The following is a 576716-nucleotide window of genomic DNA, read 5'->3' as shown; positions in this document are numbered from 1 at the left end:
TGATGATTATCACGATTACTCTTTTGCAGAAAACATGTGAAAATCAATGCTTTTAAACAAAATTTGAACTGTATACCTCCCTTGGGCCCTATAGCACTCTACACCCTAACCTAAATTCTACCTCAAAATTATTAAGTATTTCAGGATCATAGGCTACTTTTTAAAGTGTGCGTTGTCTAATGTTTCATAAATTTTTTTTTTAAACTTTGACATAGACTTTCATATTAAAAACTTTGCTTTTGTAATCGTTAAAGTCTCTTATTTTGATTCTTGACTAAATAAAGTTTCTGACAATATTGCGATTCAATTGTAAAGTATCTAAAAAATATTACTAGAAAAACTTATTTATGGGAATGACAAAAAATCTAATTTTAAACAATCAATTATTTCAAAATTACATCTAATTGCCATAAATAATGTTTCCCAAGAGTATAACCTGATAAATAAATATTTCAATATTAATTTAATCTTTGCTAAGTAAGATATAATGAATTGAATAAACGAAGATTTATTTTAAATCTGGCTCATTTTCTTTTTGTTGTATTAGTAGCTCAGAAGTAGATCTAATTTTAGTGTTCTTGCAATGTTGCAAATAAATAGATAATAGTGAATTGATATCATAATAATAATAATAATTTATTTCGGAAAACAGAAGAATACAATGATTACAATGGAAAATAGCCATATGGCTATACGGATCGAGTAAAAACACTGTGCGTGTTGTTAATCCAACCGTTTACAAAAAATACTATTACAATTTACAGTAAGATTTATAATTTATATTTAAAGTATAATTGCATCCATATATCATGTATCTCTGGTTGCCTATAGGGGATGTCGTGGTTGTGATAATATAACAATATCACACCAATCACTGCTGTGATTATGGTCCATAGGACCGACATGCCATTTGGTTAGTCCACACACCGTGCTGTCCTTATCCTGAAAAAGGCGACGTGCACCAGATCCAAGCGTCAAAGAGCACGGTGTGACCATGTGACCGTTGGTTTCCCATTGGTGGGTTGAAGGGGGGGGGGGGGTTTGGAGGTGGGGTTCCCAGGTGAAATCGTTGGTTAGATTTGGCCCGGTCATTTAGAAATGACCGAGTCATGACCCACAGTGTCTACTAAAATTAATTTGATTAAATTGTGAATTGTGTAGTAGTGATTCGATCTCTAAATTCAAGGCATCGTTAAGACATTCTTAAAATTATTAAAATATTGAAATTTTTGTGGAGACTAAAGCAGAGAGTAAAAAATTGACCTTGGGCTTGATTTTTGTTAAAGATATTTAAAAATTTGGAAAATATGTGTAGAAAAATTCGTTGAATTTCAATTTAACCTTTAACATTTCCAGGAATTTAGAATATTTTTGAGTAGTATGATGATATTAATATTGGGGTAGAGCAGGTATCGTGCAAATTGGGGAGGTTAAGGAGCTTTGGGTGGCCAGTGAGGCTTTTGCCTACACACAAACAGAAACATACACATAAACATAAACACACGCATTCATTTTTCATACAACAATGTATTTAACGAGCATACGACCCATATGTTATAGGCGTGTGTTGTTGTTGTTACTAGGTTCCCGGGAAATCCATCCTTAGCATCCCTTCCCCTTTTTATTCCCTTTGACAGCAATACTAAGAATTCACTAGAGGTGTCAGTGAGGTCAAAGAAGCCGAAAGTGTCGTCTTGAAAAATGGTTGACCCGGGTGGTGATAAAAGGGGGTGGAGAAAAAAGACTGACTTAGGGGAGGAAGCTGCCTTTGCGCAATTTTGATCTTTGACCCGGCCGGTTTTTGTCTTTGTTTATTATTATTTAATATGAAAAATAGGGGTAAATTAGACCTATTTGTAAAGGCTTGCCGGGACATGTCACGTGACATGATTAATTCTATTTAATTGCGACTTTATTGTTAACTAATCATTGCTCTTCCGGTGCTCATACGATTACCATCAAATTTACGTGTATTTTTAAATCTGCCGATAAGTTAAATACTAAGTTTTTCTGTCATGGTTGATCATAGCAACTTACGGCTATTGATCGACGCCGCAGAGGAGGTCCTGGCTCCATCTCCTGAACCCGAGGTTGACGGCCCCGTTCCCTTTGCGGTTCCAGACCCTCTGCCAGCTCCGCCGATAGTTTACTCAAGTGAAATTGCTGACTGGTATTATTTTGGGAAGGGCCTGCGCACTAGCTTTCGCGACGCGTGTCGGTTAGCTTTTCGCGCAGGTCTGCAAGAGATTCCCAACCGCGAGTCACTCAGACTTGTCGACGAAGGTATTCGGCTGCATCGCCTTCTTGGCGATGCAATGCCTACTGTCGACCGCTCGCGTGAGGACAACATACATGAGTTGTCGGTCCTCGAGGCTCAGTGCAATGAATACAAGGAGGCGGTCCTAATGGCTACCTCTGCGTATGATATTGTGCTGGACCTCGAGTCGACCATTGAGATTAGTGACAGCGAGCCCGGCCTTGATGGCCAGGTCTATGATGATTGGTCCATGGATTCCGAGTCAGAGGCTGGATCCGCCGGAGCCAGGTCCGATGTAGGCGAAGCTGGAGACGATGCCGCCCCCCGTGCTGAATCAGAGATCTCCGACGGCCCTACCTTCGAAGAGGATTCCGAGTCTGAACACGAGGAGCAACGCGAGCCTAGCGTCGAAATTCTGGATTAGTTTACTTTAATTTAATTTAATTCATTTGCCATCAGATTTAACTTAACCGTGCATTTATGACAAAAACAAATAAATATGTACACTCATCATCCTATTATGTGCAAGAATGATTAAACTAATTTGAATACTCCTATATGATTAATAAAAGAACAATGATATTAATAAAGACTCAATCGGCTAAAAACTAGTCACTCCACAATATTTATCTTTTTTTGGTTAGATAGATCCAAAGCTATTCTATAATTATGCTTAGTCCACTGTTATTAAGTGTTTTAGCACCATGAAAGATTCGATTTAATAATTAAAATATAGAGTGTTTACGTTTGCGACTATATGAAATTGTTGAACTTAACTTGTTGGATAGATAGATCCAGAGCTACTCTATAATTAAACTTAGTTCGTTTGAAAAAATTTAGTCTGCTGTTAATAAGTATTTAAATCGGCTGGAAAAAATTTGGTGTTGCGTAATTTGATCGATAAATTATAGAGTGTTTGCGTAAACAACTATTTAAGTTTTAATTGGTAAAGGTATCGCTGCCGTTAACAATTTATGAACTGTTGTCTAAGGATTAAATAAGCTTTGTTCATAGCTTGCTAATATATCACTGTGTAAATTTAATAATTTAATAATTTAATAATTTAAGAAGAAAAGTACACACCTATATATATCGTGTGCATCTACTCTAAAAGACTGAGAGTGTGTTTGTTAAATTGCTAATTTGCTATAACAATGATTTGCTTGACCCTATAATTATAATTTTCTATTAACACGAAGCATTATATATGATAAAATTGCGCAGCTATTTTCCTATCTTAGTAATAAATGCAGGAACACTTTCCTGTTAAATTCGTTCTTGTTCTCTACGGCTTTAATTTCAGCTGGTAAATTATTCCAGATTACTGGAAATCGGTAAAGCGGTAATGCTTTCAAATAGGAACGGTTTGTAAATTGAACATAATAATCGTTATCATTCCTTAGCTCTCTATTTCTGACGTCTCTATTTAGTTTCCAGGTATCGTCAAAAGTTGCTGGTACCTTTTTGTTTTTATAAAGGTACATGAATCTGGCAGTGTTATATAGTATTAATTTCTTGAAGGGGAGTATGTGTAAGTCAATAAATAAATCCTTAGTATGAGCCCTATTCTCTTTTCTGCATATTATTCTTACTGCCTTTTTTTGTAGATTCATAATAGGTTTGATATAACTTTCTGGAATTCCTACAAATAATGGGGAACAGTAGTCTAATAAAGATTTCAAGTATGCGTTATATATTAAAATCAAATGGCGTTTGTGTAATAAATTTTTCATCATTTTCATTGAGAATATAATTTTACTTATCCTTATTCTTAAGTTGTCAAGATGATATTTATAAGTCAGCTTATTATCAATTAAAATTCCAAGATGTCTGCAAAATTTTTCCTTTTCATTCGGGGTTAGCGTTAATTTAGTAATTTTCTCCGGGGAATTTTGTCCTTCATCATTCATATCGAAATAAACTGGGAATTCATTTAGGAGTCCCAGGTCTATATTATTTAAAAAACGATCATTTCTGGGAAGTCCAAAGATTAATATCTTAGTTTTTTTCGGGTGGAGGAGGAGTTTATTATTACTGTACCAAGCTAATAATTTAGGTAATTCTGTGTTCGCTAAATTAATAAGATTTGTTAAATTGTCGCTTTCTAAAAATGCACAATTATCATCTGCAAATAAATAACTTAATAATGTTTCCGAGCATGCATTAATATCGTTTATATAAATTAAGAAAAGTAAAACGCCTAATATTGACCCCTGTAAAACTCCCCAATCAATCGTTACAGTGTTATTTGAATTTATTCCTTTGTAAAAGACTTTTTGGCGTCTGTCCTTGAAGTAGCTCTCGAACCATTTTAGTGCATGTCCTCTAACCCCCAGATTTTCTAGTTTTTTTAAAAGAATGCTACGATCTAACATATCAAAGCATTTTCTTACATCTAGAAGAACTACCATGGCGATTCTCCCAGATGCAAGACATGCTGTAATTTTGTTGACTAGATGTAAAATGGCATGATAAGTTGACCTGTCTGGTCGGAATCCATACTGTAATTTATTAAAAAATCTTTGCTGTTGTAAAAAGTCCATTAATTGTAAATATACACATTTTTCTTGAATTTTTGAAAAACTATTTATTAATGAGACGCCTCGATAATTATCGAGTAAGAAAAATGGTCCGCTCTTATGGATTAATATAGTCCTTGTGACCTTTTGCTTATCAGGCATCTTACCTGTTTCAAAGCTAAGATTTATTATATGCAAAAGCGGTCTAATTATAGTTATTCTTACAAAGTTAACTAGGTATATACTGACATCGTTGTCATCAGAGCTTTTTTTATGCTTCATGTTTCCTATTAGGTAGCAGTGGAGTGAGATTACGACCAATATTCGCTAGGTATTCATTAAACTTGTTTGCTATTTCAATGTCCTTATAAATCTTAGTACCCTCGGTTTCAATGTACTCTATCCGTGTATCCTTCTTACTGGTCCCCATTGTATCCTTTAATACGTCCCAAAGCTTTTTAGAATTTCCACCTGCATCAAGTATTCTCTCTCTATAGTGTAACTTTTTTGCCTTTCTATTAGCCCTGTTAAAATTGTTCCTATAACTTCTATATCTTTCTGCGTCCTCTAATGAATTTTTACTTGCTAAAAATAATTGTCTTTTTTTTAACCTGCATTTTCTTAACTCTTTGTCCATATGTTGGTTTATCGGTGTGTTGCGCTCTCTATTGTTAACTGGTTTTAGAGGAATGTTTTTATTCATGATATTCAAAAATTTTTCAATAAATATTGTGTAAGCTCTGTCTACGTCTGTCTTTTCATTCATCACTTCTCTCCAGTCGGTAATCGCTAGCTCTGTTCTGAATTTTTCTAAATTTTCAGCATTGAAAGATCTTTTAGAATGAGAAGAAGATTTATGCGAACTCTTTGGAGGGTTTTTTAGTTGGATTAGGTTTACTAACATGTAATGGTCTGAAATATTGGTTGGTATTATACCGCATAAATCTACTTTTCCTATGATGTCTTTGCAGGCTATATTATCAATTAATGAAAAGGTATTATTTGTTACCCTAGTGGCCTTACTTATTGTTGGGATAAATGCATTTGATATTAAGCTATTAAATAATGAACTGGCTTCGGAATTGGGTTGGTTTAATTTAAAAAGGTTTATATTAAAGTCCGAGAATATAATTATTGGCATATTAAGATTACTCAAAAAATCTAGGTGTGCTTCAAGTATTTCCAAGAAATCGTTAATGGCTGCATTCCTAGTTATGCCTGGGGTATTTGGGGGACGGTAGATATTGAGTAATATAAATTTCTGATTACTTATGGTAATGTTTAAGGTTATGCATTCATATATTCGGTCCCTAAAGAATCCTTCATCGCTCATTACTGTAACAGCTATGCCCTTACTTATTAAAAAACCTACTCCTCCTCCACTTCCTATCGTCCTATTTTTCTTAAAATACTGATAACCGTTGAATGTTAAGTCTACCGAGTGCCATATTTCTTGCATTGCTAAGATATTTACTTTGGACTTCCCTGAGTTTAAGTTGTCTATGAATAGCGAAATGTCGTTATACTTGCTCAAGATGGACTGAATATTAATAGAGAAAGTAGACAGATACTTTGTGTTAGTAGAATTCATGAAGTCTTTTATAGATTCTTCGCTATAATAATCGCATGAAGGTAAATTGAAATCCTCGACAAACTCTAAGTAATTGCTACCGTAAAGAACTTGACATTTCAAATCTAATCTTAAGTCCCCATTAAGTTCAAGAATGCTCCTGTTAATTAATTGATGTAGATTTGCTACGTTATTGTCGTCAACATTAATGGCCCTAACCTCGGCACGAACCGTTTCTCTTAATACATTAATATCATCATCATTATTGTTATTGTTAGCTACTATTTCATCCTCCATCAGGTTGAAATGTCTTAAAACTTATTTCGAAATCAAATTTACTACATACCTTAATGTTATTGACACCGTGGCTAACCAAACATGTTTCCCTGTTGGTCCACCCCCTCACCCTCCCACCCGTCCCCGGTCCCCCCCCCAAGGGAACCACTTTTGGTCTGGTAAAATGGTCAAATTGCATCTCAGTCTCCTCGGACTCTACCCTCCCCCCCCCCCCCAAGCTGACCGAGTGAGTTCCCCTCTTCTTATCAAAGATTTTACTAGATTTTTAAATTTGTCGCTTAGGTACCTAATATATAGGATACAATCATAATTAATACTATCAGATGAAAGGGAGATATAATAAACATAGACAATTTAAATCATATCAAATAGTAGTAATGTAAAAAGAGACTATATCAGTTTTAGATTATAAAGATCTCAAAAGGTTTACCGTTTATGATTTATACAATTTCTTAACCACTATTCGATTTAACAAAATAACAAAATACGAATCAATAGAATAATTAATTATGTCGGCCAAAACTATTCGATTATGTAAAGAAAAGAAATCAACTATATGGTTTAGTAAAATACAATTTAATATGGTGATTATGTCGATCAGAAAATTGTACGAGTTTGTAAAAAGGAAAGAAAAGCGTGAAAAAATATTACTTATTTGCTGGGGTGTATGTAAACAGTGTAAATCATTAGCTCTTAATTCGCTAGAGGCAAAAGAAGTGCCATTGAAACTAAATATTATAGACGTGAATATTAACACCCTTTATGTAATTAAAAGCTCTTTTGTGTTAGTTAGACTTTTACAAAGTATGCGATATTAATTATTATTCACTAGTATCGACAGATAATAAAATAATAAAAGGAAAAAAAATGGAACGAATATTACTTTGTTACATTTAAATGATATACATTATCAAATACTATGATTACTAAAGAAACTATATTTAAGTAAAAACTTGCCGGTTGGACCTGCTTGATTATATGGGCCGCAGGTGGACCTGACTCGCCGCAGGTGGCCTAGTGTTCGTATGACATAATGCTGCCATGATCAAAAACTTGCCGCGGGTGGCCTAGAGTTCTTAGTTTATAATTTCTAATACCCGCATTACTGATCCGCGGGTGGATATAACTTGCCGCGGGTGGCCTAATGTTATGAAAATTTACCCGCATTTATTTTAACTTAACACTTAATGCAAGATAATGATAATAGCCGGGTGCTGATATTTAACCGCGGGTGGTTAATCAGGTGTGTAGGTAACCTGTTAATAAACCGCGGGTGGTTAGTCAGGTATGTATGTGACCTGTTAATGAACCGCGGGTGGTTAGTCAGGTGTATAGATGACCTGTTAGTAAAACCGCGGGTGGTTAATCAGGTGTTGTGTCGCAGTTCCAACTGTTAGTGAACCGCGAGTGGTTAATCAGTTACCATTGGTTTGCTGTGAGCTGCGGCATGTTCGCGGCTTCCTTTGCTTCTTCGGCTCCTCATCTTCGATGGCCTCTGTCGAGGTATCCTTGCTCGCTGTATCGATGGACGGGGATACATTCCTGGAGGTGCTTCTAGTATTCTCTACAGAGGAAGTTCTCGAATCCTTTCTCTTCTTTAGGTCGGACATTTCACTCTCGATGAGGGTGAGAGCTATCTCACTCACCATAGCATTGTCTACCATCTTGTCCGTTAAGCTAGCCGTTTCCGTATTAATCTTCTCCTTCGTTTCATTAATTCTTTGTTGCAGTGGTCCACCCTGTGGAAGCTGACGTAAAATTGAGTCCTCTGCATCCAGCGTAATTTCTGGGGGTAGTATTCCGAATCTATTCTGTACGGGAGTATTGAATTTCAGCTGCTTCACGGCTGGGCTTCTGTTGTTTTCATCGAACAGTTTGAGCGGTGTGAAAGCATGCTTCCTCTTCTTATTTACCGCCGGTGCTTTCCTGCTGTTATCTGTATCCTCAATATTTGTCACTCCTTCTATGATGACTTCCTCAGTTAGGTCGTCTTCCTCATCTATTAGTAGTGGGTTCTGTTTCGTTGGGTTTAGCATATCAAGCAGGTGCCTTTCATTGGATCGACCGTTAATGTAGGCTGGCTGTGCGAAAGGGCTCTGTTTATTCTTGGATCTTATCCACTTCTTCTCGTCGATCACCGGAGAGATAAGCTCCTTGAGTGTGCGACCGTATGGATTCTGGACGGTGAAAAATTGTTGCTGTTTGTTTCTGAGGCTAAATACGATGCGCTGACCTCTCAGGTATGCTCGGTGTACCTCATTGTGTCGGCAGAGCCAGGACAGTACATCCCTGTCAAGGGCAGTAGTATCTATACCTATCCTGCATGGATAGAGCTTGCCAGATCGGACTGATTCTGCGTATGATTTGCTGGTGGAGAGATTCTGCTCGTTGAGGCAGTCCACATGTGCTCTCTTGTACTTCAAGATTGCGTCCAGGTAGTATCTTGAGCGTAGCCGGATTATAAAATTGCGTGGAGCTGTTGTGTCCCTGTTATTGCCTAATGGGTGGCCGTATTCTATGCATTGCATCCAGGAATCAGGGACTTCATCTAGTTCTCCGTGCTTGTTGGCATCCACAAGGCAAGGTTTCAGCAGTTTATCGAAAATATGTTGCACTAGCGGTTGACCAGATGTTGAATAGTCTGCGTAGTTGTGGACCTTGATCGAAAAAGATCGGTCTCTCCGTTCGCGTTCATTGATCTGTAGGATCTGTAGGGTTGAGAGTTGCTCTAGCTTCTCCACTCTATTGTCGTAGTGGATAATCATTTCATCTACCTTGGTCTTCAGTGCTGAATCAGACTTTTGGATTGAGCTCTTCAGGTTGTTGATACTGTCCTGGATTGCTTGTATCTTCTCCTGGTTGTCTCCGCCTCCTTGCTTAAATAATACCAGGTCATCTTCAATCCTCTTGATTCTATCAAGCTGGTCTGAGGTGTTAAAGTTATTTTCACCTTTCATGATCTTAGATAGGATGTTGACGAGCACTGTGGCTCCAATATTGCCATTGGAGCGGTTGGCATATTGAAAAACTATGTCCTTGATTTTGTCACTTGCCTCCGTTTCCGCCATTTCGGTGATTGGTTCTGAAAGATAAGTGAGATTATGTAGAAAAAGGTCAATTGGATTTATTTTCACTTTAATTAAAAAATAAAATAGACAAAAAATTGACGTGTGGCTTGTGGAATTCACTTGTGTGTTTATCGGTAGTGTTTAAACTAATACTAGTACACTTCAACTTAGTGCACGTGTTCACAATTTTTCGTTCTTTATTGTTTAATTGACCAATCACCAGGCTGGAGTTGTCACGTGATTCAATGCTCACTGTGGTTGGCTGGACCTATAACCAATAGTTTTCTAGCTCTATGTATCACGTGGTTATATCTGTTATCCTATTGGTTTGTGGTGTGTGGTGCTGGCAGGCAAGCTAGGTAAATGTACGGTGAGTACAATTTAGTACGATTTGCGGTAAGATAAGAAAGGGGGTGATTCACGTTCAGCTAAACTGGGGGGGTGATGGGGAGGAAAGTAGATTTACGTGGACACTAAAATATATGTGACCATCACCGATGGAATGCTGAACTGAACTGAATTAGTAAATTGAAAAAAGGTTATTTTCTTAGAAGCTAAGTATATCTACAAGTCCATTGTTTTTACATTTGATTACAGCTTTCCTTTCTTTTTAATATTTCTTAATTGACCCTAACTTCAAACCTAAACTTACACTGAATTCAATTTCTTTGTGGTATAGACTTCAATACCTATTTGTTCTTTATTAATAACATGAAAGAGACTTTAAACTATTTCAAGATCACACTGGACGCAGAAATTACAGTCATACAGTAAGACATAATTTTTACTTAGAATGCAAAACACGTATTGAAAAATATTTATTAAGCTATTATCAAAACTAGATTATTTGGTGGTATTATAAAACCTATATCAGGGTGGTCTAGACTGACCGGCGGCCATTCTTAAGCAGTGCGCTGACCTTCTTTACAAACCATTTAATGTCGGAATTCTTTTCTAATTGTGGAATCTTATTTTAATACATCATTCAGACTTAATCTTTCCGTTTCAGATTCAATTGTGAGAAAAGATAAACATAATTTAGGTGGTCTCAATGGTATTTTTATTTATATAGCTGTTTTGAATCATAATCATCATTAAATTTTAGTTTCTAATTTCCAAAATTAATATTCGTAGAAAAGTTACTTGAAAACTATATATATATTCTATACATGATATATACCAAACATAATATGTCATACTGTACTTTTTTTTTAATGAAAATAATAAAATTAATAAAACCAAGTTTTAAGTAAAATCTGATTTTGTTATTACCCAGCATGCCATGTGATTCATCTTTTAAAAAGATAACAATATCTTTTTGCTAAGGATAAATTGTAAAACTCGATTATATTTATTCATAGAAAATAATTTCTATTTTCGATGTTAATCGTTTGTATAAACAAATTCAATTTCAATTATAAAATATTATTACATATCTTATTATTGTTGGGCTGCTTATGAACAAAATTCTTCTTGTTTCAAAACTTACTACTGGAGCTATACCACACATTATTAATAATAATTTATTTTTAGCCAATTGTTTTTCTTTATTTTTTAACATAAAGACAATGGAAATACAATATCACATTATCTTTTATTATTGACAGATTTTTTGTTCTTTGTAATATGTTTACAATTTTTTTTGTAAAATAATATGGAAGGGTTTTAAATTTGGGATAAAGGGGATAAGTAAATTATCTATCAAGGGTTGGATTTTAAATAACTTGATGTATCATTTTTACTCGAACCCGTAACCTCTGCGACAATGAGGCAAGCCTGAAACGTTACCAATTACGCTAATGTCGCGGGTTTTGTTGATTGTGTTGCTTTGCTCTGGTTGCAGTAAAATCATTACGAAACAAATACTTTTTTGCTCAATAAATAGTCTGAAACCTGACCAAGACTAGTACGAAATCGTTCTTGATAAAACAGTCCATTGACTTCAGTTGTTATATTGATTTTAAGTGGTAGTAATATTTAAAAAAAGAAAAACATCTACCGTACATTATCTATATTTGATACAACCTATTTAACTATTCTTTTATTTATTAGATTTTTCGTCAATACTAGTGGTCATCATTTGCATGGTGGTCCCTCAAATATACTTTGACCTCAAGTGCTATTATAAATATTATAATCCTTGTATAAGACAGGTTTAATACATTTTATCAAAAGAGATAAAAACACACTGCATCCTCTTTAAATTTAAAGCGCAGCTACTTTTAGTTTTGTTCAGTCAATCTGTCTGTCCATTTTTTATTCGCCAGTTTGGCATTTAAGAGTTCAATATTTAAATGTAAGTTAAACCAGTCGTTCAGATGAGAAAAAATACAATTTTGTTAAAAAATTCATTTTATGCATGCTAGTTATGTATAATATAAAATTAAATTAATCTTTTCTGACCAATTTTCAAACCTACATATATATAGTGAACTTTTATTTGTATTACCTGGATACATTTATTGATGGGCTACTTGTAAATATCTAATTCTTGTTATAAAATTAAGATTTAAATGTTTGTATTAATAATGAATAATAGAATAATTATTATTCATTCAATCTAATTATATCGCAAGGACCCACTTTAAAATTAAAATATCCAAATAAATAGTTATATTACTAAATAAGATGTTATTACATTCTTATTATTGCCAATATTTTGTGTTTATGTATATTGTATAAATTCAATAATTTTTTTGGCATTCAAGTTACCCTAAAAAATTCAGGAATAGTCCCTTTCGTAACATCGCCCCATTCGTCGTATTTTTAAGATGGCTTTTTATAGGTTATTTTATTTTAGGTTAGGTTAGGTTATATTGGTTTAGGTAATTGCCCTACAGGGTTAGATAATAGGCCCTGTGGGTTAGAGCCCCCCGCAGGGGCTAGAAAGAGGAGAAAAGCTGGCTATACTCAAAAAACTTTGGACTGGCAGAGTTCCTGAAGGTAGGGCTTTATGTCTGACATCATGCTGCTACCAAGTAAGTAAATGCTTTTTCCGCTATTGACGTCAGTTTGGGAACTTGCCTTGACTCCAGCAATTATGGAAGCAGGCTAGGGAAGCTTTACAGTAATAATGGGGGACAAACTTTCGATGACAGTGGACAGGGAGGATATTAATGAAACCAAAAAGGTTTCCTCAATAGACCTGGGGATTCCTGCAGACCATTCTCCTTCACATCCCAAGAAAAATTGACCCTCACAACTTGCATACATATGACCCGCCTCCGGTATGCTTATTGCTGGGGCAAAAACTGTCCCAATGCTGGAGCAATGTTTTTTTAAGGTGGAGGTGAGTGCAGACCAGAGTGAGTACGCTTCGTTCTTTGAGCCTAAGGGGTTCCAAAAATGCCCCACCTGTAGGTGCGTTAACAATTGCTTTACAGAGATTAAATGGGACATTGTTGTCCCTACAGGGAATGGGGGGATGCATGGTAAAATATTCAGGTTCAGTGAAGCTGCCCATTCTGTGAAGACTTTTAGTTGTGACCAGTACGCATGGTATCCAATTTTTGCTAGATGGGTGTGTAGGAGAACAATGCCCACAGATCCAGGATTTATCCTTAGTCCTACACTTACGTGTTTATTGATCAACAATTTTAGGTCATTAAAGCTGGCCCCCTGTATACGCAAAGTTGGACAGCAATCATTGTTTATCCCTGCCATCATTGGACAGAATTCATCACCCAGAAGAAAACATCTTGCGGCATCATTCAGGCTGTGCTTCTGGGAATCGGAGCTGCAAGAATAACACGATCCACCAAAAAACGTACAGGTGGCATAGACAGTTGGAGATAATCCAGGTATAACAAAATTTGGCTTGGGTGGACACAGGCCCATTCTTTTCAGGCGAATGTCATTCTCCACTTTTAAGTTGAAAGGCTGTGAGAAGCTGGACCTGGATATAAAAAGTTGGTCATCATGGCAGATTGTTGAAAGATAACAGTCTCTGTCGCTGGATTGGTGAAAGCTTGACAGTTCCAGAGTTGGAGGTAAGAATTGAATTCTATGTTGGTTGACAGGTATTAGTTGTTGTTGTTGGCGTTGATTATGGAGTAGTTGACCGTTCCATTGTCTCCCGTTGGTCTTATTGGCCACAGAGAAGTGTTGACCGCGGATAGGATAGTTGACCGCGGATAGGATCGTTGACCGCGGATAGGATAAATAGATCATGAATGACAAGTATTTTATTATTCTATTGAATACTAATTATAAATTAGGCTTTATTTTTAAAAAAATGTAGTAGGCATTTTATGAAAAAGGCGTTTTTTGAGATAGGCGTTTTCTGAGATGGGCGTTTTTTGAGATAGGCGTTTTCTGAGATGGGCGTTTTTTGAGATAGGCGTTTTCTAAGATAGGCGTTTTTTGAGATGACCCGAAAAGCTACTGTGAAAATTACGACGAATCGCCCAATAAGGCGCGATGTTACGAAAGGGACTATACCCAAAATTTCTAATATGATTTTTAAAAGTTGTTTGCGAAATCCTTTCCTTATAAAACCAAAAATATTCTTTTGGAATTGTTTATGTGTTTTTAATAAATTCGTTTTGATTAAAATCAATGTACAAAGGTGTTTAAATATTTTATAATCTGTGGCTTAACTAACTGTAATTACAAATTCTTTTTATGATGTAATCTTTAAGCAATGTGACCTTACTTCAAAGGAATCTCTGAAATATAATTTTTGGATTTTTTAAGCATTGATTTTAAAAAGGTTCTTATAAAAGACAAGCAAATAATTTACAGCTAAAAACTTGCATCTAAATTTTTGAAGAAAGGATTAAAAGAGTAAAAAGACGAATAAGCCAAATTAATGAAAGTTACAAAAACATGATTTTATTTTATTTTCTTAATTATTTTAAATCAAAATATTGATAAAATTTGATCTTCTAAGGTTGGACCCTCTTTTTAAAATAGCGTTATAAAAATCAAAACCTACATCATCATGAAAACAAGATAAAACTTTAACAAATTGAAACCCAAGAGAGTCCTTTTATAATAGAAGTATTGTATCGGAATGGAGTAGTAAAGATCTAGATTAAAATAGCATCCCTACATCTCACTACATGGCTCCTGTTGCGTTATCACATGAATATAGGGATATGTAAATGGAAGATGAATTAAATTTTCAAAAAATTCATTCAGTGGTTCATAAGCCGAATAAATTGGATTTTAAAAAGTTAAGGCTAAGGTTGTCAAATCATCGACAAGCTTTATATCCTGGAATTGATAGTAGTAAAGTTTTTTGTCTCGGAATGTACTGCTCTTAATTTTTTGAACTACACAGGGAAGCTTAAACAGTTTCAGGCTGGTTTAAGGCTATTTTATACTTTCCCGCTCTCCCCTAGAGGCCAGGGGCAAAATGACTAGTAAACGTTTATATCATTACAATTCTAGGTATTAAAATAATGGCTAAAGACAGCTATCCAATACGAAATTATCTTTTTTTGAAATGATGATAAAAATGAGAATATATTTTAGAATACAATATCTTTAAATTTTCTATTGATATATTCCTGGGTATCTCACATTACCTGTGGAGCTATTCTAATGCGTGCTCCCGTGGTTGGTTTAAATTCACCCTAAAATTCTGATTTGTCTAGATCAAAAATGTTTTGTGATTTATGTACAAGTAAGAACCTTAGAACCGAACTAAAATTGTTCTGTAAAGATTTTATATAAATCATAGAGTAATGAAGACATAATTTTGTAATAGCGTAGCAGCTTTATAACTAAATTAAGTCCTTACGTCGAATTGTTTACACAACTGACCGTCTTACTGATTATAAATGAATGTAAGAAAAACAAAAGTTTTCTTTAATCTAATACAAAAAAATTAAAGAAAGGTCTATATATGGAAAACTGATAATTGTTTTATTATAGTTTTAAGGACAAAAAGGTACAACTTTTTAGCCAGCCATTCTTGTCTATCTCAGTATTTAAAAGATAAAAAAAAATAAAACCATTCTATTCTATGATTAAACCATGGAATGTGGTTGGTATGTTTTCAAAGTTAAAACAAATAACAAATCTAAATCTAGCACCTTGCCCAGCTTAACTATGTATATATATATAATTATCACTTTATCTAAACTATGTAAAAAATGAGATAGCCTGATATCTAGTTGCCGAATGTGTACGCAGTTTCCTGAGTGTTTCCTCATCCTAGCTCAATATTTACTACTAGCTACAAATCTTCAAACTTCCCTTAAAAAAATCAAAATTTGAATGTGTAAACGATTTATACAATATACATTATAAATTTGAATTTTTTAAATTTTGATTTTTTTTTTTTGAAGTTTGAAGCTTTTTTAGCTAGTAGTAAATATTGAGCTAGGATGAGGAAACACTCAGGAAACTGCGTACACATTCGGCAACTAGATATCAGGCTATCAAAAATGATTAATTAAAAAAGAATTGATACCAAATATTACAAGTTTTTTTTTGATAAACAAGATTTTGTCTTTTACTATCAAACTAAATTTTATTAATTGAAGCACTTCTTTTTATTAATCTTAGGATTTTAGAACCTTAAAAAATACTTAGGAACCATTTCTTACTCTTATAATTTTCGGTATGGCTTCGAAACCGATTAATAAACGCTAGATTAAGACTGGTTCTCAGTCCTACTGAAAAATCATGTACAACATCGTATTACAGCCAATTTTTCATGAATGTTAAAATAAAATCATAAATCTAAGGTGAGATTTAAAGATAATAAAATTAAAGTTGACATTGAAATTTTTAAAGATAATTTTAAGCTAAACGTACTAAATCAATTAAAAGATTTTCAATATTTTGATAATTTTTATCATTCTTAGATAAAGGCTGTTGTTTGAAACCATAACCATATAATACAGGCATAGAGACGAGTTTTCTTTTTAAAAATCATATATAACAAAAAGATTTACAAGTCTGAGAACATTTTTAAAAAAATATATTAAACAAAAATGATCATGACTTACATATTATTGACATGATTTGGCTGATATTTATATCAACACTATTAACAAAACTAGGCTATGCAAGCATAATCTAATACCTTCTTACACCAATCTAATGCATTAAAACTACAGTTGATAAGAAATAACACCACAAAAGTTAGACGGTGTAATTCTTAAACTTTTTTAGGGAGAATTTCAATTCCTAAACACACAAAAAGTCTAGCTTAATACAATTATATGATCACAAGAATTACATTCTTTCTCCGTGGAAGTAACAAGAACTTAAAGTGGTGAGAATTATAATTTTTATTGCCAGGATTAACTGATACAAAAACATTTGTTTGTTCTAAAAATTTTCTTACTGATGCTTAATCTCTTTGACAAAATATATCAGGGCTCGGCAGCTGCAACCGCAGTTGCATTTTCGTTCCAATGACACCTACATAAGCTTTGCAAATCCTGAGAAATGCCTTTCTGTTTGACAGCCGCAGGCGCCTAAACTTTAATTAACATCTTTTCGCCGTCAATCCGTTTTTCATTGATCCGCGTATAAGTAATAAGATTTGGCGGCTGCAGATCCCTGAAATATACTTACTTACAGATTTATATCTTTATTATTTATAAGCCTTTTGGATGCTAAATATTTAAAGATTTTAATTGGAACTATCTCTTTGTAGATATGATTCCTAAAGAATTAAGCAAGAATTTTATCAAACTTTAGAGGAATATTTTTAAATACCGCTAAGTAACGCCGATTTTCACATGTTTTTTCCTAAATAAACGATTTAACATGTCACATGATACATTTCAATAAAATTTGTTATTTATCGCATCGTATTATAGACAGCTTGCCGCAGATATTTAAATAAAAAATTATGAAAGATTAAAACCAATTTTGTTAACCCCGAGAGGCCGAGGGCAAACAAAACTGGTATTAATTAATAATTTTTATTTTAATATTCGTGGAAAATTGTCTGTAATACAATGCTATACATGATTATTCATTATGGTTGAGAATCGGTTCTTATCCATCGGATATTGATCGGTTTCGAAGCCATACTGGAAAGAAAATTAATTGTTCTTTTTTAATGTATGCTTAATATGGTAATATCTGTATGAAGAAATGAAAGACTAGGTATTAAACTCGAAAAGTTGAAGAAAAAAGATTATTTTTCAACAACATTATTAATGAACTTTATATGTATAATATTATTTGTAGGAAAATTTATTATTTTAAAAATGGTTCATTGAAAATAGAGAGAAAAATGAATTGTTATGGAATTTAAAAACAAAATCAGCACAAGCATTACATACTATAAATCGCTAAATATCAAATTCTCTTTTTAAAGCCAATCCTAAAATTAATTAAGCCAACCTTAAAATTCCACCTTACCCCTGAACACTTAATAACCCTACAGACCCCCCTGGATTAAGGAATTCAAACAAAACCTAAATTTATTTGGCATTATTCTATGCAGAAAGGAGTGCCTTCGCTTCAACAAATTCCATATCAGCAAAATATTTCATAATAATCACCAAAGAGCAAACAAAAAAAGTTTTTATTGATGAGAGTTAAATAATAACAAAGGCCTAGTTTGAAAGTTTTCATTGATTTTTGGTTTATCAATGATTTGGCTATACAAATAATTTGTGTAAGTGATAGAACACCATGGGGATAATATAAAAAGAATTACTTTGTACAGGTACAAGGTTAAGGTTAGCGAAAATAATTATATCAAAATATACCAACAATAAAGAAGATAATAAAGAAAAGTAAGACGTTTCAAAGGTCTCGAACATTTAGGTTTTTCATTATGTTAGTCTATTATTAATAAAATTATTTTAGAAAATACCGGCATTGGCTTAAATTTCTATTACGAGGGCTTTTCTGCTACATATAGTTATCATAATCTGGAACGCGGCTGCAGTTTCTTAAAAAACGTCGTCTGAAAACGGCTTAAACAGTTAGGGAGTTGAATCCATTTTTATAGAAGCAGAAATATAATCTATGATTATGGTTTGGACCCTCTAAAACTGTAATCTACCCTTCCACTTTCCCCTCTCTTGGTGAAGATATCTTCAACGCCGATACGATTTTTGAAATATAAGATTCCACTTTTGTCTCTCTTGTTGAAGATATCTTCACCAAGAGAGGCAAAAGTGGAATCTTAAATTTCAAAAATCGTATCGGCGTTGAAGATATCTTCACCAAGAGAGGGGAAAGTGGAATCTTACATTTTAAAAATCGTATCGGCGTTGAAGATATCTTCACCAAGAGAAGGGAAAGTAGAATCTTACATTTCAAAAATCGTATCGGTGTTGAAGATATCTTCACCAAGAGAGGGGAAAGTGGAAAGGTAGATTACAATTTTAGAGGGTCCAAACCATAATCATAGATTATATTTCTGCTTCTATAAAAATGGATTCAACTCCCTAACTGTTAAATTAAAAACAAAATAGTTTGAGACATACATATATCATATATTTACATAGTTATTATATAAAGCAGATTTTTAAAAGTGAAATTAATGTTATATTTATATAAGCTATAAAAGTTAAATATGTATAATTCATCAAGTTAAAATTTAATTGGGATGACTGTGCTAGTATAAAAAGTGTTTAGGAATCACGCTCATACAGCCCTAGGCTTAATATTTTATCCATCCAACATTAAGTAGATATGCCAGGATGACTGATTACTAAAAAGCAGAGCCAAGATCTCTTAAACGGTGATAAATAAGTTATTTATGCTAAATATCTTAATTTTGGGTTGGTTAGAGGTAATTGGTTTCCTTCTGGGGGTTGACCAATAGCAAAAATTCCTAACAGAATTAATTTAAGGTTTCCCGAAAATTCATGCAGCAATTGAATAAATCCAGGAGAGATAGGAAACAATGGGCTGTTTATTACACTAATCCCCAATTTTTTATTATAATGTTTTATTATTCGTTGGCTTAGCAACTTTGAGGACTTTTGAATTGTTGATTCATTAAGTTGAGTCTTCAAACGTTTCAGCCACTAATTTAATCAACAGAAGGAGTAATTTTGTGTATCATCAGTGGGGATGTGATCAATTTATCGGCCATTGTCTTATCACGAGGTTATCAGGTATCCCTTTAGAAACCCATTTTCATCACCTTAGTTACAGAGTAGCTATGATGATAAAAAGCAGCGTGCCTTTTAAATTTTCTGAGGCAAAATCTAATTAATTAATATTTCAATCTCAACCCTATTATCTTACTCTCTCCCTCATTCTTTCTCTCTATCTCTCTCTCTTTCTATCTCTCTCTCTCTCTCTCTCTCTCTCTACCTCTTTCTTTCTTTTTCTCTCTCTCTTTCTCGAAAGTCTATTTTTGTTTTTCTTTCTGTCACTCCACTTACATTACATAGAATTTGTCGTTTTCCTCTCTTTTCATAAATCTCTATCTTATGTCTATCTTTCTTCACCGCTTCAAAGCATACACAACAAGGACATTTATGTCCATTTTACCCATGATAACAATTTTTAAGACAATAAAATAGGCAAAAAAAATTAGGTCTTAATTTTTTACCAGGAAAGCTTAACATATATCCCAGGAAAGTTCAAAGATAACAATTTTAGTCTTGGAATTGTATTAGACTAATTTTCAGCCTCTTCTTCCCCATTCGCATACTGAACCACTAGCTGCTAGTGGTGCATCAGCTAGTTATATTGATATAACTAGAGTTGGCTCGATATAACTATCTCCCTATTGGCTAGTTTTCTATATGCATATATATTTCTCAATAAATCTATTTTCCTCACCCGGCATTACTATTTAAACGGAAGTAAATATTTAATAATTTAAATGATCTTAAAAAGATCTTTTAAATTATATTTTTTTCTTTACATTACCATCACCAAAGGGTTTATTATATGATTACAATTTTAGTTCAATATTTGAACACACAAAGTGTCGCCACAATCGAATTCTTTTAAAACAGAGTTTTCTTAAATTTATTATATCATTAATTTAAATTTTCTTTTTTATGATTAGAAATTAAATACTTCATTATAATGTAAATAGCAACATGAAATGAAAAAAATGAATTTGTTTTTAATAAAGTAAAATAATGGGTCTTATCGTTCTGGGCAATGAGAGTTTATTATGGATTATTGGAGCACTATGAGTTTTAATCATATATTCCTTGGAAAACTTGAGCTCGTTTATAGACATTTATTTCCTACATAGATCTGACATGGATCTTGAAGCAATTATGCAGGCCGTTTTGTACAGGTTAAAAATTGGAAGATTTCATTAAATAAAAGTTATCGCAACTATACTTAGTAAATAAGAGAAGTACCAAGGCCAGTTGTCAAAAAGGCGGGTAAAATACACATTTTTTACCTTTCTTCTTACTCAACTTTTCATTTTGAAATTTAATCATCTTTTGCCGAATTTTTGTAGGTTTAATGATCGGAGAGTGAATAGCAAGATAATTTTTTTTCGCTACCCTTGTATTGAAAATAATAGAATTCAATATCTTGGCCTTTTTTCATGTGGATGGCTTGCTTGTGTATTGATGGGAAACTTTGGCTGATACATTAAGATTTAATTAGGTTTTGTTATATCTTAATTTTAAAAAGCAAAGCTTTTATATAACTACGTAGTATCAGTCCGTACGTCAGTAAGGATATATCTTATATTTAAGCTTGTTTAATTCATTCTATAAGTTTCAAACTTGATGATTCCTGTAGCAGTAAGGTAAAAAACAGAAAACTTTATAGAAAGAAGAGTAAAATTTCATATACTATATTTATCATATTTATCTGAATTTGAGAATGTTAACTTCTGGAACGATTAGGCATTAAAATCAAGTCTTAGAATGATTGTATGTCATCCTGTATTCAATAGTTTTTCAATAAATCTACACGTAATTTTTGTTTGGAAAAATTTGACGCTGTGATTGAAGAACTAGGCTATTGTAAGCTTAATATTGATCCTAAAAAGAGACCCGAAATTCATTTATCAAAACTCTTTTTAAGATTTTTACTTAGAACATTCAAAGCGAGGACAATAAAAAATTATGGTCTGTTCGTACTTTTGTTTTCTGTGGTTTAAAATGTTTTAGTTGTATAATGATTTTAAAAATTTAAGTTTCATACATTGGCAGTATCTTTCCTGTGTATACATGTTTGATACTATGGATGTTTTCATTCTTGTCATAAATAATTTTTTTTCTTTTACTTGGGCGATTTTTTGATGTCATATTAAAAGCGAAACATGATAATCTTTACAAAGCATGTGTCTAGGCAGGGGCGTCCCAGCTTTTTTATTGGGGGGGGGGGGGGGGTGGTAAAATGGCGCGCCGCAAGTTTTTTTACCCCCCCCCCCTGAAATCTGTTGGCAGGGGTAATTTTTGTTTCCCCCCCCCCCCAATTTTACCCCGGGGGGGGGGGGGGTAATCCCCACTTTACCCCCCCCCCTTGGACGTCTATGTGTCTAGGATAGAATTATGATCAATCAAGAACAATAAGTTTTCTTAGTAGCGCAGCTATTACGGCTGACACAAGGGAACAGAATTGTGGAAGGTATTGGCACTGGATCACTAAATATGATATTTTTTAGGCTGTTCGTTTGATACATGCCGTTGGACAAAAGTGCCTTACTTTAAAATACACGCAGTTGAAAATATATTACCTAGTCCCTTTTTATATTACCTGCTTTATACGATAAATTTCATATTATATTATTTTAGCTACTGCTTTGCCCCAAAAGTGAGTGGTGGCAACGTCCACAATCAATAGAAAATAATGAAGGTGCTCCTATACAAAAATATTTATTTTTTAGTAAAAATGTAACTGTCTCTGACTGCAATGTCAGAAAAAAATGATGGAATAGTTAGACTAAAACACAAAAAAAATCTACTAACAAGCAATTTTAGAACTAAAGCATCATATTTCAGTAAAAAGATTAAGCACTGGGAAGATGAGACACTAATTCATAGATACAGAGATAGGTATAGTAAAGATAGAAAAATTAAATTGTTTTAAATTATTTTTCTGCCCTTCCATATCCCTTCGAATATAGAACCCCTGGATTCTAGTTTTCTAATAAAGTGATTAAAAGCTGTTTCATTTATATTTCTCTTTCGAATACACATCCAACTAATTTAACATTTATTCTGGAAAGTTCTTTCAAAAATAGGCGGCCTACTTTGACGCATATAATTTTTGACATGGCATTATTCTTACAAAAATGATGATCAAATATTTAACTATTTTTTTCTTCTTTTAAAACATAGATTGTTATCTATTTGGCTAAATGACATTAATTAGGCTACTAATTATAAGAGCAAAGCAACTCTGTAACTCCAGGCCTAGCAAATTCTTTATATTTTCAGGCTTATCGTGTATTGATATTTGAATTCTTGTAGGTTTTTTCACGACAAAAGAACTTGTATTAACCAGCACCTGTTTTGTGTTACTTACAAATATATTATTGGGTATTTTAGTAGCGAAGCTACTCTTTTTGTCTTGTGTATCTGGCTGACAGTCTTTTGATGTTATTTGTCATGCACTTGTTGTGTTATTCAACCCCTTTCTCTTTTTTAATTTTACATGATCAAACAAGATCAATTACAGAAATATGTAAAATATATTTTTTAAACAGAAAAATTTAATTTAATATATTATAAAACACAAATATGAATATCGGACAATGCTTGATAGAAATGCTAGACTCCAAAAATTCTAATTCAAGTTGCCAATTAAATCAAATTTTACGCTAAATTAGTTAAAAATAACTGATTTGTCTTTTTTTCACAGCTTTGATTACTTACATAATTATATATGTAATCAATTATAGTGTTTTAAGTAGCGAAGATACTCTATAATCCACTTTGACAAACTAAGGACTTAGTAACAAATAATTAGAAAAAGATAGTTATAAAATTTAACGTTGCTTTCAAAAAAGGCTCATTTAAGAACTTTATTTTTAAATGATTTTTCAAAAATTTACACCGACCCTACCCCCATATTGTATGAAAAAAAAAGAAGGGGGCGGGAACCCACTCCTTCCCATATTCTTATTTTAAAAATAAGTGTGGTGGGGTATTGAGTGCTTAACATGTACTTTGATGGGAAGCTTTTTTCTTATTCTTTTTATAAACAATCACAAAACTACTTGGCTGTATTTCTAGTGATTTTTATAATATTAATACAGGTATACATGTATGTATGTATATATATATATGTAGATAGTTATATATTTACACCTTTAATAGCAGCACAAGTCCCCTTGGTTGTATTTCTATTCAGTTCCACTCAACCAATATTTATCAGGATAAAGTAGAAACTTTTCATTTTATAATTTTATGAGAGATCAACTCAGTTTAATTAAAATTGTTTAATGTTTATTTAGTCCAATACACAGTGTTTCATTGTTTAAATCTAACAAATCAAAGTTGGTTAAAAAAAGAAAATACATTAAAATCAACTCATGACCAGTAGCTATATTCCCCGAAGAGTAGAGCACAATCGGTTTAGTTGTTACCGATATCTTAAGCTTCATACAGACAGACAGACGGATTGACATTGTTCTATTGACATTGTTATAGTTACATACCATTTTTAAAGCCCTTGATTAATTCAGAACCTGGAAAAGATTTATAATTAAAACAGTTAAATTCCTGTACTATTTAGAGTACTATTAAGAATCACAAAAAATGTGCTAAAATGAAAAGTTTTGGTTTTTCTGTTTGATATCTGAGCACAAGCTGCTCTAAACCTTCTTTTCAAGCCTTTACACACACCCATCACACACACTCACACACACAAACACAGACCCATCACACACACACAAACTGAGATCCCAACGCACACAAAGAAAGAAAAGAATTTTGCGCACAAAAATGTTCAAATATAAAAGTTGGGCGGTTGAAAATCTTTTCTTATCTTAAGAACATACTATTATGACAAAAAACTTTAGTGGGCCATATCGATTAATCGTAATTAACATGTAGGTAAGTGATCATAATTGACTTTTTATCTACTATCCTTACAAAAGCATATTTTCTAGATATGTTCCTCGATTTTAAGTTCTATATTCAGTATTCCAATACTATAGTCCGATTTCTTACATGTACAATTTTTTACAGGGAGAAGAAAACTAATATCAACGTCCCAACCTCATAACCTTGCTGTTGTATGTTGATTTATCAAAAGGATTATTTTCAAAGGAAAAAATCTTCTACTTTAGATTTTCTTTTTTTACATGTGTCAGAAAGGATAAGGGTGATATAGGATTTTAACATCACTAATCTTACTGGGATAAAAATATTGAAACAAGCGTAGCTAACAATTCTTCCTCATTTCGCATATTGACCACAAACTTTTTGCATTGTTTTTTACTTATTTTAGGTTGGGTTAGGTTTTGTACCGTTTAAAACTTAGAAGTGCATGATAGGAAAAGTATCCCATAGGGCTATTTGGACATTAAATCTAAAATATTATTCTTATTCTTAATTCTACTCTTGTTAGTTGGTATTAATTATTTACATTATATAACACATATTCTGCCCTATTATAATTATAATGGGTGAATCTTTAGATATTTCTTTAGAACATGTTCTATTACAGTGTAGTATGCATTAAAGCTGAACGGATGAACGGAAAGTTAAGTTGGCAGTAAAATATTAAAAAAATCTGTCATTAATTAGACATTTAAAATTTTATAAAGACAAAACTTATCTGCTTTTTTATGATATTCTCTAATTAAAAGAATGTAAAGAAACTTTACTTTCTATTTGCGAAAAACCTCAATAGGTTCACTAAGAAATCTTTAGAAGCATATTTTTTTCTCCATTTTAAAACTAATTTACATATGTTTACATGTATGAGTATGGCAAAGCTTGAACATATGCCCTCCATAATTACATTCAATTTAGAAAAGGGATTTTCTTTAATATTTCTTACAGAAGGATGATTCTTTTCTTATAGGGGTGGCTTGGATGTTGCTATGGTAGTGGAGCTTCTATATAATTTAATATTTTATGTATAGCGCTTGGATGTTGCTATAGTAGTGGAGCTACTCTATACATTTATTAGTATTGTTAAAAACAATGACAAGACATTTAATGTATAGATAGATGACAACTACCTGCCCCAAGTGGTAGAAACCCTTTTCGTGTTCTAGCAAATTGCTATTTTTATTTTTGAAGGGACTCGGCTGTGTTTATATTTCTGACGCTATCAACGGATTTCAAAGACCTAATACAAAATCGGGACAGGGTCCCTGTTTCGAGGGGAGAGTTACATCTAGTTACATCTCCCCTCTATTCTTTTATTTTAATCATCAGACTACCAATATAAATATTATTTGTTACAGATTGATTAAAAATATTGTAATTATTGTCTAGCCAACTAAAATTAATAAGTTCATCCTTGTTGTCTTGTACACCATAAGAAAAGAAAAAAATAAACTTTCAAAAATAAAATAATGAAAAGAAGCATATGTGTATACTGTATAGAAATATATTATGCTAGGCTTGGGTTTAAGATATCTAATTATCACGTTTATATGGTCTACTTCATTTTTGCAAAGCTTTCGTATAACTTACTTTGTCAGCATGTCTTTGTTTGTCTGGGTGTAGATTTTAGGTAATCTTTGAGATAACATTGTTCTACACTTGCGGCGACGCCCCCAGAGTCCTCTAGGGGCTCTTTAATCAAGGAAGGTGAGTGGTAAGTCTACCCCCCCCCCCTTCATTTTCAATTATAGTATAAAAAGAAAAACTTTTGACACTCTCGTAGGAAGGGAAAACAAGCAGGAGATACAGTGGCGCCGCATTGCGGGACTTTAGAAGTATTTTTGGCGATTTCTATTGGGAGGGTTGTGGTACTCTCTCCTAAGATAGCTATAAACTTTTCTAGTATCTATCAGAATCTACACTGTAAAGGAGAACCATGTCGGTTCAGCGGTTAGCGAGATCCTTCGGTACACACACACAGAGGGAGATCATTCTACTTTATTATAAGGTATACATATATGCGTGAAATTCTTCTTTTGGTAGCTTTAAAATATTTGGTGTTAGATTAAGGTGTAGATTACCATATCCCACGTTGTTTTGTGTAATATTTCGAACAGACTTTATACATTAATAATGGTTATAAGATTTTTGATATAATTATCAAGAAATTAAAATATTTTAGATTTTCCTCAAAAATGGCCTCACGCAAAGCTTAAAGAATAAACAGATTAAAATTTGCTCAAAAAATGTTTATTTTTTGTTTGTGTGCTTTTCTCACCTGTGTTTACTTTTGAAACCGAATACCTCTTGGCGTGAAGAAAAAATGTGAATTAGCACTAAGTAAGTAAAGTAAGCCCTTGCTAATATACATGCTTATAAATTCAGGCATATAGAGAAAAGTAAGTAGGTAAAATAATATTTTAGTTTTCATTAAAATCACGCAAATTTTGTATTAATTTGTATATTAGTAAAGCCATATCCTTATACTATAGTAACAGGATGTCTGTTTGTTTTGTACCGAAGGATCTCTCTAACCGCTGAACCGATCGGCTGAACAGTATAGATTTTCATAGGTCCCAAGAAGGTTTATAACTATTTTGGGGGAAGGTACCACCTTCCTCCCTAGAGTTATCACAAAAAATCAAAAAAAAAATTTGTTTCTCGATTTAACAAGGAGAGTTCAACGAAACATAAACGTTAAACGCAACATAGACATATCTAAATAAAAAAAAACATTTAAAGTGCCACTAGAGGCCTCTAGGGGCGTAGCCGCAAGCACTGTATATTCTATAAGTGGAATATTTTAGAAATCTATTATAGGATTCTAATCCATGTAGCAGACCAAAAACTTGAATTAAATCTTAACTTTATTATCTTATTTTGAAATAAGCACAAAAAAAAACGTAGAAGTTTGTTATAATTATTTTCTCGTATTCATTCGAATCCGGTGGATAGGAACCGGTTCTCATCCATACGAAAAATCTATGTCTAGCATCGTATTATACCCAGCTTTCTACGAATATAAAATTGTACAATCAAAAGATTAAAACCAGGTTTTTTAGCCGGTGCCTCCGGCACCTTTGGGCTAAAAAACTAGTTTTAATCTTTTAATTGTACATTCCATATCCGCGGAAAGCCGTTTATAATACGATGCGAGAAATAACTATTCTCGTATTCATTCGAATCCGGTGGATAGGAACCGGTTCTCATCCATACGAAAAAAACTATGTCTAGCATCGAATTATATCCAGCTTTCTACGAATATAAAAATGTATGTACAATCATAAGATTAAAACCAGTTTTTTTAGCCCGTGCCTTCGGCACCTCGGGGCTAAAAAAATGGTTTTAATCTTATAATTGTACATTCTATATCCGCGGAAAGCCGTTTATAATACGATGAAAGAAATAACTATTCTCGTATTCATTCGAATCCGGTGGATAGGAACCGGTTCTCATCCATACGAAAAAACTATGTCTAGCATTGTATTATATCCAGTTTTCTACGAATATAAAAATGTACAATCATAAGAATAAAACCAGTTTTTTAGCCGGTGCCTTCGGCACCTTGGGGCTAAAAAAACTGGTTTTAATCTTATAGTTGTACATTCTATATCCGCGGAAAGCTGTTTATAATACGATGCGAGAAATAACTATTAAAAAATGATCAATTTTTAACGAATTCATTTCTTCTTTTATTTTGTATACATTCTAACTTAAATTTGAAAGAAAAGATCGTGCATCCAAATCTGTTCTAATACTTGCATATATATATATGCACTAATACAAGGGACAATATGCTACTTTACAATATTCATAAATACAGTATTTGTTTTAACAATATACATACCATCACATTAAAGAAGTAAGAGTTTTTTTTTGTCCGATGCTTAAGATCTTAATAACCACTGAATATTCACTTAGGTACTGTGATGGTTTTAGGCCATTTTATTTCCGGATTTCAGATGCTAGAGATGAAGCTTTGCTTTTTTATGATGTATCTAATAAAACTATATAAACCATGTACCTTAACTTTGACAGTTTACAAAATATATTGATATTTTGCTTGTTAGTATACAATATCTTTCTGAAATTTCATAAAGAAAATTGTAAATTCTGTAGAACAAGTAATATTCTTTTTATGTTATTATACGTTTGCCAGCTTATAAACCAATCAAAAAGAATGTCCTTTTAATCAGAGGTGTTTTTAAACAAGATGGATTAAGATGCAAAGGAGGTCCGTCAAAGGATTACAAATAATATGAAAATATTTTGCTCAGCATGACGTCATCATGTTGTTTTATATTACATAACATGCAACAATAAGGAAAGACAGATAGAAAGTAGTTTTATCTCAAGGAAAGCTATTATTATTCCCTTAAGGTTTTTTAAATTGTAAAATGATAACCAAGACAAAATACTTTTTTGACATACTAACATATCTATAGTATAAATGTATATACAATTATACATTTAGCTACCCCTCCCCCCCCCCCCTTTTTTCTGATGTTCTTTTTAATCTGCTCGCAAATTTTTTCTGCTACTTGACTGTGTTAATTCTCCCGACACCATTGTTTGATTTTCAAAGACCCAATTGAGAGAAGGCACTAAGTCATTGGAAATACAGTTATTTAATCCTTTTTCCCTCTAGTGTTTTACTCTAATGATATTCTGACATTTGATCTCTGAATACAACCCAAAAGAATTTTACTCTTAATTTGTTACCTCCAAACATTTTCACTAGGACAAACAACCTCTTCTGGCTTCGCTTTTATAATGCGTTGTCATTCTTGTTTTTGGTAATTCTTTACTGATTTTATATCTTCTATAAAAATCTTGGTTCATTTTTCATCTGTATAACTAAGAATAATTTATTGTATAAGATTTTGATCTAACACTTTTTTAGTAGCAAAGCTACTGTTTTGATTACCAGTTTTTTTTTGTGTGCTTTTGATCTTTTTTTTCGTGTACATATTAGTTTTACTGAATCACATAACTCGTAGTTGCGCTGTTACATTTTTTCTACTTTTTTTATCAACATAAGAGCAAAGTAAAAAAATTATACATTGCATTGATAAACTAGATCTTATGTTTAATATGTCAATTTTTTTTTTTTTGAGGGGGGGTAGGGGTAATATATCTTGGGGAGGATGGTGATGCCATCACTCAAATTAATTATAAACCTTTCCAGTACCAAACAAACGGACAGACAGACATTTTGTTACTTTTATAGAAGAATGATAAATGAAGAGGCTAGTTACTACACTCATCTTTGTTTCATATTGATTATGTTTGTCCTATGTTTGGAATTATTCCCCCAAAACTTGCCTAAAATGGATTTCATCATCCCTGTTTTTATCTAACAATCTATAGAAAAAAATATTTCTTCACCTGCTCGAAAAGGATTCAAAATTGTATAGAATGAGTACAAAAAGGGTTAAAATATCTTTTTTTTGTGGTACTTTAGAGCTCTACATTTTTAAAAAGTAGAGCTCTAACTAAAATAACGATAAAAAGAGTCTTCATTATTAAAGTGTGTTTTTTTATGCAGGAAACCTTAATGAAGAAATAAACCTTTATGAACTAATCTAAAATTGGAGTTTGAATTTGATTTTCACCATTCTATTTATTGTACTCTATTTGTTCTAAACTTGGATCTTTTATGTCTCGGTAGCTAGAAAAAGAAAACAAGGATGACAATATTTATAAGTAGCGTAGTTTAATGTGTTTTAAAGAGGGTGTTCATTAAACGTATATACAGAAAAAGAAACTGGTCAATTAAGAGACAAAGTAAGGTAAAAAAATCGAAAAAACGTATAAGGTATTTATATTCAATATTAAAATAAACGGACAAGGCATCGTTGAGTAGTTGCGATGCCTAAGAAGGGATTAAACTATCAAAGAAAGAGGTGTTAAATAAAATGACCATGTTTAATCAAATAAATTGGGTAAAAAGATGAAAATATCATAAATTCTTATATGTAAATATATTGTTCGGATTCTTTAATTACATATTAACTATAGTTTGTAATAAGTGAAAAAATAAACACCTCCCACTTTTAATCTGTTGTTTAAAAGGGGATATACTCAAATAGTTACTTTAAATCTGCCCGCCTACTTTTCTTGATAAATAAAGCAAATTAAATTCTTCGAATGATTAAATTAACTACATTTACTTTTTAGAATTGCGTCCTATGATGTTTATCTTTCCATACTTGTTCGATTGTCTCTAATGTGTAACTAATCAGAGAGGAAGGAGACATTGGTAAGTTTACAATAGTCCCTATAGTTTTATAATAGCGTTTTTTATGGGTTGGCTTAACAACTTTGAAAATTTTCATTAAATCTGGATTGATTGTTTTTTTAAGCTGAGTTTTCAAAAATTTTAACCGTTAATTGTAATCTACAGAAGGGGTAATTTTGTGCATGAATATTGGGGATGTACATCAATTTATCGGCCATTGTCCCAATCATTTAGATGTAAGTTCTTGTTTTTGTTTTCAATACCATATTAAATGGTGGTTTCCCTAAAGTGATAAGTAGAGAGGGTTAAGTTACGTTATAATTGGCCCTGGTCTGCATGGTTGGGCAATGGCATAGAAAAAAAAACTTTATTTTCATGTTTTAAATAAAGGGAAAGGGGTTCAGTGCTTGAACGGCGCTCTAAGAGGAAGGACTCAATTATTTAATTTATTTATATAAGCCTGGTGTTACCCACATAGTTCCATCAAATCTTTGATTACAGCAAGAATTTGCTCCCTCTAAAACAGCCCGCCCATTCCAATTTTAATTTTATTCAAATATTTGCTCAAACTCGTGAAATTACATCAAGGGTTAATTATAACGCAACGACTTCAACTTATTGACAGGCTTCGCTCCTTTTTATCAAGGTGTTTTAATTCGTTAGCAAAATTTACAAAACATTAAGTTAAAAAGTTAAAAATATCAATTTAACTTTCAAAATACAATTATTTATAACTTTCATGGCATTCAAACTATAATTAGATAACAAAGTTAAACGTTAGATCATCAAATTAATACTTTAATTTGTAAAGTGATAAAAAACCAAGTGGTTTCCAAATAGTTACCAACAGTAATCAAAACCTATATTAAGCTTCCAAAAATTATAGCTATATCGTCTTGTTAAATAGATATTTTTGTATAAAAAGGCACACCCATAGAAAGACATCAGATGTATTAAAATAGAATGACAAATAATTTTCTCTGTATTGAAGAAACTCTGTAAAACAACACTTCTGAAGATAAATCCTTGATTAAATTGTGAGAATTCTTTAATTACTAGAATTCCAATTTTTAAATGGATATAGAAAAAAGTAATTTAGGTAAGAATTCGTATAAATACTAGGTATGCTGTTTTCATTAATGAAAGTAAAAGAATCGGCGACTTAACCACTGACTAACTATTAGCTTAAAAAATAAGGAAAAAACACATTTGCCTACATAAATGTTTAAGGAAAGAAAAGGCGTTCCATTTTTTAGTTTGATAAAAAGTGGAACTGGTTACTGAAAAAAGTAATAAAAACTAAGAAACTGCCAGTCCAAATATCCTATGAAATTCCAAAACAAACAACACCTTACCCTTCAATTAAATAATTCCAGAAATATGTAGAGTGACACAATTCTAATAATTAATAACAAGGATGACAATGTTAGTTGCTCTAGTAATATAATATTCCAGAAATATGTAGAGTGACACAATTCTAATAATTAATAACAAGGATGACAATGTTAGTTGCTCTAGTTATATAATATTCCTGAAATATGTAGAGTGACACAATTCTAATAATTAATAACAAGAATGACAATGTTAGTTGCTCTAGTAATATAATATTCCAGAAATATGTAGAGTAACACAATTCTAATAATCAGTAACAAGGATGACAATGTTCATGTTATAGGCTCTAATAATATACCATTACTAAAAATTTGTTTGGTAGCGTAGTTAAGTAACTATTACACAATTTGTTTACGTCCTATGCTTTAAAGTTTTTAGACTTTTTAGGTCATCTGTTTAGAGAGACAAAAGATTGTATTTCCCATCCCCCTTAATTAAACTCTTATATAATTCAGCAATTTTATAGCCAGTTACCCCTTTATGTGTTATAAAAAGTTTATTTCTTTAGAACAAACATACTTATTGACATCATACATCAAACATTATGCTATATTTTTAAAAGCGAAGCTTTTCTATAATTAGGGTCAGTCCGTCCGTCCGTCCGTCCGTCCGTCCGTCCGTAACGGATAGCTTTTTTCGTTAATTTAGGCATGTTAGAATTGTCCTATCGATTTCCAACTTTGCAAGTTGATTCCTGTAGTAGTTAGGTACAATTTATAAAGCGTAGCAACTCTATAATCATAACCAAAATGTCCGTACGTCCATTTTAAACATGTTAATTTTTAAAGTTTTTTAACAACAATTTTTTATTGGATATAATCATCCGATTGATCTGATTTTTGGAACACAGTAATAGTGTCTGACTGATTATGACGTAACAAAAAAAATAGCCAATGAGAGGCCGTTATTGACTAATGGTAAAATTTATAGTGGCCTCTCATTGGTTATTTTTTTTTGTTACGTCATAATCAGTCAGACACTATTACTGTATTCGATTTTTGGAGTACTGATTCCTATTACAATAAGGTTTAATATCATTAGCGAAGCATCTCTATAATCAAGTCCTAAAAATGACAGTATGTCCTTAATTAGAATTCTGTATTTAAGAAGTTTCGCAACAAATTTACGTATGATTTTGTCAAAACATGTGTATTTATATTTTGTATATTCAGTTCTGACTTTTTACAAGAGTTAATGTTCGTCTGTCATACCGTTTCAGAGCTTCGCTTTTATGGATGTTGTCATCCTTGTTATTCTATTATTATCATTACATAAAATATTTATAAAATTATATAAAATATTTTTTTCCCAAAAAATCTTTTAAAAAATTGTAATAATCTTGAAAGTAAATCAATAATTTTAGGTACATACCGGAAAATAGGCAATTTTTGGCATAAAACTCATGGCATAATGTTTAAATTTGAGTCAAGTTAATAAAAATCCCATAGTTGCTGATTTCATATCGTGATAATGAAATTATTTCTAAAATGTTAAATTTGCTTCACGTGCTCAAACGCACGCGCATACAATCAAATACACTCAGTAGTATTGATAACAGATCTTTTAAAAATCATTTATGGTTTTTGTAAAATTTATAAAGGATAAAAATTTCTCAAAATAATTAATCTTATTACGTTTTTTTTCAATTAGGCCATTCAGAGTCAAAGCGCCCCAAAAGCATTTGTTCTCTATTAAAAATTTTTGAATTAGAATGGTAGGGTGCGGGGATATTCACTAGTTTTTATTTATGAAGGAAAGCACCGCACTAAATACTTTTTAAATATTTTCTTATAGAATCTGAATCTCCCTCCCAGTGTCTAACTAAAAGTAAAATACATAAATAAAGGTATCATGAAATATACAACGAAAATTATTAAACTGAAGGTTAGGAAGTTATATCTATCACAATAATGGTATTTTTTCTATGCATTTATGTCTATATTATTACCACAAAAAAAACTTTTACTAGGCTATGGTTTAATTTTTGTTTCAATATGTTATGAAACCCTTTGATGGCAGCATTCCAACAAAGCCAATACCTTCATCCCTGGGAAAAAGCGATAGCAGTGGTTGATTACAAACGATTGAACTTTTTTGATTGGGAATGGATTGATTTGTCCAATATTTATAGTATTTAGAGATACGGGATAGATGCAAATAGTTCATTTGTTTATTAAAACATTTTTATAAGAAATAGAAAAAGATTTTTTTTGAAAATTAAACGTCTGATGATTTGCAGATCTTGAATGTGAAAAAAAGGATTTGTGTTTGTATATGATTTTAAAAATATACCTTAATTCCTGACTGAAATCTAATCAGGGACGTGCGGAATTGGAGTAGGGAGGGATGGACAACCTCTTACAAAACCTTCGCACTTATTCACATGTGTTGAAGGAACCCTACAACATTTAAGTATAATTTTCTACAATCATCTCTTTTAAAGATCCCCCCAAGAGTTTTAAAAACTCTTATTATTAGTTGGGAGCTACGCTTACCCTCCTATAAAGTGTTTGCTCCTAATCTCCTTACACTTACTTTGACACCTCTGATTTTCAAATTGTTTTTTCTAAACCACGTAGAGCTAAAACATCAATTGGAATTTGTTGTTATCTATAATACAAAGTAGCTTGATGTCTGTCCGTCTGTCCGTCTGTCCGTCTGTCCGTCTGTCTGTCCGTCTGTCTGTCTGTCCCTTAAGATCTCGGTAACCACTGAACCGATCGGATTCTACTCTTCAGGGAATATACCTACTGGTCCTGTGGTGGTTTTAGGCTATTTTCTTGGGGGGTGGGACACCCCCAACCCCCCCAAAAATAAAAAAAATTCCAACCCCCAAAATTTTTTTTTTACATTTTTTGTAAAATCTCAGTAACTGCTGATCAAATTGGGCTCTACCCTTCTGGGAATATACCTACTGGTCCTCTGGTGGTTTTAAGCTATTTTCTTGGGGGGTGGGACACCCCAACCCCCCCAAAAATAAAAAAATTCCCACTTCCAAATTTTTTTTTTTTTTTAATTTTTTTTAAACAAAAACCAGTAATTGGGGAGGGGAACCCCACTGCAACATGGGGCGAAGCCCCCATGAATCTCTCCCCCAGAAAAAAAATCAAAATATTTTTTTTTAATTTTAATTTTTGTGTATGCGAACAACCTAGGTCTAATTTTTACGAATTGAAATTTTTGTGTATACGGCAAACAACCTGGGTTTAATTTGTACAAATTAAAATTTTTGTGCTTAAAGCGCACAACCTGGGTTTAATTTTACCACAGAGTAATTAAACAAAGAATAATTTTTTGAATATTTCTATTAAGGAGGGTTGACTTCCCAAAACTATATAGGGCGAAGCCCCTAGAGGCTAGGGGCGAAGCCGCTAGTTAGACTATAAAATAAGAGAAAGATAACTGGGATATGACTAAATCAGATACAAGGTCTAAGGATCAGAGAATCGTAAAAACAATTTGTTTAAATGATTTATTTAATTGTTAAAAGTTACTGCAAACTTTTATCAGAGTTGATAAATTGAGTTATTATACAAATTTTTCATCAAAGTCTTGTTCACAATTTTATTAGCACTTTCATTTTATCCAAACCTGTCTCTGTTTTTCCTTTTTATAAGCGAAGCTTTTCTATATTTAGGGTCGGTCCGTACGTCCGTACGTCTGAGACAGATAGCTTTTTTTTGTTAATTTAGGCATGGTAGAATTGTCCTATCGATTTCAAACTTTGCATGGTGATTCCTGAAGTAGTTAGGTATGATTTAGAAAGCGTAGCAACTCTATAATCATTACCAGAATGTCCGTACGTCCATTTTAAACATGTTGATTTTTTACTTTTTTAACAAAATTTTTTTATGTGATCTAATTATCCGAATGTTCTGTTTTTTGGTATACTGATTCATGGGACAAAAAAGTACAATATTATAAGCAAAGCAACTCTAAAACCAAGTCCTAAAAATGTAAGTATGTCTCCATAAACATTATCATGTATCAAGAAGTTTTTCAACAAATTTACTCACAATTTTGCTTTGACTCTTATTCATTTATATTCTGATTATTCAGTTCTGACACTATACAAGTGTTAATGTCCGTGTGTCCTATCGTTTCAGAGCTTCGCTTTTATGGATGTTGTCATCCTTGTTATTCTATTCTTTCGCCTGACATTTAGCCAGTATTACCCAATACCCTATCATAGAAATAATTAGGTTCAACCCGTAATCATTGACACAAATTAGCCTATCATTGACTTATTTTCAGAAATACAGGGATTGGTGAAATGTATAAAAAAAAACTTAATGGAGCCTCTAATGTACATAGAGATGGATAAATATTGGAAGAAAGTCAATTTTTCTTGTATTGATCAACCCTTAAGGTCTACATCCCTGATAAACCCCTAAGTTTATATTTGAAGCCACGAGACATTGTATTAGAAGATATAAATGAGGGTCCTCTATGAACTCACAGTTTAATTACAACAAAGATGGGGTTAACCAATTGGCTATGGGTACTGGTAGCCTAAATGGATAAGGCATAAAATGTCGAATTATGAAAAGATCGAACAAAATTCTAAAAACTTAACTTTTCTCTTCTAAACCACTCACTCATATACAACCTTTGTATTTACATCATTGATTTTTGCCTAACTTAATAAATTTTGAAAAAAATAACCGTAGTAAGAGGTGTTATGTTTTCCAAATTTGGTTTTAGTAATTTTCTCAGATAAGTTTAAAACATCATACTAAAAAACCTTTTTCAATTAATGTAATTTTTATCAAAATAAGTGAATTTTTATATCTACTTTTCTGTTAAGTTAAGGATCTTCTAAAGACAATTGACTGATGTTTGCTTCTTCCTCGAGCAAAGTGCTTGGATAGCAGGGGTGTCAACTACATTTTATCTTTGTCATTTACGGATTTCATGAAACTTATTAAAGATTTATTTTAGATTTACTTATAAAAGATGTATTACTTACACCGAAACACGAAAACTATAGACGGAGTTTTTTTTATAGAAAGATTCGTTCTGATTCTTGCTAGGTTTAAGGCTATTTGTAAGATATACCTTACTATATAGTTTATACATGTATTTTATTCTTGAATTTTTTACCTGGGACGTGCATTTCAAACAGTTAGAAAACAAAATATTGTAAGGGGGTGAAATCTTTGTATTCTCGGGAGGTTGTGAGGAGTAATTTTGTAGATAAAAAATTTGAACATTTATTTGATAAAATTACGGAAATACTAAAAAAAAACCGGCAACCCCATAATGGTTTACATCTACCATCTGGCTGTGTAAGGTGTCCTTTATCTCAGTTTCTAACTATTATAATTACAGAACTGTATCAGGGTTTCCTCAGTGTTATTCTGATATTAAAATATGGTCAAGAAAAACTCCTGGATCTACCTCTAGTTACAAGTGAGCCATTGCTAATTTTGAAACAATCAAGGTGTATTATATCTAAGTAGGGAAATAATCATTATAAGAACAAAATTAAACTAAAAACAAGGATGATAACATTCATAAGTAGCAATGCCATTAAACACAAAACAATTATATCCAAATAGTTATCATTACAAAAAAATCAGAATCTACCCTAGTACTAACCTAGCAAATTGTATTTTAACATTAAGTTTCATTTAGACAAAAGTACATATTAAATTAAGAGGCTATTTCATCTCTCCCATCAAATACAATGTCCCTGATGCTAGGGGCACAACCGCTAGAAAATCAAAAGTAATAGACTTAGTATGTTTTACAAATTAGCTACTTGACCCATAATCTATGTAGAGTGTAGTAGACCACTAAACACAATTAGTTTGACCTACATGACTCTAATACATACAAACGTACGTGCACTATAATTATATTATCATTGATATATTGAATGGGTGATATAATTATGGTTTTACAGGTTATAAGTTATCATACATTAAATTCTAAAATTTATAAGGGCATCGTACGTGACTCTAAAACAGTAAATAAATTGTAATAGCACAGTTTTTGTATCAAATAAAAAATGGAAAAGAAACAGTACAGTTTTTAGATGAACTATAGTATAAAGTTTTTGTTGCGTCCGTTAAGATTTCGATAACAATTTCATTGATTGAGTTTTGCATTTCAAGGATGCTTTAAACAGGCAATGGACAGGTTTCCACTGTAGAATTTACGTTTGATGCTAGGGCGTAGCCGCTAGTTAAAAATATAATGTACAAGCGAAATTCTTCTAACTAAGCAACAAAATAATTGTTTTCTTTAAAAAAATATCTTTCAAAAAATATTGAATAGTTTTTAAGAACGCCATATTTTATTGTAAGTGTCAATTACTTGAAATGAAATTAAAGGGCTTGCTACCGCAAACCAAATTAAACACGTAAGGTCAATACTAAATGGCAGTTTCCATAAATGTAATGACAAATGGTCAAAGTAGGTGGGTATTTTTCATGGAGGGATATCTGCTTGGGATAAATCTTTTTTACCTTAAACTGTTTTTAACCTATTTTTTTATCATATATCAAAAATATACTATGACACCAGTAGAATCAGACTGCAGAGCCCAAATTTGAATTAAGTCCCCAATAAACTTTTTTTGGGGGATTTAAAAATCAATTTTATATGTTGCTGTGATCATTTTGATGGAAGCAAAAGCATTTTTTAGTTTAGGGTTAAATTGTTTCTTACAGAACAATTTGATGTGATTCAGATTATATCAATACAATAATAAAAACTCTACTCTGTTCGATGCAATTAATTTTTTTCTAAAACAATAATTTATAAAGAAGAAATTTAACATTAAAATAAAACATATTATTCTGAAGTCTGAACCAATTAGAAGCCTTGTTTCATTTCAGTTTTTTACCATTCAAAAAAGAGTGTTTTCACAAAGTGACTTATTTCCAATGTAGTTAAATAATCTTTATTTAATTAAAATGAAAAGAATGAAAACTATACACATAAAAGATACATGCTTTTTAAAAATATTTAAAAAAATAAGTTTGAATAATCTTATATTTTATCATATTTGTATATGTGACAAAAAAAAATTTGTTGTATTGCGTAAACATTTGTTGTCATCTTTCACTATTTAACCCTTTACAGCCAATTTTTTTGTGTTTTAAATAAGTGATGGAAAACAAGCACGATAAAGTTAATTCATTGATATATTGTAAAGAATTAAGTTTTTAATGAATTAATTTAGATGAAATCAAAAGGCCTAATTTTACTCTATACCAGAATACTATATATATGAAGCAAAACACTCTAAAAGCTACGAATTTTACCCAAATAAAAAAAGACCTTTTGCTCTGATCAAAAATGATCACGGCAACAGTAAAATTAATTTTTAAATCCCCTCAAAAAAGTTTATTGGGGACTTAATTCAAATTTAGGCTCTGCAGTTTAATTCTACTGGTGTCATAGTATATTTTTGATATATGTTTTAAAAATAGGTTAAAAACAGTTTAAACTCTTTCTAAATTAGTATTTTATTTTTTTTATATAAGATTGTAGTTAAAGACAGAGCTATTTTTGAAATGGTTACGTTTGTAATGTAGGGTTTCTAGTTTGAAGTATTTTAATTTATGTTTAAATGCTACCTCTCTTTAAAAAATATTAAAACAATTAAGGAATTTCAAAGCATGTACTTAAATGACCTCCAAAGTGTGGTTAAAACTCCTCAAAAATGGTAAAAATACTAAAATACTAATAATTACTCTTACATTCAAAAGAAAGGGCTACCTTGAAATTTTTGTTTAGTTGTTCTTGCAATTTGCGCCATTTTTATTGCGAATCATCTCTACATGTATTTTTATTCATTTCTTAACTCATGACCCGAATAACTTATTTACATCTAACTTTCTCCCAGTCAAAAACGAAGTCTTTGATTAATTTTATCTCATTTATAACAATTCTAGCATGTCATTGTTTAATTAGAGCAAATACAATAATTCTTTTTAAAAAATAGTTATAGTGAAATATTATTTCTTTTAGGTGTTTAATCCCTGTAACGTCATTAATATTTACGTCACCTCATTAAACGAAATTTTCATTCGTATTGTTTTTGAGATCTTGTAGGACAGACAAACACAACATTTCTACCAAATATGGGCTTCCTCGTTATTTATTCTAAAAACTAAAATGTGCCTTTTTTCGGCATTTCCTCACATTGTGCTAAAAGGGGTTGCAAATTTGAAAGAATGTGCAAAATTGCGCGCAAATTTGCAGGTGGCAGGAAGACAGGAGTAGAGGGATAGAAAGAAAAAAAATATTTTTGATAAAAGGCGTCCTTAGGCTGTCTATTCTAAATTACGTCATACTAGAGACGCTATAATGTTTGATTATAGCGTCTCTATGCTTTTAGCTCAATTTTGTTCAAAATTATTAGAAAAAGGTGGTATATCAACATATCTTATTGAAAAATTTATGAATTTTGTTTTGAAATATAAAAACAACACAAAATATTTTAGTATTTGATTTTTAAACTGTCTCCAAGTATAATTAGTTAATTTGTTTACAATATATTAAAATATCTCTTGTTATTAACATTTTATGTGCTATTTTTTAAACTGTTATTATGCAAAATATAGTAACGATGAAACAATTTTTTTTATACAACATATAATGATAGTTATTTTTGAATTTATAGAAAAATCCAATAAAACTTATCATTTCAAATCTACCAATTTCTACATCCCAGATAGGAAGCATACTGTGGTTATGGTTAAAAAGGTCAAGGTATAGGGTCAAAAACTATTTACTTAAAAGAAACAAAATGTAATATAAAGAAATGTTTTTGCAATTTATGTAAAAGCAGAGAAATTATTCTTTATTACCCGGTTTTAATTCTTGTGTCTAAACCCTTATTATATGTTTCTTTTAATAATCGTTTTGATGTTTTTTATATTTTATGATCAAGACTATTATAAGAGACCAGCAAATAGCCAACTAATCAATATTAAGCTTTTTAAAGTAGTATTAATACGCTGTTACATGAAATGTGTCGATGTTCAATAGAAAGAATAGTAGAAGTATTTTTCATGAAGAATTAAATAAATATCTTACATACAACCATGAGATTATTCCTAATTTAGTGTACATAGGATAATATATATAATACAAAAGGAATTCCGCAAAAATACCAGATGCTAAAATTCTGTCTATTTTCATTTTAAACCATTTTTCTCCATCCATCTCCTTTTCTAAAATTGTGTAATGTGTTGATATAAAAAGGCAGCCAAAATTAGGAATTTCTTTTCAAGGTCTTGTTGGAAAGCCATGTGCAGTCTGCGTTGAACCTTTCACAATTTTGTAAGGTGTACCTTTTATATAATTAGTATCTGTATGTCAGGAACAGCTAGCGTTATGGATCTTGCCAAACATTGTAACGTTTCTCTTTTAGTTTAATTTATCTACTTTAAGTTTCAGACTTTCAGACTCACAAAAAGATTATCATAACTACCCTACAACTGTATGTTGTTACCCTTGTTTTATGGTTAAATAATATGATTAGTGCATACTTTTAATTTACAGATGCTTACAAATATTTTTTTATGGATAGACAAAATTATTGGACTATAGTATATCATCAAAAGGAACAGAATTTTAAGAAGATATTTAATACAATTACTAAATATACACAAAGATTTTACCATTGGCTTCTATTTGGAGATCATGTGACTTGTATTCTAAAAAATTTACACAACTTAAGAAAAAATGTATTTTTAGTTTATAGAATTTATAGAATAGCAAAAAAGACAGAACATGCTGACTTATAGAGAACTTAATTGCCAGAGAATTATTCACAAGAAACTTTACAATCATATTCTATTTAGGAACTGGGTTAATAACATGTCTTACCATGATTACACAAAAAAATTTATATTCAGAATTCCTATATCTGTCCAAACTTTGACGCAGGTTCAGTAGAAATTATTTTGAATGGAAAGAATTTTCTTTTTACTGAATTTTATTTGAAATGATGTGTATTAATTCATCTAAAAGGGGTCTCAGATTATATAAAATTGTTGAAAATCAAAAATGATTATAATTCATGAATTGAAGTAGCTAGATTTATATCTCTAGGAAGTTTTTAAAAAACTGAATACTTCACAAATTTATAAAAAGCTTGGCAGGCTTAAAAATCGGCCAATTGAATGGATGTTAGGCCACTAAACCCCCAAAAGACCTGAACCAAACTCAAACGTAAATAGATTTATGTTTTATTCTTATATTTAATAAATAACATAGCGTCCTTTTAAAATCCATAACACACATAAAATTCCTTTACTTTATAAAGAATTATAAAGATGAATAGTTTTTCAGGCTATATCTTTTAGCATCGCTATAGAACAGGGAAAGATAATCTGATAAATACATTAACTTAATACTCTATATTTAAAGAGTAAGAAAGAGAAATAACTCTCAAATAAGTAATTATTTTGCCTCAATGCTTTTCTTCTTGTTAAATTTTGAACTTCACCTATCCGGATTAATATAAAAGAAAATTAATGTATTAAGTATAAGCAGTTTTTTCTGCTATCAATTTAAAGCAAATCAGTAGGTACCATGTGTAACAAAAAGTTTTCAAGAATATTCATCACTTTCTCTGTATCTGTGGCATCAGGCGTTCTTTTCAATTACAATAAGAGTTTATTTTTAGAATTACTTTTCAAGTTTTATTGTTACAGATATAAAAGTAAAGTTTATTTTAAAGATTTAAAAGTTTTAGAAAGCCCTTTCTATCATATGTTAAGCTATAAAAAATTTCTTTGTATTATTACAATGTGCTTTGCCTCTAGACTTAGGGACTTTATCTTCAACAGGTTACCTAGAATAGGTAAAAGATAATTTATAGAGTAAAATTACAGTATTGTTTAATTAATGATATTTTACCAAATAGTTCCAAGTACTTTGGCAGACAACGATCCCTTTGATTGCAATACCATTGTTTATAAATCCCCATTTTGCTTTTATACCAAAAATAGAAGCAGATTATAGTGTCTAATAATAAAAGACGCAGTACAATACAAATGATAGGCCAGTATACGTTTTACCATTGGTCAATTACAATGGCCTGTCATTTTTATTGTATGACGTAATTTTTCATTAGGCACTATTAGCTGCTTACTAAATCTCATATGTTTGAACTGAATTCTAGTATATTTTATCTACTAAGAAATCTAATACCAAAATATCTGGACCAATAAAATGGAATTTATTTCAACTGATTACAATCGACAAAATTCCTTTAAACATTTAAAGTTTATTTGAAAAGAAATTTGTCAATGGATTGAATGGTGATCACCTCTGGGTAATGTATCAGTGGATAGATAGATTTATTCAAGGACAAACTTAGATAGATAATAGAAACAGAGAAGGATTGTTGTATATCACATGTTACAAAATTAAATTTTAGAAAATAATGGATTGTTTGTAAAAAAAACAAATATCTTAAATTACTAACATGCTAAAAGACCATCCCATCATGTTAACAAAACATACCTTTAAATAGTTTTGTATGTTAAGTTTTCAAAGTTTATAGATTTCTCAAATATTTCCCCCTTCTTGGGATCTTAAGGGATAGGACAATGGGCGATAAATTGATATACTTCCCAATGATGATAAACTAATCAAATCCTTGTGTAGATCAAAATCATTGGTTAAAAGTTTAGACACTACTAGTTTGGAACATCTAATCAAAACCTAATAAAAGTACCCAAAAACTTTGGATAAGTGTGCAATTTTAAGTCCTCCCTGCCTCCCCCATCAAATTTGTATTATAAAAATTAATTCCTTTAGCACAAAACTCCTCCTATTTATAGCCACAGGCGGCAGCTTGCGCCAATTTGCATCTTAATTCAATGACGTTAAATATTATAATATTATAGTATCTTTCTTCTTTCTACCTTACTATCTTTCTACCATTGGTGGTTCTATCCTTATAGTTTTATAACACCTGACATAAAAGTGGTGTCTAAAATGGTTTTAATGAGCATCTAAAATATCTAGTCTTTAGAACTTCATACTTAAAGGTAAAGAACTGATGGAAACAATTTTTCCTCCTCCTAAACTTTTGAGCCTTTTCAAAAATTTAAAATTCCTCCAAATTAATATTACTTTTTTGCAAATATCAGTCAATTATTATAATCATACACACACAAACAACAAATGCATTTTACTGAAATGCATCGATGGGAAATGTTTAGTTTCTAGTAGTCCTTATAAAATGGATATTTTTTATAATCATAACAATTAAACTATACTTAAATAGAAATTACTAGGTATTATTGAGTCTGTTAAAATCTCGACTACCACCAATAAGATTGAATTCTCCATTTTAAGGAAGTTTCATATAGGTCATTGGTATGTTTTTTAAACTCTATTTTATTTATAATCTTTAAAATGCCCCTGTAGACAGTTACGCAGCCACTATTTAAAAAAAAAAGATAAATTATTCAAATTTCTAACCATTAATGAAAACTCCATGTCCCGCATAGTCTAGCAATTTGCCCTGCAACTAACAATTTTCAATTTTATGCTAATAACTCTTTTTTTTTGTAATTTTTGAATAGCAGGAATTAGTCAATTTATCTTTAAACTTGACTAGACTAGTACCATCCATAATTAAAAAACAAAAAATCTTATACTGTCCAAAAAAAAATTTCATAAGGTTTATTAGATTTTTTTTTCTAAAGCCTCAGAAATATAAAAATTATGTGTAGTTACAATATATTCACAAAATACATACGATTAAAGATAAACTACAAAGAATAATTATAGTATAGCTTTGCTCTTATAGGTTGCCATAGTAATTTTATGTTATTAACACAGTTTACCTTAAATTATATAATACATTAAAATATATAGGCGACTTTGTCCCTAGTATTTAGGGGATTGCTTTAGAATGATGGCGAAGATGGTAGGCATAGACGTCCAAGCTTTTTTGGGGGGGGTAATTTGTATTGGGGGAGGGGTAAAATAGCGCGCGAAGCGTGCCGAAATTTTTTTTACCCCTCCCAAAATTTTTACCCCGCGGGTAAAATTTGCTTGGGGGGGGGGTAATTACCCCCCCTGAAATCTGTTGGCAGGGGTAAATTTAGTTTACCCCCCACAAAATTTACCCCCGGGGTAAAATTTTTGGGGGGGTTATTTTAAATTTATTAAATATATAGTATTAAATTTTTTTTAATAGAGATTTTTTAGCTTTGGGGGGGTATTTACCCCCTTAAAATTGTTTGGGGGGGTATTTACCCCCCCAAAATTGTTTGGGGGGGGTAAATACTCCCTCCTAAATGATTGGGGGTGCCTACGGCACCCCCAGGGAAGGGGTAAATTTTAAATGGGGGGGGGAGGGGTAAAATGAAAAAAATTTTGGACGTCTATGATGGTAGGGCAGCAAAATATCCTAAAACCATCCAATGACGTATAATATGCTTTCAATTTAATCATAAACTAATCACTAGCAATTCTTTCATGGCCTCTTGCTTAAATTTTATAATAGAACAAGTTTTTTTTCTAAAAAAAAGCCATAAGGAGCCATATCATATCACCTTCATTGTTTTAAAATACAGGTGGCTGTTTTTCTTATATTAGACATGTGACAAACCAAAAAATGTAAAAAAAATGTTTATTTTTAATAAAGCTACATAAATGTCGAGAGTCGGTTTTGAGCTATTTTCCTTAATTCTTAAGACTGTCCCTAAAGACAAGGGGCGAAGCAGCTAGTTAAAAACAAAATAACGCTTGAATTAAAACCTTTGTACCCAGCTACTTTAGGTTAAATGTTCTTTTTTCATATGGAATGTTTTTCTCTATATGAAAAAACCAAATAACGCTTGAATTAAAACCTTTGTACCCAGCTACTTTAGGTTAAATGTTCTTTTTTCATATGGAAGGTTTTTCTCTATATGAAAATGATAATATTTAGAATTTGAAGAAATATTTTGGCCAAATAGTTTTTCTTGGCTTATTCAAGAATTTATAATTTTTTACATAGTCTATTAATCACAATCATAAGCATAATAAGACCTGAATAAATTTTCCTAATCAGCTGCACAGTCAGGCGTCTGTAACTAGGTCTAATTAATCCTTGAACTCTTAATGATCAAACTACACGAAAAAATGTAAACTGGGATATCTTACTCATAATGAGCGAAATTAATTAGAGCCTATGTTTGCTTTTTATTCAAAGTTAAATTTTGATTAATTACGATTTAAACTTTGTTTCACGTTTTATTGGTCTATTTAGGCTAAAAACTTCAAACATAGTTCAATTCCAAATGAATATTGAAGAACCTCACTAAAATGGAGACAAACTAAGTTTTACCCTCTATACTATGTTAGGAAATATATCAAGCCCATACCTGTAACTTACAAACAAATACAAGTTGAACTATAGAGTAGCTGCGCTTTTAAAAACTGTCAGTAGCAAAGAAATGTGAAAAGAAACTCAAGTATTTCAAGTAAAGTTAGCCCGTTTCTTAATTGTTTAAAATTTAAATATCACCGTTTAATTGCAGCCTTGTTTAGTCTGTAAATTTAATGTTATGTTATTGTAACAGACCTATTTTAGAACCGTCTATTAGTCAGGTGGTCTATGGTAATCTTATTTTGGGCGCAAGTGTGCCCCTTATCCCCCCACATTTCTTCTTATCACCCGTTTTTTTTATTTTTTGAAAAATCGCACCATTTCTGTAATTAACTCTATCTGTCTGTACGTTTATTACACTGCAACACTTGCACCGTCAGAAGTTATTTGCTGTGTTTTACTTCTGGAATCTTAAGGGATAAGACAATGGACGATAACTTGATGTACATACCTAACTAATATAAAGAAAGATTTAATAAAAGTGCCAACAAACGAGGGAGCAAGTTTGGAAATATTATGGCCCAATATAATTTACCGTCCAATGGCCACAAATATTAAGTATCCTGCAATGTATAAAACATTTATTGCATAGGTTTCAATCCATTACCTCTTTAAATAATCTATTACTGCGCCACTAGTAATTTGTGGCATTCTTGTTTAAACTCATCAGTGATATATTTTTTGGTAAAAACAAGAATTTTTAGACATTTGAGGTTAAGTTTTGAACAAGTATTTAAACATAAGAAATATTAGTAAAGATTAACCTCAACATTTTTTACATACATTAAATAATTACAAGGTCATTTTTTTGGGATAACAATATTTTTGGAATTTTTTTGAAAAAATGACATTGATTGTTTAATTATTAGGTTAAAAGCGAAGTTCTAAAAATAGATGGTGAGACAAACGAACATTATTATTTATTAAGCAAAATATAAATCTATAAAAAAAACAAAATTTATATTTTGTTGCAAATTGCAGAAATAGAGTTTACTGTTAAGGACATACTTTCATTTTTAATTTTGATCATGCTTTGCATATAAAATTGTAGCTTGCCCTAAAAACCTGTGCTTAAAAATCAGATAAATAAGATAATAATATACAAAATTGAAAAAAAAGTTTTATAATCAATATGTTTTAATAGGACCTACGTATTTTTTGATAATGTTATGTGGGCTGCAGCACTTTCTAAATCAAGCCTAACTGTTACAAGGATCAGCATTATAATGTGAAATCGATAGGAAATTTTAACATCACTAAATCAACTATAAGATTGTACGGACATACTCTAATTGTCTTAACCTCTTTTCGAGGAAGCTTTGTGTTTATCAAGATCGAAATTAATTTCCTTATTCACAATTCCAATTCAGCGAAAATGTCGTCTTTGTTTGACTTTCCTTTCCTAAAGAGACGCGGCATGGAATGTTGTTTATGTTTGGTGTCTCCACGTTTCTTTACTTTTGAATGATATGTGAGTGGATGAAGATTTCGGAGAATAAAGTCGGGCCTATCATTGGTCTCATAGTGCGTGAACAACCCTAGTATACCAGGTGCTTTAACCATAAGAACTTCAGGTAGATTTTATTCATTTTACAAATAAATTGAATGGCGTATAGGACGGATTTATTAAGTTTAAAGGCTTTAGCAAGCTACACGTGAAATTTTATTATGATTCAATTATTATGTTTTAGTAATTTTTATGTGCCTTTGTTTTTGCATTTAACAATGATCTATTAAACCAAATAATTTTCCTTTAAAGCCAAAGTACCCAAAGATTCTTAACCGTAGAAAAAAAGCAAATAATATTACGTGGTTATAAAAACTGGAATTTTGTATTAATTGATTTTGTAATTTCAGGACTTTGAAATAGTTTGTGTCAATAAATCTATACTCAAACCTGCTGTTGAAACTTGATGGTTCCTGGTGTTGGGGGATTTGTCCGTATGATTAAGATCTCTAGAACTTCCCGCAAATTCGGAAGTCATACTTAACCAAAGTGTTATGGTTAAGATAATTTCAAAGAAATGAAGTTTGAAGTTTAGGCATTAGCAAATTTCAAATGGTTCTGAAGAATAGGCATTAGCATTCTTCAAAGAATCTGAAGAATAGGCATTAGCATTCTTCAAAGAATCTGAAGAATAGGCATTAGCATTCTTCAAGAGATCAATAGCATCTAGTGATTATTGATGCAAAAAACATTGACAATTTTTCTGTGAAATAATTACCTAGTGAATCAATATGCCACTAACTAAAAAGCAGAAAACTGAGCAAGCTATCGCTATTGGCAGTGAAAGGCTAGAAGTGTTTGATGAACAGTTAAAAGTGTTTTATGAAAATCTAAAAGCCTGCCAAAGTTTTAGTTCATGTGGAAATGTGAATTTAAAATCAATTCGTGACATTTTTAGTGAGGTCAAGGACCAATCTGACCTAATAAAAAGTCTAAAATCTGCCGTGGAGACTAGTGAGATGCGCGAGTTTAAGCGTGATTTTGATGAAGCTAGTGAACAGAAAAATGTTGCCGACAAAGTTCATGCATCGTTGGAGCAGTGTACGAAAATTCTGCACTGGCTTGACAATGATTTGGACGACGCGAGGTTGAGCACCGTCGCCAAGAACCTCGACATCATTGAGAGAGTGAGGATGGACATGGGAGTGCTCAAGATTTCCATGGAGTTGCGCCAAGAAGTACGTGATATGTACCGAAGGCTTAGAGAGATGGAACGTTGTACATCTAACTTGGATGAGAGTGGGACACCTGCCATATTCTCCAGGAGTATGTCTGCCATAGATATTCGGAGTCCCAACCCGCAGTATGGGCGCTGGGACAATAGCCTGTTGCCGTCATTTGATGGTACTGACACGGATTACTCCAACTTTAAACAGGTCTTTAAAGATCTGTGCGCTGGTTACGGATTTACTGACTGAGGCTAAGTCTGATGCTGTGTATGGAGAAAGTGATAACCAATACGGAGCTGCGCAAGCAAGTATCAGCGATTAGAGATCACAATGAACAATGGTTGTTTTTGGATCAGATGTTTTTGTCAAATACCCGCCGGTTTATGAAAATTTTGACTAAGTTGAACAAGATGAAACCTGTGGAGAAACCTGTGGACGTAGTCAGTGCAATTGCTACCTTCAAAAGCACCATGCAGGAGGTAGAAGCCATCGTTGGTTCCGAAGCTAAGGATTACCACCACCTAACTCTGATTCATATTTTTAAAGACAAATGTCCAAATGTCCTGAGAGATAAAATTATGATGGAGTTAGGCAGCATGAACTTGCCTAATATCAAGAAGATTGTAGAACTTCTCGATAAGACAAGAGGAGCAATGTTGGCCGGTGATCTGTCTTATGACACTGATGCCGGCAAGAGAAATCGTGATAGAGCTGCCGCCGCGCAAGTAAATGGCCGCAGTGATAATGAAAATGGATGGGCTGGAAAGGACAAAACTTCCAAGTGGAATAGTGCATGTCCTATTGAAAGTTGCAATGATAAACATCCGATTTTCCGTTGTCTCACGTTTAAGAAGATGGATGTTGTTGACCGAAAAAAAGTTGTCCAGCAGAATAAGTTGTGTGAACTCTGCCTGTGTGATGGTCATGCTGCTGACAATTGTAATAAATCGGATAAGCTTGGTGTCTGTGGCACCAATAATTGCGACAGTTATCATAGTCGTATGTTGCATGAGGCTAGTGCTAGTGTGAATACAGTCTACAAATCAAGTTCTGCGCCTAGCACATGTACCTTCCAGCTGCAAATAGTTCCAGTTGTAGCACCTGGCGGCGGCGCCTGCCATGCCGCCGTCATGTTTGATTCTGGTGCGAATCTACCACTTGTGTCTGAGAAGTTGTCCAACAAGTTGAAGCTGAAATCTACCGGCAGATATACAACCATTTCTGTGGCTGACGGCAGTGAATCATCCTGCCGCAATGTTGTGTTTTATCTGAAGGACAGGGATGGTAATTTGAGGGAATTTGAGGCAGCTGTTATGCCTAACCTCGGCGGTGGCAACGAGATGCGCTCGATCCATCCTGAAACAGCCACCGAAATATTCAAGATGCCGCCAGAAAGATTCACATATATTAGTGGAGGCTTGGATATCATCATTGGAAATACCCATCCTGACGTGTTCCCGTCAACCTACCAGAAAGTGGGCCAGTCTATGTTGTGGAGAACCGTTTTTGGTAGTGGTTTTATCTGTACAAGTGCTGACTGTGGAGCTGGTGAGCAGAAATCTGCGTATAAAGCTGTCAGTGTTAGTGGAGGCACCTTGCCTGATTTTTTGTCCTCAGAGTCATCCAGGAGCACCTGCGAGGTAACAGATTTGGGCCCAGGATCCAGGTACAGATTGGGTCCATAATGGTTGCGCCAGGATGAGAGTGCGTGGCCGGTGAAAACTGCCGTAGCTGTTGATAATGAACGGGTTGGTTCTGCCGTAGCTGTTGATAATGAACAGGTTGGTTCTGCCGTAGCTGTTGATAATGAACCGGTTGGTTCTGCCGTAGCTGTTGATAATGAACCGGTTGGTTCTGCCGTAGCTGTTGATAATGAACCGGTTGGTTCTGCCGTAGCTGTTGATAATGAACCGGTTGGTTCTGCCGTAGCTGTTGATAATGAACCGGTTGGTTCTGCCGTAGCTGTTGATAATGAACCGGTTGGTTCTGCCGTAGCTATTGATAATGAACCGGTAGGCACTGCCGTAGCTGTTGATAATGAACCGGTTGGTTCTGCCGTAGCTGTTGATAATGAACCGGTTGGTTCTGCCATAGCTGTTAATGATGAACCTGTTGGTTCTGCTTGTGATGCTGTTGTTGATAAACCTGTTATTTCTGCAGTTGATGCTGTTGTTTGTGTTGCAGTTAATTCTGATGTTAAAGATACTGCCGCAGCCGTTGACAACACTGCTAGGGCGAGCATTGCCGTAGCTGTTGATGATGAACCTGTTGGTTCTGCTTGTGATGCTGTTGTTGATAAACCTGTTATTTCCGCAGTTGATGCTGTTGTTTGTGTTGCAGTCAATTCTGATGTTAAAGAGGCTGTGGCCGTTCACAATGATGATGCTGAATTTGGCTGCGTTGCAGCCGTTTCTGATCATGAGGTTGGTGCTGTTGTGAATCAAGAATCGACCTGGCTGCTGCCACATAGCTAATTCTTGCAAAACATAGCAAATTCTTGGAAAACTTAGCTTTTCTGTCCTTTACATAGCTAATTCTTGCAAAACATAGCAAATTCTTACAAAACATAGCAAATTCTTGCAAAACATAGCAAATTCTGGCAAAACATTGCAAATTCTTGGAAAACTTAGCTTTTCTGTCCTTCACATAGCTAATTCTTGCAAAATATAGCAAAATCTTACAAAACTTAGCAAATTCTTGCAAAACATAGCAAATTCTGGCAAAACATAGCAAATTCTTGCAAAACATATCAAATTCTGGCAAAACATAGCAAATTCTGGCAAAACATAGCAAATTCTGGCAAAACATAGCAAATTCTTGCAAAACATAGCAAATTCTTGGAAAACTTAGCTTTTCTGTCCTTCACATAGCTAATTCTTGCAAAACATAGCAAATTCTTGGAAAAATTAGCTTTTCAGTCCTTCACATAACAAATTCTTACAAAACATAGCAAATTCTTGCAAAACATAGCAAATTCAGAATTTGCAAGAATTTGCTATGTTTTGTAAGAATTTGCTATGTTTTGCAAGAATTAGCTATGTAAAGGACAGAAATGCTAAGTTTTCCAAGGATTTGCTATGTTTTGCAAGAATTTGCTATGTTTTGCCAGAATTTGCTATGTTTTGCAAGAATTTGCTATGTTTTGCCAGAATTTGCTATGTTTTGTAAGAATTTGCTATGTTTTGTAAGATTTTGCTATGTTTTGCAAGAATTAGCTATGTAAAGGACAGAAAAGCTAAGTTTTCCAAGAATTTGCAATGTTTTGCCAGAATTTGCTATGTTTTGCAAGAATTTGCTATGTTTTGTAAGAATTTGCTATGTTTTGCAAGAATTAGCTATGTAAAGGACAGAAAAGCTAAGTTTTCCAAGAATTTGCTATGTTTTGCAAGAATTAGCTATGTGAAGGACAGAAAAGCTAAGTTTTCCAAGAATTTGCTATGTTTTGCAAGAATTTGCTATGTTTTGCAAGAATTTGCTATGTTTTGCCAGAATTTGCTATGTTTTGCCAGAATTTGCTATGTTTTGCCAGAATTTGCTATGTTTTGCAAGAATTTGCTATGTTTTGCCAGAATTTGCTATGTCTTGCAAGAATTTGCTATGTTTTGCAAGATTTTGCTATGTTTTGCAAGAATTAGCTATGTGAAGGACAGAAAAGCTAAGTTTTCCAAGAATTTTCAATGTTTTGCCAGAATTTGCTATGTTTTGCAAGATTTTACTATGTTTTGTAAGAATTTGCTATGTTTAGCAAGAATTAGCTATGTAAAGGACAGAAAAGCTAAGTTTTCCAAGAATTTGCTATGTCTTGCAAGAATTAGCTATGTGAAGGACAAAAAAGCTAAGTTTTCCAAGAATTTGCTATGTTTTGCAAGAATTTGCTATGTTTTGCCAGAATTTGCTATGTTTTGCAAGAATTTGCTATGTTTTGTAAGAATTTGCTATGTTTTGCAAGAATTAGCTATGTGAAGGACAGAAAAGCTAAGTTTTCCAAGAATTTGCTATGTTTTGCAAGAATTAGCTATGTGAAGGACAGAAAAGCTAAGTTTTCCAAGAATTTGCTATTTTTTGCAAGAATTTGCTATGTTTTGCAAGAATTTGCTATGTTTTGCCAGAATTTGCTATGTTTTGCCAGAATTTGCTATGTTTTGCAAGAATTTGCTATGTTTTGCCAGAATTTGCTATGTCTTGCAAGAATTTGCTATGTTTTGTAAGATTTTGCTATGTTTTGCAAGAATTAGCTATGTGAAGGACAGAAAAGCTAAGTTTTCCAAGAATTTCCAATGTTTTGCCAGAATTTGCTATGTTTTGCAAGAATTTGCTATGTTTTGTAAGAATTTGCTATGTTTAGCAAGAATTAGCTATGTAAAGGACAGAAAAGCTAAGTTTTCCAAGAATTTGCTATGTTTTGCAAGAATTAGCTATGTGAAGGACAAAAAAGCTAAGTTTTCCAAGAATTTGCTATGTTTTGCAAGAATTTGCTATGTTTTGCAAGAATTTGCTATGTTTTGCCAGAATTTGCTATGTTTTGCAAGAATTTGCTATGTTTTGTAAGAATTTGCTATGTTTTGCAAGAATTAGCTATGTGAAGGACAGAAAAGCTAAGTTTTCCAAGAATTTGCTATGTTTTGCAAGAATTAGCTATGTGAAGGACAAAAAAGCTAAGTTTTCCAAGAATTTGCTATGTTTTCCAAGAATTAGCTATGTGAAGGACAGAAAAGCTAAGTTTTCCAAGAATTTGCTATGTTTTCCAAGAATTTGCTATGTTTTGCAAGAATTTGCTATGTTTTGCCAGAATTTGCTATGTTTTGCAAGAAATTGCTATGTTTTGCAAGAATTTGCTATGTAAAGGACAGAAAAGCTATGTTTAGTAAGGTTTTGCTATGTGAAGGACAGAAAAGCTAAGTTTTGCAACATGAAGGACATAAGCAGCCTTCCTAATGTAAGAATTTGTCAGACAGAGGACATAAGTCACCTCCCTTAAGTTAGATTTTGTTAGATGAAGGACATAAGTAGCCTTCCTTAGACCAATTTCCAGTGACTTCTGTCCTAATTAGGAATGACTTTGTTTTCTTTCCATGATCCAAAATGTTTTTTCTCAGATTCTCATATGAAATAATGCATTAAAGTAAAGAACACAACATGTAATATTATTATGATAATGTTTAAAATATTCCTTATTATTATTTTAAAAGATTATCGCAAAAAATCAAGATATTTGTTTAAATTTGTAAGCAAATAAAAGTTTTTCTTTCACTCCGGAGGCAAGGATTCCTAGTAATCCACGCATAAAGATTTTTCTTCATTCCGAGAGCAGAGATTCGTAGTAATATACGTACCTAGCGATTTCGGACAATTTTAAAACCTTAAGAAAGTTTTTTATAGCAATTATTTTCCTAGGTACATATATTTTCGTTCATGGTTAAAAATGTAAACTCTATTTTCTATGAGATAAGCATTTATAATAATGAACACGATGTATGATATTATTAAAATATTGATTATTATTTATATGAATATCACAGAATTAATTTAAGATAAACTATGCATATTTAAATTAACCTTACCTTCATTTTTATCACAGATATTAAAATAAAAGCGGTTATAAAAAATTATGATTAATAATTGATTCTTATTTTATGAAAACTAAGAACATTTTTTTAGTAAAAAGCTACATTTCCATATGCCTATTTTTATGCCTAAAATAAGAATCAAGCAAAATGCGATTAATTTTTATTCTATTTCATATGCTCAAATTTATTTTTATTGAGTCTAATTTCTTTTCAAAAGTACAATTCATTATAAAACTTACCTGAAAAGTTTACCAAAAAAGAATAAAAGTGTCGAGGTTGCGTGATTCGATATTTATTCTAAGAAAAAAATCAAGTATTTTTTTAGCAGATTTTTCTTTAAAATTACATATGAATTTCAATCAAGTAAAACATTTTATTCAGATCAAGGAATGATTGAAAATTCATATTTAAATTCTCATTTTTTTTTACAAAGATTAAAATTGGTATTTTTTTCATAATTTCGATGGAAATTCTAACAGAGATATTATTATTATTTTGCTATTATCTAAGTATTGAAAAGTTTTATTGTTGATTAAGATAGTTACAGTTCTTATTCATTAAGTTTGAAAAACTTTCTGCCCGAGGATTTTGAATTTTTTTTTCTAACTACTCTTTTTGATGCTTAACAAATTTAGTTTTAAGTACCTATAAATCTTAATTTTCTTGTCTAAGATTTATTTCGTTATTTGTTCTTACCATTATTTGTTTACATTTCAACCAGATTTCGTAGGTACTTATTGATTTATTAATAATGATTTATTACCTATTGATTATGAAATGATTATTAACCAGTATAAGTTGTTATATTTATAACATCATGATTAATAGGATTGTCCATTTTAGGATTTTGTGTATGTGATCTTGTGAGTGTCATGTGCCTGGAATATTGTATGGTACAAACCAATCCCCATCCTTCTATCCTAAAATGTGAGGTATTATGAGTCCTAGTGAGGAGTTTAATATGTGTATGCATTTCACGGGGTTTCATTTAGTTAGGAGCAAAAATTGTCATGTTTTTCGGGATGTGGCCATTCTCATGTGATTATGGTGAGTTGAGTTTAGTGAGAAATGTTGCTAGTGCTCAGCGCAAAAAATCTTGAATCTTGTTAAGGAAGTTAATTTGACTTTCAAACGGGGGGTGTGTCTTAACCTCTTTTCGAGGAAGCTTTGTGTTTATCAAGATCGAAATTAATTTCCTTATTCACAATTCCTTATTATTATTTGATTCTTTATTTGTCTTTATCATTTACATACAAAAATTACATTTAAAGTTTATCAATATTATTTTAAAAGTCATTCACAATATTAAAAAAAAAATGGATAAAAATTATTTATGTACACATATATTAAAGAATATCATATCAAAATTACATTGGTTATAAGAAAAGATTTTTACATACTGTGACATTCCCTTTGTTCAGTCATATTTTACGTCTTCATAAAATAATAATGGATCACATTTAAGATGTGATTAGCAGAATGAATAAGTAAGGGAGGGGCATGGACAGTTTTATTAACACTGTTAGGTACAAGGGTCGCCAGAGGATGACTGGTCCCTTACCTTGTTATTGCCCCTTTGATTTAAGTCAGACATCCTGTGGTATTCCCTGAGCCCAGTCATCAATAAAGCCTCAAAGAAATAGTGTATCACATATAAGATGTGCTTGGCAGACTGAATTAAGATGAGTGGGGCAAGGACAGGTATTCTGATAGTAGACAGCTCTGACCCTGTTAGGTTTAAGAGTCGCCAGAGGATTAATGAAGGATCATTATCGACTGGTCCCTTACCTAGGTATTTACCCTGTATAGCATACTTGAGCTGAATAACAGACAGAGTAGGAATAAGATTTATCCAGGGTCAAATTGAATTGTTGTTAATTTTTCATATCCTAGTTTATACCTTTTGTTTTTAAGCAAAAATTTCCTTTGAAAGGAAATAAATTCAAGTAGATTTGAATTTAATGGAAGCTTTTTTTTCAGTCTTGACTGAAAGATGAAATATAACACAAGTATAATTTCAATATTTAAAACAGTTATCATATTACTTGTGAGCGTTTTTGGAACTCCTACTAACAGCCAGCTTGCGTCAAAATTGAGTTGAATATTATGTAGAAAGCCTGTGAAGTAGTTGGTAGTAATATCAGTTGTGACAGGACAGTCCAGATAAAAGTGCTGGGCAGTTTCTTTGGGTGCGGGTAGATTCCGGTCTAGTATACAAAGTGTACACTCTGGAGACTCTGGCCTAAAATTAGCGATATTAGCATTAAAATAGTTATAATTGTTTATAGATTTAAACGAGAATTCTCATATATTTATTGGAATAAAGGACAAAGTCCATACTTTCTGCCATTTGCGCTCTCTCTCTATGTCAAATTCTCTTATTTTCGCCCAGTTATACCTATTTAATATTCACAATTCCAATTCAGCGAAAATGTCGTCTTTGTTTGACTTTCCTTTCCTAAAGAGACGCGGCATGGAATGTTGTTTATGTTTGGTGTCTCCACGTTTCTTTACTTTTGAATGATATGTGAGTGGATGAAGATTTCGGAGAATAAAGTCAGGCCTATCATTGGTCTCATAGTGCGTGAACAACCCTAGTATACCAGGTGCTTTAACCATAAGAACTTCAGGTAGATTTTCTTCATTTTACAAATAAATTGAATGGTGTATAGGACGGATTTATTAGGTTTAAAGGCTTTAGCCAGCTACACGTGAAATTTTATTATGATTCAATTATTATGTTTTAGTAATTTTTATGTGCCTTTGTTTTTGCATTTAATAATGATCTATTAAACCAAATAATTTTCCTTTAAAGCCAAAGTACCCAAAGATTCTTAAATTCTTAACCGTAGAAAAAAAGCAAATAATATTACGTGGTTATAAAAACTGGAATTTTGTATTAATTGATTTTGTAATTTCAGGACTTTGAAATAGTTTGTGTCAATAAATCTATACTCAAACCTGCTGTTGAAACTTGATGGTTCCTGGTGTTGGGGGATTTGTCCGTATGATTAAGATCTCTAGAACTTCCCGCAAATTCGGAAGTCATACTTAACCAAAGTGTTATGGTTAAGACACTAATGATAGAAAAGCTTTGCTTTAAAAAAGAAAGGCATGGCAAACTGTTTTTGGCCAATAATACAATTTTTATCAAGAAGTAAAAGAAATAAATTGTCTGCCTGTCCCTTTAGATCTTTTAAATGGACCCTGTTATATGATTTTTTTAGAGTAACGTTATTTTGTATTTTAATGTTTTTAATAGTACTGTGTTTTGTTGTAAATTAGACAAATTCATTCTTAAAACGACAAATCGCTTGTAAACAATGACCAATTATGCCATACAGGCGATATGAGGACTATATTTGATATAAGAAAATAGGTCACCAACAAGAAAATATCATCATATTATATTTATAATCTTAATAATATCTGTCCTTTTTTAAAAGTAGGACCATTCCCGCCTTATTTTTATTACCCTTATGTTTGTACAAAATAACTAAAATTTCTATCTACCTTTTATTTTATTTATTGTTTCAAGACCACTGAACATTTGCTTGAAAATTCACCTTTACCGATTGTCTTTCCATGATTTACTGTGCTTCGCTACATAAGGATATTGACATGCTTCTTGAAATAATAATTTAGCTGTCTTTTTTAAAACAAACCTTATTAAATCCAGATGTCAGACGGTGTGTGCCATGTCCTATTGTTTTTTTTCTTGATCGGGGTACAGGGATAATTAATGAATTTATGGATTTTTTATTCATATATAAAGTAAAAGACATTTAATGTTACAGATATTAAAGTTGCAGAGCAGATTTAGATTCGTATGACCAATGTTACTTATTAAAACATGAAGGCTTTAATCCGCTTTCAAACAAGTCCTTTGATTGGTACAACTTTTGTCTTAAATGTGCATAAGAGAAAGGCACTTTGTACATCATATCAGAAGATATTAAATCCATTGGACTAAAAAAGGTTATAAAAAAACAAGTTTTATACTTTATTATACATTTTAGGTCGAGATTTAGTTCCCTAATCTCAAAGACAAATATATTTTTTAAAATTAATTAATTGTTTCTTAGTTTGTATTATTTGACATACTTAAGTACTACACACCTATGTATGACTTTTTATGATTACCTATACCTTTATCACTGTAAATTGTTCCTTATTTTAGATACTTTACTCCATTATTTATATACTTACTACACTTGTCTTCAACTTGTCACCTTTTATTTTTAATAGCAAAGCTACTCTGTAATTCCAAATGTCCGTCTGTCTGTTAGAAACGGTACGGGCGAAACATGTTTAATTAAATTATTTCTCTATTCTTATTATTCGGAATTTGTGAATCAATATCTTTCAGATAAAGAGTAAAAAAGGAAATATAAAGTAACTTAAAAGAAAAAGAGTTAGAGGAAATGAAGTAGGTTTAAAAAAGACGTTCATAAGTAAGACATAAATAGTGATATAGGAAAAGAGAAAATAAGAAGTAAGAAAGTGAGAGAATGTTATTAAAAAACATAATTGTAGTAGAATCAGATAAATTTTTTCTCTCTCTCATTTTAACTCTTAACAGCAGCTGCAAGCTCGTTAGTGTTGGGCTAGATATATTTATTTTACATCAATAATAAAGGGATAAATATGTATTTCTGGTAATCAGCAGGAATACTGGGGATCTTAGGGGATATGACCATGGACGATATACATCTGTGGATGATGTAATTTGGTGAAAGTTTTGACACTACTAGTTTGGAACTAACAAATATATTAAAACATTAAAAAAACATTTGAATATGTTTGTCTTAAATCGGTACTTCCAGCTTTTGCAACGGCCAACCCAGGTTATGAAAGTACCAAACTATGCATAAAATTATGTAAATATGTGTAAGAAATATTATTATCATTTTGTATGCTTATGTTGAAATACATCTATCTATCTATCTAAAAGTATCAACAGTTTTTGAGCCAACGAATAAGATAGCGGGATTTAAAAACATTGGGTACAAACAGAAAGTTTCTCTGAAAATTGGAAAGCCTGTTCTAAGAATTTACTGGACACACTGACGCTCAAGATATATGTACCCATAGACGTCCAACTACTTTAATATACAGGATAAAATTTCTTTTTTATTTTAAAAATAAATCCTTCTTATTCCTGAAATCAAAGTTTAGTAATTGGAGCCCAAACAACCAAAGATTAAAAATTTGATAATTTCTTATTGATTTTCTTATTATTAAATAATCATTATTATAAATATGGATACAAGGACGATTCGTTATTGAAAGGTGCAGCCTTTGATTTGTAAAATGTGCAGGAATATCTCTAAAAAAAGCTGATAGGCCAAGTATTATAAGGTTTTATAAACAACCTATACAAAATTTATGTTAAGTTGCCAACAATTTTATAAAAAAAACTTTCTATTAGATCTTTATATGACATACAGACTGACATAATGCTGTACCAAAGAGTAGCTTCGCTAGATATAAAAATGTGCTCAATATGCTGGTTTTAATATTGGAGATCTTAGCAGTGATTGAGCTTACTCCAAGTGAGAGAGAATGGGAGAAATGGATTTGTAAATAAAGTGAACTTGATGATAATACAAAGTAATAAGAAACTAAAGGAACTGGAATAGTTTAATTTTTTAGAATGAAACATTGCTTGCTAAGCAAAATATTTACATGTAGCAAGAATTTATTAAACTTATGACTAATCTGTTTTTATTAAAAAACTAATCTGCATATTTCTTTCTTTCTGAATGATAAAGGGAATACAATAACCAATTATTTTTCTATGGGATATGATCAATGGGTTTAAACGTTATTTTCAGAAGAAAAAAAAGTAGCTAGGTAATGAAGTTTGAAATTTTTATTTAAAAACATAACAATAATAATGTGTTACAGAACAAATTAGGTTTTATGGAGATAAATTTGATAACCTTTCAGTCGAAAATGCACAATATCCCTATATTGAGCTTTTCTCAGACAAACAACCCTTTAATCACACATTCTTTGTTTTTAAGCCTTTACAAGATAAAAAATTGTTCTTTCATTACTATTGATGGCACTTGGTTAACATAGCAACAGTTTTAGATTCTTATATAAAAATCGAACCCGACAATTTGTGGACATATTACATTTTACTCTAAAAAGAGTTCAATATATTGACAGAACTTTTTTTTGCAACAAATTCAAATATTGTGCTTTAAATATTGGGACAGGAAGAGCAAATTAGTAAAAAGGAAAGGATTGAAAATGTTTTACAATTGGACTGTCATTTGGTCCTTTTTCAGATTCATTACTTTTTAGGTTGTCTGCAGAGGTTTACAGGGTCCAACTTTTTTTGTAATATTGTTTTATATTTTATAAACTTTATTTGCACTATCTTTAAATCCCATTCAGGGACATGAAAAGATGATACCAATGAGAAAAAAATCAACCACTGTTATCAGCTAGTATTAACGAAGATTTTTCTAGCAAGCAACAATATTCAAAACTTCCAGTCACAACAGATACTAAAATTGTGTTTAATTGCAGATGAGCAACGTTTTTCAACAGCAAATACTCATTTTTGTACAATCCTATGCAAATGCCGAAGCTACAATTAAGTCAAAAAAGATTGCAAAGAAAGTATTTGAATCCGTACAAATCAATAAAAATAACACCCAGTAGTGCAGCCATTCATTATTTCCTGTATTGAGAAAAGCTTCAATGGCAGAAGAAAAAAGCTGTAGGGGGTGCCACCAATGAAACTAATCCATCCTAAAAATAAAAAATACTTGCCTTTACAGTGGAGTTTATGTTCTAAAGTGAGGATACATAACTGTGTAAATCTTTTGAAATCCTCCTTTGTCCTCGGACTGTATGACCAAGTAAAAGAAGAAATAAATAGGGTATTAACAAGTAGACCTTTCTTGACAGCATGCTCACGGATAAGAAGTAAAGGAATATGAATAAAATATATAATAATGTTGGGAATATTCATATTGAATACTGAATAAGTCACCAAATTAATTCTACTTGACCCTATTAAAGAATAAGAGAGCAAATTAATCGCACTGCTATTTAAATTATATTTATTATCCTTACAGAAGAGTAGGTGATATTTTAAGGTCTCCTGTATCACGTATTTTGGTACAGTATCTAATCCACCACCTTCCTAATAAGTCAAGTTTAAATTTTTAAATGCCTTTTCAAATCCCTATAACTGTGGACCAAGCTAATAGTTTACCTATTTACACAAAGAATATTGAAGAATACACAAACATAGATCTAGAGAAAGTGGGAGGAGTACAAATTACAAGAAAATGGGAGGAGATTCTTCTTGTTACAAGGTGTTTCTTAATTGATATTTATGTTTCTCTACCAATAGCATTTTTTCAATGGTTACTAGTGATGAATTTAGAGATTTGTACACCTTGTCATCCGAAAAAACACGTAAAAACACTAATTTAGGATTATTTTCTTTTCCAGATTTTGAATTGATCTAAATAATTAGATTAACGTTACTGAAAAGAATCGATAAATATAATGTATACATAATTCATTATAAAGGTTTTTAAATCTTCGCGTTCAGTTCTTCTTTAATTAAGTTTAGTCGTAAGAATAAAGCCAGATTTAATCACAAAGAGTTATAACTTTGAGAAAAATGTATTGATGTACTTCAAATGACGTCAAATGCCTTACTACTTCTTGAAATTATTATAGAGTAGCTACAATCTCACAAATATGTTTAATGTGATTTTTACCTTCATTCATTTGTAAAGAAAGCTCAGATTGACTTCTTCTTCCCAATAGGACTTCTGATTGGATATGCAGGGATTAAAGGATAGGCCATCCGTAACAAATAAATATTAAACACCAATACTATATGAATGTAATACTTTTAAAAGGCAAATACAATAGATTACAATATATCTTACTTAATTAGTGAAAATTAAAGAAAAGAAGTTAACCTATCTAAAACTAAGATAGAAATGTTTTATATTCCTGGTAATAATGCTAAGCTACTGCCAGTGTATTGTGTTTAAAATCCAAGTTTTACTATTTAACTGTCCATGTACTGAATGTTTTTTTTTTAAATGATGTAAAACATTTGCTTTTTTTTACTATTGGAAAAGGTAGTGTTCGAAAATTGTAAAGATTAAGTAAAAGGTGCCCAATTTTCATAATACAAAGGTTGATTATGTAATTGTTTACTTTGGGTTAGGATAAAGAAACATAATTGTTTACCAAACATTACACCTATTATGCTAACGAAACATTACGCTTTTAGCAGTTTTAGAGAAACACTGTGTATTTGGTCATAATGGATAGTGAAAATACAGGACAATATGGAAGAAAATTTATTGCTTTTTCATTCATTTCTCACTTTCTTATTCACAGTTTGTTTGGTAGAGGAAAAAAGGATTAATTCAAATAAGGTTTCATGAATATGGACAATTTCGAGGGATCTTAAGGGATAAGACAACGGATATTTAATTGATGTACAGTATACCACTAATTTATATATACAAAATTAAATCCCTTCTTGTAAAAACAAATCAAGATTTCTTCAAAGTCCCCAATATTTTTAATCCAACGAATGAGATACCTTGTTTATCAGACTTTGAAAACCAGTTTAATTTATAGTCAAATGTCCCTTCTCTCCCTGATAATTTCAATATATTTTAGCAATCACAACACACTAAGACAGATCGAATTGGGACACCTACTTTTTTAAAGGTTCAGAAGTCCTTTTGAACCAAAATAATGTATTTCTGCAAGAATATATATTAAACTACCTTTACCTAGGTTCATGTATAATTGTTATTGTGTAAAACTTTGTTAATTGGATAAAAAAAATACTTTAATTTCGTGATGATGACATGATGATTTAGCTGAAAAAATCGGCAAAATGATTGAGAGAGAACAAGCAGAACTAAATATAGAGTAGCAAAACAGATATTGAATAATCAATAATAATACGTGACTGCATTGTAAAAGTGTAAATTAAAATAAAATTAAAAAGAACATACTTACTTCTAGGTATCTAATCATTAAGAGGCTATGCTTATATAACACTCTACTCCATTCTAAAATGCTTATCTAAATAACAACAATAAAAACATGAATAGACGAAAAAATTAAGTATAGAAGAAATTGTTGTCTAAAATACCTAAAGATCAAAGTTTCTAAAGTAAAATTTTAATTATTTATAAAGAAATGTAACCTGTCATCAAAGAAAAAATGCAAAATATAACAGTTAATCTAACACAATAAGACTTTTTAAAATCTAACAATAAAAAAAATGTTTAAAAAGAGTAAAGTGATAAATATTTTCATATTTACGGAAACAATATGGAAATATCATGGTGTGATTTAACTTTCAATGAAAATTCTTCTTACAGAATTCTTTCTATTATTATCTTTATGAATTAAGTTAAACTGGAGCAGAATATTTTTTGTTTCGCATCCAGGATTGGCGATTTTGTTACAAGATAAATTTTACTTCAAAATCCTTGATTAATGATGAAAAATCTTTTTTTAAAATTGCATAGCTCTGATGCATAAATCTATTTATACAAAACTGAAAGAGGCGTTGAGTACATAAGGACAAATGCCATTATGACAGATAGTTATTGTCAAACTAAATACCTCATTTTTTAGCAATGAAGCTCCTCTATAACTCCCCTTGTCTGTCCTTTCTTATTGCCAACGGAATACATTGAAAACTTTTAATATTTTTATGGCAAATTGGCATCAACTCCATAGTTCAATTTGTCCGCCCGTTCATTATGTGGAGAAGATACTAATTTAATAGACGTTTGGAATTCCCTGTAGAGTTATGTACTTTAGAACTTTCTTTGTCTGTTTGGCCGCTTTTCTGCGTGGTAAATTGTTTTACATTTATAAGCTCCGCTACTTATGATTATTGTCATCCTTACATAATTATTTTTGAAATTTACAAACAAAACCTTAAAAAGAATTCTTAAAGTGGAATTTATTTGTGCATAAATAGTTACATGAATAGATGATATAGTTTAGATAAAGAAATTGGAATTTAAATGTAGATTAACAATAGTCATTTAAAGTTTAGAATAAAAGAAGATAAAAAAAACTTTAAGCTCATTTGATAAAGTTTTCCTTTATGAAAAAATATTGTTTACTTTTTTAAGCATAATGAAATGAATAAAACCCAAGCCTATTCTTTTTCATGGCATTTGAAGTATGTCAAGTAACTTAGTCATACTGACGAATAGACCCTAGCATTAAAGTATTTTGCTACTAAAAAATTCTTAAAATAGAAAAAATAAATGATTTGCATCTAAACCGACAAAATCATTTATTTGTATAAAGATTAAAATTAGAGGAAATGATGATCTAATTAACAGATTATTATAGATCTTATCAATTTAAGAAATTTTATAAATCTAAAAATAGAATCTCTATTATTCACCTATAATTGTTTGTTAAAAAAGGATACTCTGCTTCTTTAATTTATATAATTAAAAAAATGGATAATATAGCTGATTAATCTCGTTGCTGTTATCAAATCAACATAAGACCTTATACTTCGGCATTTGAAAAAATACCATTGAAACAATTCGTCAGCCATGACTTATTTATTTAATGCAATATAGTCGACATACAGAATTGAAATTGCTCACTTGTGAAGTGCCCAAGACCAGGACCCAGGGGAGGAAAAGAGGTGTAGGAAAAGAGAGTGAGGCAAACCTTTATAATTTTAGTCTAAGGGGGATGTTAACACCCCCTCTGCATTATGTTTCCACATTTTTATTCCTGGTAGATCAAAACTGTTGTATTGAAAAAAAGTATATAGATTATGTATTATTTGAGTGTCCCTTGAAAAGAAAACAATAATTCCGTTAGCCCTGAGAGCAAAACGGAAAGGCTTAAGATTCCTGACTCATGGTATAGAAAAGCATTTCATTAATTCTTACAATGTTTGCCACAATGTGAATTTAATCAGTCTACAGTTAGACACGTTGCAGGGATACAGGGGTTGGCTAATTGTTAATATTCATCCATATTTTTTCTACCTTAACAAAAGAAGATTTTTAGCATCTTGGGTTAAGGTAAAAATTTTTTTGCAGGGTTTTATAAAAAATATCTAAAAACGTAAATAAAAACATAGGCATAATCTAATTTTCCGATCAACCAAAAATAATTAATAATGTAATCTTTTCTTTGCTTATTTGCAGCCAACTTTCTTTATAAAATCTTACAACATTAATATTATCAAAAAGCCAACCAAACCCAAGGTATCTTTTTCTCTGAAAACTTGGACAAATGTAACCTGTATAAAATATTTATAAATGTTTCATTTATGCACAATCTATTAATATCATATTGATGATATTTATTTCTGATTTATGATAAATGAAACACACAAATGTTTGAATTTTAATCCATTAAAATATGCAGATTTTTTTTCTGTCCAGGTATGGGTGCGCCATCGCTTTTACAAAATGTATAAATAATTATCAAAACCGCAACCTTAACTGAAACATTCTACAATGCTTCAGTTTCATAAACTCTTATATATCCGCTATTGTGTATATGCGCAAATTTGAAACACAGGGACGTCCAAGCTTTTTATTTTGAGGGGGGTAAAATGAGGGGTCTTAAAGGTTTTGGGGGGTAATCTAATGTATTTTTGAATTTTTGGAGGGGATAAAATGAGGTGTTTCAAGGTTTGAGGGTGGGAGATTACGTAAAAAAAAACTTGAACGTTTATTGTGAAACACTTTGCGGATATAACAATAAGTGAAAGTGATTCAACACCTCAGATAAACTCTTTTACAAATGACATACAATAGATTTGTTGTAATTAGATTGAACAATAGATGATAGAGTCCATGTACCTTGAAAAAATGATGGATGTTTTAGTTTGCGATATTTCTGCTTGTCATTGAGACAGAATTTTTTTCTTGATATTTAATAATGCAATTAATATTTAATATCTAGCTTTAATTATTACGAACAAAGAAATGCCATGATGTTTAAAATAATTCTTTTGGTTATTGGGTTCTTAGTTTAAGGTTATTGTGCTCTTTTATCAATCTTAATACCAAATCAATTGACAAAATAGTTAATAGGATATCAAAAACCAAGCTATTATTAGTCTATGCAATATCAATGACAAATTATTTTTAAAACAGCTAAGAATGTAGTCTTTCTAACATGTATATTAGTTATTTTAGTTTTGCTTTTCCTTATAGATTACTAGAGGCGGCGTTCTAAAATTATCTCGCTATTGGCTAGATTGAATCTTAATCTTTTTCTTCCATTGGCCTATCTCTGAATATCAATATTTTTCTTCCATTGTCCAATCACTGAATATCAACCCAACTACAAAAAAGTTACTACACTTAAAGATTTTTTTAAAAGATACTATGACTTTAGTTTTTTTTTTCATCATTTTTTAGAGATTGTATGTCCCTCTCTCTCACTTCCCTTTCCTTCCATCTTTTTTAAATTTCATTATTTTTATTTAAAACCATATTTCTAATTTTGTCTCTCTTTCTTTAAAATATTTTAGGTTCCTAGAATTTTTTGTTTTAAATCATCGTCCTCAAAGGGCTAAATATTTAGTTAAATGTTAAATTTTAGTTTAATATCTGAACACATTACAGACGCAGCGCTAGTATCAAATTATTTTAAAACTAAGTTTTCTTTGATTTACTATTTTATAAATTTAAATTTTCTATTTTATGAATAGAAATTTAATACTTTAGTATAATTCAAATAGCAACAGGAAATTAAAAAAAAGAATTTATTCTTTATAGAGTAAAATAATTGGTCTTATAGTTCTGGTCAATGAGAGTTTATTATGGATTTTTGGAGCACTATGAGTATTAAACAATCTACTATTGGAAGACTCGAGCTCATATATATGTAGACGTTTTTTCCTATATAAATCTGTCATGGATCTTGATGCAATAAAGCAAGCCGTTTTATAAAAAATCTGTCGAAAATAATTCATAAGGTAAAAAACAGAAAAAGTTATCGTATATAGGTATAGAATGAGAGTTCAATGTCATTTAGAAAAAAGTTATAAACGAAGTAAAACAACTTATTGCATACAAAAATTCTAGTCGAAAAATAGAAATATGGCAATAAAAAATTAGAAAATAGTCCATAAATTGGTTTTGATCCACAAAATTACCCGTTCGGTAGAATACAAATTATTTGAAGATAAGTTTGGACACAGGTAGCTTGAACCAACAAATCAAAATTGAATAAAATTGTCAAATGCTTGTATTGAAGAATAGGAGAGTGTTTATAAAATTTTGGGTACTTTACAGTCCAATGCCCTCTCACTCCCAGAATATTAAGTAAATGTACGTTTACTCGTTGATTATCTCTACTACTGAATGTAATTTGAACTAAACATATTAGATTTGCTATGTAACCTTGTTTTAAATCCGATTAAAATATTTTCATATATCATCATGTGGCAATTATTTAGACAAGTATATTTATTATCAAGACCAAAGCTTTTCTACAATTATTAAATATCTGTCTGTCCAACATAATGGTTAGCTGCATACAAGATATAAGCTCTGTAAGTTATTATTAATCCTATAATATAAAAGGATTCAAAATGCAAGGACATATATTTTTTTTAACTCTTATTTTATACATCATAATTGGAACTGATGATCTATTTAATAGTGAAACAATTGTCTTCCATCAATAAGAAGTTAAAGAAATAACCTGTGTTTATATATATATTATAATATAATACAAAGTAGTAAGGTTTTTTCTCGTGAATTGCTTGTTTAAATAAATGTACTTTTCAGGAAATCTTCACATATGTCTTGAGGCGAGTGGCGAGGCAGCTAGTATTGAAATAGAGTACCCAACATTTTTTAAATTCCCAAATACATCTTTTTACCTTATCCTACTAATCTGCGATTTGTAACTACAGTTTTATTGGCTAGTTGCTAGTTGGCTAAAGCAAAAGTTTTCCACACCCGCGAAATTAAGATGTCTAATTTTAAATCGATTTAAGGAAGAAGCTACTTATATTCGGCGACTCCACTTCAGCCTCAGAGAAAAACCTAAGCTCTTGCTCTAGCTCCACATCGCTTCTGATAAGTTCACTATAAGAAAAAAGTACTTAAATAAATATTTAGAATTCATCATTAAGATTTCTTAAAACTCTAGTAAATCTATGTATTAGTTCCTATGTTCCGATATTCTTTTAAATTGTATGATGCAAATTTTGTTCAATATTACACTTAAAACTTTGCACATTTTAAAACAACTTTTTAAGAGTGTATATCCTGAAAATGTCGTTACAATTTCTCACTTAACAAACCCAGTGTTATTTATATTACTATTTATTCTCTTTCAATATTGTAACAATGGCATGGTGCTCTCAATAACACAGAGAAAGGTATTTAAATTCATTATTACTTTTTCACACGGGTAAAGTAATAGGTGAGTCAGGAAAATTATTTTCTTAATGCTATATATTGTATTCATGCGGGGTTGCAAACAATTAACAAAATAACATTGATAAGTTAGGTTTGGTTAAAGGGTTGGTTAATGTTGATTACAGTAATGTAGAGATGGGAAACAGCAAGGTTATGTGTTCACCTAACCAAGGGGATAGTGGCTGAGTTAGATTAAATTGGTAATATTCTAATGAAAACCCAAATTATACTATGAACTACGCATTGTACGTTTTTTGCAATGTTATAAGGTCAAAATAAAAAAGAATGTTTAAAATAGCTTTTTCTAAAATATGTGTTTCCTCCATTTATTCCTGAGTTTGAACTTGTTTACTTGTTGTAATCATAATATGCAATGCACTGCACAAGGTTGCTATGTCCTAACAAGGTGTCACTTCACTGCCGCGCATTTTCACATCAGCAGAGTGTTTCATGATCACAAAAGAGCACAAGACTGATATGAAAGTAACTGGAGGTGTGTTTGTCTGCCTATTTGTCTGCACTGTCTGTGCTATTGTTATAACAAAATACATGTCATGATTCTAATTATTTGATAAAGTATTACATGTGAATAACTGAATGATTGCACACTTCCAACAGGCTGACACAAAGACATTTAAACTTTTAACGGATGTGCAATAATAACATTTATTAATAAAGGTTAGGAATTTAGGTTTTTTCATTTTAAAAGTTTCTCAAATCAAAATTACAATATTATGCTGTATGTTATATAAACAAAGAAATAGATTATATATTGAGTTGAATAAATATTAACTTCGAATCTTATACATTACTTTCTTTAGATCTATTTATGTACGTTACTAGAGATCTCTCAAACAGCTTCCACTGTTTAAGACGCAGACGCATGTCTTTGAGGAAGCTTAGCCACGAAGTTTTCCGCATCATTTTGCCGGACTATCTCATATAAGCAGCATCCGCCCGCAGCCATAATAATTGATTATTTTCTAACTTTTTAATAAAACTCTCATGAATTTATTCTAATAATAGTGAAATATGTAACAGAATTTTATTGTAAAATATTCATTAATTTTCATCGGTTTGAATGTTTTGAAAGTTATATAATGATTGGAATTGATTTTAATAATAAATATATGTTTGTTATAATTTGAAAAGGATGTTATAATACAAAGACAGGTAGGGAAATATGGTATTTAATTCATTTTGAATTTAAATGTGTGTTTCATAGTTTTTTTTGTATCACAATGAAAACCTTGAGCATTCAGTAGCAAACTAACACAACCTTAACCATACGTCCATCTGTATATTTTTTGTAATAAGTTAAGATCTCGCTAACCGTACTTAACCGATTGAGTTCTCTATTTAAGGGCAGCTCTTCATAGGTCGAAGGATGTTTTTTTGCTATTACTACCCTACTACATTTCCCTTAAAATATAGAACCCTTGTATTTTAAGGTTGCAGATAAAAGTTAAAGAAATATTGTTGAATTCTAAAATATACTACTAAAAAGGAAAATAAATTTAAGATCTAAAAATTAAAGAAACCATATAAATCCTTAAAAAGCTGAAATGTGATATTCGGCGAGTAAAAATTTGCTATCCCTGTCACTAGCAATCAATTCAATCAGAATTAAAGTTGTTCCTAACACATTTTAACAATAAAATCACCATAAATTTTAGTTATAAATACTTTTATACTCTGCTGTGATAAAGTTAAAAATGAAAAAAAAGGAAATAGTTTCAAACCAAACTTTTCGAGAGAAAAATTGCGGTTTAAACTTATTTTTCAAATTTTTGAAATAATTTGTAGTTTATATCTTCACACAAAAAAAACTTGATTAAATAAAATCCTAAGAAAACAATCAAAAAATCTTATGATTTTGCAAGGAGGCAGCCATTTTCAAAGTTGCTTGGCTTAGCATTACTTAAGAAAAGTCTGTCACCGCTCTGGAATGAATTTTTGAACTTCTATCTTTTAGCAGACATATGAAATTATAAATATACTAATTTGTATATTACAAATAACTATCTGAACTTATATATGAAGATGTGTAAAATCAAAATAATGGTGGCAAAATGCGGCTGCCGAGACCTATCTTTATCACAAGCCTTGCAAAAGTAATTTGATATGCTCTTTCTTAATCCGACCATCTTATAATTTTAAATATTGATTTTATACAATAAAATTTGCTCAAATCTTGTTATATTTAGCTCCTTTCCAATTTTAAAACACATCAAACTTAAACTATAATTTTTAATAGAAGCTCAAAAATCAAATGTATAATTTGAAATGAATCTATTGATTTAGAAGAAAAAATTGTAATATCGACGGATGAACGTAAAAATACTTCACTTAAATAAAAAGACTAAGAAATCATATAACTGCATTCCAATTTTAAATCAAAATTGTGATATGAGCGAACGAAGAGAAAAATATCGTAAAAAATTAAGTATTTTAGTTACGAAAATAAGCTTTTTTATTATTTAAGGAAAATAATACCTTTCGTGTACAGACGGCCATACTCTAATTATAAAAACAAGGATGACAACATCCATAAAAGCGAAGCACTGAAACGGTAGGACAAACGGACATTAACACTTGTATAGTCCGGACATTACTTGTATAGTGTCAGAACTAAATAATCAGAATATAAATGTATAAGAATCGGAGCAATATTGTAAGTAAATTTGATGAAAAACTGCTAGATACAGGATAATGTTTTTGGACATACTTACATCTTTAGGACTTGATTATAGAGTTGCTTTGCTTATAACATAATACTTTGTTGTTCCACGAATCAACATACCAAAAATCAGATCAATCGGATGATTAGATCACATAAAAATTTGTTGTTAAAAAAGTTAAAAAATCAACATATTTAAAATGGACGTACGGATATTCTATTCTTTTTATGATTATAGAGTTGCTACGCTTTCTAAATCGTACCTAACTACAAAAGGAATCACCATGCAAAGTTTGAAATCGATAGGACAATTCTAACATGCCTAAATTAATGAAAAAAGCTATCCGTTTGTGACGGACGTACGGACTGACCCTAATTATAGAAAAGCTTCGCTTTTAAAAATCTATGTACTTCTAAAGAAATTAATACCATACTGTAATACAACTAATGCAATCACTTTAGAAATAGCTTTTTTTCTCATTGAAGCATGTAAATTAAAATACCATAAACAGCAAAAAAAACTATCGTCATGCAATTACAAGGGTAAGTTTATTCAAATGGAGTAAAGACGTGTTATGTAATTTTCACGTCAATCAAAATCCAATAGAAACTCAGATTTATAGGAAAATTTATTCCAGATGGGCTTCGGATCGGGTTAATTTAGATGCTTTAGAACCGGTTCTAAGCCATACTGAAAAATCATGAAAAGAATCGTATTATACACATTTCAACGAAAAATAAAAATCTTAAAAGCAATTCTTGTTTTGTTTGCACGGTCCTACGACCACTCTGGGGCAATATTCTAACATGCTTAAATTAAAGAAAGGAGCTATCCGTTACGGATGTATGGACCGATCCTATTTATAAAAAAAATTATTTTACGAACAAGGTAAGTTTTATAGGAGCTTTGATACTAAAAATAACTGAAGCCAAAAATTAATTCAAATTATTTATTATTACTTAATATAACATTTTAGCCTTTGTGACGCGATTTGGCACATTTAAATATTTTTTCACTGGTGTATTTTTTGTACAAAAATTATTAATAATGAAGGAAAATTATTCTACTAAATATAACAGAATAAGACATACAAAATAGAGATATATTTTATTTATTCATAATTAAACTAGAAACGACACTGCATGTATGTTTAGAATGTATAAGTCTCTAAAAGTTAAAGATATATAGGAAAGTATACAGAAAAGATGCTTTGGTTAAAGAATGAATTGATATGTAAGAGGCAAGATAAAAATATTTTATACAAATATAAAGATATTTTCTAAATAATGCATTACAAATAGTCGATATGTACATTAAACTTAAGCTCTTAAATTAAGTTCTAATTTGTCCAACAGAAAGTCCAATTAAAGTTTCAACACACTCCTCATTTCTTGTCTGTAATCCCTCGCACCCCGCCTCCGTGTGCTTGGACAAGAGACTCATGCGAGAGAATGATTTGCCACAACCGGCACATGAATATTTCTTATTTTGCAGGTGTGTCTGTAGATGAGCACGCAGGTTGGATTTATCAGCAAAGCTTCTGGTACAATGTGTGCAGGCAAAGGGCTTTTCTCCAGTGTGTGTCCGCATGTGACCTTGCAGCAGCCACGGCCTCGAGAAGGATTTCCCGCATTCCGGGCACTTACACGGCAATGTGTGGGTGCGGATGTGCATTTTCAGGGCTGACTGGCTGTTGTACGATTTCTGACAATATTTACAGGAAAGCTGTTTGCTAGGTTGGCTGGAAGAATGTATTTCCTGATGCTTTTGATACAATGCTTCCGTTGAAAATGATATTTTGCATTCAAGGCAAAAGAATGGTGAATTAGCATCTATATGAATATCCTCTGTGTTTTTTACACTGAAAGAAGAAGGTAAATACATTGGTTCTTGCTTGATAGCCTTATTTTCAGGCATTAAAGTCATTTGTGGCATTGGTGAAGGGGTCCAGGAAAAAGTAGGTGAAGATTTTGCTGTTGTAATTGAAGCTATTGAAAAGGGAAGTCTTGATGGATTTGAAGAAAGTTGGATGTTTGATTGAACCTCCTTCAAAGGCGCTGGTTGCTGCGGTAGGTATATATGTCTTGGGGGAATGCTTTGCTGATGAACAGGCAAATATCTGGCTTGATTAGTAACAACTGGTTTAACTACAATAAAGTGTTGAGTAGGTACACTTGGAGGTGATGACAGCTTTATTTTCTTTTCAGCTGGCAATGAAAAATCGAATGCTTCACTTAATGATAAACTTGCTGATGGAATAACGATTGAAGAATTGCTTACTGGATGTATAAATCTTTCAGTGCTATCAGAAGCTCTTAATGAATCAGAGATGGGTAAAGATATTCTTGGCTTTGACAAAGATAGTAGTGCTTGTACAGCAGATGTTGCATCTTCATTATTTTCTACATTCTCTAGAGTAACATCATTGACAGTATGACTTTCTTCACAAGTATCTTGTTGATAATGCCTGCTTATTGATTTCTTCCAATGCTTTGGGGTTGAGGTAGAAATAGGGAGAGTTGAGGCATTTGATCTGTCTTTTACAACTAATGATAAAGGTTCATCTTGAGACTTGTCAATAGTAGATGATGGTGGGAGAGTTGGTGAGTAAAGTGGAGGTGAAGATATTGATGAATAAGTACTGCCAGGTGATACACTTGATAAGTCCTCGGAATCTAAAATAAAAAAAGGAGGTTAGTGAAAGAAAATTTCATATTTTGTGTTAATTATAGATCTTGTTTAAACTTTCATATCCCAGCATGTCTTTTCATAACTATATTGTCACCATTATAAACCCACTTCCCCTTTTTTTCTAACCCATGCAGAGGGTCATTTACTCAAACAATTCCCTTTTATTTCCTTTAAATATTCCACCCCCTGCAAGGAGGCTCTACAAGTTTTTTACCAGGACAATATTTCATTGAAATACCAAAATTTTTATAAACATTTCCATATGAATAGAATTTACTCGCCAAAGGACATTAAATTATGTCCTTAGTTATGTTTTTTACTTGTCCAACGGTTTTATCATTTGGTATCATTATATTTTTTAAAGCACAGAAAATAATTTTTAGCGTTAAAATTAAAAGAAGTTTTTTTTATAAATACAATATCTTTTCTAAAGACTCCATTAAAAAGACATGCTAGTTTTTAAAAATGTAATGATTTTTTTATTGTCAAAAGTTTTAGATGTTTTGCAATAACGACTTAACGTGGGAACAAAACTGCAACTGACAAGTATAAATAAAAACTTGTTCTTTAGATAAAATTTGCATAAAAATTCCAGTACATTTTAAGGCTAAGCATAAGTAAAATCATACTGTCACATTTCACCATCAAAAGACTTTAGGCCATAATAATGTGTCTATATATTGTATTCTATTAAATTCTATAGAAAATGTTTTTTTGCCACAAAATTTTACACTTGTAGACTCGTCGATTGGGACAATTTATTAGGGAATTTTATGTGTTTATTATTTTTCCCAAAATAAAAGTGTTCATTATTGGCAAACAAGGATGACAACATCCATAAAAGCGAAGCACTGAAACGGTAGGACAAACGGACATTAACACTTGTATAGTGTCAGAACTGAATAATCATAATATAAATGTATAAGGGTCAAAGCAAAATTGTAAGTAAATTTGTTGAAAAAAACTGTTTGATTCAGGATAATATTTATGGACATACTTACATTTTTAGGACTTGATTATAGAGTTGCTTCGCTTATTACATTTTACTTTGTTGTCCCAGGAATCAATATACCAAAAAACAGATTAACCAGATGATTAGTTCACATAAAAATTTGTTGTTAAAAAAGTAAAAAAATCAACATGTTTAAAATGGACGTACGGACATTTTGGTAATGATTATAGAGTTGCTACGCTTTCTAAATCGTACCTATCTACTAAAGGAATCACCATGCAAAATTTGAAATCGATAGGACAATTCTAACATGCCTAAATTAATGAAAAAAAGCTATCCGTGACGGACGGACGGACGGGCCGACCCTAATTATAGAAAAGCTTCGCTTTTAAAAAATGTAATATGTAATTGAAAATAATGAAACAAGGCAGACATACAAACGCTAGAAAACCAAAGTTTTAGAGGCTCTATTCTTCTAAAGTTGACATATATTAAAAAACTTTCATAAAATATAGAAAATTAGCCTAGAAAAAAAGATTAATGATAAAAATTTCTATTTTTCTTAGATTTTGTAAATAATTGAATAGTGACATAACAGTTTTTTTTAGTAAACTTTAAAATAGTTTGTGTGTGTGTGTGATTGTGTGTGTGTGTGTGTGTGTATGCGTGAGTAGGTGTGTGTGCAGGTGCGTGTAAGTCATGGATTTAGAAAGAATTATTAGAATAGAGTTAACGAAATAACTCTTTGGAATTAATGAATAATGATATAATAATTTTGAATATAAGGATGATTAGCTTGTCCAACATGAAAACTAAAATACATAAGACAGTCTTGATATCTTTATTTAGTACCATTTATTGACTGAAGCACACAAGATTTTCTTTTAATGATGATCTATCTTTCCCATTGTCCTATCCCTGAAGCGCTGGCGCAGGTGCGTACATGTCTGTCCGTCCGTCCATCCTAGATCCACACTAGATAATGCAAATCATCCATATTAATTGACTACGCACACATAATAATAACAAGGAACCACACATCCATAACTTAACAATATAGGAAAAAAGGAAAGTACATCGATTTAGGAAAACATTTTAACTAAAACTTTTTGTTGCAAATTTTACTTCTTTCGCAATTAGAAAACACCCTTCATTTTAAAAGTAAATACTCAGAACAATAGCACAAAAAGGATGGGCTATACATACTAAGTAATAAGTTAAAAAGTAGCATCGCTAAAAAAAAAATAGTATACAAAATTCTGAGAGCTTTATTGTTTTTTTTTTATACATTATGGAGAAATAGGGGAAATATCTTATTTATATAAAAATATATAAAAGAACTTCGATAATAGGCATTGAAAAAAGCTTTTGTTTTTAATTTAAAGCATTACTTGAATGGTGTCGTATAGATAATTATACCATATACCATTAAAAAACTATTTATTTTAAAACAAGGATAACAACATCAATTATAGTAGATCAGATTATTGAATAAAGGAAAGTACTTAATCTGAGAAATGCGACAGTTAAAAGTTAGAAAAATGGAAAACAAAGTAGTTTTATATTTAATATCTCTTTCTTTTTAAAATTCACAAGAAAATCATAAGTTATTATAACCTATGAAACAAGTGAATTGTAGAGTTGCTACGCAACTGTGACAAAATGTTTATTAAAAAAATGATATTATGTAGGCTAATTAGTATCTATGCATGAACATTTAGTTTAAAACTTTTTCTATTCAAATATTTTGTCAACATAAAAATAATTGGCTAAAATGTACAACTAAATAATGTATTTTTTCTAGATAATTTATTTCATGTTTGATACATGTAACAAATTAAGATCCAATCGTCTTAAGAATAACCCCTAAAAAATCATAGTAAACTGCAAAATTGATTACGTTTTGACTAATTGCTTAGCTTTTAAATTTGTAGCTAAGTAAAAATGTTCAAAGTCGTTCATTTTTTTTCAAAAGTATATTTTAAGAATTGTTTGTGTGTTAACCAATAAATTTGGAATATCATTTTACGCTTACTGAAAAAAAAACCCACAGATAAGTTACAACCCTCATGACGAATATGAACGTAGGGGTAGAAAAAGTAAAAATGAGCTGAAAAAAGAGGATAGATACAAAAAAAACGGAAAATCTAAGTTAAAATAATAGAATAAGGAACTAAAGACAAAATGTTTTTAAAAAGTGCTTGAATAACGAGGAAAAAAGAATGATGATTTAATTGGCTGTGTGTAGGATGTGTGTGAGCATGAAGGACAAACAGAAACATTACACAAATAGAACGATCGACCCGAATTTAATCCATCGTTTGTACAATGGCTGCTATAGAAATGATAGACTATTTATAGATTGATTGAAATAAAGTACATGCCCAGAAAATTGACAGGGGTTGTAAACCTTGAGAAGATGAATAAAGGGATGGCAGGTTCTTTCAATTTCTTATCCTTCAGTTAGGAGGGAGTAAATAAGAAAAGTACCATTTAAGTTTCTTTGTACTTGTATTTGTACCGAAAATTTTTTTAGTGCCTATGTGACTTAGGAGAGCATGATTAGGGCGAGGGGAATATTGCGGTGTTTTATAGCATTAAATTTATGCCACTGCTTTGGAAGAATCTATCGGCGTAACATAAGTATAGAGTAGCTGCACTAATAGGAATTCATAAAAAGAAACAATTAATGTGAACGATGTACAAATGTCAAAACCGAATTTTGGCGTCCAATAAAAAAGTCACATCATTGGATCATTATGCATGGAGACACCAAGGTTTTTAATCAAAGGTTGGATAATTAATTCGCGCGCAAACTATCAAGTTAAAAGTAAAAATTGGCCTTAGAAGAATTCAAAAGATGTAGACAATAATGTTATTAATGAATGTTAAAGGAAAAGATTTTATTTGTATACCTTAACTTAAAACCTTGTATAAAGGAACCATGACATTCTAGGATGCTTTGGTCAAGGATAAGTTTTTTTAAGATAGACAAATAAGTGAAAAGATCTAAAATAGAAGCTCTTTAAAGTGCTTATAAAAATGTCGTCATATTAGAATAGTCCATTATACTAATATGGATTTTTCGACAAAAAAGTTTTTATCGCACTAATGTCCTACTATGAGTTTTTAATCCTTTATGTAAATTATCTTTAATTAAACTAAAATCTAAACCTATTCAGTGAAACAATTAAAAACTATTAAGCAACAATTTTTTAACAAAAATGTCAAAATCATTGGAATTTAGTTCAGAGGATGAAAGAATTAATTAAGTTAAAACAATTAAAATGTTATGCTTTATAACTATAAAATATATAGAATACTGGTTATTTTAGGATTATAACAAAGATATTGTTAAATATAATCATTAAAGTATATGTAAGATATTTAAAAACAATTTGTAAAAATAAAACAATGCCTTTGTCACAGTTTTATGATAGAATTTGAACAACGACTTACCAATGCCAGAATCTTGACCATCGTCTTCATAAATCTCTTCCTTTTCTTCCACAATAATCAGTCTGGAATCAAACTTGAAGGCGGTGTCTTCATTGTTGAACTGGTTGGCGGTTGATACTGCCACCCGCCGCTGGTTAAATGGAAACGGCGGTTCTGCGGTTGTTGGAGATGAATAAAACATTGTTTTGCTGTTATTCAAGTCTATTTTAAAATGATGTTGTTTTATTCCACAGCATATGTGGTGGTTTATAACCTAGAGCAACGGTTGTTGTCGATCAGGTGTTGTTGGAAGGTGTAACAGGTGGTTGCTTCCACGCACAGCACAACCTGCACACGCACACACTCTCTATAAATGTGCGTGAGTGTGAATCAAGCATAAAAACTGCGCGCCTTTTTTCACGCTTTTGTAAATATACTGTGAACAAATCCTCGAAATAATTTGGACACAAATAATTGAACGCGGTATACACGCGTGTTCATGTCTCTACAGTTTGGTGACCAAGATCCGACTGAATTTCAGAGTTTGTTGGGAGAATATAGGAATAGGATGGTCGGTGGATTTGAATTTTGATACAGGGGTTTAAAAGAGGGGGATGTGAAGGCAGTTGGGGAATTAGGATTTAAAAAGGGGAAAGGAAATGGTGTTATACAGATGAAATAGATTTTTTACAATACAGTTCAAAATACTAAACAGCAAATTTTTTTTTTGTCAATCTATAGTATTAGTTTTCTAAAGTAAATTGTTTATTTTTGTATTGTTTTTATAAATAAGATTGAAGTAAAAAAAAGAGCTGAAAATTGTTTAATAATCCAGGATGGATGGACAGGGCAAGGTTAGTTATATTATTCTAAAATCCTTTCTTCTTTGTAATAATTATCTGCTACCAAATAACAAAACTCCACAAAGGAGATTTTAAAGTAAGATTATTTATTCATCTGTTGTCATATTCCAAGATTACTTTAAAAATCAAGGGAAAGACAAAGATTTCCTAATCCTTTGTTAGTTTAAATACTAAAGATTGTGTACGGTTTTAGTAAAACGTCGTTTTAAACAGATGACTTGGTAGCAAGCACTGTAAACTAAGGCAGTTGGGATTTTGTATATTAGAAAAAAAGGGGATGGGAATAAGAAATGGTGCGAGGGGCTGGGGGTGCATAGGCAAGGACAGAATAAAGCTTGCACCTGCTCCCCCCCTTTCTACACCACCTGCCTTCTATAACCTTCCCCATCTCCACTATCTCCCTCAGCAACACCCCCTTTTTTCAAATACTCTTCTTTTAAAATTGTACAAATGGCCAAATGGAAAAAGGACTTGTAGATTTTTCCTCCGAGTGAGGAAGTTGTTTGCGTGTGTGTGATTGTCTGTGTGTGTGTGTGTTTGTCTGTGTGTGAAAAATCAGGGACAAATGAAATAAATATTGTTACCAAGCTCGGAAGAACAAAACTAAAATCTCCCAATCCTTCGTAATAAAGAGTAGCATTGATGTATGTCTGTCTTTATGTTAAATAAGATCTCGAGAACGGATGGTCCAATTGTTTAACCAGTTTCAGGGAATCTTGTCAGTGGTGTAGGAATTCAAGGAAGGTTAAAAGTTTTTTGCTATAAGATTTTTTACTTATTGTGTATTGTTTTACAGGGAAGTTTAGTACAGGTAATGGGATTGGTACTATTGGTCTGAAACTTTATAGTCCTAGGCTTGCTCAAACATATTTATCAACGAAGGAAAAGTGTTTTACCAAGTTTTAAAAAACATACCATGAACATATTATTTTACATACGTAAATACATACATAACGATTTCTTTCTAACTCGTACCTAACTCCTATAGGAACCATCATGCAAAGTTTGAAATCGATATGACAATTCTAAGATGCCTTAAATAACAAAAAAGCTATCCGTTACGGACATACTGACCTACCCTATTTATAGAAAAGCTTCGCTTTTTAAAAGTATTAATAAATCGTGATTTAGAAAAAAGTTTTTACCACAATTAGATGTGGAATATATGTAAATTTTGATATAATATAGATTACACTAACCCAGGTAATATACAATTTACAAACTTGGTGGAAAGTTTTTATTTTGTTGATTGTATTGGATCTATAAGTACACTTGATAAGATTAAGCAGTAATTAATTATCTTGCACATCGAGAAAATATAATGGCATAAAATCCAACATGTTTAAGCTAAAGGTTGTGCAAAAAGACGCGTAGGTCAATAATAAAGTTATACTTAAAAAAAACTAAATTAGCACTAAAAATTATATGATATTTTCAACTTCAATTTTCGGAAGCATTTTATGGCAACTTTTTTTGTTTCATTGAAATTGTAATTGATTTTTGTAATTAATAGTCAGACAAGTAAATCTTTGATCGTGTGTCCCTTATACACAGATTGTATAAATATTTGAATTAATTTTTGTAGTCTGCTAAATCTTTATAGTGTGATAAAGACACTGTTTTGTTTCATATAAATCAGATAAATGGATGGATTGATTGGTCGGTGTCATTCCAATAAAAGGAAACACTTTCAGTTAGACTTTAGTGTTGTTATCATACCAACGTAGTCATAATTATATTTAAGATTGAGTTGGTCTCATTTTTAGTAAGAAAATTATGCCATAACCTTTTTGCTCTACGTCCAACCTCTGCGGGGTTACCCAGTAACCAATGTAACATAACCTAACCTGACGAAAAATAACTCTTTATATTTTCAAAACTCATTTTTTTTTGTGGGGGGGGGGTGGGGCTTTTTATTTGGTCTTTATTATAAACAAAATCCTTTTAAAAGTTATTTGTTTGGTTATATTTTTTTCACACATTAATGAAATTAAGTCAAAGAGGTTCTATTTAACTAGTTGACACATAGAATAACAAGTATGTTTGTATCATGTATGTCATAAATAAGGCGCGAGAAATCAATCAGCTCTAGTAATCTTTTATCAAAACAACTTTACAATGTGACATGTGAAAATAAGGCTGAAAGTCTGAATAACAAAATACAGATATCCTTATCATAACATGTATAAAGTTGCAGTTGGTTAGTTTTTAAGAATTTATTTCAAAAAAACGATGTCTGATGAATATGCTTTTGTGTTTCCAGCAAGATAATGGGAACGGCTTCATTGACCGATTTACAAGTTTCAGAAAAACTTTATGATGTGGTTCAGGACAGGTTTTATGCCAATACGCAGGAAGATATGACAATTTCCTAAAAGATACAACTCTCACATTCAATAATTTTCTAGTTATATTTTAAACTCTTAATTCCTCGTTACTCTATTGTATTGTATGCAAAATAATTAATTTATGGGTCATGTAAAGGAAACGAAGTTGAAGGTTACGTCGTATTTACACAATAGCTTTTGAAAGGTTATTTTAGGTTAGGTAAATGTTAATGATTGCCCCGTTGGTTTAGAAAATAGGCCCCGCAAGGTTAGAGTACCCCACAGGGGCTAGAAATAGGAGAAAAGCTACTGTAAAGATATGATAAAACCCTGAACTTCATTTCCTTTACTTGATCCCAATTTATTGTGAGATAGATTATCTGCATATCTTAAATGTAAAGTAAGAGAATAATCAGATAAATAGAAATCAAAACATCTTTATTATGTGTGAAAAACAAGTCATGTGAAAGTAAGGCCAGTTGACGGAATAAAATAACTATACAATGTGTTTTTATTTGAAGGAACAAAAGTATTGCTTTATTCAACCCCCTCACCATTGACAGAAGTTTATATTCAATATCTTATTTTCTTCTTTGACCATGACAAATTTAAGGGGGAGCGAAAAATGCGTAAGTTTTAAAACTGTGCAGCTTGTGTTAATAGTAGAAATAGTAGGAGACATGGGTTATGTCGATTAAATGGCATTAGAGAAAAATTGGTATTGCTGACACAATTTCGGTGTTCTTGTAACATTGGCAGCAAATTAGCCTGATATTTAGACGAAGACCAAAATACATACCTTTTGCACCACTTTTGACGTCATATTTTCCATCTCTTCTTAGGGTTTTCTTTCCCAATTCTCCTCTCATCTTCCTCATTATATGACGGCACTGGAATCAAAAGGGACACAAAAGTTATGTATTTTGGTCTTCGTCGATATTTACATCAACAGTCAACACTATACTTATAATTATACTTATAATAGCCCAATCAGAGCGATTCATTATCTTTTCTAATCTTACTGTATAGCTACTAACTTAAAATTTTCGTACACCCCATGCACGCCAATACATTAAAATATTCCTTGGTCCAATATTACAATTTAATATTCTAAACAGACAGTTTTGCAATAAAAGCAATGCAGTAGAAAATATTCGAAAAATGCATAAGATTATGATAATTAAATAAACTGATTTATTAGTCTTTCTTAACATTTCCTTTGGTTTCAGAAAATGTAAATTTAAATAAATAAATGAACGAAAAAGTAATAGGTAACAATAAAGGGTTTTAATTATTCCAAAATAATATGTTTTTGCAAGCCAAAAAGGCTCATACTAACCCATTTCTTAAAAAATGAAAAAAAGCCCACAACCTCAATTAAAGGTTACTTTTTCTAATTACCTTGTTTCGGCCCTAAAAAATGTTTTATTTTTCTTTGAAAAGCTTAACCAACTACACTTATTTATTTATTCATCTGTCCCATTATAAAACGCAACAACTGAATTTTGTTAATCAGCTACCGCAAAAAGGGATGATTTAGATTATACTATTACCAAATATCCTTCATTAGCACATAATTGTAGCAACAGGTATTATCCATCAAAGTTGGATTGGATCATTTTTAACCCCCCTTTTTTTTTTAAATACATAAAGGGTGCCAATGGTTATGAAGCTGAATGTTTTTTTTTACAATTTCAAAAGCAAAGATTCTCTATAATGAAAAAATATGGATTAAAAAGGAGTTTAAAAGGACTTAACGCTAAAATGTTTATGTTTGTATCCATAGAGAATTGTAAACCTCCAAACGAAAAGTAACATCAATTATATCTTTGCGTTTCACTTAATGCCTGTTAAGAATGCAATAATGTTGACCAAATGTTGTAACAAAACCCTTTTTGTAGCTCCTAACATCCTCTTTGTCTAAATAAAAAATATTTTCTCATAATATTCCTTAATAATTGCTGCATTTTTCTCTATACTTGTGAATAATTTTACTAAAACAATGCAACTTTTAGAGCGCAGCTACTCAGCAACTAAGCTCCGTAGCTTGTAAGTTCGTACAAGTGGACTAATTGAAATATAACTATTAGCTGCTTTGTAAGATTTCATTTAAAAATGTTTCTAACAGTCAGAGTAGTTTCGCCATCTAAAAGCAACAATTTATTTTTGTTAAAAAAAATAATGAATGCCTTTTTATTTTTATGCTTACAAGAGCAAGAATTTTTAAACAATTAACGCAATATTTTTTCAATTATGTTTAATCTATCTAAATTTGTAAATAGTTCCATGTTGTTAGGAGGTAGAACAATGTCTATTGTCAAATTTATGTAAGCAGGCATTTTAGCAGCTATTATTGCGATTACAAGTTTCTATGAGACACTCTTTTTGTAAATTCTTTTGAATGTTTCATAAGAGTAATAGTTAAAGTAATAGATCTAAATTACAAATTTTATTTTATTTTGGACAATATGGACCTGGATTCTGACAAACAAATCTTACTAGTGTCGTGCAAAGTGTTTTGCCAGAGGGATGCGCCACATTTCGAACCCCCCCCCCCCCTCCCTTTCAACTAAATTAATGGGAGGTGTAATACAGACAACAAGAGGGGTGTTTTTGTAGGGGGATAGATACATGATGTAGGATGTAGGCTGGAGATAGAGGGGTGTTGTGGACTTTATCCACCCCATATATTTTTACACATTGGTGGTGCAACCTACTTTAAATTTTCCCCCTTCATAATCACTTACCTATAGTTATATCCCAAAGCCTGTTTTACACTGACAAATGAGTTTTTGTTCAATTTCAAGTAAAATTAATTATTAAATTGCTGGTTCACAACCAATGTAAGTAAAATAGTGTCCTTTTAGATTTTGACTAAATAGGCAACTAAAAACAAATCATCTTAGAGCTTGAAGCATAGATAAATATTCAGAAATTTTTTTTTATTAATAAAGATAAAATCGAATATATTGAATTCATTGACATTATAGCGTCTCTTATAAATAATCTAAATATGCCTTAGTTTACTCTCTATTGTAGATAGATATTTTTATGTAGTTTACAATTGTTTCTAAATAACGAATTTTGAAAGATAGAACTTATTCTCAACTGACCTAACCCTTTATACAAATAATTAAAGCTATTTATTATATTTTTTCTTTTCTGTTTTACTAACTGTTTTTCATAATAATAATCCCTTCTACGTGTTTTCTTGTAAGTGCGCATTCACGCGTATTACAAAAATGCCATTTCCCTAAATAAGCATTTTCTTAAACAATGAAAATAATCTCTACAAGAAAAGTGTTTGTTTTTTATGCATTCACTCTTAAAAATTAAAGTCTTAAAGGATACTTTCATATGTCTTACACGATAATTAATGCTAAGATTAAAAAAGAAAAAAACTTATTACAGAAATCATAAACAGAACATAAAATTATAAGACGATTTTGACAATAAAAATTTAATTCAAAGCTATCTTTTTCAAACAGACGCGAAGTTATTTGGACATACGGCCTGAAAAACAAGTTGACTATAGAATAGCTTCACTTTTCAACATATCAAGGATGAAGGTAGAAGGCCCTCCAAAAAATAAGAAGTTGATTACCCAGGTAAAAAAATCTGCTATTTCATCCCCTTCATAAAAAATGCTTGTACGTGCTAGAATCTTTTTTCTCGTATTCATTCGAATCCGGTGGATAGGAACTGGTTCTCATCCATACGAAAAAACTATGTCTAGCATCGTATTATATCCAGCTTTCTACGAATATAAAAATGTACAATCATAAAATTAAAACAAGTTTTTTTAGCCCGTGCCTTCGGCACCTCGGGGCTAAAAATACTGGTTTTAATCTTATAATTGTAAATTCTATATCCGTGGAAAGCTGTTTATAATACGATGCGAGAAATAACTATTATCAAATATTAAATTTTATCTAAATGTAACTTCTTATTGTTAGGATTAACTAAAAAACAAAGCCAATTTTTTCTATTAAGAAGTGCCTTTTTTTGGTCTTAAACTTATGTATAAAAATACCTAATGTTGGAAGTATCACTATATCATACTTATTTAGAGTGTGTCTTAGGTTTTCAGGAGTAAGCAACAAAATAGTTTTCTTCCAAATAGTTTCAACTTAGAGGTTGGGTCTAAAATTCATTAGTTCAATAAGTTTATAGTATTCTATATTATTTAAGTGACTAAAATGTATTGTTATATCGTAATAGCTGATGTTTAGAGGAATTGTTTTTGTTTTGGTTGATTGCAAAAAGTTGGTCAAGCACGAATGGGAATTTGACAGCCCAGAATTTCATAAGATGTAATAAGAGATGCTAAGTTCTGCAGATACAATTGGAAATAGTTTAAAAGGACAATTTTAACATTAATAATTTTAAAAATGGTGTATGGTTTTCTTTTTTAACAACTTCAAACATTGTCATCCAAACCAAATACAGTCATAGAAATGGTTAATTTTGGAAAATTTAAATAAAATTTCATCATTCTGTATGTGCGTGCGCCTTCAATGGAAGGCTTGTAAGCGGCGTTAGAGTTTTGGATGAAGGTAAATACACACCATCCAAGCCTATGTGAACTTTTGTATTATTTATGAGACGAGTATAATTGTATGTAAGTGTTTTTACATAACATGACAATTCTAACATGTTGAATGATAATGTAACTAGGAAAAGTCACCTGAATAAAAACTATTTTGTATTTCAACTTTTCAAAATTCACAATACTACAAAGTTGGGTTAAAATTGTTAGTAGTATATAATAACAATATATTTTAAAGGAAAAGTTATTCATAAAACAGAGATTAGGTTAGTGACAGTTGGCTATATCATTTTTCGGATTGTTTGGCTGTTTATCGCAACATTTTCTTACTGTTTTAGAAAAACATTTTAGTATTCTGTATAACCTCTATTACCCTTCTAAATCTAATGTCTAATTTATTTCAATAGCTACAAAAGTATATTCATATGAAAAGTATAGGAGAAATATTTGTAATATAAATAAAAAAAATATGTATCTAATATAAAACGTAAATATCAATAGATATTAAACTCTTTATTAAGATGTATTTTTAAATATCAACTTTATAACAACATTTTTCTCTTGATAAAACGTCTTTTGATTCAGAAATCAGAAGCCTTATTTATAATAAAGTTATGGGTAGGTATTAAATATTTTTTATATGTGAGCGCGTTCAATAGTCAAAAGAAATTTTTTAACAAAGCATTATTACCAAGGTCTTATTTTTGCGATTTGTATGTTGAATGTTTTTATTGCTATGTAAGTCTGATTTACTTTTCTAGTAAGCATACTGTATCAATTGTTTAATAGCTTTGCCTTGAATAACAAATATTAACGTTCAAAGTTCCTACAAGGAATAGAAAGACATATAAAAGAAAACTATGTTACATAATATGCTCTTATAAAATGTGAAACTTTAGTAATAATAAAGCTCAATAACTCCATAATTTAACAAGAAACCGAATTATTTGAACTGGCCAACCAGATTTATTTACTAGATGTAAACAGCTTGTTCATACGTCTATTTCATTATTATATGTAGTTTGGTATAAAACATAAATTATTAGAAAGAACAGCACAATAAAGAAAGACTAAATATTTCAATGGTACAAAGTTTATTTAGTACAAAAATTTTAAATAAGTCTTATCGATCTATAACCTAACAATAATACTGATTTTTATAAACCTTATCAAATGGTTGGAAGCTATAAGAATAAATCAAAGCATTCTTTGTATTGACAATTGAATAGCTCCTTCGTTTTGGCGCGGGGATAAAACCAATATAGTTTAGTAGCGCAGCTACTTTATATATAGGACCTTTTAAATCAGTATGTACTTAATAGCGTTTACGTGACTATCTTTCAATAAATTTTCTTTAAAAGTGTACCATTTTTAGAGTCACTGAATAACAAATTGATGCATTTCACATGAAATATTCATCATATTCATAAGTTCTTTCTTTCTGTGGTATTTATTGATAGGTATAATAATTCTTCTTTTAGAGAAAACAAACAAACAAAATCAAGACAAGAAATGTTACAATATAAAAGTAATAACCACAGATATTTATCTGGAATATAAAATGAAATGCTTTAATTGTGTGATAAAATTGCATGCATTCCTTTTTTCTTTTTACACTGCACCCCTAGCATCAAGGGGCTCCAAATTAAAGCGAGGGGGGGGGGGGGGCAGAAAACATCCTGGATCCTATTTTATGCATCACTAAAATAAAAAAATAAACCATTAGTTAGCGAGATTATAATGGACATATAAAAACCTTATTACTACATGTAACAGGATAACTTCAAATCTAAATTGTAACAAAATATTTCCTTAATATCTGAAGAATAGGAAAAATGGACATGTAGTTCCTTTATTACAGGGGTAGAGAATACTTATAGAAATATTTTCAAATCTAACAAACAAAGATTTTAAATGTATAATCACTTAATTAAACTTTAATAAATAGAATACCATAGCACTTCCTACCCACATATTGCACAAGTATCTGTTTTACAAAATTTTAATCATTTTTTTATTTCTTTGTCCTTGTTTCAGTTTCAAAGGATTTCTACCGTTTAAATGTGTCCCCTCCCACTTCCTTATAAACTCCGCCCATATTTGTACAAGAAATGATATTAACTGTCTATCTTACATTCAAGGTTTTAAAATAAGGTAGAATTGTACAGAGAAAGAAATGTTATTTTTTACTGTACGTAAATGTTACTGACTATACTTTTATATCAAAATATGTCTATCTTTTCTATAAACTTATATTGCTTATTTCTTTAAAGAAATTAATATGCCGGAGAGTTTTCGCACGGAAGGAGCAAAATGTTTAAAAATCAATAAACGCCAAAAAAAAATATATATATTTACAGGGTCAGGCAGCCAAGAATCAACATTCAGTTTAAACTATTTAGTTGCATAAAGATTCTGATCGGACAGATAGTTGTATTAGGAAAAGGTTTATACATCCAATTTTATTAAATTGTTAAGTTATTTTAGCTAAATAAAAATTTTAGTTCGATTTACAGCTACTTTACAAATGGCTGCCGGGTCCTGATTTTTTGTTTTGTCTTTACCTTAAAATATTGGAGAATGTTATAAACCACAAGTTATCAATTTATGATACCTAAAGTGTCCACCTTGTTATCTGTCTTTAAAACATCTTAAAATATATAAAACTAGGACACATATGAGGAATGAGTACGAGCATAATCTGTTCCTTTAAATGGAGAACAAATACTTTTTGATAGATGGTCCCCGCCCATTTTATAATCCCATCTTCCTTCCTAAACTCCACCTACCGTATCCTAAATCTAAACTAGGAGAATTGAAATTTTTTAGAAGCATCAGTATTTATTGTACCTTTTGATTAGGTAAAAAACTTAAAATAATATTTTTTAATTTTAAATCCACGTCTAATAAGAAAAATGCAATCTTTTTTTTAACAGACTTTCATTGAAAATCGAACATCGAATTGTTAGACGAACTATTGTTTTACATACTATGGTTATAGAGCAGCTTTGCTAAGCTGATTCAAGATAAAAAGTGTGGCAGCTTAATGAGCGAATTCTTTGGTACGGCAGCGGCAAAATATTAAGGTCGGAGGCTACAGCTAAATTTAATAAGCCCAAACATGTAAAAAAATTTTGAGTAAAAGGTCTACTGTTGCTACCGAGCCCTAAATTTAGTACAAAAATATTCTAAAATTAATTACCTTATTAACATTTCCTGTATACAGGTTTATAAAATGGTTTTAACAAGCAATATGATGCTAGAAAATTGTTTACATTTCTTAATAAATTCTTCGTTTTTTCATAATTTGAATACAAGTACATAAACAAGAATTTTAAACAAACATATACCTCAAAATATCTTTATATAAAAGTAATATGATCAGTGTCTGTCTGTCACTCCAACCCCAACTATTCTTTTAGAACTTAAGTGCTCGTATAGGCGAAGCCGCTAGTTTTAGCTATTTTAATTAAATACTTGGATTACTTCCTGAAAGACATTCAATATCTGTACGATAATTTTCTTAATAGTTCTCACCATTATGGTATTTATTAGCCAAGGCATTCCCCTCTAACTCAAAAAGTTTCCTAGGTATATTTACTTGTAAACAATAATTGAAATTTTAAAAAAGCTTTTTCAAACGCTATTTAAGCTAATACTTAAAAACTCATAAATATTTGTAATTCTTTTGCCTTTTAAATCCTCTACTTAAACAAATTTAAGTTTTCTAAAACTTAAACATTCCAAACGTGTAAACAATTTTCATTAGAAATGCTTATAGAGGCATTAGATTACCAAAAAGTTTTCTGAAAATCAGAAATAAAGGAAATTTTAAAAACTTTATTATTGAGATATCTAATCGATATGTCAATAATTTAAATAAAGGCGTTTATTTGTGTTATTAAAGTTAAGATTATTATGAATTGTTTGTGCAAAATTAAATTGTATAAAATTTTCTGGAGATTCTCTTAAAACCAGATTAAAAATAAAGAAGTGTGAAAATTGAGAAAGGTTATGTATGCAATTATTACATGATGGAACTGACTGACAAAAACTTCTTGCTCTTTGGGTAAATCCAAGCTGATTAGCACATTCACAGGGTATTTACTTATAATAGGACACTCATATAGTTTTGATTTAATGTGCTCAAATGAATTGGAATATCTTTTTTTAAAGATGTGTTAACATTTCTCATGCTTTAGATAGTTATACTTTATCTACCTTCTTAAGAATAATTTGAAATAAAAACTATCAAGCCCTATTTTGTGCAATCAAAGCACCAAGCAAAGTTTATACAAATTGAAAGAAATAACATAAGAATCTCCTTTAGTTTTAACATATTTACTTTAGATCTTCGGAGCTCATTTGCTTCTAAATATATTTACAATATGTGAAAATTAAACAGGGATTAGGGAAGATAATACATGAAAAATTACCCATATGCGATAAAATATTATAAATAGCAGAAAGGCATCTAAGATTGTGTTTAGACCCCAATAGGGAGGAAGAAGTTGTTTGGTATTGACATAAAAGAACGCGTGGCTTCTTTAATTTTAAAGCAGGAAGTACAGAGACAAATAATATGAAAAAATAAATTGTAAAACAATTTAGTAGTCTATAGATGGGTCTTTGGACAAGTACGTAGCATAAGTTTGGTCCCTGCCTTGGACAAGATGGCGAAGTCGCCCAAGTTCCTGAGGCCTGCTAGATTCTGATAGTAGTCTATAAGTTGTCTTTAATAAATTATCTTTTATTTGTTAGGCAGTTGTCAATAACACCATATAGTCATGAGTATTAGATAAAGCAACAACCATTTTGTTATTGCATAACCTTTGTCTGAAAGAAAAATTGTGAATTTTTGTAATTTAATGGGCGAAGGTTTTTGGTAAACTTCTACTTTTTATACCACTCTTCTGATAAAGAAGCCGTTTTTAATTTTTTGTATAAATGTTTCTGTCCTTGGTAATACTAGCATTTTTCTCAACAAGATATTTAACTAGACTAACAAGAATGATAGCAACCATTTAGTGCCAATAGGAAGGAGCTATCTTCCTCTCCTACAATGAATAAAGGGTTTTGTTTAAAGCAAAGGATCTCTGAAACTTTTCAGAAAAGCTTCTTATAGTCCTTAAGTTGTTTTTTAGTCTATTGATCCTTAATGAATTTGAGTGTTAAAAAAGGTCAAATTTCTTTAACTAATATTTCTTCTTGAATACCTCCAACGAATAAGAGTCCCTTCAATCTTTTCGTTAGTAAAAAATAAGCATTTAAATTTGGAAAGAAAATTTTCTTTGACCAACCGAAAAGGTAAAATTAAATTGTAGAACAGCTATTCACTGTAAGAAGAATATTATGTTTGGTTTATAGAATTTGGATACACATACATATAGCTTGGAGGGGGGGATTAAGATCAAGTGGATAAGGGAGGATGTACGAGTTCCCCAAGAAAATTGGGGAGAAACCAGTGAATAAAGTGTGCTTGCTGTAGGGATAAGGTTTGTGCGAGATTCGCGCGTAATTTTGGGCATAAAAGAAATTTAATATCTGGCGCGCGATAACGTTAAATACAAATGTTCTAAATACTCCAAACAAATTTTCATATATTGAAAATACATAGTTTCTCAACATTTAAAAAAAATATGTTTTTCACTGATCATGTAAACGCAATTTAGTTTCGAATTGCGAAAATTATTAAAATTTAAAAAGACACATTAGAAAATAAAAAAGATTAAATGTTTTGTTGACTCCGAAAACTTAACAAATTGTTGAAATTATAGTTATTCTTTTGAATAAGGCGGCTTCGTGTTCATAAACTAAAATTTTGGTTGGTAGAGGCCAACCCAACCCCCTTTAGGAGCCAAGGGTCCAACCGCTAGTTACAAATGAAGAAGTTGATAAAAAAAGTTACAAAACGTATAAATCAATTGGTAAGTAAATCTGCTAATTAAAATTTTATTTTAAATCTACCTGGCAAACCGACAGACGGGTTTTAAAAAAAGGTTTTAATATAAGCTATGCTTCTACAAATGACACTTTTAAAATCTTTGTTAACACTTTGTCTGTCCTGTAATCCTATAATCCACTCATTTCTTAAAAGTGTCACAAAACTAAGAAAAGGTTCAAATATATTAAAGGCTTAATAAGCACATGTGTCTTAAAGTTACAAGCTGAATTATACGTAGGTATAAATATACATTCTGCACTGAGGTCAACTAATATCTTTTAAAAATGAAAATGGATCTAAAAAATTTCAATTACAATGCGAATTCTTATATACATTTCTTACGTATAAATATAATTTTTCTCTCATTTTAATTGAATATTAGTGTAATTAAAGCTTGCCATAAATAAGAATAAAATATTATTTAAAGTATTTGTAATATTTTTTGTTGTTGATTTTTTAGCCTAATTAAGTGAATGATTATCGCCCAGAAGGAATGAAGGACACCGTTGGAAAAAATGTATTTTTTGCGTGCAAATCATCATCATTTAACAGGTTTCTCTAGGCTAATTAGAAGACCTTTAACTACATTTAGAATAAATTATTATCTCTTAAAGTTGTCAGTGACTTCTAATCACCTAACTAATCATCAAACATTGGCATTGCTCCAAGCTGATTCCAAGTTTTTTTTTTATACAATTAGTAACATAAGAATAGTTTGCTAGTGCTAGTCTTTTTAGGTTCTGTAATAATGCTACTACCTATTCCTTATAGAAATAACCTTAAAGCTAAAAAGACTGTAAAAATATCTTAACTTCTTTAATTGATCTTTAAAGATAAATTTTACTTTTTACACAACGTAAGTTGTGTGTTGTGTACTAGACATTAATTCGAAATGTAATCAAAAATTTAGAATAATTCTTTCGCTTTTTTATTGCAAAAACTTACTAATTTAAGTCGATTCCTTTAGGGGCTTGGGGCAAAGTCAATAGTATAAAAATAAAGTCACTTCTATTATTTCTGGAAACTTGGCTGTTTGACCCCCCTTGGATCCACTAATACAAGAAAATAGATTTAAGTAGCTTTAAAACGTAGATTCGTATTTTAGAGAACTCATAGAGTAAAGAGGGCTAAAACAATTTAAGAGAAATCTTTCGCTTAAATAAGAAATAGGATGAATCTATATCTTTTTTTACCTTAAGATATTGTAAACGGATGGATTAATAATAGTTTTTTTAACGATAGAAGGGTAAACTACTTAAAAATATTAAACTTTCTTAACCTTAATCTTACATTCTAGCAGTACAATGTAGGCAGCCCTCTCTCTATGTAAAATGCTTGTATTTATATACAAAAAGTGAAAAATCAGATCAGTTACATGGAGCATAAGAAATATGTATATATTGGCACTCTAGAAATTCTAGTTTAACTGAAAATTAGTTTGTTTGATTTTTATTGACATAGCAGACAAAATGTGATTTATGTCACAAAGTTACTAGAAAATTTCTTTAAACTTTAAAAAAAAACATTTTGAAAAAAAATTTAGGTTTGAATAAGAAGAAAATGGAAATCATATATATAATAGAATATTTATACTGTTGCCATTCTATCGATCGAATATCGATAAATACAATATTTACATCGACATTTTATATTGGCTTTGTTAAGAATTGGTCATGACTGACTAGTTATCGCGCGATAGTCTAACGAAATTGTAACTACATACTATGTTGACATATTACGGGCACAACTTTTTCACAGAGATTTTGATTCTTATCATTTTTAGCAATTGTCTTTTTTTACCTATATAAAAGTAGCAGGATGTGTTTTGTTTCGTGTCTGTATGTTAAGATCTGATTATAGCTTGACACTTATAGTTTTCCTTTCCAGTGAAATTTCTAATAGTTCCGGGAAGGTTCATAACTATTCTTGGGAATAGAAGAAATCTCCAATAAGAAAATACTCTCCCCAACTTTTTTACGTTGAAAACTAAAATGAAATTAGAAGGTCCTTCAAGAGCTCCTAGAGACCTCTAGGGGCGTAGCCGCTAGTTCCTGATACACTGGGAAGGGGGCGGGAACCTAGTGTTAAAGTTAAATATTTTAAGATGTTCCCAAAGTGAATATTGATTATTTTTGTTCTAAAAGTAAAACACAGGATGAAGGCGTAAATTTTTAAACCAAAATTGTGTGAAATTTTAATGAACACAAAATGATTTTACATTTATGTACTTAAGTAAAAAGTAGCTGCAGCCATATTTTTTTTAAAAGTACAAGCTTATTGGCTAATTTTTGTTCGGATTTTGAATGTGCAGTTATTTTTTCATGCCAAACAGCCGCCAAAATGTTAATAGTTTAGGGTGGATAAGAACTGGTTCTAAAACACCGGATATTAATCAGTTTTGAAGCCATACTGGTAAATGTCTGCGAATTGTTAAGATGTATGCAAATCAGTTTTGATTTTTGACATATCTAATAATACAGTGCATTGTATAAATAAGTATAGCTCGTGGAAGGTTATTCACATTTTGCGAATACTTTAAGTGGCCATTTTTCAAATTTGGACACAGGCATGTCAAAAGTGATTCAAAATTTCTCAAAACCAAATTATGATCCTAACTTACTTCTCAGTTAACTTGTAATATTTTAAAAATACAAAATTAACGTAAATAATAAATTAAAATACAGAAATTATCCACAAAATAATAAATTGAATTGTGTTTGTTAAATAATATCTCTAAAACGACTGGATTGCTAATTTATTGAGTCTCTGTCTTTGCATATTGACTACATCGTGCTTTTAAAACAAGGATGACAACATCCATAAAAGCGAAGCACTGAAACTGTAGGACAAACGGACATTAACACTTGTATAATATCAGAACTGAATAATCATAATATAAATGTATAAGAGTCGAAGCAAAATTGTAAGTAAATTTGTTGAAAAACTGCTCGATACGGGATAATGTTTATGGACATACTTACATTTTTAGGACTTTATTATAGAGTTGCTTCGCTTATAATATTGTTCTTTGTTGTTCCAGGAATCAATATACCAAAATTCAGATCAAACGGATAATTAGATCACATAAAAAATTGTAGTTAAAAAGTAGAAAAATCAACATGTTTAAAATGGACGTACGGACATTCTGGTAATGATTGTAGAGTTGCTACGCTTTCTAAATCGTACCTAACTACTACAGGAATCATCATGCAAAGTTTGAAATCGATAGGACAATTCTAATATGCCTAAATTAACGAATAAAAGCTATCTATCTCGGACGGACGGACGAACGGACCGACCCTAATTATAGAAAAGCTTCGCTTTTAAAAACATAGCAACGAATGTTAGTTAAAATGAAGATTTTATTTTAATTTGGCTTTGAATATCTTTAAGCTTTTAAGGGCAGGATATGAAATTAGTAAGTCTAAATAAATTTGAGGATATAAAAATAAAATCTGGGGATCTCTGACATTCATTCAGTCTTCCAAACACATGTTTAGGTCATACCATGGATTAAGTGATAGAGAAATAGAAGAAAAAACAATTTACATAAATATATGTATACATAAGTATTAATAGGATGTTTCTTCAACACTGGAATAGGAAAGATTTTAGATGATACCCAAAAAGTTTATGTTTAAATTTTCAATAAAGAATTGCTTGAAGAGAGAATAAAATATAATAAAATACCATAAAATAATAAAATAAAATAATAAAAATAATAAAATAAAATAATATGCTTGCTGTTTTCAAAGGTAAGCTCAAAAAGTTTTAATTTTATTTAATTTTTTTCCCTTTTAATGTGTTTTTTAGCCAACTGTTTTTAACTTTTGATTTATTCCTGATACCTTTGGTTAAGGATAGACAGATAAACAGACAGACAGACAGATAGATAGACGGACAAGGATCTATTTATCCAGATGTATAAAGGCACATGTCTCATTAAACTGTTCCATTTATCTTAAAGATATTTTGTTTTCTAATATTAAAGGAAAAAGTACTTTAAGTAAATTGTCAAAACTAAAACAAAAAAATAACAGACTTCAAATTATTTTATTCCATGACATTTGTCTGATTAATAAGTGTATGATGCATAGTAATGAGTCTAATCAAAGGTCAACACATTCTCAAAGAATCAAAACTATTTTTTATAAATTTCATTTGCCTGATATAGCAGCATTAGTAACTATATTTCTTTTTCCTTGACAAAGATTAGAACTTATTACCATCAAGAAAATTAGCAGCTAGTAGTCTTCATTTACTCTTGTCGATTAGTTATCGATTTGTGCTATGTTAAATGAAACTGTTAATTTTTATTTGGGCGGAAAGTATATTTTTGTAGTTACTTCCTCCTGGAGCAAATTAATTGAAAATTTGAACAGATTTTAGTGGTTAAATGATAGATGGGTGGATATGAAGAGGATGGATAGATAGATAGATACATAACAGAAAGATATAATTAGATAGGTAAAAGAAAGATAGGTAAACAAATAATAATGCACGATAGATATTTTGTTTGATAAATATGTAGAAACAAACATTTTACAGAATAGCAGCTACGCTCCTAGTTCCTAATATTTCTTTATTCAAAGGGAGGGGGATAAGGCAGAAAAATATCCTAAAACCAACCTATGACTTATAATAAAAATAGCCTTAAACCATCCCTCCACTTTTCAGCTTCCCTAAAATGGAGTTCATAATAATAATCTCAACCTCTTAAGTTCATAAGATAGAATAGAATTTTATACATTTACAATCGTGGACTAAAAATTTATTAAATTCATTATGATTATTTTATTTAACTAAAACTTTAATGGATAATTAAATTTGTTATGAAAACTGCCACTCTCTGTAAAAGTAAATTAATACAATTTTAGCAGATTTTAGTAGGAAGATAGGGTTTAAATTTCAGATAAAATGAAGTAAGAAATGACCTTCGTTGTTAATTCAACAGTCGCTTTCAATTAAAGTTCTACATTACCCTAAAAAGTTGATAATAAATTTAATAACTTTGCCCCTATATTTGTTCTTAAGTTGTTTCCATCATTTAATCATTGTCCTTTGTGTGCTTTAAAGAGTCAAATTAATCTATAATCAAACTTTTACTGTGTTTTACAGATTGACACATAAACAAGCCTTTACTATTACACTAGAATAGTAAATTTAAGGAGTTTTTTTAGCAACAAAATTTTCCAAAACCATTAAACAAAACAAATTGCTTCTTTGTGTGGTCTGAAAGAGATCCCTAGTTTTTTTTAATCCATGCCTATGCAACAACTAATCCCTTACCAATATATATAAAGTGTTGATATAATCCCGCAAAAAAAAACTAATGAATTAATCTAATTAAAAAGGATTACTATTTTATCACCGAAACAGATATCTAAAGTTTGAAATGAAAATATATAATGGGAAATAAATTCAAATAGTGCCTAGCCTCTCGGAGCCTTATCTGAAATGGGAAGGAAGGGATCAGTTCATCTTTAATTTCTATTTAATAATGAAAATTAAATGATTTTTAAAGAGGTTAACTTTACCCATACCTCTGATACCTCATTTGGCCATTCTCAAGGAACTAAACTATTTTAAGCAACCAACCCTTTAATTGTACGTTCATTGTCCAAAAGACCTGACTGTCCATATTAATAAATTGCGCTTGTTTTTGGGCCGAGGCATTCGCCTTACTTTATGTCGCGCATCTGACATAGCAGCATAAGGTACAACTTTAACGTCTGTAGGTATGACGCAGTTTGAGCCGAGATTCGATCCCATAACCTCCACGTGTTACGCTAAAGTCGTGTGTTACCCATAAGTTACTACTTTAATAAATAAATTGGGTTTCCTGACCAAACAACTAATTAACAGTTTTATGAGAACACTGAGAAAATATAAGAGAGATTAAAAGAGCTGAGAAGAAAGAGAAAAGGGATCAATATTGAAAATTTACAATATATAAGAATATATCTTTTTAATGGATAAAGGAAAAAGCAAATCAATTGATTGTAAGTTATAATTTACTTAAAAAGTATCTCTAAAATAAAGATATAACTATGTAGTGCCTTTTTCTTCGTAATTTCTATTATTCAGCACATTGTGTACATGGAAAATCTGCCTTTTTCTTTTTTCATATTCGAAAGAGATTACTGATTAGCCAAAATTTAAGAACTTAAAATTGATATAATATAGAATTAATGATTTAATATCAAGAAGTAACTTATGAATATATCATGTTTTTTTTTGTTTCTAAACCTTTCTTTATATCCCTGATAAAACTAAAACCTATCTATATTCTGGATTAATGAATTGAACCAGATACAAAGCCATGGGAAATATTCACAACCTGTAAACAATATTACAAGCGTAGTTACACCATACTTTGATTTGTCTGTATGTTCTATCCTTGTCAAACATCTCTACAATTTCAGCGGGTACAATAAACTTTGTTACATTTACTAAAAGTGGTTGTAATTATTGCAAAACGAGAGCTAATTGACTGATATTTGTGCCATCCTATAAAACTAAAAAAAAAATAATTGTTGTATACTTCTATGGGTTTGCTTGTTATTGTAAGTTTTTTATCCTTTGAATGGCACCGAACAAACCACCCACTATCATTTTTATTATTGTTTACTTTCTATTTTTATTCTTTTTTCTCTTTCTTGTATTTCTTTATCTCTGCCTTCCTCCTTTCATACAATTTCTCCTTCTTAATATATTTAATTTTTTATGATATTTAGAAGCTTTGGGTCACAATTTGCTTTAGATTAGCATTTAAATATCATTAAGATCAAGAAGTCTGGGCTAATAATTAAAGTTTGAATATAAAACCATTTTAAAATTTTCAATAGTTTTGTATTTGTGTATGTCATTGTGTATTAAACAGCGGAAATATTACCATTTTTACATGCACTAGGAAGTGATTCCCATGAAGATTAGGTTCTTAATGCTTTGAGATTTCAATATTTTAAGTTTTATCGATTCCAAAGATTGAATATTAGATTTTCAATGTTTTTCAATTTTTAAAATGCGTTTTTTTCATTGTTTTTTTCAATGTTATCTTGGAACTGAAAAACATTAAGAAAAATGATGTCTAAACAAAGTTCTCTTCTTTATTATTAAAAAACCCTTTGCAAAAGCAAAAATATTTTTAAAAATATCCACCTGTAATTTGGGTATTTTTGAGGTTTCAACCTTTTTTTTGAAATGTCATAAAAATTTGTTCCACAAAAAATCGATCATATTCTTTCAGCAAAGTGAGCTTTTTGATTGATTAGATTAAAAGATTAAATATTTTTGCAAGATAAGATAAAATTTTGAAAGCACAAGATTTAAAACTTTTTTCGTCTGTTCGGTTGTACTTATTTTACAAAAATGGATTTAGAATATAGATATACGTGGATGCTTCGAGCACTACTTAATCAGATTACATGAAAATCTGTTGCACTATTCAAGTAAAAGTATAACAATTTTGTATACAAGCTGGTGAAAAAAATAAAAACTACATTTAAAATTTGGATTGTTTATTTTCTATTTGAGATTTATGCCTACATACTTTGAATAATATTATTCTATTCCGTCTTTAAATTAATACTAGCGGCTTCGCACCTAGCCTCTAGGGGCTTTGCCCCAAGAGGTTTAATCAAACCAATTTTTCATATTTTAAATTTAAAATAAAAATAAAAATAAAAAATTTGGGAGGGGGTAGTCGACCCAACTATTTTAATTTTAGTTTTAAAAAGAAAAAAATTTTTTTGGGGGGGTTGAAGTTGTGTCCCACCCCTCAAGAAAATAGTTATAAACCTTCCCGGGACCTATGAGAAGCTACCCTGTAAAGGAGAACCCGATCGGTTCAGCAGTTAGCGAGATCCTTCGCTACAAACATACAGACAAACAGACAGACATCGTTCTACTTTGTATTACAGATAAAAGAGCAGAAGTAATTGTTGTTAAATTGTAGTACTTGTTTTTCTATCCTTTTGTTTCTCTTTGGTATCTATTTAATGTTAGCCCGAGAGTAATGAGATTCGTATATGTGATATGGCATTTTTTTCACTGCTATGTAACATAGGCTTTTGAAATTTATGCTGCAAATTCTCTTTTTCTGTACGTATATTTTTTCATTATGGATTCTTTGCTTCGCTGATTATTGATGTTGGCATCCTTGTTTATAAATAGTAAACAAACAATTAAATTTTGATTAATAAAAGTCTATTTTTGCGTATAAAATGTTAATATTAGATTTTCATGATCAAACTATTTTCACACAAACAGTTTTTAGCCATGAATATATAAATGCATGAAACATGTAAGTAGATTATTATCGATTGCTTAAGAAGGATTACAAAATTTTAAATAAATATGTTACATCTAACTTATCTGACCTTAATTTCATAAAAAAATATTGTCAAAGGAACTTTATTTACTTTGATCTTTACTTTGAACTGAAATAAAACAAGCAAAAATGTGTATTGTTTTTCAGGGATAGAATTGTCTTAATTAAAAAAAAATCATAACTATCGAAATTCTGGGCTAAAGGTTTTAAACCTTTTATATGAATTTGGTATTTGTTTGGTCTTATGCCTTTTTCTGCATAATATACACAAAAAAGGGAATTGAAAGGTAATTCAATATATTTATAGTTTCAATCACTCTAGTTATTCCATTCTGTATAAACATATATATAAACATGGAATTAAAATGTTTTGATCAAGGCCTATCAATAATCTAACCAACAAAACATTAATGTTGACTTATACAGAAATGAAGGAATATGTAAAATAACTTAAAAGATATTGTGCTGTCTGAATGTATGGCTTTTAGCTTTTAAACGTCAACAATTAAAGATTATGTTGGTCTTTGTACATAAAGTATGATAATTTTTAAAGATTACAATTGATATATTGAAAAGAGATATATTTATTCTACAGAAATTTTCAAGATGTAACAATTCTTTAATATAAATGAAGTTTTTTTTGTCTGAAGCTTAATCTCAATAACGACCGAATCTATTTGTTTCCCCATTTTAGGTTAGCTTCACATAGCTCCTATGATGGTTCTAGGCTATTTGTTTCGGAACGCAATGCCTAGCCGTTCTCGAAATCTTATCTCCAAGCCCTCCGAATGACCAACATAGTGAAGTTTACGAATGTGTATTTATTACCATGAAAACAGTAAGTCTAAAACAAAAATATAAGAATTAAATACATAAAATTAATAGTTATTATTTTTGTAACATCGAGGTTGCGTGATTTCAATTTAATAAAAAAAATATGAATTTTCCAAAAACTTTAAATTGGCACGAATTATATTAAATCGCATCAGAAATTGATAATTTTAAAATAAAATGATCAATAATATAAAGGAAAATATTCGTATATCAAAACTTAGCAGTTAAATGGTCTATTTGTTGAAAAATTAATGATTTAAATTTCTTCATAAAATTGTACCATTCTACGCTTATTTTCAAGAATTAAAAGATAAATTCTTACCACATATGATGTCAAACTAAGCAGGAAGGCTTATTTGAGATATTCCACACATCAGAGCGCATGTATATTCAAGCAATACATTATTTTCATTCACGTAGCTCCTCACGTGGGACTAATCAAAGGAAAAGTGCGCGTCTTTTTTGTTCGTTTACAAGCCACGCGCCGCGCGGAGATAGTTAGGAATGCCGCGTAACACACTCATTCTCTGGGGAATTCTGGTGTAAGGAAAGGGGATTAATGGGTTCGAACTTGCCAGGGAATACAAGAAATACATACCGAAACACACCCGTCTATTCACTGGGAATCGAACACAATACCTCATCTTTGCAACATGCGTGCAGACAGTGTCCACGAGATCACAATCTCACAACACATAAACCACAAAAGTTTAAAATGTCATGGCCATAAGGCCTAAAATTAATTATGGTAACTTCACGAATACCACAATACTTCAAACCGACTCCACTACCACATAAGGATAGGAATAAGGAATGGGAAAAGCATTCAACATTCATGAATTGCACATTTACCACTCACACATCTCATTATATCATGGCCTCATAATCTCAAATAAAATTAGAATTACAGACCATGTAATTGCGAATACATGAATTAATAATCATTAGTACCTAAACTTCAATTAGGTACCTTCATAATAAAATAGGTAAATGATTTTTATACTAAAAATCGCATCGATAATTAAATAATCAACTCAAACTTTTTTCATCAAAAGAAAGAAAGATTAAATAATGACATTTTTTCTACTAAATCTTTTTGCTAGAAAAGAAAAGTAAAATTGCATAAAAAACTTCTCAATGATTAGAATTTTTCTCCGATAGAAAAATACTCGTGCTTACATCTAAACATTTTTCAGATAAGATAAGTAAGATCCTTAAATCTAAACATGTTTTAATAAAATAGATACTTAAATCTAAATAAAATATGACTGTAAAAAATCATCAAACTTCGGAAAATTAAAATTTCATAATTTTAAATCTTCGTGAATCAAAATTGCGTAAAATTAAAATTGCAATTGAAATATGCAAATTAAATTTACCAAAATAAAACAAAGCTCAATATAAGAAAAGAACTTTTCTAAATGCTGAATTTGCAATTTCTCTCTGTTTTAAGAAGAAAGCAACTTATACATATTCAAACAGTCATAATTAAGGCAATTTGGGGCCTCAGTCAGAATGAATCCCTCAAGATACAAACTAACAAATCCATCAAATATTAATAATGCCATGTTCCAGCTATCCTGTCGGACGTTATGTCTTTCCATCACAACTTTTGATACTGCATAATTTCCAACAGGATTTCTGGCGCAGGGCTGCATCAACTGAAAATAAACATAATTAGTGATGTTTAAATCAAATTAAATAAAAAGAATCATGAAATAATTCAAAGAAACTTTTAAAATCATCAATCAAAGCAATCGAAATTAAAAAACAATTATCTTATGCTTTAGTTTTGCCGTTTTGCGGCATGCCTGGCCGAGGAAACAGAGCTAAGGTACGCCGTAAAGCGGTCTTATTAAGCTTAATTCTGCGAACATCAAAGAATCTACTTAATTCATCGGCGAAAAAAATCTACATTTTTTCTTTAGGTACATCAGTTCAAAGGTAAATAGTAATAAATTTAATATGCATGTAATATTAAATTATTTATGTGATTGTAATAAATCATAAAGAAATATTTAAATGATGTAAAAATCTCATTTTGTTAATTTCTTATCATCTCAAATTTCAATCCAACAAGGATAAAAATGTTTATATCTGCGTAGGTACCTAGGAAATTTTCCGCGAAAAAAATCCCTGGTCCCGGAAAGACTTAAATCATTGAAAAAACTTGCGAAAACGTATAAAAAACTTAAGTTTGCATTTCAAATGAAAAAATCTTGCATCGATTTGAAAGTTTAAACGAAATTGTATCAAAAATTGCGTTACTTATAAATCTTAAGAAATGATGAAATTACCCATTTCTTTTTAAAAAAAATACTATTGAAGCAGTATTTTAATATATGCGATAAAAATGAAGGTAGAGTTAATTTAAAATATGCATAGTTTATCTTAAATTAATTCTGTGATATTAATATAAAATAATAATCAATATTTTAATAATATCATACATCGTGTTCATTATTATAAATGCTTAAACATGAACGAAAAATATATGTACCTAGGAAAATAATTGCCAAAAGTATTTTCTCAAGGTTTAAAATTGTCCGAAATCGCTAGGTACGTATATTACTACGAATCTCTGCTCTCGGAATGAAAAAAAATCTTTACGCGTGGATTAATAGGAATCCCAGCTCCCGGAGTGAAAGAAAAACTTTTGTACATGAATTGTTAAAAATCTCTGCCTCCGGAGTGAAAGAAAATCTTTGATTTGCTTACAAATTTAAACAAATATCTTGATTTTTTGCGATAATCTTTTAAAATAATAATGAGGAGTATTTTAAACATTATCATAATAATATTACATGTTGTGTTCTTTACTTTAATGCATTATTTCATATGAAAATCTGAGAAATAACATTTTTTAAGTAAACGTGAACCATAAAAATACTTTTTCGAGGTATTTTTATTCTGCAAAAATCATTTGGTAGTTAATATACACGAACTTTTGCTTTTCAAAATCATACTTAAAGTAACAAAATCTTTTTTAAAATCTGCTTTAAAAGTCTAAACAGTTTTGTAGCATTTTTGTGCTTAGGTATGAACAATAAAATTAGTTGAATAATGAATACTTATTCTTTACAGAACCGATTTAGGTTCTTTTCACAAGCTCAACATATAACTTGTAATATTTTTTCTTTAAAGATCATTTTCATTTATAAATAGTTTATGTTGTAGATTAGATATGTGTGGTTTGAAAATTCTCAATGATTTTCTGGCGGCAACACCCGCCATATTTCCACCCGCCATTTGCAGGCCTCTTACCCTGTGTCGGGCGGCAAGCTTGGCAGCAACCAAGTCGATTCTTGATTCATAACACCACCAGGGCACGTAATAAAAGTGTGGCTGTTATAAAACTTAGAATCATCTACCGGCTTTTGTCCGGCCGGAACCGAAACTCCCGTCGGCTCTTGTCCGGCCAGGACCGAATTTCTCATCGGCTCTTGCCCAGCTGGAACCGAAACTCCCGTCGGCTCTTGTCCAGCTGGAACCAAAACTCTGATCGGCTCTTGTCCAGCCGGAACCGAAACTCCCGTCGGCTCTTGTCCGGCTGGAACCGAATCATTCAGCGGCTCAACACCCGCCGTAACAATATTATCAACGGCTACAGTATCGTTACCAATATCATCAGGAATTACTGCAGCACAACTAACATCATTATCAATATTAGCCACGGCAACACCCGCCGTAGCCATGTTGTCAACGGCTGCGGCACTAGCAGAACCAAAAGGTTCATCAGCAGCGTTACAAGCAGAACCAACAGGTTCAATAATAGCATCACAAGCAGCACCAACAGTCGGCTGCGGCTGAACATCTGAGCTTTCTGGTTTTAAAAACCCTATAGCTTCACTTTCCAACTCGAAATTTGAGCAGACAACATACCTACTCTTTGCTAATCCATTAGCACTAACAGCAAAATATCCAGATCCAAACAGGCTGGAGTAAAGCATGGTTTCTCCTACTGAACGTTCAGAGTAGGGAAACATCGACGGGCAGAGGTGCCCAATGAGCAAATCCACCTGCCCATTAACCAAAGTAAAATCTTTAGGTTTCATATCAAACAAAACAGCTGCCTCCACAGGATTCATGGAGCAGATCGCCTCTTTTGGACCAATGAGAGGCACTACCACAGGCTCTAACATGTGATATTTCTTGTGTCGATCAACTAAACATAGCTTGACCGTCGGGAGACATTTAACTTCACCATCAGCTAGAGAAATTCTTGCTGAACGTCCAGTAAAAGGTAACTGAAGTTTATTAACAAGTGACTGGGTTACCATTGAGGTAGTTAAACCAGAGTCCCACATGGCGGACACTGGGACCTTCTGGCGATTAATATCAACGACGTCTATTTGTTGTAACATTAACATTAGGTTCGCCTCAGGGGAAGCATGTGCTTCATAGACGGCGGCAGCCATATCAACACTCTCATGCACAAGGTTGTTATGGGCCTGACCACAATTGTCCACTTTGCAGCCGCCTATTACATCTGCCTTCGGGCAATCCACAGATTTATGCCCTTTCTGCAAACAAAGCCAACAGCATCCAGCACTCTCCACAATACTCTTCCTGTCTGGCACTGACAGGTCATGAAATTTTGGGCACTTATAAAGTAAGTGCATATCATCACAGCCATTAACAAAACATGACTGCTTCATCTTAGATTTACCAGGTTTACCTACGGCGGCAGCTGCTGTCGCAGGATTACCCTTCTTCTTAGAGGGGGTGTCCATATCAGTTGAACACCTCATTAAAATAGCGCCCCTCTGTTCCTCCATAATCTGCATCAACTTTGGCAAATTTGGGACATCCATTGAGCCCAATGCCAAATTGAGCTTATCTTGAAAATCTCGGGGCAACTTCTTGGATAACATCTCCAGAAGTATCACGGTCAACCACTGGCTTGTGGTAACCTCATCTTCTTCATCATCTTTAGTCAGCTGCTCCAGCTGGCTAACTGCACCACCAAACTCTGCTAACACAGTCACAATCTGGTTGGAGTCCGACGGTTTAGACTTCTTCTCCCATTGGTTGAAAAGGCAGAGCATTTGACGTGTCTTCGACTTGAAACGCGCGTCAAGGTAAGCCCACTGAGATTCATGCGATTGAATCTGAATCAATTGAAGTCTCAGCTCTTTATTTTTACAGACCTTCTCACTGCTTAACAATAACTGTAAATATGACGGGTCCTGTCCTACAGTAAGCTTTTTAAAATTGTCTTTGAAACTTACGTAGGCTGCTTCCTGGCCGTCAAAGCTGGGAAGAAGACGTTCGTCGACACGATTCATATATCCTGGCGTGAACATAGAACCGGCGGCGAACTGTGATGTGCCAAACGGTGACACAAATGGCGATGCTGTCGAGGCACCCGCCGTCGTCGTGGGTGGCTTCATAGGTTCAAGCTTAACCTCAGCCAATTTTTTCATCAAAGCAGACAAAGTGTTTATAATTGGATCAGGCAAGGGAAAATATGGCCCTTTAATAACTTTCACAATCTTCAAACATCGATCATAAAGTTCGGCCTGATGGTTAGGCAAATTATCACCAACAACATCAACAGCACTTTGAATGTCACTAAGCTCTTCTATAGCATCAAGAGCATCTTTCAAGGCACTATAGTCTTTTTGCACAGTAACTGTATCAGAATAAATGTCACTAAACTCATCAAGCTCTTGGATTCTCAAACCAAGCTTGCTAAAACCGCCCATGATGCTGTCGAACGTTTCGAACTTGTCGTGGACAAGGATTGACTCCTTAGTGAGATGTCTAACATCAAGTTCTGAAGTATCACTGACCAACTTCATCACTCTACTTAGCTCACTGGTTAGGGCATCAACGGCTGGACACAGCCGCTTACTCAATTGTTCACCTTTATTCTTTTTAGGACCCATGATTGTCACTAAAGTTAACTGTACTGATTACGACTATAATAATGTGTGTTAAGGTATCACAACCAACACATTCACAAAACTTCACAGATTCTTCTTAGCAACATCTGTTCTGTCTTGTTTTCATTGTTTCGGAACGCAATGCCTAGCCGTTCTCGAAATCTTATCTCCAAGCCCTCCAAATGACCAACATAGTGAAGTTTACGAATGTGTATTTATTACCATGAAAACAGTAAGTCTAAAACAAAAATATAAGAATTAAATACATAAAATTAATAGTTATTATTTTTGTAACATCGAGGTTGCGTGATTTCAATTTAATAAAAAAAATATGAATTTTCCAAAAACTTTAAATTGGCACGAATCATATTAAATCGCATCAGAAATTGATAATTTTAAAATAAAATGATCAATAATATAAAGGAAAATATACGTATATCAAAACTTAGCAGTTAAATGGTCTATTTGTTGAAAAATTAATGATTTAAATTTCTTCATAAAATTGTACCATTCTACGCTTATTTTCAAGAATTAAAAGATAAATTCTTACCACATATGATGTCAAACTAAGCAGGAAGGCTTATTTGAGATATTCCACACATCAGAGTGCATGTATATTCAAGCAATACATTATTTTCATTCACGTAGCTCCTCACGTGGGACTAATCAAAGGAAAAGTGCGCGTCTTTTTTGTTCGTTTACAAGCCACGCGCCGCGCGGAGATAGTTAGGAATGCCGCGTAACACACTCATTCTCTGGGGAATTCTGGTGTGTTGGAATGATTTTCTTGTATTCCCTGGCAAGTTCGAACCCATTAATTCCCTTTTCCTTATACCAGAGAATGAGTGTGTTACGCGGCATTCCTAACTATCTCCGCGCTTCGCTTGTAAACAAACAAAGGCGCGCACATTTTTTCCTTGTTGATTCCCATGTGAAGAGCTACGTGAATAAAAATAATGTATTGGATGGATATACATGCGCTCTAATCCGTGGAAGATCTCAAATAAGCCTTCCTGCTTAGTTTGACATCATAATGTGGTAAGAATTTATCTTAATTCTTAATAATAAGTGTAGTATGGTATATTTTTACGAAGGAATTTAAAACATTAATTTTTCAACAAATAGACCATTTAACTGCTAACTTTTGACATACGAATATTTTCCTTAATTTTATTGATCATTTGAATCTAAAATTATCAATTTCTGATGCTATTTAATATGTTTCGTGCCAATTTAAAGTTTTTTAGAAATTTTATATTTTTAATTAAATTGAAATCACGCAACCTCGATATACAAAAATAATAAACCATTAATACTATGTAATTAATTTTTATATTTTTGTTTTAGATTCACCGTTTTCATGGTAATAAATACACATTTGTAAACATTCACATGTTGGTCATTCGGAGGGCTTGGAGATTAAGATTTCGTGTACGGCAAGGCATGCGTACCGAAACAATGAAAACGAGACAGAACAGATGCGGCTAAGAAAATATCTGTGAAGTTTTGTGAATGTGTTGGTTGTGATACCTTACCACACACTATTATAATCGTAATCAGTACAGTTAATTATTGTGACAATCATGGGTCCTAAAAAGAATAAAGGCGCTCAACTGGGACTACGGCTGCGCCCAGCCGTCGAGGCCCTAACCAGTGAACTAGATAAAGTGATGAAGTTGGTCAGTGAATCTTCAGAGCTTGATGTTAGACATTTCACTAAGGAGTCAATCCTTGTCCATGACAAGTTCGAGACATTCGATAGCATTATGGTCGGTTTTAGCAAGCTTGGTGTGAGAATCCAAGAGCTTGAGGAGTTTAGTGACATTTATTCTAATATAATTACTGTGCAAAAAGATTATAACGCTCTGAAAGATGCTCTAGATGCTATGGAGGAGCTTAGTGACATTCAAAGTGTTGTTGATTTAGTTGGTGATAATTTGCCTGACCATAAGGCTGAACTATATGATCGTTGCTTAAAGATTGTGAAGGTTATTAAAGGGTCATACTTTCCCTTACCAGAACCAATTATAAACACTTTGTCTGCTTTGATGAAACGGCTGGCCGAGGTTAAGCTTGAACCTGTGAAGCCGCCTACAACGACGGCGGGTGCTTCGACAGCATCGCCATTTGTGTTGCCGTTTGGCACACCACAGTTCGGCACCGGTTCTATGTTCACGCCAGGATATATGAATCGTGTCGACGAACGTCTTCTTCCAAGCTTTGACGGCTCAGAGTCAGCCTACGTAAGTTTCAAGGACAATTTTAAAAAGCTTACCGTAGGACAGGACCCGTCATATTTACAGTTATTGTTGAGCAGTGAAAAGGTCTGCAAAAATAAAGAGTTAAGACTTCAGTTAATTCAGATTCAATCACATGAATCTCAATGGGCTTACCTCGACGCACGTTTTAAGTCCAAAACACGTCAGATGCTCTGCCTTTTCAACCAATGGGAGAAGAAGCCTAAACCGTCGGACTCCAACCAGATTGTGACAGTCTTAGCAGAGTTTGGTGGTGCAGTTAGCCAGCTCGAGCAGCTGACTAAAGATGATGATGATGAGGAAGTCACCACAAGCCAGTGGTTGACCATTATTCTTTTGGAAATGTTATCCAAAAAGTTGCCACGTGATTTCCAGGACAAGCTCAACCTGGCGTTGGGCTTGATGGATACCCCAAATATTCCTAAGCTGTTGAAGATTATAGAGGAACAGCGTGGCGCCATTTTGATGAGGTGTTCAATCGATGTAGACACCCCCTCCAAGAAGAAAGGTAATCCTGCGGCCGCAGCTACAGCCGTTGGTAAACCTGGGTCTCCAGCTAAGACCAAAAAGAAACAGCCTTGCCCGTCGGAAGGTTGTAACTCTGATCACCTGTTGTTTAAGTGCTCCAAGTTTAGGGATATGTCTGTTCCTGAACGCAAAGTCTTCATCAAGAAGATAGGCGCCTGTTTGCTCTGCTTACAAAAAGGGCATCGGGTGGCCGATTGTCCCAGAGCCGATAAGCTTGGCAGCTGTACCATTGACAGTTGCAACCAGCCTCATAATTCATTATTACATGAATCAGTTGCTAGTGGACAAGTTGCGGCAGTGTATGAATCACAATTGTTTAGCAAGAACAATTTTATGCTGATGTTGCAGCAGGTCCCGGCGTTGGCGGCTGACAAACGTCAAGTCACCGTCAATGCCATGTGGGACAGTGGAGCAAATTTGACGTTGATTTCTAGAAGTATTGCCAAGAAGTTAGAGTTGCCATCAACTGGTCGCACAGCTACTATTTCTCTGGCAGATGGAAAGAGCCAAGCATGTCCTACAGTCAAGATTTGTTTGGTTGACCGCAACCGGAATTCACATATTCTGGAGGCGGCGGTAGTGCCCAGCATTGGTACTGAAGAAGGGTTGCGTTCTATTGATCCTACAGCCGCCGCCGACATTTTCAACATGAAGCCTGATAATTTTTCTATGGTCGACGGCAAGATTGATGTTTTAATCGGCCATTTAACACCAGCTATGTTCCCGTGTGCAGATAAAATGGTTGGTGACTCTAGACTGTACAGAAGCTTATTTGGTACAGGCTATTTAGTTGTGTCTGCAGATGGCAGGACTGTTGCTAATCCTGTCGCCTGTAAAGCTGTGAAGTTGGAGGTCAGCAAGATGGAGTTCCTGAGTACTGAGAGTTTGGGAATACAGCCGCCATCAATGTGCAGCGGTTGTAAGAACTGCCGTCATTGCGCCGCCATAGCCGCCGGGCAGTCCGCCTTGGATGTTTGCAAGCGGCAGCTGATTGAAAAAGGTCTGACATTAGATCTTGAGAACCATATTTGGACGGCTTCATATCCCTACAAGCAGCCGCCAAGTGTGTTATTTGACAATTCAGAGCAGGCCTATAAGATCTGCTTACGTGACCGGCAGAGAATGATTAAAAAAGGTGAATACAGCACCTTCTGCCAAGTGTTTCAAGAAGCTGTGTCTCGTGGAGTGTATCAGAAAGCTTCGCCAGAAGACCTAGCTTATACTAAGCCCGTGTATTATTCGAGCCTAGTCTGCGCATATAAAGAGTCTATTTCCACGCCGTTGAGGATATGCGCTAATCCTAGCCTCTGCTGCAAGGGGCTAAGCCTCAATAGTATTATGATGGATGGCCCAGTTCCATTATATACTCTGATGCACAATCTTATCCGGTTCAGAAGTTATAAGTGTGCATTCGTGGCTGATATTCAGAAGTTCTATAATTCATTATTAGCTACCTATGAAGATTCTCAGCTGAAACGTGTTTTTTTCGCTGATACAGTTGATGGAGAGCCAGAGGTCTACCTTACCAAAACCATCAACTTTGGTGAGGCCTTGGCTGGAGATATGGCCGTGACCGCCCTCAGACTCACTGGTCGTATTTTTGGTGGACGTTCCCAGCAGGATGTTCAAGATGTTTATGGATCTGAGAAGATTAGAGGTTGTGACGTTGTAGCCCAGCAGGATGTGTGGAGAGATGTTCAGCAACCACTCAGTTCCGAATTTATTTTGTATCAAGATCCTCCATCGGTCAAATTGGAGACTTGTACTTACGTGGATGACTGTTTGAGCGGTCATAACAGCAAACCTGAAGCTGTCCAGCTGGTCCAAGAGCTGGAGGATATGATTGCACCTGGCAATTTCAAGTTTAAATCTGTTGTTTATTCTGGAGATGATGTTGACAGTGTAAAAGTTCTGGGCCTTGTATGGGACCCTAAACAGGATAAGTTGTTCCTACCTGTCAGAGCCAACCACGGCGAGAAGATTAAGGGTAGAAAGTTACTGGAGGATCTGGATCTGGAGGACCTCTGGAGAAGTCTACCTGAGTTGATAACTAAACGTGAAGTTTGGAGAATTGTGCAACAACTTTATGACCCAATGGGTATAGCAGCGCCATTGCTGCTTAAATCCAAGCTTTGTCTACGCTCAGTTTGCATACATGGATGCAACTGGGATGATGTTATACCTGGAGAGTTGAGGTCGGAGCTCGTGACCAGCCTCCAGGACCGTTCGGCACTTGGAAATGTGTCGTTTAGACGTTCGATGGTTCCTGATAAGCCGTTGGGGCTTCCAATGCTTGTTGGTTTCTGCGATGCATCTAACCAGGCCTATGCAGCCATCACCTACCTGAGATGGCCAGTTCCTGGAGGATATGATGTAGTTTTGTGTTGCGCCAAGTCATGTGTCGCACCAGTGAAGATTGAGTCTATACCAAGGTTAGAAATGCTTAGTTGTCTAATTTTGGCAAGGCTTGTGGATACTGTTGCCAGAGCCCTACCTTTCAACATTTCTGGCAAAGTGTTTTTTAGTGATAGCAGCTGCGCCCTAGCTCAGCTATCCAGTGACAGTGTTATGTTAAATGTTTTTAACAGTCATCGTGTTTCCGAGATACAACAGTTGACGAGCCCTGAAGATTGGAGATGGGTTCCAACCCAGCACAACATTGCCGATCTGGCAACGCGTGGTTTGTGTACGATTGAGGATGTACAACCTGGATCTACATACCAGGAAGGTCCAAGCTGGTTGCGCCTGGAACAGGACCAGTGGCCCGTTAAGACGGCGGGTGAGGTAAATGCATCCATTCCCGAGAGCGAGCTAAATCCCAAGATGGCGAAGCTCAAGGTAATGTTCACACAGGTAGTGGACAATGATTTTTGGAGGTCTCTGGCAAGAAGGACCTACAGGCAGGCAAGGAGGACTGTGGCCGCAGTTCTTAAGGCTGCCAACTGCTTTAAAACGCTGCTTATCAAGAAACGTGGCGTTGCAGCAAATGAGGATGGTGTTAGCAACAATGATAGTTCTAAGTATTATGAGAACTATACTTTCACAAATACATACATGGATTCTGTTTGTGACCTGTTTTTGACTTCCTTCAACCAAGAGGAGGAGATGACCATGGACGCCGAGGGGAAATTTGACTCCCTTCAACCGTATCATCACAAGGTCCAGGTTTGTTGGCCCATTGTGGGTCATGATGGATGTTATCCTCTTAGGACATTTACAATATTGAAAATGTCCGGGAGAGGAGATGAGGCTCTTGAGGCCGCTGCTGGAGGCCCCAGGAAGATTATGAAGGACAGCCCAGGTGTTGTCTTGCTCAGCCGCCACAACAGGCTGGCGCGGCTCATCCTTCAACAGTCCCACGATGAACTGGGGCATGGAGGCCATCGTAAGACGTTGGCGCAAAGCCGCAGGTATGCATGGATCACACATGGCCGCATGGAGGCTATGAAAGTGGTCAAGAGTTGTGCTGCATGTTCCATTGAATATGCCAAGCGTTCGAGTCCCGCAATTGCTAATATTCTGCCAGATCGTGTCGAGCCCTCTGTGCCCTTCAAGGAGGTGCATATGGACCTTGCGGGGCCGATCGAAGTTACGAAGCCTGGCGTTGGTACCAGGAGTTCCAAGACCAAGTACAAAGTTTGGTTGTTGATTGTGGCCTGTAGATTTACACAGGCTGTGTTTGTTGATGTGTTGACTGATTATTCAACTGAAGCCGTGCTGGTCGGCTTAAGAAAACTTCAGGCGTTTTACAATATGCCTAGAAGGGTTACCACAGACAGAGGCACCAATATGGCCGGTGCCAAGCGAATTATGGATGAACTTTTGAAGGATACCCGAATGCATTTTGAATGGCATCTGGTGCCCACCGCAGCACACTCGTTCGTGGGTACTGTGGAGAGGCAGGTTGGGCTGGTCAAGCGTGTGTTGAACAAGAAGTTGGCTGGTGCTACTGTAACCTTCAATGATTTATTGGTATTGTGTACTGAGACTGCAAAAGTCTTGAATTCTAAGCCATTGACCTATGCCACCCAAGGAGATGACGTCAATTGCTGGAGAATAATTTCACCTGCTGATCTGTTAGGCGGCAGGACCAACGATGCAATCTGCACCTTTGAGACAGGTTGTAAAGAGCCCATCACCAGGAGGCTGGAGAACTTGGAGGAGTTGACCCGTCAGTTCCATCAGGTGTACAAGGAGCAGCTCATGCCTGAGCTACTCAAGTCCGTCAAGTGGCGCAGCGACAAGGTGCTGCTCGAGCCGGGAGACGTGGTGCTGATCGACGATAGCACAAATTTGATGAAGAAGTTCAGATTGGGGCGTGTGGAAGAAGTGCGCCCAGGTGGGAGGACCGTGGTTTGCAAGTTCAAATTATCAGATGACGCAGCCGCCACGAGTAACGAGACTTCCGCAAGACGTCTGCTCAAGATCAATCTACCCAAAGTTTAGTATAAGTATCGTTCTTGTTTAACTTTGAATTTTATTTTTACGGTAGATTTATCAGATATTTTTTTTTCGAAAGACAGAAAACGCAAATTTTGACTCAATTTCGTTTAAACTTTCAAATCGACGCAAGATTTTTTCATTTGAAATGCAAACTTAAGTTATTTATACGTTTACGCAAGTTTTTTCAATGATTTAAGTCTTTCCGGGACCAGGGATTTTTTTCGCGGAAATTTTCCTAGGTACCTACGCAAATACGAACATTTTTATCCTTGTTTAATTGAAATTCGATATGATAAAAAGTAACACAATGAAATTTTTTATATCATACAAATATTTCTTTAAGATTTATTATAATCACATAGATAATTTAATATTACATATATATTAAAATTATTTCTATTTACCTTTTAACCGATGTACCTAAAGAAAAATGCAGATTTTTTTCGTCTTGAATTAAGTAGATTCTTTGAGTTCGAAGATTTAAGCTTAATAAGACCGCTCTATAGTGTATCTTAGCTCTGTTACTTCGGCCAGACATACTACAGAACGGCAAAACTAAAGCATAAGATAATTTTATTTTGATTGCTTTGATTGATGATTCTAAAGTTTCTTGAATTATTCATGATTCTTTTAATTTTTGATTTGATTTAAACATCACTAATTATGTTTATTTTCAGTTGATGGAGCCCTGCGCCAGAAATCCTGTCGGAAATTATGCAGTATCAAAAAATTGTGATGGAAAGACATAACGTCCGTCAGGATAGCTGGAACATGGCATTATTAATATTTGAAAGATTGGTTAGTTTGTATCTTGAGGGGTTCATTCTAACTGAGGCCCCAAATTGCCTTAATTTTGACTGTATGAATATGTACAAGTTGCTTTCTTCTTAAAACAGAGAGAAATTGCAAACTCAGCATTTAGAGAAGTTCTTTTCTTATAATTGAGCTTTTGTTTTATTTTGGTAATTTAATTTGCATATTTCAATTGCAATTTTATTTTACGCAATTTTGATTCACGAAGATTTAAAATTATGAGATTTTAATTTTCCGATGTTTGATGATTTTTTCACAGTCATATTTTATTTAGATTTAAGTATCTATTTTATTAAACATGTTAGATTTAAGGATTTACCTATTTTATCTAAAAATGTCTAGATGTAAGCCCGAGTATTTTTCCGCTGGAGAAAATGCTTAATCTTGAGAAGTTTTTTATGAAAATTCTATTTTTCTTTTCTAGCAAAAAGATTTAGTAGAAAAAATGTCATTATTTAATCTTTCTTTCTTTTGATTAAAAGTTTGAGTTGATTATTTAATTATTGATGCGATTTTAATATAAAAATCATTTGCCTATTATTATGTAGGTACCTAATCAAAGTTTAGGTACTATTGATTATTAATTCATGTATTCGCAATTACATGGTCTGTAATACTAACTTTAATTGAGATTATGAGGCCATGATTAATGAGATGTGTGAGTGGTGAATGTGCATTTCATGAATGTTGAATGCTTTTCCCATTCCTTATTCCTATCCTTATGTGGTAGTGGAGTCGGTTTGAGTTATTGTGGTGTTCGTAAGTTACCATAATTAATTTTAGGCCTGATGGCCATGCCATTTTAAACTCTTGTGATTTATGCGTTATGAGATTGTGATTTGTGGACACTGTCTGCACGCATGATGTTAAGATGAGTTATTGTGTTCGATTCCCAGTGACTAGACGGGTGTGTGTTGGAATGATTTTCTTGTATTCCCTGGCAAGTTCGAACCCATTAATTCCCTTTTCCTTATACCAGAGAATGAGTGTGTTACGCGGCATTCCTTACTATCTCCGCGCTTCGCTTGTAAACAAACAAAGGCGCGCACATTTTTTCCTTGTTGATTCCCATGTGAAGAGCTACGTGAATAAAAATAATGTATTGGATGGATATACATGCGCTCTAATCCGTGGAAGATCTCAAATAAGCCTTCCTGCTTAGTTTGACATCATAATGTGGTAAGAATTTATCTTAATTCTTAATAATAAGTGTAGTATGGTATATTTTTACGAAGGAATTTAAAACATTAATTTTTCAACAAATAGACCATTTAACTGCTAACTTTTGACATACGAATATTTTCCTTAATTTTATTGATCATTTGAATCTAAAATTATCAATTTCTGATGCTATTTAATATGTTTCGTGCCAATTTAAAGTTTTTTAGAAATTTTATATTTTTAATTAAATTGAAATCACGCAACCTCGATATACAAAAATAATAAACCATTAATACTATGTAATTAATTTTTATATTTTTGTTTTAGATTCACCGTTTTCATGGTAATAAATACACATTTGTAAACATTCACATGTTGGTCATTCGGAGGGCTTGGAGATTAAGATTTCGTGTACGGCAAGGCATGCGTACCGAAACATCTGGTGTAAGGAAAGGGGATTAATGGGTTCGAACTTGCCAGGGAATACAAGAAATACATACCGAAACACTATTATATTTTCAGATTTAAGTCTTTGAATGATTTTAAGGTATTTTCATCTATTCTCGTCCCTTTCGCATACAGAGCCCCTGAATGCTAGGGGCGCAACCGCTAGTTTATATTATAAATTCAAATACTTACATTTAAGACAAATTAACTATCATTTTATAAGTGAATTCATATGTTTTTTATATGAGAAAAAAAGTTTATTTTCCGGATTAAATTGAAAAATACTCACATGATGTATCATCAAAATATTTGACTTAAGTGTTGACTTAATAACAAGGTAAAAAATTTACATAGAATTATTGATGATTGTAAAAGAATATTCTCTTAAACGAACATTTAATTATATGTTTTAAAAATAATATGTTTTGTAAAAATGTGTAAATATGGGGGAAATTTCAAACTGGCCACAAACTTATTATTAACACTTCTATTTTTAGTCCCAATTTACTTGATGTAAAAAAGGTTGGTAGAAAATTTTAAAATTTTAATACATCTCAGATAAAGTCATTTTGATATATTAAAGCAGCCACATAAACTCTATGAGCAGCTTAATTCAACCTGCTATAGCCCTACGGAATGAAAAAGATAAAGGGCTACCGGTTAGGTCCTTAATCAACCCTAAACTATACATTATTTCCTTTCAGTGGACATGTGACGAATATTCAGAAAAAAATACTCATATATATTATATATGTACATTTATTCCTTTAACTTTTTAATAAATATTTTGTTCTTCTTGCTTTGTTATAAAGCCATTAATTCATTATTATAATAGCATTATTTATTCCATAATGGTTTCAAGGAAGAAAGGTTAATTATCTTGTCATATATGTAAAGCATTTAGTATATGTAAATTATTTGTAAACGACCATTAGATTTATTGATTAAAGTCGAGATTTTAATTGTATCCTATTTCTTCAAGTATCTTTATTCCAATCCAAAAAATCTATGAAAATCTTTTTTTAGGAAAGTCAAAGAATAATAAAATACAGAGAAAGAAAGAAAAGCAATGAGAAAAAATCTTTATCGAGGATTCTATTATAAAGCGATAGAATTTAATTAGGACAAATGTTTCCTATATAGTCGCATTTAATTATCATTTATCATTAAGATAAAGTTTTTAATGCTGATTTTAATATATAAACCTTTCATTGTCAAGAACACTTTCACCATATAATATTTTAGTCTAGTTAACTTTATGGAAGGAAAAAAAAAAATTTAATTGTTAAAAGTGAAAATAATTGTACACTACAAGTTAAGAACAACAGAACATAATGCTTATAGAGTATTTTCGAGATTTGATTTTAACATTTCTTACCTTTAGACAGACAAACCTTGATCTGCAAGAGTTAAGCCGCTAGGAAAGCTATTATTCTATTAAGATGGATAACTGCATGTTGCTTTCGGGTGGACATTGACAACCGCAATTGATTGTGTTTACACAAATCTATAAAAAATATACAGCAAAAAAAAACTATAAAAATTCTTAGCGCAATTGTATTTTTTAGAATTTAATAGAATATGAACAAAATGATCAGCTTCTTAGTTTTCTACCAGCTGAAAGTGATAATTAGTATGACAAAATTTACTTTGTAAATTGTTTAGTGAAATTGAATGAACACCATCTAGTGAGAAAAAAGAAAGGTTTAACTGTGAACGGTATAGTTGACAAAAGATTATATTAGAGGTAATTATAGAGTAATTATAGAGTGATATAAATTCTTTTAAAAATACTTTGCAATATACTTAGAATTGTTGGTAAGACCCCTAACCCATCCTTCAGCTAAAATATTTTTGTAATCCCTAATTAGGTTAGGTTATGTTCAGTAAGAACTAGAGGAGTCCGCAAGGATAGTAACTTCTCAGAGCTGCTAAAATTGCAATAACATTTAAGACTAAAATATGTTCAATAAATATATAATTGCTCTGGCTAATAAAAAACGATATTAAAAAAATCATTAAAGGACAGACTAATAGTAAAAATGCATTATGAAATAGGAAATGAGTGGCAGAATAATTTCTTTATAGTTGTTATATCCCTGTAAAGGTATATATTGGTGACACGGTAAAATACATTTATAAAGAATACAAAGTAACTGATTGATTGGCGTCCGGAATACACATTTCAGAAATTAAACAAGAAAATTTTTGAGCATTTTGTTTATTAAACCTAGGATTTTTATAGTAATCAGGGAAAAAACATTATAACTCAATGTTTTGTTCAAAATCAGGCAAAACTTATATCCATCCATGAAAATTAAGGGCTTCCAGGTTAGCAATCATAGGGTTAATTGCCTGCAATAACAAACAAGCATATGTTATTTTGATACATGATTTGATTTAAGAAGAAAAAAATCCTTAATCTTCGGTTACCAAAAATATTTGGTGAAACTGCAGTTTCAATGAATGCACCGGCCCAAACTTTAATTTAAAGAAAAGACAGGTTCCAAAGAAAAGCTGAAAATTGAAAGAAAAAGAGGAAAAAGGCAATCGTACGACCAATGGAAGCGAAGGATTTTTTATAACAAAAATATTAGCATTTTGTCATATAGTTGACCATTATATCAACAATAATCATGATTATGTTTTGTTTGAAGCTTTGTATTTGGAATATTCCATTAAAAAACTATAGGAATTTATGGTATTTTATCAATCTAAATAGATGCTTTCCCATAAACTGCCCGTTGAGTACTGATTTATATCTTCTTCTTCTTCTCCATATTTAAAGGGTTTTTCCCCTATACCTAACCTCTGTTGTGGCCCTCTTACCAATATAACACAACCAAACCATGCCCAAAGGAAAAAAAACAAAGGTAAAACTACCCCACTCCTCTTTTTTTACTTTATTCTAAAAATGTTCAGAGAGAACATTAACTTTGAGTAAAAGCTCTAAAAATGATAAAGCAACTGAAATATTGTATTAACCTTGACCCAAAGTGTGTGAAATGAAAGCAGTCAAGTGCAGGAAAAGTAAAACAATTAGGTATATAAACCAGATATCTATTTAAACAAGGACAATTGTATGAGGGAAGCGAATTAAAACAATTATAGTTATTTAAACTTTCAATCAGTGTAAATTTTAACACGTACCTTGCGATTTTTGACACTCCCAATAAATAAAAATCGAGGGGGTTTAGGGGAGTGTGATTTTTTATGTTGTGCAATATGGATGTTTTTGAGGGGTTTAATGAGAATTGAAATCTTCAGAATAGTGTGAGTGAGAGTCATAAGAGGGTGTGAAAAATAATATCCGTTCATACTAAGAAAGTTTCTATTTAAAATTTCATAATTAATGTTATTAAGGTTTTTGTTGAAGCTTAATACACTTACTTAAGAGTAAGGTTTTTTAGTACTACACTGTTTTGAATAATGAAAATCATAGAGCAGTTGCGCTACTAAAAATTAACAGCCGTGAGATTGTACTAGAATAAGAAAATTACATAAATTGTGTATAATTTCTTTTATTCAGGAAAAAGATTAGGAATATAAAAAAATCTTTGTTCACTTTTTGCAATTCTAAAATAATAAATAAATATTGAGACAAACATGTTATATATATTCTTATGATAAAGTAGAAGGATCTCTGTCTGTCTGTACCGAGGGATTTCGTTAACCACTGAACCGATATTGTTCTCCTTTACAATGTAGCTTATCATAGGTCCTGGGAAGATTATAACTATTCTGGGGGAGGGTAACGTCACCCTCCAAAGAGAAATCGCAATAAAACCAAAAAACCAGCTGATCTGAAAAAGAAATATTTTACGTGATCCAAGGGGCCGTTGATGCTAGTGATTTAATAATTTGGTAGAGGAACATTTATTTTTGATTATTGAAATGTCAGAGGCTTTTGATTTTCCTAAAGGTGCTATGTCCTATTTTCTCAGTAACATTTAATAAGGGTGTCTGTTACTGTGTTACCATTTAACCAGTAACCTTAGTTTTATTTCAGTAACAAGTGATGAGCATTAGAGACTTGACAGCATTAAGTAGAATTTTAGTTTGAACTGCAATATATTAAATACGTCCGTCCTCATGCCATAATGATTGGAGTAAGGCGATTTACTAACATTAACTAGTGTTTTTTTGTGTGTTGATAGTCTGTTTTCTATACTAGTGCCGTGTATTGTTTTAAAAAGATTATTAAGTTACAGAGTAACTTTCAACTAAAAATAAAATAGGATAAAAAACATACTAGATATGTTGCTAAAACATGAAATAAAATATAATTTTTATTGGATTTTCAAAGTCAAATTGGTGGTAGATAATTTGTTTTATGACTGAAAATCCTCCTCAAACATCCCTAAAACAAGCAGAACTCACAATAATTAGCCAAGTATAATTGTGAAAACTATATCATCTTGATGAAAGTAAAAGTTGTGTAAAATTTACCAGGTATAACTTAATGTAAGAATTTAGCTAATCGGTCATTATTGATTTGTTATCTAACGATTTCAATAGATTTCTTTTGCTGTGTTTACTTTTGAAATAAACTGGTATCTTATAAGGGGGACTAAACTGCTAATTTTGTAATTTGTTAGCAAAAATATTATTGAAATATTGAAATTTAATAAATTTTCTCGTATTCATTCGAATCCGGTGGATAGGAACCGGTTCTCATCCATACGAAAAAACTATGTCTAGCATCGTATTATATCCAGCTTTCTACGAATATAAAAATGTACAATCATAAGATTAAAACCATTTTTTTAGCCCGTGCCTTCGGCACCACGGGGCTAAAAAACTGGTTTTGATCTTATAATTGTACATTTTATATCCGCGGAAAGCTCTCATTTTATTTTTAAAGTCATCCCTTTTATCCAGTGAAAACAAAGCAACATCTCCTTTTTCATGCCTCATGCATATATGTGTATGTACACGTATATATATTGAGTATTATGGTCACCTGCTTAACCAATGAGATGCGCTCCAACATACATTTTCCTGTTGTGTCATCCTTGTTCATCTCACTGTAACCATTTTAATAGTAGCGCAGCAAATTTTTACTTTTTCTGTACGTTTGTTTTTGTTCAAGCAACGTGTTCTTTGTCGAAAATTAAAATTATATTGACCATTGATATATTAAATAGTATCATAGGATCTTCTTGATTTTTTTTATCCCAATAACATGTTCTTTTTTAAAGTATTAGATAGAACTCATTTACAAAGTTTGGTTAGTATGCCAGTGACTTAATATCTTACAAACAGCTGTGCAATTGAATATTATAAATATGCTACCTCAGTTGTGTCATTATCTTTGTGAGGGTAAGACGTCTGACCGCTAAGCTAGCCCATATGTTAGTTAGGCTTTAAGGTCAATTACCCATTTAGCCGGCTTATATGCCTGTGTTATATAGCATTAAGCATGTAAAAGTTCACCTAATGTACAAAAGTGTGAATTGAACTATCTTATCATCAATAATATCAACATAAATTCGTTTTTTTTTATGTAGTTTACCTTTCATAAAATTTGAATACAAAATATTTCCCGGGCTGACAATATATCTAGTGATGGAGGCTAATCCATTAGGCAACATGAGTGAAAACACAGATTCTGCAAAGGATAACAAATATAAATTCTTTAAGTATGGGGCAATTATTTGTGATAAAGGAGGTGAAAAGTGCATAGTAAAGAATGATATGCAAAATTGCCTAAGTGAAATAAATGAAATTAAAATACAAATTGAGGAGCTAAATAAGAGTAGCCATGCTGACGTGGAGCAAGTGAAAGCAAAATGCTCCAGGCTCAATGAAAAGTTTATGGCTCTGTTAAACAGGCTAGATTTTACTTCTGGCAGTGAAGAGGAGCCTATACACAAGTTCAGCCACAACAGAACGCCAGAGCTTATTGATCTCTTCAGTACTTTACACATTATTGATGCACAAAGGCTTGTGCCAATTGATATTAAATCATGGAGCACGCCATATTCACACTATGCAAGTCTGTCAACGATCATAGGTGGTACTAACATACCAGGGTGTGATTACATAACAGAGATCATACAGCTTCCACCTGTAGAGGAGCATGGCAAACTGAGATATCCTGTAAATGTCATGTACATATCACCTCTAAAGAGACAGATAGCAGTCAAGAAGATTCAACAACACTGCCACAGGAATAAAATATCGCTTCCAATCCAATACAGCTTGTTCAGATACCCAACTTTAAAACATAATGTTCATATTCTGTCCACAATTCTCAGGGATTTACAAGATAAGGGTAAAATTGAATTTTACCACATCAATGATTTTATGGCCACCAATTACGCGGATTTTTTGGCTCCTATGTTCATTGTAAAGATACCTGGAACCGAAGGTCTAACAGAGTACAAAGAATGCCCTACTAATTCATTGTACCACTCTGGGCTATACATACCAGAGCAGGACAAAGATATGACATCAGATGAATATTTGTTTTTTAAACAAACTATTCAGGAATTTGTTTATGAAAGGCTTCCAAAAGATGAACAGGAGACAGACAAGACAGAAGCAGACAACAACTGGACGGAGGTGACATATAAAAGAAGTAAACAGCTAGAAGTTACAGCAAATGATAAGGTGCAGTGCAAGGATTTAGATGTCATCAGAAAGGACAGCAAGATTTACAGACCAATGAACCAGCCCAAACAACATATCATTAACAAGTATAAACAAAAAAAGGGTAAATCTTATAAAACTGCGTTGTTGGGAGGTAAAGGGAAGGAGGTTAAAAATGACGGAGGTAAGGAGACACAGGTAGGGGGATCAGGGGGTAGGGGGCAACAGGGGAGAGGCGAAGGGGTCAGCAGTATACATAACAGAGACAACGGAGGTATCAAGGGGATGGAAGTGAAAGGAGGGGGAGGTGTTAGCAGTAGAGGCGGTGGCAGTGGAGAATGGATAGGGGCGCGGGGAGAAGGTCGCGGAAGAGGAGGGAAGGCAAAGGTGTTTAATTACACATCTGTGGGTCAATCCTATATTCATGTAAACAAGGATGATTATATGCATAGAACACCAAAATCAAGATATTCAACTAAACCACAACACAATGACAGGTTTAGAAATAAACCAAAAACAAACCTAAGGCAGAATTTAGTCAACCAGCAAGCCTTTAGCCCACCAGTCTGCCACCCGCCAACCAGCAGACCGCCACTCCACAGCCCGCCAGCCCGCAATCCGCCACTCCGCAGCCCGCCAGCCCGCAATCCGCCACTCCGCAGCCCGCCAGCCCGCATTCCACCAACGCGAAGCCCACCAACACATCACTATGGAAGCTATCAGGAAAATCCTAACAGCATGGACTTTTTATTACAAATAGCACATGCATTCATCAATCACAACACAAACTAGTTATTGATCAATTTTGTCAACTGTTTAAAAAAAACAATATCCTTATTCTAGTAAAAAAGCTATATGATATTAAGCAGCTATAATAATATATTTTTTTTTAAATGTAAAGCAAGATATATGTACATAATTTTAGAGAAGCTATGCTCATATGTCTGTAAATAAGTAAAATATAAGTTGGGGGGAGGGCAAGGGTGAGAATTAGTTTAGATTTATACAGATAAGAATATATGTACATAATTTTAGAGAAGCTTTGCTCATGTGTCTGCAAATAAGTAAAATATAAGTTGGGGGGGGGGGGGGGGACAAGAGTGATAAATAACTTAATGTTAATATTTCATTGTCTTTTAGGCCGGCTAAATGAATCTTTAGAATACAATTACACAACTTAGGGAGGTGGTTTCAATCCTTTTTTCATACTAAGTAAGAAACCGAAGGGCTTATTCATTTAGGCTTATGCTAAAAGTCAAGTCAAATTGATTTTTAGAATTTTTTTAGTTCTTTCTTTTATTTAAATTATTATTTTTTTATTGTTTTATAATTCGTAATTCGTATGTCTAATAAAAATATTCCTTTAAGTATTAAATTTACCAATGTCCGTGGTCTTGGTTTTTTTTCAAAAGGAAAATTAAACTTATCTAAGGTTCCTTTTAAGATTAAAGAATTAACGTGTTCAGCTAACTATGTTCCTAGCATTTTTGTTTGTCTTGAAACAAAATTAAAAAGCTCTCATCGTGAAATAAAACTTCCCAAGGGATGTGTATACGGGGGGGAAACAAGCGGAAATGAACCAAAAGCTGGTATTTTTGTGTATCATGACAATGTATTTAAAATTATGGAGACAAGGACAATAATTTCCACGCATTGCATGTATTTGAAATATAAAATTGGAGACAGTATATTTCATTTAATTCCTACATATTTACCATCTTGTTCAACTTTAGAGCTAAAAGATATGTTAAATAGAATTGCTACATTTATAAAAGATCATAATTTGACAGCATTCACCTTTTTTGGGGATTTTAATATCGATTTTAACAACCCTGGACATTTTTACAGGGCTAAGCTGTTGCATGATTTCTTAGTTAGACACAATATGATTAATTTAGCCAATAAACTTTCTGTCAATCCAATCTTTACCTGGCGCGGTTCAGGGCAAAGATTTAACTCCAAAAGCAATATTGACTATTTCTTTTGTAACTTTGACTACTTTAATCATATAGAATTTAGATTTAATAGTTTTTCTGATCATAAAACTGTCACAGTTGCCAAAAAAAGTAAATTTAAATACAAAAATCAAACATGGAAACCTTTTTTGTTTAAAGATAAAAATTTTCTAGATATTATGAAAACAGAAACAGAATGGTTTCTAAAAAAGAACTCAGATGACAAAAATATAAATTTGGCAAATGTTTCAGTGGATGATTTATCCTTTCTAAACGCAAAAAATCAATATACAGGAACAATGTTTAATCTTATTCAACATTTAAAGCAAAAACACGATGTATTTTACTCAAAATTGAGACACAAAGAGTTTCAGAAAACAAAAGATTTTGATTCACAAATTAATATGTTATATAATAAGATTGAAACTTCTCCTGATAAAGATTCTTTGCAAAGCATTCAGGACATTATTCAGACGCAGCAAGAATATTTTAAAAACTTGGTTAGTTCAAGGGCAGAAATATATTATATGAGATATCTTCTGCTAGATGGTAAACCAAATTATCTTACATATCAAAATATGAAACCAAAGAAAAAGAACAGTTACAATTTACTAATAGACAATGAAATGACTGATTGTCCTGAAAAAATTGTAAATAAACTAGGCAAAATTCATGCTGCATCTGTCTGTCCTGATGATATTCCTAAAGCTGATTTAAACGGACTTTTAGAAACTTTTAATTTAAAGCTGGATGATATTTTTCCTAAAATACAAAATACTATTTCTCCATATAGTAGTACAAAGGAGTTTCTAAAAGTCATAAAATCTCTTAAAGATCGTAGTAGCCCTGGACCAACATCACAGCCAAAAAGTTTATTTATGTTTCTTTTTCAAAATGTCCCTAAGTTTGCAACTAATGCATTTAATCAAATGTATGACATGGATTTAGATAATTCAGATTTTTCATTTATTAAGATCAAAAATGTTTGTTTTCTTCCAAAAAAAGATTTAGATTCATCAAATCCGGATAATTTAAGGCCAATTTATTTATCTGAAAACAGCCAAAAAATTTTGGACAAAGCATTAAACAATAAAATTGCTCCTTTCATGAGTAAAATTGTACATTCTGATCAATTTGGCTTTATTAAGAAACGGCACATGGCTACTGCTACAATATCTATCACTGCTATAATGAACTATATAAAGTCTAAAGAAATAGATTCCCAATTAGTTTTCTTTGATTTAAAAAAAGCATATGATCAAACGTTATACGAAGTATCTGATAAGATACTAAGCCACATTTTTTCACCACAATTTGCCAAAGTTTGGGCATCTATTTCTAATGGAGGCAAATTTAGGGTGGTTGTAAATAATCATATATCAAAACAATATGAAATTAAGTTGGGATTTCCACAGGGTGCCCCTAGTAGTGCAAATAAATTTGTTATTTATAATCACTTATTTTATTCTTGCTTAAACAGTAAGTTAATGTCACACTTAATGTTAAAGATCAAAAAACACAATTTGCCAGCCATATTTTTTGCCGATGACGGCTTTAAAGCTTTAACTCTAAAAACTGAAAAAGATGTGACTTCTTTATCTGATTTACTTAAAAAACTAAAGTCAACAGTAAATATAGAAATTAACTTCAAAAAAACAAAAATTTTAACATATGGCAACTGTCCAGTAAATTTAAGTTCTTTGGGAACACCCTGTAATATTGTTAAACATTTAGGAGTTTACTTGTCTTTTGATTTTGCAACTTCTCTAAATTTAACATATAAAGAATTATTGAATAAACTTAATAATCATTCTAAAAATATGCATTTTAACCATGGAACAAATATTTTTAAGAGAAGAAATCTGTGCCTTTCATTCATGAATTCCTGTGCTTTGCACATATATAGAATTTACTCACCAAATAATGTGATATGCAAAAAAATATGGAAAAGTACTTCTAAATTTCTTTGGTCAAATGGATCAAGTCACAGATACAAAGTAGCTAAAAAGAGAATTGAATCAGAGTTTCACGATGGCGGTTTAAATATGCTTTTACCAGAACAGCAAAGTTTTTCTATTTGGATAACAAGCTTTTTTAATATCCTCAAACATGCCAACGAATACCCTAATTCAAATCTAGCTATAATTCTAAAACAAAAGCATGTACCTATTTCTTCTATTCTTAAGAATTTTGGCTCTAATATGTTGAAAAAATACAATAATAAATTTATGTCTTTATACCCACCTCAGGGGAAAACAATGTTTAAAAAATCTAAAATTTTTCTAGAAGAGTTAGAAAAAAATCCAAAGACATTCTTGCAATCGCCCATTACTTCATCCTATTGGTCTAAAGACATTAAATTTAGCAGTAGAGAAAGTATAATCCTTGATAGATGTAATTTAAAGACTATTGCTTCTATATTAAAAAGTATATCAATTCAGCAAAAATATCTTTATATTCCTGTTATTAAAGAAAATTTGATAGAAAATTTAGACAATCACCAGGAAATTTATGCAAAACTAAAAGAGGTGGTTATAAACATTTCAAATGAGTTTGAGTTTAGTTCCTTACAATGTTTATCTTTGAATAAGAATAAAAATGCAGAAAAACCTCTTTTTTATCTTACATACGAGACACCATCAATTTTTTCGCTTTTTTTCAAACAAATGCATAAGAAAAAAATTGCCAGTATTCATCCTTCAATAGAAACTAGAAAGGTAGATAAAAAATGGTTTCCAGATATTGAAAATTTTCAAAATAGTTTTAAGATTGTTCTTGATCTACCTATAACTTTATATTATAAAGGATTCCTTTTTGAACAATACATACGCACACTGGTAAGTTGTACAAAATTATTCAAATGGAATCTAATTGATAGTGATATTTGTACTAAATGTTATGTAAAAAATGATTCAGATCATGCAATTTTTTTCTGCAAATTCCCGAAATACTTCGCCCATTGTCTTGCTATTTTTCTAGATGAAATTTACTTTCAGGGTCGCCCTGAGTTCATTTTCCTTAAAGAAAATTTCTTTCTTTTTAACATCTATTATGAATGCTTTAAAGGTGACGATTTTGCTCAAATTTCGATGCTCATTTTAGCAGCTAAAGACAAGGCGCTAAAAATTAGTAAAGAACCTTGTCTATCAAGATGGAATGAAAACAATTATTTTTCTCAAACATTGCTTTTAGCTCAATTCTGTTCAAAATTATTAGATAAAGGTGGTATATCAACATATCTTATTGAAAAATTTATTAATTTTGTTTTGAAATATAAAGACAACACAAAATATTTTAGTATTTGATTTTCAAATTGTCTCCAAATATAACTAGTTAAAAAAAAAAATATAAAATTTTTTACAATATATTATAATATCGCTTGTTATTAACAATTTATGTGCTATTTTATAAACTGTATATATTAATAATTCAAGACTATGTGATTTAATTATGTATAGTTTGTTCTTAAAGGAATAAATTATTAAATAAGAAAATATGCTACCTTTGAATACAAACATTCTTTTTCTAAAAATTCCTATTTTACTTCCCAACCCCTATATAATTATCCTATTCAGTGGGCTATGGATTTAATTAGGTCCAAACTTGTACATATTAACAAATTTATGATTATTTTATTGATAGCGAAGATAGACAGACTGCCGCCTTTTATAGTGACAAAATGAGCTTGGAACGAATCATAGTTAAGAAATATGAAACACACAACCTTTTTCTATCTTTTTATAATTCTCTGTCAAAATATATATTATCTAAATATTTTTTTTGTATAATATCATGATATCGAATCGATAACCATGTATAGCATTGAAGAGCTATAATTTTTAAATGGCGGAAACGTTAGCGAATAGCGATAAATGTTTATTACTGCCCCTTTGTATACATTTTTGTATTTAAAATGCCCTCACACTTTACTCTAAGATGTTGCCATCCTTGTTTGAAATAATAAATAAGTCAAGAAATTAATTTCAAGCATGTATTTTATTTTTTGGCACATTGAATATTTAATTTAATTAATTATAAATGCATAACATTAATATTAAAACTATAATAATTAATATAATCATAATCTTTAACTGGAAGAATTACAAGTCACAAACATAATAAAGATCATACATAAAATTCTGAATGAAATTATTGTAAAGTTTTTAAGATGAGATCATGTTGGTTATATCCATGAGAGGTTGCGTGATTGTTGGGCCACTCCGGTGGCCGCCATTGCAACCTGACTCTGTATGCTTGGTAAGTAAGCTCATGCGGCTGAAGGACTTCATGCAGCCGGGACAGGAATACTTCTTGTTCTGTAAATGTGTCTGTAGGTGGGCCCGCAGGTTGGATTTATCCGCAAAATTGCGGGAACAATGTGTGCAGGAAAACGGCTTCTCGCCGGTGTGTGTCCGCATGTGGCCTTGTAGCAGCCAGGGGCGGGAGAAGGACTTGCCGCACTCGGGACACTTGCAGGGCAAGGTGTGCGTGCGGATGTGCATTTTCAGTGCAGACTGACTGTTGTATGTCTTCTGACAATACTTGCAGGAAAACTGTTTTTGAATTTGGTTGGAAGAATGTAAATGTTGATGCTTGATAAAGCCAGACTCGGTGCAGAAAGATTTTTTGCATTCTTTGCAGTAGTACAGCGGTTGGTCACTGACTGTAGTGGTTGGCAGCCGCAGGCTAGCAGATTGTGGACTAAGAGCGGATGGGCTGCTAAAGATTGAACTGTTATGATAATAATCTGTTGAAGTATTTAAATGGGTGGGACTGTGGGCAGAGGAAGGAAGTGTGGGATATGAAATTCTGGTGTGCTGCTGACCGGAAGGCATAGCTGGACTAGATGTCATTAGCGGGGAACTAAAATACACAAAATTATTGTGATGTTGTTGTTCATGTGTTGAGACGATGGGGTACAATGAGGGAAGGGGTGAAAAATGTGTCTCTGGCAGAGAAATAACCGGAATTCTCATGGAATCTTGGCCAGGCTCGGATTTTATTTGAATTTGTGGATAACTAGGTAACATATTGATATTTTCTGATTTCACTCTTTGGTGTTCAGTAACTGCTACTGACGGAGTTTGGAGAAGGACAGCTGGCAATTGGGAGACAATAGACTCTGCTGGCTGTGGCCGAGATTTGGATTCAATATTCCAGGGCTGAACTATTTTAGGCTTGGATACTTCTGTTAACTTTTGTGATGGCATAATGTTAGAAATATCTCTGAGCACTTTTTTAGGAGAAGATTTTAAAATATCACTGGTATTTAAAAAGTTACTTTTCAACGATTTTTTCCAGTGCTTCGCACTTTGGCTTTTACACACTGGAGATTTGGCGGTCTTGTCATCTTCTGCGGTTAATCTTTCTTTTTTGACAAGACAAAGAGGTTTGGTTTGGTCCATATCATCACATTTATATGAGGAACTGACAGGAGATGCCAAGGAGCTGACACTTAATGGTGAAAATAATGAAGGGTTTGCAATGCTTCCAGGTGATAATGTTGAAGAAGAAACTTCAGACTCAATGCCACTGTCAGCCTCCTCATAACTATTCTCAAACTCTGAGGCAATATGTTCAAAATGAAATCCTTGCTTTCTTTCTCCAAATAGTTTGTCATCAGCCAATGTGTTTCTGTGGCCAAAAGGAAAAGGAGCTGAGATATTCATATTGTTGAATAACTTGTTTGAATTCACTAATCTAATTTGATTATTATCCATGGTTAGGAATATTTAATTTGATCTTTCCTCGCGGAAAGTTTAAATGTAACTGAAATAAAATTCAAGTCCAATTCAGTTTGCGACTTGAGTCAACTAAGCTCATAAAAAGGGGGGGAGGGGGTGGGCTAGGGATATTTTGCTACTGAAAGGAGGTGGGTTATAATATAGGTACAGTTAAAGCAATAAAGGGGAAGGGGAGTAGTGTCCGAAGATTTAAGTATATTGAGACGGGGCAATATGAAACGGTTTCTCAAAATGTACACCTGCGTGCAAGCTCACACATACACACAGGCTACGGAGACCACCTGCCTATACAGTACAGTGCAATGTTGAAAGTAGCTGGGGGTAGTCCGCATTATAGGCGGGGAATATGCGATTCTCGCGCCCCGGGTTTCACTTTCCCAACCCCCGGGGATTAGTCCGTGGGAGGATGAGCTGTCCCCTCTCCCAAATTTAAATTTTACCTCTGGAAAAATTCCCCACCCCTGTGTTTGATGCTTACACCAATATAAAACCATCTTCTTTTATGGCTTAGGATGAGTCCATGTGTGTTTGTGTGTGTGTGTGTGTGTGTGTGTGTGTGTGTGTGTGTGTGTGTGGTATGGGTCTGAGAAGATTCTACCAATCCTGGGACAATTTCTGTGTATGTGTGTTGGTGTGTGTGTGTGAGTGTATATGATGTTTACCAAAAATCTAACATATACACATTTATTCGATTGAAATACAATAACAGAAAACAGACAAATATTATAGGAAAAAGAAATAAAAATAACAAGATTGATAAATATTCAAGTTCAGTTAAAATATGGCAATTGATGACTCTTTGTCATAACATTTTAATCACCGATTTTTTTTATTTAAACCATATCTTTTCAATCATTAATTCATATTATGAAAGGCTTTAAGCATTTTACGTTTCTGCATGTTTTTTCAGTTTTTGTACTACAAAGATCATCCCAAGTTTACTTGGTGTTTTAATAATTTATTTTTTAAATAATAAGTCTTTTAGAAAAGAAGCATAAACCTACACCTACATGCAAAATAACAACATTGAAAGGAAGGAACAACGGTTATGGAAAGGGGGTGGGGGGCGGGATTTCTCAAAGAAACTAGGCAATTTCATGGCCTGATTGTAAACCAATAAAATGTAATACACAGATGAATTCAATTTGAATTCAACACATAATAAAACACGCCCCATGCTCAAATTTTTTCCCTGTTATTTGCTCCATGTGGGAAAAACAAAAATAATATGCAAAAAAACATGTAAAACAAGAAAAATATTAAGTTTTTATTTAAATGAAAAAATATAAGTTAAGCCTTATTTTAATTGCAATTACATAGAAGCATCTAAGAAGTTTGTTTATGAATTCAAACACTGATTTTTTTTATTTAATTTCAACATAATTTCTCATTTTTGCCAAGAGATTATATTTGATGGCTTAGATTAGTTTAAATATCAGAATTTCGCAGCAAAATCATACAATAAACATCAATTTTAAATTTCAAAAATGTGTAAAGGTTGCGTGATTTTCAAGAAATAAAATAATACATATCTTTTAGTCTGCTGTCCATAATATAACAAGAAGAGCAACTCTTTAAATCGGTATAATTATAGACAAAATAAATCAATAGAATTGCTTTATGTAAACATATTTGCATACTCTGTTTTTTTAATGTTCTTGCAGTAATGCATTATCATATAAGAAATTATGGCCAGTCCACTCCTAATAAACGCCATATCTATAATACAAAGTAGAACGATGTCTGTCTGTTTGTGTGTGTGTTTGTCTGCTTGTTTGTAGCGAAGGATCTCGCTAACCGATGAACCGATCGGGTTCTCCTTTACAGGGTAGCTTCTCATAGGTCCCCGGAAGGTTTATAACTATTTTCTCGGGGGGTGGGACACCCCCAACCCCCCCAAAAATGAAAAATACCCCCCCAAAAAAAAATTTTCTTTTTTCTTCTTAAAATTAAAATTAAAATAGTGGGGTCGACTACCCCCCCACAAAAAAAAAAAAAATCCCCCCGAAAAAAATTTTTCTTTTTCTTTTTTATTTTAAATCTAAAATACGAAAAATTGGTTTGATCAAACCTCTTGGGGCAAAGCCCCTAGAGGCTAGGGGCGAAGCCGTTAGTAACTTAAATAACACTTAACTTTGGTAGTTTAGGTAAACTCATATAAAATCTATAAAATTATAAGTTTCAAAGGTTGCGGCTAAAATAAAGGATATCAATTTGAAGTAGTGAGATTAAAATCTAATTGAATGACGAATGTAAAAGATTGTAAAATTGTTTGAACTCAACATGAGTGGGTACACAGTATTATTTCATACTTTTGTACTGCTTTAATGGTGTACCTTGGAATACAATTTTTGATTTTAACAAGGGTGTCCAATAGGGTTTGAGGAGAATTATTGCAAAATATTATATATTAGGTTGAAAGAAACAAATTTAATTTTGCATTTTAATATCCACAGAAGTGTTATTTATATTTTGAGCCTTTAAAACAAATGACAAGTAAAGAAGTAACTGTATTTTAAAATCTAAAAGTTTTAGCAAAATAGAAAGACTCATGAAGATCAAGCCTTTTAGAACAAGTTTTCCAGAAGAAAACAATTTCTACAAAGCTATAAAATAATTATTGCAGACAAAATAGGAGTGTGTTAAATTGTTGATCCATTGAAAATTTGGTTTTATGATGTTTTGTCATTTATAATAGCCATAAACCAGCGCGATTCCTGGGAGATCAGTTAACACTAATGGGAAATTTGTAAAAGTGCATCAATTCTACAAATCAGTGAGTACTTAACACCATCATTGTCAAAAACAGCTTAATGTCATCCTTGGGTATGCATTAATACAAATTGGAGGTTTTACCTACACAACTACATTATAATTAAAAGTCGGTTAGTCCATGATATTTTGTCATTTATAACTGTCTTACGTGAATTTCCTGTAACACAGCAATTCCTTACCTAAGGTGAGTTTGTTCACTGTATTTTGTTGTCAGTCAAAAAAAAACAGAAAAGTCCCAAGAGATTCTGATAGCTTCGTGTAATCTTCTTTAATCTATAAAACTTTCCCTTTAAATTTATTCGTTCATTCTATAATTTCTTTACAACTTGTATTGAACTAATTAAAAAAATGTGGGTGGGTAAATGTTATGCCCCCCCCCCCCTTTCCCTATATCTAGGATAAAAAAGAGGAAATTATCCGTGGGTATCAGCTGGTGGTTTTTATATAGGTACACCTTGAAGCAAGGAAAATTCACTAAAAAGTTAGTAAAAAAATGTGTCAATGTGAGAATGCCGAGTAAACCTAGACATAAAAAATGTAATTTAGGTCAATTTAATGAATAAATATAGAAAATTGGATTTTTTTTATAATCTAAAAAGAAATATGTTTGCATACCTCAATCAAATTAAACCAAAAAACACAAACTTTTTAACCTTAATGTAAAAAGATCAACCAGCTACTTTTTTACACTCTGTTGATTGACAATTGATCTAGAAAAATTGGTACAAGACAGGGATATGTTATATGAAAAATAAAATAATAAAAAGGATTCAGATACGGGGAGGGAGAATGGGCTGTTTATTGCACCTGTCCCCTAAGTTTTACAGTGACAGTTTCTTACGTTGTCTTAACAACTTAGGAAACTTTTATTGAATTCTGATTGGTTTGTTCACTAAATGTAGTGTCGTAAAGTTTCAACCAATAATTATAATTTACAGAAGGGGAAATTGTGTATATCATCACTGAAGATATAAAAATATATGAAAGGATCATAACAAGATTATTATATCCTAAAAAATCAATATATATAAAAAAAGATTTAATCTAAAAATGCATGATAATATTGAATAATGTTTATTTGAATATAAGTTCCCATCTCTGTCTCTATATAGTTGCTATACTCCACCTGTAGGGCTAATATGGGTTAAACCATCAAGTCCCTTCTGTATAAAACCACTATCTGCCTGCCCTTATAGTTTTTTATTGCCGGCTGTTGAGGATTTTGTAAGGGACACAGGAATAGGTTAATGAACAATAATTAAGATACCCCCAAATATTTCTACACAACAAAATATCATCGGTGATTAAATTAAATTTAAAATAACAGGGGGGTGAGAGTTTTATCCTTTGCCAAAATCATGATGGGAGCCCTAACCCTGCGGGGTTATAACTACGTTTCTCTAACCCAGTATAAAACCTAACAAAAGCTGTCTTAACGTAAAACCCAAACAAACGAAAAACTACCTCTCCTCCTTATTTTGAATTTTTCTTTCTATAAAATATGAGAGGGAGGGGCAGGGGCGTCCAAGCTTTTCTTTTGGGGGGGGGTAATTCGTGTTTGGGCGCGAAGCGCGCCGAAATTTTTTTTTACCCCCCCCCAAAATTTTTACCCCGGGGGTAAAATTTGATTGGGGGGGGTAATTACCCCCCCTAAAGTCTGTTGGGGGGGGGTAATTACCCCCCCCCAAACTAATTTACCCCGGGGTAAAAATTTTGGGGGGGGTAAAAAAAATTTTTTTGGGGGGGTAATTTAGTTATGTAAAAAAAGCACCTACCTAATCTATTAAGTTAATAAGTACTATCTTATAACATAAAGTAGTAAGTAAGGTTTATTTGACTATAGCTTCAGATTTCATTACTTTTAATACTGAGTTCTCCTTTTTAGGAAAGCTTCACATAGATCCCATGATGGTTCCACACTATTATAGGTCAATCCTTTGAGTGGTTTTAGGCTATTTTTCTCCTCCTTTTTTACCCTTTAGAAAACACGAGTTCTTAGATGCTAAGGGCGCCACTACTATTCAAATATATAGTAGTATCTCATTCTTTAGAACATAAAAATACAATAATTAACTCACTAACCAATGAACCAATATGATTTTACTTTAAAGTGAAGCGTCTTATAGGTCCTGGTAAGTTTTATAACTAGTTTTGAGACACCCTGACATCCTCCCAAAAGAAATCGCCTATAGAAATTCTTTTTCATTATTTAATGAAATATTTAATTTAGTTAGGTATCTATTTTATGGAATCTTCAGTGCTTTACAATTACATCATAGATCCCCGGGATGGTTTTAGCCCTTATAAAGGCCCAAGCAAATAAAACATGATAAAACTATTAAATTTTTTGTTATCATGGTTAAGAACTGTTTTAACTGGTTGGACAGTAAAATTTTTTTTTAAGAACATTCAATTTTGGGGGGGTAAATACCCCCCCCAAAAAAATTTTTTTAAAGAACATTTATTTTGGGGGGGGTAATTACCCCCCCCCAAAATCGTTTGGGGGGGTAAATACCCCCCCAAAATCGTTGGGGGTGCCTACGGCACCCCCAAGGTAGGGGTAATTTTTTTTTGGGGGGGGTATTGTTCACAAAATTTTGGGGGTGCCTACGGCACCCCCAAAATCGTTTGGGGGTGCCAAATGGCCCATTACCCCCCCCTTGGACGCCTATGGGGAGGGGAATTCTGTGCTCGAATACACACTTTTAGGATCATAATGACTTGTTTCATTTGTATATGTCTTAATTTCTGGAATTTTAGCCAACCGGTGCAAGTAATATTATCTAATAGATTTAAGTAAATTTCAATTTCTACATTTGAATAATGTATATTATATAAACACACACCTATAAAGTAAAGAGGCTTACACATAGTTGAGGTTTATATAAGGATACAGTGAAGAATAAGATATACATATAAACTTTACGTTTTGTTTTTGTGGTACTAGAAATTGATTACAATTAGATTATCCGAATTTTTATAATTACTTTAAATAAAAGGCTAACGGCGGAGTCTTTCAAGTAACAGTTAAATTTGACAGCTGGTTTGATTAAAAACAAATGGTGACTGTTTTTAGATACACATAGCGAATTTTAAAATTCCACATCAACATGTTTATCTTAATACCCTCATGAATTTAAAATTTTTAAAATAACCACATATATAGAAAAGAATAAAGTTTATGCAAAAAAGCTAAAAATACACATTTTTTTTCATAATCTCACTATAACATTTATTATGATTAGCAAATAGTATTTCTTTATTCAAGTTTCGTTTAAGCTTTTTACTTTTTTTTCTAAAGCTGAATTAAATGCATAGATTTTGATAAAGATAGGAGAATTCAACATTACCATCACTTTACTATTGGCTTATTTAAAAAAATCAGAAATATTTTAAAAATGTTAAACATAATTCAATATTTTATACTTTCTGTAAAAACACTCTAAAGTAAAGGTATAGGACGGGATTAGCCCGCATAGAAATATTTATATAATCAGTTCAAAAAGATTTCATATCTTAAATATACACACAGGCTGATTTTCTTTATAAAACAATAATAATTCACAATTGTTTAGTTAGGTACTTCTCGAGGTCATTTATCCAGAAAATATTGATCCGCAAATCTTTAAAAATAAAAACCTACCTTTATTTTACTTTCTTTAGAACTAGAAATGAATTAATTCATTGGTTAGCATGCAATACCATTTGGTACACAAAAACAAACAATTTTTATAATAGATAAGATATTTTTTGTCCCAAATATTCAACTTGTACCATTGTGCCCTTGTATATGAAAGCACCAGTTTAAAATTGACAAATACCCGTTGAATAAACCATACAATCAGATACCAATTAAAACAGATTTTAAATCAATTTCAAAGCATATTTTATTATTGCCAGCTAATATGATAATTGCCGTTAATAATAGGCGAATCCAGATTGTTTCTATATAATCTTTAATGTTTCAAATAACAGTAGATTATCTAACTTTAATATAACCTGGAAATATACTGTCAAATCCTAAGTTTTTTATTATGCTTATTTATATCTATTACAATTACAGAATTAGGTAATTAGGCATCAATGAATCTATAAAAAATATTCATATTCAACCTTAATAATTGATTATTTTTCCCCATTAAAAAGACAGGATTTAAACCTTGTATTTTATTAATAAATTACATGAGTAGATCTTAGGCATGTTAGAATTATCTTATCAATTATAAACTTGGCATAATGATTTCTGCAGCAACACTATAACCATTACCGGAAAGTCTATATGTCAAATTTTAACATATGTTATATAATTCGATTAATTATTCAAATAATGATTCCCAGGACAATTAATTACAATATTGTATGCGAAGTATCTCTTTAATCAAGTCATGTCCATATGAAACATCCTGTATTTAAGCAATTTTGGGGTAAATGTTTACAGAATTCTTTTCCAGACATGATTTTGAATATTGAATGTGATGTTACCCTTTATTTGTGAATGTCCGTGTATGTCTCTGTTTGATCTTCGCTTTTATAAATGATCTCATCCTTGTTAGTAAAATTCTATATTATTTCCAATAATGTTGAAATACGTTTATTAGATAATTGGAACCCGATATATTATTTCCCAGGGTGGTATAGGACATTGTAAAAAGTGAAAATTTAGATAAAAGATTTCTCTTTAAACCATTTGAAGTCATAATTACTCGTGAGGACATTTTTACAACACTACTTAGGGGAAAAGACTGTACACGGTGAAAAATTTTAACTTCCGATAAAAATCATGTCTAGCCTTCTTCCTCTCATTCGCTTATATTAGGGCTCAGCAGCCAAGCGTAAGCCGTGTGTAACATCATTGAAATCGTCATAATAAGGTTTAAATTGGAGGCTTATTCGCGGCTGCCGAGCCCTTGATTTTTGTTTGTTTGTCGTAAACCAAGGAACTTCCATTATAAGAATGCTTCATATCGGTAATTATTTAGATGGTTTTAGGCTATCATAAATTTAGGTATAGAAATGGGTTCTCTGTATCCATCCTTTCCTAAAGAGCCACTGGATGCTAGGGGCGTATCTCCTAGTTATATAGTACAATTGTCACAACAGAATTTTTTTTATATTGCTAACATAGATTTGTACTCAAAATTTCATTAGTATTCTATAGTATGTCTGCTCTTAGAACTTTCACTTCTATCTATACCTGTTTTTTGCTTCTTTTAACAACTTTTTAAAATGCAGTCCTTTTTAGGACATTTCTTGGTGGCTTCCAGCCCTTTATCTTTGGTTATAGCCTCTTAATGGATAGTTGGATAGGTATATACAACACAATACTCATTACTAAAGTCTACTTCAATTAGAACAAAAGTGCTCTCACCGATAATTTTCACCACAAACAGTGATAATATTTAAAATAGATTGATATTATTATTAAAAATAAGTCAATCTAAAGGCATCATATTTTTATATGTATAGATATTGTTATCTACGAAAAGTGATTATCAAATATTACTACATATCATCGATGATAATTAATTGTAACCAATATAAAGATATATACGACCTAGTACCCTTTTTTTTTATTAAAAAAAAACTTTAAAAAGGCCTATACTTACTCATATCACAGCAATATGACTGTAATCATAGGTTGGTGTAGTTTTGCAACTGGACTTAACAGTTTTATTTAATATAATTGCTTTACCTTGTATCCTCAATTAACAAAATAATATCATGGACCTGGGATCTTTTTTTCAGAAAAATCATACATGTCTTTGATAAATGTATTTTTTGTGTATTTTTATTGGTTCTGTATTTGTTCAACAAGTACATATAAGTTTGGGCTTGTAACGATTTTTGATTTATGGTAAAAACAGTTTAATTTTATCAAAACCGCAACCAAAATAATCTGTAATCTTAATCTAAATCTAAAATAAGACTTGTCTAATCAAGAGCATGCTCTTTTTGATAAATACCCCAGAGAGAAGAAACCATTTGATTACAAGGCCTTTGTTTATAAACCCTATCCTGAATGGAAATGAGTTACGCCTGTATACAGACCAAAGCAATCTACCTATTACACCGCCTAAGAAAAGATTCTTTCAGATTTTTAGAGGGCAAATGATTATTAAATCATTTTAAGTTTTTTGCTTAAATTTTCACTATAACCCTAAGAGAACCTTTGAGAAATTTTACAACTTTTCCGTCTCCTACTTTTTTTTTAGGTTTCGTATTGACCAATATTGATATGTGTGCTAGCTACTCTAATTTTACTTTTCTTAAGACCACACACGACACGACCTCCAGTAGCGAAGCTTCTCTACAGTAATCAATCATCTCCTAATCTGTAAGTTCCAAAAGTTATTCAAATTTAACGTATGGTTAAATCAATTGTCGTAAATAATAATGAAAATCGTACATTTACCAACATTATGATATCTATCTTTCTATTAATCGTTAAACTTACCAGCATTAACATTTAATTTCATTTAGTTTTAAAACATTTGATCTTTTCGACAAAACTTTTTAAATAATAAAAAATATCTTTTTTAAAATAAATAAGCCACATGTTTTGTAGCTAAACATACATGAGTTTAGTCATTCTTGTTTATGTGTTGATGTAATGTAAAGAAAAATGGATAAGCAAACGAGGTTAAAAATGTTCAAGGTCTTTTTTTAATTTGCCTTGTTAAAAACAAGAAAGATCATTCTTTATAGTGAAGGTTGAAGGAGGCCCAGGGTAGGTTTATAACTGATTTGAGTAGGGTACCCCAACCCATCCAAGAAAAATGGCATTCTTAAATTGTAACCCTATTCCAAATATTTTTTTAAAATTTTTATTTAAAAGCTAAAATTTAAAGTGGATGGTTAATTACCCTCTTCTCAATTAGATTTCTTTTATCCCTGTTAAATGAAAGGATGTATAGTGTATGGTTTTCTATAGCCTTAAAAAGTAGGGCTATACAGTCGCGACAAATCCGTCTATATTATGTCGTCTAGCAGCTTGAAATAATTTTCTAGACAAATGGGCAGCCGTAAATAGAACAGACTAAGTCATATATTTTATTTAGCAAGTAATAAAGCGTCGATTTCAAGGAAACTTTAAGACCGTTTAATGGCTGTTGTCTAACCCTGTAGAAAAAGCATCTGCTCTAACGAACAGTTGAAAACTTTACATTTTATCCTTAATGAAAATAAAGTATAAGTACAAGTAAAATTGAAATTTTTTCTTATATTTAAGATATATATAATTTTTATTCATTTATTTTTCTAATTACTGAAATTTGCTCTGTTTGATTGTGGACAAAGGATTTATTTTAAAAAAAGAACAGAAGAAATGAATTAAAGAAACCCTGCAATAGAAGCCCCTGAGTAAATATGAAAAACGTATAAATCTTTAACTAATTGGAGAAAGATATTGTACTCAACGTTGAAAGAATTACAGAAATATACATGATACATTTTTTTGATGATAATGATTCTATTGTCGAAAATATTCCTTATCGTTGCAGAACGCTCCTCAAAGTTTTAATATAAAATAAGATTCTTTAATAAGTAAAGAGAATAAGTCAACTTTTTCAAAGAATTTTTCGTTTGTATTAAAGTTTGTAGTTTTAAATTTGTAAGAAAATACACCTTGGCAAACAAATTTAGAAGAAAAATAATTTTGAGAATTTACAAGGTACTTGCCTCAAGCCCTGGTTTAGTATAATAACGAATATATTTTTACAAAATCTGCAAATAAAAAAAAATATGCGTTCATTTTTGTCATTGACGATAACTAAATTATAAATTTTCTGAGAATCTCTTTTTGTCCAAGAGTAGTTAACGCTCTTTTGTGGTATTCGCTTTTGTTTAATTTTAGAACAATATTACTTGCGGCTGTTAATCAATCAAAGCCCAAAGGAGCACGGACTGAAAGCGGACACGGCTGCTCTAGCTGATAGTGATTTCCTTCGAGCCACACCAGCTGCAGACTTAGCGGCTACGGGTGTCAATGTGTGGCTGTGAGCAATTATAACTGATTAAAGCTAATTAGTGGTAAGGAATAGCAGCTTCAGCCGCATGAATAAGGAAAATCGAGTCCTTGGATAAATTAAACTTGAAATCATTAATTAAACTAACAATAAAGTTTTTTTATTTGTGTTTTATCTGTAAAGTATGAACGTTAATTTGGCAAAATTTGTAAGAAAAGCAATAAAAACTGCCCAACAAATTCCCATCTTTAATCCTATATTCTCATACAATTTTACATTTAACAAGGTGAGATAAAATTGGATTTGCTCCCTTACCCCTTAAAAATCAGAAAAAAAGATAAACAAAAAGAAAAGTTATAGAAATATTACTATTAATTTCATGATCATAAAATAGTCCAAAACATTAAATTACCCCCTCCCCCCCGCTCTCCTAAATAAATTAAGAAGTGTAGAATATTTAAGAAAGACAAACTAATAATAGTCTTTGTTTGCCTAAAATTATTGCTTTTTTTATTTTATTGCACATTTATGTAAAAATAATAGCGTGAAAAAGCGAGTCATTTGCATAAATACAACTTAAAAGCAACAAATTGTTTGGAAAATAAATATTTTTTTAAAGTAAAAAGGTTCTAAAAGTTAAAAGTTGTTGAAAATATGGAAGTTAGGTATATTTATCTTAGAGATATATATTTCTTTTTTTCTCTCTCTTCATTTTAGTTCTTATTTCCTAAAACTAAATAAACTAAATATTTTTAAAGTTTTCTTGTCCCCTTTACGCTTATTTTGTTAAGCAAAGTTTTTCTACAATTCTCATATATGTTGGTTGGTCCATGGTTCAACGTATCTTTCATTTGCTCGCTAATTTGAGTTGTATTGAGATTTTTTTTCATCTTTATAAAAATAAAATTCTTCTCATTTCCTTACATAAAAATATTATTTTCCTCTATTCACACATTAAAATTTCTTCCACTACTTAATATTTTAATTTTGAGATATTTCATGTAAATCAACTGATAAATCTAACAGAGTTGGAATATGTAACGTCTAATATTTGGCGGTTTCCCTAAAACAGGTGGGGCAGTGACGTTAGTGGAAGGGGGAGGTGGGACGGTGGTGTAGGGTGTTTACCTCAAGCAAATTTTAGGATGCCATAGTAAAAATTTTACACTATGTTTTGTTCTTGTCCCTGAAACAAAGAGTCCTCCTATCTTAACGACCGTGGCCATAATTCACACCTTAATCTTAAGTGAATATAGCAAAAATATTTCTAATAAAAGGACACTCATCTATTCTTTATTGTTGTTTTTTTTTATTAAATTTAGAATAAGGCAAATTTTAGTTTAGTTCCTTTAATATAAAATTTGACAGAAGTTGAGAATCTTTTTAAAATATTTGTTTATCAAACAAATTCTAGACACTAAAATATTTGTTTTTGCATAGCATATTTCAAAAATTGCATAAACAGAAGTTGAATAGCGTCCTTCTAAGTAAGTGTATGGACTTGGAAAAGTGGTCTATCTATATTATGGGATAGTTTTTCACGGATAAAGGCAATAACAAAAATCAATATTATAAATAAAAATTTGCGAAAAATGTAACGAGTAACTACTTAAAGGTTCAAATTTGTACCTTATACTGTTATGTCAGACGCGTGATTATCATTTACAAGAAGGGCAATGCACATTTCATTGTATAGGCTTGTCAATAAGGACTTTTAGTCAAAGTTTGTGAAATAAAAGGGTTTGTTTCACTTGAGGTTTGAGAAAAAAGCATATCCAACATCGCAATAAAGTGTAAATCTTTTTTCATGAGTAGTAATTTTTGTCTTCGGTGTATTGGTCCTATTATTATTATTGTTAAGTATCAATCAATTTGGCTTGTCTTCTGTTTATTATATTTTTGTTCTTTTAAAAACTAGATTTTTTTCAAATACCCCTTCCATATGACCCCTGTAGGATCGTGCGAATTTGAAGCATATTTCCCCCATGCCCTTTGTACAGACCAATCACTTTTATACATATTTTCTAAAGTTAAAACTTCCTTTTTATTGTACAATTGTTATACTTCAGCTGTGTAAAAAATTTTTTCTATAGATTGCAGGGAAAAAGTGGAAGGGAAGAAAACAATGTTAGTTGTTCAAAAAGGAAAATGGTGCACAATTTTCAGCTAACTTCTAATTTTATAAATTGGCTTTCTTTACTAAAATCTTAAAATTATAGCCAGCAATATAAAGTTAAAACATAACCATATTCTTTCCTAAACCAAACAAAAAAATCAGCTTTATGATTCTTGTAGATTTTTTAAAATTATTTTATTTTTCTATTCCCTTATCACATAATTTCCAGAATGTGACCTAAATGTTTTGTCAAATATATATTTGAATATGAACAATGAAAAAAGATAAATTTACATTTGAAGTATTCCTTTTATATGGGAAAATTGTAGAATTGTTCTTCCTTTAAAAAAAAGACTTAGGTACCCTTACATTTCATTTAAAAGTATTCATAAAGTTTTGGTCTAATTAAAAATACTTTATTGTTATACTAGTGGCTACAGCCCTAATCTATAAGGTATTTATACCTAAGAGAAGGTAATACCTTCCAAAATCTCAAAACCGCATTGAAACACTCAATTCAATGAGAATCTGGTAACAGTCTCTGAAATTTTTGAATTTTTTTATTTCTTACAAAAACTCATGTTGTTGTATACAAGTCTTACAGAGAGAAACTGAATAGTTGGTAATTTTTAAGTGACTTACAGTCGGACGAACGGTCGCACCCTTAAGTAAAAGTAGCTGCTTAACCAAAAATGGATTTTTTCGCATAAAAGCAACTGTAAACATGTACAATGCGTACTTTTAGGTTAACCTAATTGCTCATAATTTGCTTGAACAAACCATAGATAGGACAAATAATACAAAGATTGGTTGCACAAATTGTATACACATAATTAGGCAGAATATACAGTTATTAAAATGTTCTATAACTATATTTAAGCTACTCTATAGTTTTAATTATATTTTTGAAGCTTTTATGCTTAATTAAAGATAAGCTAAAATTTGAATTAACTGTCTCTATAAGGATTACTAGCGGCTACGCCCCTAGATGTCTCTAGTTGCATTTAAATGTTTTTTTTTTATTTTAAATATCTAGTTTAAGAAATAATTTGTCTATGTTGCGATCAGCTGTTAAATTCATGTCTCTACGCAGCGCCACTACGCTAGCGAAACAATGCGGCGTAAATATTTCATTTTTTTCGATTTTATTATTATTTCTCTTCAGAGGAATGTGGTACCCTCCCCAAAATAGTTATAAACCTTCCCAGGACCTATGAGAAGCTACCCTGTTAAGGAGAACCCGATCGGTTTAGCGGTTAGTGAGATCCTTCGGTACAAACACACAGACACACAAACACACAGACAAACAGACATCCTGTTACTTTAGTATAAGGATTACAAATGCAGTCTCTACCAACCAACTTTCCATGCAGTTTCACACTCTACGCACTCACCTTTTCTCAACCTAAATTTTAAACAATACATTTTCCAAATAAATAATAAGATTTGATAAATTGTTGCTTCTTAAATGAATTTTCTCCAAATGGACAAATGCTGCACAATTAATAAACAAAATTGTATTATTTTTTTAAAAAGCAAAGCTTATATATAATTTTGATCGGTTCGTAAGTAACAGATAGATCTGTTCGTTAATTTAGACATGCAAAAATTGTCCTATTTAAACACTGCATGATAATTCCTGTGACAGTAAGATACTATTTAGAAGGCGTTGCAAATCTATAGTCATTACCAGAAAGTCTAAACAGCAAATTAAAACATTCTGAATTTTTTACTCTTTGACAACAGCTATTTGTATGCTATTCAATCTATCAATCTGATATTAGGGACTTTGATTTCGAGGACAATAAAGCACACTATTTTAAGCGAAGCATCTCTACAATCAAGTCCTAAAAATATAATTATGACCTTAAACACAATCCCGTATTTACGCAATTTTGTTCCAAATTTATCTACAGAACTCTATGTAACTGAAGATAAATATTCTGCTTATTAAAATTTGAAAGTGTTTATGTTAGTTTTCTACAGTTTTATTTCAGAGCTTTGCTTTTATGAATTTGTCATCCCATTAAAAGTAGCTGGTCAATATCTTATGAAAGTTGTATTCCCTTTCTCCCTGCATGATATGTAAATTATCTAGAACAAGCACGTTACCACAATTTACAACTATGCACAGTTTGAGAAAATTCAGAAATAGTTCAGGCTCCGTCCGTCCATCCGTCTGTAATTGATAGCTATCCTAATGTTGGTAATGTTCCAGCTCCAGGTTTGTTTATCTGTTAATAACCCATATTAGTTAAGTTCTAACTTACTTACATCTAGTATACCTAGTAAAGTAAAAAAATTGGTTGTTTGTAACCTCTATTACATTATATATTAAGGGTCTTGATTTAAACAGTTTTTATATACCTAATTGTTGCTGAGCTACTTAGAGTCATAATTGAATTCTATCATCTTGATTTTTTTTCAGAGTATTTTAGTTTGCTTCGCTTGTATGTGTAATATCGTCCATTATATAAGACACTGCATGGCTTTAATCCCGTAATTATACATACTTGTGTGTGTAATATTAACCTTATCCCTTCCAGGCTAACAAGGATAGGCATATAGGCTTTACTCATCAAACATCAATACATTAACAATCAGTTGAAGTTATAATTTTCATGACATGTCAGTCATGATTTCTTTTATCAAATACCAAATGATCGAGAATAATGTCATATATATTGACATAACAACTTAAATCTTCGTAATTATCAGAAATTCTATGTCGATCATAAGGTATCCCATTTTGATAGTTATCATAAACTTTGATAATTTTAGATTCATGATCTAATTATTACGAAAAAAATTGAGTTTGTTTTACATTTACCTATCATTATTTCCATTTTGCTTCGTTACTCTCATATTTCCTTCACTTAACATCTTTATTTTTCAACATTTTCCACGTCAATTTCAATTGAACCAGCCTCATTTCAATAGCTGCAACTCGGCGGCTCATGCCTATAGAATGGCCAACTGGCATTATTAGATTGTCCAAATGTAGTTTAACAGCAGCTGTGGAAACTACAAAATTATGAAGAAAATCTGCGATGAAACATGGCTATGACTTGTTAGCTTTGACTTTTAATAAGGATGAACTGACAAAGATTATACAAAATATATGAGCCTAAAAGATGGAAAAATCAAACCTTCGTGGAAAATATCTATGAGATCTTAATGCTTAGTTCATACTCCATAATACGAGCTGATTATGAGACCTGGGAATTTTTATTGCTTTGTTAATTAGTAGCACAACTACTCTATAACTCACTTACTCTCAAAGACATCAATATTTTCTACTTTTTCACTTAAGCACGTTCTCTCATTTGTTGGTTTAAAAAATTTGGATACCTTTAACATTAATCTACATAATTAGTTTGTTTCTCATAATTAGCGGTTTACATAAATTTATCGTTCATTGATTAATCCTATAGGATCCTTACTCTTTTTGATTGTTAATGGACAAAAACATCCTTGTTTTAATTATTAATGAAATTAGATTATTAATGCCATTTCATGTATAGTTTATAGCACATGTCATCGTATTACATGCTTTTAATTGATAATAACTCTTCTATTTTAAAGTCACATTCGCACAACCTTCATATTTTCTATCCTGCAATTTAAGGCTAGATAAAAAAAGCCTATCTTTTATAGCCAGCAATATTAACGTCCCAATTTTAACAATCTTCAACCATTAATGGCGGGTTCACGCCAAAATTGTAATCATGTAGGCGGAGAAGCCAAAAAGGATTCTCGCTCGATCGAGCCTCTTTAGAATATGTTAGTAACTGCAACTTTTTTTTCTTCTCAATATTGTATGACAATTTAAATATGCATTTATTCTTACTCATTTTTGGTGTATTATTGCAATAAACACTAAACAGCCTTATTTATTCACTTTCTTCAGTTTGGCATGCATCAATTGTTATTTCGTGTTGTTTTTTGTTATTGTAATTAGCAAATTTTGTATTATGTGGAGTGGACCATGTGAACTGCAGAGTTGCTTGGTTACTAATATAAAGGGGTAAAAACAAGTGAAATTGATCTATTTTCTCTAAATTAAGCCACCTACAGATAAATCTGTCATTCGGTGAGTTTAATCAGAGATTAAGAAATAGGTATATTATCAAAGATATAATCTACAGGGAAAGTGAATAATACAGACATACATATGAAGATTTCAAATAGTTAAACAAGGCACAAGTATATTTTTGTTTTCTCCTTAAAATTCTTTTTGCATCTAATACTTTTATGCTTATTTAAAGTGAATATTACTCATTTTACTCTGTAGAGTTTTTTTAAAATATAAAATTAACCTTATAACATAGAAGAGTTTGCATACACAATTTTTACGTCTTACTTTTCATCCAATTAATATATCCCAGTATCCCTGAAGGGTATTAAAGCGAGCAATAGTAAATTATTTGCGGGATTCTATATCTCTTATACTTCTTGCTTTAATCAAGTACCAATTTATATGTTTCAAATACTTTCTCACTGCACTACAGTTTATATTCGTGGATTTTTAGTAAAAATGATTTTAGACTTTTATAGCTTAAAATATTTTTGTCAAAGTAGAAATAAGCTTAAAATAAAATAAAAAAAATCTTATAAATCGATTGCGAGTAAAAAAATGGGCTATACCTATTTATTAAAACTCTCTAGCTGTTAAATTATTTTTTTTTAAAGTAAAAATTCCCTAATTTTGTCCTTTTTAAACCAATGTTACTTGTTTTAATTTGTCAATAAACAATTTGAAAGCTTATAACATAATAATCTTTTTGAGAAGATTGAAGATCAAAGAGTTTTCTATAATTCACACAGAGAAGCTTTGTTTTGTTTAATTAGGGCATTGAATCATGTAAACAGGGTCCCATGGGAATTATTTTTTGTAGTAAAGATACTCTACAAGTGTTGCGGATTTGTAAGCATATTTGTAATAAGGCATACATACATTTTAAGACAAACTAAGTAGCGATAAGAAATTACAACAACAAAAAATGGTAAAAGAAGCAAAGCTTATAAATACAGAGATATGGCACAAGAAAAAAATATCTTATTCTGAATATCTTTGAGTATTTTATGGAGCATTAAAATAAACTTCTTCTTATAAAATATATAACAACAATATATATACGTTATAGAGCTGCAATCGTTAAAAAAAAAACGAAAATAATTAGGGTAAAACCTCCAATTTATGTGTAATATCGATATTTGTAGAAGATTTTTCTGACTTGGTTGTATTTAAATAAAGCAAAAACCTTTTAAACATTTTTTAAAATTTGAAACTATAAAGCTGAAGGATATATAATAAACATAAGGTTATTTTAATGATGGCTGAAATTTATTTCTATGTTAAACTTAGAACTATGTAATGACATGCAATTATATTAGTTTATATTGACTTTTTATCATGTATCTAAAGTGGTCATCGTTGAAATATTAAAACATATTATTTTTATAATTTAGGTATACTTTCCTCAGAAATTAAATAAGAAAAAATGTCCACAAAAATCCTATTGTGCCCAAAAAAAACCTTAGCCGTAAAACAGTAGTCAAGTTCAGCTCATAAAGATTAAAGGGATGTCATTTACAATTTTAGCTTCAATTTGAATTATACAGAGATAGTGGACGAGCTTTATTACAATAAAACAGTTAATTAAAAACAGCAGTAAAACAATATTTAGAAACTTAAAAAGGATTTTATGATTGATTCAAGAATATATTTGGATAAGTTTTCTACTAATTGAAAAATAAAAGTGTTTTTTTCTAAAAAAAACATTGAAAAGTTCTTATTTTTTTATTGAAATTATCTTTAATTAGAGGCAACAAAACTCTGTATTTTTTTGTAAATCTATTAAACATTTACAGTATTAAATACAATTTCAACATTAAATAAAGATTTTCTTGTAAAATTGCCCCAAAAAGTGTTCTCTGTCTCTTCCTGTCTATCCCAACATGTGTCTTCCAATTGACCTACTAAGTTTCAATACAATAAAATTTTATAGCAAGCTTTTTAACAGAAGAAAATTATCTTTTAAAGTTAAAAAAAGATAATTGCTATTAAAATAAACCAATTACAATTTAATTCACTTGAAAGTCATAAAATGCTTATTAAAAACCACTAAGTTTGCAACTTTGCACCATAGCTGTTTGGAAATCATAAAAAGATGTCCGAAACATACCATGTCAACTTTTTTTTAGTAAGCCAAAAATTTACCCTAGAGGGGCAATTTTCATCTATAAATCTTAAACAGACATTAGTCAAAATCCAGGGCGTTCTTTCGAAACAACAAATGTAATATTTTTACTGGATTAATTTAGCTTATCCGTCCTCCAAAATCCTTTTCTTTATCATGCATAGCTTTACTTTATTTACGCCCCTAGAGGCCTTTAGAAGAAGGGGGGAGAACCATTCCTCACTTTCAGTTTTAGTTTTAAAAAGAAAAAGTAAAAACAAATTTAGAAGAGGATTTTTTTTCCAGGGGCGACTTCTCTTTGGAGGATGGTTGTCGTGGTGCCCTCCCACAAAATAGCTATAAACCTCTCCAGGACCTATGAGAAATTACACTGTAAAGGAGAATCGTATCAGTTTAGCGATAATTTTGTTAGTGCGTTTGAGCTGTTCTCTAGAATACTATTATACTGTCTTAATATAAATTTAACTGTTTTATAAGACCAATCTTAAAACTATACTTTATTATCCATCTAAAATTATTATGGTTTGTGTCCTAATTAATATATAATTACACTATATAATAGATATAAAATATATTATACATTAAAATCGTGTTCTATAACGCTTATCTTCCCCAACTCTGACATTTACTCTTTTTATTGTTTTTAAAGAGTGTTTAAAGATAAGGTTCACTTTTAAAAAAAACTAGAATAAAGATTGTGTCAGTTAGTTAGTCTGTCCATTTGTCTATCTGTCCATTAGTCTACTCATTCAAATGTTTGTCCGTAAAACGTTGCCTGTTTTCCTATTTGTCCATCTGTTTTTTTACTTGTCATTCTGTCTTTCCAACAAATCACAGGATAATATCTGCTTTTCATGGAAGATTTTCATTTCTAGTATGCACATCCTTGTTTTAAATTTTTATAATATAAGATTTTATAATGGTGATTATAACAAAATTTGACACAAAAATCTTTAAATTTTGACATTAAAAGATGGGGCGAGGAACATTAAATTTTTAGTCATTAGTATCAATTATAAAACACATTTTAAAAGAATTGCGCTGACTGTTGATTGATGTACTTCCACAATTATGATAAACAATACATTAAAATTCTTGGTTTAAGTTTGTCACTGTTTGTTTGAATCAACCAGATATATTAAGATATAATAAAAGTAACCAAAGTCTTTAATCCATTAAAAGAGAGAGAAAACATTTTGAAACTTTGGATACCAATATAATTTAAGTCAAATGTCACCTTCACCCTGTTTTAAGTAACTATGTCCTATATGTGTATCTCATAATAAATTAATATTCTAATTTTGATAATAGTTAAAAATTGTTTAAGAATGTTAAAAAAGCTTTCATTTAAGGACAGACGAACAGATATCTCTATGTAAAATCAATTTAAAGAAATATAATCTGATTTAAATTGATATAAATTAAAGAACAATTTTTTAACCACCAAGAAGAAATGGCTGAAAAATTTGCTCTTGGAGTAGTGTTGCTCAAAGCCTGGAAAATAAAATAATTTGACAATCTTAAATCTTAAAAAAGCCTAATAGGACCAATTCGAAGATTTTCTATGAAGAGCATTCCTATAAGTTCAAACAAAACCTTTTAGGGACAAGTTTTAGATAAATTTTATAATTTTATTGAAGAATAAGATATATAAGTTTAGGCCGAAAATGTTTGAAGCAAAACATTTTCTGCACAAGTACATAAAAAGACCATATTTGCGCTTACTAATTGCGCACAAGAACCTTATTTTCCAACCATCGCAGTAGAAATCTTCTAAAAATATTGGTTGATTTGCTATGATATAAGATTGATTCTTTTACAATTACCTATTATTAAATGTGATTCCTAAAACATTTATTTATATTAAAATTACAGTAAATATAGCTTGGTTAAGAGCTCTTAATGATCTGTCATAATATGATATATTGGTGTAAGAAACCCAACTTAAATAGAAGAACAGTAGCGCAAAGTGTATTATTATAACACCGGCCATCATAATTGAGGTTATTTAGAGTCATTTTTTTGTGATATTTGAAAAAGCTAAAAAAATATGTATGTAAGTATCTAAATAAGAACAAGTTTTCATAAACAATTTCATTTTGTATAGGAGTAAAATTATAGTAATTATGTCCAATGCTGTTAGGTCCCACTTTTTCTTAACGCATAAAAAAAATTAACAACTGATTGACCAACCAAGTCATGAAAGAGTTGTAGAGTACCTCCATTCTAGATATAATCTGCAACAAACTGAACCACGGTTTCTAAACTTCATATAACACAATGATCAGTCTATGAATAATGTGTCTAAAATGAGGCTTGTCAGGTCCCTGACTGCCACGGGTATGATACTCTATGGAGTACTACGGGTACCACCTGTGACCCAAGTCACTGTCTGTTCATATCAAGGATAACTTACTTATAGTTTATAATATTATGATATAATAGGGCGCGAGAATTATTTATTTGTTTTGTCAATCTGATTGTAAAAGAATTCTTTGGTAGTTTTAGGCTATTTCATACCCCCACCACAGCCCCTATATAGATCTAAACTATAGGAGCACTCACTAGTTTAAGGTGATAGAGACTTCTAAGTAAGAAAAAGAGAAAGAGTAGGTACGATAAAGAAAAAATACAGAACGAGAATTATAAAGAAGGGTAGAGATAAGAAATGGGGGCACATACATTTGCACACGTTACTATTAAAACCTTATAAACGCTATCCTTTACTGCTCTATGTCAAATTTTAGTCCAATAAATTAGGGCAATTAGCAAGAGTTGTGAAACGTTGTGGGCTTTTTAATATCAATACATTAAAAAGCCTAAAAGCTTATTTTAGATATTAAATGAGAATGACATTGTTCAAATGTTTTTTTTCAAAGGTCTAACCAATGAAGACCTATTGCAATCAATCTCCAAAATTTACATCTAGAGATATAAAAAATGAGTTTTAAAATTGAGCTAAAATTGTCTAAAACTTTGAGAAATAGTATCATAATCAATTAAATTTTTTGAAATGACATTTTAAAAGCCTAAATTTTGTGACAAATCCACCAAAAACACAACATTTTCACGGTCAATCAAATGGAATAAAAGAAACTGGGATAAAGTAATATGTAATTGTATATTTTTGACTTTACAAAATATTCATTGATCAATATATTTCTTTTTATTATCTTTACAGAAGGATTTTAGAATAATCAAATTTTCGTATAAAAAAACATGTTAAAAATTATAAATTCAAAAAATCTGTAATACGAAAGAAAATTATAGCTAATAATAAAAATAAGTTTTACTGTAAGTTAAGATTTATAGAAATTGAAATAAAAATTTGAATATAAGCATACATATATAATTTGCTCTTGTTGATATCTTAATGTGTTTATCATAAAATAAATAATTTTTTAATCGTCCTAATAGAACAGCTTCTTCGAACAATTTACATATCTGTTTTTCCTAATAAAAAAAAAACGTTTAAAAGTTAAACCAACCTGCCCCAAGGACATAAATTGATACAATTAACAATCATAAAAAAGTCTTTGATAAAAAAAAACAGCTTCTTCTCTGTTTCCGTTGCTTTTTGGGTGGGAAGGTAAGGGGTGGGGGGGGGGGGTGTCTGGGATAAGTATTCTAAAATATAGATTGTAGAACAGGACAGAATATTTTTTCTCGTATTCATTCGAATCCGGTGGATAGGAACCGGTTCTCATCAATACGAAAAAACTATTTCTACGAATATAAAAATGTATAATTATAAGATTAAATCCAGTTTTTTTAGCCCCGCGGAAAACTGTTTATAATACGATGCGAGAAATAACTATTATTGCATAGTATTATAGACAACTTCCGCGGATCTAAAGATAAATATTATATTAAAAGTAGATTTGGTAGCTCCGAGTGGCCGAGGACCAGTTAACAAAAGTGGTATTAATTTTATTATTTGTATGTTTTATTATAACATTCGTGGAAAATTGTCTATAATATGTACGATCTAGTTTTTTTGTATGACTGAAAACCGGTTTTAAGTCAGCGGATATTAATCGGTTTCAAATCATTGCAAAATATCAAGGTCAGGAAGGGAAGGTGTTATAGATGTGAAACTCAACATCAAATCTAAAGGGGTTGGTTATACTGTCCCTTCCCCTCTCCTAAAAATACTTTGATATCCATTAATGGAGATATTTTATTCCCTGACAAATTTCAGTTTTTGAAAAATCTAAAAACAAATTTAAATGTAAATCTAGTCTTAATTTAGAAAATTTAGATTTAGAATGAATCTTCCTTTTTTAAAATGTTTAAGATTTGCAGGTAACAATTAGTGAATTTTGGTAGCGCGTCTTTATAGATATATGATTAGGGTCTATCCGTCCTTAACTTTTTTCATATAAATGTTAATTTTAGATTTTTATTTATGATATTGCTATTTTTTTAAATGTGTTTTAAATGATTTATTCTTCTTATTAGACAAATCATAAACAAATTAAACATGATAATATTACATATTATAAACAAAATATGTTTATATAAATATTTTTTTCAAATGTATGTTGTTTATAATGCTGAAAGAAATGTTTAATAATATTTTTTTTTGTACATTTTTTATTTAAACTTATTACTAGGACAACAAAGTACAATGTTATACGGGAAGCATGTCCATAATCTAGTTCTTAAAATGTAAGCATTATCCTATATTTAAGCAGTTTTTCAACAAATTTACCCACAATTTTGTTTCGACTTTTACACATTTATATTCAGCTTATTCAGTTATGACACGCTACAAGTGTTAATGTTCGTTTGTCCTACTGTTTCAGAGCTTCGCTTTCATAGATGTTGTCATCCTTGTTTGCTTATAATTTTCCCACCCAATTTAATTCCCTATAAAAACAAACACTGAAAGTTAACGTGTTTTATTGTTAAAAATGTTTGGTCAAACTGATTCACCCATACATAGCAATTGTATACATTTTACATTTAAAGGTATTCAAATAAAACTGTACTATCGCATCTTGACAAAATAAAAGCATAGGTATTGAAAATTTTTCTTTTTTCAATTTGAAAATGATTTACATTTTATGATTGAGAAAAGTTGTTATTTTTTCTTCAAATTATCAAAAACAAGTTGAAGGCATCATAGCTTGATTAATAAACATACTTACCAACGCAACAGTCTGTGGAGATGCTTCGCTTATTAATATTTTAGAATACAAGCACTTTTATATAGCTAAAATACCATCTTCTAAATTCTGTTAAATGTAGTAACTCCAAATGTAAAACAGAATCAATGGTCAAACATTTTAATATGTTATATAATCTCAAATGCATTGTCAATTTTGTATTGAACTGTTTTTATACCATGGAATTGAAGCAATTGTAATACAATGTAATGCAATGTTCCCATGTATAGATTAGATTTACAATTTGCTTTGGAATATATTGAATTTTGACCAATTGTTTATCCACCTAAAAAAGAAATCAAAACTTTTCTGCACTATGCGCTAAAATTAGCTTTTTAAACACGGTCGGTCCGTCAATCTCTCTCCGTCCACCTTTAACAGATAGTTCTTGTCGCTTATTTAGTCATGTTAGAGTCGTTCTATCGATTTAAAACTTTCCATGATGATCCCAGTAACAGTTAGGTTTAATATAGAATGTGTACCTACTCTATATTTATTAACAAGTCCTTAAGTCCATTGTTTACTAGCGACTTCAACCCTAGCTTCTAGAGGCTATGTATTTGAAGGGAAAAGCGGATAAATAGTTAAAAACTATCCATAGAAACTAAATTTGGCTAAAACCACCTTGGGACCTTTATTAAACTTCCCTAAAATGGAGAACACAATAGGTTAAGTTGTTATTTTACTTAAATTAAATACAAACAGCCAATATGAAAAGAATGGGTCATTCTTAAAATATGTCAGATAGAAAATCAACTTCATTAACCATGCAGTATTAACAGTATGAATAGTCTCAATACCCCTAAACAAAGATTTGAATGAAATAATTTTTTGTTGGCCAAACTTCCCATGTATGTCATTCAGTCAATCTTAGACAGAGCCAATTATTCAGAAAAAAATACTATTTAATTCCCAGAGCCGACGACGAGTCCAATTTTCAACTTGCCTGGCTCTCCTAACCCTTTTTTTTCCCTAAGCTATCAACTTTTTATACAGTTTTGCAGGGATGCTCTTTTTTTGTTGTTTTTCAAATAGTCTCTTTATTTCAAATATTATGAACATATTAAATTAAAATTTTTGAATTAGCATGCCCTTTATCCCAGAAATTCTTGATAATTTTAGTTTTCAGAAAATATCTTCCCTTCCTAAAGCACCTGGGACGCCTAAAAGACAATATCCCAGCTAATTTTTTCATTGACAACCCCCCTCCGCCCAATTCTATTCTTTTTTTGACCTCATCTTTAAACAACAGAGGGTGGGAATATTATTGGGAAAACGGAGGAACGGGGTGGGGGTAAAGTCCAGTAAATTTTCCCATTGGTGTATGCAGAGAGATGTGAATATAATCCTCTCCTCACTGACACGTTCATACTTGAGTTTAATTAAGCCATTGTTAATACTCAATACCTCTCCCTCCCTCCCTCCCCACCTCTCTTTCTCTCTCCCTAGTCTCTCTACCAATTAATAGGATTGTGTGTAAGTTGTTGTGGGATAGTTTTCGGGTGTGGAAACAGAATAGCATGTCCATGAAGAATGATTTAGCTTTTATCAAGAAGAAAAATGACTGAAAAGCGAGCTTTTATCATAAGAACTAACCTTATGATTTAATAATGCCTCATAAAATTTGTTTTTTAAAGAAAAATTTAAAGGCAAAATTAATAAACCTAGAACACAAAACGTTCACTAACAACTGTTATCAAAGTACGGTTTTTATTCATAAATAAAGAACCTCATGCTTAAGCATACCCATCTACAAAATACAAGATGGGTACAACTAATTAAATTATTATTTGAACAATTGCTCTTTTATTCCAAAGATTTGTTAATAATGTTTTTGCTGTAAAACTGCCACGACTGTAAAGCTGTGTGACCTATCCAAGGACTATAAAAATAAATTCCCATTTGGGTCAATATTTTCTCTGGCTTCGTTACAACATTTTAATTGCCTGTTAGGCTTTTAATTTTAAGCTCCTCATAGATTATTGTTATCCGTGCATATTAGTTCTTTTTTGGGAGTATAAGTTAAGCAGAGAGGTTTGTAATAACATAATACAAAAATCAAAAAATTCTAAATTTCAGCTTTTACACATATTTCAATGAAAGTAGTTAATAAAATCTAAAAATAGCTTTTTAAAATTTATTAAATAATAGTCATACGATGAAATGATAAAGAATAATCAACTGATCATAAATAATAATGCTACATATGTAATACACAGAGAAGGTGCGATATTATAATTTGTGATTAAAAACTTGAAATTCAAGGTCGAACTGTAAGATTAAGTTTGCAGCTGTTAGCCTAAGGCCCGTATTCTTACTAAATGCTGACTAAATGTATAAGACAGCCAAATAGTTTCATACTGACAGGCCAACATGGATTGATGGAAAGATTAAAAAAACAAAACATTTGTAAAACAGAATATAATCCTAAATATCAATGCAGATGAGTATGTCTGTCGTGTCTTCAGTAGGACCCCTAAAACCACTGGACCGGTAATTTTACAACTCAAGGGTGCTTGATCTTTGTTCTGTTCAGGTGTTAGTATATTTTTGTATAAAAAGGGGGGTCAGACATTAAGTAAATCCTTAATTAAGTTTATAGCTATCTCTTTCAGAAAAAAATATCTCAATTTCTGTGTATTTCAAATGTGTAAAATTGTTTTTCATAATTCTTATTCCTGTCCTATAAGACACTGCATTAGACAGCCCAATAAGTAATCTCATTAGGTTTCTATAAAAGCCTGTCTTAATGTGACCTACATACATATAATTAAACTAAATGCTTGCTATTTAACAAGGAAAAGTTCAATTCAAAGTTAGGAATGTACAACAACAAAATTTTGATATTTTTCTCTTTTCTGCATAATATCATAAAATAATACACAGAATATTAAAAAATATATAGTTTATTGAGTCAAATAGAACCACTCCAGAAAATTTAAGAACAAGAAAATTTATCTTCAGTTTAATATTCCTTCCTTGCCACCTGTACAATTTTTATTAACATGGACAACAAACTGAATTGTATAAATGGTGAACTGTATGAAAGCATGTATTTTGAACAACCTTAGACAATTATTTTGTTAACTAAAGGTTGTAATTGCAAACTTGTCTGTAGAGGAAAAAGTACAAATAAAGACAAATGTGTTTGATCGGAGGAAAACATATTTTGATAACCGACTGGAAAAATCATCAAATTTAAAAGGACGTACCTACCGAAATGTAGAAAAGTTTAATTTTCAGAGCAGGAATTTTAAGTGGATTTTTTAATATTGTAATAATCTAATAATTGAGTTCTGTAATAAAGATATAGAAATAATACCCTGCTAATCTAATAATTGTAGTCTATAATAAATATTGAATTGTCCACCTAATTATGATTAAATATTTTTCCCATGGCAATAAATTTTAAATAATCTGTTTTCTCCCAGGGATTAGTTATGCTAAGAATTCTAGAATAAAGGAATTATTGAAAAGTAGTAGGATGTGTTATTATACCTTTTCAGTTTTGAATCATCTTTAGGATTGAAATTATTATAATACGTGCTATGTATTATAAGTAAAGTTTGTATTTAAAAGTCGAACTTAAAATGAATTGATTTTTTTGTTTAAAGTTATAACTTTTGCTTTCACACGTGGATTTCATCACCCATATTCCTGACAATATGAACAAGACAAGCTTGTTGAAAACCTAGGAAGAAATTTAATATCCGAATATTTGGCTAAATTAAAAGTGATACACCGATAAATTTGAATTATTACGGGAATACAAAATTACATTAGACATTTAGAAATAATTAAAATTGATAAAATCTAGATGCTACATGTAAAAACTAACTTTTAGACAAATACAAAATATGAATACATTTTTAATCTTGAACAATTTAGTCATCCTTGTTATTCAAAGTATAAAAATAATAACTTTTTTTTAGTAAATAAAGTGTCTTAAACTACACTTTCCCAGCAATCAGATGTTTTTTTGTAATAGTTAAGCGTCAAAGATATAACAAAGGTGAAATTTTCCACTATAGGGAAGCCTTATAAAAAGAAATAATACTTACAACCTACACACTGACATACTTCCCCACACAGTGACGGTCAATCGATAAATTGATGATAGCTTCACTTAAGATTTTTTTCAAATGCAGAGAAAATGAAAATAAGTTGCGTTTGTTTTCGGACCAGAGCAATCCCCCAACTCTTTTAATGAATGTCACTTGCCAGATTTAACAGCTTCATTAAAATTGTCTCTGGTTTTACGCGTTGTGGACCAAACTCGAACCCGACACCTCCCAAACAGAAAGCTTGCACGACATCATTATTACACTAATGCTGCGGGTTAAATGCAGAGAACGTAACTAAAAGCCAGGAATAACTATGAAGCCAACCGTCTCCATTATTCTCATAGAATAAGAGACAGACAACAATTGTAGAATATTCACGTTTTAATATTTATATATTAGTAAATGCAGGGAAATATTGTAAGTGTAACAATAAGAAAGGAATGCAGAAATATTATTTTATACACAGCATTTCAGTTAAAGCTAAATGTACACTCTTCAATACAATTCTATTTAGTGATTATGTAGTCTAATCAAGGGAATGATCTTAAATATAATTTTTGAATTGAATCTGATAGACAAAGTATAATACAAAGAGTTGCGCTATACTTCATTCGTTTTTATACAATTTTAAATTTAGTAATAACAAAACTGGGGCTCAGGCATCCCTCGCATGAAGCCACCACTATTTAGTGGCCCACTTTTATGATATTATGTGAAAAGTATGATTACTAACATAACGATTAAATTGGCTTTTTAAAGCGGCAACAGGTTGATATCTTACACAAAAACTAAAGCTCAGAATATCCCTTTAAGTTATATTTCATCTGCAATGCACTATTCACTGTAGTATACACTATGCAGTTTGAAAGCGTAGCCACTCTACAATTACAAGACAGACAAGCATACTGGTTCTATTCACAATAAAATCATGTTCTAAAACACAATACCTTTGAATCATTTTTACAATAAGGTTAATATCTTAATGTTAATTCTCTTTTATCCAAAAAGGTTCGCTACTTGTAAACGTATATTTCCTTGTTTTCATACATGAATAGATTCATATTTATAACTTATATTCACAATAATATTACAAATACATATGTAAAAAAATTCTGTAAATACGCATTATTCATTGGATTTTGTAAAATCAAGTGAATTTAATCTACATTGGTTATTATATTTTTTTTGTAGCCTTTCTACATATTTTGTATCCTTTGTCAGTTCTGTCGAAGCTTTTCTGAAACGCAAATGGAAAAATCTTATAATAGTTATTATATTGAATGCAAAAAAACATTTCAAATTATGTTGGATAAATCGACCTAAAATTTTAAAAATTCTAGACTTTAAAAAAAAGCAGAGACCCTTTCGCATGGATGAACAATGGTACAAATATTTACAAAATATTGGGATCTTTTACAAAACGGTTATCATAGACTAAATTATGATAGAGTAGAATTTATGCCTTTTTCTAAAATAGCATAAAAATTAGATATGATATTTACCAAAATATTTAGATATTTTACTAAACATTTATTGTAGGTTCTATCACGATAGATTACCATTGTTATTTAAACCATAAATGAAATTACTTATAAGAAATTACCAATGTAAGGTAATTTTAGGAAACATTTATAATAGACAAAATAATAATCTATGAGTGAGATAATATCAGGGATCTAAAGGAAAAAGAAAAGTTTGGGTACCAGTATAATTAACAGTCAAATGTCCCCTCTAGGTAATGAACTAAATTTTAGGAAAGTATTAATTCTTCACAGTAAAAGTAAAAGATCCTCTACAAATTTAAACAAATAAACTTGTCTATTTACAAACAATCTCCACTTGTTAGCCTAGTTTTCACAAAAGACATAGATCGACCTCTGAAAATTTTAGTTCGACCTAAAGAAGATTTAGGTTGACCGATATTATAAAGGCATTTGTTAGTTTTACTTGTTTAGGTTGACCTACAGAATAAATTGGTGGACCTCTAAAAGTTGCTTGTGAACTGGGCAGTTACTTTAAGATCTTGATTACATTCTTTTTCATTGGTTTTATTCAAATAACCAGAAACCTAAAACAATAAAATTTTTTACATATTGGTTTTTGATATTATTGGTAACATACATGAATACATAAGCTTTAATTCAAGCTAAAACATATCTTTTTATCGAAAACAGTGTTTAGGAAAATTGGGTATTCCATTGGCGTTATAAGTGATTGTACCACCTAATCTGTTGAGGGACAAGTTGTTTCTTCCACAAAATTGAGCACTAAGAATGTTAAAGAATATTGGCTGACAAAATATTGCATTAGGCTTAAAAACAAAGATTAAAACAACAAGAAAGAATAAATCCATAAAAATATACAATTTTTTTCCATATAAACTTTCTCTAGCTGCAATTCGCTTAATGGTAAATTTAAAAAATGTAAAACATTAATTATTTAATTAAACTTAATATTCTTTTAAAATCATTGATCTTCTTTCATTGAAAAAATGTTACTGTTCTATTCATGGATATAATTATCCTTGCTATATTATTTTAAAGTGGCTGCGCTTCTAGCATATAAAGCTCAATATTTGAAGGGGTAGGGAAGGACAGAAAAGTAGCCTAAAACAATCGTGGGACCTATATGATCCTTACCTAAATTGTAGAACTTAATAGGTTCATTAGTTCATCAAAATCTTAAGCTATAGACAAAAAAACTTACTTTTTTATATTATAAGATATGGAGTATATGAAAATAAACCCAAAAATGGATATTTTGACAAAAAGTACCTATCATTTGAGGTTTATATCAATTTATCTCAAATTATGAAGTGCCATCGAATGCTAGCTTTGTTCTTTATAAATCTATCAAGGTTACCAGACATGTATATAAATTACCAACATACTGTAAGCTATCAAATTAAAGTGAAACTTCTCACATATAAATATAAAAAGCCAGTATTTAATGCTGTTAATACAAGTAGGAGTTATAACCCTTTTTTTATATCTACCCATGACCAATTATAAAGAAGACCCGCTTTTGATATATAAAGACAGCAGGCAGAAAACTTATCATTGATATGTGAGGTAGGATCTTGGATTAAAAATGTTAAGATTTCTGATAACTTTGTGAAACTAAAAATATCATAGCAATTATTTTAAATCTATTCATATTACGATTTAAACGGGATTAATTTTTAACCTTTAGCCCATTACTTCACGCTGTTATCTAAAACGAAAAAGTGTATGAGATTTTATATCATATTAAAAAATCTGAAGCAAACATGAAAACAAGGACACCCAAGCTTTTTTTAAATGGGGTAAAATTAGGTGTTTTAAAGGATTATGTTTTAAAGTTTGAAGGGGTAAATACTCTCCCTTTTTGAGTTCATCCATTAAAATCCTAATTAAATTAACTTTGAAGAGATCATATCATCTTTACTTTTATTTCAATTCTCATAAAAGCTACATGATTTTTAATCTATGTTATTTCTCACCTACATTAAAACTTGTGTCAATTAAGCACGCTTTCTCCAAATAGGATTCATTTCCGGGGTTAAAATCAGTAATCTTTTTATAAAGTTGTTAGAAAAGGATTCTTAAAGATAATCACATAAAATTCATATATTTTTAACACAAACTAACAAAACTTCATGTTTATTTTTTGAAGACAAATCTATGGACGTAACTCAAACTTTTTCATGCTACAAAGAACCGCACTTCAATTGGAAGAAGATAAATTTATCTTCAACTAAACTATACCTATCTTTATCCTTGTCTGAGTTCCCACCCCCAGCCATAAATTGAAATAATTCCTTTTTTTAAAGATATATTTTTATAGCTGCTTTATAGAAGAAAAGGGTTATCTTTTATTTCATTTTTAAAAGCGAAACTTTTCTATAATTAGGGTCGGTCCGTCCGTCCTTACGTCCGTCCGTAACGGATAGCTTTTTTCGTTAATTTAGACATGTTAGAATTGTCCTATCGATTTCAAATTTTGCATGGTGATTCCTTTAGTAGTTAGGTACGATTTAGAAAGCGTAGCAACTCTATAATCATTACCAAAATGTCCGTACGTCCATTTTAAACATGTTGATTTTTTTTACTTTTTTAAATAGCTTTTTTCGTTAATTTAGGCATGTTATAATTGTCCTATCGATTTAAAATTTTGCATGGTGATTCTTGTAATAGTTAGGTACGAGTTAGAAAGCGTAGCAACTCTTTAATCGTTACCAGAATGTCCGTACGTCCATTTTAATCATGTTGTTTTTTTACATTTTTAACAACAAATTTGTATGTGACCTAATTATCCGATTGGTCTGATTTTTGGTATACTGATTCCTAGGACAACAAAGTACAATATTAAAAGCGAAGCAACTCTATAATCAAGTCCTAAAAATGTAAGTATGTACATAATCATTATCCTGTATCAAGCAGTTTTTCAACAAATTTACTTACAATTTTGCTTTGACTCTTATACATTCGCATTCTGATTATTCAGTTCTGTCGACATTATACAAGTCTTAATGTCCGTTTGTCCTTCCATTTCAGAGCTTCGCTTTTATGGATGTTGTCATCCTTGTTAGAATTATGATGTATGATTTTCTTTGAAAATAGTTTTCTTTTATATTTATTTAATTGTAATTTTTTACTTGTTGATATTCATGAAGAAATTTATATTAATATAGGGACATTAATGTACCAAAGCCTTGCTATACCTATCCAAAAAAAAACCATATATTAGGAAAAGACGTAAAATTCAAGGAATACATTTAAATACATCTCTCATTAACTTCATTCTAAACTTTAACCTTCAGCTGTCATGTTCTATTATCTCTTATAGCATATTTTCATTTTGTACCTAAATTTTATTCATTTGTAAAAAATGAAGACACAAATTAACCTAACTAGACCTATGTACTTGCTAAATGAACCTGCTCTTTGCTAAAGATCCAAGTCTTGCAGATATTTAAAATTAATTGATTACAGTAGATATTATAGGTACTAAATGTTATTTTAGTCATGTTATGCTTTAAATTGAGAACGTCTTTGAACCCCACCTAAAAAATAGCTCACTTCGGCGAAGATCAAAGAAATTGTGGTCACATTTAAGCAACATTTTAGGTAGTTAACCAACCAATATGCACACAAACACACAGACTAACTAACAGACACACACACACAGAAACAAGCAAAAAAGGCATAGAATATGAACAAATTGTCGCACACATAAGGTATGTTCGTACCAAAAGATTATAATACCTTAAAGGTTACGAATTTTTTCCCCAAAAACATTTTATAGATCAGTAAAGATCTATGTTTGAAATTTTATCCAAATTTCTATCAATTAATACCTGTCTAAATTTTTTTTTATTTATAAAAATTTCAGCTCTCCTAAACTTAGTAATTTACTTGTCTTTTTTTTCAATTTGTAACCAACCCTAAAACAGCTTTAAATTAGGTGGCTGCATATTTAAAATATTGGGAAAAGAGAATTGTAAAAGTGTTAAAAATGCAGTTAAGTAAAAAGTTAGGTTTAATTATCACTTTATTGATATAAGGTATCCTGTTTGATTCCAGGCCTATCTAAACACTATAATAATTCTTGATTAACTGAAACATTGTTATCAAAACAAAATAAAGCAACTCGATATAAAAATTTACTTTTTTCTCTTGATTAGACATGTTGGACAAAAAATATTGTAATTATGAGGCTTAAGAAACTGTATTTGCTTATACCTTTACCTAGTTAAAAGTAAGTGTGAGAGAGAGAGAGAGAGAGAGAGAGAGAGAGAGAGAGAGAGAGAGAGAGAGAGAGAGAGATGGAGATGGTGCAAATTGTTAAAATTCTTTAGCATCTGAAATTTGAGTTTGACATGGCACATAAAGCACAAATTGAACTGGAATCCGAAAATAATCTAATTTTCAAGTAGTGACACAAAACAACAAGATGATTTTTAGTAGCTGCATCAAAATGAGGACGAAAATGGGCTATATCTTTCTTATTCGTTAAAGGATTTTAAATATCATAGACATTCTTAAATTTAAAAAGCTATGTTAAAGATATTGCATGATGCTATCTTTGGAAATATAAAAATCATTTATCTTTACAACCTTAAAACATCGATTGACTTCAAGATTAGTTATTCATTATCTAAACTGATATTAGACATTGCAATGCTATATTGAGGCTCTGAACATGAAATTGGAATTAGATGAATGAAAAATTAAGCCTTTTAACATCAAATCAATTTACAAATAAATAGCTTAAAACCTCCATTCAATATAAAACTTTACCTAAAAGAAACTGCAATTAGCTTAGTGTTTAGGAATACCTAAACAAACTTAAAAATTTGTGTTACATTCAAGTACGTTAGTTGAAATATTTTACAAATTGAGCATTAAAATGATTACAAAATATTATATTTTGAATCCCCGTCTAAAAATTATAAAGGCTGACGTTGTTGTTGTAGATTTAGGTTGTTGCTGCGGTTTCATGGCTAGAGGAACATGCAAATCAAACAAAAAATTGCATTTTGCATTATCTCCTAACTTTCTGCTAGTCGGAATAATTTTTTTCATTATGGCTTTGAAGCCGATTAATATCCGCTGGATTAGAACAGGTTCTAAGACATAATGAAAAATGATTAGAGACAAATTTCCATAAATGTTTAAATAAAACATAAGATTATTACCAGTTTTGTCCTGAGCCTAAGGCCCCTCGTGGCTAGCAAAACTGGTTAAAACTGATTTTTCACGAAATGCTCTTAATAAAACGATAGTTAAATAACTACTCCTGTATTGTATTTTTATCTATTTCATTATAATTCTTTCTACGAATTTCAAAGAAAAAAAAAGCTGATCTTGATATGTGTTTAGACCAATTTACTTTTACCCCAAATTTATTTTAAAGTAGGCGGAGAAGTCTAAAAGTTTTTATTTTATTTTATTAGACATTTTATGAGGTTTACTTTTGTATGTTTACTTCTATGCTGGTATTTTTAAGGTATGCTCTGTACCGCAGCTACTAAATAACTACTTTTTTCTTTTTCGTTTAATCATTATCTTCTATCTAAATATCTTCTATCTAAAGCAGTATAATGATAAATGCGCCATTTTAACTAAGTTATGTATATCAATAATATTCTTTCTCGTATTCATTCGAATCCGGTGGATAGGAACCGGTTCTCATTCATACGAAAAAACTATGTCTAGCACCGATTTATATCCAGCTTTCTACGAATATAAAAATGTACAATTATAAGATTAAAACCAGTTTTTTTAGCCGGTGCCTTAGGCACCTCGGGGCTAAAAAAACTAGTCTTAATCTTATAATTGTACATTCTATATACATTTATAATACGATGCGAGAAATAACTATTCCAGTATGGCTTCGAAACTGATTTATATCCGCTGTATTAGATCCAAAATACCAGTTTTGGTAGACCCCAGGGGCCGATAAATAACTTTTATTTCATTATGCTTACTTGATCTGCGATATACATGGACGTAAATTTTCTTGTTTTCATAGAAGTCTTAAGTAGTCTTAAAGAACATTCCTTGTTTGGTTGGGTAATTTCTATGTTTACTAATTTCTTTATGTGTTTTGTGTTTTTTTAGAAAGTTTTCATATGTTATTTGTAAAATTCAGTATAATGGTAGTCAGAGTATGTTGATTTGATTGGTGTCTTTCATTTTCAAACTTGTTTATTTTTAAAGCATTCAAATATGATTAACAATTAAATCTTATATTTGTTTGTTTAAATTAATTCATAAGAATTTTATTGTGGCAATAAAATGGCTTACTTCAAACTCAAAGTATGGTATATCTATTAATGAAATTAAAATTTATGTTAGCAAAAGGTGGGCTTTAGCGAATGTAAATTACAACAGGAATAACCATAAGTTGAAATTTATAGAACAACTCTAGCATGCCTAATTTAAATTCAATACAAATGGACGGACTTACAGACGTACTGACGGACCCTAATAATAGAGAAAAAGTTTGCTTTTAAAAAGATAATCTTCTACCAGTTTTCTTGAAAACTTTCATGTAGAATCATTGGTCAAAAAACTGTGATGTAGAAAAATAAAAGAAATAATCTTCGTAATATGTATAAACATTTTATATGAATTATAATGACCTAATGCAAAATATGATTGTAAAATATTCTAATTCTTTATGTAGATGAGACATGTTTCCTATATTTATACAGAATAAAATATGTGCTTCTAAATAAAATCTAGTTTTTTAAAAGCGAAGCTTTTCTATAATTAGAGTCGGTCCGTCCGTCCATAACGGATAGCTTTTTTCGTTAATTTAGACATGTTAGAATTGTCCTATCGATTTCAAATTTTGCATGGTGATTCCTTTAGTAGTTAGTTACGATTTAGAAAGCGTAGCAACTCTACAATCATTACCAAAATGTCCGTACGTCCATTTTAAACATGTTGATTTTTTTACTTTTTTAAATAGCTTTTTTCGTTAATTTAGGCATGTTAGAATTGTCCTATCGATTTCAAATTTTGCATGGTGATTCCTGTAATAGTTAGGTACGATTTAGAAAACGTAGCAACTCTATAATCATTACCAGAATGTCCGTACGTGCATTTTAAACATGTTGATTTTTTTACATTTTTAACAACAAATTTGTATGTGACCTAATTATCCGATTGGTCTGATTTTTGGTATACTGATTCCTGGGACAACAAAGTACAATATTATAAGCGAAGCAACTCTATAACCAAGTCCTAAAAATGTAAGTATGTCCATAATCATTATCCTGTATCAAGCAGTTTTTCAATAAATTTACTTACAATTTTGCTTTGACTCTTATACATTCGCATTCTGATTATTCAGTTCTGACATTATACAAGTGTTAATGTCCGTTTGTCCTACCGTTTCAGAGCTTCGCTTTTATGGATGTTGTCATCCTTGTTTTTATCTTTTATAGGGTGGTAGTTTTAAACCACATAGCAAACTTGCATGTAAGAATTGTTATAATCCCTTTCCATAATAAAAATCAAAATAAATCAGAAAGCATTTCATATATCATTGGTACATTGTAAAGTTTGGTCATATCTTGTAAAATAGCATTAATGTCATTTTTGTAATTCTTCAGTTAAGACTTGGCGCACATTGTTTGCTTGCGGATAAAGTTCTGCGATATGATCACAACTTTTAGTCTGAGCCGATTTGTAATTAATAACATTGGACAGCCAATAAGAAATAAGTAAAATAACTTTATGAATAATACAAAATCATTCACACGCTTAAATTAAATAGTAACTAATAAAAGGGAGAGTTACACTAGAAATAGAGAAATCACCCCTTGAATTACCCATCCTAAATCTTTTTTTACTTTTTCCTTTCAAACAAAAATTAAAAGTTGAGTGTGGTCTTCTCTACCACAACTTAATTGCCCCTATAGGCCTCTAGGGGCGCGTAAGAGTTTGCCTTCAAGTAAAAATAAATCTATATATTTCTTCAAAACAGTGTATAGTGTCCTATAAAAAATGACCTCATACAATACAAATGACCAATGATAAGTCAGTTTACAATTTACCATCGGTCAACTACAATGTATACTGACCTATTATTGGTCATTTGTATTGTATGACGTCATTTTGGACACCATACGCTGTTTCTTTTTCTTTGTTTTTATTTTACTCTTGATATCAACTGCTTCTAAAAGTTTCAAAGTTGTGCGGCCACTTTACTAAAAAGGACAGGTGGTGCCCCAAAGTGCGGGCTTATTTGTCTGGAGGTTTTACAAAACAAACAAAAAAATCGCCCATTGTTTTTAAACTTAACAAAAACATTTGGACACGCACGTTTACAATTACTGTTTATTTCTTTTTGTTCACAACAACTTTTATTTACTGCAAAGGTCAAACTATTGGCAGTAAAATTTCTACTTTACTTTCAGTTTCATTGTATTCGAGATTAATTTTCTTCGTTTTAGCAATATTTCGCAATCTTGTCGTTGCTTTGCTACTTTAGAACTAAGTTTCCATCGTTTGTCATGTAGCATTGTTAGAACACCAATTCTTGTGCCACCACCTGTTGAAACAGTTAAACTTGTTTACATTTGTTTGCATTCAAGATTAACTTATTATTATGATCATCAATATCAAGTAGGCAATTTCTTATCTTTAAACTATTTATTCTAAAACTTGATTTTACTCTTTTAATAATCATAATTCTGGGCTTTTCTTCTTTTTTAATCCCCACATTCATTTTTTCTTTTAACAATATTTTTTTACTCTTGCCTGTCTTATCTTTTTAAAATTATGTGTCTTTTTCTGATTTTTATTTCTTAATTTCTTTGTTATTTTTCATTATCTTTCATGTTATTAAACTGCTTAAAAATTTGCATAATTTTTATAAGAAACTGTTGAAAATAATCTGCTTTAAAATATGCAATTAAATTGACCTTTAAAACTATGAAAGACTTTTCTGATAAAATCATAATCCACAAAGTAAAGATTACTCGGCTTTGAAGAAAGATTTTACAAAAATTAAAGCCTTTTAAACACACCTTTATATCAAATTTTGATTAGTTGAAATAAATTAATTCATTATAGTCCATGTCTAGAATGACAGATAGACCGACCAACAAAAAGATTTGTTTGGGGACCTTAACTTCTTAAAGCAATTTTAATTTCAAGATTTAACAAATTGTTAAATGTCACTTTTTGCTTTAAGACGATCTTTAGACATTTGCCGTTTCTGTGAAAAGTGAAGCTTTGCTACAACTTTAATATGTCTGTTATCTGGCGGCTAAATTTTAATCCGATTCTTAATTTCCTTGAAGATCTTAACCTCGGACGACTTTTAACCCGCAACCGTAACTCAACACGCAGCAGATCCGTTCGACGTCGGGGAAGTGATAGGTTAGAATCTCGGCACGACACCGTATCATAACTAAAGACGTAAGAAATGGTTTCTACTGTTGCTGTGTCAGGAGCACGACATAAATAGTTAGAGTAGGGGGGAAGCCTTGCTCCATAAACAGGCGCACATCCTTACCATGCACTGTTAGGACTTCTCAGACAAAGGGTTGTTTGTCTGTTGAATGTTACTCAACCTAATATCTACCAGTGAGTTAGCTTTATAGTATTGCATCCCATTACAAGTGGATGATGCCCCTTGATTCTCTAGATGATCACTTGAAACCGATGGAGAATCCCGCCCTATTAGGTAATAGGTTACCTCAGACGGCTATCCTAATTTACACTAATTTGATATTAGAATTAATTAGGATTTTAAGTTTAATTTAGGTTTCATTGGCCAACTTAAATGGTATGTTTCTTATTATTTCTTACTAAGGTTCATACATACTTTGGGAAAATATACAGTGATGTGCTCCGCTTATAAAGTTCATTCAATCCTTGTTTTTTTCTTTAAATGAAAAACACAGGTGTATAGGTTTTAAAAAAGATCTTTAGTTCAAACAATTCCAGACAGGGAAACAAGACAAAGAACAAGAACAAGTTTATTCAAAGAAATCAAGCAAAGTTAATCTTCTAAAAATATGAAGATAATTGAATGATCTTATTTAAAGATTTATTTCTTGAAAGTCATCATATTCCATGTAAATAAGAAGTGCTCCTTGGCTACTTTTTGACATACAGGGTCTTTCAAGAGAAATGGATTTTTAGAATGGAAAAATCCACCAACACTAATTATTATTGTTTATCAAATTTTAAAAAAAAGTGATTTTTAAACTTTAAGAAAATGTATTATTGAGTTTAGGACAAAAAAATTAAAGTTGTAGTGTAACTTCTCTACTAAAAATCCTTTCTTTTGTCCCTTAAAAGCAAAAATGAACTATATGGTTTCTACAATTGTTAAAACATTATTATAACAGTTCAATCTTATATAGTAGTAATTTGAAATTCTGCTGTTACTTTTTAATTAGGTTTAGACTTTAGTAATGCTATTTAGACTTGAATTTTTTTATTGAATCAGTGCTAACAAGCTAAAAACTTCTTTTAATTCCAACCCATTGCATTTCTTTACTTTTTTCAAACAAGAAAAAATTCTAAAGGAAAGGCTTTTTAAAGCCTAAAAAATGAAAAGAGGGTGCCGACAAAAAATATAAATAAAGGAAAAAAATACTCTTGTTCAAAATATTTCATTGCAATGCTACTGAAAAACTTTTTGGGTCATACGAGTTTTTTACTATGATCAAAAGGGTAAATAATAATGGAGCAAAAATTCTCACTTATTTTATCAATTCTGATAATGCTTTTTTTTCTTGTTAATACTAAAAAGTTGTCAAGGTAAAATAAAGAAATCTAGACTACAACTTCTTTATTGACTGATTTTAAACGATGCTGTGAGAATTGGTGCAAAAAATATGACGTAACAAAAAAATTAGCCAATGAGAGGCCGTTATTGACCAATGGCGGCCACTACCATTGCCGCCATTGGTCAATAACGGCCTCTCATTGGCTAATTTTTTTGTTACGTCATATTTTTTGCACCAATTCTCACAGCATCATTTTGAACACTTAAAACATAAAATCATCCAAATAAAAGTATCATTTACAATGTCTGTTCAAATTGAGAATTATTAATCTTTCTAATACACGCAGAAATTCTTAATTTACTAGTGGGATGTTTTATTATTAATTGGTCTGTCCCTGAAAAAAAATCTACACTGAAATGATAATTATCACAACTCAAAAGGTTTGAGAAAAGAATATGTATGTATAAAGAAATAATTTAATTCAATTTCAACACTTGAAGATAAGATAGGCTTTACTCAAAGTAGCGTAGGTTCTTTACATTTAATGCTTTACATCAGGCCAAATATATTTCATATCAGTATTTATAATTTTAAATGCAATTTTATTCTTTATTGAAGTTGCTTTGTAATGTCTAATATTTTGTAATCTAAATTTATCCACAAGCTATAATAGATAATAATGTATTAGTTTGTAAATTAGTAATACAAGCTTCGCTTACATAGATAATGTTATCCTTGATTTGATTATGATCTTATTTCTTGTATTAAGGTTTAACAAGGAAAGCTCAAGTAGCGTCGTCAAATTATTCAAGGATTATTTAGTTAAGATAGAAAAATAAGTCTTTTCGCAGAATAAAAGAAGATAGACAAAAATAAATCTAAGCATAAAACATCCATAAGCGAAGCTTACAAAATAAGGCACTTAGACAATTAATTTAACAAATTTAGATGCTTTTAAGATATAATAAACATAATGGGCCAATTCCAAAAAAAAATATAGGCTAGGCTAGGAGTTGGGGTTTTTTGATTCTTTTATGAACGTAAGGCTAAAAAAATTTAAAATTAATTAAACGATTCTGACAGACTTAAATAAAGAATTTTTCCATTGGACTAAGGACCGAACTCTATAGTAGAATAGCTTATTAGCTACCTTTTTAAAAAGCGGATTACAGGATAAAAGACAAAGTTCAGAGAAAAAAAGCGAAAAAAAAGCTTGCAAATGTCTTTTTCTATGATTAAATTCCAACCTTAATGTAAGCTAGCAATGATATTGCTCAGAACTTTTTTATTCATTGAAACTCATTGTCCCAGAAAAATTAAATTTCCCAGATATTGTCAATTAATAATTATAGCAAACCTTTCTCTCACCCCTCTATAACCTCAATTTGCAATTTCTTATATCGAAATCTATTTAGATTTTCTTGGGCATGTTTTTATGCCCACAGCCCAAGTCCTAAGCCTAATCCCCCCTCCACCCCCCCCCCCCTTAACCTTCCCTCTGTACTTTTTTTGCTCCTTCTTATCTTATTCCTTAGAATATTGAAAAGAATTAACAATTACATAAACCCCCCTACCCTCTTCGAATCATTAATCCCTCCTTCCGCCCCCCACCCGAATTTAAAGAAAAATAATAACCATGTTGGTTTTAAGTTACCCGCCAAAAAGCCCCCTCTCCCCCAATTTTGCATTATATCTGTCAAGTAGCATAGTTATTGTATAATTTATTTTGTAATAAATTCGTTTTTGATATCATCCTGTATTTAAAGAGAAAAGAAGAGACTAAAAATAAATTTCTATTTTTATCTTTTTCGTCAGTCAAAATATAAGTTTCTTTTCATTTAGTGCCCTTTTTTACGGTATTTATAACAAGCGGCTGCGCCCCAATATCTAGGATGGACAAAAAAAGTCTGAGACTTAAATTTGACCAGAAAGTAGTTTAAAGCCACCCGTGACCCATGTGAAGCTTCCCTAAAAAGGACAACTCAATCAGTTCAGTAGTGAAATCTTATGCTCCAGACAACTACACCTTATTACTTTATATATATTAAGATATTATTTGTTATAAATTCTGAAGCTACGCTATTTCCGAATATGTTTGTTCTTGTTTCTAATTGAAATCATTCTTTTCCCTTCCTGTCTTTAGATCTCTTGTTTGTGGGTTGCATTGTACTTCCATTGAATTACAGCAGAGAAGGTCTCCGGGGGTAGCTAAGGTCAATATCATGCTGGTATTAGGGAATATCAAAAACTACGGAAACCATTTTTTATAGGAATATTTTGGAACTTGTGAGAATTTTTTGTTAAATGTTGATATTATAAAAAAATATCTATATAAAAGACACAAAAATTGTCTTCTCGTTTTGCATGCAATATGCATATTCAAATGCATATTTGTTGTGTTGACGTCATATAATACACATGCCTAATGATAGGCAAGTATATATTTTACCATTGGTAAATTACAATGTATACTGGCCTATCATTGGTAATTTGTATTGTATGACGTCATTTTTTATTAGGCACTATTTGCTGATTTGTTTTTTGGGTAGGTTTTTGCTAGTTTTCTCGGGAAGTGGAGTATGGACACAAGCAATATTGAAATTTTACATGAAAGTAAATAAATCCTTATGCCAACAAGGGATTAGCAAACTAATTTCAAATCTTGTATGCATGTGCTCTCTTCAACAATTATCTTTCACAAGATGAACAACTGCATATGATAAAGACTTTGTACAATTATAATATACTAGCGGCTACGCCCCTAAGGGCCTCTATTGGCACTTTAAATGTTTTTTTTTTTTATTTCAAGTATGTAATTATTTTCTATGTTGCGTTCAAGACTCTAAGTAATTTTTTTTTCTTCAATTTTTGTGTGATTTCTCTTTGGAGGGTGGTGATACCCTCCCCAAAAATAGTTATAAACCTTCCCGGGACCTATGAGAAGCTACCCTGTTAAGGAGAACCCGATCGGTTCAGCGGTTAGTGACATCCTGTCGTACAGACATCGTTCCACTTTTTAATATAGATATACTATAGGAATATTATATAAAAACATGTAAATAAATATATGATGGTTAAAACAAAGAAATACAAGAAAAGAATAGCTATTTTTAGTTTGGGAGTTCCAAATTGGAGTTCCAGTATCCAATTTACAATAATCTAATTTACAAGTATTAGATTCCTACTATTGGTCATTTCTGTTATTTCCTTCCTTTTTCTCATCAATGGACAATTGACATGGCTTCAAGCTGGGAAAGAACAGAATTAAAACAAGGATGAAAAATTAAAAGTAGCATGCCAAAATGTTACAAATGGGTAACAGTACTGTAACAGTTATATTTAATAGATTATAAACCATGTTCTGGAGTTACAGATAAAGGAAAAGAAAAGGAACTTATGTATTCCACTTTCAAAACTACGGAATTAGTATGGTCAACATAAAGTAAATTATTGAGTGGCTACGCTACGAATGAAAGCTTGGCTGGGGAATTAAAATATTGGTCACTTATTCCGCTTCTTTTATTTCCTTAGCTTACATTTTGCAGGAGGCCTTGTATTATCAAATATCCCCTCCCCTACCCCCTCAAATTTAACTTCCGCTTTGGCCAATATATTATGCTTTCATTTTGACCCCCTCCCCCAATCTTCTTATGATTAGCTTAATTTCAATATGTAAAAAGGCCACCTTATACGCAGGGTTTGCTTTTTATGCATGTATGTTTGAAGGGATAAAGGTGTAAAAGACAATGAACAAATAAAAAAATGTTTCTTAAATATCTTGGTAAATTCCATCCATCTATTATTTTTCAATTTAACTATCCCAGCTAGCTAGTCTAAGTTCAAATAGGTTTTTATTGGTCATGGAACGATAAAATAATTTCATCACACCTAATAAATTTAAAATCCAAAGATTAAAAAGCAATATAGACAAAATGCAAATTATTTAATTTTCTAGAGCTTACAACATCCCTAAAGTTTCTTGGGAGGAAGTACACCTAACTGCTTAGAAGACACCCAATCATAGTCCGGGAATCACCACTGTGCAAGTGACACCCAATTCCTAGCCAGGGAATTCCCCACTGAGTCACCTGAAATGTGAGAAACCTGCCGGCTGCAAGGTGATAAGGGAAACAAATGAGTTCAGTACATTCATCTTATTTTTAATAATAATAAAAATTCTTTTTGACGATTTATTGGTAAAATTATATGCATTTTATAAATTACGAGGTATGTAAAGATTTTATTTAGTTATTATATCAACAATAACATAAGTAAGTAATCATCATTTCCTTAAAATGATTTACTAATATTAATATGTCAGTCAGGCATTACCACTTTTATCCAATGTCTTATAGTCGACATAAATTTATTCTTTAAATAGTTTCATGTCTATAGTATGTCAGTAATTTCCCACTTATATTTATCCCTGATTCTTCCCATGAGGAAAATAAATCGAGGAAGTATATCAAAATGCCCTCAAATTACAAATTTTGATATCTTATTTAATTTGCCAATTGCTCTTCTTTGCGCATTTCCTGTAATTCTATATTGTCAATCAATTTAAAATCAACAAATAATGTGGAAGGGGAGTGTAGTAACCAAACAAGAACTAATATGTGCATAGTTTCTAGGCCTAAATGTTGTCAAATTAGGTATTGTCAGAAAGGTGATGGGTTCTAACTCGGTTCACCCCGAGACATAGAGTTATGCGGTTAGTTGTACCTCTTGGCAATAGCTTTTTCCTGCTTGCTGTATGGAAGGTGTTAGGTTCGAGTCTGTACCAAATCTGGTAATGATAAAGATATTATAAATGTTAGGGGGGGAGACTGTATGCATTTATTAACAGATTTAAGTACATGCTGCATTTTATTATGATATAGTTATTCTAGACAAATTTCATACAATCAAAAAGTTCCTTGTTTGTAATGCTAGGCTCACATGAAGGAGAATATTTAATATGCTCATTATTTTATTTATTCAAATTAGATAGAATTTCCGGAGGCTAGCTTTCTCCACTTTTAGACGTTTGAGGCTAGCTACCTTCATTCTACGATTTAGGTGCTAGTCTCCTTCATGTGAGCCTTATGCTAAGTAATTGCATAGCTTTTACTACAGTGGCCTTGATCTTGCTTAAAGCTGGAATCCATCATTCAGTCGGACGAACAGAATTCGTTCTACGTTGTATTATAGATTAAAAAAAATTTCCATCTGTAAATGAGTCAATTACTACTACCCCTTGGGATGAATTGCTTAATTTAATTTGATGCAAAAGTTTAAAATTTTTGCCGGCATATCAAATTTATCCTCAATTGACTCTTTGCTTCAGAGGATCCTTTCACTTTTACAAAAAAAAATTTAGTCACACAACAAAATTTAGAACAAGGGAGTTTTAAAAATATCATACTTTTATTTTTAAATAAATGTTTAAATGAAATATACAGATTAAGGTCTAGAAAGTTATTTTAAGATTGATACAAAACAGGTTTATAAATGAAATTGTATTAAATTCTAAATTTACAGTTATTAGATTTATAAAAGTTGGCATGGTGATTCCTGTAACAGTTGGGTTTGGGTACAAATCAGAAGGTGAAGCAACACTGTAATCCTTACTAAAATAGTTTTTTTTTCCACGTAGTAAGTTTAAAAATGTTAGTATGTCAATATAGCTGCTGCGATTTGCTGCATAATGTCTATTATATTTATTACATTTAAAACACCCTTGGTCTCTTTTTCACCCTTTTCTGTGATGATGAAAAATATATTTGTATGCACAAGTTGTTGTTATAATCTCTCCCCCCCCCCCCCTCCCCAAGTAAATATTTGCAAAAAAATTAGGGGTGAGGGGCAGGTTTCCTAGGGTCTCGGACCGTTGGGGTATAAAAAATGATGTGATACAATGAAAATCCCCTGCCTAATATATGTACGTGTCTCCTACCCCCAAAGTTTTTATTTACTTTGAAGTATAAAAATAATCCCTCTCTTTTGCACTAACTCTTTTATAACAGGAGCACAGCTTTTTAGTTTAGAGTCCGTACGTAAGTCCTTACATATCTATTATTGTGATTACTGTTTAATACCTTTTGTGATTTTTGAAATCTTTATTAGTAAATCCATTGCTATTTTATTAAGATTAGACAACCATCCTTATGATAGCACGACCTTTGTCTGGAAGTCCTGCATGGTTATGAGTTCATTCAGACTGTTGATGGGCTAGGGCATTACTCTTGCAAATATTATGACTTGTATCTTTCGGAATCGCTTGTACTGCGATTCAAACCAATTTCCTCCCAACTATAGTATTATTTTAGTTTTTGGGATGTTGTCATCCTTGTTTTTGTATTGACCTGACCTGTAGAGCGTAGTAGCCTGTACAATACAATATACATGGGATATAGAGCAGAATAATAATAACCTATTTATTTCTAAGGGGTGGTAGAATTATGGGGATGGGGGGGAGGGGGGATAGCAAGACATAGACTTAACAACAATGACGACAATAGTACCAATAGATGGGGGTAGGGGGGTGTGGTTCTATATTTTTGGGGTGGGGGAAAATATTCCCACCCCTGGGAATCTTCATCTGCACCCAACGCTAGTCCCCCCCCCCCTAAAAAGACATGTCCCTGCTCTATAGATTAAAATTACAAGAATAATAAAATCCACATGTTAACAGCTTCGGAACACAACTTAAAAAATAATATTATATATAAATATTATTAGCCTTATGTTATCAAAAGCATAGCTTAGTGGCGAAGCTTTTCTATAATTACGTAACGATTAGCTATTTTCGTTAATTTAGGCATGCTAGAATTGTTAAACTTTGTAAGCTAATTTATTTTTAATGGAATCGAATTAGTTTATTCTTAATATAGAATATTATTTCATATTTATTATTTCTTAAAATTTTTACATTGCAGTTCAAGGGAATTAAATAGAGTAGCTATGCTCTTACTCATGTAATAGACAGTTTTTCAGACGTGTTTAAAAGGGTTAAAACTTATGAAAGGGTATGAGAAACAAAGGGCAGGGGGTGGGAAAATGTCTCTGATGGGTTTAAAAAGAAAGAAAGATGAAAGATTTTTAAAAGGATAAAAAGATGGGTAACATTTCCAAAGTTTCATCAATGAAATACTATAAATTTCAATTAAAAATTCCATCATTAGATACAAGTCTTTAAAAGTTAGTTGTTAGAATAGTTATCTATCGCATCGTATTATAGATAGCTTTCCGTGGATATTAAATAAAAAGTCTTAACATTAAAACAAGTTCTGTTAGCCCCGAGTGGCCGAATATTCGTGAAAAACTGTCTGTAATACGATACTATACATGATTTTATGAATGGCTAAGGACCAATTAATTACACCGGATATCAATTGGCTCCGAAGTCATACTGGAAAAAAGATTAGCAGTTTAAGTTTACCATTATGTAAGAAGTTTTTATTAATATAAATACTTCTTTAATCCTGAGAATGAGAGATTTCAACTCCTTTCTTTATGTTATAATATTATACAGTCAACCATACCCATGGGACTTTTAGGGTAGGGTAAAGGGATGCTAGACAACTTTTTTTTTATTGATAGTTAATTTTACCAAAATGACTTAAAGGTAGATTAAAGGTGTTTTTGTTGTTGTATTAAACACTTTATTCCAAGCCTCCCTCTCGAAGAGGAGGGGAAGATCAGGAAAATATCCTAAAACCATCAATATCTCAAGATATTTCTAAAGTTTCCCTATAAAGTTCAACCCATCTGGACCAGCATTTACAGATATCTTTAGCTTTACCTTACAACTTTATGATATAGGATATGTGTTTGAAATTCTACTTTTATGCTGTTTTAAAGATTTAAAGAAAAATGGTTTTGACCAAAAGAAATAAATAAAGAGTTTACTATAGAATGGTTATACGGGTATGTCAGAGAATAAAAGAAACAATGAGGATAGATTGCACAGTAAAGGATAGAAAAACAAGGATGATAATATCTATAAGTAGCTAATAAGAAAATTAATTTTTTGAAGACAAAAAAAACTTCAAAGAAAGATTGTGGCGGAGATGATTATGGAAAAAAAGTTAAAGCCTTCTATCTTCAAAAGCAGCCCAAATTACAGTTTCCACTTATACATAAAAACTTTAGCAAACAGAATTCGTGGACGACAAACAAGATTGAGCAACAGTTTCATTTTAAGAAGCAGTCAAGAAAATCCATAAACGCGCGAACAGACATATAAAGTAAATTGTGGATTAACCTTGCTGAAAAAAAAACAGATGAAAGGGTTGCTATGTATGGGATATATGACATTCCCTAGCCCCACAGAATTTTAAATACTTACCCCACCCCCTTGAGATATATATAAATGCAGGGACAAACGGATAGGACAGGGAAAAGGTTATAAATCTGAACTGCTGTATGTCATTATTTATAGATTAGATTTAAAAATCTATTAATTCCCTAACTAATTCCATAAAGATATTCATAACCACCATCTAAAAAGACTACATTTATGATCCAGAAGCTTTACATTAACATAACTTTTATATGGTTTTTATGGTTGTCTTTAAGACCAAAATTTAAAACCACAGAAATAATTCTACGATTTGATAATTATGAAATTATTTCATTTTGTAAGATGTTGATTATACATTACAACTTTTAAATAATTCTATTGGTCCCTTTATTCTTGTAGAATAAAAGTTTTGATAAAAAAACGGTTGAGAACTTTTGATTGTAACCGTAATACACTTTTTACTGTAGGCTAATTTTGTATAATTTGCACTTATCTTAAATGATATAAAAACATATGTTAATTTTTAAAAGCGAAGCTTTTCTATAATTAGGGTCGGTCCGTCCGTCCGTACGTCCGTCCGTCCGTACGTCCGTCCGTCCGTCCGAGATAGTTAGCTTTTATTCGGTAATTTAGGCATGTTAGAATTGTCCTATCGATTTCAAACTTTGCATGATGATTCCTGTAGTAGTTGGGTACGATTTAGAAAGCGTAGCAACTCTATAATCATTACCAGAATGTCCGTACGTCCATTTTAAACATGTTGATTTTTCTACTTTTTTAACAACAAATTTTCAATTGTTTTAATTATCCGTTTGATCTGATTTTTGGTATATTGATTCCTGGGACAACAAAGAACAATATCATAAGCGAAGCAACTCTATAATCAAGTCCAAAAATGTAAGTATGTCCATAAACATTATCCTGTTTTTAAGCAGTTTTTCAACAAATTTACCTACAATTTTGATTCGACATTTATAATTTATGTTCCGATTTTTCAGTTTAGATACTATACAAGTGTTAATGTCCGTTTGTCCTACCGTTTCAGTGCTTCGCTTTTATGGATGTTGTCATCCTTGTTATTATTTAATTTATGTGATGGGAATTTATTTTACTTGTAGAGTTTTCATTTAAATAAAACTTAAAAGTTAATTGATTTGCTTTATTTAAACCTATCAATGCATATCCATCATGGCTTTAAAACCGATTAATATCCGCTGAAATAGAATTAGTTCTCAGCAATATAAAAAATCATGTATTGCATCGAATTACAAACAATTTTCCGCGGATATAAAAATAAAAATCATAAAATTAAAACCAGTTTTATTTGCCTAGTTTTAATCTAATAATTTTCATTCTAATATCCGCTGAAAGCTGTCTATAATACGATGCTATCAACAACTATTATATGATTTTAAGAAAAGTTACAACTGACCTCAAAATACTGATGCACAGAAAACAAAATTATAATCAAATAAACGGGCATATGCAAGAATAATTATATTACAAATATATGAAATGATGAGATACAAATTTAGAGATTACATTATTACATATAATAATTTTATAACTATATCATAATGATTTGGAAGTTAGGAAGTTCATGGCACTATATTGTGACTAAACACGTTGTAGGTTTACCCTTGGTTATAATTATCAGGTTAGAATTTGGGTGATGGCAGCAGGAAGACAAGACAAGACAAGATCTTCTTAAAAATTCCAGCTGCCTTCCTTTATTTGCCCTTTGGCTGACTTAGAAAATATAAAATTACAGAGTAGCTTCGCAAATAAAAATCTGCAGAACAGAACACCCATATCAATTTTCATCATATGGTAAAGTAGTTTTATTGATAGCCCACCTTGAAAAAATGTTAACTGCATCTATAATTCAATATTTGAAAAAAATCCAATTTTAATAAAAAAATAAAGCTACTTTTTAAATAAATCCTTGGCATGGACTCTTTTAAATATTATTTTGGCTTCTCTTAGAGACTCTTACATAAAAAAAAACTATTTAAAATGTTTATTTTTATTTAAATAATCAAGTAAAGAGTTTTGTTGATGACGTGATTGTTCTTTTGTGGATACCCTTTTTTCTTGCATTTAATGGATATGAAAATTCTTGTTGAATTGGATATAAAACGATTTGAAATGATTAAATTTCATTGCATGTGTGTGTTTTATTGTTTTTAATATCAGTAAAGTTTTTTACATGGTAATTTAATAATTACTACCTAAACTCAAATTTAAAATACATTTGTTTGATGATAACTCCTTCACAGATTATACCAAACACGAAAAAAATTTAAAATCGCTGGGAGTGGGGGGGGGGGAGGGGGGAGGGAAACTTATCGTAGAATTGAAGACCTTGGATCTGCCTCCCAAATATTATTCTATATTTATTTCGCTTGTTGGTTATATCTTGTTCCTGACTCCTTCACCTTGAGAAACTAGAAAATATATTTCAATGATATTAATTACGATGCATGTGTGTGTTTTACAGTTTTTAATATCAATAAATCCATATTACAGTGTATTTAATAATTACTAATGTAACACAATCATATTTTACTACCTAAATCAGTAGCATAAGGTTGTGGAAATTATACTAAATAATATTTAAAGAATAGCTTATAAGTTAAGATAAAAAGGTGAGAGGTTTCGTGATTTTATGTTTTGTGTATAACTAAATATTGCTTATTTACATAGACGTCCAAAGGTGAAGGTAAAGAGGTGGTAACCCCCTAAACTTTGAAACCCTTTATTTTACCCCCATTTCAAATTTCAAAAAATACATTAGATTATCCCCCTCAAACCTTTGAAACCACTTATTTCATCCCAGTTCATTCAAAATAAAAAGCTTGGACGTCCCTGATTATTTAGATCTTTTTTCTATACATTATTTCAAGTTGAATTATGAAAAAACGATATATTTATAAGTTTTTAACTTAAAATTTACCAAAAAACTTGACTTTTTTATTATATGAACCTAAAAACGGGGACACATTTGACCAAACTATTCTGATTGACGTCATATTAGAAGGAAATTTTACGGAGATCCATTATCTGCGCCGGTAACATTAATGTCCCAAATCTGCGTCCAATTGAATTCATCTGACCAAAAACTGGTTGGGTGTACAAAAATTTATACTTCACATGATATTTAGTAAATTTAATTGCCTAAATAAGGTAATTAAGAATCACTTTAATAAGACAACTCCTTCTCACCCGATTTCCCCATCCAAACCTCGGGAATGGCAAAACCGTTGCCGTTAATTGGTTAATATGGAAACTTTGGCAAAAACGTTTTTTTTAAATTCGCTCCATTTTTTATGAGACACTTTTACCAGCTTCATAAAAACTTGATATTTAACAGTTAGAATTAGGAGGCACCTTGTATAAACTAAGATTATTTACTACAAGTTGTGGAAAATAACAAACATAAATCAAAAGCTCACTTTTTTCATTTGGATTTTTAAACTTAAGTGCATGGCACTCGCAAGAAAATTGGTCCAGACCTGATGTTAGAAAATGTTTAATAAGTTCTTAAATTCTAATTTTAATGAGTATAGTAGCAAAAAGGATTACCAAACAAATGTTGTGCAATCAAATGCACCTTAGGAGACGTTTAAACTAATATTAGGCTACGTATTATTTATTACTTTTTATTATTATTTTTCCTTTATAAATATAATCAATAACAGGTAGTGTTAACAAAACTTCCTATATCCATTACCTTTCAATAGACTATCCTTGATTATAACAGCAAGGTGGCCCAAAAACAGCAGTGCGTTATTGATGCTCATAATTATAGAACAAAATTTAGTGAATTAGGAATCTTCACTAATAAAGGAATAATAAAAAATGTAGAAAATATTGAAATTTTCATTTTGTTAAACTTTTTCAACTTTATTTATCTTGCTATTCCTTATTTCTATATTTCAAAATATTGCCTTTTCGCGTTTTCCCTTTTTTTCTTTCGTTCTCATTTTCTTTCTCTTTCACTTTCTATCTCTTTCTCTCTCCCTCTCTCTTTTTCTCTCTATTTCTTTCAATGTTTAGCTACAAAACTTTCGCAACTGTAGGATGTAATCGCCTTATATTTCGAATTTTTATTTAAATATTTGATATATGTCAATTCCTTTAACCCTGTTAGATTGTAGTATTGGGGTTTGCAAATGTGTTAGCAGGGACAGGTGGACTCCAGAATAGATTTCCGGACTAAATTATGGAATATACACCCTGATAGATAGGTAGATAGATAGATAAGTAGTCATTAGTTTATATTTCCTCTCAAAATCCTATCACTTCCTGTTTGTAATTTAATTGGCGTTAAAATTGGGGCCAAACCTATATATATTTAAAAGATTAATAAAAAAAAATCCTAACTTGTAGAATAATATACCTGAACATATATGAGCGATATTTCCAATAGTTACAATTTAAAGAAATTTAAAGATATTAAAGGCAAATGAATTTTTTTACGTGTACCATATTCAATATCTTCTAAAATTAATAAGTTGTAATTTTTTGTTGCCATTAACATCTTGAAAATGACTGAAACAACATGTATTGGACACCACTTACAAGTACTTTTTTAGAAGTAGGATGATTATTAGATAATCAAACACAAAAAGACAAAAATATGTATTAATATGCCTTTATTTATACAAAAGTAACAGAATATACTTACATCTGTCTCTGGGTCAGTGTGTCTGTCTGTTGTTTAATATCTAGCTAATCTTGATATGGTTCTCCAATACAGTGAAGAATCTCAGTGAAGGTCCAGGAAAGGTTTATAACTACCTTTAGAGGCAATAACAACTTTTCTAGGAAAAAATGCACCTAGAACTCCCCTCTCCCTAATTTTTTAAAATTATCATTTTAAAAATAAGATTACTTGCACCATAAATGCCCCTAGAGGCCTCTATCATTTTACCGTGAACTGCACAAGATCAAAAATTTATATTTTAATTATCCTCTCCAATATATACTAATACGGCTAATAAGAAGCATTTTGATCCTTTTTTATTGTAAGTGATTATTTATATTATCTAGAGGGGGCAAAAAGAGGGGCATGGTAGATAAAATTAAAGTCTATTATTGAGCAGACAGAGAAAGGAAGTGAGGAACAGCTTTAAAAACAACAAATCAATCTACTTAACAGTTCAACTGTCATAAATTTTTATAAAGTTATAATCTATACTAACACTGAGAGGTAAAATTGTTCTAAAAAAGAAAAATACTTTTAGCGACAGATTTACATGCAACCTATATGATACTTAACCATTAGCAGCGCGGCGCAACATTTAGGTAAAATCAATGTAGCAATCTTATTTGAAATGGAGATTTTAGTCTGTACCGTAGAATCTCGTAGGATCTAATATTATGATTCTCCTTTACAGTGTAGCATCTCACGGTCCTGGGACCTCTAGGGGAGTAGCCGTTAGTTATTTATTATACATCGTAGAACGATGTCTGTCCGTATGATCCCAGTAACCGCTGAACAGATGGGCTCTACTATTCAGGGATCATACCTAGTGGACCACTGATGGTTTAAAGCTACTTTATATAAACAATAACAAATAAGGGGGTAACACCACACGCTTGGACAAATCCTCATAAAAGAAATACCTACTTTTAACTTAAACAAAAATAAATATGAGAAGAGGGATACCCATCAGTATGTGTTTATAATGTTCTATGAATGAATGTTAAGAATGTTTATCCAAAATCTGTGAAAACTTTGCAGCAGACATAATTAGTAATTTGTAAGCTACTCTATTAGTCCTATAACTTCCTCCTAAGAATCAAATACAGGTAAACAAACCTACAGTTGAGTTTTAGTGTTCTGGAGATAAATATCCTATTTATAAAACATAATTACAAATAACATATGCCCCGCCCCATAACTCAAACAAGGCCAAGAATTATTCCCTACTCCTCCTGTTTAAAAAACTAATGTTTTAATCTTTTATTTCAAACTTTTTTAGTAGTCATCTGTATTCTATGGTGATACCTAAGATTCAAAATAATTTGTGACATTGTTCTATATAAATGTATGTTTAATATCTTTGATCATATTTGCTGTTATCTAATGTCTCATGCCTATATTTTTTTAGACAAAATGAATTGAAAATGATTGCTAAAATCGTAATATATCTTCATGTCTTAGAATAGTGTAATTTTTTTAAAATAGGTTGAAAAACATACTAACTTTAAAATATATAAATAACATTTTAGCATGTTTACATGATAATGTCTTTTTTACAATCCTTTTGACTTTACTTTCATTGGGTCGTTTAAGGCTATTTTTCAGCCCCTTCCAACCTACTTCACCTCCAGTCGAATTCAGAACACCTAAAAGGTAGTTGTACACTGTACAGCCGCTGGTGTTATTTAAATCAGTTATGACTCAATCTGAAAGGTGTAAAAATAAAGGAGAATGTGAAAGTATCCGGTATATTTAATTTCCCAATCACCAGGGGTTACTTTGTTGTCTTATTATACAAGGATATGCAGTATGCGCTGCTGCACTCATACATCAAATTATTTTGACAGGTCACTGTCTCACTTAGGTTGAACTGTAAGCCAGCAAATTTTGAAAATTAGCAATCAGTCAAACATAAGACACATATACATTCAAAATTAACATTTATTTTTTTGGGGGGGGAATATAAAATTTTTTTTTATTTAATACTCAAAGATTTAGAAGGTTTATTGATAAAAATCCACCAACGCATAAAAAACCTTCATGGAAAGAACTATTAAATCTTTTATTTATGAGCATTTAGTTATTGATGGATAGATAGACATTTTACTTTGAGTTTTTAAGAATCTAACAAAGCTTAAATTTGCTCTTATAAAATAATTGCTTTTTGATATAAACGCCTAAAAAAGCATAAGTAAGACTATTAATGAGCAATGTATTGTAGAATTGATTGAGAGATATTTTTATAGTTTTGCTTGTGTATGTAGATGGTATTAATTTCATACCTAAAATGTGATTCAAGTTAATTCACCTGCGCACATTAATTAGTATTTATTTGCTATTGCTACTTTTTACAGTTAGAGATGGAAGTTAGGTATGAATATGAATAGCAAGACATGAAAAATATTACTCAAATTAAAAATTAAATAACTCCTCCCATCTGTTGGTTATACAAAGACCTAATGAATATCGATAAACAAGAACAAAATGATTTATTGAAAGCGTAACTTTTTTATCTCTGACGTTCCAATCACAGGTCTAAGAGGTGGCAAATTCAAAGCTTTATCAATGTCACACTGAAAATATTAAAGAATTTTTACTTCGTGTATGTCGATCCCGTGAGGTAAGTTGTATAAAATGTCCATGAAATAAGCAAGCCCAGACACTTTAACAAAGTACAGATAGTGATTATTACAAAGGAAGGAAAATCAAAGAGTATTTATTAGTATTTATGTCCCGATGATTCGCATTTCTAGCATACATACATCAAATTAATGGTAATAAACAGGGTCCATCAAAATTTTATCATTTAGTAGTAGAATTACAATTCGGGCTGTCTTGTTATATCACTGTAATTTAACTGTGCTTGGATGACTATAAAACCTAGCTTAATATTAGAACAAAGGTGTAATTCAGGATATAGCAGGTGTAATCACTAGGGTAGGGGATTTCAATGGACATATATTAGAAAGGGGTAGGGAGGGAGGTAACACCTTTATCTTACTACCCCTTTTCCATATATGTATGCATTTATTTACTCTATATCATATTTGTTTCTGTAAAATAGCCAAAAATATTTTTGAATAGCGTAGAGGGTTAAAACTCAAGGTTCAGTTATGATAACTAAAATATATTTTTATATGATAAATGTATGTAATAAAAAGATTTTGCGTAACAAATAGAGAGAGATAGAAATCCTATCTCATTTATATAAGACTTATTGGCTGCGCACCTAGCATATAGTGACACATAATCTAAAGGGGGGCCGGGGGGGGGGGCAAAAAAAGTAGCCTAAAACCATAATTAGGATTACATCTTAAGATTGAACATAGGCCCAAAATATCACAGGACCTACGTGAAGCTTCCCCAAAAAGGAGAGCTCAAGCCTCAATCAATTCAGTAGTTATTGAAATTTTAAGCTTAAAAAAACATTTTATGACTTAAATATATGGAATTTTTTTACTAGCAGCAATGTATAAACATACTCATTAGATCTATAACACATACATGTAATATAAATATTGGACCTCTACGGATCGTTAATATTGATTAGGATAGGTCAAATTGTATTTAGTACATGTGCCCGGTAGGTTAGGTATAGCGAGAAGTATTCTGAAATACTCCTAAGCGGGTTATAATTATATTGATATATCAACAGCAAAAACGTGTAATATGTCGATATAAGAGGCCTAATTCGGCATATGTGTGAATTGAAATTAAGATTAGTTATCTTAAATTTTCTTTTTCCTCCCTAATTAATTTCAGTTTTTTATTTATTTTTCCTATTGATTATTTAGTATTTTAGCATGCTTCTCGTATTTTTACATCAATATTTTGTAATGAACGGATTAGCCTCTATACTAACCTCAAGGGGGCCTTCCGTCCCAATCCAAATCCATCCCTCCCACCCTCCACTCCCCCCCCCCCAAAAAAAAAAAAAATAATAAAAATTTTGATCTTGAATTTTTTTATGGGGAGGGGGAAGGGAGGAAGGAATATGTTTACTCATTTTTCAAGACGTATAGCCTTTTGGAAAAAGTTATAGAGTAACTGCGCTACAAAAAAAATACGTTTTACTTAAATTAGGCTGTGCCATCTTTATAATGATGAAACCTGATCTTTTCAGGGTCGCACAAAGTGACAGCTCGTGTCGCAAAAAAGTGTCAGTTTTCCATAACTTTTAGACGGAACAATTTTATCCCTCCCTATTTTCTTTATTCTTGTAGAAATTACTTGAACTTTCAAATACTTCACTAGCGACTACGCCCCTACATCACAAGGATTTATGTTGACTATAATGTCGCCTTTAATTAAAAGTAGTCGTGAATAGGTAGGTGGGGGGGGGGGGGGAGGGTGGTGAGTGTTACTATATCATATACTGTGAAAATTCCCAAAAAGCTTAAATGACACTTTTTCAGTCTAGGCTTAATTGAGTTTTCAAAACAAAACGTCTTAGCTGAAATTAACCCTAAGTAATGAAAATTCGTTAACTTTTAAAATTAAAATTCTCGTTGTTGCCTTTATAGGTTTTGTGTTTCTTTTTAATTGATATTAAAAGTCAATTGTTAAATTTTATTTTGTACACCAAAGTTTAGTTACTCAATAGCTCAAAATATCCGATAAGAACATTTATTAAAAACAACTATGATTATTTAGATTTTGATCAGTAATTGCTAAGGCTAACCAGAGCATAATTCAGTAATCATCTTCATCTAGAATTGCGCCAAAAATACCAAAGTTATAATTTGAATTCCTAAAAAATATTTAGAGCATCAATAGAAATATTTAAGCTATGTTACTAATACTTTTCCAAGAGTGAAGCCACTCTATTTTTTAGTCTGCACATGTATTTTATAGACAATGGTTTTGCCTTGCCATCGACTAGAATTGTATTTTAAAATATCTTAACCGTTAATTGCACAACTTTTGCCTTAATTTTCCTTCTGTGAAATAATATATTGTATACTTTTGGACCTATTCATAGAATCTCTCTATAGTGCCTATAAAAGGGGGGTTAAAGACTTTTTTGTTTGTATCCTAAATGACGTCATATTAGTATAATCAATTACTCTAATTTGACTTCATTCGGGATACATCGGCCAAAAGTTTTAAAATCAATACCCTTTTTTATAAGCACTATAAAGAGCTTTCTCAGCAGTCAACATACAGTATGATTGTCACCAGGCTTGATATAACATTATTTAATTAATTTTGAAAAAAAATGCAAAATTATCTTGTTACATTTTATGGATTTATCTGTTCTTGTTTTTATTGAATAGAAGAAAAATTAATCCTCCAAAAACGTTGGATTTGTATAGGGATATTTTTCATGTATATAAAATTTAACACAAGAACGTAATTGTCCATTGAATGATCAAAATTAAAATAGATAAAACATAAGATTTTAAGACTACGTGATAAGTACAAAGCTAAAGTAGTCGAACGTTTGTTTAATTGTCTGTTTTTTAACTTACAAAATCAATGCTAAAATTAAAACCAGAATAAATTGTATAATAACTACTCTACTAGCTACTAAGAATGATGATAACATCCATATGTAGCAAAGTAAAAAAATAAATGTGGATGGACTAACGGATAAAATGAGTTATAAAATAAATATTCAGTGGAATAAAAGTAAATATATACCTAGATAATCCAAATCACGAAACCTTTTACTAAAATATGTATTGGTCTTTTTAACCATGACTGACATATCGGTGGACCAAGTAAATCACATATTGGCTGTTTATCAGTATAGGAAATGTTTTTTTTAAATCAGCCGTCGATCTTGAATAGCAGCTGAAAAAATAAGTTTTCCCCATACGGTATCTTACAGCCCGACGAAAAACAGACGTATATTTTATATTATAGAGAAGCTTCGCTACCAAAAAGGTAAAAAAACTGTATACCTCGGTATACAATTAAATAACAATAGACAAGGTCACAAAAATGTAACTTTTAGGGTTGCCACGATTTTTTGAATGGACAAATGTCGACAATCATTTCATTTATCAATTCAGGGATTGAAGGAAAAATAATGAATAATAAATATTTTAGAATTCGGAAAAGTTTGGCATTAAAAGTATGAATAATACATTTAATTCTTCGTCTCAACAATCGCTCTATCCCTAAGTGTTGCCAAAAATGTCATTAAATGAATTTTGTGGTAGCCGAAACTATTTTTTCCTTTCTTCTTTAAAAGGCTGCTCTGGGATTTAGTTTTATCTGTTAAAAAAATATACAAATTAAGTTGAAAGTTAGGTGTTTATAAAAATATTTTACAGATAAAACTTATAAGATGTTCCTTAAGAATTTTGATAAAAAAAATTAAATTAAAGAAATAACATATCGTACTTAATGTATGACTTGATGGGTTAAATTAAAAATCTTAAAATCAGAGAGTTTCTTTTTAAGGCAGGTCATTTACACTAAAAAGATTACCAAGAAGTTATCTTGTAAATACTGTAACGACTTTGAAGTATTAAAATCATATGAATAACAGGTAAGAAATTGATATTCATGGACAATTTTCATCAAACATAGCCCTCCAAAAAAGGAAGAAAAAAACTTTCAGAGGAAAATGTTTTTTGGTAACTTTGAAGCCTGCTTACTGTCAAACGGCTGACCGTAAAGACTATTTTCAGACATCATTAGAATAATATCTGGAATATTTTGGAATAGCCAAGACTGAAAAATAAAAAGTCCGATTTTACGCGAGTTTACTCTAGTCGTTTGCTACTCGTACACTATTGGTCTTCAATTTTGGATATTTTTAGAACAGGTTTTCAGATTATTTATTATTAATTGAGAGATTAGACGAGAAACTCAAAATACTAAGGTTTCGTGATGTTTAAATGTTTTTTTTTTAATTAGCGTCACTATTCGCAGTTTCTATTATGTTAAGATGGATGTTAATTCAAAGAAATATTATATTCAAAATTAAAGGGCAAGGGTGGGTGGGAGGGATTCAATAGTCCAGCACATATTAGTAGAATGATTACTAAAATTTTACAAAAGCTATAAATCATCAGAAACTTGAAGTTTTTAGAAAACAAGAAATTTTTTTTATAATTTTTGATTGATCAGTTAGTACATAGACACTAAACAAAGATGGATGAATGCAAATATTGGGTCTATCAATAATTAATAGATAAAAAAAGAGAACAAACCTAAGAAAACACTATTTTACAATTTTTTATTATGATAAAACAAGTTTTAGTTTAACAACTTACAACTAACTCTTCCTACCTTTGAACCAGAATTCTAAATTACAAATTACACGTTTTCAATTAGGTATTTTTTTCCGGGAGAGAATAATGCAAACAACACACATACGAATTTACCTCATCTTTATGCATGTAAAAGAATAGCGCCTCAACTAGTTTTTTTAGAGCCATTTATAGCTGAATATTATCGTTAGAGACTAGAGTTAAAGTTGAAGCGCCCAAGACAACGGAAGCTCCACATCTATAAGTAAAGCTCCTAGTAGCAAAGGGCGCAGCTCATAGCATAGCATAACCCATGAAAATATAAATCATACTGTCCATTAACAGTTTCTATATTTCCTGCCTTTAGGTGTCTCAATTCAATGGTTCTTAGAATACTACTGAGGTGCTACAAATTTTACTTATTCATCAAGATATTGTACCCATTCTTACAGATGGCCTATTAAGGTACATCAAACTATTAAAAAACTAAATTTAGCAAAACCCGTCCTGCTTACTCAGAAGACAAAAATATGTAGAAAGCGTTAGACTGGTAGTTATATTTTAGATTAGTTCTAGATAAAAATTAATATTACAGTCCTTGTTTTTAACAATACTACGTTTTTTACTAATTTGTATGACTACTAACCCTGGGAACCTGAGAAAGGTTTGTCAACGCGACATACATTGATTGAAATATTGCAAGAAGTTCAACAAAATGTCCTAATTTGCCTGCCAAGATTTATGGCTTCAAAGGACACTCTGAACCTATAATGTAGAAATAAATTAGATTGCAATTCATATGTTCAATAGTTTATTTTTTTTATCTATAGCTAGCCATGGATTTGGATGGAGAGATTCCAACGAAAGATTTTTTTATGAGCTGAAATAATCATTATTTTTTAAAAGTATTATTTTTATATGTTTATTTTATTCAGGATTTAATCATTTTTTGTCTTTTTTCTGGAGGAAATTACAGCTTATAATTTTTCTTTTCTTTTCTTCTTTAATTTTGATCTGGGCTGGTTTTATGCTTTTTTACGACATATTTATAAATGAAAAGTTAAACCGCGAGAGTAACTATTAAAGGAAGGTAGGTGATTTAGCAAACTTGTATTGAGATCTATATTACTGTATTGAAATTTTCTATTCTATTTCCTCTCATGGTTAAAGGAAAAGGTATGTATATGTTGTTTTCTCGTATTCATTCGAATCCGGGGCTAAAAAAACTGGTTTTAATCTTGTAATAGTACATTTTATATCCGCGGAAAGTTGTTTATAATACGATGCGAGAAATAACTATTAATGTTTCCGAAACAAAATTATCACATGATCTACATTTCATAACAAAGAGACCTTAAAAAGACATCAAATAATTTTATACTTTTTTCACTTTTCCTTTATCCATTTTTTCCATTCTGTTCAAAAGAACATATAACAAAGCTTCAATACTATCTAATTTCTTATATTGAATAACTCAGATTGAATAAAAGTCCCCAAAGTTTTAGCTTTTTCTGGTAATAATGAATAGTATGAAATACCAATTCCTTAAATTTTGCTTGGATTTTTAAAAGTTTATAGAAAATGACTGATTTTGTACGATAAATGGTTAGAAATGTATATAATGGTAATAATTAATATATGTTTTTTAAAAATATAAATAACATATTCGGATTGTTATGTTACTCTTTACTGTTCCATACAATTCTTCTGGTACATATAGAATTCTAACTGCAGGACATAAAACTAATGGAATAGATATAGGATAAGTGAATATTGTGACAGGGTATTTTTGTCGTCAATCTAGGTTGCTTATATGGTCCACATCCATGGTCAGGGGATGGGATGGGGTAAAGTTTAAGGGGGGGAGGTTGATATCGTTATATTAGCCAGCTTGGAGAAAAATTTTATCAGGGTAGGCGAGTATCTCTCACAATATCCACGTATTCTTATTCCATTAGTATTAAATTATCGCATAAAGACAGTTACCAATTATTGCTGGGTGTAAATAGTAAATTACAGAGTAGCTATGCTCCCCCAAAATGTATATAATGAAGAATATTCCCTAGAATTAGTGTATACAGAAAAAAAGGTAAAAGGAAATAAAGAAAGAGTGAAGAGAAATGCCAGGATGATTTAATAAAAGGCAAAAAATAGTTTGCATGGTCAGAATTTAAAAAGTATACAGATTAAATCAAAGTTCAGCCGTTAATAATTTTGTAAGCTCATAATTTAAATTAATTTACATTCATGTATCTTTAAACTTCATAAAAGATAAATCAGTTTATTTTGCAACGTTTAGGAAATTAAAGCTTGCATAAAATAGAATATGAAAAGAATGCAGCACTTTTATATTATGTAAAAATATCGACTAAACATTCAGTATTATCCCATTTGCTTGCAGTAAACCGCTGCCGAAAAGTTGCCATGTTACGAGAACAGCAATTAACCGTCAATGTTTGGACGTACTAGTATCCACTTTTGCAGTCTTCCCACTTTTAAGCCCTGACAGTAACGAGTATTAAAAATCCATTAAAGCAAAGCTCTACCAATTAGACTGACCAGCAAAAATTGACAAACATACAATGACTTCGCTTTCAATCTTTATGTTTTCACAGTTTATTGTGGAGTTGCTTCACTTATTACATGGTACATAATTGTACTAGAAATAATATTAAAATGACAACGTAAAAATATGGTGTGTTGTGTCAAATAACAAAATATAAAGTATCACTATTTAGTTCACTAGAACCATCTCGGAACCTATGTTAAGCTTCCCTTAAAAGGGTAACTCAATCCGTTAACTATAACTATTTATTTAAATCTCAATCTCCAGACAATAAAAACCTTATCACCTTATATAAAAGGATAGATATAAAGATGTTATATGACATCATACCCCAATCCTCCATGGTAAAATAATTTAGAATATGAAAAATGTATCGATTATATTGATCATCTTAAAAAAAAACTCTGAATGCTTTTTCTGATAATAACTGTAGAAATGCTACTTAAATTTCTTTTCTATAATATATCTTATCATTAAACTTTATATTATAGATCAATAGGACAATTTAACAAATTTACAATCACAGTTATCCGTCATTAAGAACAAAGTGGGTACAATTCTGTTTATGGTAAGCTGCAAAACATTCCAGGCCTATGTCTGATTAAAGTAAAAAATTAAAGAAAGAGAGGGGAAAGAAAGAAAGAGAGAGATAGAGCGAGAGCGGAAGAAGGAAAAAGAAAAAGAGAGAAAAAAAATGATTTAGTTAGTTTCTTTAAAACTTATTCTTTGCTTAGATAGATTGATTAAAATTAGAATTTAAAAGCCTGAAAGATGGATTTTAAAGTGATAATGTTAGTTTGGTATAAGTGATAAAAATGTTCCATTTTATTAACAGAACTTAAATTTATTTAGTTTTTAAAATAGTGAGATAATAGAAATAGAATTGAGGTAAGCGTTTTTTTATTGAAAATTTACAAGACTTTACTTAACCTTTTATACTTTAAGTAGAATTGAATCGGTTTTACTATAAATGTATATCATTAGTTCCTTACAGGACTGAAAAACATAACTGCCTAAATTTTTGATGGATTTTCATAAACATTTCCGCAGTCAACTACCTATATAATATAGATATAGCAATGTTTTAAATTTTATAAAACCGTTACTATAGATATTAGACATGTTAGAAACGTTCTATGGATTTTAATCCTTTTTTTTATTTCTGTGACAATAAGAAAGAGAATGAATTAGCATAAGATCCGAAAACGTTGGTTTCGATTGAAAAAAAATACAAAATTATGAAATGTTTATAACCAACCACCTTTTAACTTTGAAAACCTAGGGAAATAATTTTCTCCAACCTGGAAGAGAGATTATCTTCTAGTTTTATAATTTTAGCTACTCTTTAAGTAACAATGTCAGCCTGTCCGTTTGAGCGGTCTCTACATTTGTCTCTTTTCCAGTCTGTCTGATTAGCAATTTTCTGAGGACAATTGGCAAAGAATCGAGCATCTATTCTATTACTCATTTTTATTAAGATTTTATATAAGAGTAATTTTCAACTTATCCTTAAGAAATTTCTTTTTATTTGTCTTGCTCCTTATATGGATGCTTATTTATATTTAGGATGTGTTTGATGTGTATGGATTTAGTTTGGAGATCTGTTATTATTGGAATAGGAAAACAAAGCTCAATTATTCATACCAATTAATGAATTTAAACATAATCCTTTTATACATTTTATGCCAAAATGGGGTCTGGTTGTTAATTTTTAAAAATATCCCATACTAATTTTGAGCTTTGTTCTTCTTTTAGTTGGTATCTTAGGCAGGCAAACAAAATCTTCAAAATAGATTTTTTGAAATAACTGTTCATCAGTTTAGAACAAAAGTATTATAAAAACTGATATATATATATATTGATATTATATTCAAATGAGAAGCTAACTCTACTAACTCCATTCTAATAATGATATAATTACTAGGGTTAAATATTTGAAAAGAAACTAACTACACCAAAATTAAACTAGATTTGGAAAATTGATTTTCGGATATATTAGCAAATTGCTTCAATATACTGCGTTACTTTCATTCTTTATCATTTATTGCAGTAAACTTAAAAAGATTTTGAACGTAGCATGTGGGACAATGCTTCTACTAATTGTCTTCTATGCAGAGAATATTTCACATTTTATTCAACAGGTATTGTTTTATAGTCTTAATTTTTATGAAATTTTTTAATGGTAAGATGTTAACCCTAGAAGAAGAACACTTTATCTTTTAAGTGAATGGATGTAGAAAAAAAGTGGATATTATGACAGGGGAAAAATTGTCGTCAATATAGGTTGCTATTTTCCCTGTCATTTAATAGACAGTTCGTTCATCCAGTAGAAAGCGAGGGGATGTGGTAAAATGGTGGTTATATTTGTGCATGTTAGTTGGTTCTACCTTCGGTGTCGCTAAAAAGGGCTAGTTAAGTTAGATGTTTTTAACCTTAAATATTTGAAAACTTTTTTTAGATATTGGAAGAGAAAAGGTGCTGGAAATATGATGAGTAAGTTTTTTATTCAAATTTATATTTATTCCCAATCATTTAATCACGCAACCTATTGCTGTGAAAAACAGTTATGTCTATTTGTCTGAATATCTTTATTATGATTGGAATTATTCAATTATACTGTTTAGATTTTGAGTAAAAATTCTTGACTATCTAAATCTCATAAACTATTGCTTATTACTAACAATAAAATTTCACCCCTGTTTTTAACTGTGTTACACCCCTCTAAAGCTGACACCACGCAACATCGCCCAGAATTTTGGTTTTAGGGAAGTGTCAATATGTTTGACTGCGCTTCGCGCACCTCCTTGGCAAAACCGTACAGTGCACACCCCTGCTTATAATGTTAAAATGTTGTTTTATCTTAACATTTAATGTTTTTTGTCATTTGATATTGAAATTATTTTAGGACTGGCAAGTTAAACTGGACGCTTATTTACAATAACACTGAAGATTCTTGTATTTTTGTTGTTTATCATTCTTTATTTCCTAATTCAGGTATATTAACTTTGTTTATATAGTCACTGAGTAATCATAGGAATAGTTCAATTTACATAATAATTTACATAAGAGTAATGCTTATCTTTAGTCAAAATTTTGACCTGATTAAAAAAAAATTCAAAACATTTTTTAAAATTTCAAGGGAATAAAATGACCTGCAAAGCAGTTGATTTTTTTTATCTACCACTTAAAACCTTTTACCCTGGATGTAATGTTTCATGTTAAAACAATTATTTCCTCTGTTTTTTTGGACATCATTGAATTTAAATTTTAAAGACACACATGTAATACAAAATAAGACGATGCCTTTCTGAATAAATATAAAAAAAGTATTTCACAGAGGGCTGGGGATAAGCCACTAGTAGTACACTGAAACCACCATGATAGTTATTGTAACATTAAAAAAAATAACGAGATATGCTGATAATGGATCAGGGGCGTCCAAGCTTTTTATTTTGGGGGGATTACATTTTTTTAAGGGGGGGAGGGTAAAATGAAAAAAAATTTGGGGATTCGTTTGGGGGGGGGGGTAATCGCCCAATTACCCCCCCCCCTTGGACGTCTATGTTATGGATTAAGTTATTCTTGTTTTAGTTTATGGATGGTTAGGCCTTCATATACCTTTGGATATTATATTAATTGTTGGTGCTTTATATAGGTAAACGTTTTTTAATATAAGATTTTCTTGAATACGGTCAAGTGGGATTTGACAGTTTTGTCTTTAAGATATGTTTATTTGAATAAATAGTCTCATTGATTTCAAACTTTGCAGTTTTTACAGTACTTGTATACAAAACTACTCAATGGATGTAACTAATTATTGAAAGTGCACTTTTTCAGCAAATACCATGGAAAAATGCTTTTATTTTTAGAAGCTATTCGAGTTACTGCATGGTTGTTGCCCAAAATTTGAAAAGTGTTAATTGTAAATAATATATCGACTATGTAGCTATTATTCTTGATATAATTTTAGGAGTAATTTATTAGTGATGTTGTATCTGACAATTGATGCAGCATTTCTTGGTGGTCTTGGTTTCATCTGGACTACTATATTCTTCACTGAAAAGTAAGCTTTAAAACAAACAATTAAAATATGATGGATGTCTAAGGGATGATATATCTAATAAATAAGTTGTCGTACAATACAATTGACCAATCATAGGCCATTATAATTTTACCATTCAACAATTTCAATGTATACTGGCCTATCATTGATCATTTGTATTGTAAGACGTCATTTGTACTTAGGCACTATAAGCTGCTTCATCCAAAGTGAATCCAAAAGGGGATGCCATCCAAAAGATATTCTATTTTGTAACATTTTGAAATAACTTTTTTTTAAATATTCTTTTCTAGGGTAGTAAGAATGTTTCTTGTGATGTTTCTGTGTCCTCTCCTATTTATTGCCATTTGTTCCTGGGCAGCTGTTTTTGGATTCTATCTCAAATTAGAAGAAAGGGCTTGGATTAGGTAAGGAGTTTTCGAGTATGGCTATGAATCCGATTAATGTCCGCTGGATTAAAACTGGTTCTAAGCCATACTAAAAAAGTCATGTTTCGTATTGTATTATAGACAATAATCCACGAATAATAAAAAAAATCATAAAAATCAATATCAATTGTGTTTGCCAGGGCCTTCGTTCCCTCGTGACCAACAAAACTGGAATTAATATTACATATTTTACTATCCGCGGAACGCAGTCTATAATACGATGCAATATATAACTATTATAAGAGTTTGAAGGTATTTCTATTTGTATTTGTCTAACAGCAAATTTGACCTTTAAATGTCCACTATTTTTTCTTTTTCTACATTGATGTTATGCTTTATAGACTTTATCAATTTTCTCAAAGTATCTTTTAAGCACAGAACCCTTTCGCTCCCCTACTGTGTTTATTACTTTATGTCAGGTTAGGTGATTTAGGTCACTGGGTAGGGCACCGCATGTATAGACCCTGCAGGGTTAGACCCAATGCAGGAACCAAGTTTCTAGACTTATTTGTGACTACAAGGTAACAAAAAAGTGCCTTTTAAAAATAATATATAAACAATTGTCTTTTAGATTAAGATTATCTTTTTTTTAAATTATACAGCTGGAAAACATTAAATAATATAAGTCATTTAATTTCACTGTAGCTTAGTCAGATAAACAATCAACTACACTGGCATTTACGTTATTTCAGGATTGAGAAAAAAGAAAAACGAAAGATACTTCAAAGAATATTAACAGAGGTAAAAATAATTCACTTTACATATTTTTTATCAATTCTAAGCAAAAGGCAAGTTTACTTCGTAGTTTTAATCCTCCCTTTTTGCTGTCCGTTTTTTTATTTATTTTGCTTGACGTCACTCTACTGCCAAGGTCGTCCAGACGGGGGCGAACCTTTAAAACCCTTACCTCCCCCCTCAAAAAAAAGTTAGAAGTAATTTTCTACATCCAAATCTCGTTGGAGCTAGTCGATTTGTTAGATTATATCTAATTTTATTGGTTGGATATGAATAAATATAATAATTCGAAACAAATTATATGTTCATTATATACATGAAGGTATACAGTTAAATTATGCAGTATTGTGAATCAACAAATTTTCTTTATACAGGCCATATATGTATATTAATATTGATTCATCGACAAAATTAACCTTTTTTTTAGAAAATGTTGAATATTTGTGGCAATTCTGTTGGAGCTACTTTGAATAATCAGGTTTTTATTTTCATTATTTTAGGTCTATAGAGGATAAATCAACTCTTATCATTTATTAAGATATTTCATAATCATTCGTAATTAAGTTGTGAATTTTGTTTATACCAAAAAATGTGTCTTTAATGCAAGCATCTGGGGGTTTAAGGGGGCGTTAGAGGCCAGGAAAATAACTGAAAACCACCCCAGGATATTTATAAAACTTACTTGAAAAAACTACTAATATGAACAAGCAATTTTAATATGTAAACAGTTTACATTAACTTATTGAGTTTTTATAAAATACATTTATATTAAAATCATTGTTTTACATCTTACTTTTACCAATCCTTGTTTCCCTTACTTTAGATGAGTTTTGAGGATATTTTACAGGAAGAATTTACACAAGCACTGGGTCAGGTAAAACATATAAACATTGTCGTGCACAGGGTGTTGCTGAAGGGGAGGGGGTGGTGTAGACCTCTGTCAATTTTGTCAGTGGGTTTTTTACACCTTTTTACCCACATTCTGCATTCAACTTAGACAGAAAGATATAAGTATGGGTTTATCTATCAATATAGATTCATTTTAGGCAAAAAGATAAGTAAGGGGATACATAAATAGAATGAAATAATAAATACAAAAATGAGTTTATAACTATAAATACAATATTTATAAAAAAAAAACACTTTGCTAAAGTCCAAAGTGCAACAATTCTTAAATATATTTCATTGCAAGATTGTTTTCACATTTGTTTAAATAGAAATAACTGATGATGTTATTGAACATTAATGTTTTTAGGTTCACAAAGAGAACGGATATGCTAACCATGCCTTTAAACCAGATGAGCATGCTAAATTAAATGACATAGACCCAATAAACATTGAGGACAGTGGTAATATTGATAAACAGATAAATAGTGATAATAATGAAGTAAAAAGTGAAGAGAGTGATAAAGGTATTATAAAGAATGGTGGACCAAAATATAAAGACAAAGGAAGACATTTAAAGACTAAGGTAAATAAGAAAAGCAAAACTTTTATATACATTTGAGGATATTTCGCCCATACGTCGACAATTTATCCACATTATTTAACTTATAATGTAGTCAAATCTCGAATGGTGATTTCCTTAATAAAACGTAATGATCTTGAAAGATTTAAGAACATCTTATTACAGATTAACATCCAATTTTCTTCTGATTTGTTTTTTTTCATGTTGAATTGATGTTACTTTGATTTATTCATGTTCGTTTGTCCTTTTGTCTGATTGTTTTAGCTTCTTTTCTTAATATGTTGTTTGTTGATTATAATATAGCTAAAAATACTCTCATTATTCTTGATTTAAGAGCTCTAACTGTGATAAAGAACTGGTACTGCAAGTAAACAAGATTGATAATATGAAAAGAACAAAACTGAGAAGTAGTATGAAAGATACTTGGGACAGAAAATACAAATATCTACCTGAAACAATTCAACTATCAGGCATTTGTCATATCATTGGAAAGAAAATTTTCTTTATTTTTAAGCTATTAATTTAGATGATGATAGACTTTCTTAAATATTCCATATAAATTTTCTTCTAAAATTGTCTTAAGGTAATTTCTTACTTTATTGATTGCAATTTCCTTAAAAAATCTTGAAATTAAGAATGAATAAAATACTTTGTTTCATAAAATTATGAAATAAGAATAAATAATTCTAGAAGTCACGACTAATAATTGATACAGAGTCAGAGTCATTATTAAAAAGTATTTGTTAGTGCAGTAAAAAAAGACTGGATTGTTTGTGTTTTACTTCATAGCTAACCAGCTATCGGGGAAAAGGTTCAGAATAATAATCTAAATAAAAATTTATATTTTTACCAATTTTTAAATGGAAATTCAGTATTGAACTTTAAAACTTCTTCAAATAAAAATTTTAGGTTTGAGGCCTATTTCTATGAAACTCAATAGCTTTTATTCTAAATTTATATCTTTATTAATTTTCAAACTTCAAACTTTCTTTAAATAAAAATTTTAGATTTGAGGCCTTTTTCTATAGAGCTGAATAGCTTTTATTCTATTTAATGTTTTTTTTGAAAATCTTTTCTATTGTTATTTACGATATTATGAATCGATAAAATTTTAAAAGTGTGACTATTTTTTCACATTAGAATGATAAGTTACGAATTTTGTCTTTTTTCTTTTAACTTTGACTATAATTTTTAAAGATTTACTGTAAAAAAACTTAATTAAGAAACTTAAACTCAGTCTTATTATCATTTAAATTAAAAGATATTGATATTAACCCATGACATTCAGGTCCTTTACGGTCCTTTATTAGTCCGGAGACCCACCTCAGCTCCTATTAAAGCTAGAAGGCTATAAAATTAGTGCAAGTCCCCTGTTAGATAAAGACGTTTGATAAAGGGTTAATATATATTATACTTTATTTATTTAAAGAAATGACAAAGTTTCTGTTTGAAGACTTGAAAATAGACTGCAGTAAAGAGGATACTATAGCTGTCACACTAATACATCATCAGGTTAATATATATCTACCTTTCTAAAGATTTCAAGTTAAAGATAAATAAAATTGAATTAAAAAATGTATATTTTACTATAAAATATCTATATTTCTATGTATTACCAAATAGTATACTATGACTATACATATATGTATATCTTTACATCATATGGTTAATATTAATATTATAATAGAAAACTACAACACAGACACATCATGAGGTAAATATCTGTCTATCTAATTAAATGTATATGTTAGCAAAGGTGTTATATGTGCGTTTCTATCTATATAGGATGATATACAAACAGCTTATACCAGCAACGAAAATATTTTTTTTAAATCACGAAACCTATACGTGATTTAAATGTCGACCTTTGTTTCTGCCCCCCAAATATCTTTTAAGATTTATTTCGCTTGGCTATACCTTATTTGGCTATACCACTGCAGGGATCCAACCCTGAATAGCAATGATTCTACAAGGATACCTACAATATTTATCTATCTAGGAAGATATTCAGAGCTATCAAGGATCCAACCCTGAGTAGCTATGATTGCAGTTACTACCAGTATACCTAACAATCTTTAGCTATCTAAGATTGTATACGAGATACAAAGGGCAAGTACACTGGAATCCAGTCCTCGGTAGCTAGTCTATGATGACAGTTTCTATTTCTACCAGGATACCTAACTATCTCTATCTATCTAAGATTATATACAGAGATACCTATGGCAAGTACAATGGGCATCATACATGGGTAGTAAGTCTATGATGACAGTTTCTACCAGGATACCTAACTATCTTTATCTATCTAAGATTATATACAGAGATACCTATGGCAAGTTCAATGAGCATCATACATGGGTAGTAAGGCTATGATGACAGTTTCTACCAGGATACCTAACAATCTTTATCTATCTAGGATGATACACAAAGATATTACGTACAGATACAGTGTTATCCAACCCAGGGGCGTCCAAGCTTTTTTTTTGGGGGGGGGTAAAAAATTTTAGGGGGGGGGGTAATTCGTGTTTGGGGGGGGTAAAATGGCGCGCGAAGCGCGCCGAAATTTTTTTTTACCCCCCCCAAAATTTTTACCCCGGGGGTAAAATTTGATTGGGGGGGGTAATTACCCCCCCCTAAAGTCTGTTGGGGGGGGTAAATACTCCCCCCAAATCTGTTGGGGGGGGTAATTACCCCCCCCAAACTAATTTACCCCGGGGGTAAAATTTTTGGGGGGGGTAATTTAATTATGTAAAAAAAGCACCTACCTAATCTATTAAGTTAATAATAAGTACTATCTTATAACATAAAGTAGTAAGTAAGGTTTATTTGACTATAGCTTCAGATTTCATTACTTTTAATACTGAGTTCTCCTTTTTAGGAAAGCTTCACATAGATCCCATGATGGTTCCACACTATTATAGGTCAATCCTTTGAGTGGTTTTAGGCTATTTTTCTCCTCCCTTTTTACCCTTTAGAAAACACGAGTTCTTAGATGCTAAGGGCGCCACTACTATTCAAATATATAGTAGTATCTCTTTCTTTAGAACATAAAAATACAATAATTAACTCACTAACCAATGAACCAATATGATTTTACTTTAAAGTGAAGCGTCTTATAGGTCCTGGTAAGTTTTATAACTAGTTTTGAGACACCCTGACATCCTCCCAAAAGAAATCGCCTATAGAAATTATTTTTCATTATTTAATGAAATATTTAATTTAGTTAGGTATCTATTTTATGGAATCTTTACAATTACATCATAGATCCCCGGGATGGTTTTAGCCCTTATAAAGGCCCAAGCAAATAAAACATGATCAAACTATTAAATTTTTTGTTATCATGGTTAAGAACTGTTTTAACTGGTTGGACAGTAAAATTTTTTTTAAAGAACATTCAATTTGGGGGGGGGGGTAAATACCCCCCCCAAAAAATTTTTTTTAAAGAACATTTATTTTTTTTTGGGGGGGGGGTAATTACCCCCCCCAAAATGGTTTGGGGGGGGTAAATACCCCCCCCCAAAATCGTTGGGGGTGCCTACGGCACCCCCAAGGTAGGGGTAATTTTTTTTGGGGGGGGGGTATTGTTCACAAAATTTTGGGGGTGCCTACGGCACCCCCAAAATCGTTTGGGGGTGCCAAATGGCCCATTACCCCCCCCCTTGGACGCCTATGATCCAACCTTCGGTAACCAGTTTTCTTCTAGAATACATAACATTATCTATCTATCTAAGATGCTATACATAGATATAAAGGGCGGGTACACTTGGATCTAAATCTGGGTAGCCAGAATACCTAACAATATCTATCTAGGATAATATACAGAATGATTTATGTACTCTGGGTATCTATCTTACATAGGTAGCCAGGATATGGTGATAGTTTCTACCAGAATACCTAACACTATCTATCTAGGATGATAAACAAAATGCTACATGTACACTGGGTATCTATCTTACATAGGTAGCCAGGATATGGTGATAGTTTCTACCAGAATACCTAACACTATCTATCTAGGATGATAAACAAAATGCTACATGTACACTGGGTATCTATCTTACATAGGTAGCCAGAATATGGTGATAGTTTCTACCTGAATACTTAACACTATCTATCTAGGATGATATACAGAATGCTACATGTACACTGGGTATCTATCATACATAGGTAGCCAGGTTATGGTAATATTTTCTACCAGGATACCTAACAATATCTATCTATCTAGGATGATATGCAGAGATATCAAGGACAAGTACACTGGGATCCAAACCTGGGTAGCCAATCCAGTCAGGATGATAGCTTCTATCAAGATGTTAGGTTGGACAGCCTCAGTAATCAACACACCCTTGAAAATTCTCATTTAGATGGTAGAAGCATACAGGATGAAAGTATAGATATGCCTCCTGAGGCCAGGTATGTTCATATTCATATTTGGAACCAGGACTGTCTGTTTAAAGGGTAAAATGTGCACTGCCTCTAACTTTTAAAATCACCTGAAGGAATATACCTCACCATTTTTTTTATAACAGTATGAGATACAAATAAAATAAAATGGAATAACATGCACAATATCATAAATTGATTTTATTACATATTTTGATTTAAAATTCTTCTTTTAGAAATTCAATAGAAGAACCAAAAATATCTCCACAACTTAAAGAATCACCTACAAACAAAACAGAATTCCATAAACCAGACAACAAAAAACTTTCTGAATTAAAAGTGACTGCTCTAAGTAACTTCAACAGTGATTTTGATAGACACAGAACTAATGACTCTTATGATTATGCTATTAATGGATATAACTCCTTGGAATTTTCACCCAAAACACTACATAATCTTAATCATAGCGAAGAAACAAGCAATCATATCAGTCTAAATAACCAAGAAAGAATAATCAGCCAAAATATTGAAATGAATGGAATAAAAAGTAATAAAGACAATGAAAGAGAATTTTTGAGCTATATAAACTTAGCTTTTGAACAAGAACACCAAGTTTAGTTGTAGTGTTGTTGAAATTTACAAATAATATTTACCTTATATTTCTGACTAAAATGTTTTACTCATTTTAAGTTCTAATCTGTTATTGAAATAAATGATTTACTTCTTTCTAATTATAGTTTGACTTCTGTATGTCTTTTTTCTTCTCATTCTTCTTTAACTTTTTATTATGTAAATATGTAACTAGCTGCAGAATAACAACATCTAAAAGTATAGAAGTATTGAAAACAATAACTTTATTGATCAGATGTTCATAGGTTATATCAATTTTTTGTGAAGCTTCAGAGGCATTTCTTGAGTAACAGCCGAGACGGGTATAGTCCCTTTCGTGGCAACGCACCTTAAGGGGCGATACTTCGTATTTTTCAAAGTAGGCTTTCTTCTATTTCTAACCCCTGCCTGGGTGCTATAACCCTGCGGGGCCAATTGCCTAACCCTCTGGGGCAATCACCTAACCCAATATAACCTAACCTAACCTAAATAACCTATAAAAGGCCATTTTAAAAATACGACAAATCGCCCCTTAATGGGAGTTGCCACGAAAAGGACTATTCCCGCCGAGACAATCTTATACAATGCCTTATCCTCGCCTTGTGGCTGGAGTGGTCCTGGAGGGACTTACACATCCCTTTTGATGGATTAAGGTCCGAAAAGGGTTTAGGCCTAATAAATAGAATGTTAAAGAGACGGATGGACAGGACAAATTAATTATAGAATAGATGGGACAAATTTTACCAAGAAAAATTAACAATGCATGTTCTTTTATTCTGATTTACAAATACATGATACAAATTTTAAAATCATAATTATCTTCATTTTATATGTTATATAATACATTTTTTTCTTGTTATAATATTATTTACACAATAAATCTTATAATTATTTCTTTTTATATCTAAAGCATTATAATAAGTTAATTATTTTTAAAATTTTAATTTGAAACATATGTCAAAAGTTTACCTAATGAAAACATATATTAATAATTATTTAAAATATAATATCAGAAATGCAAATTTAGTTTTATATAAAATATTTTATCAGAAACTTGTGCTAAAACGACGACTTATATTTACTTCAGAATTTATAAAGTTTATATTTTTTTGGTCAATTTTGATTTATTTTTCATGTACATTGTACATACATATAAAATTCTACTTGACAATAAAAAAGCTTTTTTTCAATTTTTTTTTTTTCTAAAATCCAATGATGAATTTGTTCTTAATATTAATTATTCTACTAAAGATACCCATATTCCACAATACATCGAAAAAAAAATACTTTTTTGTTTGTTGAAAACTTTCTTCTTCAAAATAAACATTGTTGTGCATTTTCTTTATTATCGGATGTATAAAGGAAGTAAAAATGAATATATATCTAATGAAAAAGTAAAGATTGGTATGAGTATGTTTTGAAATTAATAGCTTGCTTTCTAAATCGTGTCGATATTGGAAATACTGTCATAGAAAAATGTCAGAAAAGTTTTAATCAAATGTTTTGCTATTTCTCCAATTTCTGGGAAGTGAGGCGAAGTTTGTGTTAGTGGGCACGTAATTAACTGGTGGCGGGGGGCGGGGCGGAGGTGAAGGTGATTCTGAGCTACTGGGGGAGTCATGGGTTCGAGTGCGGGTATGAAGATTACTCATTGATATACTAGCGTTTCTTACTAAACCTAAAATATAAAAAAATTCTGATTTTTACAACATATACTTAACCTAAGGTGGATTCTTATAAAACTTTTTTGGGCTCACTGCCTCACTAAAATCAGTGAGGCTCGCAGTGAGGCAAAATTATACCCACCTAATTTTTAGCGAGCCTCACTGATTTTAATGAGGCAGTGAGCCAAGAAGTTTTTTTTAAGAATCCACCTCTGTTTAGAATATCAATAATAATAAATCATGAAGGAAGTTACTAGGCCATATCAAGCTGTTAAGGTATGTAATATTTTATACAGTTAATTATACTGATTTATTTCTTAAACACGAAACAATTTAAATCAATATATTAATTTTATTTTCAATACTAATTTACCTGGGCTTAAAATAGGGCTAAACTTTCTGTCTTCATTTAAACCAATGGCGGAGTTTTCATTACTTCTAGGAATATTTTTAGTTGTAAAACTTCTGGTTTTGTTTTCATCTGAAGATCTTTTAGTTTGTACCGGTATGTGCTGAATATTTGACATAGTTTTGGGGACATATGAACTTATATATCGCGGATTTTTTACAAGCTCAGTGATTGGCTGAATATTTTCATTGGTTGCTTCAGTTTGTGAGTTGTCCTGGCTGTCGCTGGACCCTTCAGAATTCAGCGAGATTCTGCAGGCATGGTAAATCCCAGAGCTGCGACCTTCAAACAAAAATATTGCGTTTATTATTTAATATTTTCCTAATAAAAAAATCTAAATCACCAAACCTCTAATATAAGGTATTAAAATCACAAAACCTTTCTTAGAAATGAATGTTTAAGAAGCGTTTAAAGTATGTTGCTTACATTTTCCTCCAATCCTCAAATTTAAGCAATTCAATTTAATCAATAGCGGAGAAAATATTCTTTGGAACACAGCACCTAATGGGTCAAGTGGTGTTTGCCTAAATTGAACGGCGGACGAACATACTGAAGTACAGAGATAAATTGCAACATGTTATTCTCTGTATTATATTTAGATATATGTTTGTTGTGCATGAAAACAGACTATTTTTGTAATTCAACCCAGCATAAAAATTCGCACATTCTCGGCAAAAATTTTAGCTAGATGAATATTTTTGTTTTCACACTTGTAAAAATAACTTTTCTGGTGACCTGTGACGGAAATCTTAAAATCAAAGCTGTTCGATTTTCATATTGTTTTGATTGTTTTTCTAAAAGATAATCAACAGTTGGAGCACAATGGATAACAAAATGCTCTTATTAAAAGAACAACTGATTTGTGTCAGTAGAATCTCTAAAACGGCTTTGCCTCGCGCAAGGGCAACAACTTTTAAGGTAGCTTAGAATAATTTTAGAATTTTTTAAAACTGTGAATTGTATTGTAATTCAATGAAGCTACGTTAAAATTAAAATATATACCTAAATTTCCAAATGCATTTTTTTGATTATCTTCTTTAACGTTCTCCTCAACAACTTCAACAGTTTTATTCCCATTTATTTCCTCATCCTCAAGGCCAAAAAACTTATTCCTCATTTCCTTCAATTTTTGGGCTCTTTTGACCGCCAGATCTTGTTGCCTGTCGGTTTTAATTGGCGCGTTTTCTAGCCGTGTTGGTAGTGTTGAATAATAATACTGATTATTGCCGCTAGGTGGTGCATTTGAAGGTAGTAAATTGTTGTTTAGTGTATTAAAATGGTGGATTGAGCCTGAGCTAGCTGACTTACTGATTTTATTATTACTGTTGGATAAGTTTGACACACCATTAGATAAATTAAGCTCAGAGAGGCATCTATTTCCCTGGCTATTATTAGATCTTGTGAAATCTTGTTCAAACTTTTGAAATGTTTTAAGAAATCGTTCTTTGTGAGTGATGAATACTTCTTGGTTGCTTGGGTTGTCATTTTCATCTGTTGATAAAAGTTGTAAATTGTTTAAAGAAGTTGAGTGAAGGTTTTTACTTTCATCTAAAAACATATATCCTATTATATAAAGTAGTAAGGTTTTTGGTCTGTAGAGAAGGAAGTCGCTCATTGCTAGACCTACATAGTTCTTCTTTAGAATGTAGCTTCTCATAGGTGCATTACAGGTTTATAACTAATTTTGGGCAGGGTACCACCGCCAATTTAAGATAAATTACCCATAGAAAAAATTACCCTCTCCTCCCCCCCCCCCTTTACATAATATCTATTCGCCGTCCAGAACAGGTTTTTACCCAGTTAAAAGAAAACAGGTTATAAGCCGCGATAAAAAATAATTCACCTTGTAATAAATCCTCATTTTCCTCGCTGAGATAATGAAATTTGCTGCCTATAGATTTAGATCTCGGGCGCTGGTATCTAGTATACGAATCTTTGGGTCTAGTCGTCAGTAATTCTCCATTGTTCACTTCTGTTTTGATGATTTCTTCATTTTTCAGAACTGCCGGGGTCGGACTCACAAAGTTATCTCGAAACCTACAAAAATAATGGATTTCAATTCAATATATACTTTAGCGTTTACTTAGGGTTTTTTTCCGTCTATTTAGGAATTTTTATGGTTCGTAATTTAGAAATAACGACTTAATTTTGCTTCATTCAACAGAGATATACTTTTATGGCTTAACTAACCTTTCTTCTTTAACTGGAGACATTTTCCTCTCTGAACTATCAGAGGATAAACTACGCCTGGGCAGAGTTGTTGCTGACATGGATCTGGATGTTAACATTGATAGTTCTTGTTTGGTTTCCTAAAATATCAATCATTCATATTAGGCCGGGCAGCTTTGATGAAATTGTTTTGGGAGGACGTTGGATAATTCCAATAGATCACAAAATATATCTTTTAAAACTTCTGCCCTTGCATCTGAGTGCTCTGTATTCAAAAAAGCTATAAACATCCAAAAACTTAAATCTAAATATATAAAAGACTAAAACTATCAAAAGATTTAAGTGAAGCGTATCAAAATAATGAACCAGCATTTATTGAACTTTTTGATAAATTAATATTGCTATTTAATTTTATGTCTTGTTATTTTATTTTCTAACATTTATATTCGAAGTAATAAGTCTTACCTGTTCTTTGACAAAGGTATCCAATTTTCTTAGTCTAAAATCTTTGTCTTCTCTTCTTCTGTCAGCTAAGTGGTCATCCTGTTGATCAAGACTTCGGTACCGTCTGTTCAGGTATGATCCATTTTAGTCACAAATATACAAAGAACAGATCTAAAGTATAGAACTACCTACAGATAACAACCTGCCCCAATTTTCCAAGGACCTTTTTCATCTGCTAGCAAATTGTTTTCTGTTAATATTCCCGACACTATTAGTTGATTTTCAAAGACCCAATTGAGAGTCGGCACAAGGTCCTTGGGATGGGGACAAACAGTTATTTAACCCCTCTCCCCTCTAGTGTTTTACTCTAATATACAAAGTACTATCTTCCACAAATCGTCTGTCTGTTTAAATAAAAGATAACTTTAAAAATGTGAACGGATTGATATGTACCCACTTTTTAGAAAACCTATGTATTTATACTTTTTCTTAAGACGTAAAAGCTGTATATAACTTTAAAAAGAGGAAGAAGCAGATTGAAGAAAATTCATTTTCTTTCTTTAGCTATTTTTTTCTATTTTAAAATTAGTATTTTATATGCTTCTTGAATCTATTTTTTCTAAATGGATATAAACCCGCCTGTTTTTCTTTCTTAGTGTTGCTATTCTGTAATCTAACGACATATCAGAGTCAGAGAGATACTCTTTAAAATGACACTTTTAGAATTTAATTTAACTGTAACTAGAATTATTACATAGCATAATTTTTTAACAGGCTTTGAAGATCTTAAAATAAAAAGCCCAACACACTAAACAAATATTCCTAATTCATTAAAAATATTGTGAATCTCAAATACTTTGGAATATATTCATAGAACTGGAATATGTCACTAACTTTACATCCATTGACAATAGAATTTCTTTTGAAATCTAATGTAATTCTATCACACCATGTAGATGTTTACTACGGTGAAGAAAAAAAGAAAGAAATTTACAATTAGAAAAGTTATTTTAATCTATTAAACAAATCATAAAGTGTTCCTTTGAGGTCATCGAAAACAGTGACAACAGGTATAACATGTTTGTCAGAGATAGTTCTGTGTGGATACCGGGAAGCATCACCATCCATGCAGGACCGTACTGACATTACACTTGGTGTCCTGATATAAACAAAAGTTATTACAATGTACAAACAGATTATTTTTGGGTTTTGCTCAAAGTAGAAGGTCGAGCACATTACCCTCCCGCCTCCCTCTTATTCTGTAATAAAATATAAGGCGTGTTTTACCATATATTAAGTTAGGTTTGGTCATATTGGGTACATGGTAACTGGATTTAAAGGGTGTGCAAAAAAAATGCGGACATTTTTAAATTGAAATTGCGCGGCTTGTGTTAATAGTAGAAAAATGTTACGCATACCGTTAGAACCGCTAAGAAGTCTATTTTTTGTAAGTATAAGAACGATTCCTCTGCTACGTATAGGACCGGAGCTACGTGTTAAAATGTCCCAACTGATGTAAAACTTGAACTGCGAGTAAATTTTAAAATATAACTAAAATTTAGAGAAGATATTTTGCAAAAAGAGATGCCTACATTTTATAATTTCAAATTGCGCGGCTTGTGTTAATAGTAGAAAAATTTTACGCATACCGTTAGAACCGCTATGAACTGTATTTTTTGGAATATAAGAACGGTTCTTGTGCTACAAATAATCTAGGAGCCAGATGGTAAAATGTCCCAAAATTTACTCGCAAGTCAAGTTTTAAGTCAGTTGGGACATTTTAACACGTAGCTCCTAAACTATGCGTAGCACAGGAATCTTTTTATATTTCCAAAAAAAAACTTCTGAGCGGTTCTAACAGTATGCGTAGTATTTTTCTACTATTAACACAAGCCGCGCAATTTCAATTTAAAAAATTTCTGCATTTATTTTGCACACCCTTTAGTTCCGTAGGGTTAGGGATCCATAAAGGGATGGGGGATCAAGTGCTCATTTTTTATTTTGTCTCCCTTTTATTCAAACACTCCTAAAACCAAGATATAGGCTAATTCATTGAAACCTTACTGAAATAAAACCACCGCAATGGCGAATTCAAATTAATCTAATCTAATTGATATGATTGCTATTCCTATGAAATTCTTCACCATTTTTTATCTGTACTAAAAAAACTGTAATTTAAGTGGAAGTTCTAGCTAAGTCCTGAATAGGGTTTAAGTAAAACATGTTGAAATATTTATATCATATTCAGTACAATTTGTATTACAAAGTAGTCTAGGAAAACAAAGTTATCAGGATACCCCAACAATTTTCACCAGACCAAAAACTTCACAATAAAACAAAATAATTTGTAGATAACAATACATTTAAATATTACATTCTTTTCAAGAAATTAGCTAATACTGAACTTAATATCATGACCTAATTTTAAAATATGAATAGTTATAGTGATACATAAATAGGGAAATGGAAGATTAATTTGTTATTTAAAAAATTACAAAATAGTTATTTATCGATCGTATTGTAAAAAGCTTTCCACGGAAATAAATTTTACAATTATAAGAATAAAACCAATTTTGTTCTCCTTGAGATGACGAAGGCAAGGGCTAATTTCGTAGAAAACTGGATTTCATACGATGCTATACATGATTGTTCAGTATGGCTCAAAACCGGTTCTAATCTAGCAGATATTAATCAGTTTCGAAGTGATACTGGAAATAAAATTACCTGGAGAAGAAAACATCGGATGGTGTTTGACATCTTGAGTTTGAATACTGGGCTGGCGTTGTACACCTAAAATAGAATACAACTGTAAAAAAAAATATTTTTTTGCTACGACTCAAGAAGAACTTAAGAAGGAAGAGGGAGTAGAGGGTGATAAGTCGACCCCATCTTTTAAATGAAGAATGAAATTTAGTTGTACTTCTAGAGAAAAAGACCAATTTATTTACCTGGAAGTCTCTTGTAGGTGTACAGGAGTTGTACTTCTGGAGTACATTGATAGAATACTCAGTGTTTCTTCAATATCAGACATCAGGCTCTCATAATCTTCGCGGGGCAGTTTCAGCTCGTTCTGAAATATAAAAAAATGAAAAGTTTATTTCTTTTTAATCTCTGTCATACAATTATAATTAAGTAAAATGATTAAAATTCTAGTTACCGGATGTGATGTTTGAACAATTAGCTACTCTAAAATTCACTTTGTCTGTCTAAAAATCTGCCAGTCCGCCAGTCAGTCATTCAACGGAAACGGAAATTTAATTATCTTAGCTGCTATTGAAGAAAGATAGCAAAATTTCAGGGAAAATTCCTATTATAAATGCTATTCTTTTTTGACCGCCAATCAAACGGTCATACTTCAAATACATAAACTTTACTTGTTAAAGGACTCGTAAATTTCTTTAAGTTTTTGCGTATTATCTCTGCTTGTTTCCTTTGTTATGGCAACTGAACTTCTGTGCTATTCCTCACTTTCATTCCGAAATTGTGTTGTGTTTCCCTACTATTTTATTATCCTTGTTTTATTGACAATAATACTAAATATATGTTTAATGGAAAAATCTAGACCTTATTTTTAGCTTTCAGATTTGTTTATACCTTAAATTTTCTGGATCTTTCTTCTTGTATCATTTCCAAATCACAGGCCTGAACAAAAATTTAAGATTTGTGTAAAAATTGTTATTAAAAGTCACATGGATAAAATATTTTTGTTTCATAAAATGGGAGGGAAGACTAGATTGTGATAATACTGGTCCCAAAAATTACTATTATTATTTGGCTTATTATATTTTGGGGACTTTTATTAAACCTTGCTTGAGTTGTCCTTTCTTTTCCACCACTAATTTACATTTACGCAATTTTGTTTATTTGACGATAAATTAAAGATGTACATCAATTTATCGTCAAATACCTTGTTACTCTCCCTACCACGTCAACTGTGGACGAATTATATTTGACACGTACAATGATTACTTGCCTGCAATCCAGGTATATTCATATAATCTGTTGAATCTGACACATTCAGATCAGCAGCCTGTAGTGAGGCTACTTTATCATCTATAATCTTTATATCTTCTATAGAACCATAGATAGTTGTGTCTGTGTCTTGGGTATCCAGAGAACTGTTAAGCAAGTCAGACATTCCTAGTTACATATAAACAGGTAGGTTGATAGGTAAAAATAAATATGAATACAAGTAGATAGACAGATAGATTAGTAGATAGTAAGATGGACAAACATTTATTTCTTAGTAGATAGTTAGATATATAGATAAGGGTTAGGTCTCGAGTTGTAGTACTCTGGAGAGGTGAGTTGATTTAAAATTCAATATTGTTTTCTCATTGTCATTGCTTGAGCATGAACTGGGTTATTTTTTAATAGTTTTTGACCAGAATATTATAGACATATAAAAAGAATATTCATATTTCTACCTGAAGGATACATAAAATGACTATTCTCCAATAAATACTGTGAAGTGGCCAGATTTTGGTACGTTAATTTGTCCATAGGTGTCTCCCCCTTAGCAACAATATTGTTGTACGTAGATAGGTAGGATTGTGGGTAGGGATTCAGTCCTGTTGTAACAGGTACAGTGTTGGTCAAAGCTGGCTGGCTATGGAGATTTTCAGCATTTGGTAGAGTTTTGTTGTTATTTCCTGAAGAAAAAATATTCGAAAACATTTTCATTAAAAAAATCATTGAAGGCCGAACAAACCTTTTAGTACTTTAGTATCTAAAGACTAGCGGCAACACCCCCTAGAGGCCTCAAGGGGCACTTTTGGTGGTGAAATGAATACAGCCACTCACCCTGGTTTTAGTTTCAAAAATAAAAAGTACAATATTCCTCTATTTTAAGGGGGGAGGGGAGCATTAACCCCCTAAAATAGTTATTGACGTTCCCTAGACTTAAGAGAAGCTACCCTGTAAAGGAGTACCAAATCAGTTCAGCGGTTAGCGAGCTCCTTCAGTACAAACAGACATTCTATTACTTTATTATTAGGATTGTTTTAGAAAAAGATTTTCAGCCAACAATTATCATACAAATAAAAGTACATATAATAACTATCATACCTGTCGAGAACTCATGATGTTGTTGTTGTGTTAAATTTAGAGGATTTTCTGCCGGTTTAAAAGATTCTTCCACTATATTTATATTCATTCCGTCTAGCCGGGATTTCTTGTCTGAAAATAATAAGATTATCAAAGGCAAAGTAATTTTTAAAGTAGTCCAATATTGTTAATCGAAGACGGGTTTTTCAAAGGGGCTCGCTGGGGGAACGTTAAAAATGGATAAATGGAAAATGCTTCTATTTTATTTCTTTGAGGCATCCACCCCTATGGTCTTTTTTTGTAAAATTTGCTTATCTTATCCATTTTTTTTTAAATAAATGAATTTACATATAGTTTTTTCTGTAGCATTTTTTCTTTCTTTAAATAAACAGGCAAACTCCTACAAAAATATACCTAAAACCTTTTCACGAACAAAAAAGCTTTATGACAATATAAAAACAGTTATGTACGCTCAGTTTCTTTGCAAGACTTGTAAACTTACTTTGATTATGATAATAGTAGCCTAGACAATTAAACATGTTTATATTGCATTAGCATACAAATTAAGCTACTCTGTGAGAAACTCAAACATTTATGTATAAAAGAGTTGAAACTGAGGTTTCATATCTTCATAATGTCACCAAGGATGACAACATTAATAAAAGTGAAGCTCACTTAAACAAATTAAAGCAATAATGGCAGTATTTACTTTAGACTAAAAAAGAAGAAGAAAGAAAACGTACTAAGAAATACAAAGAAGTAAGACAGAAGAATAATAATAGTTATTTCTCGCATCGTATTATAAACGGCTTTCCGCGGATATAGAAAGCTGGATATATTTCGATGCTAGACATAGTTTTTTCGTATGGATGAGAACCGGTTCCTATCCAACGGATTCGAATGAATACGAGAAATCAAATTAAATCATTGTTTTCAAATTTTAAAAAATTCTTTCTATCTTTGCCATTTATCATTCTTGTTGATGTTGTAAGCAAAAAATGACCTACATTCAAGTTGTAAATTCAATTTTATACTTCAAAGGGGACTAGGTTGCAAAATCTATATTGATTCGCATGTGAACCTTCTACTAACCCCCTTTCGTTTTGATTTTCAAAGCGTAGCGTAACTGTGATTTTTTAACGCTATGTTGGGTCAAGTAAAATTAAGCTTTGATTTGCAGGTTTATAACTGCAAAAGCAAAAAAATAGCAAGGGGTTAAAAAAATGAAAAGTGATTGTAGCACATATGTTAATTTTTTACTATGTTTTATATAACTCGTATTTGTGTTACTATGTATATTTTTAAGAAAATAATTTTCTACAACATTCATTTGAACAAAACATATTTAGACTTCTTTGATAAATTTTGGAGTTAATATGCCATATTTCGGATTTTCTACACATATTTTGATTAATTTCTTGCAATCTATATTTTTATAAAAACAATCAAAGATCAAGGCTAAGATTTCGACAAACTATAAATTCTTGTTAGATACAAACCCTATGAAATTCCTTCATATTTTACAAAGTAAAGATTATTAAAATACTTAAATATACTTATGGAATATTAAGGTCAAATGTTAATTATTCTTTTATTAATTCTAACAGCCTATTCTGTGCTAAATATTTTCTTTAATAGATAAAATTACTCTTTGAAAATGGATTTGTATTAAATTAACTTTAAAACAATATAAGACTACAACCCTAATGCGTTCGTTAAAAGTTAACGTTTCTAGTGGTCATTTACAATATAGCTTAACTAATTATAGGACTTGGAAGCAAAAACCACTTTTTGAAAGGTATAGCAATATAAATCATAAAAGGTTTTATATAACAGTCTGTTTGTAGTAACAGATTTGTTATTGCAAAACAGGAGACAAGAAAATGTTTAGCTGCTTGTAATCAAATCTTTGATTAATCTCTCCGAATACACATCCAACCCTGAGAATGCAAAGTATGAAAACTGACAGATTTATTAATCCTTAAAATTACAAGGGGAATAAAGATAGTGACAAGTTTTACACAAATTTTATTGTACATAAGCTTTTTCCTTTTTCATTACATTTTTTAGAGTCTTAAAATATAACTGTATAAGTCTTAAGAAAAATCTTTTTATATTCAACTTTCAGCTTCATTAAAATATCCTAGGAAAGACCAAATTATTTTTACTAAATATTATTTGACAATATTTTGCTCTAACTGTTACCAATAAAATATAATATATTTTTCAAGAAGTTGTTACTTTCAGCGGACAGAAAATTTGGTAAAACTAGTTTTTCTTTTGGTTTAATATTCCTGTTAGGATTTCCCTACGTAAAGCGCGTACACATCATGAGCAAGCGCGCAAAGTATATAAACATTATAAATTCCCATCAGCTATAAGCACAATAAAGTTATTAGAAAAAGAGACAGATGAAAAATACAGAGATATGACATGAAATCAACTCGATACTAGTTGCATTGCAATTATGTTAATTGCTGATAGTTAAAAAGTAAATGTTTTGTTTGTAAATTATCATATACAGAACCTTGTATTCATGATATTTGCGTCGACATTAATGATAAAATTAATAATTATCAATTACTTATAACCTTAAATTAGTGATCTAATATTACAATGCCTACTTCACCTAACTTAATCTAAGCGAAAGCAGCTATAGTTGTTTGCCAGGATAAGCCAAGGAGCACAGGTTAAAAGGGGATATAAACTTTCAAGGAATGCTGTTAAAGGATTAAATTGGTAATTTCGGATTTATGGGTTTCCCTGATTATTTTGTGCTTCTTTGACATTATAATGTCATTTGATATTCTAGAATAATAAACAGTTTGTAAACTTGGTATCTACTATAAGCAATAAAATAGAGTGAATGTCTTGACCAACAAAAAGAGGCGATCCTTACAATGCACTTTGAAGACTTTAAAACAATCGTACAATCAAAAACACGCTTTTTTATGGTTAACTCAGTATTTTGAACATCATAAACTTCAAGCTTTCAAAACATTTCAAAAATCTGAAATGATTTGAGCGCTTGTATTAAGAGGGATATTTTGATGTTATGTGGGTTAGTAAAAGTAACATTTCATTTTTCATAACAATCCTACATAGCATTTTTACTATTCTAGACATCTCTTGTAGGCATGATTATTAAAAAAGTCTTCGAAAATATTATCTTGATATTTATAGATATAAATATGAATATTCTAAAATACATGTCAAAAACATATTTAAGCAGATATATAAATACTCTTGTTAATTATTACAGCAGTCAGAATTTTTGCAAACTAATGACGAGAGAATTTGCCAAGAGGACAATAACACAAGAAAAGTTGAAGGGATGGGTAAATGGCCCCAAAATATTCAGGTTCAAATACGCAAATCGCAACGGAAATTTCCAATACGACATAACCTCCTTAGTATTAAAAACCCAATTAATAAAATCAAATAAGGGTAATGATTTTATTGAAATTTTTTTAACCCCATCATATAAAGCAGTAAGGTTTCTGTTGAAATTCACAGAACCATTAGACCGAATGATTACGTCATTTTAGGGCAGTTTTTCATGGGTCCCGGAATGGTTTCATGCTATTCTATTTTTAAGTTTGGGTCTTTTGGAAGTTTTAGGCTATTTCGTTACGCCTTCCCTCCTCTGAATGCTGTTAATCTTAAATTTAAAAAAAAAATATTTTTTACGATTTTCTATTGATCAAACATGGCTCTAAGATTATAATTAACTAAAACTTTGTAGTGATCAATCCTATGTCTTAATTATAGCAATCCTAGAACATAAGTTTTTGTTTATTTCTTACCTTACCCTTGAAAGCAAGAGTCAAAATATTACGTATTTTCAAACATATCCTATTAGTCTTCGCAGAGATAAAAAGCTTATTAAGTATTTAAAATATAATTTTTGAAAAAGATTCCTTAATGTCTATATAGTAAGGCATCATACTATATCGCATTTTCAAAGAAAGTTTGTGTTAACAGATGTCTAAAATATTTTTTTTAAAGGAGTTAAACCTGTTTTTTAGATATGGTATTTAAAAGTTTAGAACTTTTTTACTCCTATCACGTACCCCTTTATCTATAGTATACTTATTTTTTCGCACTTCCAATAGGTTAAAATGTTACAAAAGCATAAATAGACAGCACATTAGTTTGCACTTTTCTTAGGGAAAACTTTCAAAACGAAATAACTTTCTGATTTTGTTACTTTTATTCGTACATATTTATCTTATTACTTCTAAGTAAAACTGTCTTCTACTTAGAGTTTAAGCAATTCAAAGTGACTTCAATAACTCTTTATATCATCTATGAAAATAATGCGAGGCAAAAGACGGATGCACAGAAATTCCTTATTGATGATAAAGCTGCGATGAAAGCGTATTAAAAATAAAAGGTGCTTTGACCGTGTTAGCTTTTGTCATTGTTACAGAAAGTATCTTTCTATCTCTCTGATTGATAGCTCAGCAAATGTGAAAGACATAAATATTGAAGTTTTGAAGCTAGTATTGTTGTTTTTTACTTTAGCTATTCTTAGAATTCATATTACACCAGAAACTATTTAAACTACATCATTGTAGCTTAACTACTCTTTTGTTTTAATTTAGACCAAAAATTTTGTTTGCAATATTGCTTATGATTTTAATATAGTGGATTTTTTCTTGGGATGGTCGAAGTATCCTTCCCCAAAATAGATATAAACCTTTCCATGAACTATAAGAAGCTATTCTGTAAAGGAGAACCTTAACGGTTGAGCAGTTAGCGAGATCCTTTGGCACAGACAGACACAGATCCTATTACTTTTATATAAGAATAACAAATTTTGAAAGAAAATTATTCTTCGGAAGTATCATATTTTTAAGAATATATTGTTATTGAGTCGAGTCATGAATAAAAAAGTGTATAGAAAGCTGAAAACCTTTATATACATAAATCAGATAAAATAAGAAGATCAAATTTGCAGGAAAGATATAAAGAATAATGACAAAAACTATTTTCTTTTCATTAACCTTTCTTTGTTTTCTTGTCTAAATAAATTTTAAGATAAACAACAATGAACGTGCAAAAATTATAATTTTTAGCCAATTAAGAAACAATTTATTTGATTCAGAAGTTTAAATTAAACTCCCATTAAAAAAACTCAAAAACTATATTCTTTAACAAAAAGTATTACTAAAACTTCTATAATTCACCAGGAGGTTCTGAAACCGTAAGAGAGTGACAAAAGGGCATGTATTTTTTCTAATATCATGTTTATGGGGTGTGTTGACAGCCCCCTGCTCTCCTGCACGACACTGACTTTAGCCTAAGCGGCCAGTTCTTTACAAAAATATCCACTGCCCAATTGTCAATTTTAACGGAGCATAACTCTTTAAATTGTTATTGGGAAGGGAAATAAGACCCATCTCATTTTTCAAGATAAAATTCTTTGTCATATTTTTTAAATTTTAACAATAGATAAAAATATTATCTAGAATAAAAATGTAAAAATCATGAGATAAATTAATCAAAAAAATATTATAATGTTTTCTAAAATATTTAGCCCAAATTGTAAAAGGGAACTTTTAACTTTAATTTGCCATTGTAAAACTAAAGAAATTTAGAAAAATAAAAAATTACTTTGTTTTCACTTTATTTTTCCTAATCTTAATTTGTTTATAGGGAAGCTTGTCTCAGTCCATGCACAGTAAAAGAAACCGGATATTTTTTGCAGTAATTCAAAGAACATAACTCAGATATAATTCCCTTTAGATTCTGAGTTAAAGTGAATTGTCAGGGATAATGTACGCGAATAAAAAATGTATGAAATCTCTCTCAAAGTCTCTCTTTTTCTTTAGCTTCCCTCCTCCCATCCCCTATCTTTCTCAAAATTAAGGTGCCAGGGTCTATATTTTCTTTGAAACTTTTTCAATAGCTTTTTTAAAAAACTTAATTTACTTTAAATTTTCAATTAACTTAAAACCCTATTCCCTGAATAAATGAGAAAGATAAATGGTATTTTCATGCTTTGCTCAATGAAACAAAGAAGTAACAGATGATAGATAGCCTTTTATTTTCAACAGTTCATTTTTTATTTGCTATCTTATGAAGACAAAACAAATTTATGAGAAATGTTATTTTTTTAATCAATAAAATAATAAATTTAACAAAGAAATAGCAGGTGCCAGCACTTTATTCTAATCACCTTATTTTCAGCTTTGCTACCGATATGTGGCGCGATGGTTAAAGCAATCACCAACTTTTTTTGTCTTTAAAGATAAAAAACAGTTTGTGTGGAAGGTTTTTCCGTGGATATTTAATCCTTTTTCCTATTATAATTCTTGTACTATTCCCAAACTTTTGTTTAATCCCTCCATTAAGCTTTAATAACAATTGAATTCAAATAAAGTTTCCGATTTAGAATATTTAAACATCTAAATGAAAAAAATCAACAAGGATGATAGCAAAAATATATAGCTTTGTCTAATACAAAATTTGAAAGAGTTATTGCCTTTTTTTTGTAAATAAGAGACCTCCTTTCAATATAAAAAATAAGGGCGTACTAGTACTATAAGTTTATAAATCCAAAGAAATACATAACCTTCCTGTGTTTTTAGGTTAAACATTTTAACGTCAATGGGATGTAAATTGCTCTTTAGCTACCTTCAAAATAAATTTGGGAAAGTATCAAATGCATAAAAAGAATTGTGAGGTGTAGAATTAATTTATTTCAAAATAAATCTCAATTTAGAAGTTAAACAAACATTGTGAAAATATTATGAAAACAAAATTAACTCTTTTTATTTGCTACTTTCTAAAATCTGTTATAACTTGGCGCTGTTTTTATATTAACAAAAGACAGCAGTTATAATGTCAATATAGAAAAAAAAAATTTCTTGGACCTATTCTATGTGTTTGTTAATTAGGGATAGGATAATATTAATTAATCTTCTAACTCTAGTGTAATAAGGATACTTAAATGTATAAGCAAAGTTACTTAAGGGTTAGTTTAGCATTTTTTTGGAGGACAATCTATGATAATTTTGTGGCTGCACTACTTATGTCTTCATTATCATATATAGGAATTTGTTGCGCTACTTAAGTGTGACTCATTCTATTTCCCCAAAGATTATTTTTTTTCCAGGATAGATTTAATTCAACGAAAGTTTTAAATGGGAGATTTAACTAGGACAAGTGATTTCGCAGAATTTGTGCGATTTTGAAGTTTTTTTCTTTTTTTGAATATCAAATATACAATGACTTTGCATATGGGTCATAATGTTTATTCCAAAATTTTGTTTTCTTTCTCTCATTTTTTGTTTCATTTTGTATCAGCTTGATTTCAACAAAGCATTTAACATTAAATACTATTGGAGAATAGAATCTTTAAGCAAAAACTTCTACATATTTGTAATCAATTGCTTGCACAGGGTTTGCTTGTTATATCTAATTTAAAATCTGTTCAAAATTTCACAGGTTAATTTTGAATTTCCAAGTCAAGTGCTTCCCACGAATAATAATGGCTTACCTAACTCTTGTGAGCTATCATATCCCTCAGAATACTGCGCTGGACTAGATTCATGGATGTCAACCTCTTCAGACTCATGGACGCCAACTTCTGCTGCTCCTTGACCAGGACTATTTGCATGGTTGCCGACTTCAGAACCATGAGTAGGGCTGGTCTCGTGCATTTGAAGACTTGGAGCAACCTAAGCAATTAAATCTTTTATACAATTTGCTACATTTTAAACATATTTCCATAACAATTTCATTTGACAGTCTACTATAGTTATAATTGTGGAAAGCATCGATAAAAAAAATAAAATCATTATTAATGACAGTTATTTGCATATTTGTACGATCTTAAATGAATCATGTATTTTAAACAAATTGCAAATTCTTCAAATTTTGAGATAAAAAGGCATTCTTAGGAGAAATTCTTTCAAGACTTGGCCACAAAAGGCAATGCAATCAGAAAAATAAAGCCTCTAGAAGTTCAACCGCCTGCTTTAATATCTTTTTAACGCTGCATATATTATTTATTCTTAAGATTGCAACTTTAAAACTTTAAGTTAAGGATAAGTAAAATTGAAGGAAAAAGCGTTCTTTTACATTTTAAAACATTATTCATTACAAAATATTTTTGCTTCATTTTTAAAAAGTTAAATAGTTAATGACGTAACAAATATGATCAGTTTTTGTTTATAATACTTATCTATGTCCCTGTAATCACTAAAAATCGAATAGTCATGTCATGGACACTTTTGATACATACACTTGAATGTAAAAATTGTGGAAACCAATATTTTTTAAAGTAACTTAATCTTTTACTATAGACTTCTTACCTTAGGAGAAGATCCACTGTCATCACTGTAATAATTATCAATTCCTTCGTCTTCTCCCTCAGTATCTGCAATAACAGCTGCTACACAATCATTGGCACCATCAGTGACGTCACCAGGAACAGCCAAAACAGCTGATGAATCAGCTGTTTCTGCTACATTGTCGTATACACTTTCCCGCGGGAATCTTCCAACTTTCTCCACTAAAACAACTGCTCCCTCTTTACTTTCACCTTTGGTGCATACCTCCTCTTTTAGTGGTTTGGTTTGGCGCATATTTGGCGGGATTTTAGGTGGTTTCCCGCATTTTTTATCCATTGTTTTGTTGTTTACAGCTGATATTGCACCACTGTCTGTGTCACTAGCAGTTGCAGTAGCACTGTCCTCTTCTATTTTAACTTTACCATTGTCCTTTGGAGGATTAATACTATCATTTTCATTTAATTTTTCAGTTTTAAGTTTTTGTGCTTGTTTATCATGTTTGAGTTTTTCTTCTTTAGATTTAAAAAGGGTGACCAATGATGTGCTTAGGTCCTCGGTAAATCTAAATAATATTTCTATAGGTAAATATTCATTAGTTTATATCATAATGCTTTGGTAATTAGAATCCTAAGTAATAAATTATTGAAATGTGACATAATTATTTTAGTATTATCATTATTAGTAAAAAAAGATTTTTTGTCAACTATTGCAGCTACTGTATAATTTAAATTTACCTGTCAGTTTTTACATAATCTTCACACTCTGCAATCAGAGCGCTGATGGTCAAATCCCGCCGTTTCTCGCCATTTACCTTTTCACCACTCTCCTTCCGCCGAAGGGTAAATAACGGAGATGGGGTACGTCGCTCTTTTTCTTTGCCCTTATCTCCCTCCTTTGAACAGGGATTATTTACTGCAAGGTTAAAATTCTAAAGCTATTGTATCCTTACCATAAAGATTTTTTATATATTTGTTCTGGACACGAGTTGGGCTATTTTCATTATTATATTTTACTTAACTCAAAGTTTGTTAAATTAAGCATATTATTTATATCTTAAATTTATGTTTGATATTAAAACATTTAAATGCACAAACAATCCTTTCCTTTGCACTGCCCTCGCTTTTCCTGCGTACTGTTGCGTAAACAGGAAAATTTGCGTCAGTTACATCCACAGATGATTGCGTACTTTCTGGTTTGCTTGTAGGTAATTTGTCCAGGCTTCTAAGTAGAAGAAAAATTATATAAACCTTTTAAAGAATTAAAATTGATTGAAAATCATCAAATCTAAAAATACCATGAAAGTTCAGAGGGTTAATTGTAAAATTAAAAAATTAAAAAGAATATTAAAAAAATGAGACAATATCTAATCTTTTGAATTTGTAATCATCATACCTTGAAATAGAATTATTAATTTGAGGTACTTGTTTTCTTTGACTAGGCGGGGTGTTGGAGCAGCTGTTGGAGCGGCTGGCGGTGGCAGTTAAACCTCCTTTTGCGGCTTCCTTAGCCTGCTCGAGGGAATTGATTTCCTCCGTGGAAGGCGTCGGTGTTCTAAAAATAAAATTCTACTAAAAAATGTAATAAAATATGATTATTCCTTAAAAGATTATGCGAATTCTTGTAAAACATTTTTTGCATTAAGTTCTTAAAAAGCCAGACTGATAGTAGTTCCATTACTTGTAAAGGTTATGGTCAAAAGTGCTTTAAAATTCTATCTATCATTGATTTATTACATCTTATAGTTAAAATCAATTTTTACATCCTAGTGCTTGAATGTGTGTATAATGCAAATTTGTGTGTGTGTCAGTAAGATCTCTGAAACAGCTGAATTATGATCTTTTTTAGAAAGCTCTGTCAAGTTTTGGGTAAGCTTTTATGCCAGTCTGTTGAGGGTAAGTACACTCCTTTAACATATCAAAGAATTAAATATTGTGGGGTTATTACCTAACCCCTAAATTATGGCGAAGATCCTAGACGCTAGTATTTTTTCTAGGACGTTCCTAATTTTTAAAGAACTGTATATTTTTTTCTAATCATTAATTGTATTACAATTTTGCTGTTCTTTGATCTAAACTCCACGTTATTTTCTTATAATTTACAACTAAGCTACTGATGGATATAAATCACCTTGTTTAAATATAAATTCTTTCTTCTTATGGTGCACATTAGCTCTGTCAAATTGTTTATTTATTTACTAAACTTCTTTCTGGGTGTGAATTTGTGTTTAGATCTCAGCGAATATATGTAATAAAGTTAATAAATATAGATGAATATGTAGAAATTTCAAAGTAATAATAACAATCGTTTTTTTTGTAGGGATTATCAGATTCGCAGCGTAAAAGAACGTCATATTAAAAACTTAATAAGGGCATTTTTCACTGCTATTACAGAAATAAGAGGCGGTTAACCTCAAAGTTCCTAGTAGAGCACAGAAACCCTCTCCTTTTAAAATTAGTTAAAAAAGGGAAGTGTATTTTTTCTTTTCCATTTATTTAAAAAGTAAAGAGTTCTGATTTCAGTGTTTGATAGGTACTTTGAAGTAAAGCACCAAATAAAAATACGGGGGAATGCCCTAACTCATAAATAGGCTTTCAATAACTTTTAGAATTCCTAGATTACAAATGGAACTTAACTTAAAATTATATTCCAAGTTTTTTTCTACTTTTAGAATGACCTAGTTGAGTAGAATTGAGATCTTTGTTTGGTTTAAAAAACCTAAAGATTAGCAAACATTTGAAACTAAATATTTCTCTATATGTTGTACCTCAATTATCAATGGCAATGTCCTTAGAATTATTTGTAAACATTACTAGAGGAATCAGCCTGAAGGACAAATATTATGTTCACATTTAATATTATAGGTTTTTAGTTGTTTATGATACGAAAGACTTTAAATCTATTTTTTTCAACCCATCTTATCTGTATATCCCTCATTTTTTTTTTGGGGGGGGGGGTATTATATTTTGCAATTTCCCACGAAACTTTTCTCACCATTGTCAATTTAATGATTAAAGCCCCTCAACATTATGACGTCATACGATAGAAGAGCCAATTAGAGGCCAGTATACACTGTAATTGACCAATGGTAAAATTTATGCTGGCCTCTCATTGGTTATTTTATCGTATGACGTCATAATCTGTTGAGGGACTTTAATCTAATCATCTTCGCCATTGAAGAAATTTTACCGTATCCAAAACACAATTAGCTTCTTTAGTTTAAAGACTGGAGAATTAGATACTAATAATATTGTTTTTTCTAATTTTAATTGAAAAATAATTTGACAATTTTCTGTCTCAGAGATATTTTTGAAATCTTGTCACTTAAAATCTTTCAAAACTAAAGAAAAACTGTTAATTAATTATCTTTTTAAATTTGTGGGGAGGTTTAGAAGTGTGAATTTCTTTAAACATAGCTGAGATAAAATTCATCTAAATAAATACTAATTAAGAATGGCCACTTTGTTTCGTAAAACATTTACGAAAAAAGATTTTTACAATAAATAAAAAAAAACATTAATCAACATTGAAAACTGTAGAATTATAATTAAATTCAAAGAACCACTTATTTCTTATTTATTGAAATCCTTATCATATTGTTGTACTTTTTTGACACAGCCTTTTTTTTGTAGAAGCACTACATCTTTCTTTAAGATTTTCCCTATTTTTAAAATATAGCACTTTACTCTTTGATTGTACACACATAAATAAGATGATTGTCTGCTTTAGTTGCACCTCATATGAAATGGACTATATTATCTTATATTACCTAGATTTGTATCTTTTGTGCATTTGGATGACAAGCGCCGACAAGTAGGATAAAACATGAAGAGTAGCTGCGCTTTTTAAAAAGGAAGTATAAGAATTAGGTTATAAAAACACTCTTGAAATGAGATAACATCTGTAACTAACACATACTTTTTAAAATTACAACATGCATGTAAACAATGAAATAAATTATTTTAACTTGTTGGGGGGGGGGGGGTGTCTTTTTATCTGTCTTGTACACCTTAAATATAAATCTATCTTTCTATCTAACAACATATGTATTCATACCTGCTGAGTCCGCTGGGTCTGGAATGGTCTCTCTTGGTATTGGAAGGGGAGCTCCCCCTTCCCCCCTCCCAGATTCGGTTCCACAAAGTTCCTTCTCGCTTTCCGCCGCCGTCACTGGCGGTGGCGACATGAGACGGGCTGTCAGGCGTGCTTCGCCCACCGCCGTTTGCGGCAATGGTTGTGGGCTCATCAACGGCTCTGCTGGGCGAAGGCGAGCTTCTAGGCTGTGAGGCAGGAGATTTTCCACGGGTCGGAGTGCTTTCTGCACTTGGTCCTGTAGATAAAGTAGATAAAATGTTATTTTTTATGCATTGTACAATGTACACACATATTATGAATGTAGCAAAAAAAATGAAAAAACTCAAGGTCTTAATATGTTTTTTTGTCAATTTGATATCAAAAGAAATTAATTAAATTAAGTTTTATGAACACCGTAATAGTGTCTGACTGATTATGACGTAACAAAAAACAATTAGGCAATGAGAGGCCGTTATTGACCAATGGTAAAATTCATAGTGGCCTCTCATTGGCTAATTTTGTTTGTTACGTCATAATTAGTCAGACACTATTACGGTGTTCAAGTTTTATGGTCATAATCAAAGCTTATTATGAGGAAGGAAGGGGACATTGATATGTAAAATATACTGGTTCCCAAAATTCTATGAACACGTTCTCTCATGCATTGTCCTAAATTTTTGGGACTTTAATAAAATATTAATTTAGAAATACAAGGGGTAATTTTGTTTATCATATTTTGGGGGGAGGGGTATTGTTTACATAAAATTATTATGCATTGTTTTATCCCTTAAGAAACCTGATTTTTAAAAATTTTATCATTAAGATACCACTTTTTAAAAGGGTGTGTATTATGTACAAATTTCTTTATTTAATTACCTTGTTATAAATATTTTTTTATGCATTTCAGTTTATTTCTTAAAACCCTATTTAATGATTTAATTTAAAGAAAAATATTAAATAATTTATGTAAAAGGCTAAATTGAGGAGTAGCACTACTAAAATAAGCAGGATATGAAAATAATATACTAAATAAAAAGCAAATGAAATCGCCAAAAAAAATTGGGGAAAGCAGGAATAGAAATAAATATACAATACTGTGTATAAGGTACCTTTCGAGGTGTACTTTCGGTAACGGAGCGGTCGTTAGAAAGGTCTATAACGGTCGGGGCATTATTTATTTCATCATGTTCACTTAATAACGGTTTTTGCTGACTATTACCGCCAATTAAACGTTTACCTTCGCCTTTTTTGCGCGCTTCAATTTCTAATATTTGTTGTTTGAACCTAGATCCCATTCCAGTCATTAGCTGGATTACTTTATCCTTTATCTTATTTGTTGAATCACCATTTGTATTGGTAGCTTCTGTTTTATTATTAAGATTGTCATTGGTAATGTCATTAGCAAAAGGGTTAGTTGCAGCGTATGTAATATTATTGTCACTGTTCGTTTCATTATTATTGTACAGAAAAGGGTTAGTACAATTTGTATCCTCTTTACTTTCAACCTTTTTATTGTTAGACACAGCATTGGATAATGATAAAGTAACTCCATTTGCGGATTTTGAAGCATTTGATGTTATACTAGTTGGTGAGGAACATGATATTGAGTGTATTGATGAATCTGGTGTGTTTGATGGAGGTGGCACCGACTCTAGCAGGCAGCTAAGACTCTCACAGGGCCGTGGGTTCACCAAGGCACCGTCGAGTGTGGAGGAGAGAGTTGATGTTGTCGTGATGGAACCCTCCTATGTAGTTGACATTAACAATAAGCAAATGGTCGAAACTTCAATATGTTTAATTTAAAGAAAAATATGAATAGTTTTTTTAGATTTCATTGCCTATCTATGAGGTTAGATTGATAGATTTGAGCCAACTTTGAAGGTTGAGTGGTCTAAATTTTCTTATCCATCTTTTAAAATTAGAGATGAATTTTTTAGACAGACATTCTAGCTTTTCTATAATAGAATAAAATCCTTTTTCAGTATGAGATTAATACTGCTGGATTAGAACCATAGCATCGTATTATAGACAGCTTTCCGACGATGTTAAAAAAAAATTAAAATCGACACCAGTATAATTGGCCAACTAGACAAAAATATATTTAATATTTTTTTATTTTCTTATCCGCGGAAAGCTATCTATAATACGATGCGATAAACTTGTATTCCATTTGCTTATTTGATGACCCTGCCTCAGAAAGAATAGAGTTGATAGAATCTATTGACATTTCACTGTCTACAGATTGGTAGGAATCTCGAGGATTTTCTTTCTACAAATCAAATTTGGATATTTATATTTTACAGCGAAGCTACTTTATGATTCACAATATCAATTTGTTTTTCTAACACACAATCACATTTTCTACAAATATAGATATATCAAAGTTTTTGGCGAACCCCCCCTCCCCCACCCTTACCACTTCAATCGGAAAAAATCAATACAAAAAAAAACTTTTATTAAATATCCAAAAATGTTCCTGAACAGCTAACGGAGACGACACCGCCGATATTCTTGACAGCCTGAAGATATTATCATACGTTGAGGCAGGCCTGGAAACTGGCCTTGAACCTGCCCTGGACGACGCCGCTGATCTATCATTCGCCTCATCCTCCTCTTGAATAATACTCAAATAATGCCGCCGCCAAAAATATTGACTAGCCTTTGTGCGACGAGCCGGCGGATCTGGCGGTTGATTACCGCCGCTGTTTGAACCATCATTTGATGTAATATTGACTGAATTAAAGAAGTCGGCGATTTCTTTTTCAGTTGGTGGTAACTCGTTGCCGTTGGTCTGATTGTTGTCCGAGGTGAAGTTTGATAGCTTCTTGACCGTGTCCATGCCTGCTATGACCGCCATCAGGTGTTCCAGCTGGTCAGGTGTCAACTCCTGAATAAGAATTTTAATAATTTTTGTACCTTTCATATTCAAACTTATTAGAAACCTATTGGAAACTTACACGAAAAACATACTTTAGGCCCTTTATATTTTTTGTTGACATAAAAAGCTTACTATTTGATATTTTATACCATACAATGATTGTACAAGGAAGACAAACATAAATAACATGCAGACAGGAAGACTTAAAACAGTTCTACACTCTAGTTAAAACGTTACAGAAAGACAGACATACATACACGCATAGAAAATTAAAGAAGGAAATATAAATTAAACTATAATCTTAAAAATAGTGAAGTATAAAGATAAACAGATAGACTTATAAAATACAAAAATTTAATGTAAAAGAGCAAAGGTTACAATACCATTTTAAATTTATTATGCCCCTTCCATCGAGATTTGGTTACCTGAATTTGTCCGTTTGGATCCATGGCGCTTTTAGCAAGATTTATCTGGGAAGCAAGTCCTTGGTTATTGGCTGATGGTTGTTGAGTATCACGTCTCCTTACTTGGCAGGTTACCACACATTCATACTCAATATTGTCATCCTATAATAGGCAAAAACTTAATTAAGAACTTATTAAGGAGTAAAAGGACATTTCCTATATGAATACTATAATCTATTGTTAAAAGAATAAATACATCCATAGATAATCTAAACTTTGCTTTAAAAACAAGAAAAAAACTGTTAAAGTAAATAATTTGGTTTCGGAATGTTTTTAACATTATAGCTTTACCACTAGTGAGCTCTATTTGGAGAAAGGCGTTTTTAAGTTTTTAAGGGGCTGGGTCATTTTGTTCTAAGGGCGATTTCGCTTAGAGGTTTGGTGGTACCTTACCTAAAAATATTACAAAACTTCCCAGGACCTATGAGATGTTACACTTTAAAAAGAACCATAACGGTTAGCGAGATCCTTAGGTACCAGAAACAGACACAGATCCTGTTACTTTTATATACGGATACTAGTTCCCAGGACCTATGAAAGCTAGGTACATTGAACACACACAGACAGATAGACATCCTGGTATATAAATATAAAGATGCAGAAATTTAGTGTGCTGAATTTACTGTGCATATTACAATCTACACAGTATGTATTTCAAATGCTTAATTCTTTTAAGGCATACTTAATACTTATGTTACATATGGCATGTTTCATTACACACATAATGTAAATCAATTTAAGTGTTTAATTTACAAAAGAAAATAAAGATAATGACTTAATTATTCGATAACTACAAGTCAAAATACAAAAAAAGAGTAATATATGTTCACCAAAAAGTTATATAAACAGGTTTTCACGGATAGTAAAATGAAAATTAATAGGATTATTTCCTGTTGCGTTGGCCCCGAGGGACCAAAAGTCCATAGAAAATTGTCTATATTACTATATGCCTAATATGTCTATATTACCACTATCCAAACACTTAAAGATGAAATTGAAAGATTTAAATATGAAAAAAAATTAAATTTGTAAAAAATCACTGTTCAATCTAAATTTCATAATCCTTATATCCATTTCTTAAATTGTATTTAACATTTGTTGTATATCACAATTAACACTTCACTTAGATTCAATGAGAATCAATTTCACTATGAAAACAAAGTTTTAGAGTGGCTACACGGAATCAAAACATACATGTAATTTAGAGCATATGTTATAAAAGGGAAAATTTTGTGCTAAATTTAAATTTTAATGAAATGTACCTATTGCATTTAAATTTTAGCATGTCTTAGATGGATAATTATGATGGGCAGGTATTGAAAAATATATATAAAATACAAAAACAGAGCTGACAAATATTTCATTAAAATTTTCCAAGGGAAATAAAGAAATACATAGAGTTGAAAAAGTCTATTAACTCCATTCTAGAGTTATTTGATTACATACCTAAATGTTTTCTAGTTTATTTTATGTATTGTTATATAAAACTACTTTCTATATAAATTTAAAAGATTTACGCAAAAATCTTTGAAACTTATTGCAAAAAAATGCGCAACAGATTATTTCTCATAAAATTGAAAACAAAAACAACCCCTAAATTTACAATTATACACACCTGTGCTAACTTGCTCTGCAAAAGATTTCCCTCTGACTGTGATCGCCGGAAGCCAAACAGGGGAAAAGCCTCCCCTCCGGGCTCAGATCCGCCCCTTGCCGGGTCCTCCGTCTGTTTCCTGGAGGCGGGGGCTGATGAAAAGGTCATCTTGTCCCCGGAAGCCGAAACTAGGATATTTTCTCCCCCAGAGGGGGGCAGGATTTGTGAGGAGGTGGATTTAGGGAGGAGCGGCGGGGGTGAGGTGGTGAACTGTAGGGGCGAGGGGGTTGTTGGGGAGGTGAGGGAAGGTAGTAGCGGTCGACCGGAATCTGAAATATTCCCCCTCGGCTGCTCTCTGTCTTGTCTTGTGCTGAAATATCATTCACAATCATAATCAACATTTTTCATCCTTTTATATAGCAAGCATTATTATACATGTATGTCACAGACAGGGATATTGCAACAATTCAAAAATCATTTTGTTTACAATTTTTAAATGTGTTAGAAATAGATAGATAGATATCTTGAAGTAAAAATTTAAATACCAACCATTCCTACCTGCAAACTTTTGAAAATTACAGAGAAGAAAAATATATATTTTCTTAAACTATTTTTTTCCTGTAGCTTACCCTGCGCTTGCATTACGAATTTAGAGTTTTAATTTTCATGTAAAACAAATGTTTTTCAGTAGGAAACAGAATGAATCGTTATTTTTAAAAACTAAAATTGCATATAAGAAAGAAAGGGAAGGATTTAAAAAAAAATAATCTACAGTTGAAACTTCCAGAAAAAAGTCGAGTAATCATAGGGCTGGTTGTATAATGGTGGTAACTTTACTTTTTACTGTGGGAGTTATGAAAGAAAAGAAGATATTGGTTCCACTAAGTTATACTTGTTTGGTAGACCTGACATTAGTGTCATTGATTACAGCCTCGCCCATATGAGGTAATTGTAAAAATGTAAATAAGTTATAATGAGAGAAATATGTAGCTATAGCTTGTTTGGGAAGTAAAGACAAGGCAACCAATCCTTTGATTTTAAAACCTTTTGTCCTGAATTATCAACTTTATTGGAATGTTTACTATGGGCTACACACTGTCAATTTTCTGACATAGAAGCAGCAGATGCAAAAAAATCTAATAAATTTGTTTTCTGTTTTTGTTTTTAAGACTAAGTATCCTATAAGAATTAAATGCAGCTTTTCTAAACATTGCATCATGTATTAATTAACATGTTTTTTTAATGCAATCACTATGCTTAAAATGAGACATTTAATGGATATATTTCGACAAATAAAAACATTGAATCTTAAAGTCGATACAATGCTTTAAGGTTTTACTTGGTAATGTCGGGGTACATATCAGGTAAAGTTAACAAAGAGAAGGATATTTTAGGGTCCAAATTAAATTGAACAGGATAATGATAATTCTTTTCCTTATTCTATTTTTTATTACAAATTACTGAGTATACATAAAATATTTATGCATTCTGTTCTATAGAAGAAAGTGAAAACAATACCTACGCTAAAAAAAACTCTTGGACTATTTTACAAATTAGGAATTCTTGGAATCTTAATTTAAGCTAAATCTATAAAAAAAATCATTTAATTCAAAAAAGGTAAATTTGTTCAAGCCCAGTAATTTGAGGCAAAAATCAAAACATATCAATATAAGGGGTTAAAAAGTTTTATATTTATTTTGTACTAACAAATTGACTTTTAACTTAGATGTTCAATTAACCAACAATTAAACAAGTATTAGAAACATTGCCTTTATAAAATAAACTTCATTATAAAAATGTTGGTTAAAATTCTTAAATTATGATGTTTTTTATATGACTTTCTTAAATAAGAGAAATGGATATAAAACGTGAAATTACAGGAATCAGACGTAAAATTGTAAAAAATAAAGTGGAGAAATAGATTAAAATTCTGAAAAAATAGATGTGTATATGATCATCAACAACAAAAATAATTAATAGTTGTTTATCCATCGTATAATAATCAGCTTTCCGCGGATATTAAAATGAAAAACCCTAAGATTAAAACCAGTTTTGTTAGCGCTATAGGGCCGAAGATCCGGTCAAAAAAAAAATGGTATTAATGTTGCAATTTTTGTTTTAATATTCGTGAAAATTTTACTGTAATACGTACTATGCATGATTTTTCACTAATTTTGCTTTTTTGTTCAAGTATTTGTTTTTATAATAGTATTCCCTATCCCTGAAAGAAGAGACATAAAAATGTTAGAAGGGATAAAATTTTGTTGAGGGAATAGGACATAAAATAAACACTTTCAAAGAGGGATAGTTCATCTCAATTAAAAATTATGGTTATCATCATCTAAAAGCACATTTATCGCTTATAGGCAGTTTTTGTGAATTTAAAAATAAAAAAATAAATAGGTATGGGCCAAGGCCTTCGGCTCTTGGAGACAACAAAAAGAGACTATTCCAATATCGTAAGATACATACATTGTTTTCATGATAATTCAAAACCAGTGAAAATGAACTAGACTTGGAGCAAAACAGGAAAAAAAACTTTAAAAAAATAGTTTTCCTTAAGAATAAATATCCCGCATTGAAGCACATTCCTTAGGTTTTGTTTCTATTTCTTGCTTGCAAATAACTTTCTCTTTTTCCCCTAATTTAAACTCTTATTTAGTGACCGCTCTATATTTCACCCTCACTTTTTATTTTTCATTTTAATATTTATCTATATCTATCCTTTCTTCGTTCTTTAAATCTGCCTTTTTTGTCTTTTATATGCTAAAAGTTTTCCTGTTTTTGATTTTGCCTATCCCTTCTTAATTGATATGATTTTTTGCCCACTCTTTCTTTCTTTCCTTATATCTGTCTTTCTTTCTTCCTCTCTCCTTTCTCTATCACTATCCTTCTTTCTCTCTCTCTCTCTTTTGTTTCTCTCTCTTCGCCTCTCTCCCTCTCTTTCTCTCTCTTTTCTCTCTCTATTTCTCTCTCTCTTTATCTCTCTTTCTCTCTCTCTCTCGCTCTCTCTCTCTCTCTTTCTTTCTCTCTCTCTCTCTCTCTCTCTCTCTCTCTCTCTCTCTCTCTCTCTCTCTCTCTCTCTCCATCTCCTTTAGCCTGATATGTTTTGCATAGATTATCTGTTTTTGCTAGGATTAAGTATTTAGATAATTTAGGAGAACAAATTCGTTTAATTGGATTATTAACCTTTCCCTATAAACTAACTAAGAGCCCAGGAATAAAGGGGTTTTTAAATTTTAAATGCAGGCTTGTGGCATTTTGGATTTTGGCAGTCAAAATAATAAAACTGCCTCTATCTTTTCCGCCAGAGTCAAAATAATCAAATTGTACATCATCCTGCAATTGTTTTCAAAAAAGAAAAAAATACTACTGTTAGAAATTAAATTAAATTTCTTGCTGATGAGAAAGGAGAGGAACAATTGTTTAATGATCCAATTAAAATAATGCTTTTATAAATTTATTTTATTTCATAAATATATTTGTAGTATCAACTACCAATACCCTTTTTCCTGATTGTACTAATGACTAATCTAGGTTAATATTTTTCAGTATATCTTGATATTCATAGTATATCATGGATTTTGTGTATTTAGTTATTTTAAAATATTTAAATCTGTTTAATGCATTCTCCCTACTCTAACTATTAATGTCGCGCAACTGACATAGTAGCAATAGGAACCATTATTAACGTCTTTATTTATTTGTTAAGCCGAGATTCGAACCTGTCACCTCCCCGACGACAAACTTTTTAATGCTACAATGCATGGTAGAGAAAAATAAACCTGAAATTATTATTTTTTAAACATAATAGCGGACATACCCAATCGCAGTTTTAATTCAATTATACTTCCTTCTCTTTCAAACTCTTTTGTTAATTAACTGTAGCCAAGCAAATAGAATTAACCGACTTACTCACATGACTTGTAAAGCAACTTAGCTATCCTATTATATAAAGTAGTAAACGTTTTTTGTCTGTCTCGAAGGATCTCGCTAACCGCTGAACCGAAATTGTTCTCCTTTACAGTGAAGCTTCTTATAGGTCCTGGGAAGGTTTCAAACTATTTTTGAAGAGGGTTTCTTTACCCCCTTCCCCCAAAAAAGATATTTTTAACTCTTTTGAAACTCAAATTTAAAATGGGATGAGGTCGACTTTTAACCCTCCTACCAGTGCCCCTAGAGGCTTCTAGGGGCGTAGCCGCTAGTTTAAAAAAAATAATGGACCTAAAAGAAATATTTTTTGTATAAAAATGTAATTTTGCAGATGTTACATAATAAATGACAACTAGAAACATACTAGCACAGCTAACTTGTATAGTTGCTTACCAAATAAGAACTTAGTATACCTGGGGGAAGATCTATCTTTTGTTGGAGTATGTGCAGGAGGTAGGGAGAGACCAGCTTGGGCTTCCGTCACACTCTCATACCGAAGACCAGAACTCAGTCCCTATACAAATTAGAAACAATAGTACATTTAGAAAATACACGTTTAAAATTAGGTATAGCCGTGAATAAGTTAGTTAACATTGTTGTTACAAATTGATATTTTTTCTAAATAAGATAAAAACTTTGTAATCAGGGACAATAGATGGTTAATATGGAGAAAACTATTCAATCTTTACTCTTTTCGTTTTGAATTCTGCGTTGCTTATATTTATATAAAAATGTGTAAAATGCCGCATTATTCCAATAGACTGGTTAAAAATATGAAAATAATTGTATTACCTGCCAACTTCGGCTGCGACGGAGCTGTTCAGACGCGGATGGAGATTTCTTTCCTCCTCGCAGACGCATTCGTCCAACCCTAAAGGAGAATAAAAGAATTGCTTTTGTTCTAAGGATTGCTATTAGGCCATATGTACTTAACCGATATTTTATATTTCTTTCTTGTCATATCAAATTCTTTCTCTCTCATTTTATTTCAGCTGTGAATTAATTTCAATTATGAACATATTGTCATACGCTTTTTCTCTTACCTCAATCAGCTTCTAACTATCAGTATTAACATCCTTGTTGCCCGATACCCTAGTCTTTTTATATAGCCATAATAAATTTAAAATTATCACGATGTACCTGAATAAGCTGCGCCTGCTACCATTGTTAACATCCTTGTTATCTGCAGTCATATTCTTGTCCTCTTGTCCAGTTACAGAACAATTATCCTCTTCCAATTTTACAAATAGATCGTTTTCTATGTCTTCAAGCAGTGATTTTATCTCCTCCTCTTCTGTTAATAAATTTTCATATACTTTAGATTAAATAAGGTCCAGGAAAACAACGTGGTGTTTGGGCTCCAAACAGAAGCTTGCAGAATGGGGGTGTATGTTGTATTCACCCATTGAAAAATTAAAGGGGCTGGATACAACCAATTAATAAGGGTCCACACCTAAACAGCACAGTAGTTCTTCAAACAATTTTTATAAAGTAATTGGACAATGCTGATTGACAAGAGATTAGCTGATTCTACTGACTTTTTCAGAAAAAAAATGAAAAAAGTAGTGATGTCAATCTTTCTATATACTATTATTTATACCATATAAATAATTGATAGAAATGTTAATGCATGTATTTCAAAATTAAGAATAATGAAAATTTCCTTCTATATCTTCTTCTTTTTCTGGAGTATCCCCTTGGTCATCCTCCGAATCTACGTCACTAATGACTGGAGAAATGTAGGGGGTAGGTTCACTGCTCGGCTCCCCGCTGGGTTCGCGTCCCGGAGTTTTTTCAGGGGTTGCCTTGTTTAGCTCGGGTTTCTTCCCAGTCGAAATTTTTCTCAGGGTTACCTATAATTATTGAAGAGTTATATTTTTAATTAGCACATTAACATTCATGGATTTGACCCTAGAAAAAAAGGCAAATGTCCCCCAAAGGTCCTTCTTTCCAGCACGACCTTTTGAAGTTTTCAGGCTACTCAAAGAACAATTTTAAGTTTTTTATAGTTAGAATATTCAATATTATATTCATCTATCCATCCATTACTAAATATCATCATTAAATTAAAAGGATGCTAGTAATCCCTTTATGTAATAATTTAATAGTTGAAAAAATAAGTAGAAAAACTTAATTAACTACCAAAAAATATCATCACCAAGCAGTTTGATTAAGTATGGAATCTTTTTTTAAATATATAAATTTTATTACAACTAAAAAGAGAAAAGAACGATTAAAGGCGAAAGATCTAGATGAAGAAACTTAAGCTTTTTACAATTCAAAACAGTATTTTGATGTAAGGTTGCGTTAATTATAAAAAGAAAGTATTTTAGTTTACATCTTTGTTTATACATTTCCTTCTAGCCAAAATCTTCACGTGATTAAAGAACAAAATGCGAAGTGGTCAAGCAAAAGTAGGATTGGTAAAAGTATTAAAAAAGTAAAAACATATTTTATCAATATATTTATAAATAATATAATGTTTTAAATCAGAAGTATTTCTATTCCTGTACTTAATATATTCCGCCCTTTAAGTAATCTTATCAAACAAGTGGCCGCATTTTACCCTCTACCACATAAAAATGGCATAAAACTTGCCAAAGTCACTGCCGTTTTTTATTCAACCACAAAGTTTAAAGAAATTTTCGATCACTGTTTTTATAAATATGTTTACATTATCTAAATGCTTGCAAGAAAAAAAGTTTTGTGTTTGTTTAGTTAAATGCATTTTAAAGACATATATCAATAAATCTTGTTATAAAAAGAGTATGTTTGAACCTGTGGGTATTCACTTCCGCATATATTTACAATTGCAAGTGTATCACAATAGCATAAAAGCAATAAGTAAACAAAGTATGCGTGTCTTATTCTATTTGGATGTGATTACAGTTAAACGATGGCTTGTGTTAAAATTTCGAATGGTTCTTCAACGTGATAATTTAACTTCTTTTTAAGTAGCGAAGCTACTCTATAATTTGAAATGTCTGTCTATCCGTATGTCAGTCTGAAACGTTTTTGGGGAAACGTGATTTTCTCAGCTCCTATAAAAGATAGAAGGCTAAAACTTCTTGTCAACATTCCCAGTACTAAAAATAATTAAGTATAAAACATCCATAGCAGTCGGCTGCTTTTAAACCGCTTTTACTTTTTACAACAGATTTTCTCTGCTCTTACAAAAGATACACGGCTGAAACTTTTTGCCAATATTCCCTTCTTTATGCACCATAATTAGGTGTGAAAAATCTATGGTAGTCTGACTGCTTTTACGCAGCTTTTAGCTGTTTTTTTTAAACCTTCAGATATAAAACTTAACCCTTACAGATCCCCCCTCTAGTTTTTTCAATCTCATTTTTTTGTAGGTAAGATGGAGAGCTGTGACTTCATGACTTTTTAAGTTTAAAAATTATACGTCGGCAAGAGTTGATTTTATTAGGACATCTGGTCTGTGTCGGTCGTGGTGTCCGGTCAAAGTCGGTTGGGTAGCACCAAAATTAGAAAAAATTCTAAATAAATCTTAATTTCTACATTATGACTTTTGTGTAAAAGGTAGAAACCTAAAAATTTTTGGGTGAATACTTAGATATTAATGACCTTCTGAGAAAAGTGGTGTTATGACCGTTTTACCGCTCCCTGACCGACTTTATGACCGATTTTTGTCCGGCTTTTACTACAGACATATATCATGAATATCGTGGCTTCTATTACAGCTAGAGACCTATATGTTTTTGGTAAATCCTTGAGCAACAAAAAACAGATAAAAATATTAATTGGCGCCGCCAACCGCCGTTTGGCAGTTTCCGTTATTTGCCGTTTTTCGGCGATGATCAGAAAAAGTAATTTTTTTGTTATGAAAAATAAAAGTTCGTCCTAAAATTTGGTAATCCTAGCTGCAAAATCGGCCGCTCTACAGCTGTTTTAAAATTTAGCGGCTGGCCGCTAAAAACGGCTAAGGACCGGCCTGACCGCTATGACTAGAAAAATTAATTGTCTATGAAAATACACATGCACCACCAGAAAAAAATTTACGTCTTTATCTGTAACAGGAGCCGAGATAGAGGGGGGGGGGCTCTTAGAGCCCTTCCCCCTCCCCCCCCCCCCCGATCTTATAGGGTGGGAATTGGGGCCCGATCTGTAAGGGTTAATTTTTTAAGGTTTTATGATTTTAAGTTTTTGCATATTTATTTGAATATATCTTATATATGATAAAAGTTAATTTGCTCTATAACTTATTCTGTCCGTTTGTCTATTTCATAATTGATTTTGTTCTGTTACTTATGGATGTTGTCATCCTTGTTTTAAAGAATTATTGCAGACAGAATTGAATTTAAGTCTTTAAATCTAGTCCTACATGTAAAGTTTAGAATGGTAAACAAATAATAAATATGCAATTTGAACTATTAACTTTTGCAAAGTGTTCTATTTATTTTGTGTAATGTCATTTTCAGACAGAAATTTTAACTCTTATGTCTGTGACATAGGTACACAAAATGCACGATGTTAAGTGTAACACTGAAAACTATAATTATTTTTTTATTTTCTCCCTCTTCTCTTATTTTCTTGCATTTTATTTTTCTGATTATCATCTATTTCTCTCTCTTTTCTTTTTCTCATCAAGATGTGATTAATTATGTAAAAATTGCATTTAAGATAGACATCTAACACTTGTAGAGAGGCTTCGCTTCTGCAAATGGTTAAATAACCTGAAGTTGCGCATTTTCTGTATCTTCGGTGTCGATTTCTCTTTCTGGGATAGAATTTCGTCGTACTCGACTGTTTCGATCTCGTAGCTCCCTAGAAATATATTTATATAATTATGCGAACCTAAGGGGACATTTGGAGGTAATCCCCCCCCCCCCTAGCGTTTACTGACAAAATATGTTATTAAAACGCAATTTTTGTAGGCAAGAGGGGTCAATCAACTATTAACATTGATTTGGAATTATATGTTTAGAGGCCATATAGCAACCAAAAATATATCTCTGATATCAAGTTGACACGTCATAAGAGAACTGTTTGTAGAGGATATATTAAGGTCAAACATCAATTTTCCTCCAAATCATTAACTCAATTTTAATATTCCGTTGACATCAAATGTTTTGCTAAAGTTAAAAGGATAAAAATACACTAAGATGCTATTTAGAGTTAAATGCATTCCTAAATTGAAATGTTAAAAGTAAAATTGTCCCTAATATAAATTACCTATGTTATAGATCGCCCAGGCATGAATTAGAAATATGTACACATACAACATGTATTTTACATGAGGGCTTTAGCATATAATCGTCAGGATGTTTTTTACCTTTTTTCGCATAAACTGCTATTTTAGTTTATATAATTGAAAAGTTGAATTTTCCCTTAATGCTTGAAAACTTTGTGAAATAATAAAATCCAAATACTAATAAAATCAGTTAACTGAACTTTTTTTAAAAATAAATATAGTTATTGGTACATTATTATCATTTGTACAATCTTAAAGGGTTTAAAACTTGGGACGACCTTTTACTTACATTAGTATTCGTGTAGACTATTGTAAATGTTTATTTTGATGTACAAGCTGTATAAATCAGTGGAATGAATATTAAAGGTTAAGTTACCTACGTTTGCATACATTCAGAATCTTACATAGATTTGAATGGACAGAGATAAAAAGTATTAGGCATTTCATTAAATTATAATATTGAATTTAAAGAAAATTAAATAAATTTATTTAACCTAAAAGCTTTCACAAATTAATTCTAACCTAATTTATTTCATAACTATTTATTTTTATTTGTGAAATGCATTTCTAACAACTATTCTATTGATTGAAATTGTTGTTGCTTTTGCTATGGCATTAAAACACTATGATTGCTTAGAATGCTTCAATTTGTATCAGATTTGTTATATTTCAGAATAATAAGTACCCTGCTTCCCTGATTATAGTTGTATTAGCTAAGGAATTTAGACATTAGAGGCATCTTTTCTTAGTTATGTGCGTGAATAAAATTCACACTGTAATACAAACACAAAATCAGCTCCAAAATTTAATGTTTTAATGAAATGATTTAAAGGAAAATAATATATTATTTTACAAGTTAAGAGATTATTCCACACCCTCCCCCCTAATTTACATTAATCATAATAAAAGTAAAGCTACTAGATAACTTATTCTATCCGTCAATATCGATTTTGGTGAAATTTGATATGCTCAGCCCAGGAACATCCAAGCTTTTTTTATGGGGGATAAACTAAGGGGGTTCAAAAGTTTGAGGGGGGTATATAACCCACCATGCCCACCCTTGGACATCTATGGCTACGCCACTATTTATGAAAAACAGCTGAATTATTATAAAAAGATATTGAAAATTTACACAGAAAATTACTATTTTATATTTATGAGCTTCGCCAATAATTGATGTTTTATTCATGTTTTTCTGTAAACATGGATGAGTATGTCCTTAAGAAGAGCAGTAATAGAATGACAATATTTCAGATGTCAATAAAAACAAAAAGAGAATTTTAAGGGGAGACAGACAATAAACTATGTAGATTAAAATTGCTCATGTAAATCAATTATGTGAAATTATCTTCAATCATAGCATAAAACTTTCCATTAATCCCTGTTTAGAAAACAGATCCTCAAATAATGATATATTTTTTTATAGAATGATGCAAGTTCAAAAGTTAAATCTAATGAGAGAAAAAACTGTTTTCCTCAACTTTAATTTTATTTTTAGAATTAATTCATTTCTTACTATTTCTACAGAAGAAAAAGGTCACTTGATATAATATAAATCTTGGACGCTATTTTTAATTTTGGCTCAAATTAAAAAAATAATATTTTGAAGTAAACCTAAAAATTTTTCAGCTTAATGGTAGCTTTGCACCACCCCTATTTTTTTACAGGAAGGGGGGGGGGGGGGTTAACGCCCCCTTAAATACTTTTCCTACACACTACTGGATATATCAATCTAAAATATACTTATTTTAAACTTATTTATAATATAAAATATATTTATTTTAGATAATAAATTTTAAATCTAATCCTTTGATAATCTGATTATTTTGTCACTGAGTGGATTAAAACAGATTAAATATTACTAAATGCATCATTTTACAAATCATTTTTATTTAATCATAGCGAGTTACATCACCTATTCTTTGTAGTTAAGTTTAGACAATTAGCCTAATTTATTTCAGTATAATTACAAATAACATGAAATAAACTATAATATTTTTGGATTTTGTATAATATAATAAACTAATAATTATTGGCTACTTTTAGATTTTCAACTTATTTCTTATATTCCAGTATGGCTTAGAAAATATCCGCTGGATTTGAACCGGTTCTCAGCCATTTTACAGATAATTTTTCACTAATATTAAAACACTAGCCTACAGCTCACGTTGTTCGCTGGCCTGTAATGCTCTTGAGAATATTAAATATCCGTACTGGAAAGGTAGAAGGCTAATGCAATATTTAAGATATGACGAAGCGGCGCCTTAGGGTCCGAGTTATTAGGAAAAATTATTATATTATAAATTATAGAGTAGCTTCTCTACTAAAAAATATTTTAGCAGAAAATCTTACTTGAACTTTGTATGTCTGTCTGGTATAAAATCAGAATTATGATTTACTTAAAATTAAAAATGAAAAGCAAATTTGTCTGTGAGGATTTCGCTGACTAAAAAGCATCATATATATTTAATTAACTTTGTCAGTCAGTCCGTCCATTATGCTAAAGTTTTAGTAATTAGATTTTATGGATCTACTGCAGTTCATGGTAAAATATTGCTGGTAACGAATGCTTCCTGGTTCCTGGCAATATTACAAGATTCCTGGATCCAGCAGCACGCAAATTCCCCTAAATCCTAGGTTCCTGTTAGCTGGCAATCTGCAAATTTTCCAGGTTACCAGCAATGAGAGAAGATTACTGGCTTACAGGAGTTTTTACCCCATACCCCTTATCACATTTTCTTAGGGGGTAAACAGCAATGATTAATAAGGGAAAGTTGCTTCAATTATTTTATTAATAGAGGTGGGGAAAGGATATAGGAGAGTTGGATCTTTACCTATATATTTAACTGTTTCTATCTTAATATCCACTTTCGCGCCAAAATTTAGGCGCTCCTTTTTATTTTTATAATATATTGAAAAGTGGGGGAGACAAATTCGTAATTTTAATCGTATTAATAAATCAATTTATTTCTAAGTGAGGCTCTGAAATCAAACAATAAAACCAACGAACTTAAACGCCTATAGAATGCCAAAACTTAATACTAGCCCTTATAACCTAAACTAACCTAATTATAAAAAAGTGCCGCGGCCAGGTTTCATTGTGGTTTTTTTTGGGGGGGGGGAGGATCAAAATTGAAAAAAAATTCTAAGAGGATAACGCCAACAATTCTAGCATAAATCAACAAAAAGAGTGGCGTAACTGTGACGTACAGACCATGAAAACATGTAAGTAAGATTATGGCGGGAGATTTTTATTTCAAATTATTCTATTCCCTCTCTTTTTTTTGGAGTCAAATGTAAATTAATAAACCTTTACACGCATATGATTAAATTGGCGCCAAAATTTAGTAACTATACCTTACAACCCATCCCACTCAATACTGTACAGACAGCTAAAGCGCGAGAGCTTTTAAATTCAATTAACGCCATCCCCTCCTCATTTAAGGCTGTATAAACTTTAGGGGAAAGTTTAACACTTTTGCGCCAAAATTTGAATGGCATCTTTATTTCGTCTTATAAAATGCGGGGTTCTAATTGTTGGGTATTCGAGTTAAGATAAAGAAACCTCTTGACAAAAAAGCTAATTGGTTACCCATTTTTAAATTTAAAATTTATGAACTGAATCTCTGAAATACTTTTGGGTGTTTTAAATTCTAATTATCTTCCTTCCTTTTGATTCTTTGTAAACTCAAGCAAGCAAGGTTGACAATATAGTAATATTTTTTTGTTTCTCAATTAAGATCTCACTAACCACTGATTCGATTGAGTTTTTCATTTTAGAGAAGCTTCTCAAGGTTCTATCAATTTCAAAACGGAGCCTCATGATGCTAAGGGCGCAACCGCTACAATCTACAATATAAAGTAGCGAAGGATTTTAATTTAAAGTAAAATATTTAGGAAAAGTAAGTTACAATTACATAATGAGTTTCATACTTATTTATAAGTATCACATTTTTGTGCGTGTTTGACTGTCTTTGTACACAGAGGGATCTTGCTAACCGATGAACCAAACAATTTTAATATTTTTTTCTAGTGGCGGTTTATCTTAAGAGGATTGTGGATGATACCCTCAAATAAACCAAATAGTTAAAACCTTCCCAGGACCTATTGACCTTAAAGTTTTTCCTGACTACTTTTATATTGTTACTTTTTACACCTTCATAAACGTTGTATTAATAACTGTTGATAAAATCAGAAATAAGGAATTTTTATGATATTTGTCTCAGTCCCCCCCCCCCCTCCCTTTTCTCTAATTCATTATTTACATTTGATCAGTTTAAGGTTTTTAATTTACTGTAAATTGTTGCAGAGCGGAGCAATATTTATACCTTTTCCTAGCTCCCTCAATTACTACAGAGAAACACCACTACCCCCCCCCCCCCTCCCCCCACATCAGACAAACATGCCAAAATAGCCACTTTTGAGTTTTGTGAATCTTATCAACCTCTAATTGTGGGGTAAGTGTAATAAAAGGGAAATGTGAATTAAAAGGGAAATATTGCTTTTTAACAGGAATATTTCAAAAATGGCAGTGACCAGGAATATGCATAAATTGCTGGCAACCAGGAAAGTTAAACATTGGTAGCTCCAGCATTATTTCTTGTTATGCTAGATCCAGGAATCTTCTAACATTGCCAGGAAACAGGAAGCACTCGTTACCAGCAATATTTTACCATGAACTGCAGTAGATCCGATTTTATGGTATTTTATGTTTTAAGTTTACTGTATATATTTCTATTGACATCGAATGTTTTAACAATATTGTCCGTCTATTTTATTAGATTTTTATGAACTTCACAAAGTTTATGGATGTTATCATATGTTTCTTGGTACTCTAATTGAAATGTCTGTCTGTCTGTCTGAAAGAAACCGTAAAGAAGTAAACGTGAATTTCTCTTCAGTTATAAAAGATCTAAGGCTGGAATTAAAAACATCCCCATACTGATGAACTTACTTTGTCCGTCCGTCTGTTGAAATGCTTTGATATGCATCTACTAACAAAGATATTTTATAAATTCTATTGTAAAGATTTCCATGTTTATTAGCTTTACTAAGGACTTATAAATGATGTCATCCTTGTTTAGCTTTAAAATTTCTAAGAAATTCTATATGTTCTATAATTAGTATCTTATCAAGAGTAAGGGCACATCAAGGGTAAACCTTGGTGGGTTAGAGCCCCCTGCAGGAGTTAGGCTTATGCAAAAAAAACTATCCCTTCTAATTTACAATTTATTTATAAAATATGGAAGTGTATTTTCAATGCTCGATATGCACTCGATATGGGAAAGCACCCTAATCCTCACTTTGGCTGACCTTGCTTTTTTATTAAATATAATATTTTTTTACGCGAAGCCCCTCTTTAATTAGAAATGTCCGTCTGAGGGTAAAACATAATTCACCATCTGCTATTTAATTTTTGAGAATATACCCTATACCTTTAAGCATCCAATATGTGATTTACTTATTCCATCAGCCTGTCGGAAATACCCTGCAAGGCATTTAATTTAAAATGTAAAAATTTTATTTATCAAATTCTAAATTAGATAGACGATCACGACTGATTTTTCTAGAGAAGATTTTCCTGATAGATGAATATCTACTCTCTACCTTATTTAGTCGGTTAGTCTGTCTGTAACCCTCCAGATGACATCAATTTCTGTAGGGAAATGTGCCTTTTCTTCTATTGAAAATAGAAGTCTAGCCTATAGTCCTTAAAATAAAGTAAAAGGATCTCGGAGTGTGTGTCTGTCTGTCTGTACTAAAAGATCTCTATAAACGCAGAATCGATATGGTTCTCCTTTACAAATAAGCATCCATTATATAATTTACCTGGTCTGTCAGTCTATCGGTAATGCTCTGATTGTCATTTGATTGATAGAAAGATGAATTTTTTCCTGGTAAAATTTTACAGGGTGATGAGCATCTACTCTGCATCTCAATTGGCCCGTCAGTCTGTCTGCAAAAATATGTTTTTCCACTTTTTTTATGAAGGTTAAGATCTCAATAACTACTGAAGAAATTGGGTTCTCTATTTTAGGTAAGCTTTAAATAGGTCCCATGATGGTATTGGGCTATTTCATTTTCAGATGGTTTTGAGCTATTTTTTCTAGCCTGTTTCTGCCCCTTTTAATTGAGAGCCCCTGGATGCTAGGTACACATCCGCTAGTTTAAAATATTCTTATGCATTTAGAATAGAAAGAGATAAATATATTAACTTACACATAAAGATTACTTCAAGTTCAACTACTTACGTTAGAATTTCTGTCCGGCTGATTTTAGTTATTTATTTTATATTAAAGCCTTTGATACTATTTGAACATATTAACATTCTGCCTTAGCGTTTTCTTCCATTTTCTTTTGATTTCTTAATTTAATGTTCAAATACGTATTTATAATAAAGCCATTTTCATTCTTTCAAAAATGCAATTTAAATTACGGAATTTATTTTCCAATATATAATTTTTATAACCGTCAGGAAAGGGTTAAAATGTATTAAATTTTTGTTTCAAAATTTGGACACATTAGGGAGGGGCGCTAGAATCAACTCATTTTAAAACTAAGTTTTCTTAAATTTACTTTAATATGAATTTAAATTATCTTTTTTAAGAAAAGTAATAAAATACTTCAATATTATGTTAATAGCGAGATGAAATAAAAAAATAAATTTATTCTTAATAAAGTAAAATATTGGGTTTTATTGTTCTGGGCAATGAGAGTTTATTATGGATTATTGGAGCACTATGAGTTTTAAACATTTATTCCTTGGAAAACTTGAGCTCGTTTATAGACATTTATTTCCTATATAGATCTGACATGGATCTTGAAGCAATAAAGCAGGCCCTTTTGTAAATGTTAAAAATTGGAAAAATCTATTAAATAAAAGTAATCGCAAATATACTTAGTAAATAAAATTAATACCAGTATTGTTAGCCCAGACCTTCTGCCCCTGGGGGTTAACAAAACTGGTTTTGATATTGTTTATTTTTTATTTTAAAATACGCGGAAAGCTGCCTATAATACAATGCGTTGAATAAAGTGTAAACCAGACCAGAATATTTTTTTTTCAGGGGAGGTTGGCATTAGTATATTTAAGGCTATTAATTTGGACTGACATACAGATTTAAAAATAAGATAAATAAAAAAAATTCTGATTGATTTGGAAAAAAATGGATAAAAATTTCATACCCTCTTTTTTTTAAGGGGGTAGGACTTTTAAAAATATTTTAGAGGGTATAGTCGGTTGTATCCACCCTCCTTAATTTTGTCAGAGGGTGGATACTTCTGTATGGTATTGACTCTAATATATTCTGATTTGATAAACCCAACAAGGGATACAAGTTTAAGAAATATCTCAATTAAGAAAGCTAAATTTTTCAAATTAATTAGATGTTAAACATTTTTTAAATACGCCCATTAGAGACATAAGAAAAAAGAAAAGAACAAAATATAACATCTTGCAAAATCATAGAAATATTAATGAACTAAGTTTTAAATAAAGTGGACTATTCTATAGTGTCTAAAGTCTAAATATGTCAATGACAGCTAAACTTAATGTATTATTGGCGTAAATCTACATTTTTTTAGGAATTTTTAGGCTTTACTTTAGTCATTAAATTTGATTCACCTGTAATAGTCACTATCATTTGATTCTATTGAAGAAGGTCGTGACTTTTCTTTTACACTGCGCCTTCCTTCACAATCAAGAGCTGCTGCGCTACAGTAATCATCATTGTAATTTATCTCACTATTATCCACTGTAATATCACTGTTGTCAACAACGTCCTCTATGGTAGCGTAATCAGCCTCTACTAAAATAACAATTATCACGTCAGTATTAGCAAAAAAAATCCACGAACAGACATCAACATTCCAAATAACAAATAATAGAAAAGGAAAAACTAATTTTTAGACTAGAGTAAACCTGATTAAAATTGAAAATTAATGAAACATAAAACAACGGCATGACTCTTACTTCTTTGTCAGTGAAAGTAATTTAGTTTTCTGCGTTGAAGTTTTCAATAGTATGCTGCAAATGTAAGGAAAATTTCATAAATAATCACTTTAAAAATTTGCCAAATAAATCTAATTTGTTTTTCAGATTCTTTATCACCCTAACCTAGCATTTTTTGTCAAAAAAAATCCAGGAAAAGGTTGAGACAAAAACTGTTCTAAATTTGTGTAATAGTTATGCACTTTAAATTTCAACTGTTGCTTTGCTGCACACGAGAATTGGGAAATAATAAGAAAGAGTGGCAAATATGACTTTCTGCAATATATAGTATACACTGAAAAGTCACGAGTAAATGGATTGAGAAATACTGTACATTTGTATAATTTTAATTGAAATATGAAAATTATTCTGATGATCAGCGAATCGATAAATTTTATTGCGTTTTAAGTAGAAGAAAACTAAAGGGATAACTCAAAGAAAAAGATCATGTTTATTCATGAGCTGGAAATACTTTAAATGTAGCTATATTTTAAGATATCTCAAATATGTTCACCTACCACTTTGTTTGCTTTAAGGAAGACATTTTAGATTTTTGGATTTACTAATTGTTTGTTAAGTACAACATTCAACTTTTAACTCGTTTACCTAGATTTTAACTCTGGAATGAACAAACACACACACACACACATATACACATACTTACACACAAACTAACACCTACTGCATTAATTTGAAAGCAATGCTCTAACAATTGTTTAAAAATGGGCAAAATTTAATCATTTATTTCACTATTCCAGAAAATTTATAAAAGTAAAGTTATAAATTTATTAAATTATTAAATTCTAATGTCTGAATAAAAGTAAAGATATTTATTAGATACAAATTCATTTTGTAAAATCTGTACATATAAATGTTTGATCATGTGTGCATCTAAGAATTCAATCAATTTTGTTATGATTTAAACAATAATGACTTGGATCTTAATTCCATAGGAAAAATTATCTGTTTAAAAAAAATTATATTTAGCTACAAAAAATAAAGTTGTAGAAAAATTTCAAATTACCCGAATTCAATGAATCCGTTCTTTGCGCGTGTCTTGTTCTTGTTTTAACCTCTTTAAAGATCTCATTATCCATTGATATATTCTCGCACACGTCCCCGCTACTCTCCACCGTAAAGTTTCTTGTCGGCGCCTCTGCTAATTTAAAATCACTTTTTACACGTGAACTTTTTTGTTCATTGTTTGCTAATTTGTTGTTGTGTTCAAATTGAACAAAATTATTTGATGAATTATCATTATTAGCCATAATATCACTAAAACTGTCAGTTTTTATGTTCATTTCTTGTTTATGATACATCGCATTATTGTCCTCGAGACAATAGCTGTTACTAGCATACCCAACATTTTTGGCACATTTTGCGTTCCTGTTTTCGCGCGCATTTCCTTTGTCCTGTGACGTCATTAGTTTTTCAGGATCAGCTGTTGGGTTGACTGTCGCATTTTTGGCAGATTTATTGTCATTTGCAGCAGCTAGATGTGTTGCAGAGGCAGTAATAGCATCATTAAGACATTCATTATTTTTGTTCGTAGCTTCATTATCATTTTTGCTGGGTGTAAAATAATTATTAAAAGCTTCAGTGTTACCTAGATTCAAGTACATAGAAAAATATTCATAATTTTATTTAAATGAAATTTCAGGTATTTTTGCATATTATTTTTGTAATAAAATGATTCATGGGATATAAACAACATTTGCATCAAGATACTTGTCTTAATTTAAATTTTTTTGTTCCAATATTTTTTACAAGCATTAAAATTCATATACTAGGCTTCTATGAAAGGTACAGTTTAATAAGATTTGTTGTTTCAGATATTTTTAATTTATATATCTATGTGCTTGCCTAGAATAGTTTCTAATTCAATTCTGATAAGTTCATCTTCTTCGTCTGTGCTAGTTGTGCTATCCCTGGTACAAATAATCTTAGTCTACATATTTTAGGAAAAACTTTACATGATTCAAACTGATTTAAATTTACACATAGTTGGTTAAAGATTTGAGAACAGCTATCCCAAAAATTTTATTAATATAAAAACAATAAAAAGTACAGTTTTGACTGACAAGTGACTGACAAGGACGTCCAAGATTTTTTTTTGGAGGGGAGGGGTTATAACTTAAATGGGTTGTGGTGGGATGAGGAGAGTGAGTTGTTAGGCACCCTTGTAGGCGTTGCAAAATAAGTTTGCTTTAGGTGGCATATCCATATCCCTTATATTAATTCCTAAATTATTGTGTAGACTAATTATCCCTGCGAGTGCTAGAAGATTCTCTGAGTATGTCAGAGCATAATGATAATGCTAGCGAGGTTTCGTGTATACTTGTATTTACATCCTGTTAAAGTTCAATTACATTTATTGCACATAAATATTCAGGTATAAAACTCACCTTTTTGGTGTATGGGCAAACTATTGTACAACAAAATTGCCCCTATATCCAAAATTTGAAGTCTATCTTACGAATACAAGACATGTTTATTTTTTAGTAATACCACATTCAAATTGCCATAATATCCACCTTCAGTATTTTAATATCTTTGGATAGAAATATTAAAACAAAGTATTTATACACTAAAAGACGAATCACTTAAAGGCTTTTAACACGACCTTAAAGATCAAAAACAAAATACATTTTTTACAGAAATTAATTTTTAAATATGCCATAGATTCAATTGAACTGTGCCTGTTTGTTATTATCTTCAGAAATACAAATCATTGAGTCCTGTTCTACGCTTTCCTCGCGTGTTTCATCCTTGTTCATGGTTCATTTACTTACAGTAAAAATTTGATATTCGAGTATACCGTGGTAAGCTAAACAAGTATTCTTAAATTCATGATAGTTTTGCCTATTTTTACATTTTACGAGTTAAGTCTGGATTTTGCTTGTTTTTTAAAACAGAGCAATAAATATTTCTTTTATTGAAATCAATTATTTAACCGTGAGTAAATAAACCTTGATAACAGTATCTACGTTAGAATTATCCACTAATATATCTATACTATCTCTATTGATATCAATTTCAGTAGTAGAGGCAGATCCAATTCTTGGTAGAGAATTCAGTTTTTCCTCATCCTTTGATATCTCTCTTGATCTTCTGTAATATTGTAAAATTTAGTGATATAAAATATCTTTTCAGCAAGAACTAAAGGTTTTAAATACATTATAAAAGTAAAAGGATGTCTATCTGTAACGCAGGATCTCGCTATTCGCTGAACCGATATGAATTTCCTTTACAATTTAGCTTCTTTTTAAACTAAAATTAGGAAAGTGTTGGTTTTCTCATAACACCCCCCCGGCCCCCCCCCCCCCCAACAAAAAAAAACAGATGTCTCGGGGGAGGCGCTAATTTATACATATTCTAAAAACATAAAATTCAACTACTTGTTAACTTATAAAACTTATAAATGTTTGTAGATCTAACTAAGAAAATTCTATTCACCTGTTTGGTAAACTTCTGGTTGAATTAGAAGAAATGCCACGGAAAACATCCGTCTTTTCCACGCTGTTCATCTCCCCAAAATACTGGCGTACAAAAGGTTTGGGACATGAGTTTCGCAATTTACTAAATGCACGTACTTGTTGAATTGTTGCCTGATTTTTGACAGGATTAAAAAATCCAACGTAATGATTGAAATAAAGATAGAGTAATGTATACAAGCATAAAGGCATGAATAGAAACGGTTCCAGGACAAACGCAGGAGTCCCAAACAGAGTAGTGTTAAAATATCAATCTAATTAAGTATTTCTATACAGATTAGGTTAGGTTAAGATATGAATTTACAAATAAGCCCTCTGCAGGGATTAGGCATTTAAAAACCTATAAGATGGTCTAAAATAGGTTAGGTTAGGTTTAGTATTCACTCCTGCGTTTGTCCACTCCGACGTTTGGGACTTCTGTGTTTGTCATAGGACCATAGAAACATGGGGAATAAGATATTGATACTTTTCTTTTGATGATAATATTTAAAAAAATAATATCTTAAAGTATAAATCTAAATTTGAAGAATAAGGTACAAGGTGGTAAAAGTATAATAGAATTTACATTATAAAAGAGAATCATTTTTTTTTAATTAGATGCATATTATTATTGCTTTTTTAACCCTACTCACTTCAAATTTTAACGTTTTTTGACTTTTTATTTAAGCCATATTAATCTCTGTCCCTGTGGTTGTATTTGTTGTTGATCATTTTGCTGTTGTGGCTGTAGATTTTGCTGTTGATTTTCGATAGGCTCTTGAAGTTTATCTACATTTTGCTGTATAATAGGTTGTTGCTGTGCGTGTTGTTGTTTTGAATAGTTTGAGGTTGATCTTAGTGGAATATCGTCACAAGGAGGTTGTGCTGATGGTTTTGAAGAAGTTGTTGTGTTGGAATAAGGTTGTTGTTTGAAAGGCATTGGTCCTAATAATCCTATTACCAAAGATATTTTAAAATTGAAAATAAAAAAATATTAAGAGACAAAAATAAAAAATTAAACACTCTACTTTTTAATATTCAAAAAATTTAAGATAATTGCCTTTTTTGTTATTATCAAGTTATCAAAATAATGTTTATTATCAATTAATGACTTACTGCAACCCCTAACTAAAAGAATATCCTTTCCTGTAGACATCATTGTTCTTTCTTGCTTCAGTTGATCACTTGATTTTTCTCTTTGTAATCGCGGAGGATCATAACTCTGCAATGTTCGTAAGTAACCAGAATTTTCTCTTTTTAATTTGGCAAGGTCACCATTTTGACATTTCAGTTGTTCAATTGATTTTTCTCTTTCTAGCTTTGATGGCTCATAACTTGGCAATTTTCGCAGATAACCAGGATTGTCCCTTTCTAATTTGGCAAGATCCTTATTTTGAGTTTTTAGTTGCTCAATTGATTTTTCTCTCTCTAGATATCCAGAATTTTCTCTATCTAATTTGGGATGGTAAAAATCATTTGGTTGCAAACTTGATTTTTCTTTTTCTAATTTAGGTGGATCATAATTATAAAATTTTATTGGGTCACTTAAACTTTCTGGTTCCAGTTTATTATTTTCATAATTTGGTACTTTTTGAAGGTAACTAGAATTTTCTCTCTCTGGTTTGGAAGAATCAAAACTTTGAAAGTTTAGTCTTTCACTAGACATTTCTAACTTTGTTGAATCATAATTGGACAATTGTTGAAGGTTACCAGAATTTTCTTTTTCTATTATGGGAGGATTATATTTGGAATCTTTTATTGAACCACTTTGTGATTTATGCTGGAAACTAGAGTTTTCACCTTCTATTTTGGGAGGATCGTATTTATAAGATTTTGTTGTTTCATAACTTTGTAATTCTTTAAGGCTACTTGAATTTTCAATTTTGAATGCAGGTGGATCATAGGTTTGTATCGGAAGAGAATTTATTTCTTTCTCTTTATCTTGTGATATTCTAAAGAAAAAAGTTATTTTACAAAAATTGTGTAAATAAAAAAAACTAGTAGAGAATTTAGAAGGTAAAATATAACAAACCTTAATTTGTCAAGCAACAATATTGGTTTTTATAGACTTAAGTAGATAATAAAAAAAGAACATACTTGATGTTACAACTTTATGTGCTTTAGATATGAAATATAAAAAAATACTATCAAAATTATATAACTATATTATAAAAAGTTTTTATATTGGTCAAAGATTTTCACTGTAATCTTAAAGATATTTTCTAAATCACACATACGTATTTGCTTAACATATGTTTTTTAACATTTGAGCTAGCATTTAGGAACTAAATAGCTCTAAAGAGAAGTCAGCACTTTCCTTGTTTTCTTTTCAACTGCACCTTAGTTTAGAAACACAGCACAAGCTAGGAATATTCACATTTCCCTTTTCAGTTTAAATTGTCCAAAGCAAACCCAGTCTTTAATTATAGTAGCACAAGGACAATTAATCTTATTATTAGTGCAGCATTAAAATTTAGATGCATTTCATATGAACAAATTCTATTAAATCTCTAAAGTTACTTGAATTTAGCAAGTTTAGTAAAAAGGTTATTCATTATGTTTGTGTTTTGTGCCAATTTATGCACTTACGTTCATGCCTAATAGAGAGAAAGAGAAGTATTGACAAAGAGAAAAAAGAGCGATTTCTACACAGTGCTTTGAGTAATGGTGGTTTTTGATGTATGACTATTGAGTAGTTAATGCAAGACTATTTTAATATCAAGAATAAGTAAACATAGTTGAGGGATTCAATCTAAGTTGAAGAGATATTGAAGGAATATTTATAAAGAAAATAAAGGAGCGCAATCACACATGCAGCTTACTACAACAGCAAAACTTTTGTCTCCCTTTAGGGGCTTTAACTCTTTCCCAGATAATCCCCTTGGGCATTAAAATCCCTTATTTCCCTACATACATTTCTCCTCTAAATTACTCTTATCTCCATTCCCCATGGTCTCAATTATGTTACCCTTTAAGGAGCTTTATTTTCTAGAGCAAAATCTAGTAGGCCTTTAGATTCCCCATTCATATGAAATTACTGGTACATTTTCGCCTAATGAATCCTTTTTTTTATCCCCCCTCCCCTCTGGCGAAAAATCTTTTCTCTTATTTATTTTCTTTGTAATTGAGAACATTAAGATTGACCATATTAGCTTTTCATTTATATTTTGAGAATCTAAAATATTTTCTTAGTCTATTAATATTTAAATGTTCTCTTATATTTTATGCAAGTAAGACCTAAAGCTTACAAAATTAACATAGTTTTTACTTTGCAACTACAAATTTTATTCCAATTTGTTGACATGATGTCTTGTTATAATGGTTTAATTCAATGATAAGCCCTAAATACTTCGTTCTAAGGTCGAGTGGCATCAACCAACAAAAGGAAGATGTGAGGTTGCTCAATGACCACCCACAGATTTTGTCAGATCATGTTTCTTAAGATCGACATTTTTTTATGCAGGAAAATTCAAAATAAACTCTGTAAAAGAACTTCTGTTTTTTGGAACTTAAATTTTTTTTAAATAAAAAAATCCTTGCTTTGATGTTATTAGGGCAAATTTATTTTTGAAATATTTAAATTTAATTTAAAATGTTTAACGTTTGTATAGAATAATTTCAACACTTGTCTAATGATAATATTCTTTTGTTTTCATAAACATAAAATAAGCCACATTTAATTTTAGATGTAAAGTTATCAACAAAACAAGGGCGTAGAGGGTAAGGGAGGGCCTAAAAAGCCCTAAAAACCTCATCATTTTTCAAAATAAAGTTTGTGGGGAGAGTATCTAATTAGTAAATTAACCACCATATATTTTTCTCCACGGCCTTGATGAAAATTTTCATTTACCCCCCCCCCCCCACTCCCTATAATGAATTTTACCCCTACCCACACCCTTAAATAAAGAGCTTGGACGTCCTTTCAACAGATGATCAATTAGTAGTAAGTGCAGCAATAACAATCATACAACATTATATGTATGAAAAATAAAATAGAAGGTAAAACTATCACAGAAAAATATTTAATTACAGCATAAATTGTATTTTGTAGGTATTATCAATTAAGGTCAAAATGATAGTTGTCTTTTCTCAATATTTTTTAATCGGCTAATAATTTAAATTTTCAGTATTATCTGTCAGCCTGTAAAAGCATAAAATAGCTAGGTTCACAATAACCATTACAACATTTTATAGCTAAATATATAATTAGACTTCTAAACCCCGAAGAATGAAATTTGAGAGAAAGATGATATTCATAATATTGATTTTTCAGTTGAAAGGTGTGACTCTAAAAATGTTGATAGATGAATTGTGAACGTACCTAATATTATAATTGTAACACCCAAAATTAAAACAAAACAAAGCTTCATTAAAATCCTCTCATGAAATTCGATATACTAAATTTATAGATAAAGGAATAGGTGGAAACAATTTAGTTTTATAGATTTCCATACCCAAAATTCAAATCAAAACTTTACTTCATAAAACTTATTAATTTTTAATTAAACCTATTCAGACACGTACAATCAAATTCCTAAAATACATATTTAATTGACTTTTAAGGAACACAGCACTTTTTATAACTCGGGTCTGTCCGTATATCTTTCTGCAGTAAACTTAGGCGAACTAAACATTTTTGCCTTCTATGACAACATTTCATACATGCATCCACAATTTCATACATACAAAGGACTGAACACACAAATAGACGTAAGCAGCTATAGAGTAGTTTTGCTACTAATAAAATATAGTTTTCAGTAAATGCACCACTTTGGGAATAAGCAATTGACAATCAGCGTATATGCCCTAGATTTCATTTACATAAAACATGTAAAAAAAAACTAAATTATCACTGAAAGGTCTGTGTTAAGACTAACAACAAACACACAATAGTTTATACTATTTGATATCAAATGTCCTTGATCGTCTATGCAAGGAAAAGGGAATAATTTTAATAAAAAAATGCAACGACAAGTTAAGGCGACAAAAAAACAGACATTAAAGAGAAAAAAAACATGACAAAGGATATCATTTCAGTTTTACTTTAAAACAGATTAATATTACGCTTTATTAGAACCGGTTCTAAGCAATACTGAAAAACTATGCATATAGTATTATAGCCAGTTTCTATGAGTGTTATAAATATCTTAATATTAATACCAATATTGTTAGCTCGGGCCTGTGGAAAGCTGTCAAAAATACGATGCGATAAATAACTATTAAGAGTGTAAACAAAAATATCTCCTCTTATAGAAAACGATTTATATGAACCACTAATCAAAAACCTAAAGTGATACATCAGATTTTACTAGGGTTGGAAAATCAAATATAGAGAATATATATCCTAGTCCCTGCAGTTTTGACTGGCTTACATAAACTTAATAAATTCTAAAAAAAAAACTTCTTTCTTGGTGACTTTGATATTGTGAATTAATTAAGATAAATTGAGACATGTCTTTCATAGAGTTTATAACTAGAACTCATCATAAAAGGATATTACGTACTTGAAATATCTATGTAATAATACTGTTTAAAAGGTAAAATGTTATGGCAACTTCTTAAAGGGCTTTACATATGGATGGTGCTTTTTTATTTATTAAAAAAATTGCTTAATCTTTTTTGTTTGGGGGGGGGGGGGGGGCGTGAATCGTAAATGTATTGATATTTTTAACTGTATTTTAGCAAAATAACAGCGTGGAGTTTCTTCGACTGGGAGTTTTTCATAATTCAAACATAGTGTCAAACAAAATTAAACACAAATAAAAACCGTTTGCGGTTTTGTACGCATTACATTTTCTAAACACAGATAAAAAAACAATAAAGACTGGTCCAATCATTCACATTTAATACCACAAACATACTTTTGGAAATATTTTTGATGCTGTTTAGAGGAAGGATAAAGAGTAATATCAAGAGAAGAGTAGAGAGAAGGCAAGTGTTGGATCTACTGCAGTTCACGGTAAAATATTGCTGGTAAGCAATATTTCCAAAAATCTATGAATTTTAAAGGCTGCTAGCTGCCAAACGGCTGAACGTACAGATCATACCCACACACCATTTTAAGCGGTATAAGAAGGCCTACAAATAATCTGGAATAGCCAAGATCCAATGATGCACAGGGAAAGCTTCACTGAAGAAAAAACGCGTAAAATAGGCCTTTTTCGAGCATTTCTCTGCACTGCGAGATAATTATGCATTATTGATTTATGGCTATTCCAGATTATTTGTAGGCCTTCTTATGCCGCTTAAAACAGTGTGCGGGCATGATCTGTACGTTCAGCCGTTTGCAGCTAGCAGCCTTTAAAATTCATAGATTTTTGGTAATATTCGTTACCAGCAATATTTTACCGTGAACTGCAGTAGATCCCAAGTGTTAGATAAGATAGATGGGGTTCGGCATGATCCACTTATAGATTGGAGTAAAAGACACCCCCCGATTTTAGATGGCAATCATCTTGTTCTTTTTACATTTTAGTTATTTCTTTACGAAAACCAGCGGAGCTAAGCTGTTTGAATATAACAAATGCTCAACATTTCTTGATATGTAGCAGAAGTGGACATTTTTTTTGCTTTAGCTATAGCGCAGCTGCCTTATTGTTGGAAATAAATTCTAAAACCCTCTCAAAATCTATTGATTAGATTATCTATAAAACAATTACATTCCGTATATTATGACTACAATCAGTGGCGTGCGAACCGAAGGGGGCATTTGGGGCAATCGCCCCCCCCCCTAGCGACCAAAACGCCCCCCCCCTGCCCCCCCCCTAGCCACCGCCCCCCCTGCCCCCCCTAAATGTTGAAAAATGCCCCATTTTGCCCCCCCCCTGGTCAACAAAAATGCCCCTTTTTGCCCCCTACCCTACAAAAGGCAAAACTATCCCAGTTTCCAAAAAAAAGATCAAGAAATACTCAAATAAAAATTTTCATTTAACCTTACCAAATTTTTAAATTAGTGTAGAAATTAGGTTATAATATTTTTTCACTGAACATAACAAACCAGGTAAAAGAAAGTATTTTATTTTGTATAATATAAACTTTTCACCAAAGAAATTTTGTATATCCCCAATGATGATACACAAAATTACCCCTTATATAGATTACAATCAGTGGATGAAATGTATGGAAACTCGACTTAATTAACCAACCAATCAAAATTCCATTAAAGTCCCCAAAGTTGTTGAGCCAACGAATAAGAAAATTCTATATGAAATATTGGGGACTAGTGTAATAAATAGCCCAAAAAACCCTCCCTCCCTGCATATTTGAAGAAAAAAATTTGCGCCTCACGCCCTTCCAAATGGTTTCTGCTTTTTATCACAACTGTATATTTTGTTTTATTTCTATAAAAACATGTGTAAACAACAAATATTTAATCAAAAAGTTATTTTATATAAAAAAGAAACAGCATTGATATTTATCTAAGCCTTTTTGTCAACACTGTATGTCTGTCTAAATGAATAACTATATATGATGTCATATCATTTTCAGGATAAGTTTATCATTTTTTTTGTGTACATACCCTTACAAAAAGACATGTTTTTTTTTATGGCAATTTTCATTAAAAACCCTTAAAACTAACTACACTCTATATTCCTAACTTGATAAAATACGCCACTCTTGTTGTCTTTAATTGATTTTAGTTCAAAGGGGGAGTAAATATTTTTAGGTGCGCTTCACGCACCGCCCTTAGAAAACATTGGAAACACCACTTAATCAAAAATCAACAGAGTTTTAAAGTGCCATTTAAAGAGGGTAGGATATGTTGATATAACTTTTTAGCTTCTCTATAATTCACTATGGCTGTCAGTACGTAATGCTAAGGGGGAAATGTGATTTTTTCAACTGCAATTGAAGATAGAAGGCTAAAACTTAATGTTAACATTCCCATCATTATGGAGTATAATTAACTATTAAAAATTCATGGAGGTCGGACTGCTTTTCAGGACGTTTTTGGCTATTTTTGTATCCTTTAAATTTCGGGTATAGTCCCTTTTGTGACATTGCCTCTTATGGTGCATTTCGTCGTATTTTCACAGTAGCTTTTCACCTATTTAATGCTCCTGCGGGGAAATCACCTGACCTAACTTAACCTAGAATAACCTATTAAAAGCTACTATCAAAATACGACGAAATGCCCCTTAAGAGGCGTTGCCACAAAAGAGACTATACCCCAAAGTTTTCCATATTTCTAATAGATTTTTATATCTGTAGATGAAAGGACAAGTATTTTTTAATAAAATATATATTTATTTCAACAGATGCTCTTTAAATCTACTTGTTTGTATTCTTATTAATGATTTTTTTTGCTTTGCTACTTAAAGATGTTGTCATCCTTGTTGTCATACAATAAAGAAATATTTAAAATCAGTTTTACATATTAGGTTAATTTTTGGTAAATCATTTCCAAAATGAGTGTTTTTATCTCCCCCCCCCAATTTTTTTTTAATTGGGTTATTCATCCTTCCTGCTGAGATTTTATAACATCCCATTCCACCCATAAAAAATGTTTTGTGGTGGGGGGGGGGGGAGGTTAATTTATCTTCTGTACTTTTTTTTTCAAAGATGCTTTCTATTTCCCTTCCCTTCGGTCATTGCAGGGTGGGGAGAAGGGATGGGGGAGAACAGATGGGAGGGGGGGGGGAAGAGATGTGGGATATAAATGGGAAACAGGGATGGGGAAGAAGGGATAAGAACTAGAAGGCCCATAATCATATAATCCCACCCCTTAAAACGCCCTTATTTAGATTAATATATATAATCGAAATGCCCCCCCCCCTAAAGCAAAGTGCCCCCCCGGGGCACTTTGATTTAGGGGGGGGCAAAATTTTACAAAATCTTCAAAATGCCCCCCCCCCTAGACAAAGTGCTTCGCACGCCACTGACTACAATGACATTCAAACGTTGTAAAGAAATGTCAAATGGCGAGCGTACCTAAATTAAAGAAATGTATTGCTTTTGCTGTTACTTTTTATGTCGTCGTTCTAAGACAATATTCTTAGAAACTTGTACAGAGATAAGCGACATACAATCTAAACAAATACAAAACTGTCCACAAGCATATAAGGTCATTAAACATATTTACATAATATTAAAGCTAGTCAAGCAGTCAGATTGTCGACTTATATATTCGCTGAATGGTTATGAGAATCTACACACATATTACATGTAAACTTTTGTAAAGTGTAAACACAAAATATAAATTTTCTTATATGTATGTTGCAAAATATTCAATTTTGATTCAGTTTTTGCAAACTTAGGAAATGGCAATATAAATTCTACAATATAATTATGTAAGGCTTTATGCATGGGAATCAAATTAAGGAAAATAATATAAATAGTTTAAGCTCTTATGTTATGTAAGGTTAAAACAAAGAGAATGCAAAAAATGTACCTATTGTTTAGACATAAATAAAGCAGTAAAACGTTTTCATTTTATTAAAGATAATTTCAAAAAGAATAACAAAAAAACAGTGGCCTGCGAACTGAAAGGGGCATTTGAGACAATTCTCACTGTCAAATTGATTATAAAACTGATAAAAAATTACATTCAAACTTTATTTTTGGTGTGCCTACAATTCTGCAATTTGTCATAACATTAAGAGTTTCATATTTGCATAAAATTGCACTATTAATCTATTATACAAAGTAGCTTGATGTCTGTCCGTCCGTCCGTCTGTCTGTCTGTCCGTCTGTCCCTTAAGATCTCGGTAACCACTGAACCGATCGGATTCTACTCTTCAGGGTATATACCTATTGGTCCTGTGGTGGTTTTAAGCTATTTTCTTGGGGGGTGGGAGTGGGACACCCCCAACCCCAAAAAATGAAACTTCCCACCCCTCAAAACAAAAACAAAAATTGGGGGGGAGAGTATAGTTCTGAGCACCAGAATTTTTTTTATTTTTTATTTTTTAAAAACTACCTCTTGGAGCAAAGCTCCTAGAGGCTAGGGGCGAAGCCGCTAGTGACATATATAGGAATAGATCTTTAATGATTCGGGTAAAACAAAAGGGAAGGGAAAAATGTGCAGTAGTAATAGTTTATTATTATAATTTAATAGAGAGATACATTTTACGGAAATGATAACACACGACCAACACTCTATGCGTATTAAAATTGCAAGTTTCCTTATATTCAGGGATACAAGGATTTAGCACTTATTCTCTTTAAATAAAATCTTTTAGGTCCGTTTAGTTAAAAATTAAATTAAATACAATGCCATAAATGATATTAATACATAGTCAAAACACTATCTTTTATTCTTTAGATGCTTTATACTCTGGCCAAAAAAGATAAAAATCTGCTTAAAGTAAAGGAATTTAAAATATTAGTACTTTGATACAAAGCAAAAGTTTTATTCTACTTGCGCAATTGGTTAAGAATTTAAGGTATTTGTTAATTGTATGTATTTATTTTATTTATTTCAACATAGACATGATACAAACAAAGACATTTTAGTCCATGAATGATACAACAACATTTAAAACAAAAAATATGTATAGTAAAGTTCACTAATCTTAAAATAAATTAGAGGCATATACAGCGCCGCAGACAGTACAATCTTACACGATTTTAATAAAGATAAATACTTACTTTAAATAGAGTAAGACAGGCCTATCTATCTACCTATAACTAATTAAGAAAAGCAAACAGAAATACGAAATTATTCTAGTTTTATAGTATCTGCGCTTCTTTAAATTATATTCTAAAGATACACGTACCTGTGATTTCTCGAAGATTCCTGACTGGCAGAATTATCAAATGCTTTGTTACAATCAAAAACTATTCTGTTTTCATGATCTTCTTTTCTAATATTTTCATCAAATGCTTTGTTCAAATTGGTTTTCGTATTAGATGCTTTGGTATCACCTGTAATTCGATATAATGGATAGATTTACAAAGAACGTTCAAGTGAATTTGTCTTATGGGGGGCGGGGGGCGTTGTAAATACCCCTCAAAATATCTTGCACACCAAAAAAAGCTTAAACCCACCAAAAAATCCCATAAAAAGGACTCAACAAGACAAAAAATTGCTATTAAAGCCAAACAAACAACAATTTAAAGGTTCTAAATTCAAAATATTTGTAATTAAAATTCTTTTCATATTACATTAGAATTAGATTTGAGAGAATAAACCAAATTAACTATCCATAAAATCCTGCCTGTTCTAGTATCTGAACTATCATCCATTTTAAAATGCAAAATATCTGAATTGTCATTATCCATATCACTGTGTATTACTCTGTCTATATTAACAATAATTGCATGATCAGTTGTGGATATATTTTTATCATCATTCATTGGAATGTTTGAGGGATTTTTGGACAAATCAGTCCCCGGATTTTTATGAGTACTAATTTCTAAAACATGAACACTTTGGTTTGTTTTATTCAGTTTATTATCTTCGCTGCCCTTCAGAGCGTCTTGTTTCTTTGATAAAACCTTAAAATATGAACATCCAAATAAATTGTTTTTATATAAATTTAAAACTATAGTCTGAAAATGTTTAAAATTAACGGAGCTTTAAACAGAAATATGCCACATATAGAAAACGTAAAATAGTAATAACACAAGAATCCAAACTCAAGTCTGATTCTTGAAATTCTGTCTTTTTCATATATTAGTTAATCAAGGTGGAATGTAGCCCATGTTAATTTCCCTTCTAATTAAATGTATCTTAACCTGTGTTAGTTTATTTTGAAGACCAGACTGTTTACTGTGCTGTGAGACCAATTTTTGAGTCTCCATAAGACATGGACTAGATGCAGTTTTCCTCAAAGTCCTGCTAGAGGGCTCTGTCCGTTGTTGCCGTGAATCTAAATTAATAAAAAGATGATTGTCGTTGATATTGGATTATCGTTAAACTAAAAAATTGTTTTTTTCTTGATACCCTTTTATTCCAAAACCTGATTACTTTCTAACCAATAACATAGTCGGATTGCTCTGTCATTGTTTTTCTATTATAATTTCTATAATTACCTTGAAATCCAATCCTCCAGGGCAATTTAGATTCAAAATGAGAGTTGCGCGCCTGATTTCCCTAAAAATAAAATTTCTAACATAAAGTCAACATTTCAAGTTTCTGGTAGATATTGTCTTTAATTGTTGTAGGGGATCTGCTTTTATTTGCTATTAAATCCTATTATTTAAAGTGGTAAGATTTTTTTCTTTAGCGAAAGGTGTTTCTTTTTTAGAGTAAAACTTCTTATAGGTCAATGGAATCTTGAATGAAACTAATTTGAGGAATTGTTTCTCCACCCTCCCAAGATAATTCGTAACTTCAATAAATTACGTAGCCGATAGTTAAATCAAAATGTCAACCTGAATCTTTTTAATTCTATCTTTTAGCAAAGTAGGTTCTGCATACTGTTTCCCGGTTTGTCCTACTACAGGCTGGTTTTGTTGGCTGTTGGGATGTCCAACTGTTGGCAGGGACTGCTGGCTTCCAGGTGGACGTTTTACAGGCTGTGCTCTTGTCAGGGAAGCACTCTTATTTCGTAGCTCTTCTTCAGCTAAACGTCTGAAAACAAGAAAGTTTACTTTAAGAAATGGAAATAGAAATATGACAGAGATAGTACAAATCTGTTTGTATAACAAAGTGTACCATAATCTAAAAATATAAAGTTACATGGTTCAATTTAAAAAATACCAACATACGCTAAAACTTTAAATTGCATTTTATTTTTTTGCAAAAAGGGTACTCTTTAAGTCGGTTGTTTTATAATGTTACAAGTAGCTGCGCCCCTAGCGTATAGGGGCTCTGTATTAGAAGATTTTAAAAACCATAAAAAGACTTTGCTATAGAAAAGAGCCTAAAACCATCCAAAGAACTGAAGTGGAGTTTCACTAGAAGTAAAAATTAAATCTGTTCATTACATATAGAATTCTTAAGCTTCGGCCAAAAGTCTTACTTTTTTATATTATGTTATTGACAAGCAGTCGTTGTCTTGTCTCATTTCCCTTTTGTTTGTTTCAATGCAATCGTGGTATATCTTTAATTTTCAGTGACATGTTTATTGTTTACAAATGGCTTCGCCAACGGCATCTAGGGGCTACGTAATAAAAGTGTCAGTGTGCTATAGAAAATAGATTCTAAACTAATCTAAGTTTTTATTTATAATACATTCGCTATAATGGGAATACGCATTATTGTTTTTACTTGTTTGTTTTAAAAACTGATACACTTTCTAAAAGTATGGAACCCTTCTCTATTGGAAAAATATGGTATTACATCCAAAATCTATTTTCAAATAGCACAATGCTAGGCTTTTCAGCAATACACACTGGGGCAGAGACGAAGCAAAATTCCATATGCGCGCAGGGGTATGCAGATTATTTATTTTTCAACGGATATACTCTATAAGGCAGAATAAAAGCTTTTAAAGGATGTATATCAAAATAAAAATATCGCGGGTACAAAAAAAATCATTTTAAGAAGACAAAGAAAGTCGCTCAATTTGATGTCATAAAATGAGGGATTATCCATCTCTTTTTGGGGGTTTTCTTTCCCACTCCTCGTTTAATCATCCCTCATTTTTTTATGACGTCAGAATTTTTTTTGAGCGACTATCTTCGTCTTTCATTTTAAATAAAATCATAGTACACAAGTATTACTATTTACCTTTCATAAGAAGAACTTCTTGATCGAACAGAAAGATTTGCTAATGACCCTCCAGTAGAATCTGGCAGATCTGTACAGCTTGTCCTAGCTGTTCCAGGTATAACTCCAGTGTATCCATGTAAACCATCTTCGCCTGGATTTAATGCATAAGTATTTTTTCAAACAAATAATTGTTTATATAAAAAGCAAGCCCAGGAATATTAATTGAGTTATAAAATTAATTGCATAATGTTTGAATATTTGATCAGCTTTTACCCTTCTTTAAACTCTATAAACTCCTAAATACAGATTTATTAAATCTTTCTTTTGGAACTGATTAAAAACACAATTTGTTTAGCATTATTCTACCTAAAAATTCTACTTGCCAAACAGAATATTATTTTTTAAAAGTTTAAATGCGAAGCTTTTCTATAATTATGGTCGGTCCGTCCGTAACGGTTAATCTACAAAATTACTTACAATTTTGTTTAAATTTTATGCAAGTTTATTGTATATTCTGCTTATTAAGTTTTGACACTCTACAAGTGTTAATGTTCGTATGTTCTAACGTTTCAGAGTTTCGCTTTTATGAATTTTTTGTTATGATACAAATTGATCGCCATTTTTTAGAATTTGTTTTTGTACAACATAGTTAGTATTAAATGAATAATTTGCATCCCTGCAGGGTTTATGGTTCGCCTAGGGGACAGAGATAGTGCACTCGTAGACCAACTTGCACGTCCTGAGTTAAAAAGTTATATGGTTAAATTTAATTTAGGATCATATTTGGAATATTTTGATTTATTTTGAAAACAAGGAAAAACTTTAGTTTGATGTAGAAATTATAACATTTTAGCTTAGCTTAAAAATTTCTATTAGAAAAACAAAAAAATCCTAACCTACAAAAATCTAAATTTTATTTGAAAAATTTTAAATTATTTGTTTAGCTATTTATATATAATCTTTGCCTGAAGGTATGGAGTATGAAGACTGTTGAGTTCTGTAAGGTGGAGAAAGAGGAGGTTGATAACATCGACTAGGAGAGGTAGAACAATTAGGTATACCTCCAAAACTTGGTGGTCTTCTAAAAAAAGGCCACCTTATTATTTTTGTAATTACTGAAGAGTTTAATGTTGAGTGTGATAATTATATTTTTTTACATACGAGGCCATTAATCTTTTTAGAAATATTTTTCCAATCCTCTCTCTTTGACGTTAGCAAAACCTAATTAATAAGTTAGACATTGATTAAAGTTTTTCTTTTCAAATTGGCGAATATTTTTTTCTATATATTCAAAGATAAAAAGAAGGATGTGAAAAAACGTCAATTAATAATGATAATAAATGTGATTATATACTGGGAGAAATCGAAGAAATCAACCCCCTTCCCCACTTCCAGGCTTATTTTTGAGGAAAATTTTAATTTAGGAGGAGGTATTTTAAACCATATAAGAAATATCAATATATGTCAACTGGATATTAAAATCTTTGCAACTTTGCTTTTAAATATTTTGACTATAAAATTCAATTTATTTCCAAGCAAGAGGGAGGGGTATCTGTGCTCGACTTGGCACTTTGAGAGAAACCTGTAAAAATTGTAAACCTGGATGGAGAAATAGACAGTTGTTCTGTAGAGTTCCTGGTCAGAGTTGAGGTCGGGGAAAGAGATTCAGGGCTACGATATCTACCACTTGATATTGATCCTTGACCTGAAAATTTATATGTTTAATTTTTCAGTTTTCAGCAACAGCAATAGTTTTTCTAGTAGCGAAGCTTCACTTTAATTCACTTTGTCTTTTCCGTCAGTCCATTTCCGTCAGCGATTTTCTCGGCTATATAAACGGCATTTTTTTAATTAACAGATTTAGTCTTTAATGCAAATATTTAGCAATCCTAAATAAAAGGAAAGATGCCTTTCCTTAAGTTATTTTTGTAAGAAACGAACTCATTAACCGCTAAACTATTATGGCTCCCCCGTCCCATATTTATCTTTTAAAATATACATATTTTCTATTCGCTCTGAATGAATGTGTGAGTACATATTTTACGCAAATTCTTTCAGATTTTTTTATGAAATTTAATCAAAATGACACTCTTCTTATATAGACTTCACTTATTTGATCAACTAATCAGAATTGGACATTGTAACAATATATTTAAGACATACTTAGCGGCTTGCCCCAAGAAGTTTGATCATTTTAATTTTGTAAAGAAGAAGAAAAATTTGTTAAAAAATTTAGTCAACCACACTATTTTAATTTGAGTTTAAAAAAAGAAGAAATAATTGGGGGGTGGGGTATTTTTAATTTTTTTGAGGGGGTTAGGGGTGTCCTACCCCCCCCCCCCCAAGAAAATAGTTATAAACCTTCCCGGGACACTTGAGAAGCTACCCTGTTAAGGAGAACCCAATCGGTTCAGCGGTTAGCGAGATCGTTCGCTACAAACAGACAAATAGACAGACAGACATCGTTCTACTTTGTATTATAGATATAAAATAGCTTTATAAGAGAAATTCAAATCTTGTCAAACAAATATCTTAAACTAATATTTTGATAAAGGTTTTTACAAGGTGTAGTTAGATGGATAATATATTAGATTAGAATTTGTATTCTTGGGTGTATTACGCATATACATGATGAAGAAAAACAATAATATATACAGTCAACTTCAATTATATTTTTTTATATGATGATTTGGATAAATTTTCTTTCCAAATGGCAGTTTCCAATAGGTAGTAAGTATGCAGTAATGTGCATTCACACATTGTTATAAGTAAACAAAAATAGATTTCTTGAAATCAGATAATTAATTTACTTTAAGAGGTTTTTGAAATGTGTTTTAATCAATAGATATAAAATATTGAACAAAATCGTATGATCTGATTATTTATCAAAATTGTACATGTGTCAAAAATAATGAAATGTCAATCTAGAATCCAAGTAAAAATTTACAAATGTCTGCGAAAAATATTCGAAATTAAAAAAAATTTAAGTTCATATTTATAAGTTTCAATAAGTTTTCCAAGGATGTAAAAATTCACAAATGTGTCTGAAAGTGTTGACATTATTCATAAAGTGAAATCGAGAAAGCTATATTATCAATTGTATTCAAAATTTAACAAGGAAGATAACATCAATAAAAGAATGCCTCTGAATTCAATAAACGAACATATAAACTTAATAAGCATAATATTAATGTAAAGTTATACACAAAATGATATATAAATTTTGAGCAATACTGCGTAAAAATAGGATTTTGTTTACGGACATACTTACATTTTTATGACTTGATAATGCTTTAGATGCTTCGCTTTAATTATCTACCGTGTTGTCCTGGGAATCACTATTCCAAAAATCAGATGAATAGGGTCATTATATTATACAAAAAAGGGTGGCAAAAAAGTTTAAATGAACTTGTTTTTAATGTACAAACGGACTTTCTGGTAACGATTATAGAGTTGCTTTGCTTTCCAAATAATTCTGTTACAGGAATTATCATCCAAAGTTTGAAAACAATAGGACAATTCTAACGTCCTAAAATTGAAATTAACGAGAAGTGCTAACCGAGACGGACGTACATAAAAACAAGATGATGAATAACAACATACTTGCATTTTGAGACTTTATTATAGAGATGCCTGGCTTAACACATAATTTCTAATTGTCCTAAAAATCATGATAAAATTCAGTAAATAGGATAATTGTATCATAACAAAAAGTCTAACAGCTCTTCTGCTAAAATACCCATACCTGGTGGAAAACCGCCACCTCCACTTGATTTAAATACCAAAGATTGAGACTTGGTCAAACAAAATCTGCCACGAGTAGATACTGCCTCTAAACCACCAATTATACCAGATCTGGAAAAAAAATATGGACATATAAAATTTGTTTTTAAATAGATTATTATTTATCCTAAAAATGACTCACATATTGGACTTTAAAATCATTTCAAATACATAAAATAAGAAATTCCAAAATATTCACAGACTATGATATCAGCAATAGAGATATTAGGAATTAGAGAATGAATTAAGTAAAAGTTATTTTACAATTATTTTGAAACTCTTTTAACCCTCTATTTCTATTTAACAATTTATCAACTAAAAGCATTCACAAAAAATAAGAAATATTTCAATTTATGAATTCAAACTGAGGTCATGTTATTATATGTATCTATTTATTATGTAAAAGAATGTTATACCTTAAGAGATATACATTAAGTGTAATGCATATAACTCTTCTAAGAAATTTAACTCCTCTATTAATCATAACTTTTTAAATCAACAAATTTTCAAATAAAATATTCAAATGTTTTTCTTACATCTCAAATATAAATTTTAAAATTTATATAACTCCTAAAATGGAACTTAAATCAATTTTAAATTCAAACTGATAGAATCAAATTACATATGTAAAAGTACTTGTTATTAAATTTAGAAAATAACACTTTTAAATAAACAAGGGTAATAATGTATATAAAAACATAAAGCGATAGCACCTCTTAATACTAATACTTCAAAATTAAGGCAAAATTTAAATGTAAACTTGACATATTAGCTTTAAAACAGGATGTTCATAATCGACGTACTTTTCTATTTATATGAGGCTTTGCTTGCTACTATTGGTGCCCAGTCTTCTTAGTTATCACCATTTCAAAGGGATTCAAGAGTCATATCAAATAATAGTGTCAAAATATCTAAAAAGTTAAGACGTCTAAAAATGGCCAGTTTATTTTTACCAAGAAATATTAGATTGCCTGCTAATTAAAAGAAATATCCGGGACGGACTAACGTATTAAAGAATTAAGTGTAAATATTAAATTGACATAAAAAAATCACAACTTAATATATAATATTTCACAGTTTTTCATGGTTTTAAAATTGTTTATGCGGTTTATTAATAAAAATTTAGATTGCAGATTTTAGAATAATATTAAACTTTTTATACTTTACGTATTCAAATAAATATGTTACATAAAGGCTTGATTTCTAAAAAAGAAATGACAAACACAAGTAAGTTGGCAACTCACTATAACTTTTTCAATCAAAACATATTATTGTTTCTTGTCATTGTATATGTTCATTGTTTACCTTTCTTTATTGATATACTAGAGGCTGCGCTCTATAGTCGAAGGAATAACCGATAAAGAAGAGCAGAAAAACAGCTTAAAACCATACCCAGACCTATTTATAAAAATAAAATAGCCTAAAACCATCTCAGGGCCTATACTAGGCTTTCCTCTAAAGTAGAACTGTATCGGTTCAGTGGTTAGCGAGATCCTTCGCTACAAACAAAAAAGCTTAGTACTTTATATTATAGGATTGTTTACTCTTAAGAATAAACTTCCCTATCCGTTAAAGAGGAGGAATCTTTTTAAAATTTAGTGATTTGTTTGATCCTAAATTAATTTACAACTCATTGTTGGCAGATTTTTAATTCATGGATCATTAGACAAGAATATTTTTAAACAAATAGGAAGACTATTACTTTGAAAATTTCCAAATATTATAATCTAATAATCAAACATTGTCGTTCAGTCGAAATATAGTCGATATATTTTTTATGAATGTTTAAATTACCTTCTGGGGCTAGAACCACTACTGCTTCTTGATGCACCAGCCTGTTGTCCTTCCTTTGCTCCCGATTGATCCTGTATTCTGGAACTGCATCCAGGCCTGGATCCCAAGGATTGAGTGTTTCCGGATCCAGCTTGGTCCGTGCGGACAATTCTGAAATTGATATCATTTTGTTAGCAGTATAAATAAAAGCTCAATTAAATCTATATTTTTTTAAGTAAAGAGAAGACATATGGATATGTAATTGTAAATGTATGCTATTTTTAGCCTAAAATAAACTAAAAGCCAGGCCATCCTTTAAGAGGAAATTTTAAAAAGTTTAGATTTGTTGGCCAATTAAAAATTTCATTAAAAAAAATTAAATCATTTTTATCAAAAACCACTTAAATCATCTTTTTTAGAAAATCAAATCGTTTTAATATCGAATTTCGGCTGAAATAGAATTGGATTAATTATCTAGCGATACTTAATGTTTATCAAATAATCATAAAGTCTTAAAATAATCTAAAGAACAAACAGTCTTATTCCTAACAAAAATTAGGTTAAATTCTTTAACATATTTATTTGGGCATTAAAAATTTGTCAATCTTTAATATTAAAATCGTTGTTAATATGAAATCTATGAAATAAGTTGTTTTTATATGCTTTTCAAAATTTCTAGATGTTTTATTACAGAAGTTGATATCAAAGCAAGCGCAATTTTTCTTTCATTAATTTCTGCGCTAAACTTTGCATTGATACTTTGTTTATTTTTTAAAAATTGTTAAGCATTGCTTTCGTGGTTGTTACTATCCTTGTTTAGAACGAACGGCAGATAAATAATTTTTTTTTGGAAAAACAATTACTTATTTAATATTACAAAAAATGGAAAATACATATTATAGAAATTTACGTATAGCTCGTTGTGTGCTTGGATATCCGGTAAGAACTCGTAACAGCTATACAGATCGGTCCACTATTGTTAGGGTAAGCTTACAAATGGCTGAGACCAGGATTCAGGCTATTCAGCGGGACGGTAAACTTATCCTACTTTGGTTCAACTAGACATATCTGTAATAACACGCCAGCAATAAAAGCCTGTTAGCAACCCATTTTATTATTAATGTTGCGCAACTGACATTGCAGCAGTTATGACTCAGTGTTGAGCCAAGATTCTAGTCATCAACAGTTGTAATTAAATAGTAGATTCTGATACAGTAAATTATTAATAATATCTATTTAAACTTTTGTCTTTTATCTTTGAATGTTTGTGTAATGTGTAAGTATGTTTATTTTTGCACTGTTGTATGACGTTAAAAAGCAGTGCATTAAATATATATTTTTTTAAAACAAGAAAACACTAAGACAGGAGCGAAGAATGATTTGCTTATATAATATATATAGGAAATTATTGGTTTAAATATCTATTTACTTTATATCTCTCTATCCTTATATAAAAGTAACAGGATTTCTCATGTCTGTATGTATGTTCCGAAGGATCTCGCTAACATCTGAACCGATATGGTTCTCCCATACAGTGTAGTTTCTTAAAGGTTCTGAGAAGAGTAATATTTTTTGGGGGGTAGGGTACCACACATCACCCCCCCCCCCACCCCCATTGGAAGTCCATAGTCTCAACGGCTAAAGCGATATTTTAAAAAAATATTCTTTTTTTATTTATTTCTTCTAAAATACAGTTCTTTTAAAATTAATTAGCATAACCAACTTGAATTTTTTAATTATTTTACTTAAAATCTATAAGTTAGAGTAACTACGCTAACAATTACTTTCTGTGAAGTACAAAGCATAAACTTTGGCTTGACACTAAAAATCTTATTTTCTCTTTAAATATAATTTTTTGCAACTAAACATAACAAAGTGGGCAATTTTCATAAAATATTCTTATTGCATTTTGTGTTTTAATTATGAATTTGCTTAAACTTTTTTTCTTCTAAGATGCCTAACATCTTTATAGTCATATCCTACCTAAGCTCAGAATAATGAAAAAAATCTAGAAATTAGTTAAACAATTTTATAGGAAGATTAATATGAGTAAATGACAAGCTTATACCATGGTTTAGATTTTAAGAAATAAATAGACATGTATAGACAGGTGCTGCAAGGCACCCCCTAGCTTAGGAGATAGCGTATACAATACTCTATTAATCGACGATCTAACTTAATTCTCTTAAATTTGAACTAATTTTGTGGTAATTTAAGATTATCAATATTTATGTTTTATTTACTTAACATTTTAATTTATTTCTTAATTCACTAATATATCAACTAATAAATCAACAAAAATACACTTTATTATTTACATGACCGACAATCAACTGAAAAGAAATAACAATTAAAAAGCTCAGTGCGATTTGTATATAATAGATTTTAATTGATTAGATTGATTGGGCACTTAGGTTTCAAATGACTAGGTTAAAATATAATGTTCAATCCCACACAGCTTGCGGGAGACTAACTATCTAACGAAATAATCCAACCTTTCAGGCTCAGTCAATAAATTTCAATTATGCCACCCGTCATCTGCGATGCCTTACAAGACAACCACTAATCAACGGCCTAAGCCGCAGCCACCCCCAGCTATGAGGCTTTATACAAGCTGTAGCCGCAATAGCATATAACTGTTCAGTGTTCAGCCACCATAAAGCTAAACCGTTACAAGTTGCTATCAGCCGCAGCTACAGCCTCAGCAACCCTTACTCAACTGCATCAGCCGCGTCAGAAGATGCGGCTGCCAAACCCTACGTTTTTAGACAAGAAGGAAGAACTCGTTTAATCTAATTAACTATTACTTATGACAGCCAGTTTTTAAAAATGTTGTTCTGTCTCTTCAAGTGGACAGGAAAAATTTTAAGTTGCAAGGATTCTAATTATTGAAATCTGATTACTGCATGGGTTGTAAAATTTCGTGATCACTATTTATTTCAACACAATGACAGTGACTAGTTCCTGGGACAATTATTCTGACAGTAAAATAATAATTAGATATTTGTATATTTAATTTTCAATTGTATAAATTTATATTGCATTTTTCCTTCACATATAGCATTCCCCTATCTTTATCGAGGACATCTGAGTGTTTTTTGAAAATGATAAATTGAGGGATTTCAATGGTTTAAGTTGGATAAACACCCATTTAGCCCCCACCCCCCCTAATGCTCATTAAAACCTAAAAATTAGCATTTATATATAAAAAAAATATTTATTCGTATCACTATCTTTGGGTCTATATTGAAATACGCAAATACTAATTTGCTAAAAAAATCCAAAAGCAAAGGCGTTTCCTTTTGTCTGTCTGTGAAACTATATTTTTTTAAACATGGAGTAGTAATATCCGAATAAAATTATTTATGCTGATTAAAAATAACCCCCCTACAATAGTCTCTCACTCACTTCGTATTATAGTAATTTATAATTTATACGCAGTTCACTCCCTCTCTTCTACATCTTGTAATCACAGATAAAACATTGTCCTTCTTAATTTAAAAAAAAATAAGGGGTATCACCCCTTGTCTAAAGGGTCTTTACTTTTTAGATGCAGTGTTTTTAGAAAACCGTCGCATAGCAAATATGAATCTTCCCTGGGTTTACCAGTTTTGGATATCTTTTGCTTCAAGGAAAATCCCCTTACCACTTTCATTATAGGATGCAAAATTATCAAATTTCTATTTTAATCTTACTTAATTGGAAGTTTATTTTAAACTACATTTCTATTTATACTAGAATTGAATTTCATCATTGTTAAACACTTTGCTTTCAAAGTTGCAACATAAAAAAACCTTTTTTTTTCCATTTTGTCGTTTTAATGTGGACATTATTTATTTTTTAATATTATTGTGAACTAAAATGAATGGGCCTATTTCTCTTTTTTTTCCACAAAAGCATATATTCTCTACAAGCTTTCTATTTTGTGGGTTTAAATAATAAAAAAAGATACGATACAGGCAGCTAAATTAATCGTATTCAAAGTGATAAGTTAACATGGCAATTTACTAAGATTGGTTTATTCTCTATTTTCATATCCATGTAAATATGGTTTTGATCGACTAATAACATAACAGGTAAAAAAAGAGGGCACATTACTTTGACATTAACTAGAGGCAATTAAGGTAGGAGGGGGGAAAGTTGACCCCACCTCCATTTTTCATTTTAAGTTTTCAATTTCCCTACTTGTGTAGATGGTTATCCTTGTTTAATTTTTGCAAACCCAAATGTTTATGATCTCCACTAGCTCATAATTCTTTTTAATTCCCTTTTTCCTTTTTTTCTTAAAACAAATTTCATTTTTTTTGTTTGTTATAGATGATGTTTTTTAATTTTAAAAAGCGTAGCTTTTCTAAACTCAGGGTTGGTCCGTCTTCAACGGATGATTTATTTCCTTTTAAAAAAATATATTACATAATTAAACAATTTTAGAAAGATGAAGATTAGGCATGTTGTTAATGTTTGTTTAATTAACCCTTAACGGGTAAGATACATAACTGAGAGTTGGAATTTTTTGAATATCTCCATCCTGGCGGGCACAGGATGCCAGCAAACCTGACAGGGTCATCCAGGTAAAGTGCAAAATTATTTTTTGATTTAAACAAAAATTTTATTTTTCCAAAATACTAAATATCCTCTAGTAGTAAACCCTTATATAGAATATAGGTGTTCAAATCAATTTCAGGTTCCAAGTATGATCCTGCAGGTCCTGATCCTCCAGGTCTCCAGAAATCTTTAAAATCCTCCTGTGACCGTAATTTTTAACTTAGATACTTCAAATTTAAAACTTAAGCTTTTCTTACATGTCTACATAATGTATAAAAATTAAATAAAGATACGTCGCCGTTTTTCCGCCGATCGTTGACTGCGACGGCTGGCAGCTGCCAAGTACAGCTTCGGTCGCCGAAATTTATGTTTTGAGATTTCTAATATAAAATTTACATAGAGATAAACATTTCTGAAAAAAAATATTTTTAAAATATAGTCGAAAAATCATTATCTAACAGGGGACATGCACAAAATCATTAAGCCTTCTAGCTCTAATAGGATATGTAAACTGCTGATTAAGGTTTTTCAAAATTGATTAAGGTATTCTTAAATTTATATTTTTATGCTTTTTATCTTAAATATAAGTAATTGTGATATAAAAAATATTTCTTTATATAAGTTACTCAAAATTTGTATCTGTATTAATTTACACAGAAAATAATTCCAGGTAATCTCGACTCAAGTGTATCAAGGAATCTAAATCTTAAGGTTAGAAAATAGTTGAGGTTATATCAAAGTATGTGCAAACTCTAAATAAAAGGTAAAAAATATAATAGATTTGTAAAAGCTTTTTTCCTGAAAATTGATGGCATATCCAAACGCTTGAATAAATGTATTAAGACGCTTCTGTTAAAACATGAAAACCTGTAAGTCAAACCAGAATTGTAATATACATTTAATATATAAAACTAGTGGTTCCAAGAAACAGAGGGGTGGATAGTAATACTCTTTCAAGGGCAGAAAATAAGTTACCGAGATCTTTAGCTTCAGACAGATACACATCATTCTACTTAGAATTATAGATATGCTATGTAAAACAAGGTTTGTGAAGCATAACTTGGTGAAAGCTGCTATATTTTTTTCTGTCAATAGTAAGTGAGTTAAATTATGCAATAATTTTTCGCATTAAAAAAACTGTACTTTGTTTATTGGAATATGTCTTTAAACTCCTAAGAGACGAATTTTCTGATCTTCGGAGTTTAGTAAACAATTCTGTAATTGATTTGCTGACAAATGGTCTTGTAATTTTAAATTTTAACTTGTTTGTAAATAAATTCTTGCTGTAATAAAAGAAAAAGCGCGCAGTAGGAAAAGCCTGGAATGAGGTGTAATTTCTCAAAATGAAGTTTCTAATGAATTGTTCTCCCCTGCTCTATATATTTGATTACTTTTTTACTCACCCACAAACGTCAAACATAGACCAAAATAAAATATCAAAATCTTATTTGTTATAGAATTAAATAACTACTAGCGGTTACGCCCCTAGAGGCCTCTAGAGGTACTTGAGGTAGGTGGGGAAGTCGACGACCTCCCTCCCGCCCTTTTAAATTTCAGTTTCTAAAAAAAGTAAAAAAATATTGGGGAGGGGATTTTTTTCTAGAGCCTATTTCTCTTGGGAGGGTGTTGGTACCCTTTCAAAATTTAGAGATATATATACTACCCCGTCCCGTCCTAGAAAAATTTGTTAAAATTTTGGCCCTCAGCCAAAATATGGTTGATTTATTATTTAAAACTGCGATAGTACAAGCACTGCAAAGTTTTTAAAATCTACAAAAAAGACCTGTTTCTAACGCTTTTGTACCATCTCAATTTTAAAGATTTTTACAAAATTTCAACTCTAGTGTGTCAATATCAACCTGAAAAGTAGTGAAGCTCAAAATATATTGATAGAAATCTGGAAAAAATAATCTTTTGAGTATGTTAAAAAGACATAAAAGGAATAAATCACAAAACCTTTTAAAAATATATAATGTCGTTTAAGGCATTAAGCTAAATAGAAAAACGTAAAATCTAGGAATCGATCTAGCACCCCAACCAATAGCAAGTCTTTATTAAACTTAGTGAAAATATGTATAATGTTGATATAATTAATCCCTAACAATTTCCAGCTTTTCATCTTGAACAGAAGTCGAAAAAATCATGAAAACTTGAAAAACTAGGAATCGATCTAGCACCCCAACCAATTATCATAACTTAAAAAAACTTTATAGAAATGTGTAGAATTTTGACTTTATTAATCCCTAGAAATTTCAGCTTTTATCTGAAACAGGAATTTAGATAATGATGAAAACTTGAAAAACTAGGAATCGATCTAGCACCCCAATCAATATACAAATCTTAAGACAACTTAGTAAAAATATGTAGGATGCAAAATTATTTAATCCCTGAAAATCTCAGTTGTCTGATTTGAAAAGCAGTTGAGAAAATTACAAAAACAAAAAAGGTAGGAATCAATCTAGCACCCCAATTAACAAACAGATGGACAAAACAATGTATAGATTAGATGCAATTGCACATATATCATAGGAATCTTTACTAAAAATTTCAGCTGTCTATTTTTAATAGGAGCTGAGAAAACCATGTTTCCCCCACTTTGTCTCTAACAGACAGACAGACAGACGGACATTCCAAATTATATTGTAGCTTCAATACTAAAAAATAGGGGCTGTCTCAATTATAACATAACGAAGGTGTAGCAAGTAATCTTCCAAATTCAAATAATAAATACATAAATAATAGGGTTGGGCCTGAGAGATTAAAAAAAGCTTTATAACAGGTCTTTTTGCAGATTTTAAAAACTTTGCAGTTCTTGTACCATCGCAATTTTTGCATTAAAGAAAAAAACATTTTGCATGGGTCTTTTTTGCATAAATCAACTATATTTTGGGTGGGGGCCAAAATTTTAACAAAATTTTTCTAGGAAGGGACGGGGTAGTATATATTAAGAGATATAAGTTTTCCGGAATTGTAATGTAGGGAGTAGATTTGAAATCTGCATCAAATTTTAAGGATTTTTTATAAAATTCGTTTTTTGTAAAATTCTTTATCTAAAAGCAAAAATACATTTTAAGTTAATTAATTTTGACCAATAGGATAGGTGGATTTTAAACTACCTGCGCTCTAATTGGTTGAATGATGTACGACATCCAATCAGAGCGCAGATTTTTTAAATCCACCAATCACAGATGCCAAAATTAATTAACTTAATTTGTATTTCCGCTTTTAGATAAAGAATTATACAAAAACCGAATTTTATAAAAAATCCTTAAAATTTGATGCAGATTTCAAATCTACTCCCTACATTACAATTCCGGAAAACTTATATCTCTTAGTATATATATCTCTAAATTTTGAAAGAATACCAACACCCTCCCGAGAGAAATAGGCTCTAGAAAAAAAATCCCAAATTTTTAACAACATTTTTCTAGGACGGGACAAGGTAATATATACCTTCACAGGTCCTCTTAGAAGCTAAACTGTAAAGGAAGGCTATATCGGTTTAGCAGTCAGTGAGAACCGTCATAACACACAGACTGACAGACGCAGATCCTGTTACTTTTTTATAAGAATTCTGTACTTTTTCAAAATTCTATAAATATCATTTTACAAAAAAAAAGAATGACAATATCCACAAATGCGGAGCTTGACAATTCTTAGAAAGGGACAACCGAATATGTGGTAGCGTTTAACAAAAAATAAACTTACTCAATAAATAATAAAAGAGTTTTTATGCTAAAAAATATTTTCTTACCTAATATTAGACATAGAGGCATACTTGTTTTCTCTGACATCATTTCTTTTCACCACTCTTTCCGCATTTTCACTAGATTCCATTTTATTTTCTAACATTTTTCTTCTTCTTTTTTGTAGATTTTCTGTTAATTGAATTGATTGAAAGACATTAATTTATCACTGTATTAATCACCACTATGCATTTTATGCCCCGACCTTAATTGTTATATTACCTACCTATAAGACCTTTCTAACTGACCTGACCCTATTGCAAAATTTTTGTGTGGTGGACCAAACTTCTATGGATATTACTTCCCCTCAGCAAACCTAGGACATTTTTTCACCTGAAAGAAAACATATAAATATACGTATTACATTTGATTTCATAAAATATTTGTGAATTACATTTGACCTTATATTTTATTCATATTTCCATGAAATAAACAAAACATATAAGATTTAAAAATTTTTCATGATTTAAAAAAAAATATTATTATTAGAGTGGTCACTTTAGTCTTCACTATTAAAATGGAATGATAATTCTTTCTTGTCCTTAAATGATTTGTTTTAACCTAATTAGCAAATGTAAAGAGAGGGAGGGGGGAAGGACCTTCTGTCTTTTCACGATCTCTTTAAAGGCTGCTTCACCAATTCTTTTCAATGTGTATAATGCAGAAATAGTGTGACTTTCTCAGTTATTATTAAAGATAAACGACTGAATGTTTTTTGTAATTTCCCTCTTTCTAAATGCATTAAGAATGTATTTGATTCATCGTTCGTGCTCTGAAACAAATTTAAATTCTAAATGGGCATTTACTATAATACCTCCTTGGTTCGTTAGTTTATCTAAAACACTCTAAAATATTTTTTTATGGAGGTTGTCATCCTTGTATCATGATTGAACACTAGTTGGAATAGAACGCTAGCTATTGCAGAGGGAAACTATTTTTTTGACTTTACCAAGGCATTTGATAAATAAGATAAAAAATATCGCTCCTTGAGAAAAATAAACTTAAAATGTCTAAAAACAAATCGATTCACAAAAATAATGCATAAATATTAAGGACTATGATATTTTAACCCTTTTTACCAAATTTATACATTCTAAGTAATCTGAGAAAATCTTATATTATGGACATTATTTTCATATTTTTGCAAAGAGCAATTTTGCAATATCTTCAACCGCAGCCGCAGTTTATCACTTTTAACATTACTAGTGGTTGTCCCCCTAGCAGATAGAGGCTATGTATTTAAAGGAGAAAAAAATACCATCTTACGTCTTAAATATGAAATAAAATAGCGTAAAACCATCACGGGACATTTCTGAACCATACATGAAAAAGCGAACAATTATTTTAGTAGTTATTTTTATCTTAAGCTTCAGACAAAAACCCTTACTACTTTATATAATAGGATTTGGAGAGGGCTTGGGAGGCCAGGAAAATAATTTAATATCCCCACAAGACATTAATAAACTTCTCTAAAATGTAAAACAACTTAAGACCAGCAATTCCAAGATCTTTAAATTCGGAAGAAAAAATAGCTTACCAGCCTTCTCATGAAAATTTTTTAGGCCCAAGGATAAAGTTTGTATATAACAATATGTGCTCAGATTATTTTGTATTACCTAATCCCTGATCCCAATAGTACAAAGCTTGAAACCTTTCTACTTGATTCAATATAAGTTCAAATTTACATTTTAAATATTGTTTTCTTTTGAATTTTTAAATTACTTGATTAAATTTGATATGTTAAGTAAAAAAGTAATCTCGTATTTTTATATATTTGGAAAATAAAATTGTTTATTTAGGAATTGAATACCATATTACATGAAAGTGTAAATCCTCCTTCCTATATTTTAATAATTTTTAAAAAATCAATTGAAATATTTGAATGATAATTTAACCAATAACTGTCCATGCGTTTATCCCCCCCCCCCACACTCAACTTCTGGATACCTAACATATAAAAATATAAGTTAATTAATACCATGGTCAAGGTATGATTCTATATTCTTTTAGTTAAAAAATATATAAAATAAGACGCAAAAACAATAGTTGCTTTAAAATGGGCGATGGAAGCAAAGTATGCCTTTGACTGTCTTTTGGTCGGAAATTATTTATCAAACAAGTCAGCCACACAAAATATTTAACCATTTACCTCTATCAGAAGCTGAGATAAATTGGCAGCGTTACAAGAAACCTTAAAAAGAAAATTTGTGCATTACTACAGCTCTTTTAATGGTCAGAAATGTTAATAACATGGGACAACTGACTTTGTCTTGTCTACGAATAGATTAGTTATGCTACATCAAGTATAATTATGTTCAGAATAGGGCAGCAATAACAAACTCTATAAACTCTATTAGACAATTACGTTCATAAGCAAGACAATTATTTTTTAGAATGCTTAGAAATGTAAAAAAAATATCCAACAGACTTTATCTTATGCAAGTATAAGAATGCTTGACAACTATGTGTATGAGTAGCGCTGCAATGATCCTCAAAACGGCAAATTAAAGAGTTGCTACGATACAACATACGGATAAATTCTCTGAATATCTAAATAGTAATTAAAGTTTCAATTTATTTGTTCTTTAACATTTATATTAGTTTTGCCTTTCTTAAAGTCGATGATTAGTTTCAAAACAACTCTATACCTAGAATATGTCCGCTAGTAACCAAACCATACATCTTACTCTAGATAGTTATTATCAGTGGCGTTACATACATGACACGGGCACAATGAATTCCATTTTAAGTATTAGGATACACTTCTTTCTGTATATTACTGTCCTTGCAGGGGAAGCTTCTTTTGGTCATAGGAAAGTTATTATCTATTTTTGAGGAGGTTGCCTTCCAAGAAAAATCGCATCCAGATTTTTTATTTTTCATTTCAAGAAGCATCTATTGGCTCAGCAGCTAGTTTTTACTTAATATCTTTAATGAGTTCAATTCTACTTAAGTTCAATAAAATTCTGATATATTCTAATTAAATAAGATGATTTTTAATATTGGTAGTAAACATATTCATGAATTTTAAAAGAATTTAATTAATATTTACTATTGAGACTGCATTGTATAAATAATCACATACCATGAATAAATACCAAATTAAGATTTTTATAGTAACGCAACTTCTTTATAAACATTTCTAGCGGACACACAGAAAAACTGGTAAACTATATGCTTGACAAAGAACCTCAACTTTACTGTTTAAAAATAAGATGTGGTAGCATATGATCTATTTTAAAAAGGACTATTTACCTATTATATTATGTTTACTTTATACCAACACAAAACTTTAATTTAGTTATTTTGACCATAAGATGAAACTTCCAACCGCCTATACATTATCATTAAAAATCTCAGAAAAGCAACAATTAATTAATTTTTTACTGGTTTATTTTGATAGATTTATGTTCATCCTTGTTTACTGAAATATATTGTTGGACAACGAGCTATAAATATTTGAAAAACAAATTCAAATCAAAGCCATGGTACAGTATTATGAAAAATAAATTTTTTAACTCTTGCTCTATGTTGTCAATAGATATAAAGACAAGGATGACAACATCCATAAGTAGCGAAGCACAAAAAATTGTGGATAGGAATACGTATAAGTAGATTTAAAGTGTATTTATTAAAGTCAAGAATAGATTTATTGGAGAAAATAAACACGAAACCTTGTTTTATTTTGTATGATGAAGACGGTTAAAGTAAATTACTTACTTAATGCACATATCAATCGGAAAAATATTTTGAAACTGTTAATGCAAAAAAGTTTTAGAATTTAAAAAAGATATGGGGAAATATGTCAAACATATCTATAACTGAAAACTTTTTGAAAATTGGACCATTGTCTCAACCATGACACTTTGGTTGAGTGTGACTTCCGAATTAGCGGGAAGTTCTAGAGATCTTGTTGACATACACACAAACCCCCAATACCAGGAACCATCAAGTTTCAACAGCAGGTTTGATTATAGATTTATTGAGGCAACTATTTCAAAGTCCTGAAATTACAAAATCAATTAATACAAAATTCCAGTTTTTATAACCACATAATCTTACTTGCTTTTTTAAAATCATTTTTTTCTACGGTTAAGAATCTTTGGAAACTTTGGCGTTAAAGGAAAATTATTTGGTTTAATAAATCATTGTTAAATGCAAAAATAAAAGCACATAAAAAATTACTAAAACATAATAATTAATCATAATAAAGTTTCATGTTTAGCTGGCTAAAGCCTTTTAAACTAAATATAATCGCCCTATACGCAACTCCATTTAAGTAAAATTTACAAATTCTACCTGAAGTTCTTATGGTTTCAAGCCCCTGGTATACTAGGGTTGTTCACGCACTATGAGACCAATGATAGGCCCAACTTTGTTCTCCGAAATCTTCACACACTCACATATCATTCAAAAGTCCAGAACGTGGACGCATCAAAATATAAACAATCCATGCCGCGTCTCTTAAGAAAAGGAAAGTCAAACAAGACGACATTTGCGCTTAATTTGGGATAATGAATAAGGAATTAATTTCGATCTTGATAAACACAAAGCTTCCTCGAAAAGAGGTTAAGACACACCCCCCGTTTGAAAGTCAAATTAACTTCCTTAACAAGATTCAAGGTTTTTTGCGCTGAGCACTAGCAACATTTCTCACTAAACTCAACTCACCATAATCAAATGAGAATGGCCACATCCCGAAAAACATGACAATTTTTGCTCCTAACTAAATGAAACCCCGTGAAATGCATACACAATATTATACTCCTCACTAGGACTCATAATACCTCACATTTTAGGATAGAAGGATGGGGATTGGTTTGTACCATACAATATTCCAGGCACATGACACTCACAAGATCACATACACAAATCCTAAAATGGATAATTCTATTAATCATGATGTTGTAAATATAACAACTTATACTAATTAATAATCATTTCATAATCAATAGGTAATAAATCATTATTAATAAATCAATAAGTACCTACGAAATCAGGCTGAAATGTAAACAAATAATGGTAAAATATAAAACGAAATAAATCTTAGACAAGAAAATTAAGATTTATAGGTACTTAAAACTAAATTTGTTAAGCATCAAAAAGAGTAGTAAGAAAAAATTTTTCAAAATCCTTGGGCAGAAAGTTTTTCAAACTTAATGAATAAGAACTGTAACTATCTTAATCAACAATAAAACTTTTCAATACTTAGATAATAGCAAAATAATAATAATATCTTTGTTAGAATTTTCATCGAAATTATGAAAAAAAAATACCAATTTTTCTTTGTAAAAAAAAATGAAAATTTTAATATGAATTTTCAATCATTCCTTGATCTGAATAAAAATGTTTTACTTGATTGAAATTCATATGTAATCTTAAAAAAAATCTGCTAAAAAATACTTGATTTTTTTCCTTAGAATAAATATCGAATCACGCAACCTCGACACATTTATTCTTTTTTGGTAAACTTTTCAGGTAAGTTTTATAATGAATTGTACTTTTGAAAAGAAATTAAACTCAATAAAATTAAATTTGAGCATATGAAATAGAATAAAAATTAATCGCATTTCGCTTGATTCTTATTTCAGGCATAAAAATAGGCATATGAAAATGTGGCTTTTTTTACTAAAAAAAATCTCAATTTCCATAAAATAAGAATCAATTATTAATCATAATTTTTAATAACTGCCTGACTGATACAGCATGTTCTTCCAGGGGAGATTTATCTGTCAGCCTGAACAAGACTCTTGCAGTCTTTCTCCCATCCTCAATCCTCGTCACACGGCCCGTCCGCAGACACCTCATCAGCAGATTTGTACTCGTAACCAGCACTATATCTCCGTCAGCTAGCGGCTCCGCCATCTCATCTTTCCACTTGGACATCCTTAGTATCTTCGGCAAAATCTCCTGGCGGTAGGAAGTCCAAAACTGGGCAGACAAATCTTCTAACAACTTCAACCTGGAGGAAATTTGGTCCTCAGGTTTCATCGCCACATTGCACAACGGCTGGCGGTCTACATTTCCCAGCAGCTGGCCAGGGGTAATCAGCCGCCAATTCTCCACGTCATTCGCAGCTTCTATCGTCGATGGTCTGCTATTCATTAACTTGCTAACCTCTGCCAACAGCACCAGGAGCTCATTAAAATTAACAGAACTATTCACCAACTTCTTGGACAGCAATCTCTTGGTTAATCCCACCATTTTCTCAGCTTGCCCAATAAAATGGTGGGCTCGGGCCGGAATCTGGGACCAAGAAAACTCTACCTGGCTGCCCAATTTCTGCTCTAAAACCTTGCGAGCAGCAGACAACTGTGTGCCCATGTCGCTTACTATAACCTTCGGCAGACAATGAACAGCCTCCAACTTGCGCAGGGACAACAGGATACTGCTGGTATCATACTTCTCCAAGGCATCCAGCCTTAGCGCCCCCAAGAACCTGCAGACTACCACGAACACCCACACCTTCTTTGTTGCTGTCTGACTCCTCGTTTTGGCGGTAGCTCTCCTCGTAACCAGCGGACCCATAAGGTCAACTTGCACAGCTTCAAATGGCCTGCTCGGAACCAACTTGTCAGGTAAAACATCCTTCATGGTAGTACGACATTCCTTGGCCCTCTCAACACTGCAGGGCCAACACTTCTTCACCTCCATGATGGACAACCTCCTTGCCTTCACAATCCAGCACCAACGGCGGCTCTCAGCTAAAGTTCCACGGACACCAGAATGAAGCTCAACATGCGCCTCTCTCATAATGATAGAAGCTAACCAATTACCAGGCTCGAGAATTACTAAACCTGGCATGTCTTCAAATAGCAATTTATGGCCACCAGTAATGGCGTCAATGACGGGCTCGCCACGACCAACCATTTTTAGAATACGCATCTCCCTGGTCACATAATTACCCCCGGGACCAACGACAGGCCAGGTCAATGATACTTCATGCACCAATGGATTCAATGACGAATAATTGCCTTTAGCGTCATTTATCCACTCATCCTGCTGGCTACATGACACAATGAAAAGTTCCGCCGCCGCCATAAAATTGTACAAAGACGGCTTGTACACAGAATCTGCGGCTGCTACATGACTACCAGCGGCTGTAGTCTTGCCTTCTTGTCTGCTCTTTAGCTTCTTCAACCAGGTGTTCGACACTTGCAGGACAGCTGCCATAATACGTTTGGCCTGTCCAAATGATCTCCTGTGCTTAAACCTAAAGACATCTTCAGCGGCTTCTCCGGTAACTTTCATTGAACATAACTTAACCATTTTGGTATTCAACTCCTCCGGTGGTAAATCCTGCTTGACTTGCTCGGCAGTTTTCACCGGCCACGCACTTTCATCCTGGCGCAACCATTCTGGGCCCAATCTGTACCTGGAACCTGGACCTAAATCTGATACCTTGCAGGTGCTTCAGGTGCCCAAATCTGCAACATTGTGTGTCCCAGGGACCCACCTCCAGTCATCCTTGTTGGTTGCAGATTGGATTTCTCCAATGCGATGAGAATTAAATGTGTTCAACATGGCACTGTTGGAAACAATTTGTGATAAAACACACGATGAATCAGTAAAGTACATCACTCTGATAACATCAAAGGGCAGGGCATCTCTGTTGGACTTTGACAACCTGGTGGACATCTGGCAACCCATCAATTCAAGGCGTGGAATTGATTCAGTCTTGACCAGCGCAACTCTTGACTTGGTGGCTAGCAGGAACGTTTCAAACCCTTGCCTAGTTGGCCACCTCAAATATGCCATACATGCATATGCCTCTGATGACCCATCCGAAAACATCATCAAGGATGGAAGGCCAGTTGGTTCCTCCGGGACCACACAACGGTCAAACTCCAATTTAGCGACCTCAGCTCTGTCCTCCAGCGACTTAACAAGTTCATCCCGTAGACTTTTTGGAATGAAATCTTGCCAGCCCAAATTCAGCAAACATGTTTTCCGCAGGACAAGTTTAATTCTCAACAGGATAGGGCTGCAAAGCCCGAGCAGGTCGAAGGTCTGGGCGGCGAACCTGTGGACCATCTTCTTTGTCAGATTCTCGTCCAAGGCGTCCTGGAGGTTGTACAAATCAGCATCCTCTTTCACCTTCTTTCCCTTGACTTTACCATCTTGGTTGACTCTCGTGGCGATGGATAACACATCAGTGGCTGGCTTCCATATCAGCCCAAGAACCTTGGTTGGCTGGCAATCATCACCAGAATAAATGACTTGTTTGAAGGAAAAACTACCTTTGCTGATAATTCTGTCGGCTTCTTTCATCATCTCCTTGGCTTCTGGCACAGATTTTGCCCCCGAAATGACATCATCTATGAAGCTGTGCTTCTCAAGCTTGACTGCAACTGGAATCTGAGGTAACTTGAAATTTTCCTCGGGGTAGGTAAGTATTTCTGGCTCCTTCCATAATTCAGGTTTTGCAACAATATCACTACCATTTATCTGTCCCTCTCCATACATCTCCTTGACCTCTGCTTCACTCTTTCCGCCGAACAGGCGGGACGTCAACTTCAGGGCTGTAACTGCCAGATTCCCAGCAGCCAACTCGCCAAAATTCACCACTTTAGTCAGGTAAATTTCAAGTGGACCGTCTGGCGTCGGGGAAAATAAAACTCTCTTCATCTGGCTGTCGAACTCTGTGGCCAGGATGGAGTTATAAAACTTTGAAATGTCCGCGGTTAAACCAACCTTATAACCGCGGAAAAGCAACAAATGATAAAAAATCTTCTGCATTGGCGGCGGACCTCCCAGCATTATGTGATTAAAACTGGTACCCTTGAACGTCAGAGAACTATTTGCACACAATCTCATGGGTGTTGAGCTTGAATCCTCCTTGAAAGCAACCACTATTGATGAACAAGACTTGGGCCCTTCATACTTCAATTCTTCAGGCGTTGCTTTTTGAAAAACGCCTCTGGAGATGGCGTCATTGAATACCTGCACATACATATCATAGGTACCTTCCTTGACCATCCTGGCACGATCCTTTTCAGCAATTTTGCGGGCTAAACTTTCATTGTAGGGCAAAGTGTGAGGATCTTCAATGTAAGCATATTGACCTGTCCACTTGTTGGATTGCAAGTCTAGTGTTAAACCTGCCTCAATTATTCTCTGCCTCTCACGCTGGTCCCAGGTAGTGCCGTCGGCCATAGCCTTGCACTCTAGACAGGCAGTACATCCTGGACAAAGTGCCTGCGGCTGTACGCCAAACGATTCAGACGTCAAAAAGTCTGGCAAGATGCCTCCACTAACACTGACAGCTTTATATGCCGATTTTTGGTCACCAGCTCCACCGTCAGCACTTGTACAGATAAAACCACTACCAAAAATGGTTCGCCACAACATAGACTGACCCACTTTCTGGTAGGTTGATGGAAACACGTCAGGATGTGTATTTCCAATGATGATATCTAAGCCTCCACTAATATATGTAAATCTTTCTGGCGGCATCTTAAATATTTCAGCGGCGGTTTCGGGGTGGACCGAGCGCATCTCGTTGGCCCCGCCGAGGGTAGGCATGACAGCTGCCTCAAACTCCCTCAAATTACCGTCCCTATCCTTCAGATAAAACACAACATTGCGGCAGGAAGTCTCACTGCCGTCAGCCACAGAAATAGTTGTATATCTGCCGGTAGATTTCAGCTTCAACTTGTTGGATAACTTCTCAGACACAAGTGGCAAATTTGCACCGGAGTCAAACATGACGGTGGCGTGGCAGGTGCCGCCGCCAGGTGCTACAACAGGAACTAACTGAAGTAAGAAGGTACAGGGGCTGGGTGCAGAACTTGACTTGTAGACTGTATTCACACCAGCACTAGCCTCATGAATCAACCGGCTATGATATCTGTCGCAATTATTGGTGCCACAAACACCAAGCTTATCCGATTTATTACACTTGTCAGCAGCATGGCCATCACACAGGCAGAGTTCACACAACTTCTTCTGCTGGACAACTTTTTTTCGGTCAACCACATCCATCTTCTTAAACGTGAGGCAACGGAAAATTGGATGTTTCTCCTTGCAGCTTTCAACAGGACATGTACTGTTCCACTTGGAAGTCTTGTCCTTTCCAGCCTTTCCATTTTTATTGTCGCTGCGGCCAGATACTTGCGCGGCGGCAGCTCTGTCACGATTTCTCTTGCCGGCGCTAGTGTCATAGGACATATCACCGGCCAACATTGCTCCCCTTGTCCTCTCCAGCAGTTCCACAATCTTCTTGATGTCTGGTTGGTTCATGCTACCTAGCTCCATCATAATTTTCTCTCTCAGGGCATCTGGACATTTGTCTTTGAAGATATGAATAAGAGTTAGGTGGTAATAATCCTTAGCTTCAGAACCAACGATGGCTTCTACTTCCTGCATGGTGCTTTTGAAGGTAGCAATTGCACTAACCACGCCCACAGGTTTATCCACAGGTTTCATCTTGTTCAGCTTAGTTAAAATCTTCATGAATCGGCGGGTGTTTGATAAAAACATCTGATCCAAAAACAACCATTGTTCATTATGATCTCTAATCGCTGACACTTGCTTGCGTAGCTCCGGGTTGGTTATCACCTTCTCCATACACAACATCAGACTTAACCTCTGGTCAGAAAATCCGTAACCAGCGCATAGATCTTTAAAGACCTGTTTAAAGTTGGAGTAATCCGTGTCAGTACCGTCAAAGGACGGCAACAAACTGTTGTCCCAGCGCCCATACTGCGGGTTGGAACTCCGAATATCCACGGCAGACATACTTCTGGAGAGTATGGCAGGTGTCCCACTCTCATCCAAGTTAGATGAACGACGTTCCATCTCTCTAAGCCTTCGGTACATATCACGTACTTCTTGGCGCAACTCCATGGAAATTTTAAGCACTCCCATGTCCATCCTCACCTTCTCAATGACGTCGAGGTTCCTGGCGACAGTGCTTGACCTCGCGTCGTCTGAATCATTGTCAAGCCAGTGCAGAATTTTCGTACACTGCTCCAACGATGCATAAACTTTATCTGCAACAGTTTTCTGTTCACTAGCTTCATCCAAATCACGCTTGAACTCGCGCAACTCACTAGTCTCCACGGCAGGCTTTAGACTTTTTATTAGGTCAGATTGGTCCTTGACCTCACTAAAAATGTCACGAATTGATTTTAAATTCACATTTTCACATGAACTAAAACTTTGGCAGGCTTTTAGATTGTCATAAAACACTTTTAACTGTTCATCAAACACTTCTAGCCTTTCACTGCCAATAGCAATAGCTCGCTCAATTTTCTGCTTTTTGGTTAGTGGCATATTGATTCACTAGGTACTTATTTCACAGAAAAAAATGTCACAGTTTTTTGCATCAATAATCACTGGATGCTATTGATCTCTTGAAGAATGCTAATGCCTATTCTTCAGATACTTTGAAATTGTCTCAACCATGACACTTTGGTTGAGTGTGACTTCCGAATTAGCGGGAAGTTCTAGAGATCTTGTTGACGTACACACAAACCCCCAATACCAGGAACCATCAAGTTTCAACAGCAGGTTTGATTATAGATTTATTGAGGCAACTATTTCAAAGTCCTGAAATTACAAAATCAATTAATACAAAATTCCAGTTTTTATAACCACGTAATCTTACTTGCTTTTTTAAAATCATTTTTTTCTACGGTTAAGAATCTTTGGAAACTTTGGCTTTAAAGGAAAATTATTTGGTTTAATAAATCATTGTTAAATGCAAAAATAAAAGCACATAAAAAATTACTAAAACATAATAATTAATCATAATAAAGTTTCATGTTTAGCTGGCTAAAGCCTTTTAAACTAAATATAATCGCCCTATACGCCACTCCATTTAAGTAAAATTTACAAATTCTACCTGAAGTTCTTATGGTTTCAAGCCCCTGGTATACTAGGGTCGTTCACGCACTATGAGACCAATGATAGGCCCAACTTTGTTCTCCGAAATCTTCACACACTCACATATCATTCAAAAGTCCAGAACGTGGACGCATCAAAATATAAACAATCCATGCCGCGTCTCTTTAGAAAAGGAAAGTCAAACAAGACGACATTTGCGCTTAATTTGGGATAATGAATAAGGAATTAATTTCGATCTTGATAAACACAAAGCTTCCTCGAAAAGAGGTTAAGACAACCATAAACACCAAAGATATGGGGGAAAATCTGAAAAATATAAAAATAGCCAAAAACCTGCAAAAAGGCAGTCTGACCATCATTGTTGTTTTCTTCAAGCGACAGGAAATTTAATTTTGATATCTTTCACTCAAAAATTTTGAAAATCGGGCCATAAACACCAAAGATATGGGGGAAAATGTGAAAAATATAAAAATAGCCAAAAACCTGCAAAAAGGCAGTCTGACCTTCATCGTTGTTTTCTTAAAATGACGGGAAATTTAATTTTGATATCTTTAACTGAAAAAATTTTGAAAATCGGACCATAAACACCAAAGATATGGGTAAAATTTGGAAAATATAAAAATAGCCTAAAACCTGCTAAAAAGCAGTCCGACCGCTATTGATGTTTAAGAGTTAATTGTGCTCCTTAATAATGGGAATAACGGACAGACGGACGGACGGACATTGTGAATTATAGAGTAGCTTTGCTACTAATAACATCCTACACAAAACAATCATTTGACTGTATGACTTTTGTTAGTAGGTTTTTAAAACGCCATTGTATTATACGCCTTGACTTTGGGTATATTTTTAAAAGTTATTAAACTTGCTTTAAACTATATGTCAGAATATTAGGTTATTTAAATGTTTTAGACGGATTGCAAAAAAATGATCCAATGTTTCTTTTTATTTTCTGTTTGTACCCTTCTTTATTTTGCAGAATGTCTGTTCCTGTCTTTTACTATATAATGCAAATTAGATGAAATAAGTAAAAGTGACCTAATTAAAATTGCAAACTTTTAACAAAAGCTATTGAGGATTAAATAGAAGGTGTTAAATGATGATTGCACTAAATTTGTGGGAGACTAGAGCATTGAGATTTTTCATATTATCGGCTGCTCTAGTGGATATATTGACAGAGATTTTTTTTGTCAATTTAGGTTTGAAAATATGGACCTCATTTATTGGTCAGTTCATACATCCAGTAAGAGGGAAGGGGATGGGGGGTTGATCGTTACTTTAAACAGCTGGGAGTTAAAATTAATTATATATCGATTGCTGCTCTCTTTCCTTTTTCATTACATGCAGAGGAAAGAGAGAAGGTAAAACAAAAATATGATTTTATAGATTTACTTTCTATTCTTTTAAATAGGCAAAAACCTGTATAAAACTGTAATAGGCACCAAATCCCTCTATCTTTTGCCACCAAGTTTCAACTTAATAATAAAAGTATTTGTTATTTGCGCCCGTTTTTTGTCACAAAATTCCACCTTTATTTACTATTGGGTCGCGCTTCTAACAAAGCTGCAGAAGAAACATTTTTAACATCGTTACTTATGACGCAGTCTATGCTATAGGCGGGGAAACTATATTTTTTATAATAGGAATTACAGTTTTATGTAGGTAAAGAAAAATGAGAGAAAGCAATAAAAACTAGATGAAAGAAAGGCGAATAAAATTCAAATTGATTGACAGGCTCAAAATATGCAATTACACTTTCAAAGTCTTTTAATGGAAAATATTTTGAGGATTTTTTCTTAAAATGTTTGAAGCAATTTGGCGTCAGTAATGATACGTTAATTTTCTGCTAATTCTAAATAATTTATAAAAACTCTTAATTTCAAAACATATTCTTTTTTAGGTAGAAAAAGTCGGATATTATATTTATCTTCATATGCAATATTCTTTTTATTTACATAACATACTTTAGTTATACTTTAAATTACTTTAAATTGCTTTAAATCTTAAAATGATCCATGTGAAATCATAAAAATGAGGAAGATGAGAGGAGAAGTGGGAAAGAAAACCCCTAAAAAAGAGAAGGATAATCGTCTTTTTTATGACGTCACATGGATAATTTTTGCCTCAATTTTGCAGCAATTTGGTCTTTGTCGAGTATATATGTATATATGTAGAATTATATTGAACCATAATAAGTACAAAAGGTATACCTCTCCAAATTCTTGTTCCTGTTTCAACTAAAATGCAATCATCTTTAGTATTTTGTTACAAAAAATATCTTCTAAATAGAGAAATATTTTACTAGAAATGATAAAAGTTGAAGTGGCTCCTAAGTATTTGATAAATTAAATTACTTGTAAATTAAGTGCAATAAGCCAGGGATAAAATAATAGGTTAGCACTGAATGTTTTGGGAATTTCAGTAATCATACCATAGGTCATAAATGCTTAAATAGAATTCACAGATAGGATATTGAGTTAATGATCCTTCCCATTATTTTTTATGTGCAGAAATCTGCCTTTGGTAGTTGATAAACTTAGGGGAAATAAGGCTTATAGATTAGTGGAACTAGCTCTGTTCACTAACACCCATTTTCTATTAGTAAGTAAGTGAAAGTCAGAAGCTAAATTTAATAATTTATTATGTTTTAAATTTAGTTTTTGAAGAAGCATATTTTTGATCCTTTTATTTACTTTTTTAGGGAAAGAAATAAAAATAAAAAAATATTTTTATGAATGTTTTGAATAACTTTTTATTTACCTACTCACTTATCCCTTATAAAGAATGAGAATGTGAGAAAGTGTTTAGGCCAAGAACTAACTTTTCTAACAGAATAGAAAAAAAAGATTTTCTCTCTTTCTGTTCGGAAATAGGTATATCAAATCAAAAAAAAAATATAAATGTCTTAGTTGAGAGTGCAATGAGCAATAAATATTTCTAATATACTTTTTACAAAATTATTCTTATGCTCAGTAAGCTCTCTTAAACAGCTGAACTGCTAGGTTTACAAATTTTGGGGGAAATTTTTGTCTTTTTGTAAAGAGAATTAGGTCTATATCTCAAAAAAGTAAAGAAACAAATCATAAAGTGTATGATTATCCCTATTTCTGTTTCTTTATGATTATAAAGACTTGCAAAAAGCTTTTATTTTTGTTTGTGTCTGTTTAAGTGTAGAAAATTTCCTGTATTTTTTAGATGCAAAGCATCTCTATAATAATACTTATGTATATTATATTTGTTAGGTATTTTGTCTCTTGTATAAAAAAGTTTTGATTTGATAATAATAACAGCATAAATGCGAAAAACTACGAATTATTTTTAATTTTTAAGCCCAAACATACATAAAATCAATCTTTCCTAAGCTAGTAAAGCTTATAATTTACTTTCATTAATATATTAGTGGAGGATAAATTTTAAAAAAATAATTATTCCTGTCTCTGTAAAATTGAGAAAAACAATTGTGACCATTATTTACTTAGACAAAGTATGACTTGAAATTGGCCTGACTAATTTTTTGTCTCCAATTGAGTTGAAAGGACAAATTTTCATTCATTTTGATCAAGTAATGTTTATGTAAAGTTTATTCTCAAAATTATCTTGAGTGTTCTTTTCACTAAGAAACATCAGAATTACCTAGAACATAATATAATAATATTAATATGTTTTTCCTTATCCTTTCCAGAACCTATTTAAATAGTAAGCATTTATAGAAATTTGTAGTTAAACCTTGAGTATTGTTACTCTTTTTATAAGACTGTTTTTCTTAAAGATGATTTTAAACATTTTTTTATAGAAATATACATTTTTGCTGAATATAAAATATGGCATAATATTTGTTTTTGATTCAACTTTGCAATCTTTCAAAAACAAATACATCAAAAAACACAAGAATAACTATGGACTTATATAGCGCAGTATTCATTTATATTAATTGGGAAAAATTATAAATAATACTACGATTTCTTTCAAATAATATTAGACCACAACCAAGATTCCCTAACAGTCATTGATCAGTCCAGACAGACAAACATGCATCCAGTTATTGTAAGGAGAGACCGATAAGGTAGTAGATACTGAATAGCTACTCTATTCTTTGTAGTAGATTAAGCTCCATACTTTAAAATTTATTTAGAAAACATTTATAAAAGTCTACATATATTATAATTATTTTTGAAGATAAAAAAGGCAACTCTCTTATTATTGATTCAAATGCATAATTGCCAATTAGTGTCTCAGAAATTAATATAATTGGAATCAATAGAAAAAATTACTAACAAAATATGTATAGCATGTAAAGCTAAAAGGTGGAGAAAATAAAAGAAGTAGAGGTCTTTAGGGGCACTTGAGCGAGGGAATGGGTAATTCAATTCTGCAATTTTTGGCGTGGAAGGGCGGGAGCGGTATTTTTTTCTAGGTGCATTTTCTCTTGGAAGGTTTGGTGGTGCCCTCCCCAAAATTAGTTTAAATAATAAACATTCCCTAGACCTTAACTTTAAAGAGAATTTATACCCTCATTGCAAAGAAGCTAGTTTATTTTATGAAGCTATGGTTTTTTTTCCAAAGGTAAACTTTAAAATGTTTAATATTAAGAAGTTTCATTATTCAAATAAAACTGTACTGTACAACACATCTTGTTGTACTTTATACAATAGAATATATAACGACCACTTCAATTAATTTGATAGATTTCTTTTATTGGTTTTAATAAAAAGATCTTATTTTTTCAGTATATTTTATGAGCTCTTTATTTTAGAGAAAGTTGCTGCGCCCATAGCATCTAATGCTCTTCATTTGAAATAATAAGAAAGGAGCAGGAATATTGCCAAAAAGCAACCCATGACTTAAATTTAAAATTACCAAGAATAGCTATCATGAAAACTGATGCCTTTTTTAAATAAAACAAGAGGCTACGGATATAAAAATTAACGAATACGAACGTCCGTAGTGTCCTGTCCTAAATTAATTAGGCTCGGTTAGACTATTTCAAAACTAAAAAAAAACATTCTCCTAGCCCTATTATAAATATATACATATGTATATTGCTAACTTACTTAGATGGACAGGCGGATAAACGAACGGACATACAATGACAGAATGATAAGGCTTGATTAGACGATTTTAAAACCATTTTTATAGGGATTTGACTGATTTTTAAAAACCCTTTAACAACCAGTTACAACTTTCATGGAGTGCCATTCGCACGCCCCTTGTTCCTACTGAAGAACCCTGTGCCCACGTCCCACTAGTGAACAGAACATGGAAAAATATATGAAATCCTAGGATAACTGGCGACACATATAATTTGTTCATTGTTCTAAACATAATTTTTTACTCAAATGTTTAGAAATACAGAGTTTTAGATACAATTTTTAGAAAGATAATTTTCCCCGTGAAACTTTTGTATTATTTCTATATCAACACAAAAAATACTTGGTCGATATAGGCAACTAGTAGTAATGCATAATGGTGGGTGGTGATACCCTCCTCAAAATAGTTATAAACCTTCCCGGGACCTACGAGAAGCTTCCCCTATAAGGAGAACACGATCGGTTCAGCTGTTAGCGAGATCCTTCGGCACTAACAAACAGACATCCTGTTAATTTATTATAAGAACTAGCGGCTACGCCCCTAGAGGCCTCTAGTGGCACTTTGAATGTTTTTTTTTAAATATCTAATTACAGAAATAATTGGTTTATGTTTCGTTGGGGTCTCTTTTTCGGGAGGGGTAATTTTTTTCTAGGGGCGATTTCTCCTGATAGGGTGGTGGTACCCTCCCCCAAAATAGTTATAAACCTTCCCGGGACATATGAGAAGCTACCCTGTTAAGGAGAACCCGATCGGTTCAGCGTTAAGCGAGATCCTTCGGTACAAACACACAGACAAACACACAGACATCCTGTTACTTTAGTATAAGGAATAAGAATTGAATTAACAAACTAATCACACGTGTTAATCATGTCTTGCAAAAGACCTTACTTCTGCCACTTGCCTGTACCTTAATCATAGAAATTCTGTCTTTATATACCTGTCTTAATATTTTCCATACTTGTTTGTATATAATCCTTTATTCTAAACTGCATGGATGGACAAGCATGAATTCTTAGGTTGCACTTTCAACTAGAGATAGGGAACACTATTTTCAAAAACAAAACAGTTGGCATAATGGATAAGCTATTTTGTACTTTGCTGCCTTCCTTTACTTACTTAATCTTTAAAGGCATATCTTTTTAGACATGTGACTAAAAGCCTAAAATTAAAGTTCTATGCTTTAAATTTTCCTGTGATAAAGTTTGACAAACATATTACACAACCTTATAATAAAGTAACAGGATGTCTAACTGTCTGTTTGTACAGAAGGATCTCGCTAACCGCTGAACTGATATGCTTCTCCTTTAAAGGGTAGCTGCTCATATGCCCTGGGAAGGTTTATAACTATTTTAAGAGAAATCACCTCTAGAAAAAATAATATCAATTTTAAATTTCTTTCAAACTATAATTTAAAAAAAGAATTCCTCCTTAAAAAATGTCGCAAATATAGACGGACTTTTAAGCTTTATAAAAGAATTTAGAACGTCAAAATTTCTTGAGAATAATCATCCCAAATTGCCTGCAACATTATTCTTTTCAATGCATTATCTTTCAATAGATATACAAATTATAAGAGAAAAGCAAAGGAGATAAAAGGATGATAAATTGATAAATTAAAAATGATAAAAAGTTAAAAAAAGCCGCAATTTTTTCCCCCCCAAAAAAATGTTTACTCCGGGGGTAAAATTTGCTTGGGGGGGGGGGGTAATTTAGTAATGTAAAAAGGTACCTACCTAATAATGAAATACCATTAAATATTTAGTAGTAAAAATGCGCGTGAAGCGCGCCAAATTTTTTTTTGCTAGGGATTTTTTATTTTGGGGGGATAAATAGTAATACCCACCCAAAATTGTTGGGGGGGGGAGGTAAATACCCCCACCTTAATGGTTAGGGGTGCCTATGGCACCCCCAAGGTAGTGGTAAATTTGAAATTGTGGGGGTAAAATGAAACAAGGATGACAACATCCATAAAAGCGAAGCTCTGAAACGATATGACAGACGAACATTAACTTTTGTTGAGTGTCAGAACTGAATATACAAAATATGAAAATATAAGGTTTGACAAAATTATACGTAAATTTGTTGCAAAACTTCTTAAATACAGAATTATGTTTAAGGACATACTGACATTTTAATACTTGATTATAGAGATGCTTCGCTCATAATATTGTACCTTGTTGTAATAGGAATCAGTAATCAAAAAATCCGACTAATCGGATGATTTTATCACATAAAAAATTGTTAAAAGTAAAACAATCAACATGTTTAAAATCGACATACGGACATTCTGGTAACGATTATAGAGTTGCTACGCTTTCTAAATCGTACCTAACTACTACAGGAATCACCATGCAAAGTTTGAAATCGATAGGACAATTCTAACATGCCTAAATTAACGAATAAAAGCTAACTATCTCGGACGGACGGACCGACCCTAATTATAGAAAAGCTTCGCTTTTAAAAAATTTGGGGGTGCCTACGACACTCCCAAATTCGTTTGGGGGGGGGGGGGGTAATCACCCCTTTACCCCCCCCCCCCTTGGACGTACTTGTGGACACCACTAGCTCATATCTCTCAATAAAATTTAAAAAAAACAAGTTTTTAAACCAACAGAGAAAGTAATTCTAAAACTTTTCCAGTCGATCCAATGTTCCTTCTCTCACTGCTTAAATTATAGGCGATTCGCATGTAAAATGTTAAAGAACGTGTCCTAACTTTTGTGATTTTTTTAAAATAGCTAGTCTGTGCTTTTAGTAAGTAGTAGATGTACAATTTTCCATAGAATTTAAATATGCAATCGTTTTTTTGTAGACCTCTTATTTATAAGTGATTTAAGTTTTTTTTAATTTAAGTTGGTTTTAAGGTACTAAAACGCAACAAAAAACAAGAAAATTGCCATTATGAACAAAAATATTAATATCTTTATTTTTACACCTTACTTTTTTTAATTCTGTTGAGTAATTATTGAAAAAAATCTATTTTGTTGAACCCCAACTTTGAACTTTGGGAGCTCGTCACAAATGGGTTCAAAAATCACAAAAATTAGGACACGTTCTTTGGTAAAATTAGAATAAATATTTATCTAAATTTGATAAATGTAGACATTAATTTGCACTCATTACATGTCAAACTATTTGCATTGGCAATCTTAATATATGAAAATCCATACTTCATATTCATAATTAAGGAGTAGAAAAAGACACATAGACATCAAGATAAATTAAACAAATTTTAATAGTTATTTCTCGTATCGTATTATAAACGGCTTTCCGCGGATATAGAATGTACAATTATAAGATTAAAACTAGTTTTTTTAGCCCCGTGGTGCCGAAGGCACCGGCTAAAAAAACTAGTTTTAATCTTATGATTGTACATTTCTATATTCGTAGAAAACTGGAAATAATACGATGCTAGACATAGTTTTTTCGTATTCATGAGAACCGGTTCCTATCCACCGGATTCAAATGAATACGAGAAAAATGTTTACATAGACAGATATTTAACAAGAAAAACTATTGAGAGATAAAAAGACACAGATAGAGATTTAAAGACACGTATAAATGAGCAGCAAAGAGGCTAAAAAGACTTATTTATGTTACTTTAAAACTAACCGCCCTGAAAGTGTTTTACACGTTATTTGGGTTTTAATGGTTGCTCTATTGGCGAAATATGAAACTCTATTAAAAACTTGAAGAAAAAATTATTTAAGGAAAAAAAGACACTATCTAATAGAAAAGAAAAGAAATGGCAAAATTATAAGACATTAGACAGTCAGCGAGAGAAGCAGATACAAATAGAAATAAAATCAAGGGTGACAGCATCCATGAAAGCATAGCTTTAAAATAAAAAGTAAGGACAAACGAACAATAACCCTTTTAGAGTGTCAGAATTTGATTAGCAGAGCATTAATTTGTAAATTGTACATACATTTGTAGCAAATTACGTAAATACAGGATACAGTTAAAGGACATACTTATAACGATTATAGAGTTGCTAAGCTTCCTAAATCGTACCTTACTGATATATGAACCACCATGCAAAGTTTAAAATCAATAGGACAATTCTAACCTGCTAAATTAACGAAAAGATCTAACTGTTGCGAACGGAAAAACGAACGTACGGACGGACCGACCTTAGAAGGGATTCGCCTTTAAAAAGCAGTAAGATATATAGAAAAATGGGAAAGAGAGAAAGTGTGAAGCATAACAAAGATAGAAAAGCATAAAAAAAAGAGAGACACAAAAGTATAATGAGATTGAAAAATGTTAAAGTTTCTATTTGGACGCGTCTATTGATAAATTACTTTACACTAAGTTCTTACCGCTTCCTTATTTTAAAAGCGAAGGTACTTTATACTTGCAAAAGAATTTTTAAAAAGACAATTTACCAAGAGAATAAAAATGAAAATTTTGGGTTGTACGAAAGTGTGTGTTTGCTTCTAATTGTTTCGCATTTACGGATCTCTTGTTATATACTTTTAAGTACTCATTTTTTAAAAAGGTACATTTCATTTGCCTTTGATCTTTCATAACAAAATAAATAGGAATTAAACAGCATTTTAAATAACTTTATAGATAATTGTAATATAATGCAATACTCTTTTAAAAGTAAAATAAGTTAAAGGAAGTGAATAATTAGTAAGATATCAATTTTTAAAATATAAAAAAGTAATATCATTTTTAAGAATTAATAGATAAGAATATAATAAATTTTGCCTTGCAATTTCTTATTTGGTCTAGAAATTACCGATTTAAAAACTATGCTTGTTTAAAAGGAAAGTAAAGCAGAAAAAAATTGAGCGAAACTTCTAGAGTCAGGTATATGGTCAGTTTTGTAGGGTCGAGAAACCCTGGTTATATAGAAGCTGCTCGCATAATCAACTTTACTTGAGGCACATTTTAGCTTTGCATGAAAAATGAGTAAAAGGTCCACTTAAAGAACAGGAAATTATTTTCGGGATTTTTTGTCCTTCACTTTAAAGCCCAAGCACCGCACAGTAAAAGAGGAGTAAGTAAGTGGACTAAATGTTTTTTTGATAAAGGGTTGAGATATTAAAAGACAGAAAAGTAAGCAAACAGCAAAGCAACTGTTAGCGTTGTCGTTTGCGGCGTAAACGAAATTGAATGAGTTTGCGTTGATGCATAATTAGGGCAAAAAAACCTATGTTACATATTGAGATAGATTAACGTTGAGACATACGCACAGACCATGGCTATACTGTAGATGCGCTTCTACAATTAACAAATATGTAATTTACTATTTGTTTTAGTTAATGGCTACGCGTCTAGCCTCCAGGAGCTTCGACTCAGATGGTTGAGAATGTTTTGCCTAATTGACTAACACTTTGTCCGGTCCAATCTGAACGAACGGTAATGCTGCTTACGAGATCTTAGCTGACATAAATGCATGTAAACAATCTGTGTATACAGCACAGTCAAACTCTAAAAAAAAAACAATTTATTTTTCTCTTTGATTCTGTTATTCATTGTAAATTGTAATGAATGCAATATTTTAGCACAAAATTAATTGGTCAATTGCAATAAAATTAATTTAAATCCATAGTTCGGCATCTGCATCCATCCCTTCATGAAAAAGAAATTCTAAGTCTAAAACGAATAAGATCTAGAGCTGGTGCCAAGCCGAACTATTTTTTGAAGTCAAAAGTTTGATCCGCAGCTGCCAAAAATGAAGGCCTGTTCCGTTGAAAATTTGTATATACTAAAATGTAGCTAAATGTCTGGTAATTTAAATGAATGCAATTGTATATAATTCGTTTCGTCACTTTTCTCATAAAATTCAAAAATACATAGCTATAATTATAAGAAAACTTGACTTTAAAAACTTCAGATACTAAAATCAAATCAATATAACATCACAAAATTAGGTAAACTCAAATTAAACATTTAATTATATCTAACAAACTTTTTCTGAGTAAAAAGCACTGATTATAACAATTAACATTCCTCAGGACATGAGGAAGTTTCAAAGCACGCGCTGGGGTGCGAAGCGCGCGTCTTTTTTGTAGCATGCGAGTATGCACAGTGTGTATTCGCGGTCACAAAATAACACTGCACAAATTTTCGAATAGGCCTACATTCTATTGATACTATTTGGGTGAACTTTCAATAGAGGAGTGAAAGAATATAGTGGAGAGAAAGAAAGAAAATAAAAGAGGGAAAGAGATAGTTTGTAAGAGGAAAGAAAGAGACATAGAAATGAGTATAAAGAGATGAGGAGTATAGGGGGAGAAGTATCAGCTGACCGTTGTATTCCGAGAGCGTGCGTAGCCGGATGTTCTTAAAAAAATGTTTTATTCTATATAAAAGCAGAATAAATATTTTTAAGATTAATGATATACAAATAAATAACTGACAATATATTTAAATGAAAAAAAGATTAAATACAAAAAGGGGGTTTCTTGTTTGAAATCAAGTATGTTTTATTTTTCATTTTTATACAGAGTTTAAACAACTATTTCTTTGCTTATATACTGCTTATTTGTTCAAACGGTCCGTGTTGTTTTGGGACAAATTTGAGTCATTGGGCCAAAACAAATTATACTAGAGTAGCAAGCTTTCTTACCTTGACTAATAATGTGATTACATTATGTACAATTTTTTTAGAACCCACATAAAGAAGAGAAGGGCATGATCCTCAGGGGGAAACCCATATGTACATTGTACAATACATACAATGATAGAGTTTATATAGAGAATCAGCATAGTCCTGTTCTTGCAAGCTAAGAACCCATTGAGCTCAAAGTCATTTTTTTAAAATAATTGTATTAAGGGATCTGTCATAGATTAGGGTAAAGTTTATGAACGTACATGTAATGCCATAGATTGTTTTAAGCGTTATAAAAAGGTTTTTGTATCTATTTCAGATATTAAGGCCTTAAACTGTTTTTAACCTATTTTTGAATGGGGGGTCAAAAATATACTAGGACACCTATAGAATCAGACTGCAGAGCCCAAATTTGAATTAAGTCCCCAATAAACTTTTTTTGGGGGATTTAAAAATTAATTTTTAGTGTTGCTGTAATCATATTGACCGGAGCAAAAGCTCTTTTTTTACTTCGGGTAATATTGTGGCTTACAGAACATTTTTATATAATTCACTTTATATTGATACAATAAAAAAAAACATTACTCTGTTCATTGGAAATAATTTTATTTTCCAAAACAATTAATTTCATTGAAAAATCTAACATTTACAATAAAACAAATAATTCTGAAATCTAACCAATAAGAAGTCTTGTTTTATATAATTCTGTACAATTCAAAAAAAGAGTGTTTTCACAAAGTGACTTATTTCCAATGTAGTTAAATAATTTTTATTTAATTAAAATGAAAAGAATGAAAACCATACACATAAAAGATACATTCTTTTTAAAATTATTTTAAAAAATAAGTTTGAATAATCTTATTTTATAACGCATTTGTATATGTGACAAAAATAAATTTGTTGCATTGCATAAACATTTGTTGTCATTTAACCCTTTACAGCCGTTTTTTATGTTTTTAAAATAAGTGAGAGAACACAAACATGTTAATGTTAATTCGTTGATATATTATAAAGAATTAACTTTTGAGTGAATTTTTATAGTAAAATCATAAGGCCTAATTTTACTCTATACCAGAATACAATATTTATGAAGCAAAACACTCTAAAAGCTACGAATTTTACCCAAATAAAAAAAAACCTTTTGCTTCGGTCAAAATGATCACAGCAACAGTAAAAATTAATATTTAAATCCCCCCAAAAAAGTTTATTGGGGATTTTATTCAAATTTAGGCTCTGCAGTCTGATTCTACTGGTGTCATAGTATATTTTTTATATACGTTTTAAAAATAGGTTAAAAACAGTTTAATGGCAAAATGATGTACAAACATAATCTACATTCAGTCATTTGAGCGCTAGAAGCCTTCAATTTAATAATTGCCAGATCCCAAATTTTACACATTAAAAAAATTGTTTGATTTTTAAAAAAAGGTATTTTTAGCTGAACCAATGTTAATCGACCTTTATGCGAATAATGTCCTTCTGAAAAAAAATGCTAAGGGAATATATGATAGTATAGGTAGCTTTTAAAGATGAAAATATTTTTTTTTTGTTAAAGATGAGTCACAAGAATATAAATCCATAGTATGTTGGTCTGTGTATAATGTTATAAAGGTTATACATTTTTATTCACACAGCTTTCATTAGAGATAGTAGGCTCAAATTTCACGATGTGATTCTTTTTCGTAAGAATCTACTCAATAATTTACTCAGTTTTTTGGTTTGTCCACAGAGCTAAAATAAAGAAGGTAGGGAAGTCTAAAGTGTATAACACAAAAATAATATTCTACCTTATTTATAAAAACTAGCGGTTGCGCTCCTAGCTATATTCGAAAGAGGCGGGACGATGCAGAAAATAGTATAAAACCACCACAAGACCTTTGAGAAGCTTTACAACAACGATACCTGAATCTGTTTAGTGGCAAGCGAGATCTTAACAAACAGACAAACAAAAACTTATTACCTTATATAATAGGATTATTAGTGTATTATACATTAGTGATAAGATAAATGAATTTTTTCCCTTAAGAAAAACATGAATCTTATTTCAAGCGCCTCATTAAAAATATTTAAATAATAGTTTGGACAAAAATGCATTTAAAAAGCTGTTACAAAAATATATTCACAAAAACAAACATATAAGAAAATATGTTTATACCTATATTTAGACAAGATGCAGTTGAAAGGCCTACTCCATACTTGAAAAGCTTAAGAGTGTTTATTTTGAGATCTATACATCTCAATATTTGCAACATTACTTAAAATTGTTTATACAAACAAAACTAGAAAGAAAGATTTTCTAGGTCTATTTTTCTTAAAGGCATATTCATTCACTAGTTAATTTTAAGCAAATAATTTACTTTATTTTAATTCAATGGCAAAATTCAGATATCATTTAATGCAAAGTTACATTTCTATCATTTCTGAGTATAAAATGATTTTGAAGATAAATAGATTTTAGGAATATCTTTGTTTCAAATAATGAATAATAATACAAGTTTATATTCTGGACTAGGATGAAAGAAATAAGGTAGCAATAACTATAAAACAATCAGATTACTTCCTCAAATAGCAGCTGAGAAAATAAAGAAAACATAGGCAGCTATTTATTTGTAAGTAAATTGGTTCTGGAGGAGATTACAATCTAATTTTTATCATTTTGGGATGGGTGTTACACATTTTTTCTCTCGGCTACCACCCACCTCTTTCTCTTGGACATATAAAGTAACTTTGCTACTAAAAAGGGATCTTGAATATATATGCTACAACTAAAAACATTTCTACATGTGAAATAATCAAAAGGGCACTGCTAAAAAGATCTGCTTAACTAAGTTTATCTTGCTTCTATGAAACAGGATAAACAAAAATAACATTCTCAGTATAATAAATGAAACATTTGAATATAAGAGTGTACAACTTTAATTTAAGTAGTTGAGTGCTTTTTTGAAATTTTTGGATCTACTGCAGTTCACGGTAAAATATTGCTGGTAACGAATATTGCCAAAAATCTATGAATTTTAAATGCTGCTAGCTGCCAAACGGCTGAACGTACAGATCAAGCCCGCACACTGTTTTAAGCAGCATAAGAAGGCCTACAAATAATCTGGAATAGCCATAAATCAATAATGCATAATTATCTCACAGTGCAGAGAAATGCGCGAAAAAGGCCTATTTTACACGTTTTTCTTCAGTGAAGCTGTCCCTGTGCATCATTGAATCTTGGCTATTCCAGATTATTTGTAGGCCTTCTTATACCGCTTAAAATGGTGTGCGGGTATGATCTGTACGTTCAGCCTTTTGGCAGCTAGCAGCCTTTAAAATTCATAGATTTTTGGCAATATTCGTTACCAGCAATATTTTACCGTGAACTGCAGTAGATCCGAAATTTTTGTAGGTCAGGTTAGGTTATGATGTTAAATGTACAGGGTAACAGGGTTAGGGCAGAGCAGGTGTATGTAGGCCCCGTAGAGTTATGAGCCCCTGCAGAGATTAGACTCCCTTATTTTCAGTGTAACAATGATTGGTAGTCACTTTGAGGAAAAGTCCCTTTGGTAACTATAAGGATAATACAAATCAAATCTGAAAATTATAAACGTACTTAAAAAAAAGGCATGACTCACCAATTTGAAGATGCCCATCTCAAATCGCAGTATTACAAGTTATACGTGCTCAAAAACAGAAAAAAGATTACTGTTTAATAATTCATACTTTGAGTTGCATCATTATATTCCTTTTACATATTGAAAGATAATAAATGTTTATTAGTTCCTGAAATGTGATACTTTGATAAGAAAAAATAATATGTAAAGTGAAGAAACAGATGACCTTGTAGATGTCTTGTTATTTTATTCTCATAGGAGCAAGGCTCGGCAGCTGTGTATCAGCCACGACTAAGCCTTAAATTTAAATCCGTTTGGAGGCTTTCAAATCTTTTTTGAAAAAGCGATTGCCGTTTTTTGGTCAGGTTTAGCCTTCCAGCAAATTTTTAAATTGTAAAAGGTTGATTTCCTTAAGGCTTACAGGCGGCTGGCACGCGACTGCTGAGCCTTGCCTAAAAGAATACAAATTGTTAGACAGAATTACTTAGTTATGAGAGAGAAGTGTATACTGTATGCAGTGATAAAGAGAAAAAGAGTGATATCATTATTTTATTTAAAATAACATAAATTCAAGATAATTTGAGGCAAATTTTAACGATAAGATTACTAGATTTAAAATTATATACTTAACAAACAGTTGCTCAAATATTGTTTATCTTCAAATCACAATTGCACAAGTAAAATTCAAATTTAAATTCAAATAAAAAGGTTTACCAAATAAACAAAATACTTTGAATACACCTTAAAATCAACCAAAAAGTACAGTGCAACTGAGCATTTCTATAAACAAAAAATATGTTGTATGTTTATAAATCCTTGTACATGGAATAAAAGAAAGGGTAAAGCTGAGACAGAAAATATAAATATAAAGGTCCCAAGAGTATTTTGAAATATGATCCTTTTTATTGCTTGTTATTTCATCTTACAAACTTTCTCTACAAAAAAAATCTGCAAAAGTTTACCAATTCTTAAGCAGAATTTCTATAAATTCTAGTCTTTATTAAATCCTTTCCTTGAACAAAACCTATTGAATCAAATACTTTTTATTCAAAACATCTAATTTGATATATAATTAACATAACATTGCTAACAATCTAGCAGTTGTATACAAGTACGTCCAAGCTTTTATTTTTTTTCGGGGAGTACAAAATCATTTTGTTAACCCCCTCCTCTATTTTTACCTAAGGTATAAAACACACAATGTTGTTAATTGATTTGTATCCTTCCCAAAAAAAAAACTTTTGGGTTGTCTTGGGAGTAAAATTTTTATGATTGGGGAATAATCTAATATATTTCCAAAAACATTGAGGATTCCTAAGCTGTTTTGTTCAGAGTAGAAAGTATCCCATTCCCCCCTTTCCCCCTCCCCGGGTACTTCCTCGTTATATATGTTTAATCAACTTTTATGACAAATTTAAAGATCTTACACTATAATCAGAAACATAAGCATCCAAGTTGTTGAATGAAGGAAATTAATTCCAAGCCATTAAAAGCTGTACTTACCATGACATTATATTCTTAACTTGAACATTATCATTTTCCCTGTCATAAAGCAAATCTCTACTCTCTGAGCAATATAAATTTAATCCAGATTAAAGCCTTGCTATAAATAAAATACAACAACATTAGATTAACAAATACAGTAAGTGGTCATAAATGTTTTTCATTTCTTTTAAATCCTTGTTTTAAAAACATGATTCTGTAAGTTTTTTTAGAACAGTATGGACGCACATTTTGAAATAAACAATAAGGTGAACAATGAGTTGAAAAAATTATGTAAAGAAAATAATATATTTTAAAATTTCCTCTTATAAGCAGGGATTTAAAGGGAAACGACAATGTCCGATAAATTGATGTAAATTACCAATGTGAAGTTTTGGTTTTAACGTTTGGACCACCAAAATAAAACTTTGCGGCCTAATTCAATAAACAGTCCAATGTCCCTTCCTTCTCTAGATATTTTAAAACATATACATTTGATATCTTGTGTCCATAAAAACTAACCCTTTATAACATTTGTCTCTATTGTGACTATAAAAGCTTGATATTTATTGTCTATGAAATCTAACCCTCTACATCATTTAACTTTAATGGCACTATAAAAGCTTGATATCTTGTGTCTATGAAAACTAACCCTCAATAACATGTAAAAGCTTGATATCTATTGTTTATGAGAAGTAATCCTCTATAACATTTAACTCTATTGGGATTGTAAAAGCTTTAATATCTTGTTTCTATTTAACTGACCCTCTATAACATATAACTGTATTGTGTGACTTTAAAAGCTTGATATCTAGTGACTATGTAAAGCTAACCCTCTATAACATGTAAAATATTGATATCTAGTGTCTATGTAAAGCTTACCCTCTATAACATGTAAAAGATTGATATCTAGTGTCTATGTAAAGCTAACCCTCTATAACATGTAAAAGATTGATATCTATTGTTTATGAAAAGTAATCCTGTATAACATTAAACTCTTTTTTGACTATAAAAGCTTTAATATATTGTTTTTATTTAACTGAACCTCTATAACATTTAACTGTATTGTGACTATAAAGCTTGATAGCTTGTGTTTATGACAACAATAATCCTAGAATGTGTCTCGTAGAAACTTTATTAATGCAACCAAACCAGGCATATACAGATACGTTATCAGGACAAACATTTCATTTCAAATTAGTAGAACAATTATTTCAACTATAGAAATCAAATTAAAGTTTTCCTCAAAGTGCCTAGCCGAGAACAAAAACATTTCTTCCTCATTTGGAAAAAAAAATAAGTAAAGAAGGGTTTGTTATATTTTAATATTAATATATAATTGGTCCTTGTTAGCCCTCTATTCGAGTCTTAAAACATGAAAATCTTTACAGAAATATAGCTCTTAAAATATTAATTTGATGATTTGAAATACACATGAATAAAATCTTCGTTTTTATTTTATCATATATTATGTTTCTTTATCCCTGTTTTAAAATCTTACCATTTAGCACAACTATAAAGAGAAGAAACATTTACATTTTAGGCTTTAGTTAAATAGTTCATCGTTCAAGGGTTAGGACATTTATCTTAACTTGTGGATTCTCCCTAGTGGTACGATTTAGAAATCAAAGCAACTTTAATATCGTTACCATAAAATACGTACGAAGGGAAAGCCGGATGGGTGGTTCAACCATAAAAAAATTATATTAAAATAAAACCATATTTAGATCTTGTAATAATGAATATTTTTCAGAAAATGATAATAATATTATTATCTGTTCTGATGAAATCCAATTGTACATAAAACACGTTATGAAAACCTTAACCTTATTAAACCAATTACGTGCCCTACATTTATACCTCTGGTGGATTTTTCTAGAATAATATTTTATAATTGTTAATTGGACATATCGATAGAAAATATTTCTCTCATTTCATTTACACTAAAAAACTACTTGGTAGACATTCATTGTTATGGTTTATGTTGAGAGTCATCCAATATTAAGACACCCTTGAACCACCATCTTAGCCCAAGCTGCGTCATCTGAAGCCATCCTAGGCTTCACGCATACAAAGTAATATTGCAACCTTCTTGCGACTAATTTTTGCAGTTTTAACTTATTAAAACCACAACTAACCGTGCGGCATCAAGCGTATTGGGGGCTGATTCAGGAAAAAGACAAAGTCACCCTCAGCCGCAATTTAGCCGTAGCCGCAATTTAATTAAGTTGCAGATTTGCGGATTGTAGGGCGTTGCCGACCCCTGAATAACATAATATAAGGGTAAGTTTACTATTTCTATCGATCGTATCTTTTGAATTGATTTTAAGTTTGATTTGGAGAAACAGCAACCTTACGAAAGCGGAATTGAAACGTACTTTCAACCGCTTAACTGTTCATTTAATTTTTATTTGTTTATTGATCTATTTTTTTCAGATAAATAAATTACACAATTTTATATTTAACAAATAGTACAAAACAATCAAAAGTTTAGGTAAATCTTTAAACATTGGTAATTGGAAGAAAATATTGTAAACAAATTTACTAACAATCCAAATCGTGGCTAGATAATATCGTTTTAAAAATGATAATTTTAAACAAAAGCAGAAAAACTTCCTATGATTAACTTTCATAAAAAATGGGAATAGGACAAATATATCATGTAAAAAATAAATTCAATATATTCATAAAAAAATATCATGTTCGAATAAAAATGCACACAGGCTTTTTGGGTAGGGTTATAGAGTTGCTACGCTTACTGTATTGCACCTAAAGGGTGCAATACAGGGTGTGCAAAAAATGCGGACATTTTTAAAATTGAAATTGCGCGGCTTGTGTTATTAATAGAAAAATGTTACGCATACCGTTAGAACCGCTAAGAAGTCTATTTTTTTGGAAATATAAGAACGATTCCTGTGATACATACATATAGTTTGGGAGCTACGTGTTAAAATGTCCCAACTGACTTAAAACTTGACTTGCGAGTAAATTTTGGAACATTTTACCACCTAGCTCCTATATTATTTGTAGCACAGGAAGCGTTCCTATGTTTCCAAAAAAAAACAGTTCATAGTAATTCTAACGGTAGGCGTAACATTAACAAAAGCCGCGCAATTTGAATTTTAAAAATGTACGTACGTCTTTTTGCAAGAATTATTGTCTAATATTTACTAATATACTCGCAAGTCAAGTTTTAAGTCAGTTGGGAGATTTTAACACGTAGCTCCCTAACTATACGTAGCACGTGAATCGTTGTTATGTTTCCAAAACTTAGACTTCTTAGCGGTTCTAACGGTATGCGTAATATTTTCTACTATTAACACAAGCCGCGCAATTTCAATTTTAAAAATGTCCGCATTTTTTTGCACACCCTAAAACTGTTTAAGGAATCCACGAAAATGAAATCGATACAACAAATTCAACAAATGCCTCAGAGTTAAAATTAGCCTATAATAATTCTAACATGGATAATATAGGTAACCTAGGGTGGATAAATCACGAGATCTTAATTTGGTGTCTTAGAATCAAATCACCCTATCCTTAGAACCAATCCTTTAATTTCACTACCTTTGTCTGGAAGTCAAATGACTGTTTTGGCGCAGGGCATTTCACCTATTCTAACTATTAATGTTGTGCAGCAGCATTATGAACAATTTTAAACTTATTTAGTTAGCGGTGAAATATTAATAATGTTGTCAATAAATATGATGAACCTATGTTTTTAAGTTTTAAATCAAATCATTTACAACGTTCAGTAATATAGAATTGACGGATTACTAATGAAAAGGCTGAAGGAAGAATGGCTGTTGAAATCTGCGGTAACTCACAGCTGACGTCAACAGGGATGTTACATTATCACCCTGTCGGCTAACTAGTTCCCGACTACACAAGAAAAGATGCTCAGTAAAATTGTACTTCAATTTATACTATTTGCTAGTTTTTATTTGTGTGTCAACAAATCTAATCAAATCTTTATCATTTCAAAATACAATAAACGCTTGACCTAACATTCCAAATAACGCAACGAAGTTTGAACATAGTTGTTTTTAACTTTGCTTAACCAATTTAGATAGTATTTAAAACTAAATTATATTAATTATTTAAAATTGTTCTATTATTTTAAAATATCTTAATTTTGAAACTTTAATTAGACCAAATTCAATAAGACTTTACATATCTCTCTGATTGTGTCTCATAAATTTTCTTTTCAACGGGAAAGGAAAAATTATCAAGAAAACCTTTTTCATGCATACATTTTAAGTTATTAATTAAATTCTTTTATTAGAAAAACAAACCATTTTTATTTTAACTCTAGATGGGCAAGAATATTACTGAATTCGCTTAGTTTGCATAAATAGTAACATGAATATTACTCCAATTGTTAGAGTACGAGTAGTGCCATGGCATGTTAACAGGCGCATCACGTTCAGTTGAAATCAACAATGTCCTAAGGTACTTGGAAGATGTAAAAAAGATCACGCCCCACAATGTAATGAGGTGGTTTTTCCTAACAAAGGGACATAATTGTCCTTGTTTTAAAAATACTTTTCCTGATTTAGTGGTTCTAGAATTTAAGAAATTTAGATATGCAAATGAAATTACATGAATTATTTGGATTGTGTAAGATTTTGTATGATAAATTATTCTTTTTTTTTTGCTGTTGGGCTTTATTATTTGTTTTACTTGATTTGGACTTCCACCCCCGACACCTTAAAGGCCCATAGAGGCTACTAAGGGGCGTTGCCGCTAGTATTTCACAAAGCTTTAATTTATTAATCTAGACATTTGAAAGATCTTAATTACAACATACAGTTTACTACCTTTTATATGTTTGTCTGTGTAATCTTGAACAACATGAATCAACCAACCATCAATCCCATTTATGATAAATCATAACAAATTTTCCACTTCATCATAGAGAAAATAACAAATTTTCTGACAACTCCACTCAAGTCATGAATGGACCACATGCACCCCCTTCTTCAATTAAAAAATATTTATGACATATTTTTGGTTCAGGAATTCTCCACAAGGCTAGTATTAGAATCACGGTTAGGGTAACACAGGTTAAGCTAACCCCAGAGACTACCATATATAACAAATTTTGAAAATAAAGATGTCTTGAGTAAGAAAATAATAATAAATTAAATCTCTATGTGTATTATGTATATAATTCTACAATTCTTTTTGTACATTTTTAAATAGCTCTAAGAAACTAACAGCTATTTCACCTTACTCAAAAGTAAACCACAGAAAATTCAACAAAAAGTATTTCAGATTCGAATTTTAGGTTAGGTCAGTATTCACGAAGAAGTAGTCCCGAAGAATAAGAATTACAGATTGCATTGGCTCACTGAATATAATCAAATAAAGGATACATTGTAAATAAGGCTGTAAGGGGGAGGAGGGGAGGGGCAGAAGGACCACTAATGCATTCTATTGTTCTAACAATTTGTAATACTTGGTAAACAGGAAAAACAAAATCATTTTTAAAACAAAATCCTAATGGAAAATATAATTTATAAAATTGAGTAAAAAATTAATTTTTATAACTGAACATACTACGTAAATAAGCTTTTTTATAGCTTGTAAAGTATGGCTCATTTGTTCTCATCTGGGGCTTTGAAAGAAAAAAATTCGTTACATGCAGGAAACATTGGAGTGAACATCTTACCCATATTTTACATGTAAGCAAGGTTGTTTGAACTAGGAGCATGAAACTTTTTTACCAATAATTTCAATCTGTGTTAATGGTAATTTTTGGTATAGTCCCTTTCGTGGCAACGCCCATTAAGAGTCGATTCGTTGTATTTTTCAAAATTACTTTTGATAGGTAATTTTAGGTTAGGTTAGGTTTATTGGGTTAGGTGATTGCCCCTCAGGGTTAGGCAATTTTAGATTCCAGGTTGAATGGCAAAAATGTAAAAAATTTGGATGTTGGTTAAATTATTTTTTTTACATATATCCTGCAAAGATTGATGACAATTACCTAGTTCCTTGCTCTTTTAATACAATAAGTGGACTGATTTAAGCTAAATTTGGTTTTAAGCTGTTGGCTTTTTACAGAAACTATACTTGAGTCTTGATTGGCGTTAAAACAATATTCTAATCTTGTCAATGGTTCTGGAAAAGAAAAATAATCAGTGAACTTAATAGATTGAAAAGTTTTTTTTTCAGAAAAAATGCATTTCATATGAAAAGTTCTTTTAAGTGCATGTTGGTTTCTCAAATAATAATTTCATAATTACGTCAATATATATTTTGTGAATATTTCTCAGTAAAAATATTATTTTAATGTGTATATCAAGAAATACGGATAAAAATGGGATACTGTTTAATTTAAAGAATCATTATTTTAAGCTTATTACATGCAGTTTAATCATATCTATACAAGAAAATTAGAAATCATATCAAGATTGTTTAGATCTTAGATTTATTTTATATTTTGGGTTTGTCCATATGTAATAAAAGCGAAGCTTTAAAATCAGACGGTAACACAAAAAACGTCAACGCTTGTAAAGTGTGAGAACTTAATAAGCATTTTATTAATATTTAAGTCTAAATTACAAAATTGTACAAAGGTGTAACAATCTGTAAAAGAAAAACAGGAAAATGTATAAAGACATGCTTAAATAGTTAGGGCTTAATTATGGTGATGCTTCACTTATAATAATTTAATTCTTTTTCTAGGTATCATAATTCCAAAAAAATCAGATGCACTGGATAATTGTATTATGCAAGTTATTTTTTTTAAAGTTTGAAATCATCTTGTTTTAATTCTAACATGAACAAATTAACTATAAGAGCTATCTGTTATGATTGAACGCAGTGGCGTGCGAACCGAAGGGGGCATTTGGGGCAATCGCCCCCCCCTAGCGACCAAAACGCCCCCCCCCTGCCCCCCCTAGCCACCGCCCCCCCCTGCCCCCCCCTAAATGTTGAAAAATGCTCCATTTTGCCCCCCCCCTGGTAAACAAAAATGCCCCTTTTTGCCCCCTACCCTACAAAAAGCAAAACTATCCCAGTTTCCCAAAAAAAAGATCAAGAAATACTCAACAACAACAGACAGTTACTATTCATTTAACCTTACCAAATTCTTAAATTAGTGTAGAAATTAGGTTATAATCTTTTTTCAGTGAACATAACAAACCAGGTAATAGGAAGTATTTTATTTTGTATAATTTAAACTTTTTACCAAAGAAATTTTGTACATCCCCAATGATGATACACAAAATTACCCCTTATATAGATTACAATTAGTGGATGAAATGTATGGAAACTCGACTTAATTAACTAACCAATCAAAATTCCATTAAAGTCCCCAAAGTTAAGCCAACAAATAAGAAAATTTTATATGAAATATTGGGGACTAGTGTAATAAATAGCCCAAAACCCCTCCATCCCTGCATATTTGAAGAAAAAAATTTGCGCTGCGCGCCCTTCCAAATGTTTTTATTTTATATAAAAAAGAAACAGCGTTGATATTTATCTAAGCCTTTTTCTCAACACTGTATGTCTGTCTAAATGAATAACTATATATGATGTCATATTATTTTCAGGATAAGTTTATCATTTTTTTGTGTACATACCCTTACAAAAAGACATGTTTTTTTTATGGCAATTTTCATTAAAAACCCTTAAAACTAACTACACTCTATATTCCTAACTTGATAAAATACGCCACTCTTGTTTTCTTTAATTGATTTTAGTTTTATATATATTTTTAGGTGCGCTTCACGCACCGCCCTTATAAATCATTGGAAACACCACTTAATCAAAAATTAGCAGAGTTTTAAAGTGCCATTTAAAGAGGGTAGGATATGTTGATATAACTTTTAGCTTCTCTATAATTCACTATGGCTGTCAGTACGTAATGCTAAGGGGGAAATGTGATTTTTTAACTGCAATTAAAGATAGAAGGCAAAAACTTAATGTTAACATTCCCACCATTATGGAGTATAATTAACTATTAAAAATTCATAGAGGTTAGACTGCTTTTCAGGATGTTTTTGGCTATTTTTGTATCTTTTAAATTTCGGGTATAGTCCCTTTTGTGACATTGCCTCTTAAGGTGCATTTCGTCGTATTTTCACAGTAGCTTTTCACCTATTTATAGCTCCTGCGGGGCCAATTGCCTAACCCTGCGGGGAAATCACCTGACCTAACTTAACCTAGAATAACCTATTAAAAGCTATTATGAAAATACGACGAAATGCCCTTTAAGAGGCATTGCCACAAAAGAGACTATACCCCAAAGTTTTCCATATTTCTAAGAGATTTTTATATCTATAGATGAAAGGACAAGAAATCTTTTTTATTAATTACATAGTTCTTTATATCTTTGGTTTTTATGGTACAATAAATTTTTTTGTGGATTATAAGATTTAAAAAAAATAAAATTTCTCGCTTTTTCGAGCATCCAGTATGTAATTTACTTTGACTGCCATCACACAACATACAGGAAAAGGATTTGTGACTTTTTCTATCTAAAATATATATTTATTTCAAAAGATGCTCTTTAAATCTACTTGTCTGTATTCTTATTAATGATTTTTTGTGCTTTGCTACTTAAAGATGTTGTCATCCTTGTTGTCATACAATAAAGAAATATTTAAAATCAGTTTTACATATTAGGTTAATTTTTGGTAAATTATTTCCAAAATAAGTGTTTTTATCTCCCCCCCCCCCAAATTTTTTTAATGGGGTTATTCATCCTTCCGGCTGAGATTTTAAAACATCCCCTTCCACCCTTAAAAAATGTTTTGTGGTGGTGGGGGGGGGGGGGAAGGTTAAATTATCTTCTGTACTTTTTTTTTGAAGATGCTTTCTAGCTCCCTTCCCTTCGGTCATTGCAGGGTGGGGAGAAGAAATGGGGGAGAAGAGATGGGGGATATAAATGGGAAATAGGGATGGGGGAAGGGATGGGGAAGAAGGGATAAGGACTAGAAGGCCCATAATCAAATAATCCCACCCCTTAAAACGCCCTTATTTAAAATTATAGTATATAGTATATATAATCAAAATGCCCCCCCCTAAAGCAAAGTGCCCCCCCGGGGCACTTTGATTTAGGGGGGGGCAAAATTTTACAAAATCTTCAAAATGCCCCCCCCTAGACAAAGTGCTTCGCACGCCACTGATTGGACGTGCAGACCTTTGCTAAAATTATAGAAAAGAAAACTATTTTTATTGAAAATTTCTATTCATGCTTATCAAAATCTATAAAATAAAACCTGAAAAACACCATTCCTGGAAAATAATCTAAATATAAAAACATGTCAATCATTCCTAGGTGTTATTGTGACTAAAGTAAAGTTAAGAAGTATAAATATTTAAGATGTTTACTTACCATCAAATGCCAAATTTAAGTCAAACTGCTTCTTGTAGAATTATATATCTATAATACAAAGTAGAACGATGTCTGTCCGTCTGTCCGTCTGTCTGTCCGTCTGTCCGTCTGTCCGTCTGAAGCTTAAGATCTCGGTAACCGCTGAACCGAATGGGCTCTACTCTTCAGGGAATATACCTACTGGTCCTGTGGTGGTTTTAAGATATTTTCTTGGGGGGTGGGACACCCCCAACCCCCCCAAAAACAAAAAAATCCCCCCCCATTTTTTTTTTTTTTTTTGCAGGAGATTTCCTTTTTCCTTTTACGAATTTCACCTTAATTTTTTTTTGATAACCTCTTGGGGCAAAGCCCCTAGAGGCTAGGGGCGAAGCCGCTAGTTTTTTATAAAGTCGCTACTCCATAAGTACTGTTTATCTGCACTATTTTCCAGTGAGTTAGGGTGACTTAATCTTACAAATAAAAAAATATAGATTTTTTACAAAGTAAGTATCCAATAGAAAAAACTATATTTGTTACCAAATTGTATATTTACACATACTGGATAAAGCAAGAATTGTATTGCAATATATTTTAATTAGAGGTTCGGTGAAGAGAATATATTAGTGTGCAAATATGTTAAGAATCTTAATTATATTTTCTGAGTGTTAATAAGAAATATTTTATTGAACTTTATCAGGGTGCAGGAAATAATTAATCACTGCGAATAAAAACATCAATTATAAAACGATTGCTTATGTGTATTTGTACAATGGGGGTTAAAATTGGATGGGTACATAATCTAAAGCTAGATAGAAATTTAAAACAAGAATAAATACATAAATGAAGGTAGAAAGGTAAAATGAAGAATCATTAAATTGACATATCTGCTGAAATTTTATGTAACTATAGATACTTTCGACCATTATTTTCAATTTGATAAAGTAACGTTATCAAATACATTTTCTTTTTACTTTTTCCCTCGTAACTGTAACTTTTATAAAAAGAAATTAATAAGTACATTAATTAGCGACATTTTATTTGATTCAGAATACAGTAGTTACAAAATGAGGGCTATTAAGGTTTTTGTGTTTTCGAAGTGAATTATTGTATGTCTTTTCTTTTTATTTCTCTATTTAAATTAATTTATTATTAACTAAAAGTAATTTTTGTAAATTTTTTAAAATGCTCAAACGAATATCTTTTTGATATAATTAATCTGTAAAATTACCGTTATCTATTGGAATCAACATTATATGTTTAAAACAGATAAAGATATTTTTAATTGCCATTCCAGTTGTAGTATCATTAAATAATGGACTTCCTTTTTTCCTAGCTTTGAATTGTTGATTCTTATACCCTATATATTTTTAATTAGAAACAGCCATTTGTTTACTTTACTATTTTCCATCGAGAACTAACATTTCCTGGTGGTTCTTATAATCAGTAATATCTTTGTTGTTTTGTGTGATAGGTCAGGAAAAGTAAAATCAAAGAATTCCATTTTGTAGAAGCCTGAGTCGCCTCTTTTAGCTACGGTCAGAATGGAACAGCCGGCGGCTCATTATCTATATATGAAATTTTGTATTAACAAATATATAATTAAACAATGTTTAATAAATTACTAAAAAGGTTGAGAAATAATTTTATATTTTGATTATAATACAATTCAAACTGATAGCACGATATATACATATAATTTTCATAATATGGCACACTAATTTTGACCAGTGTCAATACAAAAAAAAATAATGATTGTTTTAAGCATTTATATGTTGACAAAAACTACTTAACATATCTTCTAGTTGATAATGCCAGCAGCTTTAGCCATACTGGTAAATATTCCATCCAGACCTAACAGCTCTTCAGGACTACCCCATTCTTTTACTTCTCCCTGAAAATTATATTGTTTATAATCACGAAACCTCTTTACATATAAAATTTATTAGATGTGTCTGTCCATATGACCCACTTTTACACTCATGATAAAATACGAAATGTACATAATAAAGTAATTGCTAAAGATAAAAAAGAATAATATTATGATACCTTGTCCAAAACCAAGATTTTATCGTAATCCATAACAGACGATAACCTAGATTAAATAACAAAAAATGTTAGAGAAATATTTTAAGTCGGAAATACACCAAAAAATAATAAGCCTTTAAAATTATCAAGTTTTTTATTTCTTTAGCCTATTTTTTATGTTTAATGTAAAGTTCATGTTAAATATCAAATAGCATTTTTATATGCATTTGGAACTCTTTAACCAAACATCAAATAAACTTAAACGTTTATAATTAAACTACAATACCTGTGAGCGATAGTGAGAACAGTAGAGCTAGTAAAGGCTGTTCTGATAGTATTCTGAATAAGTCTGTCTGTCTTCATATCAACAGATGCTGTCGCTTCATCCAGCAACAGAATTCGATTCCTGAACAAAAAGAGCAATTATAAGAGTTTTAAACATGCAGAGTATGCTCTATGAAGCTTTGTTTCACAGTCTCCACTCTCTGTAACTATGTATATTTGTTGTTGTTCAATGGAAATTTTAGATTCTCAAATAGGTAATTTTCTTGATTTTCATTATTAATATACGTAAATAATTTAAAAATAAGCTGCAAGTCTAAATCTAACCCAAATATGGCATCTATTTTAACCAGAAATAAAAAAAATAAAAGCATCTAAACATATTTAAATTTGAAGTTTACTCGCGGGTAACGAACGACTGTGAACCCTGAACCGATTAAGTTCTCCGTTCTATGGAAGCTTCATATAGGTCCCAGGAAGGTTTTAGGCCATTCATATTTAGATTTAAAGCTTAGATGACTTTAGGCTGTTTGCTTCTTTCCTTACCCCTTCTAAGACATATCTCCTAGATGCTAGGTGCGCAGCCACTGGTTTATAAATAATTGAATTGCTATTAATTGGGTTTTGGGACCATATACATATATTTAAAAGGTTTTAGTTGATGTGGGTAAAAACGAAACTCTCCCATTGTTATATCAACTTGAACAAGTTAATACGCGTCATACAAAAATGTTGGATAAACGTTCAATAGCATCATTTTGGTGTTAATATGTTAATCAGTTTGCATAAGAATTAAGAAAATATTTTTTTAAATTACGTCTACAGTCTAAATGTTATGAAAGAATAAAAGCTTATTTAGGAAGATTTGGGGATAGTCCTTTTCACGACATCCCTCCATAAGGGGCGATGATTTTCTATAGCTCCTTCAAGGAGCTATAGCATAGCCTCTCATCATATGGAGCGATGTGAAAGCCCCTTTTAAGGAGCGTTCATATCGCCCCTTATGATTAGAGGCTATGCTATAGCTCCTTCATGGCCTCTTAATAGCTCCTTTAAAGGGGCGTTCATATCGCCTCTTATGATAAGAGGCTATGCTATAGCCCCATGATGGCTCCTTTATAGCCTCTCCATCCCCCCTCCGTAGTCTCTTACCTTAATTTATATAACAACCCACTTGATGGCCCCTACATCGCTCCTCCATCGCCCCTTTATCGCTCCTTCTCCAAATTTATATTACATTGTACTTTGATGGCCCCTACATCGCTCCTACATCGCCCCTTCATCGCTCCTTCTCCAAATTTATATTACATTGTACTTTGATGGCCCCTACATCGCCCCTCCATCGCTCCTACATCGCCCCTTCATCGCTCCTTCTCCAAATTTATATTACATTGTACTTTGATGGCCCCTACATCGCTCCTACATCGCCCCTTCATCGCTCCTTCTCCAAATTTATATTACATGTACACTTTGATGGCCCCTACATCGCCCCTCCATCGCTCCTACATCGCCCCTTCATTGCTCCTTCTCCAAATTTATATTACATTGTACTTTGATGGCCCCTACATTGCTCCTCTATCGCCCCTTCATCGCTCCTTCTCCAAATTTATATTACATTGTACTTGGATGGCCCCTACATCGCCCCTTTATCGCTCCTCCATCGCCCCTTCATCGCTCCTTCTCCAAATTTATATTACATTGCAACTTGATGGCCCCTACATCGCTCCTACATCGCCCCTACATCGCTCCTACATCGCTCCTTCATTGCTCCTTCATCGCTCCTTCTCCAAATTTATACTACATTGCAACTTGATGGCCCCTGCATCGCTCCTACATCGCTCATACATCGCTCCTCCATCGCCCCTTCATCGCTCCTTCTCCAAATTTATATTACATTGCAACTTGATGGCCCCTACATCGCTCCTACATCGCCCCTTCTCCAAATTTATATTACATTGCAACTTGATGGCCCCTACATCGCTCCTTTATCGCTCCTACATCGCCCCTTCATCGCTCCTTCTCCAAATTTATACTACATTGCAACTTGATGGCCCCTACATCGCTCCTACATCGCCCCTACATCGCTCCTCCATCGCCCCTTCATCGCTCCTCCATTGCTCCTTCTCCAAATTTATATTGCCCCTTAATAGCCCCTTACCTTAATTTATATAACATAGCCTCTCCATCGCCCCTTAATAGCCCCTTACCTTAATTTATATAACATAGCCCCTACATAGCCTCTCCATCGCCCCTTAATAGCCCCTTACTTTAATTTATATAGCATAGCCCCTACATAGCCTCTCCATCGCCCCTTAATAGCCTCTTACCTTAATTTATATAACATAGCCCCTACAGAGCCTCTCCATCGCCCCTTAATAGCCCCTTACCTTGATTTATATAACATAGCTCCAACATAGCCTCTCCATCGCCCCTTAATAGCTCCTTACCTTAATATATATAACATAGCCCCTACATAGCCTCTCCATCGCCCCTAAATAGGCCCTTACCTTAATTTATATAACATAGCCCCTACATAGCCTCTTCATCGCCCCTTAATAGCCTCTTACCTTAATTTATATAACGTAGCCCTACAAAGCATCTCCATCGCCCCTTAATAGCCCCTTACCTTAACTATATAACATAGCCCCTACATAGCCTCTCCATCGCCCCTTAATAGCCTCTTACCTTAATTTATATAACATAGCCCCTTCATAGCTTCTCCATCGCCTCTTCATCGCCCCTTACCTTAATTTATATAAGATAGGCCCTTTATGGCTCCTGTACAGCCACTGTAATTGTATTGCCCCTTCATTACAGAAGGTAGGGCATTAAGGTAAGGAAGGAATGTGACCCTCTACAGTTTTAAAATTAAGTTTTAAAAGGATGACAAGGATGACAACATTTATAAAAGCAAAGCTCTGAAACGGTAGAATAAAGTTTAATGAACATTAACAATGTAGAGTGTCAGAACTGAATAGTCAGAACATAAATTTAAAATTTGAAACAAAATTGTAAGTAAATTTATTGAGAAATTGCTTACATGCAGGAAAATGCTTAAGGACGTACTCACATTTTTTGGACTTAATTATAGATATGATTCGCTTATAACATTCTATTTTGTTGTCCTAGGAATCAGTATCCCAGAAATCAGATTAATCGGATAATTTTGATACATAAAAAATTGTTGTAAGTTAATAATTAGTATGCTTAAAATAGACGTACGGATATTCTGATAATGATTATAGACTTTCTAAATCGTACCTTTCTACTACAGGAATCACATGCCTAAATTAACGAAAAGAGCTAACCGACGTACGGACTGATCCTTATAATAGAAAAGCTTTGCTTTTAAAAAGTTAAAAAGATTTTTTGAGGGGATGGGGTAATATTTTTCTTGGGGTGAATTTTCTTGGAGGGTGGAGATACCCTCCCTCGAAATAATTATAAACCCTCTATGAACTTAAAAGAAGCTTCACTGTAAAGGAGAACCATATAGGTTCAGCGGTTAGCTTTTCTACAGACAAAAAAAGATTACTACTTTATATAATAGGTTATGAAAAAGGGAAAAAAAGCAAGAACATTCATAAAAGCAAAGCTCTAATATCAGGAGGTCAAACATAAATTTTGTTAAAATTAGCGTAAATCTATAATACAAAGTAGAATGATGTCTGTCCGTCCGTCTGTCTGTCTGTCAGTCCCTTAAGATCTCGGTAACCACTGAACCGATTGGATTCTACTCTTCAGGGAATATACCTACTGGTCCTGTGGTGGTTTTAGGCTATTTTCTTGGGGGGTGGGACACCCCCAACCCCCCAAAAAACAAAAAAATCCCCCCCATTTTTTTTTTGCTGAAGATTTCCTTGGTCCTATTACGAATTTCGCCAAAAATAGTTATTTCTTGTATCGTATTATAAACGGCTTTCCGCGGATATAGAATGTACAATTATAAGATTAAAACTAGTTTTTTTAGCCCCGTGGTGCCGAAGGCACCGGCTAAAAAAAACAAGTTTTAATCTCATGATTGTACATTTCTATATTCGTAGAAAACTGGATATAATACGATGCTAGACATAGTTTTTTCGTATGGATGAGAACCGGTTCCTATCCACCGGATTCGAATGAATACGAGAAAAATTTTTATCACCTCTTGGGGCAAAGCCCCTAGAGGCTAGGGGCGAATCCGCTAGTATAGAATATAGTAAAAGGGCATAATTTTATTTTTAGTATTTGATTATAATACTAAACCTTGTTGTCCTAAGAAACATTACTCCAAAACCCAGATGAATGGGACAATGAATGATATTATACAAAAAAATGGACGTGCATACTTTCTAGTAATGAATATAGTATTGTACCCAACTGTTATAGAAATCATTCTGCAAAGTTTGAAATCGATAGGATATTTATAACATGTCTAAATTAAAGAAAATGTCGTCTAACCGTTTGGACGTACGGACAAACCAATCCTTACTATAGAAAAGTTTCGCATTTAAAAAGGAAAATTATAATGAAAATATAATGAATTAATGAAATAAATATAAATAATATAATAACACAATGAAATAAAGAAAAAAAATAAACTAAGAGAATGAAATTTTTTAGCTAAATAGAATATTGAATAAGGATCATATAATGGACAAACAGACAAAGTAAGTTATAGAGCAGACTTTAAGAGAATATGCTATTACTCAAAGATTATCACGAAACCTAAGTCTTTTGAAGCATAATTGAGAGACAGACAAAATAATTTATAGACTGGATGTACATATGTCATGGGAATATTCACTAAAAATCTCAACAGTCTATCTTTAACAATAGCAGATAAAACCACATTCTCAACTTAATGAGAAGAGCAATGACGAAAGGACTAACCCTAATTGTAGAAAAGTTTCTCTTTTAACAAAAAAAGTATTTTTTTTGTTCTGAAGCTTAAAAATTTCATAAACTGACTAAATTCTCCATTTAAGGGAAGCTTCACATAGGTCATGGGATGGTTTTTTGCTTTTTCATTTTCAGATTTAAGCCCCTAATTGGTTTCAGCTATTATTCTGCCTCCTTACATTAAAAAGGGCGCAGCTGCAAGTGAATAAGAAAAGAGAAATATAAAAGAAGAATACATTTTATCCTATTATATAAAGTAGTAAAACATAAACAAACGTTGGAGTGGACAAACCTAGGAATGGGACAATCGTCGGAGTGGACATTGCTTATGTAAAACGCAGGAGTGTCTTTTATTTTATTTATAAGACAAAAATCTTTCAAAACAAAAAAATAAATCTTGAATATCTTTTCTCACAGACTGAAATTTTAAAATCAGTCTGACAGTTTTCCAAAGTAGGTAAGTTCTATCGAAAGGCAAAGGTTTGAAACAGATAGAACATTTCATTAAACTAAAACATATTTTTTTCTCACATTGTTTACAACTGTCAAATATGCTTTTTATATGCCTAACCCCTGCAGGGGGCTTATTTGTATATATATATCTCTTAACCTAACCTAACCTAACCTGTGTAGAAATAACTAAACAAATGTTGTTGAAACCTAATTTTTAAGATATTATAGACACTTCTGCGTTTTACTTTTATAATGTCCACTCCGACATTTGTCTGAAATAACCTGCGTTTGTCCACGTTAGTAAGGCTTTCTGTTCTGAAACTTAAGATCTCAATAACTACTAAACAGATTGGGCTTTCTATTTCAGGTAAGCTTAATATTTGTCTTGTAATGGCTTTAGGCTATTTTATTTTAAGTCGAGGGATGGTTTTAGGCTATTCTATTTTAAGTCCTGGGAAGGTTTTAGGCTTTTATTCATTCCCCTTAGAATACAGAGCCAATAGATGCTGGGGGCATAGCCGCTAGTCGATATACAAAGTTTTTTTTTGTCTGTAGCAAAGGATCTCGTTTGTTGCTAAACCGATATGATGTATGTCTGTCTGTCTATACCGTAGGATCTTGCTAACCGCTGAGTCCTGAGATGATTTTAAGATAGTTTATTTTTTTTCCTTATAATAAAATAACAGGATATTTGTCCATAAAAAGCAAAGCAATATCTTAATTTTTGTTGTTGAAACTGTTATTCAGTTGATTATACCAAGGATCTAAAGGAATAAGACAATGGCCGATAAATTTTTATCCATCCCTAATAACGATACACAAAATTGCAACACTACAACCAAAATATGACAAAAGTCCCCAAAGTTTTGAGCCAACGAATAAGAAAACTTCATTATAAAACTTTGGAGACTATTGTAAAAATTGCCTAATGTTTCCTTTCTCCCTGAGATTATACAGACTATCCTTAAACTAATATTTACATTAAAGTAACAGGATGTTTATCAGTATCAACTGAACCGATATGCTTCTCCTTTACATTGAAGCTTATTTTACTCGCAGGAAAAGTTTTCATTTTGGGGAGGGAACCAACACTTTCAGCCCCCGGAAGGTATCACTTCCCTTAAATTCTTAACCTTCCCCCCCCCCCTCTCCACCACATCTATTCATTAAAGTACTCCTAGGGTCATCAATGGGATTAGCTGTTAGTGACTTAAAAATAAGTTTAATTCAAGTGCAATGATATATTTACCAAATTAATATGATAATTTTGTATACATTTTTTATGAAAAAAAATATTTTGCCAAAGGCAGCCAAAAAATAAGCAGCAAATATTTCAAAAATGCTCTGATAATCAGAGATCTACAGGGATAAGACAATTGTCGATAAATTGATATATATACATATATACAGTGTGTTTTTTTATGAGAACTTTTTGAAAGCAATTTTACCTTACTTATAGTTATCAGAATTTAATGATTAATGGCTTATTCTCTTCTTTTTTTATAACCATTAATAGAAAAGCAAAAAATATTTCAGTTTTTATTCAAAAAGTACAGTAAATTAAAAAATTTAAAACTTAGGTGTCAACATCTAAATATGGTTTTAGCGCATTTTTCTTATAATCAAATCTTCTACCTTTGCAAGAATGGCTGCAAAACGCTTCAAAGTTGAGATATAGAGCTAATAATTCATATAGATACTATTTGTGACATGTACTAGAAATTACCCCTTCTTTAGTTTAGAATTAGTGGTTGAAACATTTAGACACTCAACTTAATGAACTAAACAATCACAAAACAATAAAAGTCCCCAAGGTTGTTAATCTAACGAATAAGAAAACGGTATTATAAAACTTTGGAGACTAGACAGCACTCTTGGATAAGCCAACTTATAACACTTTGGGAACTATCCCAATCCTCCCTGGCGAAATGACAATGAGATTTTTTGGTAAATTTGTGGCAAACTTTATTCTTAATAAATTAGCACTTGCCAAAATTATACTGGAGAGATATTTCATTGAAGAATAAATCTTTTTTTTTGCCCAAACTTTTCGTCAGCCAATAATCCTTATACTAAAGTAACAGGATGTTTGTCTGTCTGTCTGTCTGTCTGTGTGTCTGTCTGTCTGTGTGTCTGTCTGTGTGTACCGAAGGATCTCGCTAACCGCTGAACCGATCGGGTTCTCCTTAACAGGGTTGCTTCTCATAAGTCCCGGGAAGGTTTTTAACTATTTTGGGGGAGGGTACCACCACCCTCCCAAGAGAAATGACAAAAAAATCGAAATTTTAAAAAACGTTTAGGAGACTTCAACGTAAAATGAAGAGGTATCGTACGTAAAAAATTATAGTAGAGACTTTATCAAACAAAAACATTTAAAGTGCCACTAGAGGCCTCTAGGGGCGTAGCCGCTAGTAACAGATAAGTTAAACATTGTAAAAATAATATAGTAACTTAACTCGAGTTGTCAACGGCAGAAATTAGGTCCTGAGATAGTTTTGGGCTAAGTCCTGGAAAGGTTTATAACTATTTTATCTGTATTTCTTAAAATAAATTAACATAATCTTTGTCTGTATGTATGAATGTCTGTCTGTACCGAAGGATCTTGCTAACCGCTGAACCAATATGGTTCTCCTTTACAGTGAAGATTCCTATAGGTCCTGAGATCGTTCTCCTTAATAGGGTAGCTTCTCATAGGTCCTGGGGAGGTTAATAACTATTTTATTTTAATCCTTATAATAAAGTAACAGGATCTTTGTCTGTATGTATGTCTGTCTGTACCTTGCTAACCACTGAACCGACATGGTTCTCCTTTACAGGGAAGCTTCCTATGGGTAATGAGATGGCTTTAGGCCATTTTATTTTTAATTCTTATAAAAAGTAACAGGATCATTGTCTGTATGTATCAAAGAAGATCGCTAACTGCAGAACCGATATGGTTCTCCTTTATAGGGTAGCTTCCAACTGTTTTGAAGGAGGATATAAGGGGCTATTAAGGGGCGATGGAGAGGCTATGTAGAGGCTATGTTATATAAATTAAGGTAAGGGGCTTTTAAGTGGCGATGGAGGGCTATTAAGGGGCGATGGAGAGGCTATATTATATAAATTAAGGTAAGGAGCTATTAAGGGGCGATGGAGAGGCTATGTAGCGGCTATGTTATATAAATTGGCTATTAAGGGGCGATGGAGAGGCTATATAGGGGCTATTTTATATAAATTAAGGTAAGGGACTATTAAGGGGCGATGGAGAGGCTATGTAGAGGCTATTTTATATAAATTAAGGTAAGGGGCTATTAAGGGGCAATGGAGAGGCTATTTAGGGGCTATGTTATATAAATTCGGGTAAGGGGCTATTAAGGGGCGATGGAGAGGCTATGTAGGGGCTATGTTATATATATCAAGACAAGGAGCTATTAAGGGGCGATGGAGAGGCTATGTAGGGGCTATGCTATATAAATTAAGGTAAGGGGCTATTAAGGGGCGATGGAGAGGCTATGTAGGGGCTATGTTATATAAATTAAGGTAAGAGGCTATTAAGGGGCGATTGAGAGGCTATGTAGGGGCTATGTTATATAAATTAAGGTAAGGGGCTATTAAGGGGCGATGGAGAGGCTATATAGGAGCTTTGTTATATAAATTTAGGTAAGGGGCTATTAAGGGGCGATGGAGAGGTTATGTAGGGGCTATGTTATATAATTAAATTAAGTGGCTATTAAGGGGCGATGGAGAGGCTATATAGGAGCTTTGTTATATAAAATAAGGTAAGGGGCTATTAAGGGGCGATGGAAGAGCGATGTAGGGGCCATCAAAGTGCAATGTAATATAAATTTGGAGAAGGAGCGATGAAGGGGCGATGGAGGAGTGATGTAGGGGCCATCAAGTTGCAATGTAATATAAATTTGGAGAAGGAGCGATGAAGGGGCGATGTAGGAGCGATGAAGGAGCGATGGAGGAGCGATGTAGGAGCGATGTAGGGGCCATCAAGTTGCAATGTAATATAAATTTGGAGAAGGAGCGATGAAGGAGCGATGAAGGAGCGATGGAGGAGCGATGTAGGAGCGATGTAGCAGCGATGTAGCAGCGATGTAGGGGCCATCAAGTTGCAATGTAATATAAATTTGGAAAAGGAGCGATGAAGGGGCGATGTAGGAGCGATGTAGGGGCGATGTAGGAGCGATGTAGGGTCATCAAGTTGCAATGTAATATAAATTTGGAGAAGGAGCGATGAAGGGGCGATGTAGGAGCGATGTAGGGGCCATCAAAGTACAATGTAATATAAGTTTGGAGAAGGAGCGATGAAGGGGCGCTAGAGGAGCGATGTAGGGGCCATCAAAGTACAATATAATATAAATTTGGAGAAGGGGCGATGTAGGGGACATCAAAGTACAATGTAATATAAATTTGGAGAAGGAGCGATGGAGGAGCGATGTAGGGGCGATGTAGGAGCGATGTAGGGGCCATCAAAGTACAATGTAATATAAATTTGGAGAAGGAGCGATGAAGGGGCGATGTAGGAGCGATGGAGGGGCGATGTAGGGGCCATCAAAGTACAATGTAATATAAATTTGGAGAAGGAGCGATGGAGGAGCGATGAAGGGGTGATGTAGGAGCGATGTAGGGGCCATCAAGGGACTAAGATATATATAATAGTGAAGGGGCCATGAAGAGGCGATATTTAATTAAATAGCCCCTTGGGATAAGAGGACATATCATCTCCTCTTTAGAAGGGGCGATAAAGGATCATTTAATCGCCTCTTAGGGCAAGGGGCTATTAAATCGCTCCTTTCAAGGAGTCATAACATCGCCTCTTGTTATAAGGGGCTATTAAATCGCCCCTTTCAAGGAGCCATTACATCGCCCCATGTCATAAGAGGCGATCAATTAAAATAATCGCTCCTTATGGAGGGATGTCGTGAAAAGGACTATACCCGAAGATTTTAGTAAGTATAACTGTTAAAAGATAAAATTATTTAAAAGTTGGATTTATGTTTACAAAATAAGATTCTTATATAAAAGGTTTTTAATTAATTAAAATATTTATATGACATAATTATGGTAAGATGTAAGTAAAATGAGTGTATCTTGGGATGTTTTTAAGCTATTTGGATTCCCATTACTTCAAGAAGTTATAACGTAAAAAGCTGCAATAGAATAAATCTATTCTTAATATTCTTAAAAATGAAAATCATATTTATTTTAGATCTGTCTTTTTTTAGTTCTTGAATAATTAACGACTTAATACCTTCTTAGAAGTGCCCTGGCCAGACAAATCAGCTGTTTTTCACCAACAGAAAAGTTTTCACCATCCGCCTCGACTGCCATTTCCAGCTTCTTACCCTCCTGGCTTACTTTGTCCTAAATTAAATTTATTTCTATAATATTTGTTTAATATTGATAGACACTTAATAATATTGAATTATATTGTCAAATGCTACTCTAAGATCAAACTGTCATTAATTATGAATTTAATGAAGAGTGGTGGTCACATAAAACATATGATTCTGAAAACCTGGACGGAGGGGATATTGGAATGTAAGCTTTTCATGTTTCCAAAGTTTCTTATTCGTTGGCTCTAAAATTTAAATGACTTTTATCACTTCTTTATTTCGTTATGTACAATATTTTTGATCTGCAGAAGGGTTATTCTGTTTAACATAATTAGGGGTTTAAACCAATTTATTGTCTTAACCCTTATAATCCCTGTGTGAATGAATTTATGGAATGTAAAAATTACATCATGTTATACAGAATTCTTTAATGGTCAGCAATTAAAACTTTGTATTACGAATATTTTATGTAATTGTTCTATAGTAAATTCAACAACTTTAGTTGCCCTTAGACGATGATAAAACATTAAATCACTGACGTTTATATGGTTTTGCCTTAGGGTGCGCGAAGTGTACCAGTAAATTTTGACACCCCCTTAAACCCTAATCTGCACTCTTCTAATTTGAATCATACATTTTCGTATGGTTATTGAAAGGGCTTTTAATCAAATTATTTAATATTCTAAAAGAAAAAAGAAAAAAATCCGTAAAACAAAACATTAGTATTTCCTAAATGTATCAAATTATTGGTTGCGGAGATTGAAAAGAGAAACATAATACTTCAACTATAATGTAGGTTAGTTAAAATCCTTTATAGAAAAGAAAAAAAGTATATTTGTAAATCATTATATCTAGTTTAGTTTTTATTTTTTACTCTAAGATAAATGGCGTAGAAACATGTAAAAATTTTTGAAGGAAACAATGATATAGATCAGACAATGAAAATAATATGTAGCATTTAAATGTAATTGATTTCAGTTTGTGAGTAAGCGGTTTAAAAAGTGTAAATGGTGTAAGAATAGATTTATTGTCTTAGATGATTAACTAGATACTAGATATAATTTTTGTTTATAATATCCGAAGAAAAACAATAATTTAATAGTTCAATTATTCAATTATTTATAGATAACTTATTATGTGGATGAAGTGTAAAAATAACTGCTGTACCTAAATGTATATGTATTCTAACTATAATGTGGTCAGATTGTCCCTACTCGGTTATCCTATTAGTCTATTTAAGGGCTTGATGATAAAAACTTAGAATAAATAAATAAAGTAAATTGCATATTAAATTGAAATAGTAACAAGATTAATTTGAGAACAGGCACCTATGAGCACAGGGGACTTGCTGAAAAAATTTCGAATTATTATCATATACCCTTATCTTTAGCTTAAAATGAGCCAAATATTTTCAGTGTAAAATTAAATCCTTGAGAAATAAGTTAATTTTTAGACTGAACACATACTACTACTAGTTGTGGAAATCCAGGTTAAGTGGTTTATGGGCTATGTTTACTTTTACTTAAAACTTTGTTGGGTAGTTTTAACAAAGTAAAAGAAATTACAAATTTTTCTTTAAATTATGGGAATTGTAGAAATAAAGTACGAAATTTTAAAGATTTACTTAAACTGATTGATATTTCTACGCTACAATAGAAAATATTAACTCCTTTGTTATCTTTTGTCAATATTCTTTTTTGTGATTTCCTCAGCTTTTGATCATGATATTTATTAATCAGACACTAAAAGTACAGTCATATTACTCAAAAGAGTAATATAGATATTATTTCTATTGAAATATATAGTTGAGCAATGGTAAAACACTCTAGTTAAAGAGTAGCATCTGAAGATAGACAGCATATGATTTACCTTTAGGTTTGTAGTTTCTAGGGTTTGCCAAATAATGTTGTCATCATATTCATTGAAAGGGTCCAGATTATACCTAAACAAGTATGACAACATCCATAAGTAGCGAAAAACAATAAAAAATATTCATGTATGTATCAAAATCTAGAGTAGATGTTCAGTGATCATTAAAAAAGAGGGTGGAGACATAGACACATTACAATCTTTCCCGATTTTGTATTACTTTTGCGGAACATGATTCCCGTTACGTCATATTTTTCTTTCCCGAAAAAGGGAAGGGGGGAAGAAAAAAGAGATGGGAAAAAGGGGGGTTTCCCCATCTCTTTTGAAGAGATTTTCTTCTCCCTTCCCTTTTTCGGGAAAGAAAAATATGACGTAACTGGAATCATGTTCCGCAAAAGTAATACAAAATCGGGAAAGATTGTAATGTGTCGGAGACATAGAGAGAAAAAAAGAGTTGGGTAGAGGACACTGATTTGCCTTTGGCAATCCCAAGACTTTAAATAAAATAGTTTCAACCATTCCGAGACCTATGTCAAGCTTCCCTAGATCAGACCGTGTATTATAGTTATCGAAATCTAAGCTTCGGACAATAAACTCTTACTACTTCATATAACAAGTTAAATATTTTTTTGTAGCATAACCGAAAAAAAATCTGTAAAGGAAAATATAAAATATGAAACTTTACAAGAAAAATTGCTGAGGAAAAATCTGAGACAATGAACAAAATATGAATAGTGTTTTTCTCAATATATATTGTCAGTTTTATTTAGAATAAATGTGTATTTTCCTTAAATTATTAATATTGAAAACTAAATATTATCAATTTTAGATAAATATCCCTGTATTTGATAATAATTTACCTGATTGTTCCCTGGAATAGAACTGGATCCTGCGGAATGACTCCGATTGTTGACCTCAAGTCTGCCAGGCCCAGTGTTTTAATGTCAATACCATCTAAAAAGTCATTTATTTTTTATCCAATTTTAATAAGAGTTTATTTTTCATTAAAAGCACTGATAATAATACAGATGTAACAGGTTTTTTGTGTGTCTACTGAGATTCATACAAATCGGATGTGGCAAAAATTTCAGGAAGGGTAAGGGGAGGTGGAGGGGGGGAAGGTGGTGGAGATTGATTTTTTTCTGAAATCACAGTACACCTGGCATTTACGCCCCCCATTTCCTCCTATCTCTAAATATGGTAAAAAAATCTCCACCAACAGAAAAATTTAAAATATTTAAAAGTTTCTTTTAAAACTCTTTAAAATCAAATAGAAAAGCTTGCTTTTGATTAATAAAATTTGATAAAAAGTACATTTAGAAATTAAATAAAATAAAGATCATAATCAATATCTTTTAAACAAGAAAAACAAGTGTGTTATATAAAATAATTATAATATGGTTTTTGCCAAACCATATTATCTAGTTTAATTAGAATAGCAATAAAAAAAAACGAATTTCGATGTTTTCTTCCAGCTCAATTAGTTCAAAGTATGTCTTATTTTTCCCCCTTAATTTCTGATATAATTTAAAGGAAAATAAAGGAAAAACCTCAATATTTTTTTTTTACATTTTACCCTAACCTCTTTTCATATGATAAATAAAAACTTATACAGTAACAAAAGCAAATTATTATGAAATTTATCTAAAACTTTTTTATTCTTTTGAAGGTTTTTTGTAGACATAAACGTGAAATATTTACTTTAGTAAGTTTTATACAATTGTAATTATTGATGATTTAAAACAATTTATACATTAAATTATTTAAACATAATTATTAGACGCATAAAATATCCCGAAGTCTAAACAAAATACGATTTGTACAGTTTATACATACAATTATTTAAGATACTAGAGTTAAGCTCGATATAATTATCTCGCTATTGGCTAGGTTTATTCAATGTTTTATTTACTTTCTTTTAGTTATCTGAATTCTGACTATTAACCCTATTCTTCCATTATCTTCTCCCTGAGAATTTCTTTTTTAAAACTATTTTAGGATCTTAATATTTTTTATTTCAAATTATCGTCAAAGGGTTAAAATGTTTAGTTAACTGTTAAATTTTAGTTCAATATCTGACCACATTACGCACGTATCGCTAGTATCAAATTATTTTAAAACTAAGTTTTCTTTTATTTACTATATTATAAATTTAAATTTTCTATTTTGTGGATAGAAATTTAATACTTCAATATAAATCAAATAGCAACATGAAATAAAAATAATGAATTTATTCTTCATACAGTAAAATAATGGGTCTTATTGTTCTGGTCAATGAGAGTTTATTACGGATTATTGGAGCACTATGAGTTTTAAACACTTATCACTTGGAAGACTTGAGCTCATATATAGACATTTATTTCCTATATAGATCTGTCATGGATCTTGATGCAATAAAGTAAGCTGTTTTGTAAATGTTAAAAAATGGAAGATATCATTAAAGAAAAGTTCCCGCAAATATAAGTATTAAATGGTTGGTAAACCCATACTATCATTCCGAAGACTGAACAATAATACGATTCAAATGTGCCAAAATGGATAAATGAAACGGCATGTTTAAATGAACGTTTTATTTGATATCAATAGGACGACTCTAAAATGTCTTAACTTGAATAGAGCTATCCGTACGTACCGAACGGGCGAGCAACCCAAATTGAAGTAAATTTTTGTTAGAAAATAATCGTTAAAGAAATTTTTGTAATTGTTTAATCTTTAAGTCTTTTATGATGGTTAAATTGAGCTAGACAAAGTGCATAAATATTATACAGATTAACCTTTTTATCTACGACAATAAAAAGGACTTTTTTACAATTTAAAAACAAATTCTTTTGTAATTAAAACATCTCTTGCAAAATTCTTAAAGAGTAGAAAGGATTACAACATGTACACTGTTGAATTAACCATTTATAACAATGGCAAAAAGGTGTTATCGTATTATTTTTAAAAAATATTCCATCTTTCATACTATCATTGTATAAAAGTAATAGGATTTGTGTCTGTGCGTCTTTTTGTCTGTGTGTACCAAAGAATGTTGCTAACCGCGGAACCGATATAGTTCTCCTTAAAAGTGAAGCTTCTCATAATCATGGGAAGGTTTATAACTAGGTAGTTATCACTTCCCTCCCAAGAGAAATCATCTCTTGAAAATAAAGGTCTTCTCAAAATGAAATTAAAAATTGTAGAGTTGCACTGCATACCCTCCATTCCCTTACTTTCAAGTGTCCCTAATCCTTGCAAAATTATCAAAGAGTAAAATATGATTGGAATGTCTACATAAATAAATAAAATAGATTAAATAGTCTATTCTTTTTATTTTTAATAATAACATCTAAAGAACCAAAGGCATCATGCGCTTGTACCCAAGGATATTGGGTTAAGTAACATCCAAGAGACAACCAACCCTTTGATTGCACGACCTTTGTCTGATAAGTCCTAACTGTACATTGTAATGAGGCGTGTCTGTTTAGAATATAATTAATGGTTGAAAATTACATTAAAAAGTTTACATAAATGGACTACAAGAATTCGTGCAAATTTTTATAAAAGTTTCAAATAAGCAAAATAATGGCTTCCTTTTAAATTATTTCAATGATGACTTCTAAAATCTTTTCATAAAATATCTTTTAAAGTAATCCGTTTCGCAATACTGTTATACATTTTTTTAATTGTATACAATTAGTTTAAAGTATGATCATGTAATACTGATTAGGTAGTACTATTCAGAGAATATGCACACTTGTAATATGATGCGTTTAGGCTCTTCTTTTAAAAGATTGGGACATTCCTACAGAGTTGAAATATTGATCCTATCTAAATTTAATGTTTCCTTTAACAAGCCATTGTTGAGTTAATCCGTTTTATGGGCTTGTTTAGTGTTCAATCCTTAGTTCCATTATTTAAAGTGTATGTATAACTGCACAGACTAAATTACCAATGGCAGGCCATTATCCAGTTTAATTAACTAATGGTAGACCAGTATGACGTCATTTTTATTACTTAATTTTGATTAATTAAAAAATCTTATTTGCAATTAGTGGAAAATTATAATTTTGCCTATTATCATAAAATTAATTGATTTGCCAATAAACCAACGTCAAAAGAAATGTATAGAAAGTACTAAATATCAAATTAAGATTTGCATCAAACACATATATATTAACTAATGATGTTATATTGATTGTTCGAAGTACTACTATTCTACTATTAGAACCTATTAACACGTCCGCCTGTAAATAAAATACATTTCTTTAGGATATTACGCTTTTGCCTTTTTTTTTTATTTCAAATATTTTGAATTTGAATCTCTGAACCTTGTTTATTTCTTATAACTCTCTGAAATTATTAGCCTTCCTTTTTAATGGTTGCTAAACCGTCTGCTCCATACTTTTGTTCTTTTGCCTCACCTTTTTTCTTTATTATAATTAACTGAATTTCTAAATAACTAAATAACTGTTATTTCTGCGGTAATTTTGGACATTGTAGTCTTTGTTCTATTTTCTTTCAACTTACCAATCATTATCAGTCCAGTTTCTAACTCGGTCATTCTGAAAAATATTTAGATTAGAAATTGTTGTCAACAAAGTAAATTTAAGGATTTTAAACTAAACATAATACAAATAGTCATCTAAATACATTTAATATACGTATTGTATTGTATTATATCACTTTTGATATTTACAAGTAAGTAAGGATGCATAAAAAACGCGACGGTTTAACGGTAAGGCTAAATATTAACCAATTAGCTGATATGCCCTTAATTTGTCATTCAAGACCGCTTTATTAGGTACTATGTAGTACAAAAAAAACATTGATTTTGTATGTAAGGTTTAGGTGAAGGTATAGGAAAGCATATGGCCCGAATTACAAAACTAATGGCTGTTTAAAATTTAAACCGCGGTGTTGTTAGAAGTTTGTCTAATGGTGAACGAAACCTTAGGTTTTAGACAGACAGACGGACTACACCGTTGAATCATAGATACCTAGTTTTAATTCTATACTTGTTTATCGATGAAAAGTTGCCACAAGCAAATTATCTTAAGTATGTGAGATAGAAAGTGAACGGCTACTGAATAGTATTATTAAAATCTATTCTCTGTGGCAAAAATAGAAAATCAAAAAAAGTTATTCAATTCAAGCTATAAAATGTGGGTTTTTTTATATACTAAACCATAGTATTACTTTATAAATAAAAACTAAACTTTAATATCAACTAAATTTGTATTTTTAATACATACATATATAAATCAATGGCAATCAGCTACCAATTATAAAACGTGATATATGTGTTTAAACACAAAATGATATTTACCATTATCCATCCCTTCTCCCGCATTTGGAGAGGATGTGTGAAAGAAAACTTTACTAATATCTTAGGATAGAGTATAATCACTAACAATTCAAACTTTAGGCTATTCCAAAGATCACCTTCTTCTTAAGAAATATAATAAGCTTTTATACAGATGAAAATCATCGCGGTTATGTGATTCATTTGAAGAGGACTACTTTTAGAACCCAGTTCTATATATATTAACTTGTGTACTTAAAGCAAGGATGACAACATACCTAAAAGGCATTAAAATAGGAGAATATATAAATACCTACAATTATAAAACACAAAACAATTGTATATATAACAAAAAATATCAGCAGTGTATAGAAGTTTTACACATCACTAATATTTTAATGCGATTATTAAGTTATTATTTTCAGAAAAAGGATTAGAAGCATTTTTAATATGAGAACCGTAAAAAAAAATATTTGACCTGTCCCAAAGCTTATCCTGGACCAGTTCAACCTTTCGTGAAAATTAAGACCCGCTAATGAGATCTTTCTTTTATATAAAGTAATTATGTTTTTGCCGAAACTTTATGAATACAACCCAATCTATCTAAACACTAAATATAGAATACAAGTTTGCTCAGTATAATTTGCATATTGTGCATGCGGCCGCCAAGAATAACTTTCAAGAATTGTAGATATAAACATTTAGTTTCAAGATTCCAAATTGTGAAATAGTTATTTATCGCACTGTATTATATACAGCTCTCCGCGGATAGTGAAATTAAAAATTATAATTTGGGGCAAACAAAACTGGTATTGATATTATTAGTTTTAATTTCACTATGCGTAGAAAATTGTCCTTAATACGATACGATGCATGATTTTTCGGTATAGTAAAGAAGCGGTTCTCATCCAGCGGATATAAATCTGTTTGGAAGCCATACTGGAAAAGTTATTCTTAAATGATTTTCTAATACAAACTTTACTTTTATAAAAATAATAAAAACATGACGCTAAACAAATCTTAGAAATTATTCTTAGCGGTCTATTGGGATGCTTCTGAACGATGTACTGAATTTTAGTTTCCGAAAGTGTACTTAGCATCCGCGTCCTATCTCAATATTTTCTGCTGGCTAAAAAAGCTTCAAACTTTCCAAAAAAAAACTAAATTTGAATAAATAAAATTTTGAATGTATAATGTATAAATCGTTTATACATTATATCGCTTTTCCTTTTGACCGGAGTAGCTAAAAAAGGCGTTTGCAATAATTGGGTTATCTGCTGTACACATTTGGAAATTATTGAAGAAATAGGCAATACATTTTCAGCACATCTTCTGAATTGTGTATTTAACACTTATCTAAATTGTATAGATATCTATCGAACATCCATATATTATTTACTAAGTATATTTGCGATTACTTTTATTTAATGAAATCTTCCAATTTTTAACATGTACAAAACGGCCTGCTTAATTGCTTCAAGATCCATGTCAGATCTATATAGGAAATAAATGTCTATAAACGAGCTCAAGTTTTCCAAGGAATATATGATTAAAACTCATAGTGCTCCAATAATCCATAATAAACTCTCATTGCCCAGAACGATAAGACCCATTATTTTACTTTATTAAAAAAAAATTCATTTTTTTCATTTCATGTTGCTATTTACCTTATATTGATGTATTTAATTTCTAATCATAAAAAAGAAAATTTAAATTTATAATATGATAAATTTAAGAAAACTATGTTTTAAAAGAATTCGATTGTGGCGACATTTTGTGTGTTCAAATATTAAACTAAAATTGTAATCATCATCATTAACCCTTTGGTGATGGTAATGTAAAGAAAAAAATATAATTTAAAAAAATCTTTTAAAAATCATTTAAATTATTAAATATTTACTTTCTTTTAGATAGTAATGCCGGGTGAGGAAAATAGATTTATTGAGAAATAGATATGCATATAGAAAACTAGCCAATAGGGAGATAATTATATCGAGCCAACTCTAGTGAACATATATTTTGAATAATTCTTCATATATTATAAATATTTCATCTTAACTTTTATACTTGCTCTAAAAATACACAATTTATTGTGGGCTAGCGGCTACGTCTCTTCCCGGAACCCAGGAGAACCTTTACTTTAAAAGAAAACCAAACTGTTACTTATAAACAAGGATTACGAATTCTTGTAAATTTTAGCTATTTAAAAAGGACTCTGCAGTACTAGCTGCATTCAGCTTAACATTAGCTCATTACATAATCCGTTTAATAAGCATCAGTTGCCGCTATGCGCTCAAGTGAAGAATAAGCCACTGTAAGCCTCTCTAGGCTGTCAAAATTATCCGTCGCAGCGAATAAGACGTATCCAGTGTAAATATTTTTTATAAATATCCGAGTAAGTCAGAAAGTCATATAGTTGCGCCGACTAGCGGTAAAATACTGCGGTACAGACATACGGACAGACACCGATCCTGTTACTTTTATAAGGATTAAACAGTATAAGTAGTCTGATGTTCTCAGAACCGAAGTTTTTAAATCATTACAAGTAAAAATTCTATATTTTTTAACCTAGTTTTACCTTAAAAGTGTGGATATGAGTGATGATTTTCCGGCGCCAGTTCTACCCACAATACCGACCTTTTCTCCTCCCTTTATGCTGATGGTCACACTCTTTATAGAACAATAAGTTATAAATTGCAATTTTACTTGGACTATTGCAGAAACTAGTAAGCAGGGACTCATTGTAATTAGTTTAATTAAAATCTACATAAAAAAGGTATATCTATTGCTTGATAGTCTGTCCGTCCGTCCGTCTGTCTGTCTGTCCGTCAATTAAGATCTCGGTAGCCACTAAACCGATTGGATTCTACTCTTCAGGGAATATACCTACTGGTCATGTGGTGGTCCCATTTTTTAAAAATGTGGTGGTTGCAGCACTATAGATACTTATTTTTTAAATTAATCTCTTGGGGCAAAGCTCCTAGAGGCTAGGGGCGAAGCCGCTAGTTTTATAAAAAGTTAAAGAAATATATAGAAAAAAACTTCCATACTTAAAATCTACTGAACTATTTCGGTATAAGTAAATCTTTAAATGAGGCTTTGATTTTCTTTTAGATTGAATTATACCCTCTTTATTTTTAAATTATAGATTCCTAGCAAGATTAGGCACAGTCCTATAGGCAAAGCATCTCTTTTATAAAGTCTTAAAACGTCCATTTTAAGCATCCTGTAATTCCAGACATTCAGAAATCTTTGAAATCACATAAATAGATAAAAAAAAAGCAGACAAACATCCAACTGTTTTTTTTTTAATCGTAAAATATAGGGAGTCATATATAGTTTTATTGTATGCCTTGAGAACAATGGGTAGTTCAGGACGATACCGGAAGGTCACTTTATTCATCTCTATGGATCCAACCTGGAAAAAAGTTTATATTTTACAAGGATGATAAATCTGCGGTATAAGGTATAAGACAATGGCCGATAAAATGATACATCCCTAATAGTTATTCATAAAATTACCCTGTAGATTAAAAACAGTGGTTAAAGCGTTTGGACACTCAACCTTATTAACCAACAGATCAAAATTCAATAAAAGTCCACAAAGTTGTTAAGTCTACGAATAAGAAAACGTTATTGTAAAACTTTCTAAATGCTTTCTAAAGTAAAAGAAGACATTTTAAGATTAAACCAGTTGTGTGCACTGGGATACACCAGGGGTGTGTAAACCATTAGGGTGTGCAAAAAGGGGGAGCCAGGCCTTTCAATATTTCAATTTATTTATTCAATATATTTTCAATTTTATGGGGGTTGTTGACATACCTCTCAAAAATTTAATAAAATCATATAACTTTGATTTCGTCAAAAATAATTAACATATCTTTAAAATGTACATGACTTATTAAGACTTGTTTCTGTTGTTTCATTAGAATACTGAAAGTTTGCAATGCTGCGCTTTAGATGGACATGAAAAAAATAATTTATTCAAAAACATAATAGGTCTTTTCGTTTTTGCCCTTGAGAGTTTATTATTATATTTATTGAGTTTAAACAAAATATTATCGAAAAACTTAAGCTTAACCTTAACCTTAGACGTTTATTTCCTGTAAAGACCTGACGTGGATCTTGATGCAGTAAACCAAACCGTTTTGTAAAAGTTTTAAATTTACAATTTAGGTGTAATAAAATAATCTTAAATATAGGTATTAAAGAATTGTTTAAGACAAATTAAATTTTCAAAATTTGATGAAACTTATCTTTACCATAAAATTGTATTTTTTTGATGGGGAAAACTTTGATTATTTGTAACTAAGGAAAATGTACAAAACAGTGGCGTGCGAACTAAAGGGGGCACTTGAGGCGATCGCCCCCCCTAAATGTTGAAATATGCCCCTTTTTGCCCCACCCTGGTGAACAAAAATGCCCCATTTTGCCCTCTCCCCCCCAAAAAAGCAAAACTGTCCTAATGTTTCCAAAAGATCAAGAATAACCCAAAACTTTTTTGGCGCTTTTTGGCCAATTACAAACTTAGTATTCAATTAATCTTACCATCCATATCTAAAAATTCCCAATTATGACCAATAATTTTTAAACTAGTATAGAAAAAGTTAGACATGGATAGGGGGATACGTGATTTTCTCGGCTTCTATAAAAGATAGAAGAAGATATTTTACATATTTCCCCTTATCTTTGGTGTTTTTTGGACTGATTTTCAAACTTTTTTTGTATGACAGTATCAAAATAATTTTTTTTATATTGTTCTTAGCATCTAGTAGGTAATTTACTTTGATTGTCGGTATAACAGTCACCATACAAAATAAAATAGGATTTTGTGCTTATTTTCTCAAATAAATCTAAATAATCATCCACGATTTGTTTGTGCTTTGCTACTTATGGATGTTGTTTCAAATATAAAGAAGATGATTAAAGTCCCTCCACAGATTATGATGCCATACGATAGAATTGCCAATGAGAGGCCAGTATACATTGTAACTGACCAACAGTAAAATTTATGCTTACCTCTCATTGGTTATTCTATCGTATGACGTCATAATCGTGGAGGGACTTTACTCATCTTCAATATAAACTTTACAGAAAAGAAAATACATATTTGCAGGGATTTATAGGGAAACGACAATGGCCGATTAATTTGTGTACATCCCCAATGATGATACACAAAATTAATCCTTGTAAAGATTAAAATTAGTGGATGGAAAGTATGGAAACTCAACTTAATTAACCAACCAATCAAAATTCATTCAAGTCCCTAAAGTTGTTGAGCCAACTAATAAGAAATTTTTTTTATAAAACCAAACATTTCAAACTCCTTTGACATTTATCTAAGTCTTTTACTAAAAACTGTATGTCTGTTTAAATGAATAACAATATATAAGTATATCACATGATGTTCAGGATAAGTTTATCATTTTTTTGTGTAAGTTACTGTATAACTAAAAGACATGTTTTTTCTAGCAAAAACCCTAATTAAAGCAGCCTCTTTATTTCTGACTTGATAACTCTTGTTGTCTTTAACTGATTTTAGTTTGGAGGTGGTAGAAAATTTTCTTGTTGCGCTTCGCGCACCATCTTTAACAAGTCCTTGCAAACAACACTTTATAAAAAGTGACAGATTTTTAAAATGCCATTTGAAGAGTGTGGGAGATGGTGATATAACTTTATACCTATAATTCAATAATTCGCTATGTCTGTCAGTCCGTAACGCAATTTAGGAAATGAAATTTTTCAAATTATTTCCAAATGAGAGTTTAATCTCGCCCCCCACCTAATTTTTGCTAATCATTCTTTTGTATCATCTTCCCTCCGATAAAAAAGGTTTTAATTCCGATTGAGTATAAAGTATATCTGACATGAAAAATATATCTTCTAACCGGTTTGTGGCCATTTCCCTCTCCCCCTTTAAGCCTGAAAATGGGGAACACTTTCGCTTTCATGAAAAATCTTAAAATGGTTTCAGTAAGTGGGCTCGTATTAACCCCTTAGCTGACGATAACGTGAACAGTCTGAAATAATTTATTTTAAAAATGTTTTTTTTATTTTCATTTGGGGTTTATGGTTTTTAGTGTCATTTTTTACGATTGTAATAAGTTTTTTTGTATTCATGTGATATTAATGAAATTTTATACAGAGACTACCAACTACTTTAACTAGCTATGTTTAAAATTTCATCGATCTACATTGAAAGGCTAATGAGTAAACAACACTCAAAGACAATCAATATTTTTTATTTAATAGTATAAAAAAAGACTTTTCTAAACATAGTACCTATGGACAAAGATTGCATAATTAAAGGGATTTAAACGTAAAAATCGATCATGAAGCATAAAAAACTGTGATTCTCATTTGTCTAAAGAATCTACACAAAAAATTTCAGACTCCTATCTTTATTTTAAGTGGTTTATTTTTGCACAAAAAGTTAATTATTTTTTTGCACGAAAAGTTAACGTTAATTTTGTGAAAGGAAAAAAATAATTGATTAGAAATTTAAACGTAAAACCTATGAACAAAGATTACATAATTAAAGGGGTATAAACATAAAAATCGATCATGAAGCATAATAGAACTGCGATTTTTATTTGTCTAAGGAATCTACACAAAAAATTTCAGACTTCTTTCTTTATTTTCAGTGGTTTATTTTTGCACAAAAAGTTAATGTTAATTTTGTTACAGGAAAAAAATAATTGATCCTAAATTTAAACCTAGTAAATGAAAACTAGCATAAATCCTGCCATGTGGGTCTGCCCCCAACCCCTTACCCCTTACCAATAAATGAGGTCCATATTAGCAACCTAACTAACAACATGTTCTACCTTGTAAATATTTCCATGAATGAGGGATCTTTTATTTTTTTCAGTATGGCTTTGCAACCGATAAATATCTGCTAGATTAAAATCAGTTCTCAGCCATACTGAAATGCCTCATATTACAGGCAATTTTCTCTCAATTATTAAACCTATAATAAATAAGGCAAATAATATTAAATCAGGACTAATTGGTACCCAAACTTTTATAATCATTAGTGAACATTGGACTGTAAATTACATTTGGTACCCAAAGTTTTATAACCATTTGTAAACATTGGACTGTAGATTACATTTGGTACCCAAAGTTTTATAAACTATATATGGCTATATCCGCTAGATTGGAGTCGGTCCTCAGCCATTCTGAAATGCATCATATTACAGACAATTTTGCACAAATATTGTTAGTGATTTAATGGCTATAGAATAGCGGTTTTTAAATCTATTTTATGTTGCTTTTATGTTTAAAATCGTTCAATTTAATGATACTTCTCAACAAATATTATTAGTAATTTAATGGCTTTAGAATAATGGTTATTTTAATCGTTTTTATGTCATTTTTACGTTGAAAACCGTCCAATTTAACAATACTTTTTAACAAATATTAGTAATTTAATGGCTATAGAAAAACGGTTTTATAAACCTTTTTTATTTATGCCGTTTTTACGTTAAAAGCAATCCAATTTAATGATACTTTTAACAAATATTGTTAGCAATTTAATGGCTATAGAATATCAGTTATTTTAATCGTTTTTTACGTCGTTTTTACGTTACAAACCGTCCAATATAACAATACTTTAAAACAAATATTGTTAGTAATTTAAAGCTATAGAATAACGTTTTTTACGCCGTTTTTAAGTTAAAAATGATGCTTTTTGACTTATTAAAAAACATTTTTTAAAGCTGTTATTTTGATATCTTTTAACTTAATTAGAATCAGTTCTCAGCCATACTGAAATGCATCATATTGGATATAATTAAATATCTAGGTTTACATTTAGAATATTATGCTAATTTTATTATAATGGGGGATAAAATCTTTTTATCATTTTAGTCTTTTAAAATCGCTAGGATTTGTAGTTGCACCTAAAAAAAAGGCGAATAATGAGATTTTCCTTTTATTATTGTTATTATGTTATTATAACCGGTTAGAAGATATATTTTTCATGTCAGATATACTTTATACTCAATCTTTAATTCCATATGGGGGGGGGGGGTAGGTAAATATTCTTTTAGCTGAAGGGTTGGGGATGTAGAGATAGGAGAGAAGAAATAGGGGGAAAGAGATGGGGGATAGGGATGGGGGGGAAGGAGGAATAGGGATTAGAAGGCCCTTAATTGAGTAAAAAACGTCCTTTTTCAAAATAGGTATATATATAATTAAAATGCCCCCTTCCCCCCTAGACAAAGGGCTTCGCACGCCTCTGGTACAAAAATCTAGATGTATTTAAAAGTTAAGAAATATAAGGTTTATAAGATTTGTTATTTAATTAAGAGGAACGACAGCATTCTTAAACCAATGACCATAATATGATAATTAAAGCTTAGCAGCCACGTATTTTGCTGCGGCTAAGCTTGGCTCTGAATTCTTTTTAAATTTTGGAAATGGTCAGCTTTGCTGTGTATTATACTGTCGGATACTGCCATGATCTACTGCCTTTTTTGTGCATGCTTTTGCAAGCTGTATATATTCTGATTTTGCGAAGTACGGCTTAGCGGATGCAGAAAACCACAAATAAGATCATTCATTTTGATTTTAATTTGAAAGAGAAATAATTATGAGAGTTAAACGGAAGAGTTTTGATTTTACTGAAAAGGGAGCATTGATAGATTTTCTAAAATTTTATAATACACTAGCGGATTCGCCCCTAGCCTCTAGGGTCTTTGCCCCAAGAGGTGTTAAAGATTTTTTTTGGGCGAAATACGTAAAAAGACCAAGGAAAAAGGGGGGGGGATTTTTTGTTTTTGGGGGGGTTGGGGGTGTCCCACCCCCCAAGAAAATAGCCTAAAACCACCACAGGACCAGTAGGTATATTCCCTGAAGAGTAGAATCCGATCGGTTCAGTGGTTACCGAGATCTTAAGGGACGGACAGACGGACAGACAGACAGACGGACAGACATCATTCTACTTTGTATTATGGATAAAGTTATTGAAAAAAAGTACACAATAGAAATAAATTTAGCTAACTCTAAATATATTGGATCAAAAAGTTTATATTGCCATTTGTTAAGAAACTTTCAAGACTTTTCTTCAGTAATTGACGTATACATATAGCAATAGCAGAGATATAGCAAATGAAAAAAAAACTTATGAACAACCCCTTTCTTCAAGGAAACGAATTTTTATTTGTTTTTCATAATACTATTTCAAGGAGCAAAACTATTCAACAATGGATATAGAATACGTGTGGATATTATAACAAAATAAAAATTGCGCCAATGTAGGTTGTACTCATTTATAATTCAAGTAGGGGTTGTAGGTTTAGGGTAAAAAAAGGTGGATGGAGGGTTTCGTTATATTGGCCAGCTGGAATGAACGCTTTATCAGCGTATCATAATAAAAAGTAGGTATCCTTAACTGTAAACTAGACACTCTTCCAGACATATTTTTACTTTTCAGTCAAATACTTTTATATAACTTTATGCCTTTTAGAAAAAAATAGGTTTTAAATGAAAAGCTGATATTAATAAGTTACTACTTCATCAATTGGAAATTGAAATCGAATTATTCGTTCTTATCATTAAATTGCTTGATGACCTCTAGGGGGCTTGGTGTCGCTTCGGGTCCTAGACATCTCCACGCACCAACATACTCCGCGTCTTATACTTGCGGTGTAAAGCAGCCATTCACCCTATAGACAACCAACCCTTTGATTGCACGACATTTGTTTGAAACGTCTAACTAATGTGCCTGTTATGTTCATTGATTGTTTTTTTCCATATGATTATAGTCATCCTTGTTGATAAATGTAAAATTTCCAATGAATAGATTTTTATGAAGTTTTTTTTAAGAAATCATGAAAGAAATTTGTACATAATGACAAATATGATTTTAAAACAATAATTATGTTACAAACTGCGTTTTTCCTATTTGCAAATTTTTTATTTAATTTATGTAATTTGAAGGAATGAATTAAGCTCTTAAATAGTGTTTAGAAGCGAAGCTACTCTACAATTGAAAAGATTCCTTCCCATTTTTTTTGTTTCTCTGGACTCCATTTTATCAAAAATACCCCGTTGAAAGTTTTAAAATTAGCATCATTTATCTTTAGAACTTAATTTGTTGCTCCTAATCACTTAATTTGTTTTGATTAATATCAAGATAGGCATCAGGTGGCCAGTTAATAAAACAAGGATGACAACATCCATAAAGGCGAAGCTCTGAAACGGTAGGACAAACGGACATTAACACTTGTATAATGTCAGAACTGAATAATCAGAATGCGAATGTATAAGAGTCAAAGCAAAATTGTAAGTAAATTTGTTGAAAAACTGCTTGATACAGGATAATGATTGTATATGGACTTACTTACATTTTTAGGACTTGATTATAGAGTTGCTTCGCTTTCTAACTCGTACCTAACTATTACAGGAATCACCATGCAAAATTTAAAATCGATAGGACAATTTTAACATACCTAAATTAACGAAAAAAGCTATTGTACTTTGTTGTCCCAGGAATCAGTATACCAAAAATCAGACCAATCGGATAATTAGGTCACATACAAATTTGTTGTTAAAAATGTAAAAAAAACCAACATGTTAAAAATGGACGTACGGACATTCTGGTAATGATTATAGAGTTGCTACGCTTTCTAACTCGTACCTAACTATTACAGGAATCACCATGCAAAATTTAAAATCGATAGGACAATTTTAACATACCTAAATTAACGAAAAAAGCTATTGTACTTTGTTGTCCCAGGAATCAGTATACCAAAAATCAGACCAATCGGATAATTAGGTCACATACAAATTTGTTGTTAAAAATGTAAAAAAAACCAACATGTTAAAAATGGACGTACGGACATTCTGGTAATGATTATAGAGTTGCTACGCTTTCTAACTCGTACCTAACTATTACAGGAATCACCATGCAAAATTTGAAATCGATAGGACAATTTTAACATACCTAAATTAACGAAAAAAGCTATTTAAAAAAGTAAAAAAATCAACATGTTTAAAATGGACGGACGGACATTTTGGTAATGATTATAGAGTTGCTACGCTTTCTAAATCGTTCCTAACTACTAAAGGAATCACCATGCAAAATTTGAAATCGATAGGACAATTCTAACATGTCTAATTAACGAAAAAAGCTATCCGTGACGGACGGACGGACGGACCGACCCTAATTATAGAAAAGCTTCGCTTTTAAAAATGACAGGCCAAAATAGTTCAATGTAAAAAAACTCTACATTTAAATGGATAATGGAAAGAAAACGAAGAAGCGGGTTTCTTCGTATTTTTACAATAGCTTTTCTCCTATGTCTAGCCCCTGCGGACGGGAGGCTCTAGGCCCGCGGGGCCAATTTTCAAACCCTGCAGGACAATCATTAACATTTAACTAACCTAAGATAACCTATCAGAAGCTACTGCGAAAGTAAAACTAACCCCTCTACTTCGTTTTCTTTCCATGATCCATTTAAATGACTTACCTGAGGCCAATCTTTAGCTGGTTTAGTCTCCTTGATATGGTGTGGAGCCTCTTGGGGCAGGTCTGAATATTCTATCACTCTCTCAATAGAATTCAATCTAGCCCTGAATAGATAATTCAAGTTTAATTTAATAGTAACCCTTTGATTGCACGATCTTTGTCTGGAATTCCTAATTGTGCATGGTAATTGCCCCCACTCTCACTGATAGTGTCACGTGCTAGATATAGCAGAAGTTGTTACCATTTTCAACGTCTTTAGAATGGCGTGGTGTGGCCCAGACTCGAACCCGACAGCAAGCAGGCCCGCTATCATTTACGTTAATGAAATGGGAAGAAAACATCCGGTGGATTAAAACCTGTCCTTAGTTATACTGAAAAATATATCTTGTTATATCAAGTTTTCTACAATACACAAATGTATAATCTTCGGCATCTTAAAGCTAAAAAATTGGTTTTAATCTTATAATTGTACATTTTTATAACCGCGGAAAGCTGTTTATAATACGTTGCGATAAATAACTGTACCTGTATTCAGCTTTCAACTTCATGAGGAAAGAAATGAATGTACAAACTTGAAACAAGTTGGCCATAGCTAAACCAGCTATGGATGAAGATACTATTCCCTAAATCATTTAATCATTACACATTAAATAACTTCCTTAATAGTGATTTTACTTCAGACTCCTAGCGTGCAAAGGACCCCCTTATTTTTAATAAATTGAAATTAAGTTAGTAAGTTTTTATAACTTTATGCCTAACACTCTGCGAGGGGCCGCTACCATGCAAAGCGTAAACCTATGGTACACTAACCCTACGGGACTACCCTGTACCTAATATAACCTTACTTGACTTAAAGTAAAACACTCGAAAAATACCCCCTTCTTTATATTTATAGACTACCTACATCGTATTAGAAAAAAACTGACATAAACAAAGTTTAGGTTATGCCAGGTGTCCTATTTTGAATTGAATTTTACATGCATCTTACATATATATCTATATAATCACTAAAAGTATAGTAGTTTATTTAGAATCATAATATTTTTTTTGTATTACCTTAAACGCAATTGTAAGGACAGCAGCTATTGAGATGGATATTAAAGCTAGAGACTCCATTCGAAACATAAACCATCTAAATATTACAATAAATTAATAAATGGTGATGATTTCAACTAACTCAGTATAACTAAAATTGATGTTACAAAATAATTCTAAACAATACAGAAATTAATACTAAATTTTTAAAATGAATATATTTAGCCTAAAAAAATTGTTTCTTAAAACAAAACTAGTTATTTTGTAAAGTAATTTTAATACTAAAAATCTGCTAAAAATTTGTATAATAAAGAAAATATATTAAGACTATTTTAAGGGGGTGCAGTGGGAGATAAAGCCTTTTTTTTATTACACTTTTTGTATGTGCTGATAATTACCTAGCAGCCAATCTGAACATGCTGTCAGCAGCTATGCTTTCATTCAAAAATGTTTTAAATCTGTTTTCAAATACTCCCTCTTTCTGGTATCCTCTGAAAGAAAATTTTTATTATATTGGTGTTATAGAATCTGTTTTTAGCTTGTTTATTTATTTCTTAGGACAGGTTAGGTTACTACTCCACCTAAAAAAATTAGGGGGGGAAGGGGGGTGGTCAGTGCTTAACAGAAACTTTGTGGAATAGCCAGTAATATGTTAATGTAATCTCAATAAGTCGGCAGTCGTCAAAAATGTTTTTAAACTGTTTGATATTTCAATTATATTAGGTTATTAATAAATAATCATAAAATGTTTTTGACATCTTTTTTCATAGTGTTTTGAAAGAATAGGTTACCTAATAATATAAATACCATCCATAGATGAAGTAACATGATGGATGACGGAGCTTTTCATTAAATTATCCAACTTCTTTGTCTCTAAAACTCCCTAAAAATTATTTAATTATATTTTTTTAATTATAATAATAAAATATATTATGCAACTGAAATAAAAGCCTTGTTCTAGAGGCTAAATTTATTGGCCATTGAACAAACTTTATTTTTATAGCACAGAAAATTTTTGAAAAATGTTAGAAACCACTATATAATTGGAAAAATGTTTAATTTTCATGGTTTGCTGCCTAGCTTAAGTCATATGAATGTGTCCTTAGACGTCTAAGTGAGGCCTAGTACGATAATTGTAACGACAATACCTCACTTAAGAGTCTGTAATGATAGTTTTTCCTCTACCCTAATGTTTAGCTAGTTGTTTAATTTTTAACAGTAAAACTTACCCTATTCATGATAATATCAAGAAGTACAAAACATGCAATGACAAAGACAAAACCAATGATGAAATATGGATACAGCACACACACTAACACCACCTAAATATAATAATATTTATTATCGCTTTTATCTCTTATGTATACATGTTAGAATTATTCTATCGATTTCAAACAGTATGGTACGATTCAGAAAGTGCAGCTACTCTATATCGTTAGCAGAAAGTACATTAACTTCTTTAACAACAAGTTTATTGTCATTTAATTTGATTATCCTAGCTATATGTCTAATTTTTAAATAATGAATTCTAGGTCAACAATGGTTAAATTTTATATGCGAAACATCTCTATAATAAGTCCTTCTAATGTATGTCCTTAGAATTTTGTATTTAAGCAACAAATTTACATTTAATTTAGTTTAGACTCATAAATTGATATTCTGCTTATTGATTGCTGACATAAGTGATATTTTCTTTGGCCCTACAGTCTGATTTAGAGCTTTGCTTTCATGGATGTTGTCATCCTTGTTTTATGGAAACTTGCTTTCAACACATCTTTTCTTGGAATATAATTTAGACAATAATCTCATTTACGGATTTAATTTTGAACAAAAAGAAATAATCTTATCACAATGATAAATAAAATTAATTCTAAAATCATAAAAATTTAATCTGCTAATTTGTACACTTTTTTCATCTTTTTTTTCATTTTTGCTCAAAACATGAGGTAAGAAACAATTGTCAACCAATTCATGGCTTTAAGCGGATGGGTCGAAACATAAAATATACACTACTTTTATTTTCTGTAGTACACCCCCTACCATTTTAGTTTAAGGGGCTATAGTTATAAATTTACCATAATATATAATACCCTCTATAGAATTAGATAATAATAATCTGAGTTATATTGTTATGGTAATTTTATCATTTTTTGGATTTATTGTTTAGGTATTATTTATTAAACTATAACAGTTAGGGAGTTGAATCCATATTTATAGAAGCAGAATTATAATCTATGATTACGGTTTTGATCCTCTAAAAAACGTAATCTACCATTCCACTTTCTCCTGTCTTGGTGATTATATCATCAACGCCGATACGATTTTTGCCTCCAATGATAATTAGGAAATGATAAATGTTGCATTATTCCTTTCGAAGCCAGGCAGGGACCTAATTTATGGCCAGGTTTCCTATCCCTTATCCCTGAGTCAGCCACTGCCACTAAATTTTCCAATCAGACAACCCCAGCCTCAGTCATTGTCAACTATTCATCTATGACTTAGATGGATTAAATAAAGAAAAAATGCCATAAAAGGTACAGTTTTAAACCAATCATGTAGTCTGAATGATCCTACACACCAAGACTTTCAAAATTCATTAACTAACGATTCTCATTTTTTTGTGTTGTGTTATATCTTACTTGCCTGTGTAATTTGCATTAACAGGTATTGTCCCAAAACCTCAGTAAATGCAGGAATATTCACATCCACTAAAACAAAATTGTTAGATAGGTATTCTTTTTGTCAACATAAATATTCTAAACGGTTTAACAGAATGTTCAATGAAAGCAGAATTAAAGAGCGGTTACAGTCAGAATTGAAGCGTGCAGAAGGGGGTTGTATGAACTACCCAAAAAACACCTCCTTAATCATACACCACCCCCCCCCTTCCCTCTAAAACAGTTTTAAAATTTACAAAAGCCTTAAATTTAAGGGTTGTGTGGAATACATGTTTGCGTCATTTTTTAATCAATAAAATGACGCTTGTTTTACCACCCCGTCCCCTTAAGACAAGGAAAAAACACCGCTCTTTTTGTCTGTATTACACCCTCTGAAGCACATACAGCCCTATCAAAACCCTGTATACGCTACTGGACTTATGTAGAGCACACTACCAATAATTATATTTATATACTTACATTCATCCATATCTTTTGAAAATCTGTTTAGAATTCTTCCAGACGGAGTGGTATTGAAGAAAGCCAGAGGGGATCGCATTATACTCTTTATTGTAAGTACTTTATCATTTTTATATAATTTTTAGATATTTTAATAACCGTCCGTCTGTCTGTCTTTTCTATATATTTGCATTGAATATTCTATAATCCTTATGTAAAAATGACAGAATGTCTGTCTGTATGTGTTATCAGATCATGGAAAGAAAACAAAGTTGCAGGTTTCGTTGTATTACTACAATAGCTTTTCTTATATTTCTAGCCCCTGTGGGGCAAATTTCCTAACCCTGCAGGCTGCGGGCCAATAATTAACATTTACCTAACCTAAAATAACCTATCAAAATTTACTGTAAAAATACGACGAAATCCGCTACTTTGTTTTCTTTCCATGATCCGTGTTATCTGGCCAACCGCTGAACCGGTATGATTCTCCTTTACACTTTTTATAGGTCCTAGGAAAATTCATACCACCACCCTCTCAAGAGAAATCGCCCCTAGAGAAAAATATTTACAAAGATGTTAAATTGTTTACACTTTGAAGCGAATGTACTAAATGTTCTAGTCATTAAAAAATGTATAAATGATAAAGTTCCTTTAACATATTATGATGCATACTGGCAGATCCACGCAGAAGAGTGAAAGAGAAACTCAACCCCTAAAACAATATAAGAAAGATTGTGTGTGGGCATATCCTGTAAAATTTAGCCCAGATGTTAGGGTTTCCTAAGTCTTATCATATCTTTACATTTAGTAACTGGACAAAGTGTCTCAAAAATCAGCTATGTGATGTCATAAAAATGAGGGAGATAAGAGGAGAATACAAAGAGATTGATAATCCCTAATTTTTATGACGTCACATGGCTAATTTTTGAGACACTATGTCCAGTTACTTCATTTTTCTATGTAAGGCTTAGGAAAACCGAACATCAAGGTTTTTCTTTAACTGAATTATTATAAATAAATGAAAACGTGTAGCAGCAGTGTCAATGGTTAAGTATTATTGATTTAGCTTTAGTTTTTAATAATACTCTTTTTAATCTATTTATAAAGTTTACCTTAAAAATTCCAAAGACTACCATACCAAGAGTGATCATACCATAGATGAGCTGGTAGAGGCCAAGTTGCGGATTTTTTACTATAGAACCTTTCAGAAAATCGTCGGAATATTCACTTAGGTCACTTCTAAAATCGTTAAAATGTCGATTAGTAATCTTAAATACTAAAGATTTAATGCATTTTAAACTAATAAATTGTGCTTGAAATATAATCTAATTCTATTTAATTTGTCAATAGTATCAAATAAACTTTTTAGTATTTTCTAATATCCCTCCCGCAAACCCTTTAGTATAAGAAAAAAAATACTTTGAATACAGGTTTGAAAAATAACCGGCAATGTTTCTGGTAATGATTGTAAATTTTTTTCATTTTCTAACGTGTACCTAACTTTCACATAAATCTTTATGTGAAGTTCAGAATCGATAAAACAATCCCAACAAGTCTTAATAAACGAGGATAATGACTGACAATAATTACAGGAAATCGTCTTTTTAAAGACGAATTTTTAGTTTATTTTTCAAATGTTTTGTTGATATCAAACGAACACAAATACCCATTAATGCTTAGATTTGCTCTTCTCTCTGCTTCCAATCCATCACCAAAATCCAACCAAACCTTTAACAAAATCAATTAAGCAAAACAAACATTAAATAAGAGTAAATATAAAGAAATTTAGAAGATTTAGTATTATTTTTAGAATTATTAGCATAAAATAGTTATTTATCGCATCTTAGTTTTAACAGCTTTCCGCGGATTCAAAAATGAACTATTATAAGACTAAAACCATTTTCTAAGCCCAGAGATGCAAAAAGCACGGCCTAACAAAACTGGTTTTAATCCTATGATTGTATGTACATTTTTATATTCGTAGAAAACCTGATATAATACGATACGATACACTATTTTACTGAGAACTGGTTCTATTCCAGAGAATATTAATCAGTTTCGAGGCCATACTGAAAAATCTTTACCTGGAGCCAAATTGAAGTTCCAAGCCTGGCCAGAATGAAGACAAGAACAAACAAAGATATAAACATTGTAATAATTGGTCCACCGCAAGCCTTGAAGTATGCTACCAAAGCACCGAAACCGCTGCCCTAAAATATGTAAAGAGAATATCAAAGAATAGAGCTCATCTAAGGAAATTATTTTAATTGCCAAAAATTAAACTCAAAATGTTACAAAAGTAAAACTTAAATGTAATAATGTAAAAAATATTATATGCAGAACAATTTCTTAAGATATTTCTTCATCCTATTCATTACTTTTAAATGCGAATTTTTTCCAGAGAAAAAAGAAATTAAATTTAAACAAATCTATCATGAAAAGAGAATATAATTTTTGCTAATGTAAAAATAAAACACTTTTGAAAAAGACATTAAAAGAAGGTGAATTTTTAAACCTTATATTTGAAGAAAATAGGGTTTCATTTTTTTAAATTGTGTTCAGAAAATAAAGTATAGGGAATGTAAAATAATATTTATGTAGCCTTTTTCAGTCAAACAAATTAAAAGGCAAAACATTTTTTAACTCTGAAATAACTGCATTTAAATATACACATTTTTTCTTATTATTAATACAGCAATATTTGGCCAAAATAAAGGATTAGCCAACAGATTTTTTTTTCATCTAGAAAATTTTTTTTATTATTAAATCCTTTTTATTTTTAAAAAATAATATTAGTTCTTACATTTGTAGATTCTTCCTTATTGTTGACTTGAATACTTTCTTCTTCCTCTAGATCATCTGCACCCGCTACAGCTTTCTTAGAGGATTTCTTTGTAACTCTGAAATAATAATTACTATGAGTTACACCCCTAGAGGCCTTTGGGGGCACTTGAGGTGGGATGGGGGAAGTCAACAAATAGTATAACTTTTGTTTTTAAAAGAAAACTAATCAAAACTATTTATTTTTTTGGGTGGGGGTGGGGGAAATCCTACTCAAAAATAGTTATAAACCTTCCCAGGACCCAAGAGAAACTATTTTGTATAGGAGAACCATATCGGTTCAGCGGTTAGCGAGATCCTTCGGTACAGACAGACACACGCAAATACACACAGAATTCCTGTTTCTTTTTTATTCTTTCCCGTTTAAATATTGATAAATGCTAGAATGTCTTGTCTGAAATAAAAAAAGAAAAAAGAAACGATAAATATTTGTCAAATAATGATAGATGCCTGAACTGCTCTTACCCAGTGGTATCAAACTCAGATAGATGTCTGTAATGGCCATTCTTCAATTTGATAAGTTGTTCGTGTGTTCCAGTCTCAGTAATCTTACCATTCTTCAGTACGATAATCCTGTCACATCGCCGTAGATACTAAATACACAATATAACATACATAAAAGCGAAGATCTGAATAGCTGGACGAATGAACATTAACACAGTGCACATTGGGGCATATCAGCCAAAAAGGGGATTTAATTATTTAGAGCCCGAATTTCGCGTTTAAAATGTCAAATTAGAATGTTTGAGGTCAGGGAATGCATTTCTCAACTTATCAGAGTAATACGAAAATTTTTCAGTAGCGCAGCTACTCTATCACTAGCTTTTTGGGCCCTTTAAAGTGTATCTATGTCAATTGTAGTCAGATTTTAGTGTTCAAAGTGTCAAATTAGGGGTTGTTGGTCCTGGGAATTCATTTCGGTAGAAGGGGAGGGGATGGTGTAAAGGGGGTGGATGGGAAATCCTTATTTTAGTCAGCTACAAGTTTGTTCAGTGATGATAAATCCATTATAAATGTAGGCATGATTGACATCAATTTTTATAAACTAATATCTATATTTATAATGAAATTATGATTCTTGTTTACTGTTTGTGTATATTAAACCTTAACGGTTAGGGGGAGGGGGTCATTTCCCCCCCCCCCCTCCTCCCCTCCGTTTTTTCTATCATATTTTCTGTGTGTAAAAGATAGAGGGCTATAAATGAGTGTCTTCTTAACTGTGGCTATGCCACATAACTGAGAGTTGGAATTTTTTTAATATCTCCAGCCTGGCGGGCACTGCATACCAGCAAACCTGACAGGTTCATCCAGATAAAAAGCAAAACATTTTTTCTGACTTAAACAAAGCCTTTTATCTTACTAAAATATCATCTAGTAGTAAACCCTTATGTAAAATATAGGTATTCAAGTCAATTTTAGGTTCCAGGTATGATCTTGAAGGTCCTGATCCTCCAGGTCTCTAGAAATCTTTAAAAGCCTCCTGTGACCGCAATTTTTGACTTAGAGACTTCAAATTTTAAATTTAAGCTTTTCTTGTATGTCTACATAACGTATTAAAATTTCCTAAAGATCCGACGCCGTTTTCCCGCTTCCCGCCGACTGTGGCGGCTGGCAGCTGCCAAGTACAGCTGAGGCCGCTAAAATTTATGTTTTGAGATTTGTAATATAAAATTTACACAAAGATAAACATTTTCTGAAGAAATTGTATTTGTAGCTTCAAAAAAAAGAAAATAACAGCTATTTGAAATTTTTAAGTAAAAAAGGACCTAAAAACAAAGGTTGTTGAATAAAAGAGCGAAGTAAGCGAAAATTGACTTTGAATCACTTATAGTGGGAAATTTATTATCAATCAGGGGACCTGCAAAAAGAACCCCCTTCCCCCGACCGATAAATGTGCGACAAGGGGCCCAACTGTTAAGGGTTAATTAACAAACAGGGATCTAAGGGACAAAACAATGACCGATTAATATATGTATCATTGTATATTGTATACTAGCCTACAGCTCACGTTGTTCGCTGGTCTGTAATGCTATTGAGAACATTAAATATCTGTAGGGAAAAGGTATAATGATGATGCAATTATAAGAGTATAAAATCCGGTAATTAAGAATTCGTTTAGGGCCTGATCTTTCAGGGATAAGACAGAAGGCTTTTTTATGTATGCTGACCCATGCACCTCTACTCTATGAATAACATTGTCCGGCGATTTATCGTAAATGCTCTAAAATATTTTTTTTTTCAGCTTTTATCAATGATAATCTTTTTAAATGTTGTGTAAATATTCAAATACCACTAAGCATCATTACTTACTATGTCTGTCTGTTGTGCAACATTTTTGCTTTCATTTGCTTTGCCTTTTATTTTTTTAATTCAAGAGCTTCTATAGTTATGGATGTTGTCATCCTTATTTATTTGTTAATAGTTTTATTTCTCACCTTCTTCGTTATTCTGTAAATAGTGCTTTGAAATTATTAAAATTAGTGTAGGGAAAATGTTTATTTTCCCCTCTGCTATTTAACATTGAAGATTGAATTTTTTTGAGACCAATGCACTTCTGCCCGCATAACCGTCGATCAATCAGTACTGCATAAACACAACTTTTTTTTCTGATATCAAAGACTGCTAATATTTTGTTTGGAGATTTGTATGACCACTGCACTGATCATTGTTCGTCATTCTGTCAGTTATGCCCCTTTTCCTTCTTTTTGCTTTTGTGTTTTTACTTTTACAATTAGGAACGTTGCTACATGTGGATATATTATCATCCTTGTTGATGATTTTTAAACTCATGGATCTTAGGAGATAATGTACTATATTTATTTTACATCCCCCTTGATGATAAATAAAGGTAAGCCTTCTGTTGATTGAAAAGTTTGGACACTTCTTGTTTAGAAGTGACGAAACACAGATCAAGTTTTTTAGTCAAAGAGGTTACTATACTTTGGCTTACAGTGTAATTTACTGTCAAATGTTCCCTCCTTCCCTGAGCAAAATAAATTCTGGAATTGAAACTATCCTTCTTACTCTATAATTCACATGGTCCATTAGTCTCTTGGATCGAGATTTCATATTTTAATAGCTAAAATATTTGTTTTCTCAGCTGCTATCAAAATTAGATGGTTTAAATTTTTAATCAAGATTATAATGACACATTTGCAAAATTCATTTTCATTTAGTAGCGAAGATTATCTTTAATTCAAAATGTCCTTCCGTTCGTCTGTTGGCTATGATTAGAGGAAAATGTGATTTTCTCATTTGCTATTCAATGGCTGAAAAGTTGTGTAAATACTCCCTACATAGCTTTCCAGTATGGGCCTCATTTATTGGTCAGTTCATTCATCCAGTAAGAGGGAAGGAAATGGGGTAACAGGGTTGTATAATGTTGTTAATGATCTATTTCTTGTTAAAAGCAAAACTTTTTTACAGTGGGGGTTTGTCTGTCCATCCATACGTCTCTAACAGATAGTTCTGATTGTTAATTTAGGCATATTAGAATTGTCCTATTGAATTCAAACTCGACAATAAAATTCTTGAAACTGTTATGTCCTGCAATGAAGTCAAAGTAAAATTTTTTTTTACCATTGCTTTACATAGTTGCCCTATCACTATGACGTTAGTATGTCCAAATAAAATATCTTGTATTTAAGCTATTAAATGATATAATTACTTCTTTCTTTCTCCCTCTCCCCGTTCTCTCTATCTCTCTCTCTCTCTCTCTCTTTCTCTCTCTGTCTCTCTCACTCTGTCTCTCTCTCTCTCCCCCCGTTCTCTTTCTCTCCCCCCCTCTCTCTCTCTCTTTCTGTCTCTCTCGCTCTGTCTCTCTTTCTCCTTCCGTTCTCTTTCTCTCCTTCCCCCAATCTCTCTCTTTCGCTCTCTCTCTCTCTTTCTCTTGCTTCTCACTCTCACTCTCCCTCTCTTCATACTCAACAAAATAATAAGTTACAACTTTAACGTCTTCGAATATCTGTTAACTTATTTATTCAGTAATTTGTTTTATATTTACACCCAATGTAACAATACACGATTTAACGTTTTGCTTCATTTTATATATTTTTTTAAAGATTAAAATTCTAATATTTTTCATTTAAAATTTTTGTCCTGAAAGGGTTAAAATAATTAGTTTAATATCTGACCGCATTACGGGGAGTGTCGCACGAATCAATTCATTATAAAACTAAGTTTTCCTATGTTTACTTTATTATTAACTTAAGTTTTCTGTTTTATGAATACAAATCAAATACTTCAATGTTATTTAAATAGCAACATGAATATAAAAAATGCATTTATGATGCATAAAGTAGAATAATGGGTATTATCGTTCTGGGCAATGAGAGTTTAATAGTGATCATTGAAGTACTGTGAGTTTTGAACGACATATGTTTGGAAGATTCGAGCTCGTTTATAGACGTTTATTTCCTATATAGATCTGTCATGGATCTTGATGCAATAAAGCAGGCCCTTTTGTAAATGTTAAAAATTGGAAGATTTCATTAAATAAAAGTAATCGCAAATATACTTAGTAAATACCTACATAATATTGATACATCAAATTATATTACGAAATTGATTTATGTAGATGACAATTAGTGATTAAAATATTTCAACACTCTACTTAATGAACCAAGCAATAAAAAATCAATAAAACTTCCTAAAGTTTTTAGACCAAAAAATATAAAAATTTTATTTTAAAACTTTGGGGACTAGTGTAATAAACAGCCCAATTTCCCCTTCCTTCCTAAATAAAACTGCAGATTTTAAAATGAAGACCAAGTAATTACATAATTTAAAAACAAAGCATTACCAATAGACAGACACATAACACTACTTGCTAATTCCAATTTCTATTAATTATAAGAACACCACGTTATTTGGATATTAACTTAACCTTTGGGAATTTGGCTGTTTATAACACTAGTCGCCAAAGATTTACAGTTGTGTGTTAAAATGTTTTGACTACTAATTTTTATCTACACAAGCAGTAATTTTGTGTTTTATAATTGGGAATGTACATCAATTATATTGACCTTTGTCTTATCCCTTTAGATCATTGATAATGGTAATAATCCTTAGAAACGATTATTTAGTTACATTAAAACTTCGAACATAAAGAGGTGTTGATTTAGGCTTAGCCCCTCCCTACCATGTAGTGCAAATATTCATTATTATCATTAGTTCAAAGTCTGAATAAATAAAGTCTGTCACAATCAGATATCTATCCATCTATCTAGTGTGGTAAATTGCAAAATCCATCTATCTATCTATCCATCTATCTATTCATTTATATATCAATCTATCTATCCATCTATTTATCCATCTATCAATCCATCTATCTATCCATCTATCCATCATCCAACTATCTATCTATCTCAACCTCTAAGGAAAACAATAAGGATGATGCAATTCATAAGTAACGAAGCACAAAAAATCTACTGTGATAAATTGCGAATATGGACAATTAAAGAGCAAATGCTTAAATTTAATAGTAAATTACATACTGAATAGCTTTTATAGTGTTTCCAATTTATCTAAACACTCTAAAATAATAGACATAATATACGTGGATATTATAACTGGGTAAATTTTGTTGTCAATTCAGGTTGCTAATTTAGTCCTCATCTATTGGTCAGTTCTTACGTCCAGTATGAGGGGAGGGGATATTGCTATATTAGCATGCTGGAAAGACCATTTCATTTTAGTTGGAGAAAATATGGTGCAACATGCAAGTAATTATATATCCCTTTTAAAGATTCTAATTTCGGGTTCTTACAATATTGACAGGAAGAATTATTTAAGAAATTAGCACAGCAATATCAAACTTGAAAAAACCCATATACTTTAGAGGTAAAATAAAGCAGGGATTTAATGAAATAAAACAACTATTTTCTTAAATTTTGACTTTAAAAGCGCCTTTAAAAGCATTTTCTTACAAAGTTTTTGTGCACCCACCTTCAGAAAACAGGCTAAAAACCCCTACGGGGGCGCTGGGGGGTAAATGAAACCAGTACTGGCGATTATAATATGTCTTTTGGTAATCAAATATCGCTTTTTTAGCCGGTGGCACCCGGTGAAAACATGTTTCCTGATACTGTCTACTTAAATGTTGATTTTAAAACAAACAAAAATAAACTAAAATCTTGACTTCAACTAGAATTATTTAGGACTAATTTCTTCAATTTGTGTTTTTTTCTTTTATACTGTCAAAATATATGTAATGCATGACTCATCAAAAGTTATTTTGTCTAATTACGTTAATTCTAAGAGATTTTATAATACTTTTAAAATTGTTGGTGAAACACAAAAAGTATGCCTTTTTCTGTAAGAAAATTTTTGCATCTCTTGACTTCCATGCATTAGAATGCTTACTTGAAAAGCGTATTTTTACGATTCCTTTGAAATCTGATGTACATTGGGTATGATAATACTCATAGAATGTTTAAAACTTGATTTGGGGGTGGTGAATTGATGCCCCTTGTTGCCCCTATGTGCAGTGTCAGAACTGAATAAGCTAAATATTTATGCATAAGTTTATGCAAAGAAAATTGTAAGTAAAGTTAAAAAACTTCTTAAATACAGGGTGTTTAAGGACATACTTAAATATTTAAGACTTGATTATAGATATGCTTTGCTTATAACATTATAACTTGTGGTAATAGGAATCAGTATTCCAAAAAATAAGATGAATAGGATAATTATAAAAATTTGTTGTAAAAAATCAGCATGATTTAAATGGTCGTACGGACTTTCTGGTAATGATTATAGTTACTAGATTCCTAAATCGTTCCTAATTGTTATAGGAATCATCACACAAGGTGTGAAATCGATAGGACAATTCTAACCTGTAAAGTAACGAAAAAGATGTAACTTGACAAGGGGGATTAATACAGGAAGATTGTTATTAAAAGAGAAATATTTAGTATCGTACAATATTGTAAGAAGTTAAAGAGAAAGCAAAAAATAGTCAAATCTTTTGATACGGCTTACATTATAGATATCTATTATTATGGTTCTATTATAAACGACCTAGGTCGACCAAGAGAAATGTTATTTTTTAGTTGTATTTGGAAAAATTCGGCGGTAGACCTCTAACAGCCTTTTTGTGAACTGTGCGCGTGCCATAGGCGTCCAAGGGGGGGGGGGGTAATGGGGCGATTACCCCCCCCCCCCCCCAAACGATTTTGGGGGTGCCGTAGGCACCCCCAAATTTTTTTTCATTTCCCCCCCTCATTCAAAATTTACCCCTACCCTGGGGGTGCCGTAGGCATCCCCAACCATTTAGGAGGGGGTATTTACCCCCCCCCAAACAATTTTGGGGGGGGTAAATACCCCCCCTAAAATAAAAAATCTCTAATAAAAAAAAATTTTTGCGCGCTTCGCGCGCATTTTTAATACTATATATTTAATAAAATCTAAATTTCCCTACCCCAAAAAATTTTACTCCGGGGGTAAATTTTGGGGGGGGTAAACTAAATTTACCCCTGCCAACAGATTTCAGGGGGGGTAATTACACCCCCAAGCAAATTTTACCCCCGGGGTAAAAATTTTGGGGGGGGGTAAAAAACATTATCCCTCATCAAGCAATTTTTCAAGAAATTTACTTACAAATTTGCTTCGACTGTTATACATTTATATTCTGACACCATATAAGTGTTAATGCCCTTTTGTCCTACCGTTTCAAAGCTTCGCTTTTATAGATGTTGTCATCCTTGTTTCTTTTATAGATATAGGTGTACTTAATTTTCAAAGACAAAATTTGTTTTTAATGGATTGAAGGAATTAGGTATTAATTAATTTAGAATGATATGACAATTTTCTTTTTCTCAAATAGCCAGCACAGACAGCCATCCCTCTTATTTTGAAATATTTTGAAAATAAAAGGGGTAACATCTTTACCAAATCCCTAACTCTTACGCAGGGCCCGCCCCGAATCTGCTGGGACTGTACCTCCGGTACCATAACCCTGCATCAAATATAACCTAACCTCACCTGATCTAATGCAAACTCTAATTTATTTCAAAATAAAAAGAAAGCTTTAATTAAGTAAACCGCCTATGACAAAATCCGTAATAGCTACAGTCGCCACAAAATGCATATATCTTACATCGTCAAATAACCAAAGTTGATTCTAAAATAGTTTTTAATTGGAAAGATGAATGTTCACAAGAAATTTCAAAAGTCTATCTAATGTAGCCGTGGAGTAAATCACATTTCTATGCTACAAATTTTAACTTTTCACTCTAGAAATACTGGCAACATGTTCAGGGAAAAGTTTTAGGAAAAATAAAAATTATGTTTTCTGGTTTTATTAAATGTCTTTTCACTCTTTCATGCTCCTTCATGTTTATGGAATCTATGTACCTAGTTGCTATGTGAATTGTCTAAATTCAAGCGAAAAGGATTTAATTCTAAAGCTCTAACACTATAATACATTAATAACGGCTACGCCCCTAGAGGCCTCTTAGTTTCAAATAGAATACAAAAATTGGAGACGAGGTCATTTTTTCTATGTAGTTCTTCAGAGGGTGATTGTAACCTCCCAGAACCCAAGAAGAACCGTGTCAGTGCAGCGGTTAGTGAGATCTTCTGGTAAAGACATACAAACACATAGATAGACATTATGTTACTTTATAATACGAAGGAAATAAAATGTACATTTTTAAAGTGTGAAAAACAATTTTTAAATAAATGGTACTTTTTGTACTTGAAGATTTATTTAATAAGGATGACAGCATCCATAAAATCAATGCATAACAAATCAGACAAAGCAACGCAAATTGACAAACATAGCTAGCATAATAACTTAAATAAAGAATAATGATATTGACATACTAATATTGCAGCTTTAATTTAAAAGATGCTTTCGTATAGCAACTTGATAATTAGATAACAACATTATGTAAAACTAAAAAAATCAACTTGTTTAACATACGATTTATGCTTGTACCCTATTTAGAAATTGCCATGCAAATTTTAATATCAATAGACAATTCTATCAGGCCAAAAATAACGGACGGACAGGCCAACCATCATTGTAAAAAGCTTTAAAAATTATAAACCTTTCCTATTGAAAACATAGGAAAACATGTTTTTGCTAGATTTACAATTGAACAGAAAACAAACAAAATTGTGATAATAGAATTTAGTTTAAATAATAAGAACAAAAAAACAATTTTTAGAAGATAGAAAGCTCTATAATCTAACTGTCGATTGTCTGTTTGGCATCAATACTACAGGAAATTATCTGTTGATATTAAGTTATATGTCATTTGTTTTTTTGCCAATTTGTAATCATTTAAATCATCTAGTACGGCTACAGACACACATACAGACATTAGTGAGAATCACGAACGAAGATAAGTGTTCCTAATGGTATTTTCTTATGTCAGGCTTATGTAAGCTTTTAGTTAAGTATCCCTATGAAGTTTCTAAGTTATTGTTAAGTATTCCTAAATGTAGTAATGTTAAGTAAGACTTAGGAAAGCTTTAAGGTACCTTATGAAGTTTACTAGGGGTTCCTATTTTGTTCTTAGTTACATTAAGTTAGGTCAAGAAAAATCAGGTTTGATACACGAGTACCTTTTTGGTTATGTCTTAAAACAGCCAATTGTTTTTCTAACTAAAGATTTTAAAAAAATATTTCTATCTTTTTTAAGTTTTTGAGCACGGTTCCTTGTAAATTCTGCCACATACATCCTATCTGTGTTATACATAATAGCAATTAACCATCTAAGGCCTCTTTAAAGATATTTTTTTATTTTCATAATTATAAAGAATGGTTACTTCAAAATATTTTTTATAGGGTGATTTTTTTAGTAGAAAATATGGTAAATTAACCTCCCCAATATATATAAAAAACACAAATCATATTCAAATATTGGAAATGGGCAGGTGTGCTAAACATTTGCAAATTATTTTTTTTCGTTAAAATGAATGAACAACAAAATAGATGTAATTATTTGATTCTACATTTAAAGAGCTATAATTCAAATTTTATTACAATGAGTACACTTTTAGTTATTTATAATGTTTCTTTTTTTCTATTTATGTAGACGAAAAAAACTTTACTCTAATTAAGACTTATCTTTTATATTTTTTAATTTTATTTTTTAATTATTTAATTAGGGTTACATAAAATTACTTAGGTATACTTAACATATAAAAGGTATCTTATCTAGTTAAGTCAGGTAGAAAGCAAGTACAAATTCTCATTCAATCCAGGGAGGGAGGGATCATTGGGCTTTCTAAAATATTACATTAGTCCCCAAATTTGTATTATAACGTTTTCTTATTCAATAGCTTAATAACTTTTGGGACTTTTTTTCGAAATTTAATTGGTATGTTCATTAATCTTAATATCCAGCCGTTTCAACCACTAATTGTACAGTACAAGGACGTCCAAGCCTTTTTTATATGGGGGGGAGGTAGATCAAAATTCAAAAATTTTGCCTAGGCATCCCAAAATTCAATTTGGGCGGGATATCAATTTATCTACTATTGTCTTATCCCTTTAGATCCCTGATTTCATCTACATTTAACTGATTGATATATTCATTTGTGTTCCTTCAGATGCGCTAAAATCCGTATACTAAAGTAGCAGGATGTTTGTTTGTCTGTGTGTCTGTCTGTGTGTCTGTACCAAAGGATCTCGCTAAACGCTGAACCGATCGGGTTTTCCTTAATATGTAGATTCTAATGGTTTCTGGGAAGGTTTATGACTATTTTGGGAGAGGGTACAACCAACCTCCCAAGAGAAATGACAAAAAATCGAAATATTTAAAATATATGGGAGACTTCATTGTAACATAAAGAGAATTATCGTAAAATAAAGAAGTAATGTAGAGACTTTAACAAATAAAAACATCTAAAGTGCCACTAGAGGCCTCTAGGGGCGTAGCTGTTATTTTAGAAATAAAGTAAAAGTGAAGGTAAATACAATGGTCATAAAAAAAGAGATATAATCAAGGATGTTTAAAATATCTTGCTAGCTTCTGGAATGAATAGGTTTCTTTTCATGGAAGCTTCTTATATGCCATTAGTTATATTTTAAAAAAAGGAAACTTATTCTTGCTTTAAAAAACTTTTAAAGATACTAAAAACTGTTTTCATGCGTAGTTCTTAGTCCAGTCCTACACACACAGACAGACATACACCATATCTTTTGGCTACCCCTCTAAAGATATTAGATTTATATGAATTGCTTCAAAATGTTTTGTACAGGATGATTTTTAAAAGCGAGGCTTTTCTATAATTAGGGTCGGTCCGTCCAAGATAGATAGCTTTTATTTGTTAATTTAGGCATGTTAGAATTGTCCTATTGATTTTAAACTTTGCATGATGATTCCTGTAGTAGTTAGGTACGATTTAGAAAGCATAGCAACTCTATAATCATCACCAGAATGTCCGTACGTCCATTTTAAACATGTTGATTTTTCTACTTTTTTAACAACAATTTTTTATGTGATCTAATTATCCCTTTGATCTGCTTTTTGGTATATTGATTCCTGGGACAACAAAGAACAATATTATAAGCAAAGCAACTCTATCAAGTCCCTAAAATGTAAGTATGTCCATAAACATTATTCTGTATCAAGCAGTTTTTCAACAAATTTACTTACAATTTTGCTTCGACTCGTATACATTTATATTCTGATTATTCAGTTCTGACACTATACAAGTGATAATGTTTGTGATTTTTTCAAATTAATTTTGTTATTGGTATAAGCTGGTAATAAATAGCCCATTGTCCCCTCTTTCTCTATTAAAATAAAACATGTGATGTTTTATTAGCAATTTTCTTAGCACAGTAAAAAATGTTTTCAGTGTTCTCTTTTCCCTAAATCAACACTTCATAATAGATAGGCGAAGCATTGCGGTAAAAAAATGTAATCAAAAATAAGTCATTTAAAGCTGTCATTCAAGATTTGAAGAAATAAAGGAACACCAATAAAGAAATTATCAAGTAAGAATTATTAAAAGGTATAATCTAGATACATACATAGATTGATAAAGGTTACTTTCAAATTTATGTAAGCTTTTTTAGTACAACTTTAAGGTAGGCTTACATTAAAGTTAGCGATGCCTAAGGGTTCTTAATTCAAAAGAAAGCAGGTAGAGGTGGGAAGAGCTTTGACATCCAATGAATAGATATATAAGATCTAGATGGTCTATCTGGCACCAAATTCTGTCATACATATAGAGGTGTAAGACAAACCCTTTTGTTTATTTGTAACTGTATAAGTTTCATTTTGATAATTTCAGCAACAAATGTTTAGATGATATAAATTTCTGAAATGCTTTTGATTATTTAGACGTATTTGTTTAAATTCAATAATTTGGGCAACAAAATTTTTAGATGATATATTTTTTCCTGATTCTTTAGCTTTAAATACTCTAGGAAGTAGTCCTATAGCCAAAAACCTGCTAAAAAGCACTCCAATTACCATGGATGTTTCCCTTAGAGCAATAAGAAATTAACCCTTACAGATTGGGGGGGCTAAATTAGCCGCCCCCCTCTAGTTTTTTCAATGTCACTTGCCTTCATTACATCATGACTTTTTAAGTTTAGTAATTATACATTTTTATATAAGCCGGTGCTTTTATTAAGTAGTAGATGTAAAATTTTTCATAGAATTCAGTTATGCAATTTTTAAAATAATTAAATTGATTTTTTTAAACCCACGAGAATAAAAACTTTGAACTTAATTTTTTCATTACACAGGTATAAAAAATATGGGTTCATATATACCTTTAGAATCAGAAAAATATTATGAATCCATTATAAGCAAAATTGAAAAAAAGTAAAAAAATAAAAAATGGCCTAATATATTATTTTGTACAAGCAACACTTTCTTCATCCCCTCTTTACCCCCTCTTTACCCCCTTCCCATTTTTATTCTCAAAATAAGAAATAAGATGGTTGCCTGTATAATATAACATAATATTTTTATATAATTCCTTTTATTGTAGTTTATATACTATAGTGTAAACTTTTTATTTCAATTTTGCTTAGAATGGATTTGTAATATTTTTCTCATTCTAACAGTATATATAACGCCTATTTCTTATGCCTGGGTAATGATAAAATTAACTTCAAAGTTTTTATTCTTGTGGGTTTAAAAAAATCGATTTTTTCAATAATTACCTGACAGAATTTAAAAAGTAAGGTGTCAAATTAAAGATTTTACCATTTTTGTTCATAATGGCCATTTTCTTTCTTTTTTTTGTTGCATTTTAGTACCTTAAAATCGACTTAATTTTTTTTAAAAAAACTTACATTACTTTAAAAATAAGAGGTCTACAAAAAAACCGATTGCATATCTGAATTCTATGGAAAAATTTACATCTACTACTTACTAAAAGCACCGGCTAGCTAGAAAAATAAAAGTAAATACAACTTCTTTGGTGCCACCTAACCGACTTTGACCGGACGCCATGACCGACACAGACTAGATATCCTTATAAGATCAACTCTTGCCGACATATAATTACTAAACTTAAAAAGTCATGAAGTCACAACTCTCTATCTTACCTACAAAAAAATGACATTGAAAAAAATAGAGGGGGGGGTCAATATGACCCCCCCCCTGATCTGTAAGGGTTAATAGATAATTATACTTCTTAATATGAGAGTGTTGACAAAAAGTTACTGCTGTATATCTTGAATAGGAGATGAGATAATCATATTCTCTACATTTTTGTCTTTGAAGGACAAACTGACCGATAGACAAACATTTGGATCTAAAGAGTAGCTTCACTACTAAAAATTATTTACCCCTTCATCAAATGTTGGTAAAGATTTTATTGTGAGGGTAATAAAAAAATTTTTTTTTCAAAGCATTTTTAGGAAGATAAACAACCATCCCTCCCCCCCCCCCCCTTCCCCACATATTTTGACGTCCTTACTTTTGTACAAAAATCTGCACAATTTTTAACCAATAATATGGCCAAATTATTGCTACATTGTTTTCCTATTGGCTGCATTAGAAAATGTGTATCTAAATGTCCTATATCTATTCAATTAAGGCAGGTTCCTAAAATCTAAAATTTTAAAAATAACAATACTAATAAGATTGGGAACATAAATGTAATTACATAACAAATTTAATTGAGAGAATGCAACTTTGTACTTCTCTTTTTAAAAGCGAAGCTTTTCTATAATAAGGGTAAGTCCGTCCATCTGTATCTGATAGCTCATATTATTAATTTAGGCATATAAGAATTATCCTATCAATTTCAAATAATGTTTCCTGTAATAGTTAGATACGATTTAGCAACTCTATAATCGTTATCCAAATGCCCACATGTTCATTTTAAACATACTGATTTTTAAAACTTTTTTTATAAAAACTTTAATTATTTAGTTATCCTATTCATCTTGATCTTATATTTGAAATAATGATTCCTAAAAAATGTGTTTATGTCATTATCCTGCATTTAATCAATTTTACATTATAATTGTTTACAAATTTAGAGCTTCGCTTTTATTGATGTTGTCATTCTTGTTTAGCAACTCTCTAATAAGAAAGGAAAAATGCAAAGAGTACATCCAATAGACAAATTCATGCAAATAGATTGTTAATTTTTTTCTGTTGTAGTAAAGTTAAATTTAATCTACAATATGTTTTGTTAAAAAAATGTATCAAATTGTCTAGCTAAGAAAGAATTTCATTCATTATTATTTAAATAAAATAAGGAAAGCCTTATTTTTTCTTAGGGTATCCTATCTTTTACAGAAAAGATAGGAAGAGTTTTTATAAATCAGCTAAACAAATGTTATCTTTAAAGTATTAAAAACAAGATTAAGGGAGAAAAGAAATAAAATGCTATCTTTAAAGTAGCAAAAACTAGATTAAGATTAATGGGAAAAAAGGAAAAAAAACGTAAGATACAAATGTACAGCCTCAATCATTATATCTTTTAAACCCAAAATGAAGAACACTAAGGGGGGGGAGGTGGGGGGAGGATTGGCCTAGTGAGTGTTAACACAAAATTAAGGTACACTTATTGGGGGGAATCGGTTGAAAAGGGTAGATATAATTGGGGGGAAAAGAGAAGCAGTAAGTAAAGTAAAAGAGAGAGGGGAAAAATACATTGGTGGTGCAGCCTTATAATGTCATGAGGAAAACTAATAAGAGTTAAGACAACATCTTTTCCAATACCATTTTTAAGCATATTTTCATTTAATGTTGAAATTAAAATGAAGATAAAAGATAAAATAAATTGTTTTCAAATCAATCAGAACCTTTTCTATTAAAAGCAATTGAACCAAAATGGCTTTCTCAAATATTAAATTTCCCCTAAATGTTTCAGATGGACAGACATAAATTCATATTATATAGTAACTTTGCTAATAAAAATCTTTATTATTATTCTATAATTTATTGGGTTTTTAAAAAGAGTGCAATATTGGTAAATTATTAAATAGATAATCATTAAAATCAATAAAAATAAATATAATCATAGATAAAATTGATTACATGAAGCAATTTAATTGAGAAGATTAAAAATACAATTAAGAATTAAGAGTTTAATTGCTTCGTCCATAGCGTTTTCGACGATGAGAGAGCCAGAGTTGTTGGATGGTGTGTTCGGCTTGGCTGTGAGCAGTCCCTTGGTCTCTAGGAAGGCAGTAAATTTCAGCTCAGCTTTGGCTCTCTCTTTTCTGGCTCGCGGTTTTCTTTGCAGGGCTCCCACGAAAAAATTGGCACAGGATTTATTTAGCTTGTTTGTCAGGTGGACGCCGTCGACAAGAGATCTGCTGCTGAAAGTGTTGTAGCCAATTATGCTCTGGAAGTCTAAAAATTCTGTACCTTCCGGGAGCTCTAAGCAGTGTTGTAGGTATGTGTTGAATAATTTTGTGTAACCTACCATGGATATGAACTGGTTAAACTTGTCCAAGATGGCGTGTGCTTGCAGGCCGCAGCAGGCCTGTAGGTGTCTAGGGAATGCACCAACCAAGAAAATACGACCTTTGAAGTGATAATTTATCTGTGTGATGAGTTTATCAATGTTGTAAACGAGGTTGTCCATGTCTTGGTCACTGAGGATGGCAGGGTTAAGCAGATGAAGGGTTCGTTGTCCATTACTATTGTAGTCAGCCCAATGTGTTTGTTTATTGAGCATCTCATTTCCAAGTAGCCCAATGAACAAAATGTCGTCTTTTTGACTTGTAGAAAGAAATGACAGGTCCTGTTGGAGTAAGTGTTCTAGGAACTTTCCGCTTTTGCAGTTGGAGATTACTTGGATACCTTTGGACTGGCAGAGTTCCTGAAGGTAGGGCTTTATGTCTGACATCATGCTGCTACCAAGTAAGTAAATACTTTTTCCGCTGTTGACGTCAGTTTGGGAACTTGCCTTGACTCCAGCAATTATGGAAGCAATAAAAATCTTTTAAATCCACGATATTAGTAGAAAAAGGTTTAAAATATTTTTTTAACAATTTAATATCAAAATTTTATAACAAAAGTTAATTAATCTTCTTTAAATTCTTTTAGTTTGGAAAGAGGTGCAACAACAATATGGTTTAGCACAGCAAAAATGGCCAGGCCTACTGATTTTGTCCATTCTTAAATTCCCTTGATTCCCCTCTTTTACTTTTTTCTCTTTGCCTTTATGAACTTTTAATCATACAAAGAGTTCATTTCTACAATTCTATTCTTACAAATAATGCAAAGAGAACTGTAATTTATTTATGAAATACTTTTTTTTAAATCCACGTTATTTTACATAAACAAATACATAAAGGATAAGTTAAGAAAGATTTTGAAATATTCCTATTTTTTATTGCAAGTTGATGTAATAAGGAAGGTTTAGTACAGGCTTATGTACACTTGTTTATGAGAGGTTTATGTAAGGCTAAAGTATGCCTATCAAAATCTTTACTTAAGCTTGACATTACTAAATTTAAGGGTAGCCTATCTCCCCCAAACTAAAGTAAAGCTTAAGATACCCTTATTTTTAAAGGGTCCCTAATAAACCGTTTGTGATTAGCTCTATTATGTTACTTTAATATACATACCTGTAAATTATGAGAAACAAGGATGACTGTTTTGTCAGCAAGATACTTTTCTACATATTCATTGAATATATGTTCTCCAACCCTAATAATAAGAATATTTATTCTATTCCATTGGATGACAGGCAAATTCAGAGTCCAATATTCTGTACTTATGATTTTTAAATATTTTTAAAAAGAAGTAAAATGTAAAGCTCAAAGATTTAAATAATCAATAAACCAATTGAGTTTAACATATCTGGGAAAGCTTCATATAGATCCCAGGAATGTTTTAGGCTATTTCATTCTTATAATTAAGTCTTGTGATAGGTTATTTAAAGCCCCTGGTTCTAGGGTGCGCAGCCACAATATAAATATAAGGAATTCCTTACCTGGCATCAACAGCAGAAAGAGGATCATCCAGAAGATAGATGTCCCTGCTGGAATACAGTGCTCTGGCAAGGTTAACTCTCTGGCGCTGACCTCCAGACAAGGTCACCCCACGTTCACCAACTATGGTTAGGTCCCCGTTGTTCAAGTTCTAAAAATATTAAAGTTAGGATAGTTATGAGTAGATTTTTAGTTATTAGTAGCAAAGCTAATGTACAATTCCAAATTGTCGTCTGTTTGTAGGACACGAATAGGGGGAAACGTGATTTTCTCGACTCCAATATAAAAGAAATAAGGCTGAAACTTTTTGAGAAGATTCACATCATAAAAGGATGGAAGTATCAAGATATATTCAACATTGATCTGACCATCCACTATGTAATTTACTTATACCGTCAGTCTGTCACTCATCATTCAAAATAGAATAAGGTTTCGTGTTTATTTTCGCCCAAAATATATTCTTGATCTGAACAAAAACTCTTTAAATCTAATTGTACGTATTCCCATCCACGATTTTTTTGCTTTGCTACTTACGGATGTTGTCATCCTTGTTTTGATTTACAAAAAAAATATGAAACACTTTATAAATTATCAATTTCCAGTAAATATAGCGTTTCAAAAAATAGTTACTTAAAATATTTTAATAAGAACAATATTCTTTATTTATTCTGTAAGTTTGCATTTAATGTAATTTTTTTTATAATTTTATGTTAACCTCACCTTAATATCTTGGTCTAAGGAACAGGCATACATGACATCTTTATATTTTGTTTCATCTAGGTTTGATCCAAGCAGGATGTTGTCCCGCAGGGTTCCTGTGAATATCCAGGCCTGCTGGGATACTATGGCTAGGCTGCCTAGATAGATAGATAGAATATGTAAAGAGTTAGATAGAAAAGACAGATATATATATTTAGAGAAAATAGACACAAAAAAGATATATTATGTATAAAAATATATCCTAGAGCAACAGGCTACCTTAGCATATGGTTTTGATAACCGCTCAACGGATATGGTTTTCTTTCACAGTGAAGCTTTCATTGTAAGGTTTATAACCATTTCTGGGGACGGTACTTTAATAATAGTCTAATTTTACCTTTTACATAAATGTGGCCTCCATCTAACATCTTCATCTAATATAATAAAATATATTGAAATTACAGTTTTATTTGTGTTCCTGTTGTAATGTTGTAATGTTATAGGGATCTGTTATAAAATAGCCTCGGACAAAATAGCCTCTTAAGGAAAATAGCCTAAACTATCATGGCATTGCCCGCCGCGCTTGTCCCCCTGGCCTGCTTATCCGCGGGTGTTCGGCACCCTAGCCATGTAACCTAACCTAACCTAAAAATTGTAAATAATTTTTTTTTTAAATCTCCCAACCACTTGTTCTAAAATTTTTAGATAGAATATTCTTTCCCTCAAATTACTTATCGACACTAAAATCCCCCCCTTATCTTAACTTATTAAAAAAAGGTGGGAGGAGGTCTTGTTTTCGCAAGGCATTTTGAGGGAAAATGCCAAATGTATCAAGACCTTATTACCTCTCCCATGATGGCAGAAACCAATGAAGATTTTCCAGATCCCACCTCACCTGCAATGCCAATTAGTTCTCCGTGCACTATCTAAACATTTATTTTTAAAAATAATTATTTTTAAAGTTTTTTGTCTGTAGCTTAACCCCTTACAGTCGGGCCCCTTGCCGCACCTTAATCAGTCGGGGGGGGGGGGCGTTCCTATTAGAGCTAGAGGGCTAAATTTTTTTGTGTAAGTCCCCTGTGTTATGATGAATTTCCGACCTTAAGTAAGTCAAGGTCAATTTTCGCTTCCTTCACCCTTTTATTTAACAACCTTTGTTTTTAGGTCCTTTTTTACTTAAAAATTTCAAACGGCTGTAATTTTTTTATTTTTGAAGCTAGAATAAAAATATTTTTAAGAAAATGTTAATCTTTATGTAAATTTTATATTTCAAATATCAAAATATAAATTTCAGCGGCCGCAGCTGTACTTTGCAGCTGCCAGCCGCCGCAGTCGGCGGTCGGCGGGAAAATGGCGGCGGATCTATATGAAATTTTGATACGTTATGTAGACATGTAAGAAAAGCTTAAGTTTAAAATTTGAAGTCTCTAAGTCAAAAATTGCGGCCACAGGAGCAATTTAAAGATTTCTGGAGACCTGGAGGATCAGGACCTGCAGGATCATACCTGGAACCTGAAATTGACTTGAACAACTGTATTTAATATGAGGATGTACTACTAGAGGATATTTTAGTATTTTGGTAAGATAAAATGCTTTTTTTAAGTCAAAAAAATATTTTTGCTCTTTACCTGGATGACCCTGCCAGATTTGCTGGCATCCTGTGCCCGCCAGGATGGAGATATTCAAAAAATTCCAACTCTCGGTTATGTGTCATACCCAAACTTAAAAAGTCACGCAGTTTGGGCTCTTTGTCTTTCACACACAGAAAATGAGATAGAAAAAACCGGATGGGGGGGCGTTCAACGCCCCCCCCCCCCCCCGACCGTTAAGGGTTAAGATTATACTTAGACAAACAATTCTTTGAAGCTTCCCCTAAAGCCCTATATGACAAAATAAAATTTAATCAAGCTTTTTCTTGACAGTGTAAGGAAACCTAAGCTTTGTATGTTAAAAAATGCAAAATTTCCAAAGTTGAGAGACGTCTAAAAAACTGGATGAATGAAATAAATGAAAACTATTAATTAATATATAAACTTGTGCAATAAACCAAATTTCGGGTAACAGAAAAAAATATCACAAAATTTGGTTTGTCAGTTAAATAATTAGATTTTGGATTTTTTCAAATAATTAAGTTTTATAATTAAGTGTTAAAATTTTAGAATTATTTTTTAGTAAACGTAGCACTATACCAATTTTTTTCAAAATAGGCCACAAAAAGTCTTAATTTTTTTTTTTTTTTAATTTTGACATTTTTTCTACTTTGGCCAAGTGTTTATTCTGCATAAGCTTACTTAAATATTTTATTAGCTAAAAAAACTTTTGTTTTGGACTTCTGCTTTGCTTCTATGAATGTGTGTGCTCTTGTTGTCAAATAAGTTTTAAATCATTTTTCCTATAAATTAATATTACAAAACTATACAGACCTTTAGATTAACATCTGATAAACAAATCTGTTGCTGAACTTTTTCATCTCCATTTTCTTGCATTTCTTCTTTTTCATTCTTTGCATTTTTCTTTTTATCTTTAGACGATTTCTTTCCTAAAAAAATTAGGTTAATCATTAAAGCCCAATAAACTTTTCCTAAAGTTTAACTTAAGTCTAATCTAAGGCGTTTGATAATTAGGTTCTAATATAAGCTTTTTTAATAGTAGGATCATAACGCTGTCCAGCTGTTAGCACCTGGTTTAGTTCAACTTTTTATTTATGGAAATAATTTAACTCAATTCTACCTGGCGGCGTGGCCTCCCAGGCAAAGTTTCCATTCTCAATACTAATGACCTCATTGCTTTTCATACTTGATGTTCTTGTCATCTGAGCTTGGGTTGGGTGGCAATATTCTAAGTATAATTTTAAAATTTACAGGATATCACAATTTTTAAACCTTTATTTCTAGGAGAAAGCAAAAGCAATACTACATCTGCTGAAAGCTATTTGAAAAATCAATAACATGCATCAAAAACTCCTTGATAACCAAGTCATATAAAAAATATTTAACGGATATTTACTTTTTTAGTGAGGCTACTCTATCAGTTATTGTGTCTATAATACTAGGATAAGATGATATTATTAATAGTGCAAATATTTTATCATACTTTCCCTATTCTTTCATATCTTCACCCTTTTTCAATTAATTCAAATTGCTGTTTCTTTCCTTCCCTTCTATTTGAATTCTTTTCTTTTCCCTTTACTTTTTTCAAATTCTTATTATTATCTGAAATGCTGCTTTCTATTAAGTTCTCTCTTTCATATAAATACAAGGCACTGTAAAGTTATTATTAGCTTAATTTATTTCAGTATAATTACAAATAGCATGAAATAAACTATAATATTTTTGGATTTTTTTATAATATAAATACAGTAAAATATTTCGCATTAATGAAACAATATGTATAATATTTTTTTTGTTTAAATAGTTTAAAGAGAAATATTTACTTAATTGGAAAAAAAACGTTTTTAGGTTTGAAAGTAAGTAATATTTTTTTTTTATTGTAAAAGAAAATTCAAAAATTCAGATGCAATGTATGAAGAAGTTGGGTTTGACAATGACAAATGATTATTTTAGTTATAATTTCAGCTTTGCTCATTTGTACGTAATATAACTTGTTCAATTTTATTTCAAAAACTATCAAATCTATTTAGTACTTTTTGATTTTTTTTGTAAAAACTTTTTTTTTTAATCTAAAAAGCAAGCTTTGAGTGCACGCCGTTCAAATCTTTCTACCCTGTCTACAGAAGCAAACATGCTTAATTGAAGTTTAAAAACCATCACTTTTGGTAAAAATACTACAAAACTACATCTGTAATATGAAATATAAATAACGCTACTTTATCTAAAGTACTACAGTAGAAATGTAGATACAAAATAAACCTTGCAAAGTGAGAACTTGCTGCAGCCTACCAAAGCCAACATTGGCTTCAGTTATGCATTTCAATGACCAAGGCAGGGTGGCCACAGAAAACTAAAAATTAAATAAAAAATGGCTAGAGGACAAAAGATCTAACAACAAATTTTCTTTTCAAAATTTTCCAAAATATTTGCTTGAATCTGTCATGATTTGATGTATATACAAAGTATATTTGAACCTGTATTAAAATTATTTTGATTCTCCATGTAAAATTTATTTTTAAATGGTGTGATTGTTATGCTGTGTTAAATGTACTTTTTTGTTATTAAACCTTTTGCCCTCTCCCTGTTAGAACCTTTTAATTGCAGAACCTTCTGAAGCCTTCCCAAGCCTACATGGGCCTCTGTGATAAACTTAATGGCCATGGGTAAGGTTGCCACGGAAAACTAAATAAATGAAGAGTGAAGACACTATAAAGATTTATGTACGTTTTTTATTACTGGTCACAAAAGTTTACTCACCTGTAAAGCTGTGTAGATGGACAGAATGGTAAAGGCTTCAGCGGTATAAAGTTCATAATCAAGACTTGTCATCAGTAGAAAGGTGAAGAAACCTAAAAAATTTTATAATATTTTTATGATACAAAACTTTCAGATAAAGAAAAAAGTATTGAGAAAATTTTTATTTTATAGTAGTTATAGTATGTTTTACAGTATTAATATTGAAAAATGCTAATATTTCTAGTGCACTATGTAAAAATGATTAATTTTAGTTCTTCAATGTAGCATGTAAATCTTGTAGAGTTGCTTTGCTACTAAAAAATAAAATTTGTAAAAACTAACCTGCCAATATAGTAATGGAAGGAGAAACGGTTGAAGTAACAGATTGAAGAAAATTAGAACTACGGAGCTGCTTTATCTCTTTTGTTCTAAACAAAAATTTTATTTGGGTTTTTTCCATTTCACGAATTGTAATAGTAGCGCTGCAAAAAAAGTGTATAATTAGTTTCCAGAAAAATGAAGTTTAATTATGATTTAGTCTGTACAGTAGTAATATTATGTAAGATCAAATTTCCTTTTTATATCGAAATTAATCTAAAATATTTTCATAGAAAATACAGTTTATAATGTACAAAATATTTTTTTTAATTAGAGGATAGTATAAAGTAAAACTGTTAAAATTCCTGCGATCAGTAATAATCCATTCCAAGGAATCTCTTTGCAGTAAATTTAGCCAATAGGAAAACAATTGAGGAACAATCCGACCTTATCATTGGTTAGAAAGTGTACCGATTTTGGTACAAAAGGGAAGTTCTTATTTATTTCAATCATATAAAGGCAGCTATAAATAGTGGAATTTCAAAGTATGAAGCTTTGCTTAGTAAAATGGTATAGAGTAAAAATTTCTTCGTTCGTATAATGTAATAAATCCATATATGGCAAGAAACTTATAACTTTTAGTAGTTGATTTTCTTGGGGAAATTGTGTTACTTATTAATTATAGATCAATAAATTTAAACAGAAATGTTCGTCTGCTAGCTAGGAATTCCTTCTTGACGGAGTATTGTGTCTGATAATCCATCTAGAATCATAAATCTAATGCTAAACTTTACCTTAGCTCTTCAACTCTGTTGATGAAAGGATCTTCCCAGGAATACATTTTTATCAGAGCTATGCTGTTAATAATCTCGTTCATCATCGTTACTCTGCACCAATCGATGCTCAATGTTTTAGACGCTCGTTAAGAACAAGAACTTTCTTAAAGTCTTAATTGTGCCTACATCGCCTGACGCCTATTGCCACAAAGCATATTTTTGCTAATTAAAGACGATTATTATTTAAACTAAAGCCATTAATTCTGCGTAATATTTTATTGTATTAGTATTCTAAACCTTTTTTACCATTATATTGCGACATTTTAAACTTTAAAGCATCTTTATTTCTTTAATTGCCTGTTAGAAGGTCTTGTTGAATGATTCTCGGTGATTTTTAGTGGTAAAGTTACATTATGATTAACTTTGTCTGTCCGTCTGCCAGTCAGTCATTCCGTCAGTAATTTTTTTGTGAAGATTCCCTATACCATGTAATTTACTGTCTGTCTATAATGCTACAAAATATAGATATTTAAATATATGAGAAATGTTTCCTCATTATTAATGTCTTTAATTATGGATTTGAACCAAGAAAAGTCAAAATAAAAATCATCCTACATAAATGTTTAGATAACATTAAAAACATTGATTTTCCTGGCGTCAGTAATAGAAACAACGCGAAGCCTTAGGATGCTTGTCAGGGAAGCCACCACTGCCTAAGAACAAAAAAGAAAACAATTTTTTTAAATCTTAAGGAATTATCATCTACATATTAAACCATTTTAATGTTTTAACTTGAGGTTTGCAGAAGGGGGCTGTTGTATCCACCCACATAACAAAATAAATGTTGGGGAATATAAACAACCATCTAGGTGTCCACCCTCCTACCCTTCTATATTACCCCTTGAATCAACGTCCCTCTAATACTCCACCCTGAAGCAGCTCAGGGGGTTGTGAAAAAAAATCAAAGGCCGTTTTTTATACTTTTGAGTAGGCTGATTGTGTAGATGCTGGACCCTTAGGGAGTTGCATTAATTACCTTACACTACAATTTTATCATATTTGTTGTCTGTAATACAATATGTTCAAATTTGCACTCCACTAAAGCTCACACACCGCTACACCCCCCAGATGCTGTGAGAATTGGTGCAAAAAATATGACGTAACAAAAAAAATTAGCCAATGAGAGGCCGTTATTGACCAATGGCGGCAATGGTAGTGGTAATGGTAGTGGCCGCCATTGGTCAATAACGGCCTCTCATTGGCTAATTTTTTTTGTTACGTCATATTTTTTGCACCAATTCTCACAGCATCCACCCCCCACCCCCTTCTTGATTTTAAAGGGGGGGGGGGGGAATTATTTTAAACTTTTGAATACTATCCCACAAAAAAAAAATTAAGAACAAAAATTATACATTTGATAGTTTTTCCAGGAGCTTCCTTAAAAATAATAAACATATGCAGAAAGTATAGTAGACATCAAAATCCGTGCCCATCAGAATAAATAATAATGCTTAAAACATTAAATTTACAGAAAAAGCAAAACTGAAGATATTAATATATAAACAAGGGAAGCTCTAAAGTCAGACGGATATAAACACACGTAGAGTGTCAAAGTTGAAATATCAATTTATAAGTCTAAACAAAGTTTTATATAAATTTGTGGCAAAATTTAATAAATACAGGATAATGTTTAAGGAATTAATTATAGCGATGCTTTGCTTATATTATTGTATCTTGTTTCCCTAGGAACAGACTCTAATTACAGATAAGCTTTACTTTAAAAAGGTGTATGTGGTTATACAATATTTTATCTCAATCATATAATCCATCTAAATGTAAATAGACTTAGAAATACAGTGTAGAAAAAATTCTAAAAATATTTCATTTTTTACTTTTCTCACGTCACTATAATATTTTTTATCTACTCTTGAAATGAGGTCTATAAATGAGATCTTCTAAACGTTATTACATCAGTATCTATCTTTCTAAGATTGACAAAATAAAAATGATTATCAACAGTAAACTAATATTTTGAAACACAAAATACTTTAAATTTTTATTTTCATATATCTTTCTTTAACCAATATCCCTATTTCTAATATTATCAAGAAATGACAAATTCATTTCTCGTGTAAAGATGTAAAACATTCTATTTTTTAATATTTTGAATGATGTAAAAGTTTTTTAAGTAAGTTGAAAACTCTAGATTGATTATAGAGTTGCTACACTGTCTACATATATCTTACCTGTTTGTTACAGGAATAATCATACAAAAGTTTAAAGTCGATGTTATAATTCTAACGTGCTTAAATTAACAATAAGAGCTAACGGTACGGTACGTACGTCCCCGAATTATAACAAAAGCTTTGACTTTCAAAATTGTTTTTCTTCTTATAAGAATCTCTCCCCCTGATTAAATTACATTACTAAATAATTCAAAATCTATAATTGTACACTTACATAACTAGGATCTATTAGATAAATGTATAAATTACATATATTTATTTATATAAATCTCAGCTCTATACATATAATTATCAGGAATCAGTTAAAATACAGTTTGAAACAGTTGGTATTTCAGTCTTGTTAACTTTCAAATTTTAAATCTATCATATTTTAATGTCAAGTCAAATCTTCAAAAACAATAGTTAGAAAAAGATAAATATACCTTTAATTTTTAAATAATTTTAGAATTAATAATCTTAGGCTTCATCATTCAAAAGCATTTTTTAAGAACTGAGTAACTCAAAAATATACATTACTGATTAAAAAGACTGTACCAACTATTTGTTTTCATGATTTTATTTTCCAAATTTCTAATCCGTCTAATGTTTGATAAGATATTATTAGATTGTGATTGGAAGTAATAAGTATACACCATAAATTTATAATCATGTGTATAATGAATAATTAAAGTTGAATATTATGCAAATGTACTCAAATGAATGGCATATACTCTTATGTAATATCACTTACACTTTTATCTCTAAGTAAATTAATATATATCCCAAAAGTTGATAAAAAAAATAAACTTCTGTTGGTTTAAAATATAGCTGCAACCGACCAATCATAATTAATTTTAAAAAGACCTCAAAGTTTTACGCCAACTAATTAGAGAAAGTGATTATGATTGTGTAATAGAATAGTAGAAATAACTAATCTAAAACTAATTCTTCCCGATATTTATAATCTACTAAATTATGGCAAGATTTCAAACATAACATCTAATAGATTAAAGGCTAAAAAGTTAACCTCACAGTGACATAGAACCCACAAAATGTATTACCAAGAATGTTTTGTAAATTTATATCCACCTAATCTACAATTTAAAATTCTTACCATTATAGGATAGAAGAGTAGAATAACCACAGCCCCAAGAATGGCTGGAGACCCAATGATGTATATTGAGTAAATGATAGCTGCTAGAAACATGATTGGGGTTCCAATAAATAGAGGTCCGTTTACAACAGCGTCCTAAACAGTAGAAATATAAAATTGACGATTTCTAATATCATTATTCTGATTTTATTCAGTGAGTTTACATATCAACCTTTATCAATTTATGTTTTAGGCAGATATATAAGTATTAATTAATACTAATTGCTAATTTTACATAACTTTTAGTTACATAAATTTATGTTTTAATTTTTTAAGCTTTATTTATGTTAGGTTTGTTATTAAATTAATAGAAATTATAAAAGTCATTGAATAAATCAGGTCTTGTCAGGTAGGCTTGGCGATAGCTTAAATTTAGATATAAGCTGCGCATACCAATCCCTAGATTGATAATTAGTATATAAATTATTAGTACCTTTTAATAATCCTTTTTTATTTTTTGATATGATTGAGCCACTAAAAATCTTAATGAAATGTAAATGAAATAACTGAAGTTTACCTGGATCCTGTTATGATCAGCCGTTAGGAAGGTTATAAACTGTCCTGTTATCATTCATTTCAACACCATATTTTGTTTAGTATAGCGAAGGCTAAAAGATGTGTAGATCTATAAGCTTAAAATTTTATTCTGAAAGATCTATTTCAAAATTCTTCAAACTGTTTAACTAGCATAATTTGTAAATAAAGTCTGCTGATGCCCATTATGAAATGAAAAGAGATTGAATTTGAGCATAGTGTATACTTAAAGTCAAAAACCTTTATAAAATAATGAAAATCTATATAAAAAAAAGTTGTTTCATAAAAATCTTTTTTTTTCGTTTATAATGAAGGGAGTTAACAAAAAAAACTCTATCCACACTGGTTATTCTCTCTACTTATTTATCGAAACCGATAATATCCGCTGGATTAAACCGGTTCTTAGACATTCTAAAAAATCATGTTTAGCATTGTATTACAGACAATTTTACGAATAATAAAATAAAAATCATAAAATTAATACTAGTTTTGTTAGCCCGGGATAATGATTTTTATTTTAAAACCCGAGAAAAGCTGTTTATAATACGATGCAATAGATAACTACACTTTTAAATTTGTTCTTGTTTCTAGAGCAGCATTTTCTGAGTAATTTCTGTTTTGTACTTTTTTAATACAGCGGTAATTTTATTAATGAGCAATTTGTTTCTATTTGATGAAATCTTATTACTAATTATCCAAACTATAAATATTAATGATGCTTCATCAACATAAACTGAACAGGGACAATATTATCCAAAATTCACGCTATTCAAACAAGGACAATTATTCACAGGAAGCACAGAAAAAAAGGTAGGATAAACAAAATCAAATTGTTTATTTATTACAGTAAGTAGTTAAAATTAGAAAAATATAGTAGAAAAAAATAAATTGTAAATAAAGCTATCAAAAATTCACGAAACCTTGTACTTTTAACGGTAACAGACAGAGTGACATACGGATGGACTAACATACTCAATTATAGAGTAGCTGCACATAAACAAAAAAGTTCGTTAGATACTAAAAATTAATATAAAAAAAATTGTTAAATGGCCAAACAAAAGTTTTTTAAAGAGGTAATTGAAAAGAGAGTTTCCTAAAGCAGCATCGTCAGGGCTGGACAGTTTTAGCAGCTTCTTGTATCCAATATACTCTACAGCTATCAAGATACGTATACCTGAAAAAAATTTAGAGTGGATATTTACATAGTTATGTTTGTTCTCAGTTATAAATTTAAAATCATTCAACGAATTTTGACCATTCATATAAAGCTGTTTGTAACGAGCTGCCATGTTTAGAAATTTAGAGGGAGTTGAAGGAAGAAGGGGGGCGAATTCTCATGGAAGGGTGGCGGTACCAGGGCCTAAATAATTATCTACCTTCCCGGGACCTATGAGAAGCTTCGCTAGTAAGGAGAACCATATCGTTTCAGCGGCTAGCAAGATCCTTCGGTACACATAGACAGACAAACATCATGTTTTTTATGTAAGTAAGGATAAGATCAAATGTTAAAACATAGGAGCGCTGTAACTTGCTAATTTTTTTTTCGATAGGTGGTAAAATATTATTATTCTGAGATATATCATTAAAGAAAAATTGTGTATGTATAAAAACTATAATTGTTTATTCTTCATGAATGTAAAGAGAACATTAAACATTAAACATAGTTATATTTGACTGGCATTTATGACAGCTAAACAAAAGGAAGAAAGAACTAAAAATGTTAGAAAATATATGTTTTATTTTGTTTTGTAACTTCTCTTTTACAATTAAATGGAATGTTGGTCAAAATTGCATGATTCTGAACTTTAACATTTTTTAATATCTTATAAGAAAAAATATACTCACAAAGATTTTGACCCAAGAATTTAAAGAAGCTCCCTGGAAAGGAACAAATTAATTACCCATTCCTAAGATCATTTGCCACAGACAAAAAATCTTATAAATACTGTATACTATACTAGTTGCTTCGTCCCAAGCTAAAAGAGGAGGGCGGTGGAGCCTAAAACTACCCAATGAAGTTTTGAAAAGTAAAAAAATCGAAACTAGCATTTTCCGAGATATCAAGCTTCAGACAAAAAAATAATCCTTACTACTTTATAATACTGCACCTGTATGAATTCCAATAGTCTGTTGCAGGTTGAAAGTGACAGTTCGCAGGAATTGGCATGCTATCAACAATACTAAACAAAATATACAACATATTAATCACATTTGAAACTCGCCAGCTACCTATTAGTTTTGAACGACGAAGCCCAATCTGTCCCACTGTGAGGAAGTCGATTTCTATATGACGTCATAAAAAGGGAAAAGAAAAAGGGAAGGTGGGGAAGAAATACTCTTCAAAAGAGATGGGAGAAAAGGGAGTCGTCTTCCTTACAGTGGGACAGATTGGGCTTCGTCGTTTTGAACATATGTATCTTCGGCTGGTTAACAGCTGTAACTAAATGTTTTGAAAAGAAGGCTAAAAACGATATTAAGTGGAAAAATCAATGACTTCAAAATTAATTTATCTTGAATTCGATGTTTTCTTTTGAAATAAACACCTTTTTAGAGAAAAAAGTAGAAAATTACAGCCAAGCTGACAAACTCTAATGAATACTATATTATTAAAACACATTTTAAATAAGAACTCTTATTCATAAAATAGTTATGTATTAAATAATACTTAAAATAACATTTCTCAGAAAAATATTATTTTGATATATTTTTTTCTCGGAGATGCAATCGCAAAATATATTTTGTATAAAGAAATATTCATATTTAAATAGAATAATCATTAAATTCATGGAATGTAATTCATGTAGTCGTAGAATAGATTATAGGCAAGTGATTCTGTAAATCCCTTCTTTTTTATAATCGCCTCTAGTTATATAAGTCTTTGGAATTATACTGATATAAAATCCCCTATTGTATAGTAGATAGTAAAAATATATAAATATTTTCAAAATAAGGATGTTATTAGATTTTCAGTCCGCTAATTATCCATCCACAAACAAATCCCTAAATCCAAATTCACTTTTAAAAAAATAAAAAAACACAATCTTTCTTCATCTTAAATTCATATATGTAAGTAAAATTTCAAATTTTATTAAATAAACCATGTTTTTGAAATCTTAGAATTAAAATAACATGTTAAAATTTTAATATTTAAGTGAGTACTTTATCAAATTTTTTCACATTTTAGGGGGAGAGTATTAAAAGCTATATTTAATATCATAATCTTTTTGCTTAAAGTTTTAAGTTCATTTTCAGGATTAAAGTACCATAATGTTAATTCAGAGGTGGGTTCTTGAAAAATTAAAACCTAAATACAGTCTAGCAAAAATCAAAAAAATCAAAAAAGTGTAAAAACTCAGGGCTCAGCAGCCATAGCCACCTTCAGAAGCGTATCTTTCGGAAGCCTCACTACAAACCGCGCAGCTTCTAAGCTACCTAGAAACCTCAATCACAGCTACAAATTTCAGCTTACGCCACCCGAAGAACCACAGGCATCACCCACCCTAAGCCTCCACAACCCTTAACTGCCTTTACCTGACCAAGGATCAGCTGAAATAAATTTCCTATTCGAGCCCTAGTTTCCTAAAGTGTACAGCAGATAACCCAATTATTGCAGACCCTATTTTCAGCGACTCCGGTCAAATGGAAAAACGATTTAATGTATAAACGATTTATACATTATACATTCAAAAATTTTAATTTTTCAAATTTTGATTTTTTTGAAGTTTGAAGCTTTTTTAGCTAGTAGCAAATATTGAGATAGGACGCGGAAGCTACGCACACTTTCGGAAACTAAATTCAGTTCATCTGACCAAGCGAAATTTGGGCGGGATGTAGCGGCAAATCTATGAAATAATTCATCCAATAAATTTTTTTAAGAATCCACCTCCAGATAGATATATATTTCACAATGTTCTCTTAGGTTTGTTTAATCTTCTTTTTCATTTTCAGTTTTTTTCATTTGTAAGGCACCTCTACAGTGCAATGTAGATGTGTATTGATATAGTTAAATAAAAACAGAAAATAATTAAGTAAACATTTGTGTTGATGGGTAAAAAGAAATTTTTTATATTTTAGCTTACTTTGTGATTTCATTCTATGGTCCTAGGGATCTAAAGGGATAAGAGGCCGATAAATTGATGTACGTCCCCAATGATAATACACAAAATTACCTCTTCGTTATATTAAAATTGTTGGTTGAAACGTTTGAACACTCAAATTAATGAATCTAATAATGAAAATTCACTAAAGTCCCCATTATTGTTAAGCCAACGAATTATAAAACGTAATAATTATAAAACTTAGGGGACTAGTTTAATAAACAGCCGTTTGTACCCTCTCTCTCTCTGCTATAGTTCAACTTAATTTTGGGGATAATGCCAACATTTATTGAGCGGAGCTTAATCCTAAAAGTTTGGATAGTTATAAAGGATAGTTCTAGGATTACGACAGTAATTTCGAGAATATTCTGACATGAAAAAAAAGGAAATAGGGATAAGGATTCATAAAAGCACTTGTTAACATAAAATCTTGTGTTAAAAACTAATAAAAAAGTGAAAAATTTATTCTAAAAACCGAAATGAGCCAATGCTCTTTATTTCAGAATTTTCGTCGTTGTTTTATATAAGAATGAATTTCGTGTTGGCTGAATATTTTTTTTATAAATTTTATCCTTTTTCTTAGATTTCCACTCCAATTATTATAATATATGTACATTTACACTACAAAAATAAAACTATCGTTTTCTTTACGGAGGAAAAATTTTGTTTAAGGATAAGAAGTGTTGAGAAAAAATTTAACACAATGCAGACAAAGACAGTTTTGTTAAAAACGTAGATTTATTATCAATAACACCACATTAAGAAAAATAATATTATTTTTAATTTTTCTTTATGACAAAGTTTTGAAACTTAATGTGTTGTTATTAAATTAAATTAAAGTTATTGAATATTATGGAATGAGACAAAAATAAGGATAAATTTAAGTACAAACAATGATGATAAACATAATTATCCCTTATGTACATTAAACTCTTTGGTAGAAATAAATTTGATATACAGAAGGGGTTATGATGCTAATCATCTTAGGGGATGTACATTGTACATCAATATTTTGTACATTGCATTGTTTTATACCTAGCTTAAGATCACAGGATGAAACATAATATGTAATTTAATGCATTTACACCTATAATACTGTCTGCCCTCTTTGCTTCTTTTTAGTAGAGAAGCTACTCTATCATTTGAAATGGCCGTCTGTATGTATGTCTGTCAGTATGTACGAGACGTTTTGGGGGAAACGTGATTTACTCGACTCTTATTCAAGATAGACTGCTGAAATTTTTAGTGAAGATTCCTTTGACATATGGCCATCTAATCTATACATTGTTATGTCAATATGTCTGTTACTTAAGGTGCTAGATCGATTCCTAGATTCTTTTAAGTTTTTTTGATTTTCTCAATTGCAATTCAAGATGGGAGGCTGAAACTTTCAGAGATTAATTAATTTTACATTCAAAATATTTTCACAAAGATTTATTAAGATTTGTTTATTTATTGGGGTGCTAGATAGATTCCTAGATTTTTAGGTTTTCGTGATTTTCAATATTACTATTCAGGATTGACAGCTAGATTTTTAAGTTTTCGTGATTCTATGTTGCGTGATTTTAAATGCTTCGTGATTTCCCTATTATATCAAGTATAATGATTATTGTATGACACTGCTCTATAATAATTTTTTCCCGATATCCATTTTTAATTTTTGAGCTTCGCTACTCATGGATGTTGTCATCCTTGTTTATATACATTTCCTTGTCTAAATTCAATTTAGCTGCTTTACATGTATTAATGGTAAAAGTTGAATGTCGTACAGTCGTAGATATGTGGAAAAAACTTGTAAAATGTCTAGAAGGAAAACAAGTTTTATATTTGAACATGGAATTAATTTTGGTTCAGATAATGATAAAAATTAGTTTTCGTGAAAACTGATTCATTATGATAATAAAAAAGATTGCTGTCCTTTCGTGTAAAGTTATACAACCCCCATGGAAGTTCTAGAAATTATTTTGTGGAAGGCAAAATTTTAAATTGGACATGTAACATTTTAACATTTTGTGTCAAAGCACGGTTTTTTATTATTTTTTCAGTTAGCCTGGATTGTAAAGAGCAAAATAAGTGAGGATAAATAGAAAATTGTTTTCCTTACCTACAATTATGATTCCATATTGAACTGGTTGGGCAGGATCTCCAATATAATCCAGTAGATACTTCAGAATTATGCTCTAAATATTTACATATAATAGTACTAGTGGCTTTCACCCTAAATGTAATGTTGTGACATTGTATTAAAATGAAGAGCAGCATACAAATAATAGATTAAGTCCTCTGGAGGCACTAGAGAGAAAAGAGGGGAGGGTATTTAAAGAACAATTTTTAAAAATTTGTTGCGGTGATTTATTTTTAGAAAGTGGTGGTACTCTTCCCACTTTAAAAAATTAGGAACCTTTCATTGACCTATGAGAAGCTTCACTCTAAAAGAGAATTTTGTCGGTTCAGCGGTTAGCTAGATCATACACACACACTAGCAGATACAAAGACACACGTACATCTTGATACTTATAAAAAAAGAATACTTACAGGTCCAGCAAACTGAAAGAACATGGATAGAAGGATAAGCACCATAGCAAAGTAAAACCTAAAAATAACAAGAAATAAATTGCATAACATAGAATGCAAATTTTAAAATGTGCAATATTCATGGTTTAGGACATTTCGCACATGCATACAGAAAAAACTACACCCCACCCCTTCCAGAATTAAGTGGAGGTTGGGGGTTTTGTGCACGCTTGGCACTCTGAGGTTACGCACCAATTATCCTTTTGTACATTGTTTCCAATAAACAGCTGGTAATCAAATGTTAATAGTGCTTAATTTTGTCGGGATCAGGTTTTAATTCCATTTACAAGCGTTTGGGAGGTGGGAGATTAATATGAATGATAATAGTATGTTTTGTTTGAATGTACCTTGATTTTCCAAATCTCCATACTGCTCTACTGAGAGAAGGTGGGCGTACCTTTTCAGGGTTGCTACTGGTCAGTTTCTCACTCTCATAACGATTCACCTTCAAAAAGACATTATTTTTAAAAATATTCAAGGATTATTTCTCGAGAAATTGTATTTTTACATGAAAAAAGATTAACTTTTTAATTCAACTCATTTTAAAATATTTCACGTTAAATTTTGATCTTAACATTTATTTGTTCTAATTGTACTTATCAAAATATATGTATTATGAAAATTTTGCACTTGCAAAGAAAAATTTACGTAGATTTTTAAAAGAAAAGCAACTCTACACGTTAAGATAGTCACGATTCCTGTAACAGTTAGGTATGATTTAGAAATTAAAGGAACTCTATAATATGTTTTTACCATTTAAAACAAGTTTATTTTTTAAAAAAATATAACATGTAACTATCCTATTCATCTGATTTTTGGAATAATTTTCTTAAGACAACAAGGTACATACAATATTATAAGCAAAGCTTATTCTTAATCCTGAAAATATAAGTATGTATATCCTTAAACTAATTAATTTCTATCTTGTGGAATTTATTATCCTTGTTTATTTGGAGCTAATAATTTAACAAATAAATTTATTTCATAACTTTCTATTTAGTAAGCAAATTAAAGTAAAAATTTTAAATTATTATATATTTGGGGTATAGTCGTTTCATCGCTCCTTAAGGGCGATTCTTCGTATTTTTCACAGTAGCTTTTCTCCTATTATTAGCCTTTGCGGGGGGCTCTAACCCTGCGGGGCAAATTGCCTAACCATGTGGGGCAATCGCCTAACCCAATATAACCTAACTTAACCTAAAATAACCTATAAAAAACCATTTTAAAAATACGACGAATTGCTCCTTAAGGGGCGTTGCCACGAAAGGGGCTATTCCCGATATTTGTATTGTCAAAGAGTACCCGAACTAAATTTTAGGACATAATTTTAAGTACATCGTTACATATTTGTTTAAGTAAAAAGAAGAAAAACAAGGATGACAACATCCATAAAAGCGAAGCACTGAAACGGTAGGACAAACGGACATTAACACTTGTATAATGTCAGAACTGAATAATCCAAATGCGAATGTATAAGAGTCAAAGCAAAATTGTAAGTAAATTTGTTGAAAAACTGCTTGATACAGGATAACGATTATAGACACACTTACATTTTTAGGACTTGATTATAGAGTTGCTTCGCTTATAATATTGTACTTTGTTGTCACATGAATCAGTATACCAATAATCAGACCAATTGGATAATTTGTCACATACAAATTTGTTGTTAAAAATGTAAAAAAAATTAACATGTTTAAAATGGACGTACGGACATTCTTGTAATGATTATAGAGTTGCTACGCTTTCTAACTCGTATCTAACGTTTACAGGAATCACCATGCAAAATTTGAAATCGATAGGACAATTCTAACATGCCTAAATTAACGAAAAAAGCTATTTAAAAAGTAAAAAAATCAACATGTTTAAAATGGACGTACGGACATTTTGGTAATGATTATAGAGTTGCTACTCTTTCTAAATCGTACCTAACTACTAAAGGAATCATCATGCAAAATTTGAAATCGATAGGACAAATCTAACATGTCTAAATTAACGAAAAAAGCTATCCGTTACGGACGGACGGACGGACGGACGGACGGACGGACGGACCGACCCTAATTATAGAAAAGCTTCGCTTTTAAAAATATCTTATGCACTTTAAATGGTGGGCCTACTCTTTAATGTACTTAAGACTGTCCGTTTGAAGACAATAATTTTCATCTATTTTCTTATTTCATCTTTCTTCTATACTATTTGCTGTGATTGTGCAGACTTAAAATTATCCCTTTAATTTTCGTATCCACGGACTACAAATTACGAAATAAAACTGACCTCTTCATCCCAGAACCTGAGTAATCTTTTGGCATTTATTTCTGCTTCTTCCAAATTATCCAACTCATATAAGTCTGTTGTTTCCAAACCAGTCTAGAAACAGAAAACAAAACTGGATTAGTTTTCATAATAACTTATGCCTTTTCTAAATGAAAAAAAAGTTTGAATTTGTGCAGAAGGTTTTTCATTTTTTTATTTCATCAACTAAAACCTGCATAGTTTTTGCATCCTCTATATTTTCTCTTGGCCTCTACCATAAAGACTTTACATTAAATTTTGTATTTTCCTATTATTTTACAGTCTTTTAATCCACTTGTTATACCACCCCCTGCCTCCTCCTACCCTCCCTCGAATTTTTATGTAAGGGAAAATAACCAACCAATTTTTATTTCTAAAAATGATATCAGAGGGATATTGTAGCTAGGCTTTGCTTGCTGATAAAATAGAGTAAAACTTTACATAATCCTTACATAAATTTATAAAAATGGATATTAATGATATCTAGAATCGACATGATATATTGCTTAGTTTGTAATTTTTAGTTACATACATTATGTAAATTTTATATCTTTTTAAAGATTACAATAATATTGTGTTTTACATAACAAGATAAATCATGACAAATCCATCTAATTAGAAAAAGGATTTAATGTACTGAATATTTATCCCAAGGAAAAGAACCTTTTTTGAAAACAATTTTGGCCAGGAAGTGTTTATTACCAATTTCATTTATAAATTCTGATCCAGTCCGATGTTATCCTTAAACGACTTTGGCTTTAATCAAGTGCCGTTTTAGAGATCTTTAGATACGTAGTTGCGCAATAAATATCAATAGGGCGATATAGTTTATCCATAAAGATTTTCATATAACTAATATAAAGCAGAAAGTAATTGTTTCAGAGATCTTTTAACAAACATAACTTACCCTGTAACCTTTCCACATGATAGGGTTTAGAAAGTCGAGGGTGATGTAATTCATCCATCCCACTCGGTTCAAGGGCAACACGTTTCCTACTTTTCTAAAATAATGAATAATTTTATCAATAATATACAAATAAAATTATTGTTTTTATAAAAAATGAATGATTTGCCTAGGTTTCTTTTAACATTTATAATAGGGTGTTTGTGTGAGCAAGGATTAAAATAGCGTTAAAGTAAATTAATATCCTCTTAAATGTATGAGAAACATGGATAGACTCGAGTACTTGCTCTACAAGGCAGCAAAACATACAAATTTGATACGCCCCAAAAGAAGGGAGGGGGATGTTGCCCCTCATTTTAAATTTTTGGCAATTCTGTTATCTATGGGTGATTTCTTTTCGGAGAGGGGTGATAACCTACCCCAAAATAGGACCTATGAAGAACACAGTAATAGTGTCTGACTAATTATGACGTAACAAAAAAAATTAGCCAATGAGATTCTGTTATTGACCAATGGTAAAATTTATAGTGGCCTCTCATTGGCTATTTTTTTGTTACGTCATAATCAGTCAGACACTATTACTGTGTTCACCTATGAAAGCTACATTGTAAAGGAGAACCATACCGGTTAAGCGGTTAGCAAGACCACTAGATAAACACAGATAGACAATGACATCCTGTTACCTTAATATAAGAAAAATTTACAGAGACGCTGCGCAAAAAAATACTTACCCTTTTCTAAATGGAAAAAAAAGATTTAGTGAATGTTGATATCTTTCGCTCCAACTCTTTTTCTCGTACTTGGCTTCTTCATCAGATACTTTCTCCTCAATGCTTCCATTCCTACACTTTTTCCTTAAATAAATAAGTATGTTTAAAAAAATAATCACAAAAAAAAATATTTTTTTTATCTATAAAAATACGCTAGATAGGGCTACATTTTGGGAGAAAGTTACACCCTATGAATGTAAGGATGTGTAAAAGGCTAGTAACTTCAAATAACTTAGAATAATACACAGAACTTTTGTTGAAAAGAGTTTATCATAGAAAAACACAGAGGTCAAAAGTAGGAATTTTGTGTTTAAATGATTTATTCATCTTTTGGAATAAAACATACATGATAAAAATACAAACAATTTTAATTAAAAGGAACACAAAAATCAGATACATGATTTTTAAAAAGGAGGTTATTTTAGAGTAAAGAAACAAAAAGATGGTAAAAAAGTGCTTCTAAATACCTTTTTTAACATCTTTAATATGATTCAAAACAAACCATAAGAGTAAAATGTGAATATAGAGAAAATTGTAAAACTAAACTTAGTTCAGAAAGAGAAGTTATAAAAATTACGTAGAAAGTTGAAAATTCAGGAGAATTATCATTTGCAGTTGAATAGAGCAATCTATTTCAATTTGAATAGTGTCAATTTATATAGTTAAGAAACATTTTTTTGTAACTTGTATTCAATGTTACAAATGGTGTTTTTTAACTGGTCATTTAACCTCCCCTAAACATCAATCTGAAGGTTCACACATCCCAAAAGCTTGATTAAGGTATGAAAATCATACTGGAGAGGGGGTAAGGGAATCCAAAGGTAGGAGAGAGAGTTTAAAGAATTGTAGTTATCCCCCCCCCCCCGAAAAAAAGGTGTATAAAATATATCAAATTCAACTTCTCACATAATAAATTTACCCTGACAATTTTTTGTGGGGAAGGAGGAGGAGGGGGGATAAATTGCTTGCTAAAATCTAGGATGTCCTTTGGAGAGAAAGGGCAAATTTTATTCAAAGAAACTTTATCCACACGGCTAAAAATATAATAAAATTACATATTATTTAGTGCCATAGTTTAAAAAGTAAAACAGATGAGTTTCCTTTCAAAATTTAAGTCGCATATGAATGAAAAAAGTAAAATCAAATGATAAAAAGCATAGTTAACAAAACCAGAATATTTACTCAAAATATAATTTGTCTTTTGATATTATTCTAAAAAGTTTTTACCAGATATATATTATTGATGTTTATGATCGTCTACATAGTTTTCATCAAATATATAATTCCCAACAATGAGCATTGGGATATTGAGAAAAGAATTACATTATGGCTGTGTTTATATTCTAGTGGTATTGGTTGATTTTCAAAGACCCAATTGAGAGTCGGCACAAGGTCCTTGGGTACATTATTGAACCCCTTCCCCTTCTAGTGTTTTACTCTAATGTTAAAATATATGACTAAAACAAAATATATAAAACGGGCGCACTAGCATTGGTCATGCCAGAAAATACTTAGGAATGTGATTTATTAAGTTGCCTAAAGTTTTTGGCTCCAACATCCTCAAATATCTAAGCAAAAACTAGAAAAACACAACTTTTACTAATGGTATATCGAATAAATGAGAGGAGAACGATATAAACAAACAAACAAATTAAGAAAAAAGTTACAAAATTTACAAAATTTATCCTAAAGTACATGGTGAAATATAAACGATAATAATACGTTTATAATCTTAGTTAAACTGAGAACTGTCTGTTTTTAAATGCGAAGCTTTTCTATAGTTAGGGTCGGTCCGTCCGTCCTTCTGTCCGTACGTCTGAGACGGATAGCTTTTTTCATTAATTTAGGCATGTTAGAGTTATCCTTATCGATTTCAAACTTTTCATAGTGATTCCTGTAGTAGTTAGGTACGATTTAGAAAGCGTTGTAACTCTATAATCATTACCAGAATGTCCGTAAGTCCATTTTAAACATGTTGATTTTTTACATTTGAACAACTAATTTTTATGTGATCTAATTATCCGATTGTTCTGATTTTTGGTATACTGATTCCTAGGAAAACAAAGTACAATATTATAAGCAAAGCAACTCTATAATCAAGTCATAAAAATTTAAGTATGTCCATAAACATTATCCTGTATCAAGAAGTTTTTCAACAAATTTACTCACACTTTTGCTTTGACTCTTATTCATTTATATTATAATTTTTCAGTTCTGACACTATACAAGTGTTAATGTCCGATTGTCCTACCATTTCAAAGCTTGGCTTTGTGGTTTACACGTAGCATTTAGACACTTAGTATTTGAAGTGGAAAAAAACGATAGCCCAAAACAATCACAGGAAAGTAAAAAATTCAGTTTTTTTTCAGGGGCGATTTTTCTAGGGAAGTGGAGGTGCCCTCCCCCAAAATAGTTATAAACCTTCCCTGGACCTATAAGATGCTTTCTCAGAAATGAGAAACATATTGATCAAGCGGTTAGCGATATTAAGCTGCTGATGGACAGACAAACATCATGTTACTTTTATATGAGGATATAGAACATACAAAAAATTTCTGAATTGCGTAAATATTTTGAAAGAAAAGAAATTTAGCAAATAAAGTTTTTGAAAAAATGTATTAACTGCTTGCCAAGTCTCATAAACTGTGGTAAACAAAATTTACAAATCTAAACTAATTGAAAGACTTGTGAAGGAGCTTTGCTAATAAATCCTACTGCATGTGAAAATTTGAGGAAAATTTGGGAAATTTGGCAAGTGAGATAGGACAAGGGTAATTTCATTAATTTGATTTAATTTCTTTTTTGCACTTACAGAGTACAGATTTTGTTAGAATTTGATAGCTGCGGCCTTTTTTAGCCCCAAATCAGCTACCTTTTTTTAGCAAGCCTTGCAAACATTTACAACTTTTATGAAAAATCACAGCTACACCCAGTCGCCTCAATTCCCTTACAATTTAAGAGGGCAATATTCCTCAGAGTGCCTTCTTGAGCACTGACATCATTCACCCCCTTATTTTGGAAAGATTGGTGATATGAGCAGTTTGTTTATTTGTTTGTTAATTCAAGGTTATATTGGGTACTGGAAAGCACTGCACGTTTATGGAACTGAAGGTTTAGGCCCAGCAGGGTTAGGGCCCCCTATAGGGTTAAGACGTAGGGACACAATCTACACCTCCTTATTTTTATTGTGTTTTCATTGCTCGACAGGCCTTTTGCAGGAAAGCACCTGTTATTAACTCGATGGCTGCTGACTGTCACATAATTGTTTTTATACATTATATGATAGTTTAAGTTAATTACCATATTTCTACATATATACATAGAACTTATTTATATTCTAATTAGTAGGATAATTAAAAATAAATATTATTCTGGGACAGAGACAGATAATAAAATGAATTATGTCACGTGGTGTTTTTTATACAAACCTTGTGGCTGCAGTTTAGGGACCTATGTAAGGCTTCCCTAAATTGATATCTCAATCGGTTCAAAATCCTAAGCTACAGACGAAAAACTTTACTATTACTATGGTGGGATTTCAATTTTTAAATTACATCCTTTTTAAACTCCTTAAGATTAAAATATTGTAATAAAATAGAAATATTCAAAGCAGAAAAAGAATTGAAAACTGTTTTTTATGAATTCTATTGATATTCAACTAATTGTTTTTTACAAGACTTTGCAGTTTGCTCGTGAGTGGTTCATTAATGTGCAATTGTTATCTGTACGTTTGTTAATGTGTTCTTCATATTAATAGAAATTAATTTAATTTTTGTACAAACAGCTACTTTAGACAGAGTTTAATTAATTTTTTATAATTTAGTTTAATAAATATTTATCTTTTGCATGATAGATAAAAGTTGTTAATGAACTAAATCATTAAAAAAATTATTTTACAAAGCCTCAATTTTTGATTAATTTTTCAAACAATGCTAAGGATTAATCTATTATTAGCTGTTTTACTGAAACACATAAATGTTATTAATTAAAGAAGCGCAGCTACTTTGTGCCTGTCCTTCCCGTTTGTTATCCTTCCAAGATTTAACTGGTTTTTTTTGCATCATCCATTTATATAAAAGAAATAGGATGTCTGTCTAGTGTTTCTAAGGGTCTCTTCTATCCCCACCCTAAAAAAACTAAATTCAAATGTGGAGAGTTAAAACCCCTTCCCCTTACAAAAGGTGCCACCTAGAGGCTTTATACTATTAAAGAAAGCATATTATGTAGTGTTTTTTTATGATCTGCTTAGTGCACTGACGGAGAGACTCACAAACATACTTTGGTTTAATAACTTTTGCTGGCATTATTCTATTTACGCTAATTGTTAAGCTATGCTACTGATAAACATTATTGTCCTTGCATTGTTTGTTAGCGTGTGTATGATTTTGCACTTATTATATTTACGCGAAAAAAATTCCAATGCAGTCGGTTTCTCAGTATCTATTAGTAAGTGTGTGTGAGAAAAAGTTATTTTAAGTGAGAGATACACTAGTCAGGAGTTTCAATTGATTTCAATGTTATAAAGCATTAGCCTGTTAATTATAATCATCTGCAAGTTCATATGTATGTTTGCTCATTTTTGGCTCAATAAATTTAATTCTTTATTCTTAAGACTACTTTTTACAACATTTCGAACCCAGTAATATTGTCGGACTGATTATGACGTAAAAAAAAAATTAGCCAATGAAAGGCCATTATTGACCAATGGTAAAATTTATAGTGGCCTCTCATTGGCTAATTGTTTTTTACGTCATAATCAGTCCGACACTTTTACTGGGTTCAACATTTCATTTTGTATTCAAAATTGTATTTAAAGTTTTAAAAATCATAATTCTTATAATAAAGTAACATGATGTTTGTCTGTATGTTTGTACCGAAGGATCTCGCTAACTGCTGAACCGATCGGGTTCTCCTTAACAGGGTACCTTCTCATAGGTCCCAGGAAGGTTTATAACTATTGGGGGAGGGTACCACCACCCTCCCAAGAGAAATCACAATAATTCGAAATTTTTTTCTCGAATAGAGACTCCTACGTAACATTGCAAAGTATCGTAGAAATTAAATAGAGACTCCTTCGCAGCATTGCAAGGTCTCGTATTATTTTTTTTAAACTCCAAACATTTCAAGTGCCACTAGAGACCTCTAGGGGCGTAGCCGCTAGTTTTATTTAAAAGTAACAAGATGTCTGCCCCCCTCCCCCTCTGAAAATTGTTCTTTCGTTTTAAAACTTGTAGATTAATTACACCGTTATCAATACAAACACCTCACTAAGAAATGTGTTATATAGAGTGCTAATGTGACCAAACAATTTTTCTTTCAACAATTTTTCAAGGTTATTAAACATATTAATAATCTTATGTGCTAAAAAAGTACATGTGTCTGGTAAGATCTTGTAAACGGCTGAACTGATTATTCCACAATTTTTTAGCAAAAATCCTTAATTGAAATATTAAAAATTTGGTTTGACATTAAAACTTAAATGATAATTAATTAGGGGGGGGGGGGGGGTAGTATTAATTATTAATTGACTCTATTCTGAGATAAATACGAAAGAAATAAAATGATTTTTTCTTCATCCTGGTTTTTAGATATTTACATTTTTTCTCCAGTATCCTTGCTCTGCTTTTATGGACATAGATGTTTTGTTATTTCTATTCATGTCTTAATGTATTGCAAGATAAAGATTTAGATATAAAATGCATTACATTTAATAGTTATCAATGAATTATATAAATTTCTGTTAGATTATTAAGCAAAAAATTTGAAATAGCAAAATAAGGATATCTAAGTATTCTTATAAGGATTCTACTTAGTTGCTCATTTAACGATTTTACGATTTTCATTTTTGTGTTTCCATTTTATTTCATTTATACTAGAGCTCTTTTTGTGATAATTGAGAGGGAAACATGAATTAGACAAGCTTCTTTAAAAATATAGTCATCAATTGTATAATGTATGTAATTTTTTATTATTGTAATTTTCATATTAAAATAAATTTTTCAGGTGGTTTTCCTCTTTAAAAATGAGTACAGAACGTCAACTAATGTTATCTACAACAAGTAAGATTTGTAAAAAGTACCCAAATTTAAGCATCCAAAATTGATTTTTAGATCAAATGTTTCATTTATATTTCCCGGGTTCTTGGCTTTAAAAGTGTTAAAATTGCTAAACAGTGCGTAACTTAAATCCTTTTAGTTGAGTAGCTTTGCTACACAAAATGTCAGAAATCGTAATATATACATACATAGCTTTTTCCAAGTTTTATTTCAAATGCCAGAAAAACAGTGTTTTTTTTATAAAGTGTCCAGCAAGGTTCCTGCGGGGTTAATATCAGTGGTGTCCTAATTTTGCAAAGATAACCTGTACCCAATATAAGTTAACCTAACCTAATTTGAAAGTAAGTAATAGATAAACACTTGAAAAACTGGTACTTGCTTACATGTGGTAGACTGGAGATCCGAAACCCCCCCCCCCCGCTTAGTTTTGACAAAAATCAAAAATAAGGGGGGGGTAGTTTTTTAATGTCTGGAAAAGGCAAGGAGGAAAAGTGCTCAGCAAGGCAAAGACTTAACCCCCCCCCTTAATTTTGAAGAAAATCAAAAATAAGGGGGGGGGTAGTTTTTTCACTGTACAACACGCCAGAAAGTTGAGTGAGGTAAATCAAGAAAATCCAGTATACCAGAGGGGAAACCTTATTACAGGGATATTCATGTTTTGGGGCATAATTTCCTTATTTATTGACTTTGGCCAGTAAAAGGTTTTAATTTTGCGCAAAATTAAAACCTTTTACTGGCCAAAGTCAATAAATAAGGAAATTATGCCCCAAAACATGAATATCCCTGTAATAAGGTTTCCCCTCTGGTATACTGGATTTACTTGATTTACCTCACTCAACTTTCTGGCGCGTTGTACAGTGAAAAAACTACCCCCCCCTTATTTTTGATTTTCTTCAAAATTAAGGGGGGGGTTAAAAACTACCCCCCCCTTATTTTTGATTTTTTTCAAAACTAAGCGGGGGGTTAAAAAACTACCCCCCCCTTATTTTTGATTTTTGTCAAAACTAAGCGGGGGGGGGGGTTTTTCGGTGCTCCGGTCTTCACATGTAAGCAAGCACCGAAAAACTACCTACTAACAATCTATTTTATAGTAATTGGGTGGGGTGGGTTGCTATGGTTGACTATGCACTATGAGGAAAACTGGCAAACCCTTTTGCCTTTACAAATAATGGATAAGATTAAAATGACATTAGTTAAAAGAAATATTGCTTGTCTGGATGTAGTTAGGCATTAGTACATTGTCCGGTCATTTATGCAATTCTTAAACTAATAAAAGTCGATTTATGCTTTGATCTTCAGGGATAAAACGCTGGAGGAAAATTTCATGTGCATCCCAAATGATGATAAATAAATTTACCATATTTTAGATAAAAAGTTTAGAGAATGTAATTAAGAAAACCAGCCAATAGATATTTATTAAAATTATCTAAAAAAAAGTTTTAACATGGCTATTTTCATTCTTGTTTATACCTTATAAATCAATCAATACTTCATTATTTTTTTTAGGTTTACTACAAGCGGACGTTACTACATTGATCTCGACTTTGGTTTTAGCTACGTTCTTCATAAAATCAACTTTAGCTCTGTTAAACCTTTCTACAAAAAGGTAAAAATTCGAAACTGATGATAGTGCCTAAAAAATGACGTCATACAATACAAATGACCAATTATAGGCAGTACATCAGTATGAAGTATCTAAAAATAAGTATGTAGTTCACGCTCCAACTTAATGAACAGCTGCTACTCTTAAAAATATCTTATCCCCTCTCAATACATACTAGGCATATGTACAAACATATATCTGGCCACATTCCTATGTAATTTACTATTTTGTTTTATGTAGGGCATAGGTTTCAAAAGTACCACAATAATTGGCTTAAAAATACCAAAGGATTTAAAGGGCTAAGACAATGGCTGATAAATTAATGTACATCACCAATTATGATTAAGTTACCCAATCTGTAGATTACAATTAGTAGTTGAAACGTTTCGACACTCAACTTGAGAAACCAACCAATCACAATTCAATAAAAGTACCCAACGTTGTTATTTCAACTAATAAGAAAACGTTATTTTGAAACTTTGGGGACTAGTGTAATAAACAGCCCAATGTCCTCTCCCTCCCTGTTATCTAGGGCATAGGTTTAAAAAATTCACACAATACTGGCTTAAAAATATCAAAACAAATAGTACGTCTTTTTTAGCAGAGATTGTGTTAATAACTAAGACATGGAATCAAATTCTTTCTACAAAAAAAAATTAAAATTAAAAAGATTTTTTAAACATTTTTTACAAATAAACAAGGATGTATCATTGCATACGATCAAAGAGCATCCAAATATTTTATTATAGATAATGGTAAACCAGGAGGAAAATTAGTGTTCATTTGATTATTATTCTTATTTGTTTACAATATTTGTATATTCCACCCTGAACTTTTTATGAAAGCAGAGATATAATCAATTTTTTCGGTTTTGTGCCTTTAAAAAAGGTAATGTATGATTCTATTTCCCCCACTTATGGTAGTGATATCATCATGGTCGATAACATTTTTAATCACAATTAATAACTTATTTACAAACAAAATATATAAATGTAGAAATTAACCACAAACCCCAAAAAATGCTTAATGTTCTAATCTAGTGACGGGGCCATAGACGTCCAAGGGGGGGGGGTAATGGGGCGATTACCCCCCCCCCAAACGAATTTTTGATAAAATTTAAATTACCCCCCCAAAAAATTTTACCCTGGGGGTAAATTTTGGGGGGGGGGTTAACAAATTTTACCCCTGCCAACAGATTTCAGGGGGGGTGATTACCCCCCCCCCCAAGCAAATTTTACCCCCGGGGTAAAAAATTTTGGGGGGGGGTAAAAAAATTTGCGGCGCGCTTCGCGCGCCATTTTACCCCCCCCCCCAAAATAAAAAGCTTGGACGTTTATATTATAGATAAATCATATATACTATAAAAAAAAAAAAAAATGATTTCTTCTAATATTACCAGGGAAGGAGGGGGTACATCGAACAAGTCCCCTAGTTCATTTAAATAAGTTCTCTCAACCACCCGCTTAAAGCATTGCATTGGGGTATTTTATCCATTCTCAATTGTTCAGTGCAAAAAGCAGCATTCAAAATTTGTCAATCTTATTCCCTAAGAACCTGACCTGGGTTATGCCGATAAAAAATAATAATATGTAGTGACATTTAATGTATAAGGACTATACAATTGCCAACGTTTAGTTGTTAGTTTTGTACATATTGTAATATTCCAGAAAGGAAGGGATTGAATATTAATTCATTTTATGTTGAAATCTTATTGTTTGGAATGATTCAAGACAAAAAATCTTCTGATGATAAAATTTACTTTGAATGCAATGACTTAGATACTAGGCAGGCAGCCGGTAGTTTGTAGAAGATATATAAATTTTCTTAGTAAGCCCAGTATAATATAAGTCTGTGCCATTACATCCGTTTAAATATTACATTTTCAAATTATCATAACCGCAAACTTCCGCTATGCTAAAATCAAATATAATAAATATCCCTGTAAGTAAGTAATTCTTTTGCGAGCATAAATGACTTTATGTGTAAGTCAAAGTGCGCAATTTAAAGGCTACCCCTTACAACTATTTTGGATTGAATTGCCCTTAAGACAAAAAATTTTAAAAAAATTTCTTAAAAGTTCAACGAAAACTTGTCCTGTACAAATCTAGCCAGTGAATCAATCAAACTTCTATTATGTATAAATATAAGAATTATTTTGTACATGAGTAGCGAAGCAATAGCAAGCTTACAACCTTTAAAATGAGCAAAAGGTTAGAAAAAATTAAAGGCAATGTTAATGAAATAAAACAAATGCAAATTAAATAAAAGCAAAGAAAATTTTAATATTTGAGTTGCTCAATAAACTCTAATCCGCCAACAAGAATAAGGCATGAGGGGTGACATAGCAGGAATTTTTAAAACTTTAATATTGCCGCTAAAATGATCATATCACGTGGCTCATTGTTACCAGCGGAGTATGATTGATACATTTTAGCGGCAAATTCATAAATTTGACAATTGCAAGACGGACGTAGAAAGCAATCTTTATAAAGCGTTGCTTTGCTTCTACAAATCAAGGGATACAAAAGGATTAGAATTGTCTTCTTCAATAAAAATATATTCTTATATAAATTGACTAGCGGCTTTGTCCCAAAAGGTTTGATCAAACTAATTTTTCGTATTTTAGATTTGAAAGGAATTTTTTTTTTTTTGGGGGGGGGGGTATTTTATTTTATTTTTTGGGGGGGTTGGGGATGTCCCACCCCCCAAGAAAATAGTTATAAACCTTCCCGGGACCTATGAGAAGCTACCCTGTAAAGAAGAACCCCATCGGTTCAGCGGTTAGCGAGATCCTTCGCTACAAACAAACAGACAGACAGACAGACATCGTTCTACTTTGTATTGTAGATTATGGATCAAATTGATTTTTAGGAACCACCAGAAATGCTCCAAGCGGCCTTTAGGAGCGGTTTACTTAGCGGAAGTCGAATAAACACTTTAAATTTAGGTTTTAGTAAGAAAAAATAGAGCAGGGTTATTATCTCAAAATAGAAAATTAAAAGCATAGGTCCTATCATTCAATGGTAAATAATCAATCGCTGTAAGTTCCAGTACAATTGCTCAAAAAAGAAAATAATATAATAAAGGGGAAAAAGCTTCGGGTAATTTTATTTTTTAAAACTGCGTTTTAGCCTAGACATGAATATTAAAAATAATATCATGTAAGAAATGTAAGATTTCGGGATAAAGCAAAGCATAAATAATATTTATAGCAAAAATCTAAACATTGACATTAAAAAACAAAGACTACAAATTACTCTTTGACTGCTTTTTACTGCTTACCTTTCTTCTTGTATCTAAAGTTTGCTTAGCTTTCACTTAGTGAGCTAACTGTGGACATAATTTGCCTTGTAATGTTCTCAGCCGGAATAAATGGTTATTTCAAAGACGACCAATGCGATAATTAACTATTACTATAAATATTTATTTTTTAGATCATTTCACAGAAGAAGAAAGAAGAGATCAGTAAATGATAACATTGGTGAAATAAATAATTTCATAGATGTACCATCTTTTGTAATAATAAATCATCATTAATGCCAAATTTTTATAGTAAAAGTAAATTGTAGATACATGTTAGAATTAGAAATATAGTTATGAATTATTCAGATAACAGAAAGGGGAATTCACCCTCTGGCAAAACCATGTACACGCCACTGCTCTGATCATTTTAAACATTACCAAAAGAAGTAAATTTGATACTTGTGTTTAAAATAAAATGCATCAGTTTTATGAATGTAAGCAAATGTTTTCAAGGCACACAAAATATGATTGGCAAACGGCCTTACAACATATAGCTTTAGCTAATATATTGAAGCAAGTAAAACAGATAAATAAAGTTTGAGATTAGCTAGCTAGACCAATTCCAAAATTCAATCTGCAAAAATTATTGAAAAATTGAAAAGTCTAAAAAGTTGGACGTTGACCGTTTTTAGGCAATAGACATTTCACATTCCCCTCAACCATAATTATTATTTAAGTGCTGATATATTTTCAAATTTAAGTGTTCAAATATTCATGAGACAATAAGACATACAATTATTAAGAATCTCTATAACTACTTAGTTTAAATCTAAATATGATCATATTAAGCATCCTTGATTTGAATCAATCTTACAAATGATCAACATTTAACTTTATGAAGAGAAGTCACTCTATATTTAATCATGTTTGTTTGTCCTATTGTAGATTTTCGTGATCTTTACTTTAATCCTTGTTTGATACTTTTTTAATTAGATGTAAGAAGATTTAAGTTTTAAAAGGAGATGAATAGCCACCCTCGTAGGGGAGAGAGAAATATTCAGTAAAATTATTTTAAAAAAGGGAAGGTAGTTGGGTGGTCGACTGGTGAAATAAGTGATTATTCCAAAAGTTTGAAATTGAATCAGAATTAAAGTTAAGCAACTTTTACATTTCTTTTATCTGCCAATTATAAAGATAAATGTTTTTACCTTACATGCAGACAAGTACATCTACATTCATACATGTAGGTAAGAAAAATACGCCAGGTCTGTAAAAAGTTTTTTTCTATTTTTGAAGAGAATGAAATACCATTTATATATGTTTGGTTAATATCTTTTAGGGATTATTCGTTCATATTTTTTATTTAAAAAGATTTTTTGGGGTGTGGGGCAGTATTTTTCCCCTCTTCTCTCCTGGGTGAATTCTTGGAGACGAAAAGTACTAAAGGAATAAATATTTTTGTTAACGGGGTCAATAACCCCATCCATGTAAGTGCGGTTTTAAAAAATTATAGATGCAGCAGTTATCTGATCAAATTTTTCGAATATTGCTTTAGAGTTGTTTATTTTCATAAATATATTTTTAAAAGGAATGTTTACTCCTAATAAAAAAACGTTACTAACCTTTCAGTTAAATCTCTGTCATCAAAGTCATAACCTTTGTTATCCGTCATTTTAAATATCTGAAAGAACAACAGACTAACAATAAAACTTAGTATAGAGAAGCAGAAGGGGTGAGACCTTGACAAAATGTCTCTTTTAAATAGAAGGTTGGATTAGGTTAATTTCAAGCAATTTCAATTATATACCTTAATCTAATGACAATAACAGTTTGCTTAAACATAAACTGATTATTCTATATTCCTTTTGTAAGTTGTAAATTTAACAATTCCTATGAATTTAAAACATCTTCACTATGAAACAGTTCCACGCAAATAATGCCATATTTCTACATGTTATACATTTTATTACCTATTTCATCAATGCGTAAAAAAAGAACACACTAGTGCACTTTAAAATCACTTATTTTCAAATATGCTAAAACATTTTAAAACTGGACACTTTTTGAGTGAAAACAACTTGTGGCTGTGCACTTTTTAAATATTTAAAGATATTTGTTGTGACAATAAAAAAACTGGTAAATTAATTTTGTGTAAACCAGATTTCTAAATATATGTAGATTGTGTGGAGTAAAGATGAAACCTTTAGAAATCTGAACAAAGTTTCATTTTTTTAAGTGATTAAGTAAATTGCTGTTTCTATGAATTTGTTGTAAAAGATGTATTACAGTATCTATTAGTCCTTGGTAGGCAATTGTGGATGCTGTAAATCAACTGAGACAGAAATCTTTTGGCCAATTACTTAAGATTTTTTTGGCATGGGGAAAACTATGAAAGGGAAGCGAGAAGTGACCATTCTGGGGTCAAAACCTATAAGGGGGATTTAAGAAGAGGAACGGAAACATGGTTTGGGGGAAAGAAGAATTAGGGAAAGGGATAACTTTGACTTCTGTGGCGCTTAAAAAGCTACTTTGTAATTGATACCGAGCTAACGCGCATTCAACGCACACACAAACGCACGTACACGAACAACCATAAAAGCGCTGAATATAGTACAAGTTGAGAACAGAAAACAAAATTATGTAAAGTTTGAACTTGTAAAAGTTATTTCTCGCATCGTATTATAAACAGCTTTCCGCGGTTATAAAATGTACAATTATAAGATTAAAAGCAGTTTTAACCCCGGGATGACCGAAGGCACAGGCTACAAAATGTATGTACATTTTTATATTCGTAGAAAACTGGATATGATACGATGCTAGACCTATTTTTTTAGTATGACTGAGAACCAGTTCTAATCCAACGGAAATTAACTAATTAAAATAACAGACTCTGTTTGTCTATATTACAAAGATTTCGGTTGAGGGGAATTAAAAAACAGTGTACTTTTATTACTCCTGTGTTCTACGCTTAAGATAATGCTTCTTTTTTTCTGTTATCTTTGCTTACATATTATTATTATGCCCATTTTTATGGTTTGTTTTTGCATTGATGTAAGTAGTCATCCTTGTTTGATATTTTAAAATAATGAAACTAGACTTTGAGATTTATATGTTTTGTAGTATCTTAATAATTTGAAGATTTATATATCTGTTTATCTGTCAAGATAAAGTCATTTGTAATAATGCAATAACAGATTTTCTTAGGATGGCTTCGAATCCGATTTATTTCCACTGCACTGGTTAAAAGCCAGTTCTAGAAAAGTGTATAGAAATTTTGCGAGCTAATTTTTTTAAAAATTCATAATTTTAATCTGTCTTTGACAAGGGACAACAAAACAAGATTCTTAATTGTTAATTTTTTTATCCGCGGTCAGCTGTCTATGATACCATGTATAATGCATTGCATATATATTAATAAATTCAAATTTCAGGTTTCAGGTTTTTATTATGAAATAGTGTACTCTGTACACTACAGTGTACCAGGGAGGGAGGGGACATTGGGATGTGTTTTACACTAGACCCTTAAGTTATATTAACGTTTTTTTATTCGTTTGCTTACCAACTTTGAGGACTTTCATCGAATTTGCATTGGTTAGTTTATTAAGTTAAGTGTCAAAGCGTTTCTAAAACTAATTGTAATCTTCAGAAGGGGTAACTTTGTGTATCATCATTGTTAGTAAACATCAATTTTCGGTCATTGTCTTATCCATTAAGATCCCTGACAGTGTACACTATTTGTAAAGTGTTCAAAAAGATTATCAAGGTAAGATAAAGTTGAAGCAAGAAAAAAAGCAGATTTATTACATTCCTCGGATCTGGTACAATATACGTAGGAAGCTATTTTTTGGGTCGCTCAACCCAGTTTCGCACATCATTGGAGCCAGCAAAACCTCGCTGAAAAATTATTTGGAATACGTCCAAGACTAGATAATTCACAAGAAACACAAAAAAGCTAAACAGTCGCAGTATTTTAGCTAGCCGTGTGCTAATTATACATTATGATTATTGACTTAGCTTTTACAGAAAACTATCTTTAGCCTCGGATATTTTGCCAGTTTCATTGATGATTAAACCTAGGCTGTTTGGTCAGTCGGTTGTTTCCCTCACTATGCCTAGTCAAGTCGAGCACAAAGAATCTACATCATCTTCCTTATTTTTAAATAATTTGAAATTTAGGAGGGTTATATTGGTTTCAGGGTATCCCTGCAGGGTTCTGTGCTCCACTTCTAAACCACCGGCCAGCTGTATGCTAGTAGCCTTTAAAGTTACAAAAAAAATAAAGATAAAATAAATGCATTTCTTCGTATATCCGACTTGACAAAATTCTTCTTAAAATATAATGAAAAGAAAAGAACCAAAAAAATTTCCTTGTCTACAATTTTATCCATAAACGGCAATGGGTACTCTGCTAAAATCAAGTAAATTTTTTAATTTGTTGGAATCTACTTCAAAATTAATTTTGTCCATTACGTAAAAAACCATACAGTTTGCAGCGGTATACTCCTATAGGGAAGGCAATTTTTCCTGTTATACATATGCTATAAATAGGAAACTAGCTATCTCACTTTTTCCGTATGGATATCTAGTCGGAAAATATAATATGTTTTGTAATTATTCCTAAGACCAAGGAGCATTATTGCAAATAACTCGTGTTAGTCTGATTGGCAATTTTTAATTTCCTTAATTTAAAAATCTTTATTGTTGACGTTCTTTGTTTCCTTAATATCATTTTTATTCCCCTCTCTTAACCGCAATTTAAGGAATGCTCACATACGCTTACATAACTAAATAGTTAGTATGTACTGTAGTAATTAAGTCTTGAATAATTAATAGGTAATTAAATTTCAAACTTTTATAAATGATAATAATAGGACATGAACTTTAATACATTTCGTACATAATAAATACGTACTTTTCTCAAATTTTATACATTTGAAAGTGTAAGAATTGCATGGATTTGAAAATGAATTTGATAAGAACCGGTTATCAACCATAATGAAAAATCGTGTATAGTGTCGTATTATAGACAATTTTCCACAAATATTAAAATAAAAAACATAAAAATAAAACTAGTTTTGTTAACACTGGCCTTCGGCCCATCGGGGTTAACAAAAAATCTTATAATTTTTCATTTTGATACAGCTGCGGATAGCTTTCCATAATACGATGCTATAAATAACTATTATTTACCTTTTTAATAGTTATGAGACGACATATTTTTTAAAGTATTGTCTCTTTGAAAAATGTTTAACTTTCCTGTACAGAAAACAGGAGAAAATATGATAGCCTGATATCTAGTTGCCGAATGTGTACGCAGTTTCCTGAGTGTTTCCTCATCCTAGCTCAATATTTACTACTAGCTAAAAAATCTTCAAACTTCAAAAAAAAAATCAAAAATTCAAATTTATAATGTATAATGTATAAATCGTTTACACATTCAAATTTTGATTATTTCAAGGGAAGTTTGAAGATTTGTAGCTAGTAGTAAATATTGAGCTAGGATGAGGAAACACCCAGGAAACTGCGTACACATTCGGCAACTAGATATCAGGCTATCGAAAATATGCAACATTTGATGAAATAAAAGGATAAATAATGTGAGATAATTGTATAAAAAAGAAATGATAATTTATATACAAAACTCTTGATTAATTCCAGTTTGTTGGCCTTGAGAGGCCAAAGTCCAGCAAATTGCTAGTAATTGTATAATTTCTTTTTATCTTTTTGTGAAATATTGTCTATAGTGATATGATACATAATTTTTCAGTATGGTTTAAAACTGTTCTAACTCAGCAAATATCAATCGGTTTGGAAGTAATACTGGAAATATGAACCATAGGTTTGTTACCTTATTATGTTGGCCTAGGCTTTCAAGCAAATCAAATCAAGCATAATTCTACCACCAATTTGCATTTTTCAAGAAAAGGTTGCTTAATTTACATATTTCTTTTTTTCTCCATAAAATGCCCATCCCATATTTTCTTGATATGATTTATTATTTCTCCTATCTGAGTAATAAATGCCTTGTAATGTACTTTTAAGATTTGTATCTGCCTTAAGTACAAAGTAGAACAATGTCTGTCCATCCGCCAGTCTGACATCCGATTGAGGAAAAAAACTGGTATATTTAATGTTTATGAAGTTTCTCAACATAATGCTACTTTTCATACCTTTATCAAATTGATTAAATTTTAATTTATACAATAAACATTTTCATCTTATTTTATTTTTCCAAAACATTTTTTATTTACTTTAAAGGGCAACTATGTCAAAATGGCCCTATGTTATTAAATGGTTAAAAAAGGGAAAATAGGATATAGAAGAGAATCAAAGCTTTATGAAACACTCTGCGTGTTCAAAAATACTTTTAAAATTTTCGTTTCATTGCTTAAATGATGATAATGTTTTTTTTTTAAATTTATTACGTGCCATGCATATTAATGTTGACACAGTACAAATTTGAATAATTCATCATCCCTCCTAATATATCGAATAGTCATGGAAGTCGTAACCACCACACCGGGGATTGTTAGCAACCTAGAAATTAATTACTATTTATACCATGTCAGGTATGTGAAGTATAATATTCAGTGTGGGGGTTGATCCATGAACAGTGAATATCTTTAATGCAGGGCTCGGCTGAGGCTTGTTGGATGGCTCAATTAAACTTTTGTGGCTTAGACTTATTGGGTGGCCGAGGAAGCCGCGCGGCTGGCTGGTGGCTCAACTCAAATTTATTGGTTTTGAAAGCTGAGCGGCTAATTAATCAGGCTTTCTTAGACCGCACGATTGAGGTGGCTGTGGCTTGGCTATCGAGTCATGTTTAACATTCATATAGAAAAAAACACTAGATTTGAATTAGATTTGAAACATTTAGAAAATTAAAAATTACGTCTTTGCACAACAGAACAATAACTTTAAACATCGTCAGTGATTCTAAGCATTATTAAAGTTTTACATATTGAAACAATTAAAGTTATGTTGATTATTCTTCGTCTGAAAGGCCTATGTTTTTTATTTTTTTTATTTCAGCAGATAGTCTATTATATAATTTAAACCATGAAATAGTATGTTAGATTTAAACATGAATATCTCAAATCTAAATTTATTATACAGATAACACATGACTTTTTAGTGCGCAGGGCTTGTTTGCAAGAATTATAAAGTTAAAGTGTACATTGGTACAATAGTCGTTTAAACCATAGTACGTATTATGTCCAATCCGTGACACATAATTGATGTGTACATTTATATTGAGATAAGGGAACATTTCTGGGGAACGATAAATTTATTGAAAAATCCTGCAAATAGCAACAATTTTTTAAAAATTAGCAGAGGCTAGCCGGATACTGTCGATTTTTTAGTAAAATTGTTATTGCTATCGGATGCATAGAATTAATATGAAGGATTGTATCCTAAAGTTTACCTTAACCATGAGGGAGTTGGTCTTTAAATTGCATTGGTTCCCAAAGTTTTATAACAATTATTTTCTGATTCGTTGACCCCCAAACTTTCATTGAATTTTGATTGGTTGGTTTTAAACTAGTAGGATTACACTTTCAACCAATAACTTTAATCTACGGAAATTTAAATTTATTGTCCATTAATATTCCTAACTTTAACAAACAGATCTATAGTTATATTCTAATCTTTGACATAATTCATTTAGCCAAACTTTTGGAATTCTTATTATTATTTTTAGAATATATGGTACTGTCCATGATATTACTGAAGTCAACATATTTTTGACCATTTAAACCCGGGGCTTTCTACTGCATTTTCCAACAACGTATATGTTTAATTGTAACAGGAATATCAACATATTTTTTATGTTTAAAAGTTGTCCATTTTTGGAGATTATCTACTTACAAAATAGAAAAATATCTGAAAGCATTAGGATCTTGATAAACGATGAACAAAATTTATTTTGATATTTAAGTCAGAGCAACTTTGCTTTTTAGTTGTCGTGATAACTCTTGTAGTTTTCGAGGTACCAGGGGGTGCTATGTAAGCCTCCCCCCCCCACCCCCCCTAGTAAAACCTCTTCTTTCTTGAACTTACAATCTTAGTTAGTTTCTAGAAATGCTTATCAATTAAAATAATCAACTGGACCCAATAAAGCATACACCGCTTCCAAAGATTTATAGCAAATGTTTTATTTTTTTTATTTTTGTATAGATTGTTTACTGCTTTGATGAAATACACCTAGATTTTTTTAAATGTGGACCTATTTAGTATTTATACCACTTTATTTAAGCAATACACATTCTTAAAAAACTTTTATTAGGATTATTTAGATCATAAACACGAATAATTTAATGATACAAAGAAATCGAGTCGATCAAATAGTAGCTAATTGAATATAAAAAAATGAGAATTTTCTAAAATCATAGAAAAGTGTTTAGGAGTACCTATTGAGAACAAAGGTATACCCATTTGTCATGTAGGCGTAACAAGATTGGGATTTTTCTAAAGCTAACCCTTTTCTGTTTTAATATCATTTGTCCTTGTTCACTGTTCATGACATATATTTGGTCCCAAAATAATTCTAAAAACTAAATCTCTAATCCGTAAATTGGTGCACACATTTTGGTACAAAAAGGCACTCATTTTTTCATTTCTTCAATTTACACCAAGTTCTCTATAAATAGTTTAATATTTCTGGGAAAAGTTAGCTACATTAATCGTCTAAAAATATTGCCGCTCGTATTATTGGAATAACCATGTGTTATTGAATATAAACAAAATGTATCCGCTAGAAATCTGAGAGCCCATCTAGGGTAATAAATGTATTGTTTCCTAAAACAGGTAGCGCCGCATACCAGCAGTCAAAACATGTTAGTCAAATGATAGAAAGTTGTCCCAAAATTTAAATTTAATATCACAGCAGAATACTTGACTTTTACTCTGGTTTAGTATTATTTTTGAAATGTATCAAAAATTTCTTTTAAATCTGCAAAAAGTGTACAAATATTCACAAATTATATAAAACAACAAAAAAAACATAATTGAGTGATTATTTTATTCATAAATTTTGTTTTAAGCTATGTACTTGTCGCCTATGGATTCGCTCCTTTTAAATAGTGTCACTATTAGACCAATAAAATGTGATAACCCCATGCCGAAGTTATTAAGATATTACTCCCTTGCCGATCAGCCTATTGTTCATTTCAATAATTCGCAGCTGCCGCTAAGAAATTTGCCGATCCCAAATATTAGGGGGGTTTTATCTGGAATCCTCAAAACTGTTCAATACCTGAACCACGCAAATGGGATTTTAACGCATTATATTAGAGCCGTTTCAGAGATCCAATGCAACCAATACTACTTGTGTTATTTCCTAATTGAAACAAGGGTAAAAAAATGTTTAACTTTAATTGGTTTATAAGCAACTTTAAAAAAAACTTTAGTTTTATATGAGAATGAAAACAAGGATGACAACAACCATAGGTAGCGAAGCACAAAAAAATATGATGGAAGGACAAACGGACATAGTGATTATTGAATATTATAAAATCACCACCTCTTTAAAAAAAACTAAATGCATTTGTATATTATAGCATAACCGACAGACTGACGGGCCAAATAATTTACATACTGGATATTCATGGGCATATAGGAAAAAATCACCCTTAAATTTACGTACTGACAGCTGGACCGACAAAATGAATCATAGAGTAGATTCGCTACTAGACATTTTTGGTACAATGTTCTGAGCAAATGTTCTAAATATTTAATATTCATTTTCTACAATTGAATCACTTTAACATCAAATTTGTTTATGTTCGTTTGTCTTGCTGACTGATTTACTGAACTTCGCAATTATTGATTTTTTATCCTTGTTTTTAATATTCTCTCTTTGGCATTACTATTAATCCTTATGTTAATCTTGTAATTTCAGATTTTAAAAATTCAAAGAATGAATTTAAGTATTTACGTCATCTATAATACAAAGTAGAACGATGTCTGTCCGTCTGTCCGTCTGTCTGTCCGTCTGAAGCTTAAGATCTCAGTAACCACTGAACCGATTAGGCTCTACTCTTCAGGGAATATACCTACTGGTCCTGTGATGGTTTTAAGCTATTTTCTTGGGGGGTGGGACACCCCTAACCCCCCACAAAATGAAAAATACCCCCCCACCAAAAAAAAGTTTTTTTTTACTTTTTCTTTTTAAATCCAAATACGAAAAATTAGGTTGATCAAACCTCTTGGGGCAAAGCCCCTAGAGGCTACGGGCGAAGCCGCTAGTCTATAATACAAAGTAGAACGATGTCTGTCCGTCTGTCTGTCCGTCTGAAGCTTAAGATCTCAGTAACCACTGAACCGATTAGGCTCTACTCTTCAGGGAATATACCTACTGGTCCTGTGATGGTTTTAAGCTATTTTATTGGGGGGTGGGACACCCCTAACCCCCCCAAAAATGAAAAATACCCCCCCACCAAAAAAAAGTTTTTTTTTACTTTTTCTTTTTAAATCCAAATACGAAAAATTAGGTTGATCAAACCTCTTGGGGCAAAGCCCCTAGAGGCTAGGGGCGAAGCCGCTAGTAATTTATAAACTACATGTACCTAATTAATCTTTGGAGAAGCGAAAATTTTCTATAATTAGGGTCGGTTCTTTTCGTTAAATTATGCATTTAAGTTTTATGTTACATTGTCCTATCGATTTCGATCCTGATTCCTGTAACAGTTGGGTACAATTTAGTATTAAATAAGCGTATCAACTCTATAATTAAGAACAAAACGTAGGTCCTACAGACTTATATTAGAGCCTCTCTATTTGGATATTGTCCTCCTTGTTATTATAAAATAAATGGTAAAATATTTTCTCGTATTCATTCGAATCCGGTGGATAGGAACCGGTTCTCATCCATACGAAAAAACTATGTCTAGCATCGTATTATATCCAGCTTTCTACGAATATAAAAATGTACAATCATAAGAATAAAACCAGTTTTTTTAGCCGGTGCCTTCGGCACTTCGGGGCTAAAAAAACTGGTTTTAATCTCATAATTGTACATTCTATATCCGCGGATAGCCGTTTATAATACGATGCGAGAAATAACTATTATGAAATTACAATGAAATATTATCTGGTTCTATCTACATCCAAAAAATTAGAAGCCAGCAAGCCTTTTTAGAGGGAGGTAAAATGTTTGAATTTCCTAATCTAATGTATTTTTTTTAATTGGGGGAAGGGGGTAAATTGAGGAGTTTCAAAGTTTTAGTTGGGTAAACACATCTTTACGCGTAGACGTCCAGGTAAGTCGGTTTAGTGCGAGATCTTAAAGTTGTCAATTAAACCTTCCTAGTACAAAAAAAACCAACACACAAAACATTGAAATAAAGATATTTTGCCCCATGACGATCAAATTGTATTATCAGGGCATTTCTCTTTTCGCTTGGTTTGGATATCATGATTGAAATCGATTTAAAAATATACCATTACCACCTAGAATGGAAGGTAAATTTCAATTATTTATTATGTTGGATTGTCTTTGACTTTGAGAAAATGGAAATTTGTAAAGTTGCTACGCACTATAAAGCATTACAAAGTACGCTAGTTTAGAGAATAAATATGTATATAAATTAAGGTAAGGCGTACATCTAACAGTGAGGATATGAAAATAATTCAGTTTAATAAAGCATAGTTTTATTTCTTTCACATTTTATATTGGTAATGGCTAAAAATAAAATATCTTTCTTATACTTTTACATATATTTTTTGGTGGGGGGAGATTTGTAAAAATAGTGAGAGAAGGTAGTTTTTCGTTTGTTTGTATCCCCGTAGGGTTAGTATCTAACGCAGGGGTTGGCATAGAGAAAAAAAAACCACTCACTTATTTTCAATCTTATAAAAAATAAAGATATGGGATTAAGACTCAATAGGGAAGAACAAAAATTATTTTTTTAGCTGAATTCTTTTCTAGTGGGACCCACTTCCCTCTCTTATAAATACACTAAAACCTGTTCTTTGCAAATACCGAACAGCAATTACATTTGTGACACTATTTAGTCCAGCAGGATCTTACTCACAGACAGATGCTTTATCTTATAGAAAATAAAATACCCACTAAAGCAAATGGCAATCAACTTATTTTCCCCCATAGTCCAAGAAACCCCATGCGGGGTAATAAATGATTTTTCCCAGTTCCTAAGTGGAAAGTAATGCAAATATATGAAAAAACATGTCCCTATGTCGCCATCTCTAACACAGATGAATTATTCTTTTCGAGAAAATGAAATGCCTATTTTACACAGGTGCCTTATTTTAGGAAAATAGAATGATATTATTTACTTAAGCCTTAAATTTTACACAAGAATAATACATACGAGTTTTGAGAACTTAGGTCAAATCTAAAACTTGGTCCTACTCCAAACGTAGGAGTCCCAAACGTCGGAGTGGACAAACGCAGGAGTCCCAAACGTCGGAGTGGACAAACGTAGGAGTGGGACAAACGTCGGAGTGGACATTGCTTAAGTAAAACCTAGGAGTGTCCGCTATGTTTATAATATGACAATTTTGAAATTTTTTTATACCCCTGTCTACAAAATAATGACTATGGCCTCAGCGCTCGGCCCCCTAGCCTGTCTCGCCGCAGCGCTCGGCCCCCTGGCCTATATTCTAGCCTAACCTAACTAAGAAAAATACCGGGACCGAGGGGGGGAAGGGGAGTTGTATAAAATAAATTAAAAATTTTTTTTAAAATTCAAAATGGAAAAAAAAATTATGGACTCCTGTGTTTGTCCACTCCGACGTTTGTCCCAAAAATCCTGCGTTTGTCCACTCTGACGTTTGTCCCACTCCTGCGTTTGTCCCACTCCGACGTTTGGGACTCCTGCGTTTTTCCACTCCTACGTTTGGGACTCCTACGTTTGGCGTGGAACCTAAAACTTTATATATTAGAAGCAAACATAGTTTCAGAGTAGCTGCTTTCACATTTATTTCGTATATCTTAGGATCAAACTGTTGGCATCCTATACTAATATAGAATAATTTCAATAATTTATGATGACTAGTAATGGATTTCATAGAAGTGGTCGCGTCGTAAGTAAAATAATATCGAACAATTTTTTTTTTTTAAGTTGTGTTCAACATTTACATTAAGTATAGTCATCTTCATAGACTTCCAAGGGAGGGGGTAAATGGGTGATTCCCCCCCCCCCCCCAAATGAATTTGGGGGTGCCGTAGGCACCCTCAAAATTTTGGATTTTCAATTTTTACCCCCCCCCCCCCAAATAAAAAAATTCCTCTATGAAATAAAGATTACCCCCCCCCCCCCCCAAATGAGCTTGAGGGTGCACCCCCAAAATTTTTATTTTCAAAATTTTACCCCCCCAAATAAAAAAGCTTGGACGCCCCTGGTCATCTTGACATCACAACTACGAATGAAAATATCAAAAAAGTTAAAAACCATTTATATCCTATATAATAATATGTCTGAAGCTAAAAACCCCGAAAAATACTGTTATGAATTGTTTGTACATTTTAGGGAAGGTTTATAAATACCAGAAGTGATATTGGATATTCATTTTTATAATTAAGTCTTAGAATAAATTAAGAAAAGTTTTCTTTTACATACTCCTTCAAATACAAATAAAAAATTTGTAAACAGCTTATAGTGCCTAAAAAAATGAAGCCATAAAACACAAATGACCAATGATAGGTCCATTTTACCATTGGTCAATTACAAATGTACATTCCAAAAATCAGATGAATAAATAAATCGTACCTTATTTTCATAGAATCATAGTGCAATTCGATAATATCTAACTGTTCCGGTCGAACGTATGGGCGGACTGACGCTAATTCTAAAAATCTACGCTTTAACAAAATTTTGCTTCAAACACACAGACAGATACTTACCTCTTCATCAAAAGCTTTGCGCATTTTAAGAGGATGTCTCTAGTAGCCGCGCTGCGCATACATTATACGCAGAGTTACACTTCAGGTTTTTGGCGCTAAAAAAATAAGAAGATTCATTACAAAAAAGAAAAATATTTTTAAATTTCAGTTCGCGTCCGACTTTTACGTTCTCATTTCAATTTGTGCGTGAGTGTTTGAATTTGGGTTTTCAATTTGCATTGAGAAAATTCACCCAAATTCCTTTTGACATGAATAGTCTCGTGTGTTAGTATCTACTTATTAAAAGCGAAGCTTTTCTATAATTAGGGTCGGTCCGTCCGTCCGTCCGTCACGGATAGCTTTTTTCGTTAATTAGACATGTTAGAATTGTCCTATCGATTTCAAACTTTGCATGATGATTCCTGTAGTAGTTGGGCACGATTTAGAAAGCGTAGCAACTCTATAATCATTACCAGAATGTCCGTACGTCCATTTTAAAAATGTTGATTTTTCTACTTTTTTAACAACAAATTTTCAAGTGTTCTAATTATCCGTTTGATCTGATTTTTGGTATATTGATTCCTGGGACAACAACGAACAATATTATAAGCGAAGCAACTCTATAATCAAGTCCAAAAATGTAAGTATGTCCATAAACATTATCCTGCTTCAAGCATTTTTTTTCAACAAATTTACTTACAATTTTGCTTCGACTCTAATACTTTTAAATTCTAATTATTCAGTTCAGATACCATACAAGTGTTAATGTCCGTTTGTCCTACCGTTTCAGTGCTTCGCTTTTATGGATGTTGTCATCCTTGTTTATTTTAAAATTATCTAGCAAAACAACTTTATAACAGTAGCAAAATTATCAAAGTATAAAATATTGTTTTGCATTCTTTCAGGGAAGTTTTGTTTCCATAAAAAGGAATATTTTAACTTCTCATTTTTGTGGACTGCATATATTTATAATTATTTTGACTTAATGTAATTTTAATTAACCCACAGTGGGATCTTTTGAAAAAAATCGGGACATCCAAAAAATTTAAAATCGACTTTTATCTATCCTAGGAATTAATAATGGCTGTAAGTAGACAGCTAGAAAAGAAATTTTTAAAAAATATTCATTTTTGGCGGATTTATGCCATTTTTAAAAAAGGTAGTGAAAAATTTCTTTTCAGTTTTGATGATTTTCCAGATTTTTTTACACAATTTTTTCAAAGCAACAAAAAATACATTTATGTTCATCTTATGAAAATAATTTTTGATTGAGGTACTTTTCAGATACCTGTACCAATGTCTAATTAAAGAAAAATTTTTAAAAAATATTTTTTTGGTGGTGTAAATTGACATTTCACCAAAAATATTAAGATTTTTAACCCCAAAAAATCAGTTTTCTCCATTTTACACAAAAACGGACAGGAGGCCCCGGGTTTTGCAATAATAATATCAATATACAACATGTATTGTGTATTAAACAGTTTTCACAACCTGGGGCCTCTTGTCCATTTTTGAGTAATTGAGCATTTTACATTGCATGGTTTGAACAATTTCGTTCTTGTTAATTTCAAATTTTCCCCCGTTAGAGGGGGAAGGAGTCATTTTAGAGCCCAAAGTCATCTCTGCAATGTTTTCAAACTTTTTGAGGCGGATCTTTCTTTACTTCTGCATTATTTGCCTCTGGCCAACCGTTACGCCGTTATTTGCCACCGTTGGCGTGATTTTTAACGATTTTTGCCGTTCTCGCGGTTTTAATGGACATTTAAGGGAACAAGGAGTCCTTAAAAAAAGATGTCTTATAAATACTTTTATTTTAGCAATTAAATTTGCTAAATTTCATGTGTTCTGAAAAAAATTGTATTTCTAACTGGTTTTGGTTCAGCAGAAATTCAAATTCGGGGATTAATTATAATATTGCAAAAACATTATATATGCGTCTGAGAGAGAGAGAAATATACGTTTGAGAGAGAATATAATATAAGCAATTATGTTTATATTATTATACAAACTTTAAATGAAGATAGCTAGACTTAGAATAAAGGTATTAACACAAAATCAAAAGTGTTTTGAAATTATGTTATTGTTGTTTATATCTGTAAAAAAACATTAGAAAACATGCCTTATTAGTGTCCTATTTTACTTATACTGGACCTACCTAAAAATGCCGGGACTCAAACTGGGTGCACCTGACGCTATATTCATGTTCACAAACATTGTTTGCATTGAAGAAATATTTACATACACGTTTATTTCGTTAAAATATTCCTATCCTAACTAAAGTTATGAAGGTTTATAGATTTTTTAAAAATAGGGTAGCTTCGCTCCTCTAAAAGCGCCAGACGTACTTACCAAATACACATTAGAAGTTAACAGGAGCAAAATTTATGTTATTTTTGAGTTAAAGCAAAAGAAATTACATCATTTCGTCAAATACAAGCTTTTTTATTGATGTTTACTTTTGTCTACCCTTAATGTCCCGTTTTTTGGCAAAAGATCCCACTGTGTAACCTCATATTATTTTACTAGAACTGTTGAAGAATGTTAACGCGTGTAAAATGTGTTGTGATTATACAGGTAAGTAAAAAATAGAATAGATTTTTTGGATGAAAATCTATAATACAAAGTAGAACGATGTCTGTCTTTTGTGTGTTTGTCTGTTTGTTTGTAACAAAGGATCTCGCTAACCGCTGAACCGATCGGGTTCTCCTTAACAGGGTAGCTTCTCATAGGTCTCGGGAAGGTTCATAACTATTTTCTTGGGCGGTGGAACACCCCCAACCCCCCCAAAAAATGAAAAATACCCCCCCCCAAATTTTTTTTTAATTATTTTAAATAAAAATTTTAAAATCTAAAATAAGAAATTTAATTCGACTCTCTTCTCAAGTCCCCCTAGAAGCCTCTAGGGGCGTAGCCGCTAGTGTGATTTGAAAGTAAAACAAAACTATGATTTCATTAGCAAAGCATTGACTTAAATTAATAGTATGTAGCTTTGGAAACCACGAATTACCAAGATAAAACATTTCTGAAAAGTTGAATCATCCACTAAGAAGATTTGTTTAGAATTGGTAAATTTAAATACTAAAAAATAAATTTTGGACTTCTGACAAATATTTTTGACGCATCAGATGAAAGAACTGAAAATCTTTAGTAAACAAAAATGTAATAATTCATAAAATCGACAGTTGTACAAATGGCATATTAGGGAAACGCTTGAACATAGATGCTTTAAATGGATTTGATTTTATTCCTAAACCCTCTAGGGGTTATTATAATTTGAAAAATAATGTAAATAGCCAGGCAGGAAAGAGGGGACAATGGACTCCCAAAGTTTTATATGAATGTTTTCTTATTCGTTGACTTAACCACTTTGAGGATTTTAGTGAATTTTGATTGATTAACTTTTAAGTTGAGTGTTCAAACGTTTTAATCAACCACTAATTTTACGCTATAGAAGGTGAATTTTGTGTATCATCAAAAGGGTTGTACATTAATTTATCAACCATAGTCTTATCCTTTTAAATCCCTGGTAAATAGGACAAAATCAAATATAATACAGACAAAAATCAAAATAAATATTTTATAATAAGTGCTCTGTTCTCCTGTTACTTATACCTGCGGCAAAAGCGGCGAAAGACATAATTAGGGTCGGTCCGAACGGACAAAAATATTGACATATGCTTATATTTTTAAAAGCGAAGCTTTTCTATAATTAGGGTCGGTCCAGTCGTTCGTAAGTCCGTAATGGTTAGCTTTTTTCCTTAATTCTGACATCTTGGAATTGTCGATTTCAAATTTAGTATGATAATTCATTCTTATAACAGTTAGATATTTAAAATGCGTAGCAAGTCTATAATCGTTACCAGAAAGTCCGTTCGTCCTGCTTAAAACCTGCTGATTTTTTCTACATTTTGTATGATGATACTAACCTATTCATTTGATTTTTGGAATTATAATTCCTATGGCAACAAGGTACAATATTTTAAGCTAACAATCTCTATAATCAAATTCTGAAATGAAAGTATGTCCTTTTACTGCATCCAGTATTTGCGCATTTTTGCAACAAATTTATGTACAATTTTGTTTAGACTTAAAAATTAATGTAATGCTTATTAAGTTCTTACACTCTACAAGAGTTATTGTTTGTTTGTCCTTCCTTCAGATTTTAGAGCTTCGCTCACATGGGTGTTTTAGCCTTGTTCATCTTTCAGCTGCCATATGTGCGCCACTATGTGCAATAGTGCTAATCCACTAGAGATAACCACTTTAGATTGCTATTGTGTTTGCTGAGGTATCGGATTGTTCAAAATATACAGTGATTAGGTGTCTATCTGTCTGTCTCTATGTCTGAAGCAAATCAATTGGGCCGCGTTAAAAAATAATAATTGAACAAGGATTAAAACATGAAAACGAAGAAATTTATTTGTATATTTTGCAAAAAAAATTTAAGATATACTTTTAAAGCTTTTAATTCATTTTAAAAATCAAAAATGATGAAAAGCTGTGCTGTTTAAAATCTACCCCTTACCAAAAGCCATATAAAGTCCTAAAAAGCAATAAAATTTTTAAAGTAGATTGTCAACTTTTTTATCTGATGTTAAATAGGTGTTTGTTTACCATAACCTGTCTTTATAACTTAATTTTTAAAATCAAACAATCCAGAAAAATTTAAGCAATAGGATAAGAATACACATTTTTATTTAAATTTAGTAGGAATTCAAAACTGATGCCATTTTTTCGGCAAATTCATTTAATTACGTTGGCTTTTTAGCTTAATAAAAATAAGGTCGTTATTAGCATTTTAAATTACTGTATTAAACTTTTAAACAACATTTTCATAGACGCTACTGGCATTCATTCAAATAAGTCAAATTAATTTAGGCATAATATCGATATAACGATATTTTAAGTATATATATATAATATATATGTTGTCACCATAACTACATCATAGGCATGCAGAAGGCGGGTGGATACACCATCTAGGAGTCCACCCTCATACACCCCTCTTCGTCCCTCAAAAACTCCCAAGTTGGGCGTAAAGATAGAAATGTCACACACCCCTTAAATTTAATGAGGGAGCAAATTGGCGATTTTTTCTTGGGAGGATTGTGGTTCCCTCCCCCCAATATAGATAAACACCTTCCCTGGAAATATAAAAAGCTTCATTGTAAAGAAGATAAGAGCATTGAGAAAGACATCCTGTTATTAATAAAAAAGGATAATAGGATTTACTTTTAAATTAGGATAATAGGCTATAATATCAAACAAGTCCTTTAATTATCTACATAAAAGACTATTATTATAAAGTTTTATAAAACGTACTTTTACCTTATTTTTGCTAAGAAACATCAAGAAAGGTTTTCAATATGAATAAGTTTAACAAAACGTGATCTATACCTAAAAGTAACAGAATTTCTATCTTTCTGTAGCTTAATAGCTCACTATCCACAGGACTGATCTGGCTCTCCTTTACAATGTAGCTTCTTATATGTCCAGGGAAGGTATGAAAATGTTTTTGGAGGATACCTTAACCCTTCCAAAAAAAAACACGATTTGAAAAAAATTTACTCAACCCCCCTCCCCCCCCCCCCCATAAAAATAACCTTTTTAGTCTTAAGAATATCCTAAAGTATAGGGTCGACTTACCAAGCCCACTACACATCCAAATGGCCTCTTGGACCGTAGCCACTAGTTATTCAATAATTTAGCCGAAATAATTACTAAGTCGTTTTTGTATCCTTTGTTAATTATTTAAAAGATTGAAAGAGATTTCAATACAAAGATTAGATAAATGATTACAAGTTCAGTTTTGTCCGTATTATGTGAGAAGCATAAAAAAAGTGAGTAATAATAATAAATTTTATAAATTATAAGTAGTTAATTAATGAAATAATTTAGGGAAGGGGGGGGGGGCGGTAGACCTTCCCCACTTTAAAGTTTATCTTTGAGAAGCTTTGTAAAGGAAAACCATATCAGTTCAGTACACACATTTCAGTAAAATTCAGTACACACACACACACACACATATATATAGACATCATGTTACTTTTATGTAAGAATTAGTTTCGGTTTCAAGAACATGTTTTAACTAAGAGAAGATTTGCTTATATAGAAATAGAAATTTTATATCATTATATTTTTAAGTACTAAAGCGCCCAAAACAAGAATGGCAACATTCATGATTGTTATAATATAGAGAAGAAAAACAGTCGGACAGACAAAGTTAGTATATTAGAGAAAAGCATAACGAGAAATGTCAATGTTTAAAGATGATGATCATCAACATCTAATTTAGCAGCTGAAAAAATCACATCTCTCCTGCATATTGTTGAAGAAACCATCAATAAAAGCTTATTATCTAAAATTGCAGTATTGTCTGAACGAATGGACACTACAAATCAGAGATAAGAAGCAGCTTTTAGTGACTGCAAAAAAATGACGTCATATACAATACAAATGACCAATGATAGGCCAGTATACATTTTATTATTGGTCAATATAAATTCTGGCATATCATTGGTAATTTGTATTGTATGGCGTCATATAAGCTGCCTCCAAAGATAGTTGTAGGAAGCTTAGCTATTGAACGGAAATATCTTAAGAATCAAGTCTTTTCATGGGTGATATTATTTTAATAATAAAACGTGACCTATATTATTCAACATTTTGTTTCAAACAACGCAAAATTGTTGATTATGTAAAATTTAATTCAACGAACTTTTAAACAAAGATTATAATAGGTCCATTATTTAATAAATACTTTAAAATAAGTTATACAACTATTTCTTGAGAGAGCTATTTTAACGTTGATCTGATAGAAACATTTTAAGGCCATTAAATACAAAAAAATTGTTATTATACTTATTTGGACATTTAAGAAATGTTTTTCGGAGTTCGTTAACAAAGTGGTGACTATTAAAAAAATATCAGACAGATTTGCTTTTACGATCTTTGCAATAAAATTTGATGCTAGACACATAACCTACTTTTCTTAATATTATTATGTCTACAAATGGTTAGAAACAAGTTCAAAAATACAAATAGAGAGCGCAATAAAGAACGGATGACACTTATTTTATAGCGCGAATGCTGTGCTGTGTACCAGCCGTTTCTAGCTTTAATAGTTATTCTTGAGGATAACTTTGTAATAAAAATCAATTCTACTTCTTCAAACTGATCTAAATGGATAAGACAATGGTCGATAAATTAATGTACATCCCAAATGATGATACTCAGAATTACCCCTTCTGTATATCAAAATTAGTGGTTGAAACGTTAGAACAACCAACTTGATAAACCAACCAATGAAAATTCACTAAAGTCTTCAAAGTTGTTAAGCTAACAAATAAGAAAACGTTAATATAAAACTTTGGGGACTAGTGTAAAAAAAAACAGCCTATTGTTTCCTCTTCATCTGATTTCTTTTTGATCTCAAATTACTATGATACTTTATGTTGTTGTTTTTTTAGTTGTTACTGATATCAAGTTGTCTGCTGGTGGAGGCAAAGGTTGACAATAAACAGCAATACAACTCAGGAAAATTGTGAATTGTCAAATAAATCATAAAAAAAGTGATTGAAGATAACATAACGTCCAAGGGACCCAAAAAAATTTAAGCTAATTTTATTTTACCCCTCCACCGTCCAAAAAAGTATTAACGTGGTAACTACCTCTTCCTATAAATTACACCCCCAGGGTAAACAATCTTGGGAGAGGCAAGAAAACCTTATAGCTTTAAATTATCTATTCATTGTTGACAATCAATTATTAACATTTCACAGGCAACAATCTTGATTCAACAGATAAATTAGATAAAGGTAAAATCTGCATGGCAAAGTATTTTATGATTACAGCCAAAAGCACAACATTGTTCATTTTTTCTCCATAAAACATAAGGGGGGGGGGATTGCCCCCAGACATGTGTGGGATAGAAATATGTTTGCTATCAATCTTAATCTTTGATAAAAGGAGAATTAAAATTAGAGATAGGCAGTCGCTTGTATTCCACGCATAAGCCGCCGAATTAAATTGGTTTGTGTCCTCTAAATATTTACTGAACAGACGGATTGCTATATTAGGAATAGGGTTAGGAAAACAGATTTTGTTCCAGTTGTTTGCTGAGCGGCTGTTGAGCCATAACTGAAACCATTGTTTGTAAATTTACTAATCTTTTGATAAATGCCTAGATAAAGAAGATTACACACTGGATAATCCAGAGAAAGTCACTACAGATGAACAAATAGATAATATCTTAATCCTTCAAGAAGGCATTCAAGTAAGTAGATATTTAGATTGCTGAGTGTGGGTGAAAGGTCAAATTAAAAAGAAAGAAAAACAAGGATGCCAACCTCCATAAATAGCGAAGCGCCAAAAAGAAACCTTTCTCAAAAGTTAGTGTCTAACGGACAGACAGGCGGACGGACACTTGCTTCGCTACTAACAACCCGCCCGTAGCGACCTTATCAAATTGATTTATAGCACTCTGGCAAAATACAATTTTAATAGATTTTGTTTACTTTATTGTGCCAATAAAAAAAGCGGTCAGAGCTGATATATAATCAATATACCATTCTTTAAATGAAATTTTTTATGTCAACTAAATGGCTTTAGATAGAAGTTGTTATATATAATATAATGGACATTGCAATATTTTGCTTTTCCAAAACGGAATAGATAGAAAAGGATTTTTTTAGTAGCTTTCCATTTAAGAAATTCCAAATTTTCAAAGCATTATTTTTCATTGTGTTTAAAATTTTTGAATATTTGATTAATAGTGCATAAAATCCCTATTGTAATAATTCAGGAAAATAATAATGGCTAACAATATTATTTTAGCAGATAAGGTTAATTCTACCTAATCAAATGACGCAGGTTTTAGTGGAAAAGTTTGATTATTTTTTAAAATTTAATATTCAATCCGTGGTTCCTATATGTTTAGCACTAGTTCTCACAGAAATAAAAATGTTTTTTTATTCATTAAGCATTGCTTTTTAAATGTGCGTCTTTTTCACAAGCATTGAAAAAAATGTTGTTATTTTCTATTGAAGATGCGATTTATATTTAAGATATTTTGCTATAATGCATTAGTAGTTACTAATATAATATAAATGAGATGAATTTATAACTGTAAAAGTATTGATAAAAAATGCTTTAGTTTCTTGTAGTTATTTTACATTTAAACTATTTTTTTCTAAATTAAAAGAATTTTGTTGAATAAAAAATAATTTCCTATTAATTCCAATGACGTTGGATTAAATGGAACAAATACCTTATAAGTATTTGTAAATTTTATTTTCAACAGGTCAAATTTAGTTTCGCGTGGATCAATATACCTTTTACTGGCTTATTTAGCAAAAATTTAAGATAAATATATTTTTTATGATAGACTGCTGTTTTTGGTCAAAATATCCCTTACTAAAGAAAATTAAGTATACAACTTACTTGGTCCGTCAGTCTGTCTGTCAAGCTACAAAATACTTTTATATATTGAAATGTAAAGGTTTAGTGATTTTCTTATTTTCTCTGTTTTTACTATTCCTCTCCTTCTTTTTTTATGACTTATGAATATTTGCTCTGTAACTCATAATGTATGTTTGTCCCACTATTATTATTTTTGCTTTGCTACTTATGAATGTTGTCATCCTTGTTTTTTTTATTTTGTGGTTATCTGGCCACTTTAATTTAACAACTATGTGTTAATTTAACAACTTTGCAAATTTTACTTTTTTTATAATGGCGAAGCTAGACTATGAGTTTTTGCGTCAATGCAAGGGTTGTCTGAATTATACTAACCTTTAACATATAGTTTTAAAAATAAGTGTGATACGAGGATACGTTAAAACCCTAAAGATGCACTAAAGTTCGGACTATTATGTTTTTACTATTTGCCCAGCTTTGCTACTATTGGACGTAATCGTCCTTGGTAGATTATTAAAAAAACGAGAATTACATAAAATTCAGAATTCTTAAAAGATTCAAGAAATTCCAATTTAATCAATAAAACCAGAATTAAAATCGGTAATTAGAGTTTTTTTTCTTTTTACTAATGTTAAGTGCTAATCAAAAGATAATTATTGCATTGATGCAATTTTAAAACAAGAAATTTAGTTTAAATGAAAAATAATCTGAATAATATCAAATTTTCTAAAACAAATACGATAAAAAGCAGGGCTCGTCAGCCGCCTGTAAGCCTTGGGGATATCAACCTTTTACAATGTTAAAAACCAGCTGGAAGTCTACACCTAACCTAAATATGGAAATCCTTGTTTTCAAAAAATAATTAAAAAGGTCTAAATTGAGACTTAATCGCGGCTGAGAGCCTGGGTCACCTCCGGGTTCCAGGGACAAATGTAATCCTTTATCACAGGACTACAATCTCTCACCAATGTCTCCTTTCCAGATCAGTGACGCATTAATCTCTGTTCGGCGAGTATATCTAACCTTAGAATGGTGGTATTATATTACACCGATCCTAAATCCAAATACGCTTAAGAGATAGTCTTTTTCTTAGAAGCCCTAATCCGAAGATGGTATTAAAATATTACTGATAACTTTATACTGCTATTTAGTCTAAGAGTTTTTTATTCCTAGGTATCTAACTTTGTCAACACTTTTGGACTGGAAGTATCTATTGTGGTTACTAGAGCCATGCGAACATGACTACAATATTCCGTTCTGCTGCCTGTATCCCCGTGAGGCGTGAAGTTCTTTGTTAGGTACCTTTGTCAGGTAAGAAAATCACTAGGCTAGCTCCGAACCGATCTTCCAGAGTATTAGCAAAATAAAACTACCTTTAAGACATGAACTTATTCAGAGTTCTAATCCGAAAATGTTAAATTGTCCGAATAGATAACGATCTCCAACTTTTCTGGACTTCAGAAGCTTGAGGGGGGATCCGGTTTGTTAGTGTCGGCCGTCAGATAATGAGCTATCATCAACCGTTAGTGGCTGGGCCACCACCGTACTTTCCCTTTGTTATTCCTATTTAGCCCCGTAGTGACTTGCAATTTAATGGTGCGGGGCACCACGCTATAGGAGTTCTCTTCAGAACAAAAACTTGGAGATAACTATCCGTTCGGATGCCTAAGCTTTTAGGCCCTAAGAAGGCCTTATCCTTAAATTTATCTCAATTGACCAACATCAAATGATATTCTACAATTTATTTAACAAAGTATTTATGAATTTATCTAACAAAACTTTTTATCTTTTAGGTGTGTTTTAAATGAAAATCCTAAGTTTGAGCCGCCAAGACCCTCAAGAAAATTCCAAAGCAAGAGAAGGGAGTCTTCCCTTAAATTTTAGAATTTTTTAAAGAGTATGTGTAATATAGTAATTCCGTATCACGACTGACTGTTTCTCTTTTCCAGGTTTACTTTTATAGGCCCTGAAGCCTTAGGAAAAAGAGAGACAAAAAGGATGACTTTTATTTTTGTGTTGATTTTTATGTTTTAGGGAAATTGGCGACCTGATTATTAAGATTTTGCATTTAAAAGTGTGTGCATATCTCAACTAAATTACAATAAGCATTTCATAAATTAGTAAGATCACATTTTATTTTATTTTACATCAAGAATACATTAAACTATTGGTTTCAAATTAGTTTTTCTAGTAATGTTTTTTCAATGTCCTTTTTAATTTTACAAATTTTCTTTCTTTTAATTTTGTTTTTTCTATCACGAAACCTCTAATTTTATGATTCTTGTGTTGTTTTACTAACGTTAATTTATATTGACAATATTTGCTAACAATTTTTTAGCTGTACTATGACCATTCTATTAAAAGGGTTATTGTCTCTCACTTTACCTTTTAGGGTCTTCGTTTTATAGATCTTATTTCCCCATTTTAATAAATAGGTCTTTATACATGCTTTTTTACTTAAATATTATATTAAATTGTTTTAAATTTGTCTAATTTTGATAATATTTTATAGTCTTTTATTTTCATTAGAATAAATACATAATTTAGAGTATGGGTCGGATTTTTCCCCAGTAAAGCTACTCTACAAGTTATTCATAGAATCGGTTTAGGGGAAAAGGACGAACCATGTACCCCCCTCAAAAAGAAAAGCTCGATTATAACACGTTTCAAGAGGCTAAGGATGACCCGTGTTTCATACAGCCTTGGTTTTTGAGGTGTTTTAAATCATAGGACATCTTTCGTTTATTATTTTAATGATTTTTTTTGTGTTTTTTGTACAAAGAAAAATTACTAAATACTATATTTACGATATTGTTAAGGTTTTTATTTCATAAACATAAAGAGACCAAAAATACTTATACCGATGGCTAAATGTCGTCTTATCTCACATATTTCGCGAATGCCGCGTACACTCCAGAGTACGCCATATTGAATAACCATGCTGGTTTTAGTTTACTTTAAGGTGGCGTCACGCTGAAATTTCTTATTTTCTAAAAAGGGAAAAATACAGTGAAAATTCATCTTTTATAGGTTAAAAATATATAAAATGCATGTGTAAATGCATAAATTAAGGCTAGGTGATAATTTCAATATATTTTCCCTTTGAATTAGCCTTCGGTGATAAGTTTTTTTCTTGTCGAATGAGGAATCAATTCTTCATTTTGATATTAATAAAAGTGATTCTTATTTTTCAGAATTTTCGATTATTTTCCGCGATCTCATTTCCTTGATTATTTTTGTGCGAACTTATTTTTGTCAGGCATTATGTTAAACGAAGTTGCCATGGGGAGGTTATACTCGGTCCTGGCCGAGTATAATCTCACCATGCAACAGTTTAATGCCCTAAACATCTATACTGGCGGTAAGCTGGTAGAGATGTTAGGGCAGCCAGGCAGGGATAAGGAGGAGGACCGGTTGTTTCTGCAGGTAAATATACCTTTATTGTTCCGGCACTGATCCTTAATTCTGTTCTTTCTATGGAGACTTTTTTACTATAATGTTTTATCAAATGAATATTTCAATCACAATAATGTATTCCCTTAATATTATCAATTTTATATTTATTAGAATCAGCTTCTGTTTTTGGTTTTAATTTTCTTCTTTTATTTGCTGATTTTAATAAACATAAGACGTTATTACTTTAATTACAGTATTTTCGGTCATTATCGCTTAGTTTCAATATAAATCATTTTTTATCAGTTTTCTTAAAAATTCCCTATTTCATAATTTAGAGTTGTATAATATTTAGTCTCCCTATTAGATAAATATCTTTTTCGGACTAAATTTTATACGTATTTTTAAAAAATTTTTTCATTTTCATAGTCATATAAAATTTCAAACATCCCTGCATTAAGCTTATCACATAACAATTGTTTTGTGTTTGAATTTTATATTTTATTTATTTTATTCCGTTTTAATTATTCTTTTTTGATAAATAAATGATTTTCCTTTTTTCAGGACGTGTTGTATAAGTTAGAGAAGGCCGGGCTTGACATGATCAGCCCTGCTGATCCCGTGTCTGGAGACGTGTTGATTGCCACCCTGACTTTGATCTCTCTGCTGATCGTCCTCCTCTCTGTTAAATTCCGTAAGTGCATAGTTCGTTTTATTCGATTTTGACCAATTTTTTAACATATTTTAACTTTACTACTTTATTTGCTGAAAGTAAAATACTCAAACAATTTAGCCTCTTTTATTTGTGTATTTTTCAATCAGTTTACCATATTTTAAGATATTGGTCAAAGGAACCGTCTGATCAATGTCACCCTCTTCCACTTATATTATTTACATAAGAGCAGCTAGCAGTGACAGAAAGGTATCATTGATCAGATATTTCCCTGAATATATTATATATATTATCGTATTTTACTATTTTAGTCAACTTAATTATAGAGTAGTTTTTTCCCTTTTTTAACTTTAGGTTTTTTTGTGGTTTTTTAGCCAGCATTAGCTTTTTCGTGTTACCTTAATTTTAAAATTTTATAAATTTTCCCTTTTAAAAGTAGGAAATTTTGCTTTGGATTATTGAGTAAGAATAAATTTTGTTTTGGGTTTTGATTAAAAATAAATTTTGCTTGGGGTTTTTTTGGGTAAAAATTTGTTTTGGGTTTTTTGAGTAAGAATAAAATCCTTTTTTGCGTTTTTGTTTCCAGTGGTAGATTTTCATTACATTTGATTTTGTAGTCGTTTGACGGTCCTTTTTGTTGGAATCTTCCTGGTCTCATGTATTTTTGTCTTGTGGTAGTCGGGATTATTGTGGAACATATTGAGTTTTTTGTCTATCATTTGTTGTGTAGCCAAGTCCAGTTGGTGTCTGCTGAGGTTTTTTATAATTCTTATCGTTCTGCATACAGCTTTCCTGTTTCCTGGTAGAAAAGACATAGGCCCAATTTCTATGTCGTACACAGGGATTTTTAGAAACCAATTTATGATGAAACGCCCGTCCCGTCTGGCTTCATTTGCCAAGAAGGTCCATTTATGTTCCCCAATTACATGATATTGTTGTCTTAGTATTAGGGCAACTTCTGACATTTTTCTGCAATCTTTGTAGCTTCCTAACCAGTTATGTGTACACAAAATATTGTCTCGGTTAAAGTCTAAATAGGGGATCTCGGTTGTTTTAAGATATTTTAGTTGTTCTTGGTATTTTTTATCCCATAGTTGGAAAGGATCTTCAACTTCCGCGGCTGTTACAGGTAGTTGGCTAACGCTGTCCATAGGGGTTGGTTGGTCCATTGTACACGCCATGCTTGGTTGGTTTATCTGTTGAGTTGGTTGAGGGGCATTAGCTATGTCCTTGTCTATTTCAGCAAAGAGGTCCTCTAACATGTCGCCATAGTCAGGGAGATCCTGAAAGGTAAGGTTTAATTCCGTTTCTATGGTTTCTTCCAGGCTTGGTGATGATGGTTGTAGCGTATTCGCAGAATTTGCCGGGGCATCGTTGCAGTCAATGCCAAGAACGCTTTTGACTATGGTTTTTCGATAGTAGTTTAGGTCTTGACCGCCAAAGTTGAGTGGTTCTCCTTTGATCAAGGCAACCGCCGTTTTACAGACGTAAAGGCCACATTCATTTAGATTTGTTTGTTGTGGCGCATCGTTGACGATACTAACGGTTACAGGTGTGTTTAGAATTCTTTCTTCTACAAAAATGTGGTGTAATTTTTGCAGACTTTCAACAATACTTTTTCTATGATCTGCTAAGTCCCATTGAAGGAGCGAGTCATAGTATGCTATTTGATTGCTTGATTTATAAACTACGACGAGAGCCCAGTGGTTTCCCCTTAGGTGAAGGGGAATTAGGACCACTTCTCTATTTAACATGGTATTTAGTTGTCCGTCATATATTTGGTTTAGTTCCTCTCGGCTGTTGCTTTTTAGAAATTCGCCAAAGTAGGTATGTAGAATAGAGACATTTTCAAGATGACCAAGTTCTTCCAATAGAAAAGCAAATATTACTTCCCCCCCCATCCATTGATTAGGACACATAGTTAACATTTCAGCTGGGGTAATTGGACGTTTGTATTTTGGGGTATAAACGGTCAAATTCCTCTCAACCAATTGCATTAGTTCTCCGGATGGGAAATCTATATGTTCAGCTGATAACATCAGCTTCCTTAAGGCTTCGGTTAAGACAGATTGGTATTGTCCCTCGGGATAGGTTTCAGATTGTCCAACATGATTATTTACCCCCTCAATTGGAGCTGTCGTTCCTGAAAAATTATCAGCCATTGTCAATCCTCTCAATTGTCCACCTGAGCATGGCTGGGATAGGCGGGAATGCCCTGACAAATACAGGTGGTAGAACCACCCTGAGCGGTGACGCTGTATTTGCGGGACTTTGCAGCCGCAGCTAATAACTTCTCGTCTTTAGGAAATGCATACTCTGATTGTTCATTCTAAAAATATTAAAAATCATTAAAGATTCTGTATCCTTTCCTTTATCCCGGATTAATGTAGCCTTTTTTTGATTAAGAACAGGAAAATTATTAATTAGTGATTGGAATGTATCAAAATTGTTTAAAAATTTAGTTAAAAATGGAGAAATAAGCATTGGTTTTTGAGGTATCAGGTGGTAATTTATCACGTATGACTTATTAAAATTATTTCGTAATGGAAAAACTGTGGTTTACCTTAAAAATTGTTCTTTTACAAAACTATTTCTATTCGAGTTATAATCAATAAAAGTCAAGCATGATTCCAGATAGATGTGTCCAGCCTCAAGTCTTAATTGTAACTGATTTAATTTGATTTTGAATTATTCTTTACATTTTTTAGAACAATATGGAGGTTTTTTATATGTTTTTATAATTAAGCAAAATTTGATTTTGTGACATAATAATGTTAAAATTTGCGTGCCGTAGTTTTTGTAAAGTAGTCATTTGCGTTTTAAATGTCTAGTTATTGTCTTTTGGTCTTTTTTAGAATTTTAATGGTTTTTTGGTTACCCTGGTAATTTCTGGTACTGCGTGGATGTTGTACAATTTTCCTAGTTTGTCGGTCTAAAAATATATATATATATAGGTACCTAAAAATAAAATTAGCAGTAAGGTAATTGGATGTATATTTTTTCCTAAATAAATTTGGATCTTTCAATGATATTAATTCAGTTTTTTGAGGATTTTATTTATTTTGTTAGAAGAATTTTTTAATGTACACTAGTGGCCGACCCTTCAAACGGCTGGCCCTTGGAGGTTAACGAGCTCATATTCAGTATGTCTAATTTCTTGTTCTTTGCAACAACAACATTTTGCTAAATTTTTTGCGTCATTTTTTGTGCAAGGGAACCATCTGAATTCTCCTTCGTTACTAATGAAATAATTACTAAAACATGTAACAATGACTATGAGCACGTTAAAACCTCCAAAGGAAATCCAAACGAAAATTGCCCACCAGTGTTGCACTATAAAATCGTAAATTACCCCTAAGATATCATTGAAAGATCCGGTTTTTCCAAAATATTTGTTAATAATGTCCGGCGTCATAAGAAAGCTGGCGATAGGATTTCCTTCGTGTTGGTAAATTTCACAGGTAGTGTTGCAGGCATAAGTTAGGTCCTCTATTAATTCTGTGTGTGCGTCTGCTGAGAATGTAAAAGTATAATCGCAACTTTTCACTGTGTCCTTTATGCATTTGTTGTCCTCTACTCTTATATGTCTTCCTAAGCAATATACAGAGTGATGATGGATTAGTGTTTTGTCACAAAGGAGCTCTGGGGGAAAGGTAGATGAAAAAATCGACCTTTCTCGCAAAGCCCATTGTGGCACACCACCAAACCACATCGATTTGTATTTGTATCCATAATGTTTATCAGTATTAAAGGCCCATAAATAATCATCATGGTACAACATGCTTACTATAGGTTTATCAGCAGCTACTAAATCCACGCATTCTCGTAGTAAGGTGGGATCAATCACTTTAGGTTGATCCCCCAATGGGATAATATTAATTAGATAATTTGATATTAGGTCTATTTCTTCCATGATACGGCGGTATATTCTTTGTCTCAAAGGTGTTTTGGTCCCTTTTAAGATGTCATAGATTTTTTGTATTCTGAGGCCTAAGTCAAATTCCTGTAGCTTTAAGGTTTTTCTAAAATTGATTTTGGAATAGAGTGGTGTGAGTCCACTATTTGGTATAGATTCTAGAGTATTCTGAATTTTTTCGCTATCTCGTGCTAAGCTTGCTAAAATTTCAGTTAAAGTGTCATATTTTGTTTCCAATCTTATTAATCTTTGTCTAGTTTCAGGAGTTTGTACTAAGCTTTTGATCTTTTTAATTTCGCCATAAGCTAGATTAATTTGAGACAGAACTTCTTCGGATGTTCTGAAGTCTGGATAATCAGATTCGTTATCACCCTCGTCATTGTCTCCATTATCGGATTGTTCTGACCTATCGTTATTATTTTGATCTCCATTATTATTATTTTGTCCTCCATTGTCATTGTTTTGTCCTCCATTGTTATTGTTTTGTCCTTCATTGTTATTATTTTGTTCCCCATTGTTATTTTCTTGGGATGATCCAGCATTGACTGGAGGTGTTTCACTGTTTGTTGGAGGTGCTTCACTATTACCAGGAGGTACGGCGTTCGCTTCTGATTGTCCTCCATTGTTAGCTGGAGGTGTTTCGGAGCTTGATCCTGCCGGTGGTGCAGGTTTTTCAGAGGATGAAGGAGTTTCATTCTCCACTTTTGGTCCGCTGAGTGGTAAATTATTGCCTTCAAGTATTTGTCGTTTTAAAATACGATTTTGCTTCTTTAAATCCCTATTTTTCCCCATAGTTCTCTTGAATAGGCCTCTAAGATAGCGGTTTTTTAATGTTTTTGATTTTAACATTGAGTTAGTGGAGATTATACTATTTTGTAATGCGATTTTTTCAGCAACAAGTTTTAGTTCTTTATTTTTTGCTACTGCTTTGTCATTTTGCAGAGTTTTTTCCATTTCAATCCCTTCATTGATGTATGAAGTAGCAGATTGAAGTTGTTCTTTTAAGTCTGAAATTTCTTGTGACAATTTCTCTCTTATTTGTAAGATGTTTCTCCCATAATCTTTTTGAGCTTTTTCTTTTTCTAGTGTTAGATCTTTGATAGTTTTTTGGCAGTCTTCTAAATTATTTTCTAATAAACCCCTTTTTATTTCTATTTCTTTTATTTCTTTATTTAGCCAGTTTACCTTATCATCTTTAAACCTATCTTTTTGGAATATTAAGGTATCTAATTGATTTTGAACTGTGGTTTTTTCGTTAATGGCTTTATTTCTTTCTAATTCTAGTCTATTTATTTCTTTTTGCAAAGCAAGTATATTTTGATTTAATTCTTGGAGATTCTTTTCTAGAGTATTTGTCCTTTTTTCGCAATTCTCTAACCTTATTGTTAGTAGTTCTTTATCGTTGTTGACCTGTTTGTTGTCTATTGTTAGTGATGTTACAGTACTTTTAAGTTCATTGAGACTTAAATCAGTACTTAATTTTTCAGCTGTTATTTGTTCGTATAATTCATTTAAGTCTGCCCATCTTCCTTCCGCTGTATCAGCTCTTGTTTTTTCAGCCGTTACTCTACTTTCTAGTGTTAATTTACTTCCAAATAAGGCATGATTTTCCGTTTCTAGGTCATCATACCTTCGACCTAATTCCTGATATGTTGAAGATAAATGTGCTAAGTTTGCTGAACAATCTCGTTGTAGATTTTCTAGCTTGGTTCTTTCTTGTGTCTCTAGTTTAATGATGTTTTCTAAATCTTCTATATGATCTTTTAACCTTGCTATTTCGCTATCTTTATTAGCTGCTTGATTAACAAGTTGTCCTAGATGTTGTCTTAGTTCAAAAATAGTTTGCATTATATTTACGTGGTCGGGTTCATCACACTCTGTTAGATCCACCTCCATTATTTCCTCTGTCAACCTATTTAGTGGTATACATCTTAATCCCTTTCTATTATTTTCATCTTTAGGTAAAGGTTTTATTGAAGCATTACTTTCCCCACTGACTTCCATTTGTGATTCGGGATTATTTTCGGGTTTTATTGGGTTAGGGTCATCATTGTCAACCTCCATTTCCGTGTTAAGATTGTTTTCAGGTTTTATAGGATTGGCATTTGAGATGGAATCTCCCATGTCTCTGGGTAGATAAGATTCTACGTCGGGTTTAACTAGGATTTCTTCAGGTTTTATGTTTGGAGTGTGTTCAGGTAAAGGAGGTTCTTCTTTTACAGGTGAAGAGTTTTCAGGTAAATGAGATTCTTCTGTCACAGGAGAAGAGTTTTCAGGTAGATGGGATTCTTCTGTCACAGGAGAAGAGTTTTCAGGTAGATGAGATTCTTCTTTCACAGGTGGAGAATGTCCAGGTAAAGGAGGTTCTCCATTGGAGGCTGTATGGCTATGACCTTCCTGTGGTTCTTCAGGTTTGGGAGAAATCATAGGAGCTTCTGTTTTTAATGTAGGATTAGTATTCGCTACTGTTGCTGAGCTCGATTCTTCCGTAGGGTTAGAGCTAGTTTCAGTAGTTGGAGGGGTTTCTGTTTTTGTTGTAGGATCTGTACTTGCTACTGTTGCTGTGCTCGATTTTTCCGTAGGGTTAGAGCTAGTTTCAGTAGTTGGAGGGGTTTCTGTTGATGGGATAGATTCAGATTGTGTTGAAGGTAGTGTTGGTGGAGGTGATGGAGGTAGGGATTCAGATGTTGGTTCCACTGTTGAGTATGATGAAGGGGGTTGTTCATCCCCTAGTTCATCTAGTTCACTTTCGTGAATTTCATCGCTATCGCTTTCAGAGTCGGAGCTCGAATTCATTTGAGCGTCAGAGTCTGTGTCAGGATTATAATTTGGGTCGTCATAATCATTATAGTTATAATTGAGTCCTCCTAAATCCATATCTTGACCCCCGTTGTCTTGACTGTCACTATTTGTATTTATATTGTTTGAAGTAGAAGGGCCAGCTGAATTAGCACTAAATAATGGAAGATTATTTGATTCCAAAAAGTTGATTAAACCAGAAGATGAATCGCTGACATATTGGCGAAACACTTCGTCTGGCATACCTTCCATTCCTAGCAATTTAGCTATGCCTTTTCTTACTTTCTTTTTTAGTACTTGGGTCTTGTATCTTTTTAAATCAAAATTCCCTAGTTTTCCTATTCTAAATAATTGTTCTCTTCTTAAGTTTTCGATTCCATAATTTACTGATATACTTATTTTTAGTTGTTCAGATCTGGGTCTATCGTTATATTGAGTAGGTGGGTTGTCAAAACCGTTATCAAAGACTATTGCCAATATTTGTCTCATAGTGAAAGCTGGAAATGCTGGATTTTCTATTGCTGGGGGTTTGTTAGAGATTGCGGGGTCAAGACGTGGTTTTTTAGGTTCACTTCGCTTTTTTCTAGTAGGACTTTCAGTGGTTGTAGGGTTACTAGTAGTAATCATGTCATATAATTCTATAATCAGATCCTCTACGTTAGCTAATTTACATGTAATAGTGCCATTTTTGATTCTATCCAAACTATTCTTTAAGTCTAGTAATCCTATACCAATATGGTTCAGTTGTTCGTTTTGGAAATATCTCCTAGCAATGAATTTAAAAGCTTGCCAAAAGCCATGTTGAATTTGATCTCTAAAAATGTTTTTAAACTCTTTTTCCCCTAGAATTTGTATTTTGAATTTTATGGAATCTTGGTAATAAGAAGGGAATCTTTCTACTGGTAGGTAGTGAGATTCCTTGAGAAAACTGACCTGTTCCCCTTGTAACACACCACTACTAGCCCCAAATAGTAAGGATAGGATTAACAAAATCATTTCCTAAAAGTAGAAAAAGTTTTTTAGTTTTTTGTCTAGTTTTTTGTGTAACCACTGAAAGTCATACATTTTTAATCGTCCTAATTCTTCAATTTATCATAATGAATACGCAATTTTCTGTTTACAATTGCATTAATCGGATAGTCAGGTGATCTCAGACAGTGCAGGTAGTCGATCCATAATTTGTTGTAGTCTGATTTGATGTGTAGTCCATTGTCTTTTTTCAAGTCTAACACATATTTCAGTATTATTTTTTGAGCGGTCTTATTCCCTCCTAAATTTCGGAAAGAGAACAAGAAGTTCCTTTTGCACAGTTTTTTCAAAAATTCCATATCTGCACAAAATATTTCGTCTATGTCTAGGTTGATTAGTATGAAGTTGATCCAGTGGCGCAATGGCACCACTCGGACTATCGGTACTTTTGCTATGGTGAAACAATGTTTTAAAGTTAATTGCATTGATGACACTGTATCATGGATTGTTTTTAAATCTTGTGTGTGGTGATCAGGATCTTGGCAACACGTATAGATAAATCTTGGGGAGGTTGGCAGAATCACGATTCTTTCTTTCATTTCTGACAATTCTATCCCTTTCTTCTTGAGATTTTTAATCAGAAACCTTAGTAGTCTTTTCATACATTGTATGTAGGATATTGTTTTGTCGTTGTCGAAACCGGTTGTATTTTCTGGGTTGTGGTGGTCATTTTTACATTGGTTGACAAATAGAGAGTTTCCTGTTAAATTTAACAGTATTAGTGTGTTTTTGTTTAATTCTTTTCTTAGGGATTTAAAGAAATTTCTTTTTATTTCTCTTTTTCTGGGGGGTAAGTTTGATGAATATAACATTTGTACATTTGTTAGAAAAAGAAAAACAAAACCTGCCTTTTCAAGTTCGGACCTTACTCGTTGGAAGTAACTTCCCCCTATGCATATAACTTTTTGCTTTTTATATGCAGGCGCCATCTTTTAATCTCTGATTTATATGCTGTGCTGAAACATAAAAATAATATAATTGCTTTTTAAAATGATATCAATTAATAGATTTATTGAGTATTGGTCCGATCTTTAAAAGGTTTATCTTATTTTATTTGTAATGTTTTATTAATTTCGATTTATTTTTAGTTTTGCCGAAAGACAAGCTGAAGGCCTTCTCCCGGCGTTTTTCCCTGGCGTTTGGTCAGGTGTTTCATCTGCGGTCACGTCCGGGGGGGGCCGCCGACGATTTCCAGCTTGAAGATATCGAAGCCCCTATGAACAACCCCGCTGTTGAGCGCGAAGCTGCTGTTGTGGAGGACGCTCCCCCAGCTTATTGTTCTATTATGTGGTAAGTAACTTTTTTAAGTATCGGACTTATTTTAATAAAGTGTTCTCAATAACCCGCTAATTTATCTCGATTTTAGCGTTTTATTATCTAAAGACATTTAACAAGAGTTTTTTGATATATTTTTTGTTATTTCTTTACTAATTTATTTATGTTATTTTCAGATTTTTCTGTCTGTTTTTCCCAGATCTACCTGGGGTATTCTTTGGCCATTTGGCTGTATGCTAATTTACCATCTATTTATCTGCTGTTTAGCAGATTGCGAGGTAATAATCAGAATTTGATATATATATTGCTTTTTTATTTAGTCAGTGAAATTATACACTGAAATCTTACAGTTTTTGATTAGTTATTGTTATGGATCCCAACTACGTTTACGACGAAGATAGTAGTGAGGAGATTGGTGTTGATCTTTATGATGGTTCGTTGGACTATCATAAAGATTTCTTACGTTGCTTGGAGCCTTCTGTAGTTAATGTTATTTGTAGGTAATGATTATTTTTTGTACTTTTTTAGAAGTATTTATTAGAGGAAGAATAGTATTATTTATTAATTCTATCTTTTTCTTTTTTAGTCGCTACCAACATCCAGCGCCGCCTCCTGTCTTGTTTAACTGTTCCGAATCTATGCCGGTTTTGAAGGAGGCGCCCGTGAGCGGCCTTCGGTCCGCTTGCCCAGCACTCTTGCTGGTTGGGGCTGGCGTTGTGTGTTTTCTTTTGGTTATTGTGGTGAGTACCTTTTATGTTTTTTAAGTTTCAATATATTTGGTTTTTATAACCTATGGTGCTTTCCTCCCTGTTTTTATTTTAGGGTTTTTGGAAAGTTATTTTTGGTCTATGTTTGACCTATTGCCCCATTCTTATTTGTTTATAAGTTTGGAAGCTAGTTGCCCTTTTTGATTTGAGCTAAAAGACCTCTTTTTTCTTTTATTGAGGAATAAGGCCGTATGCATACTTTACCCTTATTTTATTTGAATGAAACTTTAAAGGATTTTTTATTAACCAAAAGATTTAATGTTATTTGCAATGGCAAATACTCTCCCCCTGTGGCAAAAAAAAATTACCTTTTAGGGGTATTTTGACGACATATATGTAGCTTTTATATCTCCTTTAATTATTTAAATACCAGGGATGTAGGGAGGGAGGGTGTATTTGTTAAAAATTATTTTCTATCTATCTTATAAGTGATTATTTGTTCAAGACTAGTAGCGCTTTTTTACTGACTTTAGAATTTTGACTGACTGAGTATTATTGATATAGAATTAGTCGAGAGAAAGATAGATAGGAATTGCTATTTCATTTTATTTGCTGCTTTATGTGGGCATTAGTTTGTTGCTATTTTATGTTCCTCTTTGTCTGAGGTTCGTTTATGGCTGGTTGTCCAATAGGAATTCGTTTTAAAGACAGGTTTAAGAGGTGTATTCGTGAGTTAAATGCACGTGATTTGTTTTTATGCGCTTGGGTTTTTGGTATAAGAATAGTTTGCTGTTGTTTTGGTTTTATTAGTTGTGGTTTTTGTTTGAAAATGCCTTTAACAGAGGAGGAGAAAGTTGAAGCTTTCGAGCTGAATAATAGCCATTTTGAGAGTTTGAAGTTGAATTTTACTTTCCTTTTGGATAGATTTCAAGATGAGGCTCGTTATGCTAGTTTTACTAGATTTAATGATCCAACGTTGCCTATAAGAATTAGGGAAGAATTCTGGGTTTCTGGATTCTTTGGTCGTTTGGATAGCCTGTATGAGAGATTTCTTACCCTACAACCAGTATTTGGTGTTGATCGTGAATCTTTTATTGCTAATATTAGACCTATTGTTGATGGATATTATCAGCTGCGCGAAGAGTTTTATGCTAATATGATTATAAATTAGTTTGTTGTTTCTTTTTAATAAATATGATGTGTTGTATAATTTGTGTTTTATTTTAGTGACTGAGTGTTGTTTTATTTTAATATTCGAAATTAATGTTATTTGGTTATTATGGTTTAATATCTATGTGTTTTGTTGGTGTTAAAAAGTTTTTATAGCAAGGATTACATTTTAGATGCAATGTTAAATATTATTTTTAATTTTGCTAATTTTTTCTATTGTTGTTGTGTGTTAACGCTATAAGGATTATAACTCACTTTTAGAAGTTTTATAAATTTAACGCTTTTGGAACAAAATTTTAATTTTACTTATTTATTCTAAGGGTTAAATTTTTTGCTTGTTATTTTGGATTTTTTGATATCGGTGTGTGTGTTTGTAATCTGTATGTGTGTTATTGACAATTTTAAGTATAAATATAAGTTGTGCTTTATGATTTTATCATTCTTTATTGAACTTTGGAGTAAAAATGTCTGAGAAAGATTTCACGGATGCGGATGTTTGTTATGAAAATGCGTATGAGAGTGCTTGTGAAGATTGGGATTTTATTCGAGAATACGAGTTTGGTTGTGCTCGGCAGCAGTTCGAAGCATATTTGGAATATCCTGGTGATGGTATCTGTATCTTGGCTAAAGAATGTTTGCGTGAATTGGATGTACTGTTCAACTATTTCAGCTTGAGCCGCCCCATATTTGGAGAAACCAAGGGGGCTTTTGTTCGAAAGATGAAACCTATCTTTAAAAAGGTTGCAAAGCTGGATCGATTTTTTCGAGATGCTATGGGCTTTGTTGGCCAGAATGTTTATGATATTTGGCAAGAATATTAAAATTTAAATTTGTAGTTTAGTTTCAGTTTGTAGTGTTTTATAAAATTTATTGTCATAATTTTATGAATAAATTTTGTAATATTTATTTATTTGTTGTTTTGTATGCCCGAAAATATTTCTGATCTATTTTATTTTTGTTCTATGGACGGTTTATTTAGTTTTGCGCGCGCGTATCTGGTGTGCTTAGAGTTCTAATGTTTTTTGGTTTTGGTTTTACTTTTAGTTTGTTAGCGAATATTTAAAAGAATGGCTGCAAGCGAAACTGTTAGATTAATTTGGGAGGATTTGACTAGCGTCATGAGGAATGCACATAGATATCTACAAATGAGGATTGAGACTTCTGATCCTACCGTTGATAGACAGGAGGTGGTTAGACTATTGGGTGTTCAAGAGACTTTAGTCGCAAAGGTCTTGCTCTGTCGGCCTTTGCCAGGAGAAACTGAAGATGTTCAACTTGCTAAGTTGAAAACTGTAGAAGATGATGTAGAGTTTCACCAGCTCCAAGTTTTTCATGTTTAGACAAATTATTTGTGTTTCAAATATGCATTAATAAATGTGAAAATTATTTTATTTATTTTGTTTTATATTATATTTTCTAAAATTTTGTTTTGTTTTAATAATTTTGCCGCCTCTTTTATTTCCTAGCTGCCCGCAGCTGTTGTGTATTTTAATCGGTTTTAAAAAGGGGTGTGTTTTATTTCTCCAGGTGTGGTAGCTATTAAGTCTTTGTTATTTGGCGCGCTTAATTTGCGCGCGAATTGGTTTATTTTTGTGCTTTAGTTGATGTTTGCTTGGTTTGTTTTGTTTAATTTCAGTTGTGTTTGGTTGCTTATTGCGGAAATGCCTACATTTGCTAGTCGCGAGGCTCTAAAAGTTATTTATGGCGATTTCACTAGAAATATAGCCAAAATTGTGGTGGGTTTACAAAACGGCGAATACGGAGATTTAGCTTCTCAAACTGATCGCGATAATTTTAGAAGAGAGTTGCTGGATTTAGAATTTGAGTGGGTCAGCCGTTTCACACCAGATGATACTAAGCCTGCTACTTTTGGGGATGATTTTATCGAGTATTCGAATGATTACATTGAGTTTATCCGTCGAAGATTCGATTCAATTTCCAACAGGATCTGTGAGAAAACCAGCGGCAGCTTTCCTTGATTTTGAAATATGTTTTTAATGTTTCCAAATTGATTTTTCAATAAATTGTGGAAAATTGTTTTTTATTTGTTTTAAACGGCGTAATAATATATTAATAGTTTTTATTAAAAGGTTAGATTTATTTTATATTGTTATGTTTGTATTGGAAAGAATTGTAATGTTAGGCTTGCCGCTGTAATTTAGCGCATTATCATGCAGCATTCTATTAGCCAATAGAAATTGGTTAATGACAGGTTAATGAGGTTTACTCGTGAGCTAGATTCGTATCCCTAGCTTAACGTACCTGGTTATTTTGGTATAAAATGAATGGTTATTATGGTGTTTGAACCATTTATATTTTCTGTTTGAAAGATGTCGTTTGCAGAAAATGTGCTGGAAAATTCTAATGCCTTACTTGTAAATGACCTTAATTTTGATAATTTGCAAACTCATATTAAGGTTTTATTGGATAAAGTGTTGGATGAAGTTAAATACGAGAGTGTGACCAGGTTCAACAATCCTGAATTGCCTATGAGAGTTAGGGAAGGTTTCCTTACTGGATTTCATGCACGTTTGGAACGCTTATATAGTGTCTTTCTCTCCGAATATCCCAGCTATGGTGACGATCGCGAGACCGTTGTCGTTCGCATGAGACCTATTATTGATGAATATTTTCGCCTACGCGAAGAATTTTTTATTAACATGATTATAAATTAATTTGTTGCTTTTTGTTAATAAAGATTGTATTTTGTATGTTTTATGTTTTATCTAGGTTAAGTGTATTTGCGTGTGTGTGTGTGCCTGTATAGCACGGGTGGTGTGTGTGTGCCTTAGTGACCTTCTGAGATGTACTTTACTGCTAATTGGCTTGTGTGTGTGTATGCCTATATGGCGCTAGGGTGTGCGTATCCCTAACTGAGTTGTGTGACGCAAACACACCAGTAGGCTAGGCTGTGTGAGTGTGTTTCAAAAATTCGCAAGTTGGATTTCTAAATAAGCAAGTTGGCGTCATACTTATTCAAACTTACATTGTTTGAATTAAATTTTAAATAATTTTGGATCTGTTTTATGTTCAAATTTGACATGTGTCAACTTTTTTAATCCTTTATTAGTTCTTACAAAAAGGATGTTTATTCATTTACAAACAAAAATAATTTTGGAGCGAAACTTTCTCTAAAATTAGCTTTTTTCGTTCGTCGATATAGATTTTTTTGTAGTAATTATTTTTAAAAGTTGTTTTTCTGTTTAGAACCTTTTTAGTTATTATATTTTTATAGAAACCTTTTTTGGATCGGTCCCCTTTTCTTAAAGTTAGCGTTTTACTTAAGTATTAGCGTATAATTAAGATACACCTATCAACTAAATTTTTTGGAAATAAGCAAGCTCTAAAAATTTGCGTTTTCGTTTTAATAACAATCCTATTTTTCTGGGAGCGAAGCTTTTCTAGGCATCAGCCGCACATTCTATTGCTACAATTTTAATTAATTTGAGGCAAAACCTACTATTGTCGCTTAGAAACCTTTTTATAATTTTTCTCGTTTTACTAATTATAGAATCAAAATTTCAATTACTTTTTAGTTAACTTATCCCTATCTTTTTTAAATAGAGTTTATCAAACTTTCATAATTATTTTTAAACGACACATTAACTCATTTTGTGCTTATTGATTATAATATATTTTGATTAAATAGAGATTAACATATAATGATTATAATATTAATATGGTTAAATAAGATTAAATAAGGATAATATGGTTAAATATAGGTATCATGAATAAGGATTAAATATGTTGCTACTCTAGACTACCAACTAAGCTGATGGGTGCTAAGTTTCTTAGCTATCGTGACTTCTAGGGCCGTGGTCATAGCGTGGCACTGGTTGAACCGAGGCACAGCGGCGACGTCCTCTATCAAGTTGTTGGCGAAGGTCGCCACTAGTTGGCCAAGCTCTGAAACCCCATGCTACTAGGCCACTAGGCCTTTGTCGCTGTTCCCTGGGGTACTCGCCAAGTATGTTGCGAGTGTCGTGCTGGTAATGGTTAGCACGGTGTTCTTGAAGGTGTTGATAACGTCTTTCTCGTCTATCCTGGTTGTGGTGAGCACGGCGGCCGAGGCTTTGGAGTCGGTTTCCTTCGTGATGGGGGAGCTCGTGTCGCTCTCTCTGAAAACGGCTGGGTTTATCTCGTCCCTCCCATACTGCAGAGTCCCACTCCCTAATGGCTAGGTGATATTTGTTTATAGTATGGTCGATGCTGGCTGCATGGTCAAGGAAGATTTTAGGCAACCTTTCACTCCGTGGAGAATCACGGAACCAAGCGATCAAATTTTTTAAGAAGGCTTTCCATTCGCCGTTCTTTCGAATTTGATCGCTCAGCTGGTCATGAAATATCTCATCGGAAGTGGCGCTTTGGACCCATCTCAAGTCCCTGAACATTGCGTTGAAGTAGAAGATGTAATCATAGCAAAGTACAATCACATCCTCCGCCTTCATATCATCATGTACTAGTTCTATAAGTTTTTTCTTAGGGAAGCATCTAAAAAGTTCTGGTGAATTCACAACCATCATTGTTTTTCACTTAGTTTAAGTATTGTCTTTATTTTCTGATTTTTTACTGAAAATAATTTGTGTAGCTTATTTAAGTGAATGATTGGTTAACTACTCTAAAGAGTTTTGTTGCCCTAAATTTAACCTAATTTGTACGGCTAAACTTAGAATGATTCTTCTCAAATAAGGGCGTGCCAAACGTTGATAGTTTGACTCCATGTATCGATAAAAACGTGCTGCTGATTCCTGAGTAGCTTCTCTCCTTTTTAAGTTCTTACAAGCTCTGCATAGACAGATTTTGGCTTGGATGACAGCGTTGTACAATAAATCCAACTGTCGAATTATTCTTACTAGCTCCCAATATATACTCATGCGATCAGGGGACACTACTTGTTTGCTTTTTATTAGATCTATTGTTTTTGAATGACACATATTACTCTTATTCTAGCAAATGTGTTTTTTAATCACTTATTTTATTAATTTGCATTTTTTATTTTCAGGTGACCTGTATTTGTAACTCCCTCAGCCTTTGGTGTGATTTGAGGAATGTTCGCCAGCTGTTGAAGAGATCTAAAACCGAAGAGGAGGAGTTAAAAATTCGCTATAGAACCTTGAATGCAAAAACCCAACGCCTGAGAGTAGAATGTTTAAGACTGCGGACTGAAATGCATGGTTACCAGCGACGTTATAACGTGGCTAAACAAAAGATGGATTTAATCCCCTTGTCGCTGCGCAACCCCACTTCAAGATCTCTGCCTTATTTGTATCCCATCGGAACCCGTAGCCTTCCTACCTCGCTCCAGGACATCTGCCTGTCCGGCTCGTGGCTGGAACTTGATGTTTACAGCGAAGTGCAAGATGCTGTTACAAGACAAGGAACTGATGGACAAGCCCTACCCTTGGGGTCCGACGAGCTTGAGCTTTCCGAAATTGGCCGCAATGACGAAAGGTGGGTTTTTTTAAATATTAAAGGAGAATAGCTACTATATAACTAGGATATTTGTCTTTCTTTAATTTAGCTAAGATTAAATACTTGACAGTGAATCTACTCTAGAACTAGATTTGTCGTCTGATATACTTCTCAGTATTCTATTTGCTTTATTTATTTTGTTAAATTTTCGGATATCCCGCAAGGTCAACACCTTAAAGTGTTTAGCAACCTTTCTGGGTAATTGATAATCGCCTATTAAATCCTCACGCAGTATTTTTATTTGCGTGGGGTTCACTTTTCTTGTAGAAGTGCTCCAGATATTTTTTATGGTAATTAAAGGTCTTCCTATATGAAGTATGACCCATACCATTAAATCAAAAACTGGTTTATTTTTTGCGTAGTATTTCTTTTTTAGACGGTCACGGCGCAGCACGCAAAACTGCCCCACTTTATAGTTATGGTCATGTCTATTCTTGTTAAGTTTTTTCAACAATTTTTCTTGTCTGTTAAAAATAAACTCTTGTGTTTCATCATGTAATTGCTTAAAAGGAATCTGATAATCCTCAAATCTCTTGGATAGAGATTTGGGGTCAAATGAGAAATTAGGTCTAAATAAATTATCATTTTGCACTATTCCACCTTCAAAACCGTACAAACTAAGGTAATGGAGGTTATAAGGACTTAGTTTTGTCCCTATTAATTTTATGGTGTTCACTATATGTATTACTGTGCTTAATGCTGTTTTAATTTTTACATCTGCGGCATGTGCTCTTGCAATTCGTACTAAATTTTGGATTACTTTAATCCTATTCTCGATATTGCCCCTCGAGGCACTTTTATAAGCAGCACTGTCTAAGAATCTTGAGCCTATTTTTCTCAGAAATAATTCACTTTTAGAATTTTTGATGTTTTTGCCGTTATCGGCCCAGAAATTTTTGACATGCCCATGTAATAAAATGTATTGGCTTATGCCATTTTCTACATCTTCATAGTTTAGATCTGGTAGGTAATGCAATGTGATATACTGGGTGGCTACATCCATAAAAACCAGTATTCCTTTTATTCCATCTATTTTTGATTTCTTACTAAATTCCAGTATATCCATTGCTACCACCGTATTTCTAAATTTATTATTTCTATTAATTGAGGTTAATCTTTTTAATCTTAAGTGATTGTTTTTGGATTTTATACATGTACAACATAAGCCTATATGGGCTTCAATTATTTTCCGCAATTTTGATTTATACTGTACATAAAATGTTGACGTTATATTATCACGAACCCTTTTCACCCCTGCATGTACCATATCACGGTGCATGCTCCCAGCAATATAGCCGTAAAGAGGGTAGGGTAGAATTAATAAATTTTGCTTATATTTTAATGTCGTTGGATTGACGTCATTTGACAAATTTTCCTTTATTTGTAATTGTATAAAGGTAGATTTTTCAAAAATTCGCAGCCTTTCAAAGGTGGCATTTGCATTTGGTAATAATATTATGCTTTCTTCATATTCGGTGTGACTTTCAGTTTTATTTGACAAATTTTGTTCATTATCATGGGGTTGATTTAGAAATTCATTTACTATTTCTTTTCTCATTTTTTCCCTTTCTTCCCTGTCAGGTTTTTTATTAAGTTGTTGTTCAAAATGTGCCATTTGATCTGCCATAGCTTTATTTGAACTATGTCCTACTGTACTATGTTCTTGTGTATTTAATAAGACTTCAGAAAATGATTTTTTTGTATCTATGCTTATCCCTAAATCCTCGGTAGTTTCAATATTTAAATTTATGTTTGAGCTCGTGTTAATATTTTGTTCAATAGGGTCAGGAGTCAAGAGATCTATATTATTAAATTTTATTTGTTCATTATCTGGAAGACTATTTATTGGATTTTCTATTTTTTGTTCTTCGTCAGGAAAAATTGGAATAGGATCATTAATAATAAATTGTTCAGGAAAAATTGGAATAGGATCATTAATAATAAATTGTTCATCTACGGGCACAATATCTATTGGATTATTATCCTCAATTGTTATAGGGATTGGGTCATTAAAAAGTTGTTGATTTTTATCTAAATTTGTATCTTTAACCCCTGAATCAAAATTAACATTTTGGTCATCAATTTTATTTGAACTCTTTTCAACATGTGTCATATTGTCTGATATCTCGGAGACAGGGATAGATTTACTTGTACTTTTCTGCTGCACATTAATATTTTCTTCGGATGGATTTTTAGCAGGGACAGGAGGCAAAACTTGTTCTAGTAATTTTTCTGCTAAAGCTTTTGATTCTGGCAATTCCTTTTTACTAGGTTTTTTGGTTTTATCCTTTTTTGCCCTTTTATTGCGGGTTGTTAATTCCTCATATTTCTTAAGAACTTCGTCAGCTTTGCCTCTAGTTACTGCTAAAATTTGTACATCCGTGTCCTTGTTTATAAAGTTTTCTTTGTCCCGTATAATGGGTGCTGCATCAAAAATAGCAAAATTTTCCCCTTGATATACAGGCTTTATTTCCTCCACCTGAAAGTCAAGTCTTTCAGTAGCATGGGGCATTAAGCGGCTAATAAAATCGGCCAGCTGTTCGTCTGTCCGAATAGATAGAAAGGAAACCATTTTTCCAAACCAATAGAGAATTTTTTGACTCAAGTAATCAAGCTTACTCTTACGATTCTCTATTTTCTTGTTTCTAAGGATCTTATAACAAGCCACATTGTCTGTCAGTATTAATGTCCTTGTACCTTTGATCTCCACCTCAAAGAAGGTGAGGCCCTCATAGATGGCCAGGATCTCTAGGTACACTATACCTGTGGTCTCCATAACTTTGGGGGCCACAGTTTTTGAGAAAAACCCTAATATCTTTCCTCTCACATTAATATCATTTAAATTATTTTTCATGCTTTTTTCTAGGAACGTATAAACTTCTCTGTCACTGACGTCTAGATTTTGAACTGTCTTTTTGTATTTTCTCTGTTTTATTTCAATATTTTCTTTTACTCCCAAATAATAAAAATTGTCATTATTAACAAATATTATAATTTCAGAGTTGGAGGATTCGGTGAATCGCTGGTAGAGCAAGTTCTCGAGGATGGATCCGTCTTTGCTTGACAGGTAGATTATTCGAAGTTTATGTTTCGAAAAAATTGAAAAAGAATAAAAGAGGAATGTCTGTACGTATGGATTATTTAATGGTAGAGCCCCTGCTCTAAGTTGATTTATTTTTTCTACAAATATTTTATTCATTTCTTGTTTAGTCCTTACAACATCGTCAGATGTGACTTCCAAGAGATAGCTTAATTGTGAATACATTGTAAAATTGTTTGAAAAAATTTTATACCAATTTTCATATGAATTTGAAAAATCTAGTTTTAAAAAGATAGATATCTGATAAAATAAGTTTAGATAGTCTGATTCTTTAAAAAGTACCCCTATCTCTTTATGGTCATTAAAATATGCTTTTAATTCAGCAGGCATGTCCATAAAGTTAGGCAGCTCGGATTGAAAAAGGTCTTTAAGTTCGAATCCTAGCAAGCTGGAACCTATGGCATGCTTGCTGGCGTCTGTATATAACATCTGAAAGTCTATATTTCTTGCTGACTCATTGCTGAGATTATCAGACGCAAGTATTTCTTTGATTTTATTGAAATGAAAATCTGCTTCTTCATTCCAATCAAAATTCCTTACTTGGGGGAACAAAGCATTCATATGTCCATGGATAGGTAGGGGTAAAAGTGACCTATAGTATTGAAGATTTCCTATAAATGATTGAAGTTCTTTTAATGTTTTTGGAGCCTTTAGTTGCATTATATATTTGACCTTTTTGTCCGGGACGGTAATCCGTCCCTGGCCTATTTGATAGCCTAATACAACTACTTTATCTTTGCTTAAGTCTGTACAGAAAGTACATTTGTCCAAATTCAATTTTAGATTTAGCCTATTAAGGCGGGACAGAAAAGTTTCTAGTTTGGCGAGGTGTTCTTCGATGTCCTCCTCATACCAACTGAAAATTGAGAGGTCATCGAACCAAACTAGTAACAATTCTATTATGTCATTAATTTTTAAATCATTTAAATGAATATTTGATAATATATAGTGCAACAAAAGGCTGGGTGTTCCCGCATAGCCGGTGATGGCTCTCTTGAAGCGGAAACACCCAAAGCTAGTCACAATGCAGGACACTCCTGAATCAAGAACTTTTTGGGATAGTTTAAGATTATAAAATGCATTTTTAATATCTACAAAAGTCCCGTATCTTACTTTAGGTAGCAGATTTTTTAGCGTATTCATCGGATCCATTGTGATCGATGATACGCTGTAAGGAATACTAGCATTTACCCCCCTAGAGTCAATGATTATGCGTGGGGGCGCCTGTTTATCCTTACGGCTCGTAAGGAAAACAGGTGACCCAAACTGCTGGCTGGGTGGGGAGCATTCTATAATGTCCATTTTTAAACACAGGTCTATGAAATATCTAAGATGGAGCGTATCGGTTAGGGAGAGATTATATATTTTAGTATTTTTATCATAATTTTCAGGGCAAGGGAAATCCATTTCTTCAATGCTTTCCCCAATATCGAAGTTGTGGGACGCCCCACTTTCAAATTTAAATAAAAGATTAGCCACTCTTTGTTTTACATTTTGGTCCTCTATGTAACTTAATTTTCCTAATATTTGTTCTAAGGTTAACGGTGGTGGGGGTAGTGGCGCAGTCAACTCAATTCCTTCTTTATTATCCCCAAAAATATCTGCTATTTCTTCAAGACTTAATTCATTTTCCGGTTGTATTGTATTTACACTATTTATTTTAATAATCTTATCTATGTTAACATATGTTTTATCTTTCTTAAAAACATCAACATTAGAGCGGGGCTTTATACGTTTTTTAGCACTATTTTAAATGGTATTTTATCCAATAATTTATTTACAATATTTTTTACTTTATTCTTAACATATTTTATTATATTTAGGATGGGTTTAAATAGATAATCGCGCGTCTTTGACAGAATATTGGAACCTTTTTTTATTTTATTAAGCTGCTCTTTAATTCCATTGTTTCCTCTCAAGACAGCGATTGATTTAATTGAACCCATTTTAGGTGCTTTAAAACCGTTTAATTCTAAATTTTTGTCTTTTTCAGGTTGGCAAGGCAGGAGAGAGATCAGAAACCCGCCTGGTTTGATTATAAGAGGATTTTCTCCCACATTTTCACAGTACACCGCGAGTTTATTTTCCCCTGTCCTGGTTATTGAATACATTTTGTATTTTATCTTAATTTGAGTATACATGTTTGAAAGGTGTGGGATAAAGTGTTCTTGTTTTGGGTCTTTATCTTTGACTTCCAGTTCTATTAGTTTTTCTTCTCCCTTTGCTAGTTCTAATTTTTTGATATTGACAGCAAAAGGATTTTTTACCTTCCTTCTGTTAGGATTTATTTCTATGTAGACCTTTTGCCCCTTTACTTGCATGCCTATATTGCAAGTGATCAAAAATGGGCGTCCTAATAGGCAAATATTCTTTTCTTTAAGTACATGGAAGTCCAAGAACACTTTTCCCACCCCTTCAAACTCGACCCCTAGGCGTCGGGCATCAATGACGCTTATTGCTTTGCCTTCTACTGAAGACAAACGGTAGGCCGAACAAAGCTCCATCTCGTGGTAATTAGGCAGCACTTTTAGTAAGATATTTTCTGATACGCAGTTTACTGCGGCCCCAGTGTCTAGTTCAAAAATTATTTTGCTGCCATTAATTGCCACGGGAATTTGGATCTTGTCCAGCACGCCTAGGTGGCTTTGAATTGTTTTTATTTCCAGATTTGTTTCTAATTTGTCTATGTCAATTATGTCGGTTGTCCTCTCAGCCAGCAGTTGCAGGAAATATCTCCCATTGGGTATATTGACATATAGGAAAATTATTGTCAATAGCCCATATGGAGCAAGATAATTTCCCAACAACATGGCCGTGAGCACAATCATAATAATTGTCATAAGTTTATTTTGGTTTGGGTATTCGTGTAGATAACTCAAAAACGATATTGTTTTTGCAATTTTTACACGATTCTCCAATGATAATTCATTTTTAAAATAATGTTTTTTATGTTTTATTCTGCTTTCAGACTCATCATCAGGTTCTAAAAATGACTGCTCAATGTTTCCGGCTTTATGTTGTTCCCTAGCAGACGCTGCATTATCAAATTCGTCCAGGTAAATACAGCCGGTAGCGATAGTTTCAACTTCAGTCTGTTCGTCTGTTTTTATTTTGTTTGCAATATCTACGTTAGCTATGGTTTGATTGATATTCAATAAGTGTTCCTCTACAGATTTTTCTCCCCGATACTCGAAATTTTCAAATATTTTTTCCAATCCGGATTCGGAGATTGATGGGGGATTTTTTTCATCCTCATCTGAACTAAAATCGCTACTATCTAGGTCACTTAAGTCTGATATAGAGTCTTTGTCACTGTCTAATTCAATTTTTTCGATTTCGGCCATGATTTCAGCCCTAGTTAATCCTGTAATATCTGTTAATAGATCGTTTTCATCTATATCATATTCAGGGGTATCTTCCATTGAAGGGTTTTCTTCGGAAAGAATTAAGTCATTTTCTTCAATAGATTGGGTATCATCAGAATTACTACTAACATTTTTTATTTCTATTTTAGGATATAGTGTTGAGTGTTCAAGTATGGTGCTATTGGCTTTGTCTTCGCTCGAAATGGGTAAGTTGCTACTATTACTGTCATTAATTGGTTCGTTTTCTGGTTCTTTAAGCTCTTGTAGTTTTTCGGATATACCCTTTTTTACAATTTCTTTGACAGGTATGGTTTCTGTCAAATTGATATCTAATATTTGGTCATTACTTATACTATTACTATTTACAATATCACAGCGGTCACCTTCATTTAAGCTGCCAGGGGCTGCTGATTTATTATTTACAAATTCATCTTGAATATCATAATTAAGTGGAATATTTACAGGGTTATTTTGTTTGTCTTTATTGGTTGAACATTCCAGTAGTTTAATTTCTTGATTTTCATTATTTATTTCTGTTTTTAGAGTGAGTGTGACTGCTACTGGAATGGATATTTGATGTTTGTTTATAGCAGGTGAGTTTTTCCCTTTGTCAGGGGCGCCGGGTATCTCCCAAGAATCCGTATTATGTATTTTATTGATTTCTTGAGAAGTACTCGGCGGCCCTAGGCGTTTTTTTCCGCTGGCAGTGGTAATGTGCACGCTGCTAGGGGATGATGACGTCTCGGTATCCCATAATGTAGGCATCTAGGGCATTGTTCTTGGGCCGGTGTCACATTGGGGTACCAGTGACAATCGGCACTACCATGGGTGTCAGAATTACATAGGAGGCAAACTATGCGATTGGCTAATTCCTTCTCTTTTTTCTTTTTGTCCCACCATTCCCCGTTAGCTTTTCTTATAGCTGGGTCTGGGTGTTTAAGACAATGTTTGCTATAATGTCCTTTTTTGCAATGTTCGCAAACAGGTTTAGGTTTTGTAGATACATCTTTGGCATTTTTATCATTTTGTTGTCCTTTGTTTTTGCCATTATCTTTTGGTGTCTCTTTTTTGGCTGTTAGGGAATTTAGACGATTTTTTCCTAATTGATTAACATTCCCGTTTTTCTGTTTTTCTATCCTTCTTTTTCTGTCCACAGCTGCATGATAATAGCTGCGATTGTTGCTAAACCAGTTTAGTATTGTCTCTTTTGTGCAATTTGGTACATTTGTTGTTGCCAAAAATGCAGATTGCAAATATTGCGGTACCAGATAAAAACACACTTTTTCTCTAAGTTTAGCCATTTGATTTTCGTGGGAATTTCCCGTTTTTTGCAACATTGCGGCTAGATTTATGACAGCTTTGTTTGGTCTGTCTTCGTCCTCTGTCGTTATCCTATAGGTGTGGAAGCGCCTTTCATAGTCCTGTGGCCCAAGTATTTCGGCACCTATGGTAGTTAGGATGGCTTTTACGAAATCCTGTGCACTTAGCACATTAGGATCTATTTCTAGCATGTCCAATTTGTTCCTTGATTCTGGGTTAAAATAGTGGATTATTATGTTGTTATAGGAACTATGGGTGAATGGTTTTATATATGTTTCTAAGTATTTAAAAGTGTTGAAGAAGGTATAGGGATTGGTTTGTTCCCCATATAGGTTAGGTATTTTGCCAAGGTATTTTATTTGGCGGAAAATACGCTCATGTTCAGCAGTACCCCATACTAGATTGTTTGGGATAAGTTTTATAATTTTTTTAATATTTAGATCTGTATGGCTGGGCGAGTCTTGGAGGAGAAGTCTCAACTTATCCATCTGTTCAGAGGTTAGTTTATTTTCTAATATGTTCATTTCGATCATTTCCTCTCTATTTCTATTATCTCTATTGTTAGAGGATGTTCGTCTGTCCCAATCTGATTCGGTATCAGATGAACTGGAACTTGAACTTGATGTTGGACTACTACTGTCTCTACGTTTATTCATTCTCTTTGGCATTGAGAAGTTTTTATCGTCTTTCCTTCTGTCCTCTTTGTCGCTATCGCTTTGTTTGTCTTTTTGTTTGTGACGGTGTTCATGATGTTTATGATGTCGCCTATCCTCAAAGCCATGAGGATTGAGAGGATCATAGTGTCTGTATTTTTTATTTGTATGTTTTTTATTTTTTCGTTTTTCTGAGTAGTCGCTAGATTCAGATTCATATTCTGGTGGATCTGATGATGGTTTATTTTCTTTTTTAATTTTAGGCTTTGTGCCTGTTTGTTCTTGTTTTATTGTTTGTGTATTATGCTCTATCTCATTTTGGGGGTTGAGATGTAATTGTGGCCTATGCAAGATTCTATTTCTGCGTCTGTTATTTAAAACAAACATGGCTGGTATAGTGTGAACCTCAGGCTCAGTTTGAATTCGAGGTATTTCCTCGATTTGATCATTTATATTTTCTAAGTGTAAGTACTGATCTTCAGTATTATCTAGGTTAGGTTGATAATCAGGGTTATATGGTGGAGGATTTAATACATCCTCGTCTATATTATCAATAATATTATCTTCCATTTTCAGGACATATATTCGAGGCTTAGAAGAATACGATGTTAATTCTGACTATGGATATCTAGCGGTAAGACTTATTTAGTGGCTTTGTAGCCCTCTCCCCCCCTAAAGGAAAAGTTAAATCCTACCTGGGTTTATCCGGTAACGGAACCAATTTTATGGGTCACCTCCGGGTTCCAGGGACAAATGTAATCCTTTATCACAGGACTACAATCTCTCACCAATGTCTCCTTTCCAGATCAGTGACGCATTAATCTCTGTTCGGCGAGTATATCTAACCTTAGAATGGTGGTATTATATTACACCGATCCTAAATCCAAATACGCTTAAGAGATAGTCTTTTTCTTAGAAGCCCTAATCCGAAGATGGTATTAAAATATTACTGATAACTTTATACTGCTATTTAGTCTAAGAGTTTTTTATTCCTAGGTATCTAACTTTGTCAACACTTTTGGACTGGAAGTATCTATTGTGGTTACTAGAGCCATGCGAACATGACTACAATATTCCGTTCTGCTGCCTGTATCCCCGTGAGGCGTGAAGTTCTTTGTTAGGTACCTTTGTCAGGTAAGAAAATCACTAGGCTAGCTCCGAACCGATCTTCCAGAGTATTAGCAAAATAAAACTACCTTTAAGACATGAACTTATTCAGAGTTCTAATCCGAAAATGTTAAATTGTCCGAATAGATAACGATCTCCAACTTTTCTGGACTTCAGAAGCTTGAGGGGGGATCCGGTTTGTTAGTGTCGGCCGTCAGATAATGAGCTATCATCAACCGTTAGTGGCTGGGCCACCACCGTACTTTCCCTTTGTTATTCCTATTTAGCCCCGTAGTGACTTGCAATTTAATGGTGCGGGGCACCACGCTATAGGAGTTCTCTTCAGAACAAAAACTTGGAGATAACTATCCGTTCGGATGCCTAAGCTTTTAGGCCCTAAGAAGGCCTTATCCTTAAATTTATCTCAATTGACCAACATCAAATGATATTCTACAATTTATTTAACAAAGTATTTATGAATTTATCTAACAAAACTTTTTATCTTTTAGGTGTGTTTTAAATGAAAATCCTAAGTTTGAGCCGCCAAGACCCTCAAGAAAATTCCAAAGCAAGAGAAGGGAGTCTTCCCTTAAATTTTAGAATTTTTTAAAGAGTATGTGTAATATAGTAATTCCGTATCACGACTGACTGTTTCTCTTTTCCAGGTTTACTTTTATAGGCCCTGAAGCCTTAGGAAAAAGAGAGACAAAAAGGATGACTTTTATTTTTGTGTTGATTTTTATGTTTTAGGGAAATTGGCGACCTGATTATTAAGATTTTGCATTTAAAAGTGTGTGCATATCTCAACTAAATTACAATAAGCATTTCATAAATTAGTAAGATCACATTTTATTTTATTTTACATCAAGAATACATTAAACTATTGGTTTCAAATTAGTTTTTCTAGTAATGTTTTTTCAATGTCCTTTTTAATTTTACAAATTTTCTTTCTTTTAATTTTGTTTTTTCTATCACGAAACCTCTAATTTTATGATTCTTGTGTTGTTTTACTAACGTTAATTTATATTGACAATATTTGCTAACAATTTTTTAGCTGTACTATGACCATTCTATTAAAAGGGTTATTGTCTCTCACTTTACCTTTTAGGGTCTTCGTTTTATAGATCTTATTTCCCCATTTTAATAAATAGGTCTTTATACATGCTTTTTTACTTAAATATTATATTAAATTGTTTTAAATTTGTCTAATTTTGATAATATTTTATAGTCTTTTATTTTCATTAGAATAAATACATAATTTAGAGTATGGGTCGGATTTTTCCCCAGTAAAGCTACTCTACAAGTTATTCATAGAATCGGTTTAGGGGAAAAGGACGAACCAAGCCCTGAAGAGACATACACGATCTTGATTATATTCTAAAAGTAAAAAATTTCTATAATAAACATTGATATATTTAAGGTTTCACCAGCAATTGTGAAAGGACCGCTTGGGGAGATGCTGAATTTTACAATTACTTTATCACAGGGAGTTGATAAACAGGTAAATAATATAGTTGGACAGTTGATAATTTTATAACAACGGTTGATAACAGTGGCATGCACATTGATTCACGAGCAGGCTGTGAAATCTTTATTGGGTTACAAAGAAGATATAGTTCTTCCTTAATTTGTATTCTTTTTCCTGAAAAGATATCTGAAAAGTTAACCATGAATATACAAAGGTAATAAAACTACAACCCCCCCTCCATTTATTTTGAATTTGTTTTAAAAATGAGAGACAGGGGGGATTCAGTGATCATCACGGCACTTTGCGAAAACACGTAAAGATTAATCAAAGAATAACTGGAAGCAAATGAACGAGTGAAGAGACAGTAGAATTTACATACATGTCTCATTCTATAATAATTATTATAAGGTTTCTGCAAGCAAATAAATTAACTAATTCTAAACCTATTTAGGTGTGCTGGGATAACGCAAATACTCTTCTGATGGCATACAAAGACATAAATTGCCTGGAAGATGCTACAAAGACGGTGCAAGATTCAGAGACATCTGTTGTAATGTTTTTAAACTCTTCTATGTATGGTGTCTTTCATATCAAGTAAGAATAGAATTTTCCATTATATTATCCTTATCCTACAATATAAAGTAGTAAAGTTTTTTATCACATTTAATGTGAGAATGTTGCTATTATCATATTCAAAATAAATGCTGTAATAAGCTTTAAAATATTTAAACACTAGTCTCTCATTGGACACAAAATGACGTCCAATAAGAAAAAGGAATAAAAATATTGGAAAGAAAATTATTTTATTTCAAAATTAATTCTTGGCATTTTGGAATAAAAAATATAGGGGAAAGAAAATTATTTATTTCAAATTTATTTCTGGTCTTGAAATAATATTCATTATTTTATTTTAATTCGAGTTTCAACCAATAAGAAATAGGCATGCTGTTTTAAAAGTTTGGAATAAAAATCATTATTTTTTGTCAATTCCTTTTTTCAGAGTATAAAATGAGAATAAATTTTCCAACATCACTATTGATTTCTAATTTAACATTTCATACAGTGGGTAATATTTATTTCAACATTTTTTGTCATTCAAAATCAAGTGTCACAAAAATAATAATATTTAACATAAAAAAGAAATTTTTAAAATAATTTTGTTTTCTTTATTTGTTGAAGATTTAAGCCCAAGCTTTTTCTGAGGGGGGAGACCCCCCTCAACCCCCCCTCTCCTGAGGGGGGAAACCCCCCTCGACCCCCCCCCTGACGCTCTCTTCTTTAAATCTTTCATTATTTCTGTAATTTATTCTAACTATCTTATGAATTTCTAAACATGAGATAAAAAGGAAATAATTTGCTGTACATTATTAAAAAATTTTAAAATTGTAAAAAAAATTCCAACATGATTTTTGATTTTAAATACAAGAATATTTTTTCCTATATGATATGTTAAATTTAATTACAGGAATAATTTTGTACTGTGGAATTGAAGAAATAAATGCTGTACATTAGAGTGGCTTGATTTTCAATGATTTTCTAATTTTAAATGTGCTACATACACTTTCTGTCTGAACATCATATAAGAGACCAAAAAATGAAAAGAAAATATTTTGAATAATGGGGAGGCTCGCTGATGCATGTAAACTTTTAGAAAGACACTTCTGGGGAGAATTTTTTTTTTTTTTTTTGTGGGGGGGACAATTATTTTTCTTTCAAAGTATAGCTTTATGCACCTTCCCAATTTTGTCTTGAAGAGTAGAATAAGAATAAAAAATCTGTTTTTAAAACTATTGATCCTAGCAAGAAAAATCCATAAATAAATTTAAAAACCAAGAGATTTTACATTTAATTTAAGATTTTTCATGCTTGGATGAATATTTTTTAAAAGCAATTTGATATTCTTATATTAATCAACAAGACAAATTCAAAAAGATGCATAAAGCAATAATTTGAAAGAAAAAAAGTTGCACCTCCAGAACAAACTTCTAAAATTTTTAATGCATGGAAACACCTTCCCCCCATTTCCCCTCAAGGACAAAATCAATTTTTTATATTTAGGTTTCTTATATGACGTTTAAACTGTAGATGTTGATTACAAATTCAATGTCCAAAATTGATCCACTCTACTGTACATTGTTATAATTTAATATTTGATGTGGGTATAAACATTAGACATAGATGGTCAATCTGACCCCATTTTTTTCTTAAAAAGAAACCTTTGTTCACTTTTTGTTGTATATGAAATACAGCCCTATAGGCAACATTATTTGCAACTAAATTTTGCAATGATATAATTTTTAGAAAGATAACTTTATTATAAGAAATTAAATTATTTATAACTAACTTATTATATGTTGTGTCATACGCTTCACATTATATGATGGAAGAAATATTTTCTTCAAATATTTCACCCAAGGAAAGCTTTAACCTAAGATATTCAACAATTTATAGCTGATACATAATGTAAACAAAATTCCCTTGTGCTGTCTCTAGGTTATCTCTATTGTATAAATGAACGTACAAAAGAGGAGGAGAGAGAGAAGGAAATAGACAGAAAAGTGAGGGAGGGGGGAGGGGGAAGAAATATAGAGAAAAATAGACAGAGATATTTATTGTTCACCCTTAGATGATGTAAATTTTTTGATAGACTTTTTTGAATTTAAGAAAAAGATAGAGAATGAGACAAAACCAAGTATCATATTTTATTAATATTGCTTATACAAGAAAGGTCATTCAAAATTATTTCACCAATATTAAGGTCAAGTGACAAAAATTTAAATTTCCACCTACTTCGCCCCCAGAGGGGGCAATAGTAGAAGGAAAATTCAAATTTTGATCACATGACCAAAATTGTTGAAATAATTTTAATATCCTTTCTAGCATTCACAATATTACGAAAATATGATAAATAACTATTATCCGCTGAAGATTGGTTTTCCGTTTTAGGCTATTTTTTTAACTCTAACACCCTCAACTAGAGGCTGATTCATATTGATACAGTTGTGTTCTAAGCATTTCTTGTTCTTAATATGTAAATAGACAAATCAAATGGAAGGACCCGGGCATGTTTAATGCTATGCCAGATAGTTAGTATTATGAAAATGGACATCCAATAAGTTTAACAGCTTCTTGTAAGTGTGGAAATTTTTAATTGAGAGTTTTTATACTTTAAAAACTGTTTTTAACCTATTTTTTATCATATATCAAAAATATACTATGACACCAGTAGAATCAGACTGCAGAGCCCAAATTTGAATTAAGTCCCCAATAAACTTTTTTGGGGGGATTTAAAAATCAATTTTATATGTTGCTGTGATCATTTTGATGGAAGCAAAAGCATTTTTTAGTTTGGGGTTAAATTGTTTCTTACAGAACAATTTGATGTGATTCAGATTATATCAATACAATAATAAAAACTCTACTCTGTTCGATGCAAATAATTTTTTTCTAAAACAATAATTTATATAGAAGAAATTTAACATTAAAATAAAACATATTATTCTGAAGTCTGAACCAATTAGAAGCCTTGTTTCATTTCAGTTTTTTACAATTCAAAAAAGAGTGTTTTCACAAAGTGACTTATTTCCAATGTAGTTAAATAATTTTTATTTAATTAAAATGAAAAGAATGAAAACTATACACATAAAAGATACATGCTTTTTAAAAATATTTAAAAAAATAAGTTTGAATAATCTTATATTTTATCATATTTGTATATGTGACAAAAAAAAATTTGTTGTATTGCGTAAACGTTTGTTGTCATCTTTCACTATTTAACCCTTTACAGCCAATTTTTTTGTGTTTTAAATAAGTGATGGAAAACAAGCACGATAAAGTTAATTTATTGATATATTGTAAAGAATTAAGTTTTTAATGAATAAATTTAGATGAAATCAAAAGGCCTAATTTTACTCTATACCAGAATACTATATATATGAAGCAAAACACTCTAAAAGCTACGAATTTTACCCAAATAAAAAAAGACCTTTTGCTCTGATCAAAAAAGACCACAGCAACAGTAAAATTAATTTCTAAATCCCCTCAAAAAAGTTTATTGGGGACTTAATTCAAATTTAGGCTCTGCAGTTTAATTCTACTGGTGTCATAGTATATTTTTGATATATGTTTTAAAAATAGGTTAAAAACAGTTTAAAGCAAATAAACAAAAATAATCCCCTGGTAACAAATTTTGTTTTAAACCCATTTATGTTGTTGGTTTGTTTAAAAAATTGTACTTTTAACATTTATATAAGAAGAAACTGTTTTTATTTTTTCTATATTTATAGACATTACATAGACAAACATTTATTTCTATATAAACAATTTATTGAGTTCTAAATTATATCGCAAGACTGAGCATACAAGAAAACATCAAAACATTATATTTGTAACATACATGACGTGTCTATAAGGCTTAGCTTCCCTGATTTCAGATGGCTGTCTAGAAATTTACCTATCTTCTAATAATACGAGAAAACGGTTTTTGAGAGTCTTGGAGCTGTCTGTTGCTTTGGATTGGAGTAGCCGGTTCTAACACAAATTTGCTCAGCTTTCTCAAATCCACGCGGCTCAGTAAATTGAAGAACTTCTGTCGGCCTCGTGGCTGTGAGTGGCTGCGAATTCCAAGCCAAGCCTTTCCTAATCATAGAAAGTGTTAGAAATAAAGATTAAAGTTGCAGATTAATTTTTGTTTTGGATACTTTGTTTTTGTTATTATACTGAATGTATAAAAGTCTACATTACGATCAGAAATAACTTCCACAAAAAGTTTTTTTATTGTTTTAAAAAGCTATAATTTATACTAAAAATATTACTAAACCCCTTCTCGTTAAAATTAGTAAATAAAAAAATTTACTTTTCATTTTTTGCTGTTATGTACTTTTGCTAAAAATCAGTCAATATATCATGGCACACCTTACATTTATACATTTATTTTTTCAAAAGAATTTCTAATAACGTTATTGAAATAGATATAGAATTCCTGGGTAATATGACAGGGAAATTTTTGTCGTCAATTTGGGTTGCTAATATAGTCCTCAGATATTGGTAATACTTTCCTCCATGGACAGGGGAGTAGATCGGGTAAAGTCGTAGGGGGGTGATGGGGGTATCGTTATATAACCGACTCTCTAGGGGCATTGGATGGGAAAAAGAGAAGTCACCCCACCCCCAACCTACTCCTTTCAAATATTAGTTTTAAAAAGAATGAAAAATTACTCTTGGAAGGATGGTGGTTCCCTACTAGAATATAGGTTTAAACCTTTTCTAGACCTATGAGAAGATACATATCGGTTCAGTGGTTAGCAAGTACACAAAGATACACAAAAGATACAAGTTATAAACCTTTTCTAGACCTATGAGAAGATACATATCGGTTCAGTGGTTAGCAAGTACACAAAGATACACAAAAGATACAAGTTATAAACCTTTTCTAGACCTATGAGAAGATGCATATCGGTTCAGTGGTTAGCAAGATACACAAAATTACACAAAAGATACAAGTTATAAACCTTTTCTAGACCTATGAGAAGATATATATCGGTTCAGTGGTTAGCAAGTACACAAAGATACACAAAAGATACAAGTTATAAACCTTTTCTAGACCTATGAGAAGATACATATCGGTTCACTGGTTAGCAAGTACACAAAGATACACAAAAGATACAAGTTATAAACCTTTTCTAGACCTATGAGAAGATACATATCGGTTCAGTGGTTAGCAAGTACACAAAGATACACAAAAGATACAAGTTATAAACCTTTTCTAGACCTATGAGAAGATACATATCGGTTCAGTGGTTAGCAAGTACACAAAGATACACAAAAGATACAAGTTATAAACCTTCTCTAGACCTATGAGAAGATGCATATCGGTTCAGTGGTTAGCAAGATACACAAAAGATACAAGTTATAAACCTTTTCTAGACCTATGAGAAGATATATATCGGTTCAGTGGTTAGCAAGTACACAAAGATACACAAAAGATACAAGTTTTAAACCTTTTCTAGACCTATGAGAAGATACATATCGGTTCAGTGGTTAGCAAGTACACAAAAGATACAAGTTATAAACCTTTTCTAGACCTATGAGAAGATATATATCGGTTCAGTGGTTAGCAAGTACACAAAGATACACAAAAGATACAAGTTATAAACCTTCTCTAGACCTATGAGAAGATGCATATCGGTTCAGTGGTTAGCAAGATACACAAAGATACACAAAAGATACAAGTTATAAACCTTTTCTAGACCTATGAGAAGATACATATCGGTTCAGTGGTTAACAAGTACACAAAGATACACAAAAGATACAAGTTATAAACCTTTTCTAGACCTATGAGAAGATGCATATCGGTTCAGTGGTTAGCAAGATACACAAAGATACACAAAAGATACAAGTTATAAACCTTTTCTAGACCTATGAGAAGATATATATCGGTTCAGTGGTTAGCAAGTACACAAAGATACACAAAAGATACAAGTTATAAACCTTTTCTAGACCTATGAGAAGATACATATCGGTTCAGTGGTTAGCAAGTACACAAAGATACACAAAAGATACAAGTTATAAACCTTTTCTAGACCTATGAGAAGATATATATCGGTTCAGTGGTTAGCAAGTACACAAAGATACACAAAAGATACAAGTTATAAACCTTTTCTAGACCTATGAGAAGATACATATCGGTTCAGTGGTTAGCAAGATCCTTCAGTACACAAAGATAAACAGAAAGACATTCATTGCGATAATTTTAAATAAGTTTTTTTTATTTAAGATTTTACGAAGTGATAAATGGAGAGAAGGTTTACTTTGAATCTAATCCACTAGAACTTGCTGTTTCAAGAGATAGAGTAAGTAACACTTTGGAGACGCCGGAAAGTGTCATGTGTGACGTCATGAAAATACTTTTTAAAGGAGGAATGAGAGGAGAAGAGGGAAAGGAAACCCCTAAAAAGGAGATGGATAATAAACGTATTTTTATGATGTCACATATGCCATGTTTCAGTGCTTAACATTTTGACTTTACTAAAGCAATTGGTAGTACAAAATATTTTTTTTTTATATATTAATGCTGTAAAAATCAATCAATTTTATATGTAAAGATTAATCTATTATGAATCTAATTAACTTTTTGTCATAAATTCATGCATGATTGACCCTAAAAATGTCGAAAGTTTTATTTTCAAACTACAGACGTTTTAGTAATGATTTATTAATTAATATCAAATTTATTAAAAATTTAATGGAAAAGAACTCCAGGTCATTAAACATTTAATTGTCTTATTTTAGGTGGAAGCTAATAAAGCTATTGTCATTGTGATAACCGTACTTCTTGGAGTTGCCTTGGCCCTGATGGGTCTGGATATTGACTTAAAACTTGTATGGCAAGTTATAAAGGTAAGGATTTTAAATTTATTTTTGCATACGTATTTCCAAAGCATTTAATAGTTATTTCTCGTATCGTATTATAAACGGCTTTCCGCGGATATAGAATGTACAATTATAATTGTACATTTCTATATTCGTAGAAAACTGGATATAATACGATGCTAGACATAGTTTTTTCGTATGGATGAGAACCGGTTCCTATCCACCGGATTCGAATGAATACGAGAAAGGAATATAAATAACATAGTTTTATCCGCTATATTGGTTTGTTTTACATAGCGAAGCAACTCTATGAAATATCCGTCCGTCCGTCGGTAATGTTAGCAATATCAATATTTAGACATCTAAAAATTTGCTTTCATCTCTCACTCTTTTTTTCGTTTTTATATTCTTAAAAGCGAAGCTTTTCTATAATTAGTGTCGGTCCGTCCGTCAGTCCGTCCGTCCGTAAGTCACAGTTAGCTATTTTCGTTAATTTAAACAGGTTAGAATTGTATGATGATTCCTGTAGTAGTTAGGTACAATTTAGAAAGCGTATCAACTCTATAATCAATACCAGAATGTCCGTACGTCCATTTTAAACATGTCGATTTTTAACTTTTTTGACAACAAATCTTTGTTCAGGGTGTTTCAAAATCTTAACTATGCATAGAAAATGAAACAATTATACAAAATGTTTTATATATCTGGAAAACCTATTCTAAGACATTTATGTTTCAAATATTTAAATATGACTTTTTCAACAAATTATGCCTTAAATACCGGTTTTTCCAAAGGCCTTATTTTTGAAGATTTACGGATTTAAAGATTGTGGAAAAAATGTGCACGTTTTAAAAATTCAAATTGCGCGTCTTGTTTTAATAGTAGAAAAACGTTATGCTTGCCGTTAGAATTGTCATAAACTCTAGTTTTTGGATATATAAAAACCATTCCAGTGCTACGTATATTATAGGAGCTACGTGGTAAAATGTCCCAAATTACTTAAAACTTTTCAACCTTTCTCGCACTTTTCAACGTAGCTCCTAAACTACAAATAGCAAAAAAATAGTACTTATATTTCCAAAAACTAGAGTTTTTGACTATTCTAACGGCATGCATATCGTTTTTCTACTATTAATACAAGCCGCGCAATTCGAATTTTAAAAACGTGCAAATTTTTTCCACAATCTTTAAATCTGTAAATCTTTTAAAATAAGGACTTTGGAAAACCGGTTTTTAAGGCATTATTTGTTGAAAAAAGTATTTTTGAATATTTGAAACATAAATGTTCCAGAATAGGTTTTCCAGATATATAAAGCACTTTTTATAATTGTTTTATTTTCTATGCATAATTAAGATTTTAAAAAAGACGTTTCTATTAAAACACCCTGTAATAATCCGATTCTTCTGATTTTTTGAAAACTGATTCCTAGTACAACAAGGTACAATGTTATAAGTGAAGCATCTCTATAAACAAGTCCCTAAAATGTAAGTATGTCCTTAAACAATATCATCTATTTATGCAGTTTTGCAACAAATTTACTTACAATATTGTTTGTACTGATGCATTAATATTAGCTAATTCAGTTCTGACAATCTACAAATGTTAATGTTTGTTGTCCTTCCATTTCAGAGCTTAGCTCTTATGGATGTTGTCATCCTTGTTTTTTTAACTTTACAAATGTTGGAGCTTATTTGGATTGTTTGTTTGCAATGACATTTCAAATTTACCCGAACATTGTTGCGAACTTTGCCCCGTCCAACAAATAAGCAATACAAATTTCAAGACAGGGACATATGTTCTCAACAAAACTTTTGTGATTTATATCCTCTGCCCCCTTTCAGATTCCTTATATGCTAGGGGCGCAGCCACTAGTCAGTAATATAAAGTAGTAAGGTTTTTTGATTTAAGCTTTTGTTTTTTTTCTTTACATCAACCACAACCCCTAGAAGCTATGGGCCAAGCAATTAATAAAAAGAAGTAAGGTTTTTTTGTCTGAAGCTAAAGATTTCGTAAATGGATGGTCTGAAACTGTTGTACTTTTTAGGGAAGCTTTTTAGGTGTCTTAGGTTATTTTCGGCCACCTTTTAGACGCTACGAGCAAATCAACTAGTTATCCAACATAGGGCTAACTCCATTTATTTATATATCAACTATTTTAGAATAAAAATAATGTCTTAAATTTTTTTATATTTGTACTTATCCATAAGTAGCGCTGCATTGAAATAACAATATCTTGGATAAAAAGAATAGTAAACTGTTGTGCGAAGAAAAAAAAACATGATGTTGTAAAAATAACAATGACAATAAAGAAGTAGTACGCCATTTACTCTCTAATCTAATATGATTTAGTTTGTTAAAATTATTCCCTATTTCATAAAACTTGTTCTGCAGAATATTTTGATTTATTCCATATTTGAAAACTTTGTTCTCCCCTATGTGTTTATGTCGCATCTACAATATAAAAACAAAACAAGGATGACATTAATCAACAAGATTCAATTCAGACAAAGTAGTAATGTACTTTATCATTTATTCGCCTAAATTTTCAAATTTGCCTTTGTATAATTGCCTGATTAGTTCTTTTATTTCAACTTTTCATGAAAAAGTTGACTATTCAGAACTATTGAACCATTTGTCGCTGCTACTTCAGTTTTGTCTCAGCTGTTGGAATATGTATTACATCGGCTACAGCTGCCATTAGGGGCGCGTCTTATTGTGACTATTGCTGAGGCTCTGGCAAAGGCTGTCGAGCCCTGTTATTATGCCTTTAACCAAAAAGTATATATATTAATTTAAAGAAAAATCAGTTTTAAAACTTTTTTGTGTCAGCTTATTTTGAAATCCTCTCTTTTTTTTAAGTACTAATTCTTCAATTTTAGAGACCTATTGGTCCTGTCGTCGGTATGATTTGTCAGGTTAGTTATTTTAATTCTTTTAAATTAAGAAGGGTACACCGTATAGGACAAGGACGTCCAAGCTTTTTTTTGAGGGGGATATACCAATTGAAAATAAATTTAGCAATGTCAAATTGCACTGGGACAAAATTTGTGACTTTTTTGTGACCTTATCGTATTTATGAAGAAGCGTACAGAAGGGGTTTCTACCTTCCTGGGGGTGATAACACCCTACTATGTATCCACCCTCCATAAAAAGGGTCTTCACCCCCCAGATACACCATCCTAAAACAGCCAAGGGGTGTGTCAAGTTAAAAAGTAACACATCCCTTAAAGTTAATTAATTGATACTAAAAACTATAATACAAATTTTATGTTTCTTATATTTCATTTTTCAGTTTATTTTCATGCCGTTGACAGCTTATTTTGCGGGTAAGTTTAAAAGAATTATGCCTGTCTGTAGCTTAAAATCTCGCTACCGATAAAACGATAAGGTTATCGTCTACAGTGAAACTTTCTACAGATCCAGGGAAGAGTTTAAAATATTTGGGGGGAGGGAACTCAACCTTCACAAGAGAAAATTCTCTCTTAAGAATCCTTCCCTAAAGCCCCTCCCCCAAAGGCCTCTAGGGGCTTGGCCGCTAGCATATATAATATATATAAATTATAAGTTTGTCTTTCTGTTGTTGATAGCGTGGATACTCAATAACTAAAAAATGTTCGTCATATTTCAGTAAAATTTTTGCTTGATGTAAATCAAAATATATAATATTTAAAATTTTAGTCACTTTACATTAAACATGAACATATTGTACATTTTTTTAAAATGTTAAATTAAGTCTCCTTTATAGAAATGATTTTCCTAATTTAGTTTCAATTACAGGGAAAATTAAAAGAAAAATATTTTGTTTAAAATTTTAATTTTCAAAAGATAATTTGATAAACCAAAATTTAATTCTTTAGATTTAAATTGGATCTTAATGATGAAGCAGACATAAGAACATCCTGGTACTTTAGATAATACTGTTTTTATTTTTTTTAGGTTGGCTGTTCCTAGAGACAAATTATGAAAGACTTGGGTTGTTACTTCTTGGTTGTTCACCCGGGGGCTCCGCCTCAAATTTCTGGGTACTACACTGATTTAGAATCTCTTTGGAAGTCAAATCCTTTGAAAATTTGAATTATAAGCAATCCTTAATTAAATTTAGAGATTCAAAGATGTAAAGAGGAAAATAAATTATTAATCTCTAACCAAAACTACGTATAAAGTACGTTAAACAATATTTTTTTTTAGCATAAACTTCTTTTTCAAATTCATATTTGAGATTGTCAAAACTTACTAAATTCTTTAAGCCATTTCAGATCTATAATCTTTTCTAATTTTAATAAAATTTAAGTATATCCATATTTTAGACTGTAATGTTTGATGGTGATGTGAATCTTTCAGTTACAATGACATTTATATCTTCAGTTTTTAGGTAGATTATTGTTTTCTAGGAAATTTTTCTTTTAAATGAACTTTTATCACTAAGTATCAGGGACATAGGAATGTGACAATGAATCTACAATTCAGATTCTTTGTTGTCTTTGACCAAAACTAATGCAACTTTTCTTATTTTGACTAATTTTAAAGACTTTGGGAACACAAAATGCCGCTGAATTTATTCCGTAATGAGTAACATTCAAAAAGAAGGTATTTTTCTAATCTTTCAGAAATTTAATTTTATTATTTTAGTTTTGCCTTTACAACCATGTGGATCTACATCTTGGGAACTCCTCTAGTAGCCAAAACTATTGCCATACCATATCTCAGGTATCATTTAGTCTAATTGTAGTTTTAGCTTAACACATTAGAAATATCACCACAAGAAAATATTAATAATTTTGAAAATTACCCCTAATCTTGTTATTAAAAAATAAATGAGTGTTTAAGACATTACTTAAACCTTTTTCATTCAAAACCTAATCTATCTACTCAAAAATAAAGATTATAAAAAATTGAATAGTCAGGAATAGGTGTTACTTTATCTATCAACCTAGCTGGTTCAACCCAGAATAAGAGGGTACAATGGGCTGTTTATTACACTAGTCCCCAATGTTTTATAATATCGTTTTCTTATTCGTTGGAGACTTTTGATTAAGTTGAGTGTTCAATTTTAATCTACAGAAGGGGTAATTTTGTGCATCATCATTGAGGAATTACATGAGTTTATCGGCCATTGTTTTATCCCTTTAAATCCCTGAATTCTACCTATTAATAGATACTTAATCAGATTCCAAATTGTAATAATTTTAATATCTTCAGATTAGTGATATCTCTAGTGTCATTTACATTTCCTATAATCATTGGAGTTGTATTTAAGGTAATATTTCTTATATTTATAGAATAAAAAGAGTTCTACAAGCTTTCACATCCCTCAATCTTAAAGTATTTTATCAATTTAAGTACATTTATGCTCTCTTGTACTTTTCATAACAGGGAAGCCTTGGGAAAGGTTTTTTCTCTATTTTTGCTACATCTAGTAGCGTAGTTACTAGTTTAATCAAATTATTACTCTATACAACCTTGCTTCTCTCGCTCTTTTTATATTATATTAAATACTTTGGATCTACTGCAGTTCATGGTAAAATATTGCTGGTAACGAATGCTTCCTGGTTCCTGGCAATATTACAAGATTCCTGGATCCAGCAGCACGCAAATTCCCCTAAATCCTAGGTTCCTGTTAGCTGGCAATCTGCAAATTTTCCAGGTTACCAGCAATGAGAGAAGATTACTGGCTTACAGGAGTTTTTACCCCATACCCCTTATCACATTTTCTTAGGGGGTAAACAGCAATGATTAATAAGGGAAAGTTGCTTCAATTATTTTATTAATAGAGGTGGGGAAAGGATATAGGAGAGTTGGATCTTTACCTATATATTTAACTGTTTCTATCTTAATATCCACTTTCGCGCCAAAATTTAGGCGCTCCTTTTTATTTTTATAATATATTGAAAAGTGGGGGAGACAAATTCGTAATTTTAATCGTATTAATAAATCAATTTATTTCTAAGTGAGGCTCTGAAATCAAACAGTAAAACCAACGAACTTAAACGCCTATAGAATGCCAAAACTTAATACTAGCCCTTATAACCTAAACTAACCTAATTATAAAAAAGTGCCGCGGCTAGGTTTCATTGTGTTTTTTTTTGGGGGGGGGGGGGAGGATCAAAATTGAAAAAAAATTCTAAGAGGATAACGCCAACAATTCTAGCATAAATCAACAAAAAGAGTGGCGTAACTGTGACGTACAGACCATGAAAACATGTAAGTAAGATTATGGCGGGAGATTTTTATTTCAAATTATTCTATTCCCTCTCTTTTTTTTGGAGTCAAATGTAAATTAATAAACCTTTACACGCATATGATTAAATTGGCGCCAAAATTTAGTAACTATACCTTACAACCCATCCCACTCAATAATGTACAGACAGCTAAAGCGCGAGAGCTTTTAAATTCAATTAACGCCATCCCCTCCTCATTTAAGGCTGTATAAACTTTAGGGGAAAGTTTAACACTTTTGCGCCAAAATTTGAATGGCATCTTTATTTCGTCTTATAAAATGCGGGGTTCTAATTGTTGGGTATTCGAGTTAAGATAAAGAAACCTCTTGACAAAAAAGCTAATTGGTTACCCATTTTTAAATTTAAAATTTATGAACTGAATCTCTGAGATACTTTTGGGTGTTTTAAATTCTAATTATCTTCCTTCCTTTTGATTCTTTGTAAACTCAAGCAAGCAAGGTTGACAATATAGTAATATTTTTTTGTTTCTCAATTAAGATCTCACTAACCACTGATTCGATTGAGTTTTTCATTTTAGAGAAGCTTCTCAAGGTTCTATCAATTTCAAAACGGAGCCTCATGATGCTAAGGGCGCAACCGCTACAATCTACAATATAAAGTAGCGAAGGATTTTAATTTAAAGTAAAATATTTAGGAAAAGTAAGTTACAATTACATAATGAGTTTCATACTTATTTATAAGTATCACATTTTTGTGCGTGTTTGACTGTCTTTGTACACAGAGGGATCTTGCTAACCGATGAACCAAACAATTTTAATATTTTTTTCTAGTGGCGGTTTATCTTAAGAGGATTGTGGATGATACCCTCAAATAAACCAAATAGTTAAAACCTTCCCAGGACCTATTGACCTTAAAGTTTTTCCTGACTACTTTTATATTGTTACTTTTTACACCTTCATAAACGTTGTATTAATAACTGTTGATAAAATCAGAAATAAGGAATTTTTATGATATTTGTCTCAGTCCCCCCCCCCCCCCTCCCCTTTCTCTAATTCATTATTTACATTTGATCAGTTTAAGGTTTTTAATTTACTGTAAATTGTTGCAGAGCGGAGCAATATTTATACCTTTTCCTAGCTCCCTCAATTACTACAGAGAAACACCACTACCCCCCCCCCCCCCTCCCCCCACATCAGACAAACATGCCAAAATAGCCACTTTTGAGTTTTGTGAATCTTATCAACCTCTAATTGTGGGGTAAGTGTAATAAAAGGGAAATGTGAATTAAAAGGGAAATATTGCTTTTTAACAGGAATATTTCAAAAATGGCAGTGACCAGGAATATGCATAAATTGCTGGCAACCAGGAAAGTTAAACATTGGTAGCTCCAGCATTATTTCTTGTTATGCTAGATCCAGGAATCTTCTAACATTGCCAGGAAACAGGAAGCACTCGTTACCAGCAATATTTTACCATGAACTGCAGTAGATCCAATACTTTATTTATAAAATAGTTTGTATTCCTTTGTTATTGTCAAATTACTATAAGAGGTCAATAAATCTCATTTTTAATAATGATACGTAACATAATTTAAAGTATATAAAAATGTTTTAAAAGTTATGAAAAGAATAAGTATTAAACAAGCAGATAGAGAGTTAATCCAGGAATAAGGTATAACCAACAAGGGAATTAAATCTAAAATAATATTTGGGGGGCAAATGGAGAGGTCGTCAATTTTACGATGTGTTGCCCCCCAACGACAGCTGAAAAACACATATAGGTTTCGTGATTTTCCCCCGAATTAATTTCGTTATTGGTATGAGCTGGTTAATCCCATTAATTTTCCTCTTAAATTTTTTATCAATTGGTGGATAATCCATTTTGTATTAAATTTCTTGTAAAGGTGACCCTAGCCTCAAGAAAATGGAGGGGAAGGGGGGGGGGGGTAAAATCCCGTCGACTCAGTTTAGTGCATGCAGAAATAAGAAAACATTTTTGGTTGGTTCATTTTTATTTAGATAATACTCCAATGCTTGACAATAGCATAAAACTTATGCTGCAACAATATATAGTTTCGCTGAAATTTCAATGGGACTTTTTTCTGGGGATATTTTTTCCTATTTATGTTAATTTTATTACTTAAACATCACATTTCAGATATAAAAATTTAAACATGTTTTTTTTTACGTATTCAAATTTACTGAAATAAGATTAGCTTACTTTAGCAATATTGATATTAATGTTTATTTATGTAGGTTTTATTTAACAATATTTTATTGCTACTTTCAAATTTATTTTGATTTCATTCAGCATTATTTTCCTAAAATTGGAAAAGTATTGAAGGAAAAAATCTCTCGTCCTTTTTTCTTCACTTGCCTGCTGATCCTACCAACCATTGGAACCTGGAACAATATACACTTCTTCTACCTGGCCACATGGAGACACCTGGTGAGCAAATTTTTAACTACAACACATCAAATTTTTGTTAAAAATCAAAATTTGGGTTTTAAAAGTTGAAATACTTTTCAACAATTCCATAAAATACTTGTGTGTGCGAATGGGGCGTTTGTCCAAATTTAGGTATGGAGACCGCTCTTCTATGAGTACTACTAAAACCTAATTTTAATGCAATACACATAGACATTCTCATCGTCGGTTCGTTTGTTTAGAATGCTTAACCCTCTATTCCCACAAGTATAATACGAATTTAGTTGAGCTGGTGGAAGCTCAACAAAAGACCCACGCGAAGTATTATGTTGCTTTAACCTAAGAATAAATGGTTGGTTTTGATATTCGATCAGAATTATATAAGTATATTAAGTATTAAGGAAGGAAAATGTTTTTATAAAGTGTATTTATATTACAAGTGCATAAGTTAAGTATGAAAATATTTACAGGATAAGTGTTAAAATTATAAGTAGAGTAGGACAGAAATGTGCCCTAAGTCCCAAGCAGTGAATTGTGCTAAGTGTTAGAGTTCTAACATAAGGCCTGAGCTCAATTCATGCTAAGTACTAAGGGGCCTAAATTTAAACTACAATGCATGCCAAACAACTAAGTCATTACCTTTTAAAGCCAGAAAGAGAAGTTGATGGTAGGAGAGTTAATAAATAACTGAATAAATTCAAGAGGTACATGCTATAACATTAGCTCTGGACCAGGATTTTAGTGTTTGTCTGTGCAATTAAATATCTGTGTGTTAATATGTGACGTAAATCAGGCATGGTTGTAGGCATACATATATGTACTGGTTGTTTATATGATTACATTAACTATAAACATAATATCTTTAATAAACATATACTATTAGCAAATCACATACAGATTACCATGAATAGGCTAGCGTTACCCATATATGGTGTCATATAGGTAAAGATAGGCCTATGAATGCAAAAATTGATACAAATAATGCCTTGGGCCTAGCTAAAGTAATTGTGTCTTGCCCCTGAGTGCTACTAGTTAATTGCAGGGCACGTGTCAATCAAAGGTTCATAATATGATCTATAAAGTGTTGACTTTATATCAAGCATAGATAGATAGTTGTGGATGCGAAGCATTTCTGTAAAAGTCTCATATGTACGTTCAAAGAATTTGAAAATTGAGGATCGCATCTCCAATGGGGGTAAGTTGTAAAAAAAGAAAAAAGAGAAAAAGAAAAAGTTTAGTAGTCCCAGTATATAGGCATATATAATAAACTATAAATGTATTCCAAGCTAAGTTAAATACGCTTTCCATTAAGAAAGTATGATTTGCGTATTTTCATAGCTGGGTATACAAGATGATAAACCTCCCAAATAGAATACATTCTTTTCTTGAGGGGTTTAGTTTTATCTAACATTGTCACATCAATAAATGTTTTTGCGTTGGTTGTTCTGGATAGTTCAGCTTCTTCTGATGATGAACTAGGTGGTGAAGTGCTCTCGTTCGAAGTGTAGGTTGAGGTTGGGGGTGAGGTAGATATGTAGCCAAGGGCGTCCACTTGTGCTACCTCGTTACCATTCTCGTCCAAGGTGATTGAGTGATTTTCCAGGTCATAGTAGAGTTGGTTGAGGTCATTGGTAGAGAGGGACAGTGTGCTGCTAGAGCTAGTGTCACTATCGGTCTCCACTCTACTATCTTCTCTGGTATTCAGGGCTGTATTTAACAAGAAATTCCTGATGGTGATGGACAGGTTCTCTGAGAATCCATCGTACTCTGGTGTGGTGATGATGTTGTTGTTCTCGTCTATATCATCAAGGTGTTGACAGGAACACAACCGCAATCCGTCCAAGGTAGGGTGGTGGTAGGGCTCCAATACTCCATGATCATCTAGGTTATCTCCAGGCTGGTCCATGGTAGATCCTAAAAAGAGTTAGTGCGCGTGCTCCAACCGGTTCCTTGGGGTATCCTGGCTATGGTAATCTAAACAAAAGAAATTTTAATAATCTTTTATTAATCATTTTATCCCTGGGATATTCTAGAAATTCTTTTCGTTACAGATAGACCTATAATGGATTGGTTAGTTATCTCTATTTCTGTTAAATATAACTGCTTCCTGAATTTAAACAATATTTTATATAAAAATGTATAAGTACAATTAGTATTTACATAACGTATTAATTTCTTTGGGTACATTACTCGTATGTATGTAAAAATATAAGATTTTACTAACAATAGTTGGTAACCCTTGTTTGTATATTTTGTATATGTACATATGGTTTATACCATTGTTGGCATTAGCTGTATTTATGTTATTTTTAACATGAATAAATTTTAATCATTTTAAAGACTAATATCTTACATTACGTCGCTATCAAGTGTACTTTTTAGACTTAATATCTACAAAATATATCGTTCGACGTCCGTAATTAAATTTTACGTAACAATAAGTTGTCAACCCTTTGTTTATGTTTAGGCGGTCAAAAGTGATAGGGGTTGGATTTGAGCGAGGTTATAAAAAGCTGGCGGCCCAGTAATTATGCTCATTTTATTAATAATTGTCTTTGCGAGCGGAGCTTGCGTTCGAGTGTTTAATTTTACCGCTAAATTCCAAGAGAATTTATATAAAAGTGATAAAATATAGTAACCCGTTTGTTTTATATGAATGTTTTTATGTTATAGATTGTTGATATGCCCATTATTGCATTCGTTAGCCGCTATTTAAGACTCAAGAATCTTATTTTCTTCGTCGATAAGGCCTTTATCACTGTATTTTTTTTAACGAAAGTGGGTTAGAAGCAATATGGGTACATCTTCAATATATGACAATTTTGTTTTATATAATATTTGTAGTTTTGATAGGACATATCTGAGTCATCAGGTAAATTGACGTACCTTGTTTTGTTTACGTTTTCCGTCTGCAAAAGTTAAATTCGTTCATCGTAAACAAAACTTATATTGACACAGATATGTTCCATCATTCTATTCGTTTTAACTTTTGATTACAACATCCCCTTTTTATAATCAAAATTTATGGAGTCCTGATTCAAATCTTCTGAAATAATTTTACTATAGGTTTTTTAAAATAAGATTCAATTATAATGACGCTAATTGATAGGTTATTTACGTTACGAGTAACTCAACCATATTTATTTTAAAATGGTCGCTTACAAAAATTATATTTAGCTAGCTTTATTGAAAGTACTTTTTAAAACGTCATTGAAAATATTCAGATTTAGCTAGTACATAAGTTTTAATTGCTTGATGCATCATAATGAAAATGTTTAGATAGTTCAGCGATAGCTATTTTTAAACGTTGAATCATGTAAAATTAATTACATACTCTTTTACTTAGTTGAATTTACTTTTGAATAATAAAACAAAGTTTTAATGCTTAAATAGCTTAACGATAGCTATTTTTAAGCGTTGAATCATGTAAGATTAATTACATATTCTTTAACTTAAAGAATTTTACTTTTAGATGATAAATCAAAGTTTTAATGGTTAGGAGGTTCAACCATAGTTGCTTAGAATACAAAAAAAAATATTCGTGTGTACAGTCTTTTTCATAAAATTAACTTTACTATATTGCCTTTCAGAATCACTAGTCCTCTATTTTAAATTTACATTCGCTCATAATGTATATACCTGACAGCCTGGACGCGCATCAGAATATTAAGGAAAGATTCGAGGAATCAATGAGAGCGGCTGCGGCCACTCTTGCCAATTCCTCGTTTCTTGAAAACTCCTTAGACGACTCGAGTTCAGTGTACAGCGACCAGTCTGGGATGCCAAGCCTTGCTGATGTCGATGACTATGGGAGTACAAGTACTTTTGATACTGTAGAGTCCGAAAGGGATCAAGGGGAGATGTTTGGCAACGAGCATCTCTCACTGATGCTTAGTAGAACGATACAAATCATCTGGTCTCTCCTCAATTCGGTGATGCAGAACTCCTGCGGTGACATTGGTGACGATGTTGCCGGAGGTGATTCTGGGTCTGCCGAGTCGAGGAGAGACCAGAAGACGAGTCTGGACACATTCAACATGGATGGCTTAATTAACATGTTGTTGGGTTTAGGCTTGTTTTCATGTGCTCTCATAGTAGTCTTCTTCGGTGCTGTAGGGCTTGAGACTCTAACAAGATTAGACAACACCTCAGACAGGTCGCTGGCTCGCTGGATAAGAGATGTATGTACGCGCCTCCGAAACATAGGCGTCAGGACCATTGAGCTTCTTCACTGCGGTAACAGGACCAACAGGACTAGATCTGAGGTTACGTCGCCAACTGTGGAGCCGTCGGGTACCATGTATGAAGCCGCATCCTCTGTGATGGATGATATTCTGTCAGATACACAGGTGAGTTTTCTTCTGTTGTATATTTCTTTTCTGTTTTGTATAATTTTTTTTTCTCTAGCCACCCGTTTTGTTTAATAAAGCATCATGTTGTTGCAGGGTTGTTCTGTCCTATTCTCACTTCCTCAACGTTGACTTTCGGCTCTTCCATATATATCGCTCACCGTTTATCGTCGTTTTATGTCGCCAGAGAAATCCGCTCGGTTACCGCAATTAAATTGAGATACCAGTTAACCTTTACTAAAATCTTAATTAGCAACCTAATATTATTTCCCTCTGGGAAGGTTAAGAGTTTGCTCGTGCCGCACGTTTCTCATTGGGGTTTAAATGTTAGATCAAAACTTTAATGTTTTCTTTTTGTTTTAGGCTCCCTCTTCTAGTCCATCGACTCCAGCAGAAGTAAGGTCCAGAGTTGGGCTGTTTGCCGTACACCGTCTGTCTGCCACTGAGGATCGAGTTACTGGAAGTAATGTGCCTGCGGGATTGGACACCTCGACGGGAAGCCCTGGCTTCCGTCCGTTGATCTTTGATCAAACAGAGCGTCTACATGTAAGTATCCATGCTTTAGTTTTCTATTAATTTTCGGAAAGAGGCCGTACATTTGTACACGTATCTAGAAGTATTTGCAACTAAAATTCTTTTATTGGTAGAATATTAATCTTAAAATGTATGGTTGCATAAGCATTTTTGAACCGATCTAAGATTTTAATTCTAGTATAAAGTGGGTTGAATTGCTACCTAATCATATAGCTTTTCAGGATTTTAGGCATTCTTATTTCCTGATTTTCCTAGATTCTTTATTGGCGTTGCGATTAAACTAATAGGATCTATTATATTTTAGGCGACCAACTCAGTCAATCTGGAGGAACACTATACAAACATGCTAAGGTTTAGTCCGCCCAGTACTGGAGGGTCTGCAGAAGGATCCAGCTACAGTTCATCTCTATGCCTTAGTCGCATTGATTCCCCATCTGCAGCGGACCTTTCAGCGGTAAGTTTGCTACATTCGTTTAATATTATTAGTCGCCAAAACTACGTGAGTTGAGGTAAAGAATTTGGTGACTTTAGCTATGCGTATATACAATAAGTTATTTTAACCATGGTGCTATCCCCTTTCCAATGGTTAGCATTATGACTTTGGCGGAGTTAATAAAAATGTTCTAAAAGTATCAGGGCTGCTCGATTATCTATATGGGTATGCATTATTATATTTCTCCCTGATTATTTGTTAAGATTTTCTGTTTTAACTAATATTTACTTCCCTATTTTAGGAAGCGGAAAATACACTTCCTCTGGTGAACGTGTTCGAGATCGACATACCATCCAGCCAGTTCGGTTCCATGGGTAGTGAGATTCGGTTCCCATTGCCAGAGAGAATTGTTGGAGGTTTAGAGCGGCTGCGTCTTACAGTTGAGACTCCCACTCCATCTCTTCCGCCAGAGACTGCCTCAGAGACGGCTAGCCTGACTTCAGTTATACGTTCGTCGGATAATAGCAGGGAGGAGTCCGATGCTGAAGGTGTCCCTCGGCGACGGGGTTCTGCCGGCCCTAAGCGTACGCGTTGAAGTGGCGAATGTTAGCTTGGTCATAGACATTGTAATTTTTTTATTAGACAAAAACTGCTCAGACACGTGTGACAAAATTCTTAATCTATGTAACTAGTCAAAATAGTGATTACTATTTAGTAAAATATTAGACGTTATGACTTTCATACTGTACAAGACCAAATAATTTACACCATTGTTATTTTGTTATATCATTACATGTTAGCTTGTAAGGAACTTAGTTTGTAAGGAAATAATGGTATAAGGTTGTATTTTCTTTTCCCCTAATTTAAAACTTCGTGTAATCTCAATTACTTTCGTCATAGTTGAACTAAATTTCTTTTTCCAATATTATATTAACAATTCCAATTCAGCCTTATATCACAATTTATTCATTCTTGTTAGCTTTTAAGGGTTATGTACATAGATATTTATTCGAACTTGCGCCTCAGTACCTTTTCTCTGATCTTTCATTTATATCCATCCCTGTGCATTAATCGTGAATTTTAATTGTGCTGTGATATATATAGAGGACCTGTAAATAGCATATATTTTTTTTTTGTAACCGATATCTAAGTAGCCTGAAAGACTGACGTTAGACAAAGCTATTTAAATACGCTTATTCAAGTACCTTTAAGAAAGATATGTAAAGACTGTTTGTAAATTCTAATATTTGAGCAATTAAAGTAGTATCATTGGTCGGGTAATTTCATTAAGGAAGAAATGTTTAAACTTAGTAGGGTTTAGAGTATATATCATTCTTCTTCAAAGCTATAGAACTTTACATCCTTTTAATTCTTACTACAACAATCGTAAAACTTAAGTTTCGGGGTAAAATTTTCTTAGGTCTGTCGTTAAAGCTAAATCTAAGTTTTTATTTCCACCAAATAGAATTCTCCTGATTCGAATAGAGTCGTTGATAGGCTATGTGCCTATATATATATATATATAAGTTTTTGCATTTATTGCTCAGTTGTTTTTAATGATCTCGGAATTTTTCTTATGTGCCAGTATACAGCTTAAGTCAAAAAAAAAGAAATATATTAACTAAATTTGTTAAAACTTGTCAGAAATCTTTCTTATTATCACAATTTTGTTTTCCAAAGCTTTTGTTAAATGAACGTTTATATTCTGTTTTCGAAATTGTCTTAACTTTATAATTTTCACCAAAGATAAATATTTGTCAAATTTTTATACTTTTTCTAAAGACTATCTACTTTTGTTAAAATCTTTTTCTAAAGATTATCTACTTTTGTTAAAATAAATATAGAGATTTTAAGTTACATATACTTGTTAATTACTGGTTTAATATATGTTGTGTGAAATTCTATTTACATAGCTACTCTATATGCGTTACTTGTTCGTTTGTCACGTTAGTAGTGATAATAATTAAATTAAATTGTTACCTTTATGAAGCGTTTAGCCTAGTTTTAAAGTTCGCTTATTTTATAACAATTAAATGAGTAATAACATTACCTACTATGTTCTTTTGGTATCATAGTTACTATATATGTGGTTTATTTTCTTACCGTTTCTATCATTACCCTTTTAGATAAATCATATAATAATAACGTGGAGATTTTTATAAGAACGTACAAGAATATAAGTACAATATTGTATAGGTAAGTACGAGAGTATTATATTTTCCGTTTGGCAAAGTCTTTTATATCATTGGGAATGTCCGTAAGTCTTTCCATCTGGATACATTAGAAATCAAGTCATAGGAGTCATGTTAACTTGTATATTTATCTGACTATTCTGTTTGAGTTTCTAGGTCGATAACTAGCGGTAGTTGCGGCGGGGTGACCTCTCCTGCCGTAGATTACCGTTAGGTTATGATGATGTGCATCTGGTCGTTGAGGGATAAGCGTTCTACCGCGTGTACGCAAACTCCTCTGACATACTCTTAATATTCTTTTCAAGAGTCTGACTAGGAATGTAGTGATTCTGTCTAATATTATGACCATGATAATTGTTATTGTCACGTATATAGCTATTTCTTCTATATGAGCGAAGATAGTTCTAATGGTCAATGGTTCTTTAGGTTTAGGTGGGCACAGTGATTCTGACGCAAATGGTAAAGTTCGTGCCGTGGTCTGTCGGTCATATCCTAATGCGAACTGTGTGATCGTATCTCCCAATGTGAGATTATATGATCCTCCTGTTATAATAAAAGGAGTGGATGTAATAGTTATTGATGCATTCTCTAAACTGCGATTAGTATTCTCACTCAAGCTAGTAAAGACAATTCCATCTTGCACATGAGCGTAGGGATAAGTCTGTTTTGCCAAAGGGCAGTGCTTGGTTATCAATGTTTCATTAACGCTAAGTAGTCCCTTAAGGCACTGGTCAGCTTCAACCGGTAGATAAGCGTTATAGTAAGATTGTCTGTATACTCTTTTGGTTTTATCCAAGTAATAAATGGAATCGATATAGCACTCATCAAAAGGAATTGGTGCGTATCTGTAGATTTTTATTGGCTCAGAACTTAATTCCATGGATAGGATAGTGGTGAATGATGTTGTACCACCACTTAAACGACTTTGGACTTCCAATCCAAGATTATGAGTATAGTCCAAGTTAAGCTCTTGCCTTACAAAAGTTTTAATAGAGTCTGTGATGTCTGTCTTTGCAAGATCTTGAATTAGAGTAAGTCTGAAGTTTAAGTCTGCTTTAAGCTCTTCTAAGTTCGTGATGGCTAAGTTGCTCAAGCTATCAACATAAGAGTATTCTGCTGTTTGCACAAAGTTAGCTGCTTTGGCATGAAGAGTTATACCACTTACAATTTGTGGTACTATCTCCGCAAGCAATAGCTGTGTAAAATCAAACTTATCATGATCTAGCTTATAAGAAAGTTTATTTACGTTATTAGTCACTTCGATGCGGTTAGAACTTATTAAAGGAGTTACTGTTTCAATAGCTTCCTTGATTTTGCGGATAAGTTTTATTACTTCAATAAGCAAGTCTTTAATCTTTTTGGTATATAACTTGCCTATAAGTTTAGTTTGTGCTGAAGTGAATGTGCGTCCATCGTAGCTAATGTCTAGTTGAGTCTTCAGGCCATCATAGATTGCTATTTCAGGCGCTGTATTGCCTACAGATATATCAACTTGAATGGATTGAATTGCTACAGCTGTGTAGCCTATATACTCTCCACTTTGATAATGAGTGGGTATCAAGTCTGTCATTGTGTTTGCTGTTGTACTATAGTAGTACGTACTTAGTATTATTAATATTATCTTAGAGTACATTGTTAAACAGTTAAGTTTATTTAATAATTGCTTATATCCACAATCAAAAGTTACTTTTCTGACTGATACACTTACACTAATAAATAAGGTCTTCACTGCTTGGAGTTCTATGATAAACTAACTTATTTTTCCAAAATCTATTTATTATCCCACTTTCGCTACTGCTAGATCCTGAGTGGGCGTTTCCGGTTTTTAACTATAATTAAAGTTTTGACATATTTTTTGTATGTAGATTGGTTATAGGCTTAATAACTAATCAAGTTCATCCCAATTCAAGGCATATATATATAGGTTGTCTAATAATATTTTTATGCTTGTGTGATTTACATATTTTATATTAGATATTTTGACTTTTAACTCAATTTTGTATATATTGGGTTACGCAGTGACATGCGTATATTTGTACAGTTTGTATTACTCGTTTGACTCTGTTTAGACTATACAGATTCAAAACTTATACATATACAATTTTCCTTTTATATATTTTTGTGTATAAATATTTTTGAAGGGATCGACTTAATTAGTCGACGTGTATTGTATATGGTTGGTCTCCCCCTGTCAAGAGAGAAGACGTAAATTTTACCACTGGATATATAACCTTGAGTGGGAAAATTCTACATAAATTATGATATCTCTGTTATCAGATTAGAATAACATACTATTACATTGTTCCCGAGTTTACAGGGTAAACGGAAATGTAAGTGATTGTTATTGGAATAGATTTATATCTCTTGAAATCTGGTATTATAATTTATGTTCAATGTTTTATAGATATGAATTCTGTACGTGTCCAGAATTAAAGGTTTTGTATTAATTAAATTTGCATTTTGTTATAATGGTAATAATTCCGCTGCTTATTTGTGCATAAAGAGATGACTGTGCACATATTTCTGGTCGCAGATTTTGCTTTGGCCAGAATTATAAGCGGAAATGTCTCGTTTAGTTAATTATCTTTAGTCCATGACTTTATTGTAAGACTTTATAATTACTCTTTTGTATTCTCTATGAAAGTGTCAAAATATTAGCCAATTGGTTTGAAACTCTTTGATTTTAAAAGGGTATTTAACTTGTCTGTATTTATATCAGATCTCCTTTCAACCATGTTTATTTGAAAGCTTGCAATTTATTAATACTGTGAGAGGATATGTGTGATATTAGGATTGGTCTTACGTGGAAAGTATTTAATTAATTCCATGAATTTTCTGTAAGTTTACCTTTTTATTTTTATGTGATTTTTAGTTGTAATCTTATCTTTAATTAGCAATTAAAACAGGTTTTGGCATCTTTATAATAGATATAGGGGAGTTTCATTATTTAAACTTTTAAATATCCCTGTTTTATCAAAAATTGCGTACAGCATAAATATCGCGTAAGGAAAGAAGAGCAAAAGTGTTCCCTTCTTATAGTATGAGCTATAATTAGTTCATATGGTTTATAACTCAGATATTTTATGGCATTATTATTAGTTGTGTTTGTTGTTATAACAGTTCAAACCTATTTTGGTTAGAACTGTAATATACCTGCTATTCATTTGTTGACAAGATGCATTGGTATTTGGGTTATATTATAGTTCTGAATGAATTTTCGCTTGAAGTTTTAAAGTTCTAAAGACGTCTGAGTACAATATGCAAGAAAGAAAAACTTAATTTTGTTTTGACTGAAATTTTCTTTGAGGGTAGACAACGGTTTTTTTTTTTTCTAGTTATTAGATCTTTAAATAAAATCATTGACGGGTGAAAGTGTGGCATATCACAATATATTTACTGTTGCTGCGTTTTCATAATAAAAGTATGAAAAGTATAGATTTGTCTGTACAGACCTTAATCAATAGCTTTTGTCTTTATCACTATTACATACAAATTAGATATACTTTCGTCGCAACACGGTTTTGGGCATATATTTCAGGCATTATTATAGGCTGATAGGTTAGGTATCCGAGATGTTTTCTTAGACCTAATGTTAACCACAAGGTTACTTAAGAATTATAATTCATAGGGTTTTTAGGCTAACAAAAATCTTAAGTTCAGGTGGTCCAATACTATTTTCCTTAGCTTGCAAATGCAACGATAAGTGTGGTATCTTATCACCAGGAACGATATAGTATTGTATGATCATGTAAGAATTAGATCAGGTGATAAAAGTGGTTTGTGAGTTCTGGCAATGCAATTTATAATAAGACTATTGCATAAAAGCTAGAAGTGGTGCCAGCTTCATTTGACAGGTTATTTTACATGTCAATATGCTAGTTAAACTACCAAAATTGGTCTTGTTGCCAAAACTCTATTAATGTCCGCTAAGTTTCACCCTTGTGCTAGTATTGAGACGAAAGTCTTATCCAACCCGAGAATATGGGTGAGATCGAATATGCTATTGGTTCGTTTACGCATACTGTTGTGAACATGCGCATAAAAATCTTATTTCAGTATGATCTGTAAGTCCAGATATCTCTTGAAAACTTCTATGCTTGCTTTCAATTTATACTGTGATAGGCGTGTAAACTTAGAACCAAGGAAAAGTCACGACCTTTTAAGCAAGTGAAATTTTTCTTAAACTAGTTTTCTCTCTTTTATGTGCGTATTTCTCAGAATATTTAAAATGTATGTTCAACGATTCAGATTTTGGTCTTAGATAGTTCAATCAATTTAATGATATCTCCTAAGTATACTGGCTCCTGGAGTGGAGGAGTGTACTATCTAGGTCATGTCCCATATATATTTTTTTTTTATACAATTTTATCTTGTCTGTCTTAGGTTGAATTTTAGTCAAGCTTTGCTTCACAAGTAATGATAGTCTTTAGGCAAAGTCCCAGTGGTATTTTGGCACTGTTGATTGTTCAGGATTTTTCTGTCTACATGTGAATGTATGAAGATTTTAGAATTATGCCATAAAACATTAGCTATATTACTATTCAAGTTTCTCTTTTTTTTTTTTTTGAAATAGTAGTGTGTGGAAATTTCAATCTTGACCATACACCTTATCCTAATTTCTACAACATCATTTATGTGTTCACCGAGTTTACTGTATTTAGGAGTAGATGAGACTGGAATTTTATTTAGCATTAAGATGATAATCAGATTAAGATCACTCATGATATGTGAGTGCCCTGTTCGATAGCTGTATGAATTAAAGTGTATCTATCAGCTTAATAAGTTAATCAATGTAATTATTGATTTTGTGTTTCAGATTGGTATAAGAGTATTATTGGGTTGGTTACTAGTAATTAGAGTGATCTAATTAATAGCTGGTGTGTTTCGGGCTATGGCAAGTTGATCCAATTCGTCATCAGATTCGTCTACTTCTGGTAGCATAGGTAGTCCATATATGAATGATCCTGAGAAGTCAAAATCAACGACTACCTCTCTGACAATAGATTGGTCGCTGGACTCTATGTAACCAGTGATAACTGTGTTGGTGATAGTGTGATTGGAGTTGTTGATTATTAGTGCTCTGCCACTGAGTTGTCCATCATCATTGATAATGAGTTGTGTTTGTCCAGGTAAGATCTTAATTCCTGCATTTTCGTTTGAAATATGATCGTCGCTGAGGATCACTTGTGTTCCAGGTGCTAGGTTGAAAAAGTGGTTGATATTCATTACTATCACTTGGGTTTCTTTAGCTTTGATCTTTTTAACTACTCCTGTACAGAGCTGGAGCTCAAGTTCAGAACAGAAGATACTGTTCAGCGGTCCTTCAGGGTGAAGAATAGAATACAAACACGGTGCTAACCGGTATTTGTCTGTGACAGGCGTCCATGTTAGCTGTAGGCTTCTAATACCATTCAGTCCAATTATCATAGGTGCGACATCCTCATGGTCTTCAGCTACAATTGAAAAGAGAATTGGGTAATGACGGCTTGAAAATGATGTGGGGCGAATCATGAGAGTTAGTTCTCTGGGTTCGGGGATCTTGTGATCTGCACATGTAACTGGTAGATCAAGACTTTCTTCCAGCTGATTTTTGTCATCGTTCATTACTATGCCAAACAACTTGCTATAGTACCTGGCTGATATGATGTTTTTATCTGTTGCTGAGTCAAGTAAGGCTGTCATGCGTACGTCATAGTCATATTTACAATCTATTTCTTCTGGCATACAACCAGAGCAATGAAGGTACAATTTTCTTTCTTCCTCCTTTGCTGGTGTAATGTTATCTCTTACTTGACCTTTAGGTTCATTGGGAATTATTTCCGCTGTGGCAGCTGTGATTCCACTGAGGTTACAATCTCTAGATGATTCCTCAGCATTGGCTTTAGCCCAGTCTTCATATGTTTGCCTGAAGACACCACTAGGTTTCACCTTACCACTATGGTATAATTCCATCATGGCTGGCCTTCCAGGACATAAGTGTCGAGAATGGTATAACTCTTTACCATATGTCTTATAACAGTTTGTACAGAAAGCTGATGTCAATACAGTTGGGTATAACCGCCCTGTATCATCACATAATAATCTTCTATGATAATTTGAGATGGCCTCTATTTTGGTAATTTGTCTGTCTCGGTAGTTAGCTCTTCTTTCTTTAGATTTCGAAGGGTTGGTGTTGTGGGTTCTCTTGTGTTCTACACTCTTTGTACAGTTTGTGCAGAGATTCTTCCCAACTTCAAATGAACCACTCGTGCTAGGTCTACCAAGTTGTATTGTGTTCAGTTTCTGTGAGAGTAGAAGTTCTTCTGCTGGCTCTGCTACTTTTGTCCGCCTGTGGGGAACAGTTTTCCACGTGTCTGGTAAGTTAGCTTGAGTTGATAGTGAGGCCAGAGATATTGCATTCAATTCAGGACTCATATTTCTCTTACCAACTTGTTCTGGTTCTTCTAGATTGGATATTTGTATTTCCTCATAGGCATCGGAATCTCTAATGTCTGTATTAGCTGAAGGGGTGTTTATACCAGGTGTTGTCGAGCGTCCCCGACAAGGAGTGGTTTCCTTATCAGCTTCATCATCCTGCTGGCCTTGCTTGCGGGCAGATGACATGATAATAGTTGTAAAGTCTTAGAACTAATTGTAAATTCTTTTAGATGCCAGTGGAATGTTGTACTATTTTTATGATAAAAATAGCGGAAGTCCGAGAGGAGTACAAATAATGGGTATGGTTTAAAACAATCAAGAATCTGTTTAAGTTAACAATTCTTTGCTTTAAAATGTGTTTAGCTATAGATGGGTGTGATATATACTTCACCTATAGTTGTTTCTACGTCGTATATACGTGCGTGTGAGCTTTTGATTGATATTCTAAAAATGTGCGCTAATGCACCCTTATCCTTAATTAAGCTCAACTGTAGAAACACTCCTACTTAACTTTTATATAGGTTTATTTATGGAGTCAATTTGAGCTAGTTAGCTATTCAAATTGGTTATCAAGTTAAGTAATGTTTGCAGCGGAGTTAATTTGGGTATGCTTATATACTATCGCAAATTAACTTTTAGTTTGCTCAGGAGTTGACTTTCCTAGCAAATTATGGTTGTCGAGAAAAAGAAAACAGCAATTTATAATCCTTGTTGAACTCTTACTTCACTCTAAGGATATGTGTTTATAGCCTACGATCTACTTATTCCTGTAAGGCTATTATGAATATAACTTACTAAGGTTCACTCCCAAAGGATCGTCTATATTCTAATAATATTGCAACAATTTTGCCTGAATGTCAAAGATCTCGCCACCTCTTACTTATAGTTGTATTAGGGGTTTCCTTCCAATCCTATAACGTAATTTGCGCAAAATTGGGGCTTCACTTATGACTTCAATTCTTATAACTTTAATAAGATATACAATTTAGATATACCTATATTTATGTATGTAAAGATTGTTTTCAAAATTATCTAACCGGATGTAATCTAAGTATAATTAGTAGCAATACAATATTCAAGTGCAAGTTTACGCTAAGGAAGTGTGAGATCCTACACTAGGTGGCCAACCTATAATGTGGAGGTTGTCAATCAAACTTCAAAGGAGCCTATCAACTTTGAATTAAACAATACTTATACTTTTTGAAAACTAATCTAACTGATTTTAGTGCACTTTTTTTTTCTAACTTATCTAAAAGTAATCTGTTAGGTTATAAAAACTCTGGGCTATATGTAGACACACTTTTATGTTACTTGGTTATAGTCTATGTGCTAGTAAGCCTAAGTAAACATACGTTTCTCGATATGTATAAAGTTTATGATTCCGGATATTTAAAGACAGTAGGGTACTTTTCTGTAGTACTTCTGCTACTTCTTTTAGAGACGTCCTACTCTCCCAAGGTAGGCTGCTGCAACCTCCTGCTGCGTTTGGTTTATAGAACTTTGTCTCTTAAAGTGTGCTATTCAGTACACATAGGGCCTATATTGTTGACTATACTTTTATATCACTAATGGTCACTATCACTAGTAATTAACTTGTCTTCACTTTCACTGCTGAATCCTGGTGGTACATGAAATAGAAATGTTAGCATTAACAAAGCAAGTAAAAATTTAGTTTTCATGTCCTACTTATTGTTGAGTGAACTGTGTATTGTATTTATATATGTGTTTGTAAGGAACATACAAACAAAAAAAATTTTCTAAGTTAAGATTGAATTAAAAACTTTCTAAGTCAAAATAAATAGAATCACTCTAAGTCCAAAGTTGGAAAATTTTGACTAAGTCCAAAAAGTTTCTAATGAAATTATTCTAAGTACAAAATCAATAAATTTTGGCCTAGAGAAAAATTCTGAAAATATCTTAAGTACAAAATTAACAAATTTTCTGACTAAGTCTAAAAAAAATTTTCTTATTGAAATTATCCTAAGTACAAAGTTAGTGAATTTTGACTAAGTACAAAAAAAAATTCCTTTCAATGAAATTATACTAAGTACAAAAATTAGTGAATTTTGACTAAGTCCAAAAAAATTTCCTTTCAATGAAATTATACTAAGTACAAAAATTAGTGAATTTTGACTAAGTCCAAAAAAAATTTCTTAATGAAAATATGCCAAGTACAAAATCAGTGAATCTATCTTAGGACAAAAGAAATAGAATCACTCTAAGTCCAGACGTGGAATATTTTGTCCGAGATGAAATTCCCTAACAGTTCATTCACAAAGCTACTTTAGAGATTGCCCTTAAGTCAAAAGAAATAGAATCACTCTAAGTCCACTATTGGAGTATTTTGACTAAGTGCAAATCTCGCTAAGTTAAGGATTTTAAAATCATAAAGTATTAGAGCGTTAGAATTATCCTTCACCAAAAGAAATAGAATCTCTCTAAGTCCATAATTGGAATATTTTGGCTAAGACAGAAGTACTCTAAAACAAAATTTTCTCTTAAGTGTGGAAAATGAAATTTGTTAATCTAGTTGGAAAAATTGCAATTACTACAAGTCCGAATTTTGGTAAATTTCCGACCAAGTTCACAATTTCATAAAAATTACTATAAGTCCAGAAATTCGAGATTCTCTCTGTAACAAAAGAAATAGAAACGGTGCTAAGTCCAAAAGTGGAATATTTTGCTCAGAGTCTCAGGAAGTCTCTGGAGTTATTTCTCTGATTGCATACGGCAATTTGTCTACACTTATATCATTCCAACCGATCGATGTTGAGAATATCTTTGAGACTTTGAAATATTTTGTTTAACTCAAAATTTTAGAGGCAATAGTTATTTTGATACATCCGCATATAAATCAGAATTGCATTAAGAATATAAGTCCTAGGCATGTATAAGTAAGTGCAAATCTCAGAAAATCGGTTCTAACGGCACCAAAGTATTAGTACAGTTTAACTTGAGTATAAATGCTACAAGTTTGTAATAATCTTTTGGCCCTTTACTACGACTCAAGAGTACTAACTGCTTTCGGCATATTGTTTCAGAAACATGGTCCCAAAGACAATATGTATCCCAACTAACAGCGTTTCCCGTGTTCTATAGGATTTGCTCCTAAGTTTTCATTTAATAAGACAGTTCAAAATGGTCCTTTACAAATAGTATTTTGATAACTTATAAATGAAAAGTTACTCCATGCTTGATTCTTAATAAGTTCTGGTTTAAGTATCAAAGATTCAAGTATTTTAACACTTAGAGAATTTCCGAATAAGTAAAAATCATACTAAGTCCGAAGATTTATATATATACTCCGCCACCTAGCACAACTCCTAAATTTCAAAATTCTGACTAAGTCCAGAAATCAAAATTTTGCACATAGCTCAATCATAGATTATTCCAACCCAAGTGTTTTACTAAAGAGAGGCGGACATGGAGGTGCCGGTGTGCTGGTATTCTCTAGGGCCTCTAGAGTGTCAACCAGTGCGAGTGTCCTTATAGGGCGGCGACCAATGGCCACAAATATGCTAGCATTCTCTAGGGCCTCTAGAGTGTCAGCTAGTGCAACTGCTCGTACACGAGGCTCTCAATTGCATTTGTGTCGTGCCTTTCAGTCCCTATCTCTTCAAACGCCTCATAGTCCTAACCTTGCTCTCAAATAGTTTCACAGGTTTTGGTAAATCCGATTTTGCCATAACTACAATTATTCGATTTTGGTAAAAATACCTGCCTTAGGCGGTTCGGGTACGGAAGGAAAAAAAAAGAAAAAAAATTTTTGAAGTAAAATTTTCCTAAGATACAACCGGTAAGTTGCACCATTGTGTGTGCGAATGGGGCGTTTGTCCAAATTTAGGTATGGAGACCGCTCTTCTATGAGTACTACTAAAACCTAATTTTAATGCAATACACATAGACATTCTCATCGTCGGTTCGTTTGTTTAGAATGCTTAACCCTCTATTCCCACAAGTATAATACGAATTTAGTTGAGCTGGTGGAAGCTCAACAAAAGACCCACGCGAAGTATTATGTTGCTTTAACCTAAGAATAAATGGTTGGTTTTGATATTCGATCAGAATTATATAAGTATATTAAGTATTAAGGAAGGAAAATGTTTTTATAAAGTGTATTTATATTACAAGTGCATAAGTTAAGTATGAAAATATTTACAGGATAAGTGTTAAAATTATAAGTAGAGTAGGACAGAAATGTGCCCTAAGTCCCAAGCAGTGAATTGTGCTAAGTGTTAGAGTTCTAACATAAGGCCTGAGCTCAATTCATGCTAAGTACTAAGGGGCCTAAATTTAAACTACAATGCATGCCAAACAACTAAGTCATTACCTTTTAAAGCCAGAAAGAGAAGTTGATGGTAGGAGAGTTAATAAATAACTGAATAAATTCAAGAGGTACATGCTATAACATTAGCTCTGGACCAGGATTTTAGTGTTTGTCTGTGCAATTAAATATCTGTGTGTTAATATGTGACGTAAATCAGGCATGGTTGTAGGCATACATATATGTACTGGTTGTTTATATGATTACATTAACTATAAACATAATATCTTTAATAAACATATACTATTAGCAAATCACATACAGATTACCATGAATAGGCTAGCGTTACCCATATATGGTGTCATATAGGTAAAGATAGGCCTATGAATGCAAAAATTGATACAAATAATGCCTTGGGCCTAGCTAAAGTAATTGTGTCTTGCCCCTGAGTGCTACTAGTTAATTGCAGGGCACGTGTCAATCAAAGGTTCATAATATGATCTATAAAGTGTTGACTTTATATCAAGCATAGATAGATAGTTGTGGATGCGAAGCATTTCTGTAAAAGTCTCATATGTACGTTCAAAGAATTTGAAAATTGAGGATCGCATCTCCATACTTTCTTTCTAGTTTCAATCATATATTTTTAACCTAGATTCTGAAAAAAAAACACAATTAATAGCTTACATACTTTGAATGATCAGCTCCTAGTTTTTGTTTTGTTTTGACGGAAGCTTTTCATATTGCTTATAAAATAAATGTCGTCTTACTGGCCTACCATAGGTCAATTGAAATGTATACTGGCCTGCCATTGGTAATTTAGTCTGTGAATTAGCTTATCATTGGTCATTTGTATTGAATAGAGTGATTATTTTAAAGGCATTATAAAGAGCTTCCCTTTGACGTTTTTACACAATAGCAATCTAAAAATACATACATGATTTCACTGAAAGTAATAATTCCATGATAATGCAGGTATCAGGTTGTCTGTTGGGAGTTGGAGGCTACATAGCTGGAGCATCCCTGGCATTTATCTGCAGGATGAGCAAACCACAGGTATAGATACTTAACCAGGTTCTGGATACTTCACCGCTAAACTGGTATGATTCTCCTTTATTGTGTAGCTTCTCATAGATCCTGGGAAGGTTTTTAGCTATTTTGGGGGAGGCAATCACCACCACATAAAGTGAACCTCGATGCCTCAAGGGGCGAAGCTGCTCTTTATAAACAGAGTAGTACAAAGTTTGTTTGTTTTTTAATTCATGCAATTTTAATAATAACATAAAATTGTTAACCCTTTGACCTAGTTCAAAAGTTTCCTAAAATCTAAACTCTAAATGTTATTCACTAAAAGTTTTGGTGTGAAATGTCACAGATGTGAAAATATTTTTTTAAATTTTTCTTTTAAAGTCAGCAAACTTTCTGTACTTTCCATTCGATGATTCAAAGTACTAATATTTCTAAAATTCTAGGAATAGCCTAAAGCCTGCCAGGTTTAATACGCTCATAACTCTTCAGTTTTTAGGAAAAGGGCAATGGAAAAAAAATTTACCTTTTTCTTTAAATTTATTTCAAGCTTTGTTCAAATAGCTTGTGAATATCTGCAATTATTCTATTCCTGAATCCTGGTGGATATAGTGTAAATCTATGTATATTTAACTTTAAAATTGATTTACTTTGATTTAGATAATCGCTATCAGTTTGGAAACAGCAATTCAAAATGGCGGCATTGCCTTCATAGTGCTCAGTATCACCTTCCCCTCCCCCTACAGTGACATGGGTGTCATGCCTATTCTAGGGTTCTTCTTCTGCTCAACAGGTAGGTGTTGAGACATCTAGTGACTAAATTTAAACTGACTTTTTTAGTATTGTTGGTCTAACTTTGTAAAAAAAAAAAGAAGATTCCTGAATCAAATTCATAAACTAAGAATATTAAAATTTTAGGACCCATAATGATGGTTGTGTATGCTGTTTACAAAATTTTTTTGAAGATCAAAGAAAGAACTAAGTTCTCACCAGTAAGTAAGGTTTTTTAGGAGTAAATTTTTTTGTGGCAGAACAGATTTTCAAGACTACCTTTTGGTTAGAAAAGATAAAGCACAGATAAAAACAAATTTACCAACTTTGCATTAATAATTCGCAAATAAAATGCTATCATTTTGCGGCTGATAAACCATAAAATATTTAGATTTTCAATGTATGTAGATTGAAGATTATTCTTATTCAAAAGTTAAGTGGACCAATTCAAAATGTTTCTTTTACTTATTTTCTATTTACGTCAGATATTTCTCATAGATCAGTATAAATACAGGTTCAGATAGCTTGTTCTGCGAAGGTTTCTGAATCAAAGTTCATTAAGCACTGCTGTAGAAATTAATGCAAGAAATGTAAGGGGGAAATCCATTGTATCTTGAATATAGAAAGAGTGGTGTGTTTGAGACTACTTCACAATTAAAAGTTTTTAGAATTAAATGCTTATTTAACACCAGGTGCATGGCGATAAGACGAGGATTATCTATTGCAACTGAAAAAATCAATTTGTTGGGTGTGTATGTAATAATAGTGTAACTTTATTAAAAACTATTGGCTACGTCTTCAGGGGCCATGTTATCAGAGAGACAGAGAGGGTTTAGAAAAATGGTTTAAAACCATCCAAAGACTTAAATCTAAAAATAGAATGAAATAAGCCATTGAAGGAGCTATGTGAAAATAACTAAAAATAGAGAACTTAGTCGGTTAATTAGTTTTCGAGATCATAAGTTCAGACAAAAAAAACTTGATATCTAATACAATGGGATTGGTTTAAAAACATCAAACATTGCAGTTTCTAAAATTGCTACAAAAGAGGATAAAAAGAAACTAATCAAAAAATTTTAAAACGTTTACAAACAATTATCTTAAATTTTCTATGTTTTTTACTGACTGTCAAAAACTGTATTTGCTATTCAATTTAAAGATCAAAAGTTAGAAATACTTTTCTTTATGAAACTTCATTTTACATAATTGTTCAAAATTGTTTCTTTATTTGAAATAGTTTTTACATATGGTAAATATACAGTGTGTTTTTTTTATGAGCACTTTTTTGAAAGCAATTTTACCCCACTTATAGTTATCAGAATTTAATGATTAATGGCTTATTTTCTTCGTTTTTTAAGGGAAATTATGAAACAACAAAAAAAATTACAGTTTTTGTTGAAAAAGTACAGTAAAGTTGAAAATTAAAAACTTAGGTGTCAACATATAAAAATGGTTTTAGCGCATTTTTCTTATGCTCAAATAATCAACCTTTTGCAAGAATGGCTGCTAAACACTTCAAAGTTGAGATATAGAGCTAAAAATGTATACAGATACTATTAGGGACATGTACTAGAACATATCAAAGTTTGAAGGTCATATCTCAACCAGGGAGGGAGTACTAGCCCCCCAAAGTCGACTACAGAAAATCCATTTTTTAAAGAAAAATGCGCTAAAACCATTTTTATATGTTGACACCTAAGTTTTTAATTTTCAACTTCACTGTACTTTTTCAACAAAAACTGTAATTTTTTTTGTTGTTTCATAATTTCCCTTAAAAAACGAAGAAAATAAGCAATTAATCATTAAATTCTGATAACTATAAGTGGGGTAAAATTGCTTTCAAAAAAGTGCTCATAAAAAAAACACACTGTACAAGATAAGATTCTGAAAATTATAGAGATGCTACGAATATAACACTGAATGCCCCAATAGCAACCCCAAAAAAATTAACAGACCAAAAAGCTAGTATTTATTACCACCTCTCATACAAACTCTTTTGAGGGGGAGGCGGATTTTGACCCTTCTATCCCTATTATTAAATTCCCCCCCCCCCCCCTACATATTGCAACTTTTGCCCTCACACAACCTCCTGAAAAAAAATCTTGTTCTTCATTGTGCCTTATCCCTGTTAATTAACATTTATAGAAGCAAAGCTATTCTACAACACATTTGTAAATGTTTTGTTTTTCAGGTAAATATGGAGGAGGATATTCTGGAGAAGCCAACACTCACAAAAGTTTAAGATGAAAAAATTCTACATACAGAATGATGCTTATAAATTTAAAATTCAAGCTTTCCTGTAATAAGGGTCCAAATGTCTGAAACTGATAGCTCTTAACGTTAATTTAGGCATGTTAAAATTGTCGTATCAATTTTAAACTTTGCATGATGATTAATGTAACATTAATGTACTATTTAGAAATCGAACAAACTTTTATCAGAAAGTCATTTTAAAAATATGCGGATTTTTTACTTTTTTGATAACAATTTTTGTATGGTATAATTATTCAATAAATTTTGTTTTTGGAATAATGAATCCATGTACAAAAATAAGGTACTAAACTGTAATGCTTAAAATTGACCAGAGAATAATAATTTCAGGTTAGATTTTCAAAAATCCAAAGTTGATTTTTCTGTGGAGAGTCCTTTTAAACAGTATTCTGTAACTAAAATAGCTTTTAAAAACATTTACATATAATTTATCTAAGCTTATTTAGATAGTTCGAGTTCTTATTCTCTTAGTGTTAATGTGCGTTTGTCTAACCGTCTGATTTTAGAGCTTTGCTTTCATAGATGTTGTCATTCTTATTGTAACATTAATAGAAAAAACACTGAAATCAAGTTGACTTATTTACATACACTATAAGTACAAATATTTGAAACTTTTTTTATAAATAAAATTATTTCTTTTTTTTATAAATAAAATTATTTCTATAATAAAAATCAATACATAAACAAAAATCGTAATGCTTTTTTGGTAGAAATCATTTTGTTTTTATATTTGATAATGTTTATTCAAAAATCATTATAATATCAGGATTCATGTACATATTAATAAGTAGTTTAGTACCAATAGTATTCTTACTAAATAAATAATGTTCAAAAATAATAATAAAAATCTGCTAAATTAAAAAAGATTTAAAAGATTATAAATAAAATTATTTATATTTATATGTTTTCTGCGGAAAAGGGTAAAAATTCCATTGTTCGTAATTACTTTCGCTTATGTTAGGTTGGGTTAAACTGGGTTCAGAGTACCCAGTCGGGTTGGAGCACTAAGAAAAAAAAACTATCCTCACTCCTCTGCTTTTAAATATTTTTTTAGAGAGATGGGTATTGTGCTTGCTATGCACTTTGAGGGAAAGCCCCAATAGACCTGTGGATATTACATACAAAAATCATTAAATAAACTATTTTAATTTGAAATTAAAATAACAAAGGACTAAAATATCATGAATTTCAAAACGTGAGCTATGGGGTACATTTTATATTTTACAAAAAATAACAAAATTTAAAATATTGGATAAAAAATATTGATAAAATTTTGCATTTATTAGTATGTAAACATAAAATATTAGTATTTTTAAATTTTTTAGGATTTCTTATTACTTTAAGAGCTTCATTCATAATCACAAAAAAAAACAGAAAAATCAAGTATGACAACATGCAAAGTGCAAATCTCATCTAATTAGATGAGATGAAAAAACAAAGTCAAACAACAGTATCCTTGTTACAGGAATCTTTAAGCAATTTTAAATCGACATGTCAAACATAATCCAAAATTACTATTAGAGTTATATAAAGTGTTTTTGTCTGTAGCGAAGGACCTTGCTAACCGCTGAATCGATGTGGTTCTCCTTTACAGTGAAGCTTAAAGAAAGGTTAGCTATTTTGGGTGTAATTCCAAACTCCCAGTAAAAATGACCCCACCACAAAAGAAAATTTTTTATACTTTTTGAAACTCAATTGTTAATGGTGGGGTTCAACTTTTCCCCCTTCTAAATTAAGTATTAGAAATAGGGGGTGGGGTTTCAGCGCTCGATAAGCACTTTGAGGGAAAGGACTAATTCTTTTTAGAATTAATATGTGAAATATATTATATCTACAAAACAAAAAGTTTTATTTTACCAAACATTTCTCCCGTTTGTACGGTAAGGTTAAAACTATTTATATTTGAGACAAGAAGAAACACTTTCCAGACTTTAATATTGTTCAGAGATTCTAAAAACTTTAATTGTAAAGATTCTTTAGCCTCAAGAGTCTATTTAATAAATTTTCGCCGAGACTTTTTATATATGCAATGCTCCTCTACATGTCATCTCTGCTATTTAGTTAACCCTAATAGATCGGGGAGTAGAGGGGAAACGCTCACCCCTTTTGTTTGTTTTTTTTGCTCTACCTATTTCTATTCAATCTACAGGCTCCAAAATTAGTGACTTTTCAAGTTAATCAATTTGTGAAGAAAAGACAGCATATCAAATTGCCAGGACCAACAGACAAAGGTTGCTAAATAAAAGGGAAAGGAAGCAATAAATTGGTCTAATTTGTTACAGGCGCAAATTCTGTATTAAAAAAAAAGAAAATTATCTAAATTTCTAGATCCTTATCTTTGTTAGGGGCGAAAACTAAAAAAAGCCTAAAAACAAAGGCTACTAAATGAAAGATAAAAACAAGCAAATAATATTAGGACAAATTGTATTTATTAGAAACTTCTATGAGAAAAATCGAAACCATACAAAAATTTTCATAAATCTATCTTTACCAGATTTACCGATTTACATGTATCTTTATGTGAAAAAAGTTATAGTTAGAACTTTCATGTGAAATAAGGAAACTGTACAAAAATCTTGAGGCCTTTAGCTCAACAAGATGTTGCTTATATATGGGTTAGAAAAGATGGGCTTTTTTTTATTCCCCCCCCCCCTTCTCCCTCTCCGCTCCGATCAATTAAATCTAGGGACCGATCTTTTAGGGTAAATCTGTATGAGAATCCCTCAATTCTCTTCATTTCAAATTGCTCCTAATAAAAATTGTACATACTAATATTTCAAGACTTGATTGTACAGAAATGTTTTGCTTACAATATTGTGCCTAATTGTCGATGAAATCACTATTCCAAAATTAAATTGGATTAAATCAAAAATACAATGACCCCTTTCTACTTAGGCAAAAGTTGATTAACCCTGCACGTGAAGTTGTGAACGACAGTATATAGTTCTTATTTATTGAAATTTGTTCAATTATTCACATATTTTTAGAAGCAAAGCTTTTTTATAATCCACTCCGTTTGTCTGTTCGTCAGTCCTTAAAGTATTTAGGAAATTTTATTTCCTCGGTTGCTATTCTTTTTATGAATATTGACTACTCCGATAACTTGCTTGGTTCTCTGCCTGTCAGTTATAATGCAACAAGGATGACAACATCCAGAAAAGCGAAGCTCTGAAACGATATGACAGATAAATTTTGTTGAGTGTCAGAGCTGAATATACAAAATATGGAAATATAAGGTTTGACAAATTATACTTATATACATTTGTTGCAAAACTTCTTGAATACATAATTCTGTTTAACATACTGACATTTTTAATACTTGATTATAAAGATGCTTATTATAATAGGAATCAGTAATCCAAAAATCAGATCAATCGAATGATTTTATCACATAGAAAATTGTTATTAAAAAAGTAAAAAAATCAAAATGTTTAAAATGGACGTATGGACATTCTGGTAACGATTATAGAGTTGCTACTCTTTCTAAATCGTACCTAACTACTACAGGAACCATCATACAAAGTTTGAAATCGATAGGACAATACTAACATGCCTAAATTAACGAAAAAGGCTATCCGTTACGGACGGACTGACGGACGGACTGACCGACCCTAATTATAGAAAAGCTTCGCTTTTAAAAAGTATTAAAACATATTGAATGGATGTTTATGATTTTTCCCCAATAAATTTACTCTTGATTTATGACCACTGAATTTCTGCTTTTTAATTCACTTTGACCATATTTAATTATGGATGTTGTCATCTTTGTTTACATTCTTAATAAAAAGTACATTGTTAACTATTTATCCTGTGAAAAATAAGATTAAAAGGTATAGTCGAATACATTTTTTAAAGCCTTCCGTTGGACATAGATTAATTGTATTATACTCTGTAATAAGATAAAAATCTTACTTATAAATGGTGGTTTCAAGGACGACGCGTTAAAAGCTTATTATCTCAATTATCAAGTCTTAAACTGTATATGTTGTCATCATTGTTTAAATTTAATAACTAATTTATGATAATTAAATAAATCTGAATTAACCATTTAATTCATGTAACTGGATTCTACATTTCATTGTACTTTTGTTATTATTGTGAAAAAATTCTTTTCGTTGTTTTTGCTATTATCTGTAAAAAATAAGACCATTCCTTACAACTGACATTTTTAATTGACGAATAGGAAATTAAATCAATTAAAAATTGGATAAAACAAAAACAAGGATGACAACATCCATAAGTAGTAGTCGTAGTATACTAGGGGTATAACTAGTGGCATTTGAGTATGTAAAATATATGGTTTACTTTTAAAATTGGAAATTAGAAAAAAAATTATATTAATTAAAAATAATTTCTTCCGTAGAGATATTGAGGCCACACACACAATCAAACAACTTACTACATGATAGTTTGGATAATGATCAGTGTCTATATTCATAAAAAGCTCAGCAAGTGGTTAATGAGAATATGTTTGTTGTAGATTATAGTATAGCAACGATAATGCATTATCAGGTTTTTATCCTGGAATTTTTTTTCTCGTATTCATTCGAATCCGGTGGATAGGAACCGGTTCTCATCCATATGAAAAAACTGTGTCTAGCATCGTATTATATCCAGCTTTCTACGAATATAGAAATGTACAATCATAAGATTAAAACTAGTTTTTTTAGCCGGTGACTTCGTCACCTCGGGGCTAAAAAAACTAGTTTTAATCTCATAATTGTACATTCTATATCCGCGGAAAGCCGTTTATAATACGATGCGAGAAATAACTATTAACTTACTTGGTCCATAAGTCTGCATAAAATACTATACATGCATCGAGTTTCAAAGGTGAAAATACCATTAATGAAATTTTTACTAGTTATTTTTCGTATCGTATTATAAACGGCTTTCCGCGGATATAGAAAGTACAATTATGAGATTAAAACTAGTTTTTTTAGCCCCGAGGTGCCGAAGGCACCGGCTTAAAAAATGGTTTTAATCTCATAATTGTACATTTCTATATTTGTAGAAAGCTGGATATAATACGATGCTAGACATAGTTTTTTCGTATGGATGAGAACCGGTTCCTATCCACCGGATTCGAATGAATACGAGAATAGTTATTTCTCGCATCGTATTATAAACGGCTTTCCGCGGATATAGAATGTACAATTATGAGATTAAAACTAGTTTTTTTAGCCCCGAGGTGACGAAGTCACCGGCTAAAAAAACTAGTTTTAATCTTATGATTGTACATTTCTATATTCGTAGAAAGCTGGATATAATACGATGCTAGACATAGTTTTTTCGTATGGATGAGAACCGGTTCCTATCCACCGGATTCGAATGAATACGAGAAAAGTATTTAATTTTGTTACTGTGTTTTTGATGATACACATATGATAATTAATGCTTTGTTTAACCAGAATATAATTAAGTGTGTCTGCCTTTCCTAGGGTTATTTTAAGCCATTACATTACATGTTTGAATCACTATCTCTAGGCCTACAAATAAGATGTTATATAAAAGGAATTTAGAACTAAAGGAATATACTTTGGTATTGGTGTGCATAATGATGCTTGGATAAAATAATAAATATGTTTATCTTATTTTAAACACATAAAGTGTGTTCTGAAGAATGACGTCCAAGCTTTTATTTATTTGGCGGGGGGATTGATTGTTTAAAAATGATTTTACCCCTCGGGAAAAAATTGACCTTTAGGGTTATTAACCCCAAACCCAAGCTTATGTTTTGGGTGTGAAATGTAATAATCGTACCTGGTTGGGTTAGTTTTGGCCGAGTAATCGTGCACTTTATTAGCTTTATTTTGTTCAGAACTACACCATAAGAAGACCATATTGTGCATTCCGTCCTCTATAGGTTATACGTTTGAAAACCTTGCATAAAGTTCAAAATATGTAAATATCCAAAGTTTCTATCAATGATGATTTTTTATGACGAATTAGCATATTTGTATGTACGTTTGTTTCACTGGTATTTGTATTCTATAATAAGTTTATAAGCTTTACATTTTATAGATGTTATTATTACTTGTTTTTATTAAGTAGTCCTAAATAGTTTTCTACAAAAAATGGTTACAAACATGTGTATCGCATTAATGAAGCAATTTAATTAAAATAGTTTGCAAAAAAATTCTGTCTGTAAAATCTACTCGAAGTTTTACAAAATATACAGCATGACCCTCGAAAAAGTATTTTTAAGCATCTGCAGCCCATATTTCTCAATGAATTATTAAAAAATGCATATGTCCTTGTTCTCCATAGTATTCCACGTAAGTAGATATAAAAATATTTTTTTTACCTCCATTAACACCGGAGATTTTTAGAGCTAAAGTTTTGAAAAAGTGACTGAGAAAAAGAATTTTTTTTTGTTTCTCTTATTTTTTGGATTGTTATATTATGTTCTTCTGGCAACTGAATAATGAGACACAAAGAAAAACAAGTTAACTAAATATTTCTTTTTTATTCCACCAAAAAATATCAAATTTTAATGGCAAAAAATACTACTGAATGAATTGATTATTTGCAAATTTTAGGTTATTTATTAACCCTTATTTATAGAAAAGGATTAATTATGACAGTTGCTCCGCCTACTTTTCTGACATCTCAATTATTTAATAGGGGGCAAATTAAGCTTTTTAGACTAAAAAATCATTATGTTTTATTTTTATTTTCTTTATAACTTTTTTGTTATTAAAGTTAGGATTGTGAAACAAAAACAATTTTCCTGCTATATTCATAGAGATTTGTTTGGTTTTTTAATCTTAAACAATTTTGCCTAATAAGTAAGTTTTTCAAAATATCATTAAACTAAAAAGACTCAAAAAATATGTGTAAAAAAATGCTTTTTACTCAAAAACTAAATTTTTTATTTCATTTTTGTATAAAGTTTCTGCTAGTAACAAAAATAAAAGGATTTCTAGCTTAATTTTGCTAAAAAAGTCGTTTCATGTTAAAAGTTACTTTTTCCTCAGTCACTTTTTCAAAACTTTAGCACTAAAAATCTCCGGTGTTAATGGAGGTAAAAAAAATATTTTTATATCTACTTACGTGGAATACTATGGAGAACAAGGACATATGCATTTTTTAATAATTCATTGAGAAATATGGGCTGCAGATGCTTAAAAATACTTTTTCGAGGGTCATGCTGTACAAGAATGATTTTCTGCAAAAGTAGTCTAGCTAACAAAAAGATATAACAAAGTAAATTTGGGACTTCTAACTTTAAAGGCTGCTAACGGCCATACGGCAGAGAGTATAGTTTATGCTCACATACAATTTTAACCTACTAAAGAATGCCTACAAATAATCAGAAATAGCCATTATTTAATAGAACACAGTTAACTCACATTGCACATAAATGCGAAAAAAATATTTATTTTGCAAGGTTTTTTTGCAGGAAAGCTTTCCCTGTGCATTTTTGGATCTTGGATATTCAGTTTATTTAGAGGCCTTCTTATGCTGATTAAAATGGTGTGCGGGCATAATATGTACGTTCAGCCGGTTGGCAGCTAGTAGCCTTTAATACTCTTAGATTTTTGGAGATAGTCGTTACCAGGATCATTTTACTGGACTAGATCCAAAAAACATATTTTTATCGTACTTTAGTACCTATATTGATTATCTGTAGCAATGTATTGGTAAATTGACGTTGAAAAAATCTGTATTACTGAAGAGTAGCTGGGTTTCCAAAAATCAAATTGACGTTGAAATAATCTGTATTACTGAAGAGTAGCTGGGTTTCCAAAAATCAAATTGACGTTGAAATAATCTGCATTACTGAAGAGTAGCTGGGTTTCCAAAAATCAAATTGACGTTGAAATAATCTGCATTACTGAAGAGTAGCTGGGTTTCCAAAAATCAAATTGACGTTGAAATAATCTGCATTACTGAAGAGTAGCTGGGTTTCCGAAAATCAAATTGACGTTGAAATAATCTGTATTACTGAAGAGTAGCTGGGTTTCCAAAAATCAAATTGACGTTGAAATAATCTGTATTACTGAAGAGTAGCTGGGTTTCCAAAAATCAAATATTGAAAGTTTCATCAATAAAATTAAAGCAATAATCATTTTTTTCCCAATATGTCATAACTATAAAATTATGAAATTTTTATTTGATAAATTTTTCCAATAACAAGGATGATAAAATCATGGATAAAAATTATCAGAATGCACGGATCTTATACAAGGAGACAACATAAATCTTCATTACCTAATAATTTGAAAATACCATGTTTTTTATTTGACAGCAAAGACTTATTTTTTAATTCTTAAAAATCGAAATATGTTAAAAATCGAAATATGTTAAATCAAAGGGTTATTATCACTTTTATAACCATTTGTAAACAGTTTAATTAAGAGACTTCCATGGGGGATTGTAGGTATTTACCTCCCCCAAATGAAATTGCAGTAGGCTTCGGGGCATGATATAATGCCATGAATAATTTAATGCCCTTATTTTTCAAAGATCAGGTAAACGTTGGATGAGTAAAAAGATACCCCCCCCCCCCCTCCAAAAAACTGAATGCATTAAAAGCTTGGACGTCCTTGATTTCATTGAACATTTGAAATTTTGATAATTTGATAAGTAGAAAGACAGACATTTTGAAGTTTGAACCATAAAGTGCTGTTTTTAAATTTGAGGAAAATTATTATTAGATTAGATTTACAAAATTGTCAAAAACTACCTAAATAGTTTTAATATTATTTGGGAGGGAGGAAACAATAGATTATACTGGTATACCCTGTTTTTATAAAACCTTATGGGCTTAAAAACTTTTATTATCGGACTGAACAACATACACAAAAGTTGTAAATCGTGTGCATCCCTTTATTTTTCATTTCCTAATCCATTAAGATCGCTTCGAAACTGATCAATATCCGCTTTATTAGAACAGGTTCTCAGCCATACTGAAAATTCACGTAAGCATTGTATTATAGACAATTCTCCACGAATATTAAAGTAAAAATTAAAAAAAAATAATACCAGTTGTGTTAGACCGAGCCACGAAAAGCTGTCTATAAAAGAAAATTGATTGAAACATCACAAATATGATATTGTAGACATGCAATAACAATTATTTGTTGTTTTTTTAGCATCCTTTGATGAAAAACCAAAGTTACGGATGTACGGACATGTATGTTGCATTGGTAACTTTTGATTTAATTCCGTAATAAGGTCTCTAATAGAAACATGAAGAAATCAAATTAGTAAAATTGATTAGTAGAAATTTGGAGAGAAACAAGGTTGACAACATCCACAAATAGCGAAGCAAAAAAAACATTGATCGACAAAAGGACAAAATGAATTATAGAGCAAATGTTCAATGGTCCTAAAAAAGAGAGGAAGCAAAAGAAAGAGAAAGGTGTATACTGTAAGCTCCACAGAATAGGATATCTTTACGATAATCGAGCATAAATAGCAACTGAGAAAATGACATTTTCGGACGGACAAACACAGTGAATTATAGATTGGCTTCACTAGTACAAGTTCCAAGATAAAGTTTTGTGCAGAGATTTTATTTAATTTGGGCCTGAGCTTAAGAACTGTACAACATCAGTACTCCAAGAAAAGTATGTTGCAAGAGTTAATTTAATTTTGTGGTTATATTTTTGGTCATGATATCTTCTTTTGTCTAGACTATGATATCCTTGCTCTCGATGATATTTGATAATTTTCGTTTATCTGATGGTATGATTTATTAAATCTTCGCTCTTATTGATATTGTTACCCTTGTTGGTGGTGTCTAATATGCAGTAGAGGATGAATGCATGCACGTGTATCATATGATCTCTTAAATGGCTTGAGGTAGGGTACATTATACTATAAAGTTTTTAATTTGAATTTTGAATGGTTGGTTCAAAACTAGTTGTGTCCAAACTTATCAACCAATAGTTTTATCATCAATTTATTGTCTTATACCATAAAATCTCCGTACTTTCTTCTTGTTTTCTAGAGTTTTGAAATTGTCCTCAGAAACGGATGAATGATTCAATCTATTCTTATAATATCAGACATATCAGTAATTGATATCTTAATCAGTTTCGTAGATTTTTGAAATATCTAATTATATAGAGCTATTTAATCATAATAAACGATTGTACTAACTAATTACAAGCTTACAATTACAATTGCGAAGCTTGTTTAGACAATATGTCCAATCCATGCATACTGTAAATTAATCAATATGGATCTATGTTGATATAACTCTACTCTTTATGTCTCTAGAAAATTTGTCCCAAGATCTATCAATCCACTAAGTTTGAGATTAAAAAATTTAATTAGCTCTATCGGATGTGTGTGTTCCCTGTAGCGAACCTTTTTCAATGCAAAAGTAAAATCTAATTTTCTGCAAACAAGAATGAAAAAATACAAAGCAATTTTGTGACGAAATTGTATTTGTTCAAACCTAGAATTATAAATTTATTTAAATTATCATATATGGTTTTAGATTGTCCCAAACCAATTTAAAATCTATACAATTTTTTGTAGCGAAGCTACTCTATAATTCACGTTGTATGTTAGGGATTAATTAATTTTATATTCTACATATTTTCACCAAGTTTTATTAAGATTTTTTATTTATTAATTGGGGTGCTGTATCGATTCCTAGATTTTTAGGTTTTCATGGTTTTCTCAATTCCTATCCAGGATTGACGGCTGAAATTATCAGGGATTAAATATGCTCATGTTCTAAATATTTCCATCAAGTTTCATTAAGATTTGTCGATTAATTGCGGTGCTAGATCGATTCCTAGATTTTTAAGTTTTCATGCTTAAAGGGTGTGCAAATAAAATACAGACCTTTTTAAAATTTAGATTGCGCGGCTTGTGTTAATAGTAAAAAAACGTTATGCATACTGCTAGAACCGCTATGAAGTCTATTTTTTGGAAATATAAAAACGATTCCTGTGCTACGTATAGTTTAGGAGCGATGTGGTAAAATGTCCCAACTGCCTTAAAACTTGCCTTGCGAGTAAATCATTAAAGATTAAAGTATATAAAAATATGTACCTTTTTAAAATTCAAATTGCGCGGCTTGTGTTAACAGTAGAACAACGTTATGCATACCGTTAGAACCGCTATGAAGTATATTTTATGGAAATATAAGAACCATTACTGTGCTACTTATAGCTTAGGAGCTACGTAGTAGAATGTCCCAACTGCACTGACTTAAAACTTGACTTGCGAGTAAATCATTAAAGATAAAAAAGGGTGTGCAAAAATGCGGACATTTTTAAGATTTAAACTGCTCGGCTTGTGTGAATAGTAGAAAAATGCTATGTATATCGTTAGAACCGTCATAGGCTTTATTTTTGGGAAATAGAAGTACGATTTTTGTGCTATTTATAGTTTAGGAGCTGTATTGATAAATGTGAGAAAAGTGGGGAAAAAAATTTTAAAGGTTTGATGATTTCCCTATTTGACCAAGATTAATATTTATTGTACGACACTGCTTTATAGTAGTTATTTCCCGATATCCATTCATGATTTTTGAGCTTCGCTACCTGTTGTCATCCTTGTTATTTAATACGCTAGGCAATAATTACCTGCAAACTATTATAAGTGACTGTCAGAAAGAAGCTCTCTAGAGCGAGTGGGGAAAATGAGCTGTTTATTACACTATTACCCAAAGTTTTATAATAACGTTTTAGTAGTTGTTGGCTTAACAACTTTGGGGGACTTTTTGAATTTTTATTGGTTGGTTTATTTAGTTGATTGTCCAAACGTTTCAACCACTAATTTTACATCTTTTTATATAATTTGTCGTGAACAGATTATTACCTGGTTTATCTTCGAATTTTAAAATCTGAAATGCGCGTTGCCGCTTCATTTTGTTTTAACTGATTTATTATTTTTTCAATTACAAGCTATCTAGTCTAAATCCTTGAGTAAACATTGTTGTATTAAAACTCTAAAACGATATCTAGTCTAAATCCTTGAGTAAACATTGTTGTATTAAAACTCTAAAACGATAGAGTAGCTCTGCTCTTGTAAAAAAAAGTTAATTATGTTCTTCTCGTGTTTCCATCTTATTTTTTTACTGAAATTACTTTAAAAACATTTGATGAAGACATAGAATAAAATAAAAGAAATTTTATCAAAATTTGGTGTTTCAGTTTTTGCTAAAACATAAAACAAGAATTTCAATTAGTTTTCAATTTTATTTTGAAAACCATTTACAAAATGTTGAGCAGTGTTGGGCTGAGTTTTACTAGGGGGTATAAACCTTTAGGATTTGGGTGCAAATATCATAAATTTTAAAGGGGTTGTTACTGTTTACCCCCCCCCCCCCCCTTCTGCACGCACTTTATGTTGTGCATGTTCCATTTTCTAAGAAAGTAGCCTAAACGATTACAGGAAAATAAGGTAAATTCTCTGAAAAGCAGAACCTCATCGTTTCAGAACTTCGGCGAGATCTTAATGGACGCAAACAGACAAATATCTTTCTAATTCGTATAACAGATAATGCTATTCATAAAACATGGTATGTAAACAGATTTACTAGAGGGATGTAGAAATCGAAAGGCAACTCTTCTTATATCTTGTTTAGGGTGGTTTAGACATCCCCCGACACTCATCAAATTATCAAAGCTAAATAATAGCGGAAGACATTCATGATAATCGCGCAACCTTGTAAATTTATATTTTGGAACACTTTGACTTTTAAAAAACATTTGATATAAGTAAATGAATTAATGTTTGTGTATTGTTTATTCTAAATATCTCTTAAACGGTAGAACTGAAAGAATAATTTCTATTTAGTAAGCATCACATTGATAATTTGTAGAGTATTGGCCGATAGGTTTTTTTGGTGGGGAGGGGGGGGGGGGAGGAAGGGGAAAATGACAAAAAGTATTATAGACTTGTTCATTTTTAAATTTTACAGAAATAGTGATTACTAGGACGAATAGCCACGACACTTAAAAATTAAAATTATTAATCAACAAAGAATATAAGATGATTTTTTAAATATATATTTCAAACAGAAAAATATTATGTTTTTAAATCTGTTTACGACAATCAAGTTTTAAACAATAAAGTGATTTATTAAATATATAAATATTAAATTTTAAAATTCCTAAAAATGAAAAAAATGAATATTTGCTTATGACAGTTTTATTTATTCTAAAAATATATTCTCTAAATAAAATAAAATTATATTTGAAGATTTTTAAAACTTTTAATAGAGAAAAAAATATTGATTTTATATTATTTTAATCACAACAGCTAAACATTTAAAATGTTTGATTTAAAGATCACAATTAATACTACAAATATTAATAGAATTATAGCTACTCTATATGTAGGTTCTTCCTGTCGTTCACTAGGACAATTAATTATAAATAAACTGCTGTATGAGATAGATATCTTGTTTTGTCTGTTTTTTTAGCTACTTATGGACAGAATTTTCCGATTTATATATTTTTTAACAAGATTATAGATAGACAAGAAGAAATATGTAAAACATTTTTACATGATGTATCAAACATCCGTTTAGACAACAATAAAATTTACTTTAATTAACGACTAAAATCATTATTTCTATTTGTACTTTTGATATAAACAATGTACCTTCAAAATGTAACTTCAAATATTTTTTAAAAAGGCTCAGTGTTTTGAAAATAGTACTTTAAAACTACATTGTTATGTCTGTACAAATCACAGAAATAATTTGGCGGATTTATAATATGAAATTGAAAAAAAAAACGAAGGTTGTTGCTATTCCTGAGATTTTAGTGTTTAAGTCCCATATTGAGATATAAACTATTTTTTCTAGTTCGAAATATAGGGGCGGGTTAGTTCGAAGGTGCAATTAAAATTTATTAGTGAAAGCTACAAACTTTTAATTTTCCCATAAATCCATTGTTTATTGAAGTAAAATTGTTAAACAATTATTTGTAATAAAAAATCGATATAACATATATCAAACAACAATTATATTATTTAAGCATTTAAAAGAAGTATATTATATAATTTTTAATAATCAAAATATAATATACGTATGTTGTTTTATAAAAAATCTTTTAACAATTATATACTACACATTATACAATATAAATAACATATATTAAACAAAATAAATGCGTTTTTTTTTTATCTAAATAATTACAAATTAATTTTTAATTTGAGCTTTAAAAATAAAATTATAACTATCTACCTTTTAAAAATGAATTTGAGTTTTTGAATTTTGTATTTAAAAAAAAACTTTAAATATCAGTATTTGTATTTTTGTATATTATTTTGTTACAATAAGGGTTTTCTACTTCAAACATATTCTGGCTTCAAATTCTCTAGCAGAATTGTTTCTTCCATCTGAAAAAATCAAAAATAAAATCAATGAATTATGATTAACTAGCGGCTTCGCCCCTAGCCTCTAGGGGCTTTGCCCCAAGAGGTTTGATCAACCGAATTTTTCGTATTTTAGATTTAAAAAGAAAAAGTTAAAAAAAATTTTTTTTTTTTTTTGGGGGGGGGGGTATTTTTCATTTTTTGGGGGATTGGGGGTGTCCCACCCTCCAAGAAAATAGCTTAAAACCATCACAGGACCAGTAGGTATATTCCCTGAAGAGTAGAGCCCAATCAGTTCGGTGGTTACTGAGATCTTAAGCTTCAGACGGACAGACAGACGGACAGACAGACAGACAGACAGACATCGTTTTACTTTGTATTATAGATGAATTTGACTATTTTGGCGTAAAAAAGGGAGTTTACTTATATCAGCTAACCCTATCATAGTTAGCGGCTGCGCCAATAGCATCTTAAAGCTCTGTATTCGAAGGAGTAAGGAAAGTAGGAAAATAGCCTACTAACCAAACTTAGATACAAAATAAATAGCCTTAAAACCATCCAGGGACCTATAAGCAACTGCTATAAAATTTAGAACTCAATCGGTTCAGTAGTTCATTGAAATATTAACTACGGACAATAAAAACCCGTACTATTTTTAATGATAGAATAGATAGATCAGTAAATCCAAATTAGCAATGCATTCTCAATAAAGAACTTGATATTATTGGTAACTTATTTAAGTCAATGTTTTCAATTTTTTAAATTTCATCAAGGTTGTTAAATACGATATTCATAAAACTAAAGTTAAATTGTCAGTCGGTCTATTATCTACTATTTATAGAGTAGCTTAAGAGAAATATAGGGTAATATATCATTTTTTACTCAATTCCTGGACACAATACATTGTAAAAGCCCCACATCTTTTGAAAGTAATCGTTATTCTTACAATTATACGTATATTAAAAATAATTAGAAAAGACGTCATTTTATCCTTTAATTGCTTAATAATCATTACGATAAATAACTACGATAATAAACTATTAACAAAACATATACATAATTGTGTATAATAACAGAATGAAATATTTAATAATAAATAAGAGACGTATTTTTTTAAACCGAAACTTTTCTATAATTTGGTTTGGTCCGTCCAAACGGTTAGGTCACGGTTAGCTCTTTTAGTTTATTTAGATATGTTAGAATGTTCCTATCGAATTCAAACTATGCTTGATGATTGAGTTAGGTATGAAATAGAAAGCGTAGCAACTCTATAATCGTTACCAGAATGTCCGTATACGTTCATTTAAATTATGTTGATTTTAACTTTTTGACAACATTTTTTGTGTGATATAATTATATATCTGATATTTCTGACACTGTACAAGAGTTACTGTTCGTTTTTCCTACCGTTTCAGAGCTTCGCTTTTATGGATGTTGCCATCCTTGTTTTCTACTAATTACAAGAAGGAAAGAAAAAAATGATTTTGTCGAGGATGTAGCACAACCTCATAAATTCATTATGGTTTCTTGTAAATTTGTTTGTTTATGCCAGTCTACGAAGTGATATTCTTTAAAGTTTAAAAATTAAATGCTGCATAGATTCTTGCATACGTATGTATACTTTATCTCTTTCTTCTACTAATTTTTATATAAAAAAAAGTAACAAAATGTGTCTTTGTGTGTTTGTGACGAAAGATCTCGTTAACCGCTAAACCGATATAGCACTTTTTTACAGTTTATCTCCTTTGAGGTCCCAAAATTTTTTAGACTATTTTGAAGTAGGGCAAAATTGTAAATAAGAGGTCCCGCTAGTCATAAATAAAGCAGATTTACGATGTTGACGAAAGAACATGCCCTAATTTAAATTTAGCTGCTTTTTAAAAGTAAAAAAAGTACCTAGTTTTTTTTTTAATTCCAAAAGTATAAAAATAACAATAAGATACAATAAAGGAATACTCCTATTAGAGTGGTGAAAGCACTTAAATTAGTGATAATCTTTAATAATCCATTATGATCATTTTATTATTAGATGTACTTAAGTTTCTTAATAATCATTAATATAAAGATTTTATTGTTAAGTGGACTTTTTATTTCGTCATTTCTTATTATTGAAAAATAATCGCTGATTATTGATGATTTTTTTTCTTTTGATTGCCGTTGCCTGTAATGGTCATATTATTTGTATTATAAAAGTACTTTTTTCATTTAATTTATTGCCAGGGCAGGGAAGGGAAGAGGGAATAAGGTTAAGCTATAATTGCGGGGCTATAGAAAACTCGTGTAAAACCATTTCTGTGTATACTTCTGGTTAAAATTTCAATAAAAAATTACTTATAGATTTTATAAATATGACTAGCTGTAAGGCTGGCGTTTTTTCTGACTCGTCACAAGTAAATCCTTGTTTTAATCTGTCTTATATTTTTGTTTTACATGATTATGTACGTGTGTCGTGTATAGAGGAGTCAGATTGTTATATGATATAATTTACTAAATTGTACGTATGCATGGAAAAAGATACAGATTACTTAAGATGTAAAAGTGTTACATCTTGCAGTTTTTTGCTTTTCTTGCAAGCTTCGCTAAGTTCCGATGTTTGGTAAGTAAGTTTTTTTTTAGACTTAGAGGCTTATAAAACTACAGGAAAATATACTTCTGTAAGCCAATAGTAAATGTTATTAGTAGATTGTTTTGTGTGAATCAGGACATCTGCCAAATATTCTTAAGCCCTTCCCTTTCATTGTTTTGATGATCAAGGCCAATATCTAAAAGTTTTACATCCTTTTCTTGCAGAAAGAGACACAATCCAAAAAAAAACCTGAAACCTTTTTGAAAACTATCTTTTTTCCATATTATTTAATTTTTCAATATGGGTTTGAATTTGTTAATCCTGTACTTTTTCATTTAATACAGAAATAGTAATATCTTTTTCAATTATTAGGTATATTATTTTCCAGGATATAAAAAACTTATGAAACATAATTGCATCAACATGCAATCATGTACGTCCTTTTAGAAGCAAAGCTACTCTTTAAGTAAACAATATTGGTACATACGGACACCCAACATTCTCTGCTTTTATATAAACATAAGTGACTTGTTACTTTCTTTTGGCATTGCTATAAGCAAAATTGATTTTACCTTATAAGATGTATACAAAAAAAGGAAGAAAAAGTAAAATTTAAAAACTGATGTATTTCTGAAGTATTGTTCTAGGCATGATAGGTTTCTTGTTCGAGGAGTTCTTTGGTCATTCATTACAATAATATTTCAGCTATGCCTTGCATTATAGGTATATACTTTAGTGATTATCTAGTCCCTAGTCCCTTTATCTTATAATTAAAGGTTACAGTAGTAATTTGTGGGTCATATTTAAAACACAAACCTTCAATAAAATTTTATCATCTACTTTTCAAACTTACGTAATGTGATGCACATATTATGTCTAGCATATACAGACACAAGAACTTCTATTTTAATTTTCATGTAATCAAGAATCTGCATTATTTACAAATACTTTTTTTTATAAAATCTGATTCTGTCTTTTTAGATGTAATTGTACTAGTCTAGTCTCTGGACATTTTTATTTGATTATCCAACCTCTTATGCAATTTATCTGCAGTAAGATGACCAAGATCAAGCGATATTGTTACATTATTTTCCATTCGCATTCGCAAAAAATGTTGTGCAACCCTCCATCACTCTATTAAACTATCAACCCACGCCCCTCCCTCTAAAAACAAATCCAAAAAGGACTTCTTACGGATTGAGTCATTTTCATCGACCCGTTAAAAAAGTTTTTACCGAGAAGGTTTAGTGTTACGATATAATGCACAAAACAATAAAGCTTGGTGTAGTTCACGCTGCAAAAAAAATATCTTAAGTATTCTTAATATTAAACATAATACCATTATAATATATAAATTGCATAACTATACTTCTTATGATAACATTTTGTTAAATAAATTAATTCGGTCCTCATTAATGTATAAATATGATGCAAATTTCATTTCATTCAAGTAAAAGCAAGCATCTTACTAAACCAATATTTATTTTTCAACAGACAATTTTAGACATTTCTTTGTTTTTTTTCTATCTAAATGTAAATTTTGAAAATACAAAATAAAATTGACCTTTTTAACAAAGAAAATAGGATTTTAAAAAAATGAAAAAAATATATAAACTTAGGAAGGAGGTTAATGGCAGATGACTGAATCTTTAGCCCAATATTTTCATCTAGCAAAGGCAGAGTTTAGGGGGGGGGGGGAGCAGGGGCCTCTGAAAAATGAAAATGGAAAAGCCTCCAGGCCTTCTTAATTCTTACATATATTGTAAAAATCATATGCAAAATATTGTAAAAACTTAGATTTATCTTGAATTGTCCTTACTTCCTCTGAAAAAACTGTCCATTTGCATAACAAAAATTTGCATTACACGAAGAGAAAAAAATTTAGTTTATGTAAAAACATATTTGTTTTGTAAGAAATAAACCAATTTAAACCAGATCAAAGCTAAAAAGTTTTGCAAGATTTGAGCATTACATACTGATTACTGATGAACAAAGCATAACTTTTTAATACTAAGCGAGGGTGAGTACCTCCAATGAGATAGCGGGTCAAGCCTTAATGTGCTTGAGCTGTCCCTAGTTACTATACAAAGTGACTCTGCTTACTACATGACGAATTAGGTCCAAACCCTAAGAAATTATGCATTGGCTAAACAATCAATTAATCAAATGAACGATTTTCTAAATTAGAGTCTTTTAATAATTTATTACGTGTTATATTGCGAATTATTTTCTCGTTTAATTAAATGAATTGTAGAAAATGTCAAGAGAAGTAAATTCAGTATAATTGAGTCAAGTGAGGAAATATTAAGTTTCACATACATTGCCAGGGATCTCAAGGGATAAGACAATAAACATATAAACAAAATTATACCTTCTGTAGATTAAAGTTGTTAAAAAAAGTTTGAACCTTTAAGATTTATTCAACCCAGTAAAGATTTAATAAAATTCCTCAAAGTTTTTTACAGGAACGATTGAAGCTTTGTACAACCCATTCAAGATTTAAGTTCCCAAAGTTTTTAGCAAACGAATGAGAGATCATGTTTAAAAAGTATATCCCTATATCCCTGGAGATAATTACATTATCTTGGCAAATTCCAGATTAGAAAGAAAAGTAAAACTGGCAACTGAGTAGAAGAAAAATACAATTAAAAGAAAGTAATTTTTAATTAAAATTAACAGGAAAAATACAGTATTAATTAAAATAATATTATTGTAATTCAATTCTTATAAGAAAGAGATGTTTAAATGAAAGAAAAGTTATTCATCAAATCATATTATAAACACCTTTCCGTAGATATAAAAATGTACAATTATAAGATTAAAACGAGGTTTTTAGCCCCGAGATGTCGAAGGCTTGGATTAAAAAACTGGATCTAATCTTATGACTGTACATTTTTATGTTCGTAGAAAACTGGATATAATACGATGCTATACATAATTTTTCAGTATGGCAAAAAACCGGTTCTAATCCACCGGATATTAATCGGTTTCGAAGCAATACTAGAATAAATATTTTACCTACACCTTTTCTGACAATTACAGGTTTTTAGAAAATAGATTACCTTTTCAGATTTTTGAGTGGAATCCATTTCTTCGCCAGTAACTGTTTGTCCGTTTATATCAGCAGCAGATTTGGTTTCAGTGTCAGTTATAATAGAATTGTTTCCACAGTAACCTGATTCATTCTCATGTCCATTTTCCTGGGTTTTTTTTCATGGATTATTCACTTATTGTTTTCAAAAGAATTAATTTGTGCTATGCCAGGCACATGAAATCAAGAAGGAACAACCTGGCCCAAAACAATTACAACTTTACTACAGCTGCGTTAATAATCATACTGAAGTAATAACAGGATGTCTGTATGTATATCCGCATTTAGATATATCGTTTCAAAATTTTAAGGCAGGTTCTATTTTGGTTTAGGTAAGGTTTACGGCTAGTGAAGAGTACTCCAAAAAAACTTCTAGATATGCACCAATACTTACCCAATTTTGATAATATAAAGAAATTTGAAGGATTCAACCCCCCCCCCCCCCCCCCTCAATGATCTAATAATTCTTTAACCTTCCTTTGAAATAACAAGAATATTTGAGGGTATTCACACTTTCCTCTTAGGACGAAACCTCTAATAGTAAAAAATAAAGGTAAATTAATCATTTACCTAATATATTCTAGTGACTTACACAATTTCTGTTTAAACTAAATTAATCGTAATTCATCTAAACCATGTAATAAGTTGAATAATTCATGCCTTGATGGTCTCACACTCTCTGCTTCGCCGGTTGTCTTGTGGGTGTCCATTCAGCTGTCCACTCATCTGTCCGTTCAGGTGTCCGTTCTCCCGGATTTGGTTCTTAATCTGTGGCGGGGGAGTCTTCATCTCCAAAACTAGAATATTAAGACATTTTTAGAAATTAGTTTATTGTACCAGGATGTCTATCTGAAAGTATTTTTGTCCGCAAAGATCTCGTAAATGCCTGAAAGTTAATTTTCAAAAGAAAATTCTTTTCAGGAGGGGGAAGAATTTTTCCTAGTGGCGATTTATCTTGTGTTGGGGTGGTGTTACCCTCCCACAAAATAGTTATAAACCATACAAGGACCTCTGAGAAGGTACCGTGTAAAGGACAGTCATAGCGGTGCAGCGGTTAGTGAGATCCTTCGGTACAAACAAACAAAAAACAAACAGACATCCTGTTACTTTATTATAGGGATTGCAATAAAAACCACTAATACTAACAACTAGGAGAAAAATTTTTCTCTTTACTTGTCTTCAATGGCAGCAGCATTTACCTAATAACGAACTTATTTGTACATAATTTAGTAAGATCAATAAGAGAAAAATTGTACGATTTTTCATGGATCTAAAGGGATAAGACAATGGCCGACAATTTGATGTATATACAACATCCTCCCTGATGATTATTACAAAATAACCCCTTCTGTAAATTGTACAATTAGAGGACGTTTGGACACTCAAATCAATGAATGAACCAATCAAAATTCAATAAAGTCCCCAAAGTTGTACAGCCAACGAATAAGAAAACTTTGGGGACTAGTGTATAATAAACAGCCCAATGTTCCCTCCCTCCCTGGCGATTTTTAATTGCTAGGATACCTGTACCGTCTGTTTGTTCATCACAAGCCAGTGGTGACAGGAAACCAACTCGAGTTGTCGGTGTCGACACATCCTGTTTCCATTGCAGCAGCTTCATCAGGGTTGCACGAAATCTATAAGGAAAATAATTGCAATTTTTGCGGATACTTCAACAGTGACTGGCATGTTCAAAAAATTGCTTTAAAAGGGCAAAAAAACGGACTTCATACAACTTTTAGGAAGTGAGAGGAATATTTGTGGGGAGTTGGCTTCCATTTTTAAAGCTTTATTAAATTATTTTTCAGTATTATTGAATCAACATTTAAAATAAGTTATTTATAATTCTAAAGCAAAGCATATCTAAATAAATAGGCTGTATATAAAGGAATGGAATAATTTGTTGTTTTTTAGATGTGAGTTTCAAAATGTGTCATTACGTTAAAGAATAATGCTTAGAGCAGCCTAATATAAATTTTACTGTAAAATATGTACAATTTTAATAAGAAAAGCGAAGAATTACATGTATTTCATCTTTTCAACCTATATGTGCTTAGAATCCCTCATTTTTTACACATTTTTTTCTAATTTGAACAATCATAGGTAATTAAGCCTCATAACCATAATAAATTAAACAAAACTAATTTAACATAACCTATCAAATTAATTGCCATAGCGGTGAAATTATATTTTCACATTTATTTTTTACTTATTTATTCTTACTTATCTTATACTTTAATTTTCTTAGGTTTTGGGTTTTTACATTTAATGACACATATGTTCTTTCTTGTTTTATTTTCAAATATCTTTGAAGAAATTATACTACAAATAGTTGAATAAATTACCATACTTTAATAAAATATACTGTAATACAGTTAATATATGTTTTTTTTTTATTTTTCCTTATACTATGTTAAAAAAAATTATATGAAATTTAATATTATTATTTCTTAAGAACAGAAAGCATTTAGGTTTCTGGAATTTAGTCTGTCTAGATATAATTCTTTTAATGGCAAAAGGTTTTTAAGATTAAAGTTGTGTATTCTAAATGGATTCATATAAAATAGCCTCTTTATTAAAAGCGAAGATTTTCTATAATTAGTGTCGGTCCGTCTGTAGTAGTTAGGTACGATTTAGAAAGCGTAGCAACTCTATAAACGTTACCAGAATGTCCATACGTCCATTTTAATAATTTTATGGGAAAATTATCCGATTTATCTGATTTTTGGAATATTGATTCCTAGGACAACAAAGTACAATGTTATGAGCGTAGCATCACTATAATCAAGTCCTAAAAACGTAAGTGTGTCCTTAAACATTATCCTGTACTTAAGCAGTTTTTCAACAAATTTACCTACAATTTTTATTCGACATTTATGTATTAATGTTCTGATTTTTCAGTTCTGACACTTTAATTTAAATTTAAATTTATTTGCATTATTAACCAGATGAGTGCTCAATACTTGTTCATTTACCCCCGTTACCCCCCCCCCCCCCAAAGCACACACATAATTTACCACATATCAAAGCAGAAGATTTTCCATTCTTTCATTTGAATTATCCTAAAATCCCTGCTGTGCATTTTTTATGGAGTAAAATATTACTTTTTTTATAGGGTATTAATAATTTATTATTTTCATTCAATCGTCATGAATACCATAAAGAAAAATATGTTAAATATTTTGACTTTTTAACTGGGGATGGGGACCGGGAGATATAGATATTAAGAAAAGAGTAGTTAGTAGTACTTTAAAAGTGCATCTAACCCATAACTTGGTTAAGTCCGTCTGGTAATCCTTAAGTTTCTAAAAGAAAATAGCATTACTCAGTGAAATTCCAATAACCATCACGTTTACTAAAAGCAAATACATCATAATTAGCGGGTGGACTTTTTCACTGTTTTTGCCAATTTCATAAGTAAACGATAAAAAATATATATCGAATACTTTTTAAAAGTTTTAATTCTCAGGTATAGGCACAGCAAAGAATGATCCTAAATATTTCACTTATTAAATTTCAGAGGAAAAACCTAATTCTAGAAAGATAGGTTGGAAGATTTTTCACAAATCTTCTTTTTTCCAGATTTGTCTTTGTTTGTGAAAAGCTGTCCTTGTCAATTGGCATTTTCTGATAAAAAGTAAAAAATAGCCCAATACATTATTTATTTTTCAAACTTATACTCTCAGAGAATAATGGATAATCAATTTATTTCCAGTATGTCTTTAAAACCGATGAATATCCACTGGATTAGAACCGGTGATAAACCATACTGAAAAATCATGTATCGGTGCTGTACGAGTAAAGCACCAGAGTGTCTAAAACATTTTATTTTTTTTATTTTTACATTGAATCAAAAACATTCTTATGGATTATTAATTCTAAAATAGTTAAATTTATCGCATCGTAATATAGACAGCTTTCAGCGAAATGAAAAATTATAAGATATATGAGGGAGCTGAATTCCCCGGCTCACACAACTGGCATTAGTTTGTATCTTTTGAAAACTGTCTGTAATATGATGCTATACATGATTTTGCAGTATTACTGAGAACCGGCTCTAATCCAGCAGATATTTATCGGTTTCGAAGCCATTCTTGATAAGTTTTTTGCCGCCAACTTTTATTGGACTGACTGAAAAAATCCTCTATTTGGGTGCCCTTTCCTTAATCTCCATGAAATTGTTGTATAACTAAACTTTTTTCTCAAAAATCATTCAATTCAAATGATTGAACAAAAAGTTTTCATTCCATTTCAACTTTGAACATTTTTTTGAATTGCAAAAGCGAGACATCAAACATTTATGTTTTTAAATACAAAATATTCAAAATAGCAGGATATTTGTATTATTTCTAGATTAAAGTAGTTTTGAATAAGAAATAAACCCCTGGGACCGACGAGTGAACCACAAAGTTAAAGATGGTTTTTCTAACGCTGCAGAGCTTTATCTTTGTTGAACATTAGTACTGACATACTCTTCTATATGCTCACTGAAACTTAACCTAAAGGTATGTGGTTGATTGTGATCTACTATTTGTTCAAGTGAAATTGTATTGTACATATGTTTTTCTTTACTAGAAGATTTCATGATATGAAATATACTTTTTAAAATATCAAAATGTTGAAATTTAAAAGATTTCATAAACTTCAAACAAGGACAATTGAATACTAGAAAAAATCTGACTATTGTATTATAAACCATTTCCATATGCTTCATATAGCTTCTCCTTTCCTTTTTACATTCTTGCCCATTAATTTTAAGAGCGAAACCTAAACAGCAGACCGGCAAACATGTATGATTTGTATAGAAGCATCTTTAATACTTCAAACTTTGCTTGCAAGGCTGGATAGGATGGCTGTCCCAGATTTTATGAATACATTAAATTTTGCATAAACTTATCACCCAATGCTTTTAATAAATTAATTGAATTGAAAAATCTAAAGTTGATATTAATTTTAATCATTTAATCTCTTTTATTTAAGTTTTTCATGTATTTTTCTATATGTGATTGGTTAGTTCAAAAAGGTTTCATAAATTATCTCCAATAAATCTATAAAATGTAACAATAAAAGAAACTTTTAAATCTTTAATAGTTTGATATTCCCCCGGCTACGGAAGTAAACGGTGACAAGCTTTTATTATAATTATTTATCATTTTTATCAAAATATATACATACATAGATCATAATTTGCAACAAAGCTTCTCATCAATTTACTCATTTTATCAGGATATAATGTTTTCGATGTTAAAGTAAAGAATGTTCTGTTTTCTTTGTTAACATGCACAATTGCACAATAAGATTTAGGCCGGCAAAATATTTTTATAATCATGAATTTGCATGTGAAATGGACATTGGATACAGATAAACCTTTGATTATTGCTGTAGTCTTTTAAACTCTTTATAGTGCCTATAAAAGGGGGGTAAATTTAAAAACGAACCCAGTAATAGTGTCGGACTGATTATGACGTAAAAAAAATTAGCCAATGAGAGGCCATTATTGACCAATGGTAAAATTTATAGTGGCCTCTCATTGGCTAATTATTTTTTTTACGTCATAATCAGTCCGATACTTTTACTGGGTTCTTTAAAAACTTTTGCCAAAGTAATCTAAATGACATCATATTAGAATAGTCCATTATTCTAATATTAATACCATACCTAAGTAAAAAAGACTTTGATTTTTTCCTCATTTTTGTTTACGACAAGCACGGCAAATTCAAATATTATATAAATTTTTTTATTGATTTAAAACTTTTTTGCTGATCTATGTATTTTGTCTTTGACCTAGTTTAAATTATTTTAGATAAAAAGTTTTTCTATATTGCAGATTTAATCAAACTATTATACTATGGACAATAAAATTGATTAAATAGTTGAAACCGGGCTTAGACATTCTCGTACCAGCCATTTCAATAATCATTTTCTAATCTTTGTACGGTAGTATATTCCAGTATAATGAGGAACCGTGGCAGAGATGTGTGAATTTTTAATCAATTCAACAGCAAAAAAATTTGCGAAATATTTAATTTATTCAATTAGCTTTCTTTGTAATTCAATCATTGTTTTTAGCCCGTAACTACATTTTAAATGTGCCAACCCCCTCTCTCTTTTTAGGTAACGACAATCTTCGCTAAGGAAAATTGAATTTTTGAAATATTTTTCTTTTAGGTATAGCATGACTTAATTATGAACTGGCTAATCCTACAAATAAAACAACATTAAGACTTGTAATTGTTATTTATCACATCGTATTATAAAATAGCTATCCACGGTTCCACGTCTTTCCACAATTATAAGATTAAACTAGTTTTGTTAGCCCAGACATGCCGAAAGTTTTGATATCATGATTGTACATTTTTTATTTGAAGAAAACTGGATATTATACAACACATAGTTTTTCAGTATTACTTAGAACCGGTTCTAATCCAGCGGATATTAATCGGTTTCGAAGCCTTACTGGACAGTAGATTTTCTAAAAACAAAAAATACCTGGAGCCCATCATACAGTAGACAATAAAATTGATGGATGAGTTGACGAGCACAAAATATCTGACCAATACGTCCACTTTCCATTGAATGGGCGGAGGGTTGTACCTACATAAATAAATCATTTTCTAGTTGTTAAAATAATTGGCAACGATATATAAAAAACAAAGGTTCGAAGGTTAAAATAGATTGAAAAATAGCATAAAAGCTAAGTTATTGAATGCAATAATTTTTCTCAATTTCATACATTGAATGAATTCTTGGCTAGAGAAAATCACATTATTCTTAGAACTTTGAGTATAGTTTGGACAGCTGAACTTCCCACAAATCATGATCTCATGATCAAACCAAACAAGATTACGTTAGTTAGAAGTGGAGAAAAAAAAGATCAAATACGTTAATTAAAATATTATGAAGAACTATATTTTTTCATAATTTAAACCTTTAAGTATCTTTAGGAGCTCTAATTTATACACATTTAATTTTCTTTGTTAGTTTGAAAATATGCTTGTACTTAAAATAAATTATTTCTAAGAATTATTTTAATTGTTTATTTTTCTTTCAAAAGTTAATTAATTCGAAGATAATTTAAAATATGTTTTTAGTCAAAAATAGAATCACTGGATAAACAACTTTTAAATTCTATTTTAAATTTAAATTCTTATTCATGAAAAATCATATTTTTAACAAGTTCAAATTTTTTTCTAGGGCGTAAATATGTTTTTTAAATCATAGAACAAGATTACGAGCAGATTTCGTTAGATTATCTTACCTACATCCATGAAACATACAATTTAGAATGCTGGGAATTCGCGTTACTTCATACAGAGCCAGGCAGATTCTTTAAAGATCAAAACAATTTATTAATCAAAATGAAAGTTATAGATAATTGAACACACGTATATATGCACCTAGAGGTCACTAAATGTTTTTTTTTTAAATCTATATTAAGATCAGTTGTTTACCAAAAATATCTGTGATTTCTCCTCCAATTAGCTATAAACCTTCCTAGTTCCTATGAGAAACTACACTGAAAAGGAGAACCATACCAGTTTATCTTTTGTCGAGATCCTTCGGTAAAAGCAAACATCCTTTAACTTTATTACAAGGATACTAAAAGCATATAGAAACTCTGTATAAGAATGGTTAAAAAACATCCTGGAACCTATGTTAAGCTATATCAAAAACGAGAACTCAATTTGTTGAGCAGATCTTTACGGATAAACAAAAATATGCTTTTCTAGACAGGTTTCCGTGGATACAGAAATGAAAAGAACATGATTGCATCAAATGGTCATAAATCAGATTTGGTGCCGCATGAAACTCGCTCTACACTAGAGTTTTAAGGCAATACTGATCTTGAAAAAAGTCTCTAGTAGTAAGATAAGTATAACAAACTAAAAACATGATAAACTGAAAAACATACCTTGGTGAGTGTAGAATGATGAATAGAATAACTACAGTAAGCATAACTCTTGACAGAAGCATATCTTGAGAAGAATGATTGTTGTTCACTAGGTTTCCTGGTCGGTTACGGATACTCGCAATAATTCTGAAGAAAAAAATTCATTCTAAACACATAATAAATTTGTATTTCACCATCAATAAATTATAGTAAACGAATGCTAACAATTGTATCTTCCCAAAATAGGTTTTAAGCAACCATGGCGAAATAGGCTGAAAAAATTAAGTCTCTTGTTGAAAACAGTAAAAGTGTCTGACTATGACGTCAGAAAAAAATCAACAACTAACCAATGAGAGGCCGATATATATTTTACCCATGTGAATACTGGCTTCTCATTGGTTAATTGTTATTTTTTCTGACGTCATAGTCAGACACTTTTACTGTGGCCCTCTTGTTGGTTATACCTTTTTACTGATCAATTTGAAAGTATTGAAATTTAAAAATTAGCCAGTTAAAATTTGCTTATGGAATGTGTTGAATGTTCGAAGTTACAGTACAAAAATAAATGAAAATATTAGATTACAATAAGTATAGGTATGAGTATTACTAAAAAAGTTTAGGAAAGATTGTTAAGATTATATAAATGATTTTTTTCCAATTTTGCACCTTATACAGTCAAAAATATAAACGTATCCTGTGCTCTCAGAAAATTGGTTTTATTACAAAAAGAGGCCAAAACTTTTTAATCAAAGAAAAACTTTTCTTGGTGTCTCAACCATGACACTTTGGTTGAGCTTGACTTCCGAATTAGCGGGAAGTTCACGAGATCAGTTGGCGAACATACAAACCCCCAATACCAGGAACCATCAAGTTTCAACAGCAGGTTCGAATATAGATTTATTGATGAAATTATTTCAAAGACCTGAAATTACAATATCAATTAGTTCATAATTCCAGTTATTTATAACCACGTAATCTTATTTGCTTTTTAAAAATCATTTTTCTCTACGGTAAAAAATCTTTGGAAACTTTGGCTTTAAAGGAAAATTATTTGGTTTAATAAATCATTGTTAAATGCAACAATAAGGCACATAAAAATTACTAAAACATATATTAATCATAATTAAGTTTCATGCTTAGCTGGCTAAAGCCTTTTTAAAACTACATATAATCGTCCTATACACCATACTTCTTAATAAAAATAACAAATTCTACCTGAAGCTCTTATGGTTTCAAATCCCTGATATACTAGGGTCGTTCACACACTATGAGACCAATGATAGGCCCAATTTTGTTCTCCGAAATCTTCACACTCTCATATCTCATTCAAAAGTAAAGAACGTGCGCATCATAATAAACAAAACAATCCATGCCGCGCCACATTATGAAAGGAAAGCCATAAAAAGACGACATTTGCGCTTGGTTTTCAAATAATGATAAGGAATTAATTTCGTACTTGATAAACACAAAGCTTCCTCGAAAAGAGGTTAAGACACACCCCCCGTTTGAAAGTCAAATTAACTTCCTTAACGAGATTCAAGGTTTTTTTGCGCTGAGCACTAGCAACATTTCTCACTAAACTCAACTCACCATAATCACATGAGAATGGCCACATCCCGAAAACGTGACAATTTTGCTCCTAACTAAATGAAACCCCGTGAAATGCATACACAATATTATACTCCTCACTAGGACTCATAATACCTCACATTTTAGGATAGAAGGATGGGGATTGGTTTGTACCATACAACATTCCATGCACATGACAATCACAAGATCACATACACAAATCCTAAAATAGATAATCCTATTAATCATGATGTTGTAAATATAACAACTATACTAAATAATAATCATTTCATAATCAATAGGTAATAAATCATTATTAATAAATCAATAAGTACCTACGAAATCAGGTTGAAATGTAAATGTAAACAATAATGGTAAAATAAAACGAAATAAATCTTAGACAAGAAAATTAAGATTTATAGGTACTTAAAACTAAATTTGTTAAGCATCAAAAAGAGTAGTAAGAAAAAATTTTTCAAAATCCTTGGGCAGAAAGTTTTTCAAACCTAATGAATAAGAACTGTAATATCTTAATCAATCAATAAAACTTTTTAATACTTAAAGAATAGCAATATAATAATATCTTCGTTAGAATTTTCATTGAAATTATGAAAAAAATACCAATTTTTCTTTGTAAAAAAAAATGAGACTTTAAATATGAATTTTCAATCATTCCTTGATCTGAATAAAAATGTTTTACTTGATTGAAATTCATATATAATTTTAAAAAAAATCTGCTAAAAAAAATACTTGATTTTTTTCTTAGAATAAATATCGAATCACGCAACCTCGACACATTTATTCCTTTTTGTTAAACTTTTCAGGTAAGTTTTAAAATGAATTGTACTTTTGAAAAGAAATTAAACTCAATAAAATTAAATTTGAGCATATGAAATAGAAGAATATTTAATCGCATTTCATTTGATTCTTATTTTAGGCATAAAAATAGGCATATGAAAAATGTGGCTTTTTACTAAAAAAAATCTCAATTTCCATAAAATAAGAATCAATTATTAATCATAATTTTTAACAACTGCCTGACTGATACAGCATGTTCTTCTAGGGGAGATTTATCTGTCAGTCTGAACAAGACTCTTGCAGTCTTTCTCCCATCCTCAATTCTCGTCACTCGGCCCATCCTCAAACATCTCATCAGGGGATTGGTACTCGTAACCAGAACTATATCTCCGTCAGCTAGTGGCTCTGCCATCTCATCCTTCCACTTGGACATCCGTAATATCTTCGGTAGGATCTCCTGGCGGTAGGCAGTCCAAAACTGGGCAGACAAGTCTTCCAACAACTTCACCTGGAGGAAATTTGGTCCTCCGGTTTCATCGCCACATTGCACAACGGCTGGCGGTCAACATTTCCCAGCAGCTGGCCAGGGGTGATCAGCCGCCAATTCTCCACGTCGTTCGCAGCTTCTATCGTCAATGGTCTGCTATTCATCAACTTGCTGACCTCCGCCAACAGCACCAGGAGCTCGTTGAAATTAACAGAACTATTCACCAACTTCTTGGACAGCAATCTCTTGGTTAATCCCACCATTTTCTCAGCCTGCCCAATATAATGGTGGGCTCGGGCCGGGATCTGAGACCAAGAAAACTCTACCTGGCTGCCCAACTTCTGCTCTAAAACCTTGCGAGCACCGGATAATTGTGTGCCCATGTCGCTTACTATGATCTTCGGCAGACAATGAACAGCTTCCAACTTGCGCAGGGACAACAGGATACTGCTGGTATCATACTTTTCCAAGGCATCTAACCACAACGCCCCTGAGAATCTGCAGACCACCACGAACACCCACACCTTCTTCGTTGCTGTCTGACTCCTCGTTTTAGCGGCAGCTCTCCTCGTAACCAGCGGACCCATCAGGTCGACTTGCACAGCTTCAAAAGGCCTGCTCGGGACCAACTTGTCAGGTAACACCTCCTTCATGGTAGCACGACATTCCTTAGCCCTCTCAACACTGCAGGGCCAACATTTCTTCACTTCCATGATGGCCAACCTCCTTGCCTTCACAATCCAGCATCAACGGCGGCTCTCAGCTAAAGTTCCACGGACACCAGAGTGAAGCTCAACATGCGCTTCTCTCATAAAAACAGCAGCTAACCAATTACCAGGCTCCAAAATTATTAAACCTGGCATGTCTTCAAATATCATTTTACGGCCGCCAGTAATGGCGTCAATGACTGGCTGTCCACGACCAACCATTTTAAGAATCCTCATCTCCCTGGTCACATAATTTCCTCCGGGACCAACGACAGGCCAGGTCAATGATACTTCATGCACTAATGGATTTAATGACGCATAATTGCCTTTAGCGTCATTTATCCACTCATCCTCTTGGCTTCGTGACACAATGAAAAGTTCCGCCGCCGCCATAAAATTGTACAAAGACGGCTTGTACACAGAATCTGCGGCAGCTACATGACTACCAGCGGCTGTAGTCTTACCTTCTTGTCTGCTCTTTAGCTTCTTCAACCAGGTGTTTGCAACTTGCAGGACAGCTGCCATAATACGTTTGGCCTGTCCAAATGATCTCCTGTGCTTAAACCTAAAGACATCTTCAGCGGCTTCTCCGGCAACTTTCATTGAACATAACTTAACCATCTTGGTATTCAACTCCTCTGGGGGTAAAACCTGCTTGACTTCTTCGGCAGTTTTCACCGGCCACGCACTTTCATCCTGGCGCAACCATTCTGGGCCCAATCTGTACCTGGAACCTGGTCCCAAATCTGATACCTTGCAGGTGCTTCTGGTGCCCAAATCTGCAACGTTGTGCGTCCCCGGGACCCACCTCCAGTCATCCTTGTTGGATGCAGATTGAATTTCTCCAATACGATGAGAATTAAATGTGTTCAGCATAGCACTGTTGGAGACTATTTGCGATAAAACACACGATGAATCAGTAAAGTACATCACTCTGATAATATCAAAGGGCAGGGCATCTCTGACGGACTTTGCCAACCTTGTGGACATCTGGCACCCCATCAACTCAAGGCGTGGAATTGATTCACACTTGACCGGCGCAACTCTTGACTTGGTGGCTAGCAGAAACGTTTCAAAACCTTGTCTAGTTGGCCACCTCAAATATGCATTAGATGCATAAGCCTCTGATGACCCATCCGAAAACATCATCAAGGATGGAAGGCCAGTTGGTTCATCCGGGACCACACAACGGTCAAACTCCAATTTAGCGACCTCAGCTCTGTCCTCCAGCGACTGAACAAGTTCATCCCGTAGACTTTTTGGAATGAAATCTTGCCAGCCCAAATTCAGCAAACATGTTTTCCGCAGGACAAGTTTAATTCTCAACAGAATAGGGCTGCAAAGCCCGATCGGGTCGAAGGTTTGGGCGGCGAACCTGTGGACCATCTTCTTCGTCAGATTCTCGTCCAAGGCGTCCTGGAGGTTGTACAAATCAGCATCCTCTTTCACCTTCCTTCCCTTGACTTTACCATCTTGGTTGACTCTTGTGGCAATGGACAACACATCGGTGGCTGGCTTCCATATCAGCCCGAGAACCTTGGTAGGCTGGCAATCATCTCCAGAATAAATGACTTGTTTGAAGGAAAAACTACCTTTGCCGATAATCCTGTCGGCCTCTTTCATCATCTCCTTGGCTTCTGGCTTCGATCCTGCTCCCGAAATAACGTCATCTATGAAGCTGTGCTTCTCAAGCTTGACTGCAACTGGAATCTGAGGTAACTTGAATTCCTCATCAGGGTAGGTAGGTATTTGTGGCTCCTTCCATAATTCAGGTTTAGCAACAATTTCACTACCGTTTATCTGTCCCTCTCCATACATCTCCTTGACCTCTGCTTCACTCTTTCCGCCGAACAGGCGGGACGTCAACTTCAGGGCTGTAACTGCCAAATTTCCCGCAGCTAACTCGCCGAAATTCACAACTTTGGTCAGGTAAATTTCAAGTGGACCATCTGGCGTCGGGGAAAATAAAACTCTCTTCATCTGGCTGTCGAACTCTGTGGCCAGGATGGAGTTATAAAACTTGGAGATATCCGCGGTTATACCAACCTTGTAACCGCGGAAAAGCATCAAATGATAAAAAATCTTCTGCATTGGCGGCGGGCCTCCCAGCATTATGTTATTAAAACTGGTACCCTTGAACGTCAGAGAACTATTTGCACACAAACGCATGGGTGTGGAACTTGAATCCTCCTTGAAAGCAACCACTATTGATGAACAAGACTTAGGTCCTTCATACTGCAATTCTTCAGGCGTGGCTTTTTGAAAAACGCCTCTTCTTATGGCGTCGTTGAATACCTCCACATACATTCCATAGGTACCTTCCTTGACCATCCTGGCACGATCCTTTTCAGCAATTTTGCGGGCTAAACTTTCATTGTAGGGTAAAGTGTGAGGATCTTCAATATAAGCATATTGACCTGTCCACTTGTTGGACTGCAAGTCTAGTGTTAAACCTGCCTCAATTATCCTCTGCCTCTCACGCTGGTCCCAGGTAGTGCCGTCGGCCATAGCCTTGCACTCTTGACAAGCAGTACATCCTGGACAAAGTGCCTGCGGCTGTATGCCAAACGATTCAGACGTCAGAAAGTCTGGCAAAGTGCCTCCACTGACACTGACAGCCTTATAAGCTGACTTTTGATCTCCAGCTCCACCATCAGCACTCGTACAGATAAAACCACTACCAAAAATGGTTCGCCACAACATAGACTGGCCCACTTTCTGGTAGGTTGAAGGAAACACGTCAGGATGTGTATTTCCAATGATGATATCTAAGCCTCCACTAATATATGTAAACCTTTCTGGCGGCATTTTAAATATCTCGGCGGCAGTTTCGGGGTGGACCGAGCGCATCTCGTTGGCCCCGCCGAGGGTAGGCATGACAGCTGCCTCAAACTCCCTCAGATTGCCGTCCCTATCCTTCAAATAAAACACAACATTGCGGCAGGAAGACTCACTACCATCAGCTACAGAAATAGTTGTATATCTGCCGGTAGATTTCAGCTTCAACTTGTTGGATAACTTCTCAGACACAAGTGGCAAATTTGCCCCGGAGTCAAACATTACCGTGGCGTGGCAGGTGCCGCCGCCAGGTGCTACAACAGGAACTAACTGAAGTAAGAAGGTACAGGGGCTGGGTGCAGAACTTGACTTGTAAACTGTATTCACACCAGCACTAGCCTCATGGAGTAACCTGGAATGGTATCTGTCACAATTATTGGTACCACAAACACCAAGCTTATCCGATTTATTACATTTGTCAGCAGTATGGCCGTCACATAGGCAGAGTTCACATAACTTCTTCTGCTGGACAACTTTCTTCCGGTCAACCACATCCATCTTCTTAAACGTGAGGCAACGGAAAATCGGGTGCTTCTCCTTGCAGCTCTCCACAGGACATGCACTGTTCCACTTGGAAGCCTTGTCCTTTCCAGCCTTTCCATTCTTATTGTCGTTGCGGCCAGATACTTGCGCGGCGGCAGCTCTGTCACGATTTCTCTTGCCGGCGCCACTGTCATAGGACATATCACCGGCCAACATGGCACCCCTGGTCCTCTCCAGCAGTTCTACAATCTTCGGGATGTTTGGTTGGTTCATGCTACCTAGCTCCATCATAATTTTGTCTCTCAAATTTTCAGGGCACTTGTCTTTAAAAATATGAATAAGAGTTAGGTGGTTGTAATCCTTAGCTGCAGAACCAACGATGGCTTCTACCTCCTGCATCATGCTCTTGAAGGTAGCAATTGCGCTAACCACGTCCACAGGTTTATCCACAGGTTTCATCTTGTTCAACTTAGTTAAAATCCTCATGAACCGGCGAGTGTTTGATAAAAACATCTGATCAAGAAACGCCCATTGTTCATTATGATCTCTAATCGCTGACACTTGCTTGCGTAGTTCCGGGTTGGTTATCACCTTCTCCATACACAACATCAGACTTAACCTCTGGTCAGCAAATCCATAACCAGAACATAGATCTTTAAAGACCTGTTTAAAGTTTGGGTAATCCGTGTCAGTACCGTCGAACGACGGCAACAAACTGTTGTCCCAGCGCCCATACTGCGGGTTGGAACTCCGAATATCCACGGCAGACATACTTCTGGAGAGCATGGCAGGTGTCCCACTCTCATCCAGATTAGATGAACGACGTTCCATCTCTCTAAGCCTTCGGTACATATCACGTACTTCTTGGCGCAACTCCACGGAAATTTTAAGCACTCCCATGTCCATCTTCACCTTCTCAATGACGTCGAGGTTCCTGGCGACAGTGCTTGACCTCGCGTCATCTGAATCATTGTCAAGCCAGTACAGAATTTTTGTACACTGCTCCAACGACGCATAAACTTTATCTGCAACAGTTTTCTGCTCACTAGCTTCATCCAAATCACGCTTAAACTCGCGCAGCTCACTAGTCTCCACGGCAGGTTTTAGACTTTTTATTAGGTCAGATTGGTCCTTGACCTCACTAAAAATGTCACGAATTGATTTTACAGTCACATTTTCACATGAACTAAAACTTTGGCAGGCTTTTAGATTGTCATAAAACACTTTTAACTGTTCATCAAAAACTTCTAGCCTTTCACTGCCAATAGCGATAGCTCGCTCAATTTTCTGCTTTTTGGTTAGTGGCATATTGATTCACTAGGTACTTAATTCACAGAAAAATTGTCACAGTTTATTGCATCAATAATTCACTGGATGCTATTGATCTCTTGATGAATGCTAACGCCTATTCATCAGATACTTTGAAATTGTCTCAACCATGACACTTTGGTTGAGCTTGACTTCCGAATTAGCGGAAAGTTCACGAGATCAGTTGGCGAACATACAAACCCCCAATACCAGGAACCATCAAGTTTCAACAGCAGGTTCGAATATAGATTTATTGATGAAATTATTTCAAAGACCTGAAATTACAATATCAATTAGTTCATAATTCCAGTTATTTATAACCACGTAATCTTATTTGCTTTTTAAAAATCATTTTTCTCTACGGTAAAAAATCTTTGGAAACTTTGGCTTTAAAGGAAAATTATTTGGTTTAATAAATCATTGTTAAATGCAACAATAAGGCACATAAAAATTACTAAAACATATATTAATCATAATTAAGTTTCATGCTTAGCTGGCTAAAGCCTTTTTAAAACTACATATAATCGTCCTATACACCATACTTCTTAATAAAAATAACAAATTCTACCTGAAGCTCTTATGGTTTCAAATCCCTGATATACTAGGGTCGTTCACACACTATGAGACCAATGATAGGCCCAATTTTGTTCTCCGAAATCTTCACACTCTCATATCTCATTCAAAAGTAAAGAACGTGCGCATCATAATAAACAAAACAATCCATGCCGCGCCACATTATGAAAGGAAAGCCATAAAAAGACGACATTTGCGCTTGGTTTTCAAATAATGATAAGGAATTAATTTCGTACTTGATAAACACAAAGCTTCCTCGAAAAGAGGTTAAGACACTTGGTCTTTTAAATTCTTTTCTTATAAAAATGACTAATTTTGTGGAGGTGAAGATAAGAATGAAGTTGTACGTGGAAGTTTTAGTTTTTGAAATCAAATTAAAAGTTTTTCTAGGAGATTTCTTAGAATTTGCTGTCATTGAAAATAGGTTAAGTTATACAATTCTTATAAAGCACTGAGTTTTCTATAAAGCAAAGCTTTTCTTACTCTCTATAAAGTTCTTTAAAGTTATAATTATCATGATTGCTTATCGGGCTTACGTAACTTCAATTCATATTAACGTTGAAACAAATATTTTCTTCCATATTAGTTCGAGATATACCTTTCTATAAATTAAATGTTTTGACAATATTATTAATGTTTTAAGAAGTAATTCAAGCAATAATATTTTGAAATGCAGTTATAACAATAATAATATTATGAAGATATAACCAATAACAAATCATTTTGCAAATTATTGTCAACTTTTTTGTTATTTTTTATATATTGTATTGAAATAAACTGAATAACATACAATTCATAAAGTATGAAAAAAAATGAGCAAAAGAGTAGACAAAGAATCTTGAACTCTTTATTCCTCACTAAATTTACCAGCAACATAAAAAAAATATAAAGGGGGGGGGGGGCGTTAGGAATAAGAAAAGTTTATCGTCCATTAAGTAAAAAATTCCATTATTTTACAACACCTTAACTTTAGAAAAGATTTGATATGTTTTATAAGATAGTTTAATAATTTTCCCAAATCTAAAGGTTTTTCTTATGTAATAGAATTTATCCTATAATCTTTAAAAGAACATTTTATAAATTTCAAAATCTGATAATATTTTGATTGATTATTCTTAACCTAAAGAAAATATTTTTACTCTATCGAAAAAGAAAATATATTCAAGTTTACATTTTCTACAATATATTGGCAAAAAAATGCGTAGATTTGTCAAATTCTGGAAAAAGCAAAATATGGACTTGATTTATTTGATAGGTTTCATAAAAAGTATAGCCAAATGCTTACATTAAATTAACATTTCTTCACAAAATTAGGTCAATTTATAACATTGGTTTTTGAATTTTTTTATAAAAATATCAAATTTAGTTGAAAAAAAGAAAGTTGAAAAAGGAAAAATAAAGTAAAAAAAGGTAGATTTATTTTCATATTTATCTTTTTAACGCCAAGAAAAAACAGTTTTAGACAAATTTATGGTTAATATTTATTTTGCCAACCAACTATTTGTGTTTGTGTTTTACAAAATATAATCTAGAATTCAATTCATGGTTCTTTCATACTATGTTTTACATCTGATGGAAAAATATGCCGTTTTTAATAAAACTTCGAGTTTTAAACTTAGAAACTCAGATTTGGTATTCTAATGCAGACAGACAAACAGAAGAACTATATAATTCGACTTATGTTATTAGGATAACGTTGGTAAGGTGTAGTAAATAAAATAATAATTCTATTAATGCAACATCTGAAGTCGATTCTTAAAAAGTTAGGCTTCCAAAATTTGATGATTTTGATTTTATGACCCTCTAATTATCACTTTAACCATCAATCGAGGATGATCTTTTTGATTTTATATCATTATTTTAATTTTAAGGATCCACCTTTAAAATTCATATGAGAATAATAAAAATATTTAAAGTTTTTATCTTTACAGTGAGAGAAACATAAATCTTAAAATATTTTATGGTTTTATTAAGCAATACATTATACACAAAACACGTACACAACGCCAGGTATGAATAATTTTAAACTTTTCCATAAAAATATAATAATAAATGCCATAAAAAATATTTGTTTAGAAGCTTTACAAATATATATCTTTTTTAAATAATCTAAAATATCTAAAAATCTTACGATTTCCTTTTAAAAGATTTTTTCTGTTTCAAACATTTTTACTTTTAATAAACATGGTTTAAATATAAAATAACTTGACATAAATTAATACTATTAGATTACACTAAAAGCAGTGTTCCAAGAAAATAACAAAATTAAAAGAAAAATTTAAAATCACTTCAAAAAACATTTTGCGCCTAAATGAGCAGGAAACTTTCTAGATTTTCCGATTCTTTGTTTTAAGGAACCAACTCCAAGTGTTATTGGAAGCAAAAGTTGCTCAACAATTATATGATTTTAAAAAGTGAAAGTCGCTGTTGTTTGGTAAACTTATTTCTCGTATTCATTCGAATCCGGTGGATAGGAACCGGTTCTCATCCATACGAAAAAACTATGTCTAGAATCGTATTATATCCAGCTTTCTATGAATATAAAAATGTGCAATCATAAGATTAAAACCAGCTCCGAGGTGCCGAAGGCACAGGCTAAAAAAACTGAAATTTAATCTTATAATTGTACATTCTATAACCGCGGAAAGCTGTTTATAATACGATGCGAGAAATAACTATTGTCGTATTCATTCGAAACCAATTAATATCCATTGGATCATAACCGGTTCTCATCCCTACGAAAAAACCATCTAACATCGTATTATATCCATTTTCTACGAATATAAAATGTACAATCATTTATTTGCATCGTTTTATATCCATATTCTACGAATATGAAATGTACAATCATAAGATTAATTGTTCCTTTTATATCCGCGGAAAGCTTTTAAGATGCGAGAAATAACTAATTTTTCTTTTATTAAAAGGACATTTGAATCATTTGAGGTAAAGACATTTTATTCTTAAAATCAGAAATTAAAAATAATATTTTCGCCAAAAGATTGAATTTGCTTAACTGTATAAACACCAGTAAAAGGAATGTAATAAACCTTAATGTTTAACCACTGCTGCTTAATGTGATATATTATAATATGTAGAAAATGTAATTGTACACTCTAGTTTTAGTCTAAATTTGATTTTATATTAAAATAATCTACAAAACATTTCTAGTTAAGTAGCATTTATTAATTGTTTAAAAATATTCAATAAATATGATCAATAAGAATTTAAGAAGAATTATGTTTAATGCGAGTGAAGCTTCAAGCAAGCCGTTACTTCAGACACTTTAAGATCTATGCACTAGCTAATTTAAACTGCGCTTATATTATGCCACACTAAAGTCATGTGAATTAAAATTGAAGTTAAAATGTTAACGAGATTTTATTTGATCCAATTTTCGCATATTAATTTTGTTTAAAATTAAGAAATATTAATATTCACATTTACCAATGTTAGTATAAAAATTGTGCTTCTTGCTGTTTTGTCCAGCTTAAGAATAGGGAAAATACCTTAGCTCATAAACAGGTGAAACACATTACAATGTCCAGCCTTGGACGAACACTTTAAGTGGAATAGGACCTCGCCATTCATGCTTATAATCTATAATCATATTCATATTATATCTTACAAAGAAAAATAATATAAAGACGTATTAACAACATACTTCCTGGAGTTTTTATTTACTTTTCCTTATAATATTATGTTTATAGTGCTAAATGTATAAGTGAACATGTTTACCTTATGAAATATAATACCTAATGGTAGGTTTTGACATCTGCAAGCAAACCTTTTTTTAGCGAGCAGTCCGCAAATAATTTCTACACTCTTCCAAGATATAACAATTATTTACAGCCGAAAATAAACAGAACTATTTACAAGTATAAAATATTATACTTTTTAAACATTCAAATCCCAACAGTTCAGTGTATCTATTAATATTATAATTAGTTTAAATGATTTTTAAGAAACTAATTTAAATTCCGCCTGTAATACTTTCCAAATATTTATCTTGTATAAGAATCTTAAATTTATAAATGAATAAAAAAGTCAAATATTTAAAAATTGGTTGAAAACTTAACCTTTAATTAATAATAAAATATATAATTTATATAATTGATGTAATAGAATAGTAATTTTAAATTAGGATTATTTTAATTCGGAGATTAACTCTGTTTTTCATCTATTTCAAATGTAACTTCTAAAAACAATTGTAAACTATATAGGCCATATAAATCTTACAATTTTTATAAAAAAAAATTTTTTTACAAATATAGATTGACAAGCTTATTAATATATTTACATGTGCATAAAATAAGAGATAGGGATAAACATAGAGGAAAACATGAATTTAATCTTGACCTTAATTGGAGATTTTAATCCCCCAAAAGCTTTTCAAAATATTAGTTATGTAAATATGATGGAAATATAACTTATTTAAAAAAAGTTAATATAATACCTGTAGTTCATATATGACAGAAGTACCAAGGGTAGCAGACATGTTGTAGTCAAGGGATGTACAACCTAAATATTGAAAAACAAATTAAATAAAAAAAAGGAACACTAAAGACAATCTCTCCAAGTATAACCATGAAAGAAAAGCAAAATGATTCTGGTATGGATTGGGAATCAACCTTCCAAAAATGATATAAAAAAAAATTGTGTATAAATACAGACAAAACTCGTAAATCAACAAAAGAATATTTTCTTTTATATTTAGCCAAAAAAGACTCAAATTTCATCAAACGGTCAGACACATGTTATGCTGACCACCTTTTTCGATGGCATAACAAACCAATACTTGCTAATGCCTTCTATCGGAGGTATGATACTTAAAGACTTATTTACCTGTGAATAGATGCCAATCTGTAGATAGAGTGGGTTCGAGCTGACCGACCCTCCCAGGGAGGTCATGAACAGCAACCTGGGGAAGTTGAAGAGGACAGACAAGAAGATGACTGGGAGGATGTAGGACACAATAATGCTACAGTAGCCACGGCTGGCCAGGCGGGACTAGGTAAATAAATATACTTTTATATACAGTAGTAAGGTTTTTTGTTTATCCGGTAAGTTCTAACTAACAACTGAACAGATTGAGTTCTTCATTTTAGGAAATCTTTATGAGTTTTTAAAAGCGAAGCTTTTCTATAATAAGGGTCGGTCCGTCCGTACGTCCGTCCTTACGTCCGTAACGGATAGCTTTTTCCGTTAATTTAGGCATGTTAGAATTGTCCTATCGATTTCAAATTTTGCATGGTGATTCCTTTAGTAGTTAGGTACGATTTAGAAAGCGTAGCAACTCTATAATCATTACCAAAATGTCCGTACGTCCATTTTAAACATGTTGATTTTTTTACTTTTTTAACAACAAATTTTTATGTGATCAAATCATCGGATTGATCTGATTTTTGGTATATTGATTCCTGGGACAACAAAGTATAATGTAATAAGCGAAGCAACTCTATAATCAAGCCCTAAAAATGTAAGTATGTCCATAAACATTATCCTGTATTAAGCAGTTTTACAACAAATTTACTTACAATTTTGCTTTGACTCTTATACATTTATATTATGATAATTAAGTTCTAACACTATACAAGTGTTAATGTCCGTTTGTCCTACCGTTTGAGTGCTTCGCTTTTATGGATGTTGTCATCCTTGTTATAATAGAAATGTTTTTTTTATGGACGCAATGTCGACCAAATATTACAATTAGATAGTTATGCATTTTTAAAAATTATGATTGGAATATAAAATTTATGTATTAAAACTATAAAAGTAAATGATTTTATCATTTATAAATCTATTTTTAATCAAATTAACCTTTTGAACTTTTAAATTATGTCAGAAACGTAAAATCATAAAGTAAATTGAAAAAAGTAAAAAACTTTTTAACTTTTTAAACGATGATAAAATGAATCAAATTTTTTAATTATTTTATAATTTTTAATATCAACATACTTGGAAATCTACAAGTTTCATAAGCCCAATTAAAAAGCTTTTGATAAGATATTAACAATGCATTTTTAAAACATTGCAGAAAATAAGTTATAAAACAGCAATATTACTTTTTAACACCAAAAACGAGAAAATTATAAAAAAAAGTTATGTAATACGTGAAAAATGAATATGTTTGGGACAAAGAACACAAAAAGGAGGATGGATTTATATGTAACTGGCGACTACGCACCCTAGAAGCCTCAAGGGGCACTTAAGGGGAAAGGGGGAAAATCTTAAATTTTAAACTCTAAATTATAAAATTTAAGATGTTTATTTCGATTATTAAGGGATGCTGAAACTTTTATCAACAAATTCTACCTGATAGCTATGGGGGGAGCAGACTGCACAAAGTCTCTCAGCTGTAATAGACACAGTCATAAAGACACTTGCTGAGGTGGCTATGTGGCAAATCCCATCAGCTACCGCGTACAGTGTGTATGGTACGGAGATCTAAATGGACAAAGAAATATATAATAACACATATTTTATTTTTAGCAGTATTAATGTTCAATTTTAGCGCTTTGTGAATAATTGCAGACCAGGTATACAAAAATAATAAAACTTTAAAAAAATTATAAAATAAATATTCAATTGTGATTTCAGCTATTTCTGCTTAGAATAGTGACCTCCAAACAATGTTAGTTATAAATTTTCCTAAAATTAATAAATGTATAGTATATACATACAACATTTTTTCGACAAGTCACATTTAGGGAAACCGCCAAGATGATAAAAAATGCGTTACTTTTTATGATTTGTTATTGTAGCATACAACCTTATTTGTAGGTAAAAATTTAAAGTATTTGATCCAAGAAAAAAACAAAAAAACGTGATATCATTATTTATAAGCGTCAAAATTGTGCAAATTGTCTGATAAAAATAACATAAAAGAGGTTGGATGTATAGTACAAAAAGCTTGAGGTAAAGGGATAAGCAATTTATTTTGTTATGCATTTTATTTTTGGGATCATATGAAGGAAATGAAGTCATTCCTTAAAAGGACAGAAATTTCATTCCAAAAAGGACAGAAATCATCTTCCTTTTTCTCAGATAAGTGAAATATGGACAAAAATCACTCTCCTTTTTCTCACATATCTGAAAAAGAGAATAAAAATCACCTCCCTAAATCTCACTTAATCTTCCTAATTCTAAGAAAATTAACCTAGTTCCTCCAAATTCTACCTTTTCATAACAAAGTCTACCTTTTCCTTACACATTCTCACTTATTCTCAGATAACCTACCTTATTCTAAGAAATTCTTCCTAAATCTAAGAAAATCTACCTGACTCCCCCAAATTCTTCCTTAGTCCCCCAAATTCTTCCTTATTCTAGGAAATTCTACCTTATTCTAAGAAATTCTTCCTTATTCTAAGAAAATCTACCTTATTCCCCCAAATTCTTCCTTATTCTTGGAAATTCTACGTTATTCTAAGAAATTCTTCCTTATTCTAAGAAAATCTACCTTATTCTAACAAATTCTTCCTTATTCTAAGAAAATCTACCTTATTCTAAGAAATTTTTCCTTATTCTAAGAAATTCTACCTTATTCTAAGAAAATCTACCTTATTCTAAGAAATTCTACCTTATTCTAAGAAATTCTTCCTTATTCTAAGAAAATCTACCTTATTCTAAGAAATTCTTCCTTATTCTAAGAAAATCTACCTTATTCTAACAAATTCTTCCTTATTCTAAGAAAATCTACCTTATTCTAAGAAATTTTTCCTTATTCTAAGAAATTCTACCTTATTCTAAGAAAATCTACCTTATTCTAAGAAATTCTACCTTATTCTAAGAAATTCTTCCTTATTCTAAGAAAATCTACCTTATTCTAAGAAATTCTTCCTTATTCTTAGAAATTCTACCTTATTCTAAGAAAATCTACCTTATTCTAAGAAATTCTTCCTTGTTCTAAGAAAATCTACCTTATTCTAAGAAATTCTTCCTTATTCTAAGAAAATCTTTATTATTCTCCCTAATTCTTTCTTATTCCCCCAAATTCTACCTTATTCTAAGAAAATCTACCTTATTCTAACAAATTCTTCCTTATTCTAAGAAATTCTACATTATTCTAAGAAAATCTACCTTATTCTAAGAAATTCTTCCTTGTTCTAAATAAATCTACCTTATTCTAAGATATTCTTCCTTATTCTAAGAAAATCTATATTATTCTCCCTAATTCTTTCTTATTCCCCCAAATTCTACCTTATTCTAAGAAAATCTTCCTTATTCTAAGAAAATCTACCTTATTCTAAGAAATTATTCCTCATTCTAAGAAAATCTACCTAATTCTCCCAAATTCTTCCTTATTCTAAGAAAATCTACCTTATTCTAACAAATTCTTCTTATTCTAAGAAAATCTACCTTATTCTAACAAATTCTTCCTTACTCTAAGAAAATCTACCTTATTGTAACAAATTCTTCCTTATTCTAAGAAATTCTACCTTATTCTAAGAAATTCTTGCAAACAATAGCAAAGCAATATATAGGGGTCCCAAACTTAAAAACAAATTTTCAGCACGATCCGACCACCCGTTCTCAAGATACAGTGACCTGGTGTCCTTGGTACCGATGGTAAGATTTGGGAAATGGTTCGAATCCTTAATAAATTTGGCAGTAAAGGCCAAACATATTTTGGCACTTAGTCAAAATTTTAAAGAAAAAATACCCAGGTGAACAAATAATTTTAGTCAAAAATTGAAAAGTGTCAAAATATTTTTGGACTTTGACCAAATTTACTAAGGATTCGAACCATTTCCCAAATCTTACCATCAGTACCAAGGACACCAGGTCACCATATCTTGAGAACGGGTGGTCGGATCGTGCTGAAAATTTGTTTTTGAGTTTGGGACCCCTGTATATTGCTATGCTATGGTTTGCAAGAATTTCTTAGAATAAGGAAGAATTTGTTACAATAAGGTAGATTTTCTTAGAGTAAGGAAGAATTTGTTAGAATAAGGTAGATTTTCTTAGAATAAGGAAGAATTAGGTAGATTTTCTTAGAATAAGGAAGAATTAGGTAGATTTTCTTAGAATAAGGAAGAATTTCTTAGAATAAGGTAGATTTTCTTAGAATAAGGAAGATTTTCTTAGAATAAGGTAGAATTTGGGGGAATAAGGTAGAATTTCTTAGAATAAGGAAGAATTTCTTAGAATAAGGCAGATTTTCTTAGAATAAGAAAGAATTTCTTAGAATAAGGAAGAATTTCTTAGAATAAGGAAGAATTTGGGGGAATAAGGCAGATTTTTTTAGAATAAGGAAGGATTTGGAAGAATAAGGTAGATTTTCTAAAATAAGGTAGAATTTCTTAGAATAAGGAAGAATTTCTTAGAATAAGGTAGATTTTCTTAGAATAAGGAAGAATTTGGGAGAATTAGGTAGATTTTCTTAAAATAAGGAAGATTTTCTTAGAATAAGGTAGAATTTGGGGGAATAAGGAATAATTAGGGAGAATAAGGTTGATTTTCTTAGAATAAGGAAGAATTTCTTTGAATAAGGTAGATTTTCTTAGAACAAGGAAGAATTTCTTAGAATAAGGAAGAATTTCTTAGAATAAGGTAGATTTTCTTAGAATAAGGTAGAATTTCTTATAACAAGGAAGAATTTCTTAGAATAAGGTAGATTTTCTTGAAATAAGGAAGAATTTCTTAGAATAAGGTAAGTTATCTGAGAATAAGGGAGAATTTGTGTAATTAAGGTAGAGTTTCTGAGAATAAGGAAGAATTTGGTGAAATAAGGTAGATTAATTAAACATGGTTGTAATAGTGAGGAAAAGGAAGAATTTCTAAGAACTAGGAAGAATTTGTAAGATGGTGGACAGAGGTCACCTTCCTTTAGTGATAATTTGTAAGATAGTGGACAGAAATCACCTTCCTTACTGAGAATTTGTAAGAAAAAGGAAAGAAAATAGCCTTCCTATACCTAAGGAAGGGGATTTCTGTCCTTTTTAGGAATGACTTCATTTCCTTCATATGATCCTATTTTTGTTGCATATTTTTACCGATTGAAACTATTTTGCCTCCAATTTTTCCACCTTCTAAAGATAACCTTACTATAAATTAAGTTTAAGATTAAGTTAAGATAGCTCTTAATTGTCACTTACTACAGAAGAAAAGAATCCTCTCTGTTATTTTTTTAAATAAAATATATCAGAACCTTTACTTTTCCATTATCTCTGTCAACGACCTTGTCTTATATGTGCAGTAACAATCAATAGAAGAATTCTTGTTTTTTTCCTTTCTTCCTTTGGGATATTAGTAGATATATCAGAAAAAGTTTGTCTTTTCTGTGGATTAAATTAGAATTTTTTTATTGTTGTTACTAGGGCCAGGGCCTTTTATCCAATCATATAAAGTATTACGTTTTTTTGGTCTGTAGTTTAAGTTTTCGATAGCCTCTGAACTGATTGAGTTCTTCCTTTCAGGGAAGCTTCACATTTGTCCAGGCATGGTTTTAGACTATTTTTGTTTTAGAATTAAACCTTGGAATGGTTGTAGGCTATTTTTCTGCCGTATCCTTTCCCTTCCCCTTCAAGTATAGAGACCCTAGATAATAGGGGCGCAACCGCAAGTATATGTATATTTTACTATTCTTTTAATTTGCCAAAAATCTAGAACAGTAAAAATTCTATAAAACTTTGCTTTCCTAACTCTGTCTTTGAGTCTGTCTGTCTATAACGCTGTATTTTAAACCTATATAATTTCTTTTATTATGCATATGAATAAATATATATCAACAACCCATTTATACAAGATTAATTTTAGAGATTCCGCAGTTCATACCAATTGGGTCGATTGCTAAGCTCATCTACAATTATTGCGGTCACTCTGTTGCTAACGTATACCTGTAAACTTCTTGAAGAAGCAACTACACTTGTGAGTATAACCAATAAATCCGCCAAGCACAGGACACTCAACAAATCATTGAATATATTTCTCATCTCCCTAAAACAAAACAAAAAAATATTAAGTGTTTCTTTTCAAGAGCTTTTTGTTTTCTTTAGGTGAATAGTCATTTAGATAATTATACAAATGTTAAATATATTTGATTTAGATGAATGTAAAAATTGAATGTGCCTATATGAAATTATCAATTATTATATATCCATTATTTAGGTTTAAACTTGTAACTTTGTTACATGGACATAAAAGTTTATGTCAAATATAAAAAAGATTATGTCGAATATAAGTAATTGAGGATGCTATTGCTGACATAATACCGACTACATAAATATTGACCTATGTCAGTGTAAGTATATTGCTTTTGTACAAAATATTGCATTACTACTAGAGGATTGTATCTACCATGTATTGTTGTCCAAAAAATGTTTCAAGATGCAAAAAATTATCACAAAATACATATTCATTTTTCCAATAAATATTATTTTCTACTATGTCAATTCTATTAGAATAATCAAATTACAAATGTTGTCTATAAGAATGAATAACAAAAAGTGTACTATCTTGACACAAATATAATTATATAAAAATAAGTCTCAAAAAAAACAATGGACTACATTAATGCAGTAGTATCATATTTTAAGCCATTAAAGTGACCAGTAAAATGACAATGCAGTCGTGCAGACAGACTCAAGTATTAGATTATCTGCGCTCCTAAATATGCATTTATGCATTTTTTGTTGGCACCATTCAATATTATCCTAATATTATAAAAACAAGGAGATTCCTTTCTTTAAAATAATAATATTGACATTTCTTCACTGCAACCAACTAGGTATTTCAGGTTAAATAGGGGGTGGTGAAATTTGATTTTCTCGGCTGCTATTGAAGATAAACAGCTGAAGTTTTCAATGAAGATTCCTATGGCATATGGGACTCCAATGGGGGGGGGGGGGGGGTTAAGGGTTGATTACCATCCACCCCTCTCAAATAACAGAAATAGTTTATACATTGGTTTATCCCACTGTCTGTCGGTCATGCATAAAAAAAACATTGTTTTTTTAAGGTTTCGTGATTTTCTTTAAGTTTCTATCTCTTTATTTTATTTTTTTAATTTATCACAACAAATGAACAAATGCTCACCAAAACCATTTCTTCATTCTATGACCTTTTTGTGCTTCGCTACTTATGGTTGTTGTCATTCTTGTTTTCTACTTGTATTCACATTAGTAATATAATATTGTAATGTAATTATAAAAAAGTCTTCACTTTATCTTATTCATTGATAATTATAACTAAATTTGTTAATTATTCAAGTAATAAACAAGGATATGTAATATTCTAATTCATAATTATTGTTTGTCCCTTGATAATTATTACATAAATAGATGAGTATTTACGTCACTTTTTCTTTTATATATCTTTAATGTAAATGTAAATAAATTTTTAGATTTATATGATTGATTCTAAGTAGAAAAAGTTTGTAATTATAAAAAATTTTTGATTGATGTGTACATATTTTTTAATGTAATGTTCAGTACACAACATATACTAATCTGTAACGTTTCCTAATCTATAATTCAAAGTAGAATGATGTCTGTCCGTCCGTCCCTTAAGATCTCGGTAACCACAGAACCGATCGGAATCTACTCTTTAGGGAATATACCTATTAGTCCTGTGGTGCTTTTATGCTATTCTCCTGGGGGGTGGGACACCCCTTACCCCCCCCCCCCCCCCAAAAAAAAAAAATAAATAAATGATTCAAAATAATTTGCAGCACCAGAATTACTTATTTTTTTTTTAATTACCTCCTGTGGCAAAGACCCGAGATGCTAGGGGCGAAGCCGCTAGTAATATAATAGGGTATACAAAAACAGATAAATATTCTTAATAAGCCCTCACTTAAATTCTTCAATAATTCTCATTTTTGCTAATAGAATTACAGCTAATTTATAACTATATAGGGTGCTTGATTTTTTTTAAGTAAACCCTTTTTAAACCCTTTTTGTACTTTTTAAAAATGTACAAAATATAACGAATTAGTAGTTGCTACGTAAATAATTGGTGTAATCTACATTTCATGGTTAAATAGATAATCTAGCAATGCATGGTGAAGCAAGATCTCAATTAGTCCCACAAATCTATCTTGATAACAAATACACAAAAAGAAAAATGGTTTTCTTTGGAGAGACAGAGATGAAACTTCTAAAAAATAAAATAAACAAAATTCAGAAATTTTTCGAGCAAATGTTTACTCTTATAACTAATAATTTATATCTTAATCTTTATATTTTTTTTTACATCGCTTTTACATAGAGTACCTTGTTGACCACTAAACTCTTAACCCCTTTTTAAAATCGTTTGCTACAGGACAGGTTGGGTTAGGTTATATTGGGTACTGGGTAGTCCTCCGTAGGTATAGGGGCCGCAGAGTTAGGGCTCCCAGCTGGGATTAGCCATAAAGGGAAAAAACTAATATCCTACTTTTTTTAATATTAAAAAAGGGGGGGGGTTACAAGTGAAATAACATGTACTTTGAAATCACATTTATTTTATAAAAATTGCTTTTAATTAACTTTTCCCTATTTTTGTCTTTTCTAGCTTCATCAATTAGGAAAAGCAAACATAGATTGTTACAAGTTAGACACAAATAAATGACAGTATCCTTTTAATTTGGATTACCCCACTATTACAACAAAACAGATCATATGACAATGTCGTTTAGATCAATAATTGAGAGCCCCTTTAGTTTCCTAATCTTTAAAAGTAGTGTAAATTGTTCTCAGTGATTAATTGAATTTATTTAGTAAGAAATTTCGTCATATGTCTGATATAACTCCAACACTAAAACCTCCAAGAAAACAAGAACAAAATTGAACCAAAGACGTGGATTGTTACTTGATTAAATGTCAATGTAATAAAATCATCTAAATATAATAAATTTGGAAACATATATAAAAGTTCCAAACAAAATAAAATTAGATAGTTTGATAAAGATAAATAATTCTTGTCTTTCCCTATAGGTTTTCAACTAAGGTAATTATTTTATTTTCCTTTCAGTTCGTCTGTCTAACATCCTCTGTTTGTACATGATTAAGGTTTCTAAAAAGATTGAATATATAGTTTTCTTTTTATAGTGAGATTCATAATAGTCCAGGATATATTTTTATATGAACTTGCCTTAAAAAGTCCAACAAACAATCAAAGTTTTCTAATAACTAATAATTTATATGAAAGAGAAACCTCTATGAAATATTCTTTGAGGGTTCTTAAGTAAACTTAACTAAAAGCAGGTTGAGAAAGTGAGAATTATTTTGGAGAATAATTAGGAGAAGAGGAAAAAATTTGAAAGATTCAATCTTATTGTAAAATAATTAATCATAAAGATTTGGTATTTGTACCTGTGATTATAATGACTACGGGGCTCTTTGTTGCAAATGAATTTTTTTTAATACTCCATCCTTATATATTTTGTTTATAAAATGTCTTGAGTATAGTCCTTTTTGTGACATAGCATCTTAAGGGGCGTTTCGACGTATTTTCACAGTAGTTTCTCTCCCCTTTCTAGTCCCTGTGTGATGCTCTACCCCTGAAAAGCAACTAGCTAACCTAAAATAACCTATCAAAAGCTACTGTAAAAATACGATGAAACGAAAGGAACTATACCCAAAATCTTAATTTCATGTATAAATCTGTATTTGTCCTATTTCTTTGAATACATATTCCTAATCCTAAATGCAGTGTCATTATGCACTATTCCTAGCTAAGTAAACACATTAAAAGGATTGTTTACTTTTTATGACATTAATATGTAATAAATTTAATTTCAAACTTTACTTCCTTAACTATACAAACTTACAAAGTATCCTATTATATAAAGGAGTAAGGTTTTTTTGTTTGAAGCTTAAGATTTCAGTAACTATATAACCGATTATACAACCAACCCTTTGATTTTACGACCTTTGTCTATGAAGTCCTAACTGTGGACGGTAATGAGTTGCTCCCTGTTTTGGGCCAAGGCATTCCACTACTCTAAATATTTATGTCGCGCACCTGACATAGCAGTAGTATGAACCATTTTAACGTCTTTAGTTAGGTCGCAGTGTTAAGTTGAATATACCGCCTCCCCGACGGATGTTATACGTGTGTCCCAAGACTAAAATTTGAAAATAAATTATCCTATAACCATCCTAGGACCTATGTGAAGTTCCCCTAAAATACAAAACTCAATCGATTCAGACTTTAGCAAGTCTTTTAAAAAGTCATACTACTTTGCAAATAGGATATAGGTAATATGTATGCATCATGTAAAATATTTGGTAAATATTTAAATGAAATATTCTAAATCAACGAGAAATTCTCAAAGCATAAATAGAAATATCCTATTTGCGATAGCCGGTCCCAAATTATTTTTTTTACATACATGCATACATAAGCCTACAAGGAAGTTTTTTTCTGTGAAAAAATCTGTCCGTTCTAATTTTGTCATTAATTCTAAAACATATTTGTCAATTTATCTGCCTGTAAATATTTATCTACTAAATCTACTACATAACTATCCAACTATTGAAAATACTATAATTTTTGGCAAGGCTTTCCTAAATACATAAATGTAAATGTGCGATACATTATACAAACTGAAATCAAAATTTTAGCAAAATCATTTTGCATAGAAAATTTGCCATGCGAAAATTTGAAAATATTTGTGTTTCAAAATATTACATTTATTAAAAATATTCATATTTGGCCACAGGCACAGAAACAAAGTATATTTTAATATTTGATTATAAAACAAGTATCAATTCTGAGAATTTGAAGCTTTTTATAGTGCCTATCATAAATGACGTCATTCTGGCCTACCATTGGTCAATTAAAATGTATACAGGCATACAATTGGTAATTTAGTCTTCATATATCATTTGAATTGTATGACGTATTTTTTTTATAGGCACTTTAAAGAGCTTCAGAGAACGTCAAATATTTAATTTTGCAAATCAACATAGTTTTTATATATTTATATTTCTAGATTTAAATAAAGTTTGATTTTATGCATGCAACTTGTTTTATAATAATTTTTTTCTCTATTTTTTACATATGTTTCTTATGGCAGAAGTGCAGTATTTTTAAGTATTTAGCGATAAAAATCCCTGGATAATAGTTGCAATTTCCTACTACCATGCAAAAAAAATAGACATAGAGAATAGATTGCAAATCTTTTCTTTAAATTTTTAAAAATATCATTATGCCCAGAAATTTAGTTGTCTGTTGATTCATCTTATTTCACATAGTAGTGATTGTTTTAGGCTATTTTATCTTGAGATTAAAGTATAAAAAGATTTGAGAAATTTTTTAGGCCATCTCTAAATCCCCGATCCCCCTTCGATTATTTGCTAAGAGCGAAGCAACAAGTATCATTATTAGTAGCGAAGCTACTCTATAATTCACAATGTCCGTCCGTCTGTCCGTCCGTCCGTCCGTCCGTCCGTCTGTCCGTCATGAGACAGAATAGGGGAACCGTGATTCTCTCGGCTCCTATTAAAGGTAGACAGCTAAAATTTTTTGAAAACAGTCCCATTATTAAGGAGCACAATTAACTATAAAACATCAAGGGCGGTCGGACCGCTTTTTGGCAGGTTTTAGGCTATTTTTGTATTTTTCACATTTTTCTCCATATCTTCAGTGTTTATGGTCCGATTTAAAAAATTTTTTCAGTTATTGATATCAAAATTAAATTTCCTGTCGTTTACAGTAAACAATCATGACGGCCAAACTGCCATTTTGCAGGTTTTATGCTATTTTTGTATTTTTCACATTTCCACCATATCTTCAGTGTTTATGGTCCGATTTTCCAAATTTTTTTTCAGTTATAGATATCAAAATTAAATTTCCCGTCGTTTAAAGAAAACAACCATGGCGGTCAGACTGCCTTTTATCAGATTTTTGGCTATTTTTATATATTTTACACATTTTCCCATATATTTGGTGTTTTTGGTCCAATTTTCAAACTTTTTTGGGATATCAGTATCCAAAAAATTTTTCCCATTGTTATGAGAATCTTTTATGTAATCTACTTCGACCGTCGTCATCATTAAAAATAAAACAAGGTTTCGTGTTTATTTTCTCCAATAAATCTATTCTTGTTTTTAACAAATACACTTTAAATCTACTTTTACGTATTTCCATCTACGATTTTTTGTGCTTCGCTACTTATGGATGTTGTCATCCTTGTTTACTTCACTAAAAGGGTAAAGATTTAATAGTAAATAATTATTTATCTAAAACTTGGTAGTCAACAATCTTTAACAAATACTCTAATATGTGCATAATGTATCTGTATAATCTTGCAAATACACTCAAACTTTAAAACCTTCCTGGACTTAACAGGACAATATGCTGAATCAGAAATATGTTGCAAATTATAGTATAACGTTAGAAAGAAGATGCAAGAAAAATACATAATGAAGCTAAGAAGCCAAAGTAGGAAATTTACGTTACAATTTTTACTCTTATTTCAACAATATTCTTTAAAATTCAGGTTTCAAACAAAAAATAGTAATTTTTTTCTTCTATAAACTAGTAGCTGTTACAGATATCTTAAACTTTTAAATTTTTTAAAATTTAAATATGTAGGTATAATTCATAAATACTGGTTTTAATTACAATACAATACATTTTCATCAAAGAGGTTGTTCTATTAAGATAAAAAAAAACATTATACTTACTAAGAAAACATTTTGATAAGTTACTAGTTTCCTTGCCCCTAGATTCTAAAGGAGGGCGAAAGGGGGTATGCAAAATAGCCTAAACCCACCCAAAGACATTTATAAAGCTTCCTTGAAAAATACAATTAATGCGGCCTAAAAGTTTCCAAGACAAAAAACTTTAATTCTTTATATTATAGGATACATAGTATACAAAGTGCTATAATTGTTATCCTTGCTGACTACAGATCAAGAAGGTTTCTATAAAAAAAAATTCGGTTCAATAATATATACAATTATCAATGATGAGCTTGTCAAAAGTATTAATCAATAAAACAATTATAGTTGAGTAGATACTTCAAGAAAATAAGTGTACATAGTTCAATATTTTGTTACCGAAAATAATTTTGTTATTGCAAAATTAAGGATTAGCAAAAGTACTTTTGTAAACAAGTGAGGATTTTTAGCAAGTAATTTTGAGTACTGCAAAAAAAAGTTAATTCTTCACAAAGTTTTAATTAATTTCAAGTGAAAAATAAGTAGATATAAAATATTCTAAGCTAAAGTATACATTATTGTGTAAATATTTTATTCATACCAAAAAATATCTGCGATACCCTCATGAATTAATTCCCATTTAACCATCTTCCAACAATGTAAGTTATTTAGAACTTAAAAAAATGATAATTAAGAAACACAATTATCTAAATTACTTCAAAGTAATTAAGTTAAATGTTTCTTCTGCAGAGATAATGCATTCATGTTAGTGCAGCTAACTCTATCTTTGTGTAATTTGTATTAAACTAGGAAACTAAATTTTGTTCAACATAAAATTGTATTTAATATATCACTCTCTAGGTTGTGGCACTCCCTTCATACTAACACAGATTACAATACACAGGAAAGACCAAAAAAATAAGGTAGATGAAAAAAAAATTAAAATAAAGGAAAAATTCACAAATTATGTAATGTGTTCCCCACATTTCAAGTTATATTACTTCAAAAACTAAAGATAAGTTAAACCATATACTAGGATAAAATCAAATTCTTACTTTTGTCTGAGAATGAGAAGGCTTAAACAATTTCCCAGACTGCCAAGGATACCTAAATAAAAGATTAATCACTCTTATGTGGTTAGACAGACAGATAGGTAGGTAATAGACAAAGTTTAGATTGTATTTTTTCATACTTCATGAAAAATTACAAAAAAGTTGCGACTATAAAATGATTCAGGGTTAATACTGATGGAGACATAAAAAATGTTTAGATGGATTGATTGTTAACTAATTCAATATTTTATTATTGCTGCAATGAAATAGACTGATAGGAGGTAGATGGTAGGTTCAAATAGTTTTCTAGAGTTCCAATGATACCTAGATAAGAAGATAAATTACTCTTCATTAATTTCAGTTCAAACTGACCGCAGATTTACCACAAAAAATTTGCAAAGTACATGTTCTATGTAAAACTAATGAATCATAGAAAAGCATTATTTAACAAACACTTTAAGAACTCAAATAAAAAATGGAAAAAAGTAGATGCGCTAACAAAAAAAATGTTATTTCTAGAGAAAAAAAACTTTGAATTGAGCTAAACTGCAAATAGTATTGCCATGCACAACAGTATCTGCAATATAATACAATTCTAATTGTATCCTTAGCTAAATATTCTAAAGTTAAAAGCAATAATTTTAGTTGGAGTGTGCTTTACAAACTTTAGATAGCAATAATGGTGTTTCTCTATCTCAGAAACAAAACTTTAAAATTGTACTTTTCAAAACTAAAATACTTTGTTTACAAAACAAAGATTTCTCATTCTTTCTCAGTCTTATATTAAAAAATTAAATGATCCCCCACTTTACAGAATCAAAGCTACCATATCCCACCTTATTTGAATTTCTAAGGAAGATCTTAACCGTATTTTATATCTTTAAAATGGCTTTTAAAGATGCTAGATTTAATGCTTAATTAATCTTTTTTCTTTTTTAATGAACACTTAATTCTAAGACCACAAAGGTTTCCAAACACTTTCTAATTAAAAATAACTTCTGTGTATGTGACTGGAATTCAGGACAAATGGTTTGGTACCTAGATGTTTAAAAGTATTTTTTTGTATAAAAGTTGTTCGTTTGAAATTTAAAATTCAGAAAGGCTTTTAGAGTATATAAGTAAGCGTGAATTGCAAAATTGAATAAAGACAGAATATTTTTTCCATTTTTCTTGAGATATGTACAATTATGCATAAACTTAGTTAATACACCATGGAAATTGTGATTTTTATTATATTTCAAATAATTAGTTGAAATTGCTAAAGTTATCTTAACTAAGGTTATTATAGTTGTAAAAATTTTGTAAAACAATTGCACTTACTTAATTTGTGATAATAACCATACCACACAAAACTGTGCTATGTTCCCAACCCATAAAGTTGATAACAAGCAGAGCTAATAGCAGTGCACACTAGATTATAGGTCTTTAACTATATATACAGCTACTAGATAACTTTGTTAAACAAGTTGCAATTTAAAAATGTTTGTTAGAACGTGATTTTTTATTTTAAAATGTTTAGAGTTTATTTTAAATCATTAGTTTCAAATCAACTTAAATATAAAGATACAAGATATCGAATGATATTTTTCTTTTTTAACTAAAAAATTTTCAAAGTTTATTACTGTTTTAAATTGTTTAAAGTACATTTTTAAATTTTTAATTTAAGTATTTGGATCTAAAATATGTAATACAATATATTTCTTAAAAAGATATTTAAGAATAGTACTTTGAATTTGGGTTGTTTCTCTAATGGTGCCTAGTTGAGGGAGCACAGAACCCACCAACACTTTTGAAACTTTGAGAAACATGGGGGGAAGTTTTTCTTGTCTTACCTTAGGCTTAAAAATATGGTATAGGCAACAAGCGAAACAAATCTAGAATAATATTTGAGGGACAGAGTAAAAGGTCGTCTTTACTACGAAGCGTTGCCCCCAAAAATCGCGAAAAAATCAGCTGAAATGACCAAATTATTTTTTCGCATTATTTCAGTTGGTGGTTAAATTTGACTTTGGCTAGACTAGGTTTATATTATATTATAGGGCACAGAGTAGTCCCACAGCCATAAGAGAACGAGGACATTGACCCTGCAGGGTTAGAAATCCATTACTTGGCTCTTTGGGGAAAAGTAACATTTCATACATCTTTCAGTGTTGTTTGTTTATCATTCAAATAGTAGCTTCCTCGGGCATAGAAAAAAAGCAACAATTATTCATGCTCATATATTTTCCATTTTTAACTGTTGTTGTACACATACATACATATTCATTTAGCTTGTAGCTTAGTATTCATATTCAGATACGGGAATAATAAATCTTTATTTAATCACATAAAGGATTTCCGACATTTTCCTATTTTTCAGTTAAATGAGATACAGCCCCTACCACCCCCTTTCAAATAAAATTTGTACTCTTTAACACATCATACAAACAATTACTAGAGTAAAAGATAACAAAATTTTGGGAGACAAAAAAAACATCATAACGTGATTTTAACAAAAGCCATTAATATATTGGTTTATAAAAAGTTCTATTTTTACTTAAGACTAGCTACCTAAATTTTATTCTATACCTTATCTACACACACACACACACACACACACACACACAGCTATTTCATTAGCGTTGATAACGAACTAATGCACCATCCCATAATTGTTTTTTAGGCCTAGGCTTGAAATAGGCCTAAAATAATATTTTCCTACGTTTCCCATCACTTATCCCTGGATACTCTTCTTAGTTATTTCCTTTTCTTTCACCATTAAAATTAGATAGCTTGATCAAGTTAAATGTAATAAATAAGAAATAATTTTTAGATGGTTAGTTAGATAATCAATTTGGGATTTTTATGTGTAGAGTAGTAATATAACTGAAGCTAGATAAAATTTATCTCACAAATAGTACATGATGTATATTTATTGAACCTTTTTACAAAAGTAGCAGGTTTCGTCGTATTTTCACAGTAGCAGTTATTTTAGGTAAGGTTAGGTTAGGTAAATGGCAAAGATTGTCCTGCAGGGTTAAAGTCCTCCACAGGGGCTAGATTAGGAGAAACGCTACTGTAAAAATACTAGGAAACCCGCTACTTCGTTTTCTTTCCATTATCCGAAATACATTATAATAAATCCATAACATAATTTTTGTTCTATTAGAATTATTTTATCCGGCTAAACAATGAAATATATCTGACCTGTGACTAAGGAGAGTAATCCTGTGACCCCAAATTAGAATTATTTTATCCGGCTAAACAATGAAATATATCTGACCTGTGACTAAGGAGAGTAATCCTGTGACCCAAAATTAGAATTATTTTATCCGGCTAAACAATGAAATATATCTGACCTGAGACTAAGGAGAGTAATCCTGTGACCCAAAATTATTTTATCCGACTAAACAATGAAATATATCTGACCTGTGACTAAGGAGAGTAATCCTGTGACCCAAAATTAGAATTATTTTATCCGGCTAAACAATAAAATATATCTGACCTGTGACTAAGGAGAGTAATCCTGTGACCCAAAATTAGAATTATTTTATCCGGCTAAACAATGAAATATATCCTGTGACCCAAAATTAGAATTATTTTATCCAGCTAAACAATGAAATATATCTGACCTGTGACTAAGGAGAGTAATCCTGTGACACAAAATTAGAATTATTTTATCCGGCTAAACAATGAAATATATCTGACCTGTGACTAAGGAGAGTAATCCAGTGACCCAAAATTAGAATTATTTTATCCGGCTAAACAATGAAATATATCTTACCTGTGACTAAGGAGAGTAATCCTGTGACCCAAAATTAGAATTATTTTATCCGGCTAAACAATGAAATATATCTGACCTGTGACTAAGGAGAGTAATCCAGTGACCCAAAATTAGAATTATTTTATCCGGCTAAACAATGAAATATATCTTACCTGTGACTAAGGAGAGTAATCCAGTGACCCAAAATTAGAATTATTTTATCCGGCTAAACAATGAAATATATCTTACCTGTGACTAAGGAGAGTAATCCTGTGACCCAAAATTAGAATTATTTTATCCGGCTAAACAATGAAATATATCTGACCTGTGACTAAGGAGAGTAATCCAGTGACCCAAAATTAGAATTATTTTATCCGGCTAAACAATGAAATATATCTTACCTGTGACTAAGGAGAGTAATCCAGTGACCCAAAATTAGAATTATTTTATCCGGCTAAACAATGAAATATATCTGACCTGTGACTAAGGAGAGTAATCCTGTGACCCAAAATTAGAATTATTTTATCCGGCTAAACAATGAAATATATCTGACCTGTGACTAAGGAGAGTAATCCAGTGACCCAAAATTAGAATTATTTTATCCGGCTAAACAATGAAATATATCTTACCTGTGACTAAGGAGAGTAATCCAGTGACCCAAAATTAGAATTATTTTATCCGGCTAAACAATGAAATATATCTGACCTGTGACTAAGGAGAGTAATCCTGTGACCCAAAATTAGAATTATTTTATCTGGCTAAACAATTAAATATATCTGACCTGTGACTAAGGAGAGTAATCCAGTGACCCAAAATTAGAATTATTTTATCCGGCTAAACAATGAAATATATCTGACCTGTGACTAAGGAGAGTAATCCAGTGACCCAAAATTAGAATTATTTTATCCGGCTAAACAATGAAATATATCTGACCTGTGACTAAGGAGAGTAATCCTGTGACCCAAAATTAGAATTATTTTATCTGGCTAAACAATTAAATATATCTTACCTGTGACTAAGGAAAGTAATCCTGTGACCCAAAATTTCAAACTTATAATCTGTTCCTCCTGTTCTCTACTCATTGTCTCACCACATAGGTCATCTACAAACATAGACAGAAACATAGATAAAAACATAGAATATATTATAGATAGAAACATAGATAAAAAACATAGAATGAAACATAGATAGAAGCATAGATACAAACATAGATAGTAACATAGATTGAAACATAGAAAGATACAAAGATAGATTCATAGAGAGAAATACGGACAGAAATATAGATACATACATAGAGAAAATAGATAAATACTTAGATAGAAACATAGATAGATACATAGGTAATTAAATACATTGATAGAAACATTGCAAAATACATAGATAGAAACTTAGATAGATACATAGACAGATTCATAGCTAGATACATAGATATAAACATGGACAGAAGCATAGAAAAAAAACTTTAATAAAAACAAAGATAGATATTTAAATAATTATAAAGATAGAAACATAGAAAGAAACTAGATAGTTAAAGAAAAGTAAGGCTAAAGAAAGGTATAATATTTAGGTGTTCTTCTTTGAAAAAAAGATATATAAAGATTTACGTATAGTTACATATTATCAAAAAAAAGTTATAGAAACAATTTAGCATTATATAGAGCTCAGCCTACCATTCTATATTGTTTCAAAACTTTTAACTTTTTATGACGTACGATGGTGTTTCAGCATCTGGGAGGGAAAGGTTTTTAGAAAAAAACGAAAATCAAGTAGTCATTTGTTAGTTTTGGGCTTATTAATCTCTTTACAAGTACCTAACAAAGCTGCAATTGAAACTAATTAATTCAAAATTAAGGGCCTAGTTTCGAATTAGAAAGCTGCAAGCAAATTATATGAATATTAGTCCCTGTCAGTTTCAACAATCTTTTAAATATCAACCACTAGAGGCGGCGTTCTAAAATTATCCCGCTATTGGCTAGATTGAATATTATTCTTTTTCTTACATTGTCTTTTCCCCTACTTTTAACCTTTTTCTTTCATTGTATTTTTATTTCAAATTATCGCCCTGAAAGGATTAAAATGTTTAGTTAAATGTTAAATTTTAGTTTAATATCTGAACACATTATGGCGTCGCTAGTATCAAATTATTTTAAAACTAAGTTTTCTTTGATTTACTATTTTATTAATTAAATTTTTTTTATTTTATGAATAGAAATTTAATACTTTAATACAATTCAAATAGCAACATGAAATAAAAAAATGAATTTATTCTTCATATAGTAAAATAATGGGTCTTATTGTTCTGGTTAATGAGAGTTTATTATGAATTATTGGATCACTATGAGTTTTAAAGGCTTATCAATTGGAAAAATTAAGCTCATTCAAAGTCATTTATTTCCTATATAGATCTGTCATGGATCTTGATGCAATCCAGCAGGCCGTTTTGTAAATGTTAAAAATTGGAAGATTTCATTAAATAAAAGTTGTTGCGGATATAGTATAGAATAAAGTAAAATTGCATGTTAAATAATTCAAAGGATAAAGTAAAGCAAGATAAATTGATAAGTAAATGTTTAAAAAAAGTTTCTTCAAATAGAAATCTATTTTTTTTAATTATAAAAAGAAAGTTAGAGCAAGAAGTAAGGCTAAAATTTTTGTCTATTTTACAGATATTGCTAGCTTGATTGTCAGGGTAGCTTTTTTTATGTTAGGGAGGGATAAGATATGATGTAGTTTATATCATTTCGGAAACTCAAAAAAATATCTATTTATCCCTGGAGCTGTAAAAATGTATGAACTTTAAAACCAATTCGAAATATGCAATTTTATGAAAGTGCGTCTCAATTATTTAGAGGTAATACACACGGTAAAATTTTACACACAATTCTATTTTATACATTTTATCCGAAATAGAAAAAAATCTGTAATTTAATAGAATGAAGGTATTTTAATATTTCCAAAAGTTAGCATTAAAATATTTTTAAATTAGTTATAGGATATTTTACATTAGAAAGAGTTCTAACAGATAACAAAAAATAGTAGAAACACATTACTCTTAAAACATTTCAAAAATACATAAATAGAGGAGGCACGGTTTAAATAAGTGCATGTTCATGGGTCAATCGGGTCTTTGAATATAAGCCAATAGCTTCCGAAATATTAACACAGCCAATTCGCTACAAAAGAGCAGAATGAAATTTGCTAGCAGACGAAAAGGGTAGTTGTCTGGACTATACGTCTATACTTATACATTTATTCTTATAACCTTGAATTCAATTTTCATGCGATGGTTTATATAGAAATTGAATTGAAACTATTATGGAACAACGGTAGATTGAACGTGTGCAAATCATAACCGCAAACATGTCTTATCCGATAAAAGCACAATACCAAATAAGTTTAATTTTAGAGTATCATATATGATGGGAGTTTTATACTATAGAAATATGTCGATTTGATTTGACAATATTTGTTTTCATAAAATTGAAGAAAAGCAATATTGTGACTGTGATGGAATACCAAATAGAATTGAATAGACTAGCACTTTGATTCTCATTCCAATATGTATGTTCAATAACAGCCGTAGATAGAATAGAGGGTTGCAAGATTTTAGGCTTTTGAAATGTTAAATCCTAGGATGATTAAGGATAATTTGACAAGAACCCAGCATCCTAAAAATATTATTAGTCTTATTCTAACCTCTATCATGGATTTTGCGCAATTTCATATTTTTTCATAATTTTTATGGATGTACTTATTCTTATTCTTATTAAAAGTACTCTACTTTATAAAATTGTTATATTTGGTATAATTTTTAAATAGTTTAAAAAGAAAACATGTTTAATATTAAATACTGTATTAATGAAGATTAAGAATCTTTACTTACAATTCGACGTCATTATTTTCAGTAGCGTAGCTTTCTGTACGTTAGTAAGTATTATTTTGGGAGAAAATGAGATAAGAAATTCGTGTAAAAATATTGAGTTATTTGCAGCATGCAGTTAGATGTAACTTAAACAATTGTAAAAAAAAGATTATTTATGGTCAAAAAGTGTTATTGGTGGGCAACTTCTAAATGAAACTGTTCCTGTTAGACAAATCATATACAAATAATATAAAATTATATTTAAATTTTTTATATCTCGAATTAAATTTCTTTAATTCCAAAATTAATTTAATTCATTTCAAAATGCTTATCAATTTATAAAAAAAGAAAATATATTTGTTCACAAAAGTCTCCAATAAAAAGTTTTAAAAAACTTTGCTAAGTAGTAGTGTTATAAAATTTACTGAAACGAGAACAAAAATGTCCACAAAAAAGGGTAACTCAAAAAAAAAGTTTAGTTTACCAGAAAAAAATACACCTTATCAAATAGTTCCAACTCTCCCTTAATGTAAAGGCCTAAGTATTCTATTAGAACACAGTAATAGTGTCTGACTGATTATGACGTAACAAAAAAAAATTAGCCAATAAGAGGCCGTTATTGACCAATGGTAAAATTTATAGTGGCCTCTTATTGGCTAGTTTTTTTTGTTACGTCATAATCAGTCAGACACTATTACTGTGTTCATTCTATTATGTTTGTTTGGAGCTGCTAGTTCTTAAATATCTTTAAGAAAAAATTTAAAAAGTATAAAGAATCTTTTTAGAGATGCAACGCATTCCAAAGACACAACTTTTATATAAATTGATTTCCCATTAAGACTTTAAAAGTGCACTTTCAGTAATAAAGGAAATTGTATAACTAGTATTAGGCTCTATAAATTTTCATCGTCCGCATGTCGGATCAATACAAAAATACTTAATGTTAATACTTCTTAAATTTCTTATTTATAATGCAGATTCTTTACTTTACTTAGATAGATAATTTACTTTTTCTTTTTAAAACTAAAATTGAAAATTGCGTTATCGACTCCTCACCCCTTAAAAGCCCCTAATGGCCTCTAGGGGTTTAATCACTAGTTCTTGTTAATTTCATTTCTGTTTTAAATTTACTGAGGATAATATATAACTTACTTTTAAATCATTTATATGGAATTTATATTATAAAATAATCTATAAAATTCAAAAATGAGAATTTATATTACTTTTTCCCTGAATTAGCACAAAAAAAGTTTTGTAATGTGTTCTATTTTGTAATATAATTGAATTTTGATAACTTTAAATTACAAATGTTAGTTTTTTTTGCGTTTTCAAAAATGTTTAATAGAGTTGTTTTTCAATTTCATTTGAAATAAATGAAACTTGCACGAAAGAAAAAAATAAAGTTTTTAATATTTATGAGATATTTAAATAAATTGTGTAAACTATTTGGATGAATGCTAATCTAATTTGGTTATAAAATTCTAGATTTTGGTTTTTCCTTTTTTTTAAATTATGAGTCGGGACATGATGATGATAAAAAGATAAAAAGAGTGGAAGTAAATAATATAATTCTATGTAATCCCTAAATACAAATAGTTTATTTATACCATGTATACTTAAATCTGTACTTAAACTCAATATTCAGTGAAATTTTCTAGTGTTTTTTTATGGAAATTTTACAAGGATCTAAAGGAATAAGACAATGGCCGATAAATCTATATACATCCCCAATGACGATACACAAAATTACTCTTTCTGTAGATTACAATAAGTGGTTGAAACGTTTGGACAATCAACTTAATGAAACAACGAATCTAGGTTCAATAAAAGTCTTTATAGTGGTTAAACAAACGAATAAGAAAATGTTATTATAAAACTTTGGAGACTAGTGCAATAAACAGCCAAACGTCCCCCACCTCTCTGAGGTTTACTTAAATTATCCAATAGCTTGATACCTGTCCGATCTTGATATATAAGAAACTGTTAAGAGTCCAGCAGTTTTAGATATGTTAATGAACACATGAAAATAATTACCTGCATATCTAGATACCAGGGTGTAATATACATCAGAAACCTAAATTAAAATTAAATAGAATAATAAATATTCCTAGTGGCTAAAAAATAAATATTCCTAAAGTGGTTTAAAAATAGCATTAAAAAATATTTCATCACATATAATTATCACCCAATTGAAATAATGATGAGTTGCCTAATTATTTGTTGATATAATTTCTTTATAAAAATGATAAAAAGATGGTGTAGGATAATAGTAAAATAATAATAGTAAAATACTGCACATCAAATAATATTCTAATTTTGTTAATGTACTGTACAAATTATTTCATTACGCCCGTAGAAGCCAATAGAGGCACTTAAGGTGACATTTCAATTTGAGTTTTTTTGGTTGGGGAGTAATTTTTTAATTTAGAGGGTAAAAACACCCTAGCCCTAAATACTTATAAATTTTTCCTGGATCTATAAAAAGCTTCACTAAAAAGGAGAACGATATCGGTTCCTTCAAGCCCCTTGGCTACATACAAAAAATTGCCAACAACTTTATATAATAGAATTACTTTTTTACACATGCGTATTTATCTTAATAGAAAAAAAACCTGTAATATGAATAATTTCATTACTTTTACTGTATATTTGTATTGATGTTAAGCGACGCATAAATTTTCTATAACTCAATTTGAGAGAATGAGGGATAGATAAATAAATGAAAATTAATGCTGCACTAATTTAAAATTTACGTATAATTTGAAGCTTTGCAAGGATTTTTTTCCTTTTTTAATTGTAAAAAAAAGAAAATTTTATCTTGTATTTCTGTAAAAAAAAATTATCTTTTTTCCTACATTACACATGTATTTACGAGAGAACGATTTTTTACAACTTTGGATAATAATCCAATGTTTTGTTGGTCCACGCATTCGGTAATTTTTACTTAATTTGCTTTAAAACCGAAATTGTTACAATGTCATTTTTTATATTTTGGACAAAACTGTTAAGAAAGCTAACATTTCCTAAATCAATGATATTTCTTGATTTTAATAATAATAAAAATAAAAAAGACCAACATATTTTGTCAAACACTTCGATAAAGTCAAACTAACATTAAGTGTTTTTTATTTGCAATTCTAACACATTATCTTTTTGAAACTCCTGTACGTATATTAGTTTTATTAGTTATTAAAATTCATGTCTAAAAGGAATTAAAAAGTATAAAAGATAAAAAATAAAAAATATGTTATATGTACGTATGACAATGATATGAGGTGACATCTACCAAATTTGATAAATAAGGTATGTCTTTATATTGTACTCTTAGAAGCGTTATACAAGAGTAAACAAGATTGATAATATCCGAAAACGTAAAGCATAAAAAATAAGAAAGAATACGCATTTATCTTTGTCTACATGTGCCCAGTGAGTTTTCTTTTCTGCAATTTATTTTAAATTAAAACTTTTTTAAAGGCTTTCCTTTAAGGCAAATCGCTTTTCAATAAATTAGGTTAATTATTAGTATTTAAATAATATTTTTTTTATTGTGTCGTTCGAATAATTTATTACATTGTATTGATGTTAGATTTTATTAATTGTTTTACAAGTCTTCGATAGAATAATTAAACATTGGTATTCATCATGAAGGAAAAGTTAGTTTAATTAAGTCATTAACATTGTAAGCCATTATAAGATTTGTGTGTTATGAAATATATAGGTTTCTAGTATCAAACTTGTAGATATGATATAATTACGGCGTAAATCAGTCAAATTTAGTTTTATACTAATGCAAGGACAAAGATAGTTGTAGAGTTGCTACGCATCCAAATTGCATCTCTTCTTCACTTGGAATTTTCTATAGCCTATCACCTTTCAATATAATGCATAACTTGCGAGGGGTGTAGGGATACATCAAGCGAGGATAAATTTGTCTTTGATATTAACCCCCAAAAAAGTACAAAATTTTTTCGCAATATAAAATAATGAGTAAGCCTATATACCAAATAGGTTAAAGTATCTTTTACTTCAATTTAAAGACAGAATATTCATTTTTAAAACCCTATTCTTAACGGCCAGAAAATTTTCCAGTTTCATTTTATGATAATATAATGTAAATATTACGCAGCATTTTTAAAAATCAATTTATATTCCATGAAATTTTTACTTTTAAATCTTTCCCTCCAAGTATTGATAGTATAAGTGTAAAAAATATTTTTTTTTCATTGGCGAAACTCTGTTGTTTTTGGAAGTGTTTGTTTGACATAAGTGACAATGGTTTATGTCGACTTTATTTAGTAAAAATTGTCAATATTGACATATTATAGTTAGGCTATTAAAATATCTTAACTTGAAAACAAAAACAGCTCAAAAGCTTTGCTTAAAAGATTAGTCAAACAAACAGGCACACATATGTCCTAATACTTTACAGTAAAGTATAAATATATTTTGTTGGCTTATATAAAGAGATGTTAGCTGTCTTTCAAGCTGTCAATAAGACAATGTGTTGTGTCTAAGAAAAGAAAAAAATTACTTATAAAGAGTTGGCATGAAAGAAATGTTTAGCCAAAAAATGACTTAAAAGAGAAAAAATTATCTAGCAATTAAATCGAGTAAAAGCCAAGCTAAAAAAGTGACTCGCATAAGGCCCGGTTTAAAAAAACTGGTATTAATTTTATTATTTTTATTTTAATATTCGTGGAAAACTGTCTTTAATACGATGCTAAATATTATTTTTCAGTATGACTGAGAACCGGTTCTAATTCAGCGGATATTGATCGGTTCTGAAGCCTTACTGGAAACGGATCATACCTGATGTCCAGAAATATTGTAATCTTCGTCATACTGATCAGACACGCTCTAAAATAAATAATTTTTGTTAGCATGTATTTTTACACGGAGACTACATTGAATGTTTATTTTGGGGATTTTTTTTCTCTCAATATTTTATAGTTTGAAGGTTTTGTTTTCGATGTTTTTTTATGAAAACATAGAAGCTCATTGTCCGGTTCGAACACAAACCCGAAGAAACTGACACATACAACAACATTTGACTCCATGATGATTTATTATTAAAATTTTATTTTAAAGCTTACTGTTCATTTTTTAATTTTTATGTTGTCGCCCTTTTTAATGACAAAATGTTATATTTATAGATTTTAAAAATTGGATAAGAAAAATAAACCACTGGCTCAATTTTCTCTTACGTATAGCATTACTAAAACCTTATACGACAATGCAAATAGTCTCTAATAAAATAAAGAAAGAAAACGCAGAGACAAAGTTTGTATATTGAACTGTACATACATGTCAAACAAGAAAAATGATATACATAATAACATAATTATAATATTCAGCTGTTTTCTCAAACTTGGTTTTTAATATTAATTAAAGAAAATTATTGGAATATTTGAGTAGCTGCACTTCCCAAACCCAGGGATCTAAAGACGATAATTTCATGTACATTACCAATTATGATACACAAAATTATCTCTTCTGAAGATTACAATAAGTGGTTGAAACCTTCGGACACTCAACTTAATAAACAAACCAATAAAATTCAAGAAAAGTCCCCAAAGTTGATTACCTAACGAATAAGAAAACGTTAATATAAAACTTCTGTAATAAACAGTCCAATGTCCCCTACCTCCCTGACCCAAACCTCATTTGATAATGAATAGATATAGTCAATAAATGATGTCATTCTAATTAATGGATATGCAAAATACATATATTATATGCTTCTATAACAAAAGATTTTTTTAAAAAGATAACCATCATATTACACTGACCTTCCAATGACCTAAAAGATAAACCTAACATTTTCTATGTTGTTGTTTGAAATAGAAATGATCTGGATATTGTATTTTATACCTATGTTTCATTTAAATGACAGAAAGATTTCAATAAAGGGCATGGACATGTAATTTTCGTGCTTAATCAATTTTTTAGATATTTATATTATTTTCTTACTTATTATTTTATTTCTTAACTAGCGACTGCTCCCCTGCCAATGGGGTGTAAGAAAAATAGCCTAAAACCATCCTGGGACCTATATGAAGCTTTACTATAAAGGAGGACAATATCGGTTCTTCGGTTAGCAAGATCCTTCCCTTACTACTTTATATAATAAAATTACTGAAATAAAATCCTTTCTCTATTATAATATATTAATATTGTACTTATAGTTATATGGTCTACTATTAATCAATAGTTAGAGATGCAGTCACTAACAGGGTAAAATATATAGGAAAAATAATAAAAACTAAGACAAATAAAAAAAAAAGTTTTATCATTTTTTTTATAAATTTAAATTCTTTCTAATAAACCAAAAAACTCGAAATTTAGGTATGTACCTTATTGTAATAACAAAAAATTTGTAGCTTATTTCTAAACATATTTAACCCTACTTTCATCCGAGCTCCCATATATGCATAGGATAACATGATCGTATACACATATCACTTGTTTTTATTATATTATGTTATGGTTGTTATTCGCCAAAACAAATAATAACCGTGCATTTTCACAAATATACATTACATAAGCCGCATCAAAAATAGCCCAAATTTTTTAACATTGTTTTTTCTTTATTCTTTGTTCTGTTCTGCATGGACGTCAAAGTGGGGTGGGGGAGGTACAGTGTTGATAATCGGGGAGATTTTTTTCAATAAAAGTTATACCACCTCAAAAGATCCCCCCTCCCCCCCACCCGAAAAAAAAGTTTTTGTGTCCTTGCTGCTCTTTCCTCACTCCCAAGAAATTGCTGAATTCCTTATATTTCTCAACGTAGATTTGTTTTAAAGGTTTAATTTTAATAAGTCTTTGATTTTTTATGATACCAATTGCCTCTATTATATTAGCTTATACCGAAAACGAAATTAATTTGAAAAAAAACATAAAATATTTCTATCTGCCCCCTAAATTCAGGGACAAGGAAATGATATTCTGACAACTCTAAAGGAAAATTTCCCCACAATCCTCTTTCTCTTTTCCTCCCCTTCTTTCCCACTCCTCTTCATTTACATGAAAAAAAAAACAAAATATACCACTAGATACTCAATAAGGTTTCATGATTTTTTGTAGGATTGTTGGTTAGACTGGCTACCCCGGCTTAAATTTTATCCTAAATTTATTTGTTTGTTGGCTATACAATATTCCTGGTATTATAGTAACAAACCATTCAATATTTGATAATAAGCTTACCTATTCACATGTTATCAGAAACAGAATAGTGGTCAAGAGACACAGAGTAAAATATTATTAATGCCAGAAAATAATCTGGTATTTAATATCTTTATTCTTCTCTTCTATTTTTGTTTCATTGTGGTATTTGATTATTTGTATCTCATTACATTATTTATTGGGAGTTTTTATAATTTGATAAATTATATAATCTTAATATTTTGTTTCATAATCAACATTTGCCCCCAGCCTCTAGGGATTAAACAACAAGATGGATGAAGGAAAATAATAAGACTTAAAGTATATGTTGAATTTTTCACACTTCATAATCATAAATATATATTTACTTTCAGGGACTCCCCCAAGAAATTGACCTAAAATCTTGATATTCCCTGACAAGCAGATGTCAAAGGGACAGCTGTAGTTAATACTTCAGGCTTCATTGGGAAAGATGGACAGTCTGATGGAAAATCAGATGCATGAACATTGATTTAGATTACAAAAAAAATTGAATTTCCTTATATTTCTTCTATAAAATGTGTACATTTGGGTTTCTCTGACATTTTACCAAATTTTCTAAATTTATGCTCTAAATGTCAAACAAAAGGTTTCTACACATTTGAAGATGAATTTTCATACAAAGTAAACAAAACTTAAACAATTAAATTTAAAGTTGGTCGTAAAAGTGTTACATATAATGATATATTTTGTCTGAAAGATTTACTCTTGTTAAGTTCAAAGCAAAATAATTAAAATCTTCAAAACAAAACTTTTGATAGCGCCTAAAGAAATGACGTCATACTGGTCTACCATTGGTCAATTTAAACAAATACTGCCTATTATTGATATTTGTATTGTATGGTGTCATTTTTTTAGGCACTACCATCAGTTTCATTCAATACTTTATCTTAGCATTGTTATAAGCATAGATGTCCAAGGGGGGGGCACTGGTGTCCTGGATAGGAAACAGGTTTTTTTTGACATACGTCTCACAAGACCTACGTAGCCATGACCGGGAGACGATGACGGTTCAGTACATGACTTTCGTTAAATCACAGCTGATCATTTTTGTGGATTTTTTTGAAAATTACTTTTATACCCAAATTTTCATAGTTTTTCCCCAAAAAATCACAATTTTCTCACATTTGCAGCTTAGTTAGCCTAAATTTACGCAAGAAAAGTATGGTAAATACAGCTGAACCTAAAGACTGTGTTATCATCAATAACAAAATCTTTAAGAATCTAAGATTTGTAGTCTAGAAATGAAATCAGAGTTATTTGAAGTTAATATTTGAATTGATGTCTAAACAGCTTTTGTAATTATCTTTAAAAATATTTCATGTTCCTATTGCATGCCTCATGACATATTATATTGTTAAAACATAGTTTCTGACTGTGAAAAGACCACTCTCTGAGGTTCCACTCATGAAGTTAATACAAACATGCTTCAGAAACAGCAATGATTCTGTTCCAAGTTTTCCTTGAAATATTAACAAGTTATCCTGCTCAATATTGGTTCCTGGCTGATTTAATGTCTCAACATCAAAGCAATATCTGCTTGGGGTATAACATATGTCCATAAATACCATTTATACAAGGCTACAATTAAATATACAACCAGATCCTGGTTCAAAAGAGCTTGCAGAAAGTTAGTATAGATGGTCTTGATTGAGTCTCTGCCCTTTGTACACACTGGTTGTCTTTACTACTGATTAAATGTCGTAGTGAGAACCATGGTAGACACTCTTGTTCTTTGAAGCAAGAGAGTTTCAAGTGGTTCAAACTGTGTTATTTAGATTAAGTAAAAGTCTTATCAAGGTTTTCATAGGTGAACCTACATAATAATTATAGATACATATTGAATTCTAAGCTGAATGGATATTTTGTAAGTTAGTGTATTCAAACATTGTGTTGATATGACTCATGAATGTAAGAGCAGCTAAATGACAGAAAAGCACTTGGCTTGTAGCTTGAAGAAAAAAATAGTTGCTTATGACTAGAGTGAATGTGAATGCTGGTTACATGATCATAACTGGATTTCATGCATGTGTGGTTTTTAAAACCAAAGTCGACAATAAAACACAGGCAAGTTTTCTGTCCTAAGCAGATCAATACTACCCTTCCTAAAAGCTACTAGTAGTGAAGGGACCTAGGAAGGTGTTAAACAGGAAGACCACAATGTAGAATTAGCAAAGCAAGAATAAAGGGCAGTTTGTCTATCAAATGGTGTTAGATTTGGAATCATAGACCCACCTGACTTTAGCTTATCAATCAGCAGAGTAGTCGAAAACCATGTTGAATTTCTGAGTAATAATGAGAATGAGAGGACAGAAGCTCCTAGCAGAAGCAAGGGAGTCTTAAAGACCATGTAGCTAGTTGCATGGCAGTCTAGGCTTTCACTCATGGAAAGATCTCTCATGACAGTAGCTGGTTCTATGATACCAAAGGAAGTAAAAAGTAATAATACCAGGTTGGAGAGAGGTACCCTGTTTAGTGGACAGTATTATGAAGCATACTTGTTAAAGTTGAAGAATATGGACGGTAACTTCAACGTCTTGAAACATGGATCAAGAAGGTGAATTGTTAGGAGAGAAAGTTTTTGTGAAAGAAAGTTGAGGGCAAAAACATTATGTTCCTTAGTCAAAGGCAAAGTCTGATAGATTGAATCATGTTGAAGCCAGGTGAAAGCCTATGGAGGCCAGAAGCAGTTCTGACGTGCAAATTTATTGTTGAACATTAATTCAAAATAATTAACTCTTACTCAATTTCTGACTAAAAATCTTTTTCCATTGATTTTGAAAGATCTTGTTATAGGTGATAGCACAATCTTCAGTACAGCTGTTACTTATTATACTTTTCTTGCGTAAATTTATGCTAACTAGGCAGCAAATGTGAGAAAATTGAGATTTTTGGGGGAAAATCTATGAAATTTTGGGTAAAAAAGTAATTTTCAAAAAAATCCACAAAAATGATCAGCTGTGATTTAACGAAAGTCATGTACTGAACCGTCATCATCTCCCGGTCATGGCTACGTAGGTCTTGTGAGACGTATGTCAAAAGAAACCTGTTTCCTATCCAGGACACCGGTGGGGGGGGTAAAGTGGGGATTACCCCCAAATTTTTTTTTTCATTTCCCCCCCCCCCCCCATTTAAAATTTACTCCTACCCTAAGGGTGCCGTAGGCACCCTCAACCATTTAGGAGGGGGTATTTACCCCCCCCCAAAAAAAAGAAATCTCTAACAAAATTTACCCCTGCCAACTGATTTCAGGGGGGGTAATTACCCCCCCAAAGCAAATTTTACACCTGGGGTAAAAATTTTTTTTGGGGGGGTAAAAAAAATTTGTGGCGCGCGCCATTTTACCTTCCAAAAAAACGAATTACCCCCACCCCTTCAAAAAATTTTACACCCCCCAAAAAAAATGGCTAGGACGCCCCTGGTTACAAGTAATACTCCAATATTCTTGAAATACTTTAAAATGTGAATATCCTAAAGATAGAATTCTTGGAAATATTCAGAAAATAGAGAATACAAACTTTTATTTGCATAGGAAATTTTTAAATTCTAATTAAGTTAGAAGTTGATCAGGTTCTAATCCTATATATTTTAACTTTATTGAGATATCTGATTAAAGTACGAAGAATTTCAGCCTGAAAAGTTTGTAGTGGATTATTTCTAAAAGGTCTAAATTGATACCAATTCTTGTCACCTTTGAACATCATGGATTTAATTCTAGATATAATTTAATTTTATTTGTTTTTGTTTGCTCTAAAATAGGTTTCCGTCCAATTTTCCTATACAAAAACTGTGAGAAATTCTTACTCTTAGAATACCTTTCAACTTTGAACATAGTTGTAAAAAATGTTCCCAAAAAGCTGTTTAAAATCAGAGTATTTTGTGTAAAAAAAAAGAAACATGTTTAGTAAAAAATGCACTTCAGGAAATGAAACTTAAGCCTGTAATCTTCTTAACAATTTTCTCACTTTTTCCCTCTTCTTTTTTTTTGCACGAAATGAAAATTGTTTATAAAGTCTATGTTGCTTTTACTACATCATCAACATAAACAACATAAATGTTATAATAAAGTAACTCAGTGTGAAAAAAAAGTTGAAAATTGATAAAAACAATTTCAGATGCATAAAGAAAAAAAACAATAGAATATCAATATGATTTATTAAGATATCTATTTTTTTATAGAACATAATAATCTTAGGTTGTTGGTTTTTTTTACTGGTACTTGGATTTAAGCTGATATTGTTGTTGAAAATAGAGAAGAACAAATTCTATAATAACTACGCCACTCAAAAGTTTGACTCCCTTGAAAACAAAATCTCATTTTACATATTTGTGTTTACTACTTGTTTCTAAAGTTTTGAACAATATCGAGCTTTCAGCATATTAAAAACTTTGGGCTTTTAATGCATATTGAAGGATTGGCACACTCAATAATGACACATGGACACATACAACAATTCAAAAATATTAAAATTACAACAGGAAAGGTAATGATTAAAATACAGAATTTATTTAATTGATAAATAGTTAGGTACCAATTTAAAAATGAAGATTAATGCTTCTCGTGTAGAGATATTACGATTCTGAACTTATACATACATGTATGCTTTAGTTTAAACTAGTAGACCTAGAAGGGGTTTAACTTATCATAATTTTACTAACTGTCTAATGCAAGTATTTTCTATGAGAGAAAGGACGCAGAAACTCCTCCCGCCCTCATACTTTAAGGTCAATACGGCTATAAATTATTTGCTTTTGCTAATTTATACATATTAAGAATGATTAACCCTACCACTGGTTTTTTTTGCAGATTGGCATTAATGAAAAGAAAAAAATTGGCATCTTATATTTGGCAATCATTCATTATAATTCTCTCTGCACCCCCTTTTTTTCTTTGTATAGTGTTTTTACACTTCAGCTTAGTATATGTTTCTATATTAAAAAAGCATTCTTACTCAAAGATACAAATATACGGTAAAATCATTTATTTCGACATTAAACCGTTAATACCACCTATGCTCCTAAAAGAGCTTTTAACCCTTAACATAACAAAATAATCGTATCAAATATAGTCCTCTTAGATTAATAAATGTTTTGTTTTTTGTTTATTTGTTTTATTATACTTTTATTAATATAAAGTAAAAAATCTATATCTTAAGATTTTTTTGCTTTGCTGTTTCAAATCTAACGAAATATCTTTTTAATTCCTAATTTCTAGAATCAAGAGCATCTTTTTTGAAAGAACATTTTTCTGCATTTACATTATTTAGTGTTCATGCTTTATGGATTTGATAATGAGGAAAAAGCCAAGGATTCTTCTTATAAATACCTAATCCAGGGACAAGGGAAAGTGATTCTGACAAACAAAACTAAGTGAAAATTTTCCCTCTTCTCTTATTTCTCCCTTTCTTGCCAACTTCCCTCCTGAAAGGAAGTTTTAGAAATATTACTTGTGACAGAAAAATAGAATAGTCTAAAGCTTACATTTTCCCCGAAAGTTCGACATATTGAACTCTAGTGTAAGCTTTGTAAATTCTTATCCACTAAATCATCAAAAAGCCTATAATTTTAAGTTTAGATTGAAAGATTAATCATAATTATTTGCAATTACATAAATAAAAAGTATTGATAAAATAAAGTTTAAATATTAAAAGTTTAAGGAAATTTATATGCTACCATTGAAATTATGGTTTGTAACCGGTTTGATTCCGATGGAAAAGGTCAAATGAAATGTTAATGCTGGTATTAAAATCTCCAAGCAGAAACCAAAATTCACAAATGGATATAAAATGTACATAGATATTACACAGAGGAAAAGTTGTCGTCAATTTAGGTTGTTATCATTTACATCATTTATTAGTTATTTCGTTCATCCCGTAGGAGGGTAGGGGATGGAGAAAAGCGGGTGGATGGGGGTTTAGCCAACTAAAAGTTTAAATTTATTAGTGTAAGATCCAAGTAATAAAAAATCCATTAATTTGCATGTAATACCTGTAATGTGTCAAAAATTGTAGCATTGTCAACTTCCACGGCGAAATTCCGCAAACAGGTGCTGTTTAGTGACATTTTTATACAACTTCTAGAAGATTTCTGCAAAAAACAGTTAAGTGATTAAATAATTGTAATCGAATTAGATTGTCAATTTTAGTAATGGTCACCATGTTAATGAAAACTAATATTAGACGATTTCTCTCAAAGCTAATCTTGATAACAAACTTTGACGGACGGAGGAACAGACGTAAAGACTCGAATTATATAAAAGCTCCGCTTTTAATAACACTTCTGATTGTTGTTTGTTTTCTTACTCAATGCTGATATGGTAAAACTTTTTTTGTATTCAAACACATCGAAGCATTTAGTCAATCATTTTTCTTTTGTAATCACAAGAAATGTTTTTGTATGTATAAT

General features: G+C 31.5%; 8 protein-coding genes and 1 long non-coding RNA gene across 11 annotated transcripts; 3 read left to right on the top strand and 6 right to left on the bottom strand.

Annotated features, from left to right (window-relative positions):
- Window positions 1-72945: 72945 nt before the first annotated feature.
- On the bottom strand, window positions 72946-79623 carry LOC145315404 (uncharacterized). The gene is made up of 2 exons (XM_080155389.1): window positions 79113-79623; window positions 72946-74685 (listed from the first exon to the last, which is right to left on the bottom strand). Exons 1-2 carry the CDS (start codon window positions 79291-79293, stop codon window positions 73343-73345), a joined length of 1524 nt encoding a protein of 507 aa, XP_080011515.1. The 5' UTR covers window positions 79294-79623; the 3' UTR covers window positions 72946-73342.
- Window positions 79624-130004: 50381 nt separating this feature from the next.
- LOC145315393 (uncharacterized) lies at window positions 130005-131782 on the bottom strand. Its single transcript, XM_080155379.1, has one exon. It carries the CDS (start codon window positions 131745-131747, stop codon window positions 130191-130193), a length of 1557 nt encoding a protein of 518 aa, XP_080011505.1. The 5' UTR covers window positions 131748-131782; the 3' UTR covers window positions 130005-130190.
- Window positions 131783-197043: 65261 nt separating this feature from the next.
- On the top strand, window positions 197044-206895 carry LOC145326910 (uncharacterized). Its single transcript, XM_080170360.1, has 14 exons — window positions 197044-197212; window positions 197530-197564; window positions 197977-198065; window positions 198663-198726; window positions 199042-199134; window positions 199425-199538; window positions 200252-200300; window positions 200722-200772; window positions 201118-201168; window positions 201550-201765; window positions 202097-202232; window positions 203192-203274; window positions 205982-206169; window positions 206376-206895. The coding sequence occupies exons 1-14, from the start codon at window positions 197159-197161 to the stop codon at window positions 206755-206757; spliced, it is 1605 nt and encodes a 534-aa protein (XP_080026486.1). The 5' UTR covers window positions 197044-197158; the 3' UTR covers window positions 206758-206895.
- Window positions 206896-207501: 606 nt separating this feature from the next.
- Window positions 207502-254536, bottom strand: LOC145315382 (uncharacterized). The gene is made up of 37 exons (XM_080155369.1): window positions 254388-254536; window positions 253901-254042; window positions 253631-253699; window positions 253203-253282; window positions 252795-252862; window positions 251956-252537; window positions 250566-250749; window positions 242424-242514; window positions 239389-239576; window positions 238864-239019; window positions 238516-238594; window positions 238137-238237; window positions 233812-234160; window positions 232158-232298; window positions 231333-231741; window positions 231046-231125; window positions 230092-230599; window positions 228837-229110; window positions 226176-226334; window positions 225892-226004; window positions 225518-225680; window positions 224805-225345; window positions 223988-224168; window positions 216502-216612; window positions 215862-216086; window positions 215408-215574; window positions 215029-215076; window positions 214383-214504; window positions 214159-214224; window positions 212479-212593; window positions 212074-212141; window positions 211456-211558; window positions 211012-211130; window positions 210665-210858; window positions 209824-210369; window positions 208786-209103; window positions 207502-208426 (listed from the first exon to the last, which is right to left on the bottom strand). Exons 1-37 carry the CDS (start codon window positions 254456-254458, stop codon window positions 208239-208241), a joined length of 7119 nt encoding a protein of 2372 aa, XP_080011495.1. The 5' UTR covers window positions 254459-254536; the 3' UTR covers window positions 207502-208238.
- A 10950-nt stretch (window positions 254537-265486) lies between these two features.
- On the bottom strand, window positions 265487-282180 carry LOC145332648 (uncharacterized). The gene is made up of 11 exons (XM_080177659.1): window positions 281860-282180; window positions 273582-273731; window positions 271750-271859; window positions 269604-269709; window positions 268970-269085; window positions 268684-268743; window positions 268023-268158; window positions 266723-266921; window positions 266381-266441; window positions 266084-266217; window positions 265487-265843 (listed from the first exon to the last, which is right to left on the bottom strand). The coding sequence occupies exons 1-11, from the start codon at window positions 281955-281957 to the stop codon at window positions 265502-265504; spliced, it is 1512 nt and encodes a 503-aa protein (XP_080033785.1). The 5' UTR covers window positions 281958-282180; the 3' UTR covers window positions 265487-265501.
- Window positions 282181-321387: 39207 nt separating this feature from the next.
- Window positions 321388-409003, bottom strand: LOC145315578 (ATP-binding cassette sub-family C member 5-like). 2 transcript variants are annotated; one of them, XM_080155567.1, is made up of 46 exons: window positions 408933-409003; window positions 396370-396492; window positions 395642-395735; window positions 394717-394809; window positions 392793-392890; window positions 392407-392464; window positions 391976-392051; window positions 387883-387954; window positions 386870-386948; window positions 385758-385803; window positions 385202-385336; window positions 382517-382575; window positions 381881-381976; window positions 381111-381196; window positions 380790-380881; window positions 380624-380714; window positions 379153-379260; window positions 378846-378961; window positions 377268-377348; window positions 376820-376856; window positions 376444-376580; window positions 375726-375874; window positions 375358-375439; window positions 358809-358936; window positions 358306-358402; window positions 357587-357712; window positions 357169-357230; window positions 356615-356741; window positions 356157-356214; window positions 355524-355613; window positions 355030-355094; window positions 353616-353708; window positions 353178-353269; window positions 352785-352877; window positions 352408-352483; window positions 351877-351974; window positions 351353-351455; window positions 343228-343293; window positions 342454-342545; window positions 339101-339135; window positions 335452-335545; window positions 334592-334664; window positions 332638-332750; window positions 322069-322188; window positions 321804-321849; window positions 321388-321648 (listed from the first exon to the last, which is right to left on the bottom strand). In XM_080155567.1, exons 1-46 carry the CDS (start codon window positions 408980-408982, stop codon window positions 321556-321558), a joined length of 4098 nt encoding a protein of 1365 aa, XP_080011693.1. In that variant the 5' UTR covers window positions 408983-409003; the 3' UTR covers window positions 321388-321555. The 2 variants fall into 2 exon arrangements, with proteins under 2 accessions (XP_080011693.1, XP_080011687.1); XM_080155561.1 differs by lacking the exon at window positions 380624-380714 and adding an exon at window positions 380292-380382.
- LOC145332638 (uncharacterized) lies at window positions 402416-407682 on the top strand. Its single transcript, XR_013884247.1, has 3 exons — window positions 402416-402467; window positions 403971-404070; window positions 407502-407682. It is a non-coding gene; the product is annotated as an uncharacterized LOC145332638 (long non-coding RNA).
- A 12320-nt stretch (window positions 409004-421323) lies between the features above and the next one.
- On the top strand, window positions 421324-500513 carry LOC145315566 (hepatic sodium/bile acid cotransporter-like). Its single transcript, XM_080155551.1, has 20 exons — window positions 421324-421363; window positions 423683-423730; window positions 428626-428693; window positions 428939-428973; window positions 429343-429431; window positions 461973-462053; window positions 462472-462614; window positions 468796-468871; window positions 469311-469418; window positions 472272-472307; window positions 472685-472718; window positions 473329-473414; window positions 473700-473764; window positions 474022-474099; window positions 474592-474649; window positions 477882-478019; window positions 497163-497243; window positions 497874-498006; window positions 498132-498205; window positions 500176-500513. The coding sequence occupies exons 2-20, from the start codon at window positions 423695-423697 to the stop codon at window positions 500224-500226; spliced, it is 1470 nt and encodes a 489-aa protein (XP_080011677.1). The 5' UTR covers window positions 421324-421363; window positions 423683-423694; the 3' UTR covers window positions 500227-500513.
- Window positions 500514-514111: 13598 nt separating this feature from the next.
- On the bottom strand, window positions 514112-576394 carry LOC145315549 (FMRFamide receptor-like). 2 transcript variants are annotated; one of them, XM_080155533.1, is made up of 16 exons: window positions 576300-576394; window positions 567921-567968; window positions 565146-565185; window positions 560259-560351; window positions 555511-555562; window positions 547703-547802; window positions 543180-543311; window positions 541710-541874; window positions 541321-541385; window positions 528123-528248; window positions 527469-527537; window positions 526700-526804; window positions 521735-521847; window positions 520871-521007; window positions 520182-520319; window positions 514112-514577 (listed from the first exon to the last, which is right to left on the bottom strand). In XM_080155533.1, exons 1-16 carry the CDS (start codon window positions 576372-576374, stop codon window positions 514530-514532), a joined length of 1506 nt encoding a protein of 501 aa, XP_080011659.1. In that variant the 5' UTR covers window positions 576375-576394; the 3' UTR covers window positions 514112-514529. The 2 variants fall into 2 exon arrangements, with proteins under 2 accessions (XP_080011659.1, XP_080011667.1); XM_080155541.1 differs by having other exon boundaries at window positions 514464-514577; window positions 521741-521847.
- Between the last annotated feature and the right edge of the window lie 322 nt (window positions 576395-576716).

The sequence above is a fragment of the Acartia tonsa genome, chromosome 1 (assembly GCF_053477335.1).
Source record: "Acartia tonsa isolate MP-2025a chromosome 1, ASM5347733v1, whole genome shotgun sequence".
NCBI classification, from domain to species: Eukaryota; Metazoa; Arthropoda; class Copepoda; order Calanoida; family Acartiidae; genus Acartia; species Acartia tonsa.
Note: the sequence above shows the minus strand (reverse complement) of the source record. Positions and strands in the feature narration are given on the sequence as shown.

Coding starts and splice junctions, on each gene's coding strand:
- LOC145315566 (XM_080155551.1), top strand. CDS start 423,695: ATGTTAACGCGTGTAAAATGTGTTGTGATTATACAG. Junction 429,432..461,972: donor TCCTTCAAGAAGGCATTCAA/GTAAGTAGATAT, acceptor GATATATTTAAG/GTTTCACCAGCAATTGTGAA. Junction 469,419..472,271: donor TTGTATGGCAAGTTATAAAG/GTAAGGATTTTA, acceptor CTTCAATTTTAG/AGACCTATTGGTCCTGTCGT.
- LOC145315382 (XM_080155369.1), bottom strand. CDS start 254,458: ATGAACAGCGTGGAAAAGACGGATGTTTTCCGTGGCATTTCTTCTAAT. Junction 225,346..225,517: donor GATTATGTAAAAACTGACAG/GTAAATTTAAAT, acceptor AATATTATTTAG/ATTTACCGAGGACCTAAGCA. Junction 208,427..208,785: donor TAGCCCTATTTTAAGCCCAG/GTAAATTAGTAT, acceptor TTTATATTTTAG/GTTTAGTAAGAAACGCTAGT.
- LOC145332648 (XM_080177659.1), bottom strand. CDS start 281,957: ATGTTAGAAAATAAAATGGAATCTAGTGAAAATGCGGAAAGAGTGGTG. Junction 268,159..268,683: donor TAGGCGAACCATAAACCCTG/CAGGGATGCAAA, acceptor ATGCATTAAATC/CAGGCGAAGATGGTTTACAT. Junction 266,442..266,722: donor ATAGAATTAAAAAGATTCAG/GTTGACATTTTG, acceptor TTTTATTTTTAG/GGAAATCAGGCGCGCAACTC.
- LOC145315578 (XM_080155567.1), bottom strand. CDS start 408,982: ATGACGGATAACAAAGGTTATGACTTTGATGACAGAGATTTAACTGAA. Junction 385,804..386,869: donor AGCCCTGACGATGCTGCTTT/AGGAAACTCTCT, acceptor ATGAATGATAAC/AGGACAGTTTATAACCTTCC. Junction 376,581..376,819: donor AGGCCACATTTATGTAAAAG/GTAAAATTAGAC, acceptor CTATCTATCTAG/GCAGCCTAGCCATAGTATCC.
- LOC145315549 (XM_080155533.1), bottom strand. CDS start 576,374: ATGTCACTAAACAGCACCTGTTTGCGGAATTTCGCCGTGGAAGTTGAC. Junction 560,352..565,145: donor CCTGGTATCTAGATATGCAG/GTAATTATTTTC, acceptor CTATGTTTGTAG/ATGACCTATGTGGTGAGACA. Junction 541,386..541,709: donor AGATTGGCATCTATTCACAG/GTAAATAAGTCT, acceptor TTCAATATTTAG/GTTGTACATCCCTTGACTAC.
- LOC145326910 (XM_080170360.1), top strand. CDS start 197,159: ATGCTTCTACTAATTGTCTTCTATGCAGAGAATATTTCACATTTTATT. Junction 199,135..199,424: donor ACTATATTCTTCACTGAAAA/GTAAGCTTTAAA, acceptor ATTCTTTTCTAG/GGTAGTAAGAATGTTTCTTG. Junction 200,773..201,117: donor GAGCTACTTTGAATAATCAG/GTTTTTATTTTC, acceptor CCCTTACTTTAG/ATGAGTTTTGAGGATATTTT.
- LOC145315404 (XM_080155389.1), bottom strand. CDS start 79,293: ATGTTTTATTCATCTCCAACAACCGCAGAACCGCCGTTTCCATTTAAC. Junction 74,686..79,112: donor TGGTCAAGATTCTGGCATTG/GTAAGTCGTTGT, acceptor TTTTTATTTTAG/ATTCCGAGGACTTATCAAGT.
- LOC145315393 (XM_080155379.1), bottom strand. CDS start 131,747: ATGGATAATAATCAAATTAGATTAGTGAATTCAAACAAGTTATTCAAC.